The sequence below is a fragment of the Lonchura striata genome, chromosome 6 (genome assembly GCF_050655825.1).
Source record: "Lonchura striata isolate lonStrDom1 chromosome 6, ASM5065582v1, whole genome shotgun sequence".
NCBI lineage: Eukaryota > Metazoa > Chordata > Aves > Passeriformes > Estrildidae > Lonchura > Lonchura striata.
This window is the reverse complement of record NC_140708.1, coordinates 15,358,458-15,935,173: the sequence shown is the minus strand read 5'-3', so window position 1 is coordinate 15,935,173 and position 576,716 is coordinate 15,358,458. Positions and strand designations below refer to the sequence as shown.

The 576,716-nt window shown below is 37.6% G+C and overlaps 1 protein-coding gene and 1 long non-coding RNA gene across 3 annotated transcripts; one reads left to right on the top strand and one right to left on the bottom strand.

Moving 5' to 3' along the window:
- Positions 1-175,531: 175,531 nt before the first annotated feature.
- On the bottom strand, positions 175,532-188,540 carry LOC146767037 (uncharacterized). The gene is made up of 3 exons (XR_014956115.1): positions 188,266-188,540; positions 184,675-184,711; positions 175,532-182,232 (listed from the first exon to the last, which is right to left on the bottom strand). It is a non-coding gene; the product is annotated as an uncharacterized LOC146767037 (long non-coding RNA).
- A 123-nt stretch (positions 188,541-188,663) lies between these two features.
- NRG3 (neuregulin 3) lies at positions 188,664-537,338 on the top strand. Of its 2 annotated transcripts, XM_021537205.3 has the most exons (10): positions 188,664-189,366; positions 331,440-331,569; positions 431,284-431,357; positions 463,372-463,398; positions 501,256-501,358; positions 506,299-506,425; positions 513,482-513,609; positions 520,677-520,847; positions 524,857-525,392; positions 537,264-537,338. In XM_021537205.3, exons 1-9 carry the CDS (start codon positions 188,670-188,672, stop codon positions 525,356-525,358), a joined length of 1,959 nt encoding a protein of 652 aa, XP_021392880.1. In that variant the 5' UTR covers positions 188,664-188,669; the 3' UTR covers positions 525,359-525,392; positions 537,264-537,338. The 2 variants fall into 2 exon arrangements, with proteins under 2 accessions (XP_021392880.1, XP_021392879.1); XM_021537204.4 differs by lacking the exon at positions 537,264-537,338 and having other exon boundaries at positions 524,857-535,763.
- Positions 537,339-576,716: the final 39,378 nt, after the last annotated feature.

Below are 576,716 nucleotides of genomic sequence, written 5' to 3'. Positions count from 1 at the left end.
TATTCCCTATAGCAGGTGTGTTCCCTTAGTTTTGTGAAAAGCTAATGAAGCCATAGGACCTCTGTGTTATTTGAATTCAACAACGCTGCTTCAACAATTCAACTTTTCAAGCACCTGGGCAATAAGCTTAGTAGAGTTTCAAATAAGAGTTAACTTCTTTATCAGCTAAACAATTCTTCCTATGAGAGGATGCTTCTATATCTGTTAAAACTCTTCATTAATAGAAGTTAAAATTGATGAAAACATTGAGAAGTTATTGCAGACTCTTACTGCTTAAAGATGCAGGGTTTTATAAGTGCTTAGGAAGACAGTTTATTTCCCAGAATCAAAAAGACATGTTTGATATAAATATTTTCTTATAATACATTTAAAATTTTATTAGCTTGTTGATCAGGAGAGGAATTGGCAAGGAATTATCCTTTACTGTCCCTGTAACCATGCAAGAGTATAATGGCATAAGAGCTGGCTAATTTTGAGTTTGGTTGTATAACAATATCTCAGGGAAAAAAGATCTAATGGAATGATATTAGCGTATCTGTACATATATTGTGACAACTGTAGCCTCAAGGATGCATTTCTGCCACATTAACTCATTTCAGATTTCATTTACAATGTGGAGAGCCTGCAACTTGTGCTTTGAAAGGAATGTCCTAAAGCTAGGACCTATCAGTCTGGATAGCTCACCTTTTTCTTCTTGAGTTAAACAAGGATAAACAATGAAGATAAAGTATCTGAAATATGGAAGGAACCTGTACAACAAACCTGGTTTCTCTCTCTCTCTCTCTCCCCTATGATTTTCCTTAGACAATTACAGAAGCATCTTTTAATAACAATAAATCTATTTAAATAATTGGATGTCAAATACTCGCCTGAAAATGTTCCTCTTCTAAGAAACTTTATATTATGTGCCAGGAAAACAAAATCACTATCCTCTAGCACTGCATGATTACTGTTGTTGCAGTTCTGCTGTTAACTTTGTGGTGATAGTATCTGGTTTAGAGAAAATAACAGAAAAAAGGAAAACAAGGCGCTAAATCCTGAGCAATATGATTCAATAGCATCTGATTAGAACAGATTTAACATCACAGATCATCTGACCCATGAAATATCTGGAAATAATGCATCCATCTTTGCTTTGGAAAGAAGCAGTATTGGTGCAAATTGACAATCAGGCATTCTGACAAATATTGACACTTTCTAATAGTAACTACTGTAAATTCTGAAAGCATCTGCAAGAAGGATCCAAACATGAAATGCTGCCAGGAGTTGATAATAAAGCTTGCCTTTAGTAGCTGTAAATTACTGTGGCTGATGTGGATCTGAACTAGTGGCTCTTGAGTTTAAAAGGAGAGGCCGTGCAAAGAGCAGAGCAAAATAGCAAACTCTGAACACTGTAGGTACCCATATTGTAGTTTATTCCCACTGAAAAACAATTTCCTGAGACTAAAACCTGCAGATCCTGGTTTCCGTTTATGCAAATGTTTATACTGAATAAAGAATTTAATTTCCAAAGAAGTAGCACCTGGGGAGGTTCAGATTAGATTTTAGGAAAACTTTTTTCACTGAAAGTAGGATCAGGTGCTGGAACTGGCTGCTCAGGAAAGTGGTGAAATCACCATCCTGGGCAGTGTTCAAGGTTGTGTGAATGTGGCTCTTGGGGATGTGGTTTAGTCCAGGGTAGTGTGTATTAACAACTGGATTTGATGATCTTAGATGGCTTTTCCAATGTTAATGATTCTGAAGTACTGCAGAATGGCTTTACTGCTGGAGAAAAATCCCAAAGAAAGATGCAACTAACAAAGAGTAATTGATACCCCCAATTGCAGGGCAATTGCCTTTTATATGTGGAAATCACAGATATCACATAAAAGATTGCTTAAAGCCCAAAACTGACTGAACAGTGGATCTGGACTGCCATGTCTCCTTCATGGAATTGCAGTATCTTATCTGTATAAGCATTTTTCATGGAGCTGCTTCACTTGCAGTTTTTCATGTCTAGCTTCTGCAGCCTAAATGGATCTGTGACATTTGACAGCATACACAGGTTTGAAAAACTACAAATACATCACAGTAAAAGAATAAGTAACAACCTGAGTATCTTTTGGGTTTCTAGAGCAGTTCAAGTGAAGGAGACATATCCGTATGGCAGTTCTAGTAGGCTTTGGAACAACGTGTTTCATAATCTTGATCTCCTGGGTCTGACAATAAGCCCTAAAAACCACAGAAAGCTCCAAGCAGGTGGGGAGAGGGCTTGTGTGTCGGATGCTCAGGGATCACCGCAGGGTGTGACCAGCACAGGGGTGTGACCAGCGGGGTGGGGCTGCCTTTGCTCGGGGCAAGCGGGCACCGATGGCATCAATCGCTGCTGGCCGTGCTCCTGCAGGATGAACGGGTGGCTCAGCCCAACAAGGGCATAAACCCTAAACTGCCAAAGGGGTTTTAAAGAGAGCAAGGGCTTGAGCTGGCTGGTACCTCCCTGCTCTTCTCCAGTGCAGTGACAGCATAATCCAGGGACTGGCACTGGAAATCGCATGGGTATTGGGATTGAAGCTTTTATTCCAGATTTTTTCTAAGTGGTGATATACACTGTAGTGTATATAATTGTGGGATTATACTTGTAGAAAGTAAAGAGAGACAAATAGAACAATGGTCAGTGTATTAATGCTTGGGTAGAATAACTCCCTAAGGTGCAGAAAAGTATATCTGGTGAGATACTAGGAAGTTCTAAGCTTAAAAATGGAGCTCTGTGCATTGTATCTTAAGGTTTACAAGCAAGTATTGTATTCCAAATAAGAGAGCATTGTTTGAACCAAAAGGACGTGTATTTATAGTGATTGGATAGAAGTACTGTCAATATGCCTTTGCTTTGTGTGATTGGTCAAAAAGCTTTTAAAGTAAGTTGTAACATGAAGTTTTTGGTCTGCTGCCTAGGATGTGAGCTGCTGGCATCTTTCCATTGTCATAACCATGTTATGAGGAAGATGCTAAAAAATAAACAGCTCAAGACGCATTCCACAGCAGTCCCATCCCATTTGTGATTTGTACAGAGCCCCCGGCCAGCGATATATAGTGACCTGCTAAATCAGAATGTAATATATGTTATCTTTAAATAAGTAAATTTTGTATTAAATATAATCCCTTCCATGCATGGAATAGCCAAAATATTCTGGTCATAGAGTATTGAACTCTGACACCTTCATATAAAAAAAAATCAGCTTAGTAATAGCTGGCAAAGCTGGAGAACTGTGTGAATAGATTTGTACAGGATGCCAGTGAGGATAAAAGGCTCAGTAGCTTCTTTGTATTTCACTGTGCTTTGGAAGTAACACAATTTTTCACAAAGTTTTAAGATAATATTCTTCTGAGTCACTGACCAGAAATTCCCTTATCTAAATGAGCTAGTAAAACAAACCTGACATCCAAGGTTGCAATTATTGTTCTGGGAAATGAAGGGGAAAGTGAAGCAGATTTAACATTTTAAAATGTACTTTATGGTTAAACACTACACTTTCCAAGTGTGAAATGGAGAATTAAATTCAGCATTAGGGGTCAAAAATAAGAAATTTTATCAAATTATTCCTTCCATCTAAAGAGTCAAATAAATCCAGCTTTATTTTATTTCTGAACTGTTTTAAACTTTATATCTTTCTGGATGCTTTGGGGTATTAGTTAGAAGGATGGTGCTATGATTCTGTTTCTTATGTGAATGATGACATTTTTATGGTGACCGCTGTTGCAACAATATGGCTATTCTGAATCTATATTGAAATTCCTATATATGAACTCTGTGCAAAGACTATTAACTCCAAGTAAAGAAAGATAAAGCTTTTGAGACAAATATGTTAAACTGGCATATTCAAAACCATTCATTTGACAAAATTAGCTAGAAAATACAGGATACACTCATATTTAACTACTGAATAAGTAATGTAAATCTGTTTACAACTGTTTGCAATATAGTGTAGCAGTATTTTCTTAGATGCAAATATTATGTGTTGATGTTATTACTGCTTTTGTTTGTTTGAGTTGGCTTGGTTTATTTTAACTGAAAATAATCACAGTATATCATTAAAATGTTGCCATTGTTGCTCCTTTCAAAGTCAAAAAATTATATGTCATCAGTACCAGAAGAGTGTAGCTCAAAGCCTTCTTGTCTGTCCATTGAGTTTTGCAGAACTGACATAATTCTAAAATCAGTTTTGATAACTTGGTACAATGAGTTTCAGTCTACATCTGTGTGCATATTGCATCTTAGACTCTTCAAGGTTCAGGACAGGTTTTACTTCTAGATTCCGTCATCTAAATTTGAATTAATACAAAATTAGGAATTATATATATGTGCCGCTATTTATTCATCCTGGCCTGTGTTGAATTACAGCTTTGCTTGTCAATGCAAATGCACATAAAGTGCAGCCTACAATTCTGCTGCCCCAGAACAACTTGGTAATTCCTGCCCCTTACAAGTTGCCCACTAATTCCAGACTGTAAATATAGAAACAGTGTCATTCTCAAATGTCCTGGGAAATGGGGTACTTCTGCTGTGAAAGCTGAACTGTTTACACTGCTCATCTGAGTTGTCTTTCTCTTTTCTGTATGTGTCTGTGTCCCTGTTAAAGATGTCTTTCCTTGTGCTTTACTCTTTTGAGGCAAGTACTGTGTGCAAGGTAATGAGGTGCCTCTGCCCTTACAGGCATTGCCTGTTTCTGCAGGGACAGGATGAATAATGAAACACAGATTTAAATATTTTGCTGAATGTGAATGTATTTAGATCCTTTTTCAATTGGGGGGACTGCACATGATAAAAATACTTTTAGTATATCTGGTATCTGGTCAAATGTTTTGCAATGAACAATGTACCTAGTTTTTGAGGGGTTTTTGGCATATGCTTATACTGGAGCACTGATTTTTCCTAAAATGGCTAAGTTTGCATAAATCTGTGCCTAAGTATAACTTTGAAACTATTTCTTAAGAGTATTATTTCTCTAGTCTGAGCTAGAACTCTGTGATTGGTCTAAATCTAATGATTTTCTCTGACTGGATGACAGAGTTATGTCATGCAAGTTACTATTTCCTCTACCAGAATTGTATTCAACTTTGTACTGTTTTTATGTTCAATCTCTTTTCCTGGCTAGAATTCAAGTCTCAGAGGATGGGAGAGCATTAGAAGTGTTACTCACTACTGGTTTTGGAGAAACTTTCATGAAACACAATAGGCATGAGTCAACTCTTATTAGTGTGCATGTGTTATTTAATTTAATAATTCAACTGTGCATAAATGTATACTTATACACTAAATATCAGAAGTGATCTATTATATAATTTATACTTTGAGTATCAAAGAGAAGTCACTTTATAGTGGATTGCTTGTCCATCTTCTGGATATTAGACAGCTTGTGCATTTAAAACCAGAGGCAGTGATTATAGTGGACTCTTCTATCCCTTTCTTTTGTGTTCCTCTAAGTAGAATTGTAGGTCAAAGGGCATCCTGTCAGAAGAATATCTCTGTCTCTAAATGACTCTATCTCTCTCAATATATATAAAATGAACAGGGATAGAAAATAATTTACAATTTAAAATAAGTAGGAAAATTGCCATGCTTGGTGTTAAAACTTTAATATTTCTAATAGACTATGAACTTTGTACTTAAATTTAGCATTTTAACATTTCTGCAACTTATAGATCAGTTTTCAATGCAATATATTTTCTGCAGACCACTACAGTTAGTCTTTGCTTGATATTACCTTTTAAATTATTGAGGCAGTTTCATACAATGCATCACCTTTATTCATTATTAAGAAGGCAAGCCACAGAAATCCCATATTTTCACTTGGGTGCTATTAATAACAAGAAGGGAGCTAACCAAGGCAGGATAAGAATAAGGATTGTACAGAGAGAGAACATTTCAGCTGAATTTTCTTCTTCACTGGAGAAAAAAGGATAAACATTTAAATCAACATAACAAAAATACTGGAATGAATAAGCTGCAGCTGTAATTGAACTATTGATTATTTTCTTATTTTTAGCTAACATCTAAAAAAATACATAACTGCTAATGTACTAGCAACAGAACTGATAATACTTCTGTTATCCTGAATTAAAAAATGTTATTTTTTTCTTAAACAGATGAGACAAGAAAATAATTTCAAATATACATAGGGTTTCCATATTTGTTGGATTGTACATGATGTTTGTAGAACTTGTATCTATTTATTTACTCATAATTTTTATGTATATTATATTCTAAGGTAAATGACAAGAATATACAGAAGATAAATGTTTGCTTATAACGGTACCTTTTTATATACTTTAACCTTTTTTTTCATGAGGCATTCAGAGTTCTGCACTGACATTAAAAGTTGAAAAGCTCTTTGCAAGCATTGTTTTGGTGTTTTTTTTAGAAAGAATTTTTTCCTTTTCATCTTGTCTGCATCCTTAATATATTTTTACTTGCTTCATCATGAACATTCATGCTGTATATTATTAATGCAACAGTAATCTTTCATGTGGACAAGAACAATTCCCATGTAGATAGTAGGATTCATTATTCACTTAAAGAGTGTTGCTTTCTTTTGAGTGAACATCACTTTACTCAATCAAGCAGCAGAAGAAGTGCAATGGAATTCAGAGGTTTGAACATGAGAAGCTGCAGCAATAAGTTTCTCAAAACATAATGAAAGCCAAATCTTGAAAAAAAGCTAAGGCTGAATTATAACTTAATGTTTTATTTGTAATAATGAAGAAATTTATAAAAGTATAAATCTGAATGTGAAATTACTTTAGAATCAAAAGGGGAAATATGAATTATATCATCTTTCCTATCCATGTCTGCTGAGAAAAACAGGTAATGATGGATTTGTTTTCAAAATCATCTTATTTCCTACCTCAGGTATGGTGAAAACAGGTAATAATAGGTAATATTTTATTAACCATTTCATACTGTTCATTTACTGTTAAAAGTCTTTAGGGGAGCTAATAAAGGACTTGTTATTTGAGTGAAACTAGAGCATGACTTTGGCTGAAAGGTAAATTGAGCTTGTTGCATGATGGGGAGTCAGCATGAGCTGCCCAGCCTCAGATAAGATTTCTCATGATTGCTTATGTAACATGTTGACCTTGGAATAATTTTCTGCCAGCCACAGTGAGATTTTCGAATTGACAGCTTTTACACAGTTAAGGTTTGCATTAAATTATTGAGGTATCTGGAGGCTCAGTTGCTTTAATTTTATATTGCTGATAAAATAAGGAGTATTTTAGACAATCCTTGTCTTTAGTAACTACATCCCTTCTTTGGAGCATTTGATATTAAGAACCTCTGCTTTTCAGCTAAAATGAAACTGCCAACTCTATAACTAAAGTGTATTGAAGTTATCAAGGTACAACAGAAACATTGCCTACACATTTTGCTTATGCAGCAAAGGTACAAAAGATAAGAGCAAAATTATGGGATCCTTCTGTCCTGTGTGTCCTTCATGAGTTTTGCAAGTTACTAAGGGCATTTTTTGGAAGAAAAGAGAAAGAAAGGGAAATATTTCTTTGCTCCCTCCTCTATTAACTTTTAGATAGATCCTTTGAGAACAATATTTCAATCACATTCTTTTTTTTCCTTGAAGTACCATTAAAATTTTATGGTATTATTTAGTTCTCTTTTTGTGTGTATGTGTGTTTTGGTGGTTTTTGGTGTTTGTTTTTTTTTTTTTTTTTTTTTATTACCCATTAATTCATTTAACTGGGTCAGAATCTACATCATCTTCATTTGATTAGGCTTTAGGACTTGGTACTATACTGGAAAATCCCAAGATTAGAAGATTAGAGTTAAACACTTGGGGAAAAAAGTGTCTGCAAATCCTAGACAAATCTATTTGCAAACCATCAGATAGAATTATTCTGAATTGCTTTATCAGTTTTACTGACACCAGTGAAGATTGTTTCTCATGGTAAAACCCTCAATCAGATCAGGTGGGGTGAATATAGTACAGCAGAAGGATATCCATTTGTCCTTGTCAGGATACTCATAGTCACATGTTCCTGGGAATAAGTACAGACAGACTAGCAAGAAGAAAACTGAGAGTATTGCCAAATCCCCTGACACTGCTGCTGGATCTGCTGGGGACGATCCTTGCTGATCAGCACAGCAGGCCTCTAATATCTTATTTTCAAGTAACAACCTGGAAAAAATGGTGTTCTGTTCTAAAGCTGACTACAAAGCCAATGATAGCATAGTTATAGAAAATTGTGAAGTATCAAATGACAGCACAACAATGATGATAAAAGACTAAAGTACTCTAAGAAATGTTGTTTATATTCTTTTGTAAGTGGAGGAAGCTCTGCTGCGTATTCAAAACTCTTGGTTTCTTCCTCTCCATTAAAACATATAAGTAATAATGATAAACAAATATATCACCTCTTTATAATACCACAGAACTGAAGAACAAACAGGTGCTGAATGAAATAAGAAATCTGTGATGAGCATCAAAACTGAAAGAATATGGAATATGCAGGAGTTACAGGGACTTATAATGTTCAATAATGAATGTCAGGAATTGCTCAGTGTTTCCACCTAGATCATTCCATCCTATTCACCATGTCCAAAAGTAAAAATCTTTCATTTTGGATGGTGTTAGAAGATGGATAAATTGGCTGTTGAGTTTTCACATGGACTTCACAGCACTCTGGGTGCAAAAACTATTGGATTGCCTGAGAAAAATTGTTATATGGAGCAGTTCTTTTGGGGGAAACAATGGTAAATCATTTATATTTGGGGAAACAAACAAACATCCAAAACTCCAAGCACAATACCTCCTTTCTACAGAATGTGCTCTTGTCTCTGGACTGATGTTTTGGGATCCAATGGATCTCTAACAGGGATGTATGGGTAATGCTAGTACAACATCTATGTGTTCTGCTCAGATTATGTCTGCTGATAAACTTGATTTTTACTTTGATGACCACTTTTATCTTTCTTCTAGATCTGAGACTATTGAAAGGACATGGAGAAAAGCAAGTTTTTAGACTTTAGATATCAACCACTGCTCTTAAACTGCAAGCTGTAACTTAAGGCCATCTGTGGAACATGGATGGTGCTCTTTGCTAGGTTTGTTCTGTGTGCAGAGGCTTGCACAGATGGCAGAACAAGAATGAGCCTTCTGCTGCCTGTCTGGGAATTGTTTCCCTCTCTCTCAGCAGCAATGCCATGCACCACAGAAAGAACAGGGGTGTTCTGAAACTCAGGACTGAATCTGCACATCAGTATTGCTATGGAGTTTCCAAGGGGGCACCAAGAGGGCAGCAAAGTCTGCATCACTCCATGAACTGCATCTGACACGAGTCCTTAAAACAAAATGTGGTTTAATCTTAGTAAGGTCAGAAGACCACTATAACAAAAAAAAATGAAAGTCTGCCTTTTGCTTTGTCCTTCCTGGTGTGGGAAAAACCAGGTTTTTAAGCTCCTTTTTAAAAAAAGACAAGAAAAACTTGGGTAGGGGGTGGCTGGGGAGGGCTCATCTTCAAGTCAGCACATCTAACACAAAACAAGAGTTTGCAGATCTGTTGAGGCAGAAAATGCCATTTACATAGACTTTGTCAAAGTAAAACCATGCTGTCAAAAGTAGTAGAATTTAAAATTTCAAGTCTGTGATTCATCCAGTCGTTCTATTTTTCCAATCTGTTCAATGCTCTGCAACCCTCCATCTCTTATGGGTGGTTGGTTGGATGGAAAGTCCCATCCACTTAGAACTGTTTTTCTTTCTTTGTCTTCCTTCCTTGTGGCATTGAACCACTTCATCCCCTGTGATCCCACTACCTCCCTGTGCTGCTAACACACCCATTTCCTTCCCCCCCTCTGCTGGCACAGCACCCTCCACCTGCATTTCCCCTTCTCCTGGAATCCAGTTTATGCTTATTCTTTCTTAGCTATTGCCTATAATTTCCCCAATGTGTCCAGCCTTCTACTCCCTTTTTTTTTTTTTTTTTTTTCTCCTGCCCTTCACAGTACCTTAGAATACTTTGTTACACTGTGTTATACAGCAATACTTGGTCTGTCATGGGACACTTTCATTTCCCAGTCTTCAGTGACAGTCACCTGAAACAAATCTGTCCTATCCAAAGGTAAGGGAAAATCTCCACCAGCACTTTTATTTTGCTGTTAGCATCAGCCAACAGAGGCTGATACAGGGTGTAGCTGTGGAGGAGCCATGGCTCTGTCTGCTATGGAGACTCCTCAGTATTTAATTTTGGTTATCAAGTTAAATCCAGGATGCCTTTTTTCCAAATATGAGATGTGTAATTTGTTGTTGCAAAAAAAGAGCTCCAGTGTGTGAAAATGGAGCATAAAAGGTATAAAAGGTATTTTTTTTTTTTACTGTTTCACTCAGTCAAAAATGTTATTAAACTAGCACAGGTTTGAACTATTAGAATAGATCTTAGTCTTTCCCTTAATTGAAGTAGATTTTGTAATGATGGCTTTGAAAATTTTTTGTGATTTTTGTTATAACAGTCCAGTATATCCAAACCAGGGAACTGAGTATTTTAGAGTCAGGACTGAAACAAACCACAAATGCTATTAATATAGACCTGCTGCCACTGAGAATACAAACTGAGATGCCTGTTGGAAACCCAGGCCTTAATCTAAGGAACCATTTTCTAAGCAGGCTGCCTGTCAAAACAAACTGGACTGCTAGAACACCACCCTGAGAAGATTAATGCCCAACCATTGGGTTTAATTTAAGCTGAGCTTTCTAGACAAGCTCAAAGGACTCTGACCCATAGTTCCCAGTGAAAGTGAATCCCTGACTTCCCTAAACCTTATTGAAAATCCTAGCATGAGGTTGTTTAAAGTCTGGCTTCTGACTGTCCTCAGTGTTTGTGCAGATGTGCTACACATCCTTCCTCACTGCCTCCACACTGGGATGTGCACAGGAGAGGAAATTACCAAAGTCTGGCCTTGGGGAAGAACACCTTGGGGAAGAACACCTTTAGTAAAAGTATAGTTTCAATGGCAAGTAAATGTCTGCTTTTAAATTATTCATTGTAGAGAGGGATTTGGATACTCTCATTTCAGTGCTTCATTTCAATGATTATTTGTCATGAAAACTGTCACACTGACAACTTTTGGATAAGTTTTATATGTCCATCCCAGGCTGCAGGGATGCGTTTTAAAGGACAGCAGCTGTCAGAAAGGTTGTCAGTAAGTGCCTATTGATGGAGTGAGGTTTGTTTTGGACACCTTTTTAGGAGGAAGTCCCATCATCTCATCTGCCACCAGGTCATAAGCAGCCATGTAAATTCTTTTGATACGTGCTTCCCTGAAAGGAATTCCCTATAACAACTGCAATGTTGGACTGGTCCTTTCATGTTCTATAGGAGCCTGACTTAAGTCAGTGGGGACCAGGGGAGGCCCCAGGATGCTAACAGAAAATAAACCTCTGTAAAGGAATTGCATTTTACTCTTTTTTGGATTAAGCTATGTTTTCATATTTTGTGCTAACACATACTGGTTCTATTCTTTGAGCAGAATAACCCAGAAATCCTTTAAGGCCTTGTGCCTTTATTATCATTTAGGTCTGATGATAGATGCATTATTTATATATGTTTCTAAGGGTCACAATGTTTTGATACGTTTTTTTTAGGGAGGGGTTACATAGCAGATATTATAGGGTCAGCTAGCTTCAAAATCCAGGACTGATTATTCAAGTATTAGGACTTGTTGATGTAATAACTACAAAAATAGATGAGACTCCTTGTTTCAATGAGGCAAGGAATAACATATGCACAACTAAGTCTTTTACATTATGCTGTAGGAACATATCTTTCTTCACACAATCCAAAAAAACCAAAGAAAAATAGGGGCTCTTAAGAGAACTTGACAGACCCCTGATTGGTGCCAGATTAATTTAATGAAGCACAGCACAGTGTCACTAATACTAATCCCTTTTCTAAACTTCTACTCAGTCCCTTAAAGCCTTTACCTTTTGCAGTGTCTGGGTGTGCAAAAGCAAAAGAGATAAGGAAAAGGGGACAGTGAAGCACTCAAAAAGCTGCATGAAGCTAATCAGTGATCATCTTTCAGAGGCTCCAGAGGTGCAAGCTTGCCAGAGCTGCTTAATGTTGTTACAGGCACTGCTGTATTCACAGCCTTCCAAATTTTAACTTGGGGAGAGTGCATGCACTTTTGAAAAGTTTAGAGATGCAAGTGAAGCTTCTTCCATAATTACAGTAGGATTCGTGAGATGAAAAATTACTTCCTCAGAATTTTTGTATTGTCTGGGTTTTTATAGGAATATGACATCTCCATAAATCTCTCATTTTGCACTCATTCTCTTATTATTTTAAATTGAGAATGCAATGAAGATACTGATATGTTTGAAGCTGTCAAATCATCTCCAGAGCTCTGTATCTTGCAGAATTTAACCCTCTTGTAGCACAAATCTCCTCTCTTGAACTGTACAGAAGTGCCCTGAGCTAATGATACATTTTTCATCCATATATGTGATCTGTCACGTGTATCTGCATATTTGCTGCATGACTTTATTTATGACTTGATTTTTCTCTTTATGAGTACTCCATGTTGCTGTTCTAGAGAAAAATATAGCGAGATTTTTTTCCAAGCGTAGTTGAAAAGACTTTTGTTCAAATTCTGTGATACTGAATAGCATGACAGCTTTATTAATTTAATGCTCCTGTACATATTTACACCAAATGAAGGCCTGACATTGTGTTAGATTTGAAGATTAAAGAAACAAGTATGTAAGTTATTTAAAGAAGTTTCTAACATGCAATGCATATATGTTAGTGTGTCTCTTTCTCAGTTAAACTTGTTATGAAAAGAAACTTTATATGAAGATGTATTAAATATTGTAAGGTTATTGACATTTTTATTAGTAGTATTATAGATGTTGATGCTACAGAGATGAGAAAATGTAAGTTCAAGAGTTCAATGAACTGCATTATGGGTGTGCTGGTTAGAAACCATCAGATGGCAAAGGCTTTGGTGACATGTGCTGCTCAAAAATTGAAAAAAACCCCATATTTTTAGTGAGGTTAAATGTGCAGCCTATGACTGTTTTGGATGAGCAGTGAAGAATGTTACTATAGTACCTACCATAGTAAATGTATCTAGTAAAATAATAACATTTTAATGAGCTGTTTTGTAAGTGAAATATAAGTAATTAAAGTAGCTAATACGAGTTTAACTCTGGAGTGTTAATCAAAACAGTTACATTACCCACTAGAAAATAAATATAAAAGAAAGTATTTGAACACTCTTTGATCCATTTGATAATGAATATAACAATACTGATGACCCCTAGTTAGTACCTGGCCTATATTTAACCATGCAGTCTACATATGGAGTCATACTCCCTGGGGAGTATCATCCTGTTGGTCACAAATAATAACTGAGTACTTTTGTGCCAAGTTACGTAGACACAATCTCAGCATTTTTCACAGTGCTGTGATTTCTCTGAGGATGTGTGCAGGTGGCAGGGGAGATAGATGCCTGGTGGGTCTGCACACAGGAACCTGTTTGCAGCGTGCTCTGGATTCCCTGCAGCCCCAAACCCAGAATAAACAAGGGACCAATTTCAAGGAGTTTCCATTGTGCTTCCTGTTGTTCAGACACAGTGTAAATGTCTTCATTTGCTCCACTTTGGAAATCTTTGCATTAGTGTAATCCTGCTTTCAGCTTTGTTCTCTCCTCTCAGCTCACAAGAGAAGAGTGTGAGAAGCGTTGTGGGGCACAAGAGCATTGAAGCAAATCTAAGAGTAACCTGAAGCCAACACAGCAGGAGCACCTTAATGCCATTCATCTACTTATTACAATTTCTTGCTGAAAGCTTCCAACCAGGATCAATTGTATCTCAGCACATGCTCTTGCTGTCAGCCCAGGGAATACAGAGTTTTGTTTTGTTAGACTTGTTCATCATGATTCAGGCACTAAATTTTCTCGGGAAAAATACACAAAATGTGTATTAACAATGTAAGAGCCTCTTTCTAACCTGTTGCCACTCATGCATTTTCAAGGCTAACATGACATAAGCCATCAGCAGATCTCAATAATGTCTCTGTTCTTTAGATATTTAAAAGGTTGGATGAAGGGCAAGGTTTCCAATCTCCACCTCCTCTGTGAGCTGCCTTGTTCATACTGTTAGCAAAGCACCACTTCAATGTTAGACTGAGTTCAGTCAGGTGAAGGATAGGCTTGTATTACTCCTGCTTGAGAAGGTTTGTTGTTTGTACTGGGAATTATAGCAGCCTTAAAAAGAAAACTTTAAATGGTATGTATCTGCTCCAGGAGCAGCTCTTTGCTGCTGCTGTTCTAGGAAGCAATTGCTGCAAGTCCAAAACATTCCCAGCCATGTTCAGGGTATGCTGAACAGTATGGGAAATGAAAAGATACTGATCTAGCAAATGTTAGGTGGTAGCAATCTATAAGTCATGGAAAGGAGGTCGATGCTACCTACTTATACATTATATATTTGCAGAGCCTGCCTTTTACGTAATTAAATCCATATTACTTAATTAGTATTGAGACATGAAGGAGGAATAGATATGTATCTCCTCTGAGATCCAATTTTGCTAAAACAAAAGGAGCCAGAGGAAGTTGGCAGTAATAGAAATTTATTAACAATTTTCCAGTTTGGCATCTAGTAAGTAGGCAAAAAATTCTATTCACTAAAGTAAAAGCATCAGCCAAGGGTTCAGAACATACTTCATGGTGACAGGTATTTAAAATCTGGCAAGCAAAGCAGGCTTGGACTGAGCAGAGGGACTAGAAATATAAGGAGAAAGTCTTTCAATTTATTTACACTACATATAAAGCTTTGATTTAGTACTTCCCTTTACAAAAAGAGTGTTATAATTATAAAATCACGTGTGTGGTCCCTGTCCTCACAATATCACTTCACTTCTAGAACCACTCAAGATGGATCTCTTATTTGTGGAAAGCAGAATGTGATCTCTTATTTGTTGAAAGCATCCCATTATCTTTTTGGATAAGAAGTTTTTACCACACAGATCAGGGTCTGTAGAAAAAATACCATATTAAACCAATTTATTTATATTGTTCCTTTTTACTTGCATGAATATTAAGAAAGACTTTAGGTCATAGGCAATAGGTGCTTGAAAGTCACTTTTGCCAGCTGAGGCACAAGGTCTCGCAGACATGCTGTGAAGAAAATCATTCAAAAGAGGAAGAAACATTTCAATGTTGCAAAAAATTGAAGGGGTTTTAAAATAAAAATTGCAGTTATCAGAATAGCTGCATCTCTGCAGACATTACTTCTGACCTTGCTATTGAATCTCCATACACCGCTCAGTGTTTTCATCCCTCTGATTTGCTGTAGGTAAGCAGAAATAATTTTTTTTGTGTGATGCTTAGGCTGTTTCCAATTAGTTTTCTGTTTTTGCTCTTCTCAACGCGTAGAACATTGTTACTGATGCCTCTTGCATTGGCTGTTTCCTGATGATCTTTACTGGTGTACAGGGAAATGAGGGGATGTTGCAATTCCCTTTCCTTTGCTCACATAGCAGGCAAAACACAGACACCCACACGTTTACACCAAGCTAAATTCCTCAGTTTTGTACTCAAATCTATTTAAACCGTTCCCAGCGTGCAACAGGAACTTCATCGAGGGTGGGGGATGGGGAAGTATAAACTGAATATGCACTTAATTAAATTTAGAGTAGCAGATTGGAACTCTTCTTTGGACAACTATTTGTAGCTAAATTTCAAGCAATTTTTACACTGATTATTTCTGGAGGTAGACAGCAGAGGCTGCATAATAACACCCTCATGATTAGCAAGTGAAGAGACTGCAAACTATATTTTACTGTTATAGGGTAAATGATTAGAAATTAACCAACATGCTGATGTGGGTTTCATTTCACTAAGTAGTATTTCATCAAGCTGCAGTAAGATTTTAATTAGAACTCATTGAGAGTAGTGTTGCATTCAGAATACAAAAATGAAAATGTTAAACCGTTTGTCAAATAATTTAATTCAACACTCTCTCACACAAATAATGTTTTTGTATTAGGGAAAGCTGTTTGGTTACTATCCTGATAGTGAAATTTAGGTGGTAACTTATTTTGGATTAAAAAAAAAAATCACAAACCCAAATTCTAAATCAAAATTAATGTCCCCACAGCTAAGCTACTCTGACGGCGTTTTTTTCTTATATAAAACTATAATGACGCAATGAAGCTATTAGGGTTACCAAAATTTGTCTAAATACAGACAAAGCAATTAATTTCCCAGAATTTTTCATGCTTTCATATCATAATGATCTATGACAGGGAAATACATTGTATCATTACAAAAGAAAGCTGTGATTTTCAAAAAATCCTAGCATCAGAATTACTTCTACTACTACAGAAGGCAGAATAATATGAATCAAATAAACATAGTTGTTGGTAATTTTACTGAAAAACACCTATGTAGATAATTCCCTCTTAAAGGAGTAACTTTTAAAACTCAAAGTTAACCCATTTTTTTAGCAATAATTGTTGCTATTGGATATAAAACACATAAACAATCCCCAATCTATAGGAATGTCTGCTCGAGGAGCTGTGTAAATCTGCATTGGGAACACAACTGCATCCTGCAGCCATTATTCCAAACACAAATAAATGGACTATGAAGTGGGGAACTGTGGGGTTTGAGCTGTGAAACATCACACACCTTCCCCTCTGACTGATGTCTGTTCCACCCTCTGTCCCTTCCCAGGGCAGGGACATAAGATGCTGGGTCACTTTTTCTCTAACAAAATCCTGAATGAAATTACAGAATGAGGGAATGACTGAGAGAGTGGTTTCTAAATGAAATAATGCTTAGGAAGTAGTGGTTTAGGGTCAGAAGCAAGTCAAGGTTGTAGCATTAATATTTACTAGACATGTGAAAAACAGAGGCAACCTTCTGATTGCTCTAATTCCTTCTTGAAATCTAAAATAATTGGTGACTTTACAGCCGAATAAGAACGGAGAATCTACCAATCTGTTTAACCTGGGAATTTTTCCATAAATTATATAAAAGTCAGAAAAATACCTCATCTCCTTCCCTCAATTGATTTAATTGTTCAGCTCTGACTATAACAGAAAGTTAGCTGTATCTTAGTTGAAAACAACTGTATGGGAATAAGTCTATAAATATGTAAATCATATTCTGTGCAAGGACATCTGATTTTTAAGCAGCCACAGTTCAAAGTACTTCAAGTGCCTTTGCTTTGTTAAGGAAACATCTTAGAAATTGATCATGAGGCCAAGGAAAGAATTCAGGGAAGCGGGAGTAAAATTGTAATATGCATAGTAGAGACTAAATTCTTTTTACAACACGCAATGTAATGCCTTCCTATTGTTACTATGGAGCATCTTTCTTGTTCCACGGGTAGGTTTTCAAAAGTATTCAGATTTTCATTCATCATCTCTAAGAGAAAACCAGGATTAGCTTCACCATACCCTGCAGCTTCTCCTTCTGGAGTTGAGGGCAGTGTGGAGTTCCTGTAGTCCTGGCCCAGCAGCTCTGGAGCCCTCTCCATGTGCAAGTCTGTGACCTGGTGGTTCCTTGCAGAATCTTTCAGGTGTCACTCACCCACTCCTAATGGTTCATCAGCTGCCTCAGCTGAGCATGCAATTTCCACAATTTCTTCTTGTGGTCTTTCTCCAACCTCTGTTCATATCACTATATTTTGTCTCAGGTTCAGTTCTAGTTTTCCTCTTCTGATCTGGTCAGGCACAAATCCTGGCACTCTTCTCCTACCTCAGTGTTATGACGTATGTTATAATGTCCTCATTTAGTCTTTTTTGGGTGACCTCTGGATCTTGTCATCCAAGAGTTCACAGTTTACCAGGTTCTTTGGGGTGTATGCTCTTTTCTGTTAGTTTTGGGGAATTTTTTCACAACACAACTTGGATTTTTTTAGTGTGTCCTTTTAGCACAAAACTCTAGTGAAAAAGAATGACAATAACCTTTCTGGTTCATATCTTAAGCGATTTTGTATTTTAACAAGATTTCATTGGAGATGTTGTAGATTGGTTGATTGGAATATTTCAGTCAGAGAACACACACCACATTGTGAAGAGGGTAAAGCAAAATGAGTGTAAAACACAACTTCCCAGCATGAAGGACAGTCTTTCCTTTGATTTGAGCAGGTAGATAACTGATAAATTGTATCTTTGAAGACATGGCTATTACAGAAATGTTTTTCATCCTTGCTTCTCCTGTTCTGAAAATAGAAGAGTCAATACCTTGTTTGTATTATTTATTCCTTATAAACTATGTATGTCTACAGGTTTCTGATTAGAAAGAGGATGCTAACACCTATGTAGTCATTCAAGATATGCATCCTGGAGAAACGTGTGCTGTATTGTAAGCCTCTCTGAATTTATTAATGTGCAAGATTATTTTCTGTTATGCAGTGTCAGCTTCAAAAAACAGCAGATCACTGGGTTGGGAAAACTGGTCCTTGATTTGTTAATTAATTTCTGCTTTGTGTTTTTTTCATAGCGATTAATGTTAAGTTCTCTTTCTGGTTTGAGGGTACACATTCTTTCAGACAGCACAGCTCAAAGGAAGGAATCTAAAGGCTGGCAATTACATGTGCAGGTTGATTTAAGAGCATAGAAACTGGATCATGCACGTGATCCTGTGAAGTCATAGGTAATGGGGCCTGAGCTGAAGTCAGTGCAGTCAGCTGAAAACAAAGTTCAATAAACTTTAATGACCTACAGATCAAACACAATAAATTAAATGTTCTGTGCTGAATAAAACATACAGATTCCCCTAAATCCCTCTTCATTTCAGTCAGCACTGAAAACCGCTCTCTTTAAGGAACCAAATATGAGCACACTAAATTTCAAAATAGCTGAGACTAAGATATAAATTTAAAGGACCTCACATGGAGCAGATCTGAAGCCCTTTACTAGTAAGGGTTGACATTTGGATATCTGAACTCCCTCTAAAGCAAGGCACATTATATAAAAGCAGTTTAATAATAAAACTTATTTTTAGAGGAACTAATCGGTGTTTACAAAATATTTCTGTTTCTTTAGTGCTTGTGAACACATGCTCTTTTAAACTGTATATTTTATTCAGCTTTTCTAACTTTAGTAGCGCTCAGTAATTTCAAGTTAGTGTACACCTAGAGATTAGAAAATAGCTGATTACAGTCAAAAAAGCCTGGTAAGGATCCTCAGTTCTTCCAGGAGAAGCATACAGTAGATCAATCCAACACTAACTTATATTTCTCTTTCCAATTTTCTTGTCAGTGACTTATCACCTTATGCTGCAATTTTACACTTTTTCTCCTGTCAATCACATTCACTGGTGTGAAGCCAAACTAAGTCTACAGGCTTCAATGGCATCACTCTCTATTTACCAGAGTATATCTGAGATCAAAATCCTGCACTATTTAACATGCCTTCCTCCCAGTGAAACCTTTCTTCTCTACCAGTGAAGTTCCCAGAGTGCACTTTCTCCAGACTGCTGCTTATGGTGTATAAATAATTTGGCAGGTGCATTGTATTAATATAAATGATCTGTCACAGCTCTGATTTTCTTGCAGCCCAAGTGAAGTGTGCAGGAACAGACAAAATGGGAAGTGTGTCTGTTTAACTCTTCCTGCTAGTGCTGTTTTAAGTGGGACTAACCTTATTTGCAGCCTGTGGGTATTCTGATACTTTTCTCATGTTTTTTGGGTGCATTTTTTTTCTCAGACGAACCAAGTGACCCTTTTCAGAGTTGGAAGCCTCAAGGATTTCAGTCTTATCTCTTTTCTTGAAGAAACTTCATAGTTACAACAGGTTAAAATAGAGGCTGAAACGCAAGAGAAACACAAGGTTGCAACACTGATCATGGCCACTGGATCATGGTTCAGCACTATCCTTCTTATTTAGACCTAAATGGCAGCTCCATGGTGCAAGTTCCTGTCCTTCCAGTCCTCTCTCCAAAGGGCTCAGCATGGGTTTCTTAGGTGCCCATGTTGCTGGAACATTACTTGCATGCATCAGAAAATGCTCATCCTCAGGTTCTGTCAGTTCCTTCATTGCTGAATTGGGAAAGCAGGACAAAAGCAGAAAAAAAAAAAAAAATCTGTACAGCTTGCTCAAGGTCATAGAGAAACCTGTGGTAGAAAATAGAATTTTAATACTCTTCCAATTATGGTTGCTCACATATAAGTAATTCAATTCTAGAGTATGTAAGAGTAAATATTGGAAAAGGATGAATTATTCAGAGAAAGTGTATTATTCTGAATGCTTAGCTCCCATGCAGGTGATTTCCAGATTGTTATAAATATGTTTATTTTTCCAAAATGCTCAAGCAACAGTCTCATACGTAATATTTGCTGGGATTATTTTCTGTATTCACCATTCAGCTGTTATCTGAAACCTGAATTTTCCTGATGGGATCACTGATTTGATGCTTTTGAATCCTCCCAGTATTTCCAAAACTACTGTGGTATCTTTTTTTATTTAAGTGCAAACATGACCACATGTACTTATGAAAATTGAGAACTTTTTATCATTCCATTGACCTTATTGAAACAGGACACTTGAATATATTATAATGAAAAAGGAAGATGCTCAATGGCATCATACCCAAATAATGAATTCTACCTGGTCACAACTGTTAAAATTTGATGTCTAATATCCAGAATGGATTTATATTCTAATATTTTGCAACTCCCTGTGACAGAAATACCATTAATTAGGCATGCTGAAATGAGAACTTTAGCTACTTCAATATGCATTGCTCCTGTCATAGGATGTTCAAACAGTGGTGGTGAATCAATTTGAAAACTCCAAGTAGGCTGGTTGACATAAATTAAATTAAAAGCTCAAGGCTGCTTTATATGCACTTTTTCAGACATTGGCTGAAATTCTGCTTAAAAATACCCTGCTAGAGTCAGCCACAATTTAAGAAATGATCATATTTCAACTCCCATTTAACTGCCCTGAACATTTCTGTATTTGCTTTCCCATCACTGCTTATTACTGAGATATTTGTGTACAAACAGAAGCTCCCCCTTCTATTAGCATGCCCCTGATTCGTTCACTGACAAAACATTCCTGTGATATAAGACCATATTAATTTTTGCAAGAGTGGTAAAAACATAGTGAAACAAAATTCTCCAATATTGCTTCTGTTGGCTGGAATCCATCCTCTCATCCTGCTCTGCAGGTAGCAGGAACTTTGGCTTTGGCTTCCTGGTGAGGGAGAAGTACAATGACAAATTCTCTGGTAGCTTTGAATCCTACTTTTGTAGGATCTCCTGAACAGAGGGCTGATTCAAAATCAGAGGAGAGAATGATCATGCTTTTAAACTTTTCTCTGGAACCGATATTTGAAATTTTTGCACATTTTTAAATTCTTTTAAAAAAATATCAATATTCTTCCTGAATCTGGTGTGTTTTCACATCTAGATTTAAACCCACTTCTGAATGTCATCATTCAACTGCACCTCATTTCATGTGTCATCACAACACGTGTATAATTTTCATAACATCACTAAGCCTATTACAAAGAAATAGACTGAGGGAACATTACGAGGTCCTTTTTACTCAGAATGGGATTAGAAGAACCTCTGGCATCCTTGACAGGAACACAGCAAATCTTTTTTTGTGTGTGGAGACTTCAAACTTCACAAGAGGCAGAATCAGATCTTTGTTCTTACTGAGAATGATTTTGGTTTTCTCACCTGAACTTTTCCTTTTGCAGTTGTCCCATGCACATGGATGTAGAAGACACTGTATTGCCTTTCAGAGAGTCTCTTGCACACTTTATGCATCCCACTGCTATAATCTAGCCCAAGTTTAACCATCTCTTTTATGAGAATGACCTCTGGGATATAGATAAAAGTGACAATGTCTGTCTTCTACTTCTTCCCCATTCACAAAGTCTCTAGGCCAGTAAAGAGTATTAAAGGAAATCAGGCTGCTCTGACACAACTTCTTCTGACAGCTCCATTTTTACTACTACTCACTGCCTTGCTATCCCCAGATGTGAAAGCATCTGAGTGATAAATAATACAGTGTTCTCTATTACTTGACATGTTTGTTGTGCACCATTATTTAAGAAAACCAGTTATAACTTGAACTGGTCAAGCTTTTTAAAGTTTTTCAGATAATAAATATTTATGATTTTTTTATTGTAAAAGTGTTTCACTTTTTTTTGAAAACTTGTAGCAAAACACAATTTTTACTTAAATTATTTGTTTCTTGGTTCATTCTCCATCTCTCCCCTTCTCTATCAGATAAAGAGACAAGAAAAAAGGAGAAGCAAATTATAATTAAAAAAAAAAGAAAACTATTTAATTTGTTATGTAATTTTGGGGAACTGTGACTATATTGGGGAAGGTAGGGCTGCTTTTTCAGTACATAATATTGGAATGAACTGTCCTCTGCCTAGCCCCTGATCATGCTCTACCGACTTCTGTGACTCATTTATAAGAATAGTTAGAATGTCTGCTAAAGTTCTTTCTAATCTATATATTTAAGAAAACAATTAAATTATAAAAATAGTCCTCTCTTGGAATACTAAACCATGCATAACAATTCACAGTGATTTATACACATCACAACAAAAGTGCAAAAATTATTGTCTGCAATCCTCTTTGTTTCACTTTTCCATTATAAAAATAGTATGGTGTTTGTGTGAATAAACATTGAAACATTAGACTGTATCAGCTCAATCGTAATTTGGCCCTTGTGAATATGTTTTCCACGCTGTCTTAATTATATGATTGCATTTTTTCTCTCTCATGAAAATCCTCTCTCATCCTGAGCAGAATAAATGGCGTTTTTACATTTTCACAACATGTTATTACTTGGATTGTTCCCCATCCATTTCTTGAGTTGTCTTAATCCTCTTTTGAAAAACTCATCCTTGATCAAATGCCTTCCTGTAAACACTTGTTTTATCCATGAACCAAAGGACTTTTATGTCTCTTGCCCTTCTCCATCTGTTTGCCAAGTAATGCCGTTTAAAATTATCATCCATGTGGCTGAACACATGTAAGAAATATCCCTACATAGCCTCAGTGTGTTTTGTGACAATGCAAATGCTACTAGCAAACATGTCTTACTGCTTTTTATTCCCCCACTACAGAAAATGATAATGCAGCAAGGCCAGAAGTGTGTGGTCTCTGCTGAGCACACGGGAATCACCGACAATTCTTTCTCTGCAGGTGGTTTCCAACCTGACTCCCATTTCCCACCAGGGCACAGCAATACCCCCTGCACAGCAGGGCTTGCCCAGCAGATGCAGACAGACATCAGTATTTGCAGGAAGCACCTATTTTCCAGGACTTCAGTCAATTAGGCACCTCTTTGTAGGCACAGTGTGTGGCGATTGGGACGGGGCTGGGATTGAGCCAGCCCCAGTGGGCGCAGCTGTGAGGACAGGTGAGTCTCGTTGGGGTTAACGAGCTGAGCCTTGGAGTGCCCAGGGCACTGACCAACCACCAAAGGGAGCAGAGCCTCACAGGTGCACTGCATCAACATGAGGGGTATAAAAGGCTGGCCTAAAACACAAAAAAAAGGCAGTTCTCTGAAGGCTTCTGAAGGGGTTTGGTGTTACATGGTATGGGCTGACGCTCAAAGCCTTCTGGAGGTGTTTGGTGATCCTCTGTATATCGTGGCTGTCTGAACTGACAACTCTGTCTTCAAACCTGGTTCAGGTAATGATGCTGCTTCTTAGTCTGTAGTGAAATTTCTAGCAATGAGGCAAAAAATTCTCACATGGTCCTGCACTTTGGTGGCATTAGTTTCCAAATTTTGCACTTTTTTTACACTGCTGCTTGCCCTCAAACGAAGGAGGAGCTTGCATGAGTTATTCCTGTAGTTTCAGTACACAGCAACTTGAACTAAGCCAATGCAGGCCCTAGTGTGTGCAGCACACTTTATAGTTTTGCTCCTGTTGCACAGGCCACCAAACCCTTGGTGTAGTAATTGGATGAGACAGGAGGAGCACTGCGTGCTTGTCTTTGTTGGGGTGGAAGAAGGGCCTGAGAACTACACATGGCTGAGTTTTCATGTTCAACAGGCTGAGGCTGCAGGGAGGCATGAGCCCCTGTGGCTGCTGCACCTGGCTGGGGCTGCAGGGGCTTGGCCTGGAGTTGGGAGCAGGGCTTGTGCAGGTGGTGTCTAGCACAGTGCCCAGGTGGGCTGCTTTCTCCTTCTGCTTGTTGTCATGTTGTCTGAGGAGTCAAGGTCTCGACATGCCGAGATTTTCAAAATTTCCCGTGTGTGTATCTATGCTAGCTTTAATTCTGAAATAATTGTATGACTTTGAGAACCAGATAGTCAACTCTGCCTTTACCCAGATCTATTTGTGTGCTGTCTAAACAGTATTATTGTCATTTGTTTCTGCAGTGCATGTAGTCCCTCTCTCTACAGGATTGTAAATGCTTTGTTTTCCAATGCATTTGAACTAACACATTTTCCACCAGTGACTTAACTTTTTGAAATACATGTCTATAAAGTATTTTCAGATAGGTTAAGAAAAGTTTATCAGAAATTATTTTTTATCTATACTTTACCTGCTCTCTTAATCATTGAATTAAATTCTCCTTTGTATAGTCTCAAAGTGCTACTTTTTTTTTTTGTGAAACTAACTGTAAATGCTTATTGTAGTCTGACATGGATTCCTCTTCATTATGGTGGTCTTTGGTATATTTAACTGGTATATGTGAGGTTTTTTGAGTCACTCTTGCTGCTTGCAAATTATTTGTGAATCTTTTTTTAAAAAGTATGTTTCCCAGTACTTTAGGTAATAGTTTTGCTGAGTTCTTTTTGTAGGTTTCTTCAGAAAAGTGGACAAACCTTGCCTTTTATCACAAGGTATAAAAAGATTTTTTTTTATATTGAATCAGTTTCCAGAGTGAGTTTTAATTTCCCTAGAGAGAGAAAAGATACTGATTAGAAGGAAAATTTTGCAAAATGGTGAGAGATATCTGCTGAAACAGTACACCAGGTTTCACTTGGTGAAAGACCTGCAGTGTTCTGAACTGTCTTTTCTGTGGGGTTGGAACAACTTCTCTTTGGCCTCAAAAGTGACTAAGCCGTGAAAACCCTGAATGGGAGACCTTATTATCACTGCCAAGGAGCCTGGCTTGCTGAGGGTAAATCAGCTGTATTCATTTTTATAATACTGAATTCAGACAGGGAGAAAATCTCAAATGGACAAAAGGACAAGAATTGTGTCCTTTAGCTGTCCCACCCCTCACTTTTCCTTTGCAAGGAGAGGTTACTACTTTTCTACCTTACAGGGCTTTGAGGGTAGCCTACACACACCTGTTTATGTCCCCACCTGCTTGGGCACATGCATATGACCCTGGCTGCATGTGCCCAAGTGCACACTGTTCTCTGGAGCTTGCCCCTGAGAGGCAGCTGTAGCTGAATTTTAGGGAGTCCTTAACCAAGATGAGTTTTTCTGTACTATACATTCATGGTTCCCTGGGATTTTTTTCCACAGGAAAAACTTGAGCAGTACAGATAAAGCTAAACAAGGTGCAGCCATTTAGGAAACCTTCATTTCAGAGTGTAAGTGGCACTTGTACCAGTCTCTTGGCACTGGGGACCTGGTTTGCATCAGCTGACACAAGAATAGTGCAGAACAAGCAGCAAGCCTATGGTTACTATAGAGATGCTCTTTTTTGTGTCCCACTGGAGCTTATGCAAACCTTATTAGTTGTCAGTATGGAGTGGGTATCTGCTCTGTTAAGTTTATTGTCATTTTATTGTGGAGGCCTGATAAGACTTAGTTTAAGTGTATGGATGGCATTTGTTTAATGGAGTGCAACTTGACTGGAGTCTTGCCTTATCAGGATGGCAGAAATAGCTGTACAATTGTATTGACTGGTGAAACAATGGGTCAGGAGCTCAGTGTGTACAAATCAACACAGCTGGCTTGGGAGTCAGCAGAGCACCATCAGTTTATGTCAGCTGTCTTGTTTTAGTTGTCTGAGAACTCTTTTAACATGATGGCTAGAAAACTAGTTTTCCTAACTTGGTTTTTTCACTGCATTCACAATCATAGTCCTTACATGCCTATAGCATTTTCTGAAATCATGGCAGTGAAATTATTATAAAAGTTAGTGTGATAAATCTATGTAGAAATAAAGCTGTATGCAAATACAGAGCTTTATTTTGCTGAACATCTGGGGTGATGGGGAAAGCAAAGCAAAAAAAGAAACCTGTGTTCAAAAAGAAAAACTTATTTGCAAAGACCTGAAAGTAAAATTCACCAAAGTCCTGCATTTCATCAGAATAGAGCTTTTTCCAAAGAAAAATTTTTGTTTAAATAAAAATGTTTTGATTGTTTCATTTTTTAGAACTTTCCAGAGGAATAATGGTAAGTTTCCTTTCAGTCCATGTCATACAGAGTCACTGCTGCTAATCACTCATGAAGGTTCTTACCCATCAACAAAGTTAAACATTTTTCTCCAAATGAAATTATTGCTTTATAAAAATTAGAGCAATTTTACTCTTCTGGTTATTTCAGTGATTCATTAGGTTTCTGGGTAGGACTTGTCTTACTTTAATTGTGGTTTGTGGCCTGTGACAATAGTAAGATGCTGTTACAAGCAGCTGCACTAGGCAGCTGTACTTATTTCTATTCATTTAAATAGAAACCAGAGGAATACAAGAGCCCTGAAATATCTTTTTCTTAATCATCAGCTACTAATCATATTGTATATAAGAAGTTCTGCAAATCCAGAGTGATGTAAAGATCTCTGAGCATTTAAAATCTTTCGGTAGGCTTTAGAATGAAGCTTTATTCTTCTGGATGATCTGCTACTTAATACTGTGGCACTTTTAAAATTCATTTAACATGACAATTTTTTTTCATTTAAATCTGATTTATTTCAATATAGACAGTTAAGATCTAACACTAGAAATGCAAATACTTTGTTATGAAACCATTTGCAGAAGAAATATTAGTTAGTTGCCTTTCTTGGAAATAGTTTAATGACAAATTAACTATGAGCTCTATAATTAAGAAAAAAAAAAATATTGGCAATATCAGAGCAATACCTAGCAGGTGATCCATTTCAGTTCTTGAACAGTGCTTTTGATGGCTGACTGTAGTGATCTGTTAACTCCTGCAAGTGCAATCTTCGTCGGGATGACAAAGGATTCCAAAATCATCTTTTGCTCCAAAAACCATGTTGTAGAATATACAAACATCTTGCAATGTGTGAATAAATAAAGGAATAACCCATATGGTGGGAAAGGGACAGGTGAGGGGAAGAAGTTGAACTTTGTGTAGAAGGAGGGTATGCTTTTTCCTAATCATTCCAATGCAATCCTAACCACATTTAAGTCAACATGTACATCCTAATACTTGCTCATGGTCCCTTGTTAAAATAGCTTTTAAAAGCAAAAATGTAATGATTTAGTCTTCTGCCAGAAAATATTAACTGATTCAAATTCCCATTTAGAAGCTTTAAAAACTCTTACAAAAAGGTGTTCAAACGTGTAAATACTCTCTACTGTTCTGGAGGGAGCTCTTTAACTCTTTTTGTCAGTACTGACATCTACTTAATATATTAGGCTCTATAGGAGTCTTATTTATTATGACAAATCAAAGTGCTGCCAGGGTGCTCATCCGCCATGGAACTAATTTCTCATGTCATCTGTTGTGAGAAAAGGAAATGGAAAAATCTTTCTTTAGTTATAAATCTGATCTGTGTGTGGAAGTAAATCTATGGGCTGAGCTCTATAGGAGAAATTCACTTGCAGAGAGAGGTATAGAGCTGTGCATATGCAAATATATGTGACTGAGTTTTCCACAGTTTATATCAGAGCACTAGAGACTGGCAACAGAGGAGTTTCAAAGCTCTTCAATACAGAAGTACACACAACTTTCAGGCAAAACCTCCCCCTCCCACAAATAGATTGATCTTTAATTTTCATATAAAATAACATGCTTATGATATCTCTTCCTTTTGGTTGGACTGACCTATAGATTTTTTTTTTTCTATACCAACAAGGTCTGGATTGAATCTATTGTGGTCTCTTTAGATTTATACATTTATCTGATACCCTCAGATAGATACTGACTTCAGTTATCTCAGAACATCAGAGTCTTCTTTTAGGTTCTCTACAGCTTCAGAATCTGCGAATTCACTCTGTTCTTTTACCTGAATGGATGCTGAATTGTTTTTAGTATGCAAATTTTGAATGAGCCCTTTCATGCAATGTGATTGACTGAAGTGTCCTCTCAAGGCCTCAGTCCTGCATTTATTTGCAGGGCCCCCTGTCGTCCCCAGCAGGCAGAATGCCACATCCCTGGGAGTGGACATGGCACACATCCCCTCACTGTGCAGTCCAGAGCCAGCCCTCTGACACACTGAAATAGAGGCTACAACTGTACAAGGACTGAATTTGCATATCAGAAAGGTGTGAAATGTAACGTGGTTTATTACAGTTGTGGAGGTGAACTTGGGGTAAGGTACACTCTACTGAAACTATTGCTCTTTCTACTTGAGTATTCTACTTTTTCTTTAAAAGGGTAACTTCCAGGGGAAAATGAAATATGGGAGACTGACCTCAAATTCTTCATTTCAGTCTTGCCACCACAGACAGTTGTGAAAAATCAATTTTGTCTTCAAACTGTCATTTCCTGAAACTTGGACGTATAATTGAGGGACATCTGTTGCAAAATGAAAAGGTTGCATGCAAACCCTCAAGCTTGGAAAATTTTGGTAGCAAACCTAGGAGTCAAAAGAAGGACTAACAAAAATAATGTGTGTAATCTTTGTCATATCTTATAGACTGAAACTGTTCTCTTTAGTACACTGGAGGGAGCAATCAACTTACAAAATTTGCTTTGTTTCTTGGGTTTTGGGTGGTGGTGGTTGGTGTTTAAAATATTATTTAATTTATGTAATGTACTACAGGAAATCTTTATTTGCCCCTTTTTATTTTTAATTTTAAATGTGTATCTTGGCATATTCAGGTTTGGTTCCTTACTTTTCCTTTAGGAGGACACTGTTTCTATTGCTGTTTTTGGATTTGGCTTTTTTTTGGTTTGGTTTTTTTTTTTTTTTCTTTTTCAAGCAGCAGACCTAAGTGATTGTGAGGGGCAATATCTTGGTTACTCAGTGACAGGAGACAATATCTGCTATTAAATTTGAGCACATATTGGCCAACCTTTATGGGGCCTTAGGGAACAATTTCAGCACTCAGCTGAAATTTCAGCTGGTTTGTAAATCTAGTAAAGTCACAGAAGAGTCAGAAATGTGTAAAGGTTGAGACTTCCCTGGATGGTTCCTTCCCTGCTCTTTTCCCTCTCCTGTCTCAGTTCTTCTTGCAATAACAAATGTAGGTGCCCTGGAGGTGATGCATTGCTTTGGGCACTTTAAGAATTACTTTGTCTAAGCAAGTGCTTTTCCTTATAAAGATCCCCCAATAGTTAATGAAGATCATCAGCTCTGTCTACTCCTAAAGGTAAATTATGGCTACTAAGAGAATGCTCTCCAAGGAAAGCATATGATAAATCTGTTGATTCAGTCACAACATATTTTAGTTCAGCTAAAAAGCACATAATTAAAGAAAATATTAATAATATAATCTTAAGAAACATTCAAATAAGGAACAAAATTGAAAAATATAAAATTTCCACATGAGAAACAAGTCTTTTGTGTAAGTCAAACATGAAACAAATCTAGATACATATCTTTCAGCTTATACTTTATGATAATACAGTGAGCTCAGTTTCCAAATCTAAAACACTATCACATCCATCAAATAAAATTTAATCTCTGATAATCTTCATGCTATGTATTAATGTCTATCAACTTTTCCTGCTTTCTTCTCTTTGCAATCACATTTCCTGGCAGGTATATTAACACTTAGATATCTGTGACTGAAAGTTTAAGTGCTGTGTAAGCACCATCTATCCCCATTTTACAGCCTGCCAAAGAGTGCAATGGAGGAAATTTCCTGTTATCCAGCGTGTGGAAGTGACAGTGCCTTGCAGAGCTCTGTGGGCCCCATTGTTCTCAAATTGTTTGGGTTAAGGCCATAATTAGAATCTAGGATTAAGCATTGTCTCAAAGATGCTAAAATTGTGTGCTCTAAATTAATGTAACATAATATTAAACCTTTGCTGATGTGACTTTTTGAGGTTTCAGGTGAGTGATCCCACTGCACTGGCAGAGGTGATTCAGGATTGAAGCCACGTGTGCTGTGTATGAAAGCACCACTTGCACTCACTGCTGGGTTGCAATCAGAAAAATTTGGCTATTTACAAGACAGCAACTATTAATCAATATAACATCTCAAATTAGACAATTAAAGCATTAAGAGGAGCACTGGGGGTAGAAATGCCTAAATTTCAGAAGTACTATAAAATCCCTATTATATTCCTTAACAGTACAAATAAGTTCATATGTTATGATGAATATCATCGACTTCTCACTGTTTCTGTAGTTTACCTTATCAGTTGGCCTATAAAGGCTTTAGAACAGTAATTTTCCTATAACCTAGGACTTGTATTGCCTCACATGAGCCATCTTCCAGATGTATAATCAGCCAACTGTCCACAGAATTTTCAGGAGTGCTAGCAGCACATCTGAATATTTTGAATTTTCCCTGTATTTGATGTTCACGTGGCTATTGGTTACATTAGACTGTTGATCACAAGCTTTATTGTAAGAATGTCACTGCTTTTCCAAGGCAAAATTAGCCTGACAGGATCACCTTCAAACTAAAGTAGAGAGACAGCTTAAATCTGCTGCAATATCAGATTATTATTGATATATTGTGTCAAAGAAAGCTTCTTACCATACAAGATACCTCAGTCAAACTAACAATCTTATGTTTGGGAGAAGTGTTTACTATGGGAATAATAGTCAGGATCTTAATGTAGGGGAAAAAGATAAAGTTGGTATAGTTTAATTTCAGTTTTGAGTCAAATATCTATTTCCTTTTCCCAGAGTTATCGAATCTCTAATATTAATGTTAAAAGGCGTATGAAATTAAAACAGTGAGATGCTACTTCTAATGCAGGATCAAGAAAAAAAATGCACTAGTTAATTTTCCTTGGTTGTTGACTTGTGTTTTCATCTTGCATTTTTCAGTTGGGTTTTTTCCTCTATTACATCATTTCTCATAGCTGCATGGATAGCAGGCTCCTGAAGAAATGCCACCTTGGGATCAAATAGACACAATCTCTTTAAATATGAATTGAATTTTATGTATATTTGTGTTGGTGAGGCATTCTGTTCTCAAAACTTGTTCAGAAGCTGCTGGGCTGTTCCCTTTTGTTATGCACTCCAAAATTAAATTGTTTGTGTCTTTTGTGCTCCTGTGTACAAGAAATCCCCCTTGCTAGCCAGGCCTCCTCTGGGCCTGCTGTTGCTCTGACCTTTATAGATAAATTAATATGTCAGACACATGCAATTCAAACACTGCTGATGAAAATAACGTCTTAATAAATGTTGACAAGTATTAAGGAAAGAAAAAGATTTCCTTCAATTGTGAAAGATCATTTGAGTTGATTTCACAGATGAGAGAGGCTTGTTTGTCCAGAATTGTCTGCTTTTTTCCATGCTGCCAGTTCCTGCAATGAAGGCTGCGTGCAGCTCTAGCCTGTTGTGCTCCCCAGCAGTGCTGTGTTCCCCAGTGCCCCCAGCTCACAGCTGGGCAATGCACCAGTGCAAGGCTCTTTTGGGGTAGACGTGTCTATTTTTGAGCTAGACTCAAGGCCTGGGTTACTTTGATTGTTTTAATGTTCAATTAATCCATGATAAATTTCAAGCCTCAGTGAAACGCGTAGGAGTCATAATTTGAGCTCTGTGAGGCTTTCTCACCTCTGTTGTCTGTGTGCAATTTTCAGCAGAATACATGGAGATTATGTTTAACCGATTTCTTTTTTGGTTTTTTTTTTTTTGCTTGACGGCAGTGGTGATTTGTTATTGTTTAATGTTCTGAATTGCTTTCAGTATTCTGAGCATGGCATGCTGATGTTTTAAAGTGTTAAACAAGTAAATATTATGACTGTAGGATGTTGAGTGGTTGTTTATTTTGGGAATACTACAAGTTCAACTCTCTTTGAGGAAAGCGAGGGACAAAACAACATAATGTTGGTGACAATCATGTTTACTGCTGTAGCCTGATTGAGGGAACAGAGTAAATGTTTTCTTTTGCACGTTAATTTCAGTGTGTACTTGGATATTATTTGCATGACGCATGAAACGAAGTCAAATCTCTGAAGAGATGAGTGGAGGACCCTGCACTTAGTGATTTGGGTACCCTTTTGTGGATAACTGCCTGACATTTGAAGGTTGGATTTCATGTTTATAGATGGTGCTACAAATAATGATGAAAAGAGCAGTGTGGGTGAAATGTAGATGCATAACAACTCTAGAAATTCAGCTTGGCAGCAAGCAGGTAGAAAATAAACATTGATGCTGACAGCTGGAGGACAGTAAATAGCAGTAAATGAAATGAGGTGGCACATAACAAATCTGGCATTGTACTGCAGATAATTGAAAAAAATTGGGCACTCCTGTAGAACTTTGTTTCAGCCCAATATAGAGGTGCATTAAAAAGAACTAGAAACATTGGGCAGAATGCTTTGCAAATGGAAACTTAATGATGATGGACTTGAAAATTCCACATTATAAATAAAATAATTTTTAAAAAGACAACAACATGGATCTTTTCAGCTGTCATGCCACTGCTGAAAACAATGCATTTTCCACCAGCATTTCTACTCCTCAGTTAAAACTTAAATGTCAACATTTGACCTTGGATACTTTGTGTTTCAGCAGCTCTGAAGAGTGTGCCCGTCCTATTCCTCACACTCAGTAGTACATTAAATATGCTGTGTTTAACTATGGCAAACCAATCTTCTGGGACATACTGTGGTATGAGAAGTTAAGGGTTGTTGGAAAATGTCAGTTTTGAACTAATTATTTTAAAAGACAGCTTAGTTGACTTTATGTAAATAGTTTGACAAAATCCTTCAAAACAGTCCTTTGAGCATAAAACTTGATAAAATCCATGGTTATTGGAGACAGTGGGTTTCCTGTAAGTTCTGTGCAAGGGCATAGCAGGTTACATCTGTCTCTGGACTTCTTCAGTGAAGTCATTTTCTGCCATTTCTGTGGAGCAGTGGAGAACAGCAACTCTCCTGCATGTGACAACTGTGCCTACATGTGTCAGTGTCAAGCAGGAGAGGGTCAGCCTTTCTTCTGTCCTTTTTCACACAACCTGCTGCTTAGATACAGAAAGGTGGGAGAAGAAAGTACATCCTGACTGTTCTTATTCTTCGGTGGAATCTGACGTCAGTTCATAGTGAACAGTCTCTCCAGGCTCTTCATGAGCCACTTCATTCTCAGCTGAATATCTGAGTTTTAAAGTAAACACTTAGGAAAGCATGGTCCTTTTGCAGGAAGAGAACAATGGATTGTGAGATGAATTGTGAACTGCGTAAGACCTGCTAAGCTGGACATACACCTTCGGGTGAAGAAGAAGTAGCAAATGTAATGCCTGTCCTAATTAGCTGTAAGTGTGAAATTATAATGCACAATCATGTCATTTTGAGCAGTCCCATGAGTTGTTCAGTGTTTTATACTGCATGTATGGAGTGTGTCACCTCCCAGCAGGGCACCTGAGAAGCTTTCAGGGTGTTATTTTATGGTTGTCATAACACTCAATCCTTTCCTCTAAGAGGATGCAGTAAATCATGTGGAGTATCTTTGTTTTGAAGTTATGTCTCCTAGTAATTGATTTTGGTCATAAGACCAAAGACCACTTTGATATATTTTCCAGGGAAATTGTGATCACCAGGGCAGGTGACTCTTAATTTCTAAGCAGGTCATTTCCCATGTTTGGACTGGCCTCATGAGAAACTTTGTCCTTCCTTACAAAGTATATAATTTTTAGAGGGTGAGAGGCAACTTCTACTGGGCATTACAGTAAAACTTGGTTCTATTTAAGAGCTCATGAAATTTCAAATACTTCCTTAGCGAAGTGTGCATTGTTACAGCATTTGAATTAATTAAACTTCATTTGTCCATTAAGACTTCATCATTCTCCCATGCCAGTTTCATATAAAATCCATTATTTTCTGGCTTGATTTTTGGGTCTATAAAATGCTATGAAAAGTGCTTGGGGTTTTTTTTTAAGGGTGACACTGACATTTGGATTTACCAAGGATTTTAAGGTAACACCACATATGTCTGAGGTGGCTTGGCCCAGCCCACTTCCATGAAAATTCTGGGTTTGCAGGCTGAGCGAATTTCCCAGAGAGTTTTTTCCTGTAGTACTGAATGTGTGCTCTATTTTTGGCATATTAGTTGTATGGTTAATCCATCAGAGTAGATATAGGGCTCTGGATTTTATTCCTTCATGTTTGTTTCCTCTATGCCAAATAAATACAGTTCTTTTTGTACATTTTCTCACACTTAGAGATGCCAAATGAGGTAGGTGGTGCTGTACCAGGAATGATGTCAAACATGTGAAATACTCAAAATATCAGGGGACAGTTGGTCTCTCCAGATTTAGTTTTTTCCTGATAAGCCTGTAAACAAATGTCATCCTTATTCCACAGATGTTTTCTTCAGGGAAATTTATCTCTTACAGAAGTAAAGGAATACAGCATTTAGGTTCTACATAGATCTCAGGGTGGGAGATGAAAACTTTCCTCCATGTATCTTCTGAGAAAAGGTGAAGTTCACATTTCACCTCCACGTGTTGGTTTTCCAACAATTTTGGTCTCCCAGATGGGTTTAAAATTCTGATCACCAGTAAGATGAGCACATTTTATGTTGGAGTAATACAGAAGGAAGAGACCAGAACAGATGACACACCTTAAATAAAATATGGCATGACATTTGCCTGAAAAATAGGATTTTTTATTCCTTTTCCCAGCATGCTGTTAGTTATAAATTACCATCCATTTTAAGGGTAAAGTATTACTTTTCCATTCTTTTTAGTTTGTAAATGACATAGCATTTAAACAAACTCTACCTTTTTAGACAACTTCTTGTTAAGTGTTTCTTAAGTTGTTCCAAAGTGTGAATTGGTTCTCCATGTGCATAGACTTTGAAAAGAATAAATTTATTAGAGAAAGTGAAAGCACAATACTGGGTCTGTTAAAAACATTTCAAAGGAAATCCATAATTGAAAAGCCATAAGATCTCTCAACTTTGCTATAGCCCTTGAGCATACTTAAAACTGTGGCATGAACTTGAAAATTGAGATGCGAACTGGAAGGTTTTTTTTAAAGTTTTGATGAAAAAATGTGCAGCTGAAGTTTTAACAACAGTGAAAGCTCATTTCTGGGATGTGAAATAATTGCTGGGATATTTAACTTATATGGTTAATGTACAGTGAAGCATTGCTCAGCTCTTTGCCGTGTTCAATCCATAATGCAAAGAGATTCTGTTCCAGTTCATTTCATCTCCATGTTTTACTTCTTTGTATCCCACAGAGCCATTCTTTTGAAGCCAGGTATCTGCTCATTCTTTTTGTTTGTTTTGTTTATTCATTACCCTGCTGTACAATCTAGCAACAGTTTTTATCTGACATTAAGGTGTATTTGAAGACATGGCTGTCTCTCTAGAATAATGGTCAGCTGCTAGTAAAACTTGTAACATGGGTGTCTGTGTCACATAATCTACACGATTTTATTGCAAGACACATTATTTCTGACCTTTTAATATTGCTTTGTGAATCAGACATTGTTAAATTTTAAAAATGCCTATTTAAAAATCCCCTCCAGTTATCTACATTTATACTGTGGATGGGTGGATAGCATAGTTTTTTTTCACTATTTTTCATGTAAAGGAAGTTTGGGTTTTTTTAGGAATTCCTTCCAAAGTTAAGAATGTAGATGTAGACTAGGATTGCTTTCAAAATTAGCTAAAATGTCATTGTGCAGGGTTGCATATTTAGTATTGATGAATTCTTTCACTGGCAAACAAGTAGGATCTGTCACAAATGTCTGCAGAAATGTTCACTACTCTTTTCTGAAGATAATTGAATGTCAAACTCTCTAAACATTTTTCTACTCTTTTCAGTAACTTTTTCTGTTCTTGGTGAAGTGCTACAGAGGAACAGCTTGTGTAGTTCCTTTCTTTGTTCCTCCAGCTACTGTCGGAGCAAACCATTTGTAATTTCTTGCAGATATTTACATCTTTGCACAATATCACTGGTACTACAGAGTTGTTAAATATGCCACAGAAAATTCTCTTTTTCTCTAAATTAATTTTCCAACTATTTTTAAGGCATGGGATTTCATGACATTGAGGTCATATTTGATGTATTTCCAGCATTCATATGTAACTCTCAGGTTAGATATTGAATATTTAAATTAAAAGTGTTATATAAACGTGTACACTGTATTTGGAGGTTCTGGCAAAAGTCTTAATATCAGCCTAATGTTAATTTTCTTCCATACCAGGATTTTCCCTCAGATATTAGCTGTCTATTAATCAGTGTCTTTAGTGGAGCTTCTTTATCTTATGAAGTACAGCATGTAGTTAAATCCTTGTAGAATAGTATCTTGAATAAGAAATTATAAGGGCTGTTTATTAAGGGTGTTTAGAATTCTTCCCCGAAGAGAAGATGGAACATTTTATTCCATGATCTCAGCTCTCATGAATTGAGTGATGATTGAATGAAAATGCTCAAACCCTTTCATTCTTCCTTTCAGTGTTTAATTTCCAGGAAGAAAAATATTTACATGAATACTGGTTAAAAATCTTAGTTCACAAACTGGGGCTTCTAAATTGCATAGGAAAGGCTTTCTAAAACCTCTGCCCAGGACCCTAGTGCACAGGCAGGTACATCAGGCAGCTTACAGCCAGACCAAGCTCCTTGCAACCAGAACCAGACACACAGAAGTAATTATTTAGTCTGATTCTGATAAGAGAAAATTAAATGTAAATGTTGTACCTAGCTAGTGAATAGTGCAGCAGCCTGAATGTCTATTCATGAGGTCCCAGAGCTGTGGCTGAGGAGGGGAAAAAAAAAAGAGGAAAGCAGGAAGTTGAGACTTGTTCTGAGGTTTCCGACCCTTCCTCTTTTATACGTCACTTGCTTCTTTTTGCCATGACTACCTGAAATATTAAAAAACTGCAGTGGATCCACTAGATTTTTTGTCTCTTTCTAAGAATAACATCCAATTAGTTTCTCCAGGTTAAAGGAGGAGCAGAAGTGAAATATCAAAATCAAATTGTACTGTTCACACTTGTTTAATGTGTTAAACATTAAGATGAAAAAACAGTTCAACTCAAAAAAATTAAATCAACTTAAATAAAATCTCATCTGTTTTTAGGCATGGCCATTAAGAAATGTGTTTTCTTTTGGAATAACCTTTGGATATTAATATATTTCATAGATATATTTATTAATGCTTCTATTTAATGCTAATTCTATTTATTTTCACAATATAAAGCTCTGGTTAAAGACATAGCAAATTGATGGTGCCTATTTTTTTTAAACAGTGTGAATAAAGTTGAATTTTATCAATACCTTGCAAATCCCAACCTTCACTAGGCAGAGATAAAGAATTTATTTCCCCATCAAAGTAATCAGCCTCTACAATTATTCACTGAAATATTTGAAAAAGCCAGTATTTTAAAGGAAGTTCTTTAATGATGCACAGATAATGTACTGAGGGTGCTGATTTATATGGGAATGGCTGGAGCCACTATTAAATGTCAGAACATTTTCTCTTGTACTGTGTTTTCTTTGAGCCATTTTTCTTATTTTCTTTGTGTTTTTATGGAAATCAGTAAATGTGAGACCTAGTCCATAGAAGAGGTCTCTGGTAATAGGAGGGAACTTGTCCCTCCTATGGACCTCTTTGAATTCTAAAATACAGGACATACTGACCACTGGGAAGTGTCAGCTAAATTAGAACAGAACAGCAGAACAGCAATCTGCTATGCCATCCCAATTAATTAATTTGTTAAAATTAAACTTGTCAGTTTATACAGGTCCCTGCATGAGATCTGAAAGTCTCTGAAATTTATAAACTCCTTCCTAGTGCGTCTCTCATTTCTCTGACAGAATTAAGCCCTGTAGAAGTGCAGCAATTATGCAATTAATATGTTAATCTGAGGGTTTAAGGAATAAACAAGAAGTTTATCTAGCTAAAATGAATAAATGATTCTTGAAGCAGGAAGCAGATCAGCACTTGATTAGCTTTAGCAAAATGTCTTATTTTCATAGACTTCAACAAACTGCAGCAAATTAGGCTTTGAGTAAATGAGGGGTCCAGAAGCCTGTAAACAGTTTCACTGTTGATTCCTGTTTTTGGAGGATGATATGGGAAAATGTAAGTAAAACAATAAAACATGTAATTAAATAAAAACTATCTTTCTATCTATGTGGAAAAAGCAAAGGCAGGTACGTGGGACTAGAAGGGTACACCAGTGGAAAAGCTAAGATCATATCCATGAGTAATAATGCATTCACATGATGCTTGCATTGGCCATTGTCCATCTGTAAAGCAGTAAATGTTCACTGCTAAAAGATATCCAGAGCTTAAGTGTTTTAGGGGAAGGCTAAAACATTATGGGCTCAACAGATGGGAATAATAGCTGATTTTGTTAAAATGATACTTGAGATTGAAGGGTCACATTTGAAATAAACATCCTTCCTTTTGTATTCATAAATTTTAATATTTAAACTAAATCTTGTAAAGGTATGATTTAATCTGAGTTTTGGAAAGTGACCAGAAATTAAAGGATAGTGCAAAGATTTTAAAACCAGTGCATGATTCTCAGTGTTCCAAATTATGCTTATGTTTCTTTACTATGGAAATGTGGTATCACTGAGGATATGATTAGCAATTAACCCAATGCTTTATCAGGTGTTTGAAGCAGGTTATAATAACATGGTATTAGAAACTATCTTTCAATTTCTGGCTGATTTGGGATAGATTTTTCACTCCATGTGGCTCAGATATTATGCAACAAATGGAAGACTGACTGTAGTTCTCTTCTGAATCCTCCTGGCACAATATGCCCACCAGGGACTGTGGGGAGAATACAGCTTTGCTTTCCAAAACTGCTCATTGATACACACAGTCCTATCTGACTCTGTAACCAAAGAGCAAAAGACAGCCTGAATATGTAAAATGCCAATAAGAGCTGAATGATAGCTTCACCTTCTGGGTTTTGTCTCCAGCCACTGTAGAAGGAAAGCAATAAATTTTGTTGAGAAGCTTCTATGGAGTCTAATAAAACCTGCATAAAATTTTAAGCTGTAACAATTCCAATTTCTCTTCTCTGGCAGATTGATGAAGATAGTTTTTCATTCTTTTGTAGGTAACTAACTTAAATTTTTTCTAACTACCTGTATAAAGATGCTCTGAAAAAAAAAATTTAAAATACCGTTATTTGCATAGAGAAACTAGTAGAAAATACAGGTAAAAATTTCTCATGCATAGTCTCAAGTATTTCATTATTTACAGCTCAAGTCAAAGTGCTACCAAGTACTGGAAGTGAGAACAGTGTGTGGTCAGGAATTTCAGTGAAATCTGAAAAACTGTGGCTTCAAGGATTAAAATGTAGTGCCCTTAAAATTTATTATGAAGTTCTCCAATTTATCTTACTCTTCCCTCTTTTCACCTTTCCCTGTCCCTCAAGAAAGTACTTAAACTTCCCTGACTACTTTCATATATGAATTTTTTTCTCATCTGGGTAAGTTTGCTCATGAATAAGCACCTTAAATAGAGTGAATTGTATATTTTGTTGGGGTATAATATGCCTGTACAGTACCAGAGCTAAGAAAGGAACTGGGGTGTAGATTATTTTTCTTTAGTGAGAGTTACTATAAGAGTTTGAATGTGATTGTGACTTTTCCCAAAACTTCTGGCAAGAACTCTCAGAAAGCACACCTTTAAAAAAATATTATTTCTAGAGTTATTTAATTGCTGCTATTGAATTTTATTTTTCAGTGGATTATTGCTGAAGCTTAGGAAAAATACCATACCTCTCAAAATGGAAATTACCAGGCTCCTATTTAAGTGCTTTTAGAACGTATTTCTCATATTCATCTTTATTATCACAATTCTTCCAGACATATAATGGACATTTGAACTTTCTATTAACATATAATTTGTAGCATTATTAAAAGAGCTCTTAGAAGATCAATAGTAGGAAATTAATCTTACTCATATGGTGCAGTGAAGTTCAAAAGTTTCTTGCCTTCAGAGGATTCTTAAAATTATTCTTTTGATTAAATCCCTATTTCAAGAGTGAACTTGAAGAAATTGAGACGGGAAAATGTGTTTGCTTTAGGATTGATTTGTGATAAATATTTGTGGAAAGTAGAGCAGGTGAGGTTGAAAAGGACAATAAAGGCCTGGTGTTTGCTGGAACAGTTTCTCCACACTGGTGCCTGAGATGCTGGGATTTATTCCACAGCTCTTCATGCAGGTGAGGAAGCTGTAGCCTGTTAGCAATAATCCCAGTGCCTGCTGTTATTCACCAAGTCCTGCATGGCCAGGGCAGAGCTCCCCAGCACGGAGCCCTTGCTCCATCCCAGGGGAGCTGCAGGAAGGGGGACTGGTGCTGCAAACTCAGTGTTGAAACCTGTTGTAAAGCAAACAGCTTAGTCTTTGGAACTTCCTCTGATACCCTGAGGCCAGTGCTTCACTATTTTGTCGCTTTTCAAATTGATCTGAAGTTTTCAAAGCTAAGATGCACTAAATGCCTTCCCTTCATTTTGCTGTCAGTCCTTGTTATTTTTAAAATGTTCACTTAGTTCTCTGAGTTCTTTCCATTCTTCTTTACCTCTATGTCCTGTAAAATTTCTAATTACTACATTATTTCTCCTCTATACACAGTGTAAGCTGGATGGAAATTTCCATTTCTTTCAGTGTTGGGAAACTATTTGCAAGATCCAAATTGTTTTGTGTTCCTTTCTTAGCTTTAATGAAGTGAATTTATGTTCAGTGTAAGTAGTGAAGTTTCAAGTGAAAGGAACTCTGGAAATTTTGTGATGTGGCCATCCCTTCATTCCTCATGAAACCTCTGCTTGACAGCAGTAAATGAAACACCTCTAAGTCAATTATTAGTAAGTCACAGACTTTAAGATGTCATTAAGTTTTTGTACCAAACCCGTTCTGGTGATTTGTGGAAGAAATACTTGGCAAAACAGAATTAATCCCTGGTCCTCATTGGTATTGGTCCAAAGTGCACTGGTTCACTTTCAATCTGTGCTAAAAGAAATTATTCCATCTTCCAAAGAAATTACTCAGATTAATCATGCACCACTGAACATTCTAGGCAGCTTCAGCAGAATAATGGCTTTAGTTTTGTTTCCCTATAGAAATAGGAAATGACTGATTTGTACAAGAGGGAACCTCTGTGTATCCCATGCTGCTGTTCAGCACTTGGGGATTTGGGACACAAAGCATATTGCAAAATGTGATGTGTCTGCCACAACTTAGGTTTCAAAATGAGCTTTAATCTCCCAGGTAAAGGAAGCCTTTGAGAGTTCCAAAAGCAGTTGTTTCCATTAAAGTGAGATCTGTGAACTCTGTGGATTTTGAGGCCCTCTTTTCACTATAATACTTCCTGCATTCTTTTAATTCTTAAGATAAAGTCCTGCATTTTAAGACAGGTTTGTCATAAACTAAAATGAACTTTTTGTGATAATCCTAACAATATATTAGGCTGAATTGAAATTAAGAGGTAGATGTGAAAAAGCCTGCTGTTCCCCTTCCTTCTCTCACCACCCAGAGAGGGGAGGGAGAAGATGCCTGGTTCCTCTGGAATGGATCTTTTCCTGATGATTATGGTGACAGATCTGCATGGTGCAAGGGAGCAACTAGAAGCCATCAGTAATCTATAGGCAGCATTGGCAGGTAATGAGTAGGAAGTTTTTTGTCACTGCTTAGGAGAAGAGTTTTGGTTTATGAGACAGGTTATGTTTGTGGTATGGTGCTGGGACTGGCTCTTTCTCTCTGATTCCTGACATGCAAATTGAAAGGGGGGAAAAATTACATCTGCCATTGTGTGGATATTTTATGCTTGGATTAGTGTTAGTTTTCACATTTCTGCTAGGGATGCACTATTTGTTTTTTTCTTACTAGGTCTTTTTCTTCCTGAATAAAGATGAGCTAGGTATCTAAGGGTAAAGAGATAACATTCTTCACTAAATTAATTGAACTCTGGTTCAGGATTGGTGAAATTGCCAAGCTTTGCTGGCAGTTAATTCAAAGTTTCAAGATCTTTGATTAGGACAGAGAACTTTGAGCTTTCAGTAGTGTTAATTGAAATAATCTGACTCCAAAATACGTGTGTTTTGCAGGTGGAATGATAAGCCAGAGCACCTTGTTGCTTATGCCCCTTGCTTTATCTAAAGGTCTTACCCATTTTCAGTGTAAGTAGGGTCCTTCAAAATTTGAACAACAGTTTAACTTACTAGTGGATATACAAAAATATGTTTTTGAACCATTTAGCAAGGAAAGGATATTTATAAAAAAGCTACAATTCTGTGAATCAGTTCAAATGTCATCAGAGCTAAAAAAAGGTGATGCAATTTTTCTTAAATTTTATGCTTTACACCTAGTTCTGGCCTACTTCTTCCTCTGAAAAGGTAGAGAAACATGTCTTTAAATTCTTATAGAAATTTCAAGAAATAGATAATTAATAATTTCCTCTTAAATCCTTTTGCAATTAGATTTACACTTAGTCTGCTCTACTGAATAAACTTCCATATCATGAAGAAGGAAGAGTTTTCAGCTACATGAAAAAAAGGATCCTCCTGGGTTTATTGTGACCTTTCTCAAGTCTTACCTGCATGCATTTATTCCACATTTCCACAGCAGTACCTTTCAACTGTATCCTCCTTGCAAAGATTTGATCCCTGTGTTTAATTCCAAGAAGTCTTAGTGTTTTCATGAAGCTTTCCTTTGGACAAGAAAACATTTTTTAAGCTTATTTTGTGAGGTTGTTGCACCCATGAAGAAGCTAAGTTGGAGGATGTTTAATTACTGCAGCACTATACCTTTTCTCCACACCATTTTGAACTGAGTCTGGAGCTTTAACCAGAAACTTCTCTTCCTGTGACTCTATTTGTTCCTTGAACACACACAAAATGCAAGTCTAAAATTTCAATATCAGCATCTTCCTCTAGTTCCTGTAACATAATTACCCAAATAATGGGATAACTAATATTTCATTATAAATATTTTCAGTCTCTGTAGGCTTTTTAATTTCTTCTACTATGCCATATTTGCTGTCCTCCTTGGGAAAGGAGCAATATGCTTCCAGATATATATTCTTTTCTCAAACTGGAATCTTAATCCATCACAATTCCAGGTTATATAGGGCATTGAGTTAATCTAATCTGAAGCGTTCATATAATTATTTCTCCAGTGTGTTATTACCCTATCTGTACTATGTTGTTCTAGTCATATGTGTTTGTTTTCTCTGATGTTTATTATAACCCCGTATCCCACAGTTTATTTCTAAAGCCTCCATGAAAATAAAATCTGCTCAGAAAACTAAACAAAAACAGGAAGCTTTAATTACTGTTTTGGAAGGCAACCGCAAGGTTTTTTTTTTACTTTGATTCACTGAGGTATCAGTGCTATGGATATAACTGAAGGGTTTATTAACCAGTTTGTAAACTGAATTATTTCAGTTGCCCTTCTACAGCCTGAGTCTAGGGTGAATGTACCCCCTGGTTTGATCTGTGGGAATTAACACACAGACAACTACAACTCTCATGGCTTTTCCCTTAGAAGTTTATTGGACATTACACATCAAATAATCACAATTTCTAAATAAAATAGTATTTATATGATTCTTGGGCTAGAAAAACAACAAAACTTAATATTTTAGTTATGGCCAACTTGTGAAATCTGTCGCCTGCTGTTGTAATTTATATGCAGCTATATTTGCAGTTTTCTCTCTATAACAGAGCATTCTCACAACATTAATATGTATCTAAGAAACTAAGAATTGGTTCAAAATAAAGCTGCAAGACCTTGACAAACTTACTTGCCAAGGAAAGCATCTTTGCTTTTAGAAACAAACCATACCCCCAAGTTCTGAGCTCAAATTGCTGGAAATAACTAAATATAGCAGAGAAAGCTGACAGAAAAGATATTTTAAACTTCACTTGAAAGAGAGATTTTTTTCCTTGACTAGTCCTAGTCTCAGATTAAAAAAAAAAAAAACTTCTACTGGCAAATCCATAGATAATAGCAATGCTGAGTTCCTTTCCAGCAAAAGCAAGCTGTTAGTTTCTGTATACATTTGGCTGGAGGGATGTTTCCTGTTCAAAGTGAGCTCTCCAGAGTGCAGCTTACTGCTATTTGGTTTTCAATTTATCAGGTCATTAATGTATTAAAACTGAGATTAAAAAAATGGGTTTACAACCTCTTTCTGCTCCCTTGGAGTGCATAATGTGGCAACAGCAGCCCTTGTTAGCCATGCATGAGCTGCTGAGCCCAGGCAGGCACCAGGGCAGAGCAGGGTGTGGGGGCTGCTCCTGGGGAGAGCAGGCACAGCTCCAGAGCAGCCCTGCAGCAGGATTTGAGTGCCCTGACCTCACCTGAGGGTAGGGAATGACAAACCAGCTGGAGGAGTTTGGACTGAGATTGGCACTGGATATCTCACTTTCAGGTGAGTTCTTGTGCTTTGAGAACTCAGCTGGAGTGATCTCCAGGGCTTTTTTAGCTCCACCTGTGTCCTTCAATTGTTGCACTGATGCAAGTCTTCAAAAATTTGACAGTACTGTGGAAGCCAACAGACAGCTTTAAGTGCTCCCTTATGTATTTGAACAATCTGAGATCATAATAAGAATCATTTAATCCCATATTATTTATGAGAAGTGCTCTGAGTTATAGTGAGATGCATTATTAGGTCAGCAATAATTTATAGTTTCTGGAAGGAGCCTTTTTTCCTAGTAAAAAGACAAGAGGATTGGGTGGATGAATGAATTTTTAGACAAAAATCTTTAGGGGAACTAACCCTTTGTGATTAGCTTAGGGAAAGAATCAAAAGGGACAAGGGAACAAAACTAGTCACAGATCATATGAATTTTTCAGAACTAGATTATATTAAAGTTCAGCTTTCATTTGGAATGAAATTGTTTCATTTAGGTTTTACATATTTGTTTTTCCTGGGGTCTTTCTGGGATGTCTGCACCTATTTCTTCCCATGCCTGTGCTTGGCCAAAGCTAGTTTAGGCAGTCAGAGCAAGTAATGCAGCTCAACAGAAATTAAGCTCCCACTCTAAGATGAAGCAGAGATAAAAGCAGTTTTGATATCCTTAATGCATTGGATTGTAAATTGCATCATAACCAGCTAAACAATCCTTTGAGAAGGGACTCAATAACTCTGTTAAGGTATATCACTCTCTTTAATTAGTCTGACCACACAGTTTCTCAAAAGATCAAATGAAAAACAAATAATAATTTTAGACTTGAAGTGATTTAGATAAGGATTGTGGTTTTTTATAGCCTTCCTCTAGTCTCTCACTCTTCATGTGGCTTACACAAAAATGAAGTTTTAAGCCATGATAAAAATAAATCCTAATCACCCTGAGGCTTGAACTAAAAATTGATGACATGTTTTGTATTTCTGTCATTATTATCAGGTTTCTTATTTAAAAAGAGCAGGAGAGAAATAATTTTCTTTCTAGCTGCCAAAATATTTACTGTGTTAGCCAGAAAAACAGTCAGCACTCATCTATGCAACACAAATTTTCTTTCCATAAAGTCATTTGTATCTGTGTACCTGAGCACAGTATTTCTTTAAAATGTGTATTGTATGTTTATAAAAATATTTATTTCAATTAGTTTTTAATTTACAACTGAAAGCAAACAGCAACAAAAAATTTACCTTGTTTCAGGAATGATATTGTTCCTTTATTTTAAAAGTCATTATCATGCAGTCTGGTTAATAATATTTAATTATATATTGGAGTATTGTTTTGAGTAATGTAAATAAAGATACAATTCATAATCTATTTCTCAGATCTGTGTTGTGTGTACTTGCTGTAAACTATTAAATCATGTTACACTCCCTTATAAGAAACTGAGGCATACCAGGATATTTTTGATTGAATGAGAGCAATTTCTGATGTGTTTTGCCACTAAAATTTACAGTAGTTCCAGTAGATAAAATTAATGTTTCCACAATTTTGGGACAACATACAACTGAAATACAAAACTAGTAAAGCCAAGGTGCTGATATGTAGTTAATATTTGGTCTTATTTTCTTAAAGGAACAAATTGGCACAAGAGTAATCTCACAGTATATAAATGGACTCTGTTTCTTTAGGTGTGTACAGCCATCTTCACAATTTCTAAATCTTTATGGTGGTGTTTTAAAAATTTACATAGCTGCTTTAGCATCCTGTTCTTTTCACACCTAAAGCACAAGGACACTAAATGCTTTAAGCTTCACAGCTGGTGGATAATGGTACATCAGCCTGAGGCCATTGTTCAGTATGCTGCAGACACCACAGCAAGTGACTGCTATTTACAAGCAGGGTTTTTCTTGACTTTGACTTCAATTTTTTAATTTAATGGCAAATACATCCCTGTTATTCATTCAAAGTCCATTCACCATGGGAAATGCCAGATGCAGCCATATATATAGTTTGTCTTAAGGAAATAATTCAGTATTGATCTCTTCTAAATCATCATGTATGGTATATTCAGTGAGATTTTTTTGAAAGAACAAAAAAGTTTAGAAAATATTTATAAATATACAGAAACAATGGTAAAACTCTTAAAATAGGGTATGTACATGGCCTTGCTTTTCTGTCTTTTTTATGGATTAAAAATCTTTCACCATAATACCTTTTTCAAATAAGTCTGAAGTAGAGATTTTCTGTTGTATTAAAGTTGTCTTTGATTTTTTGCTCTCCTGATGGTGATACTATCCTGCTGGAGACATTTTGATAATATAATTAATTTTATTTTCTGAAGACTCTACTGGAATTAATTCTTGTCAACAGTTTACAAAGCCTGGCTACACCATGGTTACCCACTGGACAAGAAAATGACAAGGGGCCCTTTTTATATTCAACTGGGCAGAATTGTTTCTATGATAACACAAAAGATCAAACACTAACAACTTTTGCTTTTAGCTGAGGTTAGGTTTTCCAGGTAGAACAATAAAATATTAAATGAAATGTAGGCTGCAAGTGACAGGCTAGATGTCATTGTTTCAAGAAACTGCATAACTGTGAAACCAAAATCCTAGAAACTGCTGTATTAGACCTGAAGAATTGTAAAATCCTGCATTTTTATGTGAGCTGGTTTGGACAGCTATTCATTATTGATTTTGACCTACACTCCTAACTACAGCTTGTGCCTCTAACTTTAAGTATGCAGAGACTTCACATAACCATAGATTTTTGAAAATTTTGTTCACAGCTCAAGTGTACTTGCACACTGAGTTCCACAGCAAGGCATGGAGAGCTCAGTGAGCTGTCAGCCATCCTCATTCTCAGTTCTGCAAAAGGAAGCAGCAGGGTGGAGAGGTCCAAGGTTAAGTGTGTGGTGGGCTCAGTGATGAAAGAAAATGTTACATTCTTGCTCTGGGATTTCTTAATTACGTATCCTGTTCCTGAAGTATTCATTTCAGTTGTATGCTCTTGAGCAAGTTGTGAATTCCTTGGGCTTTTTCTAAATCATGAATGATGTTTCCTTCCTGCTGCGAATTCATTCACAGTGACTATTTTGTAATATTTTCTCAGTTGATCATTCAATGGAGAAAATATTATTCTCTTAGCAGAGAAAAATGCCATGCCATTCTCTAATTCAGTCCTATCATTAAATGCCATTTGCAAAGCTGATGGTGTCAAAATGCTCTGGTGTTGTTAACTGGATGTAACAAATGGGAATTGTTTCAGAGTATTTTTATCAAGCTGGGGAGGAAGGTATGAATGAGATGTGGAAAAGCAACAAAATTCATAGTTATTGCATCCTGAGATCTTTATGCCACTTGTATCTTTTAGATGTTCTTTTTCATATGGGTTTCTATTACTTGCTGTCAGCATCTTTGTCTGTGTGAAGCTCTAGGGCTTTACATTACTTTCACCTCCTCTTCAGCAGAAAGTGTGGGGACTCAAACTTTTAAGGCATTAGAGCAGTTTTTCCAATTATATTAGGCTTTATTACTTGGCACTTTCTTCAGGTGAGAAAAAATAAAAATAGAGACAGTGTTTGAGGTAGGAAAGTAAAAAAGACGCAGCACACTGAGGTTCTGGAGAAGTTTGCTCCACAATCCAGGCTCTGTTGCTGAAGAAGCAAAGGTCTTCCTCCTGGGGTGTTGATGGATCTTTGGCATGTCCTGAGACAAACATAGAGGATCTCAGAGTGTTTGACTACAAATCGAGAGCTTGAAAAGTACTGTCTTTAATCTTGCATGTTGCTCAGGAAATTAGCAAAAATGATATAATTTTTCATAGTTTGGAACCTTCTTGCTGTGAGTGCTTTTTTTCTTCATACATTATGCAAGATGATTAAGGTTTTGATTTTGGCTTAGCCTTTCAGCCAGCTAAGGGAGGAAAAAGCATCATGCTCAGGGCCAGTAGTGAGTGGTTGGTGTTAGGAGCGATTCAAGGAAATAAATTAACATAGAGGTTGTCAGAAAATATTTCAGTTGTAATTTACAAATGTGGTAATGTATTGAAACTAAAGAAGTGAAGTTATTTCAGTGGCAAACTAAAGCAATGAATATTTGTAATTGAAAACCCTGGAAGTGTGTAAGAGTCTTGTTTTCATATTAGTTGCTTTCCCCAGTGCCTACATATGTTTACATAATATTGATATTATGTCTTTCTGCACACTGAACAATTCCTCTACTATTTCATGCCAGTCTCTTCATGCAGTTTAATACAATGGACCATTTTATAGAATCTAAAAAAAGTCATATACACACATATGTAATCTTTCAAACTGTTTTTTATGTGGTTTAACGCATAAGATTCAATCTAAAGCCTAGTACTGTAAATGTGCCCGTGCTTGGTCTCAGTAACTGTTTTAATTATGTCATCTCATGTTAATGCACTGATCCAGAGGCTTGGAAGTTAAGTAGCTGTTCAATGTTATGCCTCATCAGTATTTTGTGTGTTATGTGAATTATCTCGGTGATTATGCAGCTGCAATGTTAGGGTCATACAGTCTTAATGAATTAATTATAAACCTGTGTGAAAATGGCTACAGTTTACTATTGCTCAGTAACAGCAGAATAAGAATGTTTTTCGCATGTGAAGGCAAGAGTCATTAGGTTGTGTGCAGCATTAGACCAAGTTCTACACTCCCCCAGACTGAGTTGTCTGTTTTGACAGAAAGCAGAAAAGTGTGAGTCTGGGTTGGTTTTTGCACATTTCTGCCCAGTTTAATTCAATGGCATAAAACCCTTTGTGATGACAAGTGCTAACTTCCTTCAGCTTTACACTGTGTTGTGTCATATAGAGAAAACTGGGAACACTTTTGTCCTAGGAAAAGCCAGTGAGAAGTGACAAGTTGTACTGGCCTGCAGGAACTCATCTGATGGAGAAACTCATGTGTTATCATATTACACGTAGTGAGTGGAGACTGGAGGGAACAGGGCTTGTTTAATGTGCTTTAATTTGCTAAAACATAATTGCAGCATTCAATTTTGTCTGGTGAAGACCTTAAATTTAGAAGTGACTGTTTTTTTAGTTCACAGTATTAAACAATTTCAATAAAGAGAAAGATCAAAGGATAAATCATGAGTATTTACCCAAAACAAAAACAAATAAGACAATAGGATCAATGCAATAGGGTATTGAAAAAATGAAAGGAATTAGCGTTGTCCAATTTCTTATGAATGTTTGTGACCCAACATGTACTTATAAATGGCAAATAAGGTGCTTCATAGTATTTAATGAAGTTATCTCCTTAGTAGTAGCGTGTTTCTAAACAGATACATATAGATAGATCTGTAAAACTTTCTCGTTTGAAGAGCAGAGATAATCCTGTGGATGAGGCACTCAGCTGAAACTGGAAAAGTTTCCTTTTCTACCTCAATTTCTATATTGCCCAACAATATCTGAATATCCCAATTGCTGTGAGTTCATATTTCCTCTGCCTTGTTAGCTTGACTTTTAGTAAATTTCACCATAATAAAAGCCATTTCTTACTTCATCAATGATGCCTAAAAGTAATCATCAAAATGCTTCTGCTGTGTAATAATCATAACCCAAGATAATAATTTAAACCTCTTAGGTGTTTTTGCTCTTTAACAGAGGACTCATGAGATAGAAGTGCTGCACTGCCACATTTCTTTGTTCTTGTAAGGAGTTTTCCTTGTCAGGATTTGCTAAACATTCAGTAGCACTCTCAATGCTCATGACTGCATGGCCAGTACAAGATGGTACTGCTGAAGCTTCCAAGGTGATTTTAAATGGTATACAAATCATTCCAAATTGATTTAAAAACAGGGAAGTGAAAAATTATGAAATATAGGTTGAGTGCATAGTTCTTAGATTAGAAAAGAATTTATGAAAGGAATCTGGAAGAAGAGTTCTGGCCCCACTGGAAGTTACCCTTCAGGTCAGAGAGGAGCTCTGCTCACCCATACATGTTCTGTTTTGATGCGCCACACATAATGCAACTGAACACTGCCCTAGGAAGGCAAAATGTTTATACATAAGCATCTCACAGACCTTTGTGGGAACAGGTTGCTAAGCTTCTCCCAGGAAAGGAAATCAGATCTAGAAATATTGAAAAAGAGAAAAAGCTACCCTGTAAATATTCAAGATTTCTTTATTTTAAACTAATGTTTGGTTTCTTACCATGGAGGGCACTTTTAAGGAGTTACTTTAACCTTAAAAACTTCAGTACAGGAGGTTTTGCTTTCTATTTCCTAAAGTTTTATCAAATTAAACACTATTTTTAATATCTCAAATGTTAAGAAGCAATGACATCAATATGACTTGCATTTTTATGCATTTTATAGTAGGTCTATCATTCAAATGGATGGCTTTAATGCTTTATTTCCATACAAGATTTCCTGATTTACATGTGGACTAGAAGTACTGTGATAATTTTTAAAAGACTTTCTGTGAAGAAATTTGTCTAATTTACAGCGTCAAAGGGAAGTACCAAATCCTTTAACTGTGTTTGATCACAAAGAAATAAGCTGCATCTGCAGAAAGAATGCTTTCAACATTTCTAATTAAGTAGCTTAGGAGAAAATATTCAGCCATTTTGTTAGTACCACACTTCTTACATAAATGGCACTTGAGATCAGCTGCACGCTTAGTCACACGAGTCTGTGAATAATTCATCAGCAGACACATCACCCTGGTCAGGAAGAAAAGCTTTGCAGTGTAAGTAATGTTATCAGTGGTTATCTTCTTTCCAAAGCCTCAAGGAAGAGGTGAGCCACTGAAAAATACTAATGTGGCACAAGGAAGGTTCTGGAATTTGCTTGACAAAACATGGATTTGGTGTGCAAACAAAAAAGTTACTGTCAATTAAGCCTTTGTACCTCTGGAGCTGTAATGTCACTTACTTGCTTAATCAGAAGCTTTTGAAGATCTGTGTCTATTTTTCCAAAAATTTGTAACATATATCTTTATCAGCTATTTCCTCTGTAAAAGGTTTGTCTAATATCACAGCGAAATGCTGTTCAGTTTGTCAAACTGTCATTGAAGCTGTCTATTAATTTTGTTTTAAATGATATATTGTTGACAGCTTGTGAACCATACCTTCAAGATCATTATTTATAATACAATAGATAAAAAAATATTGTCTGATAAGAAGTATGCTTCCTTTTGAAATATGCCAGCAGTTAAGAAGCAAGAAAAACTGTTAGGCTGATTGAAAAATTAAAATTACAGTGATAGTAAATAAGCTTGAGCATTTGGCATCTATGCACTGTACTCCAATACCACTCTAATTTCTTGATGGAATCATACTTTGAATATCACTTTTAAACAGCCAGACAAATATTTGGACATGTTCTTGGATGAAAATGGAGTGTGACAGAAATGGCCTTGTGGTGTGCCTGTTCCTTACAGGTACTGTTGCTAAAAGATTTGATGTCATGGAGGGCTAACAGGGCTAGTGCAGTCTGTATTGATGTGACTGCTGATGAGAAAATATTTTGAAGGAGTGAGACAAGTTTATCAAACTACAGAAGTGTAATAATAATAATAACAATATCATCTTTTGAAGACAAACATTACCTAGCATGTATAAAATGACCTGGTGTAAGAAAAGCACCAGCAGCAAACAAATGAAAGCAAGCAGTGTCTGGCAGTGAATTACCATGGGCACAGCCTGGGGGCAGCTGGGTGTGCCCCAAAGAGGATCTGAGTATTGCAAAGCCTAGTGCAGACACACAGGACTGAGCAGTGGGCGCAGAAGGAAATTCCCTGAAGTTCATTTGGGCTGTTACTGGGCAGTGTGTCTGCAGAGCCCTGCAGATGTGCAGTGGCAGAATTATACATTTCTCATTGCTGCACAATTCTAATGGGACAGTTGATCAAAAGTACTGGAAGTGTAGCAGAATTTTCATCTGGGGTTACTACAAGCAAATGAGCATTTCTATCGCTCCAGAGATGATGATCTAGTGCTGTAGTTGTCCAGTGAATTTGTGAACACTGCCAGAAAAACCACTTGGTTCAGCATGCACTCACAAAAAGCACTGTCTACATCCATCCTTATGTGTGAAAGGTGTTACATATTTTTACAGGAAACTATTTTCTTCTGACTATCTGGTGAAGGACCTTGCTCTTAAAATAAGAGCTCCTCCACAAAATCTCACCCATTTTTAATTTACAAGCTTTTTTTATGTCACTTTATTTTTGAGCCTTTTAGAATTAGGCCATTATGAAGCCCCTTAAATATTATTTACAAGTTATACTGAGCTGGATGATTTCCCATTGTATTTCATATTTCTATTCAGATCACCCTAAAAACTGTTTGTAGAATTTATTGAAGCTTTAATATTTTAGTTCAACCATTTAAAATTTGTATCAAGTCAGCATTACTTTTTTCTTGTGTGGGTGGGCATCAGTCTCACAAAAAATAATGCAAGTCAGGAAAGAATAGTTTGGCCTGTAGAAACCATCATCAGGTGTGCTCTAGAATGATCTACAGACCCTAAATTTGTTGGCCCTTTTACCTTCAATAAGTAGATTTTTTCCAATTCATTCCCCAACTGGCTCTAATGAAACTGATTTCCAGTGCTTTATGCATGTGGGCAGAGCTAAGCTGCACCTGGGTTGAGAGAAGCATGAAAGAAAATCTAGATGACAAAATGCAAATTGCATTTCTAGTCTGTTTCCTCAGTCATCTGAGGTCTACAGATAAAACTGCATTTTAGTACATAACAGTTTTTATGCTTGGCTCGTGTAGTTTGTAGTCTCATTTCAAGAGAGGTAAATGTAACACCTCAAAGGCTCTTTAGGGACCTCTTTGAGGTGTGTCATTTGTATCCATTTTGGGCTGTGTCTGGTAGGATGGCTGAGACTTTACAAGAGTTTAACCCAGATTTTGGGAGCAGACATTGAGGAAAATCTCACAGGGTGATCAAAATCAGTGGTCCATTCTAAGCACTTTTCTTACAGTTTCTGGTAGGCTTCTCTGCTCAGGTGATTTGGAATAAATGATTATATAAAATCAGACATTAAATACACTTCATCACACTTCAAAATCATCTGGATTGCCAATGGAAAGCAAATAATGAGGGAGATTTCCCCAGATTTCTCTCTAGGAAATGAAGAGTGAAAAGAGAAATAAGGGACAGCAGAAAGTGAATTATACATAAAACACTTGCACATGGATCAAAGAGAGAAAAGAGGAAATAGTGAAAAACAGAGAATGTTTTTACCCTTTGCTGCTTATCTGTGTAGAGGTGTTCAAGGTTTCCATAGAAACTTGAACATAGCATGAATTTGGGGGAAAATAGAATTTCTTCAGTTTTTCTTTAACTGCTATAAATGCCATAGAAAAACTGATGGCGTTTCTGTTTTGCATAACTAGGCCAGCTACTTTCACAAAAAAACCAATTACTGAAACAAATTAATCTATTGAGCCTCATTGTGAAATTATGGATCTTGGTTATTTTTGCATGTCACTGGAAGAAATTTGGTCATAAAACAAAGCTCAGTTGCACTAGGGGTTAAACTGGAGTTTCTTTCAGAAGATGATGCAGTTACATTGTATTGGTTAAAGAGATTTCTTGAAATATATATCTACAATTTCTACTGTGGGAGAAATAATGACACTTTAAAGGAACACTCCTCTTTTTTTTTGATTTTTGTCCTTCTGTAATGTGCAATATTAACTTTTGTTAAAAAATAATGGGTATATATTATGGTACTTTGCCATCTAATGACTAACACCTAGAAATGGATTAAAATCCATTTAAAATAGGTTGCTATGTAAAATGTTATACATAGTGAATGTGTTGTTTATAGCTAGGATTTTTTAAGGAAAACTTTCTGGGTTTTTTTAAGGATGATTCCATGTACCTGTAATTAGTTCAGATACTTTTAACCTGAAGAAGCTGACAGGCAATATCATCTCTCAGTACTGTCAAGGTATGAAAGGTTTTTGTAATTAAGTTTGTGAGTATGAGCTAACTTTAAAAGCATGCCTGACTTCCATAAGAATGTTATTTAGCAGTTAAAGTTGTTCATTATGGATGGACAGTTTGCTCAAATGCGATCTGCAAAATATTGTAGAATGTTGAATGTGCCCAGTTACAGTACCTTTTCAACCTTATTTTAGAGAGTGGGTTTGTGTGTGTCTACAGTGAAATATGGAACTGAGTGTGTCTCAAGGGAAAGACAGATATTCCTTCTTGTTTGAGAGCAGGCGAGTGCAGGATGACATTCATAGTCTTTGTTCTAAGGACTTTATACCATTTTTGCAGTAATTGGACATAGAAATTGGTGAGGGAAAAAATGACAAGGAGCAGAATATGGGATTCCCTGCTCTGAAATGAGATGAAAGGAGGGACATCACTGGGTACAGACACACATGTGATGGGTGTGGCTCCTGGGGCAGATGGGGCGAGCAGGGCTCCTGCCAGGGCAGCTTGGCAGGGCAGAGCTCTCCTAAACCCCATTCTTGGGCTTTAATTCATGCCCACCCCAAGGTGCTGCTCAGATTTGGTTCCCTATCAGCTCTTGGAGGCTGTCCATCACAGGCATCACTCATGAGGCATGGACACGTGTGAAACACAGCTCTATTGGTGGTTGGAAATAACAGGCTTGATGATTCGAGGTCCAGATTTTTAGAACTTCAAATTTTGGTTATTCAATTCTTTAATTACGGCAGATTGAAAATTTCAGCAGAGTTTTTGTTGTTGGTTTTCCCCTTTTTTTAATTTCACTTTAAAAACCCCAAAAACCTTCTGTCTACACTAAAAATTAAATAGGTGCTATTATTTCTATATGTATAATATTCTTTATAAGGAATACATTTGTACTTAGAGGCACTTTAAAAAATTTGTTGAAAGATAAATATTGAATGAGTTTTCTTCATTATGCCTAAAATTTCAGCAATATTCCTATCATTAACTAATATTCAGGAGTTATATCTAATAGCTTACTTTTATTGTCATGATTAGTTACAAAAGTTTCCTTTACCCTTTTAGGTTATGTCCCATTTTTATTCTATTTTAAGCATTTCTTATGCTTCCTTTATTTTTCTTTATGAATATTTTCAAAATGAAAACAAGTAGTTCCCAGTACACATATTCTGGCCATATTAATATTGTAGCTGATCCAAGTATTCTGATTTAAAATCTTTTCTGTCAGTGGAATTATTGCAATGATGGTTTAATCTGTTTAATCTATTGGTTGGGCATCTCCAAAATCTGTCAAGAGGATCTCTGATTTCCATGCAACATGAACCAAGGTTAGTACCTCAGTCACACTGAAAGAATTAATGTATAATATTTCATACTGTGTTGTTTCCTGAGTAATATTGGCAGAAAACCTCTGCCTCCAGCAGGCTGGAAGCTTGAATGCTAAATTGAGGACATTTTTCTCATTAAAATTATTTTAACTATACCTTTCATTACCAATATAATGAATAAACACTACTTTATTATTTAATTTATATTTAGTGTTTTACTAAACAAGGGAGCTGCCAGATACTAGTGAATACAATAATACTTATAATTTTCCTGCCCTCAAATAGGGTATCTCAGAACATCCACAAAATTACCTCAATGCAAAAGGTTTGTCTGACTTGCCACTCCTGACACTCTCCAATGTGATAATAGTATTTGCTTAAGCTGTTAATAGGAGAAACCTTTTAAATACAAATGAGCATAAAATACAAATATTTGAGTTCTTGCAAATGTCAACAAGTAAAAAACATTTAGAAACAATTAAGGAGTACCTTAAATTAAAAAATGTCTGATATTGAAACTCTCTTTTAGATGTCTGTACCTGTGGTGGATATTCCACCTTTACACTGTCAAATCTGAAATGCACAGTTAAAATATTCTCTTAATATGGCTGATTTTAAATATAAAAGCATAGATGCATACAAGAAGAATTTCTAGGTGATCTGTTTCATGTTTTATTAAAACACACTTCAGTATGCTTCCCATTACCCAAGAACTTGACTCCTATTCACTCTGCATATTTCTAAAAGTTTATTTTATTTTGAAGTTCACTTCTTTAACCCATCCCTGTACACATTCCCTGGTCTTATATCCCCCTGTATATAGTAAAAAAACTGTAATCTGAGATTATATCACATGTTAAAATCCATAGACAGGAAATCCTTCCTTGGTAGTGAATAAAATTAACAAATACAGTAACCTGGATATGATGTGGGATTAGCAGGGCAATCTATTTTTAAGCATTAGAGCTCTGCTATCATTCCATTCCTTGAAAACACAGTAGAAATTGCTTCTTATTTTGGAGGACTCTAAGCCTTGAGAAATTAGAATTTTAAAAAAAAATGCCGAAGAGGGGAGAAAGAAATTCTTTTTCTTTAGGCTACAGCTAATTTGAACTCTTGAAGTTTCCATAAATACTGTTTCCTTAATAAAGAACTGATTGATTGGTTCTAACATCCTTCAGAGACTTAGGACCTTGTTTTATAGACTTTTGCTAGTGAATTTATTCCCTGGTTTAAATCTAAAAAGTCCAGCTGTTTCCAATGTGGAATTCTTAATGACTGAAATATTGGATTTATTTAGTAAAGATAAATAGGACAGCATTTGTAGCATTAGAGGAAAATTAATTTACCAATCTATATTAGAAGGCCTCAATCCCACAATTCAAATTCATGGAGACCATTTATGTGAAAGTCAATGCCAGCATTTTACATCATTAAAATGAACAATATGATCCATGGGATGCCAATATAAAAGCTCTCCAGGACCTGAAAAATTTACTAAGAGACTTACCATTTACTCTGTTGTTGAAAATCCTTGGAAAACACTCTCATAATGCTCCTAGATATTTTTGTTTTACAGTGGGGGCACAGCTGTGTGGTTTCACAGTCTAGTGTTTCTGTTAAGTCTCTTAGTAATAAATAAACTTGATTTTATACTAATAACTTAAACTAGGCCAAGATTTTCCATTTATTATGACATTAGTAACAGATGTAACTTGATATCCTGTATATTATCCAAAATGTGTTAGGAATTAAATAATACACAGTGAATTTTTCATTGTAATAAGACTTGTATCGCTCTAAAAAAATGGATTTTTGGACGAATTTATTATGGTTACAGAATGCTATGGAGGATGATAGACAAACTGTTTTTCCAAACAGAAATTATTTAAGTGAAGTCCTTGAAGGCAGTGACACAATTTCATTAATTTTATAAGCACTGGTTTCAGAGCATTCATTTTTTATGAATTTCTATTTTTACCAATTTTCTTTTGGGACAGCTTTTTTCCTTGGGAATGTTATGTGTATTTGTCTTAATTTAGGGGTCTTTTTTTTGTTGTCATTATAAGATAGATACACATAATTGTTTTATCTCTTAATGGTATATAAAAAGAGACAGTGTAAAACTTTCATTGTGACCATCTTTTACATTCTTGTCCTATTAATTGTGGAGTTGGACAGACTGTGGGTGATCTTGAGAGAAGAATATTCATGACTCTACAGCTCTGAAGTTCTTTAAATCCCATCCAAATTTTTCTCAGTTTCATCTTTAACAAAGAACCTAATGGAAAAGCTATGCAGGAGTAGCAATAAAGAATCCATTGCAGTGCATGACATTCCATTTCTTTGGAGCTGGGGAGATTAATGAACTTGCCTGTAGGTTGGTGCTACCTCTGGTGCTACAGAAAAAAAGTGCCCATGACTATAAGGCAGCCTCTCTTGCTTGGTCAAAGGCAGCCTTCCTTTCAAATAGGTTCCTTTGGATCATTTTTCTTTTTAGTTTTTACTGTATTAGCATACCAGCATTTTAAGGATATTAAAGAGTAATTGATTCTAGCCGCAAAATGTGAATTTAATTTCATTCATGTGAAGATTAATTCCTGAATATTAAAAATTGGGTATCTAAGGTTAGGTACTTATAATTTGGATACATAAATGTGTGATCTGATTCTGAAAGTAACTCTTGAAACTAAATTAGCATTTAAAATTAACCACCTCTGCAAATGGCATAGTTATGGTATGAAGGAAGGGAATGTGTTGCTTCAAACGTTTAGGAATTAATCAAAACAAGACCCAGCTAGTGGGGATGAGGTTCAAGGAAATATTTCCAAAATTAAGTTATAATTAGACATTACTGTTCAACAATCCTCATGTGTGATATTTTAATGTTTTGTCCCAATTTTCCAAATTTTTTTTTTTTTTTTTTTTTTAATTCGGAGAACTTGTGGTCTTCAACATTCTGTAGTATATGAACAAGTTTTTCTCAGGTCATGCTGCTCCTGAGTGATGATCTTTGCATGGCTTTTTGTAAACTATTCATGTTGACTTCACATGCAGGCCATTAGGGGAACCTGTATCTCTCAATTAAATTAGAAACATTTTAAATGTCATTTTTAGTATGCAATTGGGAAAATACTATTCAAATAGGTACTAATAAGTTTAAAATATTAGCTCCTAGACATGTAACTTTTGATTAATTCAGTTCAAAGCAGAATTCAGAGTGTCCCAGATGGTAAGTAAGGTGTTCTCTGGGTGTTTTAAACAGAAGGATTTTTCTTTGTATTTTTATCATCTGTTAGGTATTTTCCCAAGAGATGGGAATTTACTTTTCACGAAACAAACCTTTATTTGACTAAAACTCAAACATACAACAGCTAGGAACATGATTTCCCCATTTAGGTATATTTAAAATAAACCATTTAGACTACTTCAGTTTTTTGTTGGGTTTGTGGTTGGTTTTTTTTTCCCACCATGGATCTGCACATATCAGGATCCTCTAGACACAGAAATGTCCACATTTCCATATTTGAAATTAAGAAAGTAGTTGTTCAGAAAAATAAAGGTTATGGTGGATTGTGTGAGGAGTCAGTGAGTTTCTTTGAATATTAATAGTACAATTTTAGAAATTTTGAGCATATTAGAATGTGTTAAATATCTGTTTCTATCTTGCACTCAGTGTTTCAAATGTGAAAATAGTAAATATCATACTTTTCATTTCAAGAATACTATTTTTGAAAACTACATACAGCTAAAACTATTGGATGGTAACTTATGTCCTACTTGATAGCAAAACCTATTCCCAATGTCTCTCACTACTAAGAGAATGGATATATAAAGAAAAAAGTGCACAAAACCAGATGTAAAGCTCAGATTATCCAAGGATGGCTGGGGAAGAGTTAAATATTGCTGTATTATACTCCTGGAAGAGAATAAATACATAGAAGAAAATACATAGACTAGTATTGCAAGCAATATAATTTTCCCTTTGTTTTAGTTAATAGCAGTGGGCATCACTTCATGACAGCAATTAATGAGGAGAACAAACATTTAGAATGTCTTTCACAGCTTTGTCTGGGATGTTCCTCTCCCTTTCTTATGCAACTCTCCTGAAACACGATGAGCTGCAATGAGCAGCAGGCTACAGCTCATGCAAATTATCAATGCTGAATTAGTCACAAATATGAAATAATCCTTAAAGTACTTCTAGCTATTTTGTTGACTCTTCAGCTACATATGAGACTGCAATGAATGTAGTCATAACATACAAATACTTTTTGCCTTGAAGTATTCTTATCACAAAGCTTCAGATTTATCATTTTTCCACCCTATTGCACATTCTAGGAACCAGGTATGCCTAAAAAAAGTTCAGCTTTCATTCTCGAATGAATTAATTAAGCTAAAGCAAAAGAGAAGCATTATTGAGGTATGGAAATTAATTTGTTGTCTTTTTTCCATGAAATCAGGCACATCATTGCAGAGCTGAGTGCCAAGATGTTAATTTCCTTGCTCCACAAGGATTTACAGGCACTGCCAAACTGTCTGTTCTTATCAAACTTTACTTGATTGCAAATGAACAAAAGATTTTAGATCAAATTTCACTGTTTAAAGCAATTTGATTAATTAGTAGACAAGGATTAGATAATGGAGTAAAACTCATGCTCTAAAGCATGGAAAAATAGCTTGTAAAATTACTAAGGAGCATGAGAAAAAAATTCTTCAAATTTCATACCACTCAGAATTTCTATTGCTTACCAATACTGTAAGATACAAATAAGAAACATATAATTAACTTTTGTCATGTTTCTCAGAGCTGTTATTTCTGCCCATGAGAAAAAAAAGCACGGCCCTGTGGCTGTGTATTTCTTGGCACAGCATTCTGCCAGGGGATGTGCCAAGCAACCCTGGATGGGGCTGGATTTTCAGTGAGCAATCCAGCCAGTCCCAGCACTGAACATCATGAGATGTTGAAGGGATGGAGCTCAGCCGGAGTCAGGCTGAGCTGTGCCTGGCACTGGCTTTTGTGCTCCTGCTGGCACACAGGTGATGGGCAGTGTCCCCTGTGGGCTGAGGGCACGGCACCCCTTGTCCCCCTGTCTGTCCCCCTGTCTGTCCCCCGTCTGTCGCCCCTGCTCTCTGTAACACCAGCTTTGGAAAACAACCTTCTTTCCCCACGTGCCAGCCCTGGGAAGTGCCTGCTGGCTTCACAGGTTTCACATACAAATTTCACACACAAACTTCTGCTTGAAACAAAGTTTTGCCTTTGAGTCTTCCGGGGGAAGAATTTTGGAGACAAAATTTACGGTTTGGTATAAAAAGGCACAGCCTGGTAGTTTGATGCTGAAGTGCACTCATAGCAGCTCTGTAGAGTGGGGTAGTGTGGGGTCTGGGCTGTGGGATGGAAATATTAAACCAACTGCACCCAGCTTGCTAAACCAGAAGATTTGGGAAAACCCCAAAGTCATGATACTTAAAATTTCATTAGGCATTACCTATAAACTATATGGAGCATCTGAATCCTCTGAATGATGATGCCTGTTTGTCTTTTCCCCCTCTAGAGTCATCTCTGAAGGAGGATCTCAGCCAGCACAACTGCAAACCCTCCAGCAGCTCAGATGAAGTGTTGGGACTTGAAATGTCCTGCAGCTAAAGGGAGAGGAGCATCAGAAGTTGTCTCAGTGGTTTTGAGAGTCTCTATCCCAATACAGCAGGCCTACAAAAAGGTACTTTGTGATGCATCAGTGCTTTTTATTTTCCTTTTCTCATCCTTGATATGGCAATTTATATTTTCACATAACCTTGGCAGATATTGCTCTTCTAGAACTGTGGCTCTAGATAGTAGGTGGGTAAACATGCCTCTTGAAGTTAGACCAAGAAATTTGGTTTTAAAAATCTTAGCAAAGCATATCCTGGGGAAAAAAGCTTTTTCTGCATGATTATTTGTAAATAGCCAGATAAAAAGTTGGTCTGGATTTCCTGTGTGGTAATTGGAACCATTGTGTACTGTCTGAAGGAATATGCCTCAATGAGAGGAGTTTCCTGTGCAACACCAGGCAAAATCTTGGGTTTAAAAAAGCAGTGTCTTTTGGCTGGCACAAAGAGGCCATTCACTACTGCTGGTATGAATGATTAATGGCAAACAGATGAGTCTAACATCAGTAACTGGTTACAATAGGTAGGACTTTTCTCCAGAATCTCCATGATAAGGCTTCATACTGCTTCTAATTCATCCATTCTCTTTTGTATCTTTTGTTGAAATGCCCTCATACACTTTTCTCAACAGTTTGATGCAATCCCGTGCTGCACATCTAAATGATAAGACCAATTTACTTTCTAAAGCAGGCAAACAACTGATGGAAAATATTTGCTGGATTATCCCATAATTTTGATAAAGGAGGTGGGAAGTCTTGGGGTAATTTTGTATCGGTTTCTCCTGCTGAGGGAAATAATGTGGAAATGTACTTCTTCAGGGAGGTAAAAAGGAGAAGAAAGTACTGAGATTTGCTCTTTTGATGTTGATGATTTGTACAACTTATGCCCTGTGCTGCAAGATGCTGATCAGGGAAAGTCCACATTTCATTGGAAATTTGATGTTTTCCAGAGCTGGTGTAGAATGAGAAGGTTTGGCCTCTTTTCACTCTAAGTCTACACTGACTAAATGTGCTCTGTCTAAAAATCATAAAATCAGAACTTTTGTGATTTTTTTTTTAATTTTACTTGCTAATTAGGGGGTTTGAAAACACTTTTAATTACCCCTTTTTTTGGGATAGAGTTATTTGCCTGTTATTTGAAGCCAGTGGAATTAGAGCAGCAAGAATGTTTATGCAAGAATGGACCTAGTGTGAAAGCTCTTCCCTTTCATTTGGAGTGAAAGACGCCCAGTGATTTTTGTGCTAGTCTGAGAAATACTGTGAAGTCATGCTGCTCCTGCTTAAAAGAGTATGGAATATTAGCTTTTTTTATATTTGAGAATTGTGATACTGTAGTAAATATTTTTGCCAGAGTGCATTAAGAATAACCTGCCTTTGAAATTCAATGGTTTATAAATAAGCAGTTAGAATGTAATGATAAAACACCAAAGTATTTGACCTTTTCTGAATGGGTACTAATATTTATTCAGGGTCATTTCCTAGCCAAGAGTTTCCTACCTATTAAGTTAGGTTAAAAAATTAGTGCCATACCAGTCAAGTAGCAATTTCGGGGCACTGGTAAGCAGTCAGTTAGTGTTGTAATGCTTCTGTTGTATATTGGGTCAAACCAATTTGTTATTATAATTTCTCTTTTAGTTTATGGGTATTAATATCAATGGCATATAAATGAATTCTGCATGTGTTTATCAAAAATAAAAACATGTGGAAATGCAGGGAGAATATTGTAGAACTTCATGTTTTTCTGAATTTATTTATGCTATATAGGAACAACATAAGATTATTATTTGTATGGTGGTGCACAAAGAATTTATGGACTTGGACTCAAGCTCTTTCAATTAGGAGCTACTCTACAAAAAATGAATTGCTAAGAATTGCACTAGAATATAACAGGATTCAAGTTAGATCAGGTGAAAATTGGGAAAAGAGGCTAGAAGAAAAACCATTATTGTATTGCTAGGATAATTAACTTGATATATGGATGATACAGATATTTTTTGTAGGACCTTCATTTGGTGTGAATTTGTAGAGATCCTTACAAAGTACTATTGTGTAAAACATTAATGTTCTTTGTACTTGTGTAAATTTTCATTCTGCATCTGGAACTTGAGGTCAGAGCAGCTTAATTGACAATTTGAGGTAATTCCTAATAAACTGCCTGTGTTCTGGAAAGTTTGGTGATGGAGCTGGCTATGACAGTGAATTGCTGTTACTCCATTTTTTGGCCTCTTTCCTGATGTTTTATCTGTCATTTCCATAAATTTCAGATCTGGTTTAAATGCAGGAGAGGTGATACTTCAACAAAGCAGTGACTTTCCCTTTTTTTATTTTTCTATATTGAGTAACTGTGTGATGGCCTTACATTGTGCATTAACCAGGCTCTGACTTTTCTTTGTCAGAAATTAGGTTTTTAATAGGGGGTAGATGATTGTGTTTGCAGAAGCAGGAGTTTGAAGAACTAATTACTCAGTTTTGTTTAGTTCTCACAAATGACATGAGAGCTCATAAAAGTGAGGGGTTGTACTATGTATCTGACCTCTCTTAAAATTTAGTCTGAAGTTATGAAATTCAAGGAATTGTCTTCGGGCAGGGAAATTAATTAATACTACACAGCAACTCTATAATTTTTACTATAGTATTCATTAGTAAATCCTTTCTTTCTGTTTACCTGATTCATTTCTCAGGCTACTTTGTCTAAATTATGTCTGCTTCTAACAAAAGGGACATTTCTTGTTGCAGTTCCCTACGACTAACATAGGAAAATGAGTAAAGGCTTCCTTCACAGAGCTGCCTAATTCCAGAGTAGATGGGGCCTTTCAGTTAAACAACTGCCACAATTAAAATGTGTGATATTTTCACTTACATTTATGGGCTAAATGCTCCTGTATCTTACTTGGCATTTCTATGTAATATTTAGCAATACAGTGAATGAGTTAAAGCACTCTTCAAAAATAGATCATAAAATAGTGCAAACCAAAGACATCAGAGACATTCAGAAGAACAAGGCATGGATTTATAGGCTTATTTTGTTTATTGCTGCTTAGGAAAAAACCCTTTAGTCTTAATATTTCTTTGGTGCATTGCTTAATGTAATCTGATTAATTAAATAGATGAGCCAAAATATATAAATATTACTCTGAGAACAACTTTTATATAAAATTGATTGTACTTATTTAATTCATGTCTTTTTACCAAGATGGGGAAAAAAAATTAAAGCCAGTACTGAAAATCCTTTAATGAGAATTTAGAGTGTATTTCATATTCTAAAGATACTAAGTCATAGACATTGTTCAAAAATATATTAACTGTACTTCTTCCTGTGCTTGCAAAAAGAGCATAGAAATGAAATAAGATGCAGAGTCACCACGTTGGCAGAGAAAGGCCAGCACAGGCTCATAACCAGGCTGGGCATGTTTGCCCAATATCTGCTCAGCTGAATCATTTTGACTCGGAGCCCTGGCAGTGTAGCACTGCCAGGCCCAGTGGGAATGCTGACAAAATCATAGATAACCAGCTTTAGGATCTGAGAATTTCAGGTTTGGGTCATGTCTGTCCATATCTGTGTGTCTGTCCCCCTCCCTCTTCACCAAAAATAATTTTCAGGAAAATTAACATCCACACCACCTACACCTATTTCCTCGCATGCTGTAGATCATGAAAATTTCAGTTGTCTTACTTAATTAGCTTATCCTTCTTTTTTTTCCCTAAAGAATCTATTGCCTATCTGATTTTGAAGGTAACTTTTTTGTGTAGAAAATTAGAAGTCTAGCACAACACCAGGAGTTGTTTAAATAACTTGAGAAAGTCTCTTGGACAAAGGGATCTCTGAAATATTTATTAGTATTTGCTGAAAAAAATATAATTAGTTTTTGACTACTTTTTAGGAACCCTTTGAACTCAATCCTAAACAATATATTTAATTACTGCAACAAACAACTACCTGCAGTTCAGATGTGTCAGGTGAACTTAACTTAGTTTTGTAAATTAATGTTTCCTGAATCTTGTTGCTCTCTAAAATCACAGTAGAGTAAATAGAACCCACATGGAACAAAAATGTCCAGCCAAATACTACTTCTGAATAAAATAATCCTGAGAATGTAGGATCTGCTTAAAGCTCAGATCTTTTCACCTAGAAATACTAGGAAATATTTTAACCATTTTTGTGACTGTGACATTTTTCTTCATAGTTTCAGTAGTATTATGTTCAAAAGGATAATAAATAGAGATGGTGTCTATTAATGTAAAGTCATCTTGTAGTTTGAACACAATAATAGTTATTGATATCATCTGTTGTGGTTAAAGCAAAACTTAGATCAATAATGGTGCACACAATGACAGGTAAAGCTTACGGACTAAATAGACAAGAGACATAAAAGGAGAGGCTGGAAAGAGAGCTGGAGATACTGGGTTGTAGCAGAACCAGAAAGAAGTTTTGATTTTTACATTCCTCTGACAATATTCTACTATATCACTTTTTTATTCATGTAAGTGCTCTGAGGTTTCAGCTGGATTTCTGGGATGTTTATTTTAATACATGGAATAATAAAGTGAGAGACTACCTTTGTGTAGAAAATTACCCAAATAGATAAAACCTCAGCCACATAATGCCACAGAATCCATTGAAAATAATGATCTTATTCATTTTACATTATTACTAAAAACACACTAAAAGGTATTGAACATGATTTTTTTCCTCTGCAGTATAATGAATACAGAGAAAAACAAGGGTGTTTTCAAATGAGAACATCAGTAAAGTGAGTTTTTACACATGTGAAGAAAAAGTATCAGCACTTGTTAATAAAATCTAGGAGAGTTCACCATGGAAAACAAGATGCAGATGTTCTTAGCTGATGTAAAGGTGTTGCCATGTGCTCTGCTTGTTGTGGGTGCTCTGGGCTGCTGATTTACACAGCTGAACTCTATCAGAATGAAATAAATGAACACGGGGAATGCTCCCTCGGACAATCAGAACTGTGGTTTTTGCAGGCAATATTAGGCAGATATGTGTGCAACTGAATTGTGAAAGCCCATTGAGACTGGAGATATCTGCAGATTTCTGTTGTGTAAAAGAAAAAGAATAAATTCTTTGCTAAGCCCCCTGATAAACATGGAAATTATTCTATGGATTCAGGGCCTACCAATCACTCAAGTGGTGCAGGTTCTACAGCTACATAAAAATAGATACAGAAATCATTACAGTGAAAAGTTGTGAAGTGATTTGTGGTTCAACTCTTCTGTTAGTTTGTGCCAGTATCACATTTCTTGTAAAGTAGCTTTGTTACAGGATGTATAATGAACTTATTAAAAAAAAATATTTGTTTCATGATTTGGGATTTCTCCTGATTATGTTAATGCTCCATTCAAAAGTGTCACACACTACATAATTCAATGTTGCAACTTCCAATTCTTGACCAAATAAAACTATGAAAGCCTTAAATATTGAAGAATCTGCTGATTAAGTCAGAGCTTCCCATGCTGATAACTGTCCATGTGCATTTTCCTCTGAAAGCAAAACCCAAAGCAGATTGTGGAATGCCAGATTTCTGTGTGTACAAGTGCTGAGAAGGTAGATAATTTTGTTGTTTCTGTAAAATTAATATTTTACAAACAAATGTCCAGTTTATTCTTTATTATCAAGGAAATTTTACAGCAACCAAAAATAAACCTTAAACCTGATTAAATCAAACAAATTATCTCTATCTGGAGTAGTAAAAGCAGAATCTACTCATAAAAGAGATTTAATATGATTTCCTAACTGATTGATGACAGAAAACTTGTTAGAGAGAATATGTGAAGTTACTTTCTATTTCTTACCTTTATTGATGGCTCCTTGGGATAGAACAAAAACTGACTTTATCATATTCTAGTCCCTGGAACATTCAGCTTCCTGTTAGAAGCAACTTCTTCATGTTTTGACCTTGTTGTTGAGCAATTCTGAATGACATTGGATGTAAAAGTAATCTTTGTATGTAAGAATGGGAAGGATACAGAACAAAATAGCAACTTTGAAAAAATTAAATATCAAGATATAGGGGGAAGTTTAAATATGTTTTTTAAAAAACATGAAAAATTATTATTTTTAAACAACACCAAAAATTATTGCAATAGACTAAACAAGTTTGTTTTGAAAACATATTGTTTATTCATGCTGATGGAGTGTTTTTTATAAAGAGGTTAGACAGTCTCTCACCTCTGTTGCTGGGTTTTATGAGTGGAAAACTCAGTTATTGTGTTTTTCACATAGAAGTATTTTTTCCATTTTCAAAATAATGATGTTGATCAAGCTGTGAGGTTAGTTGATGACAGTAAACTGTATTGCAATCCCTTTGTAATATTCTTTTTATGATTAGAGAAAAAACAAGCATGGGTGACTTGATGAATGAAGTGGTTTTAGTGTGACAATAGCAGTGCCCTGGTCACTCAAGTAGGCAAACTCGGACTGGAATATTCTCTGTAAAATGATGTAAAATGCCACACCAGGTTCCTTACCACCATGACAAAAGCTACTTAAAAGTCCAAAAAAAGTGTGTCTTTGCCTACCCTTTAGAATGTGTATTGCTTTTAAATTTTCATCCTTTACGCATTTGACAAAAGCAGCCAGTGTTGTTTTATTCCATTCTCTTACAAATTAAATAATCATTGGCAATTTGTGATCTTGGTCTTTCTCCCTTTCAGTATATGCTACTGACAAAACTGTAGGACCCAATTTTATTTATTTTGTATCTCTTTTTAAAAAAGTGCATTATTTTCAGTACAGTAACAGAATATAAATGCCAGTTTTGAATTATATGTAATTTTCATTTGTAGCTGCCAGGTATTCCACCTGAACTTTCTTTTGTTTTTAAAGCACTTCAAGTGATTTTTTAATTTATTTCTTTTACAGAAGGTTTTCTGAATTCTAAAGAACAAACAACAACAACAAAACAATCCTAAGCAATGTTTTAAGTTGACATTTAGTAAATCACAATTGCTGCATTTCTTCATGCAGACTTAAGCATAATACAGAAGATAATATAAGCACAATGCTTTTCTACTGCTTTTTACTTAACCAACACATTTAAAGGTCTATTAGTAATTTCTAATGCTTCTTGGCAGTAAAGGCAGATTTGATTTGTGCTTTTATTAATTTAAAAAAAAAATCATCATTCTAAAACCCAGAACCATGTCCAGCCACAACAATTTTTATAATTTATAGCCTATGTTTTATAAAGCTTAGATTTCTTCTTTTGTTCTTTTCTTGAGACTGGTGCAGTAATTTATGAAGATTTTTGACGCAGAACTCTGAACTTATTATTATTTTTAATACAGATATACTTAATAGAGATTTTTGCACTTTATCATTCTGTGCTGTGGTGGATGTTGCTCTGTTGGCTGGCTCATTTGCCAACTGAAGTGCCACACCAAGTGAGATCTGGTGGACTTGGGGGGAATTTAGTGGCACATGACCACGTGTGTTGTCCTTGCAGTGCAAGGAGAGGCTGCCCCTGCCATGGGAAGGACAGGTGTGCTGCTTCAGACACCCCCTGCTCCTGCTACCTTTTGGTACCTCTAATGCTTAGTTCCTGAAGGAGAAAGGGATCAGGGACCTGAAGGAAATTAGGGGATTAATTTCTTAGATTGAGCTTTAATAACATTGCAAGGGGCAACCCCAGTGACAGCAGTGAAGTTGCTAAAATATAAAAAATCACTATACTGAAACATTACTGTCAAGGTTATTCTCTTTGGTTGGTCTTCAGCACCTACTTGTCATTCAGGTTTCCCTGAGCTTTCCTGGAATGCATAAAATAAATGGCATTGTAGGAGAAAGAGAAAACAGGTGATGCTAGATAAGTTTCATTTTTTCCACTTGGATTAGGCATGTACAAAATAGATTATTCACCAGAATGCTAAATACTCTCAAGCAGGTAGCATATCAAGCTTTGGACTTGGTTCAATCTAGAAAATTATATATGTTTGCCTATGCAAGCATATTTATATGTTCTCAGACTATCTGTATGTAACATTGCTACATGTATTAAAGACATATCTGGTTGAATACATGTGCACATGGGCAAACCTATATTTAGGAAATCTGCAGATTGAATCAAGCCATCAGTATACTACCCTATTTCTCTCAGAATAGCGTGAGAAAGAGGAGATCAATACATATGTGGTAACATCTGCTTTTGCCACCCACTTGAGAAATTAAAATATAACAGAAGGGAAGAAACATCTGTCCTCTGGAAATAGTCACGCAAGCAGCGCGTCCCCGGGCGGGAGCCTGGCCCACGTGTGCAGCTCCCCAGGGCAAACTGACTGCACAGCAGGACATGTGCTCCTTGCAGAGCAAGAGGCTGAGCTGTAGAAAGCTTCCTTGCTGCTCAAGATCATAGTTCATCCTTGGAACTGGCAAAATGTTGGGGCCAGGTAAGGCCACGGGGCTTTGCTGCTGTAGGGTTGTTACTCAAGCAAAAGGAGGAAAAGGAGTTAAATTCCATGGGACAGTCAGGCTGCCCTTTCAATCGCTGCTGCTTCAAAGTTTGTTTCATTAATAGTTACCTGTCTTGCTAGAACCAATCTCTTGTGTTTTCTGTCCTTTACTGTTATAAAAACTAGCGTAAAGCCGCCTTCTGCTGTTTTCTGTCAAACTTAATCTAAAAAAACCAATTTTGGACAACTTTGGTGGTTTTGAGCATATTTTTATATTACATATTCACAGAAGGAGGGATAAAGAAGGAGCAGTGTGAGACAAGTGGCATCAGTGACCCATGCATTGTGTTGTTATATTAAGTGGGTGTGCACATCAGTACCCAAAGGCTCATTTTCAAGAGGAGGCCTTTTGTCAGTGAAATCTCTGCTCCTGCAGAAAATGAGTGATGCCTACTGGTGTACAACAAGTGGTTGAGCCTATTCACAGTATGGGAGGAGATGGGAGAATATGAAAAACGTTATCCTGGTCACCTGTGATGACAATTTTTGGACGTACCTTTATATGTCTAATTCCTTCTCATAAAAGAAATTATTTTAAATTTTTTCTTTAAGAGATCAGCATCTTCTACAGAATCTGGAAGACAGGATAATTTGCTTGTGCTCTATTTAAAGATAAATATAGGTAGGCATAGATATCTATTCTCTACTTTGCTGTAAATATAACTTCAAGTTAGGAATTCCAGTTCTGAATATTACCTTTATATTATTTCAGGGAATAACACTCCATTGTTCTAATAAATTTGGTCATATTTTTTATTAAGTAATAGTGATCACAATTGTGATTTTACAGTTGAAATAAAGATGAAAATTACTTGAAAACTATTCTCTAAATCTCAATATTTCTGCTGTGCAGAGTATGAAAAGGGACTGTGGAATACCATGTATTTTTCAGACTCGGTGACATATGTTACTATTCTTAAAGCTGACAGTTAATTTACCAGCCTGTTGTCTAAAAAGTGTTGTTTTATTTGCCAGCCTTATCACTGTCGTGAAGTTTGGTTTTGGAGCATCCTAAAAAAAATTATTTTCAGTGACATTTCTACATCCTTCCATGGCCATTCAAAGATAGATTTGTTCTGAGGCCCTTTTGTAGAACAGCACAGATTAAAAGTCTGTCCCAGGGTGTCTATTTGGTAGTAAATAAATCTGGCCACAGTGCTAAGTTCAGGCACTGGAGGTGTCTTCAGATCGTTGTGTTAAAGCAGCATTAAATTTCCTGAGACTTTTTATAGGGAGCCTTATGGGTCCCGGAGTCCTTTTTAAATTGGATTAGAATAGGCACCTCCAATTCCCAGGTTAAGTACTTGAGGCATGCTCTGTGCCTGTGTCCTTGCTGGCACAGGACCTTTCACTTTTGGTGACTACAGTCTGTTTTCAGGACATGTGATGAGGCACATTTATTAATGGAACTGGCTGGGATGCTTTTCTTCCATATATGGCTATAGTGTATAAAACAGACCACTAGATAGACCTCAGAGGATTTGCTTCTAATGCTTAAATCACAACAGTTCTTTGCTAATGTGCAAAAGTTTCACTTATCTCATTCTTTTTAGTTTGTGTCCAAATGAATTTGTGGAAGGCCTCTAGATTTTGCAGACAATTTATTAAAGAAAGCCCTTTCCCTGCTTAGTTTTTTTTTTTCCATATTAGGAGATAGGTAGACTCTACCATTTCAGACTCATTACTACCTCTTGGTACTGAAAGTTGAGGCAAGATTTTTCCATAAATTTTGACAAATAGATATTGGCATGAGATAGACTTGTAAATATTCTGCAAAATCCAAATTTCTTTTAATGAGCTGTGCCATAGCTGAATATTGAACTTGTAGACACTTGGTCTTGGACTAAAAGCTGCTTTAAAAACCCACAAAATTGATAAAATGTGAAAATGTCTCAGTAGTATTTATTCTTCCTTTATATTCTAGCTATTCAACTTTTCAGTGTAAGTACACTGCACTTACACTGCAACTGATAAATTTCACTTTCTGAATGAGCTGATGTGTCCAATATCTCATGGGTTAAGATTTTCTTCATAATTTTACTGTAAACCGGCCAGACATTTTGCTGAGCACATGAATATGCAAATATTATTGTATGCTGGAATGCGGGGGGGTTAGTTTGTTTTATATCTGCCATCACCAAGTAAAATCTCTGTTGTCAAATGCCACTGATTGCTCCATTGAGTCCTTGCCATTCTGGCTTCAGCTGGCTACTTAAGCAAAGGGTAAATTCAGTTTTGGTTCCTTAGTCTGTCATTGCTGCTCCTTTCCCTTTCTCTGTGATTTAAACAGAGCACTTCAGCCTCCCAGCTGTCAATCTGTCAGTTTTCATGAGTGCTAAATACACTAGGGAAAAAAAGCAATTTATTACGTTTTCACAACTGAGGAAGAATGGATGGCTCAGGAGATTGGTAATGAGCCTGGATACTGAAGTTACAGATCCAGCATAGACCTACACATGCTGCTATCAAATTCAAAGAAATATCTGCAGAGACAGTGCATAGATTGCACCAAAGGAACTAAAGTTAGAATGCTCTTGATGGGACCTGATCTTCTTTTACATGATTGCAATAAATTTAAACTGAAACCCCTTGAAGTCCAAGTTTAACAAATTAAATTCTTGTCAATATAATTCTTGTCTTCACATTCCTGGTCTTTCAGTTATCTACTGCAGATGGATCTAGTGCAGTGTCACTGTTCTCTTCTTGGCTTCAGCTTTTCTTAATAGTCAGCTCTCATACAATGTAAATGTGATATAAAGTTGATTATTTAGAACATTTTGGTATATTGTATGATGGCATAGTGCAAATCCAAAGTGAAGGTATGAGACCAGACTTCCATTTATAAATAATAAAAATAATACTTTACAGGAAACTTTTATTTGTTTTTTTTTTTTCTGTGGAAAGTTGAGTTTACAATATTTCCAAGATTATTTTGGTCATATTATTAGGGATTTTTATGCCTAAATACTGTCTAACAGGTTAAAAGAAATCCTTCAAACCTGGAGTTTGTAGTGGGAAGCTGTTCAAACAAAAATAGCAACAGTGGTCTCTTGCATGTGGAGAATCTTCAGCAAATATGTTGAATTGCACTGCTTGTTTCTCTAAGATTTAATGAGAACAGGCTCCAGTTATTTCAGTCCAGTGATATGAGTCTGGATCAAATTTTGATTCAAAATTAGGAGTGATGGGTGTCTCTGAATGCAGAGAATAAATCTTATTTCTTGTAAGGAAGCTAGCAGCATGCATGTGGTATTCACTGCCGTTCTAAGATATTTGTTTATATTTCACTGATTTATGCAGGGTCTTGTGAAATTAAAAAGAGGCTAAAAATGAATAGATGTGAGGGTAGCCTTTTTGATTAGTAGTGTGTGTATGACACTCTCCTGACAGGAGTTTTCAGGTGTTTTAGCAACTTTTTTACTTATAATTAATGAAAGCTAAATAATGCCCATATGCTGCTATTTTCTATCACCTGAAGCAACTGTCTACCAAAAACCAAAACAGAAAAAAACCCTCCTGAACTATAAAGAACAAAACAAAATAATGATATGAAAAAAAAAACATAAACCAAAGAACAAAAAATCCACATAAAAATCCTCACTGCAAAAAAAAAGAAAACCCTTCAGCAAAACCATCTTTACTCTTGTAGAATGAATGGATATCTATTGCCTTGTGAAATGTCTGATAGGACAAGATATTCAATTTACGGCATTTAAACCTGAATCCTGATAAACAGTGAATAAAGTACCTGCTTTCAATAGCACTGATTCCCCAGTTTATTCAATTTGGAACAAAGGCTGTCCCAGCAATTTACTTTCATATGAGGCACGTGCTTGAACAGGGTAATCTTTAATGATGTTTGTAGTTTGGTGGGGACGTGGCTCAGGAATACACTTAATCTCTTGGAAAGGTAAATCCCTGAAGGATGGTGTCCACTCACAGCTAGTGAGAGTATTTCAGTGCCTTTTACGTATTTTTCTATTTTACAGACTTTATATGTGTATGTTTTATTTCCATAAGCAAAAGATGAGGTTTTGCACTTAGTAGCTATTGATAGACAGAATTTGCTCATAATTTTTATATGCACACAGGCACAAAGACTACAGTACTCCTTGTACTACAAGGAGTAGTACATAGGGAGGAAAGTAATCAGTAAAAATATGTCTAGGTCAAATAATTGGTTTCAAATGCTCTTATTTACCACTTAAATGACCCTTTAAAGGGATTAGAAGAAAAAAAAATAACTTTCTGGAATCTAAAATGAGTTGAGATTTGACACTTCCAGTTCAGCCTATTGGAACACATGGTTCAATTCTGTTCACATACAAATGTATTGAAGGTGATTATTTGAGGAAATCTTATTTTATAACTACTCTGTCTCTCAAATTCCAAAGCATTATTTCCCTGTACTGTGGATACTACTTGTATTTCATAACTCATCCATATGTGGTGATTAAAAACTTTCAAGAACAGCATTTTTTCCACTTTTGATTAAAGTGACATTTATATTTTAAAGCCTATGCTGAATCCCTAATATTGAAAAGTTAATGTGAGAACATATTATTTTCTGTATTTATTTTTTTTCTAAGTTAATAATAAATTTAAAATTATCAACGAAGTGACATACCAAGTGAATAGCACATCAGAGTTTGGAGTTATGTGATGATGTCTTTGCATATATATTTTTGAATGAGTCACTTGTTTATCTATGTTTGTTCAGCTAAGCATATGCATCTCTATTTGTATTTGATTATATCTAGACACACATGTGCATATAAAAGTGCAGATTTGTTCCTCAACATTGTGTATGGATCATGGGTGACAATAACTTGTCATATAGAAGGGGAGCTAGTCGTGGTATTTGAACCCTGCTTTTCCTCCAGACAGAAAGATACTTTAAAAATTTTTGCTTATGACCACTTACAGTTCTGAGGTTACCTGGTATAAATTACATTACCATTTAAAAAGCTATTGCTTGTAACTGGCACACTGCTGTAGTTGTAGAAACAGGCATGAATGAATTTCAAAACTGTCACTGACTTAATGATTACAGACTGAAACTGCTTTTATTTCACCATCTTTGCCAGACCTACTCTTTTTATCCAAGGGTTTGATAAGAATGATGTTGCCATAATTACACACTACCTGACAGATGGTACAATGGCAGTGACGTATCATGTTTTACTAATGTGTTTCTTTATCAGATGTTCGCACCAGAAGTATTTACCTTTATATAACATTGACATCAATTGTGCAGGCTGAAAAACAGGTTTATTCTTCTGAAAAAGCGTTTCTAATAAATGAATACAGTGACATTTGGAACTGCAAGCCTTGAGGCATGTATTCTATACCAAAAACCTTAATTAATTTATAGCTTAGCTTGACTTGCTGTGATTTTTTCAGCACAATTACTAACAAAAATAAGCATATCATCAATTGCAGTAAAATAAGTACTATTAAATTCAGGTCATGTGTTTTATCGTGGCAAAATCAAAACCTTGGCTATTACTGAGAAACCTCATAGGATGGGAACTCAAGGATTTCCTCTGATCAGTCTGATAATCAATATCAGACTAATCAATCTTTGGTTAGCTAAACATCAGAATGGAACTAATTCTGAACATCTTCCCTCACCTGCTGGTGGGGATAGCTTTGTAGGTATTCAATGGATGAATAGATAAATTTAATCAGAAAAAATCTTGGCTATGTGTCCCTCAGACTTGGTACCATTTTTCTCATAAGTTGGATTTTTTTTTTTTCTTGGAACTCATAGATGATTGGCCTTTAAAGTGCTGTTATACTACAGCAAATTAATATTAATGAAAAAAACCCTGCAACTTTTGTAGAGATTATGTTTTTCACCTTCATAATTTTCTGAGTTTAGAAGAACAATATTTTGGAGGTTCTCCCTGGCTGTGAGCACTCTTCATTAGTTTTGAAAAGACACACTGTGTTCATTTCATGTTATGGATTTTAGTTATCATTACATTCCTTTTCTGTACTCTTAACATAGAAGCAATGCTGTTCCCACTAGAAGCTCTTTGAAGTAGAGGCATGCATTTTTACTGTTGTCGGAAAGAAAACATAATGCATACATCTGGAAGTACAAGCATGTACAGAATTGATTATAAAACTTGGCTGTTATTCCTTTATTCTTGACCTGTGAGAACTTTTGCTTACTACTGCATGACTACTGCTTGGTTTAGTGTTTAATAACTATTTGTTTTGCCTTTAGGTGTTTGAGTTAAGCTGCTGGCTTACAGGGTTACATGTTTTGGAGTATCCATAATTATGTTTCTAAGTTATCCGCTATTAAGTTGTATTAAATAGCCAGCATTAATAGAAGTTATACAATGTGAGAAATATATGTATATTTTCAGATAAGACTTTTTTTTTAATACACAGGTACCTTATTAAAATCTTGGCACATTCAAGCTTTATTTGTATAGTTTGGAAAAATCTAAGTCATGTGTGCTCAGGGATCAGAGTGTGAAAGCTTTAACAGCTCAGGTTCTGTACATAGGGAAGGCAATGGTTTTCTGTTACTGCATTTATTTATTGAGTTTCATTCTCCTTATAGAAGTGTTGTTATTACGTCTGTGAGTGTTCACACATTAGAAGTGCATTAAAAATCAATAATTAATTAAAATCTCCTTGTAAGAAAATGTGTAGGCACACAGAGTGTGGTGATTGGGGTGGGGCTGGCCCAGCCTCATCCCCATGGCACAGCTGTGAGCAGCAGGTGAGCAGCAGTGACAGCAATGAGCCAGGGAGTGCCCAGGGCACTGACCAACACCAAAGGGAGCAGAGGCTCACAGGGGCACTGCGTGAGCAATCAGGGGTATAAAAGGCTGGGCCAAAGGGCAAGAGGAGCAGACACTTGCAGCCTTCTGAAGTGGTGTGGTGTTATTCTGCATGGGTTGAAGCTTTCTGAAATTGTATGGTGACACTCTGTGTGTCATGGCCATCTCGACTGCAATGTGTGCTGTGAAATATGCTGTGACACAATATTGAGCAGGTAAGAATTGTTAGATGGAGTTCCCAATGGGGCAGGTTTTTGTTAGGGATTTGAAGGACTGGAGCCTGAAACTTGTTTCTGTTTTGTCTGTAAGCCAGAAGGCAAGTTCATACCCCTTGGACCTCCACTTGTAGATTCCTTATTAGCTGCAACTTTTTACACACGAAGGATAAATAACTTATTTGCAAATGGGGACTGTATCAAAGATGTTGTTTTGGCACTTGTACCAATCTGAATAGTTTATTGTAATCAAAGCAGAACATGGTGAACTTTAAAAGTTTCTTTTGTCCTCCAAAACAAAAATGATTTCTAACACAGCATGAATGCTGGCTAAGACACAAGGTGACTCACAAGAGACTACTTCAAGTCCTTATATAAAAGTTTTTATTCTTAAAAATGGAACTAGGAAGAGGATTATATTTATCAACATTAAAACAAACAAATATCCACTTGTGGCTTCCATGTCTGCATAACATCTTTCCCAAGGTGCCTGCTGAAATTTGGTTCTACAAATACAGTGGGGCTTTGTTTCAAAACATTTTATTTATCAATTAAAAATATTTACTCCAGGCAGTCTTATTCTATTAGAATGATTTTAGCCTTTTAAACCTTGATTATAAATTTTAACAAAGTAAACCAACAGTAATTGGTAGATTATTATTTTTTTATAAGTTCTGTAATTATAACTCCTTGATTTAAATACAGTCACAAGGGAGGTAGAACAAGGTATTTGTTAAATAAATGTTATGTAATTGAAGTGCTTCCCTGCAGGTTGTTCAGCTGCTGCATTTACAAAAGTCAAATATGATAGATTTGGGTTGTTTTAATTTTGTTGTTGGTATTTATATTCTTTGTAAGTTTGTACTTTCGCTTGTCATCCAAGGTAACAAAGATCCTAGTTGGTTTGTCAGCTCTTTAACTTTTCTTGGAACTCTGTTTTCATTTGTTTGCAGTTTTTCTATGGATTGTGAGTTACATACTTTGTATCTCTTTCACACAGTGTAAAATCTAATGAGCTTCTTCTTAATAGCAAATAATTAGTGATGCTTTTAATAGATACATAAATATATGGGAGGGAAATATTACAAGAATAGGAACTTTTTACATGATGTTTGGACATGAAAGCAAACCTGATTCCTCTTAGTAATGAGTGCATATGAATAATTTTATAAACTCCTGTAACAAAATTTAATCTGTGGTTCTCTGTAATTGAGCTGGTTTAAATTTTTCTTGTCCTCAGTCTATAGAATTGTTTCTTTTTTTTCCCCTTTTATAATGTGATAGTTTTGCTCTAGATGATAAGTGCACCCTTGGGCTTTCAAAAAAACCTGAGATTCTACAGTGATTTGTGCTTTAAAAGTTGTGTTGTAACATTTGTGCTAAACATTTGAGGGGGGAAAAAGCTGTCTGTAGGAACACCATAAATGGTCCTGTGACAAGGACATTAGGAGCCCATGCTAAATTCTGGCACAGAGTGTTCTTCCCCCCATTTTATCTAGAGAGCATGATGTCACATGGACTGGAATATCCCTTTGGTCACTTCGGGTCACCTGTCCTGGCTGTGTCTACTCCCAGCCTCCCATGCAGCCCCAGACTGTGGGGGAGCATGTGAGGAGTCTGCCCTTCTAGAAGGAAAATGAAACTCAATAAATAAATGCAGCAATAGAAAACTATTGACTTCCCTATGTACAGAGCCTGAGCTGTTAATGATTTCATGCTCTGATCCCTGAGCATGCAGTGAGTTGCATGACTTAGATTTTTCCCAAAAAAAAAAAGCAGAAAAGGCCTCAACTTTGTGCAAGACCTGCTCAGGAAAAACAAAACTATTTTGTTACCAACTCTGTGTTCAGCACGAATCTAAAACTGAGCTCTGCATCTGCCACTGTGAATTAAATTAACCCTGCCCCAGCCAAAACCACCTCAGGGGATTTTATGTTTCAGTTTGTGCCACAGAGTGGATGGCCTTAGGAACACTGCAAATTTCTGATTGCCAGTTTTCCTGGAGCTTGAGAGTTCACTCTGCCTGCCCTGCGAGCAAGAGGTGCCACCATCAGGACAGTTGCTGGTGCTCCAGCTTTCCTGCTGATGCAGAAGTTACTCAAACCCAGCAAAGCTGGATCCTGGGTCCAGCCCTCTCCCTGATGGGGCCCTTGGACTGCTGTGCCCTTGCATGCCCACACATTTATGGTGGGGAGCAAAGGAGGGCAGCAGACACCTCTGCAGGGGTATCTCCTCGGGGTGGGAGGCACAGGGGCTCCCCAGGCAGTCACAGCCCTCACCTGGCTGCAAGTGTGCTGTGCTGGCTGTGGCACTGGGACAGGGGGACACCAGCCATGAGTTGTGCTTTTCTTAAATTTTTTTTTTTCCCAAATGATGGTGACACATGATTTTTTTCTAATTTTAATATATAGCCACAAATTTTGACTAGCTATACAATTAAAAGCAGTGTATTTCGTGTATCTCACACTAGGCAGGCAAGTGTAGCATGATAAAATACCATTGTGAACAATTTGTCTATAACCAAATAATGTTGTTTTTTCCTCTAGCTAATTCAATGTTGTGATTCGGGATACAGAATGAAATGTTTAACCATGTATTTTCTCTTATCCGTATAGCTGCCAAAAATTATCCCAACTTTATGATGCATATTTACCTTTTGAATGACTGTACCTTTCCCTTTTGGGGAAAGAAAATGACGTACTTATTTGTGGCAGGATTCTGTTATGGATCCTTTTGTTCCCCATGTGCACTTCTGATTGAATTTTGAAGTAACCTTAAAAATTATAGTATGCTGGGCTTAAGTCTTAGGTTCATATTTAGAAGTGCCATGCTATGAGAGAATATATATTATTTGTGTATATATATATACTCCTTTCTTTATTACTATTTAAAGAATGTATTTTATGTTCTTATATTTATAGTATTTTACTATCTTCTGTTCCTTGTTCTGCTCTGTGTATTGGACTAGGGTTGTTTTTGTAAATTATAGGGCAAAATAATAAATCCCTTAAAATTATCTTCAAATGCCAGGTTATAAATGTTCATTAAGTCATTAATTTAATTTTTTTAAGAAAAAAATAAGTCACTCTACAATGTGAAGCATAGTCCTTGCAGCATCAGCTTAGCATTCCTCAGTGAAATGTCCCATTTTTCTCTCTTTCTTTTGTAGGTCACCAGTGGGACTTCTAGCTTAAAATTAGTTATTATAGAGGCAGAACTATTGGGAAATCACAGATCTGATGCAATTATAAATTTCATAATGCTGTACTGCCACATGCTGTTCTTATATGTGGAAGTGTATTGATTTAGATATGCTTTATGGCTCATGTTGTGTGTCCCTAACCAGAAAAAGCAATCCTATATATTTTAAAACATTTTATGAATTAATATCTAACAATTTTGGTAAATAGAAGAAAATGTGTATGTTTTGTTAGAGTAGATGATGAAGTAAATGTGAGGGAAAGAGTGAAAAACATAGGTAGGACTGGAGAAAAACTGACAGTTGTTAAAAAGGAATAGAAAAAAGAAAAGTGGAATGGAAATAAGAAACATAAAAAGACCAAAAATACAATGTGAAAATGAATTTTAAAAATATATTTGGGGTATTGCTATTAAAATTCCTTTCTTAGGGGAAGGATGTAGCTAAGTGACTATCCAAGCACACTTTCAGGCCTCCAAGATGTTTTGACATTCCGTTCTATCACTCAGATAACACATTGGTCGTGTGAAATCGAATGCTCTAATGTTACAGTATGAAATTTAATCTGTGTTTTTCAGAAGAAAAATATAACAGAATGAAAGTGTTAAAAACAGTGTTCCTTAATTCATTGAATAAAATTGAAAATGGAAAGAGGAATTCTACAAATATTAGTGTAGAATATCAGTGCACATGGGGTCCAATCCTGTGGAATGGAAAACAGGGAAGATGTTGGCCAATGTGCAGTGCTGTCTTCAAAATGTGTTCTCAACCTGCTGCAGTGTATCAGGTTTGGGTTCTTTTCTGTTCTTGTGTATTGATTTTTCTAGGTTTAGATTCTGTGGTATCTAGAAGTGAAGATAACTTCTGCAAAATCACAACTATATATAATGGAATTAAGAGAAGGCACTTCCCCCCCCAACCCCAGGAAAATATTTTTGTCTGGTTTCTGTTTGGCAAGTGCTTAGGACATCATAGGCAAGGTCCTGTGTAGTAGTACTGAAAAATGATACCTCTTGAATATTGAAAGGAAGCTGGGGACTGACTGAGTGGGCCCAAAGAAAACAGATGATGTAATAATGGAGGCAGTGATCCTCCAAGCAGGTACAGGGGTAGCCAGGAACTCAGGAGGTGGGTGATTTTTGGACCTGTGCTGTGGATTTTCCCTACCAATGATGCTAAAACTTCCAGCGTTATTTTCACAACTTTGGTATAAATTGAAACTCCATCTCCTCTCTTGCTTTGGCGGGAGATTACTGAGTTTTTAAACACCAAACTTGAGAAGCACTGAGCTTCCTCTCATGGCCAGGACAAATTATCAGGGAACACTTTCATCTGTCAGCCTCACAACCTCACTATAGCTCCCCTTACTCGAGTTTATTGCAGACTTTTGAACAGAAATTTGGTCTTCATGCAAAACGGCTTCTTAAGTTTTTTCACTGGCTGGAGCTTTCAAAAGTTCTGGTTTAAAATTTTAATTGAACAGTTGAAAAAAATGTCATGTTTTCAGGACTTATGGGAAAGACTTTCCTCCTTCTTCCTATCTTTTGGGGGCAAGAAGAAAAAAGACTTTGACCTTTTTTTTCCTTTTCTAATGTATTTGTGAAGATTTACCCTATGTAAAAGAGATGAGCAGGAAAAAATCTGTGCATAGGGAAGGTCTGCACATCAAGTCTAATTTCAGGGCTTAGGCAGGATATACAAAAATGTCTATATCTTGTTCTCTGGCTTCCAGAGAAACTTTCATCCAATACTTAAAAGATTTTACTATATTGTTCCTTATTCAAAATATGCTAGGACACTGAAAGAACAGTCACCTGCTGTAAGTAGGCTTTTGTGTTAACTATCTCTATCTATATTGTTTAAAGTACATGAATTTGGAAGAGCAACAGAATAATAATTGGCCATAGTTTGTAACTTTTTTAGAATTGTAGCAGTAGGAAAAGCCACAGAGAAATCATTCTAATGTGAACGCAACTACTGTGCTGGAATTCGATCTGTAAGATTTCTTCCAACTCCAGGCATTCTGCGTTTTAGATACTTCAGAATTTGACAAGATATTCACCCATTTTATTAATTTTGGCAGATATAGTGTCTGTGTTACATAAAAACATCTTCTAGAAGCTGACAATGATTAACATTTTGTATTGCCTTCTTGAAAACAGTGCAAGATAATTCCTTTAATTCTGAAACCGTGCCAGAAAAGTCTTCGCTGGCTGCTAAACTGTACCAAAAATAATGTGTCAGTGTTGTGATCCTTCTCTCCTTAGGAAAGATGGTGTTCTCTCTTCAATTCTGTTCAGGGTACTGAGGGAAGCCAGTGATTCAGCACCATTTCATTGAAACTGAGAATAATCTTTATCAAAAATGTTTAGTTTCCCAGTGCAGAGGTGACACAGAAGTCTATGAAGATTCTGAGTGGAGTAAGAATTTGTATGATACAGGGACCCATTTATTTGGAATTTGTTGAACAACAGGTGTGTATGTTGTGGGGGTAGAGAAAGTGACATGCCACAGCTGTTGAGTGTCACTTGTCAAAATATCTTTTAAAATTCAGTCCTCAGTGAACTTAAACATTCTCTAGAGTTGAGTGAAACCAACTAGGTTTATTTTCCTCTCTGTTTATAATAGAAAACAATGTACATTTGGCTTCAATAGCATTTGTCTGTCCTTCAGTCTTTATTTCTGTTTTAGGATACTTGAGATTTTAGTTCTAGTTTCTAGATATTTAATATGGGATATAAGTATCTTGCTAGAGTAACTGGAAAAGGGCACTAATGGCTCTTAAAAATAGAAATAACAGCAAAACCAGATAGTCTGTGTATGTATAGCCCTGGAATGAAGAGAGATTTGAGTGCCTTTTTAATATTTAACAAGCCATTTTGATGTATCTTATTAGGCTGACCTAGAACAGCTTATTCATACAGATTCATCATTAATAATTAATTCATCCTGGGAAGAAATAAAAAAAACCACAACCAACACCTAAATGCATAAAGAGTTTAGAATCCTGTTTCTGCTGATAATCTTATAGGACAAGGTCTTATATTTCATATGACCACTGTGTTTTCATGTCAGAAATTCCATTAAATTTAATAGATATTCTTGTGGTGCAAATTGTTGGTGCTTATAAGTAGACCTGACCTGGGTTTAAAAGTCATTCTGATGGCTGTGCCCTCATGTGATTTTAAGTGCCTAAGGGCCCTCAGTTTAAAATTAAATGTGACTGTGCTTACCAAAGTTATTATTTGTTATGTTTTTCTTTATTTCTTACATTGCAGAAGTGCATGAAAGCTTTATCCAAACCTGTGTATTAGGTACAGGAAGAAACAATGTCCACTTCAAGGAATTTGTAATCTGAATAAAGTCAAAGAGGTAGAAAGATGCAACAATATAATGAATTCACTTCTTTCTGATGTGCAACAGATCAGTATTAGAGCTGGAAGAGCAGCTTCATTTTTCCACTGTTCCTTTATATTAGGCTAGGCAGCATTGAGAAGTATGACCTTGCTGCAAGAGTTCTTTGGATCTTTTGGGGTTTTCTGCCATGCAAAAATAAGATTGTATCTAGTATTCTGTGAAGAAAAGGTAAGCAAACTTTAATCTTTCATCCATCTAAAAGCATCCAAACAAATCATAGTTATTTGAAAGAATCACATATTGGATGAGATTTTCAAATGGCATTAATTTTATAAAGTGTCTACATTTTTTGCTTGCTCTTCCTGAGGTCAGTTTCTGCTAATTAGCACATTCTCAGTTATTCCAACTGGTGAAAAGTTCCTAAAGCAGATGAGCTTCAACACCAGTTAACAACAAAAAAAAAAAAGACAAAAATGAAAAAAGTATGGATGGTCAAACACAAGTTATTTGTCCTAGTAAGTTACAAATTGCTTCACTGAATGTATCCTTGAAATGCACTTCCACAATAGTGGAAGCATTTAGCCCTTGGTGTTTGAGTGGTTTTTGAATATTTGTAAGAATGGCTAGAGATTTCCTGGTAAATATGAAGAGGGAAGGTTTTGCAGCATATCCCTGAAGACAAAAATAGAGAAATCAGGATTTACATTCTGTGGGTTGTTTGTACTGTTTTGTTCAGAATTTGTTGTGTACTCATAGACTCATATTTCATGTATATTTTATAATGCATATATTTTATATATTATATAGCTGTCTGAAGAGCTACAAAAAGATATATATTCAGCAAGCTTTTTCATATGTAATTTCAACAAAACTACATCAAGCAGTCTGCTTTACTAAAAAGTGTTCAAGAGTGCTTTGTTTCTTCTGTGGTTTCTGGTGATGAACATAAATTGGTTGTGCTCTGTTTTGTGCATGTTCAGATGTCACTGGAAATATAACAGAGCTTAGCTACAATTTCTTTTTTCCCCTCTCAGGAAGCTTTTTAGTAATGCCAACATAATCTTTTTACAAGATTCTCATGTGCCCACTAAATACTAATCAGGGGTCACATATCCTCTGTTTTCTGACTCCTTAGGTTACTGTCACCTGACTTAAGATTGTCAGATTGTCTTCTGGTGTTAGAGGATGTAACAAAAAAAAATGAAGAATTACTGTAAGGCATATTTGTACTTGAATCTAGTCACTTCTGGAGTATTGTTGATCTAAGTGTTGTTGTGACACCAGTTGTACAGCTGCCAGTCCTGCTGTGAAAATGAGATACTTCATCCCCAGGGGTGGCCCAGGAATTGCCAAGTAAACACACAGAAGAACCTCAGTAGAGACTGAAATATAAGTGAGGATACATTGTCTTTCATCATCTCAGTTTACTTTGTCCTTTCAGTACATACAATTCCACATCTTTGTATATTCATAGCATGAAATAATATAACTACAAAAAAATATAATCCATAAACCTAGGATGGATTAAAAACAAGAAATTCTTAGAATCTGCTAAAATATTAGAGCAGCACAGCTGCATTTCCCTGTATCTGGATAATAAAATAGAAGTTGCATGAATGACTGAATACAACATCTTAAATATTTAATGTTGAAGAATGGCAAGGACTTGGATCATAGTCCAGATTTATTTTGGACTATTAGTTCCTTAGTCCTTGCCCATCATAGATACCACTGAATCTTTCTTCAGGAAATGGAAATGGTTGCTTAATTTTCCATCAAAAATTAAAACTGTACTTTTTTCTGGTATGAAAAGTCAACATTCTTTGTTTCTGGAATTACTCAATATTCTGTTTCTTGAATTCATCATTAAAGCCCTCTCTCAACTTTAGAAAATAATTTTCTCTTTAGTGAGGGGAAGAAAAGGAGGGACCATCACCACAAGAGTCATCTCAGAGCCTTCAAATGTAACCAGGCAGGATATTGGGTTCCATTTTACATGCAGGGGCTTTCTGAAGGCAGAAGGATGTGTTCTCTCCTACTTAGAAATTAAAACTATAAGTGCAGGTGTTACCCAAAAAGGAGGACCTGTGGAAGTGTAGAACTTAAAACTTAGTAATTTTTATAACTTTCAGATCTATTTTCTTGGTTGCCAAACCTCCCTGGTCATTACTTCAATAAGTGTGTGCTGATGTGTGGGAAGGAGTTTGTTACTCCATAAGTGTCATCGAGCCAGTCTGCCTCTGAGCCTACTGTTTCTTTAGTAAATGGGTACTCAGTGGTGTATCTGGGCTGAGAAAAACTGAGAGGAAATGAAAAGGGGAAAAGTTCTTCCATTTTTCTGTTAAGATGGCCTCATCTAACATGTCCTTAATAACAACTACCTTTGTCATTGGCATTGATGCTTGTATTTGTACTTTCCTGTATTTCTTCACAGTATTGGACTAAATTCTTTCTTACAAGGACTATGCTGTAACCTAAATATAGGGTTGATCATAAGGGTGCTCAACTTCCATTCTTTACCCTTTTTCTGGACTAAGATATGTACTAGATAATCTTTGCAAGACAGCAAAATTAATCAATGCACTCCTGTGTGAGAATCTCAGCAGGCTGGCAGCAGGGCAGATCTAATAGCTCAATAAATGTAATCCCCAAAGGACTGGGAGCATGGACACAGTTGTTGTAAGGCTGTGATTGCACAGAGAAATACAAACAACATCTGAAAGGTTGCCAGGCCTCCTTTCTTTTTCTTTTGTTTTACTTCACTTTAAGAAATTAGTATTTTGCAACCAATGCTTTTATTTGCTTATAAAGTTTACTAGCCACCAGATATATCAACTGGAAAAACAAATATATTTGTACTTTAAATATGTTGGAGAACACCATTTAAAATGTTTTTGGACCAGGCATTTGCAGAAACAAGATCTTTCTCTATTTCTTAAGTCTGACTCACATGTGCTAAGTGACAATCACTCAGGAGTAATTACTTACTTTTAATGACTGTATTTATAGATGGTTAAATGGAAATGTTATATGTCTGAAGTCCTGGAGTTGCCACATGTAGTCATTATCAGCTAATTGTTTTCAGTACTTTGACAACAGGCAGAAGATAAGTGTTCTTCAAAAGCCACCGAGGCACAAATGCGTATTAATGTAACTTTCAACATTACTGCATTATTTTCAATGTGAATACCGCAGGAAAATTGAAATAATGTAATGATTGGAATATGCATTATTCCAGTCATGTTATTTAATTTTCATCAAAAGTTTAGCTTGTGCTTCTACACCTGATCTAGAAGAGGATTTGCATCATGTGACAATGTCTTATAGAGAGCAGGGTTCATAGCTAATGCAGAGCAGTTCTACTGGGTGAAAAACTTGTTGTGTCTCAATCTGCCCACCAGAAAGAAAATATGTACTAAATAGAGGGGCTTTTAGATTACTGTTGTGCTGGCTTTGGTGTTTTGTGCTCACATATTGATTCTTCTATTGGTTAAGACTAAGGAAAGGTTGTGTGGCATGTAATGATCTCAGGTATGTGCAATAACTGTCTCTAGCTGATATAACAAAAATCTGTTTTCTGCCAAGATTTCTGTCAGTATTAAGTTTGTTGTCAGAAAAGACAGTTCTTTTGCAATGGCACTAAACAATTTAAAAGAGAAGGCTTCATAATGTGTGAAATCAAATTCTCTTGATTTCTGAATGTGTGAGATTGATCTATGGTGCAGTAAGGAAACCACAAAGAAAGAAATATTAGTTTTGGCTGGGCTAAGAGAACTTCTGTATGAACCTGGCAGGTAAAGTGCTGGAATTTTGATTAGTCTCACAATCAACCAGCATGAGAGTTTCTGACTAGTGAGCTGTGAAACTATGCAAGAAAGGAGATAAAATGCGCATGGCAATTTAAATTTTAGGTGAGGGGAAAACATTTTTTCTGCTTTGAAAATCAAGGCAGAAATGAAACTTTAGTCTCTGAATCTGGAAGTAGCTGTCACACGTGCACACTATTTACACTGCCATGTGTGTCTGCTGTCCCTGAGAGCAGAGTAAAACTGCTGCCATATTTCAGGGGATTCACTGGGCAGTAAGGAGAGAGCAGAGCTGAGGCTCAGAACTGGCATGTGCTTCCTAGAGACAAACTCTTCCTAGAGGCACATTTTCTTGATGGTGTGATGTGGTGCTTCTGACCTTCCTGGCTGTTCAAGTTTCTAGTGGGCCTTTAATAAGGAATGTGACTATCTGGAAGTTTCTGCCAGTATGAGGTTAGATGTTTTTGCTGCACTTCGTAATATTGTATTTAGAAGAACTTGTGTTATTCTAGTAGTATGAAAACAAAACATTTGGAAATAACTAGACTGGTATTAATAAAGTATACTTAAAATTGTGTTAGTTGTCTTAGGCTGCAGGCAAAAAATGTTTATATTTTTCCTGCAAATATATATACATATTTTAGGCTCTTATTAGAATATTAGCACTTATCCCAATTTTACTACTGACACCAAATCATAACATCAATTTGAGAGATTAGGGATGAACAGATTGTTCTGTTTATATAGGTGGGACTTTGTGTTAGTTGTTTTCCTTTTGGGTGTAATCTCCCCAGTTCTGGCTGGGGAGATACAAACATATGACATTAAAATGGGATAGAATTCCTAATAGAAAGACAAGACTCAGAGCAGAAACCTTGGCTAAAATAGGCAGGATTATTAGGTTAGTGTATAACAGGAAACAGAGGAGCTGTAAGATTTTATTGCAAAAATAATTTAAAGAAAAGATAATAGAGAAACAAAGGAAAATAGAAACAAAAGGAATATCCATGTGGCTGAGAAATCCCTTGAATATTCTTACTAATCAGGCTATATTCAAAATTTAACAAACCAAGTTTTCAAGCAAACAGTTAATCAAACTCTTGGCAAAAGTGACACAAGTTTTTACCAACTCTCATTTTTTGACTGGTTCTTATTTTTAGTATTGTTTTTGGAACTGTACTTCCTGCCCTTCTGTCTCACTATGAAAAATTATAGTTCCATTAAAGGGCCATTAGCTGCCTTTCAGAATGCACACACTGCTCCTCATTCCCAGTGTAAACAAAGTGAAGTTTATCCCAGTTGAAGTGGATATGCAGCAAAGTCTTATAAAACAAAGTAACATCTGTACTGGCAAAATAACAGATGGCTCTTATCTGCTTTCTTCGTGTTTGTAGAGAGGATCTGGTGGGAAAGACCATTCCTGTTGGCAGTCTTTGATCTTAATACCTCGTGTAAACCAGTACAACAGGGAACATCTGTCCACAGTGACTGACAAGTGATGTGTGTGAAGCCTGCTTAACATCAAAACTCTGGGCAAAACCGGTGCAGAGAGAGCAAGGTCCCTCAGTCTAATTTGTATTTTGTTGCTCTTTTTAGTTTTCAGCACTGAAGGTGTACTTATTTGTATTTGAGAAATGTTTTCCTTATCCACCTATGCACAGTAGGTTTTAGATATCTTGCAAGAATTTGTGTATAGATTAAGGTACCAAATTCTAATTTATGCTATCTGTACAGCAAAAGTGAGGCTATGAAGCTATGTAGAGTATCATGCACATTGAGGTAAACACCAGTCACGGCATTCTGTACCTTGTTATTTCTATTCAAATTATTTTTTTGTATTTCTAGTGTGGCAGCTCTATTGTTCATTCTCTCTCAGAAAATATTCTCCCATCTGTGCCATTGCTGACAAATCCAGTTTAAAACTGGGACAGAATTGCCCCTCAGAACACCATGTGAGTTTTCTTGTAATGAAGGTAAATACTCACTAAGAACTAACCAGGTGATAAAAAACTCTATAAAAGTCATCAAATTTATCAAACTAGCTTGTATCTGATTTGACTGTGTCTTAACTAAAAAGGACATTTTGGCTTCTACACATATTATTCTGAATTGTGCTTTGGGCACTGAAGAATACTTTGGTGTGTACACTGTATATCTGTTTTCTTGATTGCCAACAAGCTAGGGAAGGAATACATGTGATTGTAGTTTAGTGTGATTCTAGAAGTACTTGAAAGTCTTTGGGATATTACAATTCTTTTCTCTCACATTTCATCATTCTGCTAAAAATTGTTTAGAAAAATTAAAATAATTCATATGTGTGGGAGATGTCAGAAAAGTAAAATGAATATGTAGAAATTCAGAGAGCTCTAAAAGATTATAGTATTTTCATGACTTTGCTGACCTGGGGGAGGTTAAATGTACTTTGTGGAGAGAGTAAATAATAATGGACATATCAGAATGCATTGAAGTGAGGAAAAGAGGAAATTATATTAAACATGCAAATATGCTCAATTTGCTCATGCACTAGGATCTTCTATGAAGAATGAAGTGTAATTTGTCTTAGCTTTTCATTGCACAATATTTGTATCTAAACAAATCTACATCTTGGTGGGGGCTTTACCTTGTCAGAATAATCTTTGTCTTTTCTATAATCAAGGTTTTAATAGTATCTCTAAAGTGGATTTAGAAAGGCAATTTCTCAAATAATTCCATTTTGGGAACCTTTCTCAAGATAATTAAATCTTTCACTACAGAATAATTCCTCTAACTCTGCCACTATATAAATATTTCAATCACTTTAGGGTCCAGTGCAATTGGAAATTATTTATTGTACTGTAGCAGAATATTTACAGAGTAAGAATTATACATTTAAGCAATGTTCTATTTTAGAACTCCCAGATATGCAGCCACTCATTAATACTGTTCTTTATGTTAAATATATTGAAAACTTTTTCTCTGCCTTGAGGGCAGCTGTCTTGGTTCTGAACAGGGCATGTCTGTGGCTCTCAGGGCTGCCCAAAGGCACTAAGGTGCTTGCTCACTTGGGAATACATAAATATGCACTTGTGGCTGAGTTAGAAAACTAATCTTTAGTTCAAATTTTCATGCTGTGCCTTTGAGATATTACATGGCAAAGGTCTCACTGGAATAAAGAAAAGAGGAGGTCTCTGTGGGAGACTAATGGCTTCTATAACCTTGATCTGCTTTGTGCTTACCATAAGGCAAGTCCCAATTTGTCCCTGCAAATTTAATTTAATTTCAGATTCATGGAGAGCTGTATTTTTAGTTTTATTTCTCTCACCACTTTGTTCACTGTATTTTGTTTTAATGTATTTCTAGATGAAGGGACATTGAATTTATCTTACTAGAATTTGAGCTTGTCTATATCAACAGAATTTATGGGCATTGCAGTTAAGAAACTTAAACCAAAGGGAAGAAGATAATCAGGCTTGATTGAATACACTCATATATATTGAAGATTAGATAGCTGGGGCATCAAGCAGAGAGACAGATGCACATTTGGTAAACTGACCTTCATGAAATGATACCAAAAGCATTTGTCATGGGCTGGCTACTAACTCTGGGTTATATGACAGACTTTTATAACTTGCTTTCAAAAAAATGTGTATCAGGAGCTGAAACTCCAGAAATATTTGGTAACTAATGACCCATAAGAGGTAAAATTTACTTAGAAGTAAGTTTCTAAAACTCCCAATTTCCTCATTTTCCTCAGGAGTAAACCAGATTCATATTAATCAACTTATTACCATGTCTCTCATCCCTGTGTGGAGTTACTGGAAAAATAAGTAGTCTGCCCTACTATCTAGAAGCTACAGGAAAAGCATGCTGGCAAAAAAGCTGAATACATCTTAAGAGGCAGTAGAGATACTGATAAAATTATTTGAAATAGCTACTGCTGTGAGTGCTTACAGAAGCTATTTTAAATGTTGAAAGATTTATAAAAGGACAAGCTAACAAGATTTGTACATGAGTGAGTTTGCTGGTGGAGTTTGAGTTCAAGGATTGCATCAGCCTAAGGGGGTTCAGTGGTGGAACTACAGAGGTCCATGAAGTGCTCGTATGCAGAAATTCCAGGGACACCTGTCCTTGCTTCCTTAGACACGTGGGTACCAGGGTCACAAACAAATGCCAGGGAGAGCTTTACACAGAAACCAGAGGGCAGAAAATACAGACTCACACTGCATTGTGTTCTGTGCAGCCCCACGTCCTTCAGAGGCAGGGCTAGAGGCTGTCACACACCTGGGAACATTCTGCAAAGCACCACTGCTGTCTCAGGGTTGGATATTGTTCTTTGTCTTTGATACAGTATTCCAGCTGTGTCAGGATGCTAAATAATATCCTGTGACTGCCTCTGTTCACAAGAACTTGTGTTTTCCATCAGTTTGTAGGTTTTGGTCTCTGTCCCCTGAGCTGATTTTACAAGCTATAAGAATAAAATAGTCAACATTTTCTATATTTAACTCAGAACAAAACCAAAAGGTAGGATAAGCTTAAAATCTTAAATATATGAAGGACTATAAAATACATATATTGTGAAAGTAAACATAAATCTCTACAAGAATCTTTGCTTTTAAATCTAAGGTAGGAGGAATGATGAAGAATATTTGTAAATCTGTGTGTCTCACATATAGACAGTAAGACCATAACATTTGTTCTTGGTTTTACTGGAGTCTTGCTGCATGACCTTGTGAAAGATGCTTCATGATTTTGTCTCAGCTTCCCCATCTGTCCCATGATGCTTATAAAACACTTTGAAATGTTGTGGTGAATAATGTCATAGGAATTAAAAATTCTCAATTCAGAGAAATTAACAGATATATAAACTTTGGGAGTAAATGCTGTGCTGAAAGTGTAACTGTGTGTGTAACAAAAGTCCTACACACTAGGACAAGTAATGTTTATGGTATCATTATAAATATATAGATATATGAGAGCAGAGATCTATTTCATAGTTTCCACTACACTTCAGCTACACATTTTCAGATGACTTGAAACTTTCTGGTATTAAGGCTATAGTCACAGAAATGTTTGTTTGCTAAAATATTTAAATTTCTATTCATGTTTTCCAGAGTTTTGATTATGTACTTTTCCTTCTGTGTCTTTTTACTTAAGTAAAAAATAATTAAACTATTAAATGCTACTCTGCTTTGGATGCAGCCCAGGACATGATTGGCTTTGTGGGCTGCAAGCCCACACTGCCAGGTCATGTTGAACTTTTTGTCAACCACCACCTTCAAGTCATTCTCCCAAGGGCTGCTCTCAATCCATTCTCTCTTCTGCATCCAGCCCAGCCTGTGTTTGTGTTGGGATTGCCATGACCAAGGTGCAGGACCTTGTCTTGCCTTTTTGAACTTGCTGAGGTTTGTCTGGGCCCATTCTCAAACCTTTCAAGGTCCCTGTAGATGGCATCCCTTCTCTCATTGTGTCAGCTGCACCACAGCTTGGTGTCATTGAAAAACTCACTAAAATATGTTAAACCAACTGTAACACCCTCTTTGTATTTGTTCTTTGTAGTTAGTTATAGCAACAACTGCATGTTTTGGTAAGGATGTAAATATTTTATACTTAAACTCCTGAATTCTAGTTGTAAGAAAGATCTAAAACCTACTTTAATGTAGCATGAGTTAACATTTCCTTTGAGGAAAATTTTATGTAACATTGTCGGTAATTCCCTGCTGAAATAATTGCTGCCAACACTTTGCTTCTGGACTTGTGGATTCTGTTAGCCTTTTACAAAAAAAAATTCTTTTTTGCTAACTGAAAGTTGCTGATATGAGAATTGCTATTAAAATCTTCATGAATTGCCTTCTTTTTGTTAATTGAAGGTTTCTAAAGTAACCTCTTTTTGGGTCTGGAATATAAGATGATAACTGGCTATACTTTGCTGAGATAATTCCCTTCATTACAAATATAGTAACAAGAGAAGGATTTTTCTAAATATCAGTAGATTAGAGTCATGTACACTGTCAGATAAAAGGTAGTCTTCATATATTCAGCCTGGTTTAATTAAATACTCTTCTTTAAAAATAAGTCCAATTCATATCTTACTACTTCTTCATTTGTTTCTACTAATTTGCTGCAGTCATAGTAGCTCAAACAGCTTTACTGGTTATTAGCTTTCTGAAGTAATTTAGATGTTAATTTTTCTTCCTTGTGAAAGAAAAATAATTACTGTATATGTGAGCATAAAATTAGAGCAGGTAGAAATAAAGGAACATGAAAAGAAAAAGAAATAATTAATAAGTCTGAACCTGTATTGTTTCTCAGTGCTCAGATGGCCAACTTGCCAGCTTAAAAAAGTGCTACAGGGATTTTTCATTCAGTCACACATAGCATCCTTCTCTGCAAGTTGGGATGTTGCAGTCTGGATGGGTGAATGAGCAGATGAGTAAGGAAAGGATTTGTGTGCTCAAAGCCAGGGTTGTGCTCTGCCTGCCTGGGTGCCAGGAAGATAAACCACAGCACAGAGCTCAGTCCTGGGCCCCTTGTGGGGCAGTTTTTAACCAGAGGTGTGGGTGAGGGGGTGGAGATCTGCCTCACAGCTGGCACACAGCTGGGGGAGCAGCTCATCTGCTGCTCACACCCTGACACGATGGAGGAAGGCTCTGATGGGAGCCACGTGGAGCTCAGCAGGGACATGGGCAAGTCCTGGCCTGGAAAGGAGGAGCCCAGGGCAGGTTGGGCAGGGGCTGGGGGCAGCCCTGGGGAAAGCCATGGGGTTCTTGTGGAAAAGGCTGGGTTAGAGGGGTGTGGGCAAGAGAAGTGCCCTGGCAGTGACCACTTGGGCTGTGTGAGCAGGAACACAACCAGCAGAGCAAGGAGAGGGAATAACCTCCCACACCTGGCACACTCTAGAGCACATCTGTGTGGACAGAAGTCTGGAAAGCAAATCTGCTCATTGTGAAATGAGTATGGCACATCTGCTGATATGGAGGAATAACAAACAATTTTAAAATTTTGAAATGTTAGGCTTTGTGCTGTAAATGGCCAAAGCGTACACAGGTGCTTCTATTTCCCTGAAGAGCCATACTTGTATGCTATTTTCCCATCACAACCAAAAAATGAAAGTAAACCTCATTTTAGTACTCAAATAATTTCCTCAGATTTTCACAAATTTCTGTAGCCTTTACTGCAACTTAATTGGATACATGGATGCATTATGAAGTGCAAATAGGAGCTTTCTTGAAAAGCTAGATTTGCAAGTTCAAGAAGCAGTGTAAGTACTCTCTGAAATATCCTATAATTTAAGAAAAACACTTATACTTCCTAAATTAATTTTAACCTTAATTTCTCAATATATCAATGGAAAAGAGTAACTTGTGGACTTTCTGATTGCTGCACTGATCAAAAAAGGAGGAGTAATTTTTTAAGTCTCTTTGAAGAATAATGAAAGCAAATGAATGATGAAGGAATTTGATAGCATCAAAAAGAATCATAATTTGGTGATGACCTTTCTATTTTCTACTGGTCTATTTCCTGTTCAGGTTTGTGTGTTCTCAAACATGCTCTGGATGGATGGATCCAAACTATACCCATGGATCTAGATGCACAATGAGAGCAAGTTCAAAAGCAAATTCCTTGGCAAATTTTAAATTTAGTGTTTCCCTGATGGACAAAACAAATTCAGAATTAATGCCATGATGCTTCTAATTGTTAGCCTTCCACTGATTTCTGGAATGTATTGGATAACAGTAATATAAAATACCATCATGAGTTTCTATTTTGGATTACTGTATCATTATACACAGTGTATAATATTTGAAATTTTAAAATTTCTAGATAAATATTGGATATTTTAATGAAAAAATAATCTTTCTTGGATTGGTCATCTCTGGTAGACTGGCTTTGAATTGACAAAGAGAGGGGACTCTAATTAGCTCTGTCATGGTATCGCTGTTGGTTAAAAGATTTTCCTGGTGCAATGATTGTCAAAGCAACCCAGTCCAGTAACCATGGTGCACTCTCAGCTAAGCAGAAGAATTGAACAGGCTGCTCCTTTTGTTTTGGATTTTTTTTTTTTGATTGCTCTGCTCCTCATTCTGACTGGAAATGTAATGGTCCACAAATGTAGAGTTGCTTAGCATCAGTGAGGAAAATACTGAGTATTTGTCATCATAGAACTTTTGTGTTGTTTACATGTGAAAAACAAAATTGGGTGTTTTTATATCCATAAAAGCCAGAGGATCCAGAACAGTTTACACCAGAGCTACCCATGACAGACATGTATCAAATGACTGTTGAATGCATTCTTTGATTTGTTTCTGGGATTTTTTGTTTTGCTTTAGTGTTTATTTTGTGGTTATGTTTTTGGGGTCTTTTTAACAAAATAGTAGGCTATTTACTCTCGCTTCTCCTAGTTTTCTTGGAAAATAGCAGCATGTAAAAATGCTTTCTTCTCCTGCATTCTGAAATGACCTTGTGGTACTGATATGCTAATATATTCAAATGAGACATTATGTTTCAAAACCCACTAGCAGAGATTAAAAAATGCCAATATACTAAAAATAGAAATACTTTTGAAATGCAAGGATATAAATTTAACTATGTTAGCTAACCTAGCAGTCAGGTTCTGAAAATACATGTTTTGTCATTACAATCTGGCAAGGTTGGAGCCACAAATGTTTCTCCAGTAGCTGCACTGGCTTTTTGGGAGGGGTGAGAGGGATTAGTTCTGCTGTGGATTAAATAAAACCTGAGAGCCTGGGTCCTGTGCCACCGTCAGCCTGAGCATCGCTCAGGAGATGGAAGGAAATGCTGAGAGAATGGAACTCGGTAGAGATGGGCAGAGGCACTGAGCCACAGCTTGGCCTCCAAAGGCACAACCACCCCGTTTTCCTCTGTTCACATCAAACTCTGTGTGCCCTGCAGGCTCCTTTCCTCTCTTGCATGGCAGGTGGAACAACAAACTGCCACGACAAAGCTCCAGCCCCGAGAGCAGCAGCACAGGCTCCAAGAACACCTGCCCAGGTTTGGTGTGCCCCAACAAGGTTTGAGGCAGTTGCTGGTGTTCCTCAGAGGCTTAGCATGCCAGTCAAGACAAGAAATAGTAGTGAATTGGTCTCAGAAAAATTACTTTATAGTCCCAGAAGTAAGTATCCTAATAAATATGTTTGTTAAACATAATGGTCAGATTCAATTATTTTGGTGTTGAAGGCTGGATAACATTCATAGATCAATGTAAGTTTATCACTAATAGGTGGCAGGAAGAAGATTGTGATGCTTTAATATTTTGTAGTTCTGAAATATTTCCTGATTTACCTATTTGCAGGAAACAGCAAATGAGTTCTGGATAGGGGTGAGAAGGAAAAAAAATGAAAGCATAACTACTTCTGTTTTCCATCACTGATCTTAAACATGATTTTAGATTTTTTTCAGATCAAGCAGTTCTCACGTTGGTTATTATAGGTTAATAAATGGAATCAAACTTGTAGTTTGCTTATATATTGCCCTGCAACAAAATGCCACCAATGGCTACATGCAAGTAGTAGTAGGCCAGCACTAGTTCTTGAAAGGAAAGTATACTAGCGTTTAAATATGGTTTGTCTGTTCAAATTATCTCAGTCTCTGAACCAGCCCTTTCATAAGGGAGTGTAGAGGTTAAAATTTTTTATTGAAAGGATCTGAATTTTTCTGTTTCCCCTGTTGGTTAGTACAGACATTGAGGGTTTTGACTGTTTTTTATACAAGGTCTTAATGATTTAAATTATTGGTGTAAGATAAAATATACATGTAGGTTGGATAAACATAGATAGAAATTTAAATATACAATAATTTGGAGCAGCTTGTTTACATCTTCACTCAGAATCTGAATTTAGTACAGCTTAATAGAATTAATTATCTTTGTTCATCATTTAGTTATTTTATTATTGATAAACTATATACAAATACCTTTGACCATCACTGAAATTTTTGGATTGTGTGCATGGCTTACATAAAAATACTTTAGACCTCTTTATAGTGATTATCTAGTGCCCCACCTACCATCGAAACAGTATCATGTAGCAGAATAATTTTTAATCTCCTGAGGAAAATTTACTGCATCAGATATACGTGTTTATTCCTTTAAAAAAACTGCACATGGTGTCAACATGATTTTTGTACTTTATCATCTGCCAGAAAGTTACTGGATCAGTGTTATCAATATATGACTAGAACAAAAACATTTGGGTATAGTTGAGATGGGTGATTATTTGGATTTGGGGTTTATCAGATTTTTTTTTTTCTAGTTCTTGTTGCATAAACACCAGACAAATCAATTCAGAGGGAACTAGAGTACTTGAAACATTATGAACATGCTTTTTAATTGTCTCCTTGTTTTGACAAGAAGATAACTTAATAAGCATTTTCTTTTCTTTTCTTGGCTGTTGAAATCTCTATTGCCTGAGCACTTTATTTGTGATAAAGAACAGTAAAACTTCATGGTGTATGTAATAGGAAACTATGATTTATACTTAGATGGCATTGTTGTGACTTTTCTGGGCTGTACTTTCATTAACCTGAAAATAAATTATTGTGCAGAACATTATTGTGCAGAAACCCTCTTCTCATACTCCCTCGAAGTTAGAAATGTTCCATATAGTTTTTCTATGTGAAAGTTTTAAGCTGTACAGCTTTATGGGAGGATTAATATTTTATCTTTGAAGAGTGATAGCTAAATTGTACATGCAGGATTCACTAATTAACAATACTTAATATTTAGGTTTTTCACCTGCTTGATGCATATGGAGGCACTGGTGAATCTTTGGTGGCTGTTAATGATATCTCTTTCTTAAACATAAAGATGAACATGATGTTTTCACCACATCATTTTCTTCTGCTTTAGGTTGGCAATAACCATAAAATAAGTCTCTCCCCAGTTCTACCCCTCCCAGTGTTCACCCACCTGATTTATTTACAGGCAGAAATTCCATCTCCTCTGGTAGGTTGAGCTCTTCTGTTCTCTAATATAAATTCTTGTCTCTTGAACATACACTTCTTGCAATGGCAGAGGTGAACTTTGATGCTGTAAACTTTCTCAGCTTCTTAATGTCTTCTTTTTCCAAACTTGTATTTGACTCTATCAACTAGCACATGTGAGCTTTTCCTCCCCCATCATCCCCAAATGATGACCTTCCCACTTAATAACAGAAATTAGTCCCTTCTTCTTAATCTTATTTCTGCTTTTTCTCTTCCAAAAGCAAGTCAGCCTATCTTTGTAAAATCATAATCCACAATTGTTTTTAAAATGCCACATTTTATGCCAATAATTACGGTCATTAATGCATTCCTACCTCATGTTAGTTAATGTAACATATCAATATGAAAAATATCAAGCTTCATATCTGTTGTTCAAGAACTGATAACCTTCTTAACCTTCTTGTGGTCTGCTTTTTTTTTTTTTTTTGTCTCTCCCCATTATAATACTTTCATTAAATAACACTATCCATAGCTCTTTAAAGCTATTCCTCCTCCACCATAACTAATATTTCTGTGCAATCATACAAAAATCGTTACTAAAATTCAGATTCATAATTTCTGCCTTGTAATCAGCTGCCTTTTCAAAGAGAGAATGTTAAGCTAATATTATGTCTCTTTATTATACCTTTTACAGCCTTTTTTGCATTTTTCCCCATATTGTTCATAAGAATAATGGTTTTGATCTGTAATGCCTGTATCTGTTTTACTGTTCTTAAACATAGGTATTTCAACAGGTTATTTAATACATGTGCCTTTTTCTTGGTGAGATAAAAACCTTTATGATGAGATAAAAACCTTTATGTATCTCCTTTGGGGTGGGGTTGATGGGATGGGGAATGGTGGCTGTTGCCATCTGCCTGCAAGAAGCTGAACTGGACCCTACTGAAGTAGATAGAATTAAACAAGGTTTAACTGGGGTATCAGAAATGAGCTTACTATTTTTTTTTCTTTGCCTTGAGGCTGTGAAGAGTTTCACAGCTTTGGTTTCAAATACCTGCATTGTTTAATTCAGGAACTATAGCAAGTCAGAGATCATTCAGCTCTATTTATAGAATACTTAGCCATGTCTCTGATTTGCAGTGTTACACCTACCTTAACCATGATTTATTGTCAGGCTGAGAAACACTAAAATAATGTTGGAGTTATGATCAAAGTGTGTGTACATTTGGTAGTTGCCACTTTCATATAAACTTTAAGCTCCATTAAATTGCTTTAGCAGAAGTAGCACACAAAATGTGATGTCTGTCTGTCCTGGGCTCTGCCCTGCAATGGCAGCAATGTTTGCTGTCACCCAGCACCCCGCTGGAGTAGGAACTGCTCTGACTTTTAACCATATGTTGTCTTCTCCCCTCTGGAAACTCAGATCCTTGTCTTCCATCCAAAACAAAGTCTGGATCTTTTTTTTTTTTTTTTTTCCCCAGTGTCAGATGAGAATAGCAAAGGAGGAACTTTTTTAGGCTTCATAGCTAGATTTTGTACAGAGAATGCTAAAGCTGCATATGGCACAAATACTGGAATTATCATGTGTGTGGGCATGTAACAGGCAAAGGAGCACCAGCATTTCAGTTCTGCAAGGGGGGGAAATAAGAGAGACAGACAAAGCTGGGAGGAAATGGGGCCAAACAATATTAGCTCAGTAGTTCTCTTATAGATGCATCATTGCTTGAACTGATTCTGACCATAGAACCAGTTTCAGTTTCTTCACCTCCAGACTCTGAGTAAGCAGCTGTAAATCACCTTCATTTCAGGGTCTGACCTAAATCAGCTCTCAGCTGTGGAAGAGTTTAGTAAAGTTTATATGTAAAATTACTTAGCTGAAAGTATGTCAGATAGCTCTAGGTAGTATGACTGGTATTAAACACAGTATTCCTAAGAAAGAGGAATCCTCTTTCTATGGAAAGGGGAACAGTTACACTTGGTGAGGCTGCAACTATAAAGATTTTTTTTTCTGTCATATTTTAAAGATAAATTTTACTGTGTTAAAATCTTTTGTCATCTACTGAAAAAAAACCTTTTAATAAGTTAGGCTAAAGAGCAGAGATCCTGCTGATTGAGGAATAATAATTTTAATCAAACCCACCTGAAAGTACGGGATGACACATCTTTTAAGATATTATGCTCTTATTATTTATTAATAGAAAAATATATATAAAAATTTTACTACAAAATACTCTAATACTATTGACTTTTTCAGCTCTTTTCTTCCACAGTGACATGAGGAATGAGACCCAGTAGTGTGCTAGTCTTTCCAGGTTCTAAGTGGGTGATGATGGTAGTTGGCATTTTAATATAATGCGCAGACGTATAACATATAACTGCTGTAATTTAGCAAAGGTCACGTTCCTTATGTTAGTACCTTGTTTTGGCAGTTAGAATTAGATTGAAATCTGTCTTTTCACTTTCTCCAGGTTTCACACAAGAAACGTTAAAGCAGTACAGATCTTGCTAACAAGAGTAATCCTGCTTCTCTTCAGCTGTCCCACCAACTATTCTACAAGCATGTCTAACAAGTAGTGATGAGGGGGAGCATAAAATGACAATTGTAAGCACTACCTAAGCACTGGTGGCCTTGCATGTCTTCTATTTAATTTTGTGCACTTCTCTAATATCAGTGTTCTACTTTAAGAATTGAAGAAAGTAGTTATTTTTCTGAAAATAGCCACAGAAGTTAAATCTCTAGAAGAGATGTGTTGGCAGCAATAGGATATACTCCTTTGAAAGTGAAGTAGTTTATATGTGTGGTAAAAACTGGATTTTGAATTCCTCTGGATGTGTTGGGGAAAGGGAAGGAAAGGCTGTGGCTTTTCTGCTAGCACCTCTGTGTTGTGCATATATATGCAGTGATGTGATATATGGGTGATCTACAGTATTTATTTTGAGATGAGTATCTCCTTGAAAACAGAGCTATTTAGTGGTAGGAATTGCACTGGAAAATGCTGTACTGATCAGAGAGTATGAATATACTGACACTTTTTACTTTTTGACTTAAGTGAAAATGAGTGAATAAACCGAACTTTTGAGAGACATAAATTTGAATTTAATATTTTCTGCATTTAGATGGAGTAATTTTCCACATTGGTTAGAAATAATTATTGTTGTGTGATAACAGAGCGTTTGTGCATGTGTGATGACAGCAGCTGGTTTTGGATGCAGGTGGAACTGCACTCTGTTCAATGGAGTTTGCATGGCCAGCTTATATTAGCCAAGGAGCAATTGCACTCATGCATGTCACAAAATGAGCTCCAAACCCCCTGTGAGTTTCCCTAAGAGAGCAGACCTGATAATTCAGGCAGTTTGATGACCTGCCAGGAACTTTGGAGTAAAATCCTGTCTCTGTGACAATCCAGTGGGACTCTTGCTACTAACTTTAACAGCTGCAGGCTCAGGCAATATATTCCTAAATAACTTCAGTGCTATGTTTGGCTCTTATGGGCAGTAGTATTGTCAAACTAGGGATAATAATTTTACCCATTTATTAAAAAATACCCTGGAATTAGTGTTAAATAAATGCTGTATGTAAGAAGGACCACTGATGAACCAAGGAAAATATTAAAAATATAGTTGAATCTGGTCTAATGCTGGGAGTACATGAGCAAAATAATAACTTTTTCTTCTGTCTGCTGTTAACCTTTTACCATATATCCATAAAATTTTTGTTTTGCCATCCATATTGCAAAGGTCTTGGTAGTGTTTAGTTTTCTGCTTTTCATAATAAGTAGAAAATGATATTCTGTATCTGTTACTGTTCCTCTGGAAAGTAAAGAAGGACTAAGAAGTTCCATATTTTAATGTTTGCTCTGCAAAGTTTTATTTGAATATAGCTAATTAAATAATGTCTGCAACATTTTCTCTGCAGCCTCTGACATACTGAAAGCTCTATGGTATGTCAAAGAATGGCATTTTTATACAATATAATTATATACAAATATCATTGACACTGTCAAACCTATAAAATATTTATTCACCGTGTAAAATATTGAGTGTTAAAAACCTACTTTTTTTTTTAAAGAGACAAAAATCTTTAATCTGAAAAGTAGTTTTGAAAAGAATTTAAAATGTGATTGGGAAGAGTACAGTGGGAATGACTTTCTTTGAAACATTGCAATATATGTAGCAGTTTGGATTGCTTTTTTTTAGATTAAGCTTACTTTACTAAAGCATTTTTGAGCAGCATGAATAGCATGTACATTTCAAAGAATCCACAGGCAATTTTTGCTTAGCCAGGCAGAAGTCCTGTGGGGATCTTTTAGACTCTGGGCAGTTTATCTCTTCTCCCTCAAGTCTGAACTTATAAGCAGATATATAAAATTTCATAGGTGCATTGCTTACTGAATCAAAGTTAAAGTCATGATACAATAGTCCAGGAGTTTCCTCCACTAAGTGCTTTCCAAACTGTGGCTTTGCCATTTGCTGAACATATTTTGTAGGCTCAAAAGAGTATCCAAAAGCTGTAAAGGAATTTTACCAGTTCCTGTGCAACACCATTCAAGCCTTCGCTGTTTCCAGGATTGTTCATTACTTCCTTATCTACAACTAGAGAGAGAACTAAAAGAGAACTCTGGACCAGATGCACAAAATGTGCAATTTCCAATTTTTATAGTGAAGTGCTTTGGAGTTCCAGATACAGGCTGGCAGTCTTCATTTTTCACTTTTGCTCACTTTGGAGTTGGGTTTTTTGTTATTTTGGTTTAAGTTCTATTTGATTCATCAATGTAAATTCCAAGACAGCTGAAATCATTTATATTTCTGTCCATCTACAAGAAGAAGAAGGAAATAACTTTAAATTTGTATTCAGCTCAGCCAAGAGCAAAGTAAGAAAGGAAAAGTGTCATGCTGCAAAGTGAGGCAATCCATGGGCAGGTATAACCCTGGAAACAGATTAGAATACCTTAGCAGTTTGTCATTCTTCAGTGATGGACCTTTGCACCAGCTAAAAATGTGATGAAGTAGCACATGACCTTTTAAGTCTGATAGCATTTTTTATGGGACTACATAATTACCATGAGATTTCAGGTTTTTTCCACGGGGAGTCTGCCCAGCTAATCCTGAGAGAATTGGCTGTAGCTCTTAGAGTTGAGTATATTCAGTGTGAATGTTGTTGAAGTAATTTAATTAGTGCCTATTCATTGGGGAAACAAAGATCCCCTACAGATCACTGTATTAGTTGACATTGGGTGAGTGGTAACTATTGTCATAAAATTGTAGGAATTTAATTGATTTCAATCAAATTACCTTTTAATATTTTTGTGTGAGTTTTGTGTGGTTGAATCAAATTTATCTGTAAGCAGTAAATGAAAATGAAAAGCACATTTAAAAAAAAAAATATTGAGAGAAATGTTAAATATTGTTAGCTCACTTCATTTTTCCCTGGATACCAGAACCCATAATATTAATTCATTTGAGGCATACTGTCTTGTTCAGTCATTGCCAAACACTTATTTATCAAACACTGCACCTCTTTCTCTTTTGCAAATTGCTGTCTGATTCAGGGATTTCCTGCCAAGAGTTTATACAGAATATAAAAACATTCTAGGTAGAAAGTTCTCTGTTGTGCTTGTTTGATGCCATCACCCACATCACCTGGACTGCAGAGTAGGAAATTGTGTCCCACTAAAAAGAGGAGATATCAAGGAATCCCAAGAACTCCTGTGGGAACAGAACTACCTGGCTGAAAGGCTGCTGTTTCTTGGGCAAAGGAAGTAACTTTGTCATTCCTCAAAATGGAACTTGCTATCAGTCATACTTCAGTTGTCAGCTTTGTGCCCAAGCAGTTGTAGAGCAAAATAATTTTACTTACTGTGTTTCTGCTCAGGTTTCTGAAGTAATCTCTGTTGTCTTCCCAAGAGGGTTTTTTCCTACTGTATTTAGCAACCATGTGAATGGTTTTTTTAGTGATGATGAGCATTCAGAGGTCTCACAGCATGGTTCTGTAGGGAAGGAATTGTTAATGAGGTTCTTTGTGTGTGTGTGTCCTGCTGCCTTCAGCATGGTTTGCATGCCTCTGACCTTCTGGCTGAATAATCCCCTCAGAGTCAGCCCTGCCCACTGAACTGGCTCTTTGCTGCTTCCCAGAAGTTCTTTATCCTTGACCATCCCCACACTGGAGCTCCAGGTGTGGCAGAGTTCTAACCAGCCACATCTGCAGTTTGCCACAAATGGAGCCAAAATGCATCACCACAAACAGGTCTCTGTATACCTGTGCAAAAGAATGAGTAGTTCTATGTCTTATAATAGCAAGAATAACATATTTCTCCTTTCTTCTGTTACTGAATCATTTGCTTTAATTTATTTCAAAAGACTAGAGAACAGGAAGTTGCATCTTGCAATCATCCAGTCTAGGAATTTTGTAATGAAGAGGCTAGAACTAAAAAAAAAAAAAAAACCACTATACTCTGATCCCCAGACTTCCAAAGTACTCTGTCAGTATTTCTGAATTTATATGTAAGGCATATGTTAAAAGCTAATTGTGCTATGTTTTATTAAAATTCAAGAAATCACCTTTTTAGTGAAATCTTAAATTCAAATTACTATTTGTGTAGAAATAATTTTTTCAATGTAGATGTTGAATGAAGGCTTGTGGTACTGTGCTGTTGTTATTCTTTCCTTGAGTGTCCCATTTTAAATTCAGAATGGAGAAGCATTTGCAGAACAAATCAGATAAGACAGGTAAATAGATCAGCTATCAGCGGGAGAAAGGACAGACATGGAAAACAGTAGATTCCACACTTCATTTTAATTTGAAACACAATATTTAGGTCCTGTGGAATGTCAGAATATTCTTTCACTCCATTTACACAGCACAGCTTTCTATCAGAATTAGAAATCTAATCAAAACTAGTTGTAGGACTGCAGTCCTTGACCATATATTTCAGCTGATTTTTCTTTTCCTCAGTTTTGGGGGCTTAATATATCTTAATGCCTAGTTCCATAAACTAGTTTTCTTAAGACAAAAGAAAGTCCTGAATGATAGTTCTTGTAGATTCTCTCTTAACTGGAGTTTTTAAACTGTCTTTGAATTTTTCTTCAATTTTTATTTTCAGTGTGCAAAGAAAAAAGGCCTCTTGTTATTTTCATGTCTATTTAAATAGTCTCACAAAAATTTTTTTACTCTTAAATTCTAGCTCCCTTAGTAAGTGATGATTGCATTTAGAAGTTATTTTTAAATGCACAAAAAAAGAGAAACAAAATATATTTATGCTTGAGGGAATAAATAATTACCTTAATATTACAGAATAAATAATTTCTTCAGTGGTCACTACTGCGGTTTGGATATCAGACTTAATAACTTAGTTCTTTTATTCATTATACTAAATCCTCTAAATCCCCAGAGTGATGAAGAAAAGTCTATCAAATAAAAAGGCTGACAAGAATTAATATAAAAATGTCCTTTGTTCTCACAACACTGGACACAATTCCTCATTAAATATATTGGTGGAGAAATAGCAACAGAACTCATCTGCATACCCTGGATAGTTTAATTTTATTCAGTGGATTTAATTGTTGTACCTGCAGACAGAAGATAATCTGCTGCATGCCATATAAACTTTGCAGAGTGGGAAATTCACTTTAAATTGCTTTGCTATTGAATCCAATTTTCATCCTCACTGAGGGAGAAAATATTTTTTGTTATGAGTGGATGGCTATATATATTAACTACTTCACCTTTACCTTTAAGAATTGCGCTAACAAAGACTTCCTTATTTTCCACATAGTGCTCCTAGCTATTTCTAAGATACCTGTGTCTACCAGGAATTGTTCTGAATAAGTGAGAATTTCTGTCACTGTGGGGAATGGGGCTTAAGCATGGCAGCCCTTTTCATTTTCAGTCGTGATCAGCAAGCAATTGGCCACATCTCATCCTAGAACTCAGTAAAGTTCCAAAAGGAAGGGATTAAGTGCAGCAGCTGGATTTCTTTGAATACCTGTGTACAATTAATAGCTTTTTCTCTTTTTCACAGGTAGGGCTAACTTGCTAATGCTGGGGAAATGGTATTTGACCAGAAGTGGAGTGGAGAATTCATGGCTGCTTTGCCTCTTCTGATAACATAACTCTCTCCTTCTGTGGTAAATTGGCATTTAGCTCTTTCATATCTAGTGATATACCAGCCTTGAGGATAAAACATTGTCCTTTACAGAAATTTCAAGAGCCTGTTAGAATCCCAGTGTTTGGCATAGCAGGGGACTGGAGAAGCAGCACCAGTAGGATCTGTCCTTAGCTCAGACAGAGAGGTTCCTGTGGGTGTTGTTTCAGCTGTGAACAGAATGAAAGCCCTAAAGTACAAGAAAATCATCTACAAGCATGCACACTGTTAACCTATTATGAGATGAACAATTATTAAAAAGGAAAACTTGTAGTGGGGGTAGGCAGGATGAAGTTGTTTGCCCTTTAAAGATGAGTTGATTTAGTCAGGGGGTTGGACATAATCTGAGCAAAACCCCTGGAGATTTTTTTTTTTTTAATTGAGGGAGGAAAAGAATTATTTTTCTTGTTTGGTTTTTGAAGTAATCAAATATGATTGTATATGTGACACCCATATTTGTACAGTGTGAACACAAGGAAGTGATTTGTGGAGGGTTTTTTTTTGGAGTTTGGGGAAAATAGAGCTGGAATCTCTTCTACTGTGTGATAAATCAGTTTTAGAGATGTATAGATCTGATTTAGCCGTGTCCCATTATGCCCAAATCACAATATTCCTGTGTCTGTAACCTTTTTACAGGTTGTGTTCTTTTTGTAGCTGTAGCTAATTACATTTCGTTGCAGTATTATTTCAGTTATTGTTTTTTATTTCATCTGTAAGAGAAATGTTGGCAAAGTGTTACTGTGTATTGTCATTTCTTGGATGCATTTACAGTTTCTTAGACTGTAGAGTGGAAAAGGAAGGGGCAAAGGAGGAACGTTGCATTAGACCAAAGCACTCAACCAAGAAGTTTTGGAAGCAGCAGGTCTGATTAAACCTGATATTCCACCATTTGTGCCTTCCTGTAAGTGTAGCTTGTTATATAAGGAATCAAAAAAAAAAAAAAGGGGGGGGTTCTGTCAAAGACTTGTAGGGGAAATGAATATGCAGGTTCTAAAACTATCCAGTGTATTAACTTGTATACAGGTAATCGAGAGGATTTGTCAAGCTTCACACAAAGAAATGTCCATCATAGCCAGAACCTTGTAGCACAATAGTGATAAACTCCAAAAATCATTTCCACCATGAAAGCTATCAGTTACATTTTTTTTAATAGGTATTTTTGGGTTCAAAGTGTGGTTAGAGTTTTCATGTTTAGACTTTCTTCCAGTTGTTGTGATAAGACCTGTATACAAAAAATTAAACCTCTCTTCTCTGCATTACAGTTTCAGGCTTTTCCCAGTCTGAAAGATAATTTAGTGCATTTTGATTTGAGAGTTGTGGAAACAATTACTTTACTCCCACACTGTCATTAGCAATACTTCCCTCCTTCCCCCCACCATTTCCCATATGATACCCAGAGAGTTGAAATTGTGTTGTTCTCTTTAGGTCTCCTGAGCTGAATCCATTTCATGCTGAAATCAGTGGAATTTGGAACAGCTCTTTGTGCTCCTGTTGTATTCAGAGGGGAATTTTTTCACATGAGAATTTCTCCTGTGCTGGAAAAGAGCTGCTGCTGTGTATCTTGGGCTGTAACTATCCCCTAGACATGACTGCAGCCATCTGGGAAAGAATTATTTAATTAAAGAATTAACTATACCTTAGCACAGAGAAATGTAAGTGCATACATCTAAGAGAGAAATGTAGGCCATGCTTTCATGAGGAACACAATTTCAGAAAAAGCAGCTGAAAAAAATTCCCTTGGGAAAATGAATGCCTAATATTTTAGGGCTGAGAAAAGAGGCAAAAAAAAGAGACTTAGGTGTGGAAAGAATGGACTATTGAACATAAACAATACTCTGTATAGACCAAAGATGAGTTTGTTACTGGAATGGATTTTATAGTTCTCTTCATTGATAACATAGCTAATTTTAGGAAGATGTTCCTTCATGAAGACATATAAATATCTTTTATGGTGAGATTCAAGGAACTGAAGGACTGGCATGTATTTTGCTTATGGTCTAGAAATACACATTTATGGATGAAAACAAATTTAATTTTATAGTACTTAGAAATATAGTAGGCGAATCTATGACATGATCCTGTAGCATCAAATTTAAAATAGAAAAGAGGAAATCCTCTGTTTCTATGTCATGACAAATCTCTATCCACTAGGAGATTTTTTTCAAAGTTGTTTGGATTTTTATGTTTGTTTGCTTTGTTTTTTTAAATTACTGCAATTATATATAAGAGAAAAAGAATATACAGAGAAGTAAGAATTTCTTGCCAAGTATGAGCATAAATGAAAAGGATATAGAGTTATGTTACTTTTGTATTTCATGCTGAAATAATCTGTAGTTGGCAATCTGCAAAAAAATAGTACTGTGACTTTCTTTGACATCTTTCTGATATAAAAATCTTCAGTACTAGATTGCAACATGACCTTTAGATTTATGCAAGTCAAATAGCATCACTTGGTACATCTGCACATTATGAGGGTTCTCATTGCTGAATATTATTTTGTTTGTGTCTTTGTATTGTTGAAGTCTCTCCAAAATGAAGGGTATTGAAAGCTAATATAGCTTTTCATTTGAGGCGGATGTTCAATGCTTACAGAAGGGTTGAGTTATGCTTTATTTATCTTGTCATGCATGAGGCTTCGTGCTTATCCAAAGGTTTTGGAATGGAGTGATCTGCTGGGGTTCTTTTCCCTTTCCTCCCCTCCTCCCTTCATTCAAGTGGGTTTTTTCCACTGTTTCTGAGGAGGACTTGTTTTAAAATGTCTGTTCCTACAGTTTTTAGTATAGCATTAAAAAATAATAGCCTTAAGACAAAAAAATAACATTTTTTTTGTGTTTGGTGGTTTGTTTTTATATTTTCAGCAGGGTAAACTATTGTTCTGTTTTATGGCTTTTAAAATGTTGTTAGTGTATAATGAAGCAGTGACATGGTATTAAATTAATTTATGCTGTTAGATTTTGCCCATGTCCTACTGTGATGTGAGCATGCATTATGGATTTGGATTTTATTTTGCCTATGGTTATTGTTGTGTGCATGTCACAATGTGAAAGGATTAGTACATTTTCTTTCTTGAGTCTTCATTTCCCTGTGTTGTAGATATGAAAAAGGGTCATGTAAGTGTGTTTTTTATAAGATTATTTACTGCAGTGCCAGCAATACAGATAACATGTGCAAATAAACATTGATTTAGCTTATAACTTCTGAGACATCTGCAGTTACAAAAACTGTAACTGCAGACTGGTACAGTACTTACAGGCATTTTTCAGATCCTTGATAAAGCTTTTCTTTGTATGGAAAAACTTATTTATTGCTATCTGTTTCTTTTCTAAACTACAGTCTTGCCATTGCACTATGGCTTTGTTGAACTTTGTGAAAAAAAAATTCCTTTACCCAAATTCCTAATGTCACAGACTGAATGCCAATCACATAGTAATTTTATTCTTCAATATTTACTTAAGGACTGTGAAATATACATTTACAGTAATTAATTTCAATGAATAAAGATAAAATTTTATTATTTCACTATTTAAATCTATAATCAAATAGAATTTTATTTTATTTATTACAAGTATACATTTATTTTTTTAGGAATAGTGTACAAATGTTAATATTGCTTTAAGGATTATTATTATACAAATCTATAAAAATATATGGTTTCAACTATAGAAAGAACAGGCTTAGCTTATTTTAAATGTAACTTCCTGACATTTTTTCATACTGCCAGTCTGATGGACTTATGAGATTTTTACCAGGCATTTCCACTAAATCTCCTATATCATTGTTATTGGAAATAATTCAAATTCTGGCTCATAACATTCCAGTAAGGACTGGAACTTATGGTAAGTTTAATTTCAAGAAAAGCAGGAGCAATCGAGACATTTTTGGTGTATTCATAAAACAGTTCCTAAGACTAGGCTGGCTGTTTTTTGAATAATGGATGGCTCAACTCACTTCTCTCTGGGCTCTATGTTCGAAAAGATTATTTGTTCTCATTAGCACAACACATAAAGTCTTTCTATTTCTTTCCACACTGTGCTGCACTTTTATTATATTTTTGTTTGCTACTGAGATATAAACCCATCAGTGCGTGATCAGATGTCAGTCATGCTCTGTCATATCTGATTTGTTTTGCTCTTTCTTTGGAACTTTTTCTCCTAATTTCACAGATGAATTTGACATTCAGGGTCTCTTCCTGTGCTGATTATCCAGATATAATGAATGCTGCTTGTATATGCATGTATTTTCACCTTAATATAAAAAAAGTTTTGACATTCAAAAAATAACACATCAGTCATAGACTTCTAAATATAAATAGATTAATCAAAGAGACCTTGATTTCTCAGTGCTTCATTCAAATTATGTTTATTTGTGAGTCTTAGTTTCTAGAGAAAGTATAATTACATATGTGATGTTACACCTTAATGGATTTTCACTATAACTTTGGGATTTATAGGGAGCCAAAAGAATAAAAAAAGACAAGGTATTTCAACTAAAAAAAAAAAAAGTTGGTGTGAGTAAAGGTTGCTAATAGCTGTGAATAATTTCTCTTTTTGGCAATCAGCTGGATATTGCCATATGGAGCTACAGACGAGGAATAATTCCACCATTTATTTCAGTGGGGCCTCTTGCCAGATCCTAGAGCAGAGCCAGGGCATGGGACCTGCAGCAGCAGACACTGAAATGCCTGGTGGAATAAGGCCACAAGAGGATGGAGGAAACTGCATGCCTGAAGTGTCACTTCCCACTATGATAGGAGTGGCTGGGAATAAAGCTTCACTGCTCTTTGTCTTTACAAATATGAAAGTTGAACAAAAAGTACTGGGAAAGGTCCAGGTTCCATCCTGGCATGGCAAAGAAGCTAGAGAACATGACAAAGTCACTTCCCACCCCATGGAGATGCTCTTCTTAGCCATGCAGTGAAACTTGTGGGTTGAGGTTAAATATAGTCAATAACTCTGTCTTGTTATATTGTTGTCTAATTTAAAAACTAATTTTGATGCTGATCTTTCTTAGTATTCCTAAGTTTTTCATTAATAAATGAAGCAGCAGATCACAGGAAATACTCAAAGGTTTTGAGTGGGGAAATCCACAGGGCAATCTTTTAGGTCTCTAAGGCAATTAGAGAGTCTCTGTGAATGGCATTTCCCCTGAAATACATCCTGATTTCAAAGTGACTTATATCATGTAATATTTACATGCATTCAGACTTTCCACTAATGTGTAAGAATAGATGCTTTCTTTGTTCCATATCCATAATGGGGTGAGTTGAGGAGAGTAAACCACTTAAGTTCTGTGAACATGGTTCATAAAGGGTCTGTGAATCACAGGTCAGAATGGAATAAGATAAAATATTCTCATCCTGGAGAATCATGCAGTGTTTTTGTATTGCCCTAAGTGGACGACTGTATTATTTTTAACTTATGCATCATTAAAAACTGGAAATTGATGTAGTGCTGTTATCTTCAGTGGCATTAACTCATGCCAGCCAAGAGTTAACTCCAAAGGGGGAAATGATCCATGCATGTCAGGCACATGCTATGCATCAGGCCTAATGTAATTTGGTATGACTCCAATTGAGTGTTGGCTTTAAGGCAAATTCTGGAAACTTGCTAAAATTACTTCTCATTATGAATGAGATTTTCTTAAAAGCACACTTAATGAAAGGCAAGAAAAACAAAACTAGAACAGTAGGGAAGGTAATAATCAAAGGCACATGTGAAAATATCAAATACCCTGAGTTTTGCAGGCAGCAGCCACCATCAGTACCTGAAAAGGAAGCCATGGCTGGGCTGGGAAATTCTTTAAACATTCAGCCTAGGAAGTAGCTGGGTGCATGAAGGATTTTCCAAGTTCTAGGTACAATAGCATGATGTTATTAGACTGCCTGAAATTATGCAGGGTTTTTTACTGATTGACTGAAATTATGCAAGTTTTTTTACTGACTGCTCAGTAAAGGGGGCAGCTGGCAAAATGCAAAATGATGGAGCTGGAAGCTCAAGTGATAGCTGAGATGAGCGTGGTTTTTGGTGGTCATTACAAATTGAGATGACTTTTAAGCTTCCTAGGATGAAATTTGTTCTCTTCCCTTTCCTTGGCTATTAACTGCCAAGAACTGAACTGATACTGTACATTCTGATGTGAGGAAAGAGGAAAATTTCTCCTGCTTTGAAGTCACAAGTTCCAGCTTCCGTGTCTTGTGAGCTGTCCCCCCAGTTTGTTCAAATTTCCAGCTGCTCCTTGCATCATTGGTTTCTTGCAAGTTCTAAACCCACACTGTTTTTTCACTCATCCTTCCTGGAGCTGTAATCTGCTTCCTTTTTGCAAAAGCTCTTCTGCCTCAAGTGCTCAAAAAACATGCAGGTATTCAAAGCCAGCAATGCTGGCTTAGCACTTGGGCTCAATCTTAAATGTCTTCTCCAGTTTGAGAAGTCTGGCAGCCTCCTCCCCACAGCTGAGCCCCTGTCCCTGCCCAGGGCAGGGGCAGCCCATCCACCCTGGCCTTGGGCTACATCTTCCAGCATCCCTCCAGAGCCTGCCCCAGTCACCAGGGCTGCTCTGCAGCTGCAGTCCAGCTCTGGGGTTGGCACCAGGGCTGAGCTGGAGGCAGAGCATGGCCCTGTGGTGCGCTGCAGGCTGTGCCACTCTCTCTTGAGCTCCAGAGACATAATTAGGGATAATAGCCAGTAGATCAAATTTAACTGCCCAACGTAAAGGATAAGGTATAGAACATCCTAAAGCATTTTGTGTATGTTAGTTCCTCATTATTTTCAATCAAGGCTGCAAATGAGCTGTGTAAGGAGAGTACATCAGGGGAGATTGCTGTGTGGTTGAAGAGCATGTGAGTACAATTACATACATGCCACTTTCTGTCTGCTGAGTTGTATTTTCTGCTTAGAGAGAGGGAAAGCTGGTAGAACATACACTGACAATTTGTTCTTGAATCTTCTGGAAGGTAACCATTCTGACTGCTCAGCTAAAATCAGTATGCAAGATTCAAAGCATGTGCAATTTCCAGCTCTTTTTCCAAGTGTGATTTGCTGTGGTAGTGAACTGTGCATCAAATTCCTGTCAAAGCATTCTAAATGGCCTTTCTAAAATACTTCTAGAAATGTAATTGGAATGTTAATTGTAATAAGTTGAGCTTTGTGACATTCCCATAAATCTGGGTAAAGTGCAACAGCTCTACATTTATACTACTCTAATGAAAAACACCAGCACAGGGTCTAATGAAAAACATCAAGGCAGGGTCTTAAAACATAAATGGTGTCCAATTTCTTTGCAAACTAGATTTGTATCTGAAGTTTCATTGATTTGAATTGAAAAGTAAAACTAACTTTGTATTGCTCTCTAATCCACAGTTAAATTCTTCCCTGGAGGGGTAAGGGTATAGTGGATCACATGGATAGTGATCTCAAACAAAATTTCACCCATATAAAAGGCCAAATTCTCTTGTTGAAAGCACCTTAAATTCCCAATAGAGTCATATATCTCAGAATCACTACTAGTTTAGGTATAAAATTGTTTGCACAATTGTTTGTGTGCTCTAAATTAAAGAGTTTTTAGTAAGAAAATTGTTTTTTTAACTAAACCATGGAAGCCTATAGAAGCACATAATTACTTTCCCCAGGAGAGAATTTACATTCTCTCCTGAAGAAAAGCTCAAACAATAGTGCCTTCTCAACAGGCACTTTCAGGGAGGAGTGTCAGAATCTGACTGCTGTCAAAGGGGTCAATAGAGCCAATCCTATGAACACCTCCAATTTTTTTCACTGAGTTCTGTAAGCTTGGGGGATGATCCCGAGGTCTCATGCCTCCTTTAAATGTGGATTTCTGTATTTGGAAGTGACTTCACATAAAAGTCCCAAACTAGGAGTTCTATGCAATCTTCCCAGATGCAGGAAGAAAGCGTTGGCAGCGTTTCCCTGGCACAGCACCCCGGAGGCAGCTCCCCTGGCCAGAAGGGTGTGTTGGGTTTGCAGCTGCAGGGCCACAGCAGCCCCTGACATCAGCACACTCCAAAAACTCTGGCTGAGGAGGAAATATGCAGCCAGCTTCTAAAAGCTCTATTTACCTCTGCTATACAACAGCAGTTACTGTTGGGACTTTAGAGACTTTAGAGACTTGATGATTTTTTATTATTAAAAAGGAAAATTTGATTTGCCTCCTGAAACTTTCGACAGGTTCATAATGGCAGCAAGATAATGAATATAATTAATTATCTGAAATGAAGTAGTAGAAACAGTAATAGTAACACTACTGTAATGTATTGCTCTTATTTTTTAATGTTAATTATATCAATGAATTATTATGAGGTTAAAATATTAAAGTAGAGCAGTTTGCAATTTTTCTAATTGCTGCATTTGTGCAAGGTGTAACCTGGTAAGTATTTGTACAAGCAGACTTTGTCTTTTCCAGGGAATATAAAGATATTACAAGTAATGTATACTGGAAGAGAAACTGACACTCAAACAGTTCAAGTTTTAAGCATTTAATAAAGCATTTAAAGCATTTAATAAATCTTCTACCCTATATTCAGAAAGATGCAGAACACAATAAAAAACTGTATTCAATAAAACATTTAGCCTGAAATTTGGAAAATACAAATTATTATCTTTCTTCTTCAATGCATTTTACAAGGCTTTAGTCATATTTCTTAGTATTGGTGTCCAATCTAACATCTGCAAAATAAAAATAATGTATCTGGGAGAGATTAATGTGGCATTCCCATTAATTTACCTGAAATGCTTAGAATTAAGGCAATAAGATGTTATAGAAATACCTATGAATTCTGACTTGAATATAAATTGATTTAAACAGATGTCAAAGAGCTCCAATTTGAAGTATTAGTAAAACTATGTTTTATTTATTGATGGTGTTTTATTTGTGTTAGGGACTGCAATAACACCTTGGATAATAGAGTCCCCAGAGGTTGTAAGACTTACACAAATACAGTTTTGAAGAGAATTATTTGTTTATTCAGAAAAAGATAGTCATTGAAACAGCAGCACATGCTAGAAATCTCATTAAAAGTTAAAAATTTCTCTGAGTATATTCCATGTATATCAAAGTCTCCAATCAGTGCAACTGTCCAGGGAGCAAGCTGGAGATTCTGGCAGTGCTCAAACAATGTTCCCCTCCCATCACAGTGCCTTCTGTCAAACTGAGGGGAGAGCTGTCTTCTGTTTTCCATCCAGAAATTATCTGCTGCTTTCCCTGGAGCTGGTCAATTGGTGCCAGTGGACATCTGGCCTACTCTGCTCTGTACATAGATGACAGAAGTGCATAGTGCTCTATTTCCAGAATTTTCCTTGTCATTGACACTTAAGTTGCAGTAATATAATTTAATATTAGGTATGGTAGAGAAGGAGGCCTCTATGACTGCGTGAAACAAAATGCACAGCTTGTTTTCAAACTGCCTTCCTTCTTCTGCTCGAAATATGTCAGGATGCAGTGAATATCTTCTGTGAGCATAGCCATATGTTTCCCCTCTGCACCCATGTCAAGACCCATATGCTTGCCTGCTTGTTTTCTCTGTATACTCTAGGATTTTTCTGTGGCCTTGTCTCTTTATTTGTCTACAAATAACTTAGCTTCCGTTTTGAGCTGAAATTTATGTAAGGAAACAATTATTTTCTAATTAAAGATACATTAAACCTGATAGAAAATTATCAAGCTTTTTTAAAGAGCCAGGATAGCATCTGAGTTCAGCAAATCCTGCATTGCTTAAAAGAAACCAAATGAATTCTTCCCTCACTAAGTATTTTTAGGTTTAGGAAGATATGTGTTGCAGTGATGCTTCAGTGCTTAACAGCTTGTGCACTGATAAAGAATCTTTAGCAGGCAGCCATTGAGAGTTAAAAAGATAAACTGCTGATTAGAAACCTAAATGACATGAAACTGAATTTAGACAGAAGTTGAAGCAGGTAGCTAAAATGCTGGACATCCAGGTGTTTCAAAAGTGTTATCAAACTACCTGGGGATTGGATCTGTTAGAGATGGGCTCTGCTAGAACTGCTCTTGCACTATATCTTATTTTCAGATTTATGAAGGTGCAAAACTAAAATGACACAAAATATCCACTGTAGGAGTAGTATCGCAGCTTTTCTGACTACTGCAAGCAAATTCCTAGAAGCCTATATAGGTAAGTGGGACTGTAGTGGTAAAACAAGTCTGGAACCCAGCACTGCCTCTCATGGGCTGAGCCAAGCAGCCTGAAACTCCAAGTTAGTAAATACAGCAGAGTGGGCAAGATTATAAGTTTATCTACTTTTATGGGGAGCTGTACCAAATTTATCCACTTCTGCATACGTCTTGGAGGCAAAATAAGTCAGTTTATCTGCTTACAAAATTAAATAACACATTACAGAATGAAACCATGCAAGCAAATGAGCATATGCTGTGACCTTAGTTGAGAACTGAGCTGTGAGAAGAAAATTCCCAAGTTTCTCATTCCTGATGCATCTTTTTTTTTTCCTGTTTTTGTGTGCTATCTTTAAGTACCTTTTATTGGATTAATTGCCCTAAAACCATACCCTTCCCAAACAGACTCTTTGCTTATCTACACAAACTAGTGACTTTTTTTAATTAGAGTTACATCAGTCACTGCTGGTACATCCATCTTATGAACTCTGCCTTCTTCTTATCCCAAAAGGGTAAAATGGCTTATTCTGAGGCACCACAGCAGCAGGGGAATGAGTAAAGCCAACCACACTCTAAGCTATAAATGTCCTTTTCTCTTTCTTTATATCTCTTGGAGCAATAAATTTCCACCAGACAGTTGAAAATGCAGATCATTTATTGTCATTACTCAGATAGTAATTCTGACTTTCCTAATGTATTAAAATCAGTTTTTTAAAAAGAGAGTAAAATCTTTCTTCTCATTTGTCATGAGCTTTTTTCAAGTTAGAAATGGAATAGAAATGGAATTTATTTACAAAAAAAAATCAAACTTGTGATCTCAAGGCAAAACTGATTTGAGGAAAATAGCAGAGAAAAGGAATTTATTGGCCTGTGAACCAATGAAATGCTGAACAGATTAAGGATATGAAAAAATCAATCCTATTAATATCTTTAAAGGAGTTAGTGAAGTCAAAATATTTTTAAATACTAGATGTCATAGAACGGGTGCAAAATTAGCGTTGATTGTTTAAAATCCTCCCTAGGACTCAATGTCATTATTGTTATTGTTCTTTTATTCCCCTCAAAATTCGTTCATTAAGACATAACTTGTTAATCAACACAGTTTGATTTTGGCAACTAAACTACAAAATACAGCAACAAGACTATATTTGGTCAATTTTTCTTCCTTTTGTTTTCTTTGACTCTTTAAAATTGTATCTTTAAAAGATGCTAACACTAAGGCTCACAGTAAACTGTATAAATTGGAAGGTAGAAGAAGGCTTATGTGTAAAGCCAGGAAATGCTGATGAGAGATCTCCCTGGGAAGCAAAAGGCTTAAACACCTCTGAAGCAGCAGTGAAATTGTCTTTTTGCTGCTATGGGGTATTTTTACATACTTTGGTGTAACTATTCTGCAGCCATCATGTGTGCTTCAGCAGATGGCCTTCTCTGCATTTTTAGCATTTACACAGCTCATCTCTGGGACAACAAATACAAACTTACTCCAGGCTGGTGACAAACCTGCAAGTAAGGCTATGCAAACAATTGACAATCACTTGGGCAGACTGATAATACCTATAATAATATAAATATCATTTCCATATAGGGGAAAAAACTCATGTACTTGATGCCAGAACAGTAATTTGGGAGTTGAACTGAACATTCTGCTTTAAAAGAAAAACAAAACCCCAAACAATGGAATATTTTGTTTTGTACTCAAAAGAATAGCAAAATAAATGTTAATCAAAAAATCTGCTGGAAGAGAAAGACTAGGAGTAGTGTTCACATTTTACATACTCAAAGTAAGATTGTTTACACATACAAAGCACAGTACTCTGGTTCAGTTCTCACTTCTCAAAAGAATATCTTGTTCATGGCTAATGTTTCAGCTGCTCTTGGTCAGACTTCTGTGAATTCTCTGCCTGCTTTTGGAAGTAATAACCATTACATCCAGAATCAGAAGTCTCAGCAGATCTGGAAGTTTTGTATCCTGTGTTGCAAGTGAATGTCTTAGGGAATAAAGCTCTTTTCTTGCTCAGTTTCTGACTGGAGAGTGTCAGAGAAAGGTTCAAAATGCCTCAGGGGAAGGGTGGCTTTTTATGCCAAACTTGCTTTGCCCAGGAATTTCTTTTGGACTGTCAGTTAAAGGGAGATTTCAAAAAACGTTGTATCACTCCTGCTTCAGTTTTTACCCTTTTGATAAAAAAAAATGTCAGGCTTAACTAAAATTCTTAATTTTACCCAGGAGTTCATTAAAGTTTGTCTAGATTTCTCTCTGATGTATCATGTACTTCAATTTAATTTGAAGTTTTCTCTGCAGTGAATATTTCTAAGTAATAGCATTGGTAAAGTTATTTTGACTTTAAAAAGAAACCATTAACAAAGCAATAAAATTATTTAAGCATCTATTGAGTGGGAAACCATTCATCATGAGGCCATTTTTATTATATGCGGCCCAAAGTAATTATGACCTTTGGGTATTGTCTCGTGACCACTGAAGTAAATTGTTGAGAATAGCAATAAAAAATAAAAAATTAAATAACCACCCCCCCACCCCCACCAAAACTGTCTTCTCCATTGCTTTCTCTTTGCACAAAATATATTCTGCTGTTCTGGGGATTTGTTGCTCCCCTCTAATATGGGCAAAACATTTATCAGGTAGTGGATTTACCAGGTGGTGCATTTTCATGGAACAAAATACAGAGCAGTAGGAGAAGAAATTGGCTATTGTTTAAAGTGACCATAAATTAATGTAATTACTTATTGTTAATTATTACCTCACTATTGCTCAGAATAATAAGTCCAGTTAAGTATCACAGTACTCCAAAAGAATGAGGCTTAAAATACAAGGAAACACTTGTCAGATTTTGTCATCCTCTTTAAATATTTAGAACAGGTAGCTAGTATTTTCTAGTGCAAATGAAAATCAAAAGACTAAATTTTATCATGTAAAATGTTTCAAAGAGGACTGTCTCCCCATGCTGCTAAGAGCTTTCTCTGGTGGCTTCTGAAGTTTTGTAGTTGGTGGGTGCTTTGAACAAATTTCCAGTGTGGCTTGTGAAAATGAATAGGATTTGGCTTGGGGTGGCTGGGTAGTAGGAATAACAGAAGGATGAGGTTTATTTAGACAGGCCTAAGGAGGTAAAAATGTCCATTTTGTTTGTTGATTTTGATGAATGTGAAGCAGCCATGAGATCATGTCTTCGAGGCACCATCAGCAAACCTAGAGTAAATCCATCAAGATTAGTGGGATCACCTGGAATGAATTCAAGAGCCAAACTCGGGAATCTGCAAGAGCTTGCAGGAAATGGGCTTCCCAGTCAACCTCTCCTGGGATTTATGAGGGTACAGAGAGTTTGGAAAGTAACTTCCAGGTTATTGCTTTTTCATTTTCTTAATGATTCTTAACAGCTTTTTATGTAAGTTATGGTTAGGGTATCCAGGCGAGTCCTGTTCAGCTGTTGATTAGTGGTTATTTTAATGAATGCTACATTAACTAAAATGAGTGTAGCAGGCAAGGAGGCAAACTAGAGGAGACAGAGATGCCTATCGGCACTGACAGTTAAAAATAAAGGACCTACTGCCAAAAACCCCGAGCTGAACCTTGTAATGGTCTATTGAGTTCAATACATCGAATACAAAACAGAATAGTACCAGGTGTCCAAGAGAAAATCCCCAGCAGTGCAGACGGTGGTTACTCCAAAGGAAAAGGTTTCCCTATTAAATTTTGTTTCCATGGGAGAACCTAGCGTTGCAGGAGGAGCTGTCATCAGCCGTGCCCCGAGGGCTGGGGGAGGTTCGGGCGACCTTGGGCACAAACACGATGGTACAAAGCTGCGCTGATGGATAAAGGGGGTTGCGTAAAAGCTGCCGCTTGTCATTGTTCTCCAGAAACACACACGGCGTCTAAGGGCAGATCAGACCTTTTCACTACATTGTATGTTAATTGCATTTTTTAAAAATTTCGTTGTCATAATTCTTCTTCAAAGCTATGCTTACTTCCTATATTTACATATGAAAATTTATGCAGATCACAAACTTTTTAAATTTAATTTACCTTTGTTTAAATTTAATTTACCTTTGTTACAAAGTTATTTAACTTTGTAAATTAACCTTTTTTAATTTACCTTTGACCTAGGACTTTTAGGATTTCTTGGTCACAGTTTAGTATATTTTTTCCTGGAAAAATTCTAATTGAAAGGAATAACTTTTCAAAAGTTGTCAAGAATACTCTAATTTGGCTTGTTTGCCTCTTCCCTTCTTATTTCCATAGCAATTCTGATGCGAAGCTGTCCTCAGTCTTATTGGCCTTTCCTAGTTTTTCAGTCTGTATTGAAGCCAAATACCATGATATGTTTAGCATATTAATAGATATATGCACAAAAAAATCCTGCAATAAAACTTTATAGGACTTTTGTGGCCTTTGCTTAGCTAAATTGGTGTCATACATTGCTCTGTGTAAAGTTCCTCTATATTTAAATAAATGTGCTCAAAAGGAGCACATTTTTGTTTTCTACTTTTCTGAGTAACTAGAGGATCACATGCTATGTCAGGGAGAATGCTGTTATTCCTGAGTGAATCCCACTTGGGATTTATGAAATTTCTAATGAATCTTTGGCTATGGTAGCTCCATTACAAAAGCAAAGAAATTGTAGATTTAAAAATATGGCTTCGATGATATTTATTTCATAGAGCAGCTGCAATTCTTTCCCTATTCAGACCTTCCTAGTTCTTCCATGTCACATTTCCAATTATTTAGGAGGAAAATTAATTCATCATAACTACGTATCAGTTATGTCACCCTTCTTAGCATCACATGCATTTCAGTGATATGAAAAATTATGGTAAAAATAAAGGAGTGTTAAAAAATTAACAATTTTATTATTATAAAAAATGCAATAACCATGACTCTAATCTCAGTGGTTACAACACATTAACTGTATAATGGAAGTACACAAAAAACAGCTCCTAAGCTAATTACAAATACACAGAATAGCTTCAAAGGTTAAGTTTCAGCAGTGGTTATTTATTAAATATGCATTATAACATATTTCACATTTTCATATGTTTATATGGTTTATACTGCAGAAGGAGGCAGACTTGTAAAAATGGAGAGAGGCTTTATTTGAAATTAATCACAAAACAGCAGAAAGCAGTATTTGTGGAGTTCTTTTTCCTCACACCTTCCTCTGGCTGCCTCCCTCCCCAGCTTGAGTTTAAGAACATAAGCCCTAAAGTGCTACTCTGACATGGAAGGATTAGAATGTTTAAATCATATTTGTCTACCTTTAGCCAAAAATGTCTATAAATTAATGCCCTAAAAATGTTCCTGCTGCTGTGGAGGAATATCTTTGGAGGAGTTTTCCAAGGATTGGTGTGTTGATTGCAGCTGAATTGTCTTGGGACATTATAGACAATGGTGTGCTCCAAACAGTGTCATGAGCAGAGGTCCCTAAGCAGAGCTGGTTACTACAGGCAGCAGTGATAAAACACGGACATGGAAGGACTGAACTTTGGAAAGAGACTGAAACTGCTTCACCTCTGCTCCTAATGAACTAATTTTAAATTAAAATATAGATAGTACTGATTCAAAATTATGGCAGTTGGTCCTGGTGGGAGTTTCATATTAGCACTATGAAGAAGAAAATCCTCCAGAAAGCCTTTGCTGCCACAGTTCTTTTTGTATTCAAAGGCTGGACTTGAAATCCAGAACTTGTAAACTATTTTCCAGATGTTTTGTAGCACATAGGTAAATCCATTCTGCTATCCAGTATCAGGATTTCACAGTTTACTCAGCCTAAAATACAACTATATCCCTGATCTGGCACACTAGCAGACTTTTAAAATTAGAATTACTGTAATAGTCTAAGAATCAATTCAAAATTAAGAAATTTTTTTTTTTGCAAAAAAAATTTCTGCAAGGAACTGAAGTAATTATTTTTTGGCTATACACATTGTTTACTTACTTATTTTTGAAGAAGCTGCTCAATTAAATATCAGTTTTATATTCCTCATAGCTCAGCCTAAACATACTGTAGGAAATAAATACATCCAAATTACAGCCTGTTTAATTTGTCTTCATTCTCCCACTTATAAATTCACATTTTAGACTCGTTTCATCTTCTAGCTCAAGTGTCACCAAACAATGTTTGTAAAGTGTTAGTAGCTGTGTGCTGCCATCCTTTGAGTTCTACTCAGCAGTACTGAGGACTCTGAGCATCTGGTGCCATTCCCTTCATTGACCTCATACCATCAAAGACTGAGTACCTCTAAGTGTGTGATCACTGGAGTGTTGAATCTTGAAAATTGAGATTTTTCAGGGCAAAATAGATTTGACTCAACAGCACTGTAGAGAATCTTCTGTGAAGAGTGGGATGCCTCTCAAAGTTAATGGTGAGAAAAATATTTTCCTACAGTGTTGATGCTCATGAACGATGTTTGAGACAGAGGGGTAAGCCATAGTAGTAGGCTTTTGTTTCTAGAAAAATGGTGTTAAAACACATGAATAAAGGTATTCCCTGTTTAGAAATGAAGTTTACTTCTTTTTTTAACTTCCATTAAAATTTTGGTAACAACTACACAGAATTTATAGAAAGAATATCAATGTTTGTGTTTTCAAACACAATCAAAAAATCTGTCATGGGTGAATACACAGAAGTGAACACAGGTAGACAGGGAGCTTAAATTATTTTGAGAATTATGTAAATTATACAGGAATAGAAAGCTCAAAGCAGTAGTAAACACCTATTGTCTCATATATCTGGAATTTAAGAGACTTCTCTTTCCAGTAGCTGGAGAGCTGCAGGATATGAAAATGACCAGATCTAGTACTCACCATTAAACAATTCCAAACTTTAGGAAAGCATGAGGTGCTATATTGTCTTCTCATAATATTTTTCCAGATGGCTGATATGGGCTGCAGTCTCTGCACTCAGCTCTTTGCCCTCTTAGTGGATGACACTAAGAAAGTGATGCCTTTGCTGTCTTTTCCCAGCTTTTCTACTCCAGCACACTTGGCTAAACGGAAGGTTTCTGTGTGTGCTGGAGACTTCCCTCTCAACCTTTCCAAAGCCTTTAGGTCTGAGAGATGGAAATGAGCAGCAGTAACACGACAGCAGCGCACAGCGACCCGCGCCGAGTGCCCAGCCTCAGGTGCAGAGCGATGATGGTTTGCTGCGGGAGTTGCCAGCTCGCTGCCTTGCCCGTACTCTGGTGCCAGTGCTAAAGATAGTGCTTAAGTGCCCTTATGATTAAAGACTTAAATACCCTGAGTTTCCTCTCTGTAACAGGGACCAAATCCCAGAGTGCTGATTTGTGTGAGTCAATGAATCAGCGTGAGGTTAAAGATTATTAATGTTTATTTTCTTTTTATGCCACTTTCCACTCTGTTTGTCTCTATTACTCATGGCTTCATTTCTCTCAAGAGGGACCGTAACTGGCAGTCAGGGATGTATATGGAACATCCCTGGAAAAAACAATGCTTACAGAAATGCACACCTAATTTAGCAAATATCATATGAATAATGGTAGCAATTTTATCTAAGAGATGAGACCATACTGCAGCACACAGATAAAAGTCTCTGCAAGAAACTTCCTAGATTTTCTCTTATGATAGTACAGTGGGTTTAGTGAGAATCCTAAAATACTTCGGAAGTGTTAGTATGTCTGCTCCTTCCCATCCTCCAACTGATGTAGCTCAAACCCGAGGTACATGTTTTAGGAAATTGTTTTTATCTTTGAAATCATAGAGAAGCTTAAGTGGAACATCACACATAAGGGTCAAACTCACAAATATAATTGTTGTAGCCCTTAAATAATTCCAGATCACCTTAGGAAATACCATTTTCTGGTAGTAACATTAAGTAATATATTATTTGAAAGACAGCTACTATACTTTAATGCAATGCTGTTGGTCCTGTTTGATTGGTACTAGCCCTAGGCTCAGAAGTTTTTAGAATCCTAAGATAGCTGTATAAATTTTGCCTCCCCTCAGTTGAGCTTTATTCTAACTTGGGCTTTTTTTTTTCTCCCACTGAAGTCTATCTTCTTCTTCAAGTCCCATGTGAGTGAATCTTTCTGTTTGGCACAGGATAAAATGTGCAGTTAGTGATTAGTGATTGTTATCTCATGACTTGTGATTTGTTTGGCCAGCTGATCTTCCGTGCATCTTTACATTACATATTGTATATTACAGTTATTATTATGAGCAAGCATTTTACATAAGCTATAAACTTACAAGGTTGTTTAGGTGGTAAAACATGTTCTTTGCCTCCAGACAATTAGGATCTGTACTAGGCAAGACAAAGGCTGAAGCCCAGGAGATGTATTTGGAAAATGCTAAGAGTGTGTTAGGATAATTTAAGAGGCACTGAAGGGAAGAGTCCTGGCTCTAATGGCTTGGTACAGGGAAAGAAGATAGTGAAGGTATTCCAAGTGTGAGCAGCTATTCTGACAAAACTTCAGCAAAATATTTTAAGGTAATAATAAGTCTCAGGAAAATAGAAGGAATATGAGAATTAGCATGGAGAAAAGCTGTGCAGAAAGCTCAGTTGGACTGAAATCAAGAAGATTTGTGTGATGGAAAAGGCTCATGTGCAAATCTTTATAAAACAGGAGGTTGGGACTTTGTCTTCTTCCTGGTTTGCAAACCAGTTTTTGGCTGGAGCCAAAACTGTGTATGAATAGTGAAATGAAGAGTAGGTTCAGTTCTCACTTCTCCTTCAGCAATATCTGATTAACTTACCATTATCAGGGATTTTTCATTAAGCAAAATGTCTGGAGGTCATTTCCATTGAGGTTTTTGCCAAAGTTAACTGTTCTATGAGTCTGATTCTCTGAAATACAGCTGCTAACATTTCTTCATGCATCCTTGTTATTCACAAATTCCACAGTATTTACTAAAAATAAGATCAGGATATTTAGAGAGAAGCAATGGAACTTGCTTATAAGTGCTAGAAGCACCATACAACAGCCGATGTTAGCGTCATACTACCATGATGAAATTTATCTTTACATCCTCACTTTCCAAACTAATCATCTATGATGCCACAAAGTCCAACTTTTACTACCTTATATCTGTGTTATAGATATGTGTAAATGATAACTTTAAATTAGGGCATCTTGCTAGCAAATCTAAGCAGAAGGAGCCACCTCCACCCACCTTTAAAATATTTACATAATTTTCTTTCTATTGCCTTTTTATAAAGCTACAATTGAAAAGCCTCAGCTGAGCCCAGCTGCAGTCATGTCATTGCCACATAGGTTCTGGACAAGACAGCCTTCCAAAAAAGTATCATTTGTGCCAGATTAAGCAGACTGAATAGAAAACATAAGCGACGAGGTGAAAGAAGGAATGTTCTCTTGGTTTGTGAGTGGTAAGAGAAACATGAACAGATCTGAGGTGCTGATGTAGGCAGGACTTCACCTTAGCTCTGAGAGAAGCTTTAATGGCTTTAAACTGCTACTAACTGAGTCCTATGACACTGACAGAGCTTAACTCATTAATTCTGCCCAAAGAGATGCTGTAAAACAGATTTGCTGTGTTGGACGCAGGAACCAGAATTTACTGAACACTTGATGTGGACATTCTAGTTTAAGACTGCACTGCTCTGTGGTGAGCTGCTTAGATGTGCTCAGAAATGTATAAATAAGTCTATGACAAAGCTATGAGTCCTCAGATTCCTCAATGTCTTCTTCATGGCCAAACACATCTGTTTGGTACTCTAGCTGCTGAGTTTCCATTTTGCACTTTTCTGCTGATAATACTGTTTGTCATCTATCAAACACATGCAGAAAGGGGTAACAGAATAACAAAAGACATGGTGTTATTGCACTGGAAATGGAAAAAAAAATGATACAGCGAGATAAATTCAAAATCAGAAATACATGTTCATCTTTCCCGTCTGTGCTCTATCTTCCTCTACAAGCTGAATAATCATTTTCTTTTTATTTGCATACCTGTCAGCAAAAGCCAGGTGATCTGGCTTGCATTTTGCTTGCTAGGCTATTCTTTGAGTACTCATTGATCCTTTTTCCCTCCGTTTTTACCCGCTCGCTTGCCTGCTTGCCTCTTTGTCTAAATAGCGTTGTTTTCATTTGTACTCCAATTTGTCTGTATCACAAAGGACCTGTTTTGCTCTTTGAAATGCGTTTTTTGTGCCCTTTGGCGCTGCCCGGGAGGGATGGGAGCCGCGGGGCTGCCGCCAGCTCGCTGCAGCGCCGGGCCGAGCGCTGACCTGTGCCCGCAGCACCCCAAAACGGGCCCTGCAGGTTGGACAAGCGCTCCGTGCAGCTGCACCCTTCTTTTTCTACTCTAAGGTAGCTGTCTAATTTGGTTTCTTTGTGTACCGCCCCTATTTCATCATTAAATGTGACTTTCGCATTGTACTCGCACGTAATCCCTGAATCTTTTTACTCTTCATCATCTCTTCTGAGCTTCTGTCTTGAGAATATCAGATTCAATGCAGGGGAAGGAAAAAGAAATTATCTTCAAGATAACAATGAGGATAAACTAGGAAGGGATATCAGCTCAAAACCCAACCTAGCATATTCTTTCCTTTTCATTTTCTGCAATTTTCCTTGACTTAAAATTACAGAGTGGATTGTGTTCTAAGGACAGTAGTCTATTGCAAGAATTTTGTCCTTTGGAATGAGTTTTGGTATTTGGGAGTTTTTAATGTATATTTTAAGATATTTCTGCAATGTTAGCTAATCATCTGAAATATTGAACAATTTTTTTTAAAGGATCATATTTTATTTTTCTCCCAATTCTTTTTGTTGCTTCTATATGGCAAACATACCAGGTTTGGTCTCATTTTCACCTCACAGGAACCAGATAACCCAGAGGTTTCCAAGGCCAGGCTGATATTGTGTAATCTGTTCCTGTGCCACCGAAAGGGGAAGCATGTCAAGCGTTAAGTGCAGATGTTGGGCAGGATGGTGATGAGTGGGGCAGACACTGTGAAAACACGACCATGGCTCACTAGCTGACCAGTTGCCCGTGCAGCTACTAAGGGGATGTTAAGAGAATTCCCTTAACAATCTTGTTAAACACATTTTGATTGTGAAGGATGACTACTGTGCTTTACCTCCCTGTGGCCTTAATATGCTGAAGCAGGCAAGCTGTGCAGTTTTACAGGATGATATAGAGTCATAAAAATAAATTAATTGTATATGATTTTTCATGCTGACAGATGCCAAGTTCTGATGAACAGTTTTTTGCATGATATTCTGGATTTTCCAACTTAATACGGACATATTTTTTTGCTTCTCATCTCAGTATGCAAAACAATGTACAGAAACACAATCTCTTGTCCTTAAAGGCAGAATAGTTTCTGCCAGTCATACACTCAGGAGGAAGTATTATTCAGAATATGATGCCAGGACTGAAGGAAGGTTTAGTTAATGTTATGTTTTCACTGTATCCTCTGATAGAATCAGGTTTTAATAGGCTTGAAGATCTCTTGATAGAATTTTCAAAATTTCACTCAATTGCTATGGGAAATGTATTTTTATGAATCTGTATGTTTAGGTTCCTAAATCTCTTCATAATTTCTACTTCTGACATTTGTTTATTTTCATGTTAGGATTACACATGCCTTGGAAAATGATAAAATAATAAAGAGAAGATAGAATATTTTTCACTAATTACAAACCCAGATTTTCTACTTCTTTAGGATAACACTTGCTGTGTCCACTCTCCTATTGTCCATACAAGAGTTCTAGATGACTGTTGTAATATTGGCTTCTTTTACTTTTTCTTTTTTTTTCTTTTAATGCATCATTGCACTTTTTCCCTACCAGAAATTTATTTCTCTTTCTTTCAGCAAACCTGACCTTTTCAGAGTTAATCCTATCTATGATTATCATACCTACAAAATCTATCAGGTGGCAAATGCCTTTGGGTGACTAAGGTACTTCAAGTTATGACTGTGATATCCTAACTTTTACCAGACTGGAGTCTCTCAGAGGCTAGACATAGTTTTCAGGTTATCTGCAGAGTCACTTCAATAAGGTTTTTGTAAGAAAGTTATTGCACTCTGAATTGTACCAAAAACAAGAGTAGAACAATGAAATGGTGTGGCCAAGTTATTTCCATTCTTTACATCCTGTTTAGTTCTCATGTATTGTAGAGGATTGCAGTAACAATAATGGCAGCAGCCTGCTATTGGAAAGCAGAAGGATATTCCTTTTCATGTGAGGTACAGGGCACTCTGTGGAGCTGATGCTCAATGCACTGGAGTAGAGACACAATTCCATACCTGGAGTGTGGCTGTTATCTTCAAGTAGGACATAGTGTCCTAACTATTTCTAAGCCTATAGACTCCAGTATTTTGGTATTTTTGTCATTTATTTCCCCTTGAAATTACTAACATTCCATTCAGAATTCTGTATCCACCAGTCCTCAGGAATGAGCAGATCCAACTGCAGGATGTTTGTGTATAGGGCTGGATCATGTGTCCAAACAAAGGATCACTAGCAGGAAAATGAGCTGTAGCCCCATTTTACCTGTCAGGAGCATTTCAACTACAGTAAGTGGCTTTATTTGAGGCAGTGTGGGGAATTGATCTGCTCCTCCTACTGGGTTGCTTATGTAGATGATTAGGACATGGCTTTTCTAGGAGAAGTCGTTAGTGGAGCAGAATTTATTCTTGAATAGGAAAGTACCTGTACCTCACCGACCTTAGGCAATTTGCAACAAAAACATTATTTAGGTGGCTGCTCTCAGGAGCTCCTTAATGACCACAGTGCAACTTCTGATGTACCTATTACTGAATGGGACATTCATCTTTATAATATGACTATCTTGAAACCATGTCAAACATTTTTGGATTACACTTATGATTCCCTGATAATTTGTGTGTTTACTCCTTAAAACTTAATGTTAAAGGAACCATTAGAAAATGTACCTTAGGAACTGTGCAAACCCCTAGCAGGCTCAGTCTGAGTGGAGGAAAGAATCCCTTCCTGCACACCCACTCTACTGTGATGTGCCCTGTGGTGGGTGTGATGCACAACACTACACAAGTGTTTCAGAGAGGGATTCTGCAATCCACTGTAAATTCAGATTGCCTAAAAGGCAAAACAGAGATAGCTGTCTCATTGCACTAAACTTTCTTGGTATATTGTGCCAGAAGTAAGATAAAATCCTGAGTCCCGATTTACTTTTGGATAAACTTATTTCCAAAGCATAATTAAAAAAAAATGTAATATATAAATTTTATACCAATTGGAGCAACAGGATTGCTGGTTGCTGTGCATTGTTGTTCCAGAAAATCAATCCTGGCTGTGGTGGAAAGTTAAGTCACCTCAGGGTAAGGCTGAGAAGACTGTGACTTGTGGCTGTATAATGATTTAGCAGAATTGCACTGAAAATTCACCCCATTTACTTTGCACTTGGCATGTAGTTTGGAAGTTATGTGGGAAGGCAGAACTGTAGACATCTCATCTGCGACCACAGACATCTCAGTTATCATGAGAGCTGAGGTTACTAAACAACGAGTTACAATGCTGTTGGAGGAAGCTTTCACACAGTGCTCAGTGAACCAATTTTGAATATTAATAATCCTGCTTGCAGGTCTTATGAAAAAAACGTGCTGTAAAAGAGGGTGATGAAAGGAGGAAAACAGATTTTTTTTTTTTTTTTTTAGTCTGCGTACTACTGTACACCGTGGAAAGACACACTATTGAAAAATTACCTCAGTTGGCCTCTATCCTGGTTTTAGGATGTCAGACTCCTAAATCTATATTTAGGTAGCCTAAAATTGTTGCTTTTTCTCCTGTAGTGCTGAATACCCAGCAATTTCCATTAACTACCCCTAAAGCTGTGCAAAGGTACCAGGACCCCATCAGCCCTTCACATAATGCAAACCCAGGTCTCCCATCAGCAATCAAATTTCATGTGGAACTGAAAGTTTTCAGTCAGGGCAGAATCAGGTAACATCAATAACCCTCAGTTTTATTCTTCTGTAGTTGCTTGCATACATTTCATTTCCATCTTCCTCCCTTAGCATGCTGGACTGGTGCAACTGAATCTTATGCAAAAATATCCCAAAACACAGCAGAGAAAAAGCAAGCAAGATATGTAAATATGTTTAAAAAAAAAAAATGAGTCAGGAAAACTGAAAGGAAAATAAATCTTATTTCAATGAAATCAAAGTATGAAAGGATTTTTCACTGAGAGTCTAAAGGAGATAAGCTGAGATAGCCGGCCAAGTATGTGGGCAAGATAGTGCTTATTGTGATAAATGTTGTTTATGTGTGCTTCAGCAGAAAGTAAACTGAGGTTGCTTTTTCTTCACTTAAGTCCTAGAAGAGAAGCTCTTGAACAATTACTGATCTTAAAGTATTGAGATTAATAGGGTTAATTTTTCCCTCTTATAAAAAGACAGACACGCCTTCACCCTGATATTCATGAAGCCACTAAGGAAGGAATAGAGATCCACAACCTATCTAAGGATTGAAATAATGAGCTCTTTGGCAGTAATTTACAGTGAACTACTTTATCTTATATTACACCAATAGCAGGTTTTATATGATTCTGAAATTATGTGTGTATATCATAAATGATATACACAAGCAATCATAAGTTTATTGACAGTTTAACCAGATAGTTTAAAATGAACATTGTTCATATTTGTTTTTTTCTGTATACATTACAAGATTGAAGAACCTAATTTATGATTTCAAAGTTGTTTTTTAGGTTCTAATCTCTAATTTTCCAATGAAACATATTAAAATTGGCATTTAATTTCAGTTCTTAAGAACTACAAAATGCTTAATTTGGTATTAACATAATCTTAACCTACACCTTTTTACAGAATCTGCTTTTTTCCATTATTGATTTTTTAATGTTTCTTTCCTGGCTCCACTGTGGATTGAGAAAGTCATTGTGACTAAATGGCTGTAATATCTCATATTTGCACTTCCGAGGGGCTGTTTGATCTTAGCTGTATAGTGCAGATGTATCTCCATTTAAAACAAACTGCAACTGGCTGCATGACTGCTCTATATAAATCAGAGTGCATTTAGATTTCTGATAAAAATGTCCAATAAACTTTTGGCTCCATCATAAAAATGAGTTGGGGTGCCATTCTTTCCAGTAGTCTCCTTTTGGGGCCAATATTAAGAAAATGAGTTTTTCAGGGCTTATTTTAACAACTGCAATTCATTTCTTTATGTATCTGTAGATACCTGGGCCTTTCTGTCCCTGATTTGATGTAACATTACTATTAGCTAATAGTGAGATGTTTTATGTAAAGAAAAGGACTGAACTTTATTTCCAGTGGTTATAGAGAGTTGTTTAGTAGTTGCTGGTGCACAGCAGATGCTTTTGTTTCCTGTGCAGCTTTTTAAATAAATGTTTGCCTTTATATTTCTCACCTGAAGGCAAAAGAGTAGTTGAGGAAAAAGATATAATCAGAAATCAAATCAAACCAAACCAAACATGTCTTTCAATATTGAAAAGCAGAAGTATAGAGGCTCTTTGAAGAAAGTGTATTTTCAATGTTTCCTGTGCCAAAATAGAATTTAAGCGAATGTGTATGCCATTGCCCCAGAAATGCTGTTCAGCAGGAGCATTATGACTGTCACTTAATTCTTTGGTTTAGGTTCGCATTGCTTTTGTTTTAGCCTCTGATGATAGTGAGTTTTAAGAACTTTTTACTTTCTTGTACTTGCATGCATTGAATTAGCTGTACAAATATTACTTTTGCTGCCAGCACTGTGATACTGGGAGCTTAGTTCCAAGTGAATTGTGCAATTAAGTTGCCTTCCAGTGTGCTCTGTCATAGAAGACAAAAAAGTAGTCTTCAGTGCCTTGCAACTCCCAAGCATTCAGTAATACAGCCAAATGTTTGAAGTACTCTGTGTTTGAGTAATAATGGCTTTTTACAGGTTGCTAATAGAAATAAAAGTCTATAAGATAAGAAAATTATATATTAAAAAAGAAAAAAGGCAAGGATGGACTGAAATTGAATTTGAATTTATAATGTAAGTGAAGTTTTCTCCACCTGGGCTTACTGTCCTACTGCTGCTTTGGTTTTTGTCAGGCTGGTATTGTATTTATTTTTATGTTACCCTGAGGTTTCTGTTTGGTTGGGTTTTTTTTTCTTCTTTTTTCCAAAACTTTCTGCAAGAAACTGGTATACATATTGCTTTATTTATATAGGTTAAGCCTGCTTGGAGCTCTTGAATTTCCTCTTGAAAAGCATAATTTACTTATAGCCATTTTAAAAATCGTAATTGTTAAAATAGTTTCAAATTTGAATCTGTTTGTGGATGATGTCCATATGGCATTAGGAAGGCTAAATAATTAGTTATTCCAATTACCTGAAGGTGGTTCAGTAAATTTCTTGCTAATGCATTTTCGAAATGCTACCATGTTTATACATTTCACTGAGTTGTTATGAAATGACTTGCTCCCCTGACATACCCTTTTGAGAAGTGGTAGCTCACTGATCTTCTCAAGAGGGAAAGGTTAAATTAATGACTGATCAGTCAGTCTTTCACCCTTCATTAGCACTGAATTAATTTATTAAAGAAATTAAAGATCATCTTGAGTGGTTTAATGTGTAAATTTCATTTTAAACATGCATAGGGCCTCATCTATTTACAGAATAATGATTAATGGTGAAGTTTAAGAAATATGTACCCTTCACAAATGGCTGATCATGCTAAATTGCAAGACCTTCCCTCTAACCCCGCTCTGTGGTAAAAGCTGAAAACATGCACAGGTTGGTAAACTTGGTTTTAACAAGGAGGAACTCTATTTAGAGTAAACACTTGCTGTGTTAGTAATGTGTAAATGAGCTTTGGTAATTATAAAGAAACCATAGCATTTCAGTGTTTCAGAAGGTGGCAGTGATAAACCTAGAAATCACTATGGTTTTACTTGCAAAGACTGGAGAATAAAGAGTTCTCAGCTGTTTCCATAATAAATGTGGAAAGAGTTCTTTCCACACAGAATATTTTTTAAAATTCTACTCATGTATTTGAATAAATATATGCAGTCTTGGACCATGGTCTTATAAATGGGATGAGATCAAAGAGTAGGACAAGAGGTCTTGAAGGTATTTCTTAGTTTCCTTAAATGATACTGGTGACTCATCAGGTCATCCTTCTTTTGAATCAGTTTTGAACCAATGTTTCATAAAGTACTAGTGGGAAGTTAGTGTGGGAAGTGCTCTTTCAGATGAGACCATATGTGCCCATGAAAGTTTCCCCTGTTCTCTCTACAGGAGTAAGATTTGGAGGTTTGGATTTTTGTTTTGCCTTGGTTCACTTCACTCCACCTACTGCATCTAAAAATGAATCTCATAATTTCAATTATGGTAGCCATTTCTTTTTTTTTAAATGAACAAAAAATCTTGATTAGTGGGGTTTTTTCAAGTGATGTCTATTGAATTGTATTCTTAGTAGGTTTGCAGTGCTGTAAAATGAAACTGGAATCCATAATTCAGTCTACAAAATGTTATATTTATTTAAGATTTTTAAATATTGATGTCTTTTTTTATTATTATTCTTAAATAAATGCAGGCATTACAATAGCCTTTCTTATGTTGGGCTATGTAAAGGTATTTTTGTTAGGGTTTTTCCAGTAGGGTTTTTTTGCATTTATTGGATGGGGATTTTTTGATAGAAAGATGTTTCTACACGTATAATTTATAATTTAGTGTCTGAAAGACAACACAAAGAACATGCTGATTATTCAATATTTTTTTTATTGGCTCAAATATGCATATGTCATTCCCCTATGCCATCTGAATACACAAAACCACTGTGTGTAATGGGGCACTTACCTGGAAAAAATTCAGCAGCTCTGCATAGTAATTTCCTCTGTTCAACACCATCTGGCAGCTGCAAGCTGGTTATATCTCAAGATAACCTCCCTGGTACTTCACTACCACCATCCAGTGTCTCACAGCCGAAATACTTCTTGTGGTCAATTTATTGACAGCACAAAGAATGCATGCAATTTCATTAAGAATGTTCCTGCTAAAAGTATCCTGAGATACTTAATTTGGAAGTGACCAAATATGTCAGCCTTCTTACTGAAATAATTCATATTATTGTTGGGATTAAATAAATGGTGCTAAAAAGACGAGGCCTTTGGTATGATTTCTACAGTCTAAATATACACACTCTAAAAGCAAGCAGGGAGATTTTGGAAGAAGTCTTGGAAGGGGTGATGAAACATTCAGAAAACCTGAAAATTTTTAGGTTTATTTTAGGATTAGATGTTGGTTTTGTGCTGCTCCATCTGCTGTCATATTAGAGAAGCTGAAATGAGACAGAGAAGAAAAAAAAAATCTTTTTTTATTGTTATTTTCAATTAGTGCTCCCAAATACATTTGTATATTATTTTCTATGACCATTTGTGTACAAAAAAACCAAACCAGTAGAGATAATTTCCTATATAATGGGGAGGAATCTTATCAAGATCATCTTAACTTCAGATTCAATGCACAGACCTGTTCACTTAATCCAGCAGGGGGAATGGGACTTGGAGGAAATCAGGAATGTTGTGACTGGGAGTGAAGGGGATGTGGGATATTTGGCATACAGCAGAGAAAGAAATGAAATTCTCACAGCAAATCAGGTTATACATGACCTGCAGTAGCCACTGACCCAAAGTGTGTGGGTCCCAGCCTGGTCTGCAGGCTCAGCTCTCCAGCTGGGAGCAGCCACTGGCTGGGCTCTCCACCTGGGTGTGGTAGCACAAGCACAAAGTCATACACAAAGAAAGGTGGTCAGTACTCACACACTGCATTATCCAAAACTTTGAAGGACGTTTTTCCTCGGTCAATGTGTGTGTGTGTCAGCATGGCAGGTGCCTTTCAGCAGCAGAGAAAGCTAAGCTGACCAATATCCCAATATGAACTAGCTTTATGCTGAAGCTCAGTGCAGCACCACAAGGTCCGCGGGAGGGTTTGGGTGGAATGCAGAGCGTGGGTTCAGCAGCGGTGCTGGAGGGTGCAGAGGGACCAAGCCTGGAGCCCATTAATCACAGCACCCTGCATCTCGAGATGCATTTGGAATCCTGTGGAATCCCCATGGACTCGTGGACAAAAAGGAGGTTTTGCTGATAACCAGCAACTTCTTGAGAGAAATTTGGAAAATTTGGATCACTGTCTGAAACCTTACCTAGATGTTTTCTTTCATTCTTTATTTAACCTATAAAAATGAAAGTAATTATGTGATCATGTGGTTCTTTTAGGAATATCTTCATCACTGTGATTTAAATTGATTTCACTATCAGATCAGGGAAACATTTATGTAGTTCCCTAGCTACTGTTAGTAGTCCTGTGGTGCTGAAAAGAACTTGTGAAGTTCCTCACAAATGTAATGCATTGTTCAGTAAGGAATAGAGGAAGTAAATAGAAGCAGTGGGTCTGGACATGTTACATCTTTGAATTGTATACTATTCTTTGCCTAATATGCATTTTTTATGTGGCCTTAATTGCGATGAAATGTTTATAACAAATATTTAATCAGGATTAAATAGGCAAATTTAATTTTGTTCTCATTATTTTTTCCTAGGTAATCAATGCAGATGTGATTTAATGACAAAGTCTAATTGAGTACTTTCATTTTGTGAAAAGAAAATTAAAAGGAGAAAATACACTTTTTAAATTAGAAGTAATGATGGAGTCACAGGACAATTCCTGGGGATTAATGACTAGCTGAGAAAGCTGAAGGCTCAAGTTTTAGCTGTGGGCTGTTAACCTCAGGTGGCCATTAATTCTTCAAGTAATGCTCCATGCCCTGATCATTATTACAGCTGAGTAGGGCTGGAGTAGCAAGTTTCAGCAATTAAACCATTAGCAATATATTTAAGTGCATATTTTTCTCTCCCACTTGGACATTCTGACACAAAACACAGAATGAATCAAACTATTGATGGTATCCAGTCAAACCCTTGGTGTTTTTCTTAATTTGCCTGATCTGTCATTGAGGACATATCACACTGTGTGCCTGCACTTGTGGAACCACACACTGCTGTCCCGGGAGCTGTGCTGAACACACATTAAATATTCAGCTGCATGTGCCTGCCCCCAGGGAGCCTCAAAGCTTACATGGATTCTTTTTCTCTCTCTCTTCTCAACAAAGATGCAGATGCCATTACCTTGACTGGCATCAAAATCATAGTGTAGGTAGCACCCTCTTGTTTTCACCATTCTACATGCTCATTTCCCCATCTTTCTGCAATAAAGTTGTAGCTAAACCTTATTTTCCTCATTTCTTTGAGACTGTTGTATGGCCCCACTAGTAAAAGGATAAGCAAAGCATAATCCCCTACAAGCCAGAATGTGCTGCTGAAAACGGTGTAAGAGCTTGTACCAACACATCATGGACTTGGTGGGGAGCTTTTTCATGCTGAGAATTCTGATATCTTCAGCCAGAGCTTTTCCCAGTTCTATAACGAGTCAAAAGTTCTCATGCTATTGCTTTCAATAGGAGATCTACATAATTACCTGAGAACACCATGTTAGGCTGAATTTGCCTCTATCTAAGCATTGCATTTATATATATTATGTACTACTTGGTGCATATACAGAGGGTCTACAAATACCCCCAGATCTTGGCAAAGCATGCAGGTTTTTCTAAAGGCACTCACTAAGTGGTTCAGGAACAACTGTTGAAATGCTTCAGAATTCCACTGCTAAAACATTTCAGTCTGTGAGTCAAGGGCAGATTAACAGACAAAAGCAGCTAATCCAAAAATCAGCAGTTTATGCCTGAGTGGAACAAACAGGCTAATGAAGCATACAGAGCTGGATAGGTCACAAAGAGATGTTAATAACACATCTGCAAAGAGGTGGGTGAGCCAGTCACAGCAAGCCATCTTCCAGAGTGACTTCAGGTGAGAGAAAGATAACTACCAGCACTCCCTAATTAGCAAAGTCATTATCACAGGGTCATTGTGAGCATGGGTAGCCTAAACAGCATAGGTAGCAAGCCCAAGCATTTTGGTGTCATCTGCTGGTTTGAAGTGCAGCCTCTATGAGAATGAATGGCCTGCAGAATAGGCATGTTAGCGTTGAAGTGTTTTGTTTCTTGTTTCATATAACTTTGAGGTTTAACTTATTAGTTCCATTTACATTAATACAAATATAAGTAAAATTATAAATTATTCTCAAATTAATGTAAAACAATAAAACATTCTAGCACAGCTTTCGTTATTTAAGATTATTATAGCAGTTAAATATTGACAGGATAATGCATTCGCCAATTATTCCACCAAATAATACATCTTTTAGATATACATCTTTTACAAGTTCTCTACTTGCCAAGATAAATCTATCTATTTTGAAATTGTCTCTTCTGAAACATCCATTTGCGGTTGTGTTCTCCCATAGCATGCAGCTGCATGAAGGGATAAATCATGTGCTTGCACTTTATGCCAGTCCATCAGCATGTTGGTAAACCACTTCATATGCAACATAAACATTAATGGCAGCAAAGTTAGAGTTATGGCTGCTGCTATCCCCTCTGCCTTCATCACCCAGCTCTGCTCTCTGTCACTTACAGTAGTTGGGAATTAGAATTTCTAGTTTTAAGTTTCTCCCTGAAACAGTGTTTCATGGAGTTCTTCTCCTCCTGATACAGTCCAGCAGAGCCATTAGTGGGAAAATAACAGTGGAGTTTTAATGATTTCTGTGGAGATCCCAGTTTACCAGGCTTGGGGAGAAGGACAAGAATTCCCTGTGTCTGAACCTGTGACAAAAGTGTGGTTAAAAATGAAAAATAAGCCTAAACCTATTTCTGATCCATCTATTTCATAGCTATTTCCACAGATTTTTCTCTTATACCCTCATATTTGATCCTGTTAATATGGGCAGCACAGTATGAACAGCAGGTCTGAGAATAAATGACATGATATCCAGTATCTCATTGCTGCATTGGAGTTCATGTAAAGTACTGCTCTTACCTATCTGTTGTCTAAAATGCATGCAAAATTTCCAAAAATTTGTTTTCTCAAAGTGTATAAAAGCAAGCTATAGACCCTACAAAGACTTGATTAAATAATAGCCTACAAATGAGGGAAGTAACTTAAATAAGGGATGGTGAATAACACTGAGTGGCCACTCATGCCTAACACAGTGACAAGTCACTTGTATTTTCTATGCATTAGTTTTGTTTCTAGAATAATTGGTCTTAACTGTCTTAAATTAATTAACTAAATTGAGCAGAGATCACTTCCTAATATGTGATGCAAATTCTCTACTTTTCTTTTATCACTCTCTTACAGACTAAAGATCAGAAATGGAAAGGAGAAGGCAAAGGAATCCAAGTGCTCCAAGCTCCTAACAGTGTTTCCAGATGCAGCTGTGGGAGATGTAGTCACCTCCATTTGTTTTGACTCAACAAAAAAGTGAGTAGCATAGCCAATGAATATACTTGTGTCCTAGAATCATCTGTTAACACTTGTGAATGCCAACCTGTGAGATTAGAATCTGACTTTAAACTATTGTTCATTGTTGAGACTGAAGAGATGTGTTTTCCTGCTCAGATAATGGACCCAAGCAGGAATGATTACCCGGTCTTGTGGGAGATGTTATCTAAGCTCAGTTTACATCCTTGTGGAGATAGGTGGAGTGTCAGGTTTATCTCTTACAGGGCTTCAAGGAACAACATAGGAGGTTGGCTTTCTCTGTTTCACCTGCTGGGAATGAAAGAACTGACATTATGTTTGGTTTTTCTAAATGCAGAAAGTAGTTCCCAAAAGTAGCTTTTCCTTCTCAGAGGCAGCTCTGCTTTCTCTGTTCCCTTCCATAACCTGTACTAGGATACTTCTGTGTCCTATACAAAATGATTCCTTTAGATTTGAGAGTTAAAACTGAATTCTGTATCATGATATAAGGCTTCAGTTAATGTTTTTGCTCATTCCTTTGCGTTTCATCTTTGTGGAGCTTATAAATGAACAGAAATCTTCACTAGAAAATCAAAGTGACCTATAGAATATTTTTAAATTATTAATTTTTAGCACTTAAAAGATGATGATATAAAACAGATTACTTTGTGGAATTTGTTAGCTTTGTGAAGTTCTGGAGTGTAACCATTCAGGTTAACTAATGTCCTTCCAGTAAGAGACTATCTCAAATCACAGGGAAAGATACAGAACACATTCCTCCTTCTCCTCTTCCTTTATCTGTCACCTTTATCTTCATTAAAATATAGATTAAAATTCTTATCCTCATTCTTTATCTCCATTAGACTGCTGTCACTTGAAAAAATTATTTTCCCCCTAGCTGGTTTCTAGGGGTTGTTATTGTGCTTTTCTGGTGTAGAGGAGTATACAAAACTCTCAGATTTCAGATTTTCATCCAGATAGTTATTTGAAAAATACTGTGATGCTTTATTCAGAAAAACAGGATTCTTTTTGCTTCTTTTATGTCTACAGTATAGCAGTATTTTTTTCTTGGACCACTGCTCTCTTATCAAGAAATTACAGTTATATAAATTATTATGTCATTTACTTAGCTTTTTGTTTTTAATTTGTGATTTCTTAGCAAACAAGCATTTTTTTCTGACACTACATGTGGAATGTGCTTTATATTGTGTTTCAACCAGCAGTTCAAACATGCCTCTTGACTGCTAAAACATGAATGGCAGTCTCACTAGCCCATCTGTTTAAAGTATTTTTGAAGTGCTATAGCACAAGCCATAATATTTATGAAATTTCATATTCGTTTGGATAGTAACAACATTTTTAACTTTAACTCTTATTTTGTTTCTGGTATTATTGCCATAAAAAAATACTTCAGAAAGAAAAACATATGGAAGCCTAATTCTGCAGACAAGGGCGGAGCTTTACATTGAGTAAGCAAACATTTGTAGTTTTCTTCCTTTTATGTTTTCCTGAAGAAAACAACATATGCCCCAAAAAGTTTGGGAGCAATTTTCACACCTTGGAAAGCACAAAGCCTCAGTCTGCCTGGCTGTGTAGTCAGAGTTGAGAATAAACCCAGGCAAACCAGTGTAGCTCCAGCAGCATACACAGAACAGAACCATGTGAGAGAGCCTGAAGCTGGGCTTGCTAGTAGCAGCCATTCCCTTCAAATTCATCTTTTGGCTGTGCCGGGTAAGATTGTCAAAAATCCAACTAACCACCATAATGAATATTTTACTGAGCCAAGTATTCACAAGGTAAAACCAGGTTATTCTAGCTTTCACACCATGAATCTAAGCATCGTGCAACCAACCAAACCCATCCTTAAATAAATCAAGCTGAATATGGTTAAAGTACAGTAACCACTAGGTTATGTAGCTTTCAATAATTTTCCTTTTTCTATCATCATATTCTCTCTAATATGCCTACAGATTCTTCTCAACAAAGCATATGTTTAATTTCTAAGCATGTTTTCTTCAGCTTGCATCACGCACTGTAGTTTATGCATACATGAATGCAGCAATTCATGTGAGCTGTTTGTACATTTATCAAATTATGTCTACCCTATTAGTCTCCCTAATGGCTAAGCAGTGGTTCTTTGCCTGCTGTGCTGACCTCTCTTGTCAGTGGGAAATATTCTCCTGTTCTCAATAACATAATTTATAGCCTTCAAGTTGATGTGATGGTGCTACTCACTGCTATTCAAGTTATTTATGTTCAGATGTCATTTTGGCACCCAACATCCCTGGAGGTATTTAAAAGACTTGTATGTGTGTCACTTAGGGGCGTGGTTTAGTGGTAGACTTGGGAGCTTTGGATGCAATGACTTCAGAAGTCTTTTCCAACTTACAAGATTTTGTGGTTCTAAGAGGCAATCTTAGGTCTAACAAGATGGGAACACAGAATCTCTGTTGTCCAACAGCAGGATGAGTGTGCAAGTATAACCAAAATTGTCAGTTTTGAGCATTCATAACTAGGGAATTAATGCCTAATTCATTCAAACTTCAGGTGTGTTTTGTACTTAGAAGATAAATTGAAGACAAGATAGGAACATAATTCTGAAACCAAAAGTATTTTCAGAGTTGTTAAATTCAGCATGCTAAAACAAAACTTATTCTACTTTAAATCAATATAAAGTTATCTGAAGATGTCTGGGAAGTATAAAATTTATATATAAAGATGCCTTCCAATTTGGCTTAAGTCCAATCAAATGAACACTCCAGAAAAAGCATTATTACAAAGAGTGATATCGTCACTTTCTGTCATTACTGTGCATCTTTTTCCTTTGTAGCTTGTTAGTTCTTAGCATGATGGAATGATTTCCCCTGCAGTTTAAACAGATTGAATAAATTTTAGATACATTTCAGCTGCTTGTATGTCAAATTAGAAGTATGATTGTGAAGCAAATGCAGTAAATTCTGTGATTCTCTTTTGTCTTAGGAACTATGAGGTAAAATACACTCAGTGGACAAATAGCAGTTTTTCTGTGCAGTGAATAGATAACTATTTTTGCAATTGAAATACTGATTTTTTTTCTAGTTTACTGTTATCATTTAGCCATGTGCTGTGTTTCACTTGCCTGTATAATTCTCTGTGCATTAGTCCCATAGACCAGATGATTGGTACATGCAATACTAAGTTATTACAATATATGAAATTTGTTTAATTTGCATAAAGTCTGGGAATTTGTTTGTTCTTTTGTTTTTTGGATTTTTTCCCTTAAGCTAATATTCAAATTTCCTTATAAATTCAAATCTCTTCTCTTATATAATGGATGCCAGACTTACCACACTGCTCTAGAGTTTTTTAACACGTCATGTTTCTTAATATGTGTCATCCATGTATTAAAAAAGTGTCAGCTGATTCTGATTCTTCCTCTTCATCTCACATTAACTCCATTTAAGTTGAATTATAAACAGAATATGGACTTTCATATATCCTCTGTGTGTATCTTATTACTGTCTTGGAGTCCTGTGGTGCCTGCAGGCAGTAATGCATGTATATAAGATTCAGAGCTGCTTTGCACAGGAGTTGCACTGAGAAGCCCTATATAGTATTTTACAAAGGTATGAGATTCTTTGTGTATGGGGCATCTTTTTCCAGAGGGAAAAAAACTGCTCCAGAGCAAATCACCAGAAGCATCATCACACTGACAGTGACAGTGACAAACACCCTCCACGCCAGTGGCCTCTATTTAGGTCAGACCCATTCCAGCCCTCATTTTACTCCTCCTGTGCTCCTTTAAGGAATGTTCAAAGCCAGATTTAGCTGATTAATGTCAACATAACTGGCTAAAGTTTCTCATAGTTCAAGTCCTGTCAGTGCTATAAATGTTATGCATCATCTTTTAGGTATGAATAGTGGTGAATTAAAAGGTAAAAGCTGTGCCTGCTCTCCAACTCCAACTGCTTAGCCAGCAGAAACAATTCCATACTGAAATTAGAAGCTGTTTTCATTTTAAAAAAGTCATACAACATTCTTGTGATTTGGAATTCACAATGTTATTTTTTCACTTTCAATAAAAATAATATGGTAATCATTTTCCTCCAATGTAAGAAGAGGATGAGAGCCCTTAATCTCCAAAGTATTTTTTCCCCCTAAGTGAGGACCACCATTTTTCAGCATGTTATAGTGTCAAGTTAAAACAGTGCTTCACAGTAGTTATCAGTCAGTAACTTTCAATATAGAATTATCTTTTAAAGTATGTCAAGTTTGACTTGGTCACTTTGGCAAAGTATCACTGTTAGTAGATGTTAAAAAAATCTGTAGTTAACTTGAACAATTTCAGATTTAAGTTACCAGTCTGATCTAGGGAAGCCCAGTATGAAATATGTTCCATGTTTAGTATCTTAAACCTGAGTCACTGCAGATGGTGCTGGTCTTTCCTGGGGAGGCTAAAATATACTTTTGCTTATTGCAACAGTTAACTGCTCCTTGGAGGTCAGACTTAGCTAATCCTCCCAGTCTACTTAAACTATATTAAGGTATTGTCCTAGGGTGAATATACCAGGACAGGTAATAAAGCTACGTAACAATTTTGCAGAGAACTTTAAACGTGATAAGTATGGTTGTCTTTCTGACCACAGTGATGTATAGAAAGCATGCTTCTTACCTCCATGCAAACTGGCTTGAAAAAGAAAAAATGTTATCAAATGAAAGATAATTCCACGTGGAAAATACAGCTACAACACCTACCAGCAATAAAAAACTGTCTTAAAAGTGTTTTAGGAATTTCAGAAATATTAGCTGCTGAAGGAGTCTGTAAAAGAACATGGGACTGTAGATAGAGCAATCATTCATCATTTAACATCTGAATCATTTCTTGCTGACTGAACAGAAATACATATCAGAGAAGTCAAATAATCCTTTCCCATTATTATATATGATTCATAAATTCCAGATATTATACAAATGTACTGTTAATTTAAAAGGAAGCAGTGTTTCTCAAAATAGCACTTATAGGCTTACCATAATATTTTAAATTACTTTGCAGTAATTATGTTTTTTTTTCAATATGTTTACAGTATCCACACTCAGAACCACCTTTTTGGAAAATGTCAGGATTTGTTTATAATGTAACTAGCATATGAATAGCTGGAACCTTGTCTGTACTTCACTATAGAAGTCTAATTTCATTTCTGCTGCAGAATTAAAAACAAAGCATACAATCTCTTATCAATGGTGAACAAATCTGTAACACTGAAAGTCAGAAGAAACTGACTTTAAAATCTTTTTTCTCAATCTGTACTTACCCTAGGTTTATTCAAAGTTTAAACTGAAAAGTCCATGATGCATGTTTGCAGATGTCTGCAAAAAGATATGGTGCTGATGATAGAAAAGGAATCAAGTTCACCTGCAAGGTTTCCAGCTGCTTTGTCTATTCATGGTAGCTGTGAATGCAAGGGGAGGCTTTGGCACCTTGGAGCTGCTGAGCTTCTCTCAGCTTACTCTGTTGTCAGCAGGAACAAACACTCCAGGACCTACTGAGGTCACATCCAACAGGAATTCTTCTCACTTCTGCTTGGAACCAAGTTAGTAGCAAAATGAAGAGGTTCTGGGATGGAAATATTTGTAAAGTCTGGTGAGATTTGTATCCCTAAGTGTCCTAAGAGATCTTTTTGGTGTTCTTTATAAATTTCAAGATCACTCAGATAACCACTTTTAGCATGTAGAAAGTAATTTATGTAGTTATTCGGGAGACAGCTTTGACCTTGTAGTTTGTTCATATTGTGCAAAAGAGCAGAAGCAGTAATTGTCAAGCCAGTGGCATAAACCCTTTTGAAGAAAAGGTAACTGAAGTGTTTATAAGGATTTATGGTGAAGCATTATGTAATCTAGTCATAAGAAGCTTTTATGTTCTAGCTAGAGGAACATATTTGGAGCACATGCATCCTGACTTGGCCTTAGCCCCTGCCTTGCCTGGGTTTGAGCAAGGTACATATTGTAAAGAAAGACAGCAGTGGTAGGATTTGCATCATATTAAATATGCTTTTCTGATAGAGAAACTTTGGCCTTTGTTTGGAATTATTTTGCTATCCATGTGTAATTATTTCAAAGCATACCACTGGAATTATTGAGATTTGTTATTGTCACTAGATCTGAATAGAGTGTCTCTGATACGATATGTAACATCATGCTTTTGGGTATAAAATATCAGCAAAATTTCCAGCCTTGCACCCACTGCGTGAGTACATTTTTGTTCATATACATGGACATGGAAATGTCTTTTCTTTTTTTGTTGGAAGGAATTAGGATGCTGCTTTGAAGGCACTAGAGCAGGAGTCAAGGCTTTCCTGCATGCACCACAGATCTTCTTTGCAGTCCCGGACAAGTCATTTGACTCCCACCATTGCAATTTTCCATCTGAAATTGAAAATATTGCTTTTCTGTTTCAAATAATAGCTTAACAAAATTTGTATTAATCTTGTTGGAGATATTAAGATATAATGTTGATAGGTAATGATAAAGTAGTATATTAACTCTTATTGAAATTCTAGTTTTTTTCATAGATTACTTAACTCAATAATTACTTGAAGGAGTTTTTATTTTAAAAACAAACAAAAACAACAAACAAAAACAACCCCAAAACCTCTTCATCTTAAACCTGAAATTATTCATGATTTGGCCCCAGAAAACAAAGTCAGTAAAACAATCTGTTAATTTCATGGTATTTCTAAAAGCAGATTAATTACAGGAAATAGATCTTGATACTTCTAATTTAAAATTAAAGAATCAGTAAGAAGCAGCTGTTGTCATCTTAACACTGAACTGAAGATTCTCAAGTAGTGCTTGCATTGTAAATCAGAGAGACAATGCTTAGCCTGTTACCTGCATAATTAATACAGATAATATTTATGGTATTGCTTGCATCATTAATACTGTATTACTTGTATTACGGGCAGCAGAACTTCCAGCTCTCTCTGTGACTCAAGCTGGAGAGAGCTATTTAAAGAAGTCCAAGAATTAGTGGTGCCAATAAACTTATCTTATATCCTGACTTAAAGGTTTATGATCTTTCCTAATTTCTGGTGGCTTTTAAGTATTCTTCTCTGGTATTACTCTATTTGTTGGTCTAGCAGAATTTTGTAAGTGAGACTTGTAGGCACTGAAATGTTGCTTAGCGATTTGCTTAAGCCATGGTTTTTATATTGCTCTCCTGCTGTGCTTGAAATTCACCCATTTATGTTTAAGTGTGACAGTATGAAATAAGCAGAAATAAGCACTGTTTGTTTTATCTGTCTCTGGGACAGATTTGTCAGCCTTTCATCAAGAAAGACTTGCATTGTCCTCAGCGGGATTTCTGTGTGATGAAGGACTGCTGCATTTAGTGCTTTGAGTTTTTAAATATTGTATTCTCTGTGCCTGGGTATTGACAAATGCACTCCTCTAACACCATATTTATTCTCTATTGAAAGTAGATGCTTGCTTTGCCTCCCTCTTCTTGATTCTTGTTGATGTCAGACAAATTTACATGGATGATTGCTTCCTTAGCATACTTATCTATCATCATAACTGTGAGATATTACTACCAGTGCAAACCAGGACAGAAAGGATCACCCAAATTCTGCTATTTATTTAAAGGATACATTAACCTTCAAATTTTGATTTATTATTTTCACATCCATGCTCTACCACATATTTGTAATGTTTTTATATAAACTGTTCCCATGAAGCAGGTAACTTTATGTTAGTTCTAATGCCTCATTTTTCTGAGTATCTGAATCTTGTTGCTGCTGTACCAAGCCTCCTGAATTTCTGCAATCAGATTTTGTATGCAACTGAAGCATAAAGGGCTTTATGCTCAATTGTTCTGGTTTGAAAGCAAAACTAGTGAGAGACTTTAAGTTAAAAATACAATTTATTGGGAAAAGAGAAAAGAAACAAAATACATGCAATAATACAAAAGGAAGACCACTGACAAAGTCAGAATACAATCTGACACCCCTTTGGCCAGTGCATTGGTAGCAGTCTAAATTGGAGTGGCTGCAGTCCTCCTGGAGTGGCAGATGTGGTTTCTGTTTGAGCAGTGGTCCTGTAGAAGAGGTTTAGTCATTCTAGTGGAAAACTCTAGCTGTGTCCTCTCAGAAACTTGTGGGAAGGCAGCTTCTCTGTCTAAAAATCCCAGAATATATCCAGGTGGGAATGTCTAGCTCCTCCCCCCTGGGCGGTGCATCTCACGATGGGCTGATGTCATTCTGAGTCCCAAGGTGTGTCCTTAATCACCTGTTAAACAGAACTGGCTCCTGGAGAGTGTTATCTCTGAGTCATGTGGTGAGACATTGATGGGCCCATTAACAGGAGATAAGGAAAACTGCCCAGAGGACAACTGCTACACAGATGGTAATAGAAAAAAACATCCTGCTTCTCAATCTCGGACATCAGTTATGTTAAAAGGTTGCAACATTTTTATGAATTAATCTCATGGGAGACTAGGAAACATTTATGTGACATATTTCTTCCCCTATTTTCTTAATTTCTTGGGGGATTTTGATTTGCATTATTCCTTTTTGCACACGCAAAATATCACTCAAATTGCAGCATTCTGTTGGATGTGTCTGGTGTGATACAGGTTCTGTCCTGTGCAATGTTGTAAGGTGGGCCACAGCTCCAATTTCAATGTTGAATAAGTTTATTCATGCTCTTGATGTTAATTTCTTTATATGATAAGTAGGTATACAAGCAAAAACACATACAGCAAAGTCAGCAGAATGACCTTGGGAATTTTTTTTTTAATATATAAAATTCCCAGAAATCTTACTGGTGAGAGTTTGAAAGGAATTTTAACTCCAATTTGAAACTCTCAAAAATACTTAACAATTGTAATAATTCTTAAATCACATGCTCCTCCCACACTTCCTGAAGGCAGTCAGCACACAACAAGCAGAAGAAAATATGGTACCACTTCCCATATATTGATATTGTCATTAAAAGCTGATCCAGTCAGCGTCTCTTTGGCATCATCTTCAGAAGTATATTCTTGAAGATTAAAGCACTGTGTTGATTAGTAACTAGAGAAGATGGTCCAAAGCCAGGTTTTTGTGGCAGCATTGAGCTTTCTGGGTCTTTTCTTCCATGACAAAGTGAAAACAAAATTTTCTAAATGTTTCCATATACCTGAATATAATTGATAGCAAAAGATTTTCAACTTAGTTCTCCTCTGTGTATCAACTGAAAAGAGAGTGAATTCCTGGACCTGTTAAATTGATATTGCTTAATGGTCCTCTTCTATGTGGCTTAAAAGCATCATTCACTTGAAAAATCTTTAATTAAACCACTTTGGACAACTCTTAAGGACAGTCATTTTAGCTTTTAAAAAGTAATTTTTATTAGCATTTATACAATATGTGAAAAAAAGGGTTGTCTTCTAAAAGAAGAGCCCAGCTTAATGGTAGACAAGATTCCAAATAGAGACTTGTAAGACCAGAGATGTCCCTGATAAAGATATATGCTCTAGGTCTTTAAAAACACACAGAGAAATGTTAGACCCTTATGAATGGAATTTACACAAGCCAGTGCACAACCCAAAAGTTTTGTCTTCTGCTCTTTTCCCCAAAGAATTAATGAGCTCATATGACTTGACTCAAAGCCCTGAACCCTCTTATAGAACAGAATATTCAGTGTAGAAAGTCCTTCCTTCCAAAAAAAGAACCATATATTTTAGGATGAAGTTCAGATATGTTACTGGTTGGAATATTTTCATTTGCTGTGACACCAAACTCATTTGCTTCATGAGGTTTTTTGGTTCTCTCACATTCTAAAATAGTGTCCAAATTTCCATAATATACAGTAATCCAGGCAAGATATGTCCAAGATTTCCAGTGAAGCAGTTGGCTATGGATGAACTGGCTGTACCTGCAACTCAGAGGTTTGCACAGACTACAGGGCCATACAATACTCTGGCCCTAATTGCCACCTTCTCCATCTTTCAGCATGTGCAACTGTTGGACCACAGAAGGAGAAAATATGTAACTGCCATTAATTTATTGTGTTTTGAGTGGTATGACAAAAGAGAGATCAGATTTTGAAATCATCATCCTTCTAAACATATTTTCTATACTCTCATTTGATTAGAGTTTAACCTCTCTGATTATATGAAGTTCTTATAAATACGGCAGTTATCATATGTACCACAGCAGAGAATATAGCTGCTAATACCTTTGCAGCAGACTGTAAAATTGGAAATTGCTGATCTGATTTTGAAAGTCATTCAAAGACAGTTACCTTTTCTAGAGTGCTTCATGTGGGAATCTTTGGTTCCCATTTAGCAAGGACATCCAAGAATTTTCTGGTGGCAGCTGGCTGAGTCCATTTCCCTCTTTTTCGCTTCACTCTGGGGTTAAGGAGCCTTCAGAGCTTTTATTAATCTCAGAACAGAGAGTATCAGTGAAGGGCTGTCAGGATGAGTGACAGACGAGAGCTCAACTTTAAATGCATAGTCAAATCAAATATATGTTATCCAGAAGGAGAAGCAGGAACAGAATCTCAGACGTCTTATTTGGATTAAATCTCTCTCATTCATTTAAAGTATATTAACTTGAAATGATGGATGTAATTTCCTGTAAGTAAAGTTGTAATTTCAGTCTGATTATGAGCAGAATGAGCACTTTTAGAATAAGACTGAACTTCAGCATATTATATTTCATCTGCATTTAACAGGTACATAGAATCCCTCCTGCTGACCAGAATCACATCTAGTGGTGCATCAGTTCTTAATGTTCTTAAGTGTTACTTGTTGATTTGGTGCTAGGCGAAAGCAGATATTTTCCTGTTATTGTTAAAACAAATACTTATATTTAAAGTCATTAACTACTATCATAGAATAGGATACATTTTAAGCTTATAAAACTGCATATTTAACGATATTTTTCTCCAAAATCATAGTCAGTTATAAAGATCCAATATTGGATTGAAAAATCTCTACAAAAGTGCATTTGACTTTTCAAGAATGTGTCCTCTGTCTATTTTCACTTGGTTTTATGACTGCAGGAAACCCAAATTTTGCATGAGGTTCCATCATATATTGAGAACCTTTAACAATGTGTGTTGGTCATTTAACACTATCACAGGTAATGAAAAATATGTTTTCATTGTGGTTTTGAAAGATTTCAAGAGACTATGTGGTCAAAAATACTATAATTAATTATATCAATCCTAAATCTATAATTTAGAGAAAATATTACATTTACTGGCAAGCTAGTAAAATTGATTGGAAATCTCAATTAAGGTGAAGTAGCAGATAAAATATGATCAGCCTTTATTATAAAGGGATTCAAATTGAAGATCATCTAGAATAGATACTGAATAATTAGGGTGCAGAGTGTTGTTCTAGGAAAGGTTTTCATAATATGATTTTAATGTCTACACTTGGGTTAAAAGTTAAACTCAGTCTCTAACATTGATCAGCATACCATTTGTCAGTGTCATTAGCATAGTTAAAAATACTAAAGATTGCTATTATGATTTTCCTCCAGAAAATGTGGCGTAGCCCAGCTGGTGTTATAATTTCTATTACTTCAGTTTCATTGAATATTCCTATTCTTATAAGATAGTTTTTATTAAAAGAAAAATTAAAATGTTTTCTTTTATTGAAGGTAGAGTCTTACAAAACCTACAGTTCAATATATAAACACAAGTGAAACTAATTCATAAATCCTGTTTTGGAGTAACACCTTTATCTTTCTGCTATTACTGTGCTGAAAAACAGTTATGGCATATCATGCCTTACTTTCCTCTTTAGAATGTTTTTTTAGCTTAACATATAGAAAGTTCTTTGTAGTTATTTTGGGTTGGGTTTTGTAGGAGTATGCTTCCGTAGCCTAAAGTAAAATCTCTTAATTGCAGGGAGGGCAGAATGCGTAGTGCATTTACACACCGAATCTTAATTATTTCATCCATATGTATAGTCCCATCTGCTTAAGCACTGCTGCACTGAAAGAACAGGGTGGCCTTCTCCTTATTCCCCCACCTTGAAGAGGATTTCAACAAAGCAACATAATCTGTTCCAAACAAATAATTAGTTCTTTCTTGTGACAGAGCTGGCTGGTGTCATCAGCGGTGAGCTGTAATTTGAAGTGCTCTTCAGTATGGGTCACTTCAGTTCCACTCTTGGTAGTGACATGGATCCAGCAGGAGCTTTTCAGTCCCACTGGCTGCAGCCCCATGCCATGGGGAGCTCTATAATACCTGAAATTTCCTGCCCCAAACAACTTGGTAGACCAAAATCTAAAGCCACACTGGGAATATAAATGAGAGATTTTTTTTTTTTTTTTTTTTTCAGGAGAATGTTGAATAATGAGCTTGTTTGGTGTCTGTTATACCCACATTATTCAAATTTGTTAATTTGGTTTCTTAGAACAAGGAGAGTAGGTCATTCACTTTTTAAGCTCTTCTGTTGAGATAATTATCCATGACTTTTGCATAGGAATGTGTCAAGATGGAAGTGAAATAAGATTGCATTTATGGGAATTTAGTGCATTTAGATCTGTTAGAATTTTCTGTGCTCATGTGCATGGAATTTCTGATAGGGATTTTGAATAAATTAATAAGTACTGTGAAAAATACCAGATGAATGTTTTGCCATGGAAACTTGAGAATTTGCTTGAAATGTAAATAATATAAAATGTTTTACCATTTTTATCTTGTGATGATGCTGGTAAGATGAGATATTTGTGGTGTGCTAGTTAGAAGGTATGAAAGAAACAGAGCTTTTTTCATTCTTAAAGGTTGAATGGGCAGTCAGAGCAGTTGTGGTCACCCAGAATTTCTCATCCTTTTCGTGTCTTTCGCATCTCAATTCAAATGGTAAGGCACTGGCTTTGGAGATTCCAGCATGATTCCCTGCTTAACTCACATAGCATCCTGCTCTTACAACTATTTACAGAGTTTAGCTATCCCCAAGTGTTGAATGCCTGTGACTCAGTTCAAATAAGTGTGTAATTTAAGCAAAATCTTCTCAAATTAATAGTTTTGCTTTTCTCCCCCTCTGCCAACCACCTGGGTATTTCTATTTCCAACCTTCAAAAGGAGCTTCCAGTATCTGGAAAAAGCTTCTGTCAGATTTGAAGCTGTACCACAGATCCAGTGTAATGGAAGTCCATCCCATCAGGTTTTTCTGCTCATTGGTCTCTAACCATGGCAAAAATATGTCTATTTTGTTACTAGCTGCTGCCCTGTAAATCTTGTAGGTTGCAAGCAGTTCCTTTAAAAAGCTTCATTTCTTCTTCTTTCTGACCTGGCTTGGAGTAAAAGGGCACAAGAAGACAATTGCAGTAATGTGTGGAAGAGAAAACATAGCAAGAAATTACAATTGTTTGCACCAGCAAATTACAGGAATCAAAGCTGCAGGAATCAATGTATGCATTGTTATCGTTTTGCCACACAAGAGAACAGGGATGTTCTTTCTTGTCTTAAAAGAAGCTTTCAATAATTAGTCTGATAAAAGTAAAATAGCACCCTGTAAGACAAAAATTACCAACAGCTATGCAGAGAAAGCAAAAATGGCATTTTCATTTAACAGAAAAGGAATTAATGTTATTGTGTAAAAACCTTCCTGTTCCCTAAATAGTCAAACCAAACCTTGTACACTACTAAATGACATAATTTAATTGTATACACTTTTCTATTAAAATTTTAGTTATCTGTGTAGGAAAATATACCCAGATGGTTGAGCATAACTGCATTTTATTGTTTCTCTTTGCACAGTTATGGCTCCCTGAGCTATAAATTCCTGTGCTTTAGTGACAGTTCTGTACTGCTGCTTTACAGTAGTTCATGTCTGCACAACTTCACCCACTGCTCTAATAACCTCATCAAAGTCCTTTGGAGATATTAGCATGAGACAAAACATTATGGAGAACTTAAAAGTGTGAAAATAGAATGTTACAATAGTGAGGACTAGTTGGGGGCTTTTAATTTAAAAGTAAGTGGGTAACTTTGAATAAGCTTTATGATGCAGGCATTATTTCTTTCAGCTCGAAACATATTGCCTTTCTCCTATTTATCCTCTAATCATAGCTTGAAAACTTCAGAAACTGTACATTTTTCCTTTTAAATCCCAATATCCAACGAGGAATCTTTCAACTTCCCAGATATCCATTTACAGAACATCATATTTCCTTGGAACATGTCCACTGCCTTAACAAACAAAATTATATTCAAGTCTGATTCATAGGCTGTTTGCTATCGATTTTCAGTTTGGGAACTTGTGAAGCACAAAAAGGAGGATTCATTAACACACATCCTTTTCCTGTTCTCTGCAACACTGCAACACTGGCTTAATTATATCAAAATTTGGTGGTGTCAGCAGGGTTATACATCCCACAGTATGGTCTGCTAGTTGATACCAGTGACAGAATCATTCATCAATTAAGTTTTCAAACTGCCACTTAGAAATCTACAAAATGCACCTAGTTTCTCTGTATTCAGCAATAAAATAACCAGCCTCTGTAACACACTTTCTCAACTGTTTTCTATCTCCTCTATTCCTGTTCCTCAAGCAGGATAATGTTTATTTCTTTATGAGTTTTTGAACTCTAAATCAGTGGAGATCTGATTCTAGGAAAGGTCCCTAGATGTCTGTACTGTGGGAATCTACAGATGTGTGATTTTCTGCGAAAAGCGGGAGAACTTTAATTCCCACTGCCAAAATGCAAACTGCTTTTAAAAGGTATTCTTAGGCTTGAAATCTTGCCTGTGTCCAGACTTGACACATTTTTCTCATGACCACACTGGTTCATAGGAATACCTGGCCCTTGGATGCTTCAGGAAATTATGGAAGCTTGGACAAAAAGTAATTTTCTGTAATCCCCATAATGACTGTATCCATAAAGTGTCCCATTTAGAGATTTTTTGTAAGGGTTCTGAGATGGTTGTAAATACAGGAGGATACAATGTGACAAACTTTCTTCTGTCTTGGGTAGGAACTTCACTCACAGTCTCAATAAGGAGGAAGTGCTGCTGTGTGGTTGCCCTAGAACTTCAGCTCTGTGGTGCTTGCATCACTTTTAATTTAAGTGGGTAATCAGCCTTTTATCATGAGTCTGTTCTCTTGTCAGATGAATAAACTGGAAACTAAAAATTTTCATCCTTTTTATCTAAATGTAGATTTTCATCTTTCTAATCTGATGAAAAATTATGAACCTTAAGTACAGAAAATGGGACAAGTAACTATTTTCACACCCCCATATTCTCTATGTCTTAAATCCCAGACATATGTTTTGGGGTTTATTTTTAATTTACATGTTAATTGTTCTCAGCTTTGCTTCTTGCTCATCATACATTCCTTGGATCTCATAATGGTTTCTCTCATTTTTCTGTTTCCATCCTGCTACTTTTTATTTAAGTTATTCTGAGTTTTTGATTTATTTTTTGTTTTGGGGCTGGTTTAGCTTCTAGTGTCCATCTCCCTTACTAAGGAAAGCAGCTCAACAGTCACAGTTTCAATTATAGTAGTACAATGATGATAGATAAATGGAATATCAAAGTGTAGTATGCTGAAAGTGTTTCAGTTGTAAAAAGAAATGCAGCTACTATCTTATCTCCATGAGTATGTGTAAGCAAAGCAGCATCCATAGGAATATTGACATGAAATGTGAGTTAGAACAGCAAGTGATTACTGGCATACACAGCTTTCCAATTTGCAGTAATTCTCATCTCACATGCAAAGAAATTCAATATATATCAGTTAAATAATCTTGTTCTTTAGGTATTATCTGTAGGAATTCAGTACTTCCATTCTTTGACAGGAGCACTGACAAGTGAGTTATAAAGGCATTTGAATAATTTCTGTCCGTTTCTATGGGTTGCATAAATCAAGACTAGCACCCTGCAGGTATTCTGGAGTTTGTCCAAATTACATACTTACTATGTTGCAGATAGTTTGTGTGTTTAATGAACATTTTCAGAAAGCTTATTGAAAACAAATGATACATTGAAATAAGATATCTGATGCTTGAATCAAAAACTAATATTGTGATACATTTTTATTGTGTTGTAATGTTTTATGTATAAATCTTATAATGTCCCAAGCATAGTATAATTTTCATTTTGCAGTTTTAGATGTACATATGTGTGATTTTCATTTTTAGGTTTAAAATATATTTAATATTTAATTGACTGTAACGATATCAGAAATGTAGTGTTGATTCAGCTGAGATGTATTGACAAGTTGTTGACATGATAAATAAATTTAACATTGTAATATTAAGTAGCTTAAATACTATGCATTCTTAATCATTATATTTATATATAATTCCAATGCAAATTTATATATATTTCCAATGCAAACCTGCAGGAGTGTGCCATTGCTCCTGGCCAGCACAAGCAGAGTGTGCTTTTTTATGTGCCATGTCATTCATAGGCAACATGGTCACTAGACAAGGTTAAAAGATAAAGGAATGTCCTTCTGGAATAATAGAGTTATAAAAATAGAGAACAACACATATGACAACATAGTTAATATTATCTGTAGGAATGCACAGGTAGATCCTTCTGCATTTCTTAGGGTAAGCCAAAATCTCTCTGTTTTTTCTCCAGTGTGGCTCATGCTCATGGATGGGATGTTAGTGGCTCATGCTCATGGATGGGATGTTAGTGGCTCATGCTCATGGATGGGGTGTTAGTGGCTCTTCCTGTTCCTGCCTTTGTGCCACCTCTCTCACTGTTATAGAAAAGAGAGGATCACAGACATATTGCATCCATGGTCTTTGTGCATTCCAGTCTGGCCTCATGGCTCTAGCTTCTTGTGACTGACTCAGTTCTTTTGGACTACACTGGGGTGCATCACTTCTTCTGTATCTTCCTTTTACATATTCAAATGGCTTTCCTGATTGCAAATTGCTAAAATGCTTGCTAACTTCTAGAAACTTGGACTGGTGAAAACTCTTGGTGAAATGCTATGCATAATATTATTAGCAGTAGTAGATGCAGGGGTGTGCCTCCTGGTGCATCATACAGTGACTTCAGAGGATACCCTGAGCACTGGCATTTGGGGAATATCTGCCTGCATTGGGTTTGCCCTCTGCTGAACCCTGAGACACAGAATCTCCTCTGGGAACAATGTCATAATTATAAATATTTTTAAGATCTGCAGTAGTTGGAATAACTTGCTAGTAAAAGCAGTACTAACAGCACCTGATAGTATTGTGTTTATTCTGCCCAAAAAGAGATTGAGATTAGAGATTGGTGATTGATTATGACATTGATAATGAATAAGAAGCTGACCTCAGCTGCAAACAGGGACAGAGCAGATGGCAGAGGCATATGTTATGCCCTCTTAGGTGAAGGAAACACAATAAATAGCTGTCTCTCCCCCTTCTAACAACTTTTACTTAGCAATAACCTTGACCATTTTCAATAATGGTTCAATCTGCCCAAGAAAAGAATTCACTCTGCTCTGTTTCCATCTTCCCTCCTACTGATGAACGCATTTACTACCCCATTTCATGGGCTTCAGAGCAGCCTTTAGCATCATTCCACTAAGAAGCTGAGATTTTTGGCTTTAGAGCTTAGTTTCATTTTTGCCCCCTTTCCTGTTCTGCTGTGCTTTTGTGTGCGTGTCTATGGCTGTGCATGTTGGTGTCCCTCTACCAAGACCTTCCCTGCTGCAGTTTACAAAAGCTTATTTTGGCAGTCTCCATTAACCTTCTTCCTCAGTTTATTGTGACCTGAAAATCCAGATACACAGAGATGGCACAATGCATTTCACACATCGAAATGTCAATGTTCTTTTAAAATCTGAGCTTTCTAAAAATACAGCATGAATAAAAATGTTAGTGAAAGGCAATGTGCCTATGTTTAGTGTAGTTTCTTTACTCTGCATGTCAAAATCGAGCACAACTATTTTTGGAAACACCTGTCACCATTCTTACCTCCATTTTGCCTGGTTATTTCCTACTGGCATTCATTTATTTTCCTATTTTCTACCTTACAGTTGCAGCTGCAAGAAAATCCTTGACATTTGGGGTAACTTTGTGACACCTTTAGAAGTTCCCTAAAAATATATGTTGCTTCTCTGTTCTTAAGCATTTATTCTTTCTTTTTACTTTCAGGTTTTTATCACCACTATTGTATCATTTTACTTAGAGCACTCTGGGTCATACTTTGTACAGTAGGTAAAATAGTTTTTTTTTGCTTTATTAGGGAGCCATAGGGACTCAGATATAATTGTTGTAAAAGTTTGTTAGTATGATATTCAGGCAGTCATTATTGCAGTATTTGACAGAGAAATGAGCAGATAAACATTAGAATTAATACTGCAGATACTTTGACTAAACTTTTTTTGTTTGATGCTACAGCTCTCTTCAACCACTTGTCATTATTTTCCTTTTCTTTTTTATGGGACATATAAAGAAAGGACTATTGCCACCCGAAACAAAAATTACTTTGTTGAATGATACATAGCACCATTTAAAGACAATAATTTTATGAATGAAACATACTTTAAACAGAATTTAAGGATATTGTTTGGAGGGAGTCAACCATTTATAAGAATTAAAGAGAGGAAACAAAATTGTATAAAACAATACCACACTTGGATAAATGTTTACATAATAATTGAGAGATAACTATTTTGGATCTATTTTTGAACCTTTTCCTTGATACCCAAAATTCATGTCCGATGAGAAAGATTTACACATTAAAAATTTGAATGTCGTGACATGAAGAAATTGGCTGGCTTGCACAGGAAGAAACTCAAAGAGAAAAATATGGATTAATTTGGTATGTTGCAGTGTGGAAACACAGACTGTCCAGGATATCTGATCTCAAAGCTCTTAAAAAGAAAACCTGAATTTACATGATATAAACATGATATCCAGGTCAGAAGGTGACATCTGATGAGGAAAAAAATGCAGACCAATTTAGAAAGAGTATTTTGGGGTTTGCTTTTTTAGCTAAAATTTTGTAGCATCTGTGCCTATGTAGCTTTTTATGGCATGTGCTTAAATAAACCTTAGTCACTACAATGATCAGAAAAATATGCAAGAGGGAGTTTCAGTTCTGATGCAGAACAAAGATGCTGTCAACAGTGTGAGCATCTAACATACACCATGATGGTTTTTATGTTGCTGGCTATTGCAGGCTGCTTCTCTGCTGCTTTAAAGAGTAACATAAAGCCAGCACAGTTCTTTTTCCTACTTTTTCCAAGAACCATGGAAAAACCCATAAAATTGGTTATATCTATTTGAGTTTTTATAATAGTTTCAAACTTAACACTAATATTTGTTTATGGAATCCAGGTGTAATGGTATTTCGGAGAAGAAGTGTAACCTTTTCAGTCCAGACAAAAATTTTCAGGAAGATTCTAAGGAACTGTATGCAACTGTAGTTTGAAATAAATGCTCCCAGTGAAAAACATACAGTGTTTTAGTCTGAACATGTTGGTTTATTTCCATTCCACTGAGTGCCTTTGATGTGTTCTGTGTTGTGGCTTTTGGTGCACTAGAGTTTCATAAATATAAATATTGCTGATAGCCATATAATTATGGACAGATGGACAAGTAAAATCCAACTGAGAGATGCTTGTGTTCAGAAACGGAATGAAGTTTGTTTGTTTGTCTGTTTGTTTTTATTCACATCAAAGATGCAAAGAAGCAAAATTAATGTCTGCAGTGGCGGGAGCAAGGCAGAAGGAAACATTACATAAGTCCTCTACTTCCCAATCCCATTCCTTCCAAAACAGTTTTTCTGAGAGTGTTTGAAATCAAATTGTGTACCTCAAATCTCTTGTTTCCATACCAGGCTCATTCTGGAACATGGACCCTGCAGTTCTGGGGGAAAAAAGCAGAACAGCAAAATATGTTGGGATCCTCTCTTGCCCTCAGCAAAGCAGTTCAGTCTGTTGTGCTTCCTCTTATCAAAATTGAGTTTTAGTTTAGCTTCAGTATTTTCACCTCTGGATCAATGTCCAGAAAAGTTAAAAAGGATTAGGGAAGAGATATACAGGAAAATGTAAAGACACAAAAAGCCTCACTGAACTTGATCAGCCATGTGGGCATATGCCCCAGGTGCTTTCATTCAGAAAAGCTGCAGCCTATCCATGCATTTCCTAGAATTCTCCTGAAAGCTTTAGCTCTTTAATTTTTGGTCCCTGTAACTGAGAAACATTTATTAGACTCAGAAATGCTACAAGGTTATATTGCATCATTTTTACTGGTGGGGTTTTTAATATTTTAAGCCATTTATGAGACTGGGGTTTAGTTTAACAGACACAGTGAACAATGAATCAGCAGTCTTGAAACGTTAAGCATTTGGAGATATTTGCTAGGTCAGATGCCCGATTCAGAACAGATTAACCTGTGAATACAAATGGCATGCAAAGGGTGTAAACATCTCTGAGATACACTGATTTCAAAATGTGCTATGAATTTAGACTGCTGTCATCAGGGAATAGATTTGGGGCATTGATTCTTGCTTTTTGTTTTGAGGTTTTTTTAAGTGTTTCAGGAGCATGCTTTAATCGTTAATGTTAAATAAAAAATGGTTGGAAAGTGAGCCCTGACTCCAAGGCAGACTGTGCAAACTGACTGACTCCCAAACCATGAGAGCAGACTGCAACCACAGATGCAGGCCTTGCACCAGGATGATTTCACACGGGAAACAGAAATAATATTGAATATAAATACTCAGGTATGCAGCAAAGCTTGCCCAGGGTCTTGTCTTGGGGAGTTTGAGCTGTCCCAAAAAGGCTGAAGAGAACTAAAGCAACAGTCAAGCAGTGCAAATGACAAGAGATCCCATATTAGTCTTTTTCTCTATCTTTTTCTTTATCAGATTTGCTGGAGACAGAGTATCTGCACTTTAAGGAACTACACAGCCCATGTTCTGTAGTCAGTGAGACAAGTTTTTATTAAATTTTCAAGGAAGCAACCTCACTGATTTGTTTCTCTCACTGAATAGACAGGGCTCTCTTCATCCAGAATCTAATCCTGAATGAGGTTTCCAGCAGCACAGTCTGAGTATATGGATGTGGAAGCAGCATATGACAAAGAGACAGAAAGAAGGGTACAAAAAACTGACTATTTGGCTGCCAAATTAGCTAAAGAGGATATAAATAAATTACAGATATTACTATATTGTAATTAAATATAGTACAAAGCGTGTGGGGTTTGGCTTTCCAAGCAACAAAAGACTATCACAATGCTGATACTGCATGTCTTCCTTTCTGCCAGAGTATAATTATTATAGAAAATAGGTACTCATCTAAAACAGTTAAAGATATTCACCAGCTACAACAATTTAAGAAACATTTCCTAGATTTTTTTTTTCTTTATATGGTATCTTTTCAAGAGAAGTAAAAAATCTCTTTTCATCTATGTAAGAGCACTATATTTAAACCCTGAATAAATATTTATTAAGGATAAGCTATATGTATTTTAGGAGCTAAATGGAATTTTCCATCAGGATTTTAAAGATCCACATAATGAAACACAAATTATGGAGGGTATGGTGTGCTTCTTTGTTTGTTCTGCAATGAATTTTGTTTTCTAAGAAGCATTTGTAGTTTATTACATATTCTTTGTTTATCTATTGTTGGTACAACTGATCGTTTTGAGCCCTTGTTGCCACTTCTGTGCAGTCAATCAACCTATTTCCTTTGTTCCACCACAAAAGACATCCTTGTATTATTTGAGATATTAAAATCTGATTTTTGGGGGGAGAATTATTACATAAATAGAGGAGGAGCTGATTTCATGGAGTGTCTCTGTGTGAGGTTTATCAGCTGGTGTGTGATTACTAGTGCTTTTTCATGTCTGTATTAATGCTAATCAAGTTCTTAGGGTGTCTGTGGAGACATGCATGGATTGTTCTGTGGTGTATGAGACCAACATTTCTTGGCAGGTATAAAAGACAGACATAATCTCCTTAGCTGCCTTGTAAACAGAGAGATTTATCAGTGGACTTGTATCCAGAATATTCAGATCTGCTGAAACTGAAGTTTCTTTTCTAGGATGTATTGAGCACATACCAGAAGGGACCACAAGTCCATCAGCCCCAAACAGATTTTCTGTTTATAGTACCTTAGCTGCTCACACTTGAAAAAGAGGCAGTGAAGCAAGGCTGCCTTTCAAGAAATTGCCCCAACTTTTAATATATGGCAGCAAGAATGGAAGGATGCTGATTCAAAGGCCTGTCATATTTTCTTTAATTTTGTATTTCTCCCCTCAAGCTTAGCATTTTTCTTGTCATAAGGATTTGTCCTACTTTTTCACTCGCATCTAATGTATCAGGAGTGCAGGAAATCAGAATTAATTTGCAAGTAAAAGTAAGTAAACCACGTAAACTCTCAGGCAATCTCCTTTAACTGCCATGGTGTGGTATTGAAAATCACTGTGTATGTACAGAATTTTTAATGATGGTATAAATTTTTATAAATCCAGGCTGAATTTATGCCTATAGAAATGAGGGTATTTATGAATATAGGGGACACAAGTAATTACTGGGGCAGATGCTTCCCTCTACTAAGAATCATAATTATATAAGAAGGCCTGCATGGTTTTGATGTCATTTCCTGGAATGGCACCATGTGTGTCAGATGTGTAATTTTGGGGACAGAGTGACAAAGAGGCAGTTGGCTGATTACTAATATGGTAATTTTAGATTCTCTAATTGTGATGAGTAACATTCACCCAACTTCACCTCTTGCCAAAAATCTGTCTCTGGCAGTTAATTTAATTCCATTGATACTTGGGGTTTTTTGGTCACTAATCTAAGTGGGAAGCTTCTGATACAAAGTAGGCCACATAGGATGTGGTGTGGCAAGGAGTAAGGGCAAAGGACAATTCGGTGGTGACAAAGAAAGTCAATGCATTGAGAATCTACTTCACATTCATGAAATTCAATATCTCAGCTACTTCTCTGTTTGCTTTTCCCACTCTTTCATAGCTACAGGATCTCTGGATTTAGAGGGATTGTTGTTTTTTTTCTCCTTTTATTCCTTTACCTTTGAAGAAAATGGACAGCTTGCACAAATTGAGGAAATGAGCAAGTGAGAAGTTCAGCTTAAAGAAGAAGCACGTGTTGGTGGAACAGAGTGGAAGGTGGGATGGGACCTCGAGGCCCATGGGGAACTAGAGAGGCTTCACCAAACAATTACTTTACCTGTGATCAACACAAATACAGGCTGATGTCAGGAGATGCTCTTATACCACTTGTCATGAAGAATGGGACTACTGTCCTAATCTTGAACAGGGTGACTTCCTTGAAAGGGTATGTTACTTTGTTATAAAACAAAGGATATTTCATTCCAGATGACATTTAAAAATCAGTATTCAAGGCAGCATTTTTTTTTATTTCCTACAGCAGAGTGTGTAATAAATTTAGCAGATGTTATTAGACCTGGTAGGGGGTGAAAGGCGAATAAAAATTGCTGATAGGGATTTTCTCTGTGTGCTGCTGCTGGGATCCTGCAGAGACTAGACAGTCTTAGTTAAAGCTGCAGTATGTTGCTCTTCATGGGAAATATACCCCTTTTTTATTTTATTTCACCTGTGAAATCTATTTACAGAGGAGGAACTTTCCATTTACCTTTCCTAAAACCATTTTATATTGTTGCTCAAAGTGGAAGGGCAATATGCAGCTATGTATGGTAAACCAGTGTGATTCGTTATCAGGAATATAAATGAAACATTTTCCTACAAGCTCACCTTTTTCTTTTCTGCGTGGGCATACAAAGTTCAGTGGCTGGACTATTCACACACTACAAGATATTAGACTGCTGCTTTTACCTCTCTTTCATGTTCTTTTCTCTTTTCTCAACACACGTTTGCTTAAAAGTAGGGCAGCATGATGGATTGATTGTGGACTAAAATACTCCCATATCCCATGTTCTGGATTTTCCAGTTTTAAAAGCCTTCTGCAAGAAAAAATATGCTTACAAGAAAACTGATGTATTCAATTTATTATTTTTCTGTTGTCTTCATAGAGTTTATTTTGAAAAAAAAAATTAGTTTTTGAAACACAGTGAAAAAAAGAGGCTGATTTGCATTAAAATTATTTTGCAAATTCATTGTTTTGGGGGAAGGAAAGAAGGATATTTATTTTTGGAAAATAGACAAATCTTGATGGTGTTGTTATAAAGAAGTGGGTAACCACTGCAGAATGAAGTTGACACTGGTGAAATAACATGATGTTTTCCTGATCGAGGTATTCTTTTATTAAGATTCCTTTCTTTTCTGATTATTGAATTCCCACTCTGCTCTCCGACATGCAAATGAACTCTTCTCCCCTGTCCCTGTGTTCCTTCCTCACTTCATACTTTTCCCATCTATTTGCTACCTTTTGTTGTTGAAGCATGTTGCCACCTTTCTGGAACATATCCGTCTCCTACTGGCTGTGGCTTAATCAAGCTCTCTCCTACAACAGATACTTGACCAGGATTTCTGGGAAGATAATGAATTGTTTTCCACAAGTGGCATTTTGAATGCAGAGCTTGTCAATACAGACATCTCAGCTATTTGCCTAGAAGGACAGAAGAATACAGAAATTTTCTTGCTCTAAATTAACTTTGTGCCTTTATGAAAGGATGGGTTTCTAGTATTTTGACTGAAAAGGGGATTAAACTCCTTGTAAACCTCTGAATACTCCCAGTTTTCTCCTCAGGATGAGGATGCAAGCATCCTGATGCTGCTGCCAGAAGCCTGTGCAGGTGTGGGAACCCCCAGGAGCTTTTCCTTACGCCAGGCTGTGTGTCCCAAAGCGCCAGAGCACGGCCAGTGGTGCTGTGCTTGCAGGGGGAAGGAACTCACTGCTGTGGGTGCCCAGCGGCTGCGCAGCCACCAGCGCCTGGATCTGGCAGGCAGAAGGCAGCTGTGCACCCCTTAGCTTTGTGCTTGCTTGTTGGCTGGCGTTCTTTGATTACACAACAGTAAATGCAAATTCTGTCACCCACGGGCACTTGGGTCAATGTCAGTGAGGCCACGTTTCCTGGAGAGCTTAGGTAGTTTTTCATCAAGTCTCATATGTCCTTCCTTTCAGTTTTTTTTCCTGTCTTTCCTTGTAGTGGAGAGAACCACTGTGAGCCATAACTTAGTCTTCCATATTTGCAGCGGTCATGTCATATCTCTTAAATAGCTGTATGAGCAAATGACGGAGGGGTTTTCCACCTCCTAATCCTTCCCTTACTATGGAAGCACTTTCTATGAAATCTGAATTGATTTATCCCTTGATATCATGCTGCTTAAGTAACACTGAGAGAGCTTTAAACTATTGAATTCAGTCGATTCAGTCTTTATTCTTAAAATTCACATTTACTTGGATAGAATTGGACTTTGTTTTTCTAATTTGAGGTCCGTCTTGGTAGTATTAAATTACATCATGTTATGCAGAATTACAGCACTGATTTAATCCTATTTCAAACTTGTTTTTTCTTAAAACTAAAGAAAAAACCATAAGGCAATATTGAAGTAGAAAGAAAGACAGTACTTTTAATTTAATTCGGTGAGATTTTATGCTCACTAGACAGTGCTATGCATTTTTGTAATAAAAAAGAAAGTAAGAGAAGTATTACTTTTGCCCATCATGTTTGACACCTTGGGCTTTTCCACGTATCTTCTATTCCTTACAGAGCTGCAACATCACAAAGAGAAATGTTATTACACCCTTCTGTCAAAATTGCTTTGAACATTTTCAAATGCAAAAATCCATTTCCTTTATCAATGAAGATCTTATACAAAATAAGAGTATTTCTAAAACAGCATTTCAGCGTATTTATTTAACCTTGCAATGACTATACACAAATTTTGTCCAAAACATTAATATTTCTGTCTTGGAAGATTAAATTTGTGCTGTATTAATATTTTGAGAATGGAAGCCAAATGGATGTCTCCTTGTGCAGAAGCCTGGTATTTGCATTTATTTTCTGAGATGTATAGAAAGATTTTTATTTGATGATTAGAGCTTTATTGAGGTGTTCTATATTTCTTACTTTTTGGGGTATTTTCCTAATACTGTAGTGTTGTTGCATTCTTAAATGACTGCTGAAAAATCATTGTGAAAAGTTGTGTTGAGGGAAATAACCAAAGAAAATGTATATGTTTTCAGAAGAAAAAGTAGAAGACTAAATTTTACTTTTTCAACATAAAGTAAAAAGAAAAATCCAAACCCTTATATTATTCTATTTTTTCCCTTTTATATTGGATTTTCTAAAAACAGAATTGTGCTACAGGTAGGAATGAGTGCCTACTGTATTAGTAGCCCTAAGGAGAATGTAAAATAATAAATTTCTAGTCACAATGAAAGGAAAGGCAATGTTAAAGTTGAGAAGCTGCAAAAGATAAACCAAAAAAAAGGAATACGGAAGTACATAATTTTTAAAAATAACACCAGTGAAATAAGCATTGTAATGCTTTGAAAGAATACTGCCTGCTAACGTGAAAAGAATTGCCTTGATTTAGTAATCATCCTGAGCCTTTCATACCAAGCATTTTCCTGAGAATTTTCATGCCAAATTTAGCAATCTGAATTTTTTTATATATATATAAGGTTAAGGCACAGAGTCTATCCAGTTCTTTCGTAGGAGTTCAACTAATTAAAACATGATAGTTCCACAGAGAATGTGAAACTGAACTCTGGTAAACCATATATAATTTGTTAAATTATAGACAAGAACATCAAGGTTAATATGTCTGTTGCTATAAAAAAAAGGTTGGATTAATTAAAGATAGTTTTAAGATTCATGTTTTCAGATACTTGTAAATTTGCAAATATGTAGCAGCTCTGGCTGAAACTGTGCAGTAGCTGAAGGCTTCATGGAAGTCAGTTTTATTTCAGCCATAACCCATTCATTTGAGTCAGCCATTTATTTTTCAGGCGTATGATGGTCAAGTCTGTGCTAGTGGAGAGAAACAGTAGATATATTTGTGTCCATAATAATTTTATTTTTTTGAAGAGGGGGAAGAAATTCTAATTAAGTGGTGACAACAGTCAATAAAAAGCCTTCCCCATTTTCTTTTTATCACACAACAACCCTACTGACAGAGGTGAGATGAGGTAATTGTTTTCCCCAGTTTTTCTGAAGGTTTTAGTTGTTCTCACTCCTCTCAAGGAGTCTGCAGCCTTCTTTGCTGGACATGGAAAATATGTAAGCTTGTGAAGTCAATCTGAAATCTCTTGCACTGATGCCACTGATATACTGGGAAAATAAAGATGCAGACTAAACTACAACGACAAATCTGTTCCCACAGACTGCAGCATTGAGCTATGCTGATATGCTCTTACTTTGCTTTATTTAAAATTCATACACCATTAAAGCTGCCTTTCTCTTAGGACTTAATTCTACTTTAAGATGGCAGCAAAATCTTATTCATGAGAGAAAGAGCTGGACGCTGATTGATACACATATGCTAGCTTTAACTTTCTAAAAAGAATTTCATTCTAAAGTGTAAATATGTATGTTTCTCCAGCCTATGTGCCTTTTATCTGTAGTCTCCAATTTCACTTCACACTTTGCTGTGATAAATTATTTGACTGCTCTGAATGTGTGATAGTCAAAACTACTTTTCTATGCCTGAAGTGCAAGTCCATGTGATTATTATTGGAAAGCTTCCTTCTTCTTGATATCCATAAGGCAGTATCAGGGTTGGGATATGAGTTTCAGTAATTCAAATACTCCTAAATTCTTTTCTCCTTCTATCTGTTATATAAGAGAAAAAGTACACATAATATTAACATCCTTTTAGGTCTGAAACACATTTTCAAAGCTGCTATTAGGAGATAGAGCCAGAATGCTTTAAATACTTCAAACAGATTAATATATACCTTAGGCCAGACTCTCAAGTGGTGTAAAGCTGCTGGATTCTGAAAAGTCAACAGTTATTCTAAATGTCTGGCCCTTCAAATTTAATCTGTCATTTGATCTGTCTAGAGAAAATTTCATTCTTCACAGTCCCATGTGATATGAAAATGGATATTCACACAAGGTCCTCACTGACACTGAGGATCATGTGGATTGTACACTTTGCAATACAGGAGTTTAAAACATATTCATGCTTCACCAGACATTGATATCTGTTTGGTGTGTATTTAATCTGTAAGGACAGAATGGTGAGCATTGTGCAATACAAGTAGCAGGTGTATTCACATTTCTTTGTTTCTCGTTTACTTAGTCAGAAAGTGCCTGTCTCCTGTTCATCCAAACAATGCTTTATTTCCTACCTTAATCCCTCTCAGGAAGCCCTGTTCTTTTAGAGAACAAGAGAGAGTAGGAGCCCAGGTGAGACAGTAAAATTTACAACTAGAGGAGGGGCTGTGTTCTCAAAGTAGATCTAGAAAGGAGAGACAAGTTTTAATACTGAGTTATTCAGCAGTGTAAATTTTCAACTATTTAGCAAATTATTGCATTAAATATCAGATTGAGCATTGGGGTTCTTTTTTCCCTAGTAAGCTATTTTAGCAATTTAGTAACAAGAAATATGTGTCATAAGTTCTTTCAGCTGGTGCCACAGAAACTCCATAGGCTATATGGTCTGGCTGCCTGTTGTTATGGACAGCAATAAACTGTATTGATATTAACTTGCCAAAATTATTTGTAACCATTTTAGGTTCCATTGGATTTTGGCACTTGTACTTAGCAAAGTATTTTTTGCTACCATATCTTTGCAGCCTCACCTTTGTCCCTCAGGGAGAAAAGAGATTGTTTAATGCACTCTTGTCCTAGTATCAAGCAAATTTTAAATGCATTGTGTGGATGGTTTAAATGCATCCTTTGAAAAATGTAATTTTACAGAAGAACTTAGAAATGCTAGACTTTTAGTCTGTGAATAATGTCATACTGTTCAATGATATGCTCCAAATATTCCAGAAACAACTTGTCTCTTCTTTAATATGTTTTAGTTTGAAAAAAAATTATATATTTTGAGGTTGGAGGGCTTTGTAGTATGAAGAACAAGGTGTCCTCTCTCATTTGTGAATTATCAATATTTACTATATTTTAGAAATATTCATATTTAGAAGTGTTTAAATATATTGTATAAGACTACTAATATTATATTAATGATTTCAGGTCTTGTAATAAAAGAAAAACTTGTATAACTTAAACAAGAAACAGTCAATGCTTATGACCACATCCTTTACTTGGCCAGTTTCAAATTGTTTAGTATTTTTAAGGGGAGAAAGTAAAACCATATCAGTTACTGACAGCAAATATTACAGCTTAAAAAATAAGGGGCAAAATCTGAAGTTAGAGAAATGTGTATACTTAATTTGAAGAATCTCATACTCAAAACAAGAAATATTAATTTCTATTTAGTTTTATGGAGACACTGTGGAGAGCTTTGTTTAAAATTATTATCAAAAACACTACCATGAAATTGTGTAGATAAGTGAGTAATATGGAGGGTTTTCTTCCACCTTTTTGGCTTATCACCTATTACACTGACAGAACAGAACAATTGCTGCCAGCTAACAACAGGGTTTTGAAGCTTGTTGCCAATCTCAATGTGATAAATGAATCAGTCCTTTCCTCCAGCTGTCACATTTCATTACTTATTTCAATTCACTTTGCTTGCACGAGGTCCTTTTACCTTGTAGTTTTGACACAATTCTGCTATTTTAAAATCACACCAGTCTGTGAACTTGTAGTAACTGGTAACATTTGAAAAACAAGACTTTTCCTGCAAAATGTGATGCCAATTCATGACTGCTACTGCTTACAAGAATGGATTTCAGTGTTTTCAAAATACGCCTCCCACTCTGGACATGGGATTTCAGAAAAGTTCTTCTAAGAATTCCCTTTGCAATGGGAATTTCAGTTCACATGAACTAAAGTGAAAGCACAGCAATGACGAGGAGGCAGGTGAAACAGGAGGCCCTTTTTAAAGACTTGTGTGTGCTGGGAGTCAACTTCTGTGCTGCATTATTTATGTGTTGGAGAGCTGGTGGTCTGGACAAGACATTTAATGTCTGGCTGGTACTTCCCTCCCTCTCAGTGTCCTGTGGCTCCACTTCCTTAAAATGAGAATAATGCAACCTTTATCTTTCATGCACATTGCATTTAGACTTTCCTATTTCAATAACAAAACTTGTGCCACTTGAAGGGATGTTCACATTGCTGGGATATTTTTCTTTCCTTTACACATGAGCAGAGAGAGTCTGGGTGGAAAATATGCCAGATAATCTGGTAAGGATGGTATTGGGTGACAGAACCTCAGTGATCTCCAATACCAGTGTTGTTAACAAAATGAGTACTCATTCTGTCAACTGCTGACCAAAAGATTTTCAAAGCTTTTTGAAAAATTTTAATCTTTCCCTGGGGAGCTTTTGGTATGTGTGTATGCTCATATGAAGCAGAGAAGCCTGATTTAGAAGAAGGATGGAAAGAAATCCACCTGTATTTCTAGATTTTAACTGCAAAATCTGCATTTGTGTGTGTATGCAAAACATACCCATGGTGTGATTATAATCCATAATTAGGGATCCTCTAATAGAAATGCCCATGCATGCACTAATGAATTGCACTTGCACAAAGTGTGTATTTATCTAGAAATGTCTGCAATAAAACAGTAGGTGGGGCTCTATCATTTATTCAGTAATTAACTTTTTCGCTTTACTGAGATGAATTAGATGCTTTTTCTGGGGAGGACTCAAGATGTAGTCATGGGTACATTTCAGAGCCAACAAAACTGCTGAGTAATCTAACATTCTGTACCCTGACCATCCACCCACACTCTTCAGTCTCTTGTGGCTGCTATCTGCTCATTTGCTTTCCCACTGGGGAGGAAAGCAAGAAAAACAGCCTTCAATAAGCTGTTTCTGACTTTCTTTGCTTTAACAGTTCATACAATATTATTGGAGGCTTCTCACTATGAAGTAGGAAACTGTGCAGAGGAAAGAAATTCCTGTTTTCCTCTCTAAAGGTGAAGTGCCTCAGAAAACACTGACTAGCTTGTGGTAGCTGCTTATTGTCCTTAAGGTTAAAGGTAGCAGTCCTTTGACCATTCTGTGGCATGTTGTCCTTCCTTGCTAACAGCAACAGGCTTTCTAGGAAGCTGTTCTTTCCTGTGCTCCCTCCTTGGCCTATTCTCTCTTTGTTTATTTTACTAGGAATAGTCCTCCCTAACCTGTTACCAAGGTCTGAATCCTGTTTACCAGAAATATAAAGCACTAAAAAATTCAGTATTTTTCGAGACGAGGCTCCAAGGCCTCCAACATTTAAAAGATTTTCCATTGCTCTTCAAAGCAAAGGGGAAGGACTTGCTGAAGCAATACTTCCAACAACTTCTTAATTTTCTAAAACCAGTGACAACTATATTGACAAGGGGCTGCTGCTCCTCTTATATATTTGCAAGCTATTACTTGATCAAATTGTTGGAGGGGTGTATGTTTATCCTTCCAGAAAGTTTTGTGCAGGACCTCACTGATGTGCCTGTATGGGACATCAAAGTTCAGGAACTGAGAACTATGAATATCAGAGAGCCGCACTAAACCCTCTGCCTTTCTTAGTTCTTTTAAATTCCAAATGCTTCCAGGGCTTTCAAATTCCTATTTTAGTAGGATTTTTTTTTTCTGATTTTTAAGATCAGATATGCAATATGCCAGAAATAATAAAACCTCTCACACTCGAGGAACATCACAGCAATACTTTGTGATAGCAGTAAATGGTTCTGATTCCAGCTCAGTTCCTTCTTGAAATGAGGGGATTTTTGCTGTTGGAAATGATCGTGTTACCATGAAGACATTGAGCATTCCCTCTGACAGTTGCAAATGTATGGAAATTCACACCTGTGCTCTGGAGGTGGAATTTCACAATTCTTACAATGAATATCTGCTTTCTCTGAGTGAAATGACCAAAGATTTCACCCTGGGGCAATAACACAAGTGCCCGTGCACAGATGAATTTTCACACAGGTACTCACAAAGTGAAAACTGCAGGAATAGCTTGAGTGGTAGCCAAATGAAGCACAAGTATCAGGCCACATATGGGAATAGAATCCTCCATTCTTTTCTGTTCAAGGAAAAAAGTATATTTTAAATTATTGCCCTTCTGAAGGAGAGGGTACACTGGGTGCTGTGTATCAGCCATTCACTAAAAGTGATAAATGTGTATTACTGCAAGTGCCTCTCTATATGTCTCTAACTGCATCAGATGACATTGCTTCAACTGTGCTTTGGCTAAAAATATGGCTTTACATCTAAAGTTCCATCTGTGTTGTTGTAACGTAATTCAGCTGCAGAATGCGAACTCCCTGTATCTTTGTACAGAGAAATATCAAGGAGAGTGAAGCAAAGAGCAATTTTATCCATATATGAAATATATTTATGTAATGTTCTAATCTGGAAATCATTTCTGTCGAACAAGGGGAAAAGCCTCTAATGAATAAAATTTGGTGCTCAGGAGGGCCAGTTCAATATTTCTCTTTAATATGTCATCCAGCATTTAAATCTGGGTAGAAAAACCAGCTATTCCATTTTAAGGAAGCTTTCAAAAACTTGGTTGCCTTCCAGTTTCAAGCAAATGCTCAAATCTTTACATTTTCTTCCAGGTCCAATTAGAATTGTAGGGTGAGCTTGTCTGGGAGGTTGTACTTGAACAGAGAAACTAAAAGGCTGGAAATTCCAGACTCCAAAAATATCTACATGGCTGGAAGTGAGGTAGCTCAGAGCAGCTGGCTCTAAGAATAGGAACGAACAGAAAGCCTGCTGCTGGTGTACCTGGTCTGAGCTCTGCTCAGCTCCAGCTGGCCCTGTCAGTGTTTGTCATTGACTCTGATGGACACAAGACAGTCTCAGCTGTACAAACTGTTCTAAACCTGCTCTTGATCTTTTCACACTTCCAGGTGGATAGATGTGTATTCTGATTTGGTGTACCCTGACTTTCTGTCAGCTGAACTTAGTTCATTTCAGAAATCAAATATATTAATGCATGTGGCTGCTGCAGTCTTCCAAGATTTTAAAATCATTTCATCTATCTGGAATGCTGTACTGGTTCTGATCATAATTGGTAACATTACATTTTGGAAACATTGGCTATAAAAATTTTTTCATATATAAATTTTTCCAGAATGTTTTGGGGTCTTAAATGGATTCAGAAAGCAATATTCTCTCATTTCTGTGCAAATTTCCTGGTAGATGCTGTCACTGCAGGTATACTTTAGATGAGATTAACACCATAACTTCTGCAGGAAGGTGCTGTGTGTGATATGGCAATTGGCATTTGTGGAAAACTGTCTGACTTCATTAAGGCCTACACACAGATGTGTGATTGTATTCCTTACACAGACTTAAATGGGATAATTTGTACTTATTTCCTGTGTTTCTTACTGGTTACCCCTTGTAAGAATCACAAGTGTTCATCATTCACAATTTACGTTTCTCTTTGAGAACTTGTTGCGTAGCTCTAGGCTACTAAACCATTATTAAGCTGTATCATTTTTCAAGCTCTTTTTTTTTTTCTTTCTTGGATGATAAGCCAATACCTAATTACCATTGCTACTCTGATGTGCTTCAAGCTGTGGGCTTTATTTTCTTACTTGTAGCAGGTGAAAACACCCACGTTGTATAAAAATTCTGTTGCTTTCTCCTACATTTAGGTAATATCATGTCATCAAAGCAGAAATTAGTGACTAGAACACTTAAGGCTGAATCCTGTCCCACTGAAATGATACTGAAATTATGTTCACTCTCATATCTCATTTTTATGAAAAAGACAATTGCACATGGATTTAGCCTATTGCTGTCCTTTGTATGACCAATCAAGAATAGTATTTAAGAGGTTCCCAAACTCCAAGACCTATTATAATCCTGAAAAGAAGCATAGCAAGTGTAAAAAAATAAAGTCCTATTTTTCTATAAAACTGAGGGGGAAGGGGGTCTATGAATCTTAAGAAATCCAGTTATATGTTTTATTAGCTGCAGTAATATTATTCTGATTCATATGGTGACTGGGGAGCAATGTCTTACAAAAGGTTCCAATATTGTTCTAGTAAGTAAACTCTCAATAATTATTCTTGTAAAAGAAAAGCCTGAAGGTCTAGCCAAGATAGAGAACTGATTGTATAAAAAAATTTGTGTACAATACAGTTTCACCTTGAGGCCCTCTTGGCCTTGCACACAAAATGGAAAGTTTTAGAAATAGAAGATCCTTGATCCAATCATTACACTACTGAGTCCACCACTAAACCATATCCCAAAATACCACATCTCCATGTCCTTTAAATACCTCCAGGGCTGATGACTCCCCTGATTCCCTGAGCAGCCTGTTCCAATGCCTGATCACTCTTTCAGTGAAGAGTTTTTTAATAATATCAAATCTAAATATCCCCTGCCATGAATTAAGGCCATTTTCCTTTGTTCTGTTGCTTGTTATCTGCAAGAAGAGACCACTCCCCACCTGGCTGCAGCCTGCTTTCAGGGAGCTGCAGCGAGTGACAAGGTGACTCCCGAGCATCCTTTTCTCCAGGCAGAACACCCCTGGCTCCCTCACCCGTTCCACACAGGAATTGGGCTTCAGACCTCCTCAGCTTCATTGCCTGCTCTGTAGTGAGGGGCCCAAAGCTGAAGAGAGGATCTGAGCTGTGGTCTCAGCAGTGCTGGGTCCAAGGGCACCCCTGTGCTGGCCCTGCTCAGTTCCCTATTGCCAGCAGAGCCAGGAGCAGTGAGGATCTGCCCTGGCAGTGCAGCAAGGCCTTGGGCATGCAGGAAACGTGCAGAGAACTGAACTGTGAACTCAATTCTGCAATAGTTCTGCCAGTGGGTTAAGCTCTGTGGAGGACACCAAGCCTTGGGTTGGCTTGTGTGGCAGTCCTGGCCATGCTAATGAAATTGCCTGAGACAGAAAATTTCAGAGTATAAACTGGGCAGTGACTGTTGCAGAGCCACTGCGGGGAACCTGTTAGCAGTCCTGGAAGTAAAAGGCCTTACCAAAGAATGAAATGATACTGTATTAGAACCAACTCATTCTTCAGACTGAAATTTGCTTTCCAATTTTAAATTAAAGTCAACGAAACTTTCATTCTCTTCAGGACAAATAATGATAATTCCAGATTATCCTGTTTGTTCATTCATTGTCTGAATTCACTGCCATTCACTTCTTCATTTCAGACCTTCTGTTAAAAGCCTGTTTTAGGAGTAGGAGTGACATTGGGAAGAGTGGAACATCTTAGGAATGTGCAATTGCAGACACACAATGATCAGATCAAAGCTTCTCGATCAAATAGCAGCAGATTTTTACATTTGTACCATGCATTGCAAAGTGGTTAAACAAACCCTGTGAATGATTCTTGGTTAGACTGTATCCACCAAGTGCCCTGGAAAGTAATTATTCTGTTCTGCAGCACACACTGCAGGCCAGAGACAGCAGCCAACCAACCAAAAAATATGGGAAGGAAAAGGAGAAAAAAGAGGGAGAGGAAAGAAAACAGTAAACACCTGCTTAATAATGAATTTCTGTCAAACAAATTCCTTCAGTGTTAGATGCAACCTGGATATGAGATACAGTTAGATGACTTTTTGGATTGCTCTGTCAAACATGTCTTCTTAGTGTGTTAAAACAATGCTAGCACAAGTGATTTAAGAATAAATGGGTAGCACTGGCTAAAATCTAGACAGCTTGGATAGAGCTGCTCAGGAAGATATGGATCTATGTGTTTGTGGCTGCATAATGGATGTGTAAATTACACAGTGTTCCGCAGTGGCAGACTGTACATCAATACTTTTACATTTATTCGCTGATATAAAGCTATAGTTTACAGCCTGTCAGGATGATATGCTAACAATTTAAGTACAGAGGCCTCATACAGCAAGGCAATTAGGTAAATTAAGTACATAAGCTTGAGTTTTATTCTAAGCCTGGGACCAATTGCAATGAAATCAAGAAAACTGTTTCCATGTTACATTCTCGTGACTGCCCAGCTCTGGAATTATTCCTCAAACAGCCCTGCAGTAATACTCTGTGTGCCTGGGACAGAATTGCTGATGTGAACCCCACTGCAGCCCCTCAATTTAATATGTACTGGGACAGACCTTTCTGTGTTCTTGCACCTGATGCTACCACTTACCAGACTGATTTTGCATGTTACTAGGAAAGGCACATCATCTGGGTTTCTCCAAACTTAGATCACAGGAAGGAGTTTCTGCAGCCCTATTTTTTGATTGTGCTGTTTCCAAAAGAAATAGCTCTCATTCATCACCATCACCAGAGGCTTTTCAGCATGAGGTTAAATTAAAAAAAAAAAAAAAGAAAAATTATATTAATCAGAAATCTAGCCACAGAGTGTCAAAAGTTAACTATAAAAGAATAGGAAATTCAAAATCTGTCATCAACTTCTTGTCCTACCTATATCTTTTTATTGTAGAGTATCAGTCTACTATGCAAGCCAAGAGATCAACTGTGTAATATTGACTACTGTATTTCAGAGTATTCTTCTATCATTAGGTTGCTTTAATTTAATTTTCGTTTCCTACTGATTGCACACATTTGAAATAGCTAAAACCTCCCTCTGCTAACAATGGACTCTTGGTCTGCTGTGTTTATCTTTGAGCTGTGTGGACACATTCACATCATATTTTCTGGACACATTAATAGCCCACCTGTGTGCTTTGTTGAGGAGGATTCCCATGTCATTGGCACAAAGTATCTCTGAAATCCTGATTGATCCACAAATTTGCTTTTTCTTTAAAAAAAAAATCAGTTGACCTGCATTCATAAACAAATAATATTTTAATAAATATTAATTATAGCATCTATTCTCGTTCTCCAAATGTCACAGTTTCATCTGTCTTTTGTTTCAGTTGCATTCCTCAGAGCACACATGATGTATTTGGCAACTGCCTTTAGGATTAGTATGTCATACAATCAGTGCAGAAAGACTGATTTAACTCAGTTGAAGGCTGAGATTTGGTTGGCTCGATATTACAGTTCAAATACCATCATTTTTACAAGAAAGAATGACCATTTTATACCAGATGGTGAGAGAATGTTGCCATTGGGGTTTTTTATTTTTTAAACCGTTATCTGTGCCAAAATGCACTTGTTACATACACTTATTTCCACCTTTCCTTAAAACACAGTATGCATTCTACAATGCTATTGGAAACCTGAGTTTTCCACGAGTTGTACAGGACCAAAATATTAAATATGCAGGCTTCCTTGCCTTGAGCTAGACATGTAATGTGAGTGGTTCACAAAAGAATTCAGGCTGCAGCTGTAGTGAAAGAGAGCTTGGCAGGAAAGGTGGGACTATTGGAAAGCATTTAAGGTGATTTTCAGCTGCATCTTGCTTCAAGCTTTTTGTGTTAACTTCCTGGAGTATTTTTTTACTGTCAGGAGTTATTAACAAGTGAAGATAACAGTATATAAACAAAGCATATAATAATTATAGTCTACAAACTAGGAAATATTCCAAGCTAAACTGCTTTGCAGGATATAAGAAATGCTAAAGTGGTGGAAGAGATTACTTGTCTCATCACCTCACCCACTCCTCCATACATTGACACTGCCTGACCTAATCCATTATCCTATCATCAGTGGCATACAACAACAGAAGAGCTTCTTTTTTTACTATAAACCAGGAATTTAACCTTCAGGGGGAAAAAAATAAACATGCCCATTAAAATCTCTGCCACTAGATTTGTGATCTGCACTTTAGGAGATATACACTGTAATTTTAGTTTTAGAAAAATGGTGCTCGGTTTTAAATAATGGGCCAGAACTCAAGTAATTTCTGCTATCTAGTATTATAGCAGAAATCTAGTATATATCCACTGTAACTGGGATCTAAGTAACAGTTTTAGGAAATGACAACTTCTAGTACATGAAGTGCCCAACTTTGTTTCCTTATGGACAATTATAATTGGGTCATAAGTAGTTGGTTGAGATACTTCATTCTGAATGTGCAGCCTGAGAGAGCAGTGCTGTCCTCCAGATATTTGCATTCTCTATGAGAGTATTCATTAGAATAAAAATAAATATCTGGAAATGAAGAAATACCTCTGTATGCAATTCACTCTGTCAGTGCTTTCATGTGCACCTTTCCAGTCACTCAGCATCCCTTTGATGAATTCCATAAAACTAAACAAGTAAAAAAACTATATTAATATATTGAAGAAAGGCTTTTGGTCTCTACATATTCATTTCTTGGGATCTAATTAAAATTGATTTTGCTGCTGTTGGGCTTTAATGACATCCTATATTGTGTCAGCTTTTCCCAATGATTATTTCATAGTTCTGAATCAGGGATCATGTAATGTGCCTGGCAGGTTGACACCCATAATTTTGGGTCATAAATATTTATATTTTCGGAGAGAACTTAACTTGCTTTACCTGCATTTAAAAATTGGTAGGGTGTAGTCTTCACTCAGTTTGATCTAATAAGTTGTGCAGTGTCATGTCCTAACAATCCACTAAGCTATAATCACTATTTGTATGCAAAGCATTGCAATTAGAGCAATTTTCTTTGCTGGTAATTCTGAACCTGAAGGAAAACAAATTAGAATAAAACTGCAAGCTCTTTATACCTGAGTATATTTTACAGTATTTTAATATAAACACTCACCTGCATAGCTTCAGGGAAAAAAAAAAAAAAAAAGAGATTGCAATTACTCTTGCTCTCAGTTTTAATCTATTCTTAAAAAAAAAAAAACAAAACAAAAAAAAATTCTCTATCTTTCTAGTTGGTTTTGGTTTTCAGCTGCATTGGCCATAGATTTATCTTCTCAATGTGTTCCAGGATTTGCAGAGTGATGAGGACTTTACATTTAAAATTGAGTCATTTAAGTATCTTCTTATTTTATAAAAATGAGCATGGCGACTTTTGAGCTAACAGGTAATTCAGATTCTGTAGGCATATCAATATTTGGCTCTTACAGTAGATCTGACCAATCTATTGACCAATTTACTTGACCAAATTGCAAACTTCATAGCAGCTTGATAATAAGGATATAGAATATTTTATATTAATAAGAAAGATCTCTTTAATTCAATAGACTCAGTATAAAACATGAGGCTAAATTACTGCACTGCTATAGGTCATATGCTGGAGCAATGATTTCAAAAATTTGTTCTTCAGAATTTTCCTGTTTATAATTCAACCACTTTCTTTTTAGTTGTTTTTTGTTTGCTTATATAGGTTTTTAAAAATGAAGTAGACACAATAGCTGGCAAACTAAAAATCTCTTTGGAATAAGGAAGATGATAGGACAATTGTATTTCATCAAATGGAAACTCTCCTTATCCTACTGGCTTTTAATGAAGAAAATAATTCCTAATTGAAGATCTTTTTGCTTCAGTAAATAAAGGCCTGGAATGTCACAGGGAAGGAACCCCCCTTGCCATAACTCAGGGAAGTTCTCTGCTTAAGCAGGAACACTTCTGCTGGCTTTAGGGGGGATATCCTCCAGCACAGGTCCTGAGCACTTCCTGAGGAGTTTCCATGCTATCTATACAAATTATTCTTCATATATTTGAAATGGGCAGATCGTGGCAGAGATAAACCTCTTGGAGGACCCTCTGCAGCAGCATGCTCTCCTGGAGGAACCTGGCATTTGTGCTGCAGGACAGCAAGAACCACCAGTGTGCTCTAACAGTGGCATCCTGTGATGTGTGGTAGAAGCCCAGCACTGGTTTTGGTTTGTATATTTTACTTCAGAACTTCTGAACTGGTGGTATGCAGTGAAACCTGCTGCCTGCTCCTACAGACAAGTAATTTCTACAGCTTCACATTTAAGCTGGAGCCAGTTCTCAGTTGCTCTGTGAAGACTGTGAGTAAAATCATGTTCCTGTTGAAATACAGAGAAGCTCTACTATTGACCACAGCTGGGACTGTGCTAAGATGCTGTCAAGTTTCTGACATTTAAGCACCATCCTCACTTCTTGAATCTTATGATTGCAACTAAAACATAGCAAAGTTTAAAAGGAAGGAATGTTTTTCCATTTGCATAACTTTAATGATCAAACTGATTGAGCTTAACATTTTTTCAAAGTTCCCACTTCAGCTGGCATTGCTAGTGTTGAAATCACATATATCTCAAAAGTAACATATTTTTGGAAAGTGCTATGTGATAGGAAATCGGGTTTCAAGATGAAAAGTGCTTTTCATCTTAGAGGTAATTTTTATCTCATTTGTGTGTAAGCAGTGTGCTGTGGAGAGAGTCAGACTGTGTACAGCCATGTGTATGTTTGCCTGCCTGATTTTTTTCTCACTCAATTAGAAGAAGCTTTTAGGATGAACAAGTAGGAGATAAAGCAAGGACCAGAGGCCAGACACCCAGCAGATATGTTACCATACCAGGAGGTATGTTACCTCCCAAGAATTAATGGTGGGACCATGGTGGGGAAATAATTAAAATTACATCATTGCTTAATCAAAAGGATTCTTAATCAGTAAAAGCTTCCTCATTATAGAATAGAAAGACAGCTCAGTATTTAAGGACAGTTTATGCAAAATCAGTGAGTGAAGACAGTGACTGAAAGATAAATTTACAAAAAGTAGGATATCCCTGTATTTGTGAAATGCAGTTGGTTTTCTGAGACCCAAGGTCAGAGGTTTTCTATTCTTTGTATACATGCCTACGTATAATTTTGAATCTGCAGATGCAGCATATTTATTTTTAGGGACAATTTTCTATTAGAAAGCTGTTTGTCACCAGCTGCTTGGGAAAATTTCTTGTAATGTCAGTGCAGCTTAGCTTGCACAGCAGGGTTGAGGAATGGAGGCTGAATTTGAGGGCTCTGTTTAGAACATCTGATTCTAGGGCATATCCTCAAGAGTGCAGAAGTAATGAAATCTATAAGCTGATCTGTCCTTGCCTTCAGAGGGAGGGTAGATGCTATACCTGGACTTTTACAATTATAGAAATTGAGTTAAACCTTTCTTTCAGGCACTTCAATTTGTGCAAGTTAGGTTTACACAGAATTCATGCAATTGACTGGTAATTTTAATAGAAACAGATGCTCTGCAGCCCTTTTGACACAGATGTTTTATATAAGATGTCCAGATAAACAATGAAAATGACGATTTAAAGCTTTCTGGTTTGAACAATATTTTGTGGCATTGTGCAGGTTGTTATGCTGTACTGCATTCTAGGGTAGAAATATAGGAAGTGAAGAAATAGCAGAAGAGAGCAGCTTATGAGAGACCTTGGGGACACTCATAATTCCCTGACTACAGGTCTAGATGATGAGGGAGCTATAAAGTTTGAAATCTTAATTTCTGACCTCTGAGTACAGATTTACCATTCTGCTGAGCTTGATTCTCTGATTATAGAGAGATTGACTGACCAGAGAGAGTTCTCCTTAAAAAGGTTCAATTTCTCAAAAGAGATGAAGGAAAATGTGAATGGCTGTGTAGAACAAATGAGTAGCTGAGCAGTGTGACAGCTTTGATGACAGCTGTTTTAAATAAAAATCCTCGCTTTGCACGGAAAGAGATACAAAAATTCTTGTTCCAGTTTGAGATTGGGAGTTTACATTATTTTGTTCTCAAAAATACCATTTTAGAGCTGTCTTGTCTAGGGTTCCTCCATGCATCCCAATTGATGGTGAGAGATGTGCTTCAATTTCTGTCTCCCAGAATCTCCTGGTGGGCCATGGATGCTTAATTTGACCTTAAAATATTCAATGAAGTGGTTCTGCATTGTTTCTTCCAGACCCAGGAATATTTGCATATGTATATTTATATGCAAAACTGAGCTGTGAATTCTCTTAGTAGCTGATTGGTGTCGGCTTTGGTACCAAATGGGACAAAGTCACAGGGCTTTGTTCCACAGCCAAGGGACAAATTCAAATACTCCGTTTACTCCACAGCTTTAACATCTTCCTTCTCAAATAGATCTACATTTACACAATGATACATGTGTGTAAATACATACATACATTTATATACATACATACATACACATTTCTAAGAACTTTGCTGCTCTCCATTTAGATCTGTTAGTGACATTAGAATTGTAATCTTTTCAAGAAAGAAAGCATTTAAAATAAAGCCTTGTGTGACTGAAAGTTTGTTTTTGTCAGCCAACTAGCTCAGCTGGTCTGGTTAAGAAAAGGCAACAAGAAAACCACAAAAGAAAACAAACTCTTTCAATAAGCCTTATATCCCTTTGTTTACCATGCTTACCATTATTAAAACATCAGAGTATTCAAGGTATCTTGTTACTGGTATGATATTGCTTATTAAATATTAAATCCCTGATTACTGAGCTGTAAAGAATAACTACCATGACAAATGTTGTGCATCAATGTAGTCATAGTGCACACAAAGAAATAGAGTACTATGATTTAGAATTACTACCTGGGATTTTAGATTACCTAATGCACTCTAGTTTTCCATTGGATAAATAAATGTTAACACCTACAGTGTCCATAAGTGGAAGGATGGACTTGTACATTGGCAATTAATTAGTTTAAGATTGAATCCTAGTTCTTAAAAAAAAAAAAAAAAAAAAAAAAAAAAACCAACCCAAAACAACTCCTTTTCAACCTGGTGGGATTACAAGTTTGCCCATTGATAACTATATAACTTCAAAATCCTAAAATTTCCAGAGTACATTCTTAATTTTTTTTTTTTAAAAAACACAGCTTTAAATATTTAGATAGATATTTATCAATTAATTTTCCATCAGTTGTTCTCTTTAAAATATTTATTCAGCAGCTGTCTTGCTCTGGGCATTGTTTTACTTCTTATTGTCCTGTCCCTGATGTCTGTCCATGTGCAGTTAAATGAAAATCACAGAATCATAGAATTGCTTGTGTTGGAAGGGACATTTTAAGGACATTTTTTCCAATTCCCCTGTCCCAGGTTGCTCAGAGCCCCATCCAGCCTGACCTATTTCAGGGATGGGGCATCCCATACCTCTCTGGGCAACCTGCTCCAGGGCTTCACCATCCTCAGTGTAAGCAATTTCTTCCGTAGGCCCAGTCTAAAGCTACTCTCTTTTGGTTTAAAACCATTCCCCCAGGCCCTGCTAAAAGTCTCTTCCCATCGTCTGTATATTTTAAATGCTGAAAGGCTGCAGTGAGGTCTCCCTGGAGCCTTCTCCAGACTGAACCAGTGTCTCAGCCTTTCCTCACAGGAGACATGGTCCATCCCTCATCTTCAGGGCAGATGTACCCTTGGTAAAGGTGTCCTGAATCACTTCCCTGTCCATGTACCTTTGCAGAACTTCTAGGAGAATCTGTTCCACAATTTTCTCAGGCACAGAGATGAGGCTGGCAGGGCAGTAGTCCCCAGAGTCCTCCTTTTTATCCATTTTAAAAGTGGGTGTGATGTTTCCATTTTTTCAGTCACCAGGAGCTTTATCTTGCTGCTGTGATTTTTTAAATATCATCAAGAGAGGCTTGGCAACCACGTCAGAAAATTTCTTCAGGACTCTTGGGGCATTTTATCAGGTCCTGTGCATACCTAAGCCATATAAAAATACATTCATAAATGCACAGCAGTGATAAACCCATCTGATTTATTTTCCATAACTCTTTTATGTTAGTATAGCTAGTTACAGAAAAGTTCCTCAGAATTAAGCAAGGGCACTAAAAAAAAAGTTTATTCTGACTACTCTGTTGAAGGAAAAAACCATATGTTTTTCCTTCACAGTTGAAATCTATGAAGAGTTGAAGAGCTTGGAAAATTTGACTGAGTTCAGGGATATCTCAAAGCTTTAAAGATGAAAGATCCAGTTTTGCTTCCTGATTAAGCTATGAGAATTATGAATTCCTGTGGGCTTTATCTACTTCAAAGGGTCATTCAAATATAACTGTAAGGATGGATGCCACAAAATTATTTCCAAGAAGTCTGACAGAATGAACTCCCTTTGTTCTATGTGGAAGGATAAGGAGATTGTTCCCCTTGGCTTTTTCTACCTGTTTGCTACCTGTTGTTTTCTGGACATTCAGGGCAGCTTTGAAGAGGTTCCTGCAAAACTGTTGAACCTCCTAAAGCTGTTGGAATCAGAAATCAAAAATATCCAGCAAATAACATGTAGCAGCAGTGTTCCCTGCACTGGTAGAAGCTACATGGACAGCAATGTTCAACTGAAAACTGAAAGATCACAAAGTCTGAAAGATGATACATATTCACTTTTTTCCTTAAGTGGGATGAGGTGTTCTTAATGGGGTAGAAAAAGGGTAGATTTTCAGGAAATGTTTGGAAATAAGTCATAATAGTAAATAATATTAATTTTCTTGTCTTTCTTGTCTTGACTGCTTCATAGGCTTTTCCACTTGCTTTTGCCACCCTTTTGTCACAGATCTTGGAAAGATGTGAATTTTGATTTAGGGCTCCAAGATAGACTGCAGTATACTGAGAGATTTCTGCTGATTCCATCACGCTTTGGAGCAAGCCCTTTTGACGGCATTTTCATGTTTGCTTTCAATTATTTCTTTCTCTGGCATCTTAAATTGATGTTCCTGATAAAAATCTCAGGGGTTACAAAGGCTTGAAGAGTAATATATCCATTTCTCTTATGCTGCAGTGGCTTCAGTATGTCACAAGGGCATTGTTAAGACTAGTCACTATATTTCTCAGTCTGAAATCATTATTGAGTGTCTTCTTAAGTGACTTATATAATACGACTAAAATCAGAATTTAAAAAGTGCTTGCCAAATAGAATTTATCCCACTGAAATCCTTCGAATTTATGGTCAGTTAAAAGTAGAGAATATTGAAAATTCGGTTTGATAAAAAGTGAGTCAGGCATTTAGGATCTCAGTTATACAGCAATAAATTCCTCCAAGGAAAGTATTTTGTTTACTAATATTTCCTGACTGAAACATGTTTTGTAGGATTTGGGGTGTGGGATTTTTTGTTAATATCACATCATATTTAATTTCATCATTACAAACCATGCCAAGATAGACATTTGAATTGTATATATTCATTGGTGCATATTTAAGCGCAATTCTAAATACTTAGTGGCAGCCTCGGCATTTTCAAATTGGCTACACATGACTTGAATAACCAAGGACTGATGGTTGTTGAGGTGAACCAACACACTTGCATTGTGTGACAGGACAGGTCTCTTTTATCCAACTAATTCAACCATGGGGTGGTTATTCAGAATTTATTGCAGTGAGGGAAAGCAGCCTCTTCTCCTTAACCCAAAATGAATGTCACTCATCTCACACCCGAGACTGTCATGATGCAAACAAGCAGCCTGCTCACTTCTCAAAAGGCTGCTGTGCAGTGCAGCTCTGAGTGCATTTCTCACTTGCTGCACCTGGGTGCCTGGAGAATTCCTCACGACCCACGTAAGTATTCCAAGGAATACTTTAGGTAACACATCACAAAGGGGTCCCTAGCCCGAGTCCCCTGACTTGGTGATGGCCGAGTAAAGCTTGGTCTGTGGTGTGCAATGGCTGTTTTGGCAATCGGCACGGGGAGGAGCAGTCCGGCTCTGAGCACTGGCGATGGCTGGAACACTGGCTCTGCATTTCACCTGCAAGAGGGAATGCACTTACATGCTGACCTCACACAAAATTACACTTACGTGCTGACCTCAGACAAAAGCTAGCAAGGTTTTCCCTGTCTGTGAGTTGACCACAAGAGATCTTGATGATGTATGATGTAGCTGAGCTGGGGATGAAAGCTAAGAGGAAGAATTATGTAAAGAATATTCAAATGCCCTAGTTTGGGAAGCAGCGTAACACCTATTTATATAACCAGCCCCAATTCAGGCATCCTTTGGGAAATTCTGTTCTGTTCACCACATCCACCTGCTAAAGTACCAGACCACAGCAGGTGAGGTGGGTGCTGGCTCACAAATTCAAGACTGGTTATGCTCTCAGGAGCTGATTACACCAAAGTAACTGTGGAGGTGCTGTTGCTCCAAACTTCAGATGATGATACTCACATGAGATAACAAGGAACGTCTTCAGCGTTTTGTAAAGCTGGGGAGGAAAGAAAGGCTTTTAACTGTGTGTGTATGCAGGACTAGGATATAGGCATCCCACATGCATATTATTTACATGCTGAAATGGACGTAACTCCGTTTCATGGCTCTGATTTTCCAAATTTGAATTTCTGCTTCTTTTGTTGGCTCTTAGGAGGATACTTATCCTGAGGTTTTTAGGTCTGATTCTATGATAACAGTTAAACAATAATAACTCTTACTCCCTTAACTCACCCATTACATTTCATTATTTGAAATAATGGCTGTAAGCACGTGTGAAGCCAAGCAGGAACAGCACCTTTGTAGCACAACCATTAGCTGGGCCATACCTACTGACAGCCAGAGCAGAACCCCCTGTGACAAACAAAGGTATACATGCAAAAATTGCACACCTGTTACATGTATCACACCACTCCTTACAAAAATACCACTTCTGACTCCACCATAGATAAGTAATTTTAATCCACTCCAGTCACAGATGTCCTCAAGGAGATACTACAGATTTCTTTGCATATTATGAAGAAAAGTCAAGAAAAACAAATTACATATTGTTTTCTGATCGTGATAAACATATTTCCAGAAAAAGTAAAGGAGTTGGGCTATGATACAAAATGAGTAGGAAGAAATGCAAGTGAGAGTTACCAAATACCTACGTAAATTAGAATTAATGCATGGAACAGATTCAGTTTAACAAGAGTGGGCTGATTTGAGAAGCTGATTATGATTTGAATATTAATTTTTAAGGACAGAGAAATAACCTAAAAGCATTCATAGACTGTGTTTTTGTATACTTCATAACATTTTAACTCATGACTAAGTCATTACAGGAAGACATTGCCTTCATTAAGGTGTCTGTCTAGATGAATGACTTTTTTTTTCTAACTGTAGGATAACCTATTTGAAATACATTTGCATTTAATATGAGGTTAAGGGAAGGTTCTTGCATCAAGATCCATTTCATATTTTTAGACAAAAGAATTTTTTCCAAGAGGCTAATAGTCATTGGTAGGAACTTAATTAATATATTAGGGTAATGGCTGTTTTTAAGTAATTCACTCAAGTAAGGCACATTGAAAGCTTTCCATAATCAATTTCAAGAATAGTTTGTCAACCTTCAATAAGAATGGGAAATTGTAAGAAAAGAAGCCTGAAAATCTTTACTAATAATACAGGAAGTCCTCCAATATTAAACAAATTACTACACTTGAGTGATGTTAATGGTATCACATCCTCATGTCTTCCATTAGAACCATTGCAAAATTTAGGAGCTGGTATCTTCAAAACCTTAGTGGGTGAAGAAGTGCAGTTGAGACTTATGAAACTCTGAAAAAGTTCAGGACATAGTCGTGAGAAAAATAAAAGCTCTCTGTCATGTAAGTGTTGTAAAACATTTTTATTCTTCCAAGAAGCACGTACAAATTATTTGAGGATGAAAATAGAGTGATTCATACTGGGCTTAGTGAACTGCAATATGGTTATGGAAGAGGCAAGAGCTAAAGGACCTTTTTAAAGACAACACAAAGCACATAGCAGGACAAAGGTATTCCAAGCTTACAAAGAAGGTGAGAACTTTGTAGGACAGGCAGTCACAACTAAAAGCACCTGGTTCCAGATTTCCATAAAATCAGTGAAAAACATTTCCTGGATTTGCAAGACTTCTCCATCTTTCTCATTTTTTTGCCTTGTTTGGCATCCATTTGTGCTTCTTTCTAAGTTCTTTCTCCTAATCCTTTTTTCTCTTCACTAAAGGAGTAGAAACCCCTAAATTCATGTTTTCAATGCCAAAGGGGGGGGGGGGGGGATTTTTTGAAGTGTTTAAATAGTACTCTTACCTGATAAACCACTTCCACAGATCTTCCTGAGGGCTGTTAGCACAGAACTATCTCAGAGGATACACTAGGACTGCTATCTTAGGAACTCCAGAGGGAGTTCTTGAAGTGACAATAATCTAGATATCTAGTTAATGTAATAGTGATAATTTAAATGGTATTAACATTCATTCTGGAGGAAAAAATCAAGCATGTATGTTTCAGTTGCAATATTTTATTTTCTCTATTTGTCTCTTTATACACAGAACAAACGCATTTCATAGATTGTTTCCAACTTTTCCACTAATTTATCTGGTAGAAATATCAATACCCTTAATTATGTGACTAAAGAAATGATATCTATGCATCAATACCAGAAAAGGACACCAATAAGGTAACAGGTCAGAAGAAATGGTTAAAAACATCTGTAGATGCATATAGAGCATATATGCATATAGAGCATTCTCTAAAACTTTGAAAATTGGGATTTAAGTCACCTTTGGCAAACTGCTGTTAACCCTTCAGTGACCACCTAGTTGGTGGAATGTTTGTCCAATAAGTGAAAGCACCCATTGTTGACTACGCTGAACTTGTAAATTCAACTTTGGTGCAGCCAAATAAACCAGTTAATATACCAAAACTTGTCTGGCAACCTCAGTGTGATGCTGTGCCATCAGTTTCTCCCCAGCTGCTGCATCAAGTGTCCTTTTCTTGCAGGCGTGTGGTGGGTTGTTGTGTTTTGTTTTGGTTTCTTTAGCGAATCCCATTAGAAACAAGAGCAACAAAATGCTGCCAGGTGATGCCTGTCGGGTAGCATCAAGGTGGGAGAACCCCTGTCCCGAGCCCTGGCGCTCGCTGGGCTCCCTCGCAGCGGTGTCCGCCCGCCGCGGCACCCGCACCCCGCGCCGCTCGCTGCGCGCAGGTCTTTGCTGCCATGCAGCACCAGCCTGCTGGATCGCTACCACAGGATGGGCTCGGGAGCTTCGCCACCCCGCACCTTTATCTCTTCTTTTCCTTTTCTTTCCTTTTTCCTTCCTTTCCTTTCTTTCCTAGGCTCCGGTTGCCGTAGCATACACCCTCCCGAGGGGTTTGCCTGGATCATTTATTTATCTTGTGCGCATTAAGAAACCACCATTAGGCTTTGGTGGGAGGCGCCTTGCTCGGTGCGCGCTCGCCTGCCTCCGCGGCGCTGCCAGAGGAATACACAATCGAGCCGAAGCTGCAAGCTTGGCAGGAGCTGCCTTTGCGTGCCCATTTACTTGCCGGATCCGTATATTTTTTTTTGCCGACTGGGTCATTGCCGCTCCCCTCCAGGGTTTCATCTTAATTTTTATTTTTGCGTGCGTGTGGATTATTTAATTTTTTTCATTTTTTTTTTTTTTCGGGAATCCTCGTCGGAGTTTTGATGCCGGGCCGGACTTAGCGCGGGCGCGGAGGAGCTGCGCGGAGCCGTGCCGAGCCGTGCCTCCTGCCCCGGGCCCCGCCCGCGGATCGGCCTCCCTGGCCCGGCGCCGGCCGCGGGTTGGCCGCGGGGCCGCGGAGTGGCGGGTGCGCTGCGCCGCGCCGCCGCCTCCCCGCGGAGCCGCCGAGGGATGCTGCTGCGCCGCGGCCGGGCATAGGCAGGAGCCGAGCGGGCGGGGGAGGGAAGGAAGGAAAGGAAGGAAAGGAAGACGGAAAGAAAGGATCCCCCAAGCCCCGAGGGGAGAGGAAAGGCGAGAAGGTGCGTGAATGTGAAGGAATGTACCTGCACGTCGCCGGAGCCGCACGCTTGGGATAAAAAAGAAATAAACCGAGGAGGCTGATCCCTGCGACTTATTACTCGGAGAAAAAAAAAAAAAAAAAGGGAAAGAAAAGAAAAACCTTATATCGGAGGGACAAGAAGAAGAGCGACGAGGCTGCAGCGAGCAGCGCTAGAGTCGGGCACCCGGTGGATGGCGCGGCCGTCCCGCTGACTCCGCGGCCGCGGGAGGCTGCGCGGGGCGGCGCGGCGCGGGGCATGCCGTGCCGGCGGCGTGACTGAGCGGGGCGCTCCCGCCGCCCGCTCCGCACGGCGCCGCGCTCCCCTCCGCTCTCCTCCGCCGCATGCCGCCGGCAGCCGCGGCGCGCTGATGCCCCGGGGCCGCGGCGGCGCTGCGGACGGCCCCTAGGATGAGCGAGGGGGCTGCCGGCGCCGCGGCGCCCGGGGCGGCGGAGGCGGCGGCTGCGGCGGGGGGCCCGGGCGGGGATGGGGCCGGGGGACCGCCGCGGGAGCTGCGCTGCAGCGACTGCATCGTCTGGAACCGGCAGCAGACGTGGCTGTGCGTGGTACCCCTCTTCATCGGCTTCATCGGTCTGGGGCTCAGCCTCATGCTGCTCAAGTGGATCGTGGTGGGCTCCGTCAAGGAGTACGTCCCCACCGAGCTGATGGACGCCAAGGGCGTGGGGCAGGACCCCTTCTTCCTCTCCAAGCCCACCGCCCCCCCGCGCGGCGCGGAGACCACCGCCGCCGCCACGCCGCGGCCGCCCAGCCGTGTCAGCCCCCGCCTCACCACCATGAGCCGGGCTCCCCCGCGGCCCCCCGGCACCCGCGGCCCTGCGCGGGGCGGCCCGCGGCCCACCGCGGCCAGGCACCCCGTGTCCCCGCACACGGCGCCGCCCGCCAGCGGCCCCCCCGGCACCGCCGGCCGCGGCGCCCGGCCGCCGCCCGCCGCCCCCAGCACCCCGCCGCTGCCCGCCTGGCCCACTGCGGCACACGCTACCTCCTCCTACAAGATCTACGTCCACGACTCGGCGCCGTCCTGGACCTTGTCTCCCTTCCAGGAGTCGACCACCACCACGCCGGAGGCCAGCACGACCCCCAAAACCCGTAAGTGTCGCCGGCCGCCCCGCGCCCTCGGGCCGCTCGGTGCGCGCCTCGCCCCGTCCAGCCCCGGCGGGGTCGGGCCGGGGCGATGCGTCGGTCAGAGGTGGCCGCCGTGCCGTTCCCGTGCGGTTGCTGCCGTGCGGGAAGCCGGAGAGCTCCGAAGTTTGCGCTTCTTTCTCCCTTCCCTGCTTGCGCCCCCTTTTTACCCCCGGCAAGTTCCCTGCTTGTGTGATGGATGTTGAGGCAGGAGCAGCCATTTGAGGGGACTGCTTTTCAGTGTGGTTTTAGGAAGGCTGCCGATCCCCCCTTTCCCTTCTAGGCAGGTCTGCGAAAAGTACTTAGGAGATGCTGGGGGTGTCTGAGCGAGAGGGACCAGTGATGATCCCCCCAAGGGGCAGTGTAGAGAGAGTGGTCTCCAGCAGGTGCGGGCTGGATTGTGCATGTGCTTCTCTGCCGGTGACGGAGTTTGGCTTCTCGCACGCTCGTCTCCCTCGAAACGAGAGCGGGCTCCGCAGGGATGCTCTCCCGTCCCCGTGTCCGGCTCCTGATGGAGCTGCAGCCAACTCTGCCGGGAAGGAGCCCGGGGCACCCCGCGGATATGCAGACCCATCCCAGCGCTTTGGCGGCTCCCGTGTGTAGCCACAGCTCCGTGTTGCCGTAACTGACTATTTTTTTTTTAAGCAGAGGAGGGGGCTAGTTCTCCGATTGATGCTTGGTGGCTGGTTCTTCCCACCCTCCCAAGCACAAACCTAAGGATTCGGGCTAAAGCTGAAAATTCATTTGGTCTGGCTGCATCAACTTTCAGGTTCTCATAAAGGTTACTTAGGACAAATGCAATTTTTGCCAAAAGAACTTCTGTGTGTGAGATGCTGTTTAGTGAAATGCTCAATTAGACTGTATTATAGTATTCTGAGCTTTCTTGGATGCAGTAGAGGAAGTGAAAAGCCGGGTGTCCTCCATTAACTCTTGCTGCTGCTGGCAAAGTCAGTTCAATTGAACCCCTTTTACAGCCCAGGGCTCCCCTTTTGTATGCTAATGTAGGGGTGTTCTGCTGGAGGATTTTGTCGGAAATCAGTATGAACTCTATTTTGTCTATTAAGTGTATTTGTTCATAAGCACTGGGGCAGAGAGGATAGGAAGTGCAAACTGATCTTGTGAATTGACAAAATTGGGAGAAGAACAGCAAATTGGATGTGTATGTGTGGGTGGGTGGGTGTGCAGGTGGCGGATGGCTGGGAATGATTACGAATGAGACTATTACTAAATCAGAAGAGCTAGCAAGGCAATAACTCATTTTGCTTATGTGTGCCACAGTAACTGGGGGAGAAGCAGCCCTTACACGTGTGTCCAAGCCTGCACGTTCTGTAGGTAGAACCTAAGGTAGTTGGAAGTTACCAGAAAGAAAATCTTTTGTGGAGCTCAATGCAGCTTGTTTCACTCAGGTGTGGGAAGCTGTATAGTGCACTTCTTAAAAACAAAGCAGCAAATGAAGCCAGATCTTCAACCTATATGTCCATTAACCCTTGTGTGAACCAGATATGCTACATGGTTCTTCAAACTGCTGTGATGTATGTGTGTGCATCTGCCTGGGCTTGCTAGGTGGGATCTGTTGGGGTCCAAATGCTCCCTTGTGATCTCTTCCTTGCTTCCCTTTCTGTCTCGTTGGATATATAAGAGAAATGTACAGCAATTTCTGCCCCTCCAGGCTGTCTCCTTACAAGCTATAGAAGGCAGGAATGTCCTGATTAATAAATAATGTTCAGCTGGCAGGACTCTCCTCTATGCAAGACACACACAAAGGAAGAAGAAAAACCACAATCTTGAAACGTTCCTGGCAGAGCTTTCTAACTATTTTTTGTTTTAGGGAGGCTGCTAATACCTTTTACAGCAGGGTGTTTCCCTTCATTAAATGCAGCTCAGTTATAGGATGGAAATGCAAGAAGTGCAAATCCAGCAAAAATTGAGCCTGTTTGGGCACATTGATAGCAGAGATTATCATTAATGGAAGATTAAATAGATTACATAAAAAAAGATTTGAATTTGTAGGACATATGAACGTGTTTTTTAAAGCCTACAGCTGTACTCTCCTGATACATACAAGCATCTCTAAGGATACATGTAAAATTCTTTGAGGCTGCAGTATCCACTGTGGGGGGAGAAAAGAAGAATCGCAATTTTTTGTGCTTTGAACTGCTGACATGGTGTGACCTCAAAGCAAGTGTCTGTGTCTGCCACTAACAGCTCTCAGTAAGAAAGGGATTTTTTTTTTAAATTCATCCTAATTTCCCAGGTTGAGCTGCATGTTCCTTCTGTGCCTGTTGTTCCAGCTGCTATTGAAATGAAAGTCATGGATCCTGTTGTACCTTGTGAATACAAATCTGACACGATAAATCTTCAAAACAGGGCATGCCCTTGTATCATCCTCTGGCTTGGCAAGGCACATATGTGGGCAGGAGTCATAGGTTATTTAACATTCCACAGCTTTTAAGAAAAGAAACAGCTATCTTTATTTATACAATTTTTGTGTTGTAGTTTATTTAATTGTTTTAAATATTCAAATGGGCTCAAAGTAGGATTTAGGAAAATGGAAGGCAAATCAGGAGTTATTTCTCCAGGAAGCCAGATGATTGCCCACCTGAATAAGTGTTGGTAAAGCTTTTTCTCTGTGTGTGCATTCATCTGGGGAGATGTTGTGAAATCTCTCTTTTTTGTGGGTGTGCATAATGACAATAATTCTTGGTTGTGTTTCACTCAAAGTCAAACTATCTGTTAGCTGTTTTGAAAGTTCTTGATGAAGATCCTTCAGGTTCTGACTAAGCAAAAGCCACTTACTCATCAGATATCTCTCTGCATCTTGTGCCTGCATATGTTTTCCATGATCACATATGAACCATGCTTTTTCATCCTAAGCCTCTTCATCCAATGCTCAGTGTAAAAGTCAGTCACTAATTTAGAAGGATATTCCAGCCTGTAAATCAAAAAAGAAAAAAAATCAACCAACAGGCTGGAACGTGCTAGGGAGGTTTTATTTTTATCAAGCCATTGGTTTCATTTCTAAAGAGTCATGCCCTGATTTTTCCAATATGCGTTTTTCATGGTATTCTGGATTCTTCAGTAATGTTATTATCCTTAAATTGAGATACCGTACTTAAAAGAATTCCTGTGTGAATTCAGCTATGAAATAGCACTGTGGTTTCTCTTGTGTTCATATGACCAAAGGCTAATGCAGAGAACTGAGGTCGGGCAGGTGGGGCTCAACTAATGCATAGTAACCAAGAAAAGAGATGTTACAGAACACTTAATCAATATATCTTGTGAAGTCCAATTGCAACCAATTTTTTTTTGGGAGTCTGAGTATACTTTGATTTCCTGTTAAAGATTTTCTGGTCCAGTCGTTTATCCTCGTCATATCTCTGACTGATTGTTATGCACAGCATGGGTTCAAGTAACAAGCATCTGGCAGATGCACTGCTACCAGCACTGACATTTTGGTAAAAGCTGTTTGTTTTATTTTGCACTGACTCAAATATCTTTTTCGCATTAAGGATGACACTTAGATGGAACTGCGGGGTTTTCACCAACTGGAGGGTGTTGTGGGAGGTGCCAAGCCGTAGTAAAACCAGACCTACTCTTCCCAGAGCTCTGAAGCATTCTGCCAGCAAATGACATGGATTGTGAACGCTTGGCATGACGAGCGGGAGCTGTCATTGAACCGAGGGAAGCACACGTGACTGCAGAGCACGTTCCTTTGCCATTAACTGAGATTAATATGTCAGTTATCCACCAATTTTAAATGCTTCAAAAGCTGTTGAATTGGAAAAAAAATACTGAGAAAAACAACTGGGAGTTTTAAGAGCATTTGCTTCTTCATTCTCACTTATTTTCTATTTGCATACATTCGGTCAGTACCACGGACATGATTAGAATTGTGTTTCCTGTCTTAGATGCTTGTTGACAGGAAGGCTACCATCAAGATAAAAATAACAAATACAGACATGTAGCCACATCACTGAAGTAAAAGTTATTGCAATTTGTTTTTCATATTTTACAGCTATAACTTGCTTCATCTGTTTCAATTAAGTTAGAGGACACTGGACTTAATTCCATTTTCTATTTTTAATCTTCTTTACATTTAGGGACTAGACCAGCTATCACTGAATTCATAAAGTGGAATATTTAAATAAGACTCAGTTAGATATGTACATTGATTCTATTCAGATATAGTCTCTCTTCTCTTCATTAACGTAATTGTTGGAATCCTATGACCTAGAAGAGCTTGTGCAGCACTGGCATGATGAGTGAGAGGGATATGGCTGAAATTATTCCATGCTGATTTTTAACCCTGAAGGAAATTCTTCTGGGGACTGTAGAGCTTGTCATTACATTGATTTAACCTGTGATCACTGGTGAAAGCAAAGCTTTGAATTTTATTTGGCATATTTTTTTGCATCTATGCAAGGACATTATATGATATATTATATGTTGACAACAGAATACCATTATTAAATTAGAGTATTGATTCATTGCAAAGGATTATACTAAAGTAATGTTCATGGTTTATCTAAACCCACAGAAAATGGAAATTAAAAATTAAAGCAAAAGACCTGTCTCTACAGAATTGTGTCTAGTGTTGCACAGTGCATTTATCATATGACTCATTGCTTTGAAGGCAAAGCCCAGTAAACACATGGATTGCTGTGGATTTGGCCTTGACTTTCAGTTTCATAGCCCATATGGCTTTCAGGAAGTACCTGAAACTACCAATGTTTGGTTTTGTTGATTTGTCCTGTGATTGTTTTGTAAACATTCTGCACAAGGAAAAGTGCCTAGTAAAATCATGTGGGATGACTTGGTCACAAGCATATATAAATAAATTTGTTAAAAGCAGAGGCTTGTTTGTCTCTGAACCTGGTGGTTTCTTTTTGTGTGAACAAATTTGCAATACTGTGCATGTGTGTGTGTGAGCACAAAATGCAAGCATGGATTTGTGCATTTGCACAGTGCCAGTTTTGGAGGAGGATCAGGATCTCAAAGCCTGTAGAAACCTCAGGACCAGTCTTTGGCTGCCTTGGTTCTGGTGCTTGCCCACTCAGTGTGGTTCCCAAAAGAAGCCCAGAGGTTTCATTGGAGCTAGTTAGACTGAATGCCAAGCTGAAGTGCATCTGATTCAATTTGGAAGTCTCTGTCAGGTTCTGCTGTGTGGAAGGGGTTTCTAGTCACCGTTACTATTAAGCACAAGTACTTTTTTATTATTATTTTGCATTACAAGAGTAGACAAAAACCAGGAGAAACAAAAAATGCTTTGTGTTATGGAGATGTTTTCTTTCTCCAGGGGACTGATTCCTTCAATATGGTGAGGTTTGGAAGTGTCATTTAATGAGACAGCTGTGCTTCAGATCAGAAGTGCAGGTGTGTTTTCTCATGGCTGACTGAATTTCCAAGGTGGACAGCTCATAAACCTGCTTTCTTTATTTTACCTTCCCCTTCATGTCTAATCTCAAGGCACTCCACTGACTAAAGTGCATCTTCATGTGAGGAAGGGAGCTGCCTGTGAGGGTGGAGGGAGGGCATTTCAAACCTGGGCAAGACAGAGGATGAACGTTCAGGTGGCCTCTAAGCAGCACAGAGAAAGTAAATGCACACAAGTGGGCAAGGGCATTTTGAATGGGTTTCTACCTTCTGTCACACAGGTTTCTGGGGTCCCTTGGTAGAATGCCTTCAAGAGGAAAAAATAGAATAAAGCAGCCACAAGGAAAATTAAAATTGCAACTGCACTTACAAATTTCCATGTCCTTTTCATGGAAGAAATGCCTAATTGGATCAACTCTTCCTGGTGAAATTTGGTGGTAGTGCAGAAAAATATATTAACTAAATGCTAACTGTTTAAATGGTTATTTCTGTTTTTCAATGTACTCAATATTACCCTAGTAATGTTTAAAAAAATATATAAAATAATTATTCTAGTATTCTGTCTTTTCTATCCTCTAAGACCAGTATTTTGGATTTCCAAAGCTGTGCTTCTCCTGTAGCATTTAAATAGGAGGATTCCATTACTTTCAGGTCTTTTTTACAACACATGACTCCCTATTACTTTTTTTTTTTTTTTTTTTTTTTTTTTTTTTTGGTGTGGATATGTTGACTGCTGACTGTAGGAGATAAACTGTTCAGCTTCAAAGATAATTCACTTCCTATCATGTTGAGCAACCAGTTTTTAAGTCCCAATTGATTTACATTTTTTCCTCAGAGTGATTTTTTTTTTTTTTGTTTTGCAGGAGTTAAACATCTGGGGAAAGCTCAGGTAATATGGAAAGGCTCAGTGTCTAATAAAAAAACTGGGTGAAAAGATAAGCTGAAGCTTTGGTTTGGAATACCTGAATTCTGCTTTGGCCCCTGTAAAATCAACCAAGAAACCTACAAAATCTCTTCTTTGTACTTGAACATCTTTTTGTTTGTTGGTCTTTGGGTTTATGTCTTTTCTTCTTCTTTTAAAATTGAATTAATCTCTTGGCAGTTCTAAGGGCTGTACAGTTCTGTCCCATCCCCACCTGCCACTTGTATTTTCCTCTGATAGGAAAGATGCACATTAGCAGTGCTACATGGCAGGTGCTCTTCATAGAAATATTAGCTTTTATTTTAACTTGTATGAAAATTCAGACCTTTCACAGAGTCGTTTTGTAACTCTTATAATAAAGCTTTGAGGAAAAAATATCCTGTTAGTATTCCATGTAGATGTTGTGCTGAATGACGTAGTTTATAATCTTTTATTTTTTATAAGGAGATTGCTGTATGGCCAAGTTTTGCAAACATTACAACCCCAGTTTAGGGTGTGCTAGTGATGCATTTTGTGTTTTGTAGAGTTATGGATCTGCAGATCAGGACCAATTTATGTGAACATCTGTGTGATTAAATGTGTTTGTTTGTCTTAGATTGCGGTGTGAGAGCTTACAAAAACTGCCTGTGTAAGTAAATGTACATCAGCTTTTAAAAGCTGCCAACATTGTTTAAATGTGCTTATTAGAACTGAGTTTCTATTAGAACATTTTCTTTGTGTGTGTGTATATTCTTAGCACTGCCTTGAAAAATATATCATTATCCTGTTTACCCTTTGCCTGAAATGAGTTCTGTAGTAAAATCTTTGTGTTCTGGAGGACTGTAGTTGCTTAGCTAGACTGTGACAAGACACGTGGGTCATGAATCTTTTTACACATCACTTTTAAACTATTTCTTTTCCTAACTCTTTCATTATTCTTGAGAATACCTTTGCTTTGTAGTTTTTCTCTATATTATGTTCTCAGTTAGATATATGCTAGATATATTCTAGATATATATTTTCATGAAGCTTTTAGATAGAACATGCTTTCTAAAACATTAGGGATGTTAAAATGTATTTTAAAGATCTATAATTTTCTGAAACCACAATTATGACATAAACTTTATATTGTTCTTTTCACAGTGTCATTCCTGTAGAAGTTCAAGATTCTAGTTCAGCAAGAACTGAGCCTTTATTGCTGGCTATTACCAGATAGAGGGGCTATAGCACTGTGCAGTAGCAAACCAATAAATTAGTATTAATAGCAAATAGCCTCTTTTCCAGAGCTGGGATTTCTCACTGATGTCAGAACTTGTAAGGCAGGGATGGAGATAAGGTGTGTTATTCTCCTGGAAGGGTGCTGGTGGTGTACTTTTACTGCAGTGACAAGTGGTTGACAAGGAAGGTTGAAAATGTTCAACCTGAATTTGCTGTGCTGCTCCTGAATGTAATCAAGGTTTTAACAAAAACAAGAAAGGTGCACTGACAAGTGTTGCTAACCTGGAAAACTGTGCTACATTGTGCAAGACTCATGGTTACTTCCATCTCCCAGCTCAGTGCATAGGAAAATGGCATTTCCAGTAGTGTGCTCAGGGAGCCTCTGAGCTGCAGCTAACTGCCCTTCTCAGTGGCTGAGTAATACCACTGAATATTAAAAAAAATGTGGGACATCTTTGTTTGCTCTCCCCTGGTCAATTACAGTACAAGTGCTGAGTGGGTTATCATTAGAGTAGTACTGAGCTATCTCAGAAGCTTTGACTAGAAATTATTGGATAATACTTGAACAAAAATCTATTAATTATCTTCCAAAGGGGTTGCTTTGTTAGTTTTTGGTTGGTTGGTTGGTTTTTTTTTTTTTTTTGGGTTTTTTTTTTTTTTTTTAGAGTATTGTTGTGTGGAGAGAAAATGAATTTTCTTGTTCAATCTCTGAGTGAATTCACAAAAGAGAAGCAGGGGTTTTCTGGAAACTCAGAGATAAGCTGCACTGAACTGGTATGATGATTTTCCTACCAGGCTTTGCTCTGCCAGGGTTCAGTGGGCAGTGGGTTCAGGAACTTTACTGAGGAGATTATTCTGATGGATGTCAGTTCTCCTGATTTAGAAGGGTAGAGGTACTTTTATAATTATTTCATAAGTAGCTAAACCACATTAGTGTTTAGCCTTAATTCTGGCCCAGATGCTTAATGGTCATAGTGGTAAAAGTTCAATCTCCTTGGGGTTTATTTTATTTTATTTTATTTTTTTTTTTTTTTTTTGTAATAACTAGAAAGTTAAAGTAATGCATAAATACATACAGCAATGACTTTTTCCTTAAGCAGATTGTCTTTTTCTTTGCTTTTAAATTTCAATCTAAATATCAATCTTTATTTTATTATTTATAATAATAGAGCATACCACACATTTCACAGGGTCAGCTGCTTATTTATAAGCTGTATCTCAGTGTAATAAAGTTGATTGCAATTAGTTTTTATCCTTAAAATAAGTTAGAAAAACACAGATTGGAAATCAGAACAATTTATGAATTATACTGCCTTAACAGGTGAAAGTAATCATTGGGGTTGTTTCTGAGTTTATAATATACACACTTTTAAATTCACTGACTACCTCAAGGTAATGCTGGTAAAATGATGCAGTCTGCTACTGGCTGAGGCTGTGCTTCCAGCAGGTTTTCACAGTGCTCCTGGGCTCTTTCTGCCCTTTGCCTCGACTGATTTCCTTCTGAGCTGGAAGGACCTTGATGCCCACCACCATAAAACCAGCAGAGAAAATGCAGCACCCACGGGACATTCTGAGTCTCATTTTTACTGAGGAGGGTGAACATTTGCTGTCACCTTGCCCTGCAGAGGACAGGAGGTGGGTGGGCAGCAGAGGTGGCCAAGTGAGCTGTGTCCAGGCTGGCCTGGTCTGGGGAGACACAACCTCTGCCTTGTCAGCATGAGCTACCCTGCCTGTTCCCTGCAAACACACCCAGGGAAAGAAGTGCTTCTGATACCTTTTCATATCTGGAGCACATTCTTTACAGAGCCCTACTTAGTTGTAGATGAAAAGCATGAACAGTAACATAGTATTTTAAATTGGCTTTAGAAATATTTGTCTGCAATAGGAAATTCTCTCAGGTTTTAGTTCTTGGAGGGCTGGATTTAATCTGAATATGTGAAGCTGAAATGCTAGTGTGTGATATGTTTAAGAGGAGAAGAGTTTGATAAATTAATTGTTATTTTATAGGTGGCTGAAAAGATCACTTACACTTACTGGATTTCAGTATTTGGGTATACTACAAGGCTGGATTGCACCTTGTGTTTGCATACATTTGGGAAGCTGTCCTCTGTCACCTTGGCAGATGTAGGGGATTTGTAGCCAGCCACAGCTTTGCTGCTGTAAGGTGGATCTATAAATATGAGCTGAACACACACAGATTGAGGAGCTACTGAGCTTCTCATTCCTGGTTTGTTTACAGTGCATAATTTGGAACCATGAACACATATTTATTTAAATTTTACAATGCATTTAGCCCTGATTTTAACTGAACACTTGACTGGTCAGTGATATACCTATAGAAAATGAAGCATATTGGACAGGCATAGCAATAAAATGCCTTACTAAAAAGATGATGGTGGGTAGAGTCCTGCAGTGAGGATGAGGTATGTTAGATGATCAAAAGATTAATAATGCTTCTGAGATGTGCACACTCTGAGAATTTTGGCTGCTTAAAAGCAGTTTGAGTTTATTAGGGAGCTTATTTTTGTTTAAATGCTTTTAAGAAGATACTGTAAGATTATATCTAATTAATTAGACACATTACATTTGTATTATTTAATTAGAGATTATTTTTCAATCACCCCTTAAAATTGTAACACTCTCTTAATATTTTTTTCACATTTTTAATCCTGTTTATGAATGCAGTCTATATGAAAGCATAGACTCTTGGACCTTTTTCCTAGCAAATAGTACTTAACAAGAAATTTCCTTTATTTTTGTGTTGTGGAATAGAATTAGAATCTGAGGAACTCATGTGTAACTGAGTATTCAGCGGGAGCTGTAGGTCAGCAATTCTGTAAGAAGCAGGATAGACCACAGACAGGCACTAGACTGAATGTTTGACATGAGAACTCTCCACTGAGAGGAGTTTAATGTCCAAACATAATTAATTTTGTCTGAAGTTCAGTTCAACTCTGCCTAAATGGAGGTTGGTATAATCAAAACACAAATAAAGGAAACCGGGAGGATATTAAATTAAGAATATGTGATGTGCAATTTCAGTAGTTATTATGGAAAGCAAGCTGACATTAATAAAAACAAACAAAAAAACCCAAACAAATCCCAAATGTAATAGCAGAGATCCACCTTTTTGTTGGTTACTTTGTATAGTGATTCCATGCATTACATAAGACAGTAACTTTTCCCACAGGGTGCAGAAAAAGCCATCCTGTAGTGCGTGGGTGGAGATCCCTCTCTGAGGCAGCGCTCAGGTGTGAAGAAATTGCTGCCCTGCCTGCTCTGGGGCTCTGCCCTTTGCTGGACAAAAATCACCCTCACTTCCCCCTTCCACTGGGAAAAAAAGTGGCTTCAGCAGTGATGCCTTATTTCCCACTAGTTTAGCTTTATTGGTCTGCTGTTCATCCCAAAAAGTCATTAAAACCTCAATGACAGTAAAAGTTCTGAGGCTGTGGGTTACTGGATGTTAGGAGACCAGGAGTGATCCCTTCTTTTTTCTCAAGCTCAGGTTTTCTTATTTGTGAAATAAAGACATGATGAAGAGGTACAGATGAGAAGTAAGGTGTGTATTAATGAATATTCAAAAAATAAGAAGGAAATATACTTCACAGGTTTTGTTTTAAATTTCAGAAGGTACCTTATGTCCTTGGTTGTTCTGTTGCTTGAGTATCTGGTAATTTCCAACAATTCTCTGACAGTGAAATCTATTGGACTTAAATACTAAAGAGGAAGGGACAGAAGCATCTAATTTTTTTTTTTTAGTGATTTAAAAATATATCTCCAAATATAGCCAAGATTTGTCCCCAGTTGACAGGGCTGTATCCTGTATCTGACAGGAGAGCAGGGCTGTCTGTGAGACACCCTAGCAAGGTCTAGTTAGTAATTCTTTATTTTTCTCCTGCAGTGAGTGGAATCAGGTTTGAATTTGGGACACTCATTAGGCCAAAGCCTACCATTATGACAGCCCCATTTAAATCTTTTTAGCTTAACTTTATAATCACTTGTCACTGGGAATTTTAGTAACTAGTATGTTTTATATTACTGTCTTGTTATATTTTAGGACCAAAGTGTTATTGTTGCCATATCTCACATCAAAAGGAAGAAACACTTTCAGTATGGTGTAGTCTTCTATAGATAGAGTCAAAATGTTCTGTGAGTAGGTGGGATCCTAATCCAAATCCAAACCCAATGAGATAAGTGAGAATAAGTGGGCTCTAGCTAACATTTAAAATAAACAGTTACAAAGGAGTGATTTGCTTAGCCTAGTCTGTTGTTCTGCATTTGCTCATAGTTGACTTTTATGAAGTATATCTATGTTGATCTCTAAAAAAAATCTAACAATAAAAATGCATTTATTTGAGGGAATCTAAGATGGAGAATGAGACAAGTTTTATGGGAGAGGTATTGTAATAAATCAATCAACACAGCTGGAGAAAAATTGGCAAATGGTTTTTTACTGTGTCTCTTTCGACTGCCTTCCAATAGTAAGAGTCCAATGTCAAAAAAGTTTGGGTTGTTTGTTGATTTTTAAATTAGCTGAAATGTTTTTCATAACTTGAACTGATATGCTTGGGTTTCAAGTGTAAATACCTAAGCTTACTAAGTGTTTTGTTTGCTATTTTTCCTGCTGTGAGGTTTGGGGTCTAAAACCAATGTCTGTAGCAGAGAAACTTACTAATGGTGAGCAACAAACTGTTTAACATCTTAAGATGTTCATGTAACTCAGTATTTTAGAGAAAGGTTTCGTATCACTGGTTATTACTGAGGATAAATATTGTATTAACACGTAGATGTGCAACCCCAACACGCACGTTCTCATTGAAGCTTCACTCATTATGAATTTCAAAGCCTGTATGAAATGATTTACACCGGTGCTTGAAAAACATGTTTTGATAATAGCCTTTTTAATGCCTTGAGGGCATTTAATTGCCATTAAGTGGCACAATCTGCTGTTTGGATTGGAGAGCTGGGAATATTTCAGTTGCAAATAGGATAATGAAATGGATACAAGGAGGTGTAACAACCGAATATTAACTGTGATATTAACAATGGGGTTGGCATCCTGTTTATGACCAGAGTATTCAGTGTGTACCCCACAGGGTGGGATATCTGTTCCCAGGCAGTCATGGCCTTTCCTACAGGTAGCTGCCTACTGAAGCCTGCAAATGGGCTGATGTGGGACACACTGAAACGGGAACAGCCTGAAACAGCCTGGCTCCTTTTACAGAATTTGGTATTTGTGTAGAAGGCTTTTAGCAGTGGTTTTATGTTTTATATTTTGCATGACTCTCAGTGGTTCTGTCAGTCTCACCTTGCAAAAAAAAAAAAAAATTTAAAGTTCTCCAAAGTTCCAGGTACCCTTTCTGTAAAATGCCTGACTTCTCATAGAGCTAAGCATCTGATTGTGGGACTAATGTGGATAGTTATTGGGGACGAAAGGGTGATTTGTAGATCTTGAAATAGTTCTGTAAAACAGATAACACATGGTATATTTGGTGTTTTTACCTGAAATTAGGATGTGAACAAAGGAGGATTTTGTAATGCACATCTTAAAAATTAACTGTAGGGTTGGGGTTCAACTTGCAATAAGTGGGAAAACTAAAATATTCTACTGTATTTGCTTTTCATATCTTGGCTTCTCAGAGCATAGGCCTTTATAAGTATACAGAAGTTTCATTGATGGGTTCTGTAGAACCTTATAAATAGGGACATGTAGCAGCTACTCCTAAGTGATGTGTTATTCAGAGGGTACATACATAATAAACCAAGCAAGAGCTGTCTTTTGTAATTTCATTTTTTAATGTATGCTATGCTACTGTGCTTTGCTGATGCACTAACATTGTGAATGCCCTTTTCAGTGTTCTGTGCTGATTCTTCCATTGCTGGTGTTCAGTTAAGCTCTTCCAGAAATACCCAGAGAGCAGGACAGTAGAGCAGAGGTCTTATGCTGAGAGGAAATGAGAGAGACAGATTTGGAAGCTCAGGAGATTGGAGAAGCCAGTGGAACTGTTTGTATTGTGAATACTTAGTGTGCTTTCTCTTAGGCCCAATTTATTATGATAAGGCTCCTGCCAGCCAGTGAATTATTGAAGAGCTAAGAAGGAAATTGCCCCACGATGATGTGCTGTGCCCACCATCAGGTGAATCAGTCTGGGAACCCTTCCTGTTGTGCTCTTTGGCACAGGATCCTGTGCTGTTCTCCCAGGGATGCTCCTGGAATGGCTGGTACTGCCACAGGGAAAGAGTTCATATGGACTAGAGAAAGAATTCCACATGTGGTGGGATATTTCAGCACATCTTTTCAATTCCCTCAACAAAAAGATTTCCTAGCCAGTTGAGCCTGTTGTTTTGTCTGTACTGCCACTGCAGTCTGTGTTGAATGAACATTTTATTGTCATCATCCTCATCACCTGAGTGTGCTGTGCCCCTCCTCTGGAACCTTGCTGAAAGGCTGTGTCTCAATGAACAGGGAATTGTCCCCAAATGTGCACCTTAATGATGCTCACGTCATTCTTGTATCCTTTTAGTATTATTTAATCCAAAAAGCTCTTTTAAAAAAAAAAAGTTATCATGAAGGACAGCCATGTCTTTTAAAATTCTACATAATAAGAAAATAATTCTTAATTCAGAATGTCTTTTGAAGTTAACTGTGGAAGTCCAGTGATGGCATTTTGTTTTGTTTGTTTCTTGACAAGTTCCAGGTGTCTCTCCTCAATTTTTATTTCCCTGCCACTTGCTGATTGGCATGAAAAAAATTATGTAGGCAACTGCAAAACATAAATTTCATACTTGTTTTCTATTAAGCAGATAATAACTCAATTGTATTCAAGACTTGCTTAATTCCTATGAATCTTTTCTACTATAAGAAAATATTACAAAACTCTTTAGAGAGAAATAGTTGGGATATTTTGACCCACCTTTGTTAGAGACAGAGGCATATTTTCACATCTGTTTCTGATTATTCATTTGTTATGGCTTTGAGTTTTTTATCAGATTGTAATTTATTTTTGGCAAGTGCCCTGGAATTTGCAATGAGCTTTATAAAGTAATAGTCTAGAATCTTTCCATGATGCTTCTCATATATAAGTACTTCATTTTCTCTGTAAGTGGTTCCTACTGGAAACATAAAGTTTGTAGATGTTTCTCCATCATACTCTGCAGTAAAGATCAATGCATTGAAGTAATTTATCTGCAGTATCCATAATTGATGCCTGATCTTTTATCAGAACATCTGATTCTTTCATAAACTTCCTGTTACTAATACACTTAAATACTTTATTTATTGCCTATACCTAATAGCTTTTAAATTTCTCTTGGTTTTCTGAATCATTTGTTCAGGATAGATTTTATTTTAGAAAGGATGTATTGTCATTTCACTTGCTAACTTCCTCTGTTGTGATCTCTTGCTTTCATGGGGAGGAAGAATTCCATTCTCTTCTGGGTTATATTATAATCTTATTTGAAGTGCTTATATTTTATATTCTTAGGCTTTCTTCCTTCCATTTAATTTCCTTCCTTTTTCATTTTTTCCAACTTCCCAAATATTTTGAAAAGCTTTACCTGTTGTTTGAAATGGCTGTGATTTTCCTTGTCACCCCCTCTTTTCTGTTGTAACTGAGCTGCATCATACTCTCATGTTTTGAATTAGCTTCTGTTTTTCTGTGAGATCTGAGTCAAGATGATTGCCTGATATCCTTTTCCTGCTGTTCCAAGAAGCAGCTGTTGCTGCTAGAAACAACAAAATAATAGACTACAAGAATACAATCACATTTTCCCATTTACTGTGTTCTGTGATCTTTTAAGTGGCCACAGTGGAGTAGAATTTTCTGTATTTGCTTGCATGAATCAGGTAGAAGGTTGTCAAGTTATCCACTCTCTTCTGAGTCATTCCTGATTTTGTGAGGAAGAGTTTGAAAACTTGTTTCACCTTTAGCAATGTTCATGTTCCTGTCTGATAGAATTTTCCCACGGTCACTGCATTTAAGTGACTAATTTTTAAATAACCTCACACAATAAGAGTGTATTTTTTGTTACACTTAGGGATAAAATATGTGAAAATCATCCCTGGAAATTTGTATTTTCTTATAGTGATACAGATCTATCTTCCTAATTCTGTCTTGCAAGTCCCTAATTTACATACTTGGCATGGCCATTCTGCCTAAACATGGCATTTCCCTAAGCACTGCAGGGTGCTCGGGGAGATGAATTTGTGTAATCAGCCCTTCCAATATTTGAGTTCTTCTCCATTGTGGTTCTTGCCAGTTTGCTTGTGCTTGACTATGACCACAGGAGAGCTGCAGCTCCAAATAAACAACAATTTATTGGCTGAGGAGCAGCCAGAAGCAGTTTCTTGATGTTTTTTTCCTTCAAAATCTTCATTTGGAGTGAATGACAATGATGCTCTCATGTGATTTCCCGTGTTTTGCCAACTTTGTGCTTCCTTTCCTTTACAATACATGGGGTTTACAGCTGCTGGACCTGTCTTATGTGGATCCCAGAGACAGGAGGCTAAACCATGCTGTCCTCTCCCCAACCTAGGGCTCCTTATTTCACTCTAATCCACCTGCTCCTTGCTTATGCGAAATTTCTTTGGGAGATATATACCAATACACTTTGGAAATTTGTGTTTGTGGGTACAGAGCTCTATTTTCAACCAAGAAAAAGGTTGTATTTTTTAACAGTTATGCAGCTGTCTTTTTTAATTGCCTCTCTTCACTTTAGATCATTATTTGGTATTTTGAAATTCTAACAGAATAATACATTTGGGTGGAGGGAACATGTATTCTGAATAACAGATGTCTTCACTGTTCTGTGATTTTAAAAGAGGTCCATTTTTCAGTTAAAAATACGTTGTCTGGTCTTTATGAATCTCTTCTGATTTCTCAAGAATAATTTAAACTTCCTGGAGTATTTCTTTGTATGACTTCACACCTTTTCTACACTTTCTGCCTCTGAATTTGATGTTCTTGCAAATTTCCAGAAATTATTATTCAAATAAATATTTAAATGCACTGTGAAAGAACTTTAAGAAATACAGTAGGTTGCCTTTGTTCCCTAGATAACTAAGCTTTATTTTGATCAGTTAATTTGTAGTGGCTTTATTCCCCTGAGCAGGTAATTAAATGAAGAATAAAGCCATTTGAAAGAAAAAGCCTTCTGCATTTTCTTAATATTTCTCAACATTGAAGAGAAGGTAGAACAATATTGTATTTAAAAGGACAATACAGCTATTTCTATTTGAAAAATAGAATATATTACTGTATATTAGGTAGCGCCATATTCTATTTATGATGATCCTAGGATCCTTTTTAATTTGTAGTTGTAGAGCATATTACTTTATGGATAAGTGCATTTGTTTTTCCAGAGGTCACATGCAGTTAAAGTCCTGCTGTACATCAGTGAGAGAATTCAGTGATTTCTGTTGCATCTATCCCAGTGCCTTGTTCAGTTCAGTCATCACTGCCAAAAAATGTTATCTGGATTTAACCTCCATTCCTCTTCTTTATTAGAAACCCTTGCCTATCTTTACTTCTTGAGGTACTTCAGCAAATAGTAGGCACAACTTAAATGAAAGTTCTTTTCAGATTTGTGAAGAATTCTGTGACATTTTGACCTTTAGTATGCTTCTTTCAAAACTTCCTTAAAAAAGGAATCACATTTCAAAACTTCCTTAATTTGCCAAAAATAGTCTCTGAAAATGCAGACTGCTGGTAAAATGTTAATTTGGTAAGCTTGGGCCTTTAATGTTGTGCGTTGAAAAATTATTTTTGCCAACCAGTCTGTATGCCCAGTTTACATATTTTTTACTTGCAACTTTCTTCCTCAATTGTCTTTTATAAACAAAAAAATGTTATTTTCAGAGCTGGTCTGACTTAAGACTTCTTCTGTGTAAAGAAGTGTGGGGCGTCCAACTTCCCAAAGACTGTTCTATTGTAGTGTTTGTCAGTCCTCACCTATTGAAAGTGTGGAAGTTTTCCTAAGGTCTAATATGACTCTCCTTTTGTTGTTCTTTGTAAAGTGCACAGATAGAATAGATGATCCCTTTGCATCAGTTTGCTTTTTTTAAAAACAAATCTATTTTGGGTTTTCTTGCTGGTTTTGTGGCTGCCAGCCATTTGTTTTCTGTTGCTGTGATCATTTCTGCTTACACATCATGACTTGTGCCTGTCCAAATTGAAGAACTAGCAGTTTTCTGGATTACTACCTGCAATCAGTAATTTTTATCTTTCTGCTCTCTCTAGAACTCCAATCCAAAATCTTTGAGTGAGCCACTTCTGTGGCACTGGGAAACAAGATGCTTTGCTTCCTTTAACTTACATATGAGAAAGATTTTAATAGTTTTGCGGTTATGTAATGAAATCAAGATCCTTATTCTCTATTTTTTCCAAGCTCCATCACTATTTTCTCCTTTCCTAAAATGCTGTTAGTCTTTGAACCTGTTAATTTATATCTCCTTCATACTGGTGTAGCTGTACCCACTTTAGTGGTTGCATCATGTAATTCTAGATGAGACAAGATTTTAATAAGGTAAGAAAATAATGTGGTTTTATTTAGTGTTTATTTGGAATTACATGAGCACAGAAATTTCAGTTAATCTATCTCCACCACTTGATAAGTTTTTTTTACTCTTTTATAGTAGGAGATTGTATTGTGAAGCAGATTTGAAACAAAATCAGTGTCTTAATTTATATGAGTGCTAGAATGTTTTATTTTATTATTATAATGGTGAATTTTCCTGGTTTGTTTTGCTTTCACAGCACATAAAACTGCAGGAGGGTGTAGACGTGTGGTTGACAGTGCCCGTTTGATTTATTTCTTTTATCTGCTTTTGAATATTTTAGTACTTTGTATGATCTCCAAAGGGTTACAGGTTGAGTAATCCTTAAGAAGCATTAAAAACCTGGTTTGATGACCAGTTTAATGCTTCTTCCAAGAACAATTTGTAGAGATTAGGATTTAGTGAGATATCACTGGAGGATTAGCAATTGCTTCTTAAGGCATTCTGAGTTGACAGCTAATGGATAACTTTCCCCGATAGCTCTTTTATAGTCCACTGCAGCTGGATAAAAATCAATGAGCAAGTGAACTTCCGTTTGTGTATCCATTAATTTTGGTTTTAACAGATGAGTATGACTGCCACAGTGACTTGCTTAGTGTGTTCTTCCCATCTGTCATTATCTAGATAACCTCAATTAACACACTGATTAATCCTCAAATTCTTCTTCAGTGCTTCCTTTCTGGACTGCTCAATGTGAGGGAAAATGTTCCCAGCATGTCTGAGCAGACAGAACACACGCTAATCAATACCCAGATAAACAGAGCCTGAAGAAAAGGAGCCTACTTTTCCTCATGTTTCCTGCCCTCCCTAGGTGCTAAATAAAACTGTGCTTATAGTAATTTTTAAAATTTTCTTTTTCTTTAATCTGTTCTACATTTTGCTATTATTTGAACTTAAAGCAAATAGTTGCCTTGAATTTTACCTTTTGCTGAGAATTACAAAGCACATTTCCATTGTCATTTCCAAAGAATCAGCAGTCATGGTATAAAATGGCTTTATTTTTACAGATTGATAAAGAGAGTTAAAAGAAGTGTGCATCTGTCAGTTATGCAGGACTGTTTGTGAGGGAGCCTCAGCCCTCATTTTGAATCTACTGGTACTCCTGTAGTTATAATCTAATTTAAACACTTTGCTTCTTAACTGTAGCTGTCTTATCTGTTGAGTATTGACTGGGGGCAATTCTTCCCTTCAAAACTTAATGGCATGAAATAAGTATAATCCAATATTTCATATTTAAGTATAATCAAATATTTTCAATATTTTCACCACCTATGTAGAAACAAACATTTGTTTATTGGTTTATTTACTTATTTACTTTAGGCCATGCTTTTTAAAGGTGAAAAATATACCCAAAACATGTAAAAACTACAAGAAAAATGTCTATTGTTTTCCACCCCCCCTTTAGCAGGAAGTAGCTGTGGAAGCTGCTTCTTTATAGTAAGCACGATGAAGTAAAAAAGGTTTTAGTAGGAAACTTACAAAGAAACTACATGTGTGTGTTGATTGAGTAATATTTAAAAGAAAGCTACAGGAAAAATTACCTAGACACCATTTTTATAGATTCAAGAAATTAATGCATGGGCGAGCTATTACAGGAAACCACCAAGTAACCATTTTATGCTACAAAAATAATCCATTATACACTTTTAAAGTTTTTATCTAAGTAATAATGCTCAAGAGCTTTACTTTATAACCAAACAAAAGCTCTAGACTGCTCTTGTTAAAAGAAGCATTTGCTGTGCTGCCATGCTTTAGGAGGATGCAGTAGTTACAGTGTTAGCAGTGCTGAACTTGACAAGTTGTTGTATGAATAGACTTGGAATTTGCAATGGTTTTTGTAGGTTTTATGATGTTGTTTCATTTGCACTTTGATTTGTTTCCTGATACTGACGGTGGATCCTCTTTGAAATACAGCATGAGCTAGATAGTGAACCTAAATTCCTGGGATCTGGGTGAATGCTACAATGTGTGTCTTGTAGAGCAATAATTCTCCAGTTCTCCCTGGTGGACTAAACTATAGTTTAGTTTATAGGTTTATGTTCTTATGCCTGCTTGAAATTTTAAACCAAATTGCAGTGTATAATCTTCTTAAGCAAACTGGTTATACCCAAGTGGTAGCTCTAAGTGTCTTTAACCTTTGTTTTCCACAAAAGCAAGTGGTAATCCTTATTGCTAAGGCAGAAAGCAAATCTAAACATTGTTGTGCCTGTCTTTGGGGGTATTTGTGTCAATAGTTTCTTCCCTGTGTTTCTATGACTTCTTGCAGTTCCAGATTACAAAAGCTCAATTTCTAATGCAGAAAGGCTGTCAGCTGTGCCTGCCTTTTGACCCCCACAGCCTGGGGGATGCTCCAGGTGCTTCCCGTGCCTGTGGATGTGCTCTGGGCTTCTTGCAGCACGAGCCTGCTCAGAGCATCAGGCTGAAACCTTCCGTGTCATCTGTGCATCCCTCTGTATTGCCATTTCAGCTGTGGCTCTGCTGATGGTAGACAACTATCATATCATTTTAATGCTAGAAATTGTTCATTTTTTAAAAGCAATTCAATGATTAATCCGCTGTTAGTGCTACTACAAGCATATTCGGCCTTAAGTACAAACTAGGCATTGTTGCTGTCTCAGTTAAAATGAAATAAGAGTTTGGGAAGTATTACTTTATCCCTAGGAGCAGGGAAACATGTCTGGAGGTTCTTTGCAGAAGTGGTCTTTAAATTTAGCGCACTCTGAGCTTCTCAGAGCCCTGCTGCTGAGGAGCATGTGATTTAAATAGGACAAGGAAGTCCAGGTTCTTGGCAGGGAGGTGCGTCAGTGATACCACAGCTCAAATGCTTTGACATATTTTTGCCTTCTGGATTACTGACACTGTATTCAGGCTGTGTATAACCTCCCTTGCAGATTTTCTATAACATGTCAGTTGAGAATATTTGTTCGTTTCAATCTTCTGCACTGGAAATACTCTTTAATAAGCACACCCCTGTTCCATTGAGCTGTAGTTTTTCAATTACCTTAATGCTGACCTAGCAATATTGAAAGAAAACCTGTTAAATCTTTTGAGTGTGGCAACAAAATGAGAAGCCTGCAGAGTGCAGGGAGTGAGAACAAACAGTTCATCTTGGGACAAGTTTGAGTTTAGCCAGGTGGTGGAAGGGGCTCCTTCCTTGCTGCAGTGCTGCTCATTACCCAGAGATTAATCTCAGGTCATCAGCCCAGAGACAGGCAATCACCCCACGCCTTCAGCTTTTCCATCACTCTTCTTGTTTGCTCATGTCTCCAAAATACTGAGCTTTGAGTTTTGTAATTTTTCTTATTTCCCTACTAAATGTTAGTAATATCACAATTTATTCTGTTTTCCTTTAGCACTTGTCAGCCCTACACTGATCTCTTTTAAGATTATCTAATTCTATATGCAAAACATCCCTTATTACAGGGTTTAATTTCATTATATCCACATGCAAGTCCGTCATGACTACTACCATTATAACATTTTAATTTGGATTTTTAATAAGGGCTTTGATCCTGAAAATAATTACAAGCATTCAATTATAATTGTGTATTATGAATGTATATTATATGTGTATATTATTATGCAGAGAGCTTACTCACATGCAACTTACTGATGTACAAAAACCTGTATAATTAAATCCGTATTTTATCAACTTTTGGGAAAACTATTCTTACTGTATACACAATAACATCTTTCTAGGCTACCCAATTTTCAGCAGTGATTGGAACACTTAAAAGCCTTATTTGTAGAAGGGGGAATAAGTGTTTGTAAATTATTTTGGAGTTATGGCATTAATAATCTCTTTCAACATAATGTTTGTAAAATTGACTCATTGACTGCGGGTGTACATCCCTGCACACAATTTCACTTTCCTCATCACTGAGGTGCAGCCTCTGCCCACAGAACATACACTTAGATTTTAAGTATGTGCAAAGCAAGATCTAGCAGCTGAGGAATACAAAACCTAAAATAAACCTTCAGGAAACATAGTTCAGTAATAATGTGCTTTTCCTGACTGCAGATTAAAACAGGTCCCTTGCAGTGACTCCAGGATTAGCCCAGCTGGGCAGAGCATGGTGCCAATGACACCAGGGGTGTGGGTTTGATCCCTGTGTGAGCCACTCACCTGAGAGTTGGACTTGATCCTTCTGGGTCCCTTCCACCTCAGACTACCCTGTGAAATATATTAGAATACCTGTGCCTCTATGAAAATCATGAAGAACAATTACTTTAGTAAAACTTTCTTGTCTAGTTGCTTTTGTTTATTTTTGTCTGTCTTTTTCAATATTTTTCAAAATTGAAAACAAAAGAAAGCTGAGAAAATTCTTTGCTAAGAATTCAAATTTTGCACTGAAGGCATGCATAGGGGGAGTTTCCAAGAAACATATTTATGTTATTTTATATCAGCTCTCAAAACATGAAAAGCTGTTTCTAGTTCAGCTCAGCATTTGATTCTGGGAGCCTTTTTCTCATCCTGCCTTTCAAGTTGGGTGTTACTCCTTGTAGAATCACATGATTTTCTTCTCCCCTATATCCTGCTGCAGAGGATGCGCAGAATAAGTGTAGCACACTTCCTGACATATTGATTCCTCTCTTTTTATTCCTCTGGAGAATGAGGAAAGAACTGAAGATATCACAGGTGTTATGATTGTGTGAAGTCTTTAGTGAGTGTTTTATGAAAAACAGCTTCCTCAGACCCTCATTTTGCTGTGCCACTGTTGCTTTAAGCCACTGATCACTGAACTAAAATTGATTATGATAGTTTTGTTTGATATGCAAAAACACAGTGTAGTCAATGTCACAGAGTAAACATAGCATATTTCTCAGTTTAACATATAAGTGTATGTATGGGAATTTGAAAGCAGGAAAGAACGGAGTGGGAGGAAATGCTGAAACAAGAATACCAATGATAATTGGAACTGTGCAAGTCTGATTCATTAGATGCTGAAGAATACAACTCATTAATCGTGAAAGAGAACTATTTTGGATTAAAAAATATGATTAAAAAGGGAAGTTAATCAACAAGGGAGTAATGAGGATGAACATAAATAGATAAAAATGCAAAAGCTGAGAGCACTGCATGTTAGGCAGTGGACAAGTGCTAAATTATATCAGAGTGTAACTAAAGAGGAACAAATATGAATTGCTGTAGTTTTTGTTACAAACTACTTGGCAGCAGTGAAATTCTAAAAATGGCATAGGTCTAATCATAGCTAAATTTGTCAGAGAATGCTGGAAAGGAGGATAAAAAAATATATTTTTTAATAATTGAGAAAAAAAACCCTGTGTGTTCTACAGAAAAAATGAAAATGTCTCGATTTTCACAAATAAGTAACTTATGTTTTGAATAATTTGGTATAAAGTTAGAAAATTTTGAATTGCAGGTCTAGGTAGCCTGCACCTAAAGAGAACATTCTGTCTCTGAAAAAGGAGCTTTCTGAAGCAGTAGTGTGGGTTTTTAATCAAGGTATTGTGTTTGGGTTCAAAAGTCTTCTGAATGACTGCTAGTATTAAGACCCCATAAATGTGGTAATTAGGTTAAAGACAGGTGAGGTAAAAGGACAGCTATTCTGGACAAAATCATGGTTAGGCTGATGTTGGAAAGTTAACTCCTGGTAATCTGATTGTAGTGGAGGACAGGAGGTCTTGTCTGATTTGTAATATTCCAAAAGAATCTCCAGTCCAGCTCATTTATGGCTTTGCCTTTGCATGATCCACTTGATTCCATCACACAGCATTGCAGAAAAAAGGGAGAGTGCTGTGTACAAAGTCAATGTATGTATGTATCATGTAAAATCATGTTTAACAGACCAAAAAATAAAAACCAAAACAATTGATTTCTAGAAGTCTTGGGGGAACAGTCTCAGCATGGTGTTTGCTCTGGTATATGAAAGAAAATGCGGGTTCTTGTATCTAATGAGAGGACTGGAGATGTGCAGATATTCTATTTGTGTGCTTGGATTCTTCTCACGTACAAATATCCTCTAGGTCTGAATCTTGACTCTTTGCACATTTTCAGTCCTGATCCCACACAGACCTACTCAGCTAATGAGGTTTAAGATCATTGCCTGAGGTGGAAAGACTATAGCACATCAGAATTCACAGTAATCTTGTTTTACACTTGAGTGGAAGCAGCAGTGAAGGAGTTGCCAAATATGCTGTGCTTTGCAATTAATATTTTGAATGTGTTCTGAAGGTGCACGTGTCTCTTACTGTTCTTCGCTATCACTGTATGATGTATCAAATAAGGGGGAAGAATGTTTTTTTCCACACATAATGAAAAATCTGTTATTCTCCATGTTGCAATTCACTATTTTGCATGTAAATGTGACAGCTAAAGATTGTTAGCTGTGCTTGAAGTTAAGTTGAATTTCTTAATGAAAACCCCTCTCAATATTTTTATACCATTTTTCCCTTGTCTTGAGGCAGTGTGTGTGACAAATTATATCAAAAGAATATGCAGGATAATTTCTAGAGTAAATGCTGTGCTGATATCTGGTACAGTTAGTTTGAATTGTGTCAGTACTTTTAAAATTCATTTTTTGTGTATAAAATAATGTCCACTAGGAAGGAATTAGCTCTGCTGTATGTATTTTTGCTGGTTTTGATCATTGGAACACGCATCTCACTACTGATGTTCCTAACTACATTGAATTTTGACTTTTGTCAAGGGATGACATGAACCAAATCAAGTCCATGCCTTTACAGTGAAAGGAAATAGATATGTGCAATATTCATCCATCCATCCCTTGGTTCTTTATTATCTCTCAAAGTGGTCAAAGAACAGATGTGTTATCCCCTGCTCTAAGCAGAACTTTGTTTTCTTGTGTAGATAATTTTAAGAGTGATGAATTGGTACCAGCAGCAGGAGCGTGGTGCTTCAGCTGGAAGTGTCACCTGCATGTAGGTGAAATGTCAGTGCCCTTCAGCTGTGCTCAGGCAGGGATACAGGACAGGAGCAGGCTTCTCCTTTATTGAACAGAGCTCCCTGCAAAGCCCTGCTGCAGCCAGAGGCTCGGTTCTCTTTGTGACACTATGTGGCACACTCCTGTTTCAGTTACAAGGTAGTTGAAATGCAATTCTAAATTACATTATATGTGCCCAACACAGGATGACATAAATCAGTAATAATTTTTAATTTACTAATCAGTAAGAATATTTGAGAGGAAATAGAGATAGCTGAACTTCTCATTGTATGGCTTAATTACAGTGTTGAGTGTGCATCTGGAGTTGTCGCTTGCCACGGTGGTTGAATTTTATGGGGCTTGTGCATTGGTGTTAATGCTGAGCTTGCCAAGTTGGAATGAACAATGGAAATGTTTTACCTTACCAGAATGATTCATTTATTAAATAGCACCTGAAAATTACCAGTTTTAGGGAAAATGTTAAAGAATAGTCAATAATTTTCATGTAATTAACAGAAAATGCTACAAACCCGGTCACCTTCTGGTTGCTGAGGCAAGTCAAGCAGGGTGTGTTGCTGTCAAACGCTGCAGCTGTGAGTAACTGGGGTTAATAGTAGGTTACTGATTTAAATTTGATTTTTAAGTGCCCTTTTGGATTAGATTGACCCACTAGAACTTGTGCTTTAAAGAGCAGTGCTGGTGCTCAGGGTGCAGCCCCTGTCCTGCTGTGTCAAGGGCACTTCTTCAATGGGAGGTTCCTCTCCCCTGCTTCAGCCTCTCTAACTGCAGTGAGTGTTGCTGGACAAGGGCAGGGAGCTGTGGCCACCTGGCCCAACACATTGATGACTTTGTCCCCATGCTTTTCGTTTGGTTTTTCCCCAGTTATTCTAAACTCTTGGAGCTGGGTTCCCAACCAGAGTAGGGTGCTTTTGCATGGGAATTGTTTAAAATATGTCTCTATTAGATCACGAATTTATCTGAAATCTCAGCCTAAAAGCAGTTTTCAAATAAAAATCATGATGAAGTCGCTGCCAAGTTCTCTGTTTGTTACCTGGGTCTGGAAGTTAGGAAGTGCTGGGAACTCTGAAAAAGTAACAGGTTTGGTGCTCCTGGGAAGTCCTTTAAACTGAGCAAGAAAGGTCAGCAGGCTCTAACAGGAGTCTTGTCTTCTTTGTAAAAAACTTCAGTTATTCAAACAGAGATTTCAGGCTAGGAAGAGAAATTCATCTATAAAAACTGGAAAAATTATTGGCAAAACATCTGTGGGGGTTGTTCTATAATAGTATTGAAGATTTTTGTCTCTAATAATTTAATGTCCAGCTTCTGAAATTGGGTAATAATTTAGTGAAACCAAAACCACTATATTTCAGTGGGAATTTCTCAATGAGTAATAACTTTGAAGACCAGAACAACTTAAACTCTTTGTAATGAAAAGTTCTGATGTTTGAATATTTGCTGTTGTAAGAGCTCCCTGGAGTTTGTTTTTCCGTGTTCTTCTGCTTTCTTACCATTGGTAGCCAGCATTAATATAAAAAGGAAGAAAGTAAAAGGACAACAGCAATTTAAATGTAGTGTATAACATTTTATATTACCAACATCTAGGAAGATTATAGCACCATTTATTAAAGTTTTTTTGGCAGAGAAAAAGCACTACACACAGTTGGCTTATAGCATAATTTCTGCAGGTGTAAATGTACCTGTAGGTCTCTTGCTCAAAGAATGACTTGGGCATTGCTGCAGCCGTGCTCTCTCCGTGTGAGTTGTTGCTGTATCTGTCACAGAGATGTGAACAGGAACAGCAAATGCTGCAGTGGAGCTCTGAGGAGAGGTGACAGGTATCCATGCAATGCCTGGGATAAGCATCTCATTTTTCACTCAGTGACAAGATGCGTAATAATAATTGTTCAAGACAATTATTGTACAATCTGTGTTCTGAAACAACCTAATTTTGGGCTGTTTTTGTCAAAGAGCTAATGCAAAGCTCATTTTTCATAGAAACCTATTTATTATGTAAAGAAGAACTTCTCTGTGCAGAATTTATATAAACATTAATATTTTTTCCTTATGACATTTAATTCTCTGAATATTACAACAGAATTATCAGCAGAAGTAACTAAAGTTAGAATATACAATTGACATTTCCTTTCTTATAAGTTATTCTAATTTTATCTGTTGAAGAAAAATGCCCATAATGAAGGTAATTAACAGAAAGTTGGGTCACTGGCCAATGTAATAAATTTGGCATCAACCATATCCAACACATTTAGTGAGTATTATGGTTATCTTTTCAAACAATAACACAGATGTCACTTTTTTTATTTTTTTTGACCTTCCCAATAGGATGCTACTTTCTTTAGCTGGGGAAATCAAACAAACAATGGAAGTATTTTTACTGAGGCTGAAGATTTTCCTAGCTTGCTAAAGACTCAGACATGCATGGAAGTATTAGGTTATATTAGGAATATTACCACTTACACCATGCTGATGTCTCTGAACTTGAAAGCAGAAAAGACCTTACCTATTGTGAAAACATCTTTACTAGAGTGCTTATTCAAATACTCCCTATGTTACAGATGTAGAAAAGCTTCAGAATAATCAATCTCAAAGCAGGCAAACAGCAGCAGCACCTCTGTACTTTTTTATGGAAACCTTGTAGAATCATTCCATGACTGGCATAAGAAATCAGAGAAGTAGATGTAGGAAGGAATATTCTCTCTATGTCCATGCCCTGCACTAGACAGACATTAAAAATTCATCTTATTCTTTCCTACTGGATCAAAATATATAATTTTATAAGCCATGCTCTAAAGGTTTTCCAGACACAGCCAAATCACTTAGCCCATAATCAGTGACTTTTGGAAACTTGTATTTTTAATTGCAAGAACACTTTAGGTGTCATTGGGCTGTGATTGTGAAGGTTGTGAAATTGCTTTTGACCATTTAACTGTAATCTTGAGTTAAAGATTTCATGTGGTGGAGTTCATGTAAGCATATAAAAATGTTGCCACTTAAGCTTGTAAAAACCTGCTTCTGTGTCCTCTTAAATAGACTTGAAGATGTTATTCTACTCTTAAGGGAAGACACTTATACAAAGTTTGGTGAAACCCCATCCTTGACAAGTTTATTTTCGTTTTGTGCAATGTAAAGAAAGGGTGGCTATTGCTAATAAGTCACAGGGAAATTTTAACTAATAGTGATCCATTTTAATAATGTGATAATCATATTGTCCTGCCATTACCTAAGTAATATTGCTTATAATTTAATTCTTCCAGTTATGTTTAATTTTTTCTGTATTAAAAAAAAAAACAAACAAAACAAAACAAAAGCCACCTTTTTCCAATATTCATTTGTAGATTTTAATATATTGCTCTATGTAGGAAATTACTCTTATTCTCTACTAATCCCAGAAGTTTAGGGGAATGTTTTCTTCACAAATCAATGTCTTCAAGATGTTTGAGGAAAACATTATTTTTAATTTTTAATTTTTTTTGGCATCCATTAGCATGTATATTTATTTTGAGTCTGCCTTAGCAGTAATCTCATCTCTATGAGTGATTGCAAGTGTAAAAGTACACAGCTTGCTGAAGTAATTAACAGTGTGAAGTGGTTTGTAATTTCAAATAAGTATAATATTTATTTTCAATTACTTCTTTAACACATCCTACATTTCTGGTGAGTTTTAATGAATCTAGGATACCAATCCTTGAACACCAGAGGGAAAATAGTTTTTCCTGCAACTCCAGGTGCAGTGTGTTTCATTTTGACCTAGAACTGAAATAAAGAAAGGATGGATGGATAGATAGATACAAGAGAAGAAAAATAATTGTTTTCAAGTAATATTTTAACTAGTGAAAAAGTACATTATTATAATCCTTTAAATAGGTATTTGTTTGCCTATACTTATCCTCCTGATATCAAAACTAACCTTTGGTAATGCACTTCTTTTTCTTGATAGTTCCCTGTGCTGTGATGCAGAGTTGTTCAAAATTCTGGGCTGTTTTCTGAACTGGAGGGTGTAAAGCTGAAAGGGGAGGGCTCTTTCCATCTAAGCTGGCCTCCTTTGCTCAGGAGTCCAGACATAGCAGGGTTCAGCCAAGTGCATCATTATACATCCAATGCAATTCTTGTTTTATCCTGCAGTGACTTCAGCATGAATTTGGGTGCTTCTCTGTCCAAGGAGGACTGGATTCAACCAGTTCACTCAACTGTCCTTGCTGTTTCATAACTATTCTAAATAGAGAAATTTTTCAGCCCCATGTCCTCTGTCTGGGTTGGCAGCATCTCCCCCTTGCCAGATGTATTTCTGTTTAAACCACTGAATCACGTTCTAGTATTTTACAATAAAATACATATGAATTCACCACTCTCAGGTTCACCACAGGTGAGTTATTTTTGTTTTGTCTGAAACCTCTTTTCTTTTACTCCCTAATATATTAATATTTCATAAGCTTCCAAGGTTGTTACTTAATTTTGTTAATAGACTTCTGTCATCACCCAGAAATATAACTTGGAAGTCTTTGTGCAAAAAAGTTATTTCTTCAGTGTTCACCATTCATCTTGCATTAATTTTTCATGTGTATGAAATGTATTGATGTGATTTCATCCTTAATGTGCGTGCTTGCATCTTGTTCCTTGCTGAGGCCTTTTTTGTTGTTTCAAACAGCACTTAAAAAAATTACAAAGATAATTTTAAAAGGTTGTGGCATTTCAGGTGACTGTGTAAGTCAGAGGGAATAAAACAATTTGAAACTGCTCCTAAGATTATAAAGGAGAGTCTGGAAAGCAGGATTCTAATTGTTTCCTAGACATTTAAAATATATATAAAAAATTACTTAGTTTTTAAAATTATGTTTTGTCTAAGATATCAAGCCATAAAAAAAATGTTTTCATATGAAAGTTAGCTGTGCAAATCTGAAATATCAAAAGTAACTGGATTTAGAAGTCTGGATATGGGTGAAGGAAAGCAAGCTTTGCAATAAAGATTTATTTTTGTCCTCCAGTAGTTGAAAGGCAAATAGGTGGATGGATATCACTATAAACTATCAGAAAGGAATAATTATCAACACGACAGCATTTGCAACAGAGAGCGCTGGAGGACAGAGACTAAACCACTCTGCCCAGTAATTTCCTTTTCTTTTTTTTTCCCAGTTTGGAAAGAGAAGAGATGTTGAGGAGATCTCATGCTGCTGCTTTGTGCTGTGTGGAGGGACTGGAGAGCTCTGTGCTCACTGCTGGCCATGCAGCATGTTGCCTGAGCAGAATACTAGGATAATTATTGTGTGACTGGAAATTTCCTGAGCTAGAGTTGTGATATGTATCTGTTTATTTGCTGAAAGCTTAGAGCATAAACACATGGACTTGCAGTCTATTTGTTACAAAATTAGAGGCTTTTCTGTTTAATCCATTAAAAAAGGGAATTAAGAGCCCTGAAATGTTAATTTTGCCAGACTCTTATCTATGATTTCAGTTCAGGGAACCTTTATCAAAGGTCTCCCTTGTTTTGTGGCAGAGCAAAGGGCAGAGCTGAGCTGACTGATGGGAGAGACAAGGTGCAGCCATTGCATCCCAGCACAGTCAGGTTTGAATTATGTGGGGAGCATCTCCTACCACGAGAGGAGAGGATGTCAGTCCTTCTCTGGAGGACAGCAGGGTCATCCTGACAGAGTGACCATGCTGCCAAGGGGCAGCCTGGGGGTGGCACGTGGGGGGACAGACTGGTCCCTCTGCTGGGCACCTTCCCATTGCAGCTGGTTCATCCACAGCCAGGAGCATCACCTGGCTTTCTCCTTGTGTCCTTGAGACAATCAAGAGAAACTGCAAATATAAAATTCATTTTAGTCCTGCATCAAGCAAAGGGCATTAGCACCTGTGTGTCTACTTTATAAAGTGGAAGAGTTTAAACTTTTGGGAGTCTTGCTAAACATCTGGCAAAGTTCTCCCCTGGAGCTATTTCACCTCATAATAGGGCTGCTCTCGGAATGATTGCTGCTGCTTGGGCATGTGCATAATGGTTTCTCAAAATGCATAATAAGGTAAAGCTCTCCACTATACTGGAGAGGTAAAATGAATCCATAAAGTTCAGTCTTATAAATATTCACTATTTTGACTAGCTAGATATTTCACCTGTTTCCGGCAAGTTGTAAACAGGAGAGAATAGGAATTGCCAACAAATCAAATTACAGAACATTGAAAGTGTCAGAGTGGTAGTGTTCATTATGCTCATTCACATAATATACGAGTCATTAAAATTCTGATATTGCCTCAGAAAGATAGAGTTTGTAATGAGAATAAAAAAGTCCCCTTTACTTGCATTTCTCTTTCTGGCAATGATTGTTGGGAAAATTAAGGATAATACCAAAATTATTACCTGTGTCTCCTGCAGTATTAGGTTTTCAACCCTAAATACCTTGCCTAATGGAAGTGGTAGGAACAGCACACTGAGGAGGTGCAGTAAGAAATTCTAATTTATTTTGGATTACAAGTAGAAGGCTTTCACATTTTCTTATTAACTTTCTCATGGTTTCAAGATGATTGTTTCTTAAGTGTTTCATCTTTTCAAACAATAATACTTTGAAAGCTCTGAAATATTTCCATGTGGAATAGGCTGGTTTTTTGGTTTTGGGTTGTTTTTTTTTTTTGAGATTATACAAGCATAGGTTTCTCTGGGTGCTCTTATTTGTTACAAACACACTGAAACTCCTTTATCCAAAGTCATAAAGTCAGATGGATTTATTTACAAGTCAGAATGGGCCAACAACACAAATAATTAACTGAATGTAATGCCCTACCCGGGCACGGGTTAGTGCTGCTCATGCTGAATGTCAGTTCTGAATGCAGGCTCTCTCCTGGCCCCCTTTGCACATCACAAAGGCTCTTTGGAGTGCTGCCTTGAGCAATGGAGCTGCTTCTTCACCTGCTTCTCTTGAGGGCACGAGTTTGTACCAGAACAGATGAAGTGGCTGTTCCTGCCCTTGTCTGTGCTGTCACTGAGCTGTTCCATGCTTCACACACATTATGCAACTTCGCAGCCTCAGCTGGTCTCAGCGAGAGGTGAATCAGAACCAGCAAATCTGTGCAACTTCTGAGCCTACAAGGCATAACACTAAAGCACTTCTCAGTGGTCTGTTCTTGATCCTGGAACTTGCTTGATCCTGATGCCTGAAGTTTTAGCTTTCATATTTTCCAGATTCTGTACTGCATTAGTGCGTAATTCTGAACTTCATGTAACGTGTTAGCAAGTTTGATTCACATTTTCCTTAGACAAAACAATTCTTTTCCAGCCTGAGAACCAAGGACACCATTGCAGCTTCAGGCCCAAAAAGTATAAACAACAGGTAATTGAGAACAGCAGTCTGTGAGGATGGCCTGAAGCTGTAACTGGACAATTAACCCCAATATGCAGATGGACAAAACTTAGAAAACTGTGAAATCTTGTGACCCCCCCATCCATCTTGTATGGAGCCTTGACCAGGCTCTTGTACTGCTCAAGGTGTATCCTTTGAAGCCCTTTTAATAAATCCCTACTTTATTCCTTTAACACTGTCTAGCCTCTGCTCTAGGTATCCTCTCAAGTCCTCAGTCCATCCCAGATTTCTGATGAACCAGTGCAGCTCTCCAACTCCAGCCTTATATTTTAAGTGGCAATAAAATACTTCACATCTTTTCTATAAACTTGCTGTCTCAATCAGTTTAAATTCCTGGGAATATTCATGGGAATATTTCCGAAGTCTCAGTGGAGAAGAAATACAACAATAAGTATTTTTATGGTTTTCTGGAGTGCTTTAGTAATTTTCAAAGACTATCAGCATATTATACAAATAATTGGACTGTTGTGTTTCTGTTGTGCAGAAAAATCTCTACTTGGAGCCATCAACTTTGTCACCTTACTGCACATGTCCCCCAGGTTGTCCTGTGTGCAGTGTGCTTAATTTAGTGTTTGAAAATTGTATTCTGGTATTATGTTCAGAATTCAGTTGTAGATAGTGACAACACTGCTGCAGCTCGTAAAGTGAAGCCACGGAGTGGGTATTTAGAAGGTTAGAAATACTGAAGGAATAGTGGTCACTCTGCATGAGTCCTGCCTGTGCAGTGAACATCTAGGGAGTAGTAAAAAAACACCTCTCCACGTGAAGTCAGTGATACAGGTAGTGAAATGCCAACTAATTGCCAACACAATTTGGTTTGGGATTAATTTTAACTAGGTATGTAGAACAGAAATTAATCCCAATTAAAGAAAAATGCAGTGCAAGAGTTTTTTCTTATTTATAAGATACTTTGGTGCATCAAATATCCAACTCTAATAGGGTTTTTATTGAGAATTGCAGGAAATGTTTGTATCCAACTTTCTCAAATAGCCTTTTGTTCAAACAAATCAAAGCACAAACATTAGAGATAATCTCTTGGAATTTTTAAAGCGAGAAAATAAAATGTAACTGCTTACACTAAATTGTGTTTGTAGATGGGATGAACACAGCTCTCAAAATGGAATATGTTCACTGGAGGCAACTGCATGTTTGTGTTTACTGATCTGAAGTTTATTGACCTGTCACAAAGGTTACATTTCAGTGATCTTCAGCAATTTTGTAAAAACAGAACTTTTTTTTTTTAATGCTAAGGTGTTCAGGGACTCAGGTTATTACTATCCTGTGTCAAAAAAAAAAAGCGGATTTGTTTTTAAAATGTGCTTGTGGAATTAAAAAAAAAATCTTTGCACAGTGAATTCACAAATATAATAGGATACAGTCAGTCTAAATCTGGCATAACTTGAAAGCAGTTACATTCAATCACTGTCAAGCTTGCTGTTCACTCTCTCTGCTTGTCAGTTTTCTACAATTTAGTCAGAATAAATATGTTGTGTAGAGTGACCTTCATGATCCAAGATTCCAGAAGAAATAGGAGATGCAGGCAAAGTGGGCATAGCAGCAGAGACTGTGGGAATGGTTTGGCTTCATGGTGGGTGACTGTGGACACTCAGGTGCATGAGCCACTTCTGCTTTGAACAGAGCATGTAGAAGCCACCATAGGTAATTGTAGCTTTATATTTTAATGAAATATAGAGTTATGTTTTATTTTCATGATTCCTAGAGGAGAGAATTCAGATATTAGCCTGGAGAACCCTACATTTAAAAAAAAATGGCTGTTTTTCTTTGCACCGTAATGATTTATAACACAGAAAAACAGATTTAGATATGGAAAAACATCGACTGCAGATCTGCTGTGACAAAGTTCCTGTAAACATGTGACTGTGAGAAGTTCAGGGTGAGACTGCATCCAGCTCTGGGGAAGGGGGACAAAGAAGGAAAATGGACTAAGGGAGGTGACGAGTATGATCAATGAAAACTGTAATTTTCATGTGCTTCATTTTCTGTCACCTCTGTCTAAAACTTTTAATCTCAGCTCTGTCTTTTTTCTGTCTAAGAGTTCAGGAGAATTATTGGATACGCTCCCCTAGGTCTCTTCACTGACAGAAAAGGATCTTATAGACTAGTTTAGATGGTGATGTGTACACAATAGGTGCTGGTTAGAGGAGTCTTATTCCACTTTTCTCTTAAAAATGTTAATTCCAACACAGAAGCAAGTCCTCAGTGTGTGAGGCAAACATATGAAGTGGCAGGTAATTAGAAGGTGAGGGATGAGACAGAGCAATGTTTTAAATCATTTAGGATGTTCTCAAATTGCCCTGGCAGTTTAAATGATTTTATTTTTCTTTTTTTAATTTTCAAAGGTATATTCAGAACTTCTGGAGTAATATACATCATATCCTTGACTGGAGTCTTTCCATGTACAAATAGCCCATTTCAGAGTTAGTTTCAGAGGTGAGAGACAATAACTCTTTTGCTTATTCTACCTTTGTCATCACAGAATCCTCGATTTTATATGTCCACGCCTCTTTTCTGATCCTGGATGTTGCCACTTAGGACTGTAATTCCAGATTCTGAAACTGAGTGTTTGACCTTTTTTTATTTTGTTTTGTTACCTTCAAATAGAAGGGAAAATGTTTTAGATTATAAACCTGTTTATTTTGTTTGCTTGTTTGTGTGCCTTCCAAGGGAACTTACATTTACAGATGTCCTTTATGCTTTTGGAATGCACTCACATGAAGTCAGTGGTTGCTGTTTCTTTACAAAAGACAAGTGGTCAGCTGGAATCACCAAAGGAAATAAGTACAACCCTGCCTTGTTCCCTCTCACATTATTTTCTTTATCTCTGTGAATTAGTTTATAATATATACAGAAGTAAATTAAAGTACATTCATAAGTTTGAAGGAAACTGATATTCATGGCATTTTAGTGTTCAATTTTTATTATTTCACTTGTAATTTTTGTGAAGATCACCCAAAATCTGTGCTCCAGATAGTTTAGCTTTTGATTGTCATGAAGGTATTTATTTTCTGAAAAGCCACATTTGGCCATAATGGTTAACATATGGTAAACACATAACTCATCTCTTCCTAGACACAACCCTTGCAGTGCTGCTGCAGCCAGTGTTAGCTGAATTTCCCAGCCACACATGTGTGAATTGTGCCACCTCGGGCTGCTCGTGGCAGCCCATGGGGAGCTTTGATGCAAATTTGAGATAGCATGCCTTTGGTCAGATCTTCTGTCACTTTTGGAAATTATTTTTGAGTTCATAATTTCTTCTAAATGTCCTCCAGTAGGAAGTTTTCTGGTTACCTTTTTTATTTTTCTCTTAAAGTAAAGATGTGAATAAATCCAGAAGATACTTTAAGATTTTTTGCATCAATAAGTTTGTTTATGGGTGAATTACATTTACACATGAAGATTTATAATAGGTAGCACAGGGTTTTTCCTCATCATCTACACAAGAAAAGAATTAATGCAGCCTGTCCTTTTAGGTTTAGCCAACGAAAAATGACCATTGTTCTGGTGAATTTAACTGCTCTAAGGTCTGTGTGTGTGTTAATTTCTGTTTGAGCGAGGGATTAAGGAAAAAGGAAAATCCTTGAGTTAAAAATGGAAAGATTCTATTTAGCAAATCATCAAACTCTTCCCAGGTAAAAAACAGATATTTTGGTAGTTTCTGTCAGTGTTCTTTGGACTGAGGGTGTTTTTCAGAGATGATTACTAGGGTGTTTTTCAGAGATGATTACTAGGGGCATGAAGCAGCATCTGCCTTTTGGAGAGCAGTCTTCAGTAATCTATCCACCTGTCAGTACATATTCAGAGATGTCTCCTCTGCTTGTATACAAAGAGAAAAAGACCAGAATTAATTCTAACTTTAATCAATTAAGTCCTCAGAGTTCCATAAGTAATAAAAGTATAAGAAAAATCCACAAGGAAAGAAAAAAAAAATTCCCTGGCCTTTGCTGTCGAACTGGTTTGTTTGCTTGTTTGTGTTTTTTTTTTTTTCCCTGGAAGTCAAACATATGGTACTCTCAAAAATACTTAATTCTTTTTTTCATTCTGGATCTATTAGACCTATTTTTAGTATCATCTGTAAAGTACCAATTTTTATGATATATGCCTTCATTTTGATCAGTCAGAATGATAGTGTTTTGTCACCATGTGCTTCCTTTTAGATTAATGTTTTAGTATAGGGTGCAGAGCATGAGCTCTAGAGACTAGATGTTTGTTCACACCCTTACATAGTCCTCTGGAGAGCATTCTGCCCTTTCTGCTTTCCTGTTTCCATCCCATTTTATGGTGATGAAATGTAACCCTTGAAAACTAATTAACAGCTCTATGCTATTTTATTGCTTGAAGCTTTTTGTACTTTTACAATATAAGGGAGTATCTGAATGCTTCATACTGGGTTCTTGTTACGTAACGTGAGAAAAAAATATCTCTTTACTGTGTTTTACCCTACAATTGGAAAGTAGTCCCATGGAAATACATTTAGGTGCCATTGTAAGGCGACCCTTAATGCAATGCAAGCAGTTTTCCCAGGCTTAGTCTCACTCACTTAACATCTATTTTATTTTCTGCTCAGGAAGAGACTTGTGTTCCAAACTGCCATGTTAGTGGAAAGCTGGAGATGGAAGAAAACAGATTACTCATAGCTGGTGCAAGGCCACATGATGGGTGACTTTATTTTTAGAGTAGGCTAGCGCAGTCTAATCCTGGGATGTTGCTTGGAAGAAGGAAGCTTTGCAAGAGGCAGTTACTATGGAGGTTACATTGCTACATTATTTATAGTGTAACTGGAATGAAAATCTCACAAGTTTAACATTTATAAAACCCTCTATCTGGAGGTGCCTTGCCAGCCAAAGGAGGAATACCTGCTCTGTTGTTGGAGTTTCATGCTGTGCTCCCAGCCAGCAGAAGGGAGTCCATGCTCTCGGATATTAAATGTCCTGAGGGAGGGTCGTGATGAGAGCCACTCCCAAGGACTGGGCTCACAGGGAAAAACTTCAATAACAAACTTTCCATTGAAAATCTTTGCTATAGATAGGAGGTTAATCGCCATTATTTGTCCACTATATCAGCTACTTCTAGCAGATATTTTATTTCATTACAGTTTACCTCAGTATTTCTCAAATAAGCCAATTGATGGTGAGAAGCTTTTCAGTTATTCCTTATGTATCACAATTTCAGCCATTTATTTTCCCTTGTATTTTTTCATAATACAGGGATCATAAGGAATAATTTCAAAAAGCATCTGAGGTGAAGGTATATTACTGACTTTGACAAACATTAAGTGTATGTATTGAAAATTACAGTCACACAAAATGTTTTAGGTCATGTGAAAGAAAGTAAACTTTACTTTATGATAATGCTATAGAAATGTTCTTAAGAACTGATTGGAAAATGGAAATTTCTGTTTAAATGAAAATACATTACTTTGAAATTTAGTACTTTTTCAGATTGTGATAATTGAAAGTGAGCCACCTTTATTTTGTTTAATGGAACATTTGGCTGTATTATGCCTATACTTAAGAAGTACAACTTTATAGATTAAATCTTATGGATTACACTGCTTTTAAAAAACACAAGAAAGAACTGAAAAAAAATCTTTATTTTTCATTGAAACAGAATTATTATTTTCAGTTAAACATGATGCTGGAGAGCCTGTAAAGAATGTGTGTATTTCTCCAAAGCTCATGGGTTTTCATTGGCTTTCGCATAATACTTTTTGTGCTATCAAAATGAAATTCATAAAATCTTAATATAGTTCTCTAAATTATTCTATTATTAGGCTGATTCAAAGCTGAAATAATATCTAAGTGTATGTGTTTGTGATAGTCTCTTTCTACTTATATTAACCAGTCCCACCTCGTGTAGGAATAGGAATGTGAATTTCCTGTGTTTCATGAAAATTTTTAAAGATACACATTATCCAACAGTTGAGAAAGTTGGAAATAGACTGAACATGATTGTTAAAATCTATTTTTTATTAAAAAAGCTACTGATCTTTCCCCCCTGTCAGCTGGCAGGTTATCTCCCTGTGCTTTTCTGCTCTGTGAGAGGGTGCAGCTCCTTAGCTGAAAGAGCTGCCAGCCAGTGTGAGAACACGCAAGGCAGAAGCACCTGGAGTCTCCATAAGGATACCCAGAGTGGATTCCTGTGCTTTCCTGGCCTGCAGAGGGGCAAGCAGGAGGGAAGTGCTGCTGGGGCTCAGCTGCTGTTGAGCTGGAGATCACTCCCTGAAAAAGTCACGTCCCACTCTGGATGTTCGCAGACATGATACACATAATGTTCCGCACTAAATAAGGAAACGTGTTGATTCTTTCCCCCAGATTTTATGCTTTTGGACTACTAAATAGCTGTTGCAATGTGGCATGGATTTTTTTTGAATGGCTGGTAAATTTACTTACTTACAGGCTTAGAAGTAATTTTTGCATAATTCTCTATCAGACACAGTCCCAGCAAAGTATGCCCAGTTATTAAGTGACTATGTTTCAATTTAAAGGCTTACAGGTTCTCCTTCTTTCCCTTGTTCCCTTTTCTGTAAATCTTTAATATTTAGTATCTTAGGTGACATCTCTTTTTTTTTGTTGTTTTTTTTTTTTTTTTGTGTGTTTTTTTTTGTTTTGTTTTGTTTTTTTGTTTTGCTTTGTTTTCTGTTTTTACTCTTGCATCCTCAATTGATACCAGCTTGCTATGTGGTTTTTCAAAAGAAATTTCTCCTTGATGCATTGCTTCTATGTGCCAAGAAAAATGTATCTCAATGAAAAATAATTAAAATAGCATAGTGAGTTAGCCTGGTAGGCTGCAAAAATTGGCTTTCATTTCCCAAAGCATTTTGAGTGACAGTAAGTGTTTCACTTGAATTTCAGGGCTCTGATGAGTCACCTTTTATGTAGGCATTAAGATGGCAGTGTTGATGCCTCACTATGACAGTCTTAATATAGCTGTAATTATGCTGAAACTACTCAATAAATGAAATCATTGTATTAATCTGTATGTTTTCTTTGCAGGCTCCCACAGAAACATTCAACTGTGTTCTTTCTCACGTTCACTTTATTCTAAAACCACATTTTGAAGGGAGAGGGGAATGGAAATATCAGATGGAGTCAATTCAGACATCCTGATTCATACTTGGTAGCTGCTCCTCTCCTTTGTGCTTTTCATTTTCCTTAAAAGAATTTCAGTAATTCAGATACAGAAGCCACTGTATGGCCACTGAACTCATAGCTGTACCTGTCTGCCAGAGATAAGAGGGCAGCTGAAACAGCAATGGTAACTTCAGTAACAAATTCCCCTGTTAATCCTGTCTGATGGAGCAATTATATTGCCTTCCTCACACTCCAGTCTAATTCACAGTGCTGCTGCACACAGGATACAGCTGAAACACATGGCTTTGAAACTTCAGGACAAATATCTCATATTTTGATAACATTTAGTGATCTGGATATCATAATTAATCATTTGATCATTTAAAATGGTAAAAGTATGGAATGAAACGTGGAAGAATTAACTGCCCTTTTCTTAATTCTTGAAAGCATGAACTATCTTAGTAGAAATGACTTCAATTATTGTGTAGGTAACTTGCTTAAGTAATAGACTTCAAAGTTGTTAGAGTTGTCATGGTCTCTCTGATAAATTTATTAAAATGTATAAAATGAACTTTGAATCATATTGGCACCATGGCTAAAAATGCCTAAGTAGAGATCTTCCCAGATATATGATATCAATACATTTTAAAATAAATAAGTATTATTAATTCTTACATTTTAGATAGTATAAATGGCTATGATTAGAACATACTTCAGTTCAAGTATTCTATTGAGAACTTTCCCTATACATTGTGATAATTTTAATTTGAACATTGAGATTTACATTTCAGCCTAAGAAGTTGTGTGATGACAGTTCTTTATGATTTCTCCATGGTTAATATATTTCTTTCATTTCTTGTCATTGTTCTTAGATGTAAGATTTGCTTGCTTTTTCTAAAAGCTTAAAATGCCTATTTTATGTGAAGTCGCCAGTTAGGAAGTCCTGTCACTGTCATTTGTGCTGAACTTAACATTTTTACTGTTATTGCCATGGTAATTTTGGGTTTTTCTGTTTTTCTAAGCTCGCATTTGGAATCAGGGTTCTCTGTGGTTTTATCATCATCATTATTGTACCAAATATCTCTGTCCCAAGGCTCATGGTCTGTGCAATGTATTGACTTGCAGGGCCACAAAAGAGGGGCCTGGAAGAGGGGCCAGTTTCTGCACCAGTTTCTCTCTGTTCTCCACTGCAGCCAGCAGAGTTTTCAGCTGCTCAAGTTCAGCTTTACAACGATCATTTTCAAACCTAAATTTATCAACTGGAGTTCCCAATTTTTCTCCTGCTTCTCCATCAAAGGCTAATGATGACTTGAACACCTCAATTTCTGATTTCACAGCAGTATGCTCCAGTTCAGAAATCCTTTTGGAAGCAAAGGAATCCTTGGTTTCCCCCGGTACACAGGGGGAAAGGAGTGCTAGGACTTTTAGGCTCCTAAAACTGCACAAATTATTTACCTTTTCCATTTTTAGATGAACCAAGTTCATCTGAGGAGAGCAATTCTGCCCCAGCTGCTGGCTCAGCAGCCAGGCTGCTGGCTCAGGACACCAGCTCCTCTCCCCCTCGCTGGGCAGGTGCTTGGTGGTGTCTCAGCTGCGGAGCATCCTCCAGTTCCCTCCCCACAGGGATTTCCAGAGGTTGGCCACGGTGCTCCCACTCCACTCCAGCCTCCATTCCACCCCCCTTTGCAGGTGCTGTGGCTGCAGATTGTGTGGAATGGGTTTGGAGCTGCCAGCTCCATCCAGCCAGGGAGCAGCAGCTGTGATTTACCCTGTAATTTCCGAATCATTATAGCCTCTCCTAGGATGTGAATATAACTTCTCAGTTTCCCCTAATTTTACCCCCAGCCATCTTCCCACATACAGATTTGATGTAATTTACAGATTTTTCTGAGTTAAATATTTCTTTGTGGTTATTAAATAGTTTAGAAAAATCAGGATACAAAATACCTCTTTAGAATTATTATTAAAATGAATAATTGACAAAATAAAGATGAATACATGATAAAAATCAAAGTATGTTGAATTCATGACTGGTCATGTGTTATGAATGAACTGAAGCACCTATGTTTTTACTGTGTAAAGTATAGTTTGATTTTCATAAAAATGAGCTTGGTAATAGTAGTTGATTGATTTGATTCAAAATATAGGACTTTAAGAAAAAATTATTTCAAAAATTGATGTGGCTTCTCTCAAAAGTATTAGTTTTTAAAAAAATGCCAGCAGAATTTATATTGTATCTTTCTGAATCCCTTTCCTTGCCTTCAATTAATGTGTTTATACAGTTTTGTTCAGAGTAAATACACTGGCCAAAGTCCTGGCTGCCCTGAAATCAATTGTTACTTCCATTCATTTCATTAGTGTTTATTGACATAAGTAGATTTATTCATTTGTGCAGGGTAAACATAACATTTATTCTTCTTGCTGAATGAACACTAATTTTGAAGGCTTTTCCTATATGAGCCTTGGTTTGTAAACAGCCTCTTCATTATCTGCATGAAAAAGTTCAGATGTGGAGATCTTAATCTATGTATGTCAAGTTACAAAGATGATTTCAATTCTACATTTCAGGCATCATTGAAGCCTATGGGAGCTGGAGGAGTTTAGTGCTTTTCAGAAGTTTTTAGTATGAAATCTAATCTGAAAAGCACTGAATAAATAAGCTATTTTTCTTCTGTACAGTATGGCTTCTAAACACTGAGTGAGATATACAATGTGCAGATGTGCTCTGAATGTGGGTTATTCCTAAAACAGAACTTATATTGCTACCATACTTTTTTCTAATTTGTTCACATAATTACTTAGTGAAATTACTGAAGAAGTCTTGAGGGTGGCTTCAGGGAGTCCAGTGTTGCTGCTGCAGAGCAATTATACTTTCAAAGGTATACTTTGAAAGTATACCTTTGCAATTATACTTTCAATTGATGCTACAAAACCAGAAATGTGTTCTTGCTTGTGCTTTTTCCCGTTTGCAACATTAGATCAGTCCTGTGCCTTTGGACACGGTGTCTGTCCTGCTCGCAGTCCTTGCTACAATACAGTGTAGCTGTATGTTCTCAGCAAGCTTTTAAATGAAATTATGTTGCAATTCAATTCAGACCCCCACTTTTGTTTACCTGCTTAAGGATGAATCATTCAAGCTGTCCTTCATCTGTGCGGGAAAATAAGCAAACATCATTTCTCCTGTGCGTGGTGCAGCGATGTTTTTGGGTCTGTGATAATCAGCATTAACTCTGACAGGTGCAATGCAGATTTTAGGGCTGTCTGCCTTGAAATCCCCAATATCCTACAACCCTTTGCTCCCCGTGCAGGTAGTGCCCAGCACGGCAGGACCCCCGGCAGCAGTGCAGGGACTCACCTGCCCAGGGAGATGCAATTCCCTCTAACTGGATGCTGGAGTGCTTCTTGTCTCCTCTGGTGCCCAAAGCAGCTGGGGTAAAGGTTTCTTCTGCTTCTTTCATTTAGTTACATTTTTTTGTTTCTCGTTCGCTGACTTAGTGTGAAATTGAAAATTAGCATTTTTAGGCCTAGAGTTACACTAAACCTTTTACTCTAATTTTTTAAAGGAATTATTAGGTATATGAATTGTGTGATAAAAAGTCTAGGTGTGAATTTTTATTGAAAAGATCTCAATAGGACACAAATCAGTGGGATATTTTTTTTCATTTGGTTCTAACACATTTAAATTGGAATTTAGGATAGAAGCTATGGCATAGCAGTAATTTGACAGAACTGGAGTTGATATAGAATGTGTTGCATATGTTCTTCCTATATAGCTAAAGGGAACATATTTATTTTATAGCTTCTTGTTTGTCTGGAATATTCCTTTGAGACTATGTTTTCTCAGAGTTAACTATCTGGGATCCTGCTGTAATTTCAGTATAACAAATATAATTTTAATCCCCTTATTGAGCTAAACAAAAGGAAATAAAAATACTTCCTCTATCTTTTTTCTTTTCTTTTTTTTTTCATCCTAATCAATTTGTTCAGTCTTTCAGAACACTAAGAGCTCAAGTGATTTTGCTGAATCCAATTAAAACACACATAGTGTGATTACAGATATCACAATAAATGATGACAGTCGAGAAGTTTCACTTCATATTGGGCATGTTTAACCCTGTAATATCTAAGGTTTGAAACCTTTATCAGTATATAGCTTGAAGTTTCATTTTGCAAGTTAAGGAAGACAAAATGCATTTTGTTGGAAAAATAAACAGAGACCTTGTATTCTGAACAACTGCTCTTGGTAGCATAGCAGGATTTATTGACACTACTAGCACTTGAAGCTATCTTGTCTCTATTTGAGTATCCACATATATGAGGAAGACAAGTGTATATTGCTTCTGTTTGAAAGGTAAAATGAATCTGTATCACATATGCAGATAAGATTTAAAAAACAGTATGCAACTTGAAAATAGATAGAAGTTGTCATACTAAGCTAGAAATATGAATATTAAAACCTGTAGAACAGATAATGTTTGCTTGGCAATTCCTACCTGTATACAAAACACAGAGTAAATTTAGATACTCGTAGAAATTACGTAGAATAAATAGAAATAGCAGTGTAAAAATAAAAACTTTCACCATCATTCATGAGTTAAAAGCAGGCTTTTGTATTTTCATAAATTCACAAATGTCTAAATGAGGAGTCCACAACATAAACAAATTGCCATGTTGGTGGGACAATGGGTGAAGTGTTTTTAGGATAACTCAGAGTACTTATATTTGTTTAGACTAAAAACACGTTTATTCTTTTTGCTGCTATATATTTTATAGTTATATTAATGCTTGAGCTGTAATTGAAATTAATCTACTAGTTGGCATAAAAGAATAAATAGAACTGCTTATCAGGACTAACTTTTCATTGTGTATAGATAAGCATATATATTCATATAAGTAATACAGAGCAAATTTCTGAATGTTTTTTGATCATTTTGCAGTCTGCATATATATATATATATATATATATAAATACAAGTATATATATTTATACTACATATATGTGTACTTTTATTAATACTTTCTGTTTATCTGTCTATCTAGCTAGCTGTCATTTCAGCAAAACTAACAGAATACTTTTCCTCCTGAAAATACTATAGTTCTCTTCTAATCAGGTCTTTAAATCCTGTGTCCAGAATTAGGCTTTATATTCACTATTTATAGTATAACCCTCTAGTAGAGTTTCCCAATAAAATCAGGAAATCAATAGTGGGTCTAAGGTATCTTGCATGCAATGTTGACTTTTACCATAACAAATAAACTTCATTTCTGCTGTATTCCTTTGAAGATGCCACTCTCTCAAAAGCTTTCCTTGTGTGTGTAATCCATGCTAGAGTATCTCTTGTAAATGTTGACTGGGAAATACAGCAATAACTCCATGTGTGCATTTATTCTCCAATAGACATCCTGTGTAAATATTCCTTGAGCTTGAATAGTGACAGCATAAAGATCCTGCCTAACTTGGTTTCAATCACTAATTACTCTGCTTTGTCAGTGCTATGTTTTTCTCTTCAAATTCTATCCTGCAGTTCTCATTGACTGGCAATAAACTTAGTGGAATTCAATTGGAAAAGTGCTGCAGCTTCTAGAAGCGACCAAATCAGAAATCACTTTTCTGTAAGGTATTTTTTCTTAAATGTGTTTTCAACTATCTTGATCATACAATGCAAATGCCTCAGAAATTCATTAAAAATGCTATATATCTGTTTAGTTCATGAAACACTGTTCCTTAATGAAAGCACCTGAAATATGAGAATCTCCCCTCTAATTTTATAGGTACATTCTTGCTTCAATATAATATATTTTCATTTTGTTTTATGAGTTACAGTACTTCTTGCAAGCGACATGGAGGATTTATCGTTCGGGGATTTTCACATTTTCTGTCACAGTGTTGTTTTTCTAATGTATACAGACACAAATTTCCACTTCAGCAGGGTAACAATGTCTCAAGGGAATGACATGTATAGATTGAAATTACAGGCAAGCATATGCCCGTGTGTTTGAACAGCTCTGGAAGCGAGATCACTGCGAGGAGATCAGGGAGGATTTAGAGGTTTGATTTCCACAGCTTTGTTTGAGGAGGCAGGGATGAGTGAGAGATCTGACCGTGCCTTTTTCCAGCAGTGGTGCTGGCTCTGGCTGCTGTATGACACTGCAGTGGAGGAGGAAGGGGGCCAGGGGCTGGCTGCAGTTAAAACATGCAGATGATGAAAGGAGTAGGATGATGAGATCCCTGTAGTGAATCCAGATTGTATACATTGTATTGCATCCAAGATTACTTCCCTGCCATCAAATAAAAGATCTTGTCTAAGCTGCTTTAGTTAGCTTCGTGTTCACTGAGGATAGACTACAAATCCTCACACATGTCCTGCCTCTGTGGCAGTCAGGGGAATCAAGATTTGCGTGCGCTTGGAACAAGTAAATCCCTCGTATTTATACAGACAGAAATCTCTATGTATATAGCTTGCAGAAATCTGTATGTATACAGGCAGCATTTTTTTTTTTTGCCTCCTGACTCATCTAATAACTGCCTTTGCATTGTGTAAATAACTGAAATGTCAGTAAGGTCTAGAAAGGCTTGGGTGCAGCTTTTCTCAGTGCTGGGTTGGGAGTGTGCAGCAAAGGATGCCTTCAGTGCAGGTGAATTGTGAACAGTTTCCAGCACAATCAAATAAGGGAAAGGGTTTGCATAAAAGTATTGGAAAAGCCTCCTTCTGGAATCAGTCTGGAATACAGTTTTTTTTAAAAAAAAATGGTTGAAATGACATAAGAATTGTTATACTAGATTGTTAATAGCCCATTTCTCAATATAGAGAGTTTAATTTCAAAGAAATGACAAGGCCTTCTGAAGTTAGCAGCCATACAGGCTGGGAAGTTTTCCTTGAGGCAGAGGTCAGGTCAGAGAGAGAATGGAGCTGCCTCCTCCATCTGCTCTGGAGCAGCCAGAACTCCAAGCCACCACGAAGGATTGCTGTCCCTGAGAGCAGCATGTGCTGACACTAAGGGGGGTCTGTTCTGCAGACCCAGGAAAGAAGGAATGCTGTCATGTTAATGGTGGCACAAGCAAAATTAGTAGAGGCATTAAAAAAAAAAAAAAGCTATGTGAACTTGTGGTATTCCAACCATAAGTAATTATATGCACAAGGTATTATTTCCAAAGGCAGTATTTGAAAAATTCCCTGTGGTCTTAAGGCTTCTGTTATGTCCTGTAATTCCCTTCCAACTGTTACTGTTAGCTTTTGGGAGAAAGTTTTGTACCATGTAAAAATGTGCAAAGCCTTTATAAATGAGTTTTCTTTTTCAGGTCATACATGTTAGACCATTTTTTCTTTGTAATTGCTGTGAGTGCTGATAAATCCACTTATTTCTGTGCAGCTTTATGCAATTTTTCTTTTTCTGCAAAATATTCTGGCTTTATCTGTGGCCTGCTTGCATTTAGTAATTATCAATTTTTGATTTGACATTGATCTAAAAAACTCCTGGCTAAAAAAAATTTAGAAAGTATTTTTTCAAACAAAATATAAATGAAGATAATGGTTCAACAGACATTGCTAGGGCATATATTCTCTATTGTGTACAGTATAAGCTTTCAATATCAACAATTATGAATATTTTGGTCCTATGTAAAATTAGTCTGCAATGTCTACGGAAGATTTATGAGTAGAGTCCAAATGTTGTAAAAATAAGGACTGACAATTTTATTTCTTCTTGTAAGAAAAGGCAGAAGTGAGGTTGACCTGTGGATCACAGGAGAGTTGAATTTAATGCAGATGCAGTTGTTAAGGATCAGTCATACTTTAGCAATTAAGCACTGCAGATAAAATAAGGATTAATCCTAAAAAACTGTTACTGATTTTGGAATCCTAAATTATTTCTTACTGTTGTAAGTGTGACTTAGAGATTCCTGTCAACTAGTAAGACCAAAGAGGAAATTATTTAAAACTTATTTTGCTTGTGCTATGGAAGACAGACAAGAAACAACTGTTACTGATATGAACTGTGCTTTACAAAATGCCCTGCAGGTTCCAGCCCAACTTTTAAACATGCAAACTAAATTAACCTAATACCCCACATTATATTTTATTTTATCCAATGTTTTCTCTACTGTTTAAAGAAAATATTTAGAAAGGAAAAAAAAAATAAAGAATCAGTCGATCAGAAATGTTCTACTCAATTTATAAAGAAGGTAATTTTATTTGCTATATTGGGGTTTTTCTGCAGGATAATTTCATTAGGAGACAAGGAATGGAACCATACACAGATATCATTAAAGCTTTAGCCACACACAGAGGTGTAGTCTGGCATGCACTGTAAAGAGGACTGAGCTCTCAAGTGTTCAGATAGTTGCTTTATTTTGCAGTAACATTGCAACTACAGAAAATGAGTAATTTCACTGAAGTGAGAAGAAAATCAATGGTGCTATTGATGTGCCCCAGCTGAGGTGTAGGTGGCATTTAAAAGATGAAGTGTGGAGCCAAAGCTGTCAATCTCACCATAAAGATGGCCTGATTTTTCCTAGTTAAAACCCATTAGTTGGCTGAACTGTTGCACACTGGTTATGTTTCAGGAGGTTATTTTTGAATGTCAAGTACTTGCTTGGGAAGGCAAATTTCTCTTAATTCCCCAAGGTTCATGAGGTCATCCTGTGTTTCTTGTGAGTGCTTTGCCAGTTCTCTTGCAGTCAGAGAGAAATATCAGTCAGTTGCTATTTAAAAATATTTTTTCATAATAGTAATCTTAATAATAATAATAATAATTTTTCATAGTAGTAATCTTGAATATTTTACTGTGGCTGTTTTTGTTTAGGCTCACTTAGTAAACAGTTAGATTTACTCATTTAGTAAACAGGTCTAAAATGGATTTTTGTACCATGATTGTCAGTTAAAGGAAGTATTACTGAAGACGTTACTAAATCATTTCTGTGAGTCCCAGTGATCTAGGAGACAATAATTGTTGCATGAGAGGGGTTTTTAAGTGCATGGCTTGATGGTAGAGCGGGAGTTGCTTCATCTAATTCATCTTCAGAAGATGAACTGTCTCATTTCATTTACAAGAGAAATGGAGGAGGATATTAATCAAGAGAGAGATAATTTGCAGGGCTTATTTTATTATTGAGATATGAAACAAAGTAATTCAATATGCAGATGTGGCGAGAGCGTTCCTTTTGTCTTCCTTGCCTGTGCTCTGGGTCCATGCTGGGAGCTGCCTTGCTCTCAAGGGCTCCTGGGCTTTCTGCTGCTGTTTGCAGCAGGCTCGGTGGCCTCCCCTGGGAGCCTCTGCCCACTGTCCTCCCATGGCAGGGCAGCTGCACAGCAGCTCAGTGCTTCTGGGCAGGATGTTCAGGAGGAAAGGAGATAGTGTCCCCCCCCATCCTGAGTTTGCTTTCTTCACGGCAGATGAGGAAATGAGTGCCGAGATGTGCACGAACTCCTTGTATTTCTAAATGGCTTTTTCAAGGATTGCTGTTGTGATAGCCAACAATAAGGATAAACCTCCACCTTGGGGTCATGCATTTGCAGTTAATATGCTTTATGGAATTCTGCAAACTTGTTCTGCAGAAGGCAGGATAACGCCAGTACTGTCATGCTCCCATTAATGTTTCAGGCTTATAATATTGAATTTGCATATTGTAGCAGGTGACACATTTATGCGAGGCAATTCTTGAAAGACAAAGCTGATTCAATGTATAGAATACAGAAATAATTGATAGATTCAAACCAAAATCTCTGACAACTTGGAAGGCATTTAAAGGCTTTATTTCTCATTTTTTGATGACCTGTGATTCCTGAAAGAATTCACTGTGGTGTTTTCACAGGAAAACACATTGCATTATTGGGTTGAGTATTGGAAGTACTGTGCTTTTGTTTTTTGGTGAGGTTGTTTTTTGTTGGGGTGGTTTTTTTTTTTTGTTACTTGTTTGTTTTTCATAAAAAGGGGAATAAGGTGATGCCTGCACCAAGCTTTCATTTTTCCTTGAACACAGAAAAGGGCAGGCAGAAATAGAAGCTAACAGTCAATGTTAAATATAGGGGTGTATAATTTCAAATTAATAGAGTTATAAACCAGGACAAGTACTGCTTTTCAGAGGTACTGAAGATGATAAGTATTTAAATACTTATAACTATCATCAGCCACATAAAAGTTAACATTCACATGTTACTGACAATCGTGATTGTATTTCGATATTAACTTCTATTAATACGAATTGAGTAAGGAATGACATTCTCACTTCAAGCGAATTCTCAGTATTTCAGGAAATTGTATTCTCATGAAGGCTCAATCCTGAAAAATTTATATTCTGGAACATTATAAAGAAAAACTAATGGTCTTAAAAATGCAGTTGGTGTGTTTGCTTGTATGAATATATATTTCATATTTCTTATTTAAATTTAAACTATTCCTCTTTTTCCTTAAAATGTGAAAGGCTTTGAAGTTCGAATTAAGTTCAGAATTCATGTGGTCTAGCTTTACTTTGAAAATGTAGAAGCAAGCTATTTACCAAATCAACCTTATACCATAAAGGAGTTCATTTAATCACATTAAGTCTTCCTAGTGAAAAATATTTGTTAAGAAGTACATGAAAAAAAATTACACCTCTAGTAAACCCAGACTCTGTGGGCTGAGAAGGAAAACTGACATCTAAAACTATTGGAAGTATTTGGATTTTGCAGTCAGTGTTGTTTAATTGTGATGTTTTGAATTACCCTATCCTCATTTGCTAGTAAGAAAATAGAGCTGAAGAGAGGATAAGATAATTTTCATGTCAAGAAAGAAAGGTGTGATAAGGAGAATCACCTCTCCCATAATGCAGCAGTTGTGTTCACTTCAAGGCTACCAGGTATCCAACAGAGCTACAGATGCCCCATTTTCAGGTTCAGATTCAGAAACTTCTTGTGGGGTCTCTCTAAAATCTGGGTGATGACCTGCAGGAAGAATTTAAGGATGCTTCACAGCTGTAATCTCCATGGCTGTGAAGGCACTGCCGTGTCCCAGCTCAGGAGTCACTGCTGGGAGTTTCATTAAAGGGCTGGCAGCTGCTCCTGGGGGTGGTTTCATTATTGCATCCCAAATCTGCCAGAACAGCTTTGTCCAGTGCTTGTTCTATTTGCAGCTAATCATAGATTCTTAAGCACTTGGGCCTCGCTGGGAAGATCTCTCCCTCCACACGGGGATTATTGATCCCTGCCACAGAATAACAGGACTGACATTTGAGGAGGATGTGTCAGAGAATCTTTTGCAATAAACCATATGGTCCTCAGGTCTGCTCTGCACCAAGTGTTTTTAACAAAATATTTGCTGGTTTTCTAAAGACTGCAAGAAGCAATCTTCTGACAAGCCAGAAGGAAATCCCTTTCTTCTTGTCATTCTTGAGAAAGGAATAATGATGGGATGAATGTGGCAAAAATTATAGTTTTATCTGTTGCTATTCCTGAGGAGCACCAGATTTCTTCCAACTTCTGTGTTACTGATAGGGAAAATGAGATGCATTTTGAAGCCCAGAATATTACTTGTTCCAAGCCTTTAGTTAGATTTTTGAAACGGGTAAAATTTGAGGAGAGAAAAGAGGCAAAAATAGACTATGTATCTCTGTAATTGCTTTCACACCTATCTGCAGATACCCTGTGTGCAAGTAATTTGGCAGTGCTGCCAGGCTAGGTGAAGAAACAATAAACAGCTTTTCTTGCACTAGGCTAGACTCTTCCAGCTAGTAAGAATATTTACAGCTAGAGCTAACAGCCTGTGTTGGTACAGGCAGGTTCTATCAGCCTAATATTAGTAAGGGAGACCCAGATGCACATCCTGTTCAGGAAAATGAGAACATGCTCTTTTCATGTGTTTTGCATTTAGATGTCTGCTTATCCCATTGCCAGTGAAGTTTAGTGGAGGAAGATGTGATGGATAGGATGAGTCCATAGCATGAGTTCCATGCCTTGCAGAATTTATTTTCTGTGTCCATGTGCTCATTAGACACCTGACTGGAAAATGCACTGGAATTTCTTTGTTGAAAGCATAAGACTGTTTTTGTAGGCAGGAAGAAGGTTACTGAAGGATTTACTCCTCAGTAGTTTTTTGGCATGTGGAAAGAAGATGAGCTTTTGAGCAGGAAATTTGCTAATTGATAGGATTTTTTGATTGTTGTTCTTGTTTGTACAGATTGAATTAATGGAGGCAGCTCAGTAATGCATGTACAGCCAGTGGGCAGAAAAAGGGTACAGAAAAGTCATCTCATCTGTTATATGTGACTCAAATATTTCAAAACATATTTATTATTGAAAGGCCACTTCTTGTAAGCTTTTTTGAAATTGTAGTCACATCTGTTGTCACTAATTGGTAGTGTGTGGTTTTACACTGCACAGTTTACTAAAGAAGTGGAAGTTGGTGTTAAATCCAATGACTGTGTGCTCACTTCAGTAGGCTGCTCAGGACAATTTGAAATGTTCCAGAAGTCACACAGAGCACAGAGCAGTGGGCTGATGCCACATGGGCTTTGTACAGTCTCCAGTGAAAAAACACATATTGGCTTCTCTTAAATGACCCTGTTTCTTCTCATAGTAAGGGATATAATGATAGTAATGAAAACTTTGCATTTGCAGTCTTAACACTGACTTCTGCTTCTCTAATCAATTCTCCTGTGTAGTGGAACAAAAAATTTTTCCCTCTATTTTTTTCTCTTTGATAAGCAAAGTTTACTTTCATTGAAACTCAGCGTAGTTGCTTTTCTTCAGTGTTATTATTTACAAAGAGATTCAAAGCTGTGCCACTGGAGTTTTGCATGTGTTGCTGACAAACAAGATATTACAGGAAAATAGCCCCAAGACTTAACAAAATATGTTGAATTGCATTTGCTGTAGCAAATGTATTCATTTCCTCTTGGAAAAGATTTAAGATAGTTCTGTGCTCAGTCTTACAAGGCAATCCTAGAATCCAGTCTAAGAAAATAACATTTGCAAATGCTGTATCTGTGCTAATTTTCTGATTGCTGCAAACAAACAAAAGAAAAGGAATTGAAAGCAGAATGAAGCAAAAAAGTTCCATTTCAAACCAACCTAAATCATCAAGCTTCTAAATCTTAAGGATAGTGGTCTTGGTTCCTTCACATGCTATTTAGGTCAATTGGATTCTACTGAGATCTTTCAGGAATTCAAGGGAGAAAAGCAATCCACAGACAGTAAAATTGTTTGGGTAGAAAACTACTTTACATACCTGTTAAAAGGTCTCCAATAATAAATATTGGATAAGAGTCTGAATATCATGAAAGTTACTGAGATAAATTAGGTACATGAATTTATGCCATGAACTTAGTCTTTAAGACTAAGTAAGAAACTCAATGATAACAGGATCTTGCAAAAAGTTTAATTGTATTTAATAGCTTAGAAATGAGTGGGATCAGACTAGTTTGTGGGCAAGTCCACAAGTTTCTGGGACCATACCAGTGGTATCCCAGCATGATGATAGTACACACAATAAGAAGTAAAAATGTGCTCCCATTATTTCTGCAAGTAAATGTACAGTGCTCTGGGGCATGGCTCTAGAAAACACCACCATTCTTGCATAGCTTGTCAGTGTTACTATCTTGTAATCAGATCTGGTTTAATCTGCTCATTTAGTCACCTAAAGCATCCTAGCTGGGGGTTTTAAATTATGCCAACTTGAAATTTGACCTCTCATAAATCAGTAATCTAATTATTGAGGCTGTTTCCCTGGATGCACTAAAAACAGGTTTAGCATTCCAGTTTATAGGCAGTTCTAAATCCATGCCTGGTGAAGATTTTGTGGTCTTCCATTATGGTTTGTGTGGGATTTTCATGCATTACATGCCACTTCTGTTGAGGGATACCTTTGGTGAACGTGGCTCTGTTTGCAGGCTGCAGGTGGAGCTCTGGGTGGTGGGAGCCCAAGGCAAGAGTCACTGAACTGTCACCCCTTTGCATGACAAAAGGCACGGGGACCTGTGGCACAGCCAGGTGAGTGACACAGCTGCAGGAGCCCAGGACATGGGAAGAAGAGCAAGACCTTGGCCTGCTTGGACACCGAGAGGATGAAAGCCCAGGGGTTCCTTTCTTGGGGTCCCTGCTCAGAGGCACCAGCTCGAGCTGTTTCTCTATTACTGCACTGTGAATAACTTGCTTTATGGAACAAGGATGTCTGAGACTGCTCTGGGAAGCCTGGGGTAGAGCTGGTGAGGAAGCCTGCTCTGACTGTGTGCATGGGCAGTGCAAGGAGTCCAGTGGGGACCTTTGGGTCACGGGGCTGCTGCTTGAAGGGGCTTGGGTCCTGGGAGTGTGACTGCCAGGGAGACCCGGGAGTGGCCAGACTGGCAAGTTCCCTTAACACTTTGGGACTCAAAGAAGGGAAGACTGCACTGACCCCTCAAGAATAAACACCCTCCTTTCCCACTGGCATGAAAGGCTGGCAGTCCTCACAGGCTGGCTCTAGCACCTGCCCGGCACCGCAGCTTTCTCTGAGCGCCACATAAACTGGGCATCCCAGTGTGGGGATGGTGCCAGCGCCGGGAGCCCGCAGATGCCGGCGCTAATGCCGTGCCCAGCCCTGGGCTGATGTCAGCCCTTCCTCGCTGTGTGCACGGGCACTGAGGCCGCGGGCTGTGCCGTGCTGGGGCTGTGCCGGGCTGTGCCGGGCAGTGCGGGTGTGTTGTGGTCCGGGCAGTGCCGTGCCGGGCTGTGCGGGTGCGCTCCGGTCCGGGCAGTGCCATGCCGGGCAGTGCCGTGCCGGGCAGTGCTGTGCCGTGCCGGGCAGTGCCGTGCCGGGCAGTGCCGTGCCGGGCTGTGCCGGGCAGTGCCGGTCCGGGCAGTGCCGTGCCGGGCAGTGCCGGTCCGGGCAGTGCCGTGCCGGGCTGCGCGGGTGCGCTCCGGTCCGGGCAGTGCCGTGCCGGGCTGCGCGGGTGCGCTCCGGGCCGGGCAGTGCCGGGCAGTGCAGGTGTGTTGTGGTCCGGGCAGTGCCGGGCAGTGCAGGTGTGTTGTGGTCCGGGCAGTGCCGTGCTGGGCTGCGCGGGTGCGCTCCGGGCCGGGCAGTGCCGGGCAGTGCCGTGCCGGGCTGCGCGGGTGCGCTCCGGTCCGGGCAGTGCCGTGCCGGGCAGTGCCGGTCCGGGCAGTGCCGTGCCGGGCAGTGCCGTGCAGTGCCGTGCCGGGCTGCGCGGGTGCGCTCCGGGCCGGGCAGTGCCGTGCCGGGCAGTGCCGTGCAGTGCCGTGCCGTGCAGTGCCGTGCCGGGCAGTGCCGTGCCGGGCAGTGCCGTGCCGGGCCGTGCCGTGCCGTGCAGTGCCGTGCCGGGCTGCGCGGGTGCGCTCCGGTCCGGGCAGTGCCGTGCCGTGCCGGGCCGTGCCGTGCCGGGCAGTGCCGTGCCGGGCTGCGCGGGCGCGCTCCGGGCCGTGCCGTGCCGGGCAGTGCCGTGCCGGGCTGCGCGGGCGCGCTCCGGGCCGGGCAGTGCCGTGCCGGGCAGTGCCGTGCCGGGCCGTGCCGTGCCGGGCAGTGCCGTGCCGGGCTGCGCGGGTGCGCTCCGGGCCGTGCCGCGGCTGCCGGCGCGGCCCCCGCCCCGCCGCGGGAGCGAAGGCAGCCAGGCGCTCGCACACGCCGGGCGGGCTCGCTGCCTCCCGGCTGGCAGGCTTCGCTGATTTGTGACAGCGTACGCAATGCAGTCTTGGAGAAGGGCGTGTGAGTGGGGGGAGCTGGCATGAGCCGCGGCATCCTCATGTCGCAGTCGTTCTTCAGTCTCCCCCAGACAGCAGTCGCTCCTCTTGCCTGCACCAGCCGCTTACTCATTCACGGCGCAAATGTTCTTGTTTGTGTGACAATGCTAATTGAAAGAGCTGTTCCAACTTCAGTCGCTATTTGTTTGGTTATATCACACACAGTAACTTCTAACTTAATAAACCAAACAGACAAATGTTCAGGAGTTACGACGGCAATGTTAAAGTGTTTGGTTTCTTTCCCAGTGTGACAGTGTGAATGAAAAACACAGTCCCCTTCTGCAGCTGGCCTGTAAATGTTTAGAAAGAGCATTCTAATAATTCTCATCTCTGATCTTCTAATTTAAATGAAAGATAGACAATTAGAAAATTGTAATTCTCAAATTCTGAGTTGTTGTAGCTGCATTTGATTTTTTTTTTACTTTTTTTCCTTATATATTTTAATATAAACTTTATACCCACAAAGAATTGAATTCTTATTACCCATCAATTTACTTATATTATTAAGTCATCTTGATGCACCATTTGATTCCATTTCATAGTCATGATAAGTATGTACAGATTTTGTATCTTAAAGTGGGCTGGCTACTGTCCACTAGAGAGAGTATCTGTCAATGGATACAGGAGAGCTGTCAGCAAGAGCACGTGAATGCAGGGTTGGATTTATGAGGTCTGTGCGGCAAGTAGAGGAGAGCTTTGTGCTTTTCTCATCCTGCACATCCTTCTTCAAATCCCAGTGCTCTTTCAGTGCTGCACCTTTCTTTCATGTGGACTTCAGGCACTGATCACCTGTTATTTTAAAGTATGAAATCCTCAATTCTAGGTGCACATCTAATCTGCTTTAGAAAAGGAATTGTGACCATGGATGTTTATGTTTATGTTTATTTCAGCTGGTTTATTTCAGTTTGAAGAGAGCAGGTGAGGAGCTTGGATCAAGAAATGAATTGTGACTACTTTGCAGTATTGTTGGCCACTACGAGCATATTTGGACCTTAAACCAGGTTAGAGATAAATCTTATTAGCAGTACTGATTTGCAAACAGGTATATCCTCTGACAACAGGAATGAAAGGCAGAAAACTGATTTTACCACTGTTACAGAACAGAAATTCCTACTTTATTGTTCTCCAGCATATTATTTGGAATACACCTTTCTCATGCTAGCGCACACATTAGTATTAAATCATACCACAGGAGAAAGCACCTTTGTTCTCCACCCCATGTTAGCTGGACAGGAAATCTAAAAGTCTGCATAGTTTTATAGGGGGTGCTTTCTGGGAAGCAGTGGCAGGATTCATACTGTACAATCTGGCCTAGTATCTGTAGTTTCTCAATGATTTGGATATTACATAGCATTTGAAATTTCTCAGTTGCTACTATTAGGCAAAAACGTGCTAAAAATGGGGATTTAAATTTTTTTAAAGACCAATCACACTAGTGTGCTGTCTCTGGGAATTCTTTTTGTAGTTAAACCAAAGATGTTTATGCCATCTTCAATTTTAGTGTGTAATGTTGCCATCAGATAAAAAAAATTAAGCATGGATGTTTCAGAAAGATACTAATATTTAATTTAAAAATGGCCATTCTGAGCAATTTTCTGTAGGATATGTGTAAATGGAAATGTTTTCTGTTAGTCATGCATTTGTTTGAAACCTATTGGAAGAATCTGGCAGCAGGAGCTGCCTAATAACTAAAGCCTACTTGCCAGACACCAACAGATGTTTGGAAAAGGGAAGTCTTTTAAGGAACTGTCTCTTATGGATTCTTAAAATTTCAGAACCAAGTTTTTCAGGTTAACAGTTCTGTAAATTTTCTAAGATTTTTACATGCACAACAGAATTCCAGTGCAAACACAGTTGATTTAAGAGAAAAAGTTACTGTGCCAAAGATGTGATGACAACTGAGACAACGTGCAATGAAATGTTCCAACTTCCATCAGAAATAATGACATTCTTGGCTGAGTGGAGGTGTTTTAACTAAATACCGACAATTCGTGGTGATCAGTGAACCTATTAGCTGTGAAATTTGATTCTCTCATTATGGACTGTTCACCTACATATTTCAGATAAAAATAAATCTGCATATTATTCCAAGCCTAGCGTTGTGTACCTTTCTAAACACTCATGTAGCATTTCTGTAGTTTAGTAAAGTGAAGCCTCCAACAGTTTTTCAGGAAGAGTTGTCTCATGATTGACAAGAATCAGTAGTTAACAGTGCTGGTTTTTATGTCAGCAGTCTGATGTTTCAGTGGAAACTTGACTGGCTCCAATTTGTTGTCTGATCAGCAAGAGAGAAGCAATTGCTTCTTCCTTGACTGGTTCCATCTTTTACTAGTGACTTTTGCCATCAGGGGAACTAAATGGGAAAATACTTTTAATGGAGTAAAAATAGTTTTAGAAATGAAAATTATTTGCATGAATAATACTCCAGTCTTGTTAACAGCATTTTGTAAATCACTAATAATGGAATTTCTTCTCCATTGCCAACAGTGAAACAGGTAATAGGGCTTTTCCGAGACATAGCTGTAGTGGGGAAAAAAAAAGGGTTCTATACTTGTACTTTGCACAAAAATGATTTATTTGCTAGAAGCCTAGGTCTGTATTATGTGGGGAGATACATCTTTGGCTGCCTGCAGAATCATTGCAAGATTTAACTGCCACATGACCTCTTCTGTAGAGAAGTTAAACCAATGAAAGCAGAAAGCTTTCTCTTGCAAGCCTTAAGTTGTTGCTGTGCAGGTTTCATATGAACTGAAATTGCTTCAGGCACAAATTGGGGCACTTGCAAACTGGCAGGTCATCACAAATGGTTAGTGGAAAAGTGAAGCTTGGGGAACATATATAATTGAGTGGCTTTGGGTCTAATTCTATTCCTGTTGAAATAGAAAAGAAAACAATTACAGTTTGCTTACACAAATAAGAATCACATTTGGGAACTACAACATGACATAAGGGTGGTGCAAAGGGAGTTGAGTACATTTTCTGCTTCTGTGACTTTGTCTTTTGTGGCAGGAGAGTAACTGAACTGAGGATGTATTCAGTAATTTAAAGTTTTCTACTAAAAGCTTAAAATGTTGGAGTTTTTAGTTGAAGTTAACAAGCAAGCTGTTTATTCCTTTCGTCTTGGTGAATGCCTTGATATTTTCCTGGTTATCTAGTGGAGCAACTGCAGCTCTACAACTCTTGGGTAAGATTTTTCCCTTGCCATGATCAGTTTGTATTCCTGTCACCAGCTGCCAGGAAGTTGTATTTACCCTTGTGAGATACACCACACTGTCCTTTAAAATCAATGATTGTCTTTCCCTTCCCTGCTGAATCTCATCACCTCCAGTTACCTGTGAAGGTATCCAGCTTCAGAAACTGCAATAGTATAATTAGTATCAGGAACACAATGAATAATGTGTTGGAAATTTGCTGAGAGTTTTCAGAGCAGCAGCCACAGCATTGACTAGATAGCCATTTCCTCCAAAATTTAATTCCTATGTAGTGTTGCCACTTTTCAGATTAAAATCTCCAGACTTCTTAAAAGTGTTTTCTCTTCTAAAAGCAAATGTGGGAGGGAATTGCTTTTTTCTATTTTATTAATGTTTTTTATTATTTTTTAACTCTACTGCTAGTCAAACACTAGATCTGTTGGGGTTTTGCACCCAGTTTATTGAAGTTGCATCTAGAAAGCTGAAATTTTAGAAAGTGTTGAGCAGTTGGAATAGTGAGCTAAAAGAAAATTATAGAACTGTTATTGCAGTTGTTAATTTCTCCTGCAGACCATCCTGTTCAATGTACATAAAGATAGAGTCCACAGAAAATTCCTGGTGATATGATCAGATCATAATCATAAATCTTTCTTAATACAACCTCCCTAAATTGCCAGTGCAATCGTAGCTGGTTTAAATGCATTTGGGGAAGGCATTAGCTCTTCCATTGAGTTTCATTCCATTTTATCTGTGGATAAGCCATGTATTTTTGTACTTAAAGCTCTTTTCCAATGATAATGCATTAATGAAATAATACATGGTAAACTGTGACACTGCTTTAAGCCCAAGTTAAAAACCCAGGTCTTTATCTCCTACAAGTCCTGAAATAAACCTATGAAATTTTCTGGAGTACCACCACTGTTTGAAGGTGATGAATATTTCTTCTGTGTGTAAGAATGCTATTTTTTCAAATTATTACCTGTCATCTAGAAAAACAACTCTGATTTTTTAAAAAACAACCTCAAACAATGTAGCTGACTAGAATTCAGGTGAATTCCTCATCTATCCTATATAACATATGTCATTTTGAACATCACTCTATTCAAATCTGTGGTTGTGCAATTGTTGCTGTCAGATTTGCATTTATACTTACTGTAAATGCATTAGTAACTTACCATTGAAATAAATAGTGTGATATTTATAAGCCTTCTGTCCTGCCTCTGCCATCAAAGCACTCAATGCTTTGAAGAGGAAAAAGAGAAAAGCCAACTTTTAGAAAGAATACTGAAAAAAAGTTGTAATTTGTTATTTTAGAAACCTTTACAGAAAAAGACAACAAAGTGGGCCATCATTTTGCATTGCATTTTGAAACATTTGAAATATTTGTGTGAAGAAAGGACAGCTCAGCATAATATCACTTCAGACAAAAGTAGGATTTTTCATAAAAATGCTTTAAATCCAACTTATCAAGTTCAGATTTTCTATGCAACCAAAATATGTAGTGTTTTCTTCATGCTAGCGTGTTTTCTTTTTCATACTTACCCAAATGTGAAAAACATGTCCATTTTTTATAGACTATAAAGGAGACAAAGTGCAGGCAAGGAAGTAATCATAAAACTCATGAACTGGAAAAATGTAAATACATTGCATCTTTAATGCAGAAATAAGCTGTTTTGTGTTCCTAAGGCTATTAGCTCTTAAGGCCTAATGATTTAGCTTCCTGCACAGAATCATCAGACTTTAATATTCGTATTCCTTTTCAACTCTAGAAGATTCTCTCTCTAATTTCTATATTAGCATTTGGTAAATACAGCATTTATCATTTAGTATGCTGCAAAGATAAGAAAGGGCTGGGCACAACTCAGGAAACTAGAATAATTGCTTTGTATGGCCACAGACATATCGTTAGATTGAAACTGAAACAGAGATGTTTGACTGTAATTTATCATCGGGAAAAAAGTGAGATTTGTACTATTAACATAATATACCAAACTGAGAGACTTATATTCAAAAATACAAATTAATATATCAATGGACAAATCATATTTTTCTCCATGGCCTGGACCTAGTCATTTGGGTGTGCTCCTTCCAGGCACAAGTTTCCAGTACCCAAGCTCTGTTTTGGTGTGTCCCTGCTCTGAAGATGGTACATCGCAGGCATAGGATCCTTCCAACTGCTTCTAGAAACCTGAAGACCTTGATAACTGCTCTGTTTTATCTATCATCCCACATTGGCAGATTAAAAGAAAGTTGGGTACATGTAGATGTGGGAATAGGGCATTTTAACTTAGACCAAAGGTAACCATTGCACATTTCCATGTTGTAAGTGATAATATTTTTCAGTTATGGTTTTGTAAATCTATTAGCAAAATATTTTTGATCTGTACCTGACATCTCTTAAACTCTTCCTTGCTACAAAGAACAGTGATATCAATAATAGTGATACCTGGGAGTTAGGGAATGTGGTTGGTTGACCTTGTCTGGATGCCAGGTGCCCATCAAACCTTCACAGCTGGACAGGGGAGACAAAATAAAATGGAAGAAGCTCAAAGGTTGAGATAAGGGAGTTTACTTAAGAAAAAGTGAAAGTTTGTGCATGCATAAGAAAAGAGGAATAAAAAGTTATTCTCTACTTACCATCAGCAATATTTGTAAGCAATTTTAAGTAAAGTGATATCATTTGGTGATAGCACCCACCAAAAAAATATTTGGGCATCTCCCTGTGTATTCTCTTATGGATACAAATGTCTGTTGGCATGCAGAGGATAAGGAGAGAGCAGACAGAGGAACGTAAAGATGAGAGAAACATTTGCTGCCTGTTGCTGCAGATTTGTCCTCTTTCTGTGCTTCCATGAAAAAGAGAGAATGAAGATACAAAGCAGAACAATTAAATGTACATGTTATCCTTTTTTATATACAATCTTAAGGTAAACAAAGGGCAATCAAAAAGTCTGTCTTGAATATTATAACATGACTTTTTGTTCTTATTTCAGACATCATGCTGAAAAGTAAGTAGTTAAAAGAAGCTCTTTCAAATTTTGGCATCCTAAAGGATTTTCTGAACTTTTGTTTCTGTCATATCAGGGAGGATGTTCCTAACTCCTAACAAGTATTTAATCAATAAAACATTTACAGAATACGGTTTAAACTGAAGCTCTACTGTTACTGGAAAAGGAACACATTTGGAGCTAAATTAAAAATTAATATTAGCTCAAATTAATAAATATTTTAGCAGAGAGAATGCAGAAGCCTGTACAGGAAAACAGGAATTTCCTGTTTTGAAGTCTGCATACAGTCAGTTGATTGTGATTGCTTGACTTTCAGTTGTGAATTTGATTTGCCATATGGCATGGGAATAAGGGATCTAGGCTTACCACAGGAAGGTAGTATTGATATGGAGACTGAAATGGAAAATTAGATTTCCTTCCTAGAGCACAATAAAGAGTGTGTTGGAGGTTGACTTAAAACTCTGTTGTGGCAAGCAGGTGTGCAAATTCTGTTTAATGGGGGTTTCATGCTTTCAAACTGTGACTTGAAACTTGCTGACACTGTTAAAAGGAACATTAATGCTTTTAGTCTGTTGTTCTTGGGCGGTTCCTGTTTTTTCTGAGCTGTTTTCTCAAACTGACACGCAGAGTCCAAGTGATGCTGCTTATCCCTGCCTCTGTAATTAGCCTTCACTGGTCCAGTATGGAAATCATACTTTCAGGGTTTTTTAAACCCTTTTTTCCTACACCTTTTTCTCAATAATTAAAGGTGGAGTGCATGACAGAAATAAAATGACAAATTTTAATCTGGTGAGACAAATATATTGATAGATATCCATCCTATGAATTCACGCCTTTTTAAGAGAGACTGGAGACTAGAGTTTGGCGCTGTTTAATTAATCACACTGCACAGAGAATCCTAGATTTGAAAAAAGTAAAAAAACCAAAACATTATGTACGGATAATATGCATCAAAGTGGCTTCACTGATAATCCACTCTCTTCCTGTCCTTTGAGTATATGATGATTCTGAGCTCTGTAGAGAAGAAAATCACTTTAAAAGCTCCGAGAAGCTATTACAAATGAATGGACATGTCTGCTCATGGCAAATCCTTTGTCTTGGCAGCCTGGTAATTTTTGTGATGAGCCTTATGTTTTTCAGCTTTTCCATGTCTCAGCATGAGCTGCGTCAGACAAACCTAATGAGATGGATGAGTTCAGTTTTGACTAGATCAGACTCTTTCAGAGAAGGTCCACCTGGAGTATTCAGGTAAAAATTAATTAATTAATTAATCCTATATTTGAGACTTTTAGGATGGGAGCTGACTGTGGTGCAAGCCAGCAGTAAGCAGAAGGTCTTATGCCTGGCAGGCTATTGTGTGGAGTTTCTTGCTTGCTCTGGTGAACTTGTCTGGTGTAAAAATTGTGTAGATCTTTGTGTACTCCCAAGCTCTACATATTGAAATTAGGTCTGTAGACAATCATTATGTTCTTAATTGTGTTCCAATGGCAACAGAATGAAAACCACTTCTTTCTGTTGCCATTGGAACACAACTAAGAACATGTTATCAGACTTGCAAATCGATTTCTCCAGCACAGAGGGAAAAATTCTAAACCAAAATGTATTAGATCTACTCTTTGAAAATGGGAATTCTGTTCAACATTTATTATACATGTATAAGACTTCATAAATTTATAAAAAGAGCTGAAACTGCTTTTAGATTTGTAAATACATCAATGTTTTAAAAATATGCTAGTAGTTCAAAGTTTCTGTATTACCAAAAAAATACATTTGATTAAGTAACCATCTGGCAAAATGTTTGCTACCAGTGAAAACACTGAATTTTGGATTTGGTATGTGCCAAGTTAAAATGTGGGCAAGAGTTACAGCTGCATAAATTGAGTAGGCAGTAATTGGACCATATACCTTTCAAGCCTACTGATATCAATCTAAATAAGTATGGTTATTCTCAAAGCCATTTTGCTTAGCTGATCCATCCACAGTCAATTGTTTCATCACATTTTAAAATATCCTGGAACGATTAAGTTGACTTCGAGAAGTAGCATCTGTGCAAGGCTCGGATGACCTGAGTTTTGGTAGAATTAACACAGAAATAATTAGGCCCTGTGTTCCATGCATAAACCATCCTTTGAGTTAGCCTTACTCCTCAGGATCACAGCATTTGGAAAGGTTCTCTGTGGTTAAATGACTTGTAGATAAAAAGTAGGTGCATTTTGGCTTTCCTAGAGCTCCCCTAGTGCTAGTGTTTTGGGACATGCTGATAATAACAACAACAGGATTTCCTTGGAAGAGTTGCTGTAGCTTCAGTTCACTGAGAATTGTTTTGACCATTCATGCATTGGTGGCTTTGTAGAATGCAGTTGTCTTTTTTATTCATAGCCTGTGGAGCATCTGTAACCTTTCCAAAAACCTTCAGCATTCATTCAAAATGATCAGCATGTAAGAAAGATAAAATTGTTAAAATAGGAAATGCTACAATGTCTTGGTTTAATATTTCTAGAAATTTAACCTGGAATTCATACTTGTCCATCTTCTTTTTGTTACTTATTACCTTTTTAAGCAATATAAGGTTTTTGCGGCCTATTATTTTATTTCTATAAAATGAAAATTTTAGAAAGATTTAGCATTTGTTTCTGCTTTGTTGCTACCTGTGGGAGATTGGGAAGACAAGATACCACTGCTATACACACTTTTATCTTTGATCCCAGCCAGTTTTGAAGTGTGCTTGCCAGAGGTGAAAACAAACTTGTTTTTACAGCAAAGACCATTCTAATGCAGGGGATGCAATACAGTTGTTTTGTTCATAATTTACCATGTACATTGCTGTGTCTTCATTTCAAATACTCATGGAATGACTAATGAAGTGGTGGTTATTTTATAACTCCATCTCTTTCTCTCTGACATTAAATATTGAAGCTACAAGCCCTTTCTGAGAATAATAAGAGGAGTTTAGGAGAGTAGTTTCTTTGACAAACAAAACCCTGCACTAAATACAAATTAATGTGAATTCTGTGGATTACATTTCCAGATTAGAGGAAAATTGTAGGAAAAGTTATTTTGTGAATGCTGTATTTCATGAACATCCTACAAAAATGTTTTAAATTGTTCTGAAATTGCTGGGAGTAGTTGCCTATGGGTTGCTGATCTTAGCTCTTATTCAAAGTGAAAGGTGCTGTGAGCAATTAAGAAGAAAGCTGAAGAGATGGCTAAAGAAACTATAGTTAATTTTAAAATGTAAAAGGAGTGGTGAATAGATACATTTATTTCCCACTGCTAAAAATGCAATTCTTGCTTTCCTATCAGGAGTGTTAGACATCTGTAATTTCTGTTACTTTTCTTTAAGTGGAGAATGGTGATAATATATCTTTTGCTGGTATTTCTGGTGTAATTTTATTGTAAGTATTCAAAATTAGGTCTTTGGTTTCCGCCAAGCTACACTGACTTATTTGAAGTTTGTCTTTTATATTCTTTGCCCAGGGTTGAATCTAGGAGTGAACCTACATGAAAATCTTTAGCACACAAAGCAGCACTGTCTGTATTGTGAGGTGTGTTGCTTGCTGAGAACCAGAGCAGGTTTGTGCAGTCAGTGCATCATTACCCTGCCATGCATGGGGATTTACATGCTCCACATCAGCCAGGGGACACTGCACTTGTTAGTCTGGCCAGCCAGCTGTCAGAATGCTTTCAACCCACTCACTTGGTTTTAAGGAAGTGGGCAAGGAAATAACTCCAGAGAAGGCAAAGAACTATTTCAGTTTACTGTGATGCTTTGAAACACAAATGTGTTTAATGTATGACTTAATCACCAATTGCAGAATACCTGCATTAATTCAAATATCTACTACAAATCACAAACTAACCCACAATTAAGTGAGGTTATCAGATCTTGAGAGTTGTGTTGTGTTTTGTTGTTTCTTGGGTCCTTGTGTTTCTTCTTCAGGTTAGGACCATCTCTTTTTTAACCTCCTCTGTCCTTTGACTCCATAAACCTTTTAAGCCCCTGCACTGAAGTAGTTATTGTCCTGTCCAGTCAGTGTCTACCACAGCCTGCTGACTCAACTCACATTTTTCTCCATTTCTTGTAGTCTTCTGATGCCTGAATCTAGTTCATGTTATCACTGAATTTGGTGAGATGAAAGAACACATCCTTTGTTACAAGGTCTGCTTTGCTTATTCTTCTTGCTTAGCAAGCACATGACCAGGTTATTCTGGGAGCTGCAATGTGACTAAATAACAATATCTCCCATTGCAGTGCAGGATGACAAAACTCGTGACATTCTGCGAACACTGAGAAATCCTTAATACCAATATTGGTGTTTTGGTGTTTTTTTTTTTTTAGTTATGTGCAACATTTATAAAAAAGGCAACACATCAGAGTAGTGTGCATTGAAAGTTGCATTTTGCTTTTGGACTGGATAGACTCTGTGTAGTAGGTCACACCTCTAAGGAGCAGTAAAGTACATTAGATCAAGTTACATATATTTTGCTATAATTTCAATTTAGAATTATAGCATACTTTCTAATGTATTTTATATTTTATGATCCCATGGTATATGTATATACATTATTTAGATACTTTAAGAGATCATCAAGCAGAATTTCCAGAAATAGAGGTTTTCAGTGGCAACTGCTGTTCACATCTTTGGACATAGTACTGGATAGAGTCCTTCTAAAAAACAGTGCTAATAAGATAATCCAGTTAACAAAAATGCTCATTTTTCTAGTAATGTTCACAAAATAGATACTCTATAGGGTGACTGTGTTATATGATAAAGTAAATAGTAATTAAAAAATCTGCTTGTGGAAGGGTGAATGGAGGGGAGGATTTGGGATGTGTGTGTGAGAAATCTCAAAAAGGAAAATTTCAAACCGAGTTGGGAGAGAAAAGTGAAGGACCGTGGAATTTTCTGTGGAGGGAAAGAAAAAAATCCAACCCAAAAGAGTAAGACATTGCAGCTAATTGAAATGTGGTACCCCATGGCAGTCAGTTATTCAGTAGTTAGGAAGAAGCCTGGATGGACAGAGCCTCATTTCTGCCCTCGTGATGCTCAGAAGAGTTGTGCTGTGTGTGAGCTCAGCAAGTCCAGGCCGTTTGTGTTGGTGTGCTCCATTCACAGCCCAGCCTGGAGTGTGGCATCTGACATCTCCAGCCTTGTTGCCATATGCTGATTTTTCTGTACAATATTAATTCTCTACATTATTAATCTACATTACTTCCTGTAGATGTAATATTCTACTCTGTGCCTAGAGTATGGTCGAGTAAAGTTAAGAACTTCTTACTGAAATGGGGACATTAAAAAGCTGGAGTATTTTTCTCTTCCTGATAGTGTTTTTCCTTGCCATGCCAAAAATTCTCCTTAATGTTTCCTAGCCAGATGAGCAGGGCTGCTTAATTCAGGCAGAGCATCACTTTTTTAGAGATGAGTACATTAACAGCAGTTTCACTGTTTACCTGTTTCCACTGGAAAGCTTCCAGCTTTCTCTCTCCTGCTTAAGCAGTGCTGCAGAGAGATCCCTGGAAACAGAGCACTACAGGCAGCAGGCTTTGTGGCAGGAGGGACTCCCTAAGTCACCTGGAAGTTCCTGCCTCAGAAGTCCAGGCTTTGAGCTCTCTGCAGAAAGGACTGATTGTCAGAATCTGTGCTATTGATGATTCCGAGATTGTAGAAAGTCTCTGTCTCTCAGCCCTGCTGCCAAAGAAGCCATAATTGGTCTGTGCTGGTTCCAAGGCTGTTTATTCTGTTTATCTCTAACATGTTCTGCTGCCCTGCCCAGCTCTGTCCTGCAGGGCAGCGTGTGGGGCTCTGCCCTCAGTGGGATGTTACAAACATTAAATACCAGAAACTCCCTGGGCTGGATTTACAATAACGTGCCAATATCTGTCACCTACATTGGACAGTGTGTCCCCAGCCTGAACCAACAGAAAAATGCCAACACCACAGTGAGACATGGAGGGCATGAAGAAGGAGAAAAAGGACAAGACACACCCAATTTCCTCCATCTTGTCCCCTTTGAACCCCTAATCTAGAATCCTAAAATTTTACTTTTGCACCCATGCCACACTTAATTATTACTTATATCAAACACTCAGAGGTTGTAATTCATCCTGTAAGATTGAAAACTCTTTTCCATGGCCAGAGATCACAGACAGTGTCTCTGGGGGCTCTGTCCAGGGGGGTTCCTGACCCCTGCCAGGGTCCCAGGGCAGCCAGAGGGAAGCCCTGGATTCCCACAGCTGATGAGCTGGAAGGCTCCGTGTGCTGCAGCAGGCACAGCCTCAGTCACCCTCCTCTGGAGGGAGGTGGGCTCTGCTTACCCATGGTGTTTGCATCAGGTCACAGGAGGTTTTTTGTGTTCTATGAATGCAGTTTTAACTTTGGGTTGTCTTGCAAGTAGGGTTGACTTGAATGTCTGTAAAGCAGAAAGGTATTGATTGCTTTTGCTTTCAGTAAACAGGGATGGTGTGGAAATTGTTTTACATTTTATATGGCCGTAGTAATAAATATACATCAAAGTAACAGAAGTGAAGAGATTTTCAAGTAAAGTATCTCTAAAAATGAGTATTATCTAGTACTTAGAAAAACTTAGCTCTGAGTGGAGACATGCTAATTTTTTCCCATAAATTATAGATTTATAGGTAGTTCTTTGAGCCTTTTCTAAACTTATTTTAAAAGTCAAATGTGTCTTGTCTTCCTTGATACTAATCCTGTGCAACTACAGAAAAATGAATTGATTTTCTGTATTGATGTGGCTATTTCTGCCCAGGCCGTAGAGGCAGGACATGTTTTTTTATTGATTTGGCCCTGAACTTCCCCGAGTCTTGATGAGCACAAATGAAAGAACCACTCTGGAGGTAATTCTGAATCAGCAAGGGAATGAGTACCACTGCCTTGACCAGACTCTTGTTTCTTCACTGTATGAATTATACATTGGGTTACCATCACAGTAATTAGAAGAGGGTCTGGATATTAATGTATGACCTATAGTAAGAGGGTTGTTCCTTGGAGTGCTTGATCTCTGTATAATGATACCAGAAGAGATTTACAGTATAATTGCAGAGGAAGGTTGACAGGGCTGAATCCTTTTACAGTCCTGGAAGTGCCTGTGTGCCCAGAGGATGTTGTGCCTGTTTCTGTCAGAAGAACAAATGAAAAGGGATTCAAGAGGAAGATGCACGAGGAGCTATTAGCTGATGTTTAAAGCTGTGCTAGGGTAGATTTGTGCAGTGTTTTCCAGCACACTGATGGAAGGCAGCTGGGGTGCTCAGGGGTTTTAAATTCTGGATATTTCACTTGTAAGCTTATTGGGAAACTTGACTGTTGTGGTACTGAGGAATGGTTTGAAATTTATCTTCTGGGAGACATGAAGATACTAACAAAGATACAGACCATTTACGGGACAATTTGCAGGACCAGGAATTTTTCTATAGAAAAATACTGTATTGTATGAGGCTGGATTCTCTTCTCTGTCACTATGGTGAAATGGTTTCAGTGCTATTCTTCCTGACATCCCACATGTTGGTGTAACAGAGGAAGTTAGTGCTTCACAGATAACTTCTGCTTTTTGATTCATTTGTTCTTGAGGCACACAGGCACATGTTTAATATCATAGATTAACTTTTTATTTAAATGTTGATGACAGACCAAAGTAAGAGTGTCTTTAAGAAATAATAAAATCTTAAGTAATTGCTGCATCATTCTGCAAAATTGTGTCCTTCCAGAAGTGTAGCTTCTCTCCCTCTTTATGCTAGTAGATAAGACGAACTTATTACTTCAATTTTGTCATAAACTGGATCTACTCTCTGGTTCTAAGCATAGCTAAATCATATTGTCAGCACACTGCTTTGTACTATCATTCTTAAAAAAAAAAATCTTGATACTTTTGCTGTATCCAGCCAAAGGCAGAGATAAGGCTGAGCCATTTCTTGTATGTATGTAATTTAAAAAGCAGCAGAGAATATTTCTTTCACAGGAATCAATAAAGTATGAATATGAAATTGTCAGATGATAGCAACTGTGTGATGCAGAGATTAGTGACTTGTCCTTTTATTATCAGAGACTGTGCTCAAGCTTAGATACAACAAATCAGAAATAATATAATGCTGCATGGGCTTTACTAGTATTGAACAACAAGAGCTAATGTGTATAATACCCCAGTCCAGCTGGGAAATATTGAACACCACTCTAATCTCTTGCTCTCTGCTCAGATCAGCTGTGGATTCTCAATCTAGTATTTGGCTGTTGATCATTCTTTACTGTCAGGAGAAAACACCACAGCAAAAAAAACACCCTAATCATAGTGACTTCATATTTGTACGTGCTCATGAAGCAGCAGCCCTTGCTTTAGGTGCAATTCTCACATGCTCTCAGCAGAGCATCATGAGGAAGCCAACAGGGCTGAGTAGTCTCCTGCTGGGAATGGGAGTGTGGCTAATTCCAGTTTGTTAGGGAGGGAGCCCAACTAACACCTTTCTCCTCAGTCTTTGACCGTGGTGGTTCCTGTGGAGACCTTCCTAACAATGACCTCCTTTATTGTTTAAGTAAATAAGCTGAAAATTCTCATTTTTTTTTTCTAAGAATATCTAATTTTCTTTGGGATGAGCAAACTACCAGTGGATTCAGGAGGCTATCGATCCAGCCTTTAGAAAACACATTCCATAGATTCAGTGTGTTACTGCATTTTAATGGGGCTGTTTGCTTGCCTGGAAAGCACAGGCAGGGCATGGCCTCGGTATTCTCACCCAGCTCAGAGCTCCAGTTTTAATTACACCTCTGAAAGATCTATGGACTACCTAGTGAAACATCAGTTAATACTTCAAATAATTAGCTTTGATAAATTGAGTGCATTGGGCACTCCTAAGTAATTGCTTTGTTTCACCTGAGAGATTTTTGCATTTCAGCCCTGGGTTAGCAATTCCTATGCATGCTTTCTAAATCTCAGGTAACACTTTAGGAGTGAATACAATCAGGAGCAGCTCAGGAGGGTTGCCACAATGAACTGGGGGGAAGAAAAGGGCTGTGTTAACAGGGGAAAGACTCCATGAGCAGGGGCGGTATTTAAACAAGTAGGTGTTCAAGTAAACTGTGATTTATCAGTAGAAGTAGAACATGAAGGATGTCCAGAGTTTGACAAACCCATTTGAGGTAGTTCCAGCTCAGTCCCACAGAACATTGGTGTCTCACCTGTCTTGTATAGAGGTAGGCCTTTAAGAAATGAGCCAAAAATTACTTCAAATCTAGAAGTGGATCACCAATTTCAGAAATTCATGAAGACAGCAATGGGACTGTCTGCTTGCAGGAGGGGGGATATTTCTGTGTGCCAGCCAAGGTTCATATTGCCAGGCCAGATTTGATGACAAGCACGGACATTTCTAATTAAGTTACAGATTCAGACTGGTGGCTTCAAGAGAAATACATGCTCACTCAAGGTGGTGTGTTTTATGCCTAGGTTTGTCTGCTAGCCTCTGCAATGTCCAGCACAGGACAGTGCTTGTGAGGTTGCATCTATTTTAAAGCACTCTGAGTTTTTAGTCTGAACTGTTGAGGCAGTGCCTGCCACCTTCCAAGTCTTGACAAAACATGCCAAGTCAGGATAAACACAATTAATATCTGCCAGAGACTTCTTCAAACAACGTGATAGTTCCTGGTTTATTATTCTGAAGATTTGCATACAAAAGAAATAAACAGGCAGAAAAACTTCGATAGTGCTGACACCAGCATTAAAGAGGAGTGCTTAGTACAGCAAAGTGACAGAGAGCACATATTTGTGTTCCCAGTCATCTGAGCTGAAAGGTGTTTTTAAGTGAAAAATTCATTGAGACCTGAATTTTGACTGCACTTCCAGTGTTATGTACTGCACAACGTAACACATAAGATTCAATTTTTGCTATAACAAACTAATTCTAAAACAGGTCATTGCGCCAAGTATAATTTACCATATTAAAAGAAAAAGAGCAAAAACTTCTCAAAAAGAGGTGATGTGAGAGACTTAGATAGCCTTCTTCCCCTTTATTTGAATAATTTCTCAGAGATTTGCAAACCTGTTAAGAACTACTTTCATGTTCAAAAGCTCTGTCAACTGGAATAATAGAATTATCAAGTAAATTGTGCTTTTCCTAAGATTTATGTTTCTGTCACGCTAAATCAATCTGCCTTTTTTCTGCACCTGAAAGTTAAACATACGTTCTCTTGTTTTGTTGTTGTGGTTTTGTTTTCTTGTAATGATTTAAACAAAGAAAATTACTTACAGTGTCTTTTACTAGTTTCCCAGCCTTATCTTAACTGTGTTTTAGTTTCTAAAAATGATTTAATTACTCAGGTTAGCTAATACCTTTTACAGAATTAATTAAAATAATTTCATAAATTGTTTCACATGTTTATATTACTTTGTGTAAACAAAGATATCAGGCTCTTCCTCGCAGGAATTCCTGTGAATTAACATTCTGATGGACTTACCCTTCTAACCTGTTTTCCTGAGTGGGAAACACTTGAAGCACTAAGAAAAGGGAAGGATTGCACAGAAACTAGAGTTATGTGTTTCTCCACCCAATAAAGACTCTTTATAATTCCCTATATTGAGAGAAAATGGGTTTTCAATCCCTGTGGCACCACTTGTACTCTGTGAGTTTACTTTTGTGATTGTTTGCACATCTGCTGCTGTGACACCTGGGACTCCCAGGTGGAGTTCACAGCTCAGCCGGAGCAGTGCCTGCAGTGTCACCCCTCCTGCCCTGCAGCTTCCTTCCCTCAGGGAGAAAAAACTTTAGAAGTCTGGGAATGTTTTTTGATGTTAGAAAAGGTATAAAAATATAAATATATATTTTTTGGATCCCCAGATAAATATAAAAATTCAATTTTTTTTCTGTGTGGGTAATCAATCATGTATCTTTATCTGCTTTAAGATTTTGACAGACTTATTTTTTCTTTAGGTGTTTGCATTTTATATAAACAGTTTCAGCCAGCATAAACTTACATAACATTTAAAATCCTTCCTTTGTACTTAAAGATGATGGAATTAAAAATTAAAGGAAAAAAGTAATCATTGCTTTTCTGTAGGCTTTGCTTTTAAATATATGTTGGCTGTCAAATTATCCAGGAGTTGTTTAGACTATAAACCTAATGTATTTCAGGGGAAATTATTTGCGTCCTGTTTATCAGTTGTAGTTTGCTGATTCTACCCATGAAGGCTTTTATTTAGAGAAACAAAATAACTCGATAGCACCTGCTTCTGAGTAATTGCTCTCCATGCAGGCATGGTCCGATGCCTGTGACTACTAGCTTGAGATCAAAGGATCAAAGTCTCCTGTTTTTATTCTTATCATGTATAAAAATCTTCATCTTGTAGACTGTGAGTATCTCATACAAAAGCATGAGTTGAGTAAAGCAGATAATTAGTAAGAATGTGGTATCAAATTTGAAAACAAACAACATTTCTTGAAAGAGATTGTTTATGAAATGAGAGGATGAAGGTTGCAGCATCTTGGTGCTTAATATGTTGTGGAAAAAATATGTTAGAAAATAAGGGCAGAGTCTGCAAATGAGATTATGGTCATTTTGTGCCCTTATTTTTATTCACAAGTATTGATTCTTGAGAGGAAAACAAAGTTTGTAGCACTCCTTTCACTGGCAATGTCCCTTCCTCCCTCCACATTCAGTGGTTTGGGGTATCACTGAAGAATGAATAAAACCTATAACAGAGCCTGAAGTGCACCTCCAAATGGCTCTATTTATCAAGGAAACAGAATTAAAAGTTGGAGTTAAACTAAAAGAAAGTAATACATTCTTTCTGGAAGTTTGTATTTCAGTACTCATCAGAGTCAGCCAGACTTGGATAATTCTGGATTACTTGATAAGAAAGGCCAAAAGACTGGAGCAGGGCTTTTCTCTTACATGCCAAAAGAGTGTGTTTGACTGAACTGAAGGATGGTGGTGATAGAGGTATTATGTGGATGTGCCACAAAAGCATCTTACCTGAACCTGGAGCTGCAGTCCATTTGGGATTGTCATCATGAAGAGACACACACACTTTGTTGTCCCGTTGTGTTTGAAGAGATGTGTGAAATGTGGCAGTGCTTTTTCATCACTTGCATTTTTAAACAGCAGGAAAAGGAAAACACAAGGAGAGCATTTGGAAATAGCAATATTGTGAATGGTGGTACGAGGCAGATGCAATGTGACTGACAAATAGATAGCTGTTCTGTCTCATAAAAACAGATGTGTACAGCAAATGCTATCACTATTCCATGAGGATCTGTGTACTTTGTTGAAAAATGCAGGAGATGACATGATGCAATCAGCCTGCTAAACCTCAAGCTGTAAAACAGCAGCAATCAGCCAGCACTGTGCACTGGGGATGGTGCTCCTGGGGCTGGGGGTGTGGGCTATTCTATAAAGGTGAGGATTAGATGTTAATGAACAAAAGTATGAGTATTGCCTTTCTCCAACATGCAGCCTTTATCAAAGGGCTTGGTTTTGTGTTGGGTTTTCCCCTTCCCTCTGTTTCCCTTCCAGTAGATTACAGTTCGTTCCCTATCCCCATCAAAGTATTTTTTTTCTTGTTGTTCAGTTGCAGCTTTTTATCAAAATTATTTTTTATTCCTCTGAAGCATTCATTTTTTAAAAACATGTGAAACACAACTAGTTTTTCATCCTTAATCTTTTTATCTGGAATGGAAGTTCAAAGCAACAGTCTGCATTCCCTTTACCACCTAACAGCTGATTCAGAACTGAATTAATGCTTATCCCAGAATCATAGAATTGTTAAGGTTGGAAAAGTCATCCAAGATTGAGTCCAGTCTTTGACAGAGACAACCAGGACTCACCTTTCCACTTCCAAGATAGAGCTTGGATATTTTCTGGATTTCTAGTCTTATAAGCCAACCTTTGCAATCTCTTCCCTAGATTTTTAGTAGCTTTTAGAAATAAGTTTGTACAGACCTGGAGGAACTGTATTTTCAAAATAAATAATTGGCTGTTTGTATGGCAGTACATACAGCAAATTTATTTAGAAAAATATAAATCAGTAGAAGTATTTTATAGGAGTTGAGATGCTAGTCAAAGTAAATTGCTTAATTTTCATGACGATCAATCTATGCTTCAGTTACAGGCTTTATAATCTCCTAAGAGAGCCTGGAGTCACAGAGCTGTTATTTTATGCCAGTGAATCTATCTGCTCTTCTTATTTTTGCCTCAAATATTAACAATTATTTTTGTTTCATGAACTCAGTGGAAAAAACATATCTTCTGTTCCTGACATGTTTAACATACTTGTTAATGACAAATTACATTCGATTCATTTGAGATCTTAAAATTTACAGATAAGTTATTTACCTCCTTGTTGGCAGATCTGGGCCATTTCAGATAGTTTCATAAAAATAATTAATGTCTTTACTAATTTGTTGAAATACCTACATTTATTGAAAATAATCACATTATTTCAATGTAAAGTATTTTTAGGGATGTTAAGGCATGAATTAGTTCTAAAAAAATAATTTGAAGAATTTTGGATAGAGCACTTTTTGCCTTTCTTGAAAAGTACTCTTGGGAAGCAGTGCCACAGCTGTCCTCTCACAGACTAATTTGAAAGAAATAGGGTCATGGATGTTTTTAATCTCCTTTTAGCAGCATAAATTTTTTGAGTGTTTCTGACAGAATGAATCTCATTATTATTTTGTATTGTTCACTGCACACCTAAGACTTCTTTTGGTAGCAGTTATCCCCCTAACAGGAGTCTGCCTCTGCATTTAAATTGTACTCCCTCCTTTTTGTGACCTACAACTATTCAAAGAGATAATATTCCCCCTTCCCTCAATTAAATCCTTCCTTTATTTTTAGAACCTAACACATCTTGCTCTCTCCTGAGATCTTATTTACAAACAACTGTTGTGCAAAATACAATAAAGCAAAAGGCAATTCAGGTTTTCCACCATTATCATACTAATGTTCCTTAAAAGTCTGAGATGTGAAATATCCAAAAAGATGCTGCAGTTCTGTGTGTATTTGTCCATTTTTCAGTCTCCCTGCTGGAATTGCCAAAGGGGTTGGGGCACCAGAGCAATTGCCAGAACTGGAAAGTAAAAAAATATAATCTTGTGACATGTGTGTGAACCTATTCAGTTATTTTAAAAACAAGTTTAAATATGGACAATATACTGCCCAGGGTAGAGATGAAATGTTTTTTCTCAGCTTTAGAGATACATATAGGTAACTTCAAAAGTTATTGTATCAATACCTCAAAATTTGGGGATAGGAGGAGCTCTATGTTTTGATTTGTTCCCCAACTCCCCCCCTTTGCTGGTTCGTATTATCCCCTGATTTTCACTGAATGTTTGCATCCTCACACATTATGGGCCAAAGAATCTAAAAATATTTAACTAATATCTATTACTGGTTTTAGTGTTACCAAAATACTTTATTGTATCACAGGGTTTATCTGGAAAAACTTAAATGTGTAACCATGCAGATGCCTGAGTTTTTTCTCTGTCAAGTCTTGGTGTAATTCAGCTGACTAAAGAACTGAGTGGACAAAACATGGCAATTTGGTTTTGTATATTTCTTAAATGCCAAGAAACAACCAAATGACAAATCTAATTCTGGATTGCTACTTTGTTTTAACTTGAATATCCATTTTCAAGTTAGTTTGCTCTGTAAAAAAATAGAATTGATTTTGGGAATGATGTTAACTACAGGAACAAAACCAGTCATGTCAATGTAGATGCCAAAATATATTTTTAGTTTAGTGTACATAAATCAGCTTGAGATGCATTATTTTTTAAGGGGCATACTTAAATTCTTGTTTTGTTCTTTGAGACTGCAAAATGACAGGTGTTTTAATTGCAGAAGTGTTATGAGGCAGGGAGAGGATTTTTCAGGAACTGTGACAGAAGAATGACAGGTAGTAGGTGAAGTGTTTTCCATGTGATGGACATAGTCCAGAGTTATTGTTCCTTGGGACAGGTGATGCTCGTTTTCATAACAAGTGGCAGCATTTATCAAAGGCAGTTTCCTTGCCCAGATGTGAAAAACCCTGTCCTGACAGGCAGTGGAGCATGGCAGTCCAGTGCAGCAATCCAGTTAGGAGGAGTGGTTCAGTTCCATGCAAGAACAGCTGTGACAAGTGGTTTATATGCTAAATGCACTGCTCTGTGAGTGGCTACAAACCAAACAGCTGGGTTACAGTGTTGATCTCTATTAGTTTCACAGATCCTATTTTCTTAAAGTGCTTGTTTGTCTGTCTTGGTACTGGCTACCAGCTTTTTACTGGATTAAACAATTTGACATGACTACGTTTGAAATTGTGGGTGATTTGGAAAGGATTTGTTTGGGCCTTTTGTAGCTCAGTTTTTATTCCAAGAAGAAGGGCTTGATATTTGATATGTGCTCTGAACTGAATTTAATTCCCTGGAAATGGATTTCCGCTTGCTGCTGTGCGCTTTGTCTGGTTTACTTTTATCTTCCAATTTCTAGGAAGGCAGCTAGACATTGCAGTCGTAAGGGCCATAAATATGGTATGTTAAGAGAGGGAGAGTTGACACACAGAATGCATCTCCAGTACCATAGCTTGAGGCTCTGTGCAGAAAGAAGCTCAATACTTTACAGAAGATAGTCTTTTTATACCAAAAATGTAGCTCTTCTGATTTAGGCTTGTTAATAGCTAGACTTTCATCTTAGCACCTAGCAAGTGGACTTGGCAATAACTATTTGCTTTATCAGTGGTTTTACTGAAAAAAGAATTCAAGGCGGTGTTGGAAAGTTTCTTGGACCTGGCTCGACTCTCTGGCTGTAGTTTTTCATAAGAGTTTTGGCCAAGTCCCACTGGAGAACGTGGTCTGGCATGAGCCACCCCACAAGCTGTTGGGTGGGCAGGAAGGCACCGTGCATCTCTGCTGCCATCACACACAGCCTGGCCTGCCAAGAGGCCACTACCACACAGAAGCATAAAATTAACTGTAGAAGTGTCAGTAATCTCATCCCTTTTCAGTGAGGCATTTAACGTGTTTGTCGTTAATGATTATGTCCAGATGAAGGCAGTAAGATGATCTGTGATTTAAGTTAAACACATGTTTGTGTGCTTTCTTGAAGAGGAATGAAATTACCAAATGCTTTAGTGCTGTGGGTCACCTCACATTACTGTATTTTCCAGAATTAGCTATCAGATTCTAAAAAAAAAGTTTGACATTAATTTAAAACTGTAGTATATGTGTGAGGTTTGAATATATTATTCTTAGTTCTCTTACCTATTTGTTTTGTTCTGGATTTTGAAAAGTGCATTTGTACTCTGCCCACAGAAATCCAAAGTGTTGATGAGGAAGAATTGAGCTTGTTGACATCCAGATCTTAGACTCAGAACTTGACCCTGTAATAGTATAACTAACTAAAGCATTTCCCACCAATTTGTTTTTCCAAGTAAGGACTTTTTGAAAATATGATTGGTACTTCCTTTTGGTGGGAAAATAGCACACACTTTTTTATGGGGAAGAATTCAGGAAAGGTGCTGCTTAAAATCACTTTGAGCTTTGACTTATAATAATTTTCAGGCTTAGAAAGCAAGGAATTAATTGATGTCTTATATGAAATTTTCAACATATTTCATTAAATAATTCAGCAGTTTTTCTTTGCATGTCAGGCTTATTACTAGCTTGTTAATAATAATTTCTTTGCTTCTTTGAAGATTTAAGTGAAATATGGCCAGTCTTATACCTGATCTTCAAAAATGTATCAATTTGCTTTATTGAAATGTATTGCATCTTATGTAGTATTTATTACAGGGAACATTTTTTGTCCCTGTATAGTGAGGAAAGAAATAGAATAGTATGATAGCTATAATTTTGGTTGTTTTTGTTCTTGACATGGATCTAGTTTAATCTGTAAGACACAGGTTATAAACTATGGGGATTAAAGAGAGACCTAAACCCAAACTAGGAATTTCTGGAATCCATGTGTGAATTTTTTTAACACCAACCCCACAAGGGCATGATAATCTTGAGTTTTGCATTTTTGCTTATCTGAACTGCTGTATATGAGCAATTCTGCTCTCAGCCCTAAAACAAAACTCCCTTTTTTGACACTAAATGCAAAACAGATCCCCAAAGGGGTTTTTTTGCATAGCTGAGACAGAACAAGGGACTAGAGCTCCCTAATTGAACACTGGGAATTCCCACTGGCCTAGCACTAGATTCTACTGAATCTGTTGTATTTCACCAGCTTGAAATCCCTGCCAGCCCCTCCCCAGGTCTGACTTGCTTCAGAGGCATCTTCTGTCTTCTGCCTAGTCGGGGGAGAAGGTGGAAGTCAGGCAAGCAGAAGGTGCAAATTTTAAAGGCATCTGATCATCTTTATAAACATTTTTTTAAAAAAAGTATTTTTAATTCCTTATGCTGCAGTATGGATAGGCAAAAATCCATAATAGCTTTGTGGGCTCTTTCCCCACAGGATCCCAGATACCTCTACTGCTTTGGTGTGCTGGAGGAAACAGACTGCATTAAACAAGTTTGATGGAAAATGTGTTTTCATTGTGCATCAGTTTAGGATATTAATTCTTACTGAATCACATTGTGTTTTCTGGTTGCATTTACTAAATGCCACTTCCACGTTGTAACAGTATTACAGACTTTTATTACAATGTTACAGACTTTTATTCTAAGTAAAACTGCTTACACATTATTTGAGATATTTATTTGGTGACAGATGATGGGAAAACCATATTAGATAAAACTGAATTATTCTGCCAAGCTGTAGATTCTAAGTGTTTATAAACTGAGACAGTAGAAAGCAATTTAAAAGCAAAATTCATACTTTTTACAGTGTTCAGTTTCCATAGTGTTGTTACTCTCAAAATGAAGTTTCATATTCCAACACTTCAAATTTTATTCCAATTCTCTCTCAAATAAAACCTTACTTTTTAAGTTTCTTGTTTCTTTTTCTGCAGATTTCTTTGTGCCTTTCTTGTGTCCTGTTTCTTTGTGTGACAACGTAAGTGTGGTGTTCTCTTGGGGTCGTTACAGATACAGCTTTTAGCTCAGTATTTCTTGAACCTGTTCAAAGAACAAAGGCTCATTTGTCCTCCTGTATCTTGGAGGCACACAACCCTTCAGCCCACTTCCAGAGATGGGAATTAAGGGATGCCCTAATTCCTCCAGGACAGAGAGTGCAGAAGTTACTGGAAACAGGTATTTACCCAGAAAAGGGAGCTGTTGGTAATGAGACAATTAGGAGCTCACCCAGCTCCTGGAGCCGGCTGCACTCCTAGCCACAGCCACAGTTTGTTTGCACTCCTGAAGACCTGGATGCTGCTTTCTCACCCCAGCAGCATCTGTGTTTCTGTCTAAGCTGGGCACAGGCTGCTCCAGGAAATTCAATCATGCCCTACTGTACAAAGTTGATCTCCGTGTGATCGAGTGGGAAATCAAATATTCTGGCAGATTACAGAGCAAGGGATCGGTGGAGGTCCTGTCACCTTGGTTAGCCATAAGATTAATTCTGTGGTCTCCTTGTAGAAAAGTGTTACTGAGACATCTTATTCAGCAGAAAAATGGTTGGTATGAAATTACTCTCTGAATGCTCGGAATGATTTGGCGTGAGCAGGTGGGGCCTGTGCTGGGTCAGCATTTTTATCTTGTATGACTCTATTGATTTTGATCCAGTGCTGTCAAATTTAAAGCCAGATTTACTGCACTGTCAAACCACGGACTTAAAATCTATTTTTAATTGAAGTGTAATGTGATATATGAAGAAGAAAAGTCATTCATTAAAATTGTCTTACATTTCACCTATGAATAGAAAAATGCTGTAATAGAGACTCCTAGGGCTTGGACTTCATTTATTTGTATTCATTTTAGCTCAATCTCCCCCATACCCACTACAGGAAAGTTCTGACAGGATTCCTCCTGTGATTTGTTTAAAGCTGTAAAACCTGCTGCAAGAACACATAACCTGCAAAACCAAACACCATTATTTAATTTAAAGAAGGATTTCCTTAAATTGAATTAAATTAAATTAAATCAAGTTAGAGCTAGAGAAGAGGAAGATGGGATTGAGAAAAAGCAAAGGCTGGAAGATAGCTTTGAGAAACAGGTTTTGATACCAGGAAGATGGCATTTCAGAAACAAAGAGAAGTAATGAAGAAGAAAATCTCAGTCTTATAGCCCCAGCTTGCCATTCTTTTTTCAGTCTGCCTGTTTAATGATTAACGTAAATAAAAAATGGTATTTCTGAGGAAATAAGAAAAAGGTTCCTGTTGTGTCCTATGTGTTCCCATTCCTACTTATGTTTTGTATTTTACTATTAATCTTCTAATGCTATAATTGGTAGGAATCTAATTACATTGCACGAAGCTATGTCTTTTTGAAGGAGTAATTTACATCTAAACTCTCTTGGAGTGTATGTGTTTTGTCTTTGATGTCCTTGATTAGTAATTGCAGCTCTTGTTATCAGATGCTATTTTAAAGCAAAGCAGTTTCATATTTCTCCACTTACATTTTCTTGGCAAGTCTTCTATGTGGTAAAACATTCTGCAACTTGTCCTATTAAGGTAGCCAAAAGTATTTTTAAAAATATTCTTGTGTTTCAGGAAGTTAAATAAAATAATTTTAGATGTACACATCCATTACATGCACAGATGAACGCGAACTCTTTGGACAGGAGAAAAATCTCTGATTTAAAGCGTTGCTGTGGGTGTGCAGATGCTCTCCCTTCTTGTGCTGGCAGAATGGTGTTCTCATTAGCTGTGGAACTTGGAGTACACAGCTGCCTACAATGTATTCCACATGGATATTGCAGGAGTGCAGTTCTTATTTCTCTAACTGGGGAGAGGAGAGGTGTCTTGAAGCACAAAAGGTTTGAAAACTTCATCTTGGCTGCTACAGCTGCTGAGTTTGTTTGCTTAACATGTGCTAAACTCCACTGCATCTCTCTGCTTTAGCTCCTTCTTTTAAAGTGCTATTTCATTGCAAAAATATTTACCTGCATAAACTTTTATTCTCAAAATATGTTTCTGTTTCTACAGATTGTATTTGTGTCTCTTACATAGTGTTACCAGATTGTATGTATAGCTAGTAAATGAAGCAAATATATTGTTTTGTTAAAGAGTCCATATTTTTGTAAAGAAACACAGTTTGTTTAATATTCTCACCTTCTGATGTGAATGGGTTTTCTGTCATGTATCTGAAAAATTGTGGAAAATAATAGTATTAATAATGCTGAAATATAATATCAGTCATTTCTGTGCTTACCTGACATTTCCCTACATTTTATCAGGAAGTCCATGTAAACACCAAATGCTAAAGGCAAAGCTACATTTGCTGATTCTGTCAGAGATGACAAAAAAAAAAAAAAATCCTGTCTGAACTGCAAACCAGCAATTTCACAATTTGATTCCTTGGAGAAAAACCCCACCCATTTAGTATATTGCTGCATTTTTCAACAGGACTTTGTGCTTCCAGATTATTTCAGATTTTTAATTGCCTTGAAAGCATTAATTTACTGAGCTAACATGGGAAGTACAGACCAAAGAGCTGTTTCATTTACAAATATTAACATCTAGTTTAAATGTAGCAGTGCTTAATGGGTTTAAAATATATAAAGACTAATTGTCCTACAGATTTTGTAACCAGTCATGTTATTAATGTCTAGTTGCACTACTTCTAACATGAACTGTTATGTACATCATAAACCTGAGTCAGACATATAACTTTGAATGAAATCAGCCCAGCTGAAAACTGCTGTGCCAGAATTAATCAACTGTTATTAAATGACCAAATATTAGAACATTTCTGACTAATAAATTAATTCCAATACTTATGTGAATATAAAAATCTGGAAATAGGAACATTAATTTGTAACTTGTATTAATTTTTGAAGATTGAATAATGGCTACAGCCGAGATTTTTATGCGCATTTCTAAAGTTTAATTTTCTAGAGCTCTGGTAGAATTCAATTTAACATGAGTACATAAATAATCCCAACTGATGATAACAGTTTGATTCTATGTTAATATCTTTGGTCATTGTTTTCTCTACTTCCTTCTCCCATCTCTATTGAGCACTTTTAAGGTATGACATACTTGGTCATCTTTGATCCATGTAACATTTTTGATGGACAGAACACAAATAGTCATTAATCGTTAGATCTCATTTATCATTGAGTTAAAGAACAGTAGAATACAATTTTAATCCTTTATTCCAGCAAACTCATTGGCAGAATTTCATATTAGAAACTTGCAAACTTACAGAGCCTAGCAGACTATTTAAGAGGGCAGTATCTTAAAGTTCTCATATCTCTATTCTTTGTACTTTTTGTTTTTGTTTGTTTGTTTTTCTCCTGTCCTGTGAAGAGTGATATGATCTGGCGATTTGAAGCAAAAAGGAAGCAAATTCTCATGCAGACTGTTCCAGTCATGTCTCTTACTGGAACTTTAAAAAGGAGCTCCTGTTTTTGGAGGGATTGAAGGGTGTAAGAGCATTAAATTCCCCAGATATTGTACTCTGTAAAAGATGTGATCTGCAGTGAGAAAAAAAATGTCTTTCTAAACATATTTGAAGAAAGAATGGCTTCTGAGACCAGGCAGGTCAGAAGGTTTCACTTTCATTTGAAAATCTCCCAAAACCTTATTGTACATTTGTAGCTTTGATATTCTGGAAATTTGGAAAACAATCAAATTGGCTGTTATAACCATCAGTAATTGTTTTACAGAATATCCTGAGTATTGAGAGAAGGTTCTATTTTCTTTAAAGAAATATTTGTGTATAAATTTAATAGTCCCTCCAATATTTAGTAACACAACATGATCTTTTGAATTTCATGTTAGTTTTTCTGCAGTAAAAATCTTTTAATCCTGCTTGTTTCTGATAAGCAAAAATATCTTAACTATGTAATTTTAAATTTTGGCTATACATATAGAAGCAAGGAATATATTAAATTAGTCAACCCATTAATTATGAAGATAAAATCAAATGCTTCTTGTTGATACATATATTCCCTTTGAGATTTGTTTCCAACTTCATGGATGTGGTGGACTCACATGATTTGAAATGAAAGATTATATTCAAAGCGTTTGTTTAGATAAAAACACTTAGGTATTTGTAAAAGTGTTTTGTAAATAGTCCACAAATGGGTCTGAATGTGTTACTTTTAATTCTTCATTTATACAATTTTTTAATTTGTTGGCATTTATTTGCTCTGAGTGAGCCCTGTCAAGCTGTGTCTCTCTCCTTAGCGGTGCAGTCCTTGGTAGAAGCTGCTCTGCTCTGCCAGCACAGTGAGGCTGTTGTTGGTGAGAATAACCTGTCCTGAAGTGCCCCCAGAGCAGACTCCTGGCATTCCTCACAGGTTATTAATCCCTACAGGAAGCACATGGGTGATCCTGTAATCCCTACAGGAAGGACATGGGTTCTTGCTGCTGCTTCTTTCCTATACTTTTCCTCTGAGCAGGTCTTTTCTTCAGAGCTCTTTCTTTGTTTCTGCATTTAAAATGGTCTGAAAACACGAGCAATCTGTGAGCCTTATCAAAGCCTTGCCTCTATAGGTTCTTCTCCAGTATGTCCAGTGAGATGAAAGTTTTAATAATAATATCTGGTTTAATTTTTTTTTGAGCAAGAAGGCTGAGCATAGTGTATTTTATCCCTGCCACAGCTTTTCCTGCCTGCTTGGGTGTGTGGGAACACACTAAGCCACTAGGAAGGAAGGCTTTGACATGTTTCAGTGAGTATCATTAATAAAATATTATTTTGCAGATATATTATATTTGCTTCCCATCTGCTCTCTATCTAGTAGGGTGCAACCTTGAAGGGTAAATCACCTATTCCAAATTAAAATCCCTGTTTTTGTGCTCAAAGTGATTTCTCCTGTAACCTCAGTAAATTCCAGCCCTGCCACCCAGGTGTGCTGGGGTGTGTTTAAATATGTGAACATTTGTAGCAAGGATCTGACACAGCTGTGTCCAGCCCAGCTGAAGCTGTTAATAACTTCAAATAACTTTATTCCCTGCCTCCCAGGGGCAGCCTGGGGGTGGGGCCAGGAGATTGAGAACACCTGAGGGCGAGGAAGGGTGGGGCAGTTGCTGCCTTGCTCTGATGGAAAGTGCTGTGGGGAATTTTGGCTTCTCTTTAAGAAAAGTTGAATTTTTATGTCTATGGGTGCTGGTGACTTCAAGTCCTGACCCTAGGGAAAGGCTCATAATGTTATCTGGGTACTTTCAGGCTCAGATGGGTGAACTTGGTGATTTAAAAGTACCTGAGACATTACTGATGAGGTTGGAGCTGTTGCAGCAGCCCTGGCTCCATTGCAATGTGAGTAGGAAAGAAGAGCAGCATGTGGATCCTGTTGTTAAGTAAGTGCTATTTTTTGTTGTGGTATTGTGATTTATTCTCTTGTTATAGCTGTGCTCATGCAGTGACCCACAGGTTACATTTTATGATGCCTTATTTGTCCTCCGGTCTTCTTTCCTTGTGAATCTTTTATGCTGAAATGAGGTCTGAATAAATTGTTGAAATGGCTGTAGATTTTGATTCTTTGTATGTAACATAGTGGATGTGAATGTGGTCCTGAGCTGGGACAGGTACAGTGCGTGAGAGATGACAGCAGGAAAAAGAAAGTATTTGATGCAAGCCATGTAGTCCAGTGCCATTTAAGAGCTGTAGATTGTTCCAGAAGCCAACTGTATTCTCTGGCAGTGGCAGCAAGGAGAAAACCCAGTGTGGGGATGTGTGGGGTGCCTGAGCAGAGGAAGCTGCCCCCTCTGGATTCGGGTCGAGCAGAGACTGATGGCTGGGCTCTGCCTCTGTACCTGTCCCTTTGCTCTGGCTTTATGCTCCAGTAGCAGAGAAGCTGTTAAATTGTCAGACGTGGCTGGGGGCATCCTGCAGAGCTACTGCAGGCCTGCTTTTGGTAGCAGGCTAGGAAAATATGGGTCTAGTGTATCCTGCTGGGTGCTGGTGTAGAGGGCTTGTTGTGGCTTGTGTAATATCAGCTAAATGCAGCTCATGAGATCACCAAGACTGAATTATTCTTACGATGATGGATAAATATTGATGTTTGTAAAATATAGAAACTTGTGGGTGTTGGTATTTATAAAACTTAGTAAACTGCTGGGAGAATATTTTAATCTCTCTATTGTGTTGAATTCTTCATAAATATTAAAATATTACCATAGTACCTCTTTTCAAAGTATCTAAAATAGTGAAGAAATTGTCCATACAGAACCTGCATCTCTGTGGTTTTGGTGAAAGCTGTGCAGTGCTTGAACTTTCATGAACCAGTCTTCCATCTCCAGGGCTCGTTCTGTGGCTTCTGCCCAGAGTGCTCCAGTTTAAGTATGGCCAGTGAAGGTAAAGGTGTGTGACTGCTGCTGCCATACGTGCTCAGCATTTGTGCCACCCCTTGTGGCTTTTCCCTTCCTGCTCCAGCACAGCTGTGTAATGCGTTTGTAATGTAGCTTCACATAATTCATAATAAGAGGAAACTCTTGTATGTGGATCAGGGATACAACTTTGTGCGTGGAAAGTTGGGGAAGAGCAAATGGAAATGTGTGGATCAAGCTTGCAAACTAAGGGCTAGCTTTTAAGCTAATGTGCACCTGTCAGCTAAAGTACTTGGAATGGAGTAATCCTGGGAAATAGATATGTTTTATTTTGAGCTGCAGTTTTTCTGAATTTAAAGAATGTCCATTTCTACACAAAATGCTGCGTAGCAGGGATAAAATCATATCTTCAGTGGGACTAAATGCTAGAGAAAAGCTATCCTTTGTTCAAACAAAGTAAGGTTCCAATGTTTTTTGGGTTTAGAGAAAAAAGAGAATGTTTTTGCATTTTCCTGTAAGTTCATGCCCTTCTATTTTTCTTTCAGATGTGAAAATTTTTCAGGTATGCATTTAATCCAGAGCAGAAAATATTGCTTATGCTTGTAGAGAAAAATATGAGGCTGAGAAAGTTATTTGGTCATGTTAATTTTTCTTCATCATCAGAGTGTGAATTTAAAACTTATTTTGCTTAACTGAAAATTAAAATCTGAAAAAAATGTTTGTAGTACAAGTTTCAATCTACATGATGCAAGATTTTCTGGACTTTGAATAGTCTGCCATAAAAATATGTGCTCTTTGAGGGATGAAGCAGTAAAGTTGATCAATAGTTTTATAAATATTCTTTTAAGGTATTTTTAAAAAGACATTTAGGTTAAAGCTTCTAATGAGAAGCTACTGAAATATGTCTGTTACAGTGCTGTACTAATGCTCTCATTTTGTGCAAGTAGGTTTGCCAAACCCAATTTCTCTGTCCCCTCTTCTTCCTTTCTTGCTCTATGCAGCCCTCCTTATTCCTCTGTGATAGTTGAGAAGTCAGGGGAAATGAGTAATTGGAAAAGCTTTAGAGGATCAAACTAGCAAACTAAGAGCTGGTTTTGATGTAAGGTACAAACTTCAGCAAGGGTAGTTAAGGCACAGTAATCCTGGGAAACACTTGGAGAAAAACATTTCAGAATTGCAATTACTTCTGTGCTTCTTGTTTCATTTGAGGTTGGCTAAATTAAAATACTGTTGGGAATAAATTATGGAGCCTCTTCTACCAGTAAAAGCCTTTGTAAGATCTGCTTTTATTATCTGTAGTGACAGAAAGTGCTTGGTGTTTATGTCTCTTTTCCTAGGATTCAGTTTCCATACAAAAATCAGTTGTGTAATGATTTATACTTCTCCACTCTCCCTTATTTGAACTGGTGGTTTGAACACTAGCTGTGTTTGGGGAGATTTTTGGGGATCAAGCAAGCACAGAGAGCATCAATAAAAAGCACAAGTTTTATCTAAAGTTTGGCGTTTTTCAAACAGTGTAAGCTTATGAAACTCAAGCACAGATAAAACTTAATCTTCCCTGTGTTTATGAGTATTTAAAATTGGTTACCTCCAGCATATATTTAAGTAATATGAAAATATAAAATCCCTCCTAGAGAGCAAAGATAACATCCTAATGAATGTCTAATATCCTGGGTGGTGTTCAGCATATCACCATAATTATTAACCAGACAGAAATGGATACCTTAAGAACCTGTCTTGTGTGCCCTATGCTTCACCACATCTCACAGGCCTGTCTTGTAAGTGCTAATTAAAATTATAGTGCAATGAAGAGAAACGTTGCAATAAAGAGAGGTGATTCAGTGCTACCAAGTACCTGTTAGTGTTACTTCTTGTTTATGATGGAGAGATTTTACCAGGATCTAAAGCAGTGTCTGTGCTGTCGAGCATACCCTGGAGGAGCTGAGCAAGCTCTTTTGGCAGCATGAGGAGCAGCTCACTTGATACTCACATGTGCTTTTCCTGAAAAGGAGTACGGTTTACCTGGAGCCCACAGATGTTTCCTGACCAAGCTGGTGCATGTGGATTGCATGTCAGTACTGACACAGGTTTAAATCTGAGGTGCTGCCTGTGTTGGATGAGTTGTGTTCTCTAGCACTCAGCCTGTGCTTAAGCAGTGGTTCAGATCAGTGTCTTTGAGGTGGTTTTCTCTGGTAAGCAGAGAACGAGTGAACTGCTTGTGTGACAGCTTAGACACAAGTGAAAAAGGTCATCCAACTTTGTTGCATTATTTAAAAAAAAAAAACCACCAAAACCCTGCACTGCTAAATGTCGCTGAAAAGGACCATCACTTTTGTGGAGCTGTCAATGCCAAATAAATACAACAAATGAGGTTTTTTTTGTTTAAAATCAATTTTTCATCAAAATATTTTGGAAGTTGGTCTATGTTGCTGAAGCCTATATACATAGTCTCTGTACCCTCATCTAGAGTTCAGCTGGTTTTGCCATAAGTCTTTCTGAGCTTCATAGATGTGACTATGATTTCCTCATTAAAATAATCCTTCCTCTGTTCATTTATAGGCATAAAAGTACCCTAAAATTCTTTCGAGAGTATGTAATATATACGTATATATGTGGATGTAAATGGCCTATTACAAGGGACTGTAGAAGATGGAGGACCTTTTTATTCCTGATAATAAAGAAGGAAGACACATACAGTGCTGAGTGAAATAAATGGGTGATCTCTACATTTTCACATTTTGTAAATACACAAGGGTGTATTTACACCCTTAGTAAAAGAACTTATGAAAGTTAGTATTTCCAGTTCAAAACATTTTTATAAATAACAGAGTGTTGTGTTTTGCTAATAAACATGTGGACTGGCTGTTCCATTAGCTACCAAGGTAGATACTTAGAAAAACCTATGGATACATGAGAAAGGTAGAAGAATTTTCCATATCTTGCTCACTGCTAATTGGGTGATATTAAGTGATTGCACATAATAGATTAAACATCAGCCACCATGATAGTAAGTTTAAATGTATGCCAATAACAGGGTTTCTGTGCCACAAATAGTGATGCTAAAAATATGGTCACACTTCAGTCACAGAAACATCAAAGTTAAAATGCAAGAAGATGCATCTTGAATCAAGGAAATAATCAAGCAGTGGCACCAAATGTTTGCTTTGGGATCTGGTTTGATTTTAGTACTGAGAGTTCTGCCTTTCTACTTCTGAAATGAAAGATCTGGTGCCAGATGTAGTGTTCAGTTATTTCTGTTACTTAGAATTTTTTTCCCCAGATATTATTCCCATTAATAAATCTGTCCCAAGAGAAGATACTGGCTCATAGCAGTATACTAGTAATTTTCAAGGGATAAAGGCCAACGAAGACAAATAAGAATTTTTATTCAGTATATTCAGAAATTAGCTTAGTAAATTTTCTAGATCTTCCTCTATAGCCACTGTCATTGATTTAATAAACCAAAGACCAATCTCTTTGCCAGTAGTGAGGAAGTAACATTTCTGCTTGTAGATTGTTTATCCTGTGAGCAGTAATGATTGTATAGTTCACATAGATGGTGAGTTTTGTTTATTTGTTTTTCTTCTAAAGGCTTAGTGGTTTAATGTATAGCTTTTCTTTACAGGGCTACATCTTACTTCTCAACTGAAAAATTGTGCTTCTAAGAAATATGGATGCCTGGATCCTTGATTTAGTTTCATAGCTCTGTCCTCATTTTGAATATCACAGCTACTTATTACCTTTAATATTTTTCCACAAATACTCATTTTTAAAGACCAGTTCTATATTTCAAACACTTGTATAAAAATTATAGCAGTGTTTTCCATGTAAGGAGTACAAACAGTTTGTCAGTAAATGCAAATGAAAGCTGAAATATTAGCTTCTGCTGTGAAACGGGTTTGCATGCCAAGGTTTTGGTAGTGGGTGGACTTTAGAGGTGGCATTTCCCTGCTCTGCTTAGGGGAGGAGGTAGAGGATCAGGAATGAAGTCAAGCCTGGGAAGAAGAGGGATGGGGTAAAGGTGTTTTTAAGATTTGGTTTAAATTCTCATTATCCTACTCTGACTTGACTGGTTACAAATTAAACACACCCAAGTTTCCATTACTAGTTAACAAAAGCACAGCATGACAGTCAATGATTCTTGACAAATCTGACAGTTGTCTTTTTCCAACAGATTGCATAATTTAATGTGCATAGGAAGGGAACACCTTAATCATTTTTAGCTACAAATTTTTAATAGCTTTTTAGCTAACTGGAAGAGAGAGGGGGAGAAGACAAGTTAATGAAGCGAGGTTGTGAATGAAGTGTGGAAAGATAGTCTGGCATAAATTCTGACTGCCTCATACTATAGTGAGTGGACTGAAATCAAACACGAAAGGATTAAGTATCTCTGGGCAATGTCTCATTTGTAGTTTGCTTTCCATAGGAGACTTTAGGAACCAAGGAAGCTGAGAGTGTTATTTACTGTGTGGGATGGGACTGCTGGTATATTTAGGCAAAAACCCAATAAAGTATTATTTTTCCACCTAAAATGTGCGGCTTGTGTAGCAGACTTCTGCTATAGCTGTTTCTGTGCTATATCTGTTGCCCATTTTTACAAATCCTTTTGTGGGGCAGGGGTTCTGCTAAAGGAATGAGCTACTGACAAGCAAAACTTTAAAGAGACCTTCTTAAATTTATAGGCTGCCATGCAGAGAAACTAGCCAGTATAAATTGTCTGTAGTTCCTGGCTTTTTCTTTGCTGTACAGCTTCTGATACCGTGTTCTCTGCTGTGGATGGTGGCACTCACCCCTTTCCAGTTTAATGGCTGAGTAGGTGTAGATTGTGCAGCAGTGGCAGATTCAAAGAGCATTTTCTGTAAAGCAGTGTAATAAAATATTTACAAGATTTGATGTAATGAGCTAGGCAATTATGTGTGAATTGTACTGTCTTCAGTTGGTTAGAATAGGCAGCCTGCATGCATTTACTGAATCTATTTCAGCACAGTTTCCAAACCATGTTTTATGGAGCAAGAATATTGTTTCTTTCTCTGTGAGGTTTCATTTCATCACAATGAAGCACAGAAATATTTACAGTTGAGCTTTGGAAAAAAGGAGGTTAAGAATTCTATTGAGACATATAAATAAGCTTATATAAGGATGCGTGCATTTTGAACCCAGTCAGAGATGCAAGAACAAGCTTTTTATATTGGAAGGTTTGGGTTGTTTCATGTTATTCAGGTATCTTTCACCTTTATTTCAGTGCTTTTGGTGTCAAACTGCAGGAACCTCTCACATTCTCTCCTTAGCTGACCATCTTCTGGAAAGCCTGTTATTTAAAGCTTTTTTTAAAATTTCAGCTTCAGTGCTTGTATTATAAATGTGTGCAAGTACCAGCAAGTGCAGTGTTTATTGTCCAGTGAACTGGCCAGTTTTCTAAGGTCAGGATAAGGATTTCTGTTCACGGATGTGACAAACCTGATTCTAGTCTAGAAAATTACTCCATTTATTAGGCAAAGGGGTGCAAATCTGGACCAACAGATGATAATCTGCTTCTTATTTTGTATGGGAAAAGAAGAGAGTATTTGGTTCCACCCTGCGTGTCCTGAGAGAGTGGACTAACAGTAGAAAAACCAATTAACTAGTTCTGCTACAAATTTATTTTTGGCTATGCAATAATATTACATCCATTCATTCATTTAAAATTATTTTTCTGAACAAAGGAAAGGAAAGACCATAAATGTTAGAACTGAGACTGCTGGTTCTGATATGGAGTTCTAATGTAAAATTGTCCAAATACTTTAATGTCCAAACTGCTCAGTTCCAAAAGAAAATGGGTTCCTCTTTTATCAGTCTTTGTCTGTGTTGCTTTTAGTCTAACAGTGTAATCTTCTCAATGCAGACAGTAAAATGCTTTGATTTTCCTGTTAGCCACTTGGTGCTGCTTTCTGAAGTTACAATCAGCTGCCTTATTTGAAGAAATTATTGGAGCCACTGAATTCCTTTTGAGCAGAGGAATTTTACCTGAATAACTAGTCTGCATTCTCTCTTTGGCTGCTTTGATTTGTGTGGAAGGGATGCACATGCAAGTATGTTTATTAAGAATATCCTGTCTAGCCTTATTTATAAACGAAAAATGGAAAGCCCTACAACTCCTATCAATCCAGTAATCTGAGATATACTGTGTTTTTTTACATTTTTCTTTGTTCTAGAATGATTGATTAATGTGCAATTAGTATTAATATTAACTGGACTTTGATCCCTTTGACTGTTTGACTTAGCTTATTGATGTCTTTCTCCTCTGTGGCCTCACTTAATGGGCATGAAGCTGTGAAGCACTAGTCTGTGGGAATATGTTTTAGGGAAGTACTGGCCTTAATTTATACTTTTCAAATGCTTATTTGTAGTGCAGTCTGATTAGCTCAAAACTTGAGTGTCTTTGATTTGCAGTGTATGCATTTACAATTAAAAAGTGGGGAGCAGGGGCTGATGACAGACTGCTGTTGTATAATCATTTACTTGAAAAAAAGAAGGTAAATCTGTCTGTGAAACAATAGAAATTGGATCTAATGACATATCCTACTGGCCAATTTGAAATTCCCAGTATGTTTGAAAGAGTTGGTGAATCCTCCAAAAGTAATGAGAGTGTTTATAGAAATTTACTCCAGCTTTGATCCATGCTCTGGAAGAAGTGTGCACACCTCCAAGAAAATGTATTCATTTCTTTTGAAGTCTCATTGATTTTTAAATGAAAACCTGAAAAGTGGTGGAGAAGGAAAACTTACTCTGCATAAAAGCAAGGAACGACTAAGTGGCGTTACTAACTTTAGACAATGAGGAGGTACAGGCTGGAGGGAGTTTGCTTTTTACTGCCTGTGGTTTTTTGTCTTGAACAATCTTATGTCTGTAATGTATGCAAAGCATTTGCAGTGATAAGCAGATTCGTAAACCCCAGAGAGGGGCAAGAAATTATAAGTGTAATGACAAGATTTGCAGAATAGTCAAGTGATTTATGGATCCTACTGATTTCTAAGGCTTTTTGTAGTAAAGCAGAAAATAGGCAAATCCTTTAGGCATCATTAACTTTGACTTGTTTTCATGTATGCTACAAACAGATAAACAGATATTTTTAAATTTTACAGTAGGAGCCATGGCACATCTATTTCTCCCTAAACTCAATAGAAATGTGAATATAATTAAAATAAATGTTTTAGAAGTTAAGTTGTTCTGGAATGGAGAATGCACTATGTGCTGTGAGTTTCTGAGTCTAATGGAATCCCTTCAGTATTTTCTTTTACTTTGTTTTAAATCATTACATAGTTTTTATGTACAAACAATATTTAAAAATCCATCAAATTCTGGTTTGTCCTTCTGTAGGTTAATAGTTTAGCTGTTGATACAAAGCATCCATGAAAAACAAGGTCGCTTATCATGTTGGCATAGGTTAGATATTCCTACTTAAATGCTGTCTTAAGCAGTACATGTGAAAGCAGTGACACCTGCTTTTGGCCATTGGCAAAAAGTCTTGTGTTTTTCTGCCATGTGCTGTGGTTGCAGGAGGCAACAAGCAGCGCAGTCAGTCACTGGATTACAAACTATTAACTAAGTGAATTAATTCATCATTTTGTCTATAGTCCATTGAGTGAAACTTACCTGCAACTTCATTCCTTTTGGTCATTATTGTTTCTACATAATAAGGTATAACCTTTCATTGAAAGTGTCATGAAGAAATCAAGTAGACACAACACTACCTGAGGACTGATGCATGTTGCATGAATCAAGCTGTAAAAGTGCTGATGCAAAGTTTATGATGACTAATATTGATATTTCTATGTGCATTTTTTAATAGTTGTGTCACTGAAAGCATTAATTGAATTACAGCCTGGGAATCCTTGTGACATTTGAGTGCTTATTTGTCAGTCTGCTTCTCAGGCAGGGTGTGTTTTGCTAGGTTTGTTGTATGAAGCTTTTGGAAATCTCTGTGCATGGCTGCACTGTGGGCCTTTCTCATGTTTGATGTGTTCTAAATATTCTCTTCTGGTGCAGTGCAGAGGGGCAGCAGATCTGCAAATCTGCCAGCTGTCCCTCGTGTGCAAAGCAGTGAGACATCCACCCCATGCAGCTCTAAACACACCTGGCCTGGCTGGAGTGGGTTTTCCCTGGGGCTGAATGTGTTTTTGAGAGTGCACTGCATCTCAGCTGAAAGTGGTGTTCTTGTACAATTAACAGTGCTACTAAAAGCTGTGACTTCAGACGAGCACAGAAAAACACAGCAGTTTCTCATCATTATTTTCTGAGATAATTTTTGTCAGTATCAATTTTTTTCTTTGTACTCTACTATAATGTTGTCCATGTTTTTTACCGATTTATTTTCTATTTGCTAAATGCAACCTTATTTAAAATCTTGCAATTCCCCAGTGTGATCAACTTCCTCAAAATTTTGATCTGCATTTGTGAGAGAAGGAACATGAAATGAATTCTGTCATTTTCTCCTATTACACTATGCCATCTTAGATCACATAAAGCTCTTTCTTGGGCAGAGTGTAGCCAAGCTCTCTGAAATGATCTCAAAAGATAAAATTGAATGCTTTTCTGAGTTAGTGTCTTTGAAGTCTGACTTACAGAATAATAAATTAGGCTGTGGAGTTGTGGGGATTTGTTTGTTTGTTTTATTCGGTGGGGGAATCTGTTTTGTGTTGTTAAAAGGCAGCAGCTAATGAGATCATCCTGAGGTCTGTCTGTGCTGCTGACAAGTGTGAGTGTCACTATAACCTGGCTCAGGTTTCAAGCACAACTTGGCTAAGCAATTTCAGGCTCTCTGTTGGGGCATATTCCCCCTGAAGTCATGGCTAAGGAACTTTATTTCTGTAGCAACTTCCATGCTCTTGCAATTCACCTGCAGCTGCTGTGTTAGGAACTGGAGATCTTCAAAAGTGACCTGGGCAAGATCTCATCACCCTTTCTGGTTTCTCCTGAAACTTAGATGGAGTTAATGCTTTTTTGCCTGCAGTTTTTGTTTTGCCTGACAAATCAGGTGTCTTAGAACCACAGCATATTATCTTTATGGAGTTTTAATCAAATAAGCAAAAACTTTGCTAATATGAATAAGTAATAAGAGAATGTTTGCAAAAAATAAAAATATCTGTCCGGGACAAAGCTAAGAAATCATATTTAAAAAATGTCCAGGTCTGTGTGTGTTTGAAGGTTGTGGGGAAGGACAGGGTTATTTGTAGGCATGGCAAACTGAATGTGTCCTAGTGTTTCAGCTGTAAGGATTTAGTGCCATGAGGATGTAGGTACTCCACTGGAACGATTTTGTTTCCAAGGGGTTTTATCTACTCTTTCAAAACCCATGCATTTATTAACATACTTTATTAGAACAAATAAGCAAACATTACTTTAACAGTGGGCAGAAACTGCCATGCAAAATAAGTGTGGGTACTTCCCTGCTGGAAAGATAATTCTCCAATTAGCCTCCAACCATTCAGTGATGGAAAATTTGTGGATGCAAATAATTTTTAGATTATTTAAGTCACTTAAAAATAAAATAAAGGATTCCTGTGGAGCTGATAGAACTTATTTATAGCTGGGGTGTTTCTGATTCCAGATCACATCTGGCAGGAGGAAAATGTATTCATTCTCCTTATTATCTTACAATGTGTGCCAAGCTGATGAAAGAAACTCATGCAGAGGTTATTCTTTCCAGTATTGAAATGTACATATTTTATTGGAAGAAGAGTGTGATAGAGAGGGGCAGGGATGAGGAAAATAACTTGTACAATGGCCTCTTACATTTTCCATTCCTCTTTCCCTCAAAGCCTCTACAGATGGTGGCAATGTTTGTCATTTGGGTCTCTCTTGCACGGTGACCATACCTTTTAGATCAGGAATTGTGCTCCTTTGTCTCCCTCTCATGGAGAAGCCACCTTTCATATCCCACAGCCTGCTCAAGCATAGGAGCTTCTTTATTTCTTTAATTTTGATGTTTGGGATTAGTTTTCACAAAATCTGCTCTGGCCTGACTCCTTAGCAAGTGTTTAGTGGCTTATACTACAATAAACTTTCTTCCTGTAACTTAGTGTCTGCTTTACAACACAAAATGTCGAGGTTCTTGGCAGCCTGGGTTTTAAGTGGCTGTTAAATCCAGCACAGCTTGAATTCCAGTTATTTGGTGTCGGCAAGGAAGCCAGTTGGACTTGCCAGCAGGGTCACGTTGCCTACTGTGTTGGCAGTCCCATTTCAGGTTAGAACCAGCTTGTGTGCCAAAATCCTGATTGCCTGAGTCAGAGCAGCCCCAGGAAGATAGCTGGTGTAGCATGTTGAGTGTGTCCTGGCTGTGGTTTACCCTGTGCTACCTTAGATGGGGCAGGGGTGAGGAGGAAGGTTAAAGCAAAGAGTGCTCAATGTCATTGTGTCCTGATCTGCTAAGGTCTGTGGCACTGGGATGGAACTTTCAGCCTGAGCTGCTTGTTTGCCTGAAGAGGGGACGTGTGCGAAGAAAAATCACTTCAGCTACAGGAGTGGAGCAGCAGAACTTGCAACAGGATGTGTCTGAAAGTGAGATCCTGTAAATGGCCTTTGGCACCATCACTCCAAGTCCAGAGGGAAATGTCAGAGCTTGAGCAATGGCCGTGGTCGTCCCAGAAGGTCTGTCTGGGAGGGCAGGGGCACTTCTGCACTCGTGTGCCCTGGGTTTCCGTGTTTTTTTTCCAGGATAACAGCAAGGGACTTTTATAATGCTCAATACAGTTAAAGCCTGGAACTGGATACAGCTTAGTTGGGAAGAACATTCCAGCCAGTCCCTATGCATTCCTCTTCAGTGTCCATGTCATCCCTCACCTGTATGCCAGACTTGATGCGTAGAGTGTTTGCCTTGTATCTTTATAGAGAAGGATGTCTTACCCTACAGCTTTACTGATAAATTCCTTGTGCTCAGTTTGAGGGCTTGTAATGTAGGTACTCAATTTTCAAAATATTCCATGATCATAGTTTCTCTCTTGTTACTAACAAGCAGAAGTGATTATGGCTGTCCTAAAAGCTGGCAAAGACAAGTGTTGCTCAATATAAGAATGATGAGTGGGTTACTGTATGAAGGCTTCTAACCAAATACATCTTTTCTGATAAAAAAAAAAATTCTCCCTACTGTATTGCTTGTCGATTCCTAATTGCTTTTATATAATAAAACATTAGAAAAAAAATTTGATGTAGTAAAAACAGATATAGCCTTATTAAATTAGAAGACTTGAACATTCATTATAATTGCATTGAAATTGTTTTTATGATCCTAAAACTACTGTGTATGTGATTGAGAAGATGGCTGTTTGCAATATCAGATAATGGTAATATTGGATCAAAGCTGCTTGTGTCTTTCAATTACCCTGTGCAGTATGGCTGAATTTTCAATTACCTTAGTAGCATGTTAGAGTTGAGTGTGCTGCCTCCTCAGTGCACCGCCTGCTCCTGTAGTTTCATGTCATCCACAGTGCAAGAGAGCTCAGTTGCTCAAAGGAGTAGAACTGATATTGTTTAACTGAGGAAGAATCAATTTCCAGTTGAATGGTAGTTTTCAGGGAAGGCAGCCTGTAAAACCATTAATCTTGTTTCCTGGGAGGTTCAGATACAGTTATTTGCTCCTACCTAGTTATGAAGTGTATCGAAGTACAGAACTCCTTCTCATAGTGTCACACTCTGATTTTGCTTCATTAATTTGCAGGATCTTGTTTATCTTCTCAAGTGAGAGAGGGAACATGCCCACCTTGGATTTCTTGCACAACAAAGAATATTGTTCTGGTGCAAAGTTAATACCTTAAAATTGCTTCACTATGTTCTGCTTCTCTATGTGCTGTTCTCAGCTAATAGAGTGAAAAGTCTCAATTTTCTTCAGCTCTTTTTTTTTTTAAGCTTTCTGCCAGAAATGTCAATATGTTCTAGCTTTCATTTGCTATAATGAATTATATAATAAATATGACTGCAAGCAAAACGAATCCATTTTCATCCAGACCACCTTTCTTTTAATCTTACCACAGTGTGTAGCCTACAGACTATAGCTAGATGAAAGTTTTGTGTTGCATGTTTCATGAAAGCAGCATAAGTTCTTCAATCTTTAAGCTCTGCAGTAAATAGAAGGCAAAGAGTTTTCTCTGGCCTTTTGTATGTTCTCTGTGAGAAACCTCTAAGCTGCTTTCAGGTGATGTTTGACTTCTTTTTAGATATGCTTGTTTTGAATCTCTTTTGAAATCTATTAAGAATAAGAGCTGGAGGAAATTTTCAGGGGTGATTTGCTCTTCATAATGTCCCCATAAGAACTCATTTTACCAGTGATTTTGTTTTATTTAGTGACAATCAAATAGAACCTTTATTTCCAGAATTACAAAATTCCTAATCTATAAAGCTTCAAATCCTTGTACAAAGGTTCCTTCAAGACTAAGTGACCTCTCCATTCTGTCTTGCAATTGGAGTAGTTTCTACCCTTGATCTCATCACACAAGTGAGGCTTCCAGAATGAAATTCTACTGAAGGGGGCCTGTAATTGTAAAAGGCTGTATGTTTTTCCCCTTTTGTGTTCCTTAAAATGCGTTGGTTCTGGGTTCATTACTCCAGATATGTCACCTAAACATTTTTCTGTGGTCACTATACAATAGATCAAAGCACTCTTGAATTTGTTGTATTTAGATATAATAGGTAAGGGTTGCAAATTATAAATCTTGGAATGTATAGAGTAAGTCACAAGGAAAGTATTTCCCAGAAGTTTTTTCACATAAAATAGAAATATGCCTAACAGAGTTTGGTAATGTAGTCCTTCTTTGAAAGCAGTGGCTACTATCATGAGGAAAACAATGCTCAAATTCTATTTGTACATACTTGTGAAATGGAGCAAAAAGAATTGGAATGGAAACTAAGAACACGGCACTAATGTATATACTGACAAAAATTTTAGAAAATCATGCAGGAGATAATTAGGTTTGAGTTTAGGCTCTTACTAGAACTGATTAAAGATAAACCAATCCATTTGTCATGAACCATGAATTCCTTGCTTCTTTTGGGTATCAATAAAATTTCACACTGTAAGTATAGTAAGAAACACTGTTGAAATGACACCTTTCTGCTAACACAAGCAATTTGATATCTATATGTCTGTGCCCCCACAGGTACACCCACCTAAATCTCTGTTTACCTGTCATGGCAGAAACACCCACCTAAATCTCTGTTTACCTGTCATGGCAGAAATTCAGCCCAGCTCTGGGATTGGAGAGTGTCCCTGTGTTGCCTCACCCTTCCTTCGAGGACACTTGCTACACTTCAGTGATTTTAGGATTAGTGCTGGGGTGACTCATCACCCTTTGTCAGTCTGGGGAAATTCAGCATATATCAGTGTAGCTTCCCAAAGTTCCCATGGGAGCAGATGATGTTACTTTGAAGTCACTGAGACTGGGATTTAAAAGGCTCAGCAAAGTTATAGGGCAGCTGGCATTACAGAAACCCTGATCTGAAATGTGGTACAAGCTGCTGTTGCTGGTCTGAAGGGGGAAATGAACCTGTTGTAACAGCATACAGGTGGCTGGATTGCCAGTGGTTTAAACACACGTTCTGTGGATGTGCACATTTTGTGAATGCACCTATTTCACAAAAAATCATGTGACTCCTAACTTGTTAAACTCTTTTCGAAAGTTATTTGAAATTCTGATTTTTCTATATGTTTAGAAGACTTTTATTATTATTATTATTATTATGCATAATGTTGTAAAATATTTATTGGTGTTGCTGTTTCTATGTAGGCTTTTCAAAGAGACAAATCTCAAGACAAAATGCATTTTACTTTAGAAATGCTTGCTGTAAATCACATGTGAGAATTTAGGGGATCATGGATCATCTGTATCCCAGTTAACACATTCTTATGAGATTTTTTGTGCTTATTACCTTATAAATATTACATTACTTTGTTTCATTTTGCTGAGATGAGGGTGTGCAGCAAAGACAAGGTAACTCCCTTTGAAATGTATCAGGATTGGTATTGAAAGTAATCCAAATCACATGATAGATAGTGAAGGTAATCTAGATGGCATGAGCAAAAAAAGGTGTTTTGAGTATCATCATATTTCTCTTGAGAGAATTCGGTGATGTAGAAGGTTTACAGATCTTTAACATGTCCTAAACAGATCACATAATTTTAGAATCTAACTCTGAGCTGATGTCTGCCAGGAAATTATCAATAGGTGTGGAATGATTTGTAGATAGTTTTGAACTTCTCACCAGTTTCTGGAACTCATATTTACACCAGATGCAATGAGAGTTCCATGTAGAAGATCCACAGAGATCCTATTCTATCAATAATAGTGGGGCTGTAGGTTTCAAATTCCTTGCCAAAGTGAACAGCTACTTCAGAGATTCATATTTTATTTTTTACCATAAATTCAATGTCCAAGAGACTCAATAAGACCATATATAGAAAGACATGGATTAGAAAGGTTTGTGATAAACATTCAAGATGAAACAATGTAGCTGAAAACATGATATAACAGGGAGATTACATATGGCACTAGTATAAATTCTAGTATTTTAGAATTTATTTGTTGCCATTTGTGATGTTGCCTATGTAGACTAAATAGGCCTTTTTAAATGAAAACAAGGTTGGGAGATGTTTATTCTAGTCAACCAGGAAAATCACAAACACACCTAAAATCTATGCTTTGACAAGATTTGTTCCTTAATTTTCCAATTAAGGAGAAGTTGGAAAAGAAAAATGCAGTCACATGAGCCAAGTGCAATCATTTGAACCCCACTAGGATTGTCTGAAGCTGTTATGAACTGTCTCATTCTTATGTTTCCTTTAAGGATGTTCAAGTGAATTGTTTTGGCCTTTGAGAGAAAATTAGTTTTGGTTTTGACTGTAAATCATAAGATCTTTGCCTCCTCATGATTAATGAGATAAGCTGCTTGAATGACTGCTTAATTTAGTGATCTGAGATTTAAAGAGCTGCTTTGAGAGTATTGGTAAGTAAATTTGTTCACAGTGTGAGAGGTATTTAAAATAACAGCAGTAGCTTGAGAAAGACTGCTCTCCACTTAAAGGATGTAACATTGCTAATAAAAGTCAGTGTGTATGGAGAAACTGGAGCTGTACTGTGTCACTCTGCTTAATTTAGAGCAGCCAGTTATAACTCAGGTTGATTGCCATTAAAAGCCAATTTTGCCACTGCAATCAGTGTTGATCGTCATATTTTATTGATTATGCAGTCTCTGAAGGCAACGGGAAGGGAAGCCAGAAAGTTCTGCCATGCCATTTGAGAAGCTGTTCCCAGGTGCAGGCCTCTGGCTGGTCTGAGAGGACTCTGATTTGCAGACATGTGGTTCTCTTGCCAGTTTGTGCTTTCACCCAGTAGCAAGGCTGAGCAGATCTCCAGAGGTGCAGATGGGGAGCAGCACCATCGCTGCTTTATCTGGGCCCTCTTCCCCTTCTTGAGTTCTGTTCAGCTGGCTGGGTTAATATATTACTTTCCCATCTTCTTTTTCTCTGGCTAAACTGCCCTTAGTAAGATATCCTTATTTTCCACACATCCATGAAAGCTGTGTATTCATTTGAGTTTGAAAGTGGTCGTTCAGAGCGGCCAGCAGAGCAGTGGTGTCATTGAGGTTGGTGTGTTCCTGTCCAGCCTCAGCAGAACTGGACATCTGTGCAGGATTGTAGCTCTCAGGAGCTGCAATATGCTTCTCTCATGGTCAACTTTCACCACTTCCTCAACTCCTGCACTTGGTTTCCAACAGTCTTATGCATGGTCTGATCAGCCTGGCAGAGGTAAAGAAACAGATTTAATGACTGTGCTAGTATGATTTGCCATGAATTTTGTCTCTCTTCCAGAAGTTACATCAGTTGTGTATTGGTCAATGCTCAATATCAATAGATTTATACTGGGTTTAATAAAACATTTAAGGAAAAATGCTGCAAATCCTTTGTTTCTTTTGCTTAGACAAACTAATTTAGCAGCTTGCAGCTTAATGTTGTTCAGTGAGGTCTATTCAAGCAGATTTTCTGCCTGTCATGTTGGCCCAACGAATGACTGAAATGATACAATATTTGTTATTATTTGGTTTATTCCTGATTTATAACCTATGCAATAGTAAATGAATGCTCTCATAATATGCAGAGTGTAAATAAAAATAGTTAACTCAAAATAGTATTTTGTTTGAGTTATCTGGTTTTTTGTAGTGTGGCATTTGAGTATGTCATAGAGTTGGCCAAAAAATTCTGGCAAGAAACAGGAAAGCAGAAAGTCTTTAAATATAACAGCCAAAATCCTGCAGTCCTGAGAACTTCTTCCACATATCTTACTGGTATTTGCCTCTTCTGTTTGTTCCCTCATAAGTGACTGTACCATCAGTTTATTTTGTTTACATTTTAAAATGAAGTGAAATGCAGTTGTCTCACTTTTCCTAATGCCTCCTTTGAATGTGAATGTTGTCTAATGATGTGTTTCTACTCTTCTAAGAGCTAGGTGAGTTAATGTGAAAAATTCACCAGCAGCCCAAGCAGTGAGTGCTTGTAATTGCCCACCTGGTGTGCAAGATATGCCTTTATTTAATGGAAGACTTCAAAAGCTCAGTGATTTTAATTAAAGTGTATGGAAGAATAAAAGTAAGATTGAAAAGGCAGAAGTGGAGGGGAAAAAACCCAGAAGAAATACAGGGAACTGCTAAAACTGTGTTACAATCTTTCAGGAAAGCATTTTCAGGTGAGTTCTTGAGCATGAACACAGGACAAACCTTAGCAGCAGAGCAGGACTACAAACAGCTGTGCCCTGGGTTAGGAATAAACAGAGGATCTAAAACAGGCTGTCAAGCTGGAAGCATTTGGAACCAAACCCTGAAAATTCTTGTTAGAGCTCTGGTTAGACACAGAAGAATATTCATTTGTACTGCAGTACCCAGAGGTGTTCCCAGATAGTTATTTGGGAAAATGGGCAACACCCTTGTTCTGTGAGCTCTGGGGTCTCTCTTCTGTGGTCACTTGGGCAAACAGAAGTTTCTTCACATGATTTTATTTCTCTATATGTGTTCTAAAGAAGATTCATAAATGATATTGCATGTAATCCAGTGATGACTTGCTGATATGGGCAGAAAAGGCCAATGTAAAATTTATGAAGTACAAAGAATTAATAATTGAAAGTTGTCATTCAGTATCTCAGTTTTCACGGTGACATGGAACTAAAGTTGTAGCAGTAAGAACTGCAAAGTCATCCAATTTGTCTGTGAAATATTAATTTGAATGATGTGGAAATTTTATATGGTTTTAGTATGAATACTGAGATGTCAATTTGGCTCAAGTTCAAAACACTGATAGATGTCTTATTCAGCTTGTGTTTGAGAAAGGAAGGAGCAGAGAAAAAATAATGAGGTAACAGGATGTAAAATAGATAAACACCAAACTGAGGGAAAGAGGTTATGAATAAATAAATAAAATTTTGATGTTTTTTGAAGATAATGAACAATAGGGTCTAGAAAAACTATCAACATAGCAAACCACTAAATTCAAACATATGCATGTGGTTGAGTTTGTATTTAGACAATTAAATGCACTCTCTTTGTATACTTCATAGATGAAAATCTGAGTATGGGTCCCATTAAAATCATCAGAGAGGTGTGGCATGGGCTGCAGATTGAGATGGTGCTATAGGCATGGCTTCTGCATCTGCTGCAATTGCTCTTTGCTCTGAAGGATGGAGTCAGACAAATTTTTAAACAATTTATAAAGTGATAAATAATTATGCTTTCATTTCTTTGTACCAATTTTTTTTTTTTTTGAGCTTGTTTGTGTATTTTAAACTATGATAACTGTTAGAATCTGGCCATGGGTACTGTTTTCTGTTAGATGGAATGGCATAGGAATTAATAGAATGGAATATTTTAAATTTGTATTCAGATCTTTGCACTTTTTTTGTCCCTTAACAACTTGTACAGAGTTCTTTATGTTGTTTGTTATGATAGCAGTGATGATTTATCCTGATCTTTTAACTTTTCTACACTACTGTGCAGTCATGAATAGCTATGAAAGAATTTTATGTAATGATAGCGAATTTCCTCAATTGCTCTAAGACATGAAGCTGAATAATATGTGCTGAAATAGCTTTACTTACTGGCAAATTATGTTTGAGATTTGTGAGGAAAAAATTGAATGTCTCCTTACTATAGATACTTAATTTTTAAAGGAGAATATTTCTTGGGCAAAAGCTTAGGAATTAAGCTAAAGAAGTCCATAATGCTTCAAAATTCTTCCTTAAACTGCACAAGAATTTCTCTTTCTAAATGCAAATATATCAATTATTGGACCCCTTTACCAGGACATTGCAAAAGTGTCAGTGTTTGCTTGTGTATAGGCTAATGGGGAAAGCACTTTACCATTTCTTTCCAGTTAGACACAGTTAAGTCTTGACCTGAGGAGAGCTAAGTACCAAATAACTGAAAGAGCTGGTTTATTTAAAAAATACATATTCTCAAAGTCTGTTTCCTTAGTGTTCCATGTAATTTTTAGCATGTCACAGCACCAAGAACCACAGAGAGAGGTTACTGTCCATCTTGGAAGGGAATAGCTGCCTTTGGGTACAGCTCAGGGGTGATTTAGCCTTGTTTGAGCTCATTACTGGCATGGCCATAGGCACAGATATATTTTCTTTCTTTCCAGCTGTTAATGTGTCCTTTTCATCATGTCCTTCAGTTTTGTAATTTTGTCCATTTTCTGAGGTCAGCTTCTTTTTTTGCAGGGAGATTTGATTTTGTTCTCCTCGATCTTTGTAGGATATTATTATTTGTTGGCATTGGTGAGACTCCCTTCTAATTTTTTATCACTTGTGAAATTGGTATCTGGTTTGTTTTACTTGATGAGATGCTTAAAATACTGAAGTTAGGTTTAAGTCATCTACAGTTCTTACCTAACCCTTCACATTTTTGTTCAAAAATGTCATAGACGTTTTGTCTGATCATTTCTCTGCAGTGGTGAGGAAATTTATAGATAATGAGAAAACAGGAAGTCTTTTCTTTTCCATGGGTCTGCATGGTTTGAAGTAATAAGTCATATAGCCTGAAAGATTTAATGCTTGAGTCTCTGTGCCTGCAGTAGGGAACTCGAGTATTCTTCCCAGATCCCTCACTAGGACTGAAGCTGTTCTATATTAGTCTGTAATTTTGCTCTTCTATAGACTTGTCTGGTTTCATCTTCTTTCTCTGTTTTGACACGAAGTGAGATTTGAAGGCTGCTCAGACAGCCTGTGGAGGTGAAGCATTCTCAGTATTGTACATCATGGCTTGTCAGGTGCTGGATGTTATACTAATTTTCTGACTTTCCAAGAGGTTTACACTCATAAAATGTGATTTGTACAGTGTATTTTAGATGCTGATTTACTTGTCTTAATTGAGCACTAGGCTTTCTGCTGCAAATGTTTATCTAAAAATAATATATTTATGTCAACCATGTGGCAAATGCTGGATACATATTCCTGAACTTGTATGCAAGCAGCACCATTTATTGTCAGCTATCACTGAAATGAGTCCTGAGCTTGCCTTGTCTGTTGGTGTCAATTCAGGTGAGTGAATTCATGTGGTAAATAGTAATAAATATAATCAAACAGAAGCAACAGTAACCTAACAGCACACTTGATGTGTCGAATAGAGCATTTTTATGGCCAAACAAGCATTTAATTTTTGTAATAGCAGATGATTTGTGAAGCTAATGCTTCTTTAAAAGGAAGAGAGATGAGTAGATTTGTGACAAGCTGTATTTGATGTCTGGCTACAAAAAGCCATGTTTTCCTTTGTTGCTATTGCAGTGCCAACAGGAGGGAAGAGATTACTGTCTTTTGTTAGAGCTGGTTGCAAATTGTGCTCCTGTTATGCTCAGAAAAAAAACATTCCTCTAGAGCCTTAATGTTTCATTAAATTATACTGGGTTTTGATGGGAAGGAAGGACAATGGGGAAACACTTCTTAAAAAGCTCTAAAAGGCTGTGTCACAACATTTATGAGAAGTTTGGGTGTTCTGTATTCAAAAAAGCAAAGAGTTGCTTTTTTGAGATTTGAGATGCTTATTAGGGACTTGCAGTGGGGTTTTTGGTTGGTTTTTGTTGTGGTGGTTTGTTTTGGTTTTTTTTTTTTTTTTTCTTGAATACTGAGTTTTCTAGTTATCTTTAAGAAAGAGTTTTGATACTTCTCAAAGGAGACAAGGTGGAAAAAAACTGACTTTCAAAGAGATCTGCAGAGTAATTTCTGTTAATTCCCTTTATACAATATGATATTAAGATAATAAGGTTGCAGATAAGGTGTCACATTCTCATTTGATGCAAACAAGCATTGCATAATGTATTCTCCAGGTTCCAGATTCATTCCAAGCCTGAAGCTTAGAAAATTGGATAAGTTTCCTCTTTTCTAAATTCTTTTTGATCTTGACTGTGGGCATATTTCAGCAGCAATAAATGATTATTCAGTTTGATTTTGTTAACTTGTATGACGGGGTGCTTTAGTTCTTGCTTCTGAGCCACTGGCTTTCAATTTTACTTCCCCTGTTAACCTTCTGGGGAGGGGTGACACAGAGACAGTTTAAAATCCAGCTCAAAGCCAAATGGAATATTTGTGGCAAAATCATCTTTCTGATCTTCTGATGTCATTTATGGGTATAAAGTAATCCTATTATTGGAGGACAAATCTCCTATTCCTGTATAGAAGTGCTGCCTTCTGAATGATGCACACGATAATGTAGAAGAATCTGTTTGTTTTCTTTTTAAAAAAAATTACGAACAGAGCAAGTGCTAGAAAAGTAAGATTAATATATGCAGGTTACTAACCTGCATATATAACTGCAGGTTAATAACCTGCATTTCATTTTTTTTATGTGGGTAAATTTTCAGCTGGTGCAGAGACAAATGGAGTATCTGCACAGCTCAGAATACCATTGAAAAGAAATGCAATAGAAATAGCTGATAAAATGGGCTTATAAGGAAAAAAACAGCAATGTTGTAGGGAAGAAAAAGGTTATTCTTTTTCAGGGGAACCAAATTGCTTTACTTTGCTTTTTCTTTATCAGAGGAACATGTGGAGTGACAGATGAATAAGATGAGAATGAACAGAGTACCTGTGTTGTTTGAGAAACCCATGCAGGCACAGCAGTCAAGCCTTTTTGGGATGGGAAAAAACACATTTCCTCTGTTGTTCTTTCCAGTTGGCCTCGGAAATTCTCACTCAAATGGAGCAGAAGGTGGGACTTGGAGGGTCAGGGGAACAGACTTGCAGAAGCAGAAGGTCCTGTTGACTGTTGAACAGCACAAGTCGCTGTCTGTAGCTTGTTTGACACACAGAGCTGTGCAAAGCCCTTCCTTTGGCTCAGGAAGGCAGAAACTTCATCCTCTCCCTTGGATTACTGACAGCATCCTTCCACTGCAGTTTCTGCTGTTGCCTTGAGCCAGTGTTCCTCTCCAGCTTTACCCTGCTCAGTTACAGGCAGGTAATCCTGCAGAACTGGAAGCTCCACCTCTCAGTCACAAGCACTTGTATGAGAATTTCATACTTTGAAAATAAAGCAGTAGACAAAGTATAAAAGACGTAGAAGTCAAAGATACATTAAAAGCTGACCTAATTGTTCGTGTCACTCTCTGTATGTGCTCACTTTCAATATAGGAAAGATTGTTCTAGAAAAAGACTTTTTTTTTTTTCAGTTAATATATTTTAAACTCAAGAGAGAGGTTACTGTTTTTTTGGCATAGAAAACAAATACATACAGACCAAAGTGCTAGGATAAGTAGTCCAAGGAACATTAATCACCTAACATTTGTTGTCCTGATTTCCCTTAACACAGCAATTTTCTCTGAAGAGATCCATCCAGTATGATACTGCATCAAAGTAATTAATTATTTTTCCTATTTTTAACTCCTGCTTCTGTTTGGAGAGGGTTTTCTAGTCCTAGGAACCAAAGTAGTCAATATGGTATAAGTGAAATCACTTGCAGGTGGGTATGAGACTGATTGATTGGAAAAACACTGCAGCCTAGTTCTTAATTTGTTATCAAAATTAAAGTAGTACTAAGATTAGAGATCGAACCAGGCTTCAGTATAGTTGACGTCCAATAGCAGGGCTGGATGGTGTGCTGTAGAAGACAGGACTGCAGTTCAAAAGGGTGCAGACACCTTAGGGAAAGGATTGGAGAGAAATGCAGTTGAAACAGGGACAAATGTAAAGTTGTGTGATAGAGACTGGAGAGAAACAAGCTGGGCAACAGCTCTGTGGGAGCCTAGAACTTTTGAGTGGTAACATCACAACAATGTCTGTCTGAAAAAGAAATCTAGACAAATATTTATCAGAAATAATGTGAGCATTATTCAGTTTCTTGGGGAAAATGTGCATTTGTTGTCCTCTAGTGCTTCTTTCCAGGTCTTATTCTTATGAATGTCTGACTGAAATATTTTCAATTTACAGTTACCTGTGAATACACTTCAGCACTGTGGGCAAGCCCACAGAAGAGATGGAAATATATATTCCTAATCATGTTTTAATACCTATTGCATTGCTGGAACAATGGGAGTATTTGCAATTTAATGATATTAGTAGATTGTTGGGTTTTTTAATTGTTGTTAGTATGTACTTGAAAATACAAAAGTAATCACTTAAACAGGATGAAGATATATGCTTCCTACTTTTACTGAGTGTTCTAATCAAATTTTTGAACCTTGCACTGAGACCCAGGTTTCAACCCTTCACTATTCACCTATGAAAGCTTTTATTTTAACATAGTGTAACACTTCTTTTTGATCCAGATTTTTTAAAAAATTTGTTTTTAAACATGTTAGTGGAATGACAAGATTAAAAGCACTTTGAATTGCTTTTAGTTTGGCAGTACAGTGAAAGCACCAATGGCCTAGAAGTTGCTTCAGAGATTAGAATAACATTGTTAGCTTGAAGAAATTCTTCAGTTTTCCAAGTGATTTTGAATCAATCTGTCTACTTTTGATAAAGCCACCCTTCACCAGCCCCTGTCAGATTGTCAGTGCTGATAGTGCAGAGGCAGATATCCCCCTGTACTGTGCTGCCCCTCTATCTCCATCCTCATCAGTATTGACCTTTTTCTGGAGGAGCCATATCTCACAGACAACACCACTCCTACTGTGTTTTGTGTTTTTAACAGATATGTCTTGGATTACACCAGCAGCACAGACTCCTCTCATTTGTCACCTGCACTGTGCTGTTCTTTCTGCTGGGTCAAAAAAGGCAAAATGTGACTTTAAGTCCCTGTGTTGCTACCTCTCTTTTGCACACATTTTCCTTTTCTGCTGCTTCAACATTGCTGTCTGAGAACTTTGGAGAGCTCTGAATCCCTGCAGCAATCCCTGTAAAAGTAAACAGGAAAAACTGCCAAGCAGGGAAGCTGAACCTTTTCATGTCCTACCTCAAATTAACAGTAAGTGTAGATACATGGGTTCAAGGAATAAGCAGAGCTGCACAACAGTACTGGAAACAAAGAATATAGCATGCACAGAGTAGTAATTAATCAGCAACTGAAATACTAGACTTTTAATTGAACAGCAACAGCAAAACCCAAATAGATTCCCCTGTACTGCCGGAGGAGGGGGGAAATCTGCATGAAGAAAGCGGATGCTGGAAAGGGAGGGATTCTTCATTGCCCTTACTGTGCTTTAATATACTTAAACTGTGTTTGTAGCCATTAATTTTCCCTTAGCATAGTATTTTTTTTTTTTTTTAAGATAGGGAATTTTCCAGTCTGAGGAAGGAGATTGTCTTGAAGTGGTGCATAGTGTAAAAGTGGCAATGTCTCTGTGCTGGATAGGTAAATAGCACTGCAATATTCAGGAGAGTATAAATATTGTATCTGTGTAGGGTAGTAAGGCTGGAGGGGATTTTTTGGAGGGACATTTCTGTTATGAAACCTTGTGGATGATGATTGAGCAAAATACTTCCATGTGAGATATTTCATTTTTGTGCTGCACTCTTTCCATTGCGATATTTATCTCAGGTGTTGCTAATATCACATGTGCTAGCAAACCAACAGGATCCCAAACCCTAATTTTGGAGATTTGCAATAAGAAGCCCTGTACCTGCAGGGAACTGCAATTCAGACATGCATGCTATCTGCCCATTTTCTCTCCTTTACTGTTTAAACCAGTCTTTCTACTTATCTGTTTATTCATATTTTTCAGAACAGTCTGTGTTGAAATTCTTTATCATTGACATCTCTGGCACTGGTTACTCTGCAAATATTTTCATTGCTCTTTGCACTGTGTTAATATTACACCTCCTTAAGAGCTGTGATGGCAAATATATTACTGGTAGTAGAAACATGCAGTTTTGTGGTCTCTTCTTATGGTGTTCCACACAAAGAGCAGTGAAATCTTTGGCTCAAGTATTTTAGTAGTTGATTATCATCTTCTATTTATTTTCCACTTTGAAAAATATGCAGATGACATGGTATTGAAGTATGTAACTGTAACACAGCAATTCACTTCAAATTCAGATTCTTTACTGCTTCAGAGTAATTTTTGGTGTTACTCTTGATATAGGCAATTTGAAAGACTACTCTGTTAAAATCATATATGACTTCTGTTAACATACAGCAATTAACTGTAATAAACATTTCTTTTTGTACTAACACTATATGATAGACTTATTGGTTTCTTACCCCTAAATGCTTTAATGTGCATTAGATTTGAATGAAGCTTGGGTTTTGCTGGTTTTCCCCTTAAAAATGTGTTTAATCATTGGCTGTTTCAGTATCCTCAGGTCTCAGGATATTGCTGGACTAGCTCCTAAATTTCAAGTGTAAATTTAATATTGGATCTCAAACTGCTTTGGCATGTAGGAAGTGCACAACATGCTGCCTTTTGTTTGTTTTGTACACCAATGGAATAGAATCTTAAGCCCAAATTTAAGTTATTGAGGGATTGTAAGCACTTCATTTTATAGCTAGACAACTGAATCCCATGCAATGAGATCACAAATGGACTAAAATTTTCTGATTTTTTTTTTTAAAGCTTTATCTTTTAATACTATTACATTGGTTTATCTATATGCTGACTCCTTTACTGTCCCGTTGCTTACCCAGCTTCATATCTTAAATTCTCTCTCTTTGTAGATGCTGGAACTTAACTGCAATTTGAAAGTTCTTAAACTCCTCTGGGTTGAGATAATTCTTTATATGCACAAATACATTCAGGGAAAATTTAGAGGATTTGGTTTGTTTTTAAAGGCTATACTTGTAATAACACACTTAGTATTTATATTTAGTTTGCTGGCATGTTTATGCAAACTTTAAGAGAAAAGCTGAACTGTGTCTTTTGTTGCCACACAGTTTCAGCATGTAAATTGGTATTTAAAGAAAAAACCAACATGGTGAGGGGATCAGAACACTTTATTTTCTCAGACTGGTATTTCAAATACTAACCCAGTTTCACACATCAGTCTGACAGCTGATAAATGCCATTTCAATTGTAACATTTTTTGGTTTTGTTTTCATTTGGGCTGAAATAGTTTGCTTGTGTGCATCTTATTTGTTGCAAGTAGAAATTATAATCGAGGTCTGTACCATTCTAAGGAATAAAAAAAAAATGCATTTTGTGACATATTGGCAAAAGCACAAATATTTTAAACTGTGAATATCTATAGTAATGGAGAATGCTATCCTAGGATATAAGGGGCTGCATAAATTGTGGTAAATTTACTGCAATTTTTTTCAGTTTGCACAAGTTCTGGAAGTGTTGCTTAAGATAAACATTGGACTGTTTTAGCACTCCAAAATATGTGGTTCTCTGTCCCTGTTGGAATAACTTTACAGTAAACAAAGAACATAACTGCATCAAAAACATCCCAGCTTCAAAAAAGTGTCTTAATGGTTTCAGTGCTGTCTTATTTTCTCTAATTACTGTCATTTCTGTATTGATCAGAGAGGATTAATTATTTACTAGTGCAGAAATGTACTTTCTAAGTAATACTTCAGATTAAGTATTTATATGGATTCTGACATGCATTCTGTTGCTTAATATGGTATATTTAATGTTAATTAACCCCTTGCATCTTGTATACTTGAGATGTGTACAAAGATTGGCATATGGTGATCTCATCAAATGTGTAGCAAAGGTCAGTAGCTTGGAATAGGCAGTTAAAAAGTGTGTCTGGAAAATGTATGTTCACCAGTCCTTCCTTTGCCAGGGTTAGAGCAGTTTGAGGAGAAAACTTTTTAGATCTTTTAATAACACATTTCCACCATCTTGAAACATGGATGTCTGTCCCAGAACTGCAGTTGTGATGAATTAGTAATGTGGTCGTTTATATTGATTACAAACCAGTGGATACATCTGAAGCTAGCCAAGGCAGATCTTGTCTTCCTTGAAAAGGAGAGAAGCAATATGCAATGTATTCCTAGATATTTTAGGAAATAAAATTAAATTTGGTACCTTCAGGCTCCACATCAAACACCAGAATGTCAGAAAGAAGTTGGAAGTATGAAATCTTCTCTGTTGGAAGAAGAAATCTTTGCATGCAGTTCTTGCACACAGCCCAATGGCATGGGCCATTGATGTGTGTTCTCTGCACATTAAATACCTGCCATTGGACCACTGATGTAAAAAATACAAAATTATTAATTATGTCTCCCATTGAGGCATTTCAGGTCACCACAGAAGCTTTGAAGTTAAGAATTTGGAAGAGACAGGGACTTGTGTTCACAATGAAGACCAGTACTTAACAGAAGTATTTACTCACCTTTAATTAGAGAACACCAGATTAGAAGGGACCTCAAGGATCATCTGGTCCAATGTTTCTTTACAAAATCAGGGTCCAGACAAGATGGATCTTGAAAGCGGCCTATGCTGGGGAATCTACCACTTCATTCAGGAGATTATTCCAATGGATGATTGTTCTTATTCTGAAAAAAGTTCCTTTTGGTATGTCCCCAGGATAAACTTGGACCCCACACTCCTCACTTTTTCCCAGTGATTCATTGTAAACAAGAAGTTTCCATCTTCTTTGTAGCTATCTTTTAAACACTGGAATGTAGGGATAAAGTCAATCCTGAGCCTTCTCTTCTCAAGGCTGGTTTTCCCAAACTGGTTTTCTCAAACCCACAATTGTCTTATGTTCCTAAAACTATTTGTCAGTTTCTATATTCTTCATTATAAACCCAGCTAACTAAACATTGTGCTGACAAGCAATCAATTATAAGTTAAATACTAACTCCTTACTTCATCTAGGCCTACTCAATTTATTATTATTATTTTAATTAACTCTAGTAAGGCTTATTTCTAACTAAAATCTTAGCTCCTCTAAAATCTCTAAATTCCTTAAAATTTATGTTTCACCAGGTGACCACCTGTGCAGACCATAACACCTCAGGTCTCTAGGATGAGGCCATGGGACTCTGTGTTAAAAGCTGTGGAGATACCCAGGTAGACAGTGGCCATTAATTCTTCCCAGCACATTTGAAAGTGTGCAGAATTACACATACCCCACCCTGCATGATGGTTATGTGTCAGAGAATGTTCAAATGGAACCAAATGGGGTAAAAATTCATGAAGGAAACATGAAATAGATACACAGGATGTATTTTTTGTGAAAACTGTGGCATTGAGAAGTTTTGAGAGTTTGTAGAATCACTGAAGGGGTGGGACAATAGATTGCACACCAGGTATGAGATGAACAGTTCAGGTGCTATTCTGTGCCACAGTAATGTCCAGTAATTTGTGTGCAATCTCTTCCCTCTGAACCTTCTCCTTTGCTTATATTATGTGCATAAATGCCTTCTTTAAGCAGGGGTACTGTCTTGACTGCCAGATATAGTTCTTGTGGTGTAGACTTTGGTGGGTAAACAGGGAACTCTTCAGCCCTTTTAGACATGTCAGCTTTTAACAGCACTGTCATTTTCAGAAAGATTGTAATCTTGTCTGTAGTATATCAACATAGATTTTTTTTTTATCTCATTGCAACAATAACAATAGATTGAAGATTTCTGCCTCAAAAGTTAAGGTTGTATATTGCTGTGTGTTTCATTGTGGAATTCTAAACATAGTACTCAAATCTACAACCAACAGTAGATTCAGGTGCAGCTCTGACTGTATTTATGAAGAATAGAAAGATGCCAGAAGAATATCACAGGAGACTTAGGAATGTCCTCATCATGAAAGCAGGAATGCTGATACATATTTCTTAATAGCTTCTGTAATGGTAGTGACCACCATATTACAATATGGTCATCTCCACAGCAGTCCAGATGGGGTTTACAGGAGGTAGTGACTTTGCTAAGCAGATGTTTCAGAGCTATATATGTATTTTCTTATTAATATTACTTCTCTGTGTGTTACTAAGTAAAATACATCAGTGTACTGCTTGACATGTCCTTAAATTGTTTACATATTTGATTATTCTTTTCCTGTCCAAAAGTGATTATATTTTTCCTATCCTCTTCTCACAATAGGTTTTAGCACCTGCCATATCCTGTTTTCAGTCCCAATTAATATATGTAGTGATTGCTTTATTGTAAGGATTAAATGTACAGAAATGAAAGGATAAAAGGCATTTGGACAGAACCATAGATCTTGTCAGAAACTGCCTTCAAGACCTTGGGCAAGACACGAAACTCCCTTTCCTTTTTTATTAAATGAGGGAGAGTGTGAATAAAGGAATTACTTTATTCATAGATGTACTGAAATAACGAAATGAAAGCAATGGAACTACTGTAGTGGGACTATAATAAAGGTTAGAATGCATTATTCTGATATTTTTTAGAATTTAAAAGTGTTAAGTATATGATTCTGATTCCTTTTATTTCTTTGTGTGATTTGGGATTTGAATGTTGGGTGCTTATGGTGATGAGTGGAGCCCTGTGAGCTGCTTCAACTTGCAGTGCTGGGGTTTGCTGGAAGACAAGCAGAACGATGGGGGATTATTTAAGAAGGTGACATAACTTCAGAAGGCTCAGCAACAGATATTTTATCTGCTGTTGAGATGTCAGAGCAGTAATTCAGTATCTGCTTGGTTGATAGTGGGGGCAGCTGTCCCTGATTCCCATTTCTTTTAAAGGAGGAGTTCTAAGTGTACCTGTGTATAGACTGCAGGGACTGGGTTTTTTTTAAAGGTTGCTTTATTGTCCTATAGGTTACTCCTGGACTGTAGCTCCAGTTATAGTAGAGATGAGTAGAAAACTAACAGCATAGTACAAGTCTGTAAATCTCATCCAGCAGTAAATAACTGTAATAATTAAAGATCAGCTACTGAAGGATAGGAGTATCCCTTCCTTTTTAACTACAATCTCACTTTGTTCATTTTTCCTTAAAGACATTCTGGTTGCAGCATGGCTATCTGCCATCTCTGTCTCAGAGATCTTCTCTGATGTTCTCCAGAGTGCTTTGTTCTTATTATATCATTCCTTTTACTGAAAGTTCAATGTGTGTGAAGGGAGAAAGGGAAACCCATTCCAGGGAGCTCAGTGAGTCCTCCCATCAGGACTCAGCAAGCCACTGGCATCATGCAGGCTCTGCTGCTGCAGAGCTACAAGAGCACTCACAGCAAATGCATGATGATAAATATCTTCTGAAATATCTCCAGTTATACTACTGAGTAATAAATCATTGTTCCTTTAAGTAGACCATTTGTAGTTTTTTTTATAAAATAGGTTTTCTTACTGCATGTGAGTTTATGCTATTATTAAATGTTCACAGGAGATATGCCTATACATTATAAAACTGGATGAAATAAATTCAGGGAATTACATTAGAAAAAACTGAATGGAGTAAATAGTATTAAATATAGAGAAACATTACAAGTATAGTGTAATGTTTTCTGAATGTATTAAAAACAATTATGGCCTTGCAGCTGGGAATGAAATGACATCTGATCTGTTAATTTTGTAATACTAAGAAGAAAAACCCAAAATTGTGTCTAAAACTCCATTGACTTGAAGCTTATTTTAAATTATTTTTTTTTTAATATCTCCGTGTGTATAGACTAGCATGGGAGGAGGCCAAAATTATGAAGAAATAATACTTTTAGGTATTATTCAGACAGGTATATTTGTGAATAGCTCTGTCTAGGGATGGGGTCTCTACAAGTCCTGGTTGCAGCTGAACAGAACCAGCAGGTAACTCCTGCCAGACCAATTCTGCAAGGTTTGCTAGTCACTGTGCCATGAGTGGTCCTTCTGGTGTTCAAGAGCACATGGATTCATACTGCTGATTACAAAATTAGTTTGGTAAGAGCAGCATGGCATGTTCCTAGGGCAGAACTAGTTTCCTATGAAAACTTTTCCTCCTACTTTTAATTCTCATGTCACTAGATTGGATGAAAAGCAAATGAAATACTACTTTTTGGCCTCTCTGCATCTTCAAAGGCAAAGATTTTTCTGGGTTTGGATGAGTTCTTCCTAGGTAAACACAGAACAGCTCAAAGAATACCTGCAGGTCTTTGAAAAGAACAGTCAAACTGCAGCTTTTTCAAGCTGCCTGTTCATCACACACTACTTGCTGCTTGTCCATAGCCTTGTTTTTTTCCCCAATTCCATGTAGTTTCATTTGTATACTCCATAAATAGTACAAGAGTAATATCATGTAGTCCCTACATAGGATAAAAGTGAAAATATAGGCAAATGTTTATACTCACTAGCATCTAAAAAAATACTTTGAGGAGTATTTAAAAAGATATTTAAACTTGAATTTATTTCACTTAGGAGTTTGAGGAAATAGTTTGCTAATGGATTTTCTAATTGCTAAAAATAATTAATAAAGACCTCTACTGAAGAGAACAGATTGGAAAATAAGTGAAATAGAGTATCCAATTTATTGTCAAAATGGATCTATTAAAAAGTGCTTCTAAGTATTCATTGTGTGTTTTCTGGAAAGTAAATTAAATAGGTCTAAATTTTGAAAGCAGTTTTGTCAGTTTTTTTTTTTTCCCCTAAATTCAATTTTAGCAATAGTATTATTGTAAGGTAGCTGTGCCACATGCATACGTGCTTATTTTAGATGCTCTATCCAGAGTCAATTGCTCTGATGAGGTAGGGTGAAAAAACTTACTGCAGACTATTGGAGGGGTGAAAAAAATCCCAGCAAAATTTCCCTAAACCCCAAAGTATTCAGAAGTTGTATAGATTATTTTCTACGTTATATTTATCCTATCATCTGTGTCCTTTGGAATTCTTTTGTCACCGTTCGTCACCAAGACCTAGTCTGGCTAAAGGAATGGGCCAACAGAAATCTGACAAAAATCAGTGAGGACAAATGAGTTCTCTGTGTGTGATGGACTAACCTCTGGTAGATGTGCAGAGCTGAACAAGATATGCTGGTCAGAAATGTTAACAGGGAGGCTACGATGGAATATAAGGAAAATATCTGAAGGTAACTAAGCATTGGAACACGTTTTCAAGGAACTTGTGGATTCTCACTCACTAGAAGTTTGAGACGTGCTCAAGCCAATTCCTGAGCAACCTCTTGAAGTTCAAAGCTGTCCCTGTTTAAGTAGGAGTTTTGACTTCCCAACATTAATGATTCGGTCTCAAAATTCAGAGCTACAGTTGTAATTTTGTGGCATTAGCTGCATCTCTGTTTTGCCCAGAAATCTATCAGTTTATTTTCACAGATTACATATGTGCTCAGTGTGACTCTAATTACTTGTATAAACCATCAGATTCCTTTCCTGTCCATAGGTTATGTGGAGCAGCTAAGTCAAAGGAATGAATCTGACCTTTTTTTTTTTTCCCCACCCCTATCATTATGCTGTTATTACTTGTTGAGCATTTGCATGTGACCTTTCTCATGAGGCTATTGCATCTTTATCCATGGTTCTGGGAGTGCTGGGAAATGAGCACAGGAGCTGGAGAGGCAGCGGCTCTGCTTACTCAGGGAACTTTTCTGCTGTGTTTAGAAAGTCCCCTGAAAGAAAGAGGCAAGCTCTGCATCAGTACTTGAGTGCAAACTTGTGTGCAGGAGAATCACACTGGCGTTAGAACGACCTGTGCTGCTGAGCAATAAATAGCTGCTGTGCTTTGCAGGCACTGATGGTTTGTGGGTTTTTCTTTCTGCCTCTTCAGCTGTTTGGCTGCCTTCCCAAAAAAGCAGAGCTGAGTAGTGGTGTTGGGGTGTGTGGGTCACCGAGGCCAGGCTTTTGTAACAAAGACAAGAAATGGTCTGTTTTAAGCAGCTCTCAGCAGCAAAGGACAGTGCCTGCTAGTCTTATCTCCTTGTAAGCATTCAGGGAAAGGAAGAGACAGTGCGTGGCACAGCAAATGGGAAATTGTGGAGTGAATGCTTCTGATGGAGGGAGATGCTGAGTGGAGAGGTGCAGGTGCTGGGGTGTAGGTAAACAACTGTGTACCTTGTAATTGTGGTGATTGGGGTGGGGCTGGCCCAGCCTCATCCCCATGGGCACAGCTGTGAGCAGCAGTGACAGCAATGAGCCAGGGAGTGCCCAGGTCACTGACCAGCACCAAAGGGAGCAGAGGCTCACAGGTGCAGTGCGTGAACAATCAGGGGTATAAAAGGCTGGGCTGAAGGACAAGCAGGGCAGATGCTTGCAGCCTTCTGAAGTGATGTGGTGTTACTCTGCATGGGTTCTGAAATTGTATGGTGACACTCTGTGTGTTGTCTCAACTGCAACGGATGCTGTGACACTGGAGGAGAAAGAGGCTGTATAATGTGTAGATCAATGTTTTGCAAACAGGTAAATTTTACAGTGATCAAATATATTTGGAGTAGCCCAGTGAAGTAGTAAAATCTGGGGGCAGACTGGCTTAAAACTAAGTAGTAGGTAGTAGTAAATCAAAATAGTATTTGATTTTACAAATGGGAAAACTCTGGGAAAGAAATTAATAGTTCCTTTGAAAATAGGTTTGTAATTTCTTTAACCATCCTTCTATCTTGTCTTCTTCCTAAGCAACTAATGAAGCATTACCAAATATATGTGTAGCTACTAAACTTTTTTGGAGTGACTAGTACAGTCCGATTTTTGATTTTTTTTTTTTTTTACATAACTCTTCAGCAATATCTTGGTTTATTTATTTTGGTTTTGATAGTACACGTCAAGAAGCCATGACTCTGCTTTTATAAATTTGTTTTTTGTAGAAAAGGTTTTATAAGACAAAAGAGGCCAGCTTTTCCTTAATGATACTTTCCTAGCTGATTTATATGTAACTTCAGTTGAGTTAAGGGATGTGAAGAGTGAATCTTGGATCCTAATGAAATTATTTGACTAACACAATGCCTATCTTAGCTACACTTTCTGCTGAATTTATTTATGGACTTATACATTTATTTGGCTGTTATTCATGCAAAGAAAGCTTCAGAGGAGGGTTCAGAATTAAGTCAGTGAGAGTCCTCATGTGCATATATATATTTTTAAGAGGTACAGAATTATCACAGTGCCTGTTCTATGTTCCTAAAGGAGCATTTAAGGCTACAAATAGTGTCTGGATTCCATGGGACTTCTCACTTCAGGGTTCCTGATTTGATCTGTCTGATGCTGCTTTGTTTTGCAAAGGGAATCCCGGTGCTGTGCAGCCAGGGCCCGTCTGTGCACCCAGCAGCAGCGCTGCCCGTGCCAGGGTGGCCCTGGCAGGTCCTGAAGCAGCAGATGCTCCGTGCCCGTGCCCCAGGATGTCCTGGTGCCCAGCCAGCTGTGCTGGGGCTGAGGGGACAGTGGTGACAGTGGCCTTCAGGTCCTTGTGAGTGGCACCAGCCTGGCTGCCAGCTCCTGGCCGCTGGCAGGGGTGCCTGTGACAGTGCTGGGGTCAGGAGTACGGATCTGCGAGTCTGGCTGGCTGAAATTGAATCTCGCCTCGAAAATGGGTCTAAAACACTCTAAATAAGCTCAAAAGAAGCTTGGAAGACTTGCAGCTCAACACATGGGTGTTTTGGGGAACCTCCCTCCAGTGTGAAGAGCTACTTGGATGTTTGCTATTTCCAAGTAGGCGGTACAGAATTCTGCTTTGTTCTGTTATGTATGCAGCTCCTGGGATCATTATGAAGTGTTTACCTATTAGAAATATATGCCTGAATCCTCTTTTTGGACCAAGTTTTGGATCATAAAAAATTTGAATTTCAGTCATGTGTAGTGAGAGAATTTGACTTTTACATTCACTCGCCTAATAAAAAAGACTTGGTCCAGGCTTTTCAAAAGGGGGAAAAATTATTTTGAATAGTGTAAATAAAATTTAGGTAGCCTGGGTGCTTTCCAAAACACCCTTGTACAGTGACTGACTTGCGACTGTGGACAGTATTTTCAACTGTTGGCATAATGTCAATTGGCATTATAGGTTTCAAAAAAATGTTAATCTGGGTTGCTGCCTGTGCTTATGGGGTAGGTTGTATTTTGCACAGTGTTTTTAAGTGTACCTTTAATAGGAATACTGATAGTTTATCTGAATTACTCAAATATGAAACCAAGTACAAAAACTGTTCTAAAATATCAAATTAAAAAAAAAAAAAACCCAAACAAGATAAATCAGTGATTTTGACACATAGCATTTTGTTAGGATATTATGCTAAACCACCAAGTTTGAACTGAGTATCACTTCCCTGCAGACATCCACTTGTATTATGGACTGATACAATTGTCTGACATTTCATTAAATGTTGGTTGGTATTAGTTTATTGCTTTTATTTCATGAGGAGTAATTCAATTTCTGAGAAAGTGAGTTTTTAAAATATTTTGCATAAAAATGTTACTATTACTGGAAGAAGCCATAATTGTTGGAATGTGAAGTTGAAAGATGTCCATTATGTAATTATTCCATTAAAACCAAGGGCAGGCCTGACTATTTACTTGCCTTTTAAACCCTAGTTATAATAAAATGTATTATGTCAAGTCATTCAGATGCCTTGACATTCATTTACCATTAAGGTCAACAACTCCTTTGCATGATGCAGAATATATATCCTTGAAGATTTAGGGCAGGCTGGGAAGCTTTTAATTGTATTTCCAAGGCCAATTATACTTTTTTTTTTTTTTTTTCCCCAGTGTTGTGGGATTTTTCTTCTCGTTGTTTCTAACCAAACATAAAGAACATAATTCATGAATGGATATCATGCTGAAATGTGGGATCTTGACCCCACTAATTCAGTTGGCTGGGTGTTAGATGAAATAACTGCACTTCTTACTCTGTGACCTTGAATAAATCACAACCTTGCACAGTTCCTGCTTTTTTTAATCTTTTTTACATGAAAACTCTTGATGAGAAGGGAAAGAGGGCTGTATGCTAAAATGCTGGGTTGTCATTAGAAATTGTAGGTATGTCATGTAAACAGCCTGCCTCTAAAAATGCTGATTGAAATCAGTCCTGCCATCTTCTCAGGGCAGATGAGAACAGGAATGAATTTCACTAGCTTGCATTTACAGCTCGCTCTTAACCACAGCAGCTCATCATGGGCTGCAATAACCTGAGAACTGAGTAAATAGTTTCACACTTAGCTGATGAGAGCTTCGTGCTTCTGAGAGTAGAAGTTGCCAGCAGATCATGTACTAATTAGTTTAGAACTCACTGCAGTGGGAGAAGCAGAGGCATTTTCTGTAGGCTGGATCCAGCCCTGGAACACTTTAGTCTGTTCCAGTCTTCAAACCTGTGAATGGTCTGGGTGGAGATGCTGCAGACCTGCAAATCTTGAATGCCTAAATCCACTGGCAGCAAACTGAGGAAGAGGTGACAGCATCAAAGCACTAAATGAATAAATATGATACTAATATAACCTAATTATAGTTTGTTGTTCAAAACCTTCCCTGAACATTGGTCATGGAAAGGCAGAATGCTAGGTCAGGAACTAGCCAGCTATTTTTAGGAACACTGATATAGATTTTTCTTCATCCCTTTCCCAGAAAGCCAACACTAACACAGTGTTCCCGAAATCCAGGGATCGTTCAGGGTTAAGATTTCAATGTTGGTGGTGGATCAATGAAGGTTAGGTCATGGCCTAACACAAATGACACTTTCAGGAGCTCTGCCTTTGAACAGAAGAAAAAATTTTCGATTCATCCTCATGTAACTGCCATGAAATAATGCAGTAAAACAATTTAAGAGCTATTTGTACTTGGAGCGACTCAGTAAATCAGACTTCACAAGAGCAAACTGATTAGATGAATCACTGACTCTACAGATGCATCGGAATAGAATGTCATGTGATTTTATTTTTAAAATGAGAACATTTAAATGAACATGTGCAGACCTAATCCTGAATAACAACCTCTGTGTACTTCAGCAGCTTTCCACGTGAATGTTTTTCAGACAGTGGGTAATTCTCCAAGTATTGTGCCCTTAATTTGAGGGGACACTCGGGGGTCTTGTGCTGTGGGTTTGGGAGAGGCTGACAGCCTCTGCAATCCGTGCCAGCAGAGGATGCAGAAACACTTGCCTGCTGTGGCTGAAGTGCAAGGTTTAGCTGTGTGGAATCAGCAGTCCTGTTCATGCAGGTAACCTCTCTGTAGGTGTGATGCTTTGTTAAAATTGAACTGTAAGCTCTCCCAGCCTGACCAAAGTTAATTGCTGTGTGTAACAGTGCCATTGCTGGACCCCTCGAGGTAGGCACATACTGCTGAGTCAGCAGTTGAAATCAAGGCTAGGCTGATGAGCAGCACTCTTGGAAAGCTCAGCAGAGGACAGGCTCTGGGAGAGATTCTGATCTCCGGGATATGCAGAGTGTGAAGATTGATAACTGAGAGATGCAAAAAAGGAAACCAGGGCTTCTGCATTGTCTGGAGAAGATAGCATGCCAGCTGGCTAAGAGAAGCCAAGAAAATGTTCCCTTTTTGGTTTGCTGAAAAGAATTTAAGAATCTGAGTTTTTCTTGTTTTGGTTTGGTTTTTTTTTTTTTTTCCACCCATCTCTTTTATTACCATATAGTCTTGTTGCATGTATTCTGATTTAATTTTTTTTTTTCTTGAGCTAGAGGTTGAGGTTTGTGGGCAAGTGGGGTTTATTGGCTACGCTGGTTGCTTTGCTTCTAACTGAATTGCAGAGGGATTTGGCAGAGCTATTTTGAAACTCTGTAAACTGGGTCCTCAACTGAGGCCATGCTAGTCAGCACACCTTCCAGGGCATGTCCAAAGGATATCAGGGATAGATTTCATTTCATGTGCCTAAAATCTAGACTGATAGAAGCCAAAAAAAGCAAGATGACATTCCTGTTGCAGATGGTAACTAAAAAGGCTGTCTGATATGCAGCAAGATGCTAGGTTCTGTGCTTGAAACCAATGTGTCACTGTGCAAATGTCTGTTCTGCTCTGTTAGCTTAGTTTGTTGATGATTTTTGAAGTAAATATTTGGCAGAGTACCTGTAGTAATTAACAGTGGACTGTTCTTGTAATTCATCTTGTGTTTTGTTCAATAAAAAAATGTTTACTGCTTCATCAACACATTTTTATTCCACACAGCTGAAAATGTATGAACAGTAAGCCACTTCACAAACCCAAACCAGATGTGTATAAGAGAGTCTGCTTTTCAATGTATGGTAATTCAAATGTTCTGCCTGGAAAAATTACTTTATTGAAACCAATCAGAGGAAAAAAAATAATGTTTACACAGGCAACATCATGTGCTCTTTAGAAGACATAAATGACAATGATTGCTAGAGAGTGTTGTCATAAAAATATTAAATATATCATTTGTTTTGAGATTTACAGTGCACCACCATTAGAGTGAGTTATTTCAAGACTGTACTTCTTGGAAAAGAAGTTTCTTAAAATACTTTTTTTTTTAATAGAAGGGAAGAAATAGTATGGATGAAGGTCTTGTAGTAGAAAAAGTTTGCCTCTCAAAACATTACAAAGTACATAATCTTGACTATGTTAAATGAGCATAGGTAGGCTTAAAGTATTTTGAGTTAAATAAACTATTTTTTTCATAGTAATTTCCTTACAGTACTCTGCATCATAGTTATTATTTTGCCAAGTTACTTTACCGGGTGCTTCCAAAGAGAATGGTTGCAAAACCTTATGTTGTGCAAGTATCCTAAAGGTTTTTGGGGCATAAAGGACAAGAGGTACTCCAGGGCACACTTACACAGAGCATCTGTCTCTGTCCAAGAGCACATTGGTTTGAGCCTTTTTGTTGGAGGATGTGTGGGTTTTTCGTATTTTAAACACAGTTTGTCATTATATTAAAATTGAATTTTTAAAAAAGTCAGACCTGAAGACAGGTTGGAATCTGAAGTTCTGTGTTGCCTTTTTGGCCTCTGATTGCTCTCACTTGCTGCACACCTAAGCCAGGTCAATTATTTTAAAGAGGTAATATGAAATAGCATTATTTATGATGAGAATTCTCATGCTTGCTTTCTTCAAAAGGTGAGTGATAGGATATCTCTTCAGGATATTTTCTTCTTGACATATTTCATTTCAATTTCATATTGAAGACACAGATCCTTGGAGGTTTTCTGGGCTTCTCAACACAAAGCCTTGAGCAACTCAATCTAAATTCAGTGTTTGACCCAGCTTTGAGAAGGATGCTGCACTAGCTGACTTCCCAAGTTCCCTTCCAACTTGGACTCTGTAACTTTGTGATTTAGAGTGAGAAATAGCTGATTCATTACATTTATAAACTGCTGACTACATCTGAGTCTTGTGTTTTGGGTGCACATCCTCATTTGTGAAAAATTTGGTGAAAACGAAAATTAAATTTGAGACAGCAGATGTGGAATGGTTCAAGTACTTGGTTTATTTCCTGGCTCTGCTGTAAACAATGTGTGTTCCATCTAGTGGATCACTTTGTTTCTCTGTGGCTTACTTGTATTTTTGTTAAAGGTTAATAATTTTAACTTTTATTTTGTTTTGGATTACTTTTTTTTCAGGACAAGGTTTGTGTCTGTGTACTCCCTTGAAGAAAGGGAAAAAAAAGCCACAGACAACTATTTTTATTGTGATTTCATATTACTTGTGCTGGGGGTTGCCAGAAGCCACTGTCAGTGCTGTGCCTGTTCAAAAGTGGTCCTGTTGAAGCAAAGGGGATGCTTTTGGAAAATTTCTCTTCAAAAATAGGTTGCACTTTCTTCTCCCCCACCCCTGCTTTGTGGGGTCTTTTCTATGCCTTTGGGCTGGCAGAAGTTTAGGTTTGAATTTGGAGAGACAGAAGTCTCTGTAAAAGACGTGTTCAAAGATTATATTCTATCTTTACCATTTTGAAGGCTTTCCATGGAAGTGGGGAAAAGTGAAGATGGAGAAGGCAGAAAAATTATGGTATTTCTATTCATGCTTTTCTGAATGGATTTGGGCTGAATAGAGGGTTTTTTTCTGTTTTCCATTCCTTTCATAGTCCTGTAGTGTATCAGTCATGAGGCCAAAGAGCTGTTGTGATACAGAAATTTATTCAAGATGCTTTTTCCCCACTGAATGTCTAATGAAACTTGCATCTAGTGGAGTAAAACTTTCTGTAGTGCTAACCTAGGGGAGGTTTGCATTTTCTGCTTAAACTGGAACAAGTCGAGAATCTTAACTGTGATCGGCAGTGTTTTATAAGCTTTGCTTGGATATGATACTTTAGATCATAGTAAATAAACACAGAATATTCTATCTGTGACAAACAGTGGATCTTAAAATGTTCCATATCATTAAAAAGATTTAAGATCAGTAACTAATGTGCTGAAGCCTTTAAAATCCCATGTTTATTGCTGGGTTTGAAAATAATGGAGTAGCTCTACTGTTTCTTCCAGTACCCCTGTCAAAGTGAACTTGTAGCTGTTGAAATACCAATGTCACCAGGGTTACCCAGAGCTCCAGGGGGAGGGAGCTGCTGTATGTTGGAGTTTTAAGATACTTGCTGAAGCACAGAATAATTTCTTAGTCTTTTTCATGTTATAGCCTCTCCCCAGATACAACTGAGATGAGATGCCAAAGTTGTTTACCAGCAATCCACCCCATAAATCTTTCACCAAACAACTGATACACTTATAAACAAGCAACCCAGAGTGCATCTATGTAGCCACATGCATGCATACATATATGGGACTGCATTTTGATTTAAAACCAGGTGAATGATGAGGTTATCAGATTAATGACGTGATTTTATCATGCACAAATCCTGCACATAATCATCAGAAGTTATCCCTGCTGGTACCTGCCTGGTTCCATAAACAATCAGACACAGATAGGAGCATTCACCAGCCTACATTTTTTCACTGCTGCCAATAACCCATGCATATTACTAGCTCTGGCCTCTGTCCTGGTGAAACTAAACGGTGTTTGTGCATGTACAGACTGCTGTACACCATAATTATATGAGGAAGAGACTCGGTAATGAGCATAAAGCCATGAAGTTTATCTGCAAAATTAGACACCCAGTTCAGAATGGGATTGGGAAATTCATGTGTGTCAAAAAGCCCAGATCAAAGCAGTGTGGAAATAGTGGAATTAAAAGCTGAGGAGAGGGTGAAGTTTATAAGTCCTTTTGTGGGTCTGCAGGAAAAAAAAAAGGGTGTTTGGGGAAGTTGTTTGTTTTGTTGTTATTTTTCTCGAAATCATTGTTATGTCATAACTATGAACACTACTAAAAGCCTGGATGTTTGCAATGACTGCATATCTAATTCTTCAGGCATAAAGCCTTTATTGAAAGCCATTGGTATGGCAACTTGAATAACAATCAGAGAGGAGGGTTGCCTTAGTGGTTCTGTAATTTGTGACCCTTTACATGGTGTGTTTTTCCTTAAAACTCGGGAGACAAATTTCCTAGGAGTAAATCTCAATTTCCTGCATTTTGTGAAGCAGTCTGCATAGCTCTGATGCTAGAAAATAATATCAAATATAGCTCACAGCAATATGGAGAATATGAACATCTACGAAGTGATACTTCTAACTGTTCTTGGTTTTAGGGCAGATTCTGTCCTGGTTTTTACTATACTCTGATTTTTAGGATAGCTCAGAACACTAAACCCTCAGCCCTTGAAAGTTCTTCCTGTGTAAAATGTGTCCCAGATACGAAAATTGAAAAAATTACAGATCCTCAGATTTCTTCTGGCATTTCAAGGAATGTTCAAAATACACAGCTTTTGAAATAATGCCATAAGCTGAATTGCTTCCTGATGTGCTCCCAGTGTGTTCATCTAATTCTGTGAAGAGATGGGAGGGTCCCACTTTCTACATTCTGCTTCCAGTGCTGAAGAGGGAGGGAAGGGAATAGAAGAGATGGTTGCTGGAGTTATAAACTCTGTGGGGGTGGACAGAGGGTGGGGCTTCAGTTCTTAATTACAGTTCATTAAAAATTAAGCTTTACCCTGAGAGAGAGAGAGATGTGAAGTGTTGAATCCTTCCTGAATCCTAAAATAGGGCAGCAAAAACTTGCACACAAAAGCAAAATCTTCATAGGAGTGAAGTTCAGTTTTTTCCCAAAATGTCATGAACGTGGCTGCAGCTGTTGGAAGTCTGAATTTCAGCCAAACTTTTATAAATGTACAAGCTCTCAGCTGCTTGCCTGGCTGTTCACTTTCCTCAGAAGTCTCGCATCTGTTTGGTAATTCTGTGATGAAATGAGAGCCTGGGAAAGTCACCAGAAGTGGTTACACTGCACTGCTGCACGTGGAAGGGCACTGCGGTCTCTGAACGTGTCAAGTGAGGTTTCTCAGAGCCTCGTGATGCATCTGCAGTTGTGCTGGCATGGAAAAATGCAGCATCAGTGATCTGCCTATTTTCTGAAACAATCATTAGCAGCACTAATTGGTCACGTTACGATAATTATGGATGCAGTACGTGGATTTGGGGACATGTATTTGTTTCTTGGAGCATCCCAAATATTGGCACTGTTCAGGTATTGATCAAAGTAGCCGTGGTGTGTGGAACAGATCTGTGGGCTTGGCTGATACCAGCTGAGATCTGATCCAGCCATAGTGGATGTCTGAAAGTCCTGATTTGCTTCCACACTGGCTTTTGGGGATTCTGTAAGTTTTTTATTTCTCATAGTCAGTTCAGGTGTGGTAAAGATCTCAGTACTCAAAAGCCACTTCCTTCTGCCTGGAACTTTGATATGCCACGAAAACATGCCGAGATTTTGAGCAATGCCCGTATCTCGTGCGTGCTCAGAGATAAGCCTGCAAGCTTTATGATGAAGTGTGTGGCTGGGTGTGCTGCTGCCCTTGTTTGATGCTGAACTCCAGCAGCTCATCTGCAGCGACAAGATGAGCAGAACTGATGTGTCTGTGTCTCGCTTTGCTATCTGGTTGCCACCTCAAACAAACTCTGCATGCAGCGTGTGCGCAAGTGGGAAGTTGGGTAAGAAAGACTCAAGGTGTTTGTTCTGTCTTTGAAGTCCTTGTCATCTAGTGGGAAGAGAATTAGCTAGCAGAAAGTATCATCTTGCATGTTTGACATTACTAAGGCAGTAGCATAAGAAAATACATAAATCTTCTGAATAACCATGAAGCATACTCAACTGGAGAAAACAGCAAGAAAATAGAGTAGCTGGCAAATGGAGAGATACAAGCTGCCAAAAGGGATATGAAACATTAATTCTACCATCTCAGGACTGATTTTTTTTTTTTTGAGTTATATTTATTTTTAGAGCCACCAGATGCTAACCTTATTGCTTATGCAAACTAGATAGTCTGAAAATTTGTTCTAGTTTGTTCTAGCTCACTCCAACCTCCAGTGCCCCACAGAGGCTGTTGCAGCAAAAATGAGATCAGCTTTGAGGAAAGAAATTCTGACTCTCTTCTTCTCTTGGATGTGGGTGTATGTCTTTCTTATATGTGCCAGTGCCTCTTTAAGGGGGCTGGCATGGGATCTGTTTAAATCACCTTTTCATTTATGAAGATTTTCCCTATGCAAAAGATGGCTAATTCAGCCTAACCATGAAGCCACTTTCTCTGCATGGTAGAGAACTTCTGATGGTGTGCTTTCCCCTGCCCCCAAGTTTTCCATGCTTTTGCTCAGATTTTAATTAGGTCCAAACCATCACACATTTTTACTGACTGCTTTTTAGAGCAGTCAGTCTAAATTTACTGTTGGCAAAAACAAATTGAAAGCTGAAGCAATGTAAAAATAACTCCTTTAAAGAAAAAAAAAATCCCAGATTCAAAATTAATTTTCTTGTAATTTCAATCTGAATGAGTACTTCCAAACCAGCTTAGATGTTAGGTTAGATGTTGGGGACTTTTCCCTTTTTAGGAAGTGATGTCATTAACCTTGGTTTAATATTGGTCTAATTGGAGAAGAAGCACTGGTATGCTTATACCTCAGTTTAAAGCAGATTAAGTAAAAGTTTCAACTGACTTGTGAAATGAATGGATAAAATATGTCAATAAATACTGGATTATTAACTACATGTCTGCTATTTACAAACCTAAAGTACCTCACTGTTTAATGAGTATTTCTTCAGCCTTGTGTTCATCCAAGTTACATCCCAGCTATGTAAAAAGTAGTCTTACATAGAGATATCAGGTGATTTTTTTTGTAGTTCTCAGTGTTTTTCCTGAAGGGACCTGTTAGCTGTTTGTGTGAACAGGTTTTTGTTGTGCTTTCTTGATATCCTGATTTTCCAGAGGTTTTTTTGTTAGTTGTCTTTTTCACTTTCCTTTTCCTGCCTCTTATCTTTTGGCCCTTTTACAACCTGCTAGCCTATGTCATTCATATTTGGAGAAATTATGGTTTAGCACCTGATTGATTTATTCTTCCTTTTTTTTTTTTTTTTTTTTAACTCTGGCTCTTATTTTACTTTCTTTTGTGATATCCTTGGTCACAACTTGCACCAAAAAAGCAATCTTTGCCCTAGGAAGATTTACTTGGGAGAGCAGTAGGGTAGATTGTAAAGGAAATGATCTTTGTGTTTTCTTAGGAGTGGCTAAGAAACAAATATATTTCAACGTGAGCAGAGAGTTGTGTCTTGGCTCTCCCAGTTAAGCACTGGATTTGAACCTGAAAAAACTGGGTGAACTATTTGTGTCAAGAACCATGTTTGAATCCACTCTACCCATTATTTAAAGCCTCACATATTTAAGTGTATACGTACCTGGTGGTGTGTCCTGGGCAGCATTGCATGAGAATAATTTAAAAGGCAACATGACTGGAGAAACAAAGTCAAAAGTTATTCATTCATTGGAAGAGGAGGGAGCAAAATACTGTAAAGAGTATTCTTGCCTGGACTTCTTTCCACAAACCTGAAATGGGATGCTGTTAGAAGTGTTGATTGGTGATAGGGTTCATCTCCTGTGAACTTCAGACAACGATTACTGAAGCATTTTGAAACTAGCTTATCTGATTTATCAGCTGATTTTTTTTCTTGGTCTTTTCCACCCTTCCAAGAGTAGCAGTTGTGCTTTCCAGAGGATATTACTAGGATTTTTGCTGCTGCTGCCAAAGATCTTCTGGCACAAAATCACTGTCTGAGTCAGCTTTGTAACATGACAAATTCAGAGGCAGCTGCAGTAGTGATAAGTTTGCTGCCTGGTGGGCAGCTTCTGAGTAGACAATAAATCCCCTACTAGTTATAAAATGTCATTAAAAATGGCCTAACATAATAATGATTGTGAAATACTGTGCTTGTTATTCTGGTTAGCAGGTTGAAAGATGTATAAGTGGTCTAAGTTAGAACAGTTATTCAGTTGTTGTATATAGCAGTTTTAAAAATCAGGAGCCATCAAAAGAGGATAATGTAGTTTCCCTGTTATCTTTTCTCACCCAATTGTTAATTGCTCATATTGTATTCTCATATTTCAGTGATTACATCTGCTGCTTGTATACATGTTTTTCTCCAATGTGGTGGCACTAGAGCAGTGTATATGATGCATTTTCCAATGGAGATGTTTTACAATGGAATTAAGCTGCCATTGGAGATGCTCAGTGTTGCATTTCCAGAACTGGACTTTTGTGGTTGTTGTTTTGTAGTTCTATTAGGATTATTGATGCTGCTGTTTGTGAGTTAAACTACTGGTTTAATTGGCTTTTTCTTTCCTGTACTAGTATCTTCAGTCAACCAGAGCATGTAGTCCTACTTTTTATGTCTAATTATGTTCCATTTCTGTGCCCCAGCCTACATTTAATTTGCACAGAAGTGGAAATGAAGTTGTCAGTGACATCTCACAATGACTCTCCTCCCCCTTACTTGAGCTATATCAGATGCCAACACTGCTGATTTGTTGAACCTCAAGCTGTTTTGTTTAGCAGTGCAAAGCTGACTGCTTTGCAACCACCAAACCGGTACAGTGAGAACAAAGTGCTTGTGATATTGCCCAAATTTCTCATGGGTAAAAGGTAGGAGATGTTTCAGTTTCAATTATATATTGCCTTAATCTGAGTAATGAAACAAGGATGCAACTTCAGTATGTGAAATTTCATGTTCTCTGCTAGCTAACCCTGGTAGATAACCTAGGTTAACATGGATTTGATTTGATTCAGGAGTGTAGGAATACTTCTATTTTCTGTTTCCGGGCTAGTTTTGTTGCAAGATGAATGCTACAATTGTGCTTAGTCTGTATTATCTAAATCAATTAATTGCGGAGTGGAGAGGACTGCAGGATGAGAATGCATCTTAAAGCTTCTCAGAGCAAGAGGAAAAGCTGCTACAGATGTTTCATTCTTCTCCTTTCCTAATGCAAAATAGGGGAAAAATGCAAATATTGTAAAATGTTGCTACAGTGCAAATTTGTTGATGCTATTTTAACATCGCCTTTATCCTTTTTGACATTCAAGTAGTGGTGGCTTTCTTCTGTCATGCTGTTTTTGTTGTAACTTGAAGTGTGAGGAAGATTGAGGTTTGTGTAGCATTGAATTTACACTGCTAGAAGCCCACCCTACAGACCTCGTGTTTTGTGAGTTTGTGCAGCATTGCAGGGGAAAACTGACCATTGAATTTATTTGTCCTACAATTACATTGCTTTCTCAGGTACATAAATTAGAGGGTTGGTAGGTTTTTCTGCATTGCTTTGGCTGGTTTGGGTTTTTTTTTTTTTTGGTTTTTTTTTGGTTTTTTTTTTTTTTGTGGGTTTTTTTTTTTTTTTTGTAAGCTCTAATTTAGAAGAATATATGTTAGTTTTCCTTAAAAAAAGTTTAAAGATGGGAAGGCAAAGCATAAGACCTACAACGTCTGTTTAGTCATTAATGAATAGAAAATTAACCAGAGTGTTTTTGAGAACTTTTAAATTCTGGTTGGTCATAGTTCTCAGGGATGTATTTCTTCTTCATGATTTCCAGCGGAGTTAAGTAATCACTGGAAGATTTTTAATTATAGCTTTTGCAACTATTTTGTTGAAGGATGCACGTACAGGCTGATTCAGTTATGTAAAACCAAAAAACCAAAACTCATGCCAAAACAAGCAGGTTCTACTGAAAAAAGCCAAGTGTGTTTGCTGCAGAGCACTGCTTGCCTGCTGTAATGCTTCAGTCACTCGAAGATGATTAAGGATGAAGGCTACGATGGCCAGAAATGCCCATAACCCCAAAAAGCTCTGGCAGCTGGAATTCTTGGGAGCTGCACCTCAGGGTGCCACTGGGAGCCCACAGGTGCTTGGCAGTGCAAGAGGAGTTCTGTGGTGATGGTAACCAGAACTCAGCAGCAGTCAGTGCTGCTTGGCTTGGTGTGTGCGTGCAGTGCTAGAGGCTCTGTGTATGCAGCAGGGGGGGAAGTACTAGAAAAGGAGTGGATGGTGGGGTGTTAGTTTTTGGCTTTTTTGGTTTTTTGGGTTTTTTTTTATTTTTAATAAGTCATTGAATAAATGCAGATGTTAAGGCTTGAGTGCTTTGTGTGCTTCTGGTGCTCAGGTCTCAGAAGGAGTTGGAAGAACTTGAAAGACAGACAAGAGGGACAATAATTTACTCATTTACTAGCTTGCTGTCACTGCTAAAAGACTGAATTATGTGTACTCTCTGGATGGTTGTGGGTGGATGTAACTGCTGTAGAGATTGTTAAGTGTGGAAGGCAAATAGGTTAGACTTCCTTTTGGTGTTAATTAAGTTTCTGATGCCTCATAATCTTCTTGGTAGCATTATATAAAAAAGCTGTGTGCATGTTTCCCCTTACCTGCCAGTAAGCCATGCTCTAAACCACGTCCACCATAGGAAGAAAATACATATTAACATTCAAGTTAACACTAAAATTAATTAATTTAATGTACTGAAATGGAAAATGCAGATTTTAACTAATATTTTCATCTTCTGAAACTTGATAATCAAGCACTTAGTTGATCACATGTGAGACCCTGTGATACTTTGCTCAGGAGGAGTATGGTGACAGGCTATAAAATGAGAACTGTAGAGCACATTGGATGTAGGAGCATTTATCTGCTTCCAAATGCAACTTTACAGTGTTGTGGCTTGTGGAGACTGAGGTGTAAAACAGGAGCCCCACCAGAATATTGCTTGTAGTGGTGCTGGTCCCAAGAGAAATTTCAGAGTGCATTATATTCTGCCTTCATCAAAGCATCTTTCCTTATAGTCCCAAACTCCATGTCTTCTCTTCCCTTTGCTCCCTGCTTTATCATTAATGAGAATATGTGTACTGGTTTATTGCACTAAGGCTGTGAATTCTTTAATAATAAGCAGCTTACTATTAAGTGGTTTCAATTTTTAAACTTTTATACCAATGTAATATTCTCAGTTGTGGGGAATTTAGAAGAAAAATCTGTTTCATATAATAGGCAATGTCTTAGATTTTTGTATCACAGATGTTGAACTCATAATTTTGTGTTAAATTGAAGATCAAAGGGGGATGCAACTAAATTGATTTGAATATGAGCCAAAGGCCAAAGATTCATGAAATAGAAAAAATCATGTTTATATTAGTCTGTGAAATATTGCAGCATATTTGTATGGATGTTAGATATACCTTTGACATCTCTGGTCAAACTGACCCCAGCTTGAGTTCTGTTGACTGTAGTCTGATTTCTGAAGCTGTGGTAGCCCACCAAGAGCCTCATTATCCAGCTCTTCCTTAGCACAGTTGACTGACTCTTGGCTGTGTTGAAGCAGTGTGTGTGTAAATTAGAAAGCTATATGTGATTTACCTAATTAATGGCACTGGAAAACGCTGGCCAGTAAAGCTGAGCAGTTTGTTGTGTGCTGGTAGTAAAGACAAGGGGATTTGCAGGGTGTGAACTTCTGACAGCACCACATCAAAACCAAGTGGAAAATTGTTCTCCTTATCTGAGAAAAAGATAAATCCTCTGAGGTAACCCATACACAAGGACAGAGCAGTGCAGATTGAGGGAGTTATTGCAAAGATGCTTTACCTTGTCATGCCCGTCCCCTTTCTGTTCTGGAAGACTGAATTAAAAGAAATAAAGTGAGGAAATGAGATTTAAAAAATAAAGCATAATTTAGAATATATGGGTTTCTATGTGAAAGGAAATGTGGAGAGTAATGTTAATGCTTCATGGCCTGACTTTGCATGTCCACACTACAAGAATGTCAGAATTATAAATGAAGTAATGAATAAATTTTAGATTGCATGCCTTGGAAATATGCAGAAGCGTAAAGTTAAAATAGCTTTTCTTATTTCCCTTGTTTCTAGCCAATGTATTGTTTGACCTATTTCAATTCCTTGGGGAAAGAGCATCACTGCCAGTCAAACAACCTACTCATATCTTCTTGATAATTAGAATTTTTACTTCAAAATGTGAAGTATTTCCCCATACAATTAGAAGAATTCTTTTATTCCATTAGGTATCTCCCTCTAAACCTAGAGTAGCTTGGCAGTGACTGTAAGAAGTGATTTATTAAATGTTGGAAACACAGTGCTAGGTAGTTCCTGTACAACTTCAAGGAAATGGAAAATGATCCAGAAAAATAATAAATCTTAGAACATAGATCAGGACAGTGTCTCTGCCCTCTGGAGCCATTTGCCTCTGTTTTCCCTTGGCTACTGCTTACTAAGAAAATGTATAAAATCACATAAGACTCTGTTTCCAGAAGAATTTTCCTGTACCACAATGTGGAAAGATGTGCAAATACAGATTGTTCCAGGTCTGTAGCTGGAAAAGTGCTGCTGCCCAGCAAGGACACTTGCCAGCTGCCATTAGCTATGAGATTTCCTCTATAAATTCCAGCATTCCTTTAACAAGAGCTAAAGTCCCTGTATGTTCCAAACAGAAATATTTGCCTTCCAGATCTAGGGTTTCTGTCATTCCCTTTCTCTCCTCTGGTCCTTGCATCTAAACTCCCACCCCCACACAATGTTACACAGAGGGAGAAAGAAGACAGCTGCGATATAAGAAGTAAAAAGATTTGGAGGACTGTTAATTGGGTCTTTTACTACATGTAACAAAAATTGTAACACCACTTTTATACTCATGTTGTAGCAGTATTGAATAATTTAGGTCATTTAGTTCTTTGTATTTTCTTCTTGATTTGATTCACTAGATTTCATGTGAGGTGGATTTTAGTGGGTTTTTTTGTTTTTAATTTTCAGAGTGCTAGTGACTGCAGATACCACAGATGTGTGCTATTTCTGCTTTCTCCTAGCATCTTTTAACTGGCACAGTTTTCTGGTTTGGGGTGTCTCTCCTGTGTTTTGCTTGCTCCTCTTAAAGTCGATATTTTATTTTTCAAATTAATTTACTATTTTGCTTTTATGCTCTAAATTTAACAGTATTTCAGTTTCTCCATCTATTGCAGATCATCTTCTAGAACTATTTTCACATCCTCAAGAGGGTGTTCCTTTTTGGTGCAGTGGTGCCATCCAGGCTCAAGGGTTTGGAGTCTGCAGAGATGTCAATATGCTGGGATGGGTGGGACTTCAGGGGTCAAAGAACAGAGAAACCCTGGTGTGGGCGATGGATCCACTTCTGGCACCATCTCTGATATGCTGCTTTCTCTCTGATTTCCTCTATTAACTTCCTTTAGATCAATTAATAAGTCCTACTGAAGGATAACTGAATGCATTTGATTGATAAAAGCACTCTGCACCTCAAGAGCCCATCAGAGCTGTGATAACTCTTCACTTTGAACACGAAAACCTTTTAGAGTCTTAGTCACTCCTGTTTCTTTGGCTCCCAGACACAGAACTTGTGTCCCTTTGTGTCTCACAGGGCTCTCTCCTGAGTCATTTCCCATTTGTTCAGCTTTGCCTGGTTTCAGTTTGAGCAGCACAGGAGAATGCAGGCTCTGATGTGCAAATTGCCCATACAGAGATAAATTCCAGTAGTGTTTAGGGTTCAGTATTTAAGTCCTGACAGATGTGATCAGATATTACATTTCAAAGTGATACTGGCATTATTTCCTTTTCTGCTTTGGAGTTTGTTGTGACAGAGCATTAGGTGGGTATAGTTTTGTACATTCTTTTTAGAACTAATGCTTGATTAGTTTGATTTTTTTTTTTTTAAGTCATGAAAGTAAAGGGTTTATTTTATATCTCAGAGTTTCTTGCATGAAGTAAATAACACATGATCTTTGCTAATAACACACTAGTAACTTGAAAATGTTTCCATATGTTTTTCAATATATGCATTAGTACTTGTCTATAGTGATTTCAAACTGCAAAAACATTTAGAAAATATGAATAACAAGGTCACACTTAAAGAATTAATTTAGGAATTGCTGACAAGGGAGCCTGTGTGGTTTTTGGAGAGATGACTATCTGCAGTATGTTGTTCTGGAAGTGTTCTGTGCTGTCTCTGCAGCTGTGCAGGTGACCCAGGGCTGCCTCTGATAACAATTGCAGCTCCCCCCAGTCTGGCTGGGAAGCCAACACCTGTAAATGACATTGTTTTGATGCATTGGCTGCATTTTCAGTTTGTTGCTAAATTATACTGATTTGAATCTGAAGAATAATAGAAAATCTCCAACAAGTCCTATATCCATAGCACAACTTTGTTTTTATATCATGATGCAATCAAAACTTCAAAAGTGTTATTGGATTAAATATAATTTTCCCTGGCACAAAAATGGCTAAGGGGTAGCTTCTTGAATAATCGACATCCAGAACTCTATTGCTTGTTTATACAAAACTGCCTCTCTAAATGCAAAAAAATGTTTTTCCTATTTTTAATTAAGCTTTTGGTTTTAATAATAGATAAATATATGCAAAGGTGTTCAAGTAAGTTCAGAACAAGAAGTCTGTTATTATTTTAAAAACATGAAGTTTTCTCTTTTTTTAATTTTTAATTGTCATAATTTCTTACTAAAATTTTTTAATTTAATTATTCCATGGCTAAGGCCAGCTAGTGTTCAGGTAGCACTAATAAAGCAAAATCTCTTCATTAAAAATGGCTATATCTAGAATGTTTTCTTTGCAAATATCAACAACTTAAGAAAGAGCTGCCAGCAGCTAAGGCTGAATCAAAATAAACACTAAATATTTATGGTTTCCCTTCCTTCTGCCTTAATGAACATCTTCCTAAGACTTGGTATTTTCTTCCCCTACCTAGCTCCTGTTTGCCAGGGGCAGGAAAGGGACTCTCACATCTGAGAAGGAAGGAGGTTTTTTTCCAGTAGGGGGGATCATGGTGGCCAGGGGGTCTGACCTCCTTGTTTGTCTTTGTCCTGGGCTTGGTGAACATTTCACATGTAGATCGCCCTCCCACTGTACATTTTGTTATCAGTATTGTTGCTGTTCCTATTCCCTTTCTTTTCTCCTCCCTGGTTCCAGTAATCACTCTTACCTGGACCTGTGATCTTTGCCTTTTGTATTTCTAACGGGAGAGGGAATAGGGGGAGCAGGAAACTGGGAAATAACCTTCCTAAACCATGATACTTCTAAAATCACAGAAATAGAAATATAAGGTTCTATGATTTTTAAGGTTAAGAAAGTGAATAAACAAAATCACATCTAAACTATTCTGTGTGTAAGTTTCATTTTTTTTGTGCAAGACTCTTTCTAGTTAGGGATACCACAGATAATTCTGAGATATCAGAAGAGAAGCACTAGAATGATCCTATAGGAACTTCAGGGAACCCTGCTTATGTTGAATCATTGTAAATACATTGCCATTGACTCCACCAAACACAAAATTTAACTCCCTGTGTGCTATTAACTGACTTTTTATTCTGCCTTCTTTATAGAATACAGTAGTGATACAGGAATATATTGTTAAAAATGTTGGGGTTTCTTAAGGTATATTTTTGATAACTAGAGTTATATTTTCAGAGGCAATTCAGTTGCCTGTATCTGGCTTATATTCTTTTGCAATGCATTTAGAAATGGGATCAGGGATTTAAAATAAGCATCTTGCCTTTTCGGTGCCTCAGTAAGTAATGGTCCTCTGGGAAATGATCAGTTATAAATGGATAAAAAGATAAAGGAAAAGCCAGTTTGCATGTTGGTACTGAATCTGTAAAGCTGGTAATAGTAGTAGTCAAAATATGCAGCATTTTAAGAAGTCTTTTAGTGTGTGAGCTCTGGTGTTAAAATGAACCACGTCTTAATTCTCCTTGGTGGAAATGCACCAAGCATTTTCCTTACGTGTGTTAATGACTGTAGCTGCAGGTTGGGTGCCTGCCTGCTGGTTCACAAAAGTTGTACACGGCCTCCCCATCTCTTGTTCTCCTGGGTCATTTTTCTCCCTACAGCAGGTAATTTCTGCCTGGAAAATATGTTTACAGAGAGAGGGCCAGGGAGTGTGGGTATTATCATTTACAGCTAGCATAGGAAAGTTGCTTTGTTGGAGATGTAACCAGTAAAATCTGTTTCTGAAGCTGGAATGCTGCAGGACAGATGTGATGGATGGGAATAGCTGCTGCTGCAATCTGTGCAGAAGCAGCTGCTCCAAATGTTGCTGTTCCCAGGATATTTTAAATCTTGCATTCTTTTTTTTCCTGTATTTTTCCCTGGCAGTCACAGATTTATCAGTATCAGGAAACACTGAAAGTGGTGGCCTTGAAGGAGCAAATAGCATTTTTAGTAACCATATCATGCCTGGAAGATCACTCAAAAATCAGCTATAATGAGCCATCCTGTACTGCAATAAATATGATGACATATATTAATGAGACAAGAATATGACTTCACTAACACTTTTTTAGACTGTTTTAGACCTAAACAAAATCAAATAATTTATCTAAACGTCCTACTGATTTTTTTCAACAGTCCCAAGGACTGAATGTTTTTAGAAGCCAACTCTATGTTTATAAAAGATATTGAAATGTGAATGAAATTCTGGTTCATTTGATTACACAGTGCTAACTGAAGGTTGGCAATGATATATCAATTTTGGAGTATGGGAATCATGTGTAAACATTTGCTGATATAGAAAGGCAAGAAAAATAAGAACAAGAGTGCCTAGAATTTTTTTATTCCAACTTAGTTGGAAAGATTCCAGCAGTAATCAAGATCCCCTGTTGCTTTTGCATGAAACACCTGGACTCATGGCAATTAAAAACATGAAAAAATACCTTGAGGAATACACACTGAATTCAGGGACATCCAAATGCTTAACAGAGATTCCTCTTTTGTTACTTGTAAACATTTGGGACTGTTGCCACATTAAAAGACTAAAAATAAATTAAGGAGCTGTATTATTCAGTTTTTTGAATGCCTAGATTTTATTAATTATTTTTAAAAAAGTCTTAAAAAAGTCAAACATCACAATACAACGGTGTTTATTTGCCAGGCTTCTGAAGCTATGAAGGACAATTCCACCATGGAAAAGTCAATTCAATATTTGGTTAGGAGTAAAATAAAGCAAGAGACAATAGGATCTGTTATTTGTTAGATAAAGAACCAGGAAAATTGTGTAGTCTCTACAGTGTTTTCTGTTGTTTTGTACTTTCTGTAGTTATGTTTAGAACCAGTTTTTAGGTTTTGTTTTTATCGATATATAATGAAGCTGTAGCAGAGTTTGTGTATGCAAAATAAAACAACAGCAGGATTGTAACTTTTATGAAACTCATGAATGGAATATGTGAGTTCTCTCCAGCAGAAAGTGCCCAGTAGCTCCAGGGATATCCAGGATATCAGGTAGTGACACAGCTTTGGATTGTTATGGACCTTTGAGCTCAGACACCTCATCTGTGCTCAGCTCTGTGAAGTGTCCATGTGCATCAACCTACTCACACTTGCACAAATATTCCAAACTAGAAAAGACTCTAACTGAAAAGTAACTTCTAATGAGATTTATTTTATTAAAAAAAAAAAGTTACCAATTCTTGAGTACTTTTCAGTGTTGGGAGTGCAATCCAAAAGCTGCCATAAGGAGCTGCCAGCATCATTGTTACCTGCAACTGTTATACTTAATTTGGAAGGTGAGGGACAAAACACAACAGAAAAGCTTAAGATTGTGTCAAAGTGGAGAAAATGAAGTATTGCAACTTATGCCCATTTATAAATAAAACACAAAGGTTGATTAATATAAAACAGAGGAATAATTAAAGCAGAACAAAACTTCTAAAGAATATATTTAATCTAAAACTTTAAAATGCTGACCTTGGCAAACTGTTCTTGATTTAATGATGCTAGAAGAGGAGTCTCCTGCACTTCAAAGGGTGTGCTCTGAGAATTCAGTGTCACTGCCTCAGCCACGCTGGATCTCCCTCCTTTTGCTGCTGTCCTGTGGGAGCACCTCTGATTCCTTTGGTCTGTGGATTGCAGCTGCCTTCACAGAGGTGTTTGCACAGATTACCTCTTCTTATTTGTGAGCAGGCTCACAAATACAAGTGTTCTCTTCCCTAAAGCTGGATCAAGCTGAGTTTCTGCTCATCAAACAGTTTTATTTACCTTTTGTAATTACCAGGAGTGCTTTCAATTAATGCTACCTTCAGTTTTCCATATCTAAAAAGGGTAGAAATATAACTGGTTACTGATGTTTATAGTTATTTTTTGCCTAATCAAGTTTTAAATGGTCATTTTAGTGCTCCTGGGTAAAACTGGCCTTAAAAAGTAACTGGGCTATCTCTTTTCTGTGCAAAGATTTTTTTCATTAAAGCTGATCATTCTTGAAATGCCAACAGTGAGATGCTAGTCACTGTTTGCATCTATAAACATCTTGTATTGTCTCCAAATTCAACTTGATACATTTCACTTCAGGGTTTGCTTTCAAACAGTAAAAACATAGTTTCTATTTAGCCTGTATCTTTTTTGTAAGTGCTGCTACTGGGGACAATGGCCCAGGTTTTTGTTCTGAACCTGTAGAAACATTTGAGGAAAGACTGTTAGAGTTGATTCCCAGGGTATTTTTTCTCTCCACTGAAAACACTAAACTACAACATTTTTTCTCTGGAGAGGAAAAACAAAGAAGTGTTGAAACCAAGGTATAGAGTGTGGATTTTCTTATATTTTAAAGTATGTTTTATTAATCTTCTGTCATTTAGTCTGCATATAAGGAAAACTTGTAGAGGTGTTTTATGAAAGATATACTAAGAACAAAGGGTTATTTTGACATTTTTTTGGGGTTATCTGCATTTTGTTGTGGAACTGTTGTTACAGGTGTCTTGTGGTTCAGTATTTTGGTTTTCAACTTTGATGTTAGTTTGGTGGATATTTAACTTGTATTCAGTTATGAGCAACACCAAGTTAAAGTGTTTGTATAACTTTGAGTTTGCAGGCTTCTGTGTCTGTTGAGCACTGCTTCATTTATTTGACAGCAGTCAAAGAGATGTTTTGTGATTAGGCTGTATGACATACAATGGAATGTTCTCTTATTATTTCGGTGTATATCAGGTCCTGCAAAGTGATTAGGAATTTAAACTTTTTGAATTAAGATTGAATATGAAGATTAAACCATGGCTCTGTGGAAATAATAATCTACTTTGAAAATCACACTTCGTTAGACAAAACCTTGTCATAGCGAAGAAAATTAAAATATATGTCAGTCAGGCATCTTCCTCTGAAAATTTCACTTTATTGTTGATTAATCCAACTGGATTGGAAAGGTGAAAGAGATTTATTAGAAGACAGGAATGATAGTTCACCCTGACGTACTGGCAGTCTATTCCAAATCTAATTATCTAACTAAGTATTCCAGCAGTGCAGCCAACAGTTCTACCTGTAACCAAGCCTTTTACTGTGATTTTGGAGTGGGCTCATATACACCTACAGATGATCTGTGTGAAATGACACAATCACTGGGACATTTCTTGTGTTTGAGTATTAGACTGTTTTTGTGACTGGTGAATCAAATTAGCATTGGCCTTGGGTATTTGGCTTTTTTTTATCTTTCACTGTAGTGGGATTTTGTTGGTTTTTTGTTGTTTGGTCTTTTAAAAATTTACATTGTATTAACTACTTTTGCTTGGCTTTTATGAAAAAAATTTGTACCTTATTTCAAACCATATTTAGGTGTAGTAATATGAAAATATTGGTCCAGTTAAAGGACACGAAGTTGGTGTCTTTACATTTTAGCAGGGAAACCATGGAAATTGATTGAGATTATAGTCCAACTTTGCTGCAGTCTGGTTTGTTTTTCTGCTGATATTTCTTGTGAATCTAATTTGAAACTAATTGCAAATAATGCTGCAGTCAGACAGAGGTTCACATGCCCCAGGCTTTCCATTTCTTTTAGTCTGTGTTTGATGTTACTGAGCCCATTATGATCAAATTTATTTCTCAGGTACTGTAGGAATACCCAGTATTTATCCTTACAGCTTTTCTTTCCTTTCCCTGTTTTCTCCCCAGACACTACAACGTATTCCACGGAGCGCTCGGAGCACTTTAAGCCATGCAAAGACAAGGACCTTGCATATTGTCTCAATGAAGGGGAATGCTTTGTGATCGAAACCCTAACGGGATCCCACAAACACTGCCGGTAAGTCCTCTGCCAAAAACTGCCAGAAAGGCCTTCTGTCTCATGGAGGAAGCATTAGGAAAAAAAAAATAAACATTTAGGTGTAGAATGTTGGAAAGCAGGGGAATTTTTTCCCTCCAATTTGATGGCATCCCTCGCAGCTGGTGGGTTTTTTACTAGTCTGTGATAATCATAAATAGAAATATGTAGATGCAAGAAGCAACATTTTGATCTTTCCATAGATAAGAAAAATCTTCAGTATTCTATTTTCTTAACATCTAATTATTGTTTCATTATTACCGTTTCATTTTGTTGGGTTTTTTACAAATGAGAGTCCTATATTCCCCTACATACCAGAAGCCTTCCTTTATTTTGGGTACTCCAGCTAGAGCATTTGACAATAGCTGTATGTACTGTTTATTGAGAGAGAGGAAGGGCTAGTAGTTTTAAGAATTAGGGTTTCTTAAGTTTAATTACTGAAAGATAACATGGACTATGATAGCCATCGGAACATGCTCTATAGCTGTTGTACACTTTTGTACCCCTGAACTTCTGCTATTGTGCAAGGCCATCTTGAATGTATTGAAAAGAATATCAGAAAAGAAAACCAGATCACTTATTATTTTTATTATTAGTAAGCCATAGAGACCAGTAAAAAGGAGTGATATGCAGAAGGAATACTGCAATATGTTCCTAAAGATGAGGATTTTAGCACACGTACCCACCAGACCCCCAATTATTTAAGCAATCTTTTAAACAGAAGACAACATTTTCATTTTGGACTGCTTGTGACCTAATTTACTGTGTATGGCAGACATAACAAAAGGTGTATCTGAGACACTCATATGCCCAAGTTCTAACCTGAACACCTAAATGTGTGGAGAACTCTAACATAGATAATAAAAAGTGTCAAGGACAGAAGATTTCCTGAAGGATTTGGGACTTCAGCTGCTAGGTCCCAATAAAAGCAGAAAAAAAGTTGCAAAATCTCATATGCCTGGATTGAAAATGGATAATTATGAATTTAAAGATTGATGAAATTCTGCTTATCATCAGAATAATATTTCCAAGATTTTCACTTTTTATGCAATACTGGTGATTTTTTTCCCATTCAGTTGTGCATGGTTTCGTGATCGTTCATTTCCCTTCTTTATGTTTTTGTATGGAACGCTTAAATTAAATATTATGATTCATTTGTTGTGGAAAATTGATGCCTTTTTCAACTTCCATCATAATACTACACAGATTTTTTTCTTTTCTTGAAGCAGATGAAGATCATTTTTTGGTCTTAGAAATGTCATGAGCTGTTAAGGGAATTATATCACTCAATTATTTGTTTCTCATAGAATATTCAAACTGAACAAAGATGCTATAAAATAGCAGAGAAAAATGGATGTATATGAGAATTTTTAAATTGGCTGATAATTTTAGTAGCTAACCTCTTTAAACAGACTGGTTTTGTAAACTGTGGATTACATTTTAAAAAACTGGCAGGAGATATATCTTGAGAGCTGAATTCTTTTTTTTTTGTTTGTTTTGTTTTGTTTTTGTTGGCTTGACTTTCAGGATCTTTCCTATATCTTTGCCAAATTCTCATTTATTTTATGTGATTCTGATAGTGCAGCCTGGCTAATGGTTAGAAGTTTTCTACCCAAGCTTTCCACTGTTAACTCAACATGCCAAAATGTTGACTTTTCATTCTTTCCAGCACAGTGAAATTTTTTCATCACCTTCCTTGTGTTATCCTTCCATAGGGAAGCAGCAGTATCTCTGGGGGTCCCCTGTGTTTGAGGCTTTTGTTGCCTGTGCAAGTTCCAGGCAGTGGCACATTCTCTTGGAAATAAACTTTTTTTTTTTTTTTTTTGGTGGGTACTTTGAAAGGTGCAACACCAAAAGACCCATATAAGGCAACAATTTTCATATAGCAAAAGAAGATACATTTTAAAATTTAAAGGGTGATTAGTTGTAGTACTTTTTTTAGTTTTATAAGGACCTTGAACACTACAAGTAACAACTTGTTCAGAATCACTTTCATACTGATAGGTTTGTCTTTAATGGAGGGAAACATTTAAATTTGACCCCTAAATGCTGTATCCCTAGCTGGGTAGACTGTGTCTTTGTTAGAGTCAGTGCTGTAATGAATGGGGTGCAGGTGTTTTTCTGTCTGTAGCCTATAATAGTGCTCAGAAATAACAGCCAGAATGTACCCATATAAAAAAATACAATACTAATACACTGTAATTGTCTTCTAACTAGTAAAAAATCAATTTTTTAATGGAATTCCCACTGCAATCAAAAATAATAATTTGAATACAGAATTATGAAGACTTAAAATGGTACTTTGTTCTTGGAATCAGGCTGCATTGTATATTCTCCCTGAGAGTGATTTTGCATCTGTTCTGGGAGCAGAGCACCAATTTACTGAAATGGGAATTTGCCATGTGGAACAGCTGCAGACAGAGGACCTTGGATGAGCAAAAAACTTTTGTCCCACTTGGTCAGGTTTGAAGGGTATTGGTAGATTATATTCTTAGAGAGTTGTGCAGTTCTTGCTGTGTGTGCATGTCTAAGGATAAATATGCTAAATATAAAGGTACAGAGAGAGAGATTTGGTAGCAATTAATAAATATTTGAGTTACACCTTGGGCCTCTTCTGTATCTTCCTGACCCATCCTGGCAGTGCCAGCAGCTCACCTGGCAGCCCAAGCACCTCTCAGAGCCCACAAACTCCGTGGTGCTGTTGTTGGAAGGGTGGCATGTGCTCCTTCTGTCTCCTGCTGCCACGTTGGCACTGGGATGTCATAGAGAGCTGGCTCTGGCTCCTTCCTGCTCTGGGGGATTCCTGCTTTGATCCCACAGCTGTGGGGACTGGCACCAAGGAGCACCCTTGGCCAAGGGCAGGGAGGAGGCTGTTACAGGAGCCACTGGGAGCACAGGAGATGAGATCAGAAGCAGCCCTGATCATGGACCTTCCATTCCTGTTCGCCTACAGATGAGTGTCCTGAAGACACAGGAATTTAATTTTTTTTTAGATTTAATTACTTTTATTCTAAATTTAATTCAAATTCTGTAATTTAATTTTTTAGTCAAACTTCTGCATTTTACTCTCTATCTCTTGGTGAAAAATTGCCGGGGATGTAAACTGGCAATAGTTCTCCTGCGTGGTTAGGTAACAAACAAGATCCACTGGATGTTTTGTGCTATTTTAAAGCTGTGACTTCAGGGTTTATTTTTGTGAATGGTTTAACATGAGCTAGTTTTAAGGATAGGCTAGGTCATCGGCAGGGAAACTTCATATTTAGCTTCTCCATATGCTTAAATTTTTTCAATGTTGCCACCCTGAGAATTTGAGCTGAATGGTGAGGGTGCCTTAATTTGTAATTTACACCAAAAAAATCAAGTACACAGTCAACTCTGACACATCAGTGTTTAATGGGGTATTACATAATCCAGGCTTTAAAAAGATCTGTTCAAGTTTTCTTTGTACAATTTTATTTTAAATACCTCATCTCAAGTCATTCTGGGTTTTTTTTTTTTTCTTAGTTTGGCAGGTAGGGTTGTAGTTTTTGGGCTATTTTTATGACTCTTCCTACATTATTTTTTTCCTTTTTAATCCCTGCATTCTCCTTAGATAACCCATTTAGGACTGGAAAACACTGGTTGAGCAAGAGGCTAAAACTTTTGAGGGGAGAAGAGGATTGTACTTTTAAATTTCTCCTCTGGAAGAACCCATTAGGACTGTTGTGTGTGCACAGGAAGTCTCAGCACTGCTGATGAACTCTGGTGCACTCATTGTAGGTTTGACTATGTTGGATGAGATCCACCTTTCATCCTGTCTTCCTGTCCTCCAGCTCTCCTTCAAGCAATAGAAAGCCTAAGTTTTCTGACAATGGAGAATGAAATAATAGACTCACAAGTGTACAGTAAACAAAACATCATTTCCAGTTGACCAAATTACAGCAGGTTGTACATCAGCATCTGAAGTGTGCTACTGTGGTTACAGTCCCAGAGTTTTCACATTTCATTGGACAGTCTGGTTTTGATGCATGAATGCTCTGGTGAATTCTGAGTTTGGTGGTCTTGCTCATATTTATGCATGAATTTTCCATTTTTACGTTTAGCTGATTAAAAAATTATACCAGCATTTCTCAGCTTTGTTTAAAATCTGTCACGAGAGGAGAAGGATTGAATCCCTATTTAATGAAAATCCAGTTTGGATAAATGTTTATATACTGTCAGGTTTTATTGTGAGCTTTCTGCATAATAGTGACTGTAATCCAGGCATAGCCCTTGCTGTCAGTAAAAGCAGGAGAAAGGGATCAAACAGATGGGACTTTAGAACAGTTCTGAGCTTGGCATATGATATGTGCACTTAACCATAAGTTAAAAATCTAAAAAACTAAGAATATAATTTCCCTGATTTAGTTACATGGCTTGTTTTCTAGGCTTTGGCAGTCTGACCTAGGTGTTTTAAAATATCAGCTACTCCATTTTGTGCATTCCCCCATCTTGTGTTACACTGACACTTTTTAAGAATGCTAGTCCAGGAAATAATTTGCTATTGAATATCATCAAATACATTAAAAAAATCTCACTCATGTCATTATATTCCAAGCATACTTTCATCAAAAGTATCCACTGTATTAAGATGACACTGTAACATACAGCTACAAGCTTTTAAAGGAGGAAGAAGGCTGTGCTTGGAATTTAGGATATTTTCCATGTCAAGGGCAATCAACAGAGCTCCTGTTATGAAAATGATTGTCTCATGAGCATTGCTGTAGCACATATCTAGATTGTATTTGTGTGGTTATATCCCATTTTCTGGGATGTCTCTGCCTTTACGTTCATGTTTACTTTGGAAAGCCTGAAGCAAAATTAAAATACAAAGTTAAGTACCTATAAGGTGTTGTTAAGCAGCTCCTTAGTAACTTTTAATATAGATACCCCATTGTGTTATTACTCCATCACCTGTTTATTCAGCAGTGCTCTCACAGGCTGTGGTTGCTTTCAGCACTGTGATTGCTTCTTTAGCTGAAATGGAATGGCCAGTGTGCCTGAAGTGTTGTGCCTGGTTCATCCTTTTCCAAGCTCAGCCTGTAAGAGCTCAGGAAGCTGGAATTCCTGGAGTAGTCTGTTACAGGGAGTGCACTTTCCCAGGGTAGCATCAGCTTGCCCATGTTCATTTACTCCAGGTAGTGCTCATAATACATTAAAACCTTTACTGCCTTAAGTAATACTAATATAATCTACAATGTGACTACTTCTGTCTTTTTTTACTGGAAACCATCATGCTTTCCTTGTATAATTTTAGATATTTTTCCTCCTTCACAAAACAAGCAAATAAAAATCCCCAAAGACTGAACCAGAAAACAGTCCCCAAACCCAAAGCATTTCTGTGCCTTCTCTTCAAGCTCCTGCCCCCTGAAATAACAGGAAGTGATTGCATGGCTTTGTTGTCACATACCTGGTTTCCTGGTTTAAACCTTTTTAGATATGAACTGGGAAGGAAAATGGTTCATAAACTTCAAGGTGAAATGGTCCAAGATATCTGTAGGACTCTTACTTGTTACCTAGGTACCCTAACTCTTTTCATGTTATCCAGTCTTATATAATTTTTATAATTTGGTCTGATTTTTTTTGCAATCAACATATAAGCCTTGAGTTTTTTTAATTGGATGCAGTTATTTAGAATAAAAACTAAATTAACTGGTCCAAATACCAAATTTCACCTATACAAAATCAGTACTTTTTCAGTTATCCCTATTCTTTTTCTAACAGTCCTCTGAAATCAAGCCCCTTCAAGTCTGATATTATGGTATAAGAACTCAGTAAATAACAAACAAGTTTTTAAATGTAAATTGAGTCTTTTAAAACCTCCCCAGATGCAATAGTGCAGGAACACATTATATGATATTCACATGAAACACAAGAACTTCTGATTCATGCTTTCATAATTTAACATTCAGAAGATGGATGCTCTTGAGAAATCTTCTTGTCAAAATACTTTAATTATTGATTAATTTTGACAGTATCAACACTCCATTTTACAGTGCTTTTTATTTACAGACTATGACATGCAGCTTCTGCTGTAACTTCTATGGTAGAAAATACTTTCAGCTTGCAGAATACATATGCCAATTTAAAAGTCTTATGAAAGCCAATTACTTTCAAATATCTGCAAAACTAAGGGTTTTAATGCAGCAGTGTAATAGCTTTCATATCAAATGTCCTGGCAGATATTTTCCTTGATGTGTTTGCAGAAGTTCCCCCTTGACACAATAAAGGTTTTGGGTACTATAATACAAGCCAGTGTTTATTACAGTTCTTGCTGCTGTATCATTCCTTCAAGCAGCTCTGCACACAGAGGTCACTGACAAAACATCTGTTATCCATTTATCCCTCTAAAACATCTTCTGAAATAGTTCTGTGGTAGTTTTATTGTTTGGGGAAGGATAAATTAATTTAACAGAAAAATGAAATATAGAATGAGAGAAAGCTTTGCACTTAATGATAGTTTTAAGTTTCTGTAGCCTGTGTTCATAGTATTTCAGGTTTTATTTGCTTTCTGCTGAGCACCTTAGGCTATATACTCTAATGCTTTCCCTTTGGAAAAAGAAATTGATTACTAACCAGTGGGCTTTTCTGTCTCCATTTCCATCTTTTGAAGTCATGAAATTTATGCACCTGTTTAAGGTTATGGTGAAGATGTGTTTTTCTAGTTGGAAAAATAAGGTAAAAGTCATAATACTGTATAGGTAAAATGCATGCCCAGATAATTAAATTACACTCCAATTTAACAATTCACCTGATTCATTCAATTTAAGCAAATATCTATGAAAGCAACATAAAAATCTTAGTTCTGTTTTGTCTTGTTTGAAATGCTTATTCAAATTAATATTTGAGAAAGAGTTTGAGGAAATAAAGGAGAAATCGTTTAGATGTGCATCCAAAGTTAATGTTAGCACTTAAGAAAATGAGTGTATTTTAAACCTGTCAGCATGCAGTACTGAAAAGACATGGGATTAATTTTTTCTTTCTCAGAATCCTAAAGACTAATGTAAATTCATGTTCAGTATGGGAAAATGTAGTTACAGGCTTAGCACATCCCCTTGCTTACGTTTTGTTTTTTTAAAGCCACACATCTGCAGTTCAGAGATAGCAGTGTGAAATTCAACAGTTAATGCTTTCATTTATGTATGTACAGTTACTTACCAGACATAAGAGATATGCATCCTTTTTTAGAACAACCAGTAATGTGAGTGAAACAAAAATATTTCTGGAAGCTTTAAGTAAACTGTCATCTCTTCCTGAGTTCTGGAAGAGAAAGAGGCCAAATTCAGCTCCCTTGGGATTTGGCAAGATCCCTTCAGCTGGTTGAATCAAGAGTTGGGCTGTAACCTGGAATTCCAGTAGGAGAAGTGAGAAATGTAGTTTCCAGCTCAGCAGCTGAGGTGGCTTTTTCTTGATGCTGCTAATAATGCTTGGCTTTCTTCATTTGGCACTTAAGTGGGAGATCAGGAACCAGTGCTATGCTAACATTTATTTCCATGTCTCAATATCAAGAATACTTAAATCTGGTGGAACTTTTCAGTTTTATCACCACTGTTTCTTGTGCCTACATGTGTTTCTGAAGCTGTATCTTGCCATCATAATCTAGCAAGGCATCCTGGTTGTGTAGCACATCTCTGCTTGTAGAGAAGAGTAAAATCCACTCTATACAAAATACAAACTTCTAGTAAGAACATTGATCTGTTAATAGGATAAATTGCCTCAAAACTGCCTTCTGTTTCCTAATTCTAAAGCAAAATAAAGCCACGACACATACAGAAAGCTCAGTGGGTGCTATCTGAAACTGAATACAAGATTAAGAGGTATATCCTGAAAATTGGAAAACCACAAATTGGTTAAGTCCTTCCACTGCAAAGGAATGCTCTGTCAAATTATAAGAATTGGGTTTTTCCCCCCCACTTATTTTCCAAGACCCTAGTGGAAGGTTTGTGTAGCTTTTATAGTACACACAAAGAATTTGTAGAAAAAGAAACCATACCTTAAAATGTATGGGTGCAAATATTGATGGCATATATTGCATCTGTCTTGAAGCTAACATATGCAAATATTCTGCATCAAAATCTGCTTTTAAATTAACTTGGAAATGAGTTAGGTTTGTTGTTGTTCTTACCTCCCTTAGGCAAGAAGGAATTTGTGAAGTGCATAAATGCAGACATCTGAAATCTCTCATTTAAATTCTCATCTCTGCCAGTGTCTTAAGTACACTGAAAGCAATAACATTTCCAATCTAATCCTATCTGCAGACATTCTCCCAGAAGATCTGGGAAAAAATCTCACTAGAAGAAGAAATAAGCTCTGGACAATTGAGTCCTTTAAATAGAAATATATGCCAACTATATCAAAATGCTAAATACCAGAACTTTAATCTACCAGCACTCTAGATCCATCTAAATAAGAAGAAACAAAACCAACCACCTGTTTTCTCTATCCTTTACTGCTAGGAAAGTCCTTCCTGCTCTCTCGAATAGGAAGAGGGGAAGCAAGGCAAAAAATATGTGGATCCTGTAATGTTGTGTAAAGTGGGGCATCTGAGATTAGTCAGGTAAACTGTTTTCTGTGAGTTGTATTGAATAGATAAATATTCTGGTCCTTATCCTATACCCATAAACGTGATGTTTGAATTTTAAATGTACTCCTTGAAGTTATTCCAGTGCAGAGGGGTGAACTCTTTAGGCAACCTGCCAACAGTATATGATAAGCAGCAGATTTAGATAAAGTCTCTTCAGACACAGTGCCAGGAGCATATAATGAAACACTTTTTGGGCTGTGTTTGTGCCTCATCAGCTGCTTTGTTGGGTAGAAAACTGCAGTTTTCACAAGAATTGTCCTGTTGAAAAGCCACTGTGAGAAGCTTAGGGTAATATTTGCACTCTCACTTGCATCAGCACACAGATCTGAGGTCCAACTCCAGGCACTTAAGATAGTTATAATAACCCAGTGATGCTTGGTTAATTAATTAAATGCAAAGGATATATGACAGGGGAATGCAAAATCAGATTATCTGTGGAACTGTTTCTGAAAGGGAAGCATTTGCTATAAAGCTATATAAGTTTATAAACTTTGCATCAGGTGCTGAATATTTTTTAGAAAACAGTTTTTCCCTTTAAGCACTATCAAAGTCTTTATGAACTGAGGAAAATCATGTGGAAGGGAATGCTGTTCATACATCTGTGGTGCTGCTTCCATGTAAATTACTAACTCAAAACCAGTGCAGAAATCATTGTAACTTCATGTCATTGCATTGTCCAAGGTCTACGTCATTTTTTGGTCTTATTTAGAACTATGGTCCTTTTGTTTTGTAAAGCATCCAGTGTGCTACCAGAGCTACCAGCTGTATGCACAAATCAGCTGCTGTGAGGGAGCAGCAGCAGAACTTGATGTAGCTGCCCTGGCAGTGCTGATGGGAGATGCTCATCATGTGTGATACAGGCAGGCTTTGCCAAAACGGACTCAAAAATTGACTTATGGATTTCCATGTTGCAGTGTTGGTTCCAACCGTGCAAGTTGTTGTCAAAAAGGACTGTAGTAGCTTTGTTTTCTCTGTTATTTTGACCATTTTGATCATTCCATTTGGGAAAGAGAGATTTTTCTCATGGTTATCTATAGAACTGGCCAAGTTTATTTGCTTTATTGTTTGTTTTTAAGAATGGGGCTGAGGGTTTACCTCTTTACATTGGAACCTTAAAATTCTCTTGGAACCAGGAGTTTCTAACATAGCAGAACAAATTTCTGTCAAAAACACATGATTTTCCTGAAATTCAGGAGGGAAATGGCAGCAACAACTAAAATTTAATGTGGGTTTTTTGCTCTTTTTTGGAAAGAACTAGCAAGTTCTCATAGCATTACTTTTAAAATGCTCACTCTTGTAAAATCTTGAGCACTCTGTGTTTGAATAATAATGATTTTCAGCAGTGGAAATGTTTGGTGCACTGCACTAAAGATTTTTATATCTATCTCATTTTTGCAAGTAGTGCACAGTAGAAAATTTCCTAATAGTAGAAAATGGCCAAGATAGTGCCAATATATGCAACATGTTAGCAAAAAATAGACTGTATGAATTTTAAATAAAGCACAAAGTTAATTCATTATGCCTGATGGATAACTATATTTGCCAGGATGAAATTTCTGGTAAATCTTATTATTTGCTAAATCAAGATGATTTTGCTCTTGTCCAGAGTGACTGGTTCTCTTTGTGTAGTTTGATCTGCTCATGATGTAAACATAAATCAGAAAACAAGATGTGGCATATTGACAGAATTGAAATTAATTTTTTATTTTTTAAAAAATACTGTTACAGAATTATCCCAAGTGTTGTGTTTTTGTTGGGTTAGAAGGAAGACACTGCTGTGTCTGTAGCTGCATCTGGTAGTTTTTTCATGGTTTGCAAAGATAAGTTTCTCTGTTCTGGATTTTGTCTTCTCACAGTTGTTTTCAATAATCCGTGATCACACCACACGTTTTATGAAACCATTGAGATCACAGGTCTGTCTCAGTCATCCCAAGCACATTCATTCTGGTTAAATGTTCATTTTGGCTTGCTTGTCTGGCATTTTGGTATAGATGTCTAGCAGTAATCTGAGGCTCACCACAGCATAAACAGAGTTGCTCTTAATCTTTTAATTATTCGTTCAGTGAAATCCCTTTCTGAACTAGATCCTGGCAGTGTCCTGAGAGCCATAGTGTCCCCAGGGTCTTACTGAGCAAATGGTCACTGTAACCCAGTTTCACCCCAGCTATTCTCATCCTGAGCTCATGCTGCATAGAAGGGACCAGTGATCTGTTCCTCTCTTGGTGGAAGTCCTTGTGGGGCAAACGTATTTCCTCGAGCAGAGGAAATTAATCAAGATTAATTTTGCTTAGGGATTAGGTGGTGTAACCCTTGAAAAGAATTATCATGGTAATTCTGGGACACAGTTTTTAGGTGTAGAGAGAACTGCAGCAGTACAGAATGAGCTTAGATCATTTGGAAGAAAACATGGATTCATGCCTAATGAATCATTATTCACCAAAGGATCAGAGTTCCATAATTATGTAGTAGAAAAGAAAAACTACAATCTCAGCTTTTCACTGCTTGAAAATGTTTGCAGAGTATCCAGGAAGAAGGCTTAGTGTCTGTAAGTAGGCAAAATTCCAGATAAGCTTTTCCAATATTGCTTGCCTTGAAATTCAGCTATTCTCTATAGTAAAAACCAGCAAGATGGAGTACCAGTCAGTTTTTTTCACCAACTTAATCTGTTGACATTTCTGAAAACAGGCAAGTAATAGATGAAAAAGAAATGTAAACATATAAACTTTTCCCCTTTGTAAATAAAATGTTTGTAAATAAAAGGCCTTTGTAGGCTGTGTTGTACAAGCTAGAGCTGTTAAAAAAACTGACTTGAGTGGGTTCTGAGTCAGTTAGAAGCTTGCATTATAATTTAACATTGTAGTTTTCATGTTAATTACTGACACATATAAGCTTTTGCAAGTCACTTTAATGCTTTATTAGTGTTTTGTGGGGAATAAGGAGATTGACACATTTTTCTTTAGTATCATCCTTAGAGCATAGATGTTAGTTTTCATTATATTTCTATTACACAAAAGCGTCAATAAATATCTTTATTATCATCCAAAAAGCCTGGATATACAAGTGCCATTCTCCTTTCAATTTATGCTCAGCTGGAATAACAGGGAGGTCTAATAGTCATATAAAAAATTTACAATTATGAGTCCTAAAATCATTAGGTAGTTTGTATGTAGCTAATAGGAACTGTGTTATGCTTTATAATAATTAGGTACTTGATTGCTATTTCTTTTAAAAAGGTGTGCAAGTGTAAAAATGCAAGTATATCCATTTTCTTAGGAGGAGTTTCTGGAGTTGACACTGCAGTTAACTAAAACACACTGTTTCATTGTGCTGGAGAATTCTTGATCTTTTGTCAAAATCCAGATATACATTCCTGGGATATCTGTTGGAAGAATCTGTGATATGTAGTAGATCTCACTGGTTTGCTTCCTTCTTTTTAGCAGTGACTTAATCCTGAACTTTTCAGGAATAGTCATCTGCTCCTAAAATAGGCAACAGCTTTTAACCCCTAATGATTATTGACCAGCTGACATTTATACTTTCTGTCTGTCCTCTTTGAATGCAGAGTCAGAGTTCATTTGAAGCAGTTGTTTTGCCTTTTTGCCTGTCTTGGCATTTAGACTGCAGTAAATCTGAGACTTTGAACCCCTTCTGGTAGAAATTTGCATTTGCCATGGGGACATCTTGATCTCTGGGAATTTGTAGATCAAAAAAAACACTGTCACAGTCAGAGATTTCCATACATTTCAACCTGTCTTTGACTTCTCTGTGTGCTTAGAATATCTTTATGCCATAACAACTTATAGAATAGAATATTTTTGTATTATTGCCTCTATAACACACAACTCGAGTGACTTTGTAAAGTGGGATTATTAACACAATAGTGTTGAAAATTAATGATTGAAACATATTTCAGTTGTGTCTGATGGACAAAATTAGGAGGAGCCACCCAATATATTTTTTGACAGCTAAACTTATCTGCAGTTTGACTTGATAAATCCTTATGAGGAAGGTCTTTGTGTTGTGGTGAGCTGGATGTTGATTATTGAGTGATGGCTGTGCAGGTCTGCTGGGGCAGCTGTCTGGTCTCTTGTCCCAGAGGGGGAATGCACATGCTGCACTGCAGGTTGCTGCAGTGATTGCAGCTTCCTCTGATGTTACCTTCATCTGAGCCTGATCAGTGTCTTAAATGCTATCTAATCACAGCAGTAGCTAAAAAGTAATGAGAAATGGCTTTTAATGGAATAGATTCTATATGTATATCACTTACTGAAATTTTGCCTACAGTCTTATCTTGGATGCTAATATTTTGGGAGTTGGTCTTGTAGCTTGTTCCCATTTATCTATTAGTTTCCTTTTCCTAGCCTTATAAACCAATCTGTCAAACCAGCAAGGTCAGATGTAAATCTTCATGACTGAAGACTGCATTCTCTCTTGACTTCAGATTTTATAGATACTTCTGTTTACAGGTATTATCTTCTTTTACCTCTTGCTGGAACTGAATCTTTTGTGATTTCCATTTCATTGTCTTAGATAAGATCAAGTAAAAAAAGCATCCTTTATGCATATAAAAAAACCACCAAATCAATTTTCTGCTCTTGCATTTGTCTCTTTTAGGATCTGGTCTTAAGAACAAACAAATGAAAACAGGGAAATGGCTTACTTATGGCCTCTTTTAAACCTGAGTGGTTTTTTTGTCAGGGTTAATTGTTACCATTGGGATCAATCCACCTGAAATGGTTTTGTTGATTGGTGAATGTACTGTGTGCCAGTGCTGATTAGTCCTGGGTCAGCAGTGCTGAGAACATCCTCAAACTCATATTCCACCTAGCCTCACATGGGTTTGCTATACCAGGAGCATGAGGACTTAGTTCAGCTCAAGCACCAGGGTTCCATATTCCCAAGTTCTGTGCATGGAATGTTTTCCCTTACATGTGGTGTTGTGATGCAGTAATGAGGGTGGAATTCTGCAGCCATGAACAGATCCAACAGTCACTATGAGTGTCAGTGCTCTTGTAAAACCAAACACACAAACCAGTACAACCCAATATTTATAAAATACTTTCTGCTGCTGACAACACTTACTAATTACTATTGCAAATATTCGTTACTTGCAAATGGGCTTTTTGGGTTTTATTGTAATTAAATAATAGCTCCTTATATTCCCTGTGACAAATCATGATGAATTAGTGAACTTATGTCCTCGCCTCTTTCTCTTCCCTTTTTAATTTAAGATGTTGCATATAATTCTATGTTTTAACCTACATTTGTACCTGCAAAGGAATTTCAAAGTACTGGCCTTGATTTTTACACAAATACACAATTCCACGCCAGTGTGCAAAGTCTTTAGTTTAGATGTTATTTCAGCAATAGAACATTTATTTGAAATAACAACTAGAACTATGACCCATAAATATTGGGTGAAGCCAGTGACTGAAAGGATGAAGTGAAGACTATATATAGAACAGAAAACTGTAAATGCTGTTATGTAAACCCATTAAATATATTAATTATTTTAAATGCAGTTAAATGTATTAGTCTTAAATTTAACTATGATATTGACTTTCTTGTAAGTCTATGGAGAGAGCAGCTGACTGATATATTTTATAGAAAACTCAAATCCACGTCATGTACAAGAGCAATTGTTGCAAATAGCATTTATATTTTCAGTCATTTGACTAGAAAGAAGCTTGTTGTGAACAGGACAGAGACTCCTGCAGAGCTGCAAAGAGCCATCCAGTGGAAAATGTATTTTGAGGATGTTCTTTGGAGTCCCAGTAATGAAGTCTTGAGGTATCATCTCTGTTCATATGCCCTCCTGGATAAATATAGCAATTACTGCTGTTAAAACAGCAAATACTATCTGAGCAGCAATCCTATAACCTCAGTTCATGTTTCAAAACAGACAAGGAAAGTAAGTTTATCTTCAGCAATAAGGAGCCAAAGCAGTCATTTCAGCACATTTATATTATGTCCCTGATCTCCTGAAACCATCAGAAAAACTTCACTGGAGTGGGCTTCACAGTATTAATGATCAGTAGTAATAATAAGATAAATGATATTTTTTAAAGTTCTTAAAAGTTCAGGAATTGACAAACTGCAACAAAGACAGGCTCAAGGAGGGCATTTTTCTTGATCTGGTGTTAAATGTTATAATGCTTACAAGCTTTCAGAGATTGGCTGCTGTATTTTGAGATGCAGAACTTGGATACAATACATAGCAATAAGTTTCTGCTGGTTTAGCAGTTATGTAGATAGCATAAAGAAACAGTAAATGATAATAGTCCAATAAAATATAGTATTAAAATATATTGAATTTAAGAGCATTTCCCTTTTCTGAAGTACACATGTGGAGCAGCAACAAGATCTCATATGTTGGAGAAAATTTCATCCAATAGCTCTATAGTCATCCAAAAGTGATTCAATTACTCTTTTTTATCACACTTTCTCTCTCCAGAGTTCCTCATGTGAAAAGTAATTCCTAAATTTCAGACTCCAAACTCTAAAGTGACATAATTTCAGTAATTACTGAATGTCTTACCATGAAGAAAGATTAGGTTTTCCAGTGGTTTAATTTTGCACATGGCAAAGGTTTTAATATTATACTTTGTCTTAGCAATAGGAAAAATGCTAAAGGAGGTCTTGTGAAAGATTGCTGGCAAAGTCTGTGCATGTGCATTTATGTGGCACACAGCTGCCTTCTGAACAGAGGGGCTCAGAGGAGCTCCTCTTGACATGTTCAATTTTAGGTGAACCTCCTGCAGACAATTCCCTCTGCTCACTCCACACATGCTATTTACTAATTACACTCATGCTTTTATTTTCCTCAATGGTTTTGTCCAAGCCATTTGCAGGGGATGGGCCCTGAGAGCACCTTGTGTGCTATTGAAAAGATAATAATTTAATCTTGGTCCTGTGAGTCCAAAATCAGTACATGCTCAGAAGAATCGAAGCCTTGTCAATTATCAGGCTATCACAATGTACTTTTGGAGGATTTTCATAGCAGGTAAAATGTTTCAGAGCTGGTGGATTTTTTGTTTTGTTTTTTAACAGAATTAGCAACTCACGTAATTAATCTTACATTAGATCAAATAAATGAGCTCTGAGAGTGAAGTTAAAAGCTGAAAGTTTGTCAGACTAATTGTAACAAATTGTTGATCTGACACATAAGGTTAACAGCAGCTAAAAGCTTAGAAGGGGAAAAATATCAGTCAATCAATGGGGAAATCCTTTAAAGAAAAGCTTTGCTGGGCTTGGGTGTATGAGGGAAGCAGGGCACACACCAGAGGACAAAGAGAAATGTTGACTTGATATTTAATAACCTTTAAAGATTATACAACCCCCAAATGTACAAAATTTAATTAGAAACTAATGATTTGGCTTTGTGGGAAGCTGAAGAGGGCAGAATTGGGTATGACTTGTTTGAAATGACCTTGCTGTCAGGGCTTCACATAAGCTGTCAAATGCATGCAAAGAACTGCCACAAAATCAATGAAATAAAACATTGCAGTGGTCCAGTATGGAAGCATAAATTACCATTTTAATTTTCAATCAATAAGAAAACAGATATCCCTGAAGCAGTAAAACATGACCTGCACACAGATCTTCATTGCAGGACAAAAGAGAGCACAATAGACATCCATAAAACTCTCATAGATGTTTTCAAGAACAATTCTGGCTGTACCAAAGAGGCAGGACGATGCTGGTTCTGTATAATGAACTGATCTTCTCCCTGATTGGGAATATCTGCTCACCAAATAAAGCAACTTTCTTCATAGTTTATCATTTTGCAAATATTTTTGACAGCTGCCTTTAGAATTTGCTTTGGATGTCTTTATTTTGTTATGAAGTTTGTGGGTCTGGGCAGCATTTGAAAAAGTGTCTGGTCTGAAAAGTCCTGAAAAGGTGTCAGGATGGTGCTGCCCAAAAGGGACTAAAGAGTAGCACAGAGAACTTTATTGTAGGCCATAGTTTTACAAGTCTTTAGCCTTGATTGTTACATAATTATTAGTTTATGGTAGTGTTTCATATCTTGCTTGAATGAGTTAAATAGGCTATTTCTGCTGAGGATGTAAACTTATTACAGTAAAATCTGATTGCTTTTCAATTTGAGAGTGAAAGTAAGTGAGCTTGAAAATCCAACCCATTGATACGTTAACTTCAAGCCCTGTTTTTAGGACAGTATTGAATAAGTGTGAATTTATTTTGCCTGTGTTTCCAGATGGTCAGCACACAGTTTTAAATTCTTTAGTTACTTGGCTTATATTGAAAGGCTTCTCTGAGTACCCAGTGTTTGGTTTTGACTGGAAGTTAATGTTTGATTCGCAGCTACTGAGATCTGAAAGTGAGCAAGATTTCTGCATGTGCTGTAAATTGTAGCACCATTGCAGACTATTTGCTCATCCCATAAATTCTGCTTTCAAGATACCCACAGAGGCATAAAACTATTAAGTAAGACAAAAGTTTTCAAATTTACCAGCAATCCTGATGAACTGGGGATGTCCCAGCTGACTGGGAGAAGCTCGTGGTCCTTGTGGTTGGCTGGAAGGACTCGGGGTCCCTGTGCAGCTTGTAACTAAACTCGGGGTGGCAAACAGCTGATGTGTGTAGGATCAGTATCACCAGGGCTTTGTGGGTTAATCATATGGCTCTTAGTTTTGTACTGTATGATTATTTATGTATTATAAAGCACCTCATCCATATGAATTTTTTTTTCACAGAATTTCAGATTTGAATGATATCAGAATGAAAAAGCAAGTTATTTCCATTTATCTGATTTTTCCAGCAATTCTATCCAACCGAGGAGTTAGCATAATTTCTTTTCTGACACAAATTTGTCCAAATGAAACAAATCAGTCATAAACTCACTGGAGGGTTCAGTGTGTGTCTTTCTGACTTTGTAATAAAGTTTAAAAAAGAGTGACAAAGATGCATGTGACTTAATAGCCTGGAATTCTACCTGTAAAGGGATCATGTGGTTGTACCTAGAAAGGGACCGTGTGATCTCTTGCTTCTGTCAGTGAAACAGTCCTTTAAAGAACTTCTTGTTCACATTTTTGAAAATTCTGTATTTTTATAGCAGAATAAATAGTTTGTGATTTTATGGTGAGCTGATTTTGCCAAATTAACACTTTGTAATAATCATAGCATGGAGCTTATGCTGCTAAATTCTTCCCATCTTCCTTGCTAGAACAAAACATGCTCTTTCCCAAACATGTTATTTATAAAAAATAAGAACAGATAAATAACTGGTGCAACAAAGTAGAAATTTAGGGAGGAATTTGCAAGCCCTGAAGTGAATTTTCTTTTTGTAGTACTGATTTTATGATCACTTATCCAGTATCTTTTATCAATTTACTGTCAATATCTACATCAATGTATTCTTGTGTATTTTAAATCTAGATAACAATCTATATTTAAAAGGATAATAATGTTAATTAGAGCAAAAAAGACTTTGGAAAATGAAGCTGAAATAAAAAAATTCTGTCCTTTTCTGTTACTTTTGGTGTCCTGTTAGTTTTGTATCTTTGTAACTTTAAATATTTGCACTTAGAAAAATACAAGCAATGTACATTAAAAACCGTGGCACACCAAGTTAGTATTTGCATTTTGCTGAATTTCCATGTGTGAAAATAGCCTTCAGGTTTCTGATGTGGGTTTTTTCCCATAGTTTTTCATATCTATTGAGAAGTAGTCCATCTTCTCTCTGGAATGGTATTAACAAATGTGGTTTGGAAGATAATTTTGCACATATTACTGGAAATTGTGTGATTTTCCTACCCTTCTCAAGCAGCCCTTATTATCACCAGATAATAAAAGTTATTTTATTATCTCACCTTGTCAAATAATCTGAGGCTCAATGTGCCAGTGATACACAGCCATATGTGTTTGATGCCAAGAATTTTCTAACCCCCTTTTTTCATTAATCTTCATAACTGCTGCGTTTTTCTGCAATTAATAGAGTGACTGAGAGACAAAAATCCAATCACTAGTTAGAGAACTCTTCAGTAAATTATGTGTATGCAGTTTGTTGAATAAGTATTTAAACAGCTGCTAATAAAATCTCAGGTCCATTGGGAATTACCTGTGTTAACACATGGATATAGTGAACTTTGGGAAAGGATGAACTTCATGCTTTTCTTTAAAAAGCAAAAAGAAATGGAAGTAGAAATTTGGATATCAATTTAGCCAGAATATTGTGAGCCTGGGCATGAATATGTTTTAACAGCAGCAGATAGGTATTTACATCCTTTTTTGAGTTTTATCTCTCAGATTTTATCCTAAAAATTTACAAAGCTAGAAAGCATTCATACAAAATGTGGACATTAGTGAAAATACCCTTTCAAAAATTCTCTTCAGATTGTAGGATTACTTCGTCTTCATTAACACAAAAAAATTAAAAAGGAGGGTTGAGCAGTAGGGGTGCTGTGGCTGGGTTTCACGCTACAGCAGAGGACAAGTTTATCCATTTATCTAAATTCAATTAGATTGAAGCTTCTTCATGAGAATAAAGGAACTTTTTTGGTAATTTAAAATAAAAGTCCATTGTCTTCATGAAGAAATGAAATGTTGAACTAACAGTAGCTAGTTTTCAGGCCATGAACAAATTTAATCTGTGTCTCACAAAGTCTTTTTGTGCACACGTGTTCACGAGAAGTTCTCAGCACTCATGGCCAGTTGATGCTGTGGAATTCCCCTACAAACATTAAAGGCTTCCACTTCCCAGAAATGTGTAGCAGAACTGTTTCTGCATTTGAAATGGTAGACAAATCACACATCAGGGTTCTGGTTTGGGAGACAAAGATTGCTGTACAAGTAGGCTTGGCCCTCTCTGTATTCAATAGCTTGTTTCTGGAGACTGGAAAAATCATTTGTTGTAAAAAGTAGAGGTATGAGGGAAGTGTTATGAGGTGTCAAAAAAACAGTTTTCAGCTTTTCCTTGGCAGCAGAGTTTTTTCTGGAGAACTTGTACAGTCTGTTCTGTCTTTTCTTATGCAGTCATGTAAGTTCTCCCTTTGCCTAAGGATATTTTCTACTCTTTTTGTAATGTTTGTAAAATTAAATAATTCTTCCATATAAATTGCTATTATATAGTTCCAACTACTGATTCCAAAATCATACTGCTTTAATGCTTCCCAACTCTATTTCCTTAACAGCCCCACCTGAATTTCCTAGAGAAACATAAAGAAACCTTATAATAGATGGATTGGTATCAATGTTGTTCCTTTAGATACACATCAGGTAATCTGGCTTTAAAGCCAAATGCTGTGAGAGGATAACAAGGGATTTGACCATTGCATTCACAATCTCTAATCCAGGTCTGTCAATTAGTAAGGTAGGTGGAGTGCATCTAATCTGATTTTACCTATTAGTTGTTTAATCTATGATTTTTAGGTCAAAAGAAGCCTAGACAAGATTTTGGTCATGAAAAACTATTTCCAATAACAAGAAAAGGGGACATAATTTTAACATTTACGTATTTTCAAACCTAACACTTAAAATAGGAGCGGGGGCAGCTCCCATTGAACAGCTTTCCGTGTAAGGTATTGAGATTATTTTTAGGTTCTTATGGGCAAATCAAAGATGATAATTTTTCTTCAGGAAAACAAGCAAGTGAGCACAAAGAACGAGATGCCCATGTGAGAATTAGGACTGTGCTTGTGCTCCTGGTGGGAGTAGTATTGTAAAATACAGCAGTATTTTAAAATGGAACAAGTTTCCCTTTGAACCTAAAAAATATAAAACCACTCTGTGTGGTATTTTTATGCTCAGTAATTATTTGATACAAGATATAAATTTATTTACCCAGTATACCTTTCTGAGTGTATAGATATTTCATCTGGGTATAGTATGAAGTGAAAGAAAACTGAGAGTAAACGTTTGACATTCAGCTGTTATTTCTGATACAGAGTTGTGTCTATGTAGAAAACACTTGTGGAGAGGAGTACAGTGAGATAGTGTCATCCAGGGGTACTGTTGAGTTTGTTGAAAAGAAACTTCATTATTTTTTCTATTTGCTGTCTTTGAAAAAAATACAGTATGTGTATCTAATTTGAAGCAAAGTAATTTACATTTACTTTGATTTTTTTTCCCTTGTTATTCCTTGAGCAGTCAGACACACTGACTACTGATGAGCATGTAGGACTCCTGGGTTTTATTTCCTGCTCTGGTTCCTGAAGAAATCTAGCCTTTATTGCTAATTTAACCTCTTACTATTACTCTTCCTTTGTGAAGTACTACTGGGGTTTCAAAAAGAGAAACAGAAAAAGTGCTAGTAAATTTGAGAGCAGCATTTGTTTGAAATCAAGTTCTAACTCTTTATAATCTAGAATGAATTTTAGAAATTTCTGTTCTATTGTCCAGAAATTATTAAACTGTCTAAGACATCTCAGGATGATAGATGAGATCATCTGATGTTTACAAGGCAAGTACTCAAGAAAAATGGAAAATGCAAATCACTCAATTATTTGTATAAGTTCCCACAGGTGGTTTGTCTTATATCCCTGAAAATACCACGTGTTTAAAGGCTGTTGTGCTCTTCTGTCCTTGACTGAATCAAGCACCTCCCCAGGCCCATTTTATTTTGGAGCATTGGAGAGTTTTTTCATAGAGTCTACCCCCATCATCCTCATGGAAATGAGGAATTTTTGAAAGCCCTGCACAGCTTCCTGTCTATGCTGAGTTTACAACAAATATTTTATTTTGTAGAAGATTATTTACTCATGATGTCCAGCATAATCCTTTCCACATAAGGTACTTCAAGAAACCATAGGTCTTTATTACTTCATAGGATTAAATTTCATCGATTTCCTTCACATGAGTGATGGCAGAAATATCAGAAGAGTCAAGGTGGAAGAGGGATGCAGGTCTATAACTTCTTGCCACTTTGCCAAAATTTTTTTGTTACTTTTTGGTGCTGGAGGTTTAGCTTGGGGGAATGAGGATTACCTTTTTTCTCTTTTTATTGGAAAGAAATGGGTAGGATTATAAACCTACTTTGATCACAACTGGCAAAATTTTGGTGTCCTCTGAGTCAACAGATGCAATTATATATTGCTACTCTTATGCAGTGAGTGTCCAGAGCAGCTGAATATTTATATGAAAATCAATATTGTGCATAATAGTCACTGAAAAGATTAAAGGATGGGAATTACTATCTAACAGATACTGAGTCCCACATTTTCCACAGTCTTTTTGAAAGAACAAAGAGAGCAGTAATACAAAATTTCTTCCTTGTGGCTCAGTTCCATCACACATGATTTGAGTTTATTTGATCAGGTGAATCTCACAGAAGAAACTCATAAAGGAGCAGCAGTTCCCTGCAAGATAAAAACAACTTTTGATGTTTTGGTCTTCACTTTCTTGCTCTGGCAATGCTAGGACAGCTTTGTGTGGCCAGACCTGTACCAGCCACCTTTGACCATGTTCACTTCAGGAAAAAACACCTCTGCTTTTAGTAGCACCATTCATTAAAGAGAAGCAACTGCCTTGTTCATTATTCAGGGTCTAAATTTAAAAGCATTATAATTTTTTTTTCTTTTTAGGTGAATTATACTCTGTGATAATGGTGGCTGCAGTTACACATTTAATTAGATTTACTGTTAAAAGAATATATAGACTTCATAAAGTGAATTTATGGTTTCAATTTCTTCCTAATTTTGAGGGTTTTTAAAAAAATCATAATATTTTCTCATTTCTGTTAGTGTCATCACCACATGGTGACATTTAGGCAACATTTAATTTGAAATTAAATATACTAACAGAGTTAGTTCTAGCTTGGCTCAAAGAAATCATAGGATTTAGCTTAGGTTATGTGAGCATATTTATGTTCTCCAGGGAGAGCAGGTGACAGTCTAAATCCCCAAGTCCTCCACAATTGAACTGGGGGGGTTTAGGCATGCCATATTTTATGTATGTAGCTGTTTTCACATCTCTTCCTTTTGGCTAAAGACCAGGTCTGGGGAATGCTGCGTGTTCAATGCACTGTGTGCAGCCTCAGCCTTTTCACACACTTGTTTGCAATGTCACTCTGGCAATTGTAATGATCTTCATCTCACCACTGTCTTCTTTCTATTTAGCAATAGTCCTTAAAAACCTTTGTCAGGAGTTTGATTTGTATCAATAAATTTTCTTTCTTCTCCGCGGAATTGACTTTTGTAAATTCAATTAGATATTGCACTATATGAAATAATCAATGGGTGAGGCCTTTTAATGTGGAAAATGCTCCCATTTTTTAAAAATTCTTTTTTCCTCTCTCATTTTGTTGTCCAGTTCAGTGGTGGGTATTTCTTCTCCTTTTTGAAAAGGTATTATTTTGTTAATCATGCTCTATGTGATAACCAGGTATGCTGCCATTGCATGTAGTACTGAGGATTTTGGCAGGAATGATTTCTTGACACATTTTTTTCTTTTAACTTATGGAAAATGTACATGGTAAATGGATTTCAGGTGTCAGATATGAACCTCTGCCTGAATTTTGAACATGGTTGTTATTGCACAAACAGTTCTTGCTTGGATGTACTACTGAAAAAGTCAATTATGTGAAATGCTGAGAGGAAATCCTATGGGTTCTTTCCTGTACTAAAGTCAGGTCTTCCTGATCTATTTCTGGAATTCTTTGCATTCCTGTATACAACACAACAAATATATATATATATATATATATATATATATATATATATATATATATATATATAGTGTGTTAGAGCCAATGCATTTTTTTTTTTTTCTTTCTGGAAAAAAGCCCTTAGTTCCCTTAAAGGCAATTGTCCATGTTCAGGTTGTGCCTGTCCAGTTAAGTCAGCAGTAGAAATGTCTGCACTAAACAAAAAAAAAAAAAAGAGAGAAAAAAAATTCAGTGGTCTGTATCCCACACATGGGTTTTGTTTGTGTTTTTTGCATTAAGGAAAAAAGAATCATTTCCAAATGCATCTGAAGCTGCAAGCAGTGATTCGCGTGGAAAATTCTATCCTGGGAAGTTTTCCTCATGTGTTAAACAAGATGAGAATCACACACGATTCTGTTTTGGTTCTCTATTGATGTACACAACATTTTTATCAGAACACTCTTCTGTGTTCCCTTACCAGCAGAGCTAATAAATTGTCACCCATGGTGGCCAAGAGCTTAGTCTGAACATCACAGGCTTTCTTTAATCCCTGGAATACCTCAGTCCCAGCTTCCAGCCTGTGTGGTACATACTGTGTAAGAGAAGTAAATGATGCAGTTTACAAGGGCTGAGCTTGAACCTGCTGTTTGGATAAACAGGAGAGTTTAAGAATTTACATTCATTATTTTTGTAGACAAATTTTAATAAACTGTTACAAATGTGTAATGTGTAATTTGTAACCTGTAAGCCAACCTCCACTGCCAAATGAAAGTTCAAGTCTACAGAACAGTTAGTTTCCTGTTGCTGTTCTTTGGTGCAAAACCCTGATGGTCTTCTAAGACTTTTAGACCCAAAACTATTATTTTCTCTGTAGGGTTCTGGGCTGTGTGCCAGCTTGTTGTGTGTCTGTGCAGTATTGTATCTATTGCTGCCTGTAATTTGCCTCTGCTGGGTAAGTGCCTGCCTCTCTTTCAGAGCACATAAACAGTTCTGGAGATGAAATAGTAGGTTAGGTGCCTTGTATTTTCACCCATGAACAAGTGATGTGAAGGGTCAAGAGAATATTTTGTGCAGGAATCCACCCTTTCATCAGGGGCTGAGGTGTCAGATATGATGCGTTTCAGTCCTGGCCCATGGTGCTTTATTCAGTAGAAGGCAAGTTTGGGCTTTTATCCGCTGGCATTGATCTGAATTACTGCAAGTAGGAGGAGGGATCAATTCTCTTTGGTACTTGATTTGAGCTGCCTGAACTATAGAATCATTTTAATTTAGACTTACTTAACATGGCAAAAGATAAGGGCTCCTTCCAGACATACTATTAGGTCTCAACCTTGAAGGTTTCTGTTATAATTTCAACACTTATCCACTTATTTCATGAATAAAAGGTTTCTGTTTTAATTCCAGTAATCCCCCATGTGAAAGCCCCTAGCACAAGCAGATTCATTGCTGAGAGCACAGAAATAGCTACAGAATTCAGTTCTATTGATTTCTTCTGCTTACTTAAGGGAGGGATCAACACCCAGCTTCATTAACAGCACGGAGCCTGCCCTCCTCTCCTGCTGGAGCCCTGCACGCTCTCAGAGGCTGACATCCCCTGCCTGGATTTTGATTTCCTGATCTTAGACTGTGGAAAGCTGTGAATTCAGCATTGGTGCTGAGACTGGTGTCTTCTCCTTGCCTTGCAGAGCTTCACCACTGCAGAACAGCCTTTTCTCTGAGATTTTGTTGCTGTGATTGGACTGCAGTGTTTCCTATGCTGATGTATTTCAATTAGGTTTTTTCAATGCTTGCATTTCATTCCCGTCAAAGGGAGCAAACCTACCCTTCTGTATTTCGTGTTTGTGTGACTGTCAGAGGACTCAGCATCACCTTGGGTTATGACCTTCTTGAGTCTAAGCTACTGAGTTAGAGTTGTTGCCCAGGTTATGGTTCTGTGAATATCTGTGAATGTTTGATTCTTAGCCTTTCTTAGCTACTTAGGGCTTGATCATCCAGGTTTTTTGATAACATCGAAGGTGAGCATCTTTGTTTGGAGGTTGTAGTTATTAAGATGATGTGGTGCAATGTGTGAAAAATCCTATCTTTTCACAATCAGCCAAGCTGGCTGGAAATTGCTGAGGGTGAATTTAGCAAAGGTAGAGGATGACTGAACAGAAAACTGGATGAAGAGAACTGCACATTTACATTATCAGCACGGGCTGTGACACTGTGTGGCCTGGGGTTGTTTCTGAGGGGCAGTGGCTTGTGTGGTTACGTTCTTACTCAAATCTAAACACGGTAACTAGTGAGGACTGCCTCATCCAAGTTCCCAAAGTTAAAAGTACCCTATTGAAATTCTGCTGGAAACACCATTAACTCAAAACAAAAACACTTTTGCTTCAGGAAGAAGATATGTTAAGCAATAAATACCAGCAAATTGTGACTTTTACTTCACACTTTGCATTTTATTACCAAAGTTGACTCAATTTATTCCTCTGTTGAACCATGTGGCAAGGACACTGCTACTGTTGTGCAGCAGCCTTGCATTTTTAAATGGATTAAAATCAAGCTTCTGTGTGCTGATTCTGGTTAAATTCAGTGTGTCTCAGAGGCAGCAGCCCAGCCATGGATGTGAGCACACTCATCTGCTGAGAGCAGCAATTCTGCTGGACTGTTGGCTTCCTTTTAGACACTATTAGCTTGTTCTGTGCTGGTAAAAAATGAGCTGTAACTTTGTTGCCTGGGGGCATTTGTTTCTTGTAGCTTTGGCATTGCTAGTCATTGTGGAGATTTTTATTTTATTTTATGCCGTGAATAGCAAGAAGTTTGATTTCCTCTAGAGCTCCATGTAACTTGGTTACAGGGAGCAAAAATTCTGCCACAGGGAAGCAGGATGTGATAGACAGCACGTCTAACTTTTCCAATGTGTAGGATCGTTCCAGAAAGTCAAGAATTCTGTAGTGTTTAACAGCCACTCTCTTCTACAGTCTGTATGTCTTCTCCACAGCCTCTTCAGGAATTAATTTAGTTTTTCAGTCACAAATGAAATTTTTGACAATTCTACAGCCTGAAAAACTATCTTTATGCCACATGAAGAAAAGCAGGAGCATGTAGGTAGTGTTCTTCCATACAGATTATTTCCTCTTTTTGGAGGTGATACAGTTTGTGGATAGGTTTTATTGGCAGTTCCTACTTCTTGAGCAGAGTTTCAAATTATATTTATTAGTATACTGCAAGAATCACTGTTCACTTACATAAATTATAGGTATCAGCAGTATTAAATTGAGTTCTCATTTAAAATAAAAAGATGTGTTGTGCAAAAATTTTGCATTATTGGCCACATTTTTCTGTTGTTGTAAAAAACTATAGTATCTCTATGGATTTTTACCAAAGTTTTATGCTATAGAAAGTTATCTCTTGCTGTGGACACAGAATCTCAACATTAATGTGTGTATCTTTTATAAGTGTTAAGAAAACCAATGTGCCTTTGGTTTGCTTTTTACCCTATTCCCTGTATTCTGCATCTTTTTTTTTTTAACAACCTGACAGTGTATTGTGCAGACATGGCGTATAGAAGGTCATCTCACATTTTTACATTTAAAGGTATGTGTTGTAATGTTCTACTTTTAGACATTATCTTTCATCCAAACCAAATTTATCAAGAAATAGAGCCCATCTGCTGCCACAAACACAAAATATTTTAAGCTCTTGGCTGCATAAGAATTCTAGGAACGCACCCAGAATAATTAGATTAGGATATATTTGCACTTGGAAATTTAGTGAATTTTTATTCTTGTGTAGCTTTGGGGGTCAAAGATTATCTAGGGCCATCAAAGCCTCTAACCAGTGAGCTCTAAAGATACCTTGTTCCAAAATTGCTCTTGCAAGTCATGTTTTTCTCTATTCCTGCCTGCTTTTAGATTTAATGCCTTTCCTCTATTATTTCAAGCTTTTTTTCATATCTGCATTGTAGGGAAATACTTACATTTTTTATTTATGCAGGCCTCTGCAGATGTTGCATACCATAAACATGCTGCATATGCCAAAAAATTTTTTTATTGTCTTCTTTCAAGTTACCTGACCTCTGTGCATGTTTCTGTGCTACTTTGCATTGCTTAATGTATAAGGTTTGCTAAAGATCAATTAGTTGGCAGTGTATAAATTAGATCTAAAAAGAATACATGAATCCTAAATTAGATGTTTTGGTGCTACATAGGGCAGCAATGTCCTGGGAGATTCCTTTGGAGCTGTAGTGTCCACAATGGGACGTGTTGCCCCTATTTCAGGGGTAGTTCCTACTTACAGTGGCATTGGGACTGTAATTTATTATTCGAGGTAGTTTACAATAGAGAGGGCTTCACAGATACCCTCATTTGGGAGGAAAGGGGAGATCATTTCAATTCTGAGCCATTTGGGGAGTACCAGAGTTCTGAGCTGGAGTTAAAGGAAGGAGGTACAGATTCCATGCACACAGGGAATTCTGCAGAATCAGGTTCTGAGGATACTGATCCTTCTGAAGCCGGATCAGCTGAACGTGCTGCTGGCTAAGCCAGGCCTTCCACACCTGGACTTCTGTCCTCGCTCTCATTTTGTGTTCTGGGCGCTCAACAGGGAACACAAAGCCCAGCAAGACCAGCTCGAGTGCAGCTCATGGAGCTTAACTTCAATGATGAAATTCACTTATGAAGTTCTGTTTGATCCTTGGTCAGAAATGAATTTCATTCAGCTCATTGTCATCCTTCCTGACTGATCTAGGATCACAGGCAGGTTCAGCACTGTGCCCTTGGCCAGTGTTCTCTGTGGAGAACTTGAGTACCATGCATTTATTTACCTTCCTGGAAGGGGTGACATTAATGTGCATGGGATTTTTTTTCATACTTGAAGAAAGTCGAATTACCCCTGAAGTTCATAGTGTATCAATGTAGCTCTGCACTGAACAAAGCCAATAGCTGGGAGCTCTTCCTTTCCTGCAAGGTAATAATGGAAATTTCAATTAGCTACCTGCTACTTTGTTTTCCTCCATGCACTTTGACATTTAGCACTGCAGCAAGTTTCATTTTCTTTGATTCTTTTTAAGACTATTTTGTTCAATTATTCAGCGATTTCAAGCCGTTTCTGATAATAATTTAAAAATTACATTGTAAGCACCACTAAAATATTCTTTTTTAGTTAATCTGAGCAGAGCTCTGTTTACTTGTGCTGGAGTTGTGCTTTACAGATTTCAAGATAACTGTAGGGCTGGGATTAAATACTGCCTCAGTGAAAGGGAATGAATTATACAGGAGCTCCTCATATGGGGCTAAAATAGTAATAATATAATGAAACAAATTCCTTGTAAAGTGAGCTGGTTTTGAGTAGGTGGTCTCTGATAAAAAAAAACAACAAAAATCAGTGCAGGCCTGTGGCTGTCATTTGAAAATCCTGAATAGCTGAAACCCTGGCAGCTCTGTGTGCTGATTATGCAGCAATTCCATTCCTAAACAGTATAAATATGTGAGCTGGCCTTTTTAAACCTTTCCGTGAACTGCCGCTTTGCTTTCTAGTTGCTTTCTTATTAGAATTTCCAATGCTGTTTTGCTGATAGAGGGCAGCAAAAATAAGCAGTGTTGTAGTTTTTAATGGGGAGCATCTTGCTTCTGATAGTTTGCTGCACTTTGCAAAGCACTGTCAGGCAACCCTCACCATGATTAAAGAATATAAGCATGAAAGAATATTCTGTAGTGCCAGTGTGAGGAAGAAGAGGGAGCCGAGGGCTGGTTAGCTTTGGCTGACCAGCTCTTGGCAAAAACTTGAAAAAATGCAAAATTAAACTGTAATACTTTTTCTGTCTCTGAATAGGAGTTCTCCACTTATGAAATATTTATTACAATTTTATATTAAGAAAGCTAAATGCCAAAGGCGTAGAATTGTTTGATTCTGAAAGAGATGTCAGCTACCTATAAGCATTTTTTTTTGTTTTAATTTGTTTTTCCTAATGCTTTGCCATGGTCATTGAGAGTCCAATAGATTAGTTTGCTTTTCAAAGACAGATTTAGTGAAAAGAAATGCTTATGTTTTCGAAGTACCAAAGTAGAATTAACAGAACCTTGTACTTTTGAAGTACTCTTGAAAAAGTAGAATTGGAGCCCCAAGTAACATGTAGTAGACTAGAAAACTAAGAAAAAACCAAATTAAGCAGATTTCATCAGAGGTTTGTTTCCTTTGTTTAGTGGATGGAAGAGACTTGTGATTTTGGTTTGTTTCACTGGATTTTTTTTTTTAAGCATCTGTGTACTTTGGGAAGGAATTTGACTTTTTTTAAACTTTGGGAGATTGCAGAGTATAAAGCATTGTGTTTTCTGGTCAGTTTGGAACATAGAGTTCTGCTTTTTCTATGAGTGTGGTTCCAAGTGGATGCTTTGTGTACAATAGTGGCAGCTATGATATTGTCTATTTAATGACAGCCAGCTCTGTCAGAGTGGCAGGGCTGGCATTTAGCAGGCTTGTGGCCTGAAAAGCATTTCAAGGGAGTATTGGGCATATCTCTTCATTCCAAATAGGAAATGTTTTAGTATATGATCTGTAGTTCAAAATAAAGTACTGAAAAATACTGATATTTCCTGGAATTGTAATCAAAATCTTCTGTTTGTACTGGGAGCAGAGCTTGATATAAATGCTTTGTGTAATTACTTTTTCAGTGGGAAATCTTAGGAAATCTTCCCTGGCATTCTCATGTCAGGGACATCTTGTTCAATGTCCTCTTCAAAGCAGGTATAATTTAAGCTTAAAATCAGGCTTCTTGTGACCCTTTTGGTGTAATTTTGGTGACTGAGGGATGCAGATTACACAACTTGGTCCCAATGTCCTCTCATGGTGCTTGGCCACTTTGTGAAATCCTTTTTCTTTTTATCTTGCCCTACAGAAGAGAGGTTTCTACCTGCATTCCCAGTTGTGCATTTTCCAAAGGAGATGTGTATCCTACATATTGGAAAATTAAGTCCTAAGTGTAGTCAAAATGTGCTGAATTTTGTAGTTAGAAACAATGCAGTTCTCACTTAAACTGTTTGGCTGTTTAGTGCAGCTGCTAAGCTCTGGAATGTGTCATCTTCTAAAGCTGCTTTCATTAAATTGGTGTGCACACGTGGAGGGTGATTGGGTGGGTTTGAAAGCAATGCATAGGTCCTTAAATCTGGGAAAGAACTGCTTTGGAGTGCAGGGTAAGCCTCAAAGGAGTTGGGTGCTCGAGATGGTAAACAGAAACAATTGTTGACTTGCTTGTCAGTATTAGAGGTTTTCCTTCAAGGGAGCTTGTGTCAGCAGTGTTAAATTCAGAAGCCCTTCAGGAAACACAGAATGACTATCTGAGACAAATATTCAGAATTTAGGCCATCTGAGAGGTTGCCCTGAGGTAAATTGGCTCTCGATAAAAAAAATCTGCTCCCACATAAGGGAAACAGAGCAAACATCTATTTTTCTGCATTCCTTTTTCCCCCATGGAAAAAACAAAGTACAGTAACAAAATATGTTTGTAAATTAAGGTACTTGGAGAAATTATGGCAGGAGAAATAATTATTGAAAGAGCCATCTTTTTGAGGGGAGTGGGGTAGGGGGAGGAATTGCTACTGCATCACCTTCAGTATTAGTTTGTGTGTGACTTCATGTAAGCAGTGGGGAACTGTCTTAAAATTTTCTTAAGAAAATAGTTTGTCCTTGTACATAAATTAATTTCTTGTACATAAATTAATTAAGAATAGTACAGGCATGGTGTTGGAGAAAGCATAGATTTCATAGTTTAGAATTAAACACTCTACAGGTTACTTTCCTTTGTTTCACCTTGACCACAGATAATGTGGAGTTTTTAATTCATGATGATATCTTTTTTGTATGGCTTGTAATGAAATTTAAAAGTCCTACTCGGGGCTTATACTTACATAAACTTAAAGAATTCATGCCATTATTACCATTATTGTTCTGCTTACTCTGTTGTGAAACAAGTCAGAAATCTATTGTAAATAAACTAAAGATGGATCAATATAACCCATAAAATTGAAATATTCCAAAAGCAACACTAGGGGTTTTGGTTGTAATGTACTCCAGCCTGCTGTGTAGCTTAAGGCACAAGATGCTGACTCCAGGCAGAAGTTTGCTTGAGGTGGGTTGGGAGTAAGATTCTTCATCTTCTAGGATAGCATCCAGAATTTCAAATGTTTGAAGAATCACTTTGACTTGTAAATATAAGAAGAATATTTGACAAACCCAAACAGAAGCAATTAGCCATATTTATGTTTACTAATCAAGCTTCATTTTTATCCAGTTTCATTTTCACTATTGCAATATCAGTGTATTCAAGGAATCCCACAAAAGAAACTATTTCCAAAAGGGAGAGGGAAGGAAAAGCTGGTCAGGTTGTTCTTTCTAAGTTCCCTCTCTTATTTCCACTGACTGCCATGTAACCTGGCATTCAGGGGTTTTTGATGCTATTGCAGAGCAACACCAGATTAGGTTTTCAACCTCGATATTTTCCCAGCAGGGCCTTGAATTTCACACGTAATAATTTGCATTTTAATAATACCTGTGAAGTGTTCAGGTGCATTTGACAGCAATAGCATGTTGAGTCAGTTTTAATCCCTCATGCAAAGTCTGCCAAACCTGTTTGTCGGCTCTAGTGTTTTAATTCACATATCTTCAGGTTTGTAGGAAAATGCAGAAAGAAAAAAGATTTCATTACCTCTGCACTCAAACCTCCTCCTGCATGTGTATGTAAATCTTGCCATACTGAGAATAACTGAATAATCTGACAAGCCATGACATGGGGTTTTATTTTTGTCAGTAATACATATAGGAAGAATCTGACTGATTTTTTTTCTTAAAGTTTTTAACCCCCTGAGTGTTGTGAAGTGTTTTGCCAATACTATTAGATCATTTTTATCTTCAGCAGAAAAGAATAATTTGGCAATAATTGTAGCCTTAATTGAGTGGAATCACACTGCGTGGTCCCATCTTAAATTCTTCAGTAACTTCTTTTCATCCTAGATGAGTCTATCCGTCTATCAAAGATGGGATAATTTTGTTAATTTCTTTTTTGAGGTCTTCATACAATTATTTTCTTTTTGTGAATGTCATCTACTCTAATTAGTTTTTGCCCTTTTTTTTTGCATTTAATGTGTTGAATCTTTTTAATAGTTAGTGTCTGGTTTTGACAATGAGAAATATATAATTGCTTTTTAAAAATGTATTTATCATATCTAATACAGTCTTCAAATGTATATTTGGCACAAAAGCAATGAGACATAAGGGTCAGAATGCAGGAAATTAGTATTTCAAGTATGTTGAATTACAATATTAAAGTTACAATTATAAAATAACAACCTTCCAGTAATGACTGTTGAGTGCAAAATGTGAGCAAGACAATTAATGATATTCAGCCAGCAAAAAAAAAAATGCATTTTAGTAACTATATAGTCCTTGTTTGATTTTTATCATATATTCAGTGGATAATGCAATCACTAGAAAAGTCCTTTTTTACTAATGGACTGAATGTGGTTTTCCACAAGGAAAAGAATTTTTCAGCTTGGACAATACTCAGTATCTGCTTAGTCTTGTGCACTTGAAGGAGCTTCGGGCGAATCAGTGGGCAGGGACTGCAAGATTGACCAACAGGGAATTAACCTGCCTGCTTTTCTTTTTCTGCTTCTTGAAATGCAACATTCATACCAACTCCAGGAACTTTGTTGTGTTTCTTGAAAGAGCTTTATGCTCATACTTAGAAATAGCTTGAAACCTATTATATATAATAAAAAACATGAGCAGTAAAACAGAGTAATTTAGACTTTTTTGATATATTTAGCTTTTCAAAAACATCACACATGACACATTAATAATACAGTGATTGATTTGACAGTTGGGATGGTTTAGAAAATGTCTTTGAATGCATAACAGTAATAGTTTCATGCCATTACATTTACATTTAGACAAGCATGCAAAACTACCGGTTGCTGTTTTATATTCCTCATAAAAGCTAAAGCATCATTTTGAATTTTTTACATATCCAGTAAGACAGAAAGAAAAGTAACTTTTCTAAAGCATTTCTGTACCTGTGACTGTGAACGTGCTGTGATCACTGTTTAGTATCAGTCTTGCTTTGAAATCCTTGTTTGTTTTCTCAGTTGCGTTTCTTTGCAGTTTGGTTTTGGTTTGGTTTGTTTGGATTTTTTATTTTTGTTGGTTATTTGGGGGAAGTTTTGTTTTTTAATGTTGATTTAATGTGCAATTCTGTATAAAGTAGAGAGGAGGTTAACACTGGCTTTTTAGGGAGCTAACCAGGAGAGAATTTCATTCTAGGTAACTGCTTTTTTTTCATGCTAAACAAGCATAATTCTTTGGAAAGTGGTTGAAGTATGTAACTTGATATTTAACTCATTTACTTGAGTATTTCAAGTTTTTTTGGTAAAATATTTTAGGTAATTTCGGTATTTTTGAAAATGCATATGACAGATGTTCCTTTGTCTAAAAAAAGTATGTTTTCTTTTTTTCATATCTTAATGAAAAAGTAGGGGGAAAAGTATAACAAATTTAATAAATATTAAGGTCTGAGCTTGTATTTTTATTGGACATGGTGCTGAAAGTTGTTTATAATACAATATTCTTGCTTAAACACAAGCTGGTATAACTATATCTTCTGCTGCTTTATTAATGACCATATGGAATTCTGCGTGCTGGTTGTGGGTTGTTTGGGGTTTTTTTTTCTCTAAGGAATCCTGTTGAAATGGGTGATGTAAACTGCTGGTCCATATGTTTGAGGTTTCTGTGAGAGAGTTTGTTTTGGTGTTGGATTCCCACGTGTTCTGATAGACAGAATTTCCTCCAATGCACCCAACACACAATTTAGTAGAGCAGGGGGTAGGGGTGGTTCACTGGTTTTCCAGATTAGATCCCCATGATTCTAATGCTGAGACAGAGCAAGCAGACGAGGTGGGAACAGAAACTCCAGCCTGGCTGAGCAATGTCATCATCACAGTCTGCAGGATGGTTGCAGAGACTTGGGAATCAGTTCATTCATCACATCTCCCCTTTTGAATGGCAGTAAGAAACTTCTGATTTAATAGACATGTTTTTAAGAAAGGTGACAGTAATTTCCTAGGGAAATGTAGGGAGAAAGATGTGTTGATGCTGTTATGATTTATTGACTGGTTGTGTAACTTGGTCACTCCTTGTCCAGTGTTATTAGTAACCTAAATTGTGTTATCAGCACACCTTTGTTTGCTTTCTAACATGTACCTGAGCAGCTGGAAGTTTATAGCCATCCACTGGAATTAAATTCCAAGTACACTGTGTTATTACTAATAAGCACTTGTTAAAGTGCTGGAGGTTAAGCATTTCACTCTTTGAGAATATGTTATATTTTTAGGTGGGTTGGTTTTTCTTAAGAAAATGCTGAGTTGGAAGGGGCTCATCAGAATCATCAAGTCCAAGTCCTCACCCTACACAGGACTCTCCAAGAATCATACCCTGTGCCCCAGGATGTGGTCCAGACACTTCCTGAACGCAGGCAGGCTTGGCTTGGTTTGGTTTGGTTTTTTTTAAAACTTAAGTTTTATAAGGATCAGGACCAGGTGACTGTTGAATATCTCTACGAATGAAAACTCCACGGTGCCTCTGGGCAAGTTGTTCCAGGGTGTTAGTGCCCTCAAGGGGAACAAAACTCCCATACATCTATCTTGTATTGCTTGTCCCTCATCCTGCCACTCTGCAGCATGGAGGACAGTCATACCTATAGCCACCCACTATGCAGCTGCAAGACAGAAATAGGGTTTTCTTTGAAATTTAGGCTTTTAGCTCTCTCAGCCTTAGAGATGATGTGCTGTAGCAATCTGACTACTTGGTGGCTTTCAGCCAAAATATGGTTTAAAGTAAGAAATTGCAATTAACTCCTTATATCAGGGTTTAAAGTAAGAAATTGCAATTAAAAGGGAAAAGAAAAGGTAGCTGGCTAGGGCTAATGTTTTCTGAGTTTTCTCTGCTTTGTTTTAATTGCTTGGATTTCTTTTTTTTTTTTTTTTTTTTCAGTAGCTCATAACTAGGTCTGACAAACTCACTTTGCATCTGTCTGTCATGCTGTCTAAATCAGCCCTGTCTCATAGACCTGGTATATTTCTATATATTTTATTATCATTCACATCTTGCCATTTTTCTGATACTCATCTGCTAGTCTTGCCTTTTTTTTTCTCCCCTGGAAGTAAACCATAGGTTTCTCATGTTAAATAACAAACCCACAAAACCCTGTCTTAGGACAAAAGCCAAACTGTTCTCCATCATGTTAAAAAATAAATAAATAAAGGGGTGAAGCAAGTAAAATTTAGTAGAGCTTCAGAAGAAAGTCCTTTGTTTAGGAGCTTTTTTAGAATTTGCAAGTTCTGAAAATTATTGAGGCTTGGAAATAAAGGTACTGTGTTGTTAATTGTTTGTAGCAGCTCATAAGTAGAACCACTTTTACCTGTCTAGCTAGTGCTTTATAATTTCTATACTGAAAAACTTATTTCCAGCAAGTATCTCTGATGTGAATTAATTTAAATAAAACGGCTTTTTGTGGTGCTTTACTTTGACTTTTTTTTCATGTTTGTAATAAGGTTACAGTAAGGTATCTTGAGCTGAAATACAAAATTTTTTTCATAAGCATATGTTGTTTGTCATTATGTTATCTAGGCTATTTATAAACAGCTCACATGCCTCAGGAAGATGAATGCTATTAGAATACATTAAGTAGCATAATTGTAACAAATGATCCATAGGCAAATGCTGCACTGAACAAATTTCCAATTTCCAGCTAACAAAAAACAAGCTCTTCATTTATCTGAGATTCAGAGATCAAAACTCTGAGAGTGTGAAAAGCTTTGTCTGAGTCTTTCCACTTTTGAGACTACTTTATATAGGCAGACAAATCCTCTTTAACACAGGGAGTAACCTCACAGCCTTCTGAGTTCTTTAATCTCAATCATCAGCTGGTTTCTTAAAAGCATTGTTACATCCTGCCATTTTTTTTCTACTGAGAGAAGTAAAATTGATATATAAAGCAAGATATTCAGTTCAGCGGAATCTTACCAATCTAAGCCCAATGCTCCTTCCTGTGTACTGCAACAATTTGGGCATTTAGGCTGTGAGGGCATTTGCAGTAGGAGCTCCTGCACTGAGGTGGGCATGGAGCAGCATTTAACCAGCTGTGCAGGGGCTTCACAACCACCTTTAACCAGCTGTGCAGGTGTTTCACAACCACCTTTAACCAGCTGTGCAGGTGTTTCACAGCCACCTTTAACCAGCTGTGCAGGTGTTTCACAGCCACCTTTAACCAGCTGTGCAGGTGTTTCACAACCACCTTTAACCACCTGTGCAGGGGCTTCACAACCACCTTTAACCAGCTGTGCAGGGGTTTCACAACCACCTTTAACCACCTGTGCAGGGGCTTCACAACCACCTTTAACCAGCTGTGCAGGTGCTTCACAACCACCTTTAACCAGCTGTGCAGGGGTTTCACAACCACCTTTAACCACCTGTGCAGGGGCTTCACAACCACATGCAGGGACAGTTCTTCTCCTGGCCTGAGCAGAGGCTTCTCCAGACAGAGACATCCACCAGTGCTTTTCCAAGGTCTTGAGAAGGTCTCTGCATCCAGGCACCATCCTGCTCAGCCCTGCTCTTCAGCTCCATAGGCCTGTGTCTGCCTCAGGCACAGCCTGCTCAAAAAGCACAATAAAATTTCAGGTGCATGTCTCAGTTTTATCACTGCTGTAGGATCTGGGCTGTAATGTGAAGAAAATGTTCTCAGCTGTAAACTTTGCCATAAAAATATTTCTTATGTTTGTCTGGCACTGAGGTAGCTTTGCTGATATGATTATTTCTATCAGTCTGTTATGATTCTGCAGTAAGCTTATTTACCATCTGCTTTCAAGATGTGTCTTTCTGGCTAAAACATGATGTTTCCAGCTGTCATATGCCTGATAGTGTTAGGTAGAGAAAATAGCAACAAAAGATGAGGGTGAAAAAAGCATTTAACAATTGCTTCATCTTAAGGATATTTTTCAGAATTCAGTCTTGTAGTTATTAAAATGTGAAATGCTTGAGGTATGGACAGGCAGACAGGCTATGATCCTTTGCATTTTAGTGTCTTCTGCCAGAAGACATGGGTTTGGAGGAGATATTTCTCTGTGTTCCTTCATTCCTTCATCAAAACATAATGGGTTAAAAAAATAAACTAAAAACCCACACGAAAAACCCCAAGACATTGTTTTGAGAATTAATATATTCCAGCTATCTTGATCTGTTTCTTTGGAAGTTAAGTTTTACCTTTATCAGTAATTTATAAAGACTATTCATTTTTGCTGTGAAAGTTAGAAGTATGTACAGTACATGGTCATGGAAAAATCAGTGATAAATGTTATTTTGTGTTGCACCTTCCCTGTCCACCCCATCATCCCAACATCTGCCTGTAGCTTCTTATCTGGATAGGCTGTAAGATCTGGAGGTAGACTGTACTTATGATCACAGAGAAAACAACAATATCTAATAGGAGCTGATACATTCTGTTGTGTTTTATGTAGAGAACTGAAGTAAACATCCACAAAAATACAGAATGCAGGAGTGTGGTGAGAGAATGGCTAGATGCTACTTACAAAAAGTTAAGAGTAAATCTGTAGTTTTTTCCTACGTACTTCAGCTATGCAGTAATGGCTCTAAAATTCTACGTTCAGAATGGCTGGGAGGTAGTAGCACAATATAAAATTTTTAAATACACAGCAAAGATTTAACATTTCCAAATACTTTTGCGGCTGGAGCTTTATCAAGCTGTTCAGTGTACTGTTCTATTCTACATTAAATGTAGCAGGTATTTAGTTTGCTAAGTTTCCTTTAATAGTACAGAAGGATGTTATATCTTTACTGCAATACTACAGTTTGATATCCAACATAGCATCAGGGTGCCCAGCAGGTCAGTCTGGAGGTCCATTTAAACCCTTTTTCTGTACACAATGCCACTCTGAAAAGTGGCTGAAGTATCTGTTTTACCTTTCCAGCTCTTCTTTACATGAAGTGCTGCAGGGCTGGATGTACTTTCTGTGTACTTATTAATCTTTAACAATCTCCTTCTTCTCAAATGTGTTCAGTCTTCCTTAAATCTAGATATAACCTTTGCCTCTCTAAACATCCATTAGCAAGGAAGTTCACAGCTCAACTGTTTGCTGGCTGATGAGTCACGTCATCTGCTTCTGAAGCTGTTTCCTGTTCGTTTCAGTTGATGCCTCCTGCTCCTTATTTTGGAAGACAGAGTGAAGAATCAATTTTTATCACCTTGACCTTGAGGACTGTGTTTTTATAGGTGCTTGTTATTTCTCCCCTGAGCTATGTCTTTCTGGAAAGAGACTGAAGTGATTTTTTTTTTTTTTTTGCCTTATGTAGGGATTTGGGTTTTTTTTGGTTTGGTTTTTTTTTTTTGTATGGAAGTTCTTTGAACTTTGTCCACCTTAAGTTTCCCTTCTACAAATAATTTCTAGTTCTACTGTATCCCATTTTGAGATAGAGAACCAAGATGATACACAGCACTGATGTGGACAAACCATAGATTTAGAGAATAGCTAAATGAGTTCTTTATTGTTCTCCTAAAAGTTTCTAACTTGTAGCTTGCATTTCTGAACAACTGCTGATATATTTAAAATTCCCCCCCCCCCCACCCCCACCCCTTGTATTCCCTTCTCTTCATCTATATTTATTTTATCTGTTTTTTATTGGCCACTGGCTGTTTTTTTGGTCACTCAGTGTCCTGTGTTGCCTCTTCTTTTCCCTGACACTAGGAGAAGCTTGGTGTGAGATCTTCATGGTAATTATTGCTGTGGTGGAAGTCTGTGGGAGTAAAATGTGACTGTTTCATTTGTTGTTTAAATTGTTATAGGGGAACAGGGTGGCTAAATTTAATTAACTTGGTGAATGTAGAATTCAGAAACTACCTCTAGTACTTAAGGTCTGATTTTTATTCAAGTATATTAACTTATAGGACCCATCTAGAAAGAAAGGCCCTGGCATGGTGTTCATCAGCTGAGGGAAGTCTGCAGGAGTGTGTGTTCTTCTTGGTGGCTTGAAAATGTTTAAGGCCAGGCTGGATGGAGCTCTGAGCAGCCTGGAGTAGTGTAGGTGTCCCTGTCCATGGTAGGGGGTTGGAGCAAAATGATTTTTAGGGTCCCTTCCAACCCAGGCAATTATAGGATTTACGTAACCATGGAGTTATCCTCAAGCTCACTCCATCTTTACACTTCACCAGTATATGTTGTTTCCACCAGGACACATACATTTTTCAGTTCAACTGGTGTGAGGATACTCAAATTATCTGGCTGCATCTGCTCACGTGTTCTTAACTGTAGTTACAAAAAATGACCAGATAGAAACTCCCTGATGTTCATGCTCTTTGTACCAGCCAATGGAAACCAACACCTAATTTAGCTGGCTTTGAGATGCAAACACCTGGGAAAAGCAAATCAAGTTTACTGTTCCTGACCTCATTTGTGTTTTGAGGGTCTTCCTGAAAACAAAAATTACTTTGTTGCTTTTTTTTTTCCCCATCCCCTCAGATATTTAATTAAAGGTCAGAACAGCCTTCTATTTTCTTAACACACCAAACCTTTGTCCTTATTACATTCTGTTTCTCGACTTGGTCTCTCTGGATTCACAGGTCAGAAGACTTATAAAAGGAAATAAGTTATAGCATGTACCAAGAAATCCAATCCATCTATCTGAAATTGATTATACTCTTGTTTTCTCCCTTAGTGAACAAGAAGTAATGGCTGCATATTTGTTGTTCATTTCCATTGAACATCAGGTAGAATATAAATGAAAAATGGCAAACTTCTGCTATGTACCAAAAATTATGGTAGAATAACTAGACCACCTTGCATTTTTTTGCACTTAACTTCAGAAGTGACTGTCTTGATTGTGCTATTTGAAATTCTAACTTTAAGAACAGTCTTAAAGTGATAAAACTGAGCTGGGAACTGAAATTGCAGAAAGATGACACTAAAAAACGTAATATAGTATTTCTGCCTCCAAATTGCCTCAGAGTGCTCTGTTAGTTTGTAAATATTGCAGGTACCTGACCTTTGTCAGTCAGAGAACAAGAAACTCTTCCAGTGAGCTGAAAATGGTGACAGAATCTGTGGACAGGTCTGAAGCTGAAATTGGAGCAAGTGGTTTGTTTGGCACTTGGCCACATGTTTGAATCGCCAACTCAACTTTGGTCACCTGCAGAATAACCAAAGTCCACCTGCTGCAAAATGAGCAGGTTCTTCCCCATCCAAGTAAATGGGCTAACACACATTTTTCAGAAAGCATGCAACTTTAATTCCAAGTTTTCACTGAAAGAAAAATGCAGTGTATTTGTCTTGTTTCAAACAGTGTAATTTATTTCCATTTTATATCAGGATCATCCTGCAATTCAGTCTGGGACTGTCCTTATGATTTGGGTTTGTTTGTTTGTTTTCTATTGAACCAAAGAGTAAATTTCCTCTTTCTATTAAAATAGTTCAGTGCTGTGACATCTTTTTGGAGCAGAGAATTAGGGGAATGAGAAAAGAAACTCCTCAAAAGACTACAATGTGTGAATATTGTGGTATTTCATTATTCTTCTAACAGAAACAAGGATGTTAGAAATAGACCAGGTAGGAAATGTGTAGTTACAGTAATATATGTTTAAAAAATTTTGCAGGATTTTTTTTTTCATATTTTGGTTCCAGTCCTGCTCTTTGCATGTGATCCATACAGCTGTATGGATACAAAAGGCTCCGTGTGGCTCTTAATGCCCGTGGAAAGCTGGTTTGTAAGATTGGCACCCTGATTTGCATGTGAAAACCCAGTGATTACTGTCAGAATGCTGCAATCAGAGATGCAAGCTGGAAGTTCCACCATGTCCTATATAATTTCAACTTAGAAAATTAAGGTGCTATGTATATGTACTTTTCATGCAAAAATTATAAATAGGTATTGCGACTGTTCATTGAAATTGTTAGACAAAAAATTACTGAACAGGCCTACAGGTTCTGGAGAAGAAATCTGCTTGATGAACTCACCTTAGAATTATTTCACAGTTTTAGTGATAAGTTTTATTAAGTGTGTGGTATGATGTTAAATGGCACTGAGTAGATTGGAGAAGTAGATGAGGAGGTGGATTCCAGTAATGGAGAAAAAAATCTGAGGTTTACAATGACAGGTGAGTCAGAGCAGCACTATTCTGGTAATATTATATATAGCCTGTTTTGAATTGGTTATTGTACTCATTTGTAAAATTTTCATTTGATAAATGCTGTCTGCGTTATTGATGTTTGTCCAGGAAAAAGAAAAAAAAGACTTGTAGAAGACTTCAGTTGCCTATCAATTCATACTAATGTTTTCCAATCTTAATGATTCTTCCTCCCACCTGCACCCACATTGAATCAGCCTTTAATCTGATTTCTTTTCTGCTGCCTTAGAAACAAAAAAATGCTTTCATTGTTGCCCTGTGTTTATGTATTGGAAGCATTTCTTTAATTTTGGATCTCTTTCCATGCAAACACAATTTAGAGGTCAGCTTGGCTGTTTGTGTCAGAATGTGTGTGCACAGGCTTTCTTAAATCTGAGGTGAAGTATATATGTGTGTATACATAGATTCTAAATCTCATTTTGCTTGTAGGCAAAATAAACTTGTGTAAGTCAGACATTCTTTTTAACTTGTAACTTCTTCATTGCAACTATGAAATTTTAAACCTACAGTTAGCCCTTGCTATAATTACTTTGTTAACTGGTAAGATCAGACTTCAGTGCTTCACTGCAGCATTTTCAATTATCATTACCTCTGTTTTCAGTTACAGAGTTTGCACCTGGATTGCATTTAATTGCTTTAGCTCAGACACTCTGACCACTCCAAAAAAAGTCTAAAAACACAAAGAAATGCTCAGATGGAAAGACTGCTGAATACTTATTTTTTAAATGTTAGAGATTTTATTTTTTGTACATTATTTTTAATGCATTCCCACAGCATAACTTTTTGCTTCAGGGCATGTTACAGTATGTATTTATAATGAGACTGACTGTGTTCTTTCTTGCTCTGGTGCACATGATTCCAGTGAAGTCAGTGGGCTTCTGTGAGACTTGCTAAGATAATATTCAGACTATTAATCTTTACATTAGTCTCACGTGGAAGAGCAGCTAATATTTAAGACTGAATTTAAGGTTGTTGCTGTAGGTTTCAAAGTGATTTTATTCTCTTGTTTCATATTTTTCTCACTTTGTCATCTTGCTTATTTTATTCCTTTGGAAAATTATTGTTTCTGAATGTTGAAGACAATCAGGACTAGAATTTTTTTTTCCCTCTATATATTAATATACAACATGAATTGTTATTCATGCCATGTACTAAGTCAAACTCTGGAGAATTTTTCAAAGGGATTATGTGGAGTTAGATTGGAAGGGTAAGGAGAATATTTCAAGACAATCTTCCTGCAGAGTAAAAGGCTCAGTGCAAGATTAGATATACATTATTTGTGTTGTTTCTGGCTCTGGGAGGAAAGTAAAAGAATCTTAAATGCAGAGCTCAAAAAAGGAAAGTAAACCAAAAAGTGAGTAAACACAAGTTGTTTTTCAAAAAGTGTCCCTCTTAGATGTCTCTCTATGCAGAATGTCAGTCCAACAGGATATAAAAGAATTCAGCATCAGTTCCAGATGATGATTAATTAAATAATCCCTTAGTTAATGATGCTTGTCTGTTATGCATTGGGTTAGAGGGATCATTGCTGATGGCACACTGTAGGTAATAATTCATGGTGAATTTCTTTTAGCTAAAGGTACATGATAAAACTCCAGAGATGGCTGAGTCATTATTCAGAAAAATCTCAGGAACACTGGACTTTTGGAAGAGGAGAGAGTAAGGGAGGAAGACGGTTCAATATTAAATCATGTTTGCTGTTGACTTATATTGTAGGGAAGAAGGGACAAGGAAGAAATGAAGGCAATATTTTGTGGATAGTTAAAAAACCCAAAAAATCGTAACAAGAGTAGAGGTTGTTCTGAGGAGGTCAGAAGAGAAGCAAGCCAGTAACAATAACAAAATTTAAATACTCAGATTTTGTTACCAGTATATGGATAAAGTGCTATCTTTGGAACTGGAAAGAGCCTTACCTGATGGTATTGTGGATCCCTTCTCATGTACAACTCCTGTTTGCAGATATTCTGATTTTGAATAATCATTTAACAACATATGTATATATATATATGTGTGTGTATATATATATATTATATATATATATTTACACACACATACATATATACAGCATACAATGCTTTTGTACAGGAGCCAGAGAAGCCCCAATTTGACCTGTCAGCTGCATCATGCAGTGTTCAGTAAGGAAAATATTACAGTCCTACTGTCCTTATGACTGGCTACTCTACAGATTGTGCAGAATTTGGAAGAATGCTACATTCATTCCAGACTGATAGGCCAAAAGAATAATAATCTATTAATTTGTGGAAATTATTTTTTAGTATCTACAGTCAATGGACATTGTGAATGTTCACCTTGGGCAGAAGTGTGAAACATTCATCAGTTAATATTCAGAGCAAGTAACTTGGGAAACTGTCACAGCTTTCTTGTTTAATGAATGAGACTGAAAAGTTTTGAGAAGTATTGAACTGCAACAAATACTTATTGTAGCTGACCACTGTGCTCTTGTAGACACCTTTGTAGAAAGTGACTGGGAAGGAAAATTAAATTTAAAACCCACAAGTCCCCCTGCCACATTTGTCAACTATAAACATATCCTAAAAGTGCTATTTAAAAAGAATTTTTATTTTTATTCTATTTGAATTCCTTTCCAGTGCTGGCTTAATTTCCAGTTTTTGTTTTGGTTCTCAATTAACAATGCCATGTCTTAACACACCTTAAAGCTTTCTTAAAGTGATTTGCAGAAAAAAAGTGTATTATTGATGATGTCTCTTCTGATAGATTGTGGTTAGATTTGCTCGTGCAAATTATTAGGGGACATATCAGGGGACATGCTTTCACTAAATCCAAAGCAACAAAACAGTAGTTCAAAATGTTTCTTTGCTTGTATAAAATCATTTCTGTAGAGGGAAATACAAGTCCACAGTCAGATATCTAGTTCAATTATTTTCCCCTTTATGCAAGGAACTATTTACTTTAATTCTTGACCTGTTATTATGGATGAATGTTGTGAGTACTGAGTTACAAATCATCCTTCCCTTCTCTGATTAAATCTTGCCATTTATCTTTTTTTAATCCCAAAATATTTGTCATGTCTTTTTCAGCAAATATAGTAAACAGTAAAGCTTCAGCCTTCAACAAAATGCTTTCCATTCATGGAAACCCTTATGGGAAGCTTAAATTAGCTGCCCTTACATTACATTCTGTTGGAATGCTCTGAGCCAACATTGCATAATATGTTTTCCAGTATCTCTGGAAAACTCAGTTATTATTATAACTTTAATATCAAACAAACCTCAATGCCTGTGAGCTCAGAATGCATAATAGCTAAATTTTGTGGATTACCTTAGAGTAGCGCAGGTTCCAGATGGAATAGTCCTTTTTATCTCTACAGATTTTTTCTTGAATATAAAACATTTTATTCTCCATAATTTTTACATTATAACTTTGCCATGATATTTTCATTAAAATGAAGCAGTTGGCAAATGGATTTTTCGTCAGCTCATTCTTTATCTGTTTTTTTTTTTTTTTTTTTTTTTTTAAAACTGAGACGACCATAAATCACACTTAATTCAAATGCAGTGCTGCTCCCAGTTTCATCCTCTCTTTTCTATTTTTCCAATTAGGAGGCTTTTACCTCATTGCTGTGATGAAACTGCAACAGTGCATCATTGCATTTCCCCAAATAAATAGGTGTATGCCATCAGCTTTACAGTAGTCAGCTGAAGTGTTGTGGCATGGAAGAGAGGAGGAAAGATGGAAGAGGAAGTCAAATTACATCTTCCTTTTGATGGTTTTGTCTCAAGTTGTCACCAGCAGTCTCTTGCCTTTGGAGATGAATTTTGTTAACAGCACTGCTCAGTTTCTGAAAAAAATTCTAGCACATTGAAAACGTATTTTTTGAATTTCATTTTGCAATTTTTAATGCTTTTTTCTGTTTTAAAGAAATGTACTCTAGTGTCGTGTATCACTTATGTAGTCTTCTGAGATGGGAAGGGAAAAGGAAAATAAGATGATTCTGAGACCTTTAAATAACCTTCTCAAAATAACTTTTTCCCTGAATAATGTTTCATTGTTTTCTTCTGACCTATATAAGTTAGAAGTAAGAGCCACGCCCTAATGGAAAAAGAAGCATTCTTATTTTTCTAATCATATGAAAGTATGGGATTTTACAGGCTGTCTATTTAAAACTGCTTGAAAGGTTTGGGTGAGTGAAAACCTTTCACTGAGCCATGACAGGCACAGGTCCCTTTCTGGGAATGCTTTGGGATTAGATTGCACTTCCTCAGGATGAGATAACTTGTTAAAGCTGCAGCACAGCTATGGCTAACCTGGACTAATAAATACTGTACTACTGAGCAGTATATTTATGTTTTGGACTGTTAATTGAAGAGAGAAGCTACAATAAGCTACATTAGAAATGTTAGACTTCTATTATAATATGGATTCAGAATATTTCAGATCATAGCCTTCCCTTGGTCTGCATTATCTTTTTTGCCCTCAGTTTGCAACCTGGTAAGAGCTTTAGAACCCACCCTGATGCAGTTTTTGGTGAATTTTATTTTCAGTTGTGAAATCATATAAGGCTGCTGAGAAAGTGGGCTTTGTAAATTTAAAGTACTTTTTCAATAACCTTTTGGATAGGGAGTGTGTGCGCAGAAGTTTAGTTATTTTAGAAAATCAATTCAAAGGATTCCTGTAAGATGCCTGCCATTCACAATTATTCCTTTTTTATAATTACCCTTTCTTTTTTATCTATGTACTGTAATTTCTGATGCATTATTTTCCAAAATATTAGGAGTGCTGGTTTGCATTTACCTTTGAATCATGACTTCTGAGTATTTTTCTAAATTGTTGCATCTTTGAAAATACTTGTGTCTTTACCCACTTCTCTTGGGGAGTTCAGTTGTTTTGGAGTTTTTTGGTACACTGGAATTTGAAAAATGTGTAGCTTTTGTGCTTTTTCATTATATGGATTCAGGCACTGAGAGTTTGATGCCCAGTCTCTTATTGTACTACCTGCATGTACAAGCAATTTTTGAATGGTTTGTAATCTCATTTTGTTATTTTGCTGTTTCCATGCTGAATTCTGAATCTTATGTCATGTTGGTTACTGAAAATAATTTTTATTTTTCATTAAAACTGCAAGTGGAATGGTGTGGAAATCAGTGAAACTAATGATTCATGATACTAGTCTGGAAAGAATAAAACACTGACTTGTTCATCACTTTCTATTTAATATGATTTATCTAAGGTTTCTTCTCCATAATTTTATATATCTTACTAGATATATAATCTATATTATTATTTACTAGATTATTATAATCTTACTTTTATATATCTTACTATATCTTAATTAGATTATGCAGTATCCAGATATGGAAAGCATAAAAGCTATAGAAGAGCATCCAAAAAAAACCCTGGTAAGAAAAGGTCAGGTTAGTTAAATAATAGCACAGATTTGTTGGGGTTGGGTTTTGTTTTGTTTTTTTAATCATCACAGGTGTGAGAGAATGAAAGTGAAAAAGAACATTTCAGGATGAATCACTCAGCAGAAATTATGCTATGTACACTCTCACCCAAGTTTTCTGTTTTTCATTAATTGGAAGTTGAGTCCTTGTAGACATGAACTTTATGCAGTTTGTTGAGGATCGCAAAAAAGAAATTATCAGAGGTACCCGTTGTCTTCTGCATTAAAAAGGTATGAGCTGATTCCTTGGAATGAAGTTTGAAGCTGTGGTGTTGCTGCTGGTGAGGAGGTGGAAGGGTATTTTCACTCTAGAGGGCACAACTGACATTATTTGCAAATGGCCCATATCACCTGTGTCTGTAAGGGACTGACATACTTGGCAGCTTAAAACATTAGTTCTGTTTGCAATGTTGCTCTAGTCTATTCCTGGCTAAATAGCATTGTCTTCTGGGCAGAAAGGGCCTGGCAGTGTGCTGGGGCAGCAGTGGCAGCAAGGGTCTAGAAAATAAGTGTTTTATGCAATTGTCCCTATTAAAGGCTGAGCAAACAGCCTGAGCAGGTCCAGCCTCCACAGCAGCAGTGTCTGCACTCTGGGGTGTTTGCAAAACCAACCAACCAACCCCTCCTGCTGATGCAAGCTTAGGCCAAAGGGGGTTCGTGCAAAGTTTCTCCATTCTATCTGCCTATTCTTAAATATTAAAAAAAAAAAAAAGTTAGTGGGTAAGGTGTGAAAAACACAAATAACTTGTTTTAAAATTTTAAAAGTTTAATAGTAATAAAATGGTTATAAAAATAGAGTAATAAGAATTTGGACAATCAGAGTTATGACAACAAAGGACAATAAAAAACAAAGAAATGCAGACAGTCCTGGTGCCTTCCTAGGGTAGTTTAGCCCCGAAAGCACACAGCTAACAAAGGATTAACCCTTAAAATCAGAAGCTTGTTTCATATTCATGTATCTCATGCATGATGCATAGATTCTTTTCAAACAAAGGATATTTTCTGGTTACTGTCAACTTCTCATTAATCCTGGTGGCCCCTTAAAGACAGAAAGGAGGTGGAAGAATGTTTGCCTTTTCCAATAAGGAAGCAAAAACTCTTTTCTTGGGAATTTAGGTGTCTTGTTGCTGTTATTTCTATGAGAATAATTTCTTGGTTATCTCATCCCTTTCTTGAGCCAGTTAAAAACATATCTTACATCACATAGTTTCTATTTTAACATTATGTTATAACCTAAAACTGTATCTACCACACTACTTAAAAAAGGTTAATACAGTAATACTAATTAATGCAACATAGCACATATAGTATTCCTTTGCAAAGAGACAATCATATAGTATGCACTTTTCACATAAGGGATTTAATTCATATTCTTAGTTCTTTAAACTTGTAATGAATTTTTATTCACGTGAAATTTCCAGTCCCTGAAAGGTACTGAATGGAGACTTCTTTTGGTTTTGAACTTATATTTGAAAGTGATTACTCAGTTACGGGTTTTTCCAGTTTTCTGGTGTTTAAGTGTTTCATTTGGAAAATGAATGCCCCAGTCTTGACCTAGTCTGAATCACTGTACAATGAAAATCACATTCAATTACTTCATTTTGAAAGTTCGCAGATTTCTGAAACATCTGTGGAAGAATTTTGTCACTAAAATATAATTCCTAATGGTTCAAACAAAGGTCTTGTTGGAAGTGAAATAGATGTAACAAGTAATCTCCTCAGAAATAATAGGTTAATAGTAAATTTGAATATTATTGAGTTGTTGAATTGCCAGGTTCTGCCCCAGCGTTCTCTCTTTGATTCCTCTATAAAGAAGTAGCACTAAAAACTGTTACAGTAAGTTGCAGTACAAAAACATTAGCAGCATATGTAGCAGTTTCATTTTTGTGTTGGGTTTACATGGGTGTTTTCCATTTAATTTTGATTATTAAAGTGGTAAAATTACAATGAACAACAGTGACAATTTGTATATAATTGTATACATACACATATTTATATATATATGGATATATGCAGACATATACAAACAGAATCATATACTAGAATATATCAGGAAAGAATGAAACCTGCTAAACATACGCAAAGAGTGAAATGCTTCCAGTTTTTCCTCTTGTGAAACTTGGGATATCAATCTCCACTTTATTCAAGTGCTTCACTTATTTGAGTAAGTAGAATTGTGCCTGAGAATAAAGTGCCTGGGGGGGAAAAAACCCAACAAAAACCAAGCTTTTTAATCTTCCTCACAGTTGTTAATCAAAATAGAGAAATTAACAGTACTTGTTATAACAGTTCTTGAAATGAATATGGAATATATTTATGAAATTTAAAGGTGTATGAAACTTTCTAAGTAATTTAGAATTATGTGCTATAATTAATTATATACAAAAACACAATCTTGTTTCATTTTAGAATCCTGGTGAAACTTGAGAGCATTTTTTTCAGGGAAATAATTTTTCCCTAAAGAGTGGAAAAGTGTTTGTTTTTAAATATCAGAATGTTACTATGTATCAGATGGGCAGCTGTCTGAGAAAATGCCACTTTTATGCGCAGATACTGGCTCTCAAATAGATAATCTGAGATTTCCACAGCTTTTTACACGTGAAATCATTGCTTGGTTCCTTCCAAGTGGCTGAAGTCCCAAAAACAGTGGGAGGGAGACACAAGAAAAAGTTGCCTGCTCAGCAGTAAGGGAAAGCAGGCAGGGAGCAGTCATTATTCCATTTGTCTTTTGTAATGATTGCAATGCCTAGTGAAGCCTTGCTTACCAGGAAGTGGCTGGACATCTCTTGTTGATGGGAAGTAGAAAATGAATTTTTTCCATCTTATTTTCTCCCTCCTTTCCACCTCCTCCTGAGGAGAGGAGCAATAGAGCAACTTGATGAGCACCAGCCAAGGTCAGCCCCCTACAAGCATAAATCTCAGGCTTTTTGCTTGAGATGTTGTGGGTTCAGTTGCAATGGCTTGTTGGTTATGGCTTGTTTCTGTGCATAAGGCTCCTGTTTTCAAACCTGTTATTAGCCAAATATATTCAGCTTGCACTCTCAAAATACATTCAGATGTAGAAATCCAGTTGAATTCCATGTTACCTTCACACCTCATTCACTAATATGTAGGTTTATGGAAAATCTACTGATGCTCTGTTGAGTGGCAAAGATATCTTCCTATATGAAATGAAAGCAGATTTTTTTTTTTTCTGAAAAAGCTGCCTCCAACTAAAACTTTCTAGAAACTTCTGCTTTTCTGGCATAACACACTCTTTGTATGTAATCTGTGCCGTCCTGCAGTGTGTTTCCTTTAAAATCACAGGACTGGTAACAATGCTGAAAATTATTGGCTGCTTTATTGTACTTGTAACTGCTGTACTGTTCTGACTGAAATGTTCTCCCATGTAATCACTTGCCTGATCACATAGCAACACACACAGTTAACATTAATCCTTCCTTATGAGAACTGTGATAAATGGGCTGTGTCCCTTCCCAAGGTTAGATCCAGCTTGAGCTTTTTTCAGTTAATAGACCTATGTGTGTCAAAATAATGGATTTTTTCAAACTCACTAGCAGAGGCCTGAGTATTCTTGGATCAGCTTTTTCATTCAGCAGAGGAAAGCGTTTTCTTTGGCCTCAGGAGAGATGTTTTCCATCAAAACAGTGATTTTTTTTTTTCCTCTTCTCAATTGAAAAGTACCTCTCAATGTAAAACTATCCTAACTTTAGAGTAGGAAAATACCTCTGATAAGTCCAGACAGGGGTATTTACTTCACTGCATATTATTGGATAATACAGAGCAGGACAGAGACAGAGAACGTGCTGGAAGGGCAGTGCAAAGGCAGTTTTTAAAATTTCTCTTGATGCTACTCACAATGTTAATGGTAGCAAGGGATGGTAAATGCTTGCTTGTCTACTTTTAGTGTCATGTATGTAGGACTTAGTTATTAATGGATAAAGAAGCAACAGATATTATTGTTTTCCTATCAACATGAATGCTTTTTGGCTAAGAATTCATTTCAGCTCTCACATTCTTGCTAGGAATGTTAGTCATTGATCACACAAGAGCTGTTCATCCTTCTGCAGTGCCTAAAATGCTCATAAAAGCCACTGGTTTCTGAGACTATTTTTGAGGCAGTGTACAGTGTCAGAAAAGGTTGGAAGATCCGATCCAAAACCAAAATTTTATCTCAAAACTGCTTATATCATTCTCCTGAGAGAAGACAGAAATGCTACGCAAAGAGCTGTCCTGACAGCTGCTTAGAGGTCCAAATTATTGGAGTCTTGCAAAACTGACAGACAATTTTATATCAACTTCACTGTCATTGCAAGGCAGGTTGTTCATTAGCTGAATTCACATGCTCCATTCCTACATGCAATCTTCTTTTGATTTATACAGTAGAAAAGAAATAGGAGACTTTTATTTTTTAATTGCTGATTCAAATTTTTATAAAATTCTGGATTTAGTAATTATGAAGCAGTGCAGTAATTTTCAATGCATAGTTGATAAACTTTTATTTATGATCAGGGCACAAAGCAGTTTTTCCCTTTTGTAAATCTGCCCCTGGTCTCCAGGCATTGATGATATTATTTAGATTTGCAGTGATACAAGGAAATATGCAATGGAACACGGAGATTTCTAAATGCTGTTGACAGGTTTTGACAGTCATAATCCTGATCTCATCCAATATGTTTCATGTTGTTGACAAGGGAACTATTCTTTTTCTTTCTGTTCCTATGTAGCATACATTTGGAGTGTTCTGAGCTATTTGTCTTGTTATAAATTCCCATTTTAAATGTTCACAAACATAGCTTGGCATCACCATTTGTAATTTTGCACTTCAGGGAGAAGGATAGCAGAGAGTTTCTTTGAATTTCAATACTGTGTGCTTAAAAAAATATGTAGTGAAAGGGGGCATCTCTGACCTCTGTCAAGTCAGGTTGAGGTTCTCTCCTCTTGTGGCTCCTGCCATGTGAAAACCCACCTCAGTTTTTGCAGGCAGCTCGGAGGAGGTGTGCACAGTGCTCTCCTGCTCTCTCCCACTGCACCCCAGAGCTCCGGGGCATCAGGGCACTAGGAGCACTCATCCCTGTGCTCTCTAAATGCTTACTTGGACCAGCAGCTCCAAGACATGGATTTGATTTCACCAAATTAAGGAGACATCTCAATTTTCATCACACGTAATTTTGCAGAGACTCACTGAACTCTTCATGTCAGTGCATGTGGGGCCCATTTTGGAAATGCCCCTGCCTTTCACATTCCTGCATGTTACCAGGAGAACCATTTCATAATGCATATCCCCTGTGCTGTGGGCCTGATCTGCTACAGAGATCTTTAAGCAGAGTGGTTTGCTGTACAAACATACTCCTAATCTGCTATTTTTATCTTTAGAATTCTGTACAAGAATTATCCTTCGTTGTGAAAAGATTTTCAGAATTTTGGTAGGCTGCCCGTCTCTCATTGAAGGGGAAGAAGTGTTGCATGCAGGCTTTTTTTAGCCACATGGTACTGTTCATCCACCTAGCATATGCCTGGGAGATCAGGATATCAAGTGCTTTACTTTGGAACAAACACCCTTGGTGAGAGTAAATATGTCTTGGTGGAGAAAATTGAATAGAAGTGTACTATCTGACTGGCTTATGAAATTCTGTATAATTCTAGCAAATTTTACTTTGAAATACATAATATTTTATCATTACTGAAATTCTGATTTATTTTTTTCACCAGAAATCCTAAGTTCTTACCCAGAAAGTAAGGACAAATTTGATCTGTTAGCTGGAGGAATTCTTCCACAGACAACAGAGGAAGAAGCTGGATTGCTGAACTTAGAGCCTGTAAAGGCCTGGATCTGGGCAAGTTAGGAACAAATTAATTTCCACTTTAAATTTAGGCACCACTTCTTCCTTTGACTAAACCATAGGGGACTTTCCATGCATTTCTTGGAAGTTCTTTGCAGTCTGCTAACTCTAGAGTTGCTATTGAGCTGGAAGCATTGTGTGTGGAGCAGGATATGGATTCTGCAGCCGGGAGGGCTGAATGTCCTGTGGCCCAAGACCACACAGAGCTCTTCACCAAAAGGGGTTTTTGAGATTCTTCATCTTTTTTCATGTGAAATTCAACCAGCAGAGTTTGCATTTCTTTATTTAATCTTTCAGTTCTCAGGTAACCCCTGTTCCTAAGTTGGCGCAGTGGGAATACACATTTAGCTGGGGCTTTATCCATCACATATATTTAGTCCATGAAGGCTGAAAATATATCTGGAAAACCTAATATATTTATTCAAGTCACTGTTGCAATTTGTGTTGCAGTCTGTTCTTATGGAGAGTGCAGAAGATAGCTTGAGACTAGTAGATCACAGCTAGAACTTAACAATAACCTTACCAAATATTCCAGTTGCATTTTTAAATGGTCGTCAGCATATCATCCTTTTTACTTTTGTGTTGTCTGATGAAAAGACTGTGGAGTCACAAAAAAAAGGATTTCTGAGGTTTTATCCTTCCTTGCTCATCCTTGTGTTTATTCTTACACTGTGTGACATTTATGCAGCCATCCAGAGTCAGACTTGGTTGTCTGCCTGTGGAGTGTGAAGTAATTCAAGGCAAAAGGACACTCATAAGTTTTATTTTGGTTGGTGGATTTTATTAGAAGTGGTAAGTGAAAACCTGGCTTGTAAAGACATGCTGGGATTATTCCTTTAAAACAGACTTGGACTGAGGTGCCTGTTAGTGGAGGGGGAAGTTCTTTTAATGGGATCATGAAGCATGCCAAATGTAGTTTATTTCCATTTTTACATTGATGTACTACTGTATTCATCCCTGGCACCCACAGGAATCTTGTCCATTGTCATCTTTGTCATTTTAATTGACAGAAATGTAACGTTTAGCCAAAATACATGAAATATAACTTTCAGTTGATAAAAAAGGCTACCCAGTTTATAAATGAAGATGTATATAATACTTATCTGTTCTTAAAATGCCTGTAAAATACAGGTAATGAGCAATATTTGAGACGTATTCTCTCATTTGTGCTTACTTTCTCTGCTAAAAAGGGCAGTAGCTCATATAGATGTAATGAATGCTGAAAACCAATTTGCTTGGAGTGGATTTCTTTATTAGCATTAAAAAAATTGCTTTTATTGAGTTGAACATCATAGTCCTAATGGCATTGCCATTGCTGTCAGCTCTTTTGGTGAGGTTTTGGTACAATTATGCTTCTGGGAAGGTTGATGAACCCTTTCTCCATGCAGAAATATATGATTTAAAGAATAACTTGGAAGAACCTATGTGTCAGTATCTCAGTCTTGATAGGGTTGTAAGTGCTTTTCTTAAGCAAATTAGGATATATTTCAAGGTGAAAACATGAAAAAGGAAACGTGCCTCTTGTTGGGAAATGAGTGTCAAGGAGTAATTGTCAGCAGTTTTCTTTTGCACCCAAATTAGCATCCTGATCTAGTCCTAGTGGTTTGTTTTTATTTTAATGGCAATAGTGGAGCTTAGCATTTGTGAGTGATGCCAATATGGAATGAGTTGTAAACATTCTTGGGTATGGGGTAGTAATTCCGACAAATAGAAATGGAAGTCCCTGAAAATCCAAAATGCTGTAATTAGCAAGACAACCTCTAAAGTGTAAGTAGTGCTGAGTAGCAAAATGGTTCTTTATGTGTTATGTCTGACTCCCCTAAATAAGTTAATAATGTGATAATTTGAAATTGAGATAATTGCCTTCTAAGGATATATCATCAAGAGTTTGGTTTGCATTTCACTAGAAGGTTTTGTCTCGATTTTGAGCCCATTTTTTTTAAAGAAAAATCGAGTAGTTGAATAGATACCATTGAAACACCAACAGGCAATTGAAATAAAGTCAGGAATTTTTAATGGATTACATTTTTCTTGTTGTATACAAGAGAAGACTTCACAGAATATGAGCAGAACTTTAAAAATGCAGAATAGTCTTGTAAAGTGACTGATTGTTCTCTGAGAGGCTGTGTGTGGGATGGAGAGAAATTGTCTGTTTGCACTAGCTCAGATGTTTGGATACTAGGAGAAGATCCACCATCAAAAAAAAGCAAAAAGGAAGATTAAAAAAAATTTCTTGTGTTTGATATTTTAAGGTAGTTACCTAAATATCAGGTATAACATTGATCACTCATGATGATCCTTTTCTGGTAGTAAACAATGTATAAAAAGATATATTTCTGGTGATTAGTCACAGATTCCTTTTTTACCTTTAATTTCTTTCATGATCCTATTTTGTCTCTTTCAGTGACAAAATGTTCATTAATTATGGTTGTCAGCACTACACAATTCAAGTGTTATTTCATGTTGGCACTATCATTAGTCCATGAAAACTCCCTGAAAAGAAATAGCAGTGGTATATGCTCTGGGACTTGATTTTGTTTTTCTTCTCAATTTGTGTTAAAGTTTTATGCAGTGGTATTTTTAACAGGCAAAGAAATAATTGATAAATTTATTTATAATTTTTCATATATACTGTTGCTGTGGAAGATGTTATTTTATATATAATATATGTTTTCTTAATCAGCTTATGAAAAAATTGAGTATATTGTAGCCTGGTCATTCTGCAGTTAAATCAGGCAGACCTCTAGAGGGAAGAGTCTGACAGCTTATGATCATCACATCTAAAATCAATTAGTGCTATTCAGTGGAGCAGTTTAAGGGAATCATTTTAACAGCTCTCATATTGCAGGACACAGAGTTGGATCCACTACGGGTCACAAATAAAATAGGCAATCATACATCCTGCAAAAGCTAATAATAGTAATCATCTGAGAAGAGCAGCTAAGTAGCAAATGTTAGGGCTCAAGCAGCAGGTCCCAGTGCTGTGCCCCATGAGCACTCTTAATGATCCATGAAAATGGAAAGATGTCACAAAGATGCCTTCATTAAACACCAGACTCAAACCTTCCTTTGTAGGGTGGATCAGATGGATCTCTCACTGTGGATATCACCTACATGTGCACTTCCACACAGATAAATAAAATTAAACTGACTTTGACAGTACTGTAATTTATAAAGCTCTAATAGAAATTATCTCCTGTAATTGTCTTACTGAGTAAAGCAGTAAGTAAAAGGCCAGGCAGGACTGTTTGGACGAACTGACAGATATTTATGTACTTTTTTGTAGTAGACACTTATCGTGAGCTTGTTTCTTTCAGGAACTTCTTTGGCTTCTAGGTGAGATTAAAACAGGGAGAAAGCTTGTTTTACCTCAAAAGTAATTTGGGAAGATGCAAATGAACTCCTCCTATCTCAGGAGTAGAAGTCCTGCTGGCGGGGCCCGTTTCCCATGGCAGTCCTGTGTCTGCTGGGAGGAGCGTGTGCCCAGGAGCAGCTCGGGCTCCTGGAGGGCAGCGGGGCAGCGACTGTGGCACAGACCTTTGCTCGGGGCATTTTCAGTCTGGGCTTTTCTGCAAGAGTGGCTGAGTCTCTCCAGCCTCCTGGCGGGTTCGTGGTTCCAGCTGGAGATGTGCAAGACACCACATGCAGCCTGCTGGAATGGGAAGAGTTTCTGATTCCTCACAAGTTTCTTGTGGCCCATATTATCATCTGGATTTTGGTGCCTTTTCCAGTAGCATTATATCAGTGGAGCCTTGTTTATTGTGAGAGCTTTTCCAGCTGGATAAAGGGAAGCCTTTGTGAGACAGCTCAGGTCATTGGTGTGACTATCTGAGCTCAGCAATGTGTAGCATAAAGCTTTTATTTCTTTGTTATCCCACATACTAGCAATGTCTCAGGACTGCAGGTTTAGATCCTTACATGCATCTCCTTGAAGGTTTTAATGGCAAATATTTTTAATGAGTAGAATATGAATGTTAATGTGTGTTAACAAATAAATACATCTATCTCCAACATTCTAAGGATTTTGAGAATATAGCTGTTGCAGTAATTTAATCACTCTTTTAGTGAAACTGTATCTGAGCTGTTACTTATTTTCTAATTTTAACATATCTTGCATCTGACATACTTGACCTTTCTTATTCACTTACAGCTCAAAACTGAATCCATTCAATAGAGCTCTTAAAATATCCAGATTGGAGACTCCAACAATCTTACAGTGGAAAGAAACAGAGCTCTCTTTACAATTGGTGCCTTAGGAAGAAACAGACCACTTGAGGGCTCATTTGACAGAAGAATCCCGATGAGTATTCTTACCTCTTCTAGTAAAGATGATGATAGAGATTAGGATTCCCCTAGTGCAGGGCCTCTCTATAAAACCTGAGCAGCTCTGCAGGATACTTGGAAAAGGCTTTATACAAAATCTTTTCTCTGTTTTTGTCAGAAGTCTCCTATTGCATCTTGGCTCAAGTGTTATCCTTTGTTCCTTGCAATTCTTTATCTTTCATACTTCCCTTGGCTATTAAAAGCTCCGCTGTTTGCTTTAATCTATTTCTGAGATTTTACAATTGACTGAAATATAGTTAAGAGTATCATAGTTGTATTAGAGCTCAGAGGCCAATGGCTAAAATTACCAGGTTTTACACAAGATTAAATATCTTTCTTAAAAATCATATGCTTTCAGTGTTGTATAAGACATTATACAAGACAATAATTTCTTTCTCTTTCGGAAGACAACTGCTCTACTGCTGGGGGAATCTCAATACAATTTCTAAAGACTGAAATAAAACTGTTTCTAATACAAATCAATGACTATTACAAAAGTGAAAAAAACCAACTCGGGCACAGTATTCTTTGGAGTGGGGTTAGAAAATGTTGCTCCTGTATGTGGTGTAAATATGTCAGTCATGCAGCCTAAAAAAATTGTTGGTTTTTTTTTTTTTTTTTAATTTATTTAGCTTTAAACCAAATGTTAGGAGGTAGTTCCTCTTGTATTTAGGCCAGTATCCTGATCCGAAGGGAAATAATTGCAGTTTAAGTTTAGTTTGCAGCCTAGTCTAAGGCCTCTGAGGAGATGAAGAATTTAGAAGTAGCAGAAAATTTTTGTCTTGTGTTTTTCGGGTTCTTCTTCCAGAATTCACAAGGCTGCCAAAGTAGATTTTGCAAATGGTCCTAAAATCTCATCCCTGATGCTGTCTAATGTCCCTGTCTGGGAGGAGTGCTTTATAAATAACACCTCATCCTGGTGGAGAGAGCCTGAGAGAGGCTCTTTGCAGGGTACAGAGATTAAAACAATGGGCAGAGGAGGCCCACAAAGGGCTGTGTGGCTGAAAACAAAACACCTGGCATGTGGGGTTTTTTCATTGCCTTGAGTTCGTACAGAAAAGCAAAGCTTTTCTCCACTTGAAACTGTAATTAACATCAATTTGTCTTATATCCTGACTTCCATATGGCCAGAAAATTAAAAGTACAGAAGTCCAGCATTTCCGCAAGGATTCAGGCAGCCACTGAAGTGGTGTCACCACGTGTCACCTCAGGTTTGCAGAAAGATCCCAGGGTCCATGTGGATATGGTATCTCTGTCCAAGGATCATGTCAAGGATGTCTGGAAGATGTTGTGCATTATTTGCGTGACTTCTTTTGTGCCTTGAAAAGTTCTGCCTCAAAATCAGTCATCTGCCCACAATCATCTTAAAATTTTAATACAGTTGAGATGTTTGGATCTTTTTAGTTGATAAATACATTTTTTATGTTACTACCTAAAATCTACTTTTTGAGCATATACCTTCCCTAATGATTTCTGACTAGGACTAATATGTAGAAATAGCCTTAGAATTTAAAATGCTTGTGCCTGTTTTAGTATGTATAAGAGATGTATAAAATTCTATGAACTCGCATTTAAAATGAACTCTGTATTCTCCAAATTATATTATACCGGGCTTAAATTACTATTCAAACTACCATTTACTTTGACTAATCAGGTTAATGGATTTAAAAAATCAGCTTCAAAGATGACAGGTAGGTGGAACAGGAACATCATACTGCTACTTAAATCCAAATAAAAAGAGTGCGAAAGAAAAAAGACCAGAATATGAGAGTCTGATTTTCTTCTGTGTTAATCTGACAGTTTAAGAGTGTTTCTGCCATGTATCTATAATATGAGTTCTCTAAAATGTTAATATTTCTGCATGTTTTACAGAAGGAACAGACAAAATTAAACATTGACATTACACATTTATATTTAATAATTCTAGCTATACATAATTGTACCAGATGATTACTGCTTATTACTGGAGAAAGATTATTTGCAAAAACACTTAAAATTCCATTACATTTGTGTTCTGATTAGATTAATTTATTGTCTTTTTAGGCAGGGTATAGAGAGTCCATGAAGAGCAAAACAAAAATTTTCCTTCTTGGGTAGTTTTTAGCCCATTTGTGGTTCATAGTTAAAGACTCTTTAAAACTTGGTTCACCTGTAGTAGCTGTATCAGGATTTGTAGGTCTGTGACTCCAAATATCAAGGATCTGAAGGTGATGCTAGATAGCCTAGTTTCTTCTTAAAGGTGTGCTGATAATTACCTATCCTATAAAGGTTCTAGTTGATTAATATATTATCCATTAGTTGTGCTGGCAGAGCAGCCTTCCTCTATCCTGAGTGCACTGGCAGCTTTAGGAATGCATCCAGAAGATTCCTCTAGGACTAATGCAGTGAACACATGATACAGCCATGCTGCTGAAATCAGTCCCTCCAGACACAGAAGAGCTTTAGCCTGATGCTCTCCAATCCCCTAAATGTCAATGTAGAACACTCAGCTTATGTCAGCACTTGAATATGCTTTTAGTGCCCTAGGAATGCTTCCTCACTGCTTCAGAACAAAAATACAAGAGGCGCAGCTATACTATTTGAAGTTCAGAAAGCAAAGGCACAAAACAATGCAAGCTCCAAAATGTTTATGTTCTTGTTTTCCCTGAATTTAGGCAGCAGTCCAAAACAGAATCAACCATAGGAAAAGCAGAAATTTAGTTACCTAGTCACCAGTCTCACATTGTGTTCATCAGTCTCTGCTGTGCCTATGCTCTGTGTGGCTGAGCCAGCAAAGTTGCCCAAATCTTACCAGTGAAGACAAATTATGAAGAGTAACTCACAGGCTGTGGAGAGTCTGTAGTCTTTACACAGAAGTGCCCATTTGCATTTTTGGAGGAATCCTAGTGGTTCAGGCATTCAGCCAGTAAGTTTATAAGGGATGTTGCCTCTGTCCTGTAGTGGTGTGGTTCTGCAGGTGGGTGAGCTTGCTGCTCCCCCGTGCTCCAGGCTTTGATACCTGGCTGGAACTGGAGCTCTTGTTTGTTCTGAGGTGCTTGCCTCATCTACTGCCTTTTAATACAAACTGATTCAGAGATGTTCATGCTGGAGAGAGAAGAATAGCGCTAAAGCAGAAACTCCAGGGAGGAATTGCTTTAAGTTTTGCATAGTGTGTGGTACAGACGTGAACTCAGATTTCTTATTTAACACTGAGATGGCCTCAGGGAGTTAAATCTTGAAACAAAGCTATATTTTTAGGAGCACAGTACAAATTCAGGAGGAACTAAAAAGTTAATGCTCCAGAGACAGTGTAATCATCCTACTGATGGATGCATTTTCACACACACAAACAGCCTTACCTTCTCCTTGGCATTTAAAAGAAGCTCAGCCAGCAGTCTCAACTTATAAAAATATGAAAAAATACACATTGGATAATAAGTAGCATAGGTATTCTGCACATGCCATCAGTTATACTTTTCAATGTGAAAATCAAAGGAAGCAAGACTTCTAAAAGGTTTGAACATTTTGATGTACCAGGTCTAGTAGAGAAGCTCTTTCTGTGATGTTGAAACATGGCACATGCTTTAAAATAGAGTCAAGCCTATCTTTTAAATGGTAAGTCACTCTTGAAATATTTTTCATCCTATTTGTTATTGGCTAGGTTAAAGCCATTGCAACAAAGCTTTTACTTCTCACCAAAACATAGTAGATGTGTCCATGACTTCCTTTTGAAGTCTATGTCTATATGCTGTGTCAGTTTATTTCATTACGAGCGAGTTGTTGTTTTCTTCAGTATTCATTTCACTTGTGCTCTATACATACTGCTTCTCAGTCTCTTTGGATTTTTTCCTTGGTATTGCCTTTCACAAGAAAAAGCAGAAATATTCCTGAAATAATATTACTGTCAAATTATATGGCTAAAAGAGATTTGAGCTACAGGAGATTAATTCTCTAAGGGTCATTCATTTTGCATTGAATATAAAAGGTAACCTGTTCATTCAAAATTAGAGAGGCTTTTGTAAAATTGAGGCCCATAATAGGGAAGAAAGAATATGCATGAGTAATTTTCAATCTTATAATGAAATATTGCTGTGGGAAACCAAGTAGAACAACAGATGCTGAAACCCTTGTTATAATTCTTGGCATGGGTTTTTTTTCTACTTTCCTTTGTGCCTTCTGAGTCACATTGACCTGAGATATTTGGAGACTATGTGTATTACAATAAAATACCAACATTGCAGCAGATATTCAGTAGTGATAAGTTTAAATTAAAATAATATATGCTCCATACATCAGAGACCTGAGCTTCTGGTAGAAAGTGAATAAAAATAATGGAATCACCTTTCTTGATAGTAGCACTGTGTTCTCTAGTACTAAATCCCAACAGTTTCACCCAGTTTGATAGGACTTAGCTAATAGGTTTTGAGATAAGCAGAAGCTTAAAAATACTCTTGAAAAACTTATGTTTTGAAAGTCCAGTTGCATGATTATGATATATGATTAACCCCTATTTTTAAAAAGGGAAAGAAGGCTAACTTGAGAAGCTCCAGGCCAGTTAGTCTCTGCTCTGTGCCCAACAAGATGATGGAGCAGATCCTCCTGGAATCTGTGCTAATGCTCATGGCTGGGAGGAATGGAAAGCCATCCACAGGCACCTGGAGAGGAGAGCCTGTGCAAACCTCAGGAATTGCAACAAGGCCAAGGGCAAGGTCCTCCATGAGCACCAGGGGAATCCCAACACCAATTCAGGCTGGGCAGAGAATGGAACTAGATGGTCTTTAAGGTCCCTTTCAACCCAAACCGTTCCACGGTTCTATGATTACTGCTGATTCCAAAAAGATAGGCAGCAGGAAAGGTGAGAGTGTACTTCAGCATATGGGAAAATACACAAACTTTGTAGAATTTTAGTTGTAATTTTAAAAAATTGACTTTTTGTGAATTTTGTGAATTCACTTATGTGTTTTGAACACATACAGTGAGTTTATTAAAAGAAAAGTATTTATTTGCAATAAGCTTGGTATTGTGCCTATGTGTGCTTTGTAAAATGTTCTGGTTTTTTTCCTAGTGAAGACTCAAAGAGCCAGAATAATTTTTTTGCTGAAAGTATTTTAAGGCATTAAAAACAGACTTTAAAACCTTTTGTCTTTATCCATTTTTACAATCATGACTTTTCAGATTCTGTTTGGAACAATTGTGTTTGTTCATAGGAAAGATCTGAAATCTTCAGAGAGGTCATCTTTTCATAAAATGTCAGGGAAGCAGCATGGCTTCTGTCTTTATTCAGCAAATCCCTTTGAGCTCTTCTGAGGAGGTTTTTCTTAGTTATTTCATCTGGTTTGTGACTGCACAGAAGATTGTTCTACTCCTCTGTTCTCTTGACAGAGCTGTGCAAAGGCAGCATGCATTTGAGCCTACTTCCCAGTTTCATTTTTATATTAATAGAACATTTTTGCAACTGACTCAGGAAGAATAGGGAAGCACTGAGCATACTTCGCTGTCTGATGGTTGACAGAAAGCTAGATTAAAAAAAAAAATTTAAAAATGGAGAAATCTACTTTTAAAGCTGAAGCTCATGAGGGTTCCCTCTTTACTGTGGTCTAACTTTCCTGCGTCTGCATCTTTATAGAGAAATTAAATCTGAATTGTGAGGAGAAAAATAATTTCTTTATTTCCAGATACAGTGGTTTTTTTTTTTTTTTTGTTCCATTTGTGAAAAACTACTTGTTAAAGTTACTACTGTCACTTTTGTAGTATGCTATAGATTGTGTCTTAAATGAGAGCTTTTGGAATTCATTATGAAATGAAAGAAAATGAAAGCCAAAGTACTAATTCAAATATTTAATAACATAAACACTTTCAAAGGAGGATTAAAGGTGTCAAAATTAAATATTAGTTTTGGTCCACTAACTTACCTACGGGATTTGCTGTTTAAAAAAAAACTAACTTCTGCTAAACCTCTCTGCAAGGCATAAGGTGGATCACAGTCCTTGTCATGTAAAATATTTGCCATGAATGTTATGGTTATCACGATAAAGTAGCAGCCAGCATGTCCAGGTTGTTCATGTCTGTATACTGTGAATGTTGGACCAAGTGTATCCTGAAATACAGGGCCAAAGTTACCGTGTGCACATCTGTGAGACTCACCACCACACTTAGGAATAATTGCCCAAAGACAAGTGAGCTTCTAGAGCACCTTGGGATATCCTGGCCTGCTTGAGAAGCAACAGTAAGACATTTTTTAATTAGTGAAATTATGCTTGAAGTATTCACTGTTAATCCTGCATATTTCAGATTCTGGATGTTTTTCTAGCTATATGCTGTACCATGAGCAGTCTTTCTGTATCCATACACTCTTAATCATGTCTGGAAAATGGCATCCTCTCTCTGTTTGAAAGTCCGAATACAAAATGCTGTGGCATTTTTTTCTGTAGAAATATGTTAGAGTGACCTCTTGATTTATTTTCTTTTCATGAGAGTTTTGTATCCAGAACCAAGTTCCACAGATGCTTTTACAAATACCTATCACTTTAATTTCATTTCACTTTTTTTTTCTCTGTTGAATGGGTCTTTGTTTTACTGTGTCATAATGTTCAGGAATGTATTCATGTTACAGTTCGAATCATCTCAGGAAATTACTGTGGTTGAACATGCTATGTCTCGGGATGTTTTCAGGCAAACACAGGTTGTCCTCAAGACACTGAGCAATCTAGCTACCATTTACTCTTTTTTCAGCATAAAGCACTGTTAAAACCACTTGTTAGTAGCTACATTGTAAAAGAATAGAAGTCAAGGTACTAGACTGAGAAAAAAGCATGAAGCAACAGAGACAAAAACTATCCTGGAAGTCCCATCAGAGACTCTGGGAATGTGGGCTGTTGGAAGACAGCACAGACTTTGCTAAGTCTTGTGCAAAATTCTTCTGAAAGCAAGTTCTTGGGAATACAAGTTGCTTTTGGACAAAATATTTGGGAAAAGATGTCAAACTCAAGCACAGTGATTGCCCTCGTTACATAATGAGACTGCATATAATTGCTTGTGACTTAATTAGAATAGACCCCATCACTATAGCTCACACATATTGTGAAACCTCAAATATGTGACATTCTTAAGGTAAAAGAGGTAGCAGCAGCTCTAAGATGTTGGAGAGAGGATAATCACAAGCTTTGAGGTTAATTACCCTGAAGCTTAGAAAGTAGTCTGGTATGTCAGTATGAGACTTAGTTTTCAGTGTTCTCCTGCCAAGCATGGTGATTTCTGCTGGAAAAAACAATGCTGGGCGGCGCTGTGCTGCGAGCGAGGTGTTCTGCTGCAAAACTGACCCCTTCTACCCTTTCTCAATAACTGCTTCCCTGCCACCCTCCAGAACTGCATTTCTGTGTTCAGCAGGTGCATCTAAACATGAAATAAGGAGGATGTATTTCACAATGTATTTGAAACATGTCTTTTAGCAGTGACAGAGGACAGCAAATAGTGAAATTCTCACTTAACCAGGCTTTTCCAGGGCTTGTAGGAGAAGAGAAATGCTCAGTCTTGTTCTCTCACCCCTGTCAATCTAACCTTCATCCATCAGACCAGATGTAACCTGGAAAGAACTTCATGCTTTTCAATCACATTTGTTGCAGCACAGGGTCAGTCATTTTTGTGCCAACTCATATGGAACAGATGTGAGACGAATCTGAAAGCATGTATAAATAAATAATAAAATAAACTCACATCACATTGGAGACTGGCTAACAAGTACTGGCCTATAGCAGTGTCCTGCTATGGAGACAAAGCTGACAGAAAGCCCTGACAGAAAGCATGGATTTAGTAAAATAAATGTACACAGCCCATAGGTCTGTTAGAGAGTCTGAGTGCAAGGAGTGGCCGAAAGAGGAATTACACCAGATTTAGCTACAAAACCACATTTGAGTGTGATGTAAAATCATGGGCTTCCAATTAATGGGAGGAAAACTGAGGAAAACTGCTGCTGTGACTTGTTAATTAAAGCAGGAAGCAAGAAACTGCTAGGAAGGAGTCCTTACAATGACAGAGAATCTAAAAACCAGATGAAGGGTAGGAAAAGCAAGCATTGATAAATAAAAAGGCAAAAAGGGAGGACTCTATCCTTAGTAGCTGAGTGTAGAAGCCAGGAAAGAGGCAATAATACATCATTAGAAATCAGGAGGAAGAGGATCTGCTCAGACAGTAGTTAATATATTATTGCAATTTTTTATGTAGTTAGTCCTTGTGGTTTGTTCAGCATTGGAAAACAAGAAGACTGTTTTAGACTTGGGAGGCAAACAGGCAAGTACCAGTATAATTTGCTTTGGGAACAAAATTATATTGTTCATTATTTCAGTTCATTTGTAGGCAGTTAACTTTGCTGTACCATTATTGAAATAAAAGTGTAGAACTACTGCAACAGAGTATTAAGAAAGAATAATATCTATTGAAAATGAACTCCCTTTGACACTATAATAGCATTTAATTGACATTAAATAACTCTTTGGAGCTATTAAGAATATGATATGAATGCAAATGTATGAAACATTTCCATCATATTGAATCAACATCTTTAACAGAAAGTTACATCACGGGAGCTTTAAAGACTTTCCCTTTTGCAGGTGAGTTTAGTACTCATGAGAGTTCCATGCTGGCATTTCTCCTGAGTGAGGCCTTACTGTGTGAAGTGAGTTTGTCTCAGCAGTGGTGCTAACAGGGCATGGAGCAGCTGATGAGAGCTTTGTGCAACCTGTTCAGCCCTTCCTTGAGGCTGCTGGTGCTGTCCTCAGCCATCCAGGGATGGCCACAGTGCAGGCAGAAACAGTAGCTAGGAAAACAGGTGAACAGATCCAGATGATTAGCACAATACTGTGTACTCTCCCTATGCTTTGTTCAGTTATAAGGCTTCAATCATGCCAAAAACAAATCCTATGAAGCTTTTGATTAATCTTTTTCAGGGGATAGACAAGCATCACGAGCATCACAAGTGAGAGCATCACAAGTTTTTAGATATTTGATGTTGCTTTGTTCTTACCCCACTAATATTTTCACCTGTCTCTTCATCTGCTGGATTTGAACCTAGTGGTTGCTGTGCCTGAGAAAGAATGGGCTGGATCACATTCTTGAGAGCTCAACTCATTCTGAGGTAGAATAAAACCAGCATGGAAACAAAATGAGGCTTTAACTGAGCAAACTGCTGTTGTCTGAGTTCTCTGCAGTTCATAGTTAAGTGCAGCTACTGGAAGGCATGGCTTTGCTAAGCACATCATGGTGTGTGAGTGCCTGCCTGGATTTGCCCATAATTTGCCCACTAATGGGGCCAGTGCATGTGGTACAGCAGATTAGGTGTTAGATCTGTTAATTTGGGCAAGATATTTATCTTTTAAAGAGCAGATTAAGCCATAACTGTCTACTGATCAGCATAACAGAAAACAGGTCTTTTACTTGCAATCTCTATCTTCTTGGACACCTACTGAATTTTGAATTTGCTCCTTCATTAGAAAGGGAAATACTTTAATAGGAGGCATTTTCCACTTCTATTGGGATGCCTTTGGGAACCCTATCAATGCACTCTGGACTTTCTTATGTATTTTGAGCACTTACATGCAGATACTAAAGCAGGCTTTTGTGGAGTTAATCTAGCAATGAATCATTATTTAGGCCTGGTTTTCTCTGGATATGTAAGGTATTTTAGGGAGAGAAGTCATTCCTGCAGTGACAGATGGAGGGTTTCTTTATATATGCTTTGGTGCAAAGCAAGAGCTAAATTAAATTTGATGATTTGAATGAAATTGTGATGTCAACACTTATTATTTAAGAAAAGCATGGATCTGAATGTATTTTTACAAATGCAATTGTATTTATGGGATCCTGCTAGTTCAGGAGCTGGTTTTACAGAAAAATCCACAGCTTCTCAATGGGAACTGTGTGCTAAGTTCCTTTAGGTTGACAGCCTAGTCCACAAGCCTACTTTAGAGAGGTATTTGTAAAGTGTTTTTGTGCTGAAAAAGGCAATAGTGATGTAGCTTGTTCAAGGAAAAATATCTAGTAATAGATAATTATTTTTGTTATATCACAGCAAAGAACTGCTATCAATATTTGGAATAATTATTCCAAATGCATAGAATTTTCCAAAACAGCTGCATTTCTAAAACAGCTGCTGCATAACTTTAGGGCAGGAAGAACCTGCATCACTGAATTTTAGTTACACTTCAGAGCTACTGTGGACAGTTCAGAAACATTGAAGATGATTTATTTCTCTATTTGGCTAAGTGAATCTCTCTGTACCACCTCAGCCAGCCAAACCCTGTAATCCCCTGAAACCTCAGGGCAGGGGTTGCTGGTGTCTGCTGGACATCAGGGGTTTTCAGTATTCCAGGGCTTGCAGAAGTGGTCTGAGTTACAGGGACTGTTTGATTCAGCAGAGCCACACATGGAAGCATACCTGGAAGTTAAGGCCTTTTCCTTTTTAACAAGAACATGAGTTTATACTTTCCAGTTTAGATCCCAGCTTCAGGAAGGGTGGCACCTATTGCTAAAGACACCTAATGAAACCCTTTGAAACATGTTTTCAGAGAGGAAGAAAGGCTTAGTTCTCAACTAGGACAAGATGGAATTCTGGAAATAAAGGATGGAGAAGAATACCCACTTCACCTTTCCTGGAATTAAAATAATTAGGATTTCACTGCAAATAGGTGTGATTTGAAATATGAAGGGACTACAAAACCAATGCCAATCTGGAGATGACTTTTCCTGTCCTGAGAAGCATCTTCTCAGATCACAGGTAAGAGCTATGCCACCACTGCATGCCAGGATTTGGGTTAAATGAGGCATTTAAGCTCGTAAATCTTATTTAAGATTCTCAGTCCAAAACCGAGTATTTTTTTTAGCTCAGGGCCTGGAATAATTTCTCTTGTTGTTCTGTGGTATTTAATAGCTAAAATTGAGGACTTCTTGGAATAATATAATTTTTGCTCAGCTGTCTGCATTAGACGAGTACTGATGAGGCAGGCAGAAATGTTGGCCAGTAATGCTATACAAGCTTAGACCAGAAAGTCATTTTAAGTCCCAGCTCCCCAGGTTCTACATCATCTTTGGTTTTTGGTGTTTGGTTCCTTTGGCTATTTTTATTCTGTAAGGAGTGTTCCACCCAGTGCAGAAGTTCTGATTGAGATTAGTATATGCTTGAAGAGGTTACAATGGATTGAGAGGCATCTTTTTCCAGGAAAATATTTTTTGAAGGGATAGGTATTTGCCCAATATTTTACCATATGTCCAAAACATTTGGTAGTTACATAAAGCACACTTGCTCTGTGTTTCCTTAGATTGCTGTCCTATATATGGCTGTGTATTTTTAATAATATGATAAGTTGTTATCACGTCCTTATGTATACTTGGAATAGAGTGGGATGTTCTCAGAACTCTTACCTACTGCACCTTGCTCACTGGGCAGGTTTGTGGGGAATGCTAGAGTGGGTGGTGTAGCAGAGAAGTTGAATATTTATACTGAAGGTAAATTACTAATTCTTTAGTTTTCAGATAGTGTGGTGCTTCCCTCATTCAATACCTGCAATAAGCCTGAGGAAGCTCGATGAAGAAATGGCTCTGTCACCAAGGCACTGTTTCCTTTCAGTCAGTGTCCATGGAAACCTTGGTCAATTTTTTATTTTCTCATGTGGTTATCAGTGAAGTGCAGCTTCCAGGGGGAAAGGCTTTGGCCGCTGACCTCCTGAAGAACAGGCAGGTGAATTGTCTTCTTTTTGCAAGCAGGCCATTTCTGCTGCTCAGGAGACTGTACTGCCCTGCACAGCTAAAAATGTGAGCAGCTTCTTATACTCTGGAACATCCAGGGAAGAAGGAATTCTGTCTCCCACCCCCCTGGCAGTTTATGCTCCTCAGCAGCTTTCCAGAGCCCTTCCCAATGTCCTGTTACAATCCTGATGAGGACGATGAGATATTTTACTGTGTCCTCCTCTAAATGCAGGAGTTTGTTGGAAACAACAGCAGGAATATTTCAGGGAATCAGACACGGAGCAAGAGAAGCAAAAGTATGCCTGGCATCTTCATATGGAAGTAATACATGCAAATTTGTACTGTAAATTCAGAGCTGAGGTTGTCAGTAGAGATTTTCCTTGATGTGTGCACTGTTGTCATCTGACATGTTGGGTTCTGAGCTTAAAGCTTGATCTCAAGGATGATGGTAAATTTTTAAACCCTAGAACAAATATGAATCTAAATGCAAATTAATAGGCTTAGGCAGGTGGTGTGTACATCACCTTTGTGTAGGCTTATATTTTTTTGTCATATTTTATGACACATACTTTTGCTGCCTTACCTGTAAACTCCTATGGACAAGAATTAAACTTTGGGTTCTAGGAAAGATCTGGCACATTATTTAATAGAAAAAGGGTTTATCAACTATCTCCCTTTTATCTTTTTCTTTTAAAATCTAATAAGTCAATCTCTATATTACCTTACTTTTATGTTACTATTTGATTTTAAAAATGCAGAATTTGCTTGAAGTGCTCAGGTGTTTTGACTAGAGACATTTAAACAATCTAAAACACTCTCAAACAGGGGGGAAGGCTTAATCAGCACCTACTGTTGTACAGAGAAGAGAAGGGCTGTTAGAATAATGCCCAGCTAATTAGAAGTATGTAGTATAAAATTAAAAAAAAATAAAAATAAGAAAAACCTAAACAAGCAAAAGAAAATAGAACATGAAGTAACTAGAAGACTGAAGTGAGAAAATTAACTTCGTAAAAGGGGGCAGAGATAGCAGAGCCTTTTTTAATGAGAATAATTTGTACATGTATTTAAACAAAAAAATAGCCTTTAAGTGCTTCACAAGTTCCCTGGTGTCTGTAGATACTTGGATGTGATAAAGAGTAGCCGCTGGGTGCCACTGTTGAGTTTCAGAGCACTGGGCGAGACAGGGTTTCTGTGGCAGCCAAAATTTGTAGCTGGGGAAGAGTGTGTGGGTAGTAGTTTTGCAACAGAAATAAATTATTTCTGCAGTTTTAGGGTTTGTGAAATAGAACTGCAACCAACATTTTCTTCTTGCTGTTTCACCAGATAATACCACATCTGACAGTAGATCCCAGTGGCAGATCCACCATGCAGGTGCAGGTTCCCTGCACCCCTGCCTCGCAGAGCAGAAATAGTGCTAAATAAGAGAGCACTGAAAGCCTGCTTTTTTGTTCTGAAGCTTTTTGTCTCTTACTGCAGTCTTCTGGATGAGCACATCTAGTCAGGTCTTATTAAATGACCTGCTTTCTTGTGTAGCATGGTGCTGAAGAACAGGAGACCCCACTTTTTGTATGGCTTCCTATCAATGATTTTCTTGGTCAGCAGAGTGTTTGGATGTAGCTTGCCTATTCCTAGAAAAGCAGGAGGAGTAATGGTGACTCACACACTCACTCATAAAATGGATGTGATTCTAAATAATTTTGGTTTGGGGAGTAGATAAATAGAGCTTGCTGAATCAGAAATATATTTTTGAAAATGGATAACATTATCTGGAACAAGATAGCAAACAAGTTTCTGTGTAGAGATATACGCTTCATTCTATCTTGTCCAGAATAACTATGTTCTGCAGTCTCTTTTTATGGAACACTTTGGATCATTTGCTTTCAGCCAAAAGAAAGAGAAGTTAGAAGTTAGAATGTGTGATATGTACAGCACATAGAATTAAAGGAAAGTCTGCCATGAGCATATTTTGAAGCTGTGGACTGGGATTTGGATTTTAGGTCCTGATCTAAGGAAATTTTAAAAAAACAAGTTGTTTTCTTGAATTCAAGAGCTTCAAGCTCACATATTTTTCCAAGTTCTCTTGAAATGAGGCCTCTCATCTTGTAATACTTTTGATAAATATTTTGCTAATAGCTGTGATGAGAAATCTGTCAAGCACGAACAAGTTGGGTTTGAGCTACCATGGGCTCCACCTTAGCAGCAAAAGGCAGCTCTTGATTATAATTTGAGACAGAAGTAGCTTGGTGGTGCAGACTTTAACCCATTACCTGGTCAATTGTGCAGCTGCATAAACTTTCCAGAAATAGAGGGTGAATTATGGATTCTATAGGTTTCCTTCAAGTTTGATTCCTTTCAGCTGATAGGGAAAACTTCCGCTATCTCCTTACAGTAACAATGAAACATTATTTAGGAAGAAATCTTTTTTGGAAAAAAAAAATAACAATAGCACAAATTTGTCAATTTCTTCTTTTTCATACCTCTTAATATATAATTTGAAAAAAACCTTGAAATTCTCTTAATTTTCTGTGCTGAATTTGAGATTTAGCAAGCCTTACTTTTTCATGTTGAACCAGCAGGTGTTTGTGGCAGGGTTGTGTATCAAATATCAACACTTGTGAGAATATTTGAGAATTTAATTAGCAATTTTCATTTTATAGTGTTACAAATAAAATAATGGAATGTCTTCCATGCCTCCTTGTATTCTGTGGTTGCAGCTGGGGTAGGTGTGTTTCTTCTACTTCAGCTGTCTGGACAGGTTAGTACATAAGATAATGAGTATGGGTATGAGGCCTCTGGCCACAGGTAATATTTTGATTAATTATATGATTGCTGTTTATCTTGGAATGAGTGCCAAATGCTTAGGCTGCCTTGCAGTGAAGCTGCTGTTCCAAATACACCCAAAGTCACGGCCTTTGGAGGAGCTCTGCCCAGTTTGTGCTGCTGTAGGGGAGCTGCAGGCACAGCCAGGCACTTGCAAAGTTTTAGAAAAGGTAAATAAGTGAACAGTAAAGCACAGTCCATAATCAGCTACACAGTTCAAAGTACCCAGGAGTCATTTTATTCAAGTTATAAATTTTGCTGATTACTTTAAGACCATCACATAAAGAATGGAAATGACTTTTCACAGCGCTCTGTTTTCCTTATGTTTTCTCTCATTTTGTACTGTGGCTGAAGTAAGGGATTACTTTAAAAAAAAAAAAAAGAAAAAAGGTGCCTGCTGAAGGCCGTCTATTTTTATGTCCTCACCAGTCTTCAGTCTCAATTACACCCAAATTACAATGTACATTTTTTATCATGACATTTGAATTAATTCCTTTTATATGTATTCCAGATTTGTATTCATATTTTACTATAACCATGCATAAAATACCTCACTGTGATGTTCTGATTATTTGATTAATTCACTTTGTAAGGATCTTTGACATTATTAGTGAAAGTTTCTACAGAATTTGTAAGTTTAATTTATCAATTCAAGGAAAATCATGTAGGAAAAGAGCAGTAGAGGGACAGAAAATCATGGTGTCATTTCCATGGCTGTTAATGTCAGTATTAGAAGAATAATGATTGTGCAAATGCAGTGAAATATGTGTTGTACTGCAGCAAGAAAGGTCTGTATTAATTTACTTTTCAGTTAAGTACCCACTTAAACTCTAGCACCAATTTTCACTGTTTACTGATCTGAGGAGTTAAATGTTAATCATGCTATGTTACCGAAATATTTTTTTGCTACTACAAATGAATTCATTTCATCATTGCTAAGGCAATAGTTAGCGAAGAATAAGCCTTTGTGTGCAAAGATTTATAATAGAAATGAACTTCAGCACTCAAAAGTTTTCTTTCTTTGTCTCTCTGATGCTATTGTGTAAAGATGAAGGCATGTTTCTGACTCCCTCTAAAAGTTCCCATGTGGAACATGATTCAGTCAAAGACAGTCTGGGATCTGAGCTTCAAAATCCCAGTTTTTATCTTTAGGGCCTGAGATAAAATATTCTTGTGTTGGAAATACTATTCTTAAATGGTCATTTACATTTGGCTTAATTGTGTCATTAAATATGACACACGTGCCTATCTGTAGTTCAGTAAGGCGGAGTTCCCATTTTTATCCATGTATTTAACTCTGCTCTTTGCGTATCAGTTATAAATTGTCTTTTCCCTTAAAAGAATTTGTCAATGTTATTGGAGATGCATTTCTTTCTCCCAAGTTAAACAAAAAGTAACACAAATGCTCTCTTCTGAGAAGTAAGGTTTGCTTTTTCAGATGTGTTTGGGTACACAAGGTCTCCAAATGTGAAAAAGAGTAAATGCTGAAGAAAAATAATAGAGAAAGTCTAGTGTACACAGTGATGAAAGCACATTCAATTGGCATCACTTCTTACTAGAACCAAGGGGCTCCTACCCCTTCTGGAAGTAGTAAATACCCTCTGTAGTAGAGACAGAGCAAATCAAACTGAAGGGTGCCCTCAATTTCCTCCCATCATGTGAGAGTGGGGGACTTTGCTTCTGCTTCAGCAAACTGCACTTTGCTGCTCTCAAATTTGCTGTCATGATGGAAGTAGGAAAAGTAAGTTCTGGAATGTTGTATGCCGTGCTTTAAGGGAACTGGTCTCATCAGGACACATCATTGCAGGCGTGTCACAGTCAGCAGGGATGAGGGCTGGGTCACACACAGCCATGGTCTCTGTTCTTTTAGGGTTACTGCACCGTGGGGCAGGTTGATCTGCTAAAATAAACCCTAGTGCTCTATAAGCTGGTGTAACCACTGACTTTGTCCCAAATAGACTGTGTCAAATCATTAAAACAATATTAACTGCAGAAACTGTGGGGTTTCTTCCTCCTTATTGTGGGCAAGTGTTACACAAATGATTACATAAATATGGCTAAAAATAAATATTATCCATAGCTACCTCAGTCCTCAAAGATCAATGGCTATAAAAAACCTGCCACATTTCATTGGCTCTGTAAAAACAGACCATTTCCTGCTGACCTTTGAAGAATTCTTTTTCATTATTACCTATTACAGGAAGATAAACCCTTTAGGTTTTAACAGGGAAAAAAAAGGAAAAAACCCATGGCATCAAACTTTGTTGGTTTCTGAGCTGCTTTTTGAACTTCACAGACGTTGTCAAACTACAGTCACTTAGTAGCAGTTGTATGAAACTTAAATACTGTGGAAGCTGCCTTTTCCAGTTATTTGCAAAGCCACTATATTCCTTGGAATAGTATTAAGACAAAAGACCGAAGGCTCTGATGGTCTTTCAATAGTCCACAGGTCTCACAGTTTCTTTTTTGTCGAGTGCTCCCAGTCACTCAGATACCTGCTCTGTGAGAAATGAGGCATGGTAAGATCAAGGTAAAGCAGGAACATGTGCACAGGGTGTCTGGCTGAGAGAGGTTTGACAGAGGACACTGGCAGAGTGCTGGGAGCTGTAAATCCCAGTGATGGCAGGATGCCCTTGGTTAGTGCTGCTCCCTGGCCGAGTGCAAGGCTGAACAAGTCAAAACAGATTTGGAAGGAGTGCAGTAACTGGCAGACTTCAGCTAGGAGAGACAGACTTATCTGGGGAGCATCTCGGGTCTCCAGAGGCAGATGAGGTCTTGTGTTGTGCTCAGCCATAGTTATCTGAACATCCTGTCATGGTTAGATTTCTGCATCTTCCAGATGTGCTGTGGCACTGCAGTGATGTGGAGGAGATGGGAATTTCTGACAGCTCAATATTCCCATCGAGGTCGGCACAGTGTCTGTACAGTGTCAGCGCACGCCTGAAACAACGGTGTGGGGCACTGGTGGAGAGGGAATTGAAAATGGAGCTGACTGCTCAGGTACACAACTGAAAACAGCCCATGTTTCTACTCCCTAATTGATGCTGTCAATGTCCTAAAGAGAAATGATTTCCAAAACAAGAAGGAGGTAGCTTGAAGTGGATACAATGGTTTCTAGATGTGCTTTAGTCCACCCTCTCAATTATTTCTTAATCTGAGTCTAAGTTCCCAAGCACCCCACTAATTTGTAGTGGTGTTATTAGCAGGTGGCTGCCAGCAAACAAATTCTAAGCTACAAAAAAAATGTTGCCATTGACAGAAACAGCCTCACAGAGACATATTCATCTAAAACCTGAAGGCAGATTTAGACACTTGAAACATATGGTCTAGTGCTTTTGCCCGAACCAGGCAACAAGAGGACTTACCTAATTAAAGATTTACTTTGTTTTTACCTCATTCACTTAGTCTTGCCATTTTAAAATGATCTGCCCTTTATTCATTCAACAAGAGAGGGGTCAAGGCTGAAATCTTAATGAAATTGCTCAGAGAGAAAAAAAAAATACCTATTTTGCTTGAAAATGCTGATAGTTCAGGCTCTTAGTCATGGAAGGTTGCACTGGAAGATATCAATGTTAAATTATTTTGTTCACTGTCTGGCCAAATAAGACGTGCTTCTCTCTCAGCCCTGTGGTTGCTTCAGTGTTTTGTTCCTTGAGATGGCTGGAATGGGCTCAGGCATGGAATTCTGGTGGTGTTTATCAATTATATATATATATATATATATCACTGTTCTTGTTCAATTAACAGGTTGCTCCCTCTGGGTTCTAGAGGCATTTGGAGCAGTTTAGCAGTAGACTCAGTCTGTGAAGTACCTCCTTTTCTCAGGGTCAAGTAGGACTTAAACAATGAATATTTCACAACATTTTCTTCTGAGTACAGTTGTATTTGATCAACTGTATTTTCACCTGACTCGTATTTTCCTGTTAGGGTGGTACAGATATGGAAACTGTATCAAAATTTGTTGAAATGTTCCAGTCAGTGTCACCGCATCTTCAGTTAAGAATATTTTCTCTTTTTTTCCCTATGGGACTGAACACAGCTATAAATGAGTCTTGGTTTTTGTCAACAGAAATGCAGTAGGAGGGTAACAATATCAATGATGATGTCAGTTAATGCAAACCACAAAACTAATGTTAGAGCTGGGGTGTCTTTTTAGAAATTTTGAGCTCTCCATTACTTGGAGCTAAAAAAGAAGAAAAAGAACACCACAGGATTGGCAGTATTGCTCTTTAAGCACTGCATGCTCGGACTTTGAGATTGTAAAGAAGGATTTGGAGAATTATAAAGTACGTCTTCCAAATATTCTATAATTACTTTCTTGAGCTTTCATGATAGAAATAAGATGTAAGATGGGTCCATTTGTATGGGACACATCTTGTTTGTTAAATCCTTGAAACATGTTTCATCCAAACTAGTCATGCCACACAGTTAGGACATTCAATCCAGTATATGTCCCTTTTTCATTTTATTGAATGTCATTGAGAAAGGAAAATAAACCTTGACAAAACCCTATTCTCTCACACGTCCATATTTCTGTAATTATTGGGAATACTAAAGGGCACAGAAATTCCTCTGGCAAATTTAGCCAAGCAACAGCATGGGCTCTGTAGAAGCCAGCCTATTATTATTTTTTGTAGAAAAATCTTGAGTTTTGTTGTGTGTAATAGATGGAAAAGAAAAAGCTTTCTGCACCAAGTGATCCTAAACTCTCAGTTTTGAAAATGTATTTTGTACCCTCTGTAAATTCAGCTCTTTTGCATAACAGTGGAGGGAGCAAGGAATGTGTATCCACGAGGATTCATTCCTGTGCAGGTTCCTGTGCTCTCTATGAGCCTGTGGTCCCCCCCCAAGCTCAATCTGTGATTTTGGGAGACACTTGAGGCTGAAGCATTGGTCCTGCAGCACTTGGTGTTCTGGTGGAGGTGGGATCCATCTACATTCAGAAAACTTGTGCTTTTATTGATTCCTAAATGTAGCTATTTCTGAACATGAAACAATCTATTTCATAACAGGTTTTTTTCTGCTTAGGTTTTGCTGTCTCTGTTCAGAGGTCACAGCTGTGGGACTAATGTAGGATTTTATGGTTCTTTTTGGTTTTAATGAGTTTGGTCCTTGATACTTCTCAGCTAAAAGAAAGGATTCTATCTGCAGTTCTAAATATTGGAAAATTGACTTCTCATTGATTCTCACTGCCTCTGTGTGTTGCAATGGATTCCTTTTTCTTTTTTTTTCCATTAAAGTTCAAATTTTATTTCCTTGTACCATCATTTCTTCTTCTTACATGTTTTCCACTACTTGATCTTCTTCTCCTCAGAGATTCAAGCAAAATAGTCTTTCTTTTTATTAACATTTTCTATCATCTGCTAAGGTTTGTGTTTCCTCATATGCCTTCTCTCTCCTACTTCCACTGCTCTCACTGAAGCTGATTATTCAAACTTTTCCTTCTCTGGCCTGTAAAATGTCACAGAACCATTCTTTTTGCCATTTGATGCAACTGACATGTGAGCATTAACCTTTTCCTTCTGGGTTTTAACAGGACTGAATTTACCAAAAACACAGAGAAAATACCAGTGTGCTAGGGATTGTAAAGTAAATCACCTTAAATTACTCTTATCTTTGAATTTATATTCACTCAGGAAAGCAGTTAATTTTGAAGATATGGGATTATTTCACAGTGGTTAAGTATGTTTTCAGGCTTTAATTGACATGACAGATCAGTAGTGATCGACTCTCATCAGTGGCTTTTCTTGTTAGCAGAGAATTTTTGAGTCTTTAACTCCCTCTTGAAATTTCTCCATTTTAGATTTGACTTTCAGGCTAAGGTTTACTTTATGGAATCAGCTGCTTTCAAAGTAGTTGGTGACATTTTTTTTTTTTTTTTGCCTCAGTAAAATTCTTGCCTAAGGGCACTGACAACTAAAACTTCAATTATAACCCTTTAGTGCCTTTTTTTCAGTAATGTCCTCAGAGTGTGATAATGAACAAGTCATTTTTCAGCCATTTCCATAAGCCCAGTCTGAAGGACTAATTTGACAGGAGTTCTGGCAGCAGGTTTTCCTGGATGGAAACTCACTGTGAGAAAAATAATCTAGAGCTGGAATAAGATGCATCAAGAAAATGTCATTTAAATGTTTATGTAACTGTAAACAATGCTAGCTAAACTGCAGTGAGATTTGTTTCATTTTATATAGCAATAGATTATTTCCAACATTGCTATAAAACATAATTATTATTCTGTCTGGTAAACCTTGTACCATTTTTATGAATTTGTGCAGTACAGAACTTAGAGAAGCTGGAAAGGAGAGACTGAGTCCCCTTTCAGTTTTTGCCATTATTGTCTACATGATTTTATGTGAGTGATTTCTTTCTTATTTCAGTATAGTAGTTCCAATGTGGAAAGCAGGCTTTTAAATGCTCTTGTTTTCTCCTTCAGAGATATAAAAGTGTTCATTAATCAGAATTGAAATTTATTCAGAACTTAAATTTATTAGACTCTTATTATTCAAATAGATATGAAATTTTTTATAATTTCCTTTTAACCTAGCTCCAGTTTCCTTTGAACACACCTGCTTTAGTTCTGCCATGATTGTTTTCCATTGTCAAAATTTTGAGTATTATTTTTATTTATTTTTTCAAGTGCCTCAGTAACCACTTTTTTCTTTCCCCAAACAAGCTCCAAAAATAAAAGCTAGCCAGTCAGGCAGAAGACCGAGTGATTTTACTGACAGAAGTCTGAGGCATCTCTTAATCAAGCTAATATATGAATAGTTAGTTCTACATAAAGAAAGTGTTAGTAAGTGTGTCAGGTGCTATTACATACAATGCTTTGTAGAAACCCAGATAAACAGTAACTTTGTTAAATAGATCTGTAATATTGAAAGGGATTATTCTGCCAGGATGCAGCATCTTCGCTCCAAAAATGCAGCTTCTGAATGTTAATAACATTGGCATGCCAAGAGGTCTGAATACTCATTTCATCTGAGAGCATTTTTTTCATATCACGTGCACTGACAGTAGAGCAGGGTATTCATTCTCACTTCAGGATATTGTTGCTCTGTCTGTAAAATCTATTCCTTGCATGATCACAGCCCTTTCTGCCCATGGGGAATTACATTTTTTACTTCACCCATTCTTTCCTCCTAATGCTGAACACGGTGAGAGTTTTAGAGAAATACACTCCAGTGGTGCTGGGGTTCTCAGCTGAGCCAGTTCCAGGCATTGACCCTCCAGGCATTGCTCTCTTTTTCAATGAGCTCCTCTTGTACCCCTGCGTGTGCTGCATATGGAATAGCATCCCATGCTAAAACCACAGAAGTGTAACAACAGCCACCATCAAATCAGTGGCGTGTTTTATTGATACATCCAAGTGGTAATCAATAGAAAATTATAAAAGCAGAAATGGAAAAACAATCAAATATTTATTGCTTTTGTATCATTGCCAAATATTTATTTCAGATTGAAACTGAGGATGTTTTAGATGTTCTAAATTTCTGTGGATCTGCTTGTTGTCAGTGAAGAAGGAAGTTATTAATGCATTTCTTTGCATTAATTAATTACCCTGAAGTCATTGTTGCTTTTTTGCAGTGTCATGTTGCAGAGATGCCAAAATGAAATCAATCTGTGTGTAGTTACATGGATTCAGCATCATGAAATCTTTTATTTCTCTTATGGTTGTGGGAGCTGATGGAAAATAATCTTCTGGAAAATTAAACAAACAGTGAAACAGGCACCATGAGGTGACTCTCAGGGTGGGTTTAGTGACATGACACTTCCATTATTGCCAGTTTGAATTTTATTTCTGTTTCATTTAATTTGCTTCCAGTAATATGGCACTGTGATAGAGAAATTGCATTTTGCCTGTCTGAACTTCCTAGTTTCGCTTTCTTTTAGTTCAGACAAGTATTATGTGTTTTTTTTTTTTTAAGTAAGCAAATTGATAAGGTGCTTAGAAACAAGTATAAATGCAACATTTTATTTTCTATCTCTTATTGATGTCAGAATTTAGGGCATATCTACCAGATATTTTAAGGGAAAGGAATTTAAACTAGGCATGCTGTTTCTTTTCTTGGTCCCTGTATCCATCTGGAAATTGCATTGGTACAATGGTTGTATCCTCTACACTGAGGTACCTGTGTTATTCAAATAATTGGGGTTGTTAGGCTGTTTCACAATTTAAAAGAAAAACCAAGGCTAAAGGAAAGCACTGATATAGGCAAAGCTGGTGTTCAAGCAGTTTAATCAAGAAAATCAGTGCTGGAAAGGAGGAAAGAAGATGCTGGCTCTGGTGACCACAGCAGTCCTTCTGCCATCAGCATTTACCAGTAAGGTGATTCTTTTTTTTGTCTTTTTCTATCCAGATTGGTAGCTCCAGACTTCAGGAATCCACAAATCAACCTGTTTGTTGTTGTCTTATTTTGTGAGTCTCCACAAGTTCTTATAGAGCAAGAATGTCAATAATTCATAATTGGCCTGGGGTAAAAATTGAGAGGATGTTCCCCAGGCCAGTATGTAGGTGGAACTTCTGAGTTGGAGACTTCTGATTGAAAATGTTTGTAAGATAACTGTGAAACATATAAAAGGATTTATTTTTGAGATTTTTGTTTCTTGAGAAAGCATTTCAAAATACGGCTGTCATTCCTAAGAAAGGGAAAAAATGCCAAAGTATGTTTTCTTTATACACAAGTGATAATTTTAGAGTAGTAATGAAGAATCCCTCTGTGCTGCATTTTCCATTGTGATTCCAGGTTAGTGCTGAAACAGGGAGCAGAGAGGCTCATTCTGCCTGAGGTGATGGTCTTTTGGGAGTTAATGAACAAGGGGATTGCTGTACTGAGACTGGCTTCTAGCAGGATTAATTGAAATCAGAATGAGAAAAAAGCTTCATCATTAGGTATTCCTGGATTTATCTGGAAGAGGGAGGTTTCCCACCATTCTTTTCTGCTTAGATGACTTCCTCTATGTGCTAAATTTGCAATTTTATGTATCCATATTGCATTTGAAAAGGAATAAAGAACATCAAATATTTCAATGATTAAAATTTGAGGTGGGGGCGGAGGAAGGAATCCAGCTGTCTGTGACATGATTTTATTTTTCATTTAAGATATGAATAAATACTTTGAAAAGCAACAAAAAAGTATGAATGCAGACTTGCATTATTAGAAATGTTTGGGTGGCTGGTTCCTATCCAGCTGTTCTTGACACGTGATCTCCTTGAACTGTTCCAGATGGTTCCCAGCACATGATAAGGATATCACTGGGCCTGCCACAGTCACCTTCAAATTTTATTTATTTACTTTTCAAATTACTATTTTACAAAACTCAGCCAACTGGCCAACTTGTGGTCTATCACAGCTGAAAATGATAGTCCAGTGTTGGATGGTGCTTTCCACCTTCATTCTAGGTATTTGCATTTTAATATTCTTACTGTCTTTCTGTGTATGTCTAATGAGTGATGGAGTGTAGCTTGTTTCTGGACATCAGCCTTTATGAAGAAAATCTATTGATACTTATTCTTGGGCCTCTGATAATCCTGGAAGCCACAGTGGCATGAACCTTATGACATGTGACATTTTAATTTAAATTATATACAGCAGGGGAAAATCTCTGTTACCAAAAGATGCAAAAAGTGATGATGTTGGCATTCTCCAAAAAATATAAGTTTTGTGAATAAAAGGCTCTATATAAAGTTCTAGCATTCTTGGGAATCTTTCAATATTCTCTGGGTTTATTGTTATTTACTTTTAAGATGTTCTGTGTAATTCTCTTACAGCCCAAAAATAGTGTGCATTTCTGACCTTCTATACCCATACTGAAAGCAGTTTCACTGAGTTAGTTCACAATATTTTAAAATCCTCTGCATAGCTTAAATTTATATATTTCAGGCCTGGTGGTGTTATCTCAATCCGTTTACAATCAATCAATTTTTTTCATCAATACCTAGCATTACCATCAAAACCTAGTATTTCATTAAAATAAGTAAACATGACCTTTTTTTTCCATTAAGAAAAAGATTACTGATTAATCACTAGAAAGTGGCTGAGCTTAGACTACAGTGATGATAATTGGAATAATAGAATTATTCTTATGAAAGAAAATTGAGAAATAAGTAAGGAAATAGCTGTGAACTGCAATCCACTTAAGCCTTAGATTAAGGACCTAGAATACAGTCCACCTAGATCTGAGATTAAGTCTAAGTCCTAGATATATGACTTTAATTGTACTGAGGCTTTGTGATTAGCAGGAGTCTTGTGCAGCTTCTCTGAAGAAGTGGGAAGCTCCCTGTCTGTGCAAATGTGTGCAATGCACTTCTTGGGATAAATGGGTGTTGGACACATTGGCTTCAAGTTTTGAGAGTTTTAGGGGGTTTTGAGTTGTTTTTCCTCAGGGAAGCTGTAGTTTGTCCAGTAGAGAGTCAGGACAGAGTTCATAATTAGGAAATATTTTGTAATATAAAGGATATTACTCATCCAGAATTTCCAAAAATCACCTGCATTTTGATGTGAGAGTAGTTTTATTGAAACTTCACTCTGAAAGTTATATGCTGCATATGAATGCATCAAAGGAGTGTTTCTTTTGTGATTTAAATAAATAACATTGAAACCATTATTTTGGGACCTTCAGTGGTATTCTGTATTTAAAAAGGCATTTATGTAATTCTTGTAGTCTCTGTCACTAATAAATAGTATTTTAGGGGCAATGAAAAATTCAGGTAAGCTATGGAATATCCACATTATTGTAAAAATTCACGTTTTGGTTTTGGAACAGTTACAGGATTAAAAAAAAACATAGTTGAATTTTAGGAATGTCTTGGAAAAATCATCTCATCTTGCTCGTCTGAAGTTATTTGTTATGTTGTGCAGTCAAACATCTGTTCAGAGTTTTAGAATAGTTAGAGATGACAGCAGTCCCCTACTGCTGGAGCATTCATAAGAGTATTGAACTGCCCCAGGATCTGTGTTTACAGAACATAGGCTGCATAAAATGCAGAAGATTAGAAGGTGCTGAGGGAGTTGAAACTGTAGATAGCAACATATTTCATGTATGTTTTATTTATACTTGTGAAACCTGTGTTTACTGAGAGTTCAAGTATGTGCATAAACTGGCAAACAAATAATAAAGTACCAAACAACTAGCACAGTGCTAGCATAAAAAAAAAAAAAAAGAAAGAAAAACAAAGAGTGAGTCTTTAATTCTCTCTACAATTGTAGTTTTCTTTTTAAACTCCTTTAGCTTATGGAGAGGGCTCTGTCTGACACCAAGTAGGGAAGGGAGCCTGATCCACCCTGCACATAAGGAAATTATTGCAGTTTCTGAGAGTTCAGAGTGGTGTAAGCACTCAGCCTCCCAGCACAGTGCATAGGCTGGAAGAGAGGGCATTCAAATCCGACCATAGCCCTGGTGATGCTGTCTGCATCCTTGCATTTTTACTGGGTTCCCAAATCTTGATGTTCCCATGAGAGGCATGGGTCCACAGTATGCTTCAATTTTTAGGCTTCATTCCACTGAAAGAGATTTGTTCCTCTGATCTGCAGGCTTTTCAGGTTAAATACAGTGTTCTTGGGGTGCCAAAATGTCGAGGTGACCATAGGCTGATTTCTGCTTCCGAGTAGCCTGAGTAGCCTTTGGCCTGATCTGCTCCCTCTCAGGAAAGTCTTGCCAGGCTGCTTGTCAAGAAAGCTGAGAGGGAAGAGCTGGTTTCTCTCAAGAGGCATTGCACTGGTGAGTACTGCTCAGCTGGGTGCATTTCCTCTCTGCTGCAGCAAGGAGATTTTACCATCTCAGCAGATGGCCAGGAATCCTAAAACACTGATTTAATTAACTGAAATCCCACCACCAGACAGCAGCTCTTGTGGCTGCAGCTGGAAGTAGATCAGAATGTTTAAGAGGTAATATTGTCCTTCTAAAATTGAATTAGGCAAACTTTGGGACATCTAGGGGTTACGGAAACATTTGTGGTGGGTTGGAGAGGAAAGAGTAAGTGCTAAATAGATAAGGGGATTAGAGTGCAAAAAGCCTTTTGAGAGCACTGCTGTTCTTCCTCCTGAAGATAAGCAAGGTTGTGCTGAGCTGTTTGGTAGTCTCAGTTGCAGTGGCTGGAAGTCAGCTTGAGTTTTAAAAGTTTTGCAATTGTGGTAGAGAGATGGGTATGAAAAAAACAGATTGTGGCCTTAAAGCATGTGAACCTTGCATTACGTGAGCATTGGATTGCTAGGCAAGCTTCAGTTTTGTAGAAAAGAGCTGTTCATCCCAGCTGCCTCCTAGTCCTGTTGTGGGGGCTGAGCTGGGGGGGTGAGCCCAGCTAAACCCAGGTGTCATGGCACACTGTGCACAGGGAGCATCCTTCCCCCTGGGGTTACAGGGCCAGAGAAAGGCTGTGCAGGGAATTTGAGTCCCCCCGTTTCACTGAGGTAATGGTTGGATAATGGCTGGACACAAGGTGGGGGTGAAGAAAGCTAAGGCTCTGCGTTAAAAGAGCAGACCCAAGACTAATTCTTATTTTCATTTCCACGTTCTCTGAGAAGCCTTTGTCCCGTGCAGATGTTCTTTCTTCCCAAGGAAGGCCTAAGGCTTGGATAAGCATAGTTATACAAAATGAATTTCAGAAGTGGCTTTGCTGCACTTTCATTGTAATCTAACTAGTGCTGCTTCCCTTTTATGAATCATCAAAGGCCCTCCTTTTTCTGAAATCCTCAGCTCTGTATACAGAGATAGAAAGAACATGCAGAAAGGCTATGGGTGATTGTTGAAATAAGTGTCTTCAGGAAGAATTCAGTAAGTCTCTGATAGAGGTGGTTGAAAAAGATAGGTGTAATGTTTCACAAATGCTTTTATTGTGTTGATGGGTTTGGTAGTTGCTTTCCAGTAGTGAATTAGTACAGATCACATCAGCTACACTCGAGAAAAATGGCTTGTTTTTTTACAACCATCTGCTTAGCTGTAAATTGCTTTCTCCAAGCTCTATGCAATCTTTTGCTTTGCCTCTGTCTCTGCTTTAGCTCACGTTTCCTATTTTATCTCCTCAGAGTGCAACATACTGTATCAATCAAAATAGGATAAAAAGGTCAAAAGTCCTTAAATATTTTTATAAAAAAGGGGGGAAAATGGAACTAATATAATCACCTCACACATGGCATTTCATTTATGTCATTTATTTCTTTTATTATAGCTCTAAGTGAAGTGAGTTATTTTGAAAGCAATGGTGATGAAACCAGACCTCAAGCTCTGGGGCATGGAGGGCAGAAAACAACATATATATATATATATATATATATATATATATATATATATATATATACACAGAGAGAGAGAGAGAGAGAAACATACATATCCTAGATTGCTTTAAAGGAACCTCTGTGATTGATTTCCATTATTCATGTGGGCACTTTACTTACAAAGCAGAAGATGTTATTTTCAGATTTGGAAGTATTTTTTTTTCTCATTTGTGGCTCGTGATGCTGAATTATTGTTAACAATTATAGTGAGATTGAGGAAATATACTGGGCTTCACTAAAGGTTGCTTCTCTAGAATTTATTTCATTTGTGGAGAATTTGTTCTGGATTGGGTGAGAAGGGGTTGGTGTAGGGGTTGGATTTTTGTTTGTTTTTGCAGTGGGAACTGTTTTAATTGCCAGAGAAATTATCTTTTCATTGATCAGAAAATTGTTGAGGTAGGAAGACACCTCTACAGATCATCTGGTCCAGCCCCCTCTCAAGCAGATCAGTTACTTCAGGCTGCTCAGGACTTTCCACCTGAGTTTTGAATATTTCAAAAGATGGATAGTCTGGGCAACCTGTTACAATATTTTGCAACCCTCACAGTAAACCAGAGGTGTTTAAATGGAGTCTTCTGTACTTCAGTGTGGTTTCATTGTCTTTTCAGTGGATAACACAGAGAGGAGTTTATTTCTGTGTTCTGTGGTGCCTCCCCTCCCTCCCTGGCATTTCTGCACATCAATGAAATCCCTCTTGAGCCTTGTCTTCAAGCTCAGTCATCTCAAAGGCTCATCCCAGACACACCAGTGCTTTGGTCACCCCACATCTGCTCCTGTGCCAGAGTGATGCTGGTTTTGGGATTCCATACAAACTGTTCTTCCAAGAGCTTCCCTTGGGAGCTGCAGCTCTGGATGATCTGAGCCGTGTAGGGGACGGTGACACTTGGAGTCTGTGCTGCTCCTGAGCTGGGCTGGCTCTGTGGAGCAGATCAGGAAAAGAACTCACCCAGTTTGCAAGTACAGGGTGGGGGAAGAGTTCCAACCCTGCTGCCAGGATTCTCTTCCCCAAACTAAGTATTGTAAATGCAGGCGAACCCAATGGGAAGAAATGAGGATGTCTGACTCAATTCAGAAGGCTGAATTATTTCTTTATTATAACTATGCTAAAATACGTTAATATACTATAGAAAAGGAGGATACTAAAACTACATACTACTTTCTCTGACTCTAACTCTCCCACAACTCATGACCCTCTCTTGAGAGTCCAGCCACTCTGGATTGGCTTGGCTATCAGGCTCAAACAATCCTCACCAGAATCCAACCAAGCACTCACTCCAGGTAAACAATTCTCCAAACACATTCCACATGGGAAAAACAAGGAGCAGAAATAGAAATTGTTTTCTCTTTCATTTCTCTCTGTGCACCTTTATGAAAAATCCTGAGAGGGAGAGAAATGTGCTTGCCACATGTAAGAACTGATGAAAGCAAACTACAGAACGTGGAGGGACAGGAAGAGAGAGAAGGGCCTTGGGCCATCCAAAAGGAGCTCCAGGAAGGTGCTGAGGACAGCAGTTCTTCCCTGACACACCCATGTTATTTATTTGCTTCACTGATTCCCTTCCACAGCACTCTGGGACTTGGGCTATTAGCAGTGATAGAAATGCAAAACTCTTCTAATTACTTGAAATGTTTTTTCCCCAATTCAAGTAGATTTTGAAGTTTCAAAGGAAAAGAAAAAAAAATTAGGATTGATGGATTTAATTTTCTATGATCTGGCTCTAGAGGCAGAGCCTTTATATTAAATTGTAAATCTTTGCAGATTTGGTTTGTTTAAATAAGGAATAATTTTATATTTAATATCTGGGAAAACCATTTTTATGAAGCCAAAAAGATATTTTTATAGATGAACAATTGAAGATGAACAATTTTCTTGGGTTTATGATTACCATCAAAAAATGAGACTCTTGAAAAGCATTGCTTGGAATAAAAAAATATCTTTACCTGTCTGACTGCTAAAATTAATGCAGATGTACTTATTTCTATTATTTTTGCTTAGTAGCCATCTGGTTTGTAATGCAAGAAATATATTCTAAAATCAGTGGAAAAATGCCAATTTCCTAATTTAGACACTAAGTTTAAGTTTCTTGGGTTTTGTTCTGGGGTTTTTGGAGGGATTTTTTTGTTGTTGTTGTTTGTTTGTTTGTTTTGTTTTTTTGTGGTTTTTATTTTTTCCTTTTGAACATTTAGCTTATAATAGGCTAAGCTAAATGATAAAGCCAGGCATGTCAAAATGGCTAAGAACAAACCTAAGCAATTAATTTGATGCTTTACATTACATCATGTTAACCTGAGACTTAAAAATGCCAATTTCTAGCGCAGGTTTAACTGGACTTTTGCCCCAGAGATATCTGTTTTTATTCATTTTGTAGGTTTTGGTTTGTTTTTTTTTTTACTTCAGAGGAATACTAGAAACAAGTTAATGTGGACATGGATTTAAAACCCATGCATTAAATCAATAGTGCAATCTTTAAAAAGTTCAATAAGTATATAAAAGAAAAGGACAGCAGTGTTTATCTTCCTTCATGTTATTTTTAAGACTTGAGATGTTTAGTCATTATATTAACTTCAAGTTGGTAGCATGGCTCTATTAATCTGTATTGCATCAAGTTCCATTTAAAAATTTTATATCAAATCAAATTAAACCATTTCACTGTAAGTCCCATGTGAATGCTTACAGATTGTTTAGCACAAAATAAATAGAAAGCAATGCCAAGTTGAAGTTGATGTTTCTTTATGAGTCTTGAACTCAGACTTGTATGAAGTAAATTAAGAGTACTTTAAACTACAAGTATATGGATTCCCTCACTTTATGCTGGTTATCTTAACTGTTTTATTAAAATATTAACCAGATATTTTGAGAAGTTTCTTTCCCACTAAGTACTTGGTAGGAACATATTTGGGCTGGAGAACTATGGGTTTCAGCTCTTCAAATGGATGTAATAAGGCATCATTATTTTACCGAATCTTACTTCTTCTCTGTAAAATGGAATAGCATAGCTCTAAACCAGGTTTTATGCTTTTTCTGGTTTTCAAAATGTGTTGTTTTGTGTGAAAAATATACTATAAATCATCTTAGCAGGATATAATCCAAATTGAATTTACTATGTAGATCCTTTAAGTACTGGAGGGGAATAAAGGGGCAACAAATTCTAAAAGGAAGAGCCAACGTAATTTATCAATAAGCAAAATATGATGAGGATATTTTTCAGAACTGTTCTCTTCTGTTTAGAAACACACTGAGTTGGTAAAAATAAAATTAATGAGTGTCTCATTTCTAATAAATGTGAAAGACAGTAAAGACAACCAAGAAGGAAAAGGTTATTTGGTATTATAGGAAAAAGCAAGACTGGTCATTTTTTATTTTCTGATCTATGTACTGGCGTTTAAAGGAACTTACTATGTCCAACTGGGGAAAAAAGCCTCATCAGAGGCATAGGTAAACGTATAATGAGTTTATAGAATAATTACTCCAGTCACAGGATAAATATTTTCATATATCAATTCTCAATAGTGAGATAAACTGTTTCACTGTAGGGCTAGTCTGACTTTTGAACAATCAATTTCTATATAAATGCAGTTATTTAGCTGTGCAGTTATGAGGAGAGAAATGCCAGTAAATAGCAACAGTGTGAAAATATCAAAGGTGGCAATATTTTATTTAGAATAGTCTGTAACTAAGGGAATGAAGACATGTCCAAGGTAAACTCAGATTAGCTAACTCAGTTAACCCTAAGAAAATAACTGCTGCATCATGGAACACACCTTGGGCTGCCAAAATTTACCAAAAAGCATGGTAAATTTGTGAGTAGTAATCTCTGTTGAACTGTTTACCTCTGTGCCATGATATAAACAGTATTTGAATAAGCTACTATAGCATTATACTGAAACAACAAAACCTTGAGCTTCTGAGATGTTTAGAGAATTGAACAAGGTATCAAGAGAGGAAGAGGGATGAGACTAATGTGTGTAGTCAGTGAATTTTCTGACAGTGAAACCTGTAAGTCATAAAGACACTAGTGCTGTCTCTTTGACAAGTTGATCAAATGCAGAGCTGTTACTTTCAAAGTGCTTTTTGGGCACTCAGCTGGCAATTGTACCTGCAGGAGCCCCTCTTTAAGCTGTTTGCAGCTCTGTTGTTGCAACAGGGGAGTAGCAAAGAGCAGATTTCATCCAGCAACCCCTATTTCTCTGCAGATTTACTCCACAACTTTCAGAGTCTTTCCTCTGAATCTCTGTGCCACTTCTAGCATTAAGGCCCTAAAAAAGGAGGAAAAATAGTAAAACTCTTGAAGCTCAATGTGAAGTTGAGCATGTGTGGATGATGTACCCCTCCTGGCCTTGGCACGTCTGTGGTTTGGCTGGTGCCCAGCATCCAGCCTCAGAGGTCACTGCCATAATGCTCTCCTCCCTGCTTGTTTGCTGTGCTTTAATCCCAGACTGATGCACCTTGCTGCTCCTTCTCCCCCAGTGACAGGATGGGAATTGAAAGGGGAAGAAGGAGAAAACTTGTGGGTGGAAGAAAAGGCAATTTAATAGGGAAAGCAAAAGTCCTGCATGTGAGCAAAGTAAAACAAGGAATGAATTCACCACTTCCCATCCTCAGGCAGGTGTTCAGCCACTCCCAGCTGGAGATGGCTGGGGAAGACAGATGTCATCATTCCAAATGTCACCCTCCTTCTTCTTCTTCTCCCAGCTGTTTTATATTGCTGGGCATGGCACCATGTGGTGTGGTCCCTTTGGTCATCTGGGGTCAGCTGTCCTGCCTCTGTCCTGTCCCAGCCCCTTGTGCACTCCTCAGTGGTGGGGCAGTGCCAGAAGCAGAAAAGGCTTCATTAGGCTGAGCAAACACTGCTCAGCAGTGAGGAAAACATCCCTGTATTATCAACCCTGCTTCCAGCACAAATCCAAAATAACTCTGGAGCAGCTACTGTGAAGAAAATGAACTCTACTCCAGCCAAAGCCAGCATGTTTTTATTCTGTGCTTCAAAACACAAGGAGCCTTTATGTCCTATTTCTAGAAAGGGGCTCATATCCTGCATGACAGTGGATAGAAATGCCAAGATTTGCTTTGTTGTTACTTGGTATATTAATATTTTAGAAGCTCAATCTAAAAAAAAAAAATTAGAATATCCTAATTTTCCTTGTAATCAATGTTTCATGCATGTTTCATTAACATAGCTTCACTTTATAAAAATTCTCAGTATTTTTTCTCTGAAGAAAAACATAATGTATAAGTGAATTTAGCAATACACAAATTCTCCTTCTGCAAAAAATGACAAAGGTATATTTATTTTATTACCCAAATGGCTTTAGTGTTTACATTGCCACCATAATTGCATATCTCTTGATAATTTTACCTCAAAAAATTCCAGCCACAGGGAAGGCTGTGCTGATCTTATGACACAGCTATTCCAGCAGCACTGACGGGGATGACGCTGTTCAGTAGCAGGCTGAAGGTCACCCAGGAGGAGAATGGGGTAGCTCCTGGAGCTGAACTGATGAGCAGGGAACCTCTGCTCTTTTCCCTCTAAAGGTTTTAATTTTTAGAAATGAGTTCCTTTGAAATAAGAATGAATACCATCAGAATGACCTGTTCTGCTCCTTTTGTGTGTATGTGATTTTGCAGCTCTGTCTACAGGCAGTGTTAACTCTGCTGCCTTTCTTTCACCTGAATTCAGAAGAGAATTATCAGGAACACATAGCTGAGTTCAGTTCAGTTGATTTATGATTAGGAATTCAAGAGAAGCAAATGTATTCATCAAATTTCATAGGGTCATCTTGTCAGAGACTAATTCTAATCCACAAAATGATCTTAAATGGGACACAATTACTTTCCTGATTGTTGCTTTCTGCTGCCATTATTTTGAAAATGGAATCAAGCAAGTCTTGTATGTATGACCAGTATGTTCTGGCAACAAGCATGTCATGTCTGTGCTATCTATTGGAGCTACTGTTATTTCAGAATATTCCAATCCTCAAAGTTTTCCTTTTTTTGTTGGGCTTGGCAGGTGGTGGCAGAGCATGGGTGGCTGCTCATGCAACTTCCTACTTTTACAAAAAGTATTGAGAAGAGATGAAAATTGTTCATTCAAATGTAGTAGGTCCTTTTGTGAATGCTGTTCTTTTCTGTGCATAATTTTATCTTATATAGAAAATAACCACATTCCTAGTTTTCCATTGGGAAAAAAGTTTCCATTTTGCACAAATGAATAATAATGTCACAGATGGGTCAGGTACTATCTGTAGTCAAGGGGTGTTTCCTGTAGCTAATACACACCCTGTAGTCTGAAACATGTTCATCCAAACCCTACTAAATTACAAATATTTTGGCTGGTGATGCTTTATCAAGTTGCATTAATAACTCATGGACCAAAACATTTGGCTCCCTAGAATTTTTTTTGTATTGTGTGCTCTTTTAAGTCATACAAGAAACTCATTCAGAAGGCTAAATCTATATTGTGATACTTATGCCATAATGTCATTACAATGCATAGTTTTCTCTTCAGAAAAAAAGACTATTCTATGCAATACTAAAACTTTCTGTATAATAGGGCAACTTTAAAGATTTTTAGTTTTTCAGTCAGCAAATTTATAGATCTCCAGAGAGTGGCCTATTTGAATTTTAAAACTAGTCTTCCTCTGGGTTCTAAATTATATTTAATATGCTAAGCAAGGGTTATTCTAAAAAATATTCCTGTACTTGAACTTTGGTAGGCAATTACACTGCATGTCAAATTGTTCTTGTCTCTAAAATGTGATGTGTGCAAACCACAGAAAATACAGTAGTAGAGGCATGTTTATCTCCTGCCTTTACTCAGAGGGCCTTGCTTGTGTAGACCATCTGGCAGTAGTTAAGGATATTTTAACTGACACCTCTGAGTGGCTCCAATTATTTTTTTCAAACCAGGTATAAAAACAGGTACAAAGCAAATGGCTCACTGCATTACTGAGGGGTTTTGAGTTCCTGGCACAGGCACTCTGTGACTGAGCACTGGCTTGATGTGACCTTAAGCTTTTTAGGAGAGGAATTTGTGACAAGTAGTATTCAATGTAGGTATTATTACTAGACAAGCTGAATTCCTGTGTGTATTTTAAATTATGTCCAAAAAATTAAATAGAAAGTTTTGCTGGAATTTGAAAAATGGCCTTTATTCCACAGGGCCAGGTTGGAAGTCTTGCATCATTTTGCCATGATAAGCAAAGGATCTTTTGTACTTCTAGCTTGGGCTTGAAACAAAAAAAAATTAATTTCTCTGAGTATTTTTGGTCATACATTTGAATTGGGAAATATTCAATGTAATAAAGTGAAAAACGTATTTGACAGTGGGCTCTGTTGTTTTTATTAAGTAGCTGGAAGCCAAAGATTTTAATGTTGGGCTTGTAATATTTGTGGGGAGGAAAGTGGGAAATGACACATCCAGCAAACCTGTTAAGCCACTTAGAAGTGAGTTTGCACCTCTCCTTACAATTACCTCATTTGTTGTTATAATTGCCATCTTTAACAAATGGCCTCTTGAAGGGCACCAAACACCATGACACCAAATATAAGTCTTACATCTTTTAGTCCTCTTTTGATTTCTTAGATGTTTTTTTTTTTTCTAACTCTAGTCCCTGGCAGCTGTTTTCAAGAAGAGTTTGGAAGGGTTTTTATTTATAAAGATAGCAATCTTGGGCAGCCATAATACAAAGCAAGGGTCTCGTTTTTATTTGCTTTTTCAAGTATTGAATGTGGCTTTCATCTGTGCTGTGTGAGGCTTTGAATATGGCATGAATTCACTTTCCATTTATTAAAAATCTTTCTAATGGCTGATGAATGCCATGCATAATGAAAGATTATATTCATTTATCATCCATAGTAAATCATTGATCACAGAGGTATCTTGTGGAAAAACCTAATCAAAGCTTTTCAGTTTTTCTGGTTGGTTAAGCTCAGACCAGCAAAGAAATGATTGCTCTGTTAGTTAGTTTAACATTTGGTTTATTAGTTGATACTCACAGACAGTTTCTAAGGTTTTTATGCTTTACAGATGAAAGTTTGTTGTTAAGGAGATTAAGGCAGATGGCAAAGGTAATTCATATCCTTTGAAAAGCACAAAGATTGTATATTAGTGTGAACTGTTTATCCAGGTGTGAATATGCCACAAATGAATTTGATACCAAGTAACCTAAACAGAGTTGTAAGTGAATTTGGTAGTCTGGAACCATTATGTAACAATTCTGCTTAGGCTATGTGCATTGATTAAGAATATGAAACTTCCTTTTTTTCCTTTTTCTTTTTTTTTTTTTTCTCTTTTAAGGAAGCACCTTCAAATTAAAGAAAATTGGTCTGTTGTTGAGGGAAGGGAAATTATCATTAGTTCATAGGTCTGGATAGCTTTACTAACATATCTTGTTAATTTTGAATTCTTTTTATGACCTACCTTTTAGGAAAGATGAAGAAGGCAAGACATCTATATCAGGAGAAGAATGATAATTCAGTAGTTCCAGCATAATTATGGATGAGGCATTTAAGTCAAATCCACATAACTCCTTTTCAAATGTTAAAAGCCCCATTTAGTTCAGTGGTTCCTACACAGGATTTACTCAAGTGTCCCCATTTAGTTTCTCCAAGGCTAAAGGATCCTGAAACACTGAAGTCAACAAATTAGCTGAAAGTTTTATTATCTAAATCTGGGCAATGTCTCAGGGTTTTGTAGCTGTGACCTCTACTCTTCATGCCATCTACTCCAAAAGCATAACAGTCCTTCCCTGTTTCAGAGAGCTGCACTGACAATTTACTTACTGAAGAATACAGTGAATTGTACCAACCATTAATATGTTTTTTCCTGACTATAATTTTGCTATGATGTTTGAGTGTTTCAGCTGACCTGGTTCCACAGAAAATAATGTAAAAAACCTCCTTTCTTTACTATACTTTGTCTACCTTTTCAAGATAATTTCCTTTCTGGTTACTTGCTCTACTTATTTTTAATAGTTACAACATTTTTAAAGAAAATTGACAGACAAGTGGGTTTCTTGATTTTCCTTCTAAAGTTGGTGCTGTCCATTCTGTCAGAGTTGTACTATTTCTTTAAGGAAAGAAAAAGAAGAGGCAGATACATATCTTATTCAGTCACATAATAGATTGTAAGGTCTTAACAAAATCAAGTGGGTTAAAATCCATGGTATGAAGCTTTTATTATACAGTAAGTAGCCTCTCTGTTGTGGGGATCATCTAAAATTAACTTTTTTTTGAAAGGAAATCTGGAGGAGGGTGAGTGTCCTGGACTATTGTTCAGGCCTTCCCATCTGAAGGGATTCATGAGTATGTTCAAGAAGCAGTATGCCTTTAGCCAGTTCCTTATTGGATTCTCAGTTTGTTCTTTTTAATGCCATGCATTAATTTTACTTTAATGTAGTGCATTTTTATGTGTTTATATTGAATTTAGTTTAAATTTAATTAGTAGGTTTTATGTTGTGCACAGCATAGACCATAGGAGTAGAACCAGAAGAAAGGAGCTTCTTCTCAGAATAGATAACACTCAAATGATCAGGACTTTTCTGCAATGTAGAAAACCTGGCTTTGAGTCTCTAGTGCTTCATTCTCACACCAAAAACTGAACGTGAATCTCCCACCTCAGGTGGGTTCCTGACCAGGAGGCTGCAAACCACTGATTTTTATGAAGGGTTCATTTTCTCTCTGGCTTTGAGCACAGTGTTCTCACTTGTGATTTTGTGGCCTGATCTGAGGAGCCAAGGAAGCTTATTTTCTATTTAGACTGGCTGCATGTGTTAAATGACAAGATATCCTGTCTGGCCCTCACTGTTAAGATTAATTTTTCTTCCCTTTTGAAAAAAATCTTCACATAATAACAATTCAAATAATAAATATAAATTTCTGTGTATTGCAGTTAAGGTCATTCTCATTGCAGGCACAGAAATCTATATTTAGCTTACCTGCAGAGGAAAGGAATTATTTTTCATTGTTTAAAGCATAGCCCAATGGCCTATATAATGTCATAGCTTTCTGTCATAGATTTATTGTGTAACTGACTCTGACCCAGGATAAAGAGTATTGCATTCTCTGTGTGCAAATAAATACCTGATCAAAAATTATAGACCATTAGAATATTTTTTATCATGATCTTGGGTTTCTCTCTTAGAGAGAGAATAAATAAGAGCTGCAGTATTTTCTCTTATTGGCATCTGAATCTTAGTACAGGGGGTATAATGGTGTTAGGAGAAAATCATTTGCAACTGATCCACTGAGATGGATCATTCTAATTAATATCATCTTTGAGACTGCCAATTTGCAGTTTTACAAGGGGGTGGAAATGTGTGTGGATTTGGATTCACTGCAAAAATTGAATTTCATTTTTCATAGGTACTATTAATTCCATCTTTCAAATTGGATTACTCCTGTTCATGAGACTAGAATCAGATTACAGGTTCATATAAATTAATCTTTTGGGCACTGCGCTATTATGATTTTTTTTTTTTTTAAGTCACAAATCACCTTTGGCCTAGGACATGCTTGTTTTCCTGGTGTGTAATCCTATAGCTTTCACTTCTGGTATAGTCTATCCTTGAGTTATCATGTCATTTTCAAAATTTTCATTTGAAATTTACTCACATATTTTACATTTGCCAAATTCTTTGTTTGAGAAAAACTATTTTCTGCATACTACTTCACTTTTGGGGAAGAGGGAGAATTGTTTCCATTTCAGATGGATGGATATCACAGAGAAGGAGGAAAGGGATGGGGATTCATAGTGTTGCCATCTTTCGTAGCCTCTGCAGTTTGCTGGTGCCACTCTCTCTCCTGCATTCTCTACCTTGCTGTCCCTTGACAAGTAAATATTTTGGCTTAATAGGGATGTGGAACTCTATATGGAAATGTTTGGGGGAAATGTAAATTGTGATAGTATTGGCTTCTTGGCCCTAAGTTTTATGTCCTACCCTAAGTCTTCTAAGTAGGTTCTCTTTCTTCCCTTTCTGCTGTCTTAAATCTATTTTATTCTTCATTTTTGTTTGTTGCAAAATTTTCCCCACCCTCACCCCCATCCACTTTAATTTTTCAAATGCATCCAACCTGAAACCTAGGAAATTGGAGTGCTGTGTTAATCTTATGAGTGACACAGTTATCTATCTGAAATCTCCTGTGGCTCCACAAGGTTGTACAAAGAAACAGTTCTGGAAAATGTCCACAGAAAGAGTCTGTGATCTCCTTGATTAGAACATACATGTATCAGTACTATTTAACATTAGCAAAAAGAATGAAATAATGAATAAAGTCTAGTTCTGTACTTACTTTTTAATACTTAGGTGCAAATGTGCTGAAGTAAAAAGGGAAGAAAGCCTTCTCACGAGGAATGAGAGATGTGTTTCTGTGTGTATGTTTTCACACAGAAGTCGTTGTGGCTGACTTCACCAAGTGCAATGCACAATGCAGTTTGTTACTGGTGACCTTAAAAAAAATCACCTGGGAAAGTACATTGCCAAAAAAAGATGTGAAGAAGACATGATGAAATAATCTTAGTTGAATTTAGCACTTATCAGTTAAGGATATGCTGTTTGCATATAAGCATTTTAGCAGTGCAGATTATCTTTACCTTGTACTTGTCTTTTCATACCGTTTAATCAGAAGGATTTAACTAATTCCATTCGTGCAATACAATCCTGGTAATAATTTTGGTCTGGAGCCTAGGCAGACACACTCATTTCAATGAAAATCTGAATGCAAAATAGAGAATTCCTTTTTCATATTTACTTTGCAGAGAGGCTGCAATTAACACCATATTTAGACCCCTTTGCCATGGTGTGTGCTGGAGCCCAGGCCTGCTGATACAGTGCAGTGCTTCAGCAGAGGAGCTGTTCCTGCTGCTGGAATGGATCTCAGGCTGTCCTTTCCAGCCTTTGCTGCAGGGGTCCCACATGCACATCAGAGTTTTTGTTTGTCTACAAGCAATATCTTATCCAGTTTATTTTTCTGCTCTATTTTTTCTTTTTTATTTTTTATAGTATCTCTAATAAAAATTTGTTTGTCTCAGAATCAATTGATCATTTCTGAAACCATGAGCAGCACCTAAGCATTTCTCAAGGTTTCTCTGGTAACTCATGGCTTTCTTAATGCATCCATAAATATGTATTTGATCATTCACACTGCATATGGTGATATTGAGAGACCTCATTTGGACTTTCCTGAATTTCTGTATGTGTCACCACAGTGCTGCTCTCATAGGGTTTTCTGCAGTGGCTTGTGGTGCTTTCTTTTGTGGAGGTGTGATACCAATGAGCATTGTGTGTGCATATCACATCTGCCTATTTAGGACACATGAGTAGTGTCCTAAAGATTATGGGATGCCACAACATGATCAAATTTTTCATATTGTAGCATTAAAACTGCCAAATGTATATTCTGAAATTCTTAAGGACTTAACATGTAAACGTTTGAACTTGAGTGTCAATGGCAAAGTAATTATTGGTATTATTTGTTTTCACAGATTTAAAAAAGAATTTGTTAAGGGAACTAGAAAACTTAATTTTTCTCTTTGCTGAAAAACTTAATGCAGTTAAAAAAACCAAACTATGTTTGGCCATCAAGTTGTAGAATAACTGAAGCTGAAAAACCTCTCTAGGATCAGTAAATCCAACTGTTAACCCAAACCCATGTCTAAACTATGTCCCTCAGCACCACAGCTACACAGCTTTAAGTACCTCCAGGGATGCTGACTCCACCACTTCCCACAGCAGTCTATTCCAAAGCCTGACCACAGTTTCAGTAAAGAATTTTTTCCTAATACCCAATTTAACCCTTTCCTGGTGCAGTTTGAGGCTATTCCCTCTCATCCTGTCACTTCTTACCTGGGAGGAGACCAACCCCCACCTCACTGCACTCTCCTTTCAGGGACCTGTAGAGAGCAGTCAGGTCTCCTGAGCCTCCTTTTCTCTGGCTAAGCCACCACAATTCCCTCAGCCACTCCTCCTTTGTGCTCCACTCTCTTCACCAGCTCCCTTGCCCTTGTCTGGACTCACTCCAGCACCTCTTGAATCGAGGGCCACAGAACTGGGCACAGGATTCAAGGTGCAGTCTCACCATAGTAGGTATTATCTGAGTGTAAGGTTATGGTGTTACATTAAAAGATTATTCTTTGGTATATCATCCACCTCTGTACTAAATTTTGAAAGAAACACTTTCCACTTGTGGCTTGTTTTTCAGAGGTACAGGTAAGTGAAAATGTCCACACCCACTGATGAACACATGGCACAGCTCTTCCAGGAGATACCACTCTGTGACACTCTCCTCATATGCTTTTATGACCGACATTTTAGGGTGGAGGATCTTAAGTCTGTAATATGGTATTTATAACCAAGTCAGGTCAAATGTGTGTCAAAAAGTTAATAGAAAATGCTCACAGAAAGGCAAGGATCCCCACCAGTGCAGTATGTCTACCAGCTCCTCTCAAGACTGTGAAGACTTTTTGATGTGAGGCAGCTTCTGATGTTTCCTAATCAGAGGCAAAAGAGGCATGTAGCAGTGTCTGAGTATATGTGAACTACTTCAGTTTTTCTGACTAGTGGACTGTTTTAATTAATAAAACATTTTTTTCCTTGACTGATAACTTATGACCACTGTCATGGGATCTGAATGAAACCAAACCTGAACAGTTTTTTCAAGTCAGTTATTTTATAGGTAGGAGAGTACTGGGAGGAAGTTGATCTCCAAAGCAGTACCTCATATCCATCAGGGAGAAAGGCCAAAAGGGAGGTTTTGAAATATTATATGTATGGGGGTTTTAAATCTTTTTCTTACTGCAGATTTTTACTATATTTTTGTGTCTGATGGGAACATAATTTACATATTTTCTCACAAATGTTGCTAATCCCCGAGTCAATGCTGGTGAGATGCACTTCTCATTGAACCATTAATTTATAAAACCAAATGCATATTAAAAGGCAACATTTAGAGGAAGCCTGACTACAAACATTGTGAAGGAACAGATAGCTTCTTCTCCTGACATTATCACATCATTCAAGCTGCAGTTGTCAACCCTAATGAAAGGTGGTGATGCTGATTTGAGCATATTGCTTAAGTGATGTGCAAGAGCTTTGGGAGATAAGGAATCCCTGGTGCTATCATTTATAATTAAAGTGTCCATCACTTTCCTCTGAAAAACTGCTTGACAAATAAATAATTAAAGATCTGATTCTGATACACTTAGTTGAAATGAGACTTCTGAGAACAGTTCAAAAGCAGCAAATGGAATTCTTTCAAAGTAAGGCTTCAAGATAAATAATAGTATTACAATCTCAGTCAAAGCCAGTCCTTGTTTGTTGAGGCAGGAGGGTGTTCTGGTTTATGTACTTTAAAATCTAATCTTACAGGCATCTTAAACTTCCTGCTTGCAAACAATGCCTGATGATGCCTATCATTTTCTCTTTTAAGCACAGCATAAACTGGCATTAAAATTAATGGCTAGCTAACTGTTCCCTGCTTTTTCAGACAGAAAAAGATAAGTTGTCTGTCTCATGGTTCATGCAGTATGGAAGCTTTATAAATTGCTATGTTACCTGAAGGGTTTATTTTACTTGCAAATATGCATATTTTATTCAGGTTTTTTCTTTGGTTGTTTCACTGAATTGATATTTAAAATAATGATGTTTATTTTCATAAATAGTTTCTAAAATAATTGAAGGTTTGAAGGGAAATTTTTTGAAATACAGATTGTTTCACCTGCTTCCATTGTGTTCCAGTAATAACCATGCTCCCACTACAGCCAAAGCAACTTGCATATTGTAGTTCTGCGAGTTGGCAGGGTTGGTTTGGTACCTTAAGATTAACCTTTTACTACCGCATGCGTATGTTTGTCATTTATCCCCTTTTCCCCAGGTGCAAAGAGGGCTACCAAGGAGTCCGCTGTGACCAATTTTTGCCGAAAACCGACTCAATCTTGTCAGATCCAAGTACGTCAAACATTTTTCTTCTCTTTGCAACCCGTGCTGGAGGCTGCCCTTGCCATGTGAGATGACCCTTTGCCTGTAGTCAGCCGGTCCCTGCTGGGCCACTGCAGCTGTGCATTACGCGCAGCGACGCCCTGCTGGGAGGATAAACCACGTCACCCGCCCCTGCTCCTGTGAAACGTGTGCTGCTCCAGCAGGGCACGCGATTCCTTATGGTCTGGGATGATACTGTCCCTGCTTAGAGCCAAAGCATCCCTGCTTTTGACTCAGAAACACATCAAATTACATAATCTAAAAGGAAACCCGGTATAAAGTGCAAAGTGGTTCCTTCAAAAGGAAATAAATGCACATTGCATGGCACTGAAGAGATTATAATCTCCTTGGAAATAGTTTATATCAGTTTATGTGAAGGTTGATTAGTTTTTCACTTTGACAAGTGATTTGTTGTCTATTTGCATAAATAATAAAGATGTACTTTCAGGCAGTACTGTGGAGACAAAGTAACTTTCTATTACATTGGCCAGTACATGTCAGAATAACTTCTGCATAAACCTCCACTGTTTCCCTTTCTAAATTCTCTGACTAATAAACTATGCCCAAAATATTATCCAAGATGAATTTTTTTAAGGTGAATCCATTTAATTATGTTTAACTTGTGTTTTTAAATGAAGTGACGTACAACAAAGGGTCATATCCAATCTCTTGTGTTTGTTCATATACCTGGAAACTGTAGCATATTAAAATCTTCTGGTTTTGGGTACTCTTTAAAATTAGATTTTAGTTGTTTTGTTTTTTTTTTGAAGAACAATGCTTGTTTTTCTAGTCGTTGTGCTTTTTAATTCATTCTCTTGTGCTTTTCCATGTGAAAATCTGTTTCTAAAGGCTCCTGTTGCTTTGTAGTTCTCTGTGTTGTGGAGCTCCCATTACAGGTTGCTTTGTGTTTGGTTTTTTTTGTCCTTAGCTTGACCTTTAATGGTAAAATGCAGAGCTTGTAGTGGTACAGGCAGATTTTACCTCAGCCAAGTTTTATGTGCGTGTGTCGATATAGAAGCTGTGTATATGTCAAAGAAAAAGGTAGTTTGTATCCTAAAAGTGTGGGAAAGGACAGTTGATTAACAACAGGACAGGGTGGTTCCTGTCTGACCTGGTTTTTACAGGGGACTCTGGCTTTACTCTCTCAAGAGTAAAGGTTAAATCCATGCAGATTCGACACAAAACCCCAAAAAGACTCCCAGATTAAGCTGCATCTGACAAGAAGAAAAGCCCCATAGTGTTTATCTGGTGCAGACAATATTTATGTTTCTTTCTTTGTGTTGGTTGCACAGACTTGCTTTTCTTTATTAGAAGATGCTTACTCTGGTTGGATTCTGACTGGATTGTTTCCAGAGCATTTTTCAGCCACATGATAGTGAGGCTATGTGCTGCTGAAACATCCTTTTTATACCTTCTGAAAATAAAAATTGTTTTGTTGAGATTTTCTTTCAAAATTATATTATTTAGAGTATGTAAGGAAGGGAGGACTTTGGCTTGACATTGTCATGGATCTGCTGGACATACCTGTGGCCCAAAAGGAGCCTCTCTTTTGGCATGAATGAAGAAGGTTAACGTGAGTTAGGTACATTTCTAGTCAGTTTTGAAATTTATCTTATATTTGAGCCTTGTCTCTTTTCAAAAGAGGAAAAGACAGGTCCAGTTCAGATCCATTTCTGTGTGCTGGCATAATGTGATATATCTCAGTGTACGTGCGTGCACATGCACTTGTTCTAAGGATGTCAAGCCTGGAAGGAAGATAATTGAACTTTCTGCTGCAGCTGGACAGCAACAACATTTTGTTCAGTAATGTGGTTATCTTCCTTCTGGTGAGAGAAAAAAAAAATTAATACCATGCTGGTAAGTAGCACTCAGCGGCAGAAATGTTTGTTATTTGCATAACCTGAGGAGTGTAAAAAGTATTTGACACATTAGTCAAGCACAGTATTATCATCTTCAAAGACTCTGGGTTTGCACTGCCAAAACTTAGGTTTGTGTTTGGATTAGAAAGAGAATGGCTGAAGGGTGAATTTGGAGGTAGCTTCAGAAAGAAGCAATTTTTTAAATGCAACAGTAAATTTCTGAAAGCTGAAATAAGCAATGAGGGCTCTTTTGTCTGGGCTGCACATTGCCAGCGCTGGTTGATGTCAATCAAGCTTTTTGAACAAGTCCAGCACATTTAAGTTTCATGGCATTGCTTAGGCTGTTCCTGATGGGGAATGTGCTGTTGATGATGTATCTGCTAACATTTAGCTTGAGTAAAGAGGGATCCCCTGTCAAATATTGGCAATGTTATCCAATACTTTTGTAGAATAAATGCATTCTTTCCTAGAAGAATAAAAGTGGGCTGGAAAGCTTATAGGTCACCAGGCCATACTCCTGCTGTTGCAGTCAACCCCATAATGTAATTTCTTCAGTAACCTGATCATACTTCACTTGTAATCAGTATAAACCAGCCACCAGAAACAGGGTTTATTTAGCATCCCTGCTCTGAGCGTTTCAAGACTTTTCATCTTCCAGACAAAAATTTTGTCAAAATGTGTCAATTCTGTGTTTCATTAAAATGCTTCATTTCAACTTTGATTTTTTTTTTTCCTCTTGGTTTCCATGTTGTTATGCTTGAGTTTTGTTAAAATGGCTTTTTCAAATGTCATAAGTCTTCTTCCTACTGAGTGAGCCATAGCCTGTGGTCTTGTAACACTTTAACCTGTGACAACGTGGCACACATGTTTCTCTTTGAATCTCATCAAAGAGAAACCTGCAAGTGTCATATCTGGAACCTGCAGTTGCTCATTCTTAGATTACTGTAGCAAAAGATCAAACTCCCTCTTCTGGGAAGACTGGGACTGTAGATAAGGAAAACAACTATAGCTAGGCTACAAATAAAAAAATGTTTTTTTCAAAAAATGTACTAAACACCCCCCATCCCTGACTAATGTCCTCAAAATAAAAACATAAAGCTCCCCAAGAAAATGAGCAAAAATCTTAAACATTTTATTTTTTATTCCCCCTACTTAGTTTTGTATATGTAAGACCACAGGATGATTTATGTTGAAAGAGAAGTCAGGAGAACTCAGGAAGTTCAGCTTCCTACTTTAAGTAGAGCTGGCTTTGAAGTCTGTGCTACTGCACTGGACACCACAAAGGTTTTTGCAAAGGGATTCTTATCAAATAGAGGATAAGGAGAATCACCATTGTGAAATATCTTTAAAATATGTTTCCAAATAATTTGAATACATAAAATGAAACTTGTGCCCCTCACTGAATAACTGATTTTCTAGGTAATTTTTTCATCAATTCTACTTAACCTTTCTGAATTTGTCAAATTTCCTACTGAATTTCCTTTTTGTTCTCCTATTTTGATTTCTAGAAGGCATAGGAGAAAATAAGGTTTTGCTGTTGGAAAGACTTCAAAGGTTGCATGGAAATAGGGGCAGTTAGAAGTGGGAGACTACCCAGAGGTGGATATCTGAGTTTTGTGGAGGAGATTTAACATGGGACTTACTTAATCCTAAAAAGAACTTTTAAATTGTAGACCCAAGTCTGAATTTTGTGGCTTAACTTAGTCTTAAAAAGAAAAGGTTTTAAGCCCCTCTGCATTAATTATTTAATTTGTTCAAGACTTTTTTTGCTCATATGAATAGAGAGGTTGTTGATCAGGCTTCTTTTATAGTGGCTGTCATTTTATGCTGTTTTAACAAACTAATGGCAAAGTGCCACACTGTGTGTTCACAAAAAATATTAATGTTGCTCTAGGATGTTAAGCTTTTACAAAAATTAAATAATCAAAAGGTGGTATTTTATTGGCTTGTAAAATTAAGTTTAAAGAGCTAAAGATGTGGTGACTACAGTCAAGGGAAGTCCCCAAAAATGACAAGAAGTCCCCAGAAGATCTGTTAGCCTCCATGAAGTGGATCTGATATTTCTCTCAACTGCAGTCTCTATATAAAGGTGTATAACCAGAATTCCTCCGGTTCAAATGCATCACAAATTAACCTAGATTAGTCCTAATGCATTAATGAATTGAAAGGAAGGAATTGCCTTAACTGAAATAGTAAAAAAGAAGAAAAGCAACACAGTGTCTCCAGAAGTTTCAATGAGTTTAACTGTACGTGAGAAAAGATGCCTCAAATGACAGACAGGCTGAGGAATATGAAACATCAGCAAGGTAAAATAAGGAAAGATATCCCTCAGGCAATGAGGGACATGTTTTCCCTCCTTTTTGATCATCAGGCATGTAAAGACCTTGGGATATGATCAATAAAAGAAGATGCATTTTCAAATCTGAGTTGTATGGAAGCTGTAAAATTTGACTTTTTGTGAATAGTATGAAATGTCTTGATTTGTTTTGTTTTCTTTTCCTTAAAATAAGAGCTTAGGTTTTATTCTGCAAAGCTGGAATGGAATGTTCCAAAGCAGAGATGCGACATTAACAAAGCTTCAGTAAAAGTGTTCACCGGTGATAACTGGAAGTGTGAATGTGTTCGTTATCAGAATGTCCTGAAACATTAACGTCAAAGAGAGATTAATTGAAGTCACAGGTTTGCCACTAATGCCATGGGCAAAGAAAATCACTACCAGTTTTGATAAGGTTATTTCTTACAATCCTAAACACAAAATTTAAATTCATAGGAAACACCTAATAATATTTGATTCCATGGATAAGCTAACTGTGACTTATCCAGAATGTGCAGTGTAGATTTTTTTGAGTAACTTTTTTTAATTTCTTGTTTTCTCTGTCAGTGATGCAAAATATTTTTTTTTTAAATCAGGGTATTGATCAGGAAATGCTCATTTTTCTAATGAGGGGGGAGTATTGCGAGTTCTTTTGTCTTCTAAATTTGTATTGCTCTTCTCAAGTCAAAACAGAAAAAAGTGCACTAGTGCATGCTGTTGCCAAATATTAAGCTGAATTTCTTTCATGACTTTTGTGTGCAATAACAGAGCTGGTTTTTCCCTACTTTCTTTGAATTACCAGTCCTTTTAGAAAAGAAAAAAAAAAAAGGCAGTGGGTTTGCACAACTACTCCCCATACCTTTTGGCTTTCTTTCTGGAAATATTAGTAAGGGGATTACAGTTTATTTCCATTCAATTCAGTTTTAAATTATATGTCAGCCTTTATTAAATTCATATGGATCTTTATTTAGGAATTAGTAGAAATAACATTGAAATAAAAAGTTATAGATGTTTATTTGGAAAAAGAGAAAAATTCAATCTGAATTAGACCAAAAATCTTATATTAGTTTTAAAGAAGCATTAGTTCCTTATTCTTCTCTTCTCCTGGAAGACAAGAATGTATTGCCATCTGGTTACTTAACATTGTTTTATCTTCAAAACTTTTAATTTGCAGTATTCAATTATGTCTGGTTTTGCCACGGCTTTTACACCATAGATGGTCTTCTGGAATTCAGCTTGTGCAGGCTGCATCTCTGTAGGCATTCTTACAAAGAAGCTGGAATCAGGGAAGTGCAGTATCTTTGGCAGCAGGGAAGAAAACTCCAAACAAACCTCAAAACCACTTGTTTCCTTCTTCTTTAAAAATTGCATGTATGTGGAAGGATAATAATGAAATTGAATGAGTCATTTTATATGGAGTCAATACAAATCCCAAGGAAGATACAAAATGGGATCTCTAGCAATGCAAATCCCAGCCAACAACTCCTCCTAGCCCTCTTACAAACACACTATGATTTCCTAAATCCGCTGTTGGCCATTTCGTGGCTGTGCAAGTACAAATATAGTTGAAGTCTATGTTCTGTGACACCCTGGAAGCCCCTTATTTTGACTGTTCCCCCAAGTAACTAACTCTTCTGGCTTGTGTACTCTCACTACTGACAATATGTTACTGTTGCTGTCAATCTCCCACCGTCTTTCAGAAGGACTTCCCTGATTTTGCCTGGATGAATAAGGTGAAGTCAATCAATGTCTTGTCAGATCACATTTTCGAACCTCCTAAGAGGAAAATTCAGCACTGTCGTGGCCATAGTTCATGTTCAGGGAGATAAGTGTAAGGAAAGATAGGCCATCATGAAATGACATTTAGGAGAATTGCACAAAATATGACTCTAACTTCACTGAAAAGCATCCTTTTTTTTTGGGTTCTTGTCTTTGTAAATTAGCTACTCAGTTGCCCAAGAGGATCTTACTTTAGCAATACTATTTCACTTTACATCACAATTCTGATGTTGAATTCCTCATGGTTGGTTGAGATGCCATGGTATAGATTTCTGTAAGATGTTGTTGCCTGCTGCAGGAGCTAGTAAGGACACATGGAGAAAAGAGATGGATTTTGGATTTCTCTTATTGGCAGTTAATCCTATGTCTTTGAAAGTGTCTGTGTTAAATCTAAGTCTGAATTGAATGTTTTGCTATCTCCTATGAGTGGTTCTGCATTAAATGATTCTAGTAAAAGATGCAGTAGTGTGGGGGCAGGTGCTGTGGGGCTCCTCATATTGTGATCTGTCCAAAGTACAGTTTTATGACTGTAAGTAATGAACAGCAGGAAGATTAATTCTGCACTGCACAAGCACAAAGCTCAGGATCAGTCCAATACACACTCTTTTGAGAGTGAAAACATTAAGAGGCTCATATGTGAGAGCTAAAATTTCTTCCAAGAGGATTTGTGCTGAGTGTTCTGATCACTTTTTCAAAATGAATACCTCAGAAGAGCCTCTGTGCTCTTAGCTGATCTTTGCATTAAGTCCTTACTCCACTACAAGGATGCTCATTAGTGCACTTATTCTTGTTAGACTTTTGACTTTGCTTAGAGCTTCTGTCAGTCTTTATTCAGCTAATTTGAACAATCTCTGCTCATGACAGAAAACCAGGAATAAGTATCATTCAAAGTTAAAGTAGTGAGTGCTCTGTGTTGCTGTGAAGACCAGATTCTGAGAGGGCAATGTATGTATGTACATACTTGCCTACAATAATGGCAATCTTACTGAAAATATTATGGGTCAGTATTACTATGAGTTTGATTACCACATCAAAATTATAAACTTTTGCTAAGAATGAAAACAGCACTGAGACTCCTGAAAGCATTTCCAGGCTCATTGCTTAGGCCCAAGATAAAACACTTACATCTAGCAACAGGGAATAGCCACTTCTGTTTAAAACTTTACTGTGCAAACCCAGAAATTTATGTAGCTATTATTTCCCAGATCAGAAAGATCAAGTGATAGAATCTTGATCTCACTGGGACTGGAAACATTTGTTAATGAATCCTTTTAGATGGCATTGTCCTCACATGACTTTTATGCCATGTATGACTACTATTTTCTAGTGGGTTTTGTATCAACCATTTGGGAGTCAAAACTGCCAGCCATGAGCACATGTATTCCTATTATTCAGTGATAAATTTGCTCACGGCAGGAATTTCTAAAGACAAACTAGATCAGTGTTGTCACAGAAGCCAACCAAAGACAGACTTGATGAGACTCTTTGGAGGACCAGATTCACTTCCAGCCTTTTCAGCAGCACCCTGCCTCAGGGGTCCTGGCTCTTTGCTCTCACTGCAAGTACCCCTTTGCTCTAGAGGGAAAAGTACACTTGTTTGCTGCCATCAACAGTCATAGGTTAATAAGGGGCCTGGGAAACAGAAAGCTCTTTTCTCTTACAGAGGAACAGTGCCGAAACACAGAACAAGTAACAGCCAAAGCCCTCCCTGCCATTGTCCATTCATTGCCTTTCTGCAAGTAATTCTGCTCTTTGTCCCTGTCTTCCTCAACCACTTTAACCCCTCAGGAGACTTAGCAAGAGGAGATTTGAGTGTATTTCATATGTTGCTAAGATACCAGATTGTTTGGTTTTTAATCTTTTACCTTCTATCCCAACATAACTACTTTATGTCCCTCCCCATTTGTGAGGGGCTTTTTCCTTCTGAATTATATTTCTATTAGTGAGTCGTCTCTCTTTGCTAGTCTTTCCTTCCACTCAGTATTTGCCATGTGCTTTTTTGTGATTCCTTCCCACACTGTCACTGCACGTGGCCTTTACTCCCTCTTTGACACCAAGATTTGACTCCTCTGCTTCCAATATTCCAGATAAATGTCTTAATCACAAATAGCTTTTCACAGGCTGACTGGTCTGTCTCATTTAGGCTTCCCTTTCTTCTTTATCTAAAATGTTTATTTTTGTTCCATAATGGAATAAAAATTACATAATTTACAGTTTAATTTTGTATCCAAAATGTTCTTTAAATGTTTACAATGAACAGATGCCCACATTTCATTTTGTTTCCAAAGGAGTTAGCTACAATTATCTCTGAAGATACAGGGAGAGGTTAATACCTAATGCTTATCAGGAGAAAATATCTACCGTGTGGGCTGCTTCTGAAAAGCAGCATCTAAATTTAACTTGGATTCTTGTTTTGTTTGCTTTTAGTAAAACTGATTTTTTTTCTTGAAAAAAAAGGTTGCATTTTCAAAACAGACTGGTTTTATGTGTCTCGACAGTGCTTTTTTTGTGAAAGCTTTTTCAGGTTCAGAAGGAGCTTTATCTGGTACAGGAAAAAAAGCCCGGGATTATCAGAGAACAGAATACTTGTCCATGACAGGTGAAAGGTTCAAGTCCTTGACCTGATTTTGCTCTCCTGCAGGTGAATGCCTAGATCACAGCACAGAAAAAGGAAGTGGGTCAGTCAGTGTCTTTTTTTGTGTTTGTGGTTGTAGATTTTTTTCCTTTTTTAACCTGTTTCTGCTATTTCTTAGCCAGCTCTAGTGGTGAATCGGTAAACTTGAAATTTCTACTGTAGTGAAATGCGTATTTTTACAGTATAGCCCTACCCTAGACAAAACACAACACAGAATTTTGCTTTAATGTCCATCTGTATTATAGAAGGTGCTAGAGTTTACAAAATCTAAGATACTGACATAGGTCTCAATTTTGAAATAAAATTACTGGTGGGTGTCATTGCTCAAGATAAATACTCAAATAAAAGATACTGAGCAGATTTGAAGCATCCAGCTGAATTATTTGCATTAATTTGTGGTTTGCATCATAAATTTGCTATTTTCTTGATAATGAGATGACCTAGTGCATTTTATCTCTGGATTTAATGAGTCCTTCTGAAAAGACTTTTTCTAGAAGCTGAGCAGCTCTAATGTGGGAGCCTGGCTCTTGCTGATGGAGGATCTATTCCTGAATGGCTCCACCTGTATCTGGCAGGCAATGCAGTGCACTGATGGGGGAAGAGTGTCCTTTTGAAGGAGCTTGTTGGTCTGTGGAGATTAGCAATTGTAAATATAAATATGTATATATGGTAATATGTATAAAAGCAAAAGGTATTTTTGTTTCTGTGAAGACTTTGTGTTCCAGTCTGAGCTAGCTGTCTTTGACAGTTTGGTCTCCTATTAATGCCATATTAATTTACTGTCTTTTTCAGTCTCCACATTTTAAGCAATCATTGTGGTCAGGATTTGTTTAGTGTTCAGTAAATATTCAAATATTTAAATGCTTTTAAAGCCTTAAAATACAATCAGTACACTTCTGGAGAAAAGGTTACTTATTTCAGAGGAACTGGGTTAAGCCATATGTATAGCTGTCTGGGGAACTCCAAGTAAAAATGCTACTCACCAATGCCATTCTCAGTAATTTATTATTCATTTTATTGGCATTGGAAGTATGGTGAGTACAGCCTGGGGAAAAGGGAGCTCAGGAGGGACCTTTTCACTCTCTACAACTCCCTGAATGGAGGCTATAGACAGGTGGGGTTGGTCTCTTCTTCCAAGTAACAAGTGACAGCACAAGAGGAAATGGCCTCTGTTGTGACAGGGGAGGTTTAGGTTGGTTTAGGGTGGTCAGGCTGTCCAGGGAAGTGGTGGACTCACCAGCCCTGGAGGTATTGAAAAGGCATCTGGAGAGGTGGCACTTGGGGACATGGTGTAGCAGTGGCTTTGTCAGCATTGGGTTCAGTGGTTGGACTCGATCTTGGGTGTCTTTTCCAAACTACACATTTTTGTGATTGTGAGATTCTGAGGGTCAATGTTACTACATGAGTTTGTGAGCAGAAGATAACAAGCTGGGCCAACTTGGGGTGGTGATAAGAACACTTCCTTAAGGTGTCAACAGCTAAATATAGAGATACATCTGCTTGAGGAGATCATGACCCATTTCACTTGGTTCTTGCTTTATGAGCTTTTTGTGCCTTTGAAGGTACATTCAGGGTAACCTATTGCTCCCTCCAGGACTTCTGCTTTCCTCAGTCCTGTGTTAGTCAAAAAGCTCTTATCAGAATTTGTTGCAGGAAATGCAGGAAAAGCTCTGCCTGATTTTTCATGCCACCCTGCAGATCTATGAATAAATATAATCTTAACTTTCCTGTGTAATAAATGGACAAGATGTATTTTCCTGCTCCATCAGAGGCTAATTAGAATATGGCAAATTAAGAAAAAGCCAAATTTAGATTTTATAAGGTGATACTTAGAGAAGATTAAGTCTTCTAACTATTTAGGAAGCCCCAGTAAGACAGCCTGAGAAAGACTCAAAGTCATAGCTGCTCACTGTCTGTCTGCCCCTTAGTACAGGGAAACTACTCAGTATCTGCTAGGGCAGATCTGCACTGAGAGCAGGGACATCAACCCTGCTGTGTTGGCAAAACATCACAAATCCTGAAATGCTCAGCTGAACTCAGTGAGCTGGAAGCATCACGAAGCTGACTGCTGGAATTCAGCATGTATGAAAATGAAATTATGTTTCTATTCCTTTTTTATTTTTAACCATAAGAGAAAACTAAAAAAGAAAAGGAAGATGGCAAGAAAACTTTCATATATATAAAAATTTAGACTATATATATATGTATTTAGTCTTCGATTAAGTTGAACTAGACCTTACTTAGGTTGTTAATTTGGAATGCTTTAAGTGTATCTCAAGTGAATGAAATAATGCAACAATAGCAAGCTGCTTCTTGGATCAATAGTGCTCAGTATTTATAAAATATTTCTAAAATTCAACAGAATTTTTATAGTTAACCTCTTATTCTTATGTTACACAAAATCCAAATCTTTCTACACCTTCCTGCTGCACAGCATCTTCAAGATGGACAAAGCAGATGAGATTTTTAAAAAAGTGCTTTTGTGGGAGTTTTTTTCATTGTTTTAAAGTTTTTTTCTATATACTGTGCAATTTTTGCTCAAGTGAAGAGACTTGCTAAAGTGAATTCTAAATGAGTTTTTGCTTTCCCAGAATGAGACCTCAAAGTTTCCTGTATGTTTTAGCTTCCCAGCTGAGTTTGTCCTGAAAATGAAAATTCCTGAAGCTTTAAGTCAGAATTAGATTTACTAAGATGAGAATGAAACTTATTCAAACCTTAAAATAAAAATTACTCATGTTTAGAGGGGTCAAAAATAAAAAGGCATTAAAAGAGGCTTGATCTTCCCTGCCTTCCAGTCATGACCCTAAATCAAGTGGTTTGGAACAACCAGGCTGAATGCTTCCCATTTTGATCTTATATATAAAAATGCTCCTTCTTATATGCTGACATAAACCAAAATTTTTAGTAGTCACAGCTCATCTTTACAATATGCTTTACTTCCAACAACCCTTCATTGGCTGACAAGTCGCCTGTCAGAGCTTCAATCCTTAGAATTACTCCACTAAAATCACTCCAAAGTTTCTCTAGTTTGATTAATCTTGAGTATCATCTACACATTTTTCAGTGAAAAAATGTGTCTACTCTGCTTAATGAAAATTGGTCAGTTTTAGGGACAAAACCTAATGCATATAATTTGGAATCCTTTGCCAACATCTACATGTGCTGAAAACCATTTACAGTTGATTGCCAGGGGAGAATTTGAATAAATTTGTTGTAAGGGATAGGAAGTGCACACTGAAAATTTATGACATGTACCTTCTGTTCTAGCTGCTGTGGGCTTCTGCTTTTTCTCTACAGTCAGTGCCTCATTACAACATAGCACTGTCCTCAACCCAAAATACAGGAAGAACAATATGAATGTAATTCACACCTATAATATCCTTCAGTGCCTACAGAGATTGTTGCTGACAAATAGTTTGGAGAGCAGGATGGCAGATGGCCTGTCTGAGCAGAAGAAAGAGCAGCAGCAAAGGAAATATTGGCAAGTGTGATAGTAAAGTTTAAAAAGTGGTAAATGGAGCTGCGTAGTGGGCATTACCAAAGAGATTCTTCTGTTTGGAGTTTGGAAAAATTTGTGATTAGAAAATGAATTAATATTACTGCCTAACCATATCACATTTTATTCTTTATACAAAATCCCATACCAGCAGATTATATGTGGTAGTAGTTAAATATTTCAGCACTCCATGGTTGGCTCAAAAAACCTCAAAACCAAGTCGGGGAATACAAGATGTGGTTTAGATGAGTTTTGTGAGGCTTTAATTGTGTAAGACAGTGGCAAGCAGCAGGGGGGGAAGGCCAGGAGGAGCAGGTGGAAAACCATTCTCAGTGTGATGGATGTGAACTAACTCGGTGTTCAGGTCTGCGGGGCCCTGGCTGCTGTTGCTGCCTTGGGCTCACGGTCAGGATCTGGCTCCGAGGTCAGGCATATTGCTGAGCAGGGACTTTGGGATTCTCTGAGGTTTGCTGAGTGCCTTAAATTGCTGGCCATAAAAAGCTAGAAGTGAAAGAAAAGTTAGAACAGACACAGCTGCTTGATCGATGCGCTGGAATGTTAATCCCTAGGTGATGACCACAGGGTGCCCTGATTTGTACCTGCTCTTCCCTAGGGCAAGGTAAATGCCATTTACTGCCAGAGTTGTTAATGAGAGCTCTGTTCAGACAAGGCTGGCTTTTGGTACAGATTCTCAATCAAGAATTCAATTCGGAGCTCTCCTCTATAACATTATTTTTATTTCAGTGGTTTTGATTGATAAAGACTAAAAGGCAACTGCATGAAGTTGTCAGGTTTGAGTGGGACTGCTTCGGTCATTTATTTTGGTCTCTTGTTCATGACAAAAAAGGCATCCACAGAGGGGTTTTCTGTTGGGCGGGATGTGGTATTTACACTGTAAAAATGAGGTGTCAGAGTAAGTGAAGTGACTGGGAAGCAGCAGTGTGTGCATCCTGCAGCAGTGATGGTGTATACGAACTGAGGATGTTTTGTGTGCAGTGTGCTGAGATTCTGACATTGATACATATCTGGGTTTTTATTGTTGCACAAGCTGACTGACGCAGTAGCTACCTTTTTATTGACAGCAATTCAGAAGAATGGCTATTCTTTTCTGCTTTAACACACGTTGGCTTAGAAAACAAATTGTGTGACATACTTTGGTCAAGGAGAAAAGTACTACATTATCCCTGTCAGTACTGGGAAATGCATAATGTATTTTTCTGAAGAAGCTGGTCTAGCTGAGGAATTTTATTTTGTTTTACATTTATCTGTAGACTTGAATCTGTTGTCCAGCAGTTTGAGAGACTGATGCAACTGCTGTTTGATATGCAACCAAATGTACTCTTGTATTTTGCACTTGTGTTTTTATCCATAAATCTCTCAAGCTTTAGGTAGTAGCAGCTGCACCAGTATTTGAATGTAAAATGTGTCTGCTCCATAAGAATGCAAAATCTCACACACAAAAGTAAAAAGTAAAGAGAAAGTGCAAAATTATTAGAGGAGTTTTGGCACCTGTCCATATTTAATAATATGTAGGCTTCTATATGTCATAAGTAATTTTTTTTAAATTATAAAATGATACTTGGACTGTGTGAAAATTAACTTCTTAATGCCTCTGAAATACCCAGAAATAAAGCAATGGCTGCTGTACATTTTCATACATACTTTTAGGGCTGGGAGGTCTGTCTTTCTCTTTTGAATCCCAAGTGATATTTTTGGTTTGGTTATCTTGGTAGTGGATAGGATATCTGAGAACAAACACAGGACTGGAAAGCTGGTAATGGATAGAAGGTAAGGTGAAAATTCTTGGTGAGATAGCAGCTGTTTGTATCTGATTCCCTGTCCAGCATCTTGTTGGCACAAGAAGAGGGACTATTACTGGAAGATTTTATAGATCTATTTGACCCCCAAAAGTATGCAGAATTTTCCTGGAATCTGTCCTTAAATTACATATGTGCATTGAGACTGTTTCTGAGTTCAAATCCTGCAAATGGGACAGAGTCCAGACCCCAACCAACCCTATACAGAAATTCTCATGAGACATCTGTCCTATCAAACTTATCATGTTAGCTACTTTTTGGCCATTTTCAGCATAGGCAATCTGGAAAATAAACTTGTATCTTTCATCTGGCAGGGTAACTTCCAGGCTTTTCCTAGTTTGAGTATGCAAGGAAAATTAGGAGACTGAGAAATGAGCACAGCAGAGAAAATGAGGGCTGTCAGTGTATAAATATAAGTGTTGCTGCAAAGCACTGGATATGCAGTGTCCCATAAATTAGATGCTTATTGCTAATTGCCATTGACAGTACTTTTAAATTACTATACCAGCTTTCTGACTATATTATATTAGTTTTAATACTCTAATTTCTGATTTGACTAATTAATTTGGTGCTGCAAAGATATTTTATGAAGTTTTAATTTACTCACAAGAAATTTATTTCATGTGCGGCTGTATGACTTTCCAGGATCATTTCTGCAGTTCACTGTGTGCTGTGCTGTCCTGTGGCTGAATGAGGAAATTCCCATGCAAATTGGAAGTTATGTAGGTCAGGTTGTAGAAGCAGTTTAGCTGCAGCAGCACAGAGCTCAGCAAAAGCCAATTAATTTGCCTCCTGTATAAATACTGGCATGCCTGCCCCTCTCCCTAAAGAAGAAAAGCAATTTTGTCTGTCTTCCAACCTCACAGGTGGAACTCTCACAGGTACCTTTTCAACATCATTTACATGTATTATTCACAGCCCAGTTTCTTTACAGCCTGTCCTCATTGCATTATTCTGGTCTGGTTTGAGTGTATTAGAAATCTAATGACAAAAACACAAAGTTCAAGGTCACAGAGGGTGTTTTGGCCCATGAGAATATCTTCAAAAGTAAATAAAGAATAAATCTAGAGCATAATGAATCTGCAGAACTTTTATCACCATGAAATCACTTCAGGAAAAGAACTGGGTTGCTGTCTTCTAGAAACTTGTCTGTGAGTGTGTTAAACTTCCCTAATAAGCTTTTTTCATTATTGTCTAATTAAGTAAATTTCTCTGTTCTCTTATTGCACTTATGCTCTCAAAGCTCCTTTTAGTATCTGTGTTCAACATGCCCTTTAAGACATGTTTGCTTGATTTTCTAGTCTTCCATGCAAGTCTCCCTTCTGCATCATCTGTTAAAATTAAGACTTTGTGTCTATTGCATATAATAATAAAATTAGTTTTGACCCAAGGGCTTAGCCAGAACTGAACCTTCTGTGAAATTAGCAGTTAGGAAAACAAGCTGGCAATACTTGGATGTCTTTGATGCAGTTATGGTTACAAAAGAAGGAGCAAATTCTCCTATTTGAACAGAAGTAAGTTGTTCACAACTCCAGCACTAAAGCTGACAGGGAGGTGCCTTTGTCATCATTTTTTCCTAGGCTTATACTCTTGTCATATTGATCTCACTCTCCCCTTAAGTGAAAAAAACAACCAGAATAGTTTTCTAACCCATTTGTCTGCCTCTTTTTTTATGTGCCATATATCTGGGCTAAAATATAATGCTTTATTTAATCTGGTCATTTTAAAAAAGCCTATTAACGTCACCAAATCTTACAGTTGTGCTCTCAGATGGGCAAAATCTCTCAATATCTGTGTCACTGCTGATTGATTTCCTTAATACACTTTGCACAGCTGTAGCAAATTACTATTTTTTTTCCTAACTCACACTTTGTAAATGCTCACATGCTAGTAAATGCTCTTGAAAAAAATCACTGAGAGCTCTGTGGAAGTTGCTATTGTAATAATTGCAACCAGTTGTATAAAATTATGCTGTCATGCTGTCTTTTCCAATTAAACTTATAACATTTTCGTATAGGATTTAAAAATCTATATAGTAAATTGGAGGGAATGGGTCCTTGACATTTCTATTAAAAGGCAAATTATATTTCTTCATGGCATAACTTGAGAAAAAAAAAAAATGTAACCAGTCAGCCTTTTTTTCTAAGATTAAAATGAACTAAAATACACAATTTAACAGTGAACTGCAGTCCAGAACAACTGCAAGGATTGTACCTTTCCATCACAAATAGCATCTTTCCCAGCTGCATGAAGCCCTCCCTTCCACACAGCAGCGTGATGTGCTTTACCTGCTGTACCAGCACCTCCTGCTGCCCAGTGCTGAGTGCCTTCCCCTTCTGCTTCCTTACCACTCCAAGCAAGAGTGGGACAGTGGCTGACAGGGCCAGGCACAAGGTGTGGGATCCATTCTCACGTTTAACTGTTCCCCCCTGAAGCAGGGGTGAGGCTGTGGCAGAGCAGAGCATCCTGACTGAAACTTTTGCAGACGCTTAAAATGCCACTGCCACCTTCCTCCTGCTGGCATGGGTAAAAAACTGGGAAGCCACGTTCCAATATGTGGGATTTTGTACAAAGAGAAACAGGACCTAAAGAGAGAACAGGCTGAATTCAATGGCCATGGGCAGAGGAAACAGAAATTGTCACAACCTAGGAAAAGCAATGAATGGGATACAAAGCTGTAGCATTATGTAACATTAACTTAGCTGAGATGGATGCTAATTAATCGCATTCATCTTACTCATCATGGTGGAGTTTGTTTTGTATTATTATTATTCTTATGGTTAGTTTTCCTGTGTAGTCTACATGTATTTTATTTAGTAGTGTCCAGTTAGATGTGATGTATTTTTAATGAATGCATTTCATAGAAATAGTCTGCTCTCCCCATCCCAGTTCTGGGGATTTCCAAAGGCAGAAACTGGGAAGAGTGATGTTTAGTTTGCTCAAGAGAGAAACATTTATCCTCAAAATGGCAGTTTCTTTAGAAAATGTTTATAAACAGTGTAAATGTTTTGTTTTGGTTTACTTGGTTATTTTGCCCTGCAGTGTGTTTAATTTTGTTAAAAGCAGCCTAATGGGCTGTAAAAAAATGAAAATGTGCAATGGCAGAGCAGCTAATCAGGCTCCATCACAGTGACACTGACTTCAAGTCAGGAAGACTAGGGCTGTGTGCCTTTTCTTACGGCATTTGTCATATCTGTCTGTCTTCAGACATTTGTTAGAGATTCGTAGATGACTCTAGCACTGACTGAGATTATCTTCTAGGAAGAAGGTTCATGTTGCAGGCCTAAGTCATATTAATTCTTCAGCAAGCATTTCTTCAGGTACTGTGACTGTTGTTAGGCAAGTATTTACCAACTCTCGTGTAATTACTCTGCATATATTTAAACTTGCTGCAATTGCAGACTGAACAGCAAAGAGAAGTCAGCAAGACACCAACATTTCTATTGTAAGTTGTCCAAGCAATTTAAGCAGCATTAGAAAAACTAACAAAAAGAAAAAAAAAGAGAGAAATAAAAATGTATTTGTGTTATAATGTCTGTGCAGCAGTGTTAAGCACCTACACAAAAGAGAGAGAAAAGCACAGCATATGACTGCATTTCTTGTATGGCTATGTGTGTACATAACCTGTAATTACCACAACGTGATTGTTTAAAAAGTTGCTTTCAGAAGAGCAATCTTAAGACTTCTGTCTTGAATTTTATATTCCTTTCTAAAACCAAAATATTTTTATTCTAAAAATTGTTCCTCAGTGCAGATCTTGGTTATAGGAAAGAGATTTTAAACTGTTTTGATTTACTTTATCTGTAAGCTGTCACACAAATATGACAGGAACACATTTTCTCTTTTACATTCTCTCTGGTTCATAATTCGAGATAAAATCTATTTATTGGGGGAGAAATTTCCTTCGTAGGCAGAAGGGTGATGGAATTTAGGTTTGGTTTAGGGATTTTGTGTGGCGGAAATTTTTTTTTTTTTTGATTTGTGTTTTTAAAGAAATATTTAGTAGTTTTTTGTTGTTTGGTTTTAAGGTAGTTTATTGTAAGTTATTTAAAAGGTTGTTTTTTTGGGTTACTCTGGATTGGTTAGTACTTTAGGTAGAGGTATATATACTTTTGACATTTTTTTGGGGTTTTTTTGATTTTTTTTTTTTGTTTTTGGTTGTTATTTTTTATATGGTATATTATGTGATAAATGTTTATAGTTTTTCTTAATACTTACATTAAATGGTGTTTTTTATTCTAAATTAATTTGTAAGTGTTAACATTACTAAAAATATGGAGGTAAGGAAGAAAGAGGAAGAATAGGACTGGTTAAAATTTTTTTTATTTTAAAATTTTTGATTTTTATGTATAAAAACTTTTTTGTATATGTGTTAAAATTCTCTTGTTTAATATTAATTTTTTTATTATTTTTTTAACTATTTTTGTTATAATATTTAAACTTTTGTGACTTTTTGGGTTTTTTTGCAAAGTTGGTAAATTATTTTATGGCTTAAACTTAAAATTATAGTTGTTTTTAGCTGCCTGCTAGGGTCTTAAATGCTTTTGACTGGGGCCTGGAACCTCTAAAAATGTCTGAGGGACATTTTGAGTTCCAACAGAAGGGTTTTAACTAGAATCTCTGGCTTCATTGTGACAGTTTGCTGTGCCAGCCAGCACAGTCCTTGCTGCTCCTCCTTGGATGAATTTGCACTTTTGGGGGCAGAACTTGTGTTCTCCTGTCCCATGAGAAGTCTGACTCAAAGGCTTTTGGCATGGCTGTTACCCCCTTGATGCTGTTAATGGATGGAGGTTTTGCTTTGGTGTCTGGTGGTCCTGGCAGCACGAATTTTTGGCTCTTTTAAGATACTGCATTTTATAGGAATGTAGGAAGTGGTGGTGGAAGCAGTGATCAGTTTTTTTTTTAAAGTATTTGAATGCCACTCTTTGAGTGAAATATTGCTGATCCAGTGCAGTAATTGATAGATGTTCCAATGCCTGTCAGGAAATTGCAGCTGTATGGAATGATGGCCTGGGAAATATGTCAGAGATGTCATTGGGTCTATAAATACGCCAAGTGGATAAATATAAGGGAAATATAAGAATGATTGAAGCTGAAAGATAGTGTTTGTGCAAGAACGAATGGGTTTAAGTTGGTGCAGGATAAATTTAGACTGAAAACCTAAGAAGAATTCTTACACATTAGAAAAATCAGGTTCTGCACCTTGGAGCTTAAGGTGGGTTTAAGGCCTCAGCTGGGCAGCATAATATGATCCTACAGGTGGCTCAGGTGAGCTGCCTTTTGCCTTCTGCAGTTGCTGGATCTCCAAAGAAATTTCCCCCATGAGAGTAAAGGCTCCAGCTGTCGGTGTCCTGTGAGCTTTCTGCTGATGCAGCTCTTGGGCAAGAGTAGGAGTAGACACCTCAGCAAAATGGATATTTCGGGGTAAATGCAGGTGTCTGAAAGCTGACCTGAAGTACCCGGCAGGAGCAGGAGCAGCAATGCCAGGGAAGAAGCAGCTGCCAGAGCAGGAGGTGTTGCTAGACTGGGATAATTCCTGCATGCTGCTCTTCATGCACCAGTAGCTGCCTGCAGGTGCTCCTGCTCCAGCCTGGCTGGATGTGTGAATGTGAGGCTTGGTGCAGGACTCACTTGTCCCCACAATCTCGATGTTACCCCAAAGAAAGAAAATTTTCAAGAGCACTTAAGAGGTATGAATCTAAGATGACTGGTTTCCAAAGTGGCTTTAACTTTATTTTACAAATGTAAAGTTATTTAGATCTTTTACAAAGGTATTTGGGTGCCTAAGTTTGTTTTTAATCATGTGTTAAGCTCTCTTTTCTGTTTTATTTAGGGGAAGAAAATTTCTAATCCTCAATGGGAAGGCCTTTGGCAAATGAAACATAGAGACAGCTGGTTTTTCAGTTTCAAATTTTCTTGAAATTGCACAGCTGCAAAATAAAGGAGGGAACAGCAGTCTGCAGTGGACAGCTGTTTGCCTTTGAGGGAAGAGTGTTGCTGATGCTGACAGTGTTCTCTAATATTACAAGTTACTGAATTCTTCACAAACGTGAAGAATGTTTTTTTCTGGATTAAAAAAACTTTATTTTTTTATCTGCATGCTAGGTAGAGGTAATGGTTTTATAGCAAAGTAGAAAGCATTTTTTCATTGATGCTGGGGTATTTACTGATCCTTTATAAAGCTACTCGGAAATGGAGATACCTGTTGCTGCTGCTGTTGCCAGCTTAAGCAGCAATACAGTCTCTTGTTTCACACAGATTTCAGACCATATTTGAATTAATGGACTGAGGAAGCAGCAGGATGGGATTGTTATTCTGTACAACATTCTAGGGAAAAGGACTGCTTCTGGTAAATGTGATGAGTAGCTGACTGGGAAGATCTGCAGCCAGAGTCCCACAAAATAAAAATAATAGAGATAATTTGCCAGAGCCTTGCAGCTCCTTGGAAAAGCCTCTCTCTTTCTTTAAATATTCTGGAAAATGGAGGATTTGTATCAATAGAATATTCTAGAGTGCTGGTTTTTGCTGTTTTCCAACCCAGCCATGTTCCAAAGCAGAAGTACCTTGGCAATCTGAAGAATGAATTTGGTTAGAGTGATGCAAGTGGAATCTCCTCACTGAACACCAACCTTAGGCTGCCTGGCATCTCCATGCCATTGTAAGGGGCCTTGTCTTTCTAACTGATTATAACACTTTCTGTTTCCTTTGCAACCCTGCCACCAATGTAACAGTGAGCAGATGTGTAGCTAGAGAAAAAAGAGGTGACAGGTGGACTTCCTGATTTTGAAACCATATACAGGCAAAATAAAATGTTGGTTTTTTTTGTTTTGTTTTGTTTTGTTTTGTTTTTTTTTTAATTATGATAATTTAGCACACTCAGTTTCCCAAAGCTTGCTGTGAAATCAGTTTTCATCTCAGGTCAGCAGCAATTCTGCTTCAGTGGGGTTTGGAGCAGAGACTGGAAAATTGTGCTGGTAAACTTTGGCACCTTTTCACCATCTTTTAGGTTAATTTTCCTACTGATCTTATTCACTACCTGAAATTGTGATCCTCAAAAATCACAAAGCAGAAGTCTTTGTGTCTTTTCCCTTTACCATATTGAGCTTTGTGAGCATATTACAGTGTGTTTCACACCTTTATGACTATTTCCTCTGTAATAATGCCATTGCAAAAAAATGGGATTTTCATGGAGGATTCCAGCACAGCAGCCATGGTCTTGTCAATTGTGAGGTTACTTGCCCCAGTTTATCAGGCTATGTTGGCAGATATTATGCAAGTCCATTTAACCCACCTTATTGTCAGTGTGACTGTATTCCTAAATGAATGAATTCACAATGCAGTTTCATCTAAGAAAAATAAAATAAAACTGTTCATAGGTAGTAGGATTTATTTTTTGCCTTCTGAAATGCTGATATATAATGCTGAAATGCTGCAATTTAAAAGCATTTTCATCTTTTTGTGTCCCATACACCTTTGGTTTTCTCACTTGCTAGGAAGATAAGAACTTTCAATACAGTGTCCTGTGTTTCTACTAGAAATAGCTTGTGGTGTTTTCTAGAGACTTTATTGGAATTTACATTTAAGATGCAATAATTCTCACTTCATGACCATATACATGTGTGATTTCTCAGAGTCTGACATTTTAAGGGAGAAATCCTATTAATGTCAGTAGCACATTATCCAAAGACTTTATAAGTTGAAGATGTTGCAGTGTTCAGTCATTTTCCTCTTGTATAGACCTTGGTTCAAAATCCATTTACCTCTCATGAAAAAGTGATTTCCATATGCCTGGCTCTACTGATAATAAGGCAAAGAAGAAAATCCAGGTGTTTTCTATATTGGTTTGTATTTACTTTGTAGCGATATAAATGGTTTGGGCAGCACAGGGACAGACAGCTGATGTATTTTAGCCATGCCTGGGGATTCCCTGTCCTCTGAGGTGTGTGTGCCCCCGTGGTTGCCCTGCTCTGGGGCTGAGGTTGCACTGGGGCAGTTCTCACAGAGCACTCGGTGCCCATTGGCAGAGCTTTAGAGCTGCTCAAAGTGTGAAGGAAGGTCCAGAGATGGAGCCAGGCATGGAAAAGGAGATCTCTTCTTTCCACATTGATGGGTAGTAAAAATTGAATGGCCCAAAGAAGAGTTAAAAATTGTGACTTCAGCTCACAGCTTTGCTCTGAGCAAAGTCCTCCTGATTAAAAAAAAAAAAAAAAATCACAAATAAAAAACCAAAAACTACAAATCTAAGCAGGTTATATTATTTTATTTCCATTTTTTAGACTCTCTTACAAAACTAATTTGCTTGCTGACGCATCTAGTTTGATGTAGTGGAAAAGAATACAGACCTTCCTTTTGCCCTGCTTTTTGTTTGTCAAAATAATTTATGCCCTAGTAGTAAGGTCTTATAAGGGAAACATTGTAGTTCTCAATGCTGTTAAGATCTAATTCAGAGTAAGATAAAGTGTCTCAAACCTGGAAGGGAAAAGATCTTTGATGGGGGAATGTTCTTTGAGATTTATTGGGAGCTATTAAATTCTTTGAGGCACCTTAAAGTTTGTGAAATGGAGATGAAACGAGAAGAAAGGAAACAAATGCACTTTGATCATCTGAAGGTCAGGTTTTACTGAGGTATCTCACGGGAGACAGGCCATAGTAGCTCTTTCAGTCTTCTATCAAGTCCTAAGTTTCACATTCATCTAAGCCATCTTGCCTAGATTTAAGTAATGGTTTGTGTTTATGGAGGTGGCAGAATGAATTTTCTCCTTTTTTGCCCCATGCTGTTCTCTGGGGTGCTGCAGTAGTGGTGAGCTGCCCCGAGGGCCAGGTGTCCCTGCAGGCATCAGCACGGGGCACCATCCTGCTGGTTCTGGCTTGCATCTGATCTGTGCACAGGCAATTCATTTGTTTGAATGACTCTGAGAGAGCAGTTACACTCCATGAGTTTCATATTTCTATATATGGGGCCCTTTGGCACCATTCTCACATTATATTCCTATCAATTAATTGCAGTGCATCCCCATATACAAAGGAGGGCAAACAGCAGCTTTGGTTTGGCTGCTCTCGCTGTAGGTGATCCTGGGTTGTGTGCACATCATACACTTTTGTTCCAATATGCTATTTTTTATTGCTGCTAATAGCTGCTGCTGATGATGATAGCTGCTAATGATTCTTTTTATCACAGCCCTGTCTGCTTTAAATCTCACGGATGAGTCATATTGTTCATCCCCAGCATTAATGATTTCAGACCACCTTTGTTATGGGTATTTATAGTAGTTAATGTTCTAATGTAGTCATGGTTGTTAAGGATTTGAACCCTTAACAGTGTTCAAACAGATAAGCAGTTAAGTAATATTCCCATATTTTTCTACATATCTGAAGTCACAAATTCTGGCTTGCATCTGAAATTACACAAGATGCTCAGACTCTGAGGAAGATCATTTCTTGCCATTCATTTTTGCTGCTACTTGGATGTTTACATTATTAGCTAATGACTTCTAAGCAGAATATCTTTCCATAAGCAAGGCAGGATAGGCATGGCAAAAAGCCATGGTTGCATTTGCATGACTGCATGGTATGGGACATTATTTGTTACACTGTCTGTGGGGTCATAAACACACGTTGCTCTGATGCTGTCAGGACATGTGTGCCAACACCTACGGTCAAATAGAAGTGGCACCATTTGAACTGATACATCTCCAAGTAAGACAGACATTTCCTTGGTGCCTTGATACCTCAACCCTGTAGCTTTCACATCTCAAAAAATATCTCAGTACCTCACTTTAAAAGTCTGGCATTTCTGACACAGTGCTCTGTGCACCACAGAGTTTTGTCCAAGTCACAGTGCTTCCCCATCAGGCCTGCCTTCATATTGATTAGCTTGAACAAATCATCCTCAGATGTCAGGAAAGCATTTTAGCATAGAGGAAAACAGAGCACGTAGAGCATGAATGCAGAGCAAGCTGTGCTGTGTATGTGCATGGCTTGCACACTGTGACAGCAAGCAAATGTGCAGCAGTTTTTCAAAAGAAACCACAACACTATAGTTGAATTAGAAAATTATTAGAGGGGCTTAGCATTGACAAAAGGAGACATGTGCCTAGCTCAGTTCTCTGCTATACATTTTGCAAGCATGGGAGAATTGCGCAGTAATGAGAGTATTTTTGTGAACTGTCATTCTGCATTTCCTCCCTTGAATCATAAGAGATATTGGACAAAGGCTGTGTTTTCTGATAAAGTTCACTACAACAGTTTTTAAAGCTTTCAAGTATGTGTCTCTGTGAAATTGAAAGGAATAACAAATAGGAGTGATGCTGTTCTTCTAACTAAATAAAGCAGATCTGCATAGCTGAGAACAAACTCTTTTGAATCAAACCCCTTTAAGCACCCCACACTTGTGGATTGCTTATTTGCAGCTGAATCTGAGGCATAAAGGCACTTCCATGCCTGGGTTCCTAGAGAAAGGACTCAGTAAATTTGGAAGAGCATTGGAGGTCTTGGTGTTAAACTTGTGATGGAGGTTGTGATGGATGGTTCAGGAGGGTGGGTTGAGAGAGTCCTGACATGCAGAAATATTTCCCCATAAGACAGTGAATTAATTGATAAAATCATGATGAGAATTTATGCTCTTGCATTGTCTTCTGAGCCTGTAACACAGAACTGCTGGAAATGAGGCTCAGTAATTCAGCAGCTTAGACCATGTGTGAAAAATGTGCACAGAGTGATTGGAGTAAGCTTAAGTAATTCTCTTTCCTCATCCTAAGTTATTTTAAATGAAGCAACATAAGAAAGTGTACAGCAAATATAGTTGTTGTTGTCAAAACTGGATTTCTAAGGAAAAGTAGATTCCCAAATCAACACACATAAAAAACAGCATCTTTCTAAAAGGTCTGAGTCCTACAACACTGAGACTCTCAATTTCTTCGCTGCAAAACTCAGACCAGCTATCTAGGCAACAAAGTATGGATATCAATAAATATATCATCTTTCTTGTCATTGGAGATGTACAGTGCACAGCTTCTAAACCCTTCATTAATATTGGAAAATCTTGGTGTAAATACCTGCACTCTGCTTCTGCCTGTTTGTTTTTTGACTGCAGTAGAACTAAATTATTTGAAGCATTAGGGAATAAAGCTGTGGGGTTCTTTTTTCACCATATGATGTACTTTCCTTATCCTGAAGTTGAAGAAAGTAATTAGTTTTAAGAAATTGACAAAAACCTACAAAATTTTCTATGCCTTTAGAGAGCAGTAAACAGGATTGCATCTGAAACATTTTCTTGTAGTAGGGAGTGAAGGACAGCTTAATGATCTGTGGAAAGAATAAAGTAACATTTAGCATGAAAAATGTTTATTAAATGTCATATGCTCATAAGATGAGGGAGCTATTAGCAATTCATTTAATGTTTCTGTGAAGCTGGTTATATTTCACAGACCCGTATTACCAAACACCCATTTGGAAATAATAGTGCGAAAATCCCTGCAGTAATTTCTAAGAAACTCATAGGTTTATCCCACTTTAACAGACATGTTATGTCACTTATTTAAACAGAACTACAGAATACTGCAGTCAGGTGAATTCTTTTACACCTACGACAAGATAAATCTAATTCATACATATGGTTCTAAAAACTTTTCAGATCACATCTTTTGGAAGTAATGAATGTGCTTTTTGGGTTTTGACAATAAATATGATTCTCCTTCCCTCTCCTATTTAGCTTTATCAGTCCTTGTCACAATACAGTGGGTAAGGACCATTTTTGCTAATGTAGAGGTTGGCATTTCCAAAGGACTCTGCATCACCAATCATGCCAGTTGCTACTGAAATTCAGTGGAAGTGCTTAATGACTGAGAACATCCAAGCTCAGTGTAGATAAATGCATTTAAACCCATTTTCCAGCATTCCTGCAGATAAAGGCAGGTCCATCTGCAGAGGCAGCATGATGCCACTGTGCAGACCCGGAGCAGCCTTGAGAGGCTGGACCAGGATTTCAGGCAGGACAAGTCTGGGCTCTGCAGGAACGGCTGTGGTAGTGAAATGACACGGATGGATAAAGGATATATTTGTTCATAGCCCAGTTCTCCCAGTGGCTCCACAGTTGTGACAGTGCTGCAATCACCTGCCATGCAGTTGAGACAGTTGGACAAATGCAGTCATTGTCATATCTCATGTGGAAGTCCAGGAAAAGAATTCAGAATTGTAGAAGTAGGTCACAGACCTACATCGGTGTTTTGTTTTTGTATAGTCCTTAGCACAATCAGCAGACCTGGTATGTGAGGTTGGTCTTTTAGATAGGAATGTAAAATGGATGTGGTGTGTGGAGCCAGGAAAGGCAGGGGTGGGAAAGAAACTTTACAGGAGACGAGAGGCTTTGGTAAGGAACAGGAACATAAAAAAAAATTACAGTTTTTGCAAATGCAGTGCTAAAACATGTTTACTGATATGTCAAAACTGCATAATATCAGAGAAACCTTGATTTTTCTGGGAATATTTATCAGACTCATTGGTTATAGTAGTTTGTGCTGATGTCAGTAATCAAGTAACCAGACTGTAATGTGCAATGTTTACTGCAGGCTTCTTGTGCCGGGGGAGGCTGATCTGACAGTGATCACACAGGTTTATCATTTCCCACATATATTTAAAGCAAACCTCATAAATAATCTTGTCACCATCAGCTATGAGGTCTGTTGGGCAGCTTCATTTACATTTGATACTTTTCATAGAAACAGGATTACATTTTTAACAAATACAGTAAGAAAGTCTCTCCCAGTTGTCTGAGTGGAGACAAAGTGTTTTTTGTGAATATCCTGTTTACTTGCTGGCACTCGGGGATGAATTAAAGTCCTTGTATGTGTTGAACACTTGTGTTGATTTATGAATGCTAAGAAAATGAGTAAAAATATGTCTCAATATAGCAGCAGCATTTAATATCTACCTGCTTTCTCGTGTCATTGCTGAAAAAAACAAGTTATACAGGGAGAAATTGCTGCATTTGTCTGACACCTGCTGATAAACATTTTTACCTGAATCTGCTAAAACTCTTAAATACATTTTGCAGGTGTTTAATAAGCTAAAAAATACAATATCAATAGGTTACTGACTGATTTAAAATTAGACATGTTTATTTCTTCTGCTGAATTTATAGCTGTAGTAGTAAGAATTAATCAGTACTGATTTAAAGGATTGTGAATATCAGTACAGATGGCTTATGTTGCTTGGTGAGACTAAGTTCTTTCCATTAATATCCAACATAATGCCTCAAAGAGAAGTAACTTATTTTATTAGCTGCAGAGATAATTTAAGATCTTAAAAATTAATTGAAAAGAGACAAGCTTAATCCTCTGAGTCTGCATACTGCAGGTGAGGTAAATAGTTGGAGTTTCCAAGTTATTTTGAACCAGAACAGGGGAGCATTTCTATTATTTATTTGCAGAAGCCAGAAACAATCTTTCCACTTTTGCAGTGAAAATCACAGCCAAGGCTTTAGTCATTCAAAGGAAAAGAAAATCAATAGTTTATTTCATTATTCAGCACTGTGTATAATTTATATAACAAGAAGTTCTGATGGATGTTTTTTCAAATTTTCCATGGTTATGGAATTGATAGTGGATGAGGGGATCCTACAGACCCCTCCTATGTTACAAATATTTCCACAGCCACAAAAATACAGCACACCTAGGGGTTTTTTTTCTTTGTATTTTTTTAACAAATAAATGGATAAAGCAATTAACTCTTATATTTTGTCTTAAGTATTTACTTTTGTGTATTGAGGACTTCAAGGACTTAACTGAATCTATGCAAATTGGGAGTGTAAATGTTCTTTCAATGTTTACACTGAGAATCTAGCAGATTGTGAAATTTCTTTTACAGATTTATTGCTTTCTTTCTAAGTTATTATCATTTCTTTAACTGTGATTTACAATTTCATCAAAAACAAACCAAGTAACTTGTAAGGGATGTGTAGATATATGATCTTCATTATTATGTCTAGACATGGAGCAAATTACCAAAATATTCTATATACATGCTATTACACCAGTTAATATGTAGTGAATAGCCCACCTGTTGCCAGGGAAATTTTTAATCTGGAAAAATTTTAGTAGTTCTCTTTATCACAGAAGGTAAAAGGAAGGTCCAGGTATTAGCTGATTCAAGATCATTCTCAGGATTTAGTTTGATCCATTTTTAAATGTCTCAGAGGGAGAAATTTCTGTCATGTGTTTTAGTGAAGATATTTTTTAAAAATCAGTAATTTAATTATTTTGATTTTATGACACTGATTCCCCTGAACAGCTTCAATCAATTTTCCTACCCCACCAAACATTTTGAAGAGTACTTTTGTGTAAATTAATTACAGAAACTAATTACTAGAATTTCTCTAAAGCAAACAGCAAAATCAAATTTTGTGCTCTTTAATAACTGAGATTTTTAAAACACATTATTACATTCTTTTGCTTTTTTATTTTTGATATTTAAAAAGAAGCTAAACAAAACAACAAAATTCTGAGAGCATTGGTCAGTTTGCCCATGAGGAGGGAAGATAGAAGCAATGAACCCTTCCTGCTGAATAGACAAATCCCTTGTTCCATTACTCTATGTGCTCACACACAAAATGAAGCACCAAAAATAATCTGCTTCAAAGAAACCCTATAGTTTCATAAATATACACACACATATATATACACCAGTACCTGATTATGATTTTCACTTCATTAGCTGCACAAATAGGCTGATAACCATGTGCTGCCAAACATTATAAAGCACAATGGATAAGAGAGCAGCAGTTCATCTTCAGGCAGAGTCCTAACCGAGCTGCTTTATGAATGGAAGGATTTTCCTTTATTTCAGACCAAGTTTTATTGGTCTAATACTTAAAAGTAAAACTTAGTCCTGTTCCTTCCAGACAGATAATCTGTTCAGAGTATTTGAGCTGTCCCAAGGTAGCTCCCAGCATATTATCATGTTGCATTTTGTGGTCAAGACAATCATCTGCCAAGGACAATTGAGCAACTTGTATGAGTTTATTTGAAGCAATAAATTTCATTTTCAGAGCAAAATACTTTGCTGTTGCTCTGGTTTCCTAAAGCTGTCTTCATGCCAAAGTTAGCTTGTCCTTAGAAAAGATTAAAATATCTGTAGAAGTTTTTAATGGGTACTTTCATGTCCAAGATTTTTCAGTTAGATCTACATCTTGAGTTTATATTTCTGTTCACAGTTTTAATATGAATAAGAAAAAAGCTGCAGCAAACCACAATCCAGACACAAGGCAGTATGTTGTTTTGTGGAGCACTAAGAAATAAAACCATTAATGACTGCAAATTTATTTTTTTCTTGTCCTTATTACTGAATATTCACAGGTGTGTATACATTTAGACAGTATGAATTAAAAGGGATTTACTACTGGCAACACATTACCACTGTCAGGACCATAAGGCACAGTATTTTTCCCACATCAACATGAATATGGAGAAATACTGATAAAAGAAAAAATAAAAGTTAATAATCTTCCTGTCTGAGAAATATATTCATTTCTAAGAACATAGCAATACCAGAAAGAAAGAAGAAACCACAATAACAAAAGTAAAATAGTTGCATTATTTGGTTAATGACCCCATCTTGTGGAGCAGCACCCACGCTTCAGCACATTTATAGCTCTCATATGCATTTTTTTTTTTTTTTTTTTTTTACCACAGTCCATTTCTTGATGGTGAATTACTTGGCATTGCACTTGCTGTGTCCAGGGAAGTGTTCTGCAGGCGATTCACCATTCGTGCACCCCAGCTGTACAGCAATAGAACAGTTCTTTGTCACACCATGACTTGCCAGGGTCAATACTCCACCTTTTAGTGCTTGGTTCAGTCTCGGGTCACCACCAAGCTCACATCCCCCAGCTCCCATGCTGGTTATCTCCTGCTGCTGTGTGTCTCTCACATGGACCTGCTGGGAGAGTTCTTGCTGCTGTTAAGAGGGGACAAAGCCATTTGCACAGCTGGAGCCTGCAGTCACTGGTTCTCACCACAGCAGTGCAAGTGGGAGCCTTCGCTGGTGCTGCTGACCAAGGGCTGCCCAGTGATGCTCATAAGCAGTGCCAGCGTGTGCTGCATCTGCCAGGGTTACCATTCCCTTGTTTTCTGTTCCCAAACAGCTGCTCACAGAGCTTGGTGAACTACTACTTGATTGGCAGCTTGGATATTTTATTGTAAAGGTTTATCCCGCTGGACATCCTTTTATTGTCATCTGGGAAAATCAGCTTTGTCTGCAATATATGTTATGCTGGTTGCTGAAGTTTTATCCACATGAGATATTTAAAAGAAATCACCTGGCATATTTCCACCCTTTCCAGGTGAACATCTTTCCCAGGAAGGTTCCATCCATCCTTGATTCTCACTTATGTATAAGCCACTCAAATATGAACTGAAATGTCTTTTTTCATCCTTTTAAAGGAAAGGTATATTTTATATCCACTTTTTGAGAAAGTGGTTTTTAACCATGTTGGTGAACTTAAAGAGAGAATTGTAGGTTGCAAATGGAAACATGTAGAGAAGGTGTACAGCCAAGTTAGGAAAGGAGGATTTTTTTTTTTTTTCAGCTGTTCTACATAGGCTTAAAAAGATGATTCTGTATGGTCTTCCTCAGTGTGTCAATATCTTTAGTTCCTTGGAGACCAGATTATGGTGCTTTGATCTCTGCTATGGTTTTTTAAAGTAAGAAATTTTCAACTGCATTTTGATCTGATTTACACAAGGATGTAAAGGTGTGAATTGCATGTAGATAACATTTGCAGATTTCACAGGTATGGAAAATTAGACAAGGAGAAAAGCTACAAATCTCTGTAAATATAATATGTTTGATGCACTTTTGATATATCTGATCTCATGCTTTTATAAAAATTACATTCTTATAAAAATTTACATTCCTGTCAAATGTACTAGGGATGTTTGTACATGATATTTTACATGAATGTAAGAATACAGATTAAAAGATTATTATGTGGAATACGTATATGTATGATTTTGAGTTATGTGTTTTCAAAAGGAAATATTCATTTTCATTGTCAGTCACTAAACTTGCATAATGTGCCTTCCCTAACACCATGCTGACAAGGTATTTATACCATATACCATCATCTTGTGTTCTTTGCTTTTGAAGTGCATATTGTGCCTTCTGCATGAAAATAAAATGTGGAGTTTATCAGCTGTTCCATAGATTTGTATGTTAAGAGAACTGAGCAAGCTGATGCTCAGTGCCTTCTCCTAGATGGATTGAAAGGGTGCTAAAGCTGAATTCCCAGCATGTTAACCAGAAACCCAAACATTTCATGATTTTGTCACAGGTAGCAGAGCTGGCAATAAAATGAAGTGTTTAACTGTTGGGTTAGGTTATGCTGGAAGATCTTTTAGCTTTGCTATATAGTTCTTAGAGGACTCTTATTCATCATGTAAAAAAAATGGGCCCTGAAATGTTTAGAAGTCCATGTGGTAATTCAGTCAATATTCTAAAGGCATTGAGATTTTTGTTTCACTTTGAGATGTCTTGAAATGATTGCATCCTGTCTGTCTGATGGGCAGCTTGGGAGCGTGGCTTCCCTTTCCTGCTGTCAGATTCTGCTGTGCAGCAGAGAGCACACAGGAGTCACCTTGGCTGCAAGTGTGGCTGTGTGCTGTGCTGAGAGCTGCCAGACTCAGGGGAAGCCTTCCATTCATCCTTCAGGTTTTGGTCCCTGCCAGAGAAAATGAAAGCTAGAACCTTTTCTGAGGACAGTGGTCAGCAGGATGAGAGAGGAGTTCAGGAGGATGGGAAAATGAAATCCCTCTAGTTAGCTGACTTGAACATAAAGTCAAATATGAAGGCATTCGTGTCCTTCCCCAAATATGTTTCCCTTCATGTGACAGCTGAGTGCCCTAAATTCCACCTTAGGATTTCCTCTGAGGGTCAGAGTTGTGCCTTTGTTTTGGACCTGTAACCACACAGTGGGCCCTGACCCCACACTGTTCTGCAGCACTGCCATATCAAGTTTAATTTATATTTACTCTGTTTCTAACATTTCTGTTTCTTTTCTCTTTTTTCTTTTACATGCTTTCATGAGTATAGCAGACCATTTAGGAATTGAATTCATGGGTAAGTTTTAACTTTTCTTCCTTTCAATTGCTCAGATTTATCTTGGTTCCTTAGTCCAAAGAACATGGAAGTTAATGTTTCCATGACCTCCCATGACCCCCACCTCTGGGTTTTGGACTGGGTTCCTTTTATACTTACCAATTACATTTGAAATTATATGAAGGTTCAGTTTTTTCTCTTGTTCACTGCTATGGAGCTTAAAACCTACATAATGATGTTTTAGTATTTCATTGGTATTTAATGAAACATAGCATAAAGGTTATGTGACCATATAATCTTGAAGAATAGTATTTTATATGTGATTTTAGGGTAGAGTTACTAACTTTTTCATATAAAGGAAAGTAAATTTTAAATCAGATATTTTCTTTTGTTAAAAATTTGTTGTTAATTACAATATTAAATTTAACTAGGCTTAATAAGAAACGTTAAAGTTAGTTCTCTTAAATCAGAGAAATACTTCTAAGAAAAGAGTAAAAGATCCATCATTCTGTGAAAAAAGTTAAATTTGTTAGAAAAAAGCTAAAAATTGAGTGAATAATTACTTCTTACAATTTTGGAAAGGAAGATAACATTCTGTTGGCTCAGCTGCAGCTCTGTGGTGTGTTCATAGCCTCATGGAATGGCAGCTTAACAGATCACCTCTCAGCTGGTGATCTTCAGACTTGAGGAAGCTGAGATCCATCTTTAACAGTTAGTGGTCCTTTGTGTCAGAACAGCTTGCATAAACCATTAAATATTAATGAAAACACTATAATAAAAAGCAGGCAAATTCCTATTGGAGTCACAAACTAGTTACTTTTAATATGTTCTTTCCTGATGTTAAGTTTTACTTGATTTTTTTTTAGATTTTATAATTAAGAGCCTTATAACCTATCGATTTTAAGTTCCAGTTAAGTACAAATTGTCAAGAAACCAATATGGTGATGAATATTAACTGCATGGCAGGCTGCAGGAACAAGAGGATAGCCAGCAGGTTCAGGGATTTTCTCCTACTGCTTATGGATTTTGTGCCAGTCCTAGAGCATTCTCTCTAGGGAACTGGTTTGTGAGGTCCAGAAGTTTTGTGTTTCACTTCACTTTATGTGAGGCTTGTAAAGTGCCAGTGGAATCACTGCAAGTGTCTTCAAAGACTCAGTGCACAAGCACAGCTGGGGAATGGTTACTTGAAAGGCTCTGCATATATCCTGCTTTTCCTGCTTAGCTTAAATTGGGAGCAGCAATCTTGAGGCATACAAGTTGAAGGTCAAACACATATGTAAAAGAGGATAAGAAGTATGGATATATGGGATGCTTTCCCAAATATCCTTTGAGTGAACCTTTCTGTAAGAAGCAGGGAAGTGTAACCCAATAGTCAAAGCTGAATTATTTTAATTTTATTTTGAGACTTTCAGTTTCCTCTCTTTTTTTTATCACATCTCTTTAAGGCATGAGCTAAAGCCAGTCCCCAAAATCTTGGCTCAGAATAGTCCTCTCATATGAGTAGCTCTCAGATTTTTTTATTTAATATTGGAGCAGATCCTGATGGCATAAAAATTAATGAAATCTTGTGTCTTAAGCCTGAAAATATTATGACAGCAGCCTAAAATGAACCTTGAAGTTGTTTTCTGTGGGCTAGAAAAAAGCAAGTTCTGGAATCATATGCAAAAGTGAAATGCTTGTGCTTCTTAAATCCCCCTCTAGTCTTCATGAAGATTTACTTAGGAAATGAAATCATTGCTATGCATGCAGCAAAGTAGAAATCCACACCCTGTACACAGAGAGTTTAAGTGACAATATGCTCATCAAATTAGGGACACTCCTGTAAAACCTCTACCTCTGGACTGTAGAAAATCATGATAATTTGTGCAAAAAGTGTTTTCTAGCTAGGAAAAACAACAATGCAGAGACAGTGCTGAACTTGCTGTTTGTACATAATCCAGAGAACACTTTCTAATGTTTTCATTGCATTTGTGGCCTCGGTTGCCTTAGAAATTCCATTTTCATCATCATATTCCAGAAATTTTATTTGAAAACCATGTAAGCCATGTAACTTGGATTGCCAGGGCCAGCTGAATTCCTTCCACGGTAGACAAAGCTGAAACCTCATGTCAATGGGAACATCTGTCTGTAGAGGTGTCCAAGGGCACAGATGAAAAGTGCTCTGAAACTACACACCTACTTTAGCCAAGGAAGGTAGATAAGTGATAAGTGTAGTCATTACCTTTTCTTTTTTTTTTTTTTTTTTGTGCTAGACTCTCAAGGATCAGTGAAGTGTATATATATAGCTAGTCCTTTTACTGTCCTGTTAGGGGGCTGTGGTCCATGAATTTGTGTATCCTGTTGTGAACCATTTGGTACCCTTTTCCCCCCACAAGCTCCTGTGGCAGCCCATACCAGTGCTCAGTAGAGGTAGTGTCTGTTGTTTTTCCATTACCTGTTTAAATCTCCTTCCTGCTGGACCCTTCTCTCACAAACAGTACTTTGGGAACAAGAATTATACATTCAGTTCATGTACTACACTGAATTTTGTTAACCTTGCTCACAGTCTCACACCCCCTTTCCTGTCTGGGTCTTGTCGGGTTTGTGTTCTGTAGAATATTCACTATTGTGCATTCCAAAACTTGAATACCTGTTACTTTTATGCTGCTGATACTGATTTACACTGTTTCTTTTTATGGCTAGCAGAGACAAAGGCAGGCATATTGATGTGGCACATTTGTTTTAAAATGTTGCAAATGTACCAATGAATGTAAGGTTCTGATGTATTTATGTGCTGCAACTCCTGATTTAAATGAAAGCCAAGTATGTGGTCAAGGGACATTATGTCCTTAAAATTGTGGATTGAAGTATTTTTTTCACTGATCCAGCTTTATGAAACTTTTGGTGATAAAGAAACGGTTTATACTTGCTAGTACATCAAGTCAAAAAAAATAATAAGTCTTGTGTCTTATTGTCACTTGATTCAATATCCATCTGTGATGCAATCTCCTGGACAGGCTTTGGGCAAGGTCTTTTAATCTGTCTGTGCTTCAGATTCTCAGTTGCAGTAAGTTTTTTCAGGCTTTCTGAATTTAGATGCCTCAGCTCTTTCAATACCACAGAAACTATTTCTTCCTTGCAAGAGGGTGCAGACTTGGCTGTGTCCTCTCCTCTCCTCATACAGGAGCAGAGCTGTGTGAGGAGAGCCCCGTGCAGCTCCCCTGGTCTGCTCTGGTGCCCTGTGTCTCTTATTCACATTTCCAACACAAAAGTAAGGAAAAGTTGTCACCATGGTCCAACAAACTAGAAATATATGAGCAGTAGTAACAATTCTGTGTCAATGGGGAGCAGGCTGGTGCTTGGTAATGTGTATGTGAGCAAGAGAGATTTTTAAAAAAAATCAAAAGAAGCATCTGTTATTCTTTTATACAATGAAAAAACTAAGTGATGTATCATTAGCATTAGAGTATGGGGTTACAAGTACCTACAGCTTATTATCATTTTTTGACCCAAGTGGTTAACTGCACTTCAGGACTGAATGGTTGACCTTTCTGGTGAAAATTTTGTTGATGAGGGAAAATATCTGTGACATCAAACAAGGTCACTTTGGAGCAAGAGGTAGCAGCTGAAAGCTGTTGTAGAGACTGGCCTGGTGCATGTTCTCCCAGCTGCAGGGTGAAATCATTACCTGAGAGTCATCTGTGGATGTTCTGAGCTGCAAGCCAGTGCCTGAGACAAGGAGTTGCCTCTTCAACTCATTTCTTACACTGAGGAGGAGTAGAGTTAAGGTCTGCTAAGGCATGAAACACAAAGGTGAGTATTGGAACAACCTGCAACAACACAGAACAAACATAACTGTTGCAGCAACTTGCCTACACCACCGACTTCTGATGATCCAGAATGATGATCTTTTATGCTCTAACAGTACTTTATGCTCTAACAGTACTTTATGGTGGATGCAGCTGGAAATAAAATGCCCCAATAAATTGCAACAGCCAAGTTGCTGCAGTGTTTGATGGAAATACTGACATAACATGAAACAGTTTTTATCCTTGGGCTGCTTACTAGTTAAACCAGTATCAGTGGTATAAACAATTTTGATGTCATAATCTCAATCTCCCCATGGGTGAATTACAGAAAACCAATGTAGTGTTGTAATATTTAGTCACTACTTTTAATTTGTTTATTCTTAAGACTTAAACAGAAAGTTAATATTTTTCCTTAGAACTACTTATCTTTTCTGGAAAAGTCAGGAGCTTCACTGAAGTCAATGGAGTATGAATGGTATATAATACCTTGTAAGTGCTGAATCATTAAATAGCATTTAATTGAGCAGAGTAATAAAGTAACTCAAGAATGAGATCCTATTAAACTTTATATATCTCCTTGCAATGACTACAGTGTGAAATGTGTTCTGTAGTCTGAGCAGCTGTAAACAGTGGAGAAGATGGTACATGCTGTATTTTCACTGTGCCTATTCTTGTTGCCTCCTCATTGTGCTAAGATGATGTAAGACTCTGGGAATACCTGATCCAGTTAACCAGACTGACTCAGTGACCTTGTGTCACTCACTGTGATTGACGCATTTTGGTTTTTACAAAGTGCAAAAGTTGGTTTAGCTGATGGGCAGGATAACCAGTAGTGCAACAACTTAGTATTTTTCCTGTATGCCAGAAATAAAAAGGCAAAGTTCATTAGTCCTTGCACTACTCAAAAACTGGGACCTGGATTCTCTCCTCTGAAACTCAATGTTTTGCAGCAGCAACCAGAAAATGATAATAAATAACCAGTGTCTGCATGGATGGTCCTTGCCTTAGTTACCATTTAGAAGCTCTTATCTGTTATACCCTGTAATGCTCCAGTCCTTGCTGGAAGGGAGGATGAATGAACATTCATTGAATTAATGACCAAAACTGTATGTGTTCTAAAGGTTTAAAAAATAAAGAAATTAAGTTCCGTTTTCCCTCTATTCCTTTTTAATAGTATAAAGCGGGTAGATCTTTTGCTGATAATATGGCTGGTTTTATGCTCCTGTTTACACAAAATCTTTTTAGAGAGTCTGATCACAATCATCCCCCAGAACTATGAGACTATATCTTTCTAATAATTATTGTTATTTATCATTAAGCATTTAAATGAGTTCATCTGTACTCTGTTGGTAAATTTCTGAAGAACTAAGAAGGGCTGTTCTGGTAGGCACTGATACTTGTAATGTTTTCTACCATCATCATTGCTCCTTGAATCCCTTTGTTCTTCATCCTGCCTCACATTTCCATTACCTCCTTCTGCCTTTTATCTTTTCAAACGCAGCAAAGACTTTGCTCTTGGGATCTTTTCTAAATTCACTAAAGGCTTTGCTCTTGGGACCTCATCGTTCAGTTTGCCTTATGAAATACCTGTCCTTTTTAAGTATGCTGCAAAATAACAATAGCATCCTGAGGCATGAAATGGATTTAGACCCTCAGCACTTTCCGTGGGATTCACTTAGCTGGGAAGAAGAGTCATTTGTCATCTCTAGAGAAAAGAGATGTAAGCAGCAGAAGAGAGAGTTTTACAGGAGCAGCTGATGCCTGAGTGCTGTAAGAGCAATGGACAGAGCAGAGGTTCCTCAGGGGCTGCAGGAAGCTCTGCCAGTGCTTGTACCTGTTTAGGAAAACATCTCTGCTAAACAAAAGTCAGCGTGCATCTGCTGCATAAGTTACAGGCTGCCTCACATCTTGGCTCAGTTTTAGACATGGTTCTAGTTCAGTTGAAAGATTTTTACCTAAATGTTTTGTAACCTATCTACCATGTTGGTTTTGTACTACTATCTTTACTTTGTTGGTTTGGTACTACTATCTTTACTTTTCTTGATATGTCATTTATCTGCACATCTGTATTGGCAGTGAACTGGGTTGGATTAACTTGCATTGTATTTAAAAGGTTTACTGTATGGTTAACTTATCTGTATTATTAATTGCCTTATTGTGATGCTTTCTCAAAATAGTAATTCCGTGAACTGGGTGGATAAAATAATTTTAATACATTTAACTTACTCTGGTGACCTTCCTCAGTACTTGGTTTCTGCTGTTGTCTCTAACTGAACCTCCTAATCATTTGTGATGAAACTTACAGCAATTTAAAAAACACAAACTGATAATAGGGTGTACTGACAAGTTGAGAAAGCCAGAGCTGCTCTGGGTTTTTCTGTTTTGCTGGGGTCTGGGCTGGGATGAGGAGAAAGTTGCATTAGGTGAGATCTGTATAAGACTGTAAAAGGGATTGTGCAGCATCCCTAATGATACATAAGGATTGTAATTCTGGCACTCCCAAGGTGAATGTGGACTAAGTTCCACTGTGTGCTGTGGGGGGCACTAATAAGGTCCAAGTGTTACATGTGGGTTAGAAAAGAATTTGTGAAGCCTCAAAAATTGATGTTGTGTACAAGCCTCCAGGTAAGTTTCCATGTAGGTCCTAGTGGAGGTACAACCTCTTCTTCATCATGCCAGCTTCAAAAACTTCTGGCACCTCAGGGAGAAGGGGCATGGACTTCCAGTTTGGATTTCAGCTGAGGATACAACATCTCATCTGCTCACAGAGGGGCTTTGCTGTGTCCTGTCTCTACATACACATCTTATGTGTAGGTTCTGGTTTAGGATTAGGCATGTGCCCTCAGCTCCTGCACAGCTGGTGTGCCTCAGAGTTAAACACTTTTTATTATGAAATACAGGTAATTAGATGGCTTCAACACTGAGCAGACAGCTGTGTATTTAAATGTGACCTTATACCCAGTCAGTCTCATAACCTGCATTTTGAATATGGTATTTAGGTGAATGCTGTGCTGAGCCTGAGGAATTGTTAAAAGTGACACAATGGTATGCTAATGCAATTAGATGACTTGCAGTGCTGAGATTTGGCCTTTGTTTGGGCTCAGTTGCAGTTTACCCAGATGCAAAAATATGTAGCCAGTAACTTGTACACTGCTGAAACAAGCCTAGCAGGGCAAAGGTGAGATCCAGGTGTCAAAGGTGGTGCTACAGACAGCTGCCACAGATCTGCCAGTGACACCTCATAGCTCCTGTGGGGACAGGGCTGGGAGGAGGCTTCAAAGCAGTGAGTACCATCTGGACATGTCCCTGAGAACTTGGGGTCTGTTGTTTGGGGTGGGGGGGTTTGTTATTAGTAGAAGGTTGCTCACTGTGTGTTGAGGTTATCTTGACACAGGAGGAGAAGCTCCACACACCTGATCTGCACCAGTTTGTGCTGCCATGGTGAATCAGTGCTACTTTGCCCTTTTGCTGCATGGAGGTGGTACCCACATGTCAAGTCTCATTCTGTAACTGATGCAAGGATTTGGAAAGCAGAATGTAAGTATACCAATAGATGTTCCATGGCAGTGGTGCACTTGTAATGTATACTGCAGTTGTATAGAAAAATCAATGGTTTTGACAGTGACCCAAATCTTTTTCTGTCCTTCTGTGTCCTGCCTAGAATGAGCAGAGATGCTGTCCTGCCAGTAATTGCTGGAAGCAGAGAAGAAGGGTAAGCAGTGTGGAAAAATTGGCAACGTGCTGCATAGAGCACTACGTTATTGTTTCATGCACTGCCTTTTCTCTTCTTTTGCAGGAGCTGTAGGATATTGGCACGTGGAGAAGCACAGAGATATTCCCACTCTGGCTGACAGTTTCTAATAAAGATATTTTTATTGTAATTGAAATTGTCTCATGATCATTTCCTGTTCCAATCAGCATCAGTATATCCTCATTTCAGGCATGATTCTGCTGAAAAACACTCTGTCCAGTGGCCCAGGGTATCTGGTGGGATTGCTTCAGACTTAACAGCCAACAATTATCTGGGACACAAGTGTGAGCAGCACAAAAGGAAGAGGGAAAAACAAATCCTATGTATGAGTGTGCAGGTGGTGTTCTCGTATGCTCAGTTATTAACAACAGGAAATAATCTCAGAGTTGCTTGTAAACTGTTACATTCAGATGAAAAACTGACTTTTTTGTTTACCACTAGTGGCTTTTCTTCATTGAATGGGTAAATAAATCATCATGAGGTATTTTCATTTACCATGGATCCAGATCCTTTTGGATCATGTTCATGTCATTTACTCACTGCATTTATATCTATTGCATCAGTCATCCTGTAATTATCATATGAATTAATATGATCTTTTTATTTTTGTGCTGAGTTAATTATGTACTACTCCATGCCTACCAAGTAAACTCTATTGTAATATAGTATTACTCTGTGGTTATTTTTTACATCTCTTGGTAATTTTACATTTCACATTCAAAAAGAGAATAAAAAATGTAAATACAAAAAAGAATCTGGTAATGGAGAAGCATCAAATGGGACAGTATATTAGTTCTCACAAGAATTACCTAAAACAGTTTAGGGTCTTCACTGCTCAATAGTGAAATACAAAGTAACAGAGAAAAGCTAGACAAAATTGGAGCAAGCAGTTTATAGAGGGGATGAAACTAAGAGAAAAAGCAGTTTATTTGCCATTGAGAACGTTACTACTTGTATTAGTAGCTTCCCACAGCTTGCTGTTAATTGCTAGGTGTGTAAAGCGTTTCCTCATTGAAATAATGACCTTAGTTACCCAAATTCAAGGTTTTAAGAAATGCAAGGAGCACGGAGTGAAGGCAGCTGATGCGTTCCACAGGGCAGTGCTGGTGGCTGCCTGCCCAAGCCTGGCCTCCCTTGTGCACTTCCAGCTCTTGCCAGTCCTCTGTGCATGAGCTAAAGTTCCTCAGGGCTGTAAAGACTTGAATGCCTCAGTGCAAGACAAGAGTATTTAAAATTGATGCTTTCAAAGATTTTGGGTGTTTTCAGAGTGTTAGTTGAGTGTATATTTTGAGAATTGCAGTTGGACTTAATAAGAATTTTGTGTTGCTCTTGATTTCTGAGTAAAACACATGGAAGTCAGTGGATATTTTGGAATCATGTCTGTTATTGCTAATACAATGTACAGAACCTGAAATCAGGATCCAGTGTGTGACTAGACTTGACATGTGAAGTGAGCCTGTCCTTTTTCTGATTGGTTCCAAATTACCTAAATCTAAAAAACTCGATAAACCTCTCAACAGTAGTTACAAAATTGAGTATATACAAATAATTTGGTGCAATTTTGCAAAGCTAGGAGTATCTTTGTTTTCCCTCTTGAACTTCCATTATTCTTCTCCCTACCTTTTCTCTTTTGTTCCTTCCTGATTGTTTGGTGTTCCTTTTTTAATGTACCCCTGTGGATCTTCTTTTTGTGTTAGTTTCATAAATCTACTGATCAATGAACTTATTCTGTTTAAATGTGTTACTGTTTACAGCAGTAAACTACAAATCAGTTGTATCACAAACTGTTCTGTTTAGCTTTAATGGAGAGTACAGCATGCACACACTGAAGTTTTACTCATTTATTATCATAATGCCCTCTCCTGTACCCAGAAGTGTTGCAGCATTTCAAAAATGGAAATCACAATATACACTAACTTTACCAGCTCATAAAATATGAATGCTCAGAAAATGAATACAGCAGTGTTAAATACAGTTAATCAGCTTTAGAAAAACAAAAATACGTATTTATCACTATAATACATACATGCATGGGATATTAATGAAAAATACCAGATACATCATTTTCTGTGTTTATTCTACACTGTGCTCATTACTCTCTTTCAAATAATTTAAATTTGCTTTCAAGATAAGGACAATTTGCTGCTGATGAGAAAAGTCTGGATGTCTTCTGTGCTATATTTTTCTTTGAGGCTGTGAACTAGAATCTATGCACTGAATATAAAGCTGGCTGGGCTGGAGATTTTGTACATTACAGTGGACTGACAGAGTAGACCTTTAAAATTGTTGAGCTGTAAACAACTGCCTACAGTACATTGTTAGGAAGTGTATCATAAAAATACAAGACTTTATTAAACTCAAATTAACAACCTGTCTCAGTGAGAGTGTAAGACTGTGATTCTGCTGAATTTTGCTCCATTAAGTTTTTTTATGCTTCTGACTTTAGGTAATGTGCTTAAGTCAAAACCAAGAAAGTGGCATCTGTTGAGTGTTTGTTTAATGAATGATGAAGAGAAAATTACAAAAACAAGTAAATATTTTATTTGTCAGTTTTTTCTTGTGAATCTATGTGTGTTTTAAAAACTTCTCTTGCCTGATGGAGTTTGTTTTCAAGGTAAGGTGGTACCAGAGGATCTCATTTTTTCATTTAGTAGTGAATCCTGTCTTGAAATAAGATGGCTGACCATTGGTGGAAGAAGGTGACTGAATCCTATAGAAATTCTATAGAAAAAATCAAGTCACTTTAAATTTATTCCATTAAGTTACTTAAAGGTGAACTGGAGAGAAAAAGTAGATGTAATTGTCTTAAATTATGCTGTTTCTTTGAAGCTAAATAGGTATTCATGTGGGTTTTTTCAAAAAATTACTTTTAAGCATATGTTCTAGTCAAGTTTTTGTTCTAAAAAACTGTGAAAATATTCATTTAGACCTCGTGGAAAATATGGAAATTCTGTCATTTATTTTTTGTTGAATGCAAGTGGTGAGTCGTGAGAGCTCCTTTGGGTGGCCAATATCTTACTTGTCAGTGCTGGGTCAAAGGTTCTTATTTGACTCTGATGCAATTGATGTGGAGAGAGGACAGCTGAAAGACAATTCAAATGTCTGCTTGGCACTGATGCTGCTTTATCCAACTTTTATGTCAGGAGTTGTTTCCTCAAAGCGTGAGTAATGTAATGACACTGCCTTGTTTTTCAAGTGATTTGTAATTTTTTCTATACTTTTTAAGACGTGTTAGTATCCATGTGTCAGCTATTTTGATGGTTTCATTGCCTCAACACCTTTGTGGATTGGGTTTAGTATCTGTAGGCCATGCATCAGTTTGGTAAACATCCCATTCAGTCTGCTCGGCCATGTTCGGTGAAAGTCGAACAGTCCTTGGGGAAAAAAAATGAAACTCACCTAAAAGTTTGCAGGTATAACTCTTATTGTGGAAAATTGTGAATTCAGAATTGAAATGTGCTCCAGACACCTTACTGGATGTTCAGCCTGTGCTCCTGGTTCTGGTGGTGCTAGTTTAGCAAAAATGGGACATAGTGTGTGCTCCCTTTTTGGAACTGTGACAAACATGTTCCCTAAACCTCCCCAAACCCTGAAATATACTCCATTTCCCTAAATCTCCCTTAAATTTAGATTTTTTGTGTTTTTTCTCTTAATAAATTATGCTAATAAAAATTCATGAAACTAGCAGTATATTATTCACTTATCAGGGAATTATCTTCCCATAATACTCCCCATGATGTAACATTATTTTTTCTCCCATTCTATACTCCTCATTTTATGGAGCCAAGATGTGTACCATCCATCATTTAATTTACACTTTTGTCATCTTTATTGCTTGCTCAATCACTTTGATACCTTCACCTTATCCTTCCTTGTTTTGCTTTGAGTGTTCTAAAAACTGTGGATGTTCTTGTTGGTAGCACAGCTGTGCTGATGAACCTCCTTGCAAAGTCTTCTGCTGTTCAGAGGAGTGTGTCTCTCCCTGTCATTACTTGTGTCACTGTTCTGAAGAAAAGCTTTTTAGCTCTTTACTTCCTTTGGGTGTTTTCCTTTCCTCTTCCATCGTTTGTCACAGCTCTGCAGCCATCGCTCACTCCCTGCTTAGTTTGGTAGCACCATTTCTTCTGGTGTTGATGTTCACTATTTTCCCTTAAAAAAGTCTGTAATGTTAAATTTTCTGAATTTTTCATAAGGCCATATATGAACACCTGCATCTGTTATTCAGAACTCATTTCTTTTATGCTATAACCTAGAACTTCTTTTATAATCCAGTAATAAATGAGAGCCTTCAGTTTCTTCAGAGGGGGTTTTTTTGCCGACCTCATGTTTATCTCCCAACTGTTTTTTAGTTAAGTGTGCAACCCCTGCAGTGCAAGGAGCTAACAAATAATTCTAACAAATTATTGTTAGAATAATTTAGATATCCCTTCCCTCTTTGCTACCTCTGTCTTCATGCACTGGCCTCTTTGTGCAATATGTTTGAAGTGGTTCTTGGTCTAGAATAGATTATTTACTAGCATACAAATCATTTTTCTCCAATTCTTTTCTCCAGTCTTACATCTGAGAGTATTACTTAATAGTTATTGACTGTTTACCTTTAAGGAGGTGCTAATTCAATCTTTTAAAATTTTATTTAAAGCTTTATGCCACTTATTATACTTCCACATGTACTTTTTTAGTTATGTTCCCTGTTGTCTGTAACTTCTGTCCTCTAGAGCAGTAGTTGGTGTGCCTGTGAGTTACCTTCTTACTTAAAAAGTATTTGTAAAATGGATGTCCCAGAACCCCTGCATGATTCAGGGTAGAATCTAAAGGTCTCTAACCTGAGGTTCGAAGCAGGGTCAACTCAGGTGCCACCAGGCTGCTCAGGACTTTATCCAGATTAATCTTAAAAACCTTGGACTGCACAACTTCCCCAGGCAACCTGTCCCAATGCTTGACTGTTCTAATGGTAAAAGATTTTCCTTATATCTAGATAAAATTTGTTATTTTTCTGTAAATATTCTGGAATAATGTATTTTCTGCTAACTGATATTTTGTGATTCAGACAATTAATTGGTTATTGATACTCAATTCTCTGCTTATATGCTGGGTAGGCAAAAATAATTTAGTCTTAATTTTGATAGTCCTATTTTTCTTGTCCTGTCGAAGCTATACTAGTCCTTATTTATTTATGTAATTTTACTGCTAGAAAAAGTATGTGATATAACTCTAATGTAAACTTCCCTCTGCAGCTTTGTAGTTATCCAGGCCTATAGTACAATATTTTATCAGCTTTATGCAAAAGCAAGTTCTAAAAGTAATGAGTTGCAGTCCATTGTTTTAGATTAGATCACCACAACTGAAATGCCAGGAAGTTATCCTATTCTAGACACCTTTGCTTATATACTGTATGTTTGTGATATCAAGAATTTCTCACTTAGTACCTGGTTTCACATTAAATTCTGTATTTAGGCAAAAATGTAAAGGACCAACTGGAAGTATTGAGATTTCTAATGGCCACAAAGATGTGCAAAGCAGCTTAACAATCTTTTTTGATACAGCTCCCACAATGCAGCCTCCTCTTCAAAGAGCCTTAGAAAAAGATCTATAGATTTCAGAGAATTCCATCAAAATAAAGTCTGGCTTTAAATAAAAACTTAAACACACTTTGTTCCATAAGTGCTTTTATTAATGTATACCTTTGTAATAACCTGAATGAGGAGCGTGGACATGAAAAGTGGATTAACAAGTCAGGATTGACTCCCACCCTCAGTTTTGAAAAATCTATGAAAAGGGGTTTTTGCTTGCTCTTATGCTGTTTTCCTTTTAACATTGTCTAAATTGCTTTAGCTGCATTATATATTCCAAATACATGAACTATATGAAACTGTTAATAACTTTAAAATAATTGAAATGCTTCTTTAGATACCAGTTTTACTTTCCTCTCTTATCTTTATAATAAGTAAGAGAGGAAAAGCAAATATTGATACTTCTTTCCATCATCTGACTTGAATGTAAAATGACATCATAATTTGAATTAACTTTATTTTTCATTCTCTTCAGCAAATGGTTATGCATTAAGTTATTTTATTCACTAAGAAGGCTGAATGCAACTATGTGAGATTTTTTATTTAGCCAAACAGAAGAACATTTTCACAGAAGATCTTTCCATTTTGGAAATCAAAGGTAACCTTTTGTGCTTTTAGCGACAACACTGTTTGTTAGGTTCATTGCTTGTGGTATTTTTAAATTTTTTTTCCTGCAATTTGTTAGAAATATTTGGTAAAATAACTCTGCCATCTTTGATTATGCCTGACCCATTTAGCTGGGAACAGCCCAGAGGGATCTGTCAGAGGCCAGAGTTGCCCTGCAGAGCCGTGACTCCGCCTGATTTCATGGAAAGGTGAGCTGGTCTTGGAGCACAGGTGAGAACAGAAACAGAGTAGCAGGAGGGCATGAATTCACTGAAAGAGTGATGGCAAGAACAGAACTTTGACCATAATTTTGCTTTCTTAACCAGGAAGAGATCTATGTCTTTTTAAAGAATTTGATTCTGCTGCAGTCCTGGATTTTAATGTGAGATTTCTCTTGTGCAGTGCAATAAAATTTGTGGTTGCAAACTGATTTGAAACTGTATAGTTAGTGAACAAAAGTAATTTCAGATGACATAATAATTTTCATTTACAAGCTGACAGAATTGTATCTGAAATTAATATAAGTGATTAAAAAATATATGAAAACCATATTTTTGTATCCCAGGTGTCACAATAGATGCTAACTTACAGTTCTAATAATAATTCCGAAGAAATAATGTTATTGTGATTTCTTTATGTAATATGGCATTCACATCTTTTTATTATTGCATCTGTCAAAGATTTGTTTTACACTGTGGGGAATTGAAAGATAAATGCTGACAAATGCCCCTGTATCTTATGAAAAATTGTTAAGTGGCTAAATGTATAAGCTAAAATAAATCTTAATTCATGACAGAAAATGTCCGAGGAATCAGTTCTAAAATCCAAAGTTTCATGAACAAAACTACAATTCAAGAGTTGTAAATGGAAAATTACTGATCTCCCAAATTCCTTTTGTCTGTGTGAATACCTAAACCAGCTATCCAGTGTATAGTTTCCTCCTTTATTTCCGTAACTTTTTCTAGTTTTCTATTTTCACTAAAGCATGTACACACACATTTTTTTACATTTGTTATACAAAAACACACTACTTCTAGTTTGTTCCAATCTAACTCACTGATCTAATCATGCATTGTATAATGATCCATCCCATTTTGTCTAGGCACACGTATAGCAATGTATGAAATTAATGTTCCTTTCCTTAAGAATGCTGTTAATATGAACCATCATGTTGTGGGTGCTCTGCTTCTTGGGGGTATTTTTGTGGAACAAAAAGCGGAAAGGAACCACTTCAGGAAGTATTACAGAGAAAAATGGTTTCTTGCTGTAAATTTAATCATTCTTGTGTAAGAAGTTTGTTACTGTTCTAAAAATCCAAAGTATCGCACAGGTAAGAATTTGCACAGTTCATTAGTTTAATGTCACTGAATTAGAAGACCTCAGCTCCTGAGATGGATCAGTCAAACACCACTACTAGAGAGAGCAAAGTGTGTGTGAGAGCTGCTGTGGCAGCAGTGCTCGTATTCCTCCACCTGCCCAAAGAGGCACAAGTGCCGTGCTCAGGAGCTGAGCTCAGCTGCTCACCCACTTGCCACACACATCGGTATCTGTTCTGCCTAGTCTGTCTGATGGTGGGTAAATAAACAACTGAAGCTGCGTTCAAAACCACAGGGGTACCTTCATAAAATAATCAAATGCCATTTATGTTTAGCTGTTAGTGTTGCACTTGGTGTTTTCAAAAGCATTTGTTATGAATACAGTGAAGAAATAACGTTCTATCGTCCAAAATACAGTGTATGAAGTGCCTGAGCCCTTCTCTTCGCTGCTGTGCCTTTCTGCACCTACTGCTAAATTGCAGCTTCTTAGGGAGGAGACAAGTAGTGTCTGAAAAACACTCATGTCTGCTGGATTGCTTCCCAGTGCTGTTTGCTCAGCATGGAGTGCCACGGATCAGGGCTGGAAAATGCAGTCAGCCCTCCTCTTGACCTGTGGTTTTATGCCAAATCGTTTAAGGCAGAAGCTGATATGGGCAGGAAAGGTAAAGTTAAAAACAGGAAAGTTCAGGGCCTCTTCAAAAAAAGAAACCCCTTCAGTTGTTGGTTAGGAGGCAGCTGGAAAAGGCAGCAGTGGTCCTATGGAACACTGTGATTCTGTTGCTGTAGAGGAAAAGGGGTTGTTTCCTGTTGTTACCCTAAAAGCCAAGTCTGGGAATGATGGTTCTCATGGCAAAAGTGAAGCCAGCAGTTTTGCTGAGGAGACAAATCGGTAAGTGCTGCAGCTGAGTCAGAAAATGAGTGTTGGTCTGGGGAGAAACATCAATAAAATGTGCCTTGGGGATCAGGAGGTTGCTCCACTGTGAGTGAGATCTATGATGCCATGGGCTACTGCTGCAAGCTGCGGTTTTTGCAGATGTGAGAAATGTTTTTAAGGCTGTTCTGTGCATGATATGGGATGGCTGAGTCAGAGTTCATGGCTTTGTACACTGCCTAATAAATGTACTATGGCAAATTGTCACATTGGGAATTAATTTTGCTTCTCATGCGATCAAGTGCTTCTTGTCTATATTTTTATTGACATTTCTATTTTTGAAAATGAACTCATCTTTTTTCTTTATTTAATTTCTATGACATTATGACTTTTTAAAATTTAGTTTAGGTAATCCAATTTGCCCTAGTAAAACTCCTATATACCCTCATGTATTACTCATTTAACACAATCTAAGTGTATCCTTATTTTGGGGTGTTGTAAGGGATAATTCTGCTGAAAGTCTACTAGAAGGATGTATGGAGTTTTAACAGACACAATTATTGTGTCATATAATTCACAGCCATAAGAGCAGTCCGGTTTTAAGGGGTAATGTAAAATTACCCACTCCTCTCCATGTCTTCCACAGAAAATAGCTGATGTTTTGTATGTTTTGGTACATGCCACACATTGCCTCTTTCAACAACAGCAGATGATGAGGCACTGACCCCAAGCACTTATCAAAGTGAAATTTCCAAGCTGAAGTTGAATCAGAGCTGGTTTACAGATGGAAATAATATATTAAAAATATAGCACTGTAGAAAGAGTTATCATAGAGAAGATACTAGGAAACCATTTATCTGATTATCTATCACAGGTAACTTGTAGGGTGAAAGCAAGGTTGTGGCACTTAGAGCCATTACTTGCAGCATAAAGGAATGAAGCAGCATCCAAGAGAATAACTACAGAAGAGAAATGTGCATTTATTGTCTTGATTAAGTGAATGAATCCTGCTTAGAAGTGCCATGAACTTCCTCTGTACAGAGATGTGCATCTCCACAGAATGCACAGTTGGATTTAATGGGAAGTTTTTGCTGTTGACTTTGAGGGAAGGCTTGGAAAATATTCACTTCAGCAGAGCTGTGCTCACTTAGTCCCTTTGAGGACCTGTGCCCATTATTTTAATTAAAAGCAGCAGACAGAATCTGATCATACAGTGCCTTCTCTATACCAAACCCAAAGTTAAAATGAGTTCTTTTTGCTCAGTGTAAAACTGAATTTAGCAACCATGTCATGTAACCAGACCTTCTGCAGCATCCTCTGAAAGGCAGTGTCATGGGAAAAGCAAAGGAAGCAATTGCAACATTCACTTCTTTTTATTGCCAGAACCATGCCAGAAATGTTGTTAGGGAGCAACATTTAATTAAACTGTTATCAACTTAACTTTGGGGTATTTCATAATCTCACCCTTGGCATTGTCTTTTTATTAGGAAAAGGCTTAAGTGACTATGAAATGTAATGAAAGGCCATGGGGAGGGCTTGCACACCACAAAGCTGCTAATCCATTGGAGGCCTTTGTGGGAAGTGAGCATTTTTCAACAGCAATGCAGAGCTTTGAAGGTTATCAGGACCTTTTATCTTCTAGTCAGCTTTCTCTGAACTTGAAACTCTATCTGTGTGAAGTACATCCCAGCAAATACCCACTGAGCTTGAGGTGGAAAGACTAATGTATTGCTGCTTTTCCTCAAATGTTTTAGATCCTTTTAGTTGTTTATTTGCTTTATGTAGCATGTGGGAGCCTGAGTGAGAGTCCAGGACATTAAGCACAATACATGTTCAATGCTCCCAAGAGTTTATTGTTAGAGTTAGGTGTTGTTCAGACAGTGTGGGTTTGACACTGCAAATATAGAGGTATATATCTATCTTGACCTCAAACTAAAATAAAAGATCCAGACTGATCCAGTAATAGCAGGAGTGCAATATTTTCCTCTCAGGTTTGTTGGTTTTGAGTAAGAATGTGATCAACTGGGAACAAGCACAGTGCCTGCAGTTCTCTTTCATATTTTATGTCCCATAACTTATTCTTTTTATTCATCATGGAGTCTAAGCCATAACAGGGAACAAGGTGTCTGAGAAAATACTGACTGACTTGGACATTTGTACTCAGTCTCTTTTGTTAAGCCTTGCAAAGAGTAAGGAGAACAGTTTGCTTTGTGATGGAAGAAATAAACACTAGGAGCATCTAAGATGTAATTATTTGAAAGGAAGTTAATAGGTAATCTTTTAAAAAAACTGTTGGCAGATTTTGGCATTTCTACTGCTGAAAAGGACTCCTTTGGTTTGAATCTTGCCATTCCTAACCACACACTACCAGTGATCACTCTGGGAGCTGCCATCTCAGTGTCTAGTTAAACTTGCACATGTCAGGCACTTTAATACAGCTTTAAGTGACAGCAGTATTGGGCTGTCCCTGGCCTCATTTACTGGTGAATAATAATGTCATGCAAAGTCCATTACTGCTGTTCTGCATCCATGCTGCTGGGCTTGCCCATCACTAACAGCTAACAAAGAAGCACAACATAAATTAGCCACTTAATTTAATCCAAAATGCAGCTGGAGCATTCATTAGGCTCCTTGAAAAATCTCATCTTAACTGTCAAAGCTAAATACTTTCAGCAGTTGTTGCTTGTTTGTTTGTTTGTTTTTTTCTTAACAGTGAAAAGTTCTGGAGCTTTGACTGAAATTTTATATCTTAATTTTTTTGGGAGGATGTGGTAGGATTGTTTGCTTTACATTTTTTTTACTGAAGATGTAGTGTTCCAGTGTGGTACAATAATTTGCATAAATACCAGTGTTTAACTATTGTCACTGTGCCTCCCACAAATCTTTAAATATTATGATCTTTATCAAGTGTATTATTGGAAGGATTGTTATAGATACCACTTGCCAAGACTTACTAAAAAGTTCCATAAACCAGGGAGTGCACATCTTTCACTGGTTACTTGGCTTGAGCCATTTCCCCACTTCAGAGGTACTAAAATCTGCCATTCAGTGGAGTCAACAGAGAACTGTTAACCCTGGCTGTGTAAAAATCTGGACACTCACTGTATCCAGGTTGCTCCTACTCTTAGCAGCAGTTGAGTAAAATTTCAGAGAACATAATTACCTTTCTTTGGTGTGTGTGTTTTCTATTTATAATCTCAAATCCTCACTTCCTCTGTTGCATTCTCTTACTCCAAGTTAGCTGTTAGAAAAAAAAAAATAAATCAGTGATTTGTGTTTAAAATATCAGAACTGGGCTAATCAGATGCCACTGCTCATGCTACCAGAATGATGTCTTAACTAGAGCTAAATGGATAAAGTCTGAAGTCCTCAGTATAAAGCATCACTCCCTGAATCATGAACTGAATTTTGTCTGCTTGTCAGCTGAGTTCCTCCTAAGTTCAGGTGGAGTAGCAGCAGGATGATGGGAATCACTGCTCTTGTGGCATTTATCCCTGGGATTCTCTACTGAGGAATTAATCATGTGTCATTAATATATTCACCTGCATGGGGAGTAAACAAAGTCTTGGACTTGGCAGATAGAAAATCTGTTGCAGGGGCAGACTTTGAGACAGACTGAATTTTACTTCTGTTGATACAACTGAAGTTAATTCACTCCTTTTTCAGTCAAATATTTTGACACAATCTGAGTTAATCAGCCTGCTCTTCAAAAAATATTGAAAAGGTCATACAAATTAATAGCCAATTTGGAAAAGGGATTTGCATTCAAAAAAAAGAGAAACAGGAAGGAGATTCCAATCTTACCTGAGTACAGTAACTGTTAAGTTAAAAATCATTAGGATATGAGACAATATAAGTATCTCTAGATATATGTAAAGAGCAATTTTCAGTAAAATATATTAACTTAGGGCTTACTCCCTTTTCAGTTAATATGGAGGTGGGGGTTGGGAGCTCACTTTTTTTTTTTTTAAATTAACAGAGAGAAAAGCTATTTGATACAATCCAAGTGGTTCATCATGCATTGCAGGTAAACCTGGTGAATTGATTATCTGCATTTCTCAAATAATTCCACTTTCTTATTCATGATAATTGCTGCTCATTAGAGAAAAAAAAAGTTGTAATGGATGTTAACATCACAGAAATAGCAACAAAAACCAAATGTTTCCAGTGTAGCATTTGTCTAAATTTCTTCTCCCCTGGCACTTCACTTAGACAGCTCTGTGTTTTATTGCATGGTAATAATTTCTACAATTTAGGCTATTTTTTTTTTTTAGTATCTTTTATGATACATGGTTATAATTTTCTAATTTTTTTTTTCAGTGCTGTGTTTTTCTGTGGAGAGGAAATTTTTTTGGAGCGTGTCAGAGTATTCAGTGGCCCAGAGAGAAATGCTTAGGCATTATTTTACATTTATATAAATATATATAAAAATTCATTTAATGGTGGCCTTTATAGTTTCCCATAGACTTGAAGCCTTTCAGTAGGGAAGGTTTTAGAGGGTACAGTTTGGCTTTTGGGTTTATTTAGACATTTTTCCCCTCTTTCACTGCAGTTTCCATGATCTGTTAAATAGCAGAGCTGTTGCTGACATTTGGCTATTTGATTAACATACAAAAGTTTTTGCCTCATTTCATATCTGAATATTTTTGAATATGCAAAATCCCTTGTATTTCATGCTGTCTTACAAAAAGAAGTTGTTTGCATTTGGTTGTGTTGTTCAATCTCTAGTTTTAGGGTATGAAAAGAGTAGTTTGTGCCTGTTAGGGCGGAGGAGACAGTTTTGTTTCTTGTCTTTGAAGAGGTCTTATGAGATTACAGAGTTCTTCAGCCAGTAGTTTTTCACTGGAATCCATAATATAAACTGGGCTAGGGACAATATTTTGGTACTGAATAAACCTATATCATAAATAAAAGTTGTTGTTGATAGGAAATAAAGCAAATTCTAACCTCAAAAAAAGTTTCTGGGCTATGTTGACTTCATAGGTCCTGAAAAGATAACTTTTATATCAAAATGATCCAGCTTTATTGCAAATCAAGCAAAAATATTTCATTGAATTCTTAAATGCAAAACTAAATATATTTTCTATAAGCTTCAGAATTAACCCCAGTATTAGAAGTTACTGCAGATATTTATTAAATACTTTTTTAAAAGACAGTGGATACCAGATCTTTGAATGAAAGATAAATATACATGGCTTCAAAACTATGAGGGGTTTTTAATATTTCCTTAAGAGCAGCATCTCTGTGGTAAGGTTCTTGTACAAGATCTTTAAATAATTATAATTAGTTGTTATAAGATATAAGGATGCTATTTTTCTGTACAAATAAAAAGAAGATAAACATTATTAGAAATCTGGTTAGACATTTGGTAATTTTAACACTAGGGAAAGCTCTCATTTGGAAAGGTCAAAATAAAGTTCATATAGTACTTCAAAGTAAATCATTGCATTATTCCAGAGACCTGCATTTTCATCTGGAGTGCAGCAGTGAATAATAAAAGCAAGTTCTCTTTTTGTTTTGTAAACTAGGCAGATAGAACATATTGGGATAAGGCAATCTAGAAGACATTAAAAAGTCAGATTATATCCTCTTGGATACCCACAGAACTTAGTTTTGTTTGATGCTTTGCCTTCAAGGGCATTTGTAATTTAGGTGAGAAAAATAAGAGTAATGTTAGAGAAGCAGAGTAAGGTACAGTGGGGTGTCATGCTGGACCAGTGCATGCCTTGAACACTCATGGGTACGTGAGCTGCTTGACCAATGTTTGGGAGTTTATTTAGAAAAAGAAAGTGCTACTTTTTTTTTTTTTTTTTTTTTAAGAGAGATGTTTGGCATAATTTATTTTGTTTCTGCTAAACCCGAGAGGCTTTCCAGGTAGTAAAATATTCAATTCCCCTGGAAAAAGCCCAGTGTTTTTTTGGACCACTGACTTTTCTCAGGAAATGCACTGCTTATTTTGATTGTACTAGGGATGAGCTTTCTTCCTGGGTACTTGCTTCATCACCTAAACTTGCTCTAATTATTAGTCATGGAATACTGCCAGAGGAGATTTAGCTCACAGGAACAGAAGCACTTCAGAAAGACTGACAGAGAGGTGTGTGTGTCTGCATAAAAACCTGATAATGTCTACTGCAAAATCCTGGAGTTTAGCCCATATTGGGTGCCTCCAGTCAGTCTTTAAGACAAAGTAATATTTGTCCATGTTGTGTGCATGTTATTCAGCATCTCTTCCTCAATGGCAACACTGAATTTACTGAAGTTGCGAACATGCAAGCAGAAGTCTGTTGCATTTCAGCATTGGAAGAAGTGGCCAGCATGTATGTGGGGCACTCTGAGAAATCAAGTCTTCTCCATTTCTTCAAATCCTTCTTTCTTATCTTTAATCATTTAATCCCTCTCTCTAGCTAATTCCCTAAAGGAGATGAATACTTATATGTGTCTCTTAATTGTTATCTAAAAATGCTTATTCTTAGGCTTTGGAAGTGTAATATAGAAAAAAAAAAGAAAAAAAAGGCAGCAAACCCAAATGTCCCTAGACAGATATTTAAACTTTGAGGCTTTCTTTATCTCAGATGTTTCTGCTCCATTATTCATGGGTGAGGGCTTTATACCACTTGTACCTAGCCAGCCACAAACTTGTTCTGTCAATTTCAACCCATCTCATATTAAAGATTAATTAACAAGAACTGAATTTTCTTTAACCATTGTGGAAGCTTTGGGGAAAATCCTAGCATGTGTATGCAATTGCAGCACATAGACCACACAAACTTAAACAAGATAGTTGAGGAAGCAATGGGATTCAGAATTTACACAGACTTTCAAAACACCCTGATGGGAGGATGATTTCACTGTTCTATTTCCTTTCCCAGACACCTTTCCTGGTACTGAGCCTAACGAGCTAGAAAGTGTAAAAGGGTAAGGTTTGATCCAGGGTAAATTTTGATTTTGCATCTGGAGTGTGTTTCAGATATCTTTGTGCTATTGGATGTTAGTTGTAAAGTTGTAAAGAGATTCTTTCAGAGGCATTTCCAAAGTTCCTTTAGCTTTTATCAACACAATAAAACTTAAGGACTCTTGAAAAATCCCTGTATATTTCTTAACTATTTAAAACATTTTTTTTTCTGTGAGAAGGACTTCAGAGAGAAGAATTGGCCATTAACTCCTTTCTATCCTGGCCTCAGAACTTATCGAGTAAACTGTTCTCAGTGTCATAAAATTATTCTACTAAAAATAATTCGGGTTCTTTTCAACAATTTGGCCTCGGTTACCATAAATAAGTTTTGGATATATATATATATTTTTTTTTTTAGCATTCATACTGGTCTTTATTAAAAATTATGATAAATCTGATAGTAAGCTACAAATGTACTGCAGGAGTTACCCCTAAATGATCTCCTAGTGACTGGCTTATGCTTTTGAATCCACTGAAGTAAAAATACACACTTTAACACAGTCATTTACTGAAGGTCAACATAAATGGCCTCAATGACTGGATGAATTTGAAGATATTCACAGCATTTGATGGAGATGTCAGTCATGATTCTCTCTGTAAATTCAACTAATAGAGGTGAGCAATCATTGCAGGACATAGTTTGGCTCATAAAGTTTTGCAAATTTAGGCTGATTTCAGAATATCTGGGGTATGATGCTGTTTTGTCAAAAGGTTAAAAACAAAGAAAAAAATTTAGAGAAGGAATGACTTAGTAGATAATTCCATTGTGAGCCAGATAACAATAAAACATGGAGCAGGAAACAGGTGAACATAAAAACACCATGTATTCAGAGAGCATCCTTGTAAGCATTTCTGATTCCTTGCAAAATGTCTGGTTAGAGGATTCACAAGCCTCTGCCTGAGAAAACATCTCCTTTAGGCAAAGAGTGCCATTGCATTTGCGAAAATACTCTTAGTGTGCTGAAATCTGTTGTTTCCCAATAGGCATGATCAAAGGATTTACCTATTGGAACACATGTGAGAGCTGATTCTCTTGTCTGTATTTTATAAGATCTAATTCTGCATTATTGGAACATTTGATGTTCCTTGTGCCAAAATCAAGAGTACCTGGAAATTGATTTTTAATTCAATAAGAGCCATTTGAGAAAAAATATGAGGGACACCTCACACCCGAATGACAATTCTTGTGTTTCTACTCTGTTACAATGCTTTAACTTTCTTGCCCAGTGCAAAGTCGACCAGAATCAATCCCACTATTTCTAGCAAGTCTTGAATTACTCTGCACAAGACTCCTCACAGGTAGATTCCACAGATTAATTCTTAAAAAAATACTTTTTAAATGTTTCCAATTCAAAAATGAGTCTAAACAAGGTGGAAATATCCAGTAAGATTTAATAAATGCTGCAAGTGAGAAGAATTGGGAGTTGAGGAATGTCATTCTGGAAGGTTCTTGAACAGGGCTCCCATATTATTAACATAGTATAAACATATATTTATACATATTTCTGATATATATCACATATATAAACAAAACTGGTTTAGAGGAAAAGCATCTAAGCTGAGAGTGGGTGTCTTATTTATTGCTAGCAACTGAGTAATCTGTAAATCCTTAACTTAGGAACATTTTATTAAGTCCATTTATCTTAGTTCATAGCTACCACTTTTGCATATCACCTCTGCATTCTCTGACAATATTGTTAAAAAATAAATTGATGGTAGCAATATGTAGGCAACTTGAAAAATCATGTTGTTTTCTGATTGTTTCTTAGAGTTGATATGAGATGTATACCCCTAAGGTGATGAGTAGAAAGGGGTCATCTGAAATAATCTCCTCTCTAGTCCTGCTCAGAGAGGCAAAACAGATAGAAGCTGTCAAAGAGGATTTATGAAGAGCAACGTGGAATTGCAATATGTTTTCTTTGGCTTTTGCAATACCTGACACCAAAGGAAAACTTCAAAGACAGTTAAGATGTGCAGAGATTTTACCTAAATGCTTTCTTGATAATTTTGCAAACTGGATTTTTCCTGAATTGATGACATAATTATCTAAAGCTGCTGGAAAATATTAAGGTATTTTTAAATTAGTAACTTCGGATGTAGGGGAGAAAGCAATGCCTTAGAGCCAGAGTCATCAGGTTGGCCAGCAGAGAAGCCTTTTTGTGTGGAATTTCAGTTGCAACCGTAAAGACATGTCCATGAACTCTCACCCTTTGTCCACAGCCTTGGGATTGGAAGCAGCACGTTCTTCTGCAGTGTGTTCTTTGGTGTTCTTTCCCCTTTTGCTTTCAGGGCAGTGCAGCAGCTGCTGCCTCCTGCCTCACCGCCAGCCCGCCCTCGGTCTCTCAGTGCTACCCAAGCTCTTCAAAATATGTCTCACCCAGGCAGGAAAGAAAACTGGGTCACAGGCAAGCCCAAGTAGGCCAAATTATTGCTATTCAGCTGCTTTTGTGTGAGGTGTTCTCTTCAGCCTCTTCAAGTCTGCTTATTCCTTTCATTAAGCTGTACTCAGAGCTGTGGTGTTTCAGCAGTGTTTGTTCAAGGCTCAGGACCTCAAGCTATGAGCTGTCCGTCATGACTGCCACAGAAAGTAATGTGAATATTTTTAAAAGATGTGAGGCTAAATGATGCAGAAAGGGCTGTCGTGTAAAGCGTGAGTCAGAAAACACTTGGCCATTACTGCTTCCAAAGTGAGCTTTGTGCTAAAACGTTGTGATGAACCAGAGGTAGTGCTTGCTTCTGGCACGGTATTTCCATTTGCAGTTTTTTTAGATAAAAATCATGACCAAAAATGTTACAAAGCACATCAGAAGCTGCCCTGTGCCATTGGAATCACTATTGTGTATGACAGCTTCTGGCTCATAAGACCCACCCAGGCAGTCTGTGGAGAAATGTTTATTACTGGTGCCACCTGACAGGCTTTTGTTGGAAACGTTTGACATTGGTGTAATCTGTCCTTCAGCTTGTCATAGAGTGACTGTATAAAGCTGCTCCCTTTCATGCAGTCAGAAAATAATTCAGGAGCTCCACAGTCAACTGGTTGAGTGCCAAAAACCTCCAGTGACTGTCCTGCTCTGCTCTGCATTGGTGTGATGTGTGCAGCTTTGGGCACCACAGTATGAAAGAGACATAAAACTGTTGGAGAGTGTCCAAAGGAGGCCATGAGGATGGGGAAGGGCCTTGAGAGGAAAAAAAGCTGTGTGAGGAGAGGCCGAGGTGCCTTGGTCAGTTCAGCTGGAGAGGAGGAACTGAGGGGAGACCTCGCTGCAGTCACAGCTTCCTCCTGAGGGAAGAGGAGGGGCAGGCACCGATCTCTGCTCTGTGCTGGCACTGACAGGGCAGGTTTAGGCTGGATATCAGGAAAAGGTTCTTTACACAGAGGGTGGTTGGGCAGTGGAACAGCTCCCCAGGGCAATGGTCAGAACTCCAAGGCTGGCTGAGTTCAGGAAGCATTTGGACAGTGCCCTTGGGCATGTGGTCCTTGGGGCTTGTCTTCTGCAGGGCCAGGAGCTGGACTCGATGATCCTTGTGGGTCCTGTGCAGCTCAGGATGTTCTGTGATTCTGTGATTCCAGAGATGGACACAGCATGGGCTCACTGGGCAGCCTGGCCCAGCACTCAGCTGTCCTTTTGGGAAGAGGTTCTTCCTCACCAGTGGAAAACTTGTCTCAATTATTGTCTGTTTGCTCCTTCTGCTCTGCACTGCTGGCTCCATCTTCTCAATAACCTCCTCAGGGTCAGAGATAATTTGGTATTTATTTTATTTTTAAAGTCACTTTTAACTTTAAAGTCATTATATGTGTCATTCTGAAAATACTTTTCCTATTGCTGCGTTTAATTTCATATTATTCTGTAGATTATAAGAAATTTTGTTACACTGTATGGTTTCATATAACCATGCATTCTTTTGAAGTGTCAAGTTTATGGTTTTTTCCTGACAATTATCGTGCTTCACTCTTGAAAAAAAAAAAAATCAGCCCATGTAAAGGATTTTGAAATTTAAAATGCTATTAGTACAAAATGTGTATTTTAGTAAAGGAGAGAGTGGCCAGTTTATCTTCTCCTGAAGGATAGTACAATGTCTACACAGCTTGTACATATACCTGCTTGCCTTTAAACATGTGTTTATATCCCTTTGAGCTGCAATTTGCACATGTTCAAAATCCACCTAAATATATTCACACAGAGATTGGACTATATATTTGGTTTCGTATGTTATCTGTTAGGGGAGGCCAGGAAGAGGAATACAAGAATGAGAAATTCTTGTGCTATAATGAGGAATTCAAGCACTGCAAGAGCTTTCTTTTAACTGGGAACACGATTAGGATGTATTATTGATGTCATGCAATATGTCAATTGCTAAAGATTGAAATGCCCTCCTTCAGTCCTTCTGCAGCACCGGGCTGTGTGAGGCTCACAGAGTCCCAGCAGTCACACCAGACAAGCTGGCATTTGAGCAGCTCAGCTTTGGCAGCTGCTGCCAAGCTGCAGCCAGGCTCCTGGAGCAGATCCCTGCCCGTGGGTGAGTGCTGGGAGCGCCCTGCTAGACGTGTTCACTGTCCCAGCGCTGCTGCTCGCCTTGGGAGCCTCTGAGCACCTGCCCCGCTCACTGGGAGCAACAGGCTGCTCTCCCTCTCGCTGCCAAAAAGACTGCAGGATTAAAGGACCAGTGGGGCTACTTACAGTCACCATATTCACTTTTCTACCTCTGGTTTTCCCTCTGATCATTTGTCCAGCCTAGACACGAGTGCTGTAGTCGTTGTGGTGAGCAAAGGTGCCCTTTCTGTGCTGGGGACCTGAGTGAAGGGGAGGTTTTGTGACAAGGTGGGGCACGCCAGTGCGCCCATAGAGGTGAGGGACAGAGCACACCAGGCCAGATCTCTGTCTCAGAGTACCACTGGCTCACAGAGCAGGCTGGGGAAATCAGCAGAACAAGAAATGTGCACAAAGGTACCCAGTCTTTCGATCCCCCACACAGCTGGGAGCTGTGGGTGGAGGTGGCTCCAAGGGGAGCGCACGCCGCTCGTGTGAAGGACGCTCTGTCAGGCTCTCCTTTTGTCACACCCCTGAATGCTGGCCTGGGGAAAGGTGAGCCTTGGAACAAAGAGAAGTCAGTGCATAAATACACAGTCCTGTGCCTGCAGAGTCTTGTTCACAAACTGTACTACTTCAGTGGGAACACAGTGTCTCTTGTCACATCTCTGCATCTGACTAAGCCCTTGTCCTTACCCTCCGAGTCCTCACCCTTCAGAGCCCTCCAGGCAGAACATCACTTTTCTATTTAAGTGTATGAAAAGCAAAATACATTTCAAGTTATTAAAAATAATTTTCTGTGGTTTTCCTGTCACTTCTGTCACCACATTTTTGTAAAAAAAAAAAAAAAAAAATCCATAACTGCACCCTGGTTAAAACAGTAGCAGTCAAAAGAAATGGCATTTAATTGTGATATTGCTTGACTTGCTGCAAGCTCCTGACAATGTAGCCATCAACAGTAACTGTCAAATGCTCTTTGGCAGCTCTGAGGTTAGCTTGAGATTTGAGTGGAATGTTCAATACCAGCAATTGAGCAAGATATTGGGAGAAATTCCAGTGACAGTGCTTGTTGATAGGAGCAATGCAAGCTCGGGGAACAAATAAAACATCAGCTGGGAAATTAGGATGTTATTATATGTTAGTGATGCTTAGGATCTTGGGAATAACAACCCTCATCAGCTAAGGAATTACTAAAGCAGAATTAAAGAATGTTGTTGCTTTATAAAGCTATAATGTTTTTATGGAATAAACTTCTCAGAAACTGCCTTTATGGAGTTACATATAAAACGATGATGTCACTTATCCAAGGCCTATTGCACTTAATGGTCTTTGGATTGATCCCTATATATGTATACATCCTAAAGGATCCTTGATAAACTCTACAGTAACTGCAGGAAAATTTGTATCTAAATATCCTTCCCTCTGGTTCCTGCAGTTGGCAGCAAAAACCATGGCTGAGCAAGGGCCTCAGGAGAGCTGGGAAGCTCAGCTCAGCATGGATTTTGCAGAAATGGAAGGTCACAGTGCAAGAAGAATAAAGGCAGAATGGAAGTTTCACTTTGGAAGATTTTTCATACTGATGATGGGGGGGTGGGGGGAATACGTTAGCAAAGACATTTTAACAGTGCAGAACTGTGTGTGGTTATAAGATTTAGAATAAAAAATAAGGACAAGAAGGGAAGGTAACAGACTCAGGAAAGACGTAGAGAAGTGCCAAAAAGCAGCCAAAAATTTAGATAGAAAAAAGGAGTGAGACATCATTCTGGAGTAGGATACTACACCATGTCACACACACATTTTAGGCTCTCATACAGGGTTGTGGAACTCACAAGTTCTGTCAGAGAACCAGCTGGAGGCAATCCTGTGATTCTGCTTCAGCAGGTGACCCCACCAGTGATCCTTTCCAGCCTTACCAATTCCATTAATAATACTTCCTGTGGGAAATCTGTGCTTTTCCATAGGGTATCTAGGAAGAGAAGGGTCCCTAGGACCTGGCAAATAGTTTATGTTCTGCAAGAATGGATGTGGAAACCCAAGCACTGGGGAAAAAACTTCACCAAAACAAAATTCTTTTGGAAAAAATGTTATCTAGTTAAAAAAACAAATCACCATACGGTTGTAATATTTTTCAATTTTTAAGCTTTTGTTCTTTATGCTTTGAAGCTTTTTGCATCCCTAAGATGTGTAGTGGAAGTTGGAAATGCTTGAAGCTGTGATTTTCAGTAAGCAAAAGTGGCATAAAGACTTACTTGATGGTAGATGAAGTTTCAGATCTTAACTTTGAGGTGTCAGTACCTAGCACTCAGGTGGGTTTAACTGTAAGTTCAGTGGTGTTGTGCACTACTTAGCAACAACTGCAACATCAGGGTGTTATCAACATGATTCTCATACTTTTGAATCCAAAGTACAGCTAGCAGGAAGAAAACTATCTCTGTTCCAGCCAATACCAGTAGCTGCTTCAGTACTGAGGCACTAGCTGGCAAGGGTGCCATAAAGAGACTTTGCACCACCTAAACGTGCAGAGCACTGAAAAGGTTTAAAACCCTCCAGCTGTTCCACTGGAATTTTCTTTCAGTGCTTTTGCAGTTGGTTTCTTTGATGTTACTCCATTGTCATTCATTTTCTGGTGGCTGCATGGGTCACTGCTGCCCTCATTCACCGTGCCAGGAGAAGCACTCACTGACATCAGGGTTCTGTCTTGAGCAAAAGCACACTGAGAGGGGATATTGGGTTCCAAAGTTTCTTCCCAGTGGAAGAATAAAGGGGGAAATTGTTCTGCCTCATTGTGCTGTGAAGGTTTGTCTGTTCGTACTCACTGGTGCCTAATTTGTCTTGCTGTCCTCAAGCTCTCTTTAATTTTCATTTTTGGTACCAAGGGCAGAGCTTTCTGTGTTCAGAAACCAGTAGCTGCTAGGCTGCTTTTGGGGGTAAGTGGCTCTTGGAGTTATAACTGAGCTGGGTATATTTGGCTTAGTGATGAGTGTCATTTTTGGCCTGTGCCCTTCTGTATTGAACAATAGATGACAAAAAAACCATAGGTGCTCTGTGGGGTGCCAGCCCCCTTCATTTTAGACATGATGTGGTGATTTGGGGGGAAGGGAAAGAGTTTATTTTAAAATGCCTGCTGCTTCCCTGCTTTTTTTCTGCCAAGAGCTGCTCATTGCTATTCTCTACTACGACTCAGTTGCTGGGGTACCACAGCATTCAGGGCCATGTGCAGTCCTTGCTGCCCAGGAGCACTTTGCTCAAATCTTTAGCTTTATATCTCAGATCTGCAAGCTTTCACATGTGATTATGGCAAGAGTTCATCTTGTTTAGGCCTAGCTGTTTGGCCCATAATTTCACATCCTATTACTATGATACTATTTTATTCAGTGCCATGATGCATTTTAGTAGAAATGTCCTCAACAGTGGACTAATGTAAAATAGAGATTAAATGTTTCAAATCATTTAGGGTTTTTTTTCTCTCCACCAGCTATCAAGTTTCTCTCCTGTGGGACTTCTGCTCCTTAGGGGACTGTCTCTTAGCTTCTTATCCCTTTCACACATCAGCAAAAGTCAGGCAGCCATCAGGCAGGAAGATTACTGTCAGAGGATCACAGTCTTAGACAGCTTTACCCTTTTATCATAAGTTTTATTCAGTGAGCTCATTGTCTAAAATATCACCATAGATTTTTAGCTGTCAGCCTCTATTACCCAGATAATTTTTTCCTATATATCCATACTGAAATTTAAGTTTGGGGAGGGAGGAAGAATGGCCTTCATATTTATCTTTCTGTTATACTTAGAAAACTCAAGTTAAAACATATATATTCAGATTGTATCAAAAATTAATATGCTAAAAAAGAATGTTCATATGTAATTTTAATTATTATTAGTATATAATATAAATGTATTACAGGTTGGCATACTGGGTGTATTTTTGCAACAGTAGAAAGTCTTGGAGAAACTTAGAATAGTTATAATAAATTCTAAAACTGAATCATTCAGCAAGGAAAGTTAGTGCTCATACACAGAGAACTGATGAGATTTAGGTAGTGAATTTGGTTAGTGACTGACTTTATCCATCTTGGAAATAAAAGAAAAATAGATAAAGTTTGTAATAGGATTGGTTTGTCATACTTGTAAATTGTCAATACAAAGGAACATGTAACAAGATTTTTTCTTGAAAGGAAAAGGTTACCTCTCATCCCTTCCTATGGGGCTGTTTCAAGGCTAACATTTAATGAATATGTTGCAGTGAATGTACTTAGATATAGATTTGAGAGTTTGTTAGATTTGAGTTCTGGAGGTAGCTGGCACAAATCCCAAGTTCCCTGCAGATAAAGAGAAAATATAGTTTCTTAGGATACCTAAGTTAAAATTAATTTACCTTCAGAATTAAGATCTTGCTGTTTAAAAGTGCTAATCAAATTTTCACTTTGTAACAAGTAGTGCTTACTGATATTGGTACCTTCACTCCTGCTAAAACCATGAACAACACAAGACCTGTATAAGGTTACACGTTTGGTTTTTTGATTGTTTGGGGTTTTTTTTGTTTGTTTGTTTTTGGGGTTTTTTGTTTGTTTGTTTGTTTTTGTTTTTTTTTTTTTGCAGGTGACTCTCTAGCATTCAGCTCATTTCAGTTGAGGATATTTTTTTTCATTACTTTCTGATTGAGATTTCACCTTTCACTCACCAACCTAAAATGGAGAGCTCAGCCTCAGAGTTACAGCACATAGCTTTGCATCCCTTTTCATGATGAGTCTATAACATTACACCTAATTTATTACTTCATTTCTAATCTAATGCCAAACCAGCGCCAGTGTAGCATTAATGCTGTAGAATCAAGTACTCAAAATAGGCCAGTCAGAAATGTTGAACAGTCTTTCTTTCCTTTTCTGTGTACACAGGAAATTATCTCACCAGTGTTAAATGCCAATAGTCAAACAATGTAAATATCATGCAGTTGTAATATATAATGGGCTGCATCTATTCCACTTTGCATTCATTAAAATCCTTGTGCTGAGGACGTTCCACTAGCAGAAGAAAATAGTTTTGTTCAACTTTGTTCCAATCAGAATTATCGAACAGTTCTTCCCAAGAAAGAATCACTGTGAAAACTGTGAAATGTTTTATGAACTTCTGCCAGCAGAAGTCAGTGCTTGCTTCGTTTCTAGTCTGAGATGGGAATCTGTGCAATTAACCTTGACTCTGTCCTCTCTGTAAAGGATAGCAGATAAAAACTTCCACTTCTGGTTTGGGAACCTAAGTGTCTTGAATCCCTTTTAAAAGGGAAATTCTACTCAGATGAAAGTCTTAAGGAAGAAAACTGTGTCTTTTAAAAGTAGCTGAGACTTAGAAAAAAACATGATATTTTATGTGAAGTAATCCATATGCTCTTCAAGATGTTAAAATAGAGTTGTCTGGGGTGGGTTTATCTATTTCATGTATTTGCAAAGACTTCTTTAGAGGTTAATATGTTTATATTACATTTTGTCATGTTAATTTCTACAATGGAAGAGGCAATATCCTTGTGGTTACAGAAAGAACAAGGGCCTTGACTTTCTCAAGGTCAAAGAAGAAATTTGTGAACTGTGCTATGTAGCATCTCAGTGGTTTTGCTCTGCCTCAGCACAAGCCACAGCATATGGCAGAGAATCTGTGCTGTAGGTTTTTACAAGTGCAAGAACAGAGAAAACTCTTGGGAGAGTGGAATGTCTGATGTCTGATGCTGAGGCAATCACAGATTTTGTGGAACATGCAGGCTTTTTTTATTCTCTTCATGAATTAAATTTAGAATGCTGTATATAGTTCAGTACTTCTCACACATAAATCTACCTATATTGAGACACATGCTTTAACTACTCTCTTAACTTATAGGAAGCCATATTTCATTGAAAATCTTGATATTGTGTATGAGGTTTCCATGTAGTCCTCCCCCATTGTTGTCTGTGGCACTTTGAGGCTGCTGGACACCAAAGAGAGTTTAAGTCCCAAATGAGACTTTTGAGGTTCAGTTTAGAAGTGAGGTTCTGGCTCTGCAGGATATTCCAATACCATGTGGAGTTGAGGTGGGGCAGGAAAGGCATGGCCAGGGCATGGAGGGAAATGAGAAAACTGTGGTAGTGAGGTCACAGCAGACATCACAGCACCCAATTCACTGCCTCTGCATGGACCAGTTTTTGCACGGGGACCAAAAAACCCCCAAAGATCTGCCTGCATGCTGTCTTGTAATCTATTGAGGAAAAGCTGGCTCTGTGCACATGGAAAGCTATTGGGTTTTGTGCATACCAATGACAAGATAAAGGGTTTCTCATATTTGTTCCTAGCATGTTGTTACTTGCAGTAATGCAGAAGGGGTCCTTTTAGGAGAAGGGAGTGAGGAAGGTAAGGGGATGCTGGGTGCTGTTAAGGTTTGTGCTGGGAGTAAAAATTTCAGCATAAAAATTAATCTGCACCTTCATTCTCATAGGGGGTTTTTCTTCATAGAGCAAAGGTTAAGTAATGCATTTGTATGGTAAATGTTGTAATTTCTCAGTTGGCTTGGTTTGAATAGTCAATAATTATTCACTGTGATGCTTGTGACCATATTGAGATTTTATTCAAAAGCCATTGAAATAAGCGCAAGGGGGAAAGTTACTATTTTTGTTTTGTTATTGTTTTGTATAGGCCACATGCACAATGCTGTTCTTCATATTTGAAATCCCTTTCAAAGATATTTCAACTCAAAACACACAAGACCAGATGACCTAGTGATTATGGCTGGTAATGATATTGTGGATTTAGGTGCTGACAAAACCTAACATAATCTGTTTTAATTAACTAACTTTTTTTTCTGTGGTAATATGGTTAGAATCATACTCAAGGACCTTGTATTAGCATTCTTCCTTTTATAATAAAGTCAAAAGGAAGAGACCAGTTTCAGCTTATGTACAATAAAAGAAACTACCATATCCTTTAAAAATAATAGTCATGAGAAAAATGTGTCAAACCCTACACTTTTTAATCCTCTAAAGACTTACTTGTATACTTCAATGGGTCTTTCCGTATGCATAAAGCAAACAGGGACTGTAGATTTTAAAGAGCAAGAGAATTAAAAAACCCAAACCCCCAGTACCTGGAATATAACATGTACACTTTTTTCATAATGTATATGAAATTTAACTGTGCTATGAGCAATGGGTCACCAGTAGTCTTTTTGTGTTTTATAATAGCAGCAAATGAGTGAGATAAACTTAGAAAATTAGAAACAATCAGTGGCATAATTGAGAATGGGCTCCACATGTAACAAGGCACAGAGTGCAGGGGGACTTTTCTTTGGGAGCTCAGCCTTGCAACAGGCACCATGTTCTGTGTGAGTTTGTCTTGTCTTTATGTTCTGAGAGGACCTTTCTTTCCATAATTTTTATTAAACAAGTAGTCTGTATCTAACAGTTTACTATGTTACTTTTCAGCACTGTGGTTATATTTCTCTCAGTAGAGGTTGTGCATTTTTTGTAATTTGAATGCTTGGTGAAATTTACATTCTGTAGTCTTAATCCTCCAGTGAATTATCCAAGAATATCCATGGCAGTTTATATTTTGGTTTTTAGCAGAAATATTTTCTTGGCTGCTCATTAAATGAGGAATCCTCTCCCAAGAGTATTTATTTTGACAGACTGTAATTGAGATTATGTACTTCACAAGGAATATATGAATATATGTGAATAAAGAGAGACTTATCATTTCATTCACACTTCAGTTTACCTTGGGAAGTTAGTTTCAGTATGTAAATATGTGTATGCACCAACTGATGCAAATCCTTGAGCAAAGGAGAAGGAATTTGCAGTTCTTCTCTTTAAGAGACTTTGAATTTCTCCAGGTTTCTGTTCTGTCAGGGCCCAGGTGCTTTGCAGTGCTTGGCCACAGCCATCTCCAGATCTAAGCCATTTTTGATGCTCCTTGTGTCAGCTGTGCTACCTGTGCTGAGCACAGTAGTGAGGTTAGATCAAGGCAACCATGAGGAGACCTTTGTAGCTTGCAGAGAAAGACAGATTGCATTGCTGTTAGTAAGAAGGTGAATTTTAAATAAAGCCAGTGTGGAAGATTAGAGAATGGAAAAATGCTGAACGGATTATATTTAAAGATGTTAGAGACAAAAAATGGTGTAATCCAATACATAAATAAATATTTACAGGATGTAAGAAATGAACAAAGGTGTCTAGAGAAATGGAGTATGGGTAATCAATAAGTACTTCTTAAAATATGCACTGTACAAAGTAAACAAAAAGGAAAGAAAATATTGATCAGTATGTGTTGAAAGCTGGTGACAGGGATTAATCTGACTGCACAAAAGACTTAAATCTTCACATAGTTGTTTCAGCAAGATAATATTGTCTGGTCTCTGAATTGCTTTTATCTTGGTAAGGCTTATTCTAAAGCATCTTTAACAAGGCACTGATCACTATTCAAAACTAACAAAAGAGCATAGCTGTATTAAACTCCCAATTTCTCAACAAGAAATAGCAAGATAAAAAATAAAGTATTTAATAAGGATTTCTGTTGAAAGGAAATCAAAACTAAGCCTAGTGCACACATTACTTAAATCAGTTTATTTTCATAAACAGATTTTTAAGTTGTTATTTATATGGAATGTTTGAGTGAAACTGCAGTTCATAACTATTTATGGTTCAGTTGGGTCTTAGGCTGTAGGTGCTGACATCATTATTCAGGCAGAACAGGTTAACAGTTGCTGAAATGAAGAGTTTTTCAATGAGTTTCTGTGATTACATCAACATAAGAATTCAAATTTGTTAGATTTGTGTATTACTGTGGAAATGGAAGTTGGGTAACTGTGTTTGCACAATTGCTTTTAACAGCAAGCAAATAAATAAAACAAACCAAAAGACATTAAACCTGAAACACTTCATTCAGTACCAGTAAGGATTTACTGTCTAGATCCAGATTTTGTACCTCCTAGTGAGGTACTGGAAGCACTTTTAGTGTAATGTGAACAGGATTTCTTCTTGAATTACAATTTTTCCAGTTATATTTTAAATAGGTGAAAAGCCTATTGGCTTCTTTTTATTTTTAAGATAGTGTTTTAGAAGTACAACTTTTAGAATTTCAGATTCAAATGATGGAGAAATGTCAGGAGAAGCTGAGAGCTGAGGCCATTTTGAATGTTAGATCACTGTGGTGTTGAGAGAGCAAGTAATTAAAAAATCAAGATTTGTTACTGTAATTTTCTTTTTAATAGCTCACAGAAAAAAATAACTGATACTTACAAGAGACAAATGCTTGTGTTTAAGTGTGTAAGATTCCAAATGTTTAGTAACAGCACTGTGATATTCATTCTTGAATAATTATTAATTAGTACTGATTAAGGTATTGTACATACTCTAATCAGCCTTTAGTCATTTGCCCAGATTTACCTTGGTGTTGTCATACAATATTTGTGATGAACCTGAGAATTACAAACTTGGAGCTACTGACCCCTAAGTGACATGTGTGCCTGCTGTTCACACTGATGGGGGAGTCTGCACTGAGGAGCTCCAGCCTAGGAAGGAAATGTAGATTTGTCAGCACACAGGGCTTGTGCTGTGCTCTGGTAATTCTATGTGCTGGCTTTCCACCTGGAATATGTGGATGAAAATACTGGTTTGTACATTGTATATTTGGAGAAACTGATCTTTAAAAATAGCAATTTGTTTGGCATGTTCACATTTTGAACTAGAAAAGTGGTTGAAAGAATAAACATAAAATATGACATTTAAGGAGCTGTTGAGTGTGTGAATCTCCAGTTGCTTATCAGCTCCTGTCTGCTGTCATGAATGAGTGTTTTCTATTATTTCCTTAGATTTTTTCTTTTTTATTTACTTTCACTCTCTTTCTGTTTTAAAGTTATTTAGAACATTATGAGATTTATAAAGAAAATCTCTTTTTCTAAAAATATACACCTATCAAAGCACTATCTGGTGCTTCCTAGCAAAATAGTCATTGGGTTCCGTGCAAGTTCATTGAGTTGATTTTTTACTCTGGCATGTTTTGCATAAGCTTCAGGGCATGAGAGTAAGGCATTGTAATCACCACTCAAATCAAGAAACCCGTATATTTTGGGGGTAGCTAAAGGAGATCTCTGACTCTTGTGGGATATTAGAGAGCTCTGATTGTTCTTTCCTTAAGCCAGAGAAACTCTGTGGTAGTAGGGCTCTTTATCCTATTGATGGTAAAATCTTTGCTAAGAAAAGCTGAAAAACAGCATGTAGGGTAGAGAAAAGACTAAACCGTACTGATTGTCATTGTTATATATCTCTGAGTGTACTGGGGCCATTTTCTAAAACTTCCGAGGAGGTCACAGCTGCATGAACCTTGCCTAGAGGAGAGCTTCAGAGAAGCACCCATTCTGTGGAGGAATGAAGCAGCCCAGATCTCCAAGTATCCGTGCAGTGCTAGTGAAACCAGGAGGTGCTGCACCCCCTTTGGCAGGTGCTCTTTTCTGTGCTTTCCTAACCGTGCCCTTTGCTGTCCACAGAGAGCGAGGAGGTGTACCAGCGCCAGGTGCTGTCCATCGCCTGCATCGTCTTTGGCATCGTCGTGGTGGGCATGCTCTGTGCAGCCTTCTACTTCAAAACAAAGTAAGAGCCTTCCTCCGCTGTCTCTGAGGTTTAGCTGCTGTCCTTTTTACAGCCTTAGAGTTCTTCAGCTTCTCCCCTCCTTTTGAAGTTGCTGTTAACTCTGGTCTGGCTGCAGCAGTTCCCCATGGCTGCACTAAGTCATCCCCAAAACATAAACAGGAGCAATATGTGTTCTTCCTTCTGTTTTCTGATATCATGAAAGAATAGATTGTGTCATATCCAGTTCTCTTTTTTTGGCAGCAATACTTTTGTGTCATTTACCATCAGTGCAATAATCACTTTGTTCTTCTGGAAACAATAGTTTAAACATACCATCTCCTTTTTGCATTTCATTTCATATTCCTGAGTGTCCATTTCTGTATGCTGACAACAAAGCTAAAGTTAGAAATGCAAATATCTGTCTACCTAATCCAGCAGCCTGTTGATGAAGATGCATATGAGTGCCTGTAACACAGAAGCACTTTGACCTATTCAAGTAGTGAAATCATCTGGACCAAACTAGTTTCAGGTGAAATACTGTCCACTCTATTATTTTATCTTCCCAAGTGAATATTATTTTATAACATTTATTGTTATGTGTGTAATCTGAGTTGCAAAAACCTCATAGCAGTTACATGACATGCTTGTCACTGCCCCTATATCAATAAATATGTTCTGTATGGTGGTCATCCTTCACTCCTGTTCCAGCTGGAGTTAATGAGAGAACACAAATCAATATAGAAAAGTACCTACATGAGGTTAGTCAGGGTGGCTGAGCATGAAAAATGTGGGGGCTGGCACTATTTTAAAGTTTGGATGTTTATCTGAATCCCCCTTCCTAGAATTTATTTTGATGTTTAGGAAATCTAATGAGGATTGAATTTTAGTTAGAAAAAAAATTTTAATTGACTACTCTATTGGGGCAGGGGGAAGGCACCAGGTCCTTTTTACTCCTTTTTCTTCCTCTCAAACTTCAGGGGTAGGCCATGAGTGAAGATTTGAGTCGGTTCACCTTTTTTCCAAATTATTCTGATGTCCTGAGGGATTTTGTTTAATTACTCTGTGGGCATCCAGAGTGACAGTGATGCTGGCTGGGAAGGACAGGCTGGCAGGACAGTTCCTCCCTGCAAACTCCTTCGCTGCGGTGTAAACTGTGAGCAGAGACAGCCACTTTGGCACTGCCATTAGGAATGTCATCATGCATTTTGGATCTGCAGATTTAAGGAGAAAGAGTGAGTGAGAATCTCCCTGGAAAGGCTTGAGGGTTTTGCTGATGAAGAGTTTCAGAAAGGCAGGATGGGATTGTCAGTAGGAAGAACATGCAGTCAATGAGCAAGAATAAAAAGGCTGTGAATAAAAAGCCCCTCTTTTATTCACAGTGCCCCTCTTGGTCCTGTACTGCTGTAGGGAGTGGTGAGAGCTGGGTTGGAACAGCCTGAAAAACACCCTGGCTTTGATGAGGTGGTGAGGAGAGCTAAGTCTGAAAATAATGAGTGGAAATAACACTTGAAATAGGAACTTACAGGAAAATAGTGCATCATAACTCAGGAGGGGGTGTTGGGTTTGGGACTTTGTCTGCATTATAAATATGAGAGTTACTGAGAAGAGTTGAAGTGGGCTGGTGCCAGACTCTGGGAACTGAAGTTTGGAGAGTTATGAGAAAATGAGCACCTCTGGTTCAGTCAGGAAGCCTCAGACAGTGTACAAGGGAGACTGATCAGTCCCTACACCCTGGCTGCAGCTCCATCTGGTGCTGTCCAAAAAGAAAATAAAAGTGTCTAGACTGAAGCCCAGGTAAAAATGTAAATGTAACATTGGCCAGTTTCTTAAGGGTGCAAAACCCAACAAATTTGACACTCAACACTTACCATATGTTAGCTTTGAGTCAGCAGGTTTTTGGGAGCTTCTTTATCAGGCAAATGTACCCTGACTGTGCTTAAGAATTATCAAAGCATTCCTCCTGCATGGGGGTTATCTTGGGGTTTCATTTGACGTACAAAAAATTTAGAATATTGCTAACAGATATAGAAACTCTGAATAGTGCATCTCTTAAAAGTTTCCATGAAGATCCTGACATACTTAGTCCGACAATTCTATAATACCAGCTGCTAGAAATAGGCACTTCCCTATATGCCATTAAATTAAAAGTCCTATTTTAAAATAAATTCAATCTGAGAAAGTTTAAGACTATAATTAAACTCTCTGCCCTTCCAATTATTCCTTTTAGGTTAATCAAGAAAGTGCTGGAAGTGTTAGCAACAGATGAAGAGTACAGTAATGGGCTGCCCTTTACAACTTAGACTTTTACAAATGGCTAGTGACTTTATTTCTTGCTGAAGTAACAAAACTTCATTGCCAAATAACTCTAAAGTAGAACACATAAGGCCCATTTGTTTTGAAAACAAAACTTATAAAATAAATTTATTAATCAGCAAGTAACTTTGAATTATTAATGGTTTCTACTTTTATAGCTGTGCATCCTATAGTTTGGCAAAATGAATATGCATAAACCTGATATTAATGTTAGGTTGCATGAACATAAAAGGAAATTAATGATTGGATTGTTTTTCTCAGCAAATTACCTTCAGGAATTTCAATTGTAATGTTAAAGACTGCACTAGTGAAGCTGAATTTTGGAGTTTACTTACACATGCTTATAAATATAGAAACAACTCTATTTATTTTTATAAATAAACCCAAAAATTGTTTTGTTATTTTCCTGATTAAATTGTCATTTTGTATGTATATGAGAGGTTCCCAACATCTGATGCTGTGATTATTTTTCACTATCACTGTTCATACCTTACATAAAGTCATGCAAAAAGTTCTTGAAGGTTTCATGACCATTCTGGAGACCAAGGAAGAGACTGGTTTTCCAGCAGGACATATGAATAGATGTGCTAATTTCTTCAGTGTATGTAATTTAGTTGATAGTTTGTAAAAACACTAAAGTTGCTTTTATGGATCTCCCCTGGAATTTTATGAGACGCTAAAGAGCTCATTTAGACATTTTACAAATGAAATTGTTCAATTTCATTGGATTCAACAATTAGTGGATATTAAAAACATTTTTAAAAGAGATGTTTCTGACTCAACTGACTAATTTAATTTGACACTATATTCCTTCAGATTATTCCATGTTAATTCTACCAGTTTTGGCTAAAGAAAATCTTGAATGTTTTTGTGAAATTATTTTGAGAAATTATTTCCTCACCTACCTCTATTCACAGATTTTACTAATTATGAGCTCCTAGCAATACTCAAAACATACCACTCATATTTGTAACATGCTTACACTATAAATTCATTCTTTTCCATTTGCTTCAAAATAGGATGCAAGTAGAAAGCTTAAGAGGTGCTTAGAGTCCTGGATTTGTTATGGCTTATGACCTGTACTCAGGAAACAAGCTGTAACAAATACTTCTAAGCAGGTGCTTACAATTTGTTGAATTTAAGCAAATGTTTACATTGTGTCATACTGAACCAAAATGAAGGGACTCAAAAAATATTGAAACTATGTTATTAAAGTTGAATATATGAACTGTGATACTGCTCATTACTTACTTTCATATTGAGGGAACTTGTCCTCTCCCACAGGCCCCTCCACTGAACACATAAGTAAGTCTTTTTCCTCTGCTTTCTTGTACCTTCCAGCAGTAGACAGAGATTCCACTGTGAATAAGAAATTAAAATTAATTTTATACTTCATTCAGTGTCAAATTCACTGTCTGGCACAAGGTCCTATCAAGTTTAATGATGTCATAAGTCTTTCCAAAATCAAATCACCAGAAATGTTTCAAAATGCTGCTGAAGCTGCTTTGCTAAAATTTAAATTTTAAATATATAAATTTAAAATTTATAGAAAGGCTGTATTTTCTCTATCGCTTATAAATACGTGCCAGAAATCACTTCCTTCAGAAATCTGGCTCGGCACCAGTTGCTGTCCAAAACCTGCTGGTTTTATAATGAAATGCTGCTACTGGTGAGTCCTTGACATTACTGGGTTGTTTCCAAGGCCATTGTATGTTCAGTGCTGGAGATGCATCTTGTGTGGAGAGAAAGAAAGAAGGGAAGGAAAGAATTAAAATGGTATTGTGAATATTTTTGCTCATACTTGTTTAAAGCTGATAGTCCCAGACAATGTAGCTTATTAAAACAAAAAAAACTGATAAAAGAGCTTAAATGTATTTTGCTAACAGTTTTTGCTCAGCTGAGATAACTTTTTGCAGAAGATAAAAGTAACATTTAAAGTTTTCTGTTTCATAGCCTCTATCATGTACAGAATTTAAAAAGTGTTTGTCACTTCCACTCAATATAGTGTGGCAGAAACAGAAAGTCTTTGTTAACAGCATAGTTATCTCCTGAATAATGCAAGGGATTCTTCCAGTGGTATTCCTAGCTCTGACAGGGTGGATTATAGTATAATAAGTCAAAAACACAGTTTCAGTGGCCACAGAGAAGGTTTTTTTCCAGGTTTAAACATATAAGCAAAAGCTGCTCTATACAAGATGTGTTATAGGTCAAGTCTAATCAGCTGGCAGAAATCTTTGATTCTTCATCAATTTTTATAGCCAGCAGGGGCTAATGCCTGTTTTATTCGCCAAAACCTTTTTTTCCAAATGAGAGCAAAATGCTTTTTTATTATTCAGACTGACTTGCAAGTTATTGTTAAATGTGCAATAGATGATCTTACAAAACTGCACTAGCACAACGAGCACACTATTATAGTAATCTGAGAATAGAAGGTATTTTAGAACAGAAGAGAGGGTTTTTCTCCCTTTGTTAAGCCTTGCCAGGAAACAATGGCTGCATTGGAATATCAGACATTAGTGAATTAGCACAGCTGGCTCATCTAACACGGTGAAGTTTTGAACAAAGGGAGCTATGGCTATAAAAGTATCATGGCTATAGCAGAAGATGAAGCAAGCTCTTTCTTACATGAATTTTATTTCTCTCTGCAGGAAACAAACCAAGCAGATTCATGAACAGCTGAAAGAAACGCAGAATAGGAAAACCTACAGTCTAAATGCTTCCAGCATGATGGCAAAGTCGGAGTGTATGGCTCAAAGCCAAGTCCAGCTGCAAAATGTAAGTAATCCTGCCAGCTACAGCACTTAATGGCCTGGCTGAGTTCCTGCTGCTGATGGCAGCACATCGTCATGCTGCTATTAACATCTGAGCAATGGGAACCACAATTCTCACCTCCTTCATAAAATGTTTTCTATCAGGCCTCTTAATGGAAAGCAGGGATTTTTTTTTCTAAAGTTATTTCAATGGATCCTGGTACATTTTGTTCATGTGGCAGACTTTGCTGAGCCCCCCAGCTCTGCATTCAGCAGTGGAAACTGCTTTTATAGTTTCCAGCAATACCTGAGGTCATATGTGTCTGTTTGTGTAGTGGGAGGTCCCTGAAATTAAGTAATGTCATGCCTTCCAATAATTTATGAACCTGTGTGAAAAAAACCATAGAGATTTGTCACAGTTAATTCAGAGTAAATTCCAAATCTAGAACTAAATTTACACATGTAAACGAATGCCCAAGGGAAGACCGTGCAGATGGTCTCATTTTTCTGGGTCTTTATTTAAAGGTACTTTAGTTTACAGAAAGAAATTAGTCTGTTCAAACTAAATTTGAAATATATTTAATCATTTTCTGAATATAATTATATGTAAGTCATTGCAATCTCACAATCATGAAATATGTAAAGCGTGTTTGAAATAAGGAACTTGAAAACAACCAATTTATTTAGCCCTGCTATTTTTTAGGAATATATTTTCCAGTATATGTCACATTCTCTTTCCCCTGCTCACACACAATCAAAGCCATCGTACTTTGAACAAAGCCTTTGAAAAAAGGGTCCTAGTAGCAATGTAATAGGAAAATATAAAAGATTTATTAAAACCTTTCTAAATTATTAACTCTTTTTTTTTTTTTAATTATCTTAGTGTTGCTTAAAGGAATGACTACCTTATTGGCCAGATTCCGCCAGAATAGTGGGAGTTTAGCAAAAGTGAGCACTCATGCCCACTTAACCAGACTTCTAATTCACATCCAATTAATTTAGAGATAAATGTAAGCCCTTTTAACCAATTTAGAGTAAGCAGAGCCTCCCTGCTAAGACACAGAGGCTGTGAGAGCATTGCTTGTATTCTAAAGCAATACTAAAAGTTCTGTTTTGTAGAAACACTATTGTGGTGCTCCTATATAAGCTCATGATATGCTTTGTAATTCAGGAAAAAAATACTCTTTCAAGAAGGAAGATAGCTCCCCTAAATTGACATAATCACAATTTGGGGAACTTTGTGCAATTTTTTTCTCTCACTTTCAGTTCATTCAGCCTTATATTATTTCTAGCTCCTAAAAAAATGCTGTTGGGAGTGTTGTTGGCTGTAATGATGGTAACAAAAGGTAAAGTTCTTGATCCTTTTGTTCTATCCTATGAAATAAGCCTTGGTTAACACTAAGAATGTGTTCTTTGGCATTTTCTCACTGCAATTCAGTGCAATATTTTGTCATTTTCTTTTGCTATAACCATAGCCATAATGGCTGAAATAGCAGTTCACAGACTCTGGACATAGAGATTGAACAGCATCGTTATATTTATTATTTTAATCCAAATTTGATTTTCAGTTTTTATTGCTGTTCAGCCTGACATTATGAGTGCTGGTAATTAACACACCATTTTCTTGTTTTTGTGGCTGTTTGCAGGCAACTGTTTTCTCCTTGCCATTAATGCATTCTCCCTTTGGGAAGATAGGAAGGAAGAAAAACAGCATGACCTTGTGCAGGATGTAGTGTAACAGTGTAATAACGGTTCCTATTGTTAGGAAGATTTTAGTGCAGGAATGCATGCGGGCAGCTCATGAAATATTTACAAAACTTGCCAGAATGGAGGGGGGGAAAAGGGCAGGGGTTTGGTGAGGCAGCAGAAAAGGGACTTTGGAAAGGTATTTTGTAGGAATGGCTGACTCCCCCTCAGAGAGCAGAGATCTGCCTCGGACGTATCTGCTGGGTGGGAAGGGCATCAGGCAGCCTGGATGTGATCCCACTGTCATTCCCATCTGCACCTGCCACTGCTTGGGCCTGGGGGAAATCCTAGTTCACTTCCAGGAGCTAATAATAAACTTAAATAAATGAGGGCAATTACTTTCTGGAGACTACTACTCCTAACTGGCACTTTGGTTTAGGTAATCCTGGAAGTTGTTTCTTTTCCCACTCCACATGCTCCCCATACAAGCAAGAGAGTTTTCCCATTTTTGCAACCTTTCTGTCTTTCCCTAGAAGATTATCTCAGATTTTTCTCTTGTCTCTTTTGAATAGACCTTGTGATGCTTTCAGGCTTTTCACACAGCTCTTTCTTCTTCAGAGGAGGAGAATGCTTTTGTGGAAACCTGAGAAAAGTTGCATAAGGTTCCTTATTCTTGACTATTCTGAAAGAACCATCACCTTTTGACTGAGAGGTTGCTATATTTAGTTAAGGGCCCATCTATCTTTCCAAATGTGTTGCTTTAGAAGGAGGTTTAACTTATTTCCCAAGGCCCAGGGTATAGCAGACAAGGTTTCAAGTGGTTTGTGGCTATAAAGAGCTTGACCAATCTCAGTGAAGTAATTCTTCCTCCCATACCCAAGTGTTTTACATCTCCTCCACTCCCTGCCTCTGCTCCATTGTGATTCTGAAAAATGAAATAAAGGGTTAGATTTTGTCAAGACAACTGTGTTCTCTCTGAAGTCCTGCTACTCATCACTGGTAATTGTGCTCACCTGTCTTATCCTCGGTAGCGATTTCATTATTTTCTTAGAGGTACAAATTAGATGAAAAATACTGTGTGCTGTAAGAAGGATTCATAAATATCTGTTTCAACACAGCTCCTAGGATTTCCTGAATCTCCTCCAAGTCCACTGCTTTTCCCAAACATTCTGGCAGCAACACACTTAAATTCTTGCTAGGTAGTTCTTGCTAGGATTTCTAACCTCTTGGATTTAAAGACTAATGCACTGGTAATCTTGCCAGGAAGAGATGTGCCAGCTTTTAATCTTTGTGGTACACAGGAGATGGAGATTAACTTCACCTAATGCATGAAACCTGAGGCTTCCCAAGTATTATGTACCCCTTCCCAAAGAGATCATGCTCCTTTCAAGAGATATTTAAAGAGCTGAAGCAAACAGGTCTCCACGTAACCAAAAGGAAGGAAATTGTCATTCTCCCCATCTACACCCTCATACACCATGCAGGTGGCAGAAGGAGTTGGGGTGGCTCCTGATTCCTACCTGCTTTTACCACATACAGTAGAGGCCTTCTTTTTAAATTCTCACAGCTTGGTAAATATATCATGGACAAAAAATTTAAAAAGAGTCAGCTTGACATTCCTTTAGTGATTCAGAGAATTGTCATGGTTTTTTAGAGTGGCCTTTTTCATCCTCGTGGTTTTTAATACCTTCTTCCATGGTACCAAGGGGATCTATTAATTTCCCATCACTGTCCCTCTGAGGTGGTTAATATGCTTTTCAGGCTGTACTGTGTGGTTTCAATTTTCACTACACTTGTTTCTAGTAGCTTGCAACCAGTAGCTTCAGGTTTCTGAAATTCTTATAACAAGGGACAAAAATTGTTCCTTTTGCATCTTTTTGCCTTTTGTTCTTAGTATGAAGAAATAAAATCATTTCAGTCATTGTGATAGAAATGCAATTAATATATGTCAAGCAAGAGATACTTTAAATCTTTTAAAGGAGTACTCTGTGGGTTTACGTGAATTACCATTTGATTTACCAGCTGAGATCAAGAACAAATTTCCCACTTCTGTATCACATGGCTACTTAGGAAAAAGTGCCAGAATAGACAAACCTAAATTCCTCTGTCTAGAGGCAGTGTTGGCAACGAAACAAACAGGGCATAGGGAAACAGTAAGGATGTTAAATGACCACCTGATGAGCTTTTGTGTAAGCTCAGCCCCCCTCAGAACAATCACTGGCTCTTTTCCTCCTTGAGGCAACCCCTCTGAATGTCAATCCAAGCTGACCTCTCTGCCTTCTCAGTTCTTTTTGGAATGAGATCCCCACATCACCTCTCTTCCAATGAATTTCTGGACCTTTCACTATTCTGGAGGAACCACTGAGGGGGAGGAGCTAAGTAAAGCCTGGGGGTGGGATGGGTGTTTTGGTTTGCACAGCACCAGGACAGCAGGGTCAGGCTGCTCTGCAGCATTCGAGTGGCATTTGTTACCCCTGAGCCCTACATTTCAGAGCAGGGAATTCAAGGTGCAGAGCAGAGGAGTTCTGTGCTCACAGCAATGCAGCAGGTCAGTGACAAAGGCTGATTTCTTTCTTCCTGGCTCAGGCTGCCTTCACAGATTCACTTAGCATTACCTAGCAGGGGGTGCAATTTTTATTGTCAGAGAGTTGAGTAATTGCACGTAATAGATTATTTTCTCCATGAAACAATGAAAAATTGAAAATTTGCAAAATGCTTTTTTTTTTTTAAGCTATCATTATTCTTTAATTTATTTAGCCATATGCCTCAGTGTTTCCAGTAATTGCTCAAACAAGAACAGATAATTAACCAAGAAGGCAATAAAACCATTAAAAAACCCAAATACAGATAAGCTTTCAGTGATGCTTTCAGGCTACTGGAACAGGCCTTTGAAAGGGTCTCACAGCTTGTTTTCCATCATGGCTGAGTATTCAGCAGCTCACAATAGTCAGAGGCTTCCATGGAGCTCAGCCCAGGTGAGAACGGAGCTGTGAGAGCAGCAGGATGAGCCCTGCTGGGATGTGGCTGGGGAATGATCCCATAATGTACTTCTGGGGGCACCAACTGATACTGCTGCAAGCTCTCCACAAAAGTGTGAAGGTGTTTTCCTCCAGAAGTGATCTTAGAGAATGGATGTGACACCTGGAGTTAAGCTAAAGGTGAATAAACCCAACTGTGTTTAAATATATTAAAATGTATTAATAACCTGGTGCATCCAGATCTGTTCAGTTACATTGTTAGAATTCCCTGTATAGTCACACCCTCAATTTAAACTCTAATTCACATTTTCATTGTAATGAAATATTAGGCATGATATGATTGTGTATTAAGTGGCATATCTGAAAAAGGGACAAATGTTCACTTAGGGGGAAAAATACCCTTTGTAGGCTGTGCCTGAGTGGTGCTGGACCTTCATTAAAGTTTGCTGCTCAGCGTCAGAGCAGCTTCTGGTGTCCTGGTGTTCTTCAGCTGTCATAAGGAAAGGCTCTGTGTACCCCTGCTCCAGCCCACATCCACCTGAAACAAGGATGTAGCAAAAGGCAGGGCTTATCTCTGCTCTCCATGATTTACTTCTTACTCTTGGTCCTACAGGCCATTCAGGCCTTCAGTTTTGTACCATGAACAAACTCAAGCAAAGGACAGAAATAGCTTCTTGGCACTAGCAGGCCATTCTTTACATAGCTCAAATTGATTTATTCAGGTCAGAAATCAAATCCAGTTTCATTTCTGCAGCTGGCAAGATAACTATTAAAGTTTAAAAGGTTCACCAATGCAAGTACCTTAAAAATCATATTTCTGTCTGAATATTTTATCTACAATATTTACAAGTGACATCTAAGATCATGGCAACTGAAAGAAATGGGAGTGGAATATGTTTCTTATTATTATTTCAGTTGTGTTTACTTCATGCATGCAGCACCATTTTGCATATTGCCACTCACAGCTTTGCCTTCAGAAGCACAAAAGCAATGATTCTTTGTTTAACTTGGGTATTTCACTCAACAGAGAGAGGGAGGAGTGGAGAAAAATTTGAAGAGCTGTGATTTTATCTATAGAAATTGGTCATAAGAAGTCTGACTGGCTGGACTAAAAAAAAGTACATGTAACCTATTTTTAAAAGAGAATATTGTTGTATGACTTTTTTTTTTGATCTTGCTGAAGTCTACAGAAATGTCAATAAGAATAAGTGAGAGTCAGAAAATAATAGTCTGTTGTTTTAATGAGTTACTGGTCTTTTGTTAGACAAAACTAATAATTATGAAGAACTGTCTTTTGAAAGAATGCTTACTATCCTCTCCATGAATTTTTATGCTATTGTATTGTAACAAGACATTTTTCACCACTGTGATTTTTTCGTAATATTTTAATTTGTATTTTCTTCCTAAAATATGTAATCATGTAATTGCTGCCATGATATAAAGCTATTTTAAAGATAGCATGAATATCTATGTGTCTAGCACTAAAACTAAAATAAAGAGCAAAATGAAACAGAGTTTAGTGCAGGTTCTTGTAATGCAAAGTAAAAAGTCTGACAAGTACTTTATTTTTCACTCCTGAATGGAAACATGAGTTACACTCTCATATCTCTGAGATATTGCCCAGTGACCACCAACAACACTGAATCTTCTCACAAGCCCAAGTGCAGCTTTTTCTATACTTCAATTTTATGGCCCCATTCTGGTTGAGAGACTTTTTTTTTTTGTTTTTGCAGTTGAATCACAAAGCAAGAAGAACAAATCTGTTCTTCTTCATGTCTAGTGTCTGCTTTGCAGACCTTTGTGTCTCACTCTGTGCCCAGAGACTGCCCTACGCCCACACCTGCCTCAAGAAGAATTATGTTTACACTGTTCTCACTAGCACAGATACTCCCAGGTCAAAAGTTTCAGACTGGTTCAAAAAGATATCTGGCTCTGTGGATAGGATTCAAATATTTTTCTTACTTATCTGATGATACAAGTGCTGTTTCAGTTTGGTTTTCATAGTTGTACATGCTGATGATGAATGCAGTGTTTGACTGAAATCACCAAAGGACCCAAGAAGTTGCTGGCTGTCCTCTGAGATGTGTTTTGTGATCTGTCTCTGCATGGACAGCCACAAAACCAGACTTCTAGTCAAAGGGATCATTGTTCCCATCATTGTGGGCAGATCAGTCTGTAATTTTGTTGCTAAGGCTCACATCAGTGTTTTGATGTGCAGAACGTAATGGGGTAGTGGTTACTAGCCCTTTCTGCTGTGTAAACAATACTGAATGATTGTGTTACTTGCATTGCCTAATTTTGATTTAAAAATGCGCTAGAGCACTTCTTACCCCGCTCTGATATGAATTCAGAGTGAATAGCATCAACAATGTACTTTGTCTTGTGAGTATTAATTAATGTTATTCTCTCTGCTGCAGTATTCAAAACCGGATCGGCACCCGGGGCCCATTCTGCACAAAGTTATGGAGTCGAGCTTTTCAGGCACTCAGTCTTTCCCAGAGGCCTTGTCTCCTGACAGAGGAACCCAGCCCATCAAGCACCACAGGTGAGCAAACATCTGTCTGTGAGAGCTGCCTGGAGAGGCTGGGCTGTGCTGTGCTGGGGCTGGGGGAGCTGCTGGGTGCCCTGGTGCCAGCAGAGCCTCAGCCAGCCTATGGAGCAGATGTCCGAGTATTTTCTTAGCTGCAGACATAAAAGGTAATAGGGATGCTCACTGCCTTCCTCTGGGGGTCATGCCAGTCCTGCAGGAGGCTTTTACAGACGCCATGCGAGCTGCAGGCACTGCCCAGCCAGTGGAACAGCTGTGGCAGGAGGAGCCATTAAATACAAGACTTTACTTATCAGTGTTCATGAAGTTAATGACTCATTTGCTGCAGAAACACTTAGTTGCAAACTTCCAGCCTTTTTCACCGTTTCCTTAAACAAAAGATACATGAAAGGAATAATGACTTATTTGTGAAAACACGGTGGCCTTTGAAAACAAGGCTTAAAAATGTTTGGATGGTTGTTTCCAAGAGGAAAAAAAAAAAAAAAGAGGAATGGCACCTATCACTGAATGAGATTCAGAATAGAATTCTGCTTCTTTTTTTTTGGATGAGAAAGATTGCAGGTGCTTCATTACAGGACTAGAAACCAAACTGGAGTCTGGTACAGGCAATAATGTTGGTGGAATGACAGTGGTAACATCTGGTCCAGTGCACAGAGAGAGGGAAAAAAGGTTGAGAAAAATGAGTTTGGAATTTTTTCAGCTAGATAATCTGGAGTGGAAGACATGTTTATTAAAAGGATTTTCTTTTTTAATTACTTTAAAAAAAGTCTGGGATTGCATGAGGTTATGATCTGGCTTCTGTAGCATTTGGGGCATTTTCAGTGCAGTCTCTCAGCCAGCTATGTGGTTTTTTTCTCATTTGAATGAGTGATTTACTTAACCTACAAAATGCCACATATAAACCAGAAAGGGATATTTGGGTCCTATCTATTTTACCTTTCTTAAGCCTTTAATTTGGCATGGAAAAAATAATGCTAGTTGTTATGTCAAATCCATTTCTTAGGTCCTTTTCTGTATTACACAGAAATTTTCAAAACATGCTTAATAATTTTATTAAACATACATGAACTATGGGACTGTTGCCTAGAATGCTTTCTACAGAAGTTCTGGGAAGAATTTTATCATCATTTAGTCACAACATGAAGTTCAGAAAAAAACTCATTCCCTTACCTTTTAATATTGTGATTGCAATATCCAAGAAATGTCTTTGCTTTAGAAGCAAAGAAGTGGGATGACTAGTTAATTTATAAAGAATTCTTACATAGTTTTAAAGCTTAAGATTTATTATACAAGGCCCTTCTTTTATAAAATGTTTACATGAACGTTTAAGACTTGCAAGACTGTCTTTAATTTATGTACCAAATAAAAGCTTCCTAATTTATTTTTTAGTGTTAACTGTGGACGAATGGTCAAATATGGTCAAATGAGGATTTTATACTAAATATCTCTTAATTTCATTCCAAATCTGGCTAAACCTGGAAAAATCATACCAGCTCTGCAGAATTTCTCTTTTATGCATTTCTAAATTCTATTGTTTTATTTCTGCTTGCTACAGAAATACTTTGCTCTTCATCCAGACCTTATTTTCTCTGCTGGTGTTTTCAAGGACACTAATGATGGGTGATCATTTCTTAAAACAGGAGCTGGCTGTTTCCAGGTCCTGAAACCAATACATTTTTTCCTCGAAGTACAACTGTCAGTGTAGGGAATCATTTGGAGTTGCTGAAATGTGACTGACAGAGCCTGGATAATTATTTCACTCAGATTATGGATAATAGCTATTTTCTGTCTCAACAAACCTCAGCTACACAAAAAGAATTAATGCAGAGATTAAGTTGAAAACTGAAATTTAATCTCAAAAAATATTTAGCCTGTGTTATTATTAATCTCCTAAAACATTTTGCCTGCATTGTGCACTGCTGTTACCGTAGAAGAATGTTACATCTTCTGCTTGCATATGTAAAATAACTCTTAGAGGTGTCAGAATTCAAAATTAGCAAATGTGTTTAATCAGTAAACTTTCTGCATTGTATACAATATGCTCAAAAATTTGTCTTGGATTATGTGTTGATCTTGGTAAGAAGGAAATTCATACTTTCTTATTTTCTGATAGAAATAAATTAGGGTTTTGTTAATTATGGGTTGAGTTGTGATCCCTTTGAATAGCAGTTTCCTTGGTAATTAGTCATCCTGACTTTCATTCATGGATCCAGTCATCCTTGATTTTAGAGGGATTCATTTCATACAATGCCATGATGAAAGTCAAATGCATATGCTTTCAGCCTGGAGCAGTTGTATTGTCTTACAAAAATGCAAAAATAGGATAAATTTACCCTAAAATTAATAATAATTTATGTTTTCATTTTTAATGAACTTTTCACACCATAAAAAGCATGGAAAAGATTTTATTTTTTCATTTGGGAAGCATTTTACTCTTTATGCTGCTAATATAAGTGATTCAGTTTACAGTAGAGGAAAGAGTAGATTAAAGTTATTCTGTAAATAAGGCTATTGAATTTCAAAGAGCAAGTATAAACTGAAGCAACTAAGAATGTAAGGGCAGTGGAATCCTGAAAGGAAGAAAGTGTAAGGAATCTGCTATTTTCCCAAAGAAAAAGCAAAACAGATGGTGAGACAGAGATAATAATTGCAGCAGTTAGGGAAATCCTGAATTAATAGATTTCATTTTTAATGAGAAATTGGGATGACTATTTGAGGACAAAGGTAGAATATTAACAGAATGAAATGCATGACAATAGACATTCCTACAGTCAAAGTGGAAGTAAAATGTGGAAATCAAAGCTCTCAAGATGGTTTGATTAATCTTGATCCAAAAAAAAAGAAAAAATTGGAAGAAAACCAGTTCAAAAATTTCATGTCTGGGAGCAAAATCTATAAAAATGGGAACTGTGACATGAGATGATGGATTAGCAAGTGTCAAATATTTAGGAAGATGAGGAATGTATCAAAGTAGGAACCAATTACGCTGAATTTGAATAGTCAAGACTTTAGGCCAAATGTGGGGGAAGAGGATTCTTGCGGTAGATATAAAAAAGGCAAAAAATTGCTTACTATCTTACCAACAGCAGGTACTGCAACATATGCACTGCTGATTGCATGTGTATTTGGTAGGGGTGTTAGATCTCTACACAAGCTCAGTCACTGTTGTCATACGTGTCTAATGCCTTTAAGAGGAGAAAGTAGGGAGAGGCAGAAAAACCCTAATGTGTATGCACAGAGGTGCTTAAAAGGCAGATATGAAGGACTTGGGTTGAGAAGATGAGACATTCACCAGGGCAGCACTCAAAGAATTGGTCAGCACTGGGGACAGACTTTTTTGGTGCCTGAACTAAGGTCACTGAACAAAGCTGGAACACAGCAGAGTGTGAGAATGCACCACTGTTATCTCACCTGGTAAAAGTGGCCTCCCAGTTGCCATGGACTCACACTGCATTCCCAAGCCGAGCTGAGGAATGAATGATTCATGTTCCATGGAAAGTGTCAGAAGTCTGTCTTATGCCAGCCTTCAGTTCAGGAGACTGGAAAGGGTGTATGACTGCTGCTTATGAATACATGAGAGCAAGCACAACGAGAAGCAGAAGACCTATTTAAAAGGAAGGAGTGTGGTGGCACATTTACCAGCTGAATATTCACCAGAAATAACTTTAAACTGAACAGAAGTCTCAAAGTTTTCAATACAAAACAACTTCCTGTAATAGTAGCCTGGATATCATCATCAATTTAGGATAGAGGTTGTTCTGTGCACTACAGGAATATGATGAGGTTATGGCAGATGATTAAACTCAGTGCAACTGATGTACTTCAAATGCTCTATTCCCTTTTCCTTTTGTTCTATCACCAGGATGGTGACCAGATGACACAGATAGCATTGAAGGATTTTCTTAGAGTTCCAAAGTTCCTGAGTAGCCTCAAAACAGACTATTCCCAAATACAAGAATATTATGAAGGAATAAATAATGCTTACATTTCAGAAACCAAGAGGAGATTTTTATTATTTATTAATACTGAATATCAGTTCAAATTCTCAGTAGTTGATCCATACAAATGTTAGCAGTCGATTGTCTAACAGCCTAAAGAGGGAGTCCTCTGAGGGAATAACAGAGGACGCTGCCTGGCAGCTGGATCAGTATTTGGAGTATGTATTTACTGGGTGGTTTTTAATTAACTCAGAAGTAGTACAGAAGGATTCCAGAGTTACTGCAAAAACACTGCTGGTCTTCTCTTCATGAGCATGGGTAACTGCACTTTGGAGTTGTGTATGCCCCAAGAAGAGATTACTCCACCTGTAGGATCAGATTTTGGTTTTACTCAGTTGCTCAACCCAAAGAAAATTCTCACACAAAACAACTATCAAGAATGAATCCCAACTTCTTAATTAACCTTAGGATGGTTAAATTGCTTTTTTCAAAACATTAATTCATCAGAACTGTATTTCTCCCTAGTTTATGCATCACTTGTGAACCACTTCATACATATTCTGAGTTTTATTCTGGAGTAATTGATTGGTAGATTTTAAAAACATATCTGCTACAGCTTTATATATTGGTCTGTTTTATTGAATGGCTCACTTATATGGGCTGGTTTCTTTTACCCAGTTAGACTGGAGTGCAGCGAGAAAGAAACCACAATGTTGGCTAAAGGAAAATAAATTCCCTGAAGAAAAAACCATTCCAAAAACCATTGTTTGCCTGAGAGGGAGGAATTTTTCACATGAGCAATAGAGAAGTCTGAGAGGGACATTATATTTGCATTGCTGATATTCATATCAGCTTTGTGTAAAAGGAAAAGCTTTGTGCTGGAAATCCTTTTCCATAGAACTTTTAACAGAACTCCTTAGGGTTTTTTCCTGGTGCCTGGAGAAACAACTGTTATCCTGCAGCTTGCAGCTGCACTGTCTGTAAGTATTTCCTGATCTTTAGTGAATTTGTCTTGTCCATGACCTCAAATGATTTTTTGTTCTTACTTCAGTTTTGTTTTGGTTTTGATTTGTTTTTTTTCTGACAGAAATGTTTAAAGCATAAGAACCTCATATTAGCAACAAATTAGACTATGTCAGGGCTGGAAGTTCTGTGGTTGCAGGACTGTGGCAGATCCCTTTGGTCTCAACATTTCTGCAGTTTATACCCATTACCTTAGGCTTAGCTGTATGTGTTGAAATTATGTTTATTACAAATAGAGCTTTTGAGAGTTTGCATATGAAGATCATGTGCTCTCATCCAACAAGGAAGATGCTCAAAGGCATCAAACCAACCATAAATTAAACAATAAAAATCTCTAACTTCAAAGATTCGTAATCAATCTAAAGTTTGTTTTTTACTTTTGGATTCCATTGAGGACTATGCTCAAATCAATAAAAACCCCAAAAAACAATTATCCATCACAAATTATTCATTCACCTGCATCTTTTGAGATTCCCTGCTGCATTAATCTCAGGCTCTCCTGAGCAGAAATTGTCAATTATTTTGTTACGTGGTAGTGTTATTTTACAGAATATGAACTGTAACTTGCAACTCAAACTCAGCCTTCAGAACTGAGAGGCCAGTATTTCAGGTTTTTAAAAAGGTTTTTTCACAGCCTCCTTAATAGCAAAGGAAAAATCTTTTTAAGCAAGTATGAAAAATCCTGGAGGGAATGTTATTGCTATGGGTTGTTGGTCTTTTCAATAAAAAGCACTAGAAAAGTAAAGGTGTGGAAGAAAACAGAGATTAGCCTGCAATGGAACACTGCTAGCCTGAGCAGTAGGATAGAGTGTTGAATTTATTTCTTATTTTAATTTTGGTTAGAAAAGGTTGATTTTAATGGAAATGTGCACTCAGAGAGAATTTGTCCAAGTTGCTTGCTCCAAGCAAAAATTACTTTGGGAGTAGATGTGGCCCTAACTATAATTAAAGTTCCCACTAGGTAAAAATGCATATTACTTTTAAGTCACTTTATAATAGGAAAAAAGAAGAAAACTTATCAAACGTCTTTTGCATTTCTGAATTTTGTCACAAGTTGGAATTATTCACACAGCCAAAAATAATGAATTGTAAAAGGCATCCACAAAACCTACGTTAGGTTGTCATTAAAGATGTAAGAGGATATGAGGTAACACATGCATTTCTGAGACCCAGAAGATGCCAAGAGAAATAGGACTAGCTGAAAAATGAATATTCAGTCATGCCATGCAGTACTGAGACCTGTTAGCAGTAAAAATGGGTTATGCCTTGCCTTAGTTCTGTGTTCCCATATTTTTACATTAGCAAGTGTATGGTTTGTATACCAAAACTGTGGATTCTAGATACTTTTTCATTCCTGTGTGAAATGAAAAAAATATCCATTCTCCTTCCAAAACACTAGACATTTACAAAAACCAATTTTCTAAAATAAGTAAAAAACTATGACTTGTTTTTATCCAGTTCAATTTCTATTATATCATATAAAGAAACAGGTTGGTATCAATGTATATAAACAACAAAGCAATCTGTATATAAAACAGGAATAAAATAATACAGAATTACTGTTCAAGGTGGAGAAAACTTGTTTTAGACAGCTTCTTCAATCTGCAGTTCATAAGCTTTGCTTATATTCTTCACTTACACTTTTTCTCAATTTAATGGTTTTGTATCAGGAAGCAGAACTTCACAGATAGAGAATATATTGGGCTTTCAGTTTAGGATCTAATTTTGATTTCAGCTGTGGATATGAGAGAGCTGTATTGTTTGTTTATGCTGTCTGATGACTCAACTCTCTATAGCAGGATTATGATAAGCAGCATGGAAAGGAGAAGCATCCTTCATCAAGTGCAAGAAAACAGTTCTTATAGTAGGCAATTATTTTCATTGCTAGAAAAGAAGGTGATGTATTAAATAATGGCATAAACAGCAGCTAATGGTGGATTGTACTATTGTATTTCCCTAGAGAATTTCTACTGACATCATAGGCTGCCACAACAAAGTTTATAAGAACATTAATTCATGCATTATTAATCCTGAACCTTTACTTTGCAGAATTTTATGTTTTTAGTGTGATAATTTTTACTGTACTCTTGGTGTTGTTCCTAGAAGTCTCTCTTCATGCTGCAGCCCAGGACAAAAAAGTGGGATGCTCCATAGAAATGCCTTTCGGAGGACTCCTCCCTTGCCTCGGGGTAGGTTCAATGGAATTACAGGACCAGCATACCAACAGCTGGAAGAGTCGAGGATCACGGACCAGGACACGATACCTTGTCACGGGTGAGTAACAAGTGAGCCACTTAGGGCCTTATAATTAAAATAATGTACGTTGCAAAGTTGGTTTTCTATAGATAGCTTCACACAGGTTTGTCTTTGAAAATGCACAAAGAATACGCTGGGTTTTCTTTCCTTTTAAAATTCACTTTATTAGAACATTGAGCTGAGCTGTACATAAGGTCTGGGTTTCAGAAGTGCTCCTGAGAACCTGCAGCTGCCTTTGAAGTTCTTTGCAATGCTGAGATACTTTGCATAGTATTTACATATCCCTATAGATTTCCAAAGACTTTCCAGAATAGTACAAGCATATTTTATATGAAAACAGGAGTGATATCTGGAATGGAATAAAAGCCCTGCCAGAGTGAAAGTCTTCACTCTGACTTACAGGTGAAACTGGTGGGGTTGGGTGTCTGGTGAGTTCTTTTAAACAAGTTTGATTCACCCTTGTGTCATTATTACTATTTGCTTATGAGAAAAAAAGTTGTTTATTGTCTCTTGCAGTAAATATATTATTGTTCATTTGTGTGATATGTGCATATAATTCCTGGTGAAAATTTCCTACTGAAATTGCCACCCTTGCAGAAAAGAGCAGGCAGGCAGCCTTCCCTCTCCAGGGCACCGTCGTATGACACAGGCTCTGGGAGTGCCACTGCCTCCTCCCTGGCTGAGGGTAATTGCATTTGCTCTTGTCTAGGAAATCAGTGTGTGACCTTACAAATATCAGCTTGTACTGGCCTGTATTTTAAATTTGCAGTTCTGCAAAATTTGATATTGGGACCAGACTGTGACCCCTTCTGGCCTCAATCCGCTCAAGCACTTCATCTATATTTTGTGCCCTAAGGATGTTTACCCTCTAAACTAATCTGCTGGTTTCACAGTTCTCATGAGATTTCCAGCCCAAATGAAAAGTTCCCTTGTCCCCTGCAGGAGTTACAGTGCTTCCTTTCTTCTCCTTTTTCCCCCTCCATCTTTCCCTGTTGGGATGCACAAATCAAAGTGGTTTGTCTCCCTGATTCTGTAGGCATTCTGAACTTCATCCACCAGCAGCCTGGTTGAAGTGTAGTTAGATCTACAGAAGTTGGGGGTGTGTGTATATCAGTGGAAGTGCTTGCAAGGCTGGCCCAGAGCCTGGCAGAGCCCCTGGAAAGATTCCCATTCATCTTTATGGACCTTGTTGTCAGACTTGTACATGCACACCTTTAGCCACAGGGCTTACAGCAAAGCTGCTGGGACTATGCTAAATAAAATCCATTTCATATTTAAAATTTCAGCCCGTTATGCCTCTCTTTGATATATATTCTTAAAGGGGGCAGTAAAATTATTGTGCTTCTATCAGTTTCATTCTCTAATTTAGACTCTTACACACTCTATAACATAATTGCTGTTAAATATTTATAAATGTTTGCTTTTGTTGCTTGGTTTTAGGAAGGGAGTGGAGAGAGAGCTGCACTTTGAAACACATGCACATGAATTAATTTATTCAGACAAAATAGTTTTTCAGATAAAAACACAGATATATTTCTTTGGAGGAACTGTGGTTCTGGGAAAGTTAATTATAGGAAAATGTAATTAAGGTTCTGCAATTATAGTTCTAAGTCTCAGTCTATTGAAAACAGCAGCAGTCTGGTGTCACACGCAGAAGCATGGATCAGTTTGTAATTAACTAAAAGCCAAGTCTCACATGGTTTAGATGTAATATCCCTTCTAGTTTAATACCTCACCTGTTGCACACAGTGTATGCACTTTAATTCAACCTCAGTTTTCCTTTGAAAGCCCTGTGAGCACAGGGCAGAAACATGTAATTCTGGCGTAAAATTGGTATGTCTATCTGTATTTCAAAAAATATTATGGAAATACACCAGGCATTTCATTACATGTCACTGCTGCTGCCAGCTACTTTTCGAAATACCAAGAATCTCTATTGTAGAACTGGCAAATGTTGCTGTTTTCTCACCAAACCCATTTTAATTCAGTCTTTTCTTGTTTTTGCTTATATATCATCCATATAATACCTACATTGCATGTGAAATTCATTAAAAACATTCACTCCCTTTGTTTTCAGGGTGCAGCCCAGAATATATTTAGGGCCTGAATTACCAAAAAAGGGACTAATGCAACTGATGCGATCTCTCCAGCTATAGTCGTTTGAACAATTATATATAAGCAAAGGAAACAAGAATGGGCACAACCCAAAGGTCTGCACTGTTTTGTTTTCATTTATTTTTTTTAATTGTCCTCCCTCAGGAATAATACCTCTGATCAGTATTTCATTCATCCTGAGTCTTGACAGCTGGTATAAAAAGCCCCTCCATTAATGGCTACAGGTGTGTCTGAGCATAGTGCCAGTGTAATTAACCAAGTCTCAGATGTAAAACAGCTGCAGAGCACGGACAGGATATTCTAGCACACCTCCCAGAAAGCTGCTTGCTCTGTTATTCCCCTGGGTGCCATTTCTCAAAGCAATATCTCTTTCCTTCCCCTGGCAGTAAAGTTCCCAGCCTTTCCTCCTTATCGCAGAGCTCCCAGATGCTCCTCCTGGGGATGCAGGAGAGTCCTGGGACGGGGCTGTGCCAGCTCCATGTGGGTAGGGGGATGTGTGCAGCAGTTGTGCAAGCTCAGTGCCACCACACAGGAGTTAATTACAGGTCAGTGGCACTCTGCTGGAAATGAGCCTGAGGTTGTCTCCTGCTCCCTCCTGTCTGACACCTGGCCAGGAGCATGGGGCCAGAGGAAGCCTTTCCCGTTAATTACTGTTTGTGCCAATACTGGACTGCAGCAGTTTCATGCGATTCAGTTTCTCTTCCTTAACTCTCTTTCTGCTCATCCCAAAAAGCAGGAGGCACATATGAGTAGAAGGATATTCCTAGTGAAGTAACGCAGGCTTAAGGAGCTTTTGGAATAATACCCTTTAAGTCAGAGCACCTGCTTCCACACCAGATCTAAGTGTTGCTCTCCTCATCCATTGATAAAGCATATTAGATTCACCATTACCTTGCCTTATTAAATAGTGATAAGCTGATTATAAATAAATTATGTTCTGGTACTGAGGTGATGTCTGTGGTCCTTAGCAACCATGACTGGCAATAGAGTAACTCCTAGAGCACCATATTTCTAGAAGTACTAATTTCAGATGGGAAACATATTTTCCTTTTTTTGTCATTGTTTATTTTATACTTATTATACTTACCATTTCTGGTTTTTTTAAGTATTTCTTGTAAACAAAACAGAGTTTGTCTTTGAAACTAAATGGAAATGTTGATACAAATTCACTAAGTTCCACACAATCAATAAAATCATATCATATTATATGTGTTAGTGGAGGAAAAAGGATTTTTTTTAACAGTATTACAGTATCAAGAGAACACAGACATGTGCTCAAGTCCTACATATTATCGCTATTTCCAGAGAAAATCTAATACACCAAATCAGGCCAACATTATGAGTATGGGCTATAGAAAAACAATCTTTTTTCAGTGATATTCTGCACTTTGATGCTCTGCTTGTGCAGAAGGAGAGTACAGACAATCATTCCTATGTAAATAACGACTACACAGCCATGAGTGTTTAATGTTCTTTTTATCTGCACTTTTTTAAAGTGTTTTCCTAAAACAACCATTTGACACTGAGAGTTTTGACACTGAAGAAAGTATCAATCCGTTTCCCTGATCAGAAATGTAGGAATAGAATTTGAAATTTATTTCAAAGAAAATTAATAATACATTATAACTTCTGAAATGTTTTAAAAAGAAATTTCCATTATTCTCATTTATTGGTGGGTCAAATAAGACAGAGAGAAAAGCAGTGCTTTGCCACTGGCAGATTTGAGACTCAAAACCAGTCTCCAGAGCCTGTCGTTTTCCCCAGGGCCCCACCACGGCCAAGTGCTCCTCTATTTCGGGAGAAAATGGTGTGTATCTCTTCAGCACAGTTCACTGACTCTCACACAGTGTCCCTGCTGCTGGTTGCTCTGACCACCTGATCCACAGCAAAAACTCTTTTTTACTCTTTCCAGGTATTCGTCCAGTGGTTTAAAAACTCCTCAGAATCCTTCAATAAATATGCAACTGCCTTCAAGAGAGACAACCCCATATTTTAATAACGTGGATCAGAAGGACTTGGTCAGCTATTCCTCGTCAAGGGCCAACTCCGTTCCCATCATCCCATCTGTGGGCTTGGACGAAGCCTGCATGCAAATGCAAAATGTTCCTGAAGTAACAGGCATCAAATGGTGCAAAAACTCCTATTCTGCTGAACTTGTCAATGTGAGTTCCCCAGTCAGTAATTGTCTAATAGCAGAACAACACGAAGTGAAAGTATTGCTAGAAACTGTGCAGGAGCAGATCCGGATCCTGACGGACGCGCGGCGGTCGGAGGACTTGGAGAGCGCGGAGGCGGGGAGCGGCGCGGGCGAGAACACGGCCTTCCTGCCCATGAGCCCCACGGCCAAGGCAGAGCCAGAGGCACAGTTCAGCCTGAAAAGTGAAACGCAGAGAGACTCGGTATTGACCAAGTGACTCCGTGTGGGGGCTGTGGGAGGGGAAGCGAGAGGTGCGTTCGATGCTTTGCTAAACAGGAAGGGAGGAAGTTAAATACAAATTATTTATATGCATTAATTTAAGAGCATCTACTTAGAAGAAACCAAATAGTCAATCGCCCTCATATCATAGTGTTTTTTAACAAAATATTTTTTTAAGGGAAAAGTTCCAGGAGGGATGAAGCGTGCTTTTAGATGCTTTCTAGGCAGGATTACACAGTTCCAGTTACAGAGGATTTTTCCGTGGTCCTGTTTGGCTGTCCGAAGGCTTAGGCTATGCATCTCTTTTTCAGTAAAGGCCAAGTACCGTCCTTAGATGCATTTCTGGTTTCAGGGCAGCACTGCAGGGAACTGCTAGGAAGGGATTTAGACCCTGGAGAACATGTCCTGTAAGCTCAACACAGATCCAGTCCCCTCTCCCCCTCTGCTCTTGATTCCAGGTTCACACCTCAAAAACAGGCACCCAGACACCTAGTTCTGAGTTCTGGTACCTGCTGTGGAATGATGACAATGTCCCTGAATTGAGCAGATGCTTAACTCTCAACCTTAATTCAATGTGTCAGTCATCCCAAGAAAGTCAATGGAATTATTTATGAGCTTTGGGATTGGCCAAGAGTGGGAGCAAGATTGGACTCTACAGAGATTTCAGTGAGTCCACAGCTACTCCATCTTCTGAGCTTTGCCTGTCAGAGCTGCCTTGGTGGAGAGTGAGGCAGAATGAAAAAATGCATAAGTGTGTACTACAACAGGTTTGTTTTTGGTTTCTGGTTTGGGTTTTTTTAAGTGGAAACATAAACTCTGTTGTTCGTTAGCACCCCTCAACATTTCTAAACTTTCACACTTTAAAAGCATTTGTAAACTCTCAAGGAGCAATTCTCTGTGTGCGTATATTTTTTTTAACTTATTTTTTATTATGGCTTGTTCAGAGAAGAGTCAGGGAGATCCAGTATGATCAAAATCCAGCCAATAAGTGTCCATACTGCCTAATTTGTTCCTGCATCCAGTTCTCCAGTAACTTTAATTAATTATGGCTTAGGCTTGTGAACTTTAAAGCTTCAACCCTGCAGATGGTTCAGTATGGGCAGACCCACAGGCATGCAGAGGTCTGACTCTAATGGAGCTTTCTAAGAGCAGATGTTTTCCACCAAGTAGCTCCCTACAGGGGACCAAGGCCTTAGAGAGAATGTGTCATTCCCTGGTTGCCGTATCCCAATCACATTATAAGCCCTTTTTCCATTTGCTTTCTTTTGAGTCCCTCTTCCCCTCATAAATTGTGAAAAAAACTGCCAATTGGGTTCAGTGACACACCTTACTGGGTTTATTAGTGTTAAAATATCTGCCTATTCTCGGGGGGAAAAAAGCAACTATAGTAAATAATTGCTAAATAGCCTTCCCTGGTTAGTGCCAGGACATTGGTTAAAAAAAATACAGAACGTATTAAAATATTCCTTTGAAGCAAAATAATTGTTAGATTTATTGATGTGACCCAGACTTTCTAGTTCACAAGTCTCAAGACTTCCCAAAATAGCACAATCAATCCTGCAGTGCTGTTGTATGTTGAGTCAGAATAAAGCAATATCTTAACCTCTGTCAAGTAAATTTGGAAAAGAAATGCTGAAGATGTATGTCATTTTCTTTTTTTTGTTAAGGCAGTAAAAAAAATTATTTTTGACCGTCTTCATTCAGCAAGTCTTATTTTGGGTTGCTTTTGTGGTTTTGGGGGTACTTTTAAAGATAAAGTTGATGAAATTGTCCTGTTTACAGAATTTTCTACGGCTGCAATCTTTGCTGTGTGTTTTCAACAGAAATGTATTTGAGGGCAAGGTATTGTTTTATGCCCCAGGATGGAGCATGAGGTGTTCAGACTCCCTTCTGCAAAGACAAGGCTTTGTTGTAGCAGTGAGGGGGGATCCCTGTGGGGTTTGGGCTCACCCTGACATTTTCCTGCCACATGTGGTGGCTGGGCACAGTCTCACTGTGTGTGAGCCAAGCTGGCTGTGGTGGGCATGGTCCTGAGCCACACCAGATAAACCCTCTGAAAGGCAGGGTGTGTTTGGTGGGGCTCAGCTTTGCACCCCTACAGCCATTGGACTTTTCTGTCAACAATCTCTGCATCCCCCCACCTCAGAACATGAGCAAAGGGAGCCCATGAGCCTCTGCCCATAAGCCCTGTGGACATACCTGAATTTTCATATTATATGAAAACCGGGTGCTATATAAAGCTCTGGTTCAACAATTTTCAAACAATGATCACAATTAATTAATTGTTCTCCATTACTTTCTTCGGGATGGTCTTTCTGCAATGCAGTGCAGAATCTGACCTAAAATGGTGCTTAAAAATTCAATCTTTTCAATTCAGATGCAAGGTGTTCCCTCCCACAAGCTCCTCAAATTCATCTCTGGAAACATAATGGGAACACACAGCAAGATTTCAGTTGAAGAAAAAACCATATCATAGTCCATGCCTTTAGGGAGAGAATGTGTTCATGCAGCACCCCAAGAGACCCAGAAAGAGGAGACGAGCAATGTATTTAAGAAAATGAAATGTTTTACTGAATGATAGCTGAAGATCTGAAATGGTGAGGATGTCTTTGGTTCATGTTAGAGATACGATCTTGTACTCGGCAAAGGATGTGTGACTGTTATATGTTAACTGTTCTATTCAGTTTTCAGCATGTTTGAATAGAGAGACGTTAATATTAACCAATGACAGACTAGTGTATTATTTGTTCAGAGCATCACTTCAGATCTTACTGAAACTGTCATTGTTTGCAGAGGAAAACAAAAAGGGTTGAAAACATCCAACTAGGTAGCCTTAATGTTGTTTGTGTGGTTTTCTAATGCAACTGTTTTCCTCTGTGGACCTTCCTGTTTTACAGTGAATGGGGCAACATTTTCTCTGAGGTCTGACAATTAATTGTGTAAAGCATCCATTTGAAAGTCACACTCAAACAGCCAACATGGTAGGCCAAATTTTACTTTGCTTCTGGTCCCACTGAACTCGTGGATTGGAAGGGATGCAAGTCATTGAGAAATGCAATTCATTCCTAAAGTACATCTGTCCCCAGCCTTGGAGACAGTCTGTAATCCCCCTAGAAGAGGCTCTGAACTCAGTCGTTTATGTGGATCATAATTAAAAATTTTATCTGACCTATGAAGTTCCAGGTGTAATCTGGTGTGAAAATTTACACACATAGCATTGCATTCAAACAAACTGGGAGAGCAGCTGACTAAATAAATTGAACTTTCTCTGAACTGAGCAGAGAGAAAGCCTGTGTCTCCAGCACAATGCCATGGAGAATTGTGAGAGGTATATATCCTGATCTTTTTAAAAAATTTACTTCTGTTTAGAATTTCTTCATAAACAATCCAAAATAACCCTAAAAAAATTAAAAACCAGTAGAACAATCCCAACATTTGAAATAGGAGATGTGGGTAAGTATGGGCACATTTGCAGTGTTTATCATTGAAAACCTCTTCAGTACCCCTAGGCCCAAAGCTGGAATGTTGTAATTTTTCCAGGCACATGTTTAGATCAACAAACAGTTCTGTGGTGCCCTTCAGAATGCCTTTGGTACCTGGCCATGCTCACAGCTGGTGTGTTCAGTGCAGCAATGACAGTGTGTGTTAATGGAGGATCACATCCCAGATCCGTGCTGCTTGATGCCAGCGTAGTGCCACAAAGTTTAGTAGTCTCCCATGTGATGTCAGCACTGCTACACGGATTTATTTTGCCTTTGAGCATCCCAGCAGAGTGTGAGCCCTCTCAGCTCCTTGGCTGGGTGACTGGGTTGGGCTGTCAGCTCCATCTGGCACAGGCTGTGTCCCTGGCCAGGCTCAGCAGCAGCGAACGTGGGGCTGATCCCAAAGCCACTCAGCAGCATCCTTCAAGTTTAAATTTTGAAAAAAACAATGAGCTGATGTCATGTGCTTATAACCAAGCATGTGCTCAATATGCTCCCAAATTGAAAAGTTAACAGTTAATTCACACCTACTTCTCATGGAAGTAGGGAAAAAAAATCTGGATTCCTTTTCCCAGTTTATCCCCAGGTTCCTGTTGTCTCATTTTGGACATTACTTGAACATTTCTTACTCTTATAAGAAATTCTGAAAATTAATACCAAAGAAGAACTCTGAAAGAGTGCTACCTGCAGTAAATAAATTTGAAGCTTGAAGGAGCAGACCTGGAATAAAAACTGTGTTAAAGTGGTATTAATATCAATTGCCTTTCAATAAAAATGGAATTTCCCAGTAAATTCTTTACCCCTTAGGAAAACAATGAGTTTATAAAGTGATTTCTTACCTTGCCATGAATTTAAAATGTTTATCTTCAAGGAGATTGGGAAGAAGCAAATATTTAGTATAGATTTTTCAGCATTTTGTGATTTATTTATTTTTTTAATTTTATTTCAGCAGCCAAACAGGTCAATGAACCCATTATATGTATTGTCTGACACATAGTCATAAAGTCTCCTCTTTTGTGGTCCAAAAGTTGTAATGATGGATTTCCTCAAAGATATCAAGATTTTATCTAATTTTATTTTTAAATTGTTCATAGAATAATACAGTTATTTATCTTGCTGAAAATATAAAGTGATGCAAACTTTTTTTGGTTTTGTACTGCATTATTGCTGAATTCACAGCAAGATTATGCTTCCTTTGTTTTGATGTCTGCTTACAGGAAAACAACTGACACCCAGTTTTCAGGTTTAGACTTGGCACTTCCAAATTATGAAATCAGACAGGATTTCTGTATTTTCCATAGCAAAGTTCAAACATGATATAGAAATCAAAAAGCTACAACAGCAGTAAAATGACTAATATAGGAGGCCTGTGTTTGGTTTGGTGGGTTGTTTTTTCATTTTTATTCCATGGCAATCAGAGGATTGTGCCACGGGAATTGGTAGTCTCTTGCAAGAAATACAGAATGTATTAGAGAGAGTGGAAAGTCATCACTATAGCCCAGATCTAGAAAAGCCACAGTGCAGGAGTTAATAGTCATCCAGTATCTGCTGCAGGAGATGAGAGTGCTTTCATCTTAATAGTAAAAACCAGTACAGTTCTTTACCTGTTGAAAGGTTTACTTGCTAGGAAAGGTAAATTATCTGACTTTATTACTGACCACATTATTGACCACAGTGGGAGTGTTTGATTAAAGGAAAAGGGGCAGAAATTTCCAGTTTTTTCCTGCTTGCCTTGTCCCTTGGAACAAATCTAATTATGTTTTGGGTCTGTATTATTAGAGCACTGTTTCCAGTGCTTCAGAGACAGAGTGCTCAAACCTCACTGATGGCCTGCACTGACTCTTCTTTGATTGAAAAGATTTAGCAGTTTCCTCTTTGATCAACACTCCTGTAAACAAGGAGTGATTTTTCTAATACCCCACAAGGCTGTTCTTATGCAAGTTTTCCCGGATAAGTAATAAAAGTAGCAAGACCACCTATAATTCTACTTCATTTTTTTGTAATATAAGAAGCAAAATATTTTATAGCTATAATGCAGAAGAGTTATTGATGACTGAAGTATGTAAATAAATTATAGGATATAATGTATGCCAGCAGCATGGAAATCCTGAATTTGTACCATAGATTTTAATAATATATTATCTTCACACCATCAGGAGACCTACATGCAGTTTATAGTTTTGCTTTCCTTGAGGGGACCTTGTGGTGTGTACCACATTACTGTAGTGACTGGGCACTGATGTGTCCCTGTCCTTATTTCTTGTGTTGCAAGAGCCACTTCTGTGCTGTCCATGCCTGCTTTGGTCTAACTGAATTCACCCAATTTGTAACCATTCAGCTTCTTCATTCACATTCAGTTTTACCTTGCCCTCAGAATCAAAAGTATCAGCCTGACATTTGGGACACTGAATAAATTCAAGGCCTTAAACAATTTAATGCACGTAACATTTGTCTGCTTTGGTTTGACCTGATGGGAAAGCTCTTCCTTGAAGAAGGATTTATGCAGCCTGTGCTGCAAGACACTTTCCTGCCATTCCTTCAAGGAATATGGAACAAGAGCTCCCAGTTGTGTAAATATTTGGAAACAAAAAAAAATGCAAATAATAAGAGAGGAATATAAGAGAATATACAAATAATGCTACTAATATTTTATATTCTAAAATGAACAATACTTCTTTGCCTTCTCTGAAATACACAGTAGTAGTTAAAGGTTATCAAGATGCATCAGAGACATGAAGAAGACTTAGTGAGGCTGGTTTATGTCATATGTATTTTCTCAGGAAATCCAGGCTTGGAGATTCCCTTGCTTACATTAAGATGATTCTTTCATAGCATGAGATTGACTCCTATACATTGCATACCTCAGCAGAAGCAGGACAGAAACACAGTACAGGCTTCACTTTGGCTTTCTGACTCAAGTTAAACTGTCTTGCTTTAGATTATCTCTGATCTCTTCCAGGAAAGAATAAATGAATATCCAAAAAGAAAAGAAGAAGGACTTGAATACTTGATGGATTTTTTTTTCATCAAAAATCAACCAATTGCTATTAAGAATGGAGCAGTCTGCTGAATTTCAGTGTTCTAGGAATAGCTTAGACTTACACTGCTCTTGATGGGGCAGACAGCAGGTGGTACAAGCATCACCACTCTCACCACCCCAGCAAGACACACTCGGGACAGCTGGAGAACAGACAGGGAGCTTCTCCTGACTGTGGCACAGTTTTTTCCATGACTGGAAAAAAGAGGGATGGAATTTATGTCGGGCCAGATCCACATAATCTGAGAAATTTACCTTTTGTTTCTTTCTCAGATCATTCTTGTTTCACTGAAATTCTGGTCATCACCACTAGTTTGTTTGTAAGTTAGGGATTTCTAAATTCTGCAATCCTTTGAAGTGTTGAATTTAAGAAGCAGAGACTTCCAAAGAAAAAAGTAATTTTTTTTTTCTGTAATTTTTAAAAACCATTACAAATGCATGTATTGCATTAACTATTTTTTTTTTAAATCAGATGTTGGAAACCTACATTACAAATATCTATATTTACATACTGATAGTAGGGGATGGCTAAGATCTGTGTTTTATGTTTCTCTTGATCTTGTTAAAGATGTCCCAGCTTGTTGCAGGGGTGTTGGACTAGATGACCTTCCAACTTGAATTATGCTATGTTCAAGTTAGTTCTTTCAAGTTGCCCACAAAAAGCTGGATATTTCTGTATGCATAAACGCTAACTTTAGGTTGTAAAGGTAAATAAGATATTTGGACTACATAAAACTTCCAGGTCAGACTCTGGTGTTGCACAAGTGCAGCTGTTTCACTGCAAGCAAGTTAATGTGAAGGCTCCCAAAGGAGGATATCTGTGGTGGCTCAGCAGCTGAGCAGCCTGAAATAAACCCCAGGTCTGCCTGTGCAGTGCTAACCTCTGCTTCTTTCCAAAGGTGACCCACAGGGTATCTGAGCTCCTCCACCAGTGACTGTGCCAAAAGGCAGGTGTCAGCACTGACTTCTGTGAAGGCTCCTCTCATTAAATCAAAATGAAATAATATGAGCTAAAAATTGATGGGCTGGATTCTCCCAGGTATTGCCAGGTTATATGGAGTGTCAGCAGCAGTGCTGATTTACAATTTCTGAGCCTGTGGCCCATGGTTTGACCTAATTCATTAGTTCCCACCACCTGAGCTGGGGCAATTTAAGCAGAAATGTCTCTGCCCATCAGGGTAACTTCAGAAAATTGCTAAAGCAGTTTGATTCCAACTAACCTCATTTTTTTTAACTTCATTGTATATTCCCCTTGATTATTGCAGAGGTGAAGCTGCCTCCAAAGTCTTAAAATTGTCATTGCTGCTCTGTCTTTGCCAGAGTTATGGTCTCAGCTGCAGTTCTGACTCCAATTCTACAGATCAGAGCTGGCTCTTGCAGCCCAAAATCGTGTATGTACCATAGAATAGCTTGGTTTGGAAGAGACCTTTAAAGATACCTATTTCCATCCCCCTTTCCATGGGAAGGGACACTTTAAAATAGATCAGGTTACTCCAACCCCATCCAACCTGAGCTTGAAAAGTTCCCAGGATGGGTGGCCTCAGCATCCCTGGGCAGCCTGTGCCAGTGCCTCCCATCCTCACAGGGGACAAACAGTACAAGCAAAACTCTCCATGCTCGTTCTGCAGCAATTGGATTCATTCAGATCTTGGCGCAATCAGGCTGATTGTTCACATTATCAATTTTATTTAACAAAGCTATCTCTTAAATATAATTTCCATGCTGCTTCTCTGGATGTTGTACAGAGAAGAGTGAAGGCAAATTCAGCTTGTCTGCATTTTCACTTCAGATAACAATGGTATTTTTTTCCCCAAAGCAGGTCAGGAGACCAGCTCTAAATTTCTGAGCTGCCTGTGGGGAGTGGGGTTATTCTGAACATGGTTTGTCCATGTGCTTTCTTATCCAATCTGTCTTTCTTCCCAAGAAGCCCTCTTCCTTCCAACAGCTCTTATTCCTGAAAACATCTAAAACATTATGCAAAGCTAAGGCAAGAGATGTACTCTTGTCCTCTGTGCAGAAGAGACAGCGGCATCAGTGGGGGCTAATTACCAAAAATTTCTTCAGCTGATTCCATTAGCATTTGCACAGACAGGTGATGCTAAAATGACTCTGTATGGTTTGGTCAGCCTTATTTGCAGGCTGTGACATATATAAACTGTTTTAAATTGTTTATGGTTTGCAATATCTTGGGCAAACTTTCAGAATGCTCAGGACAGCATTTGCCACTCTCCCTAACTTCCATCTCAGTTTCATTTGTCTGGTGGATGTTTCTGTGGCAAGGGGGCTGCACCAAGTCCTACATCACCTTCTGGCAAGCAGGACAAACCAGCCCTTCCTGAAGCCTTGCAGGCAGTGCTCTGCGGGGTGAGAAAGCATCCCACAGGCTCAGACCCCTCTTTGGGCAGGGAACAGGGTTTACAGTAGGGCAGGCCTCTGATGCTAAAAGTTAAAAACCATCCCTAGGTTTTGGGCAACTTGGAAAAACACCCTGGAAATCACTATCGCTTAAATAAATTCCTGTATAACTTCACAGAGACTGGCAACAAAGTTGTGATTTTCATTTCAGTTTCTCTGGTAAGTAGTGGAGTAGCTTTGCATTTCCATGAATTTAAAGCTGTCTCTAGATGGCTTCAGAGAGCAAAGAGAACCCATCACTGTGGGAGCGGCTGTGCTCTAGGAAGGTGCTGTAGCTCATGGGCAACTTTCCATCCCTGTGGGCAGGATCTGGGCACCAGCACATTGCCTGTCTTCCTCAATTAGAGAGACCAGGCAGAGCCCTGCGCTCCTCGCTCACAGGCTGCTGATGAGGTCTGGAGCAAATCCCTACACTAAAAGCACTTAAAAATGGAACAGAGGTGATGGAAACGTGGTTTGTTCACTGTGAATATCCAGCTGGGATAGTTGGAATAACTGCAAGGGAAGAATTGCCTTTGCAAATCATGTGCCTGATTTACTGGTTAAATAGTTTTTCAGTCCTCCCTATTTAGTCAACAAGGACATTAAGATGTCCAGAAATAAAAGTGGAATGATTGGTTCCCAGTACTAATCTTAATGGTCACAAATCCAATATTTCAGATTTTTTACTTAGCACTTAGCAAGTAGAGTCAATCAGGCTTCATTTAAATAGATGAACTCCTATTGTAGAGTTATACCTGATTTCATTCTTTCCTTTGTCACTAGATCTTTTCTATATCACACAAAATTATGTTTACCTTAAAACTAATCTGTAGATATGCCTGAAACAGCACCTAATGTGAACATAGAATCAATGTTCTCAATGCTAAGGCGAGTCTTGTGAAAAGTTTTTGCAGCCGAAAGTCTTGAACCATTCACTGAAATAAGACAATTATTTGATTTCAACAAAATGGATTTTGTTGTCAATAAAATCACTGATAAACACTTAAGTTGGATTTGGGACTTCGGAGTATATATATATATATATTTGTAAAGCTTCATACACAAACTTTCTTTTAGATCACGGAAATGAATGCTCCAAGTTAAAGTTTATTCATCTAAATAGCTGGAGAAAATTTCCACTTAATCACATAGTCTAAACACATTGAAGTAGGGGGAAAAAAAGGTGTTCATTTTCACCTGTGTTTCTTTTTTTCACCAGTAAAAACAAATAAAAAGAGAAGAAAAATAATCATAGTGCCTATGACAAAGATTGTGTTTCAAGGAGTGTGCGATGTGTACCACGATTACTTTAACTGCAAATGGAAGCCGCTTTTAGACCGAGTGTGGTTGAAAGGAAATATCCTTAGAAAAACTGTCACGCAGAATCCCAGGAAATGTTTTGGTTCGATATGTTTGGCCTCCATTTTTATGGAGCTGTACATTCCTGTCCATGGTTCTAAAGGATAAAAAAAGAACTTATTTCAGAATCAATCTGTATTTTGACTCGTTTTTATACTCCCTGCACCCAGGCTGGTTTACCATATGTCAAGCTGAACAGTGTTATTTTCTATTTAGTGCCACAAATTAGTTTTATGGTGTTCCTCAATTCAGTCCTTTCCCCCTGCTCAAGTGGTGTGTTCCTGCTGTCTCCAGCCATCTCTCACTCAAAGCAGAGGCTTCATTTGTTCTCAGGGCCACAAAGAGGGTTGAGACAGACCCATCTGAAGATGCCAGCTCTCTCCATGCAGCCTCACTGGTGGGAGGATCAGTGGGGTTGGAGATAACAAGGTACAGGGATCTCTGACATCTCAGCACACAGAGAGGCCCCCACCTGAAAAATCCAAGCCTTCTGCTGCTAAAGGCAGTCCTTCCAGTCTTTCCTGCAACCCTGTCAGCTTTGGGCTAAATGAACCAGGTAGAAAGGCTGAACTAGCCAAAACAACACATTTACCAGCAAGATCAAGCCAGAAGAGAGGCAGAAACAGTAACATAATTCATTCTGGAGCCCGCCCCCCCCCCCCCAAAAAAAAAAAAAAAAAAAAGGTTCTTTTCAAAATTACTTCTTACCTGAACACCGTGAAGGTGTCTCAGCAGCAGCCAAGGGGATGGGGCAGAATTTCAGTGTCACACACCCACCACAAGCCAGGGGCTGCCACAGTGGGTACAGAGCCCACCCCTCCTCACTGCCTCACGTGCTGCTTGGCATGGATGTCCCTGCCTTCCCTTTGTGCCCAGGGTCATGTTTTTGAACACATCCCCTGAAGTGTGTGCTGAACCACTCCATGATGAGCTTATTCATCATCCAAACCCCAAGGAGCCTTTCTGCTCAAGTGCTTCCAAAATGTGTCTCTAGTGATGCCAGGCCCCCCCTTGGCAATGTCCCGAGCTTTTGTGGGTCCCTGATACCATCAGCTCTGCCCACAGTGTGCTGAGCACCCTGAACCCAGGCAAGGGAAGGAGGGTGCAGGGCTGTGGGTGCTCCCAAGCTCCACTCAGCTCAGTTCAGCTCCTCCATTACTCCTGGATGCTGTCTTGCACCTCCTCAAGTTCATGTTGCACTTGGCCTTTTTCTGTTGGCTTTTCCTTTTTCTGTGTGGTTCAAAATAGCTCTCTGCATCTGATACTCGGCTTCTGCTTCTGCATGATTTTTGCTTGCAACCTGCCTTACTTGAGCAGTGTTAGTCCAAGTGCTTTTGAACACACTGATGTTACAAAACAGGAAAAAAAAAGTTTTACTTTCAAACCTGCTCTTCAGGCACCTCATACCCTTGGGACACAGGCACTTGGGTGAGTTTGATGCTGAAGTCCCCTGGTTTAAGGAGGTTTTCCTTGCTTGGGGCCCTGGGCAGATTTGGGTGGTTGTATAATGCTGCCCAGATAAGGCTCCCAGCCACGGGCAGCCCACACCTGTGTTGGGTTGAGCTGCTCACCTGGTTTCAGTCCCAGCTGTAACCACTGAGGACACCCTTTGTCTCCCCACCTTTCAGGTTTCATCTCCTGGTGTGCCTGCACCAGAAGGGTCTGGTCCTGCTGGGAGGAGGCAGCTCTGGAGGTATGGTTGTGGTAGGAGGCTTTTTTTCCTAAATGTGATTTTTATTTTTTTTTAAGGCATCTGGGTTTGTTTGGTTTCTTCCCTTTGGGTTGTGCTGAATATTTCCTGGAGTAGGTATTTTATTTGTTCTATGGTGTAGTAACTTAGTTTATTAGACTGAGTAGGGATTCAGGTATTTATGCCATTTAGAGCTATGGTTGCTTGTTTTGAAAATCTACATGCTTGGTAAGAGAAAATCTCCTTAGATTTCTCCTAAACACAAGAGTAAGGTTTTTATTTGCTCCTTTCCAGAATGCAAAAATCTGAAGCTTATTTAGATAGGCACTGCCTATTTTCCAACCATCCCAGAAAATAGACTACATGCAGAGGAACTCTGTGATCTTTCAAGGGTTCAACTTAAAATATAACAAATAAGAATTATGAGAGAAAATAGTAAAATTCCTGTTAAGAGTCATGTTTGATACTGATTTAAAATTTCATGTTCCTATGGTATGCCCTTTGCCAAAGACACATTAATTGTGAGTTCTTTCTGAAGCAAGGCTGCAGCAGGTATCACACAGCATCAGCAATGCCTTGGGATAATCTGTACCCTGAAAACTAAAACCACTTTGCTTAGGCAGTCACCTGCAGAGCAAAAACTTTCCTCAAATCACTTAAATATTTTTAATTCGTACTCTTTACCTATCCATGGCAAGCTGTTAAAAATGCCTACATGTACCTCTCAAGCTACAGTTAAAGTTATGTCTACTTAATTTAATGTAAAGCTCTGTAATTGTTTACTAGCTAAATGCTTATAGGAATATAGAAATAACAAGTCTTACTGTAAGTATCTTTTTTACCAAGACTTGCACAAGGGAGGTCACAGTGAAGTGCTTGCTTGCTTGCAAAATGTTTCTGCTCCAGCACAGCTGAAGCAAAGACGATGGTGAAGCTAATTTGTCTCAGGTGTAGCACTGTTACCCCCCAAAAAGTGTTTCCTACCAATTAATTACTCCTTAAAATAGTGCACTTGCATCTAGAGGTTCTCAATGCTTTTTAACCTTAAGTCAAAGAGCTTGTTTCTCTTTACTTTTACTCCTTCAGTACAGTGAGAGATGAAATTAGAGTTGGGCAGGCAGCAAAAGAACAACCACTCACAAAATCCTGGGTTTGTCCTCTGTGGTTTTATCTGTGTTACTCACAAGCATTGTTACAATAAGATTTGCTGAGATGCAAAGAGGAGGCTGACATTGTGGGAGGCTCTGGCAGTGGGCAGCAGAGGAATTGAAGGAAGGCAAGGCCTGGGGAAAGGGTGGGTCTCACTTAAAATGAAGACATATTTTGGGGTAGCCATGTGCCAAGGATTTGGAGGATAAAATCTGTGAACCTTCTGCATATCCAGATGAGTATAAGCCAGGTGGACAGTTCCATGTGAGTAAAGGGGAGCTGGTTGCAGAACTAGGTGGGAGAATCTACTCTGAGAATAAGACTTCTTGATAATTTTCTACCAGAAAAACAGGTGGCTCCAAATATAAATTTTTACTCAGCATAGTCACCTGAGAGCAAAACCAGAGGGATTATTTGCAGGTGGAGGCTGTGATTAGTGGTGCCTGGGTATTCTTGACTCACAGCTGTACCTCCTTAACTCTTCAGACTGACAGGTGGATTGGACTAGGAATGATGGATAAAGTAAAGTGAATAATCCAATGGAAATATGTTGTTTTTCAGCAGAGCTGATTTATTTTTCAGGAATCAAAAAAACTAGAGGAGGCAAAAAAAAGAGGCTGTTTAGTTTGAGAAATTTGGTTATTTATTTTACTTGGTGTTTTTTTTCTCCTGAAGTCAGGCCAGAGAAGGCTACAGGGACTGAATTTTAGGAACTAACTCAAAGCTAGTTTCTGTAGCCTGGGGTGGTGCTGATTCTCCCATCAGACTGGGTACTGCAGGTGTACACGTGCCTGTCATGCTGCACTCTGCATCTCTCTCTGGTAACAGCCTCTTCCCCTTATTTCAGAGCATGTTCCAGTGCAATGGACTGGGCTGATGGGAATAGAGAAAATATGGCTTCCCCCCAACAGAAAAAACAAATGCCTATAGCTGCAGCATGTCCCCTGCTTTTCCCTTGGTGTCCTATGTGAAGTTGAAAGTTGCCCTTCTCAGGGCTTCTCCTATGGCATCTCATGCTCTAGTTATTTTTCAATGTCATGATTGATAGGTTGCTGCTGTATTTCTAATAATAGAGCTGCTAGTATAGGTTGGGATTTATACCAGGAAAAACAGATATGACAACTATTCAGGATTTTGTTTCTTTAAAATAAAAGATAGTTGTAGGTTTGGCCAAGTCTTCAGGAAATCTGATGCTTTTTGACTGTTTCTCTTAACAGTCTGTATTTTACCATTGGCTCTAACAGCTTCTTGACCCAAACTCTTTAGGGTATGCCTTGCCCTGGAAGATTTCTTAATTTGAATTGAACAGCATTTATAACTTTATTGATGATAATTTTTACTGTAAATGTAGCAAAGCATAGATACGTAACTTCTGGTTTCACATCAAATGAACTTTTTTTTCCTACCTAGTTGATTAAGCCAATATAGTTTAAATTCTCTAGCATAGAGCTTTTTCTCTCCATGAATTAAATGGATTAACCTTTCATAGAAAGCTATGGCTAATTATATTACTGTACTGGACTATTAATTCCTTTCCTCAGTAAGTTACTGGTTTTATATGGCCACAGTGACCTGAAGTAATTACAACCCCAGTTTTACTTGGAAACCTTTCAGTTTAGCACTATTCTGATGGAATATACTGCTTCTACTGATTTCTTACTAATACTGGGAAATAATAACAGTGCACAGAGAGAATTTCAATCAGCACTATCAAAGTGATAGCTGTGGATACTCTAACATAACAGTATTCATTTTTTCCCCTAGATTATACTGAGGTAATTGCATGCATGTTTGAGAAGGGGAATCAAGTGTTCCCAATTAGCATTTGTTAGATTTCTTTTGTGTGCTAGAAATACTTTATTTTATCTAGTTGAAGATGGTGGAAAAATAAGGTTATCATTTACTGTCTGTTTGAAGTCTGAGACTGCCTAGGGTCCAAAATTCACAATGTCAAAGGCTGAATTTCTCTTTCTTGTGTTTAGAAGTATAAAATGTTGGACTGCTGTTGTGTGCAGGACGAAGTGTTAGCTGAACACTTGCTGATTCTCTAACACCTGATTTCTTAGGTGGCCAAAGCCTCCTTCAATCCATTTCTGTGAAATTAAATGGGGAGAACTCAAAGGAGTTTGTCACCAGAGAGAAAAACTTCTCACCTGAGTTTCATGAAAGATGCATCATGAAGCCAAACAGGAGTGAAATTCATGATTTATGGATTAAATATCACTTTAATCAAGAAGACATTTTAAGTAGCCAGCTTAATCATTGTCATCAACTTCATCAGGGTGATTGAAGCCATCATTACTTCAGCAACTGATTAGCAAGAGCTGGATGTGGTCTTTCTACTAATGCTGGGGCTGCTCATTAAGAAAGGTGTCAGAGGTCCCTGACACTACCTCTGCATGATCTGCCCTGGTGTTTTTGCTGTATTTTGCTGGGAGAGTTTCCTTAGATTAAACTTACAGTGAAATTCAAAATAATTGCTATTTTGTATTACAAATGCATAAGTATTTGCACGACACTTGTGGATAAAAGCAGAGAGTGCAGAAGTCTGGTAGTTTATGATCAGTTTATCCATCATTATAAAACCTAAGAAACAATTTAAACACAGTTTTAAAAATATAATCTAGAAGAAAGGATTGGAGATTTCTGAAGAAAAGTAAAAATACATCTAGACAATGCAAAATCCCAAAGCCATGCATGGTGGAGGGTACAGGTGGTTGATTTGTGCTCTGAAAAAAAAAGAAATATTGGGCAAGATTACCAAAATGAGAGTCAGTTTGGAAGTTAACGTGTAAACTGTTCTGTCTGGAATAGGAAGGTAATAAGAAATATCATTCATGTGTGGCATACCCCTGGGATATTTGGGGTAGGTAAAGGAGAAAAATGGAATTTTCCTGTTAAGTACTCTAGAATAGGCCATTCAAGATACAAGCAGTGAAGTCTTAAGAAGGCTTCAGGAGCATAAAAATTAGTCTGAAAAGCAACTAAAATAACTATGGAAAGAAACTATATAGGAAGATATCTGTAGAGGTGATGAATCCAGCCAGCCAGAGACTTTGGGTGGGGGTGCTTTCTGTCAAGCTGAAGATAAATTATGCCTGGTTAGGAAAGCAGCCTTCTTGCTCTAGTTTTCAGATCATTTTCTTCTCTCCCTGATCACCTTCCCACCCCCCCACCCCCCCCCCCCCCCCCCCCGCCCAAGGTCTTATTTTTAACTTCACAATGTAGCAAAGACTTGGGAACTTGATCAAAGACACAGGTACTAGTAGTTTTATCTATTATCTATTTATTTTAACTAGCAGCCTTGAAGGAATTTATATCTAATTACTCAAATAATTCAGGTTTTGCCTTGGATTCATGATGGGTGCTAACAGTTGGCCTGACATTATTATAGCAAAACTGATATAAACATTTTCCTAAATTACTTACCTGCACATGGGGGGAAATTGAGCAGCTTTCAGCTGAATGCGAGTGAGACTTGAAGATTTGTAATCCAAGTGTGGTGATTTTTGACAAAGACTAGTGATACACCTAATCGGTATTCAGGAGAAGAGTGGGAAAAGGAAGCCAAGGTTATTTTTTGTCATTTTGCAATAACCACTGAGGGAAAGGCAATCATTCCCAGCCCCAGCAGTCCCAAAGAAGCAGCAACCACAAGTAACAAGGAGGGCCCTCAGCAATACACAAAACACTGTAGAGAGACAGGGAATTTCAATTTAGTTTCAGAATGTATGGCACAACATTACTTTGAAACTAAAGAAAGCTGTTTATTTATCTTTGTCTTACAAACTGAGCTAAATGACAGGACTGAAAGTGATGTGGAGAGTTAGAAGGGTTCTTGGACAGGAGGACAAGAAATGGCTCCTCTACCTTATTTCTCATATTGAAAATCATGTTCTTGTCATCTTGAAAGGTGTGGGAGGTCACCTGAGACCAAGGCATGCACTGATTTAACAGCCCTAATGTATTTCCCTTGTGGGGCAGGAACACTCGTGTCAATTCTGATCATCTTTCTGTGAAAGGCATTTTCCCAGCTGTGATGGCATCTCTCCAGTACCAAATCTTCCAGGGCTTTTCTGCCTCTTTGGTGCCATATGTATTGCTTGCTGAGGTCTTGAATACTTTCTTTCATTATTAGTGGGATTTTTCCCAGAGTATTGGATTCTTCAGAGCCACACAAGTGGCTTGCCAGCTGTTAAAAATATTTTGTTGCATTGAGAAGAGCTCCTCCAAATCAAAGCAGTATTCTCAGCCATCACGGGAAACATGGAGATGATATTTTGGAGCATGAAACTAGCAGAGGGGATTTCATCAGGCTTCCTGCACCAGCTCAGGTCCCTCTCTTGGGTGTACAGAGAGTGGTGCTGTCTCCCCAGCTCCCTGCCCTCCTGAGTGAGCCGGGCTGGTGTCAGAATCTGTGGTATTGATGATTCTGATTGTAGAAAGTCTCTGTCTCTCAGCCCCCTGCCAAAGAAGGAGCCATAATTGGTCTGTGCTGGTTCCAAGGCTGTTTATTCTGTTTATCTCTAACATGTTCTGCTGCCCTGCCGCAACTCTGTCCTGCAGGGCAGCGTGTGGGGCTCTGCTCTCAGTGGGATGTTACAAACATTAAATACCAGAAACTCCCTGGGCTGGATTTACAATAACGTGCCAATATCTGTCACCTATGTTGGACAGTGTGTCCCCAGCCTGAACCAACAGAAAAATGCCAACACCACAGTGAGACATGGAGGGCATGAAGGAGGAGAAAAAGGACAAGACACACCCAATTTCCTCCATCTTGTCCCCTTTTGGACCCCTAATCTAGAATCGTAAAATTTTACTTTTGCACCCATGCCACACTTAATTGTTACTTATATCAAACACTCAGAGCTGGTAATTCACCCTGTAAGACTGAAAACTCTTTTCCATGGACAGAGATCACAGACAGTGTCTTTGGGGGCTCTGTCCAGGGGGGTTCCTGACCCCTGCCAGGGTCCCAGGGCAGCCAGAGGGAAGCCCTGGACTCCCACAGGCTGGTGCAGGCAGCAATGCTGCCAGCACCCTCTGAGGCTGGGCATGTCCCTGTGTACCCGGCTGCTCTCCCGGCCCTGCTGGCACAGCAGCTGCTGCAGCAGAGCTCCCTTTGAAGCAGCTTGTTATTGCTTACATGTGGAGGAGAGACTGAACCGAGTTTCCCTTTTATTCTTTGGGCTGATATGCTTTAGCATCAAAGGAGTGCTCCTGCTGTGGCTGCTGTTTCAAAGCACATCCTGGAATTTCATGTCTATTGCTCCTTGTTGCTGATAGCCTGCCTCTCTCTTGCTTACCTTTGTTTCAGACCCTGCGGGTGGGCTTTTAGAGATACCCCTCCTTCCACTGGGGTGCTGCAATCCGTGTGGCTTAGAAGGAGCATTTGGTACCATTAACAGGCTTTTTGTGGTGGCACCGTTGTTTTTAGAGAGTGTTTTGGAGTGTCTGTGTGCTTGGCAGCTGCTGAAGCAGCAGCACCTGTGACTTTGAGGAGAGATGAGCTGGGTGGGGATGGCAGCCAGGCCTGGCAGACCCCGCTGCCTGTGCTGGGCCTGAGAAATGAGCAGCCCAGGCTCCTGCTCCCATGCAGGAGGACAATCAAACCTTCTAAATGTAGCCAAGAGCTGTGGCAGCAGACTGCAGGAGTACCAAACGCAGCAGTGAAGCACGTCTGATGGCTCCTGGTGCTTTGTCAGCAGTGAATAATCTTGTGTGCGCCCTGCAGCAGCCCCCAGCTCTGCCACCAGCCACACTGGCCTCTGTTCAGCCAGAAGCTGGACTCGGGAGTTTCCCTGGACCTTGTGCATGGGAATCAGTGTCTGCTAAAGGAGTGATGGGGAAGGAGTTTGCCATAGAGCAAGGTAGGTCCTAATCCTGTTTCAATTATTTCCGTGGCAGTGCAGTCACCAAATTAGTGGTTGTGGGCAAGATTGAGAAGGACAAGTACAAGCCAGGTCAGACAGATTTGAGGTACAGCAAACAGCTTTTTGAGCTTAGGGAGAGAGTGGTTTTGCTGTTATATCTGTACCTAAAGAACACACTTGTTGATAAAATGAGAATTGCTGAAGTTCTCTTCTGCCTTATTCATATTGTCCTAATATGCTTCCTTCTAGATTTCTTTATTTCTCCTCTTTTAGGTGATCTAATTTTGTGATCAAAACAAGCAGATGGAGAGGGACATGTTATTCCCTAGCATGTTCTACATGACAGCAGCCCAGTGAGTTTAAGCACCAGCACAAATAGCTGAAGTGAGAATCATAAACAATTGCTGTATTGGACACAAATGATGTCTCCCTCTGTTAACAGAGCAGCCATTTATTAACCTCCCACAAACATGGCAGAATTTCAGAAAGTTCATGTGTGTGGTCTCTTGTCAACCTGCTTAAGTAAGAGTACCTACTTCTATAGTTGCTGTGGAAAGAGGTACTACCTTCTTAACAGGGGTGTTTTTGTAGGTGCTAAAACCACTGAAACCTTTGAAAGCAACTCTAATGTTGACTGCAATAAAAATCAATTGTGTTTTTGTGTGAAATGGGAGTCCCAAAGACATGAAAATGTCATTCTGCCAAATTAAAGTTGTTTAGTTAAGGACTGCCAAGATGCTGATATTATCTGGTTTTGGTCACTTTTAGCATCACTCATATTAAGTACTTGCATCCTAGAAGTATAAACACTTGTTAATAAGTCAACCTTTCTAAGGTTAAGGAAAGAAGTCTCTGCTGTAACCTCAGAAAATAGGGCTGAAAAGGGACAATAGGAACCAAAGTAAAATCAGGACTTTGGATGGGTCCTTGTCAAACACTTCAAAGCTTGCACAATTTCCCTGGACAACTCCTTCTACTCAATTAATATTCTAACCCTTTAATGCATTTACTGTAAGACTTAATTTGGTTTCTTCTCCTTTGACATGCAGAGAAGTTTTCCATTTTCCACTTTGTCTGTATGTCTTAATTATTTGAGGACTCTTACAAATCTCTCTCCTCATGTGTTCTTTTCTGTAGCTGCCTTGTCCACCTCATCGCTCCCTTCCATCAAGGAAGGCTTCAGCCAGTGTCTCCCCCAGTTACAAAAATGAAAACTTGATACCAAGTACTGTTTTAGCATTCAGGGTTCATTTTGCTGTGGTTTTATTTAGTCCATGTTTTCTGTGCTTTATCAGAAATTATCATTATCAAAAATTTCTATTATAATCAAAGTACATATTCTGCTGGGACTTTCCTACCTACAAGGCCTCTTATGTTCAGGGTATTCTGTTCAGTATTTGACAAACCCATGTTTATTGTTAGTACCTGAACACACTTGTAAAACTTAACCCAAATGAATTGAATAAATGAATTTGAGAGCAGAAATACCATGATTTCCTTCAGTGTCCCCACAAATATCTCTGCCTTCTGGTATCCTTGAAGAAAAGAGCCTTATTGCTTAGCCCAGACCTCTTCCTTCTGCCCACCTTCACTTATTTCGCAGAGACTCTGCTGGGGTTCTTCAGTGATTCCAGCTCACATGGGAGCTCTTAAAGGTGATGTGTAACTTTGAAGAGAAACTGGCTGGTGCAATGTCTTCTAAGGCAAATTCCACAAAGCCCAGGGGAAGCATTTGCAAAGGCAGGGATGCAGAAGCCAGTGTTCCCAAACAGAAGTTTTGAGGCTCCTGACAGGCAGAGACTCGAGCAGAAGTCTTTCAGATCAAATGGACGCTGCTTGCCTTGAGAAAGATCCTGTCAGTGTGTGCTAATAAACCATGTAGCTGTGTTTTATTTACAGAGCCAAGGAAATAAAGCAGCTCTCCTGCCTGCTGGCAGGTGTGAGGGATCTGTTTTGGGGCAGCACTGATGGTGCTCCCCCTGCCCAGGCAGAATCCCGTGGTGCCCAATGTGCCCCAGGCTTTGCAGTTTGTGTCATCTGGTGAAACTGCACACAAACTCCAGGCAGTCCTGCAAGCAGCACAGCACTTGGGATTTGAACAGAATTGTTTAAAACATAGGTTTTGGATTGCAAATAACAGATGCACTAAGCCACAATGACACTACATATGTATCTTAAAAGCATATTTCCATGGATACCTAACAAAAATTATCCCAAATTAATGTTCTTGTAATTCATATTTTGAATGTCCTCTGTGGGAGTTTCAGTTAGGTAAAAAAGTCTTTTAAATTATTTTTTAACATGGCTACTGCTCTTCAGCAGTTCAAGGTGATTGGTTTATTAGACAGTTAAATGTTTAAATACAATTATTGGCTGAACAGAAGCCTGAGCAGCTCTTCATTTTTTTACGAAAATCTATTATAGATTTTCATAATAGTATGGCAAAATGAAGGTCCAATAAAGAAATATTTGTGTCTTGGGATATCTAACATGTAGCATACTTAAAAAAAGATATAATAGTATTAAGGTTCTTCTCACTACAGTAGCTTTTGGGAAAACTGAAAATAACAATAAAAAGACTCACCTGGTGTGTTTTATCAGCTTTCTCATGGCTCACCAGTGATGTTGCACACTGGAGATATTACCATATGGAAGCTATATATACTTCCCTATGGAGATGGTAAGCTGGGGAGGGTCTGCTCTTCCTATCAGGACCATAACTAGAATGGATATGAATGATTGCCTCTTCTGCTTCATTCAGGAGGAAATCTGAGTCACACTGCTGAAGAATAATTTTGCCTTTCCTGTTAGTAATCAAATCAAAAGCCTGAATGCTTCTGAAAGCCAGGATGGGCTCTAGGTTACTTGTCTGAATTGTTTTTGGTTCAAAGCTTATCTTTCAGTAGTTAATATAAAATTTGCCGTGCTGCTAATGAATTTTTTAATCAGACTTCTACCGCTCACCACACAGAAAATAGTCCTTGCACTGAGGAAATAGGACGTGCATGTTGAAGCCCCAAGGATGAGGTTTTGCTCAGGTGTCCTTTTAGCATCAGCTTAGTCCACAGTGAGGTTGTGTATACACTAACTGATTTCCATTAAGCATTTTGAGGGGCCAAAGCCCAGTGTAAATGTTACTGTTCCCAAGAAGTGATAGCTTTCCAGAAAACTTAGATTGGTGTTTTTTTCATAGGACTGTAAGTGAAATACTGCAGTTCAATAATGTGTACAAGTTACATCTCAGGCTGCAGAGAAAGACTGCTGGGATTGCTGAAACTCCTGGAGATCTACAGCTTCACTTTTCACAGCAGAAGCTTCTCCTGCCCCCCACCACTCCTCCTGGGAAGCTCTCCAGCCCGAGGATTGCACTTAGTTCCTGCTGGGAAAAATTGCATGAGAGAATCTTAGAGAGCAGGGAAAGCAAAATCAGGAAATACAGGCAAGGAACAGGAGAAAAAAGTAAAGATCATGCACAGAAAAATTTGCCTCTATAGATCTCCTCAATAGTTGCATTACTTCAGCAGTTTGGCAGTGGAGTTGTTTTTCTACAGAAAGTGGTAGCAAAGAGTCCTATTAAAAGTGGTGGCAATGCTTTAATTTACTCTTAATTAAATCTTACCGCATTCTATTTCACTTTCAAATTTTCCTGTTTATGGGTGATTTGCAATTCATACTTACAATTCTTGCTAAAATTTCTGTTCATGCATGTACTTTCAATGGTTGCTAACAAAAATTGAATTTGGTAACACTACTTTTAAGAAAGACCCAGGAAAAGTGTATAGTGTGTTTATATTTTGTGGTTTATATACAAATAAGGGAAAGCATTAATTTTAAAAGGGGAAAACCCATTTGATGTCACATTTTGAAGATTGGTGTCATCATTTAAACACTATGGTGACAAAAAATGCTGGGTGGGTTTGGTTGGTTGGTGTTTTTTTTGTTGTTGTTGTTGCTTTAGATTTTTTGCTTTGGTTTTTTGTTTGGGGTTTGTTTGGGTTGTGGATTTTTTTTTTTTTTTTGCTGGTTTTTTTTTTTTGTGTATTTGTTTCTTGCATTTGCAGTGTTGTTGGGTATATATCAACTAAATGGGGAGGAAAAGTCACCTGGGGAAACCTTGGCAGATTCTGGCTGGAGGCTGATTTCAAACATTTTATGACTGCAAATTTGTTGCAGAGAATCAAAGAAGTGGTAGGCAGAGCATCCAGAAGCAGAATAAACTAACCTCTCTCAAATTCCATCAGGAGAGCTGGTACAGCTAGGGAAAAGAAAAGCCAGGGAAGTTTTCCTTCCCTTTGAAGCTTTTCTAGAATGAATCTTTAATGATGGGTGTCTGCAGCCTCTTCCAGATCATCATGAATGTACAACCCCCAGGTTTTTAAGGCAGAGAAGAAGGAGCCTAAACAAGAATAAGCTCAGGGTGTCACTTGCACTGAGAGTTCTCTGTAAGGATTCCCCTGGGATGTGAGCTCCAGTTTGTGTGGATAATGCTAAAGGTAGCATTTCAGACTTGAGGGGGTGTGTGTGTAGTGTTTGTTCTCTGAGCACTGAGATCTGGAGTGACTCCAGCAGAGGAAATGCAGAATCCTCCCTTCTGCAGCAGGCAGGGACCAAATGGCACAACAAAGAACAGGCTATGAATACTTGTGCAAATGTAGAGAGAGAGGCACTCCAGTGAAAATATGCAGGAAAAAAAGAATAGTAAAAGCTGCTTTTTTTTCCCCCTTGTAGGAAAATATGCTTAGTAATAGGTTCATTTTGACTTCTAAAGGAATTTCTGTCAAATACAATTATCAGGGAAGACTACAGCTGCAAAGGTATCAAAGCTATGTTTGCAGAAATCAGGTTTTAGAGCACTTTGAGATGGAAGTTATTTGTCAAATTTCTTTACATGTCATCTTATGTTTCTTTTATTTATGAATTTTCCAACTGTGGTATATGCTGTCTGTTTAAAGATGAGAATGCTCCAGTAGTTTTCTTTTTTAAATAAGTCTTTGGCAGCTGCATTATATTTATTTATTTTGTTTTTTTCTCTTCACCACTTGAAAAACAGAAAAGGGAAACAAAGCACAGAAATAAAGCAGTCTGTCACACTGTAAGCCTCTGAAACATAAATAATAAACTTTATTTACTAGGTAATTCTCCTTGATACTCTCGTTTATCATATTTTCAACAGCTCTCACTAAAGAAAGTGTTGCCTAAGTACAAAGAAAGTGTCTTGATATTGTTAAACTGGAAGAAACATCACACTTGTATTAACAGACATTCATGTTTAAGAGCATGTCAAAAATATTTTGAATGCTTTTGGAAAAGCAAATGCATTTCTTCCAAGTATCTGAAGACTAATTTAATTTTATATTCTGGGTAAGACCAGGATGCTAGCAAGAAATGCTACTTTATGTTTTCCTGTTGAAGGTATCCTTTCTGTTCATTTGGTGTCACAGATCAAATTTTGGTAGCCACTCTGTACATGATCTATTCTTCTCTGTTTAATTCACCTCAATGACTCCCAGCTGATGAACTGAGTGTTATTTTAAACACATCTAAAGGAGGAAAAAAAAGATATTAAATTGATTTCTTTCCCGTTTTTTTGACTACTCTGTGCCCACAATTCAAACACGCACTGCATAATCTCTTGAAAATTAAATGTCATAATTTGACTATAAGAGGAATGACCCACTGAATTCAAATTACAAAGGACTCTGAATTGCTTTCAGCTGTTCTCTCAGTGGGTCACCATTTCTCATGATGAGCCAATTCTTCAGGTGTGTTGGCAGAGAGGGAGCAGAGAAGGTGGTTGTGTCTGCAGGAAAGCAGACATTAACAGGGATGCATGGTGTCATAGAGCTGCAGTCCGAGTGTCTTCATCACTGCTGTGCCAGGGAAGTGCTGCTCACATTATTTCAGGGGAACAAACCATGTCATGTTTGCTGCCAGGGCTGGAGGCAGGAGCTGGGAGCTATTCCCGTTATGTAACGTTTTCCCAGTGGAAATAGCAAGCCATGATGCTTTGTGTCCCCTTTCCCAGCTCTCCTGTGCTCCCAGTGCTGTCAGCTCCCTGGGTGCCTGTGGAGAGCCCAGGGGGATCTGGTCAGGGCTGTGAATCTGCAGAGGAGGAGGATGAACCCCCCCAGTGCAGGTTGCTCCCTCCAGAACCAGAGTAGTGAGTGAGGATTTCTCCACCCATGACTTAATACTGAATTAATTTTGAACAGAGCAGCTATAACCTGATGCTGCATTCAGTGGTTTGTGGGGTATATTCTTTGTCTTTGGCGTCAGGGTGAAGTCTCTAAATGTTCACAAGCATCATCTTTCACGAGCATCAAATTCTTTTCTCCTTTAAAATTCAAATGTGATTTGCTGAGGCTCAAAGCTGCAGTGGGATGGCTTCTCCCTCCACCAGGCAAAACCTCCACCATGTGTTTTGTAGTGATATAAGTGAGGTGGATACATGACAGAGTATGAGGCAGAATCTATTGCTCATACTTCAGGGTGTAAATCAGTCAAAGATAGCTTCAGGTGAGAAAGAAATCTCTTCTCTATATTTAATGCCTGGCTATAAATTTGAGGCCTCTGACTCGCTCTCATGCAGAAATATTGGCTAATGTGTTTTTCGTATATACAAGTGTGCATTTGTCAGTTTGTGCTGTCCACAGTACAGACATTCACAATTTTGATCACAGATGAGGACTCCTGAGATTTTTTTCCAAGTGTAGATTCACTTTAGAAGTCTGCAGAGGAGGCTGTGCCTGTATTAAATAGCAGCCTGGTGCCTGTGGAGCAGCATTCTTCACAATTCAAAATTTCAAAAGATTATTATAAGAAAAATTCATACTGTGCAGTTTTCTGTCTCCTCACAGGCCAGTAACACCATAAATATGATGAGGACTTTTAATAGCTTTAAGGACTTTTGAGTTCAAGTCCCTTAATATGTTTCCTAGGTAGTGCAGCCACGTGTTTAAAACCACCTTTCCTGATTATATTTCAGGCTTTGAAAGAGCAGTATTCTGGAGTCCATGTGAGCTATGTGCAGATATTGCATGCCTTCTGAAAGGAGCTGCTCTTTCAAGAGGGTGAGAAGCACTAGAAGGCTCTAATTACAGCAGTGCAAACTGTCAGGTCTTGTATAGCAGGCTATATTAAAATGTAGTTTGTGTTGATTCACTTTCAAGCCAAGATAACAACCTCACAGGAAACCAGGCTTTTACATCAACTAATTAAAAATTGATATGGCTTCAATGCAGCCTAGATAAGGAGGCACTCACCCCTCTGCTGCCAGGCACTCAAAACCTGCCATGGAAAGGCAAGCCAAGGCCAAGTATCAGTCTTTGCTAATTCCCTGCTGATTCTCCTGCAGATAACGTGTAAGAAGATCCAAAGGCTATTCCATTTACTGTCCCATAACAGCTTTATAATCAGGTATGTGCTTCTGTAAAAATTTACTGGTTTAATGAAATTACATTGTTCAGGCAAAAAAAAGATAATAACTCTTATAGGTATTTTTTCCTTTAGTACTAAGCCTTTTTAGGCTGAGGGAACAGTATAGGAGAGACACACACAAAAAAAAAATAAAACCTAAATTTCAGTGGCTTGAACCAGAGCTGTGAGGTGGGTGAACCCAGGCAATCATTAAACACTTCAGCACCACACATGGCACTAAAAATAATTTCCCTCACTTGTGAAATTCCTACATTATGAAGCAAAACAGTGGATTGAATAATGGGTAGCATGCTCAGGGAAGCATCTTTATGATTTCATAACTATGGCTGGGCAGGCTGCACCCCACTCCTTCAGGTTCCTCAGTCAGTGGTGGGAGCAGGACAGCTCCACACCAGGCACTGACAGACTGGGTTGGCTTTTCCAGGGTGATCTTCTGCCCTCTTATCCCCCATGCAGCAGTGGGTAGAGCTAAAAATTTGGTATAGCCTGAGGTGATGTGGCTGCTGCTGAAAGCCTGGAGCCCTTCTAGGATGTGAAAAACTTTCAGGAGCTGTTGTACCTGTCCTGTTGTATATGGACACCCCATAAACTGCAGCTACATTCATGGTGTCATGTAGGTGCAAGGAGGAGGTTAAGAATGGTAGAAATTTCTACTTAGTTCATTAATACTGTAGATGCTATTAAAAAAAAAAAAAAGAAACCCCAGTTGGCACAGGGTGCAGGATTTACTAATCAACATGTCAGTTCATTTCCAAATGTTTCATACACCTCTAGTTATTTTTGTCCAGCTGCTTCCTGCAGATGCAATTTGAACAGTCAGAAATAAAAGCAAATTTCAGTGCACCAGCAGCATGCTGTTGGCACTCTCCTCTGTCTCAGGCAGGTATCTTCTAGAGGCTTTCACATAGGGCTGGGGAGAGGGAACAGCCAATGTAGATACAGGGAGATATTCAGTAACTTATTGCTAAAGCTGAGGAAATCCTTGCCTGTGGGCCACACGTAGCAGTTTCCTTTGTAAACTGATTTAGGAAAAAATTCCAAGATTTGGGCTAAAGATCTTTTATTTGTAACTGTGCAGTGAGGGCTGTATAATCTATATTAAGCTATGATATTCAAAAACTGCTTAACTCTACAGTTGATAGGACTTCCGCATGTGAAAAGTTAAGCATCTTCCCACGTGCTAGAACAGCTTCCCTGTTTTGGAGACTCCCCTCTAAGTGCATTTGAGCACAGGAATTGTTCCCTGTGTGCATGCAGTTATTCCTCAGGGAGGACATCCCCATCAGATGGGCCTGGGTTCTATTTCATGGCTGGGTTAGGAAAAGGTGTGGGTTAACAAATCATAGCAGTGATCAGGATCACAATAAGAAGCTTAAATAATGAGGAATAAAAAGATAACAAGACTGATAAGTCTCATTAAGACTCACTAAAGATACTACCTGTGATGCTCTAGAGTGAAGATAAAGGAGAAAATTTTTCAGGCAATTTGGGTTCAACAGCTCCTTGTGCTCTCCTCTTGCCTTATGCTGCCTCTGCCTGTGCCAGCTGAGCTGAGGAAGGGCTGGGCTCCCTGTCCTCCTCACCTCTGTTGTGCTTGCCAGCATGTACTCAGCTCTCCTAGCAACTGTACTCTCTAGGCATTACACCCTGATGAATTCCAAGCAGGAATTCAGGAAAATCACTCAAGAGATACCTGCTGACAGCAGGAAGCTCTTGATTGCACAGTTCCTGAGCGTGCTGCTCAGGTTTCTGTCTGTTTTCCCGTGGTTTTCTCTATGGTAATGCCTTTTCACCATGGGTGTGTTACCAGGAGCTGGAGCACAAATATGGGAGTCTGTAATAAACCTGAGCTTCCAGTTTTTGCTAGAGAGGGAACAACAAATGCTTATTTTCTTTTGAAGTAGCTCATCTGAGCTTTTAGCAATCAGAGGGAGATCTCTTGGCAGGCAAAACAAGGACTCTTGCTTGGAATCCCAGGAGAAAGGTGGCTGTGCAGAGGAGGCTGCTGATCAGCTCAGCCCTGTGGCTGCTTGCCAGGGGGGAATGTTGGAATGCTGGGGAATGCCAGGGGAATTCTGGAACGATGCTGTGCTGCTGGATCCCCTGGCTGGGCTCCTTGGCACCCAGGGTATTCCCAAGTACTTTCCTATTGCCCCTCTCACACACAGGTACCTCAGCCACCTTCTCTCTGATGGAAATCTGCTCTTTGCAAGTTTCTGGATCTTTTTTTTCCCAATTGTGACCCGAGTGGAGATATTTAGGAGTTTTCTGCCTCAAGAGTGGACTTCCAATGCCGCAGGCTTATCTGTGACAAAGCTCACACCAGCAGAAAGCCAAGGCTCAGTATATTAAAGCAGAATGCAATAACCCATTCAGTTGGAGGCTATCTGGATTTCCATATAAATGCAGAAAATTATATTTGAATGTGCACCTCTCAGGCATATGAGATGCTAATGGTGAAGTAATTTTTATGTCACTTTGTTTTGATTCAGCTGTTTGATAAATGGAATTATTTCTGGCATTCTTGCTATCCTGTCTTGCTGCACCAATGTTTGAGCAGGGTTAATTTTAAGTGGAAATAATGACTACCAATGGCACTTATGCAGGTCATTGGCTAGATCTTAGAAACTTGAATTCCTAGAATTGTCAGAGATGTTTAAAATGCCCTGTACTGCAAAGTAATAATGGCCTACAGTTTGGTCTGTGATTCTGATCTAAAAAGGGTGTGTAACTCCTCTTCCACATATCCTTAGCTTGACCCACAGTTGTATCTCTAAACCTACTTTTAACAAGAGACTTTGTTGTTAATAACATGCTTTCAGATCTTCATTTTTTTTTTTCCATTTCAGCTATTTTCCAACCCTTAAAATGGCAGAATTTGTCCTAAATTCCTTTGCTACTTAGAGATTCCTGACCATTTCAGGCACCAGCCATTCTGACCTTTTTTCTAGCAAGTTTTATGGTAAAGGTTATGCTAAATTTCTGATTTTCCTTTAAATAATTCTAACATGCCATGTATTATTAATAAGTATGGAGAGTATCCTAGAAGATGGTATATTTACCATCTTACCATTTTTTTTAAATTCCTTATAAATGAAAAAGGAGCATAGATGACAGTTTTCCATGGAGGGATAAATGAACTGCAGCTCAGAAGGAAAAATGATGAATTGTAGTGTTATCTAGAATGTAAAGCAGATCCACCTCTCCCCAGCAGCCACGTTGGCAGGACAGGGCTGCCGAGGCAGCTCTCAGCCTCAGCAAATGAATTCCCACTAACAGTTCTTATCTTGTATTAGTGGTTTTTTGTTATCCTGTAAGAGCATCTCCTCAGTAACAGGAGCAAGCTGACTTTCCATAGATAATGCCAGTGTGGGTAAAGCATCTGTGGGTGGGAGGGGGCCATGCTCTACATGCCAAGCACTGGGCCCATCTCTGGAGGATGGAAGATGATGCTGCCCTCTGTGTCACTACACTGAGCTGCAGGCAAAAAGCAAGAAGTCTAGCTAGCTAGAAGTCAGAAAATGTGCAGACTTCACCCTGCCCCCAGTTATGGGGTATCAATTCTCCCAGGAGATCTTTTCTTCAAGAGTACCAACTTTCAACAATGTAACATGCTCCTAAGGCTTCTGAGCCACTCCTCTGATACTCCTTTTCAAGTTTGTTTTTAATTTCATTGTTCCTAGTTCAGTTTCTAGTATTTCATGCAAAAGTCACATCAACAGTATAATAAATCTTTTCTTATCTCCAATTCTTTTCCTATTGCCTTGTTCCCAGAAGATACTGCTGCTGTTGTGACAACTGAATAGATACAACAGCCCTAGAGTTTAAATATGACTCATGGTATGTTAACTTACTGATATAGTAAACCTGAAAGGGAAGGAAAAAAGAGTTTGCTTTTTCAATTTTTTTTTTTTTGTTGTAAAGCTAAATAATGCAAATGGAACATTACGAAATGTGTGTGTTTTTTAATCAGAAACCTACTTGTATAAAGAGAATCTAAACTTTTTTCCTCTAAATTTTGTTGTTGTTGACAGGATCATCCTATCACCTGTTCTGTTTCCCTCTCCCCTAGTACTAATTACAGACTGTTGTATAATTGGGAAATCCATAAGTATATAATAGTTGTGAAGGTTTCTAATTTACACAGAAATTTAGCCTGTGTTATGGGTCAAGACTTTCCTTTTGTCAGATTAAAATTATTATTGTCTTTTTTAAAAAGAGAATATGGAGAACATAAAGGCATTTCATTTTCTTGTAAAGAATACAAGGGGAGATACAGAAAAAGGGACACGTTGAATTTTCCAGTGCCCATTGTTGGCACCTGCCTTTATTGCTGCATCAACCCCTGCAGACAATGAAACCCAGACTCATTTATAAATTGCTACTACACATATTAAAAAATTATACAGTATGTCTTGTCCTCTGCTTGTTACTCGCACTTGATATTTGTCTCTGCTAGTTTTTCTTTTTCCTGGAGATGTTTTCTTTTTGCCATGTATCCCAGGACAGAGCCTACACTCAGTGCCTTCTCTTCCAGCATTTCTAACTCCAGATGACCCACTAGAAACATATGTGAGAATCATCAGAAAGATCTCCAAGGTCTGTTCAGACAGAAGAATGAATCACACAAGATCTCTTCCAAGTTTTCAACTCTTCTGTCCAGTGTCAGCACCCCTCCTTTGCTTCTCTTGTTAAGAGAGACAGGCGGAGCCAGCACGCTTGGCTCTGTTCTGCTCCTCTGGCTCATCTTTCCCAGTATTTTCTTTCACCATGAACTGAGCTGAAAATAATAGGATTGCTTTTACAAAAGGCTGCCTCTTTACATGAGTAGAAGCCGTGCATTTGGGCTCTTTGAAAACGGCTCTGTGGCATTTCATATACTTTGTTCTCTGGTCAGAAGTTCAGGATGTTCCATTTCTAAATCTGATTTCCGGCTAAAATATAAACGCGTTGCATTGACTGATCATCCTTGGAAGTTTATATGCTTTTAGAGTTAAAGATGTGAATGATTAATGCTTCTGCTGTGCTTGGCTATGAATCATTATATGATGCCCTGATTTTTCTTTCTAAATCTCTGAAGTTCTAGCAAATAAGGTGTTTAAGGGAGAGAGGGGAAGAAAAAGGGTAGAATGTGACCTTCCTGTTAGTCACACTTCAGATAAAATAATATTCTTGCAAAGACATGGTTCTCTTTGAGTTTCTACCTACCTTGTGAACTGTGACAAAGTGCAGACTATCACCTGCAGGCTTTTGGAAGTAAATTCAAACATAAAAGTCTTGGCAGTTGAAGCAACAGATGAAACTGTCAGGATTTAAGTTTTAATACAATCCTAATTAACTCCAGTATTACTTCCTCTCAAGGTCAATTAGTCATTTTCAGGGTATTCGAATGAAGTATTCCTCTGGGATATTTTTCCCCATCTAGTGACCAGTATTCTTTAAAGAACCTCTGAACCTTTCTTGTGTCCGTTGCCAGTAGTGCAGGGAGCCAGTGTTGTCTATCCTGCATGCAAGCAACTCTTTCAAATTACTGATTTGAAAACAGCAGGGCACAACTTGTCTTAGTACAGGCATCTACACTTTAGGCAAAATGTGTTTTCCCAAACAGCCATCCACATTTCTCTTGGTTCATCTGTGACCCTTCATCATCCCAACATGGAAGGCACCACCCTTCTGTCCTCTCTGAGCCCTTAGCTCAGGTTTCTGCAGAGGGGATAAGGTCTAGGAGGGGCAATGCTTCACTTCTGCCACAAATTTAAACTAGAACAAACAGGAGACTAGAAATTGATTTGAGAAGGGATTAGGGATTCAAAGATCTGTACTGGGCCTGCTCTCAGGGTGCAGATGTCATGCACTTGACTGGCAGGCATTACACTGAACACTCTGTGCCATCCTAGAAGGCACAGGGCTAGTGGCTCTCGTGACACTCTTAAATTCCCCTTGCCATATTTCTTCAGTGGGGCAAGAAAGATATACCATTTGTTACTTCACCTCTCAGTGAAAAAATGCTTCATCTTATGCTTGTTTTGTCATAAATACTGAGGTAGACCAGGAGAGGATATTTTAATTTAAAAACTCAAATGTTTAGGCAGTCTTTTCCAAGATGAAACCTTTCTTTGCTGAGATGTTTAGAATGGAGCCTTCACATAGAAAATAGTCTGTGAACTGATGGCTGTCCACTGAAGAGGAGACGGCAGCAGTATTTAGGGGCATGAAGCCATTCTGTTCTGATTTGATAATGTCTAACAGCATAGCAGTTTCTGTGCTCTTATCAATGGCTGCCATAGCAAAAGCACTTGCTTCACCTCATGGCAAATGTCTGCTTCTCCTCAGAGAGACAGAGGACTCAAAAGAAAATAGGAAAATAACTTCAAATTTCTTGCTCTGTCTTTTACCTGCAGTCCTTTTCCTTCCCTTTGCAAAGTGATTGCTTTTTGTAGTCAACCTCTTTTAGAGAGAACTATTTTCTCTCAGGCACTCGTAATGTTTCCATAGCTCAGATCACCAGGGAATGCAGTCTCATGTTACTTGGGGACTAATTGCACAGAATAATTATTGAGTCCTCAGCCCTCACAAGGATTGTTTTATAAATCCCGCTTTAAATGTTGATTACACATATGCTTCCCAAAAGAATTGTGCAGAGGAAATAATTCTCTGAAACTGCCACTGTTCCTGTCATGTGGCACAGGAAGAAAAGGCCGCAGGGTGGGAGTGACAAGAGAGGTGGGCAGGGTCCATGTCCCTTCCCCTGGGGAGCCATGACCCCACCAAGGGACTGGGTCTGAACATGGTTGGTTTGGCAGTCAATGAGACAAACACTCAGTTTTAAAGCAGGAATGGCAGAACTCTGTTGCTCAGCAAAACCTGTGTCTAAAGGCTGCTGGAGATGGAGGGCTGAAGCTGGGTTTCCAATAGAAGGAGGAGTTTATAGGGGAGTGTGTGGCTCCCCTAAAAGCCATGCCTCAGGCTGCTGCCTGCTTCAGAAATTCAAATGGATGTGCCAGTCTGTGTGCTGTGAGGGGCACTATGGAGGTAACTGTACAAATGTGATGGAATGAGAATTTAGAATAGTGAATGTGTAGTGGTTGTGTAAATGACAGACTATAGATGGGGTTTTGCTAAATGTATTAGCATGATTGGTGAAGTAGGCTGACAGTATTGTTAAAACAAACACTAGAGCATTTGTACAGAGCAATCAATATCCCTTCTGGCTGCAGTTCCCTATGTCAGGTGAAGAAACTGTTTTAATAGAAATTCAGTTTATATGTCTGAAGTGGAGGAGGGGTTCTTTGTATTTCTTATGGTAACAAATGTGCTTTTCTCTTTCAAAGTACACATCAGGTGATTTTTTTTCTTTTTTGTAGAGGCTGGAAAGCCTATTGTAATAACCCAAAAAACCACAAGTGGCAGTATGGTACTGGCAGGTGAATCAAGCATCAGCCCCAGCTGATAAGCTAAGGCAGGGGCTGTCTCTGTCTCTGCAGGCTAAAAATGAACATGTGTGTAAGTATGCAGCCTGAAATAGAAGTGAGTTGTATTGAATAGTAAAGCATAATATTTATAACCCTACCCTAGCAATTTATAACATACCCACATCCTACTACAGAGGGTAGAACTCCAATCAAAAATACTTCCAAAAGCTCAGAAATGCTGTTTGTAAATGCACGTTCTAGTAAATGCTTCTTAACTGCTCACAGGATCTATGTCATCTGCAGAAAACCAGTTTTCCATAGAGAGCTGGATTTTTAGAGAGTTTTTTACTGCTTTAGCTACTGGTACCTGTGTGAATTCCATGGCAGATCTAGAGGTGCAAAGAGGGCACAGCTTGGGTTCCGTTTTTGGTCTGCATTTTAATAGTGGAGGCCGTAAAATGATTCCTTACCCTAGTGCTCAGAAGGGTAATTCCTGTTATGGTGACACAGGGATTTATGCCGCTGCCATAAACAGCCTCTGTCTGGGTGTTGTCATCAGTGAGGTGTTGGATAGCCTGAGTTCAGACACCTGAGTTCATCACTCAGCCACCTTTGAAGGCTGTCCTGGTCATTTCATGGTATTTGCATGCGTTGTTTTTTGAGTGATATAGCTCCCTGAATCTACTGTGGCACTGCTGATGTATGAAGGCATTCCCAGTACTATTTCTTCCTCTTAGATATGACATGGGATAAGTGTTAATGGGTTTGCTTTAGATTTTGGTAGTTATCAGCAGTTACCATTATTTTGCATGAATCAGAAGTGGCTTAGAATTCAGATTTAACAGTGATGGTGGTCTGACCACAGAGAACAAAGAATCTTTTCCCAAATCCAAAGCCTAGCAGGTTTTTTTTCATTAAGGATTCTTCTGTGTTTGTTTTGCCTTCACCTAAAAAAAACATTCAAAAGTAATCTAAAAGGCCAGATTAACTACAGAATTTTTAAATGTGCTTCTGTTGTCTGTGGCTGTGAAGGAATAGCATGATCCTGCCTGCAGCCTGAGCTTTGTCCCACTGCCCCTCCCCAGTCCCTGCATCAGGCACAGCCCAGGCTCCAGAGACCTCTCCAGGAAAAGGACCACAGTCAAGGCTCTTGCTTGAAGCTGCATTGATCCAACCCCTGCAAGAACATGAGAGAAATGATGGCAAATTCCTTCCCCAGACAGAACAATGCCATTTTCTACAAGATGTGATCTTTAGAAAGCAATCAATTTTGTACTTTTCAGTAAATTCAGGCAGCTCTAAATTAAATTGGAAAAACTGTTTTCATGGCAGTAATTCTTTTAAGTAAATTTCTGCTTATACCTCAACAATAATATCAATGTGGATTTCATTAGTATGTTTCATTAAAAGGATTTCCATTAGGAATTAGTTTCAAAATTGCCTAATATGTCAGACTCTGAGGACACCCCTAATTACATCTATAGCCTTTCTAGATCTATACCATTTTCCCTCCTGTCTCTCTCTGCCTGTGCTAATGAGCATTTCTAACCTGCCTTTTAGAATAAGAGTCTGGCAGGTTTTACAAATTACGAAAAGTTTTGTTTTCTTTTACATTTGTTCAAACCCCCTAATCTTCTCATTTATTACTTTTAAATGTAGTACCTTTCTGCTTTTTTAAGCAGTGAAGATGAAAGTCTAATTACAGACAGTATAAAATTTAGATATTGGACTCTGGCCATGCCATCCCTTATGGTTTTTAAGTACATCTTCAGACAAAATCTTGTGCTCCAAGGAGTGAACGTGTCCAGGTCCTCACACGGAAAGAACTCCCCAGTTTCTGAAAAGGCAACTTTCAGACAGGGATCAGGGACCCTTAAAGTGGTTGGGGGACAACTTTCTCTATTTAAGAGAAGGATCCCACTGGTGGTGGGTGGCTGCCAGATACATCACAATCCAGTGTGCAAGAAATGATGGCCTCACACTGCCTTGAGTCTCTGCTGGAGCCCTGTTGAACATTGTGTGCTTGTTTTTATCAGCCTAAGAGTTTTTTTTAGAATATTATCTATTTCCACATTTAAAGCTGATAGAAAAGTGATATAAAAATAAGAACTAAAGAAAATTCTACAAGGAACAACTGAGAAATATTATTTTGCTTAGCTTTGGTTATTTAAAAAGGAGCTCTTCTTCTCATGTTTTAAGCTTTTCTTTAGATAGGCTTTAGAAACAATAAAGAATTTCAGTGCTACAATAGGTTGAAATTAAATGTTTACCTATACTTTAATTACACAAAACCATTATAACAAATTGTATTTCAAGCAGCATGCACACAATAAAATAAAATCCTCCATATAGTAACATTTAGTAAACAGGCAATATTGTTCTCTTTTCTCAAGACCAGATAACAATGGAACAATTATTCTTTACTGCTTTCTAAGAGGGCTTCCCATTATGCAGAGAGGTTTAACATCTGGATCAATGCTTGCATGATTCTTAATGAAGTCCTTTAGCTCTTAGAAATTATTGAAAAAACATCTCCTGTGGAAAACAAAGATTAGTTTAGCTGGATGTCATGCTGAGCAATGCATGTTTTTCTTGGCTGGCACACCACAAAACAGCTTTCTATTATCTGCACCAAGGAAGGATCTCCAGGCTTTAGTCCAGTGAACAAAAATTTTCTTGTCATTCAGTGTATTCTGAAGCTTCTTGGTTTTCTTTAAGGCTGAATTAACTGCACCATGTGGTTGTTGCCATTGTATCTTTGCCTTGCAGTATTGTAAATGCAGGTGAACCCAATGGGAAGAAATGAGGATGTCTGACTCAATTCAGAAGGCTGAATTATTTTTTTGTTATAACTATGCTAAAATGTATTAATATACTACATAAAAGGAGGATATTAAAACTACATACTACTTTCTCTGACTCTAACACAACTCGTGACCCTCTCCCTATAGTCCACCCACAGGTGGGTTGGATTGGCCATCAGGCTCAAACAATCCTCACCAGAATCCAACCAAGCACTCACTCCAGGTAAACAATTCTCCAAACACATTCCACATAGGAAAAACAAAGAGCAGAAATAAAAATTGTTTTCTCTTTCAATTCTCTCTGTGCACCTCTATGAAGAATCTTGAGAGGGAGAGAAATGTGCTTGCCACATTGCAGTGTGCCCATAAAGGAGACTCAAAGGCACCCCTGGAAAAATCTGTATATATGACGTAGCCCTAACTGAGAAATCCTACATGTCTGTCCTGTAAATCCACATGTTAAAAATTGCCAGAATAAGGATTCAGCTGTGTGAGAGGGCTGTTGGCAAAGAGTAGGAAATATGTGCCAAAGTGCAAGGTGTACCAGCAAGAGACTATGCTGAGGTACCAGCCTCTTCAGAACTTTTACAAATCACTGCCAGGTATACACTTACAGGAAAACCACCTTAAAAGGTTTGCCATGTTTTTCATGTGTTTTTTTGCCTGTTCCCCCTCTGCTGCACTCTAGATGAAGGGCAGCCTCTGTGAGGAGCACCAGTGCTTGCCCTGATGGCCCAGAGCCCACGAGTGCCAGGGCGGGAGGCTCCGCAAGCAGCTCCTGTGATGATGGGACACTCATGGATGGTGCTCTCACACAGAAACCACTCTGTCAGATTAAGTCACACATCCACCTGGAGGAGCAGACTGTTTGCCCTCATGGGAGTAGCCTGATAAGAGTGAGAGCTGATCCCTTCCTTGAATCCCAGGTTTTATTCCTAAATCACTCCAGCAGTTTTCTCTCTCTTCAGCAAGCCATTCCAGTTCTCTGGGTTTTCACCTAACACTGTGGCCTCTAACTACTGAAGGGTTCTCTGTAATTCTGCTAGTGCTGGCTCCAGCAGAGGTGAGGCTCAATAAATCTCAGCTGGTGAATAACTCTGATTTTAGTTGAAGAGATAAATGATGTGAGAGAAGCAATTGCAGCAAAGAATTGTTCTGGTGAAGTGAATCAGTGCATGCTTAGAAATGTCCCATTCTGAGAACTGTATTTCATGGGATGACCAGAGGATGCTGCAAGAGATAAGCAAGGAAATCTTTGCTTTCCCTCTGAATATGAGGAAGAGTACCACATCTAAATGATTAGTTTAATACTCTCTTTTTAAATTAAAACACGCAAGGGGAGAGACAGTGAAAAAGAGACTATGGCTAGAGGCTTCACAGCAGTTATACCCACCCTGATGAACAGCATGGCTCTGTGCTCTCCAGCCGAGGGACTGGAGAAGTGAAATTACATCTGACAGGTTTATTTCTACATTACCTCCATTTTGGCTAAAGGCAAAATTGATTAAAAAGAGAAAATACTTAGGATGTTAGGATTTGTGGCTGCATTTCTGTGCTGAAGTCCCAGCATTAATCTAGATTTGGCTGCACTGATTACAGGAAGAGAAAATGTAATTCTGTACCAATTTCAATTTGTGTTTATTTATAAAGTCCTGATATAATAATAGAGCTTTTTTAATGCATGAAATTTGAGAGTTTATATGTTAAGAGAAGCACAACTGAGAAATGATGAAAAAACTACATTTACTAAGAATCACCTGAGAATGGTGTGCTTAAGAGGGTAAATAATTGGAATAAACAGAGGTACTCTGGAGAAAAAATATTGTACAATAAAATATTAAAGTGTGATTATTATCTACAAAAATAGAAACACTTTCTCTAGATAAGCATGTATAGAGATAAGCATGCAAACAAAGACAAAAGCAGTCAGCTTGTACGAAGGAGCAACTTCAGAAGTCCTGAGGAGAAAAAACACAGAAGTGATAAGGGACAGATTCTGCTTTGCCTTTTGTGTCAGTCCTGTTCATCTGGGCTTTTTCCACTACTTTACAAAAATAGTGCTGAGATGATGACATGGCATTGGTTTTTGTTAATTAGCCAGATTCACAAAGGATATTCACCAGTTAAGACATCAGTGAGGACTTGTGTGAATTCAGTTTGCATTGTTTAGCATGGTACTAAAAGGGAGGGGATTCTGTCTGTTCACGTTTAGGGTTTGAAATTAACTCAATACAAACCTCTCCTCATAACGAATTCTAAGAACAAGTTAAAAGATTCTGTAAAGAAATACATTTTTAGCATTTTGAAAAAGGATGAAGCAGAAACAACAAGATGAAAAATCTGTCAGAACTAATGATCCAAATGTTTGTCTCTCACCCTGTGAGCCCAGTCAATCTTTTAAATTATTTTTTTATTATTTTTGAGTTTAAGTCCTATAGCAAGTACCTAAATGAAACTTTTTAATATTTCATGGATTGCACATTTTCAAATTTGTTCTTTATTTAATTTTTATGAAAATTACCCTTCAAATTAGTTTTATTCATTCCTGAAAGACCCATACCTTATGCATTATAATTTTTTAATTATCTTGATTTGTGTACAGCTATGACTAGAGAAAATTACAGCTTGAATTTCCAAAATAACCGGTGTGACATACATGGCATCTAAATGATGTTCCACATTCCTCACCAAAGAGCATTTTGGATGGTCTTCTGAAATGTTTTCCCTGAGCAAATTGAAGATTGTAATTTCAGTTTTGTGTTTCATTCTCCAGATTAGCTAACCCAGTAATCCTGGTTGCAAACAGATTTTGCTATTGCTTCTCCAGCCCTCAGCCTTTCCTAACATCTTCTTTAGGAGATGGCATTCTCAGGAAAACAAGTGAAAAGGTTTCTTTCCACAGGGAAACCCAGGACTGATGTGTGGTAGGAAGTGACAGAGACTGATGCCCTGACTAAGCATGTTTAATTAGTTGTTTTTGCTGCAAGTTTTATCCTTGACAGCCACTGAAATGCCAGTGGGGGCAGGAGGGGAAGCTCAAGGCAGTCCTGCAGAGCTGCCAGCACTTTCTTACCCCTTGTGTAACTCTGTTTTGTCAATGATGGGGGTGAGAAGGAAGTAAAGTTGTCCAGTGTTTTACTGTCACAGCAACTGTGATAAGGGAGCTGGGGACAGCCGTGACAGCTGAGGTGCTCTGCTGGAGTGAGAAACCAGGCAAACCTCCAAAGTCCAGCAGTCACTTGTTTGTCAAATAGTTCATGACAAGCTAAATGATAACAACTGAAAAAGCAAGCACTTAACCAAACAGTGACAATAGTCACTTAGCCAAGTGACAATATCAGTGTTCTGATGCTGTTCTTCGGTCTCCAATGGCTTCAGTCTTTGATGTTTCTTAGTCTCCAAGGCCAAAACTGCAAGGCTAGAGACTTCAGGAGCAAGGTGGGGGTCTTTTCTCCTCCCCAGGCTGTGCTACCACTGGTGTGTATACATCCTTTTTTGTTAGAGAAAGCCAGCCTGGTCCAAGGGCTCACAGCCCTGACTGTTCCAGGCTCTCCAGACTGGTGGTGCTCCTGGTGCAGGCCCACCCTGGCATGATCTGTATGACCACCAGATGCTGGTCATGAAATTCCTTCTAATAGCTACCAATCTGAATAGCCAGTAAGATGAAATAATCTCATGACTTCCATACAACTATGCCAAAGCAGGGCACATTGTGCAGTGTTTCATTTCTGCCTGGAGCTGAGCAGCTGTGTGGTATGGCTGTGTGCAGGGCAAGCAGGGTGCTTTCCACCAGGGAGCTACAGGGGTAATCCAGCCACTCTCCTGGCTGGAACTCTCAAAGGAACCTCCTGATTCTTGTCACAATTAAGTCTATCAAACCAAAAATTACTGTGGGCAGAATTTTCAAACTCCATTATCCAGAGTGCAAGTGTGAAGCCTGGTACAGAGCTGATGACATCTGAGGTGACAGTCGGGGTCTGGTCCCCAAAGGAGGAGGAGCAGAAGCACAGGGAGGTGCAGTGGGCACCTGAGGAGCACAGGCTGACACACACTCACTCACTAGCAGCACTGGCTGGAGCTGCTTTCAGCAGCTTTTGTCATGTTTCACGCTGTGTCTTTGATCCAAATGTATTTTACTTTGGCAGAAAGCTGTTTGTACCTCCCTTAGCATATGTGCAGTATGTGGTGTGTTATTCTTTTCTCCAGATGATTTAGACAATGCTTTCCTCAGCTGCTCTCACCGCTGCTGGTTCACGTAGATGTTTCATCTCCCACACAGTGTCTCTAAATTATTTGTATTTTTTGAGTGTGCCCCAGAAAACTTGCTAAATCTGTCTTTCAGATCAGGCATTCAGTTCCACCAAGAAGCTGAAAATATTTGACAACTTTCAGTGTTTTTAACTCCTCTGTGGAACTTAAAAATATAGAACCCTGTGAAAATGAATAAGCCCTGCTTATGTAATGCTGGTAAAGCTTTGCTGCACATTCAGATTGTATTTGAGGCAAAGCTTAACATGCAGATGAGGTTTTACAATTTACAATCCCTCCTGCTCTTCCTTTTTTCCCTGTAATGGATTTTGATTTATTTGATGATGGGATCAGACTTATCTCCTCTGTATCACCAGGAACAAGTTTTCTACTAAGGGAAGGGATAGTATAATTTGCATTCTGGGTTTTGTTTTTGTTATCTTCCTTCCACTGCAACTAAGATTTGAGAAACCCTGGTAAGGCAAAATTATTTTTTCTAGATACAGATCTATAAAACAATGAAAAATATAAATATGTAGATGTGTACTGATAAGAATTATATAATACATTATATTAGTAGCTGGTGGTAAAGAAAATTATTTTTACCTAAGACTATAAATGTGTTAGGCAAATTTTCCCATCTTAGAAAGTTTCTTCTGAGGTATTTTTATTGTTGGGCATTCTTGTCAGAGAAAAACTGCCACAAATTTTAATGTACGCTCGATTTATAAGTAGTTGGTAATGAATCTGTGATTCTACAAAATGCCTGTAAAACAAACACCATCTCTTCATAGGTTTTTCTGTGTTATTAGTCTTCCTACAGCTATCCTAAGTCACATACGTATTCATCAAATATCTGTCTTTACTTGCTGGCAAACTGAGCTAATGATATATGCAATAGTCTGCACTGTTCCCAAGTTGAGATGTGTGCAAGCTTATACATGTGTTTCCCAGTAAAAAGGGAAAACATTTTAGCTTACAATAGATGCCTTCTATTTAGCTTACTTATTTTTATTCTGCATGTATTTCATTATTATTAGCAACAACTTTTTATCAATGTTACCATAGAAATGGAGAATGCTAATTCCTAGAATCATGCCAAAACTCATTTTCCATCCTGTTTACTTAGTTGCTCTACTGCAAACAATGCTTGCTAGATAGCTGTGAATAATTCAGAGCAGCTACATTATTTGGCCAGTTTATTTTTGCATGCAATATCCTTCCGTTTCAGCACTACATTTTACACATTGCTCTGGAAAAGAGTCTTGTGAAACTATGCTGAATTTTAAAGGCAAAACTATCAATAAATTTCTGGGGGGAGGAGGGGGAAACCCTAACAAGAATCCATAAAATTAAAGAAAAGGAAGGGCAGGGCTGTAATTTATGTACTGAGGAGCTCTTTTCTCTTTGAAAGCTATTTCGTAATAATTCATGAGATGTATTTCTTCAAACCAGTACATACATGTTTTAGTGGAACTCAATGATCATTAGGCATAAATCATGTACTGTGCTGGCCTTTAATATTTCTCCTGAGAGCTCAGACTGTCAGAAGAACTTAAGGCACTGCAGCTGTATCACCTACAGCCATCTAGAACCTGAGTCATTTAACCAGAACATTACAATTTATTTAATTTTGAAATTCTAATTAATTGCTGGGGAAGGGGGAAAGAGATTCTAGAACTATCTAATAACCACACTTGTAATGCAGTGATTGGTTAGAAAATTAACTCTCTTAAAATAACATCTTGGTAGTCCATAATTAATATAATTAGGGCACTCCACTATAAATCCTAAGAGTTTGGAAACAATAATTTCAAAATATTCCTACTGTAACAACTGAATCCACTTTAAAAATCAACATATTCTTTCTGCCTCACGCATCATTATCAGCTAGTGCAAATTGCAAATGCCCTAGAATCAAAACTTAGCAAGCAATTTTCTTAATGTAGCAGAAGGTGGAAAGGAATACAATTCAGTTTTTCACAGCAATATTGACTCTATTGCACTGACAACCCTGCTCATGTTTCATGGTACTGCATAAGTGGAAAGAGAGACAAATCAGAGATTTGCAGCACCTTTTACACAGTGCAGTATTTTTAGATAGCCATCCTCTTGATTATTCTCCCCCCAACACATACATTATGGCCATGAATAAAAAGAGAGAAGAGGAAGAAAGGGAGATGTTGTTAGCTAAATGAAGGTTCCTGACTCTGTCTTCTGGCATTGTGAATAGGAGTATTGATTTTATAATGCACATAGCACTTGGTGACTCCTCTGGTCTGTGTTTACAGATTTCCTTGCCTATTCTCTATCATTTGCCTGTTTCCCTACAGCCTGTGTAACTCAGAATGAATCTCCTTTTGGTATTGGGTGCTCCTTTCATTTCCTTGTATTCTGTAAACAGCAACAGCACCTTGGAGCTGGGTGTCAGGTCTACACAGGTAGTAAATAAATTATTTATCTCTTAAAAAGACCTTCACAACTGACAAGTTTCTGCACAGAATCCTGCATTTCCACACAGTGTACGGCTCCATTGGTAACAGCCCCATCTGGAGCCACAGCAGTGTCACAGGCACTGAACTGCACCCATACTGTTTGAGCATGCAGTGGGTGTGCCCTGTGATCCAGCTAAGGTCTGGAGTGGCCAGCCAGGCTCATGTGCAGCTATTTGCACCAAGACTGTGAGTGCAAAACTACCCCTAATGTCATTAATCACCTCTGCCTCAGATCTGCAGATGCATCTCTCAGGGTGTTAGCTTTCCCTCAAAGCTTTCCACCTGGGAAGGTCACTGCAGTAACAGCCCACCTTTAGACATGTCAGCTTGGACTTTTCACATCCTTTCAGCCTTTTGACCCATTTTTGCATTGCAGCATGTGAGCGTCTGTCTGTGTAAGCAAAGTAGGGATGATCACTTGGATCAGCCCTGGTACCAGCACTGCCAGCCCTTTTCCCACTGCACACAGGAGCACATCCCATAAATGCAGAGTGACTGCAGCCAGCCATCTGCAAGGGAGCCAACATTCAGCTGTGATAAGCAGGTAATGCTTTTGTAGTCAGGATTTTTCAACTGTGGTTTCTCTTTTCACTTGAAAAGGTTTTGATCAAGAATGGCAGTTGAAAAAAAATCCTACTGTTCAGTACATGTATTGCTATTAAAGCTTCATCTTTGCTGTCTCTTCTTATGTCCTCCTTTAAATTAAAAAATGGGCAACTCAACACAAAGTTTCTAATCCAAGAGAAATTATTGCTGCTTGTAAAACTGCAGTAAGTTTATTTTAATGTATATTACTAATACTTTTGATGTCCTAGCTGTGATTACACCATTCACAAAATGTTTAGAAAAATGCATATCAGTGCATATCAATAAGAATGGATTGAATTTGAGTGCCTTTATAGTGCTGCTGATAAAATTCTCACTTGCCAGAACAGAGTGTGCTTTAGTAACAGCACTGTTCAGCAGGAGCATATTTGCACATGGTGCAGCTTGGAGCAGAAATCTGCTTTCCCCTGGCAAGCTCTGTAACATCTGTGAGAGATAACTACAGAAAGGTGGAAGATTTAGCACCCTTTGTCATGTTTGTCCACGCTGCGATAGCTGATGTCGGATGCTTGTCTTTGAACTCTGTTTCCAAGAAGAATGGGGTGGGCTAAAGATCTGTGTATCTCTGACTCCTTTTGATTAATCTCATTTCACCGTGCCCATCTCCGTGTCAATGTCAGACAGCCATTGCCTGCTGCGGGCAGCCCCATCTCCAGGTTTCTCACTCCTGAGCAATTTGCAGCAAGTGACCCTGCTTCTCCTGCCTCGCTCTAGGTGGGCTTGGTGTTCTTTTCCTCTCCTGCACATCTGCAGAGCAGCAGCACTGGCTGAGCTCCTGCCAGGCCTGAGGAGTGCCCGCTGTGACTGGTGCCCTTGGCTGTGCTCACAGAACAAACCACGGCACAGCTTCAGCCGGGAGAGCCCGGCCACGCTGCTCCAGGAGCCCACGGGAAGGCAGGAGAAACGTGAGCTGGGGATGCTGAACTCTAGTGCACCTCACTAGGGTGACAGAGCTGATGGCTTCATCTTCAGAAATGCATCACAGGGACCAGGGCATAAGGGGATTTTGCAGGAACTTTTGAATGAGTTAGAGACAAGACTGCGGTAGATAGGGACAGGCGAACGGAAGATTTCGGGATGTAGCGGAAAGCAAGACCCTTCCCCCTCATCCTGTGATACGTAATCCATCACCCCTGAGACATGTAACCCCTCCTAACTCAGTAGTTTTCCACCCTTTACTAACCCTAGAGACCCTACCTTCTTTCTTTGATGTAGCAAATGTGCACTTTAAACTATAAATCCATATTCTCACTTCTAGCACCTAAGTTTAGAAGCCTTTTCCAAGGTCTCAGATCAAATCCTGTGTTTAATTCTGAACTTTGGCTTACAGGCCCAAAGTTCTGAGAATTCCCTGCATTTCAGATTCCAACAAGGACACCCCAGAATTTTGGTTTTTTCTGCACTGATGACAATTTTAAAACTGCCTGTGTAGTGCTGTCCTCTTGAAAGAGTATGCACTTATTGGAATAAATCACACTTTCTCTTCCCCTCTGTCAGCTATTAATAGTGGTAAATTTTAATTGCATATGTAAATAAAACTACTGTGTACTCATTAGTTTAAATATGTTTTTCATTAGGCAAATGAAATGCTTATTGTATATGATGCAAAGCTAAAAGGAGAATGTTAACAGCATTGAGCAGTTTGGGAAGTATAGTGACTTGAATTTTTGAAGTTCTTTCTTAGGATAAAAATAAACCATGTTTTAAGGGATTATTGTGGGCAAATTTTGCAGGAGAGGCATCTTGTTTCTGGAAATGAAAAAAACAAAGGTAAGTGAGAGAAGTATGGGTATATTGTCAAGGCCAATGCATTAAAACTCCTACTAAAAGGAAGAGACAGAACATAAACTTGTATTTCTATTTATAGAATTGGCTATTTTAGAGATGGTAACTGCAAGGTGGGCAGCATTTTTCAGTTTCTATGTAGAAAAATGCTGACATGTCTCACATTTTGATATCTTGAAACATATTGGTTCCAAATTACATCACTTCTTCATCGTTAATTTTCAAACTCTTGGAACGCCACTCTCCAAATACACTTTTTGCTATTTTTAGGGCTATGCAATTATAGTCAAGAAGATACAATTTTTCAGTTCAGTAATCCATACTTTCAAGCTTGGAGCATATTTATCTACCTATGAGCTCATAATTTATTTCCTTTCTATCAAAAAAATACCCAGAATTTCATAACTAATTTACTTCTAAACCTTATTTTCTATCTCCTTCCACTGTTCTGCTCACTGTGAGATGAGAGAAATCTTATCACAGAGACATTTAGTAAATTAGTATCGTTTTATACAAAAGCCTGCCCTCTAAACACTTCAGTCTTAGTAAAAAGATGCTCTGAAGGTATGTTTCTAAAATTATGGCTTAACAATCTCCCTTAATATCCAAGCATGTGTTTAATGATTAATAGGAGAACATAAAATCTCCCTCTCTGCAAAACTCAGTGCACCAAATACACTTTCTTCACATATGCTTGAACAAGAGAGCCAAGATAAAAACCATTTTTATTTTATGAAGATAAGTTTGAATATCCTTGTCTCATCCTTGCTTCTTTAGCTCAAATTCTAGCCCACTTTTATATTGGAGCACAGTAAAATATTTATACGCAAGATGTAGCAAAGGAAATGCAAGGGCTGGCTAGAGGGCAGTCTTGGAATTAACACAGAGCAGTCTAAAAGGGATTGCTATGTCACTCTTCTAGAGTCTTCATTTGCCAAACTAAATTGTAGCTAACAGTACCCATTGCCAAAAGAATAAAGGCAAGAGAGATTCCATTTTGTATGAAGAGTTATTGCATTTGACATGGTTGAAAAAATATTAATAGTTTTTAAGACTAAAATGGGACTATATGATATCAAACTGGACTTACTACATAAGAGAGGCTAGAGGTTTCACCTGTCAGTGCATTGAACAATTTTATGAATTGAAGCTGTGTTGGAGCAAAGTTTTGATGATGATCTTCAGTTTGGTCATGGCTGAAAAGCCAAGAACCAAGTAATCTATTTTGCATCTTCTTGCAGAAAATGTTTTATATGTATCATAATTTAAAAAGCAGTTCTTTGTATTTGATTTTTTCACTTGTCTGGGTCAATCTTATAGTCATTGCATCATATTTTATTTCACCCTACCACTGGGCCATCTGAGGAGAATGGGGATAATAAAGTTGAGGGGAAAAAGATAGAGGTTTTGTCAAACAAAACAGTTTGAATTTTAAGAGATTTAAGGAGGCTGTGATTTAATACATGATGATATCCCATAATATATAATAGGTCCTGATCTCGCTTTTGCCCTTGATGTCATCAAAATATTTTTTTTTCTGGTCTGCTGTATTAAAACCAGTAGGCTGTATAAGTAACATTCTGTTGATAGTCATGCTTTCATACACTAAGAATAAAAATTCTACTTTAGTTAGGATCCATGCCCCAACAAATCCACAGACTCATTTCCAAAGAATTTGAGCATAAGAGCCAATTAGGCCCATTGTTTACAGGTTAAAGTGAATTAGAAAGCAATCTCACCCTGACTTTCATTGTCCTTACTCTTCAGAACACAAATTCTGGTTGATTTATCATGCATGTAGCGTTTCTCCAAAGTTATAAGTATTCAGAGAAAGTGGTTATCTTTTACAAATAATTGCAATGATCTGCAGATGATTCTTTTGATTCTCATCCAGCATCAGATCCTCTGAATGATTTCTCATGAGGTTCCCCTCCCTCTCACTGCTGAATTTCTCTAGGTGGGAGAAGATGAACTTCAGAGATGTATTTAATATTATACATGGATGTCTTCACACACTGACACAACTCACTGTAGCTTTTAACAGCTCCTTCTTCAGGTTCCTCAAGAAGTTTATGATAGAGGTGAGAAATCTGAGGCTATGTAAGTAAGCTCTCAAATATTTAAATTGTAGATACATCTAGACCAAGTGTTTTTAATGGTAAAGAGTAATGATATGTAGAGAGATGAGGAAACGTAATTTCTGTACAACTCATCCAAAACTAGCTTATCACATTCTATCCACATTCAAATGTCTTATCTGAAACTTGGCTCAGCAGGGAATGGTAACACGTCAAGGATCCAATTAACATTATCTCACTCCCCTGTTTTTTTCTTCAGTTTTGCTGCTTTATGGGAGCTGCTTCCAGTTCTGTAGATACTTACAATTGATTGATTGATTGTTACTCTGAAATTGATTTATTTTTGGCATAGTTCTGATTTGCTGATACCTCAAATACAACTGGAACCTCTGAATTTGTATGAAATACGAACGTCTCCACAGGGGAAAATCCACTCAGGTGTGTGTCATCAGAATTCTGGATGGCTACTTCTTTGTTCTGTCTGGATTACTTTGTGCAAACTGTGAAACCTTCTAAACCCAAACATTATTGAATGGTCCATTTTGTAGAGTGTATATCATCAAAAGGAACACAAGTTTTAAGTACTGTCAGTTTGTAAAATCAAATTTTAAAAGAGTAATGTAACAGAGAGAGTTAGAAAGCTATGTTTGACACTAAGGAATATGAATTGAAGGGGTGAGAAATGTCCATGTTGAATATATTTGCACACTAAGATAATTATTGTTTATAAATAAAGGAGCAATCAACAGCAATATGCTGAACAGCAGAATTTTACCTGACTTCTTCCAATAGCAACAATAATATCCTTGCAAGGCAACACCAGAAAAGAGTGTCTGTAAAGGGGTTTTTATCTAAGCAACGTTAAATTTCAATGCTACATGATTTTTTAAAATGTATTGCCTCTGCTTTGGATTTTGTTTGATCTTTTCCAAGATTCCCAGTTACAATATAAGGATCTCATGAGTGTGCTGACCTGGAAATCTTTTTTACTTAGTTATTCTAGAAAATTTGCTGGCCTCCATTTCCTCTTCAAGTGATTATCTGCCATACAGCTGTTACTATAAATTCCAAGTTATTAAGGGTTATTCACCAATACAGAGAATTTTGGGAGGTAGAACAGGAAAAGAGAGAAACTTTCTGTCTCCAAACTCTTCACTTAATGCAGTCCAAGACAACCAAATATACAATGGGATTTAGGATCTGGTTTGTTATGTAGTTATCTTGCCACTATATATTTTTTTTTTCTACAGACTAATATCAGTTTTGACTTACTATTTATCTATATTTAGCAACAGGTGTTCAAGTCCCAATATGCTGAGCTGATTCACTGCGAAACATTTATTTACCATCTATGTGTAACTAAGAGAATGAAAATTAGACTACTGAATTAAGTTGAAGTTGGTAGCATCCACTGTGAAGACAAGCCATAAAAAAAAGATAAAATAATCCAGCAAATCCATCATGGATCAGTTTTCACTCTCTTCCTAGAGCTTCTTTCCTGCTTGTAACAGACAATGGGATATACTATGCAAAGCAGTAGGAAAAACAGCATTCCCCAAGGAGAGGAGCAGCATCTTTTTGAGATTAGTATGTGTAATGTCTTGGGAGCTACTGCTGCCCTGGAGGAAGGCAATCCATGCCTGTAGGCACAGTTTGTGGTAATTGGGGTGGGGCTGGCCCAGCCTCATCCCCATGGCACAGCTGTGAGCAGCAGTGACAGCAATGAGCCAGGGAGTGCCCAGGGCACTGACCAACACCAAAGGGAGCAGAGGCTCACAGGTGCAGTGCATGAACAATCAGGGGTATAAAAGGCTGGGCCAAAGGGCAAGAAGGGCAGATCCTTGCAGCCTTCTGAAGTGGAATGATGTTACTCTGTATGGGCAGATACCTGAAGCCTTCTGATGGGGTAAGGTGTTATTCTGTATGGGCTGAAGCCTTCTGAAATTATATGGTGACGCTCTGTTTACTGTGGTTGTCTCACCTGTGGCATGTGCTGAGACACACACCAACATAAATCATGTCCTTCCAGGTGAGTCTGAAAATCTGTCTAGTCTAGTATATACACGGTCACCAGGGATGTAAATAGAAATCTATATATGTGAAAATAGGAACAAAAAATTACTAAACTACTCGTGCAGTATGCACAGGGATACAATGCCAGTGTTTTAAGATTATTTGACCCTAATCTGGGATGAGCTCAGATGTGTGCAAGCCTTGATTCAAAGCACATGGAAAATGGCATGCAGATCCTTATAATGAATTTTTGAAGAAATGCTCCAGGCTGTGCCTAAGTGGGAGCGACTCCTTCCAATCTAACTCTGATCATTAACTCATGAGCACAGCATGGTAATGTGCTTCAGCTGGGATGCCTTTGGAAATGCAGGTAAGTGATGGAGATGTTTGTGTGAATGGCACGTTATCTCCATGTCAGCATACTCTGAGCTAAAGCAATGGGCTGCAGTTTGGAGAATGTCTGTTCAAATTCCTGGGCATTAAAAGCAGATTAAGTACCTTTTTAAAGTATTTACTGATTCAGCCCAGGAACTCTATTTAAAAGGACCATTTCCAAGCAAATTGCTATTAAAGCAAACTTCCTCTGCCCTGTTAGCAACACAATTCCTCACACTCTTATGCACCTATTGATGCCTTTTCCTTGTCATCAATTTTTAATATTTGAGATGCCTTTGATTTCTGTGAGATTTAATGTTAATAATTTTCTTAAACACTTGGCTACTAAAGTCTGGCTCCAAAAGCTATGGACCTTAGGGGACACCTTGTAGATTGTTTTGAGGGATGTGAAACTGCAAATACCACAATAAGTGATAGCCAGGCATTTTTATTTTGAGAGTCCTCAGCAGAATACTCTCAAAGAATGCCTTCTTAGGAAAGTATTTTGGCAGATTTTTAATTCCTTTTGGATTTTATGATCTTAAAGCATGTCTGAAGGGATATGCTTTGAACAGGGAAGGGCACATAGCCCAAATCTAGGAAGTGTACTACTGAATATGTAGCCAAAGTTATCATGAATATGTCTCTTCCCACTATAATACTTCATTTTTTAAATAGGTTGCAAAATCACGTTGAAGAGAAACTTGCTGCAAGGCTCACATATATTGGCCATTCATAATTAAACTTGCAGAGCAAAAATATCTTTGCGGTGTAGATACCAGGCACTCGTTTATGGTGTTATCCCATTATGTTGGGATTTGAGAATTGCAGAAGTAATGGCAGCAAGGGGTAAGGAAAAAAGAGAAAGCAAATCCATACTTCAGTGATCCCAACCATCACTTTTGATTTTTGACAACCAGTTATTCATTTACTGCATCTCTCATGTCAAGTATAAATGCTTTCCTTGGTAATATACAAATGTCCCTTCACAAATAGCAAAGGAAAAAATATGTACATTTGTCTAAAATTCACTCTTTTCATTGAAGATACAAACTAGGTTTTCACTGAGCATTTTGCCTTTCAGCACAGGCTCCAGCTGGACGTTAATAGTTG

Coding starts and splice junctions, on each gene's coding strand:
- NRG3 (XM_021537205.3), top strand. CDS start 188,670: ATGAGCGAGGGGGCTGCCGGCGCCGCGGCGCCCGGGGCGGCGGAGGCG. Junction 189,367..331,439: donor CAGCACGACCCCCAAAACCC/GTAAGTGTCGCC, acceptor TTTTCTCCCCAG/ACACTACAACGTATTCCACG. Junction 520,848..524,856: donor GACACGATACCTTGTCACGG/GTGAGTAACAAG, acceptor TACTCTTTCCAG/GTATTCGTCCAGTGGTTTAA.